General features: G+C 51.0%; 2 protein-coding genes across 9 annotated transcripts in view; both read left to right on the forward strand.

Moving 5' to 3' along the window:
• Nucleotides 1–27,478, forward strand: part of SCAMP3 (secretory carrier membrane protein 3) — a 30,521-nt gene extending 3,043 nt beyond the window's left edge. Inside the window, exons 2-9 of the mRNA XM_075330298.1 lie at nt 12,759–12,836; nt 12,999–13,130; nt 13,211–13,331; nt 16,969–17,097; nt 17,175–17,334; nt 26,452–26,553; nt 26,636–26,756; nt 26,870–27,478. Of these exons, the coding sequence (XP_075186413.1) occupies nt 13,044–13,130; nt 13,211–13,331; nt 16,969–17,097; nt 17,175–17,334; nt 26,452–26,553; nt 26,636–26,756; nt 26,870–27,013 (864 nt within the window). The 5' untranslated portion in view covers nt 12,759–12,836; nt 12,999–13,043 and the 3' untranslated portion in view covers nt 27,014–27,478. The remainder of the gene's footprint in view (nt 1–12,758; nt 12,837–12,998; nt 13,131–13,210; nt 13,332–16,968; nt 17,098–17,174; nt 17,335–26,451; nt 26,554–26,635; nt 26,757–26,869) is intronic.
• Nucleotides 27,479–30,675: 3,197 nt separating this feature from the next.
• Nucleotides 30,676–314,161, forward strand: ENTREP3 (endosomal transmembrane epsin interactor 3). 8 transcript variants are annotated; one of them, XM_075329675.1, is made up of 13 exons: nt 30,677–31,763; nt 166,379–166,435; nt 267,293–267,315; nt 295,841–295,951; nt 296,033–296,158; nt 296,315–296,422; nt 296,509–296,669; nt 296,765–296,864; nt 296,938–297,022; nt 306,849–307,397; nt 307,506–307,574; nt 313,090–313,331; nt 313,653–314,161. In XM_075329675.1, the coding sequence occupies exons 1-13, from the start codon at nt 31,490–31,492 to the stop codon at nt 313,824–313,826; spliced, it is 2,079 nt and encodes a 692-aa protein (XP_075185790.1). In that variant the 5' UTR covers nt 30,677–31,489; the 3' UTR covers nt 313,827–314,161. The 8 variants fall into 8 exon arrangements, with proteins under 8 accessions (XP_075185792.1, XP_075185790.1, XP_075185796.1 ...); XM_075329681.1 differs by having other exon boundaries at nt 30,677–30,969; XM_075329678.1 differs by lacking the exon at nt 307,506–307,574.
• Nucleotides 314,162–477,500: the final 163,339 nt, after the last annotated feature.

Genomic DNA, 477,500 nt, shown 5'->3' on the forward strand with positions numbered 1-477,500 from the left:
GAGCGATGTATGGGGGGGGAGGAGGAGAGGAGAGGAGCGATGTATGGGGGGGAGGAGGAGAGGAGAGGAGCGATGTATGGGGGGAGGAGGAGAGGAGAGGAGCGATGTATGGGGGGGAGGAGGAGAGGAGAGGAGCGATGTATGGGGGGGAGGAGGAGAGGAGAGGAGCGATGTATGGGGGGGAGGGAGGAGAGGAGAGGAGCGATGTATGGGGGGGAGGAGGAGAGGAGAGGAGCGATGTATGGGGGGGAGGAGGAGAGGAGAGGAGCGATGTATGGGGGGGAGGAGGAGAGGAGAGGAGCGATGTATGGGGGGGAGGAGGAGAGGAGAGGAGCGATGTATGGGGGGGAGGAGGAGAGGAGAGGAGCGATGTATGGGGGGGAGGAGGAGAGGAGAGGAGCGATGTATGGGGGGGAGGAGGAGAGGAGAGGAGCGATGTATGGGGGGGAGGAGGAGAGGAGAGGAGCGATGTATGGGGGGGAGGAGGAGAGGAGAGGAGCGATGTATGGGGGGGAGGAGGAGAGGAGAGGAGCGATGTATGGGGGGGAGGAGGAGAGGAGAGGAGCGATGTATGGGGGGGAGGAGGAGAGGAGAGGAGCGATGTATGGGGGGGAGGAGGAGAGGAGAGGAGCGATGTATGGGGGGGAGGAGGAGAGGAGAGGAGCGATGTATGGGGGGGAGGAGGAGAGGAGAGGAGCGATGTATGGGGGGGGAGGAGGAGAGGAGAGGAGCGATGTATGGGGGGGAGGAGGAGAGGAGAGGAGCGATGTATGGGGGGGAGGAGGAGAGGAGAGGAGCGATGTATGGGGGGGAGGAGGAGAGGAGAGGAGCGATGTATGGGGGGGAGGAGGAGAGGAGAGGAGCGATGTATGGGGGGGAGGAGGAGAGGAGAGGAGCGATGTATGGGGGGGAGGAGGAGAGGAGAGGAGCGATGTATGGGGGGGGAGGAGGAGAGGAGAGGAGCGATGTATGGGGGGGGAGGAGGAGAGGAGAGGAGCGATGTATGGGGGGGAGGAGGAGAGGAGAGGAGCGATGTATGGGGGGGAGGAGGAGAGGAGAGGAGCGATGTATGGGGGGGGAGGAGGAGAGGAGAGGAGCGATGTATGGGGGGGGAGGAGGAGAGGAGAGGAGCGATGTATGGGGGGGGAGGAGGAGAGGAGAGGAGCGATGTATGGGGGGGAGGAGGAGAGGAGAGGAGCGATGTATGGGGGGGAGGAGGAGAGGAGAGGAGCGATGTATGGGGGGGAGGAGGAGAGGAGAGGAGCGATGTATGGGGGGGAGGAGGAGAGGAGAGGAGCGATGTATGGGGGGGAGGAGGAGAGGAGAGGAGCGATGTATGGGGGGGAGGAGGAGAGGAGAGGAGCGATGTATGGGGGGGAGGAGGAGAGGAGAGGAGCGATGTATGGGGGGGAGGAGGAGAGGAGAGGAGCGATGTATGGGGGGGAGGAGGAGAGGAGAGGAGCGATGTATGGGGGGGAGGAGGAGAGGAGAGGAGCGATGTATGGGGGGGGAGGAGGAGAGGAGAGGAGCGATGTATGGGGGGGAGGAGGAGAGGAGAGGAGCGATGTATGGGGGGGAGGAGGAGAGGAGAGGAGCGATGTATGGGGGGGGAGGAGGAGAGGAGAGGAGCGATGTATGGGGGGGAGGAGGAGAGGAGAGGAGCGATGTATGGGGGGGGAGGAGGAGAGGAGAGGAGCGATGTATGGGGGGGAGGAGGAGAGGAGAGGAGCGATGTATGGGGGGGGAGGAGGAGAGGAGAGGAGCGATGTATGGGGGGGGAGGAGGAGAGGAGAGGAGCGATGTATGGGGGGGGAGGAGGAGAGGAGAGGAGCGATGTATGGGGGGGAGGAGGAGAGGAGAGGAGCGATGTATGGGGGGGAGGAGGAGAGGAGAGGAGCGATGTATGGGGGGGAGGAGGAGAGGAGAGGAGCGATGTATGGGGGGGAGGAGGAGAGGAGAGGAGCGATGTATGGGGGGGGAGGAGGAGAGGAGAGGAGCGATGTATGGGGGGGAGGAGGAGAGGAGAGGAGCGATGTATGGGGGGGGAGGAGGAGAGGAGAGGAGCGATGTATGGGGGGGGAGGAGGAGAGGAGAGGAGCGATGTATGGGGGGGAGGAGGAGAGGAGAGGAGCGATGTATGGGGGGGGAGGAGGAGAGGAGAGGAGCGATGTATGGGGGGGAGGAGGAGAGGAGAGGAGCGATGTATGGGGGGGGAGGAGGAGAGGAGAGGAGCGATGTATGGGGGGGAGGAGGAGAGGAGAGGAGCGATGTATGGGGGGGGAGGAGGAGAGGAGAGGAGCGATGTATGGGGGGGGAGGAGGAGAGGAGAGGAGCGATGTATGGGGGGGAGGAGGAGAGGAGAGGAGCGATGTATGGGGGAGAGGAGAGAGGAGCGTAGGGGGAGGAGGAGAGGAGAGGAGCGATGTATGGGGGGGAGGAGGAGAGGAGAGGAGCGATGTATGGGGGGGAGGAGGAGAGGAGAGGAGCGATGTATGGGGGGGAGGAGGAGAGGAGAGGAGCGATGTATGGGGGGGGAGGAGGAGAGGAGAGGAGCGATGTATGGGGGGGAGGAGGAGAGGAGAGGAGCGATGTATGGGGGGGAGGAGGAGAGGAGAGGAGCGATGTATGGGGGGGAGGAGGAGAGGAGAGGAGCGATGTATGGGGGGGGAGGAGGAGAGGAGAGGAGCGATGTATGGGGGGGGAGGAGGAGAGGAGAGGAGCGATGTATGGGGGGGGAGGAGGAGAGGAGAGGAGCGATGTATGGGGGGGGAGGAGGAGAGGAGAGGAGCGATGTATGGGGGGGGAGGAGGAGAGGAGAGGAGCGATGTATGGGGGGGGAGGAGGAGAGGAGAGGAGCGATGTATGGGGGGGAGGAGGAGAGGAGAGGAGCGATGTATGGGGGGGGAGGAGGAGAGGAGAGGAGCGATGTATGGGGGGGAGGAGGAGAGGAGAGGAGCGATGTATGGGGGGGAGGAGGAGAGGAGAGGAGCGATGTATGGGGGGGGAGGAGGAGAGGAGAGGAGCGATGTATGGGGGGGGGAGGAGGAGAGGAGAGGAGCGATGTATGGGGGGGGAGGAGGAGAGGAGAGGAGCGATGTATGGGGGGGGAGGAGGAGAGGAGAGGAGCGATGTATGGGGGGGGAGGAGGAGAGGAGAGGAGCGATGTATGGGGGGGGGAGGAGGAGAGGAGAGGAGCGATGTATGGGGGGGGAGGAGGAGAGGAGAGGAGCGATGTATGGGGGGGGAGGAGGAGAGGAGAGGAGCGATGTATGGGGGGGGAGGAGGAGAGGAGAGGAGCGATGTATGGGGGGGGGAGGAGGAGAGGAGAGGAGCGATGTATGGGGGGGGAGGAGGAGAGGAGAGGAGCGATGTATGGGGGGGGAGGAGGAGAGGAGAGGAGCGATGTATGGGGGGGGGGAGGAGGAGAGGAGAGGAGCGATGTATGGGGGGGGAGGAGGAGAGGAGAGGAGCGATGTATGGGGGGGGAGGAGGAGAGGAGAGGAGCGATGTATGGGGGGGGAGGAGGAGAGGAGAGGAGCGATGTATGGGGGGGGAGGAGGAGAGGAGAGGAGCGATGTATGGGGGGGGAGGAGGAGAGGAGAGGAGCGATGTATGGGGGGGGAGGAGGAGAGGAGAGGAGCGATGTATGGGGGGGGGGAGGAGGAGAGGAGAGGAGCGATGTATGGGGGGGGAGGAGGAGAGGAGAGGAGCGATGTATGGGGGGGGAGGAGGAGAGGAGAGGAGCGATGTATGGGGGGGGAGGAGGAGAGGAGAGGAGCGATGTATGGGGGGGGAGGAGGAGAGGAGAGGAGCGATGTATGGGGGGGGGAGGAGGAGGAGAGGAGAGGAGCGATGTATGGGGGGGGAGGAGGAGAGGAGAGGAGCGATGTATGGGGGGGGAGGAGGAGAGGAGAGGAGCGATGTATGGGGGGGGAGGAGGAGAGGAGAGGAGCGATGTATGGGGGGGGAGGAGGAGAGGAGAGGAGCGATGTATGGGGGGGGGGAGGAGGAGAGGAGAGGAGCGATGTATGGGGGGGGGAGGAGGAGAGGAGAGGAGCGATGTATGGGGGGGGGGAGGAGAGGAGAGGAGAGGAGCGATGTATGGGGGGGGGGGAGGAGGAGAGGAGAGGAGCGATGTATGGGGGGGGGGAGGAGGAGAGGAGAGGAGCGATGTATGGGGGGGGGGAGGAGGAGAGGAGAGGAGCGATGTATGGGGGGGGGGAGGAGGAGAGGAGAGGAGCGATGTATGGGGGGGGGGAGGAGGAGAGGAGAGGAGCGATGTATGGGGGGGGGGAGGAGGAGAGGAGAGGAGCGATGTATGGGGGGGGGAGGAGGAGAGGAGAGGAGCGATGTATGGGGGGGGGGGAGGAGGAGAGGAGAGGAGCGATGTATGGGGGGGGGGGAGGAGGAGAGGAGAGGAGCGATGTATGGGGGGGGGAGGAGGAGAGGAGAGGAGCGATGTATGGGGGGGGGGAGGAGGAGAGGAGAGGAGCGATGTATGGGGGGGGAGGAGGAGAGGAGAGGAGCGATGTATGGGGGGGGGAGGAGGAGAGGAGAGGAGCGATGTATGGGGGGGGAGGAGGAGAGGAGAGGAGCGATGTATGGGGGGGGGAGGAGGAGAGGAGAGGAGCGATGTATGGGGGGGGAGGAGGAGAGGAGAGGAGCGATGTATGGGGGGGGGAGGAGGAGAGGAGAGGAGCGATGTATGGGGGGGGGAGGAGGAGAGGAGAGGAGCGATGTATGGGGGGGGGAGGAGGAGAGGAGAGGAGCGATGTATGGGGGGGGGAGGAGGAGAGGAGAGGAGCGATGTATGGGGGGGGAGGAGGAGAGGAGAGGAGCGATGTATGGGGGGGGAGGAGGAGAGGAGAGGAGCGATGTATGGGGGGGGAGGAGGAGAGGAGAGGAGCGATGTATGGGGGGGGAGGAGGAGAGGAGAGGAGCGATGTATGGGGGGGGAGGAGGAGAGGAGAGGAGCGATGTATGGGGGGGGAGGAGGAGAGGAGAGGAGCGATGTATGGGGGGGGAGGAGGAGAGGAGAGGAGCGATGTATGGGGGGGGAGGAGGAGAGGAGAGGAGCGATGTATGGGGGGGGAGGAGGAGAGGAGAGGAGCGATGTATGGGGGGGGGAGGAGGAGAGGAGAGGAGCGATGTATGGGGGGGGAGGAGGAGAGGAGAGGAGCGATGTATGGGGGGGGAGGAGGAGAGGAGAGGAGCGATGTATGGGGGGGGAGGAGGAGAGGAGAGGAGCGATGTATGGGGGGGGAGGAGGAGAGGAGAGGAGCGATGTATGGGGGGGGAGGAGGAGAGGAGAGGAGCGATGTATGGGGGGGGAGGAGGAGAGGAGAGGAGCGATGTATGGGGGGGGAGGAGGAGAGGAGAGGAGCGATGTATGGGGGGGGAGGAGGAGAGGAGAGGAGCGATGTATGGGGGGGGAGGAGGAGAGGAGAGGAGCGATGTATGGGGGGGGAGGAGGAGAGGAGAGGAGCGATGTATGGGGGGGGAGGAGGAGAGGAGAGGAGCGATGTATGGGGGGGGAGGAGGAGAGGAGAGGAGCGATGTATGGGGGGGGAGGAGGAGAGGAGAGGAGCGATGTATGGGGGGGGAGGAGGAGAGGAGAGGAGCGATGTATGGGGGGGGAGAGGAGGAGAGGAGAGGAGCGATGTATGGGGGGGGAGGAGGAGAGGAGAGGAGCGATGTATGGGGGGGGAGGAGGAGAGGAGAGGAGCGATGTATGGGGGGGGAGGAGGAGAGGAGAGGAGCGATGTATGGGGGGGGAGGAGGAGAGGAGAGGAGCGATGTATGGGGGGGGAGGAGGAGAGGAGAGGAGCGATGTATGGGGGGGGAGGAGGAGAGGAGAGGAGCGATGTATGGGGGGGGAGGAGGAGAGGAGAGGAGCGATGTATGGGGGGGGAGGAGGAGAGGAGAGGAGCGATGTATGGGGGGGGAGGAGGAGAGGAGAGGAGCGATGTATGGGGGGGGAGGAGGAGAGGAGAGGAGCGATGTATGGGGGGGGGAGGAGGAGAGGAGAGGAGCGATGTATGGGGGGGGAGGAGGAGAGGAGAGGAGCGATGTATGGGGGGGGAGGAGGAGAGGAGAGGGGGGGGAGGAGGAGAGCGAGAGGAGCGATGTATGGGGGGGAGGAGGAGGGAGAGGAGAGGAGCGATGTATGGGGGGGGGAGGAGGAGAGGAGAGGAGCGATGTATGGGGGGGAGGAGGAGAGGAGAGGAGCGATGTATGGGGGGGGAGGAGGAGAGGAAGAGGAGCGATGTATGGGGGGGGAGGAGGAGAGGAGAGGAGCGATGTATGGGGGGGGGAGGAGGAGAGGAGAGGAGCGATGTATGGGGGGGGAGGAGGAGAGAGGAGAGGAGCGATGTATGGGGGGGGAGGAGTGAGAGGAGAGGAGCGATGGTATGGGGGGGGGAGGAGGAGAGGAGAGGAGCGATGTATGGGGGGGGAGGAGGAGAGGAGAGGAAGCGATGTATGGGGGGGGAGGAGGAGAGGAGAGAGCGATGTATGGGGGGGGAGGAGGAGAGGAGAGGAGCGATGTATGGGGGGGGAGGAGGAGAGGAGAGGAGCGATGTATGGGGGGGGAGGAGGAGAGGAGAGGAGCGATGTATGGGGGGGGGAGGAGGAGAGGAGAGGAGCGATGTATGGGGGGGGAGGAGGAGAGGAGAGGAGCGATGTATGGGGGGGGAGGAGGAGAGGAGAGGAGCGATGTATGGGGGGGGAGGAGGAGAGGAGAGGAGCGATGTATGGGGGGGGGAGGGAGGAGAGGAGAGGAGCGATGTATGGGGGGGAGGAGGAGAGGAGAGGAGCGATGTATGGGGGGGGGAGGAGGAGAGGAGAAGGAGCGATGTATGGGGGGGGAGGAGGAGAGGAGAGGAGCGATGTATGGGGGGGGAGGAGGAGAGGAGAGGAGCGATGTATGGGGGGGGGAGGAGGAGAGGAGAGGAGCGATGTATGGGGGGGGAGGAGGAGAGGAGAGGAGCGATGTATGGGGGGGGAGGAGGAGAGGAGAGGAGCGATGTATGGTGGGGGGAGGAGGAGAGGAGAGGAGCGATGTATGGGGGGGAGGAGGAGAGGAGAGGAGCGATGTATGGGGGGGGAGGAGGAGAGGAGAGGAGCGATGTATGGGGGGGGAGGAGGAGAGGAGAGGAGCGATGTATGGGGGGGGAGGAGGAGAGGAGAGGAGCGATGTATGGGGGGGGAGGAGGAGAGGAGAGGAGCGATGTATGGGGGGGGAGGAGGAGAGGAGAGGAGCGATGTATGGGGGGGGAGGAGGAGAGGAGAGGAGCGATGTATGGGGGGGAGGAGGAGAGGAGAGGAGCGATGTATGGGGGGGAGGAGGAGAGGAGAGGAGCGATGTATGGGGGGGGAGGAGGAGAGGAGAGGAGCGATGTATGGGGGGGGAGGAGGAGAGGAGAGGAGCGATGTATGGGGGGGGAGGAGGAGAGAGAGGAGCGATGTATGGGGGGGGAGGAGGAGAGGAGAGGAGCGATGTATGGGGGGGGAGGAGGAGAGGAGAGGAGCGATGTATGGGGGGGAGGAGGAGAGGAGAGGAGCGATGTATGGGGGGGGAGGAGGAGAGGAGAGGAGCGATGTATGGGGGGGGAGAGGAGAGAGGAGAGGAGCGATGTATGGGGGGGGAGGAGGAGAGGAGAGGAGCGATGTATGGGGGGGAGGAGGAGGAGAGGAGAGGAGCGATGTATGGGGGGGGAGGAGGAGAGGAGAGGAGCGATGTATGGGGGGGGAGGAGGAGAGGAGAGGAGCGATGTATGGGGGGGGAGGAGGAGAGGAGAGGAGCGATGTATGGGGGGGGAGGAGGAGAGGAGAGGAGCGATGATGGGGGGGGAGGAGGAGAGGAGAGGAGCGATGTATGGGGGGGGAGGAGGAGAGGAGAGGAGCGATGTATGGGGGGGGAGGAGGAGAGGAGAGGAGCGATGTATGGGGGGGGAGGAGGAGAGGAGAGGAGCGATGTATGGGGGGGGGAGGAGGAGAGGAGAGAGAGCGATGTATGGGGGGGAGGAGGAGAGGAGAGGAGCGATGTATGGGGGGGGGAGGAGGAGAGGAGAGGAGCGATGTATGGGGGGGGAGGAGGAGAGGAGAGGAGCGATGTATGGGGGGGGAGGAGGAGAGGAGAGGAGCGATGTATGGGGGGGGAGGAGGAGAGGAGAGGAGCGATGTATGGGGGGGGAGGAGGAGAGGAGAGGAGCGATGTATGGGGGGGGAGGAGGAGAGGAGAGGAGCGATGTATGGGGGGGGGAGGAGGAGAGGAGAGGAGCGATGTATGGGGGGGAGGAGGAGAGGAGAGGAGCGATGTATGGGGGGGGAGGAGGAGAGGAGAGGAGCGATGTATGGGGGGGGGAGGAGGAGAGGAGAGGAGCGATGTATGGGGGGGGAGGAGGAGAGGAGAGGAGCGATGTATGGGGGGGGAGGAGGAGAGGAGAGGAGCGATGTATGGGGGGGGAGGAGGAGAGGAGAGGAGCGATGTATGGGGGGGGAGGAGGGAGAGGAGAGGAGCGATGTATGGGGGGGGAGGAGGAGAGGAGAGGAGCGATGTATGGGGGGGGAGGAGGAGAGGAGAGGAGCGATGTATGGGGGGGGAGGAGAGGAGAGGAGAGGAGCGATGTATGGGGGGGGAGGAGGAGAGGAGAGGAGCGATGTATGGGGGGGAGGAGGAGAGGAGAGGAGCGATGTATGGGGGGGAGGAGAGAGAGAGAGCGATGTATGGGGGTGGGGGAGGAGGAGAGGAGAGGAGCGATGTATGGGGGGGGAGGAGGAGAGGAGAGGAGCGATGTATGGGGGGGGAGGAGGAGAGGAGAGGAGCGATGTATGGGGGGGGAGGAGGAGAGGAGAGGAGCGATGTATGGGGGGGAGGAGGGAGGAGAGGAGCGATGTATGGGGGGGGAGGAGGAGAGGAGAGGAGCGATGTATGGGGGGGGGAGGAGGACGAGGAGAGAGAGCGATGTATGGGGGGGGGAGGAGGAGAGGAGAGGAGCGATGTATGGGGGGGGAGGAGGAGAGGAGAGGAGCGATGTATGGGGGGGGAGGAGGAGAGGAGAGGAGCGATGTATGGGGGGGGAGGAGGGAGAGGAGAGGAGCGATGTATGGGGGGGGAGGGAGGAGAGGAGAGGAGCGATGTATGGGGGGGGAGGAGGAGGAGGAGGAGAGAGCGATGTATGGGGGGGGAGGAGGAGAGGAGAGGAGCGATGTATGGGGGGGGAGGAGGAGAGGAGAGGAGCGATGTATGGGGGGGGAGGAGGAGAGGAGAGGAGCGATGTATGGGGGGGGAGGAGGAGAGGAGAGGAGCGATGTATGGGGGGGGAGGAGGAGAGGAGAGGAGCGATGTATGGGGGGGGAGGAGGAGAGGAGAGGAGCGATGTATGGGGGGGGAGGAGGAGAGGAGAGGAGCGATGTATGGGGGGGGAGGAGGAGAGGAGAGGAGCGATGTATGGGGGGGGAGGAGGAGAGGAGAGGAGCGATGTATGGGGGGGAGGAGGAGAGGAGAGGAGCGATGTATGGGGGGGGAGGAGGAGAGGAGAGGAGCGATGTATGGGGGGGAGGAGGAGAGGAGAGGAGCGATGTTGGGGGGGGGAGGAGGAGAGGAGAGGAGCGATGTATGGGGGGGAGGAGGAGAGGAGAGGAGCGATGTATGGGGGGGGAGGAGGAGAGGAGAGGAGCGATGTATGGGGGGGAGGAGGAGAGGAGAGGAGCGATGTATGGGGGGGAGGAGGAGAGAGAGGAGCGATGTATGGGGGGGGAGGAGGAGAGGAGAGGAGCGATGTATGGGGGGGGAGGAGGAGAGGAGAGGAGCGATGTATGGGGGGGAGAGGAGGAGAGGAGAGGAGCGATGTATGGGGGGGGAGGAGGAGAGGAGAGGAGCGATGTATGGGGGGGGAGGAGGAGAGGAGAGGAGCGATGTATGGGGGGGGAGGAGGAGAGGAGAGGAGCGATGTATGGGGGGGAGGAGGAGAGGAGAGGAGCGATGTATGAGGAGCGATGTATGGGGGGGAGGAGGAGAGGAGAGGAGCGATGTATGGGGGGGAGGAGGAGAGGAGAGGAGCGATGTATGGGGGGGGAGGAGGAGAGGAGAGGAGCGATGTATGGGGGGGAGGAGGAGAGGAGAGGAGCGATGTATGGGGGGGAGGAGGAGAGGAGAGGAGCGATGTATGGGGGGGAGGAGGAGAGGAGAGGAGCGATGTATGGGGGGGAGGAGGAGAGGAGAGGAGCGATGTATGGGGGGGAGGAGGAGAGGAGAGGAGCGATGTATGGGGGGGAGGAGGAGAGGAGAGGAGCGATGTATGGGGGGGGAGGAGGAGAGGAGAGGAGCGATGTATGGGGGGGAGGAGGAGAGGAGAGGAGCGATGTATGGGGGGGAGGAGGAGAGGAGAGGAGCGATGTATGGGGGGGAGGAGGAGAGGAGAGGAGCGATGTATGGGGGGGAGGAGGAGAGGAGAGGAGCGATGTATGGGGGGGAGGAGGAGAGGAGAGGAGCGATGTATGGGGGGGAGGAGGAGAGGAGAGGAGCGATGTATGGGGGGGGAGGAGGAGAGGAGAGGAGCGATGTATGGGGGGGAGGAGGAGAGGAGAGGAGCGATGTATGGGGGGGAGGAGGAGAGGAGAGGAGCGATGTATGGGGGGGAGGAGGAGAGGAGAGGAGCGATGTATGGGGGGAGGAGGAGAGGAGAGGAGCGATGTATGGGGGGAGGAGGAGAGGAGAGGAGCGATGTATGGGGGGGAGGAGGAGAGGAGAGGAGCGATGTATGGGGGGGAGGAGGAGAGGAGAGGAGCGATGTATGGGGGGGAGGAGGAGAGGAGAGGAGCGATGTATGGGGGGGAGGAGGAGAGGAGAGGAGCGATGTATGGGGGGGAGGAGGAGAGGAGAGGAGCGATGTATGGGGGGGAGGAGGAGAGGAGAGGAGCGATGTATGGGGGGGAGGAGGAGAGGAGAGGAGCGATGTATGGGGGGGAGGAGGAGAGGAGAGGAGCGATGTATGGGGGGGAGGAGGAGAGGAGAGGAGCGATGTATGGGGGGGAGGAGGAGAGGAGAGGAGCGATGTATGGGGGGGAGGAGGAGAGGAGAGGAGCGATGTATGGGGGGGAGGAGGAGAGGAGAGGAGCGATGTATGGGGGGGAGGAGGAGAGGAGAGGAGCGATGTATGGGGGGGAGGAGGAGAGGAGAGGAGCGATGTATGGGGGGGAGGAGGAGAGGAGAGGAGCGATGTATGGGGGGGAGGAGGAGAGGAGAGGAGCGATGTATGGGGGGGAGGAGGAGAGGAGAGGAGCGATGTATGGGGGGGAGGAGGAGAGGAGAGGAGCGATGTATGGGGGGGAGGAGGAGAGGAGAGGAGCGATGTATGGGGGGGAGGAGGAGAGGAGAGGAGCGATGTATGGGGGGGAGGAGGAGAGGAGAGGAGCGATGTATGGGGGGGAGGAGGAGAGGAGAGGAGCGATGTATGGGGGGGAGGAGGAGAGGAGAGGAGCGATGTATGGGGGGAGGAGGAGAGGAGAGGAGCGATGTATGGGGGGGAGGAGGAGAGGAGAGGAGCGATGTATGGGGGGGAGGAGGAGAGGAGAGGAGCGATGTATGGGGGGGAGGAGGAGAGGAGAGGAGCGATGTATGGGGGGGAGGAGGAGAGGAGAGGAGCGATGTATGGGGGGGAGGAGGAGAGGAGAGGAGCGATGTATGGGGGGAGGAGGAGAGGAGCGATGTATGGGGGGAGGAGGAGAGGAGCGATGTATGGGGGGAGGAGGAGAGGAGAGGAGCGATGTATGGGGGGAGGAGGAGAGGAGCGATGTATGGGGGGAGGAGGAGAGGAGCGATGTATGGGGGGAGGAGGAGGAGGAGAGGAGCGATGTATGGGGGGAGGAGGAGAGGAGCGATGTATGGGGGGAGGAGGAGAGGAGCGATGTATGGGGGGAGGAGGAGAGGAGCGATGTATGGGGGGAGGAGGAGAGGAGCGATGTATGGGGGGAGGAGGAGAGGAGCGATGTATGGGGGGAGGAGGAGAGGAGCGATGTATGGGGGGAGGAGGAGAGGAGCGATGTATGGGGGGAGGAGGAGAGGAGCGATGTATGGGGGGAGGAGGAGAGGAGCGGAGCGATGTATGGGGGGAGGAGGAGAGGAGAGGAGCGATGTATGGGGGGAGGAGGAGAGGAGAGGAGCGATGTATGGGGGGAGGAGGAGAGGAGAGGAGCGATGTATGGGGGGAGGAGGAGAGGAGAGGAGCGATGTATGGGGGGAGGAGGAGAGGAGAGGAGCGATGTATGGGGGGAGGAGGAGAGGAGAGGAGCGATGTATGGGGGGAGGAGGAGAGGAGCGGAGCGATGTATGGGGGGAGGAGGAGAGGAGCGGAGCGATGTATGGGGGGAGGAGGAGAGGAGCGGAGCGATGTATGGGGGGAGGAGGAGAGGAGAGGAGCGATGTATGGGGGGAGGAGGAGAGGAGAGGAGCGATGTATGGGGGGGGGAGGAGGAGAGGAGCGATGTATGGGGGGGGAGGAGGAGAGGAGCGATGCATGGGGGGAGGAGGAGAGGAGAGGAGCGATGCATGGGGGGGGGGAGGAGGAGAGGAGAGGAGCGATGCATGGGGGGGGGGAGGAGGAGAGGAGAGGAGCGATGCATGGGGGGAGGAGGAGGAGAGGAGAGGAGCGATGCATGGGGGGAGGAGGAGGAGAGGAGTGGGGGCTGCTCACTGTAAGCTGCTATTTGGTGTTGTATTGCTCGGCCATGCTGATGGTTTCCCCTCCTTCCTCCAGGATCCGGCAGTGACGGAGCACCAGCCCAGCAGTCAGTACGCCACTCTGGATGTGTATAATCCTTTTGACAACTTGGGGGTGAGACCTGTGTTATAAGTGAATAGTGGCAGCCTCCCCACCCCAGTCACTTGCATCCTCCCCGTGCACCCCCCCCCCCTTTGTTCCCCCCCCGTGCACCCCTCGTCCCCACTGTTGCCTTCCCCCTTGCTTATCATTCACGGAGGTGTGTTGACATTGCAGGTGCCTCCACCGTACCACGAGCCGTCGGTCCAGCCAGCTGCCACTATGCCGGCTGCCACATCCACTGTCCCTCCTGCTGTAATGAAACAAAGTCCAACTGAACCCAAAAACTACGGCTCGTACGGGACGCAGGTATCACTCCGCAGGGTCAGGAGGTGGAGGCGCATTATTTTTTGCTTTGTTCTTCTTATTGTTTTATGAATGTTTTGTAGGAATCTACGGCTGCAGCAACAGCAGATTTACTGCGGCGCCAGGAGGAGCTGAACCGCAAAGCAGAAGAGCTGGACCGGAGGGAAAGGGAGCTACAGAACGCAGCGCTGACCGGAGGCACAAGTATGAGGCTCTAGATGAGTGCGTGTGATGTGCTGGGTACATAGAGCACAGGGGGAGGGAAGGAAGGGCCGGGGATCGGACGGACAGGGGGAGGGAAGGAAGGGCCGGGGATCGGACGGAGGGAGGGAAGGAAGGAAGGGCCGGGGATCAGACGGAGGGAGGGAAGGAAGGAAGGGCCGGGGATCGGACGAAGGGAGGGAAGGAAGGAAGGGCCGGGGATCGGACGGAGGGAGGGAAGGAAGGAAGGGCCGGGGATCGGACGGAGGGAGGGAAGGAAGGAAGGGCCGGGGATCGGACGGAGGGAGGGAAGGAAGGAAGGGCCGGGGATCGGACGGAGGGAGGGAAGGAAGGAAGGGCCGGGGATCGGACGGAGGGAAGGAAGGAAGGAAGGAAGGGCCGGGGATCGGAGGGAAGGAAGGAAGGAAGGGCCGGGGATCGGACGGACGGAGGGAAGGAAGGAAGGGCCGGGGATCGGACGGACGGAGGGAGGGAGGGAAGGAAGGAAGGGCCGGGGATCGGACGAACGGAGGGAAGGAAGGAAGGGCCGGGGATCGGACGGAGGGAGGGAGGGAGGGAAGGAAGGAAGGAAGGAAGGGCCGGGGATCGGAGGGAGGGAAGGAAGGGCCGGGGATCGGAGGGAGGGAAGGAAGGGCCGGGGATCGGAGGGAGGGAAGGAAGGGCCGGGGATCGGAGGGAGGGAAGGAAGGGCCGGGGATCGGAGGGAGGGAAGGAAGGGCCGGGGATCGGAGGGAGGGAAGGAAGGGCCGGGGATCGGAGGGAGGGAAGGAAGGGCCGGGGATCGGAGGGAGGGAGGGAAGGAAGGGCCGGGGATCGGAGGGAGGGAGGGAGGGAAGGAAGGGCCGGGGATCGGAGGGAGGGAGGGAGGGAAGGAAGGGCCGGGGATCGGAGGGAGGGAGGGAAGGAAGGGCCGGGGATCGGACGGACGGACGGAGGGAAGGAAGGGCCGGGGATCGGACGGACGGACGGAGGGAAGGAAGGGCCGGGGATCGGACGGACGGACGGAGGGAAGGAAGGGCCGGGGATCGGACGGACGGACGGACGGACGGAGGGAGGGAAGGGCCGGGGATCGGACGGAGGGAGGGAGGGAAGGGCCGGGGATCGGACGGAGGGAGGGAAGGAAGGAAGGGCCGGGGATCGGACGGACGGAGGGAGGGAAGGAAGGGCCGGGGATCGGACGGACAGAGGGAGGGAGGGAAGGAAGGAAGGGCCGGGGATCGGAGGGAGGGAGGGAGGGAAGGAAGGGTCGGGGATCGGAGGGACGGACGGAGGGAGGGAAGGAAGGGCCGGGGATCGGACGGACGGAGGGAGGGAGGGAGGGAAGGAAGGAAGGGCCGGGGATCGGAGGGAGGGAGGGAAGGAAGGGCCGGGGATCGGAGGGAGGGAGGGAAGGAAGGGCCGGGGATCGGAGGGAGGGAAGGAAGGGCCGGGGATCGGAGGGAGGGAAGGAAGGGCCGGGGATCGGACGGAGGGAGGGAGGGAAGGAAGGGCCGGGGATCGGACGGAGGGAGGGAGGGAAGGAAGGGCCGGGGATCGGACGGAGGGAGGGAGGAAAGGAAGGGCCGGGGATCGGACGGACGGACGGAGGGAGGGAAGGAAGGGCCGGGGATCGGAGGGAGGGAGGGAAGGAAGGGCCGGGGATCGGACGGAGGGAGGGAGGGAAGGAAGGGCCGGGGATCGGACGGAGGGAGGGAGGGAAGGAAGGGCCGGGGATCGGACGGAGGGAGGGAGGGAAGGAAGGGCCGGGGATCGGACGGACGGACGGAGGGAGGGAAGGAAGGGCCGGGGATCGGACGGACGGAGGGAGGGAAGGAAGGGCCGGGGATCGGACGGACGGAGGGAGGGAAGGAAGGGCCGGGGATCGGACGGACGGAGGGAGGGAAGGAAGGGCCGGGGATCGGACGGACGGAGGGAGGGAAGGAAGGGCCGGGGATCGGAGGGAAGGAAGGGCCGGGGATCGGACGGACGGAGGGAGGGAAGGAAGGGCCGGGGATCGGACGGACGGACGGAGGGAGGGAAGGAAGGGCCGGGGATCGGACGGACGGACGGAGGGAGGGAAGGAAGGGCCGGGGATCGGACGGACGGACGGAGGGAGGGAAGGAAGGGCCGGGGATCGGACGGACGGACGGAGGGAGGGAAGGAAGGGCCGGGGATCGGACGGACGGGCGGAGGGAGGGAAGGAAGGGCCGGGGATCGGACGGACGGAGGGAGGGAGGGAAGGAAGGAAGGGCCGGGGATCGGACGGACGGAGGGAGGGAAGGAAGGAAGGGCCGGGGATCGGACGGACGGAGGGAGGGAAGGAAGGGCCGGGGATCGGACGGACGGACGGAGGGAGGGAAGGAAGGGCCGGGGATCGGACGGACGGACGGAGGGAGGGAAGGAAGGGCCGGGGATCGGACGGACGGACGGAGGGAGGAAAGGAAGGGCCGGGGATCGGACGGACGGAGGGAGGGAAGGAAGGGCCGGGGATCGGACGGACGGAGGGAGGGAAGGAAGGGCCGGGGATCGGACGGAGGGAAGGAAGGGCCGGGGATCGGACGGAGGAAAGGAGGGAAGTGCCGGGCCGTGGATCTGATGGATGGAGCATGTGTGTGTGTGGGGAAGTATTCTGCCAGAGATTACTGGGGCACATGTGTGAGGAGCGTATATGGACAGAGTTTACCGGGTGGGTACGCATGTGAGGAGCGTACATCATCAGGTGGCGCACGTGTGAGGGGCGTATACCGCCCGAGGTCGTGCGTGTGAGGGGCGTATACCGGGCGCGTGTGAGGGGCGTATACCGCCCGAGGTTGTGCATGTGAGGGGCGTATACTGGGCGCGTGTGAGGGGCGTATACCGCCCGAGGTCGTACGTGTGAGGGGCGTATACTGGACGCGTGTGAGGGGCGTATACCGCCCAAGGTCATACGTGTGAGGGGCGTATACTGGACGCGTGTGAGGGGCGTATACCGCCCGAGGTCGTACGTGTGAGGGGCGTATACTGGACGCGTGTGAGGGGCGTATACTGGACGCGTGTGAGGGGCGTATACCGCCCAAGGTCGTGCTTGTGAGGGCGTATACCGGGCGCGTGTGAGGGGCGTATACCGCTCAAGGTCGTGCGTGTGAGGGGCGTATACCGGATGCGTGTGAGGGGCGTATACCGGATGCGTGTGAGGGGCGTATACCGGGCGCGTGTGAGGGGCGTATACCGCCCGAGGTCGTGCGTGTGAGGGGCGTATACCGGATGCGTGTGAGGGGCGTATACCGGATGCGTGTGAGGGGCGTATACCGGATGCGTGTGAGGGGCGTATACCGGGCGCGTGTGAGGGGCGTATACCGGATGCGTGTGAGGGGCGTATACCGGGCGCGTGTGAGGGGCGTATACCGGGCGCGTGTGAGGGGCGTATACCGGATGCGTGTGAGGGGCGTATACCGGGCGCGTGTGAGGGGCGTATACCGCCCGAGGTCGTGCGTGTGAGGGGTGTATACCGGATGCGTGTGAGGGGCGTATACCGGGCGTGTGTGAGGGGCGTATACCGGGCGTGTGTGAGGGGCGTATACCGTCCGGGGACTTTGATGCTTGTCTGCTGACCTCTTCTCTAGGTTATTCTAACATTCCTTTTTCTTCCTTGACGACTTAGTGAGGCAGAATAATTGGCCGCCGTTGCCCTCGTTTTGCCCGGTGAAGCCCTGCTTCTACCAGGACATCGGGGTGGACATCCCTCAGGAGTTCCAGAAGACTGTGTCCATCATGTATTACTTGTGGCTCGGTGAGTGTCTCCTCCATGATTGAGCAGAGTCGTTTTTGTTGCAGTCTATGCCTCTTCTCTATATCTTTGTTTTCCAGTTAGTGCAGGAACTCTGCTCCTGAATTTCCTTGCCTGCCTGACGTTGTTCTGCGTGGATGGAAGTGGGGGCCCTGGATTTGGCATGTCCATTCTTTGGGTCATCCTCTTTACACCATGCTCGTTCGTTTGCTGGTACAGACCTTTGTACAAGGCTTTCAGGTAAGGTGTCCATGACATCTGCTTCTTCTGCTCTTCCTCTGTAGGCGTCGTGTCCTTCTCGGAAAGAAGCCCCCGCTCCATCTCGTTCACCTTCCTCCACCAATTATACATTTTGTCTCTAAATCATCTATACCCACAATGTTGTGTGTACTGAGGAAATCATCCAGCTCTTTTTTAAAAGCTGTTATAGTATCTGCCATTACTACCTCTTGTGGTAGGGCATTCCACAGTCTGACCGCTCTAACTGTAAAGAACCCTTTCCTATTTAGCTGCCGGAATCACTTTTCTTCCACTTGCAGTGAGTGCCCCCTGATCATTAGTATTGTCTTCGGAAGAAATAAGTCATGTGCCAGTCCTTTATATTGACCACACATGTATTTATACATATAAATGAGATCTCCCCTGAGACGTTTTTTTTGTGAGCTAAATAAATCCATCTTTTCCAACCGCTCCTCATACGGGCGGCCTCCATTGCTCATCATACGGGCGGCCTCCATTGCTCATCATACGGGCGGCCTCAATTGCTCATCATACGGGCGGCCTCCATTGCTCATCATACGGGCGGCCTCCATTGCTCATCATACGGGCGGCCTCCATTGCTCATCATATGGGCGGCCTCCATTGCTCATCATACGGGCGGCCTCCATTGCTCATCATACGGGCGGCCTCCATTGCCCATCATACGGGCGGCCTCCATTGCCCATCATACGGGCGGCCTCCATTGCCCATCATACGGGCGGCCTCCATTGCCCATCATACGGGCGGCCTCCATTGCCCATCATACGGGCGGCCTCCATTGCCCATCATACGGGAGGCCTCCATTGCCCATCATACGGGAGGCCTCCATTCCTTGTAATAATCTAGTTACCGCCTTTGAACTGACTCTAACTTCTGAATGTCCTTTATAAAATGTGGAGCACAAAACTGGATCCCGTATTCCAGATGTGGCCTTACAAGTGATTTATAGAGGGGTAACAATACGTTGGGATCACGGGATCTAATCTTTCTTTTTATACAACCTAGAATCTTGTTTGCTTTAGCAGCTGCTGCTTGACATTGAGTGCTGCTGCTCAGCTTATTTGTAATGAGAATACCCAAGTCCTTCTCCTGTTCTGTAGTCCCGAGTTTACTTCCATTTAATGTATACGCAGTTATAGGATTACTCCGTTCTAGGTGCATTACTTTACATTTATCAACATTAAATCTCATTTGCCAAGTATCTGCCCATTCTGACATCTTATCCAGATCTTTTTGTAATATTGTACTATCAAGGTCAGTTTTTAATATCCTACATAGTTTGGTGTTATCAGCAAAGACTGACACTGTACTATCAATCCCATCCACAAGGTCATCAATAAAGAGATTAAAAAGAATCGGTCCTAGCACAGATCCCTGCGGCCCCCACTGCTGACTATAGCACATTTAGAGAATATACCATTTATGACTACTCTTTGTTTCCTTTTAGCCAATTCTTTACCAAGTTGCTTATAGTTTTGCCCAGTCGCGGCTTCTGGAGCTTCAGTATAAGGCTATGTGGCACAGGATCAGATAAATCACATCAGCTGCATTACCAATATCCAGGTTTGCACTTACCTCCTCATAGAACCCCAATAGGTTGGTTAGACACGACTTATCTTTCATGAATCCATGCTGTTTGTCAGTTATCATATTATTTTCTGCAATATATTTTTGCATGTCATCCCTTAAAATGCCCTCAAAAACTTTGCATACTACTGATGTCAGGCTTACTGGACGGTAGTTGCCTGGATCTACCCTCTTACCTTTCTTAAATATCGGTACCACATCAGCAATCCTCCAATCCTGAGGCACCAACCCTGTTACAAGAGAGTCTAAAAAGATGAGATACAGCGGTCCGTTGATTACTGAACTCGATTCCCTATTCGCGGATGAATGCCATCTGGCCCTGGGATTTGACAATGTTTAATTTACTCAGATGCAGGCGTACGGTTATGTGCGCACGATGCATTTTTCAGGTGTGTTTTTGGCCTTAGAACTGCATGACTTTGCTTCCCCAGTAAAGTCTGAGTTTTCATTTTTGCTGTCCACACAGTCCAGTTTTGTTTTAGGTGCGTTTTTGTGGTGACCAGAAAGATGCAACATGTCAATTCTTTCTGCATTTTTGCCAGCATTTTTCACCCATGCAATGCATTGGAAAAAAACACAGCAACAAAAATGTGGCAAAAGACGTGGTAAAACGCGCAAAAATGCGTGCGTTTTTTACCGCGGGTGTGTTTTTGTGCGTTTTTTAGCTGCCAATAACGCACAAATGCTGCATCTTTGTGGTCACAAAAAAAGGCAACATGCGCACGTAGCCTCCTTCTTGTTTTCGATTAGTTATATAGTGGGTGGGACTTTGATTTTTGCCTTGAATTATCCCTGGAACAGTCAGTTACTTGCTAAACACAGATGAAAAGTGCCTGTTTAATATCTCAGCTTTTTCTTTGTCCTCTATAATTATCCTGTTATCTTTTATTGGGCCAATACCATCTTTTTTCATTTTGGCATTAATGTATTTATAAAAAAAATTTGGGGTTTATTTTAATGTCCTGGCCGATTTTTCAGTAGCTAATTTTGCAGCTTGATTTCTTTTTTACATTTCGTATTGAGATCTTTATACTCCTGAAATACTATTTCTGTATTCTCAGCCTTCAAGGTTTTGTTTTATTTTACTTTGTACTGTCCTATTTATCCAAAGTGGTTTCTTTTTATTCCTGGACATTTTATTACCAGAGGGTATAAGTTTTTTTACAGGACTCTAGGAGTATATCCTTAAACTTACCCCATTTGTTCGGTGTCCCCAGTTATCATCACATTGTCCCAATCTACACATTTAAGCTCTTGTCTTAATATCCCTGTGAAATGTTCTATTGAATATTACGTTGAAGCTTACCATATTATGATCGCTGGTGCCCAAGTGCTCCCGGACCTGTAGATCTGAAATTGTATCCGGTCTATTTGACAGGACCAAATCTAGCAAATTATCTCCCCTGGTCGGTTCATCTACCATATGAGAGAGGAAATTGTCTTGAATAGTAGATAAGAACTTACAGCTTTTAGCAGAACCAGAAGATTCTATGTCCCACTGTATGTCTGTATAGTTGAAATCCCCCATAATAAGAACCCGATGATGATGATTATTATTATTATTATTATTAGCTGCGTTTTTCAATTTGTTCCAGCATTTCAGCCTCTACTTGTTCAGGTATATTAGGAGGCTTATAGCAAACTCAAATTAGCATTTTTCCATTATTCTCGTTCCCATGTACATTTACCCATACTGACTCTACATTGTTGCAGTTCCCCCCAACGTTATCATTCAACACAGGTTTTAGGTTAGATTTGATAAATATACACACCCCACCACCTTTTTCGTCTTTCCTCTCTTTCCTGAATTAGTATAACCCTGTATGTTTGTCACCCAGTCATGGCTTTCATCCAGCCAGGTTTCCGTAATGCCCACCACATCATAATCCATGGTTGACATAAGAGTCTCCAATTCATTCATTTTGTTTACAAGAGTTCTTGCATTCCTTACTCCTAGCCTGTCCCAGCCCCCCTAAACCTTCATTGACCCCTACAGTCTCACTGTCTCTATCTGCCCTATCTATCCTATCTTATTTGTTCCACTTCCCTCCCTCCCCCAGATCCCAGTATAAAAGCTCCTCCATCCGTCTGACCATTTTCTCCCCCAGCACAGCTGCGCTCTCCCCATTGAGGTGCAGCCTGTCCCTACCGTAGAGCCCGTAGCCGACTGAGAAGTCGGCCCAGTTCTCCATGAACCCGAACCCTTCCTTCCTGCACCAATGTCTAAGCCACGTATTTATCTCCCTAAGCTCCCGCTGTCTTTCTAGTGACGCTCGTGGCACCGGTACTATTTCTGAAAACACCACCTTGGAGGTCCTGGACTTCAGTTTCTCTCCTAGTTTCCTGTAATAATTTTTATGGACCTTCCACCTGCCTCTAACTTTGTCATTAGTACCAATGTGCACCATGACCGCTGGGTTTTCCCCAGCCCCACCCAGCAATCTGTCTATCCGATCCACAATATGCCGAACCCGAGCACCCGGCAGACAACACACAGTTTGGCATTCACGGTCTCGGCGACAGATGACCCTGTCTGTCCGCCTAAATATAGAGTCCCCTACCACCAACATCTGTCTGGGCTTTGCTGCACTCCTATTTCCCTCCTTCATACAGCAGTCATTTTCCTGGTTGCTAGGAGCAACGTCATGCTGTAGTGACCCTTGTCCAGGCCCTTCATTCCTAATATCAGCCAAACAGGCATGTTTACTAGGTTGTGCCAGGTCAGGACTAGGCTCCCTGTCACTTTTCCCCCTACCTCCTCTTCTGTTACCCAGCTACCTACCCCTGGGTCCTGACCTTCCCCACCTCCACCCTCCTCCATATCACTGGCCCCAGCCAGAGAAAGCTCAGTGAGCTCTAAACTCCTCTCCAGGTTTGCAATGCCCCTGAGTGTTGCAAGCTGCATATTTAATCAGTTACCTTGGCTTCCAAATACGCAACATGCTTGCATCGAGTGCAGACATATTCACCCTCGAACGGCTGCTCAAGGCATGCATACATCTGACAAGATACACACCTGGCAGCATTGTCCATGGAGCCTCTATTAAATGGGGATAAACAGTACAGATAAAAGTAGAAAAAACAATGTTAAACTAAAGCCAGACTGGCTTGCAAAGTCTCCTTAAGGAGAATAGTGTTCCCCTGTGGTCCCCACATAGCTTTCTCATGAGCCAGATCAGACACCCCCATACTTTGCACTGAAGAGGGGCAAGCACCCTGAAACACCGTGTCTGCAAATTGGGATTCTGATCTGGCTTATATATCCTGAGTCATACTGCAAAGGATTGTTAAAAATCCACTTGTGAGTTTTAGGATCGCTACTTCCAATAGGTGGCGCTGCGCTAGAGTTTGTCTCCTTTACTGGAGAGACAATTTGAATGTTAAACTTGTAAGGATAACTCCAAACTAAACTCTTCTGTCAAACTATAATATTGTGCTTAAACTATGGACTTACCTGCTCCCTCGGACTTCACTGCACCCTTGCAAGCTCAGTAACCCTCGCTTACTGGCTGTGAGATATGTAGTTCCGGAACTACAATCTGCTCTCTTGTTTGTCCTCTGTCCTCGGTGGATGTGTCCTCTCTGCTCACTCCTTTGTTCTCTGTGGACGTCGTGTCCTTCTCAGCCTCCATAGACAATGAGCTTGTCTGCTGTCTCATTCATCCTCTGTTGACCTCATGTTCTTCTCAGCCTCAATGGTCATTGAGCTTGTCTCCACGCTGCTCCTCCTGCTTGTCATATGTAGACATGTCCTCTCTGCTCTCTCATTCGTCCTCTACAGACGTCGTGTCCTTCTCAACCTCCATTAACATTGAGGTTGTCTTTTTTGCTCTGCTCCTTATGCTCGTCCTCTGTGGATAACCTCTCCTCTCTGTTCTCTCGTTTTTCCTCCTGTAGATGTTGTCCATCTCTGACATTCAGGTCGTCTCCTCTCTCATTCCTCCTCTGTAGACTTTGTGTCCTTCTTGGCCTCCGTAAACATTGAGCTTATTTCCTCTCTGCTCTCTCATTTGTCCTCTGTGGACCTTGTGTCCCTCTCTGCCTCCATAGAGATTGAGCTCATCTCCTCTCTCGTTCGTCCTCTATAGACGTCGTGTTCTTCTTGGCCTCCGTAAACATTGTGCTCGTTTCCTCTCTGCTCTCTCGTTCATCCTCTTTGGATGTCGTGACCTTCTTGGCCTCTCTAGATATTGAGCTTGTCTTCTCTCTGCTCCTCCTGCTTCTCCTCTATGGACAATGTTTCCTCTCTACTCTCTCGTTCGTCCTCTGTGGATGTCGTGACCTGCTCGGCCTCCATAGATATTGAGCTTGTCTACAGAGGACAAGCAGGAGGAGCAGAGAGAAGACAACGTTTCCTCTCTGCTCTCTCGTGTGTCCCCTGTAGACGTCGTTTTTTCCTCAGCCCCATAGACCTTGAGCTTGTTTCCTCTCTGCTCTCTCATTCGTCCTCTGTGGACCTCGTGTCCTTTTCAGTCTCCATAGACATTGAGCTTTTCTCTTCTCTGCTCCTCCTGCTTGTCCTTTGTGGATAACCTCTTCTCTGTGCTCTCTCTTTGTCCTCTGTAGACGTTGTCATTCTGACATTCAGATCGTCTCCTCTCTCCTTCGTCCTCTATAGACGTCGTGTCATTCTTGGCCTCCATAAACATTGAGCTTGGTTCCTCTCTGCTCTCTCGTTTGTCCTCTGTGGACTTCGTGGCCTTCTCTGCCTCCGTAGACATATAGAAGTCTTCTCTCTACTCCTCATCCTTGTCCTCTGTGGATAACCTCTGCTCTTTGCTCTCTCGTTCATCTTCTGTGGATGTCGTGTCCTTCTCAGCCGCCATATATATTGAGCTTGTCTTCTCTCTGCTCCTCCTGCTTGTCCTCTGTGGATAACGTTTCCTCTCTGCTGTCTCACTCGTCCTCTGTAAACGTTGTCCTTCTCGGCCTCCATAGACATTGAGCTTGTCCCCTCTCTCGTTTGTCCTCTGTAGATATCGTGTCCTTCTCTGCCTCCAATGATTGATTGCTCTCAGTGAGAGTAAGAAAATTATGATCTTGTAATTCTGATACCTTTTCAATGGCTTAGGCTGCTTTCATACTACGTTTTTTTAACATGTCTCCTGAACGTTTTTTTTTTGCTGCAAAAGCGGATCCCGTACAAATGCATTTTAATTTCAATGCATTTGCAATGGACGCGTGTCAAAATGCGTTGACATGTGTTTGCGTGCGGTATAGTGAGGATCCAGTGAGTTGCAGTATTTTAACATTTTTCAAAAACACTACTTGAGCTACGTCCAAATACTGTTTGCCACTGAATCATGACTATACCGCATGCAAACGCATGTGAACGCTGGCATGCTGATAGACAGGATCCTGTTGGGCAGAAACCAGCCTGGCATGGTCAGAGTCTCTCTGTCTCTCTGTATCCATGTAGGATCAGAGGCCTGGTGCCCTCAGTCTTTGGAGCAGACTCCTCAAATTCTGTATCCAGGTAAGATCAGAGGCCTGGTACCCCTCACAGTCTCTGGAGCAAATTTCTCAGATTCTGTATCTATATAGGATCAGAGGCCTGGTGCCCTCAGTCTACGGAGCAGACTCCTCAGATTTTGTGGTGAGTCATAAATCCTCCTGACAGGATGACTCCTGTGTGGACAGAATCAAACATTGTAATGAATTTGTATTCAAAGCCTCAATAGCCACATCTTTCTTTCATACCTGAGATGGGACAGCTTCCACCAGACCTCACCAGCGCCATGCTCGTACCCACCCATAATCCCGCGCCTGCGCATTTAGTTCACCGGCGTGAGCTAGAGCAGCTGTGTTTTCTGCTCTGCCCACGACATGGCAGAGCGAACTGCGCCTGCGCGAGCCGACCTAACTGCACAGGCACAAGATTTGAAAGTGCAACGAGGAGGATGACAGAGGGCGTCATCCCGTCAATCAAGACAGGAGGACGTCGATCAGCGGCAGGAGGGGGGAAAGGAGCAGAAAATGGGCTTGCCCATCTGGCCAACACAGGTAATTAGCATACCTAAGGGCCAAGTTTTATAAAGTTATTTTTAGGGTCTGGAAGGGGAGTCAGGGCCAAGATGCACCTTCACAGAATGCAGCCTAGGAGCTGCAGAAGGGGAGACTTTTAGTTTAATAGGGAAAAATCTCGTGACAGGTTCCCTTCAGAAGGCAACTTCAGATCACAAAATCATCGAAGGGTATGGGAATACAAATTCATTACAATGTTTGTTTCTGCCCAAACAGGACTAAATCTGTCAGGAGGATTTATGACTCACTAGAAAATCTGAGGAGTCTGCTCCAGAAACTGAGGGCACCAGGCCTCTGATCCTACATGGATACAGAATCTGAGGAGTCTGCTCCAGACACTGAGGGCACTAGGCCTCTGATCTTACATGGATATTGGGACGATAAAACTTTCACACCACTAAGCAAAGCTAATTAAGTATTCAGTCTCTAAGCTAAGTGTTATTTAAATGTCCTTTACGATACCATGCCTCTGCCCTGTTGTGTACATATTTGTGTTTCTTCAGATATTTTGTTATACCTTGCCTGATGAAAAGATCTAAGGAGTCTGGAAAGCTTGCTCTGTAACATCATTTATTTTATTTTAGAACAATCAATCATTTTTCAACTGGCTAACACAGTACTTTTCTCTGCTCCATAGACATTGAGATTGTTTCCTCTCTTGTTTGTCCTCTGTAGACATCGTGTCCTTCTCGGCCTCCATACCCATTGAGCTTGGTTCCTCTCTGCTCTCTCGTTCATCCTCTGTGGATGTCGTGACCTTCTTGGCCTCCATAGATATTGAGCTTGTCTCCTCTCTGGTTGTCCTCTGTGGATAACCTCTCCTCTCTGCTCTCCCGTTCATCCTCTGTTGACGTCTTGACATTCTCGGCATCCTTGCACATTGAGCTCGTTTCCTCTCTGCTCTCTCATTCATCCTCTGGACATAGAGTCCTTCTCTTCCTCCATAGACATTGAGCTTGTTTCCTTTCTCTTTTGTCCTTTGTGGATGTCGTGTTCTTCTTGGCCACCATACACGTTGAGCTCGTTTCCTCTCTGCTCTTTCGTTCATTCTCTGTAGACGTCGTGTCCTTCTCTGCCTCCATAGACATTGAGCTTGTCTCCTCTCTGCTCCTCCTACTTGTCCTCTGTAGACAGTGTCCTCTCTACACTCTTGTTCGTCCTCTGTGGACATCGTGTCCTCTGCCTCCATATATTTTGAGCTTGTCTTCTCTCTGCTCATCCTCTGTAGACAACGTGTTGTCTGTTCTCTCGTTCATCCTCTGTAGACAACGTGTTGTCTCGTTCATCCTCTGTGGATGTCGTGTCCTTCTCGGTCTCCATAGATATTGAGCTTGTCTTCTCTCTGCTCTCTTGTTCATCCTCTGTAGACATGTCCTCTCTGGTCTGTCGTTCATCCTCCCTGGACATTGGCATGAAATCACTGCCAGATTTGCTTTTATTTGAGCAGCCCCATGTAACGTTATGCCATTATCTGATTTCTCTCCTCAGGAGCGACAGTTCCTTCAACTTCTTCCTCTTCTTCTTCATCTATTTCGTACAGGACATAGTGTACGTGCTGGAGGCGGTGGGCATCCCTGGATGGGGCTTCAGGTACTGGCTTTGGTTGATTGCTATAGGTGCTGGCAGGTCTCTGTTGCTTGTGTTTCTGACTTCTCGCCTCTGTCCTTTCTAGTGGCTGGGTCTCTGCTCTCACTGCTCTGAAACAAGGTAACACCGGCACCTCGGTGTTCATGATGATCGTTGCTGTGCTCCTCACCGCCACCGCCGTCATGGGCATTGTCATGCTGAAGAGGGTGGGTATGGAGGGTCTGGTGGGATGGCCGCCACCCGGAAGGACCTGTGCATGAATCCCTACAATGGCACAAGTTGGCAGCTCTTTGTGAACACCTTTTACTTTCCCCCTCAGATTCACTCCATTTACCGCCGGACGGGTGCCAGTTTCCAGAAGGCGCAGGAAGAATTTGCTGCTGGAGTGTTTTCCAATAGTGCCGTGCGGACAGCAGCCACCAACGTCGCAGCCGGAGCTGCGCAAAATGCATTCAAGCCTTAAGAGTGAAGGGGAGCGCCACCTATCTGCAGCTTCCCGCCCTGCAGACTGTACTGCGGCAGCTTGTCCCGGAGCCTCCAGCCCGATGCTCCATGATGGCACTGGGCTCGCCGCCATTCATTAATGCTTGTGTGTCTGTATTAACACAATGTTGTCGGAGCTGGGAGTAGCACACACTATGGGGGGAGCGTGTCTGCGTAGAGCCACGTCTGTGCTTGTCATCCGTGCTTCCCACCCACCAGGCCATAGCACCTTTCCACTCAGGATTAACCCTTCTCTGCCTGTGAGGGGCTGTTTTCAGTTTGTGCCGGTTGTCGCTGTGATGTTGGGGGATGCATGCCTCATGTTTACATGTCTGTTGGAGGGGTCATGCATGTAGTCTCGGACTGTTCCCAGCCCACTCCATGTTGGCGAGGGCGCAGATATGTCCAGAAGCTGATGCCAAATTAAACCATTTTATGAAGCCGATGGCTTTGTCTTATTCCGTGAGCAGCGATGGGATCCGATTATTGTCACATTGGCCTCTGACCGTAACTTGTGCATTTCACGTCAGGACTCCTGGAATCAGCGAGGCCACGGCCGGCTCCTTGGTCAGCTGCATTGGGGGTGGGGGGTGCTGCCGGCTGCACTTGGCGCAGGAGCTTTCCGAATATCGGGCATTAATAAGAGATGAGATTGACGTTCATTTCCTTTCTGCTGAGTGAAACCCGAGCAGACGCACAGGATCCAGATAAAAGGGTTCCATTAGAGTGCTGGTCCGCAGGGAGATGGGGGATGGGAGCAGAACGCCAACAGCCGTATTATCACTGCATAGCTGTGCATTAGCCCAATGTCCCGGAGTATGGTGAGGAGTGCTAGCTCTGCTGCCCGGGAGTACAGTGAGGAGTGCTAGCTCTGCTGCCCGGGAGTACAGTGAGGAGTGCTAGCTCTGCTGCCCGGGAGTACAGTGAGGAGTGCTAGCTCTACTGCCCGGGAGTACAGTGAGGAGTGCTAGCTCTTCTGCCCGGGAGTACAGTGAGGAGTGCTAGCTCTACTGCCCGGGAGTGTGGTGAGGAGTGCTAGCTCTTCTGCCCGGGAGTACAATGAGGAGTGCTAGCTCTACTGCCCGGGAGTACAGTGAGGAGTGCTAGCTCTTCTGCCCGGGAGTACGGTGAGGAGTGCTAGCTCTTATGCCTGGGAGTACGGTGAGGAGTGCTAGCTCTTATGCCTGGGAGTACGGTGAGGAGTGCTAGCTCTTCTGCCCGGGAATGTGGTGAGGAGTGCTAGCTCTTATGCCCGGGAGAACGGTGAGGAGTGCTAGCTCTTCTGCCCGGGAATGTGGTGAGGAGTGGTAGCTCTTCTGCCCGGGAATGTGGTGAGGAGTGCTAGCTCTTATGCCCGGGAGAACGGTGAGGAGTGCTAGCTCTTATGCCCGGGAGTACGGTGAGGAGCGCTAGCTCTTCTGCCCGGGAGTGTGGTGAGGAGTGCTAGCTCTTCTGCCCGGGAGTGTGGTGATGATTGCTAGCTCTTCTGCCCGGGAGTACGGTGAGGAGTGCTAGCTCTTCTGCCCGGGAGTACGGTGAGGAGTGCTAGCTCTTGTGCCCGGGAGTACGGTGAGGAGTGCTAGCTCTTCTGCCCGGGAGTACGGTGAGGAGTGCTAGCTCTGCTGCCCGGGAATGTGGTGAGGAGTGCTAGCTCTGCTGCCCCGGAATGTGGTGAGGAGTGCTAGCTCTTCTGCCCGGGAGTACGGTGAGGAGTGCTAGCTTTTCTGCCCGGGAGTACGGTGAGGCGTGCTAGCTCTGCTGCCCGGGAATGTGGTGAGGAGTGCTAGCTCTGCTTCCCGGGAATGTGGTGAGGCGTGCTAGCTCTGCTTCCCGGGAATGTGGTGAGGAGTGCTAGCTCTGCTGCCCCGGAATGTGGTGAGGAGTGCTAGCTCTGCTGCCCCGGAATGTGGTGAGGCGTGCTAGCTCTGCTGCCCCAGAATGTGGTGAGGAGTGCTAGCTCTGCTGCCCGGGAGTACGGTGAGGCGTGCTAGCTCTGCTGCCCGGGAATGTGGTGAGGCGTGCTAGCTCTGCTTCCCGGGAATGTGGTGAGGAGTGCTAGCTCTGCTGCCCGGGAATGTGGTGAGGCGTGCTAGCTCTGCTGCCCCGGAATGTGGTGAGGAGTGCTAGCTCTGCTGCCCCGGAATGTGGTGAGGAGTGCTAGCTCTGCTGCCCCGGAATGTGGTGAGGAGTGCTAGCTCTGCTGCCCGGGAGTACGGTGAGGCGTGCTAGCTCTGCTGCCCGGGAATGTGGTGAGGCGTGCTAGCTCTGCTTCCCGGGAATGTGGTGAGGCGTGCTAGCTCTGCTTCCCGGGAATGTGGTGAGGAGTGCTAGCTCTGCTGCCCGGGAATGTGGTGAGGCGTGCTAGCTCTGCTGCCCCGGAATGTGGTGAGGAGTGCTAGCTCTGCTGCCCCGGAATGTGGTGAGGCGTGCTAGCTCTGCTGCCCGGGAATGTGGTGAGGCGTGCTAGCTCTGCTGCCCCGGAATGTGGTGAGGAGTGCTAGCTCTGCTGCCCGGGAATGTGGTGAGGAGTGCTAGCTCTGCTGCCCGGGAATGTGGTGAGGCGTGCTAGCTCTGCTGCCCCGGAATGTGGTGAGGAGTGCTAGCTCTGCTGCCCCGGAATGTGGTGAGGAGTGCTAGCTCTGCTGCCCCGGAATGTGGTGAGGAGTGCTAGCTCTGCTGCCCGGGAATGTGGTGAGGAGTGCTAGCTCTGCTGCCCGGGAGTACAGTGAGGAGTGCTAGCTCTGCTGCCCGGGAATGTGGTGAGGCGTGCTAGCTCTGCTGCCCGGGAATGTGGTGAGGCGTGCTAGCTCTGCTGCCCGGGAATGTGGTGAGGAGTGCTAGCTCTGCTGCCCGGGAATGTGGTGAGGAGTGCTAGCTCTGCTGCCCCGGAATGTGGTGAGGAGTGCTAGCTCTGCTGCCCGGGAATGTGGTGAGGAGTGCTAGCTCTGCTGCCCGGGAATGTGGTGAGGAGTGCTAGCTCTGCTGCCCCGGAATGTGGTGAGGAGTGCTAGCTCTGCTGCCCCGGAATGTGGTGAGGAGTGCTAGCTCTGCTGCCCGGGAATGTGGTGAGGAGTGCTAGCTCTGCTGCCCGGGAATGTGGTGAGGAGTGCTAGCTCTGCTGCCCCGGAATGTGGTGAGGAGTGCTAGCTCTGCTGCCCCGGAATGTGGTGAGGAGTGCTAGCTCTGCTGCCCCGGAATGTGGTGAGGAGTGCTAGCTCTGCTGCCCCGGAATGTGGTGAGGAGTGCTAGCTCTGCTGCCCGGGAATGTGGTGAGGAGTGCTAGCTCTGCTGCCCCGGAATGTGGTGAGGAGTGCTAGCTCTGCTGCCCCGGAATGTGGTGAGGAGTGCTAGCTCTGCTGCCCCGGAATGTGGTGAGGAGTGCTAGCTCTTCTGCTTAGGACGTGTAATCCATGTGTAGTACATCTAACGCCTCCCATCCACAATGCACAGCCTCTCAGCTCAGGTTTATGTCCTCAGTGAGTTTGTGGTCTTGCCCCTTTCTCTTCATTTTCAGCTGGTTAGTGTCATCTGAAGTCTGGTGTGTACAGCAAGTGAAAGGTTAATGGTTACTGTCTCTTCAAATGTGTGAGCTGTCAGGTCCCCCTCCCCCTGCAGACTACATTTCCCAGCCTGCCTTGCTGTGTGGAGGGAGGGGTGCAGCACTGCAGCTGGAGGATGCTGAGCAGATGCTGGAGGAGGCATCTCTGCGGACATCTCTGGGGATGCTGCTGATGGACGTCCCAGGTGCTGCTCCTACTGACACTTCTGGTGCCACTTTCGTCCATGGACCCCACTGTAATGGACGCTCTATCTTCATGAATGACTGGAGCCCGGAGTTAAACATTTTTGGGTACTTTCCCCTGGGTCTCCAGGACTAACTCTTCTGGTCATCACTTCCCTGGTATTCTCCAGAATCCGGAGCTTCTTCACCATTTGGTTCGTGTTCTCCATCTCATCCATTCACAGCATCTTCCAGGTCTTCACTTGATGCCATTCTTTGCGAGTGCCCTTCATCATCATCGGGGCATTCCTCCCACCATTGTCCACAGTCTGACAGTGCTGAGGAGCCAGGTTTGCCCATGTGCCGTCCTCTGTGCAGGTTCTCAGGGGCGGAGGTTGGTGTTATCTGGACACTAGGAGCTCTCCTGAGATTGAGGGGCTTATTTTCTGGATGACCATCTCTAACTTCTTTCTGCTCTTGGTGACCTTGTGGTGGGTCTGTTGTGTGAGAAGCGCCCATCCGTTCTTGGTTCTTGCTGAGTTGTCTGCATGGCCGCCATCTGCTGTGCTCTCGGATTACTAAATTTCCTACAAAATCCTCTAAGTGGAAACCTGTAAATGTTTAATGTTCTGTGGACAGGTGTGGTGAGTGTTCACTGGACATTAGGGGTTGATGGCTTTCCTTCTGTATCAGAATGACGTCCAGACTAGATATCTGTGAAGTGAAGCCCCTGTTATGATAGATGGGGGTCTCCTCCTGATGAATGCTGTCATAGGAGCCCATTGTAGTGATGCCCTCCCCAACAGATTCTACTTTCTCCCTTACTGGACGGACGTCCCGCAGCCTTTCCCAGTTGAGGCTACACCGGGCTTGGACACATGTGCTACTGGCGCTGGGGTTCGTGCAAGTGATTCTGGGGGTCCTGATAGTCACCTTCAGTCTGGTCACCGCATCAATCACCACAAACACCAAAATCAAACACTCCTGTCCGTCCTGGGCCGGATTCTCTGTAAGTTATCATTACAATTCTACTTATATCTTAGGTTGTAACCGTCACCGCAAAGTCCTTGTTTGCTTGAAGTCTCCAGACATTGGTCAGAACCATCAGTAGTGGTGGGAATGCATCACATTATTATTAATCTTCAGGTATCAACTGAAATAATATATTAGATGAGGAGCAGAGGTCTGACCCTACAATAACCACCGATATTGGGGTCACAATATACGGGGAGACCACCGTCATGGGAAAATGACGAGAAGATAGACGTGTTAGGCCAAGTAATGCAGGAGAGGAAAACGGATCTGAGCTCCAGCCACTGACCAAGACGTCAGAATGCCTCACATACTGGAAGGGTATGAAAGATGAAGAATAGGGCAGGTGTTGCTCATACCTGTGTGTGTACGGGGGGTGTATTATATGTAGGGAGCAGGGCAGGTGTCGCTCATACCTGTGTGTGTACGGGGGGTGTATTATATGTAGGGAGCAGGGCAGGTGTCGCTCATACCTGTGTGTGTACGGGGGGTGTATTATATGTAGGGAGCAGGGCAGGTGTCGCTCATACCTGTGTGTGTACGGGGGGGGTATTATATGTAGGGAGCAGGGCAGGTGTCGCTCATACCTGTGTGTGTACGGGGGGGGTGTATTATATGTAGGGAGCAGGGAAGGTGTCGCTCATACCTGTGTGTGTACGGGGGGGGTATTATATGTAGGGAGCAGGGCAGGTGTCGCTCATACCTGTGTGTGTACGGGGGGGGTGTATTATATGTAGGGAGCAGGGCAGGTGTCGCTCATACCTGTGTGTGTACGGGGGATGTATTATATGTAGGGAGCAGGGCAGGTGTCGCTCATACCTGTGTGTGTACGGGGGATGTATTATATGTAGGGAGCAGGGCAGGTGTCGCTCATACCTGTGTGTATACGGGGGGGGGGGGTATTATATGTAGGGAGCAGAGCAGGTGTCGCTCATACCTGTGTGTGTACGGGGGGATGTATTATATGTAGGGAGCAGGGCAGGTGTCGCTCATACCTGTGTGTGTACGGGGGGGTGTATTATATGTAGGGAGCAGGGCAGGTGTCGCTCATACCTGTGTGTGTACGGGGGGGGGATGTATTATATGTAGGGAGCAGGGCAGGTGTCGCTCATACCTGTGTGTGTACGGGGGGGGTGTATTATATGTAGGGAGCAGGGCAGGTGTCGCTCATACCTGTGTGTGTACGGGGGATGTATTATATGTAGGGAGCAGGGCAGGTGTCGCTCATACCTGTGTGTGTACGGGGGATGTATTATATGTAGGGAGCAGGGCAGGTGTCGCTCATACCTGTGTGTATACGGGGGGGGGGGGGTATTATATGTAGGGAGCAGAGCAGGTGTCGCTCATACCTGTGTGTGTACGGGGGGGGGTGTATTATATGTAGGGAGCAGGGCAGGTGTCGCTCATACCTGTGTGTGTACGGGGGGATGTATTATATGTAGGGAGCAGGGCAGGTGTCGCTCATACCTGTGTGTGTACGGGGGGGTGTATTATATGTAGGGAGCAGGGCAGGTGTCGCTCATACCTGTGTGTGTACGGGGGGGGGATGTATTATATGTAGGGAGCAGGGCAGGTGTCGCTCATACCTGTGTGTGTACGGGGGGGGTGTATTATATGTAGGGAGCAGGGCAGGTGTCGCTCATACCTGTGTGTGTACGGGGGATGTATTATATGTAGGGAGCAGGGCAGGTGTCGCTCATACCTGTGTGTGTACGGGGGGGGTATTATATGTAGGGAGCAGGGCAGGTGTCGCTCATACCTGTGTGTGTACGGAGGGGGTGTATTATATGTAGGGAGCAGGGCAGGTGTCGCTCATACCTGTGTGTGTACGGGGGATGTATTATATGTAGGGAGCAGGGCAGGTGTCGCTCATACCTGTGTGTATACGGGGGGGGGGTATTATATGTAGGGAGCAGAGCAGGTGTCGCTCATACCTGTGTGTGTACGGGGGATGTATTATATGTAGGGAGCAGGGCAGGTGTCGCTCATACCTGTGTGTGTACGGGGGGGTGTATTATATGTAGGGAGCAGGGTAGGTGTCGCTCATACCTGTGTGTGTACGGGGAGTGTATTATATGTAGGGAGCAGGGCAGGTGTCGCTCATACCTGTGTGTGTACGGGGGATGTATTATATGTAGGGAGCAGGGCAGGTGTCGCTCATACCTGTGTGTGTACGGGGGGGGTGTATTATATGTAGGGAGCAGGGCAGGTGTCGCTCATACCTGTGTGTGTACGGGGGGATGTTTTATATGTAGGGAGCAGGGCAGGTGTCGCTCATACCTGTGTGTGTACGGGGGGGTGTATTATATGTAGGGAGCAGGGCAGGTGTCGCTCATACCTGTGTGTGTACGGGGGGGGTGTATTATATGTAGGGAGCAGGGCAGGTGTCGCTCATACCTGTGTGTGTACGGGGGGGGATGTATTATATGTAGGGAGCAGGGCAGGTGTCGCTCATAACTGTGTGTGTACGGGGGTGTATTATATGTAGGGAGCAGGGCAGGTGTCGCTCATACCTGTGTGTGTACGGGGGGGTGTATTATATGTAGGGAGCAGGGCAGGTGTCGCTCATACCTGTGTGTGTACGGGGGGATGTATTATATGTAGGGAGCAGGGCAGGTGTCGCTCATACCTGTGTGTGTACGGGGGATGTATTATATGTAGGGAGCAGGGCAGGTGTCGCTCATACCTGTGTGTGTACGGGGGGATGTTTTATATGTAGGGAGCAGGGCAGGTGTCGCTCATACCTGTGTGTGTACGGGGGGTGTATTATATGTAGGGAGCAGGGTAGGTGTCGCTCATACCTGTGTGTGTACGGGGGGTGTATTATATGTAGGGAGCAGGGCAGGTGTCGCTCATACCTGTGTAAGTACGGGGATGTATTATATGTAGGGAGCAGGGCAGGTGTCGCTCATACCTGTGTGTGTGTACGGGGGGATGTTTTATATGTAGGGAGCAGGGCAGGTGTCGCTCATACCTGTGTGTGTACGGGGGGTGTATTATATGTAGGGAGCAGGGCAGGTGTCGCTCATACCTGTGTAAGTACGGGGGATGTATTATATGTAGGGAGCAGGGCAGGTGTCGCTCATACCTGTGTAAGTACGGGGATGTATTATATGTAGGGAGCAGGGCAGGTGTCGCTCATACCTGTGTGTGTACGGGGGGTGTATTATATGTAGGGAGCAGGGCAGGTGTCGCTCATACCTGTGTGTGTACGGGGGGGTGTATTATATGTAGGGAGCAGGGCAGGTGTCGCTCATACCTGTGTGTGTACGGGGGATGTATTATATGTAGGGAGCAGGGCAGGTGTCGCTCATACCTGTGTGTGTACGGGGGGATGTATTATATGTAGGGAGCAGGGCAGGTGTCGCTCATACCTGTGTGTGTACGGGGGATGTATTATATGTTGGGAGCAGGGCAGGTGTCGCTCATACCTGTGTGTGTACGGGGGGGTGTATTATACGTAGGGAGCAGGGCACGTGTCGCTCATACCTGTGTGTGTACGGGGGGATGTATTATATGTAGGGAGCAGGGCAGGTGTCGCTCATACCTGTGTGTGTACGGGGGGGTGTATTATATGTAGGGAGCAGGGCAGGTGTCGCTCATACCTGTGTGTGTACGGGGGGATGTATTATATGTAGGGAGCAGGGCAGGTGTCGCTCATACCTGTGTGTGTACGGGGGGATGTATTATATGTAGGGAGCAGGGCAGGTGTCGCTCATACCTGTGTGTGTACGGGGGGGTGTATTATATGTAGGGAGCAGGGCAGGTGTCGCTCATACCTGTGTGTGTATGGGGGGATGTATTATATGTAGGGAGCAGGGCAGGTGTCGCTCATACCTGTGTGTGTACGGGGGGTGTATTATATGTAGGGAGCAGGGCAGGTGGCGCTCATACCTGTGTGTGTACGAGGGGATGTATTATATGAAGGGAGCAGGGCAGGTGTCGCTCATACCTGTGTGTATACGGGGGGATGTATTATATGTAGGGAGCAGGGCAGGTGTCGCTCATACCTGTGTGTGTGTGTACGGGGGGGTGTATTATATGTAGGGAGCAGGGCAGGTGTCGCTCATACCTGTGTGTGTACGGGGGGATGTATTATATGTAGGGAGCAGGGCAGGTGTCGCTCATACCTGTGTGTATACGGGGGGATGAATTATATGTAGGGAGCAGGGCAGGTGTCGCTCATACCTGTGTGTGTACGGGGGGGTGTATTATATGTAGGGAGCAGGGCAGGTGTCGCTCATACCTGTGTGTGTACGGGGGGGTGTATTATATGTAGGGAGCAGGGCAGGTGTCGCTCATACCTGTGTGTATACGGGGGGATGTATTATATGTAGGGAGCAGGGCAGGTGTCGCTCATACCTGTGTGTGTACGGGGGGGTGTATTATATGTAGGGAGCAGGGCAGGTGTCGCTCAGACCTGTGTGTGTACGGGGGGTGTATTATATGTAGGGAGCAGGGCAGGTGTCGCTCATACCTGTGTGTGTACGGGGGTGTATTATATGTAGGGAGCAGGGCAGGTGTTGCTCATACCTGTGTGTGTACGGGGGGGATGTATTATATGTAGGGAGCAGGGCACGTGTCGCTCATACCTGTGTGTGTACGGGGGGTGTATTATATGTAGGGAGCAGGGCACGTGTCGCTCATACCTGTGTGTGTACGGGGGGTGTATTATATGTAGGGAGCAGGGCAGGTGTCGCTCATACCTGTGTGTGTATGGGGGGATGTATTATATGTAGGGAGCAGGGCAGGTGTCGCTCATACCTGTGTGTGTACGGGGGGATGTATTATATGTAGGGAGCAGGGCAGGTGTCGCTCATACCTGTGTGTGTACGGGGGGTGTATTATATTTATGGAGCAGGGCAGGTGTCGCTCATACCTGTGTGTGTACGGGGGGGTGTATTATATGTAGGGAGCAGGGCAGGTGTCGCTCATACCTGTGTGTGTACGGGGGGTGTATTATATGTAGGGAGCAGGGCAGGTGTCGCTCATACTTGTGTGTGTACGGGGGGATGTATTAAATGTAGGGAGCAGGGCAGATGTCGCTCATACCTGTGTGTGTACGGGGGGGTGTATTATATGTAGGGAGCAGGGCAGGTGTCGCTCATACTTGTGTGTGTACGGGGGGATGTATTAAATGTAGGGAGCAGGGCAGATGTCGCTCATACCTGTGTATGTACGGGGGGATGTATTATATGTAGGGAGCAGGGCAGATGTCGCTCATACCTGTGTGTGTACGGGGGGATGTATTATATGTAGGGAGCAGGGCAGGTGTCGCTCATACCTGTGTGTGTACGGGGGGGGGTGTATTATATGTAGGGAGCAGGGCAGGTGTCGCTCATACCTGTGTGTGTACGGGAGGGGTGTATTATATGTAGGGAGCAGGGCAGGTGTCGCTCATACCTGTGTGTGTACGGGGGATGTATTATATGTAGGGAGCAGGGCAGGTGTCGCTCATACCTGTGTGTGTACGGGGGGGGGGTATTATGTAGGGAGCAGGGCAGGTGTCGCTCATACCTGTGTGTGTACGGGGGGATGTATTATATGTAGGGGGCAGGGCAGGTGTCGCTCATACCTGTGTGTGTACGGGGGAAAATATTATATGTAGGGAGCAGGGCAGGTGTCGCTCATACCTGTGTGTGTACGGGGGGGTGTATTATATGTAGGGAGCAGGGCAGGTGTCGCTCATACCTGTGTGTGTACGGGGGGGAATGTATTATATGTAGGGAGCAGGGCAGGTGTCGCTCATACCTGTGTGTGTACGGGGGGATGTATTATATGTAGGGAGCAGGGCAGGTGTCGCTCATACCTGTGTGTGTACGGGGGGATGTATTATATGTAGGGAGCAGGGCAGGTGTCGCACATACCTGTGTGTGTACGGGGGATGTATTATATGTAGGGAGCAGGGCAGGTGTCGCTCATACCTGTGTGTGTACGGGGGGTGTATTATATGTAGGGAGCAGGGCAGGTGTCGCTCATACCTGTGTGTGTACGGGGGGGTGTATTATATGTAGGGAGCAGGGCAGGTGTCGCTCATACCTGTGTGTGTACGGGGGGATGTATTATATGTAGGGAGCAGGGCAGGTGTCGCACATACCTGTGTGTGTACGGGGGGATGTATTATATGTAGGGAGCAGGGCAGGTGTCGCTCATACCTGTGTGTGTACGGGGGGTGTATTATATGTAGGGAGCAGGGCAGGTGTCGCTCATACCTGTGTGTGTACGGGGGGGAATGTATTATATGTAGGGAGCAGGGCAGGTGTCGCTCATACCTGTGTGTGTACGGGGGGATGTATTATATGTAGGGAGCAGGGCAGGTGTCGCACATACCTGTGTGTGTACGGGGGATGTATTATATGTAGGGAGCAGGGCAGGTGTCGCTCATACCTGTGTGTGTACGGGGGGTGTATTATATGTAGGGAGCAGGGCAGGTGTCGCTCATACCTGTGTGTGTACGGGGGGGAATGTATTATATGTAGGGAGCAGGGCAGGTGTCGCACATACCTGTGTGTGTACGGGGGGTGTATTATATGTAGGGAGCAGGGCAGGTGTCGCTCATACCTGTGTGTGTACGGGGGGGAATGTATTATATGTAGGGAGCAGGGCAGGTGTCGCACATACCTGTGTGTGTACGGGGGATGTATTATATGTAGGGAGCAGGGCAGGTGTCGCTCATACCTGTGTGTGTACGGGGGGTGTATTATATGTAGGGAGCAGGGCAGGTGTCGCTCATACCTGTGTGTGTACGGGGGGGTGTATTATATGTAGGGAGCAGGGCAGGTGTCGCTCATACCTGTGTGTGTACGGGGGGTGTATTATATGTAGGGAGCAGGGCAGGTGTCGCACATACCTGTGTGTGTACGGGGGATGTATTATATGTAGGGAGCAGGGCAGGTGTCGCTCATACCTGTGTGTGTACGGGGGGGTCTATTATATGTAGGGAGCAGGGCAGGTGTCACTCATACCTGTGTGTGTACGGGGGGATGTATTATATGTAGGGAGCAGGGAAGGTGTCGCTCATACCTGTGTGTGTACGGGGGGATGTATTATATGTATGGAGCAGGGCAGGTGTCGCTCATACCTGTGTGTGTACGGGGGGATATATTATATGTAGGGGGCAGGGCAGGTGTCGCTCATACCTGTGTGTGTACGGGGGATGTATTATATGTAGGGGGCAGGGCAGGTGTCGCTCATACCTGTGTGTGTACGGGGGGATATATTATATGTAGGGAGCAGGGCAAGTGTCGCTCATACCTGTGTGTGTACGGGGGGTGTATTATATGTAGGGAGCAGGGCAGGTGTCGCTCATACCTGTGTGTGTACGGGGGGATGTATTATATGTAGGGAGCAGGGCAGGTGTCGCTCATACCTGTGTGTGTACGGGGGGGTCTATTATATGTAGGGAGCAGGGCAGGTGTCGCTCATACCTGTGTGTGTACGGGGGGTGTATTATATGTAGGGAGCAGGGCAGGTGTCGCACATACCTGTGTGTGTACGGGGGGATGTATTATATGTAGGGAGCAGGGCAGGTGTCGCTCATACCTGTGTGTGTACGGGGGGTGTATTATATGTAGGGAGCAGGGCAGGTGTCGCTCATACCTGTGTGTGTACGGGGGATGTATTATATGTAGGGAGCAGGGCAGGTGTCACTCATACCTGTGTGTGTACGGGGGATGTATTATATGTAGGGAGCAGGGCAGGTGTCGCTCATACCTGTGTGTGTACGGGGGGGTCTATTATATGTAGGGAGCAGGGCAGGTGTCGCTCATACCTGTGTGTGTACGGGGGATGTATTATATGTAGGGAGAAGGGCAGGTGTCGCTCATACCTGTGTGTGTACGGGGGATGTATTATGTAGGGAGCAGGGCAGGTGTCACTCATACCTGTGTGTGTACGGGGGGATGTATTATATGTAGGGGGCAGGGCAGGTGTTGCTCATACCTGTGTGTGTACGGGGGGATGTATTATATGTAGGGGGCAGGGCAGGTGTCACTCATACCTGTGTGTGTACGGGGGGGTGTATTATATGTAGGGAGCAGGGCAGGTGTCGCTCATACCTGTGTGTGTACGGGGGGTGTATTATATGTAGGGAGCAGGGCAGGTGTCGCTCATACCTGTGTGTGTACGGGGGGGAATGTATTATATGTAGGGAGCAGGGCAGGTGTCGCACATACCTGTGTGTGTACGGGGGTGGTGTATTATATGTAGGGAGCAGGGCAGGTGTCGCTCATACCTGTGTGTGTACGGGGGATGTATTATATGTAGGGAGCAGGGCAGGTGTCGCTCATACCTGTGTGTGTACGGGGGATGTATTATATGTAGGGAGCAGGGCAGGTGTCGCTCATACCTGTGTGTGTACGGGGGGGTCTATTATATGTAGGGAGCAGGGAAGGTGTCGCTCATACCTGTGTGTGTACGGGGGGGGTCTAATATATGTAGGGAGCAGGGCAGGTGTCGCTCATACCTGTGTGTGTACGGGGGGTGTATTATATGTATGGAGCAGGGCAGGTGTCGCTCATACCTGTGTGTGTACGGGGGATGTATTATATGTAGGGAGCAGGGCAGGTGTCGCTCATACCTGTGTGTGTACGGAGGATGTATTATATGTAGGGAGCAGGGCAGGTGTCGCTCATACCTGTGTGTGTACGGGGGGATATATTATATGTAGGGGGCAGGGCAGGTGTCGCTCATACCTGTGTGTGTGTACCGGGGGGGATGTATTATATGTAGGGAGCAGGGCAGGTGTCGCTCATACCTGTGTGTGTACGGGGGGTGTATTATATGTAGGGAGCAGGGCAGGTGTCGCTCATACCTGTGTGTGTACGGGGGGTGTATTATATGTAGGGAGCAGGGCAGGTGTCGCTCATACCTGTGTGTGTACGGGGGGGTGTATTATATGTAGGGGGCAGGGCAGGTGTCGCTCATACCTGTGTGTGTATGGGGGGATGTATTATATGTAGGGAGCAGGGCAGGTGTCGCTCATACCTGTATGTGTATGGGGGGATGTATTATATGTAGGGAGCAGGGCAGATGTCGCTCATACCTGTGTGTGTACGGGGGGGGGATGTATTATATGTAGGGAGCAGGGCAAGTGTCGCTCATACCTGTGTGTGTACGGGGGGGATGTATTATATGTAGGGCGCAGGGCAGGTGTCGCTCATACCTGTGTGTGTGTACGGGGGATGTATTATATGTAGGGAGCAGGGCAGGTGTCGCTCATACCTGTGTGTGTACGGGGCATGTATTATATGTAGGGAGCAGGGCAGGTGTCGCTCATACCTGTGTGTGTTCGGGGGGGTGTATTATATGTAGGGAGCAGGGCAGGTGTCGCTCATACCTGTGTGTGTTCGGGGGGGTGTATTATATGTAGGGAGCAGGGCAGGTGTAGCTCATACCTGTGTGTGTACGGGGGGATATATTATATGTAGGGGGCAGGGCAGGTGTTGCTCATACCTGTGTGTGTACGGGGGGATATATTATATGTAGGGAGCAGGGCAGGTGTCGCTCATACCTGTGTGTGTACGGGGGGTGTATTATATGTAGGGAGCAGGGCAGGTGTCGCTCATACCTGTGTGTGTACGGGGGATGTATTATATGTAGGGAGCAGGGCAGGTGTCGCTCATACCTGTGTGTACGGGGGGGTGTATTATATGTAGGGAGCAGGGCAGGTGTCGCTCATACCTGTGTGTGTACGGGGGGGGTGTATTATATGTAGGGGGCAGGGCAGGTGTCGCTCATATTTGTGTGTGTACGGGGGTGTATTATATGTAGGGAGCAGGGCACGTGTCGCTCATACCTGTGTGTGTACGGGGGGGATGTATTATATGTAGGGGGCAGGGCAGGTGTCGCTCATACCTGTGTGTGTACGGGGGGATGTATTATATGTAGGGAGCAGGGCAGGTGTCGCTCATACCTGTGTGTGTAAGGGGCATGTATTATATGTAGGGAGCAGGGCAGGTGTCGCTCATACCTGTCTGTGTACGGGGGGTGTATTATATGTAGGGAGCAGGGCAGGTGTCGCTCATACCTGTGTGTGTACGGGGGGTGTATTATATGTAGGGAGCAGGGCAGGTGTCGCTCATACCTGTGTGTGTACGGGGGGATGTATTATATGTAGGGAGCAGGGCAGGTGTCGCTCATACCTGTGTCTGTATGGGGGGGTGTATTATATGTAGGGAGCAGGGCAGGTGTCGCTCATACCTGTGTGTGTACGGGGGATGTATTATATGTAGGGAGCAGGGCAGGTGTCGCTCATACCTGTGTGTGTACGGGAGGTGTATTATATGTAGGGAGCAGGGCAGGTGTCGCTCATACCTGTGTGTGTATGGGGGGGATGTATTATATGTAGGGAGCAGGGCAGGTGTCGCTCATACCTGTGTGTATACGGGGGGGGGTGTATTATATGTGGGGAGCAGGGCAGGTGTCGCTCATACCTGTGTGTGTACGGGGGGTGTATTATATGTAGGGAGCAGGGCAGGTGTCGCTCATACCTGTGTGTGTATGGGGGGGATGTATTATATGTAGGGAGCAGGGCAGGTGTCGCTCATACCTGTGTGTATACGGGGGGGGGTGTATTATATGTGGGGAGCAGGGCAGGTGTCGCTCATACCTGTGTGTATACGGGGGGTGTATTATATGTAGGGAGCAGGGCAGGTGTCGCTCATACCTGTGTGTATACGGGGGGGTGTATTATATGTGGGGAGCAGGGCAGGTGTCGCTCATACCTGTGTGTGTACGGGGGGTGTATTATATGTAGGGAGCAGGGCAGGTGTCGCTCATACCTGTGTGTGTACGGGGGGATGTATTATATGTAGGGAGCAGGGCAGGTGTCGATCATACCTGTGTGTGTACAGGGGGGGATGTATTATATGTAGGGAGCAGGGCAGGTGTCGCTCATACCTGTGTGTGTACGGGGGGATGTATTATATGTAGGGAGCAGGGCAGGTGTCGATCATACCTGTGTGTGTACGGGAGGTGTATCATATATAGGGAGCAGGGCAGGTGTCGCTCATACCTGTGTGTGTACGGGGGACATGTATTATTTGTAGGGAGCAGGGCAGGTGTCGCTCATACCTATGTGTGTACGGGGGGGACATGTATTATTTGTAGGGGGCAGGGCAGGTGTCGCTCATACCTGTGTGTGTACGGGGGATGTATTATATGTAGGGAGCAGGGCAGGTGTCGCTCATACCTGTGTGTGTACGGGGGGTGTATTATATGTAGGGGGCAGGGCAGGTGTCGCTCATACCTGTGTGTGTACGGGGGGTGTATTATATGCAGGGAGCAGGGCAGGTGTCGCTCATACCTGTGTGTGTACGGGGGATGTATTATATGCAGGGAGCAGGGCAGGTGTCGCTCATACCTGTGTGTGTACGGGGGATGTATTATATGTAGGGAGAAGGGCAGGTGTCGCTCATACCTGTGTGTGTACGGGGGGATATATTATATATAGGGAGCAGGGCAGGTGTCGCTCATACCTGTGTGTGTACGGGGGGATATATTATATATAGGGAGAAGGGCAGGTGTCGCTCATACCTGTGTGTGTACGGGGGGGTGTATTATATGTAGGGAGCAGGGCAGGTGTTGCTCATACCTGTGTGTGTACGGGGGATGTATTATATGTAGGGAGCAGGGCAGGTGTCGCTCATACCTGTGTGTGTACGGGGGGTGTATTATATGTAGGGGGCAGGGCAGGTGTCGCTCATACCTGTGTGTGTACGGGGGGTGTATTATATGCAGGGAGCAGGGCAGGTGTCGCTCATACCTGTGTGTGTACGGGGGATGTATTATATGTAGGGAGCAGGGCAGGTGTCGCTCATACCTGTGTGTGCGGGGGATGTATTATATGTAGGGAGCAGGGCAGGTGTCGCTCATACCTGTGTGTGTACGGGGGATGTATTATATGTAGGGAGCAGGGCAGGTGTCACTCATACCTGTGTGTGCGGGGGGGTGTATTATATGTAGGGAGCAGGGCAGATGTCGCTCATACCTGTGTGTGTACGGGGGATGTATTATATGTAGGGAGCAGGGCAGGTGTCGCTCATACCTGTGTGTGTACGGGGGGGTGTATTATATGTAGGGAGCAGGGCAGGTGTCGCTCATACCTGTGTGTGTACGGGGGGGTGTATTATATGTAGGGAGCAGGGCAGGTGTCGCTCATACCTGTGTGTGTATGGGGGGGTGTATTATATGTAGGGAGCAGGGCAGGTGTCGCTCATACCTGTGTGTGTATGGGGGGGTGTATTATATGTAGGGAGCAGGGCAGGTGTCGCTCATACCTGTGTGTGTACGGGGGGGGTGTATTATATGTAGGGAGCAGGGCAGGTGTCGCTCATACCTGTGTGTGTACGGGGGATGTATTATATGTAGGGAGCAGGGCAGGTGTCGCTCATACCTGTGTGTGTACGGGGGGGTGTATTATATGTAGGGAGCAGGGCAGGTGTCGCTCATACCTGTGTGTGTACGGGGGGATGTATTATATGTAGGGAGCAGGGCAGGTGTCGCTCATACCTGTGTGTGTACGGGGGGATGTATTATATGTAGGGAGCAGGGCAGGTGTCGCTCATACCTGTGTGTGTACGGGGGGTGTATTATATGTAGGGAGCAGGGCAGGTGTCGCTCATACCTGTGTGTGTACGGGGGGGGGGGTATTATATGTAGGGAGCAGGGCAGGTGTCGTTCATACCTGTGTGTGTACGGGGGGATGTATTATATGTAGGGAGCAGGGCAGGTGTCGCTCATACCTGTGTGTGTACGGGGGGATGTATTATATGTAGGGAGCAGGGCAGGTGTCGCTCATACCTGTGTGTGTGTGTATGGGAAATGTATTATATGTAGGGAGCAGGGCAGGTGTCGTTAATACCTGTGTGTGTACGGGGGATGTATTATATGTAGGGAGCAGGGCAGGTGTCGCTCATACCTGTGTGTGTACGGGGGGGACATGTATTATTTGTAGGGAGCAGGGCAGGTGTCGCTCATACCTGTGTGTGTACGGTGGGGTGTATTATATGTAGCGAGCAGGGCAGGTGTCGCTCATACCTGTGTGTGTACGGGGGGGACATGTATTATTTGTAGGGGGCAGGGCAGGTGTCGCTCATACCTGTGTGTGTACGGGGGATGTATTATATGTAGGGAGCAGGGCAGGTGTCGCTCATACCTGTGTGTGTACGGGGGATGTATTATATGTAGGGAGCAGGGCAGGTGTCGCTCATACCTGTGTGTGTACGGGGGGATGTATTATATGTAGGGAGCAGGGCAGGTGTCGCTCATACCTGTGTGTGTACGGGGGGATGTATTATATGTAGGGAGCAGGGCAGGTGTCGCTCATACCTGTGTGTGTACGGGGGGGTGTATTATATGTAGGGGGCAGGGCAGGTGTCGCTCATACCTGTGTGTGTACGGAGGATGTATTATATATAGGGAGAAGGGCAGGTGTCGCTCATACCTGTGTGTGTACGGAGGATGTATTATATATAGGGAGAAGGGCAGGTGTCGCTCATACCTGTGTGTGTACGGGGGATGTATTATATGTAGGGAGCAGGGCAGGTGTCGCTCATACCTGTGTGTGTACGGGGGGTGTATTATATGTAGCGAGCTGCTGGTGTCGCTCATACCTGTGTGTGTACGGGGGATGTATTATATGTAGGGAGCAGGGCAGGTGTCGCTCATACCTGTGTGTGTACGGGGGGTGTATTATATGTAGGGAGCAGGGCAGGTGTCGCTCATACCTGTGTGTGTACGGGCGGATGTATTATATGTAGGGAGCAGGGCAGGTGTCGCTCATACCTGTGTGTGTACGGGGGATGTATTATATGTAGGGAGGAGGGCAGGTGTCGCTCATACCTGTGTGTGTATGGGGGGTGTATTATATGTAGGGAGCAGGGCAGGTGTCGCTCATACCTGTGTGTGTACGGGTGGGTGTATTATATGTAGGGAGCAGGGCAGGTGTCGCTCATACCTGTGTGTGTACGGGGGGGGGTGTATTATATGTAGGGAGCAGGGCAGGTGTCGCTCATACCTGTGTGTGTACGGGGGATGTATTATATGTAGGGAGCAGGGCAGGTGTCGCTCATACCTGTGTGTGTACGGGGGGGTGTATTATATGTAGGGAGCAGGGCAGGTGTCGCTCATAACTGTGTGCGTACGGGGGGGTGTATTATATGTAGGGAGCAGGGCAGGTGTCGCTCATACCTGTGTGTGTACGGGGGGATGTATTATATGTAGGGAGCAGGGCAGGTGTCGCTCATACCTGTGTGTGTACGGGGGATGTATTATATGTAGGGAGCAGTGCAGGTGTCGTTCATAACTGTGTGTGTACGGGGGGATGTATTATATGTAGGGAGCAGGGCAGGTGTCGCTCATACCTGTGTGTGTGTGTGTGTATGGGAAATGTATTATATGTAGGGAGCAGGGCAGATGTCGTTCATACCTGTGTGTGTACGGGGGATGTATTATATGTAGGGAGCAGGGCAGGTGTCGCTCATACCTGTGTGTGTACGGGGGATGTATTATATGTAGGGAGCAGGGCAGGTGTCGCTCATACCTGTGTGTGTACGGGGGGGTGTATTCTATGTAGGGAGCAGGGCAGGTGTCGCTCATACCTGTGTGTGTACGGGGGGATGTATTATATGTAGGGAGCAGGGCAGGTGTCGCTCATACCTGTGTGTGTACGGGGGGATGTATTTTATGTAGGGAGCAGGGCAGGTGTCGCTCATTCCTGTGTGTGTACGGGGGATGTATTATATGTAGGGAGCAGGGCAGGTGTCGCTCATACCTGTGTGTGTACGGGGGATGTATTATATGTAGGGAGCAGGGCAGGTGTCGCTCATAACTGTGTGCGTACGGGGGGGTGTATTATATGTAGGGAGCAGGGCAGGTGTCGCTCATACCTGTGTGTGTACGGGGGGATGTATTTTATGTAGGGAGCAGGGCAGGTGTCGTTCATACCTGTGTGTGTACGGGGGATGTATTATATGTAGGGAGCAGGGCAGGTGTCGCTCATACCTGTGTGCGTACGGGGGGATGTATTATATGTACGGAGCAGGGCAGGTGTCGCTCATACCTGTGTGTGTACGGGGGGGTGTATTATATGTAGGGAGCAGGGCAGGAGTTGCTCATACCTGTGTGCGTACGGGGGGGTGTATTATATGTAGGGAGCAGGGCAGGTGTCGCTCATACCTGTGTGTGTACGGGCGGATGTATTATATGTAGGGAGCAGGGCAGGTGTCGCTCATACCTGTGTGTGTACGGGGGATGTATTATATGTAGGGAGGAGGGCAGGTGTCGCTCATACCTGTGTGTGTATGGGGGGTGTATTATATGTAGGGAGCAGGGCAGGTGTCGCTCATACCTGTGTGTGTACGGGCGGATGTATTATATGTAGGGAGCAGGGCAGGTGTCGCTCATACCTGTGTGTGTACGGGGGATGTATTATATGTAGGGAGCAGGGCAGGTGTCGCTCATACCTGTGTGTGTACGGGGGGGGGTGTATTATATGTAGGGAGCAGGGCAGGTGTCGCTCATACCTGTGTGTGTACGGGGGATGTATTATATGTAGGGAGCAGGGCAGGTGTCGCTCATACCTGTGTGTGTACGGGGGGGTGTATTATATGTAGGGAGCAGGGCAGGTGTCGCTCATAACTGTGTGCGTACGGGGGGGTGTATTATATGTAGGGAGCAGGGCAGGTGTCGCTCATACCTGTGTGTGTACGGGGGGATGTATTATATGTAGGGAGCAGGGCAGGTGTCGCTCATACCTGTGTGTGTACGGGGGATGTATTATATGTAGGGAGCAGTGCAGGTGTCGTTCATAACTGTGTGTGTACGGGGGGATGTATTTTATGTATGGAGCAGGGCAGGTGTCGCTCATTCCTGTGTGTGTGTGTGTGTATGGGAAATGTATTATATGTAGGGAGCAGGGCAGATGTCGTTCATACCTGTGTGTGTACGGGGGATGTATTATATGTAGGGAGCAGGGCAGGTGTCGCTCATACCTGTGTGTGTACGGGGGATGTATTATATGTAGGGAGCAGGGCAGGTGTCGCTCATACCTGTGTGTGTACGGGGGGATGTATTTTATGTAGGGAGCAGGGCAGGTGTCGCTCATTCCTGTGTGTGTACGGGGGATGTATTATATGTAGGGAGCAGGGCAGGTGTCGCTCATACCTGTGTGTGTACGGGGGATGTATTATATGTAGGGAGCAGGGCAGGTGTCGCTCATAACTGTGTGCGTACGGGGGGGTGTATTATATGTAGGGAGCAGGGCAGGTGTCGCTCATACCTGTGTGTGTACGGGGGGATGTATTATATGTAGGGAGCAGGGCAGGTGTCGCTCATACCTGTGTGTGTACGGGGGGATGTATTTTATGTAGGGAGCAGGGCAGGTGTCGTTCATACCTGTGTGTGTACGGGGGATGTATTATATGTAGGGAGCAGGGCAGGTGTCGCTCATACCTGTGTGCGTACGGGGGGATGTATTATATGTACGGAGCAGGGCAGGTGTCGCTCATACCTGTGTGTGTACGGGGGGGTGTATTATATGTAGGGAGCAGGGCAGGAGTTGCTCATACCTGTGTGCGTACGGGGGGGTGTATTATATGTAGGGAGCAGGGCAGGTGTCGCTCATACCTGTGTGTGTACGGGGGGTGTATTATATGTAGGGAGCAGTGCAGGTGTCGTTCATAACTGTGTGTGTACGGGGGGATGTATTATATGTAGGGAGCAGGGCAGGTGTCGCTCATACCTGTGTGTGTGTGTGTGTATGGGAAATGTATTATATGTAGGGAGCAGGGCAGATGTCGTTCATACCTGTGTGTGTACGGGGGGTGTATTATATGTAGGGAGCAGGGCAGGTGTCGCTCATACCTGTGTGTGTACGGGGGGTGTATTATATGTAGGGAGCAGGGCAGGTGTCGCTCATACCTGTGTGTGTATGGGGGGATGTATTATATGTAGGGAGCAGGGCAGGTGTCGCTCATACCTGTGTGTGTACGGGGGGATGTATTATATGTAGGGAGCAGGGCAGGTGTCGCTCATACCTGTGTGTGTACGGGGGATGTATTATATGTAGGGAGCAGGGCAGGTGTCGCTCATACCTGTGTGTGTACGGGGGATGTATTATATGTAGGGAGCAGGGCAGGTGTCGCTCATACCTGTGTGTGTACGGGGGATGTATTATATGTAGGGAGGAGGGCAGGTGTCGCTCATACCTGTGTGTGTACGGGGGGTGTATTATATGTAGGGAGCAGGGCAGGTGTCGCTCATACCTGTGTGTGTACGGGGGATGTATTATATGTAGGGAGCAGGGCAGGTGTCGCTCATACCTGTGTGTGTACGGGGGGTGTATTATATGTAGGGAGCAGGGCAGGTGTCGCTCATACCTGTGTGTGTACGGGGGGGTGTATTATATGTAGGGAGCAGGGCAGGTGTCGCTCATACTTGTGTGTGTACGGGGGATGTATTATATGTAGGGAGCAGGGCAGGTGTCGCTCATACCTGTGTGTGTACGGGGGATGTATTATATGTAGGGAGCAGGGCAGGTGTCGCTCATACCTGTGTGTGTACGGGGGATGTATTATATGTAGGGAGCAGGGCAGGTGTCGCTCATACCTGTGTGTGTACGGGGGGGTGTATTATATGTAGCGAGCAGGGCAGGTGTCTCTCATACCTGTGTGTGTACGGGGGATGTATTATATGTAGGGAGCAGGGCAGGTGTCGCTCATACCTGTGTGTGTACGGGGGATGTATTATATGTAGGGAGCAGGGCAGGTGTCGCTCATACCTGTGTGTGTACGGGGGGGTGTATTATATGTAGGGAGCAGGGCAGGTGTCGCTCATAACTGTGTGTGTACGGGGGGATGTATTATATGTAGGGAGCAGGGCAGGTGTCGCTCATACCTGTGTGTGTACGGGGGATGTATTATATGTAGGGAGCAGTGCAGGTGTCGTTCATAACTGTGTGTGTACGGGGGGATGTATTATATGTAGGGAGCAGGGCAGGTGTCGCTCATACCTGTGTGTGTGTGTGTGTATGGGAAATGTATTATATGTAGGGAGCAGGGCAGGTGTCGCTCATACTTGTGTCTGTACGGGGGGGTGTATTATATGTAGGGAGCAGGGCAGATGTCGTTCATACCTGTGTGTGTACGGGGGATGTATTATATGTAGGGAGCAGGGCAGGTGTCGCTCATACCTGTGTGTGTACGGGGGATGTATTATATGTAGGGAGCAGGGCAGGTGTCGCTCATACCTGTGTGTGTGTGTGTGTGTGTGTGGGAAATGTATTATATGTAGGGAGCAGGGCAGGTGTCGCTCATACCTGTGTGTGTACGGGGGGGTGTATTATATGTAGGGAGCAGGGCAGGTGTCGCTCATACCTGTGTGTGTACGAGGGGGGTATTATATGTAGGGAGCAGGGCAGGTGTCGCTCATACCTGTGTGTGTACGGGGGGATGTATTATATGTAGGGAGCAGGGCAGGTGTCGCTCATACCTGTGTGTGTATGGGAAATGTATTATATGTAGGGAGCAGGGCAGGTGTCGTTCATACCTGTGTGTGTACGGGGGATGTATTATATGTAGGGAGCAGGGCAGGTGTCGCTCATACCTGTGTGCGTACGGGGGGATGTATTATATGTACGGAGCAGGGCAGGTGTCGCTCATACCTGTGTGTGTACGGGGGGGTGTATTATATGTAGGGAGCAGGGCAGGAGTTGCTCATACCTGTGTGTGTACGGGGGGATGTATTATATGTAGGGAGCAGGGCAGGTGTCGCTCATACCTGTGTGTGTACGGGGGGATGTATTATATGTAGGGAGCAGGGCAGGTGTCGCTCATACCTGTGTGTGTACGGGGGGTGTATTATATGTAGGGAGCAGGGCAGGTGTCGCTCATACCTGTGTGTGTTCGGGGGGTGTATTATATGTAGGGAGCAGGGCAGGTGTCGCTCATACCTGTGTGTGTACGGGGAGGTGTATTATATGTAGGGAGCAGGGCAGGTGTCGCTCATACCTGTGTGTGTGTACGGGGGTGTATTATATGTAGGGAGCAGGGCAGGTATCGCTCATACCTGTGTGTGTACGGGGGGATGTATTATATGTAGGGAGCAGGGCAGGTGTCGCTCATACCTGTGTATGTACGGGGGGATGTATTATATGTAGGGAGCAGGGCAGGTGTCGCTCATACCTGTGTGTGTACGGGGGGTGTATTATATGTAGGGAGCAGGGCAGGTATCGCTCATACCTGTGTGTGTACGGGGGGATGTATTATATGTAGGGAGCAGGGCAGGTGTCGCTCATACCTGTGTGTGTACGGGGGATGTATTATATGCAGGGAGCAGGGCAGGTGTCGCTCATACCTGTGTGTGTACGGGGGGTGTATTATATGTAGGGAGCAGGGCAGGTGTCGCTCATACCTGTGTGTACGGGGCGGGTGTACTATTTGTATGGAGCAGGGCAGGTGTCGCTCATACCTGTGTGTGTACGGGGGGATGTATTATATGTAGTGAGCAGGGCAGGTGTCGCTCATACCTGTGTGTGTACGGGGGGTGTATTATATGTAGGGAGCAGGGCAGGTGTCGCTCATACCTGTGTGTGTACGGGGGGGTGTATTATATGTAGGGAGCAGGGCATGTGTCGCTCATACCTGTGTGTGTGTGTGTATGGGGGGTGTATTATATGTAGGGAGCAGGGCAGGTGTCGCTCATACCTGTGTGTGTACGGGGGATGTATTATATGTAGGGAGCAGGGCAGGTGTCGCTCATACCTGTGTGTGTACGGGGGATGTATTATATGTAGGGAGCAGGGCAGGTGTCGCTCATACCTGTGTGTGTACGGGGGATGTATTATATGTAGGGAGCAGGGCAGGTGTCGCTCATACCTGTGTGTGTACGGGGGGGTGTATTATATGTAGGGAGCAGGGCAGGTGTCGCTCATACCTGTGTGTGTGTGTGTATGGGGGGTGTATTATATGTAGGGAGCAGGGCAGGTGTCGCTCATACCTGTGTGTGTACGGGGGATGTATTATATGTAGGGAGCAGGGCAGGTGTTGCTCATACCTGTGTGTGTACGGGGGGGTGTATTATATGTAGGGAGCAGGGCAGGTGTCGCTCATACCTGTGTGTGTACGGGGGGGTGTATTATATGTAGGGAGCAGGGCAGGTGTCGCTCATACCTGTGTGTGTACGGGGGATGTATTATATGTAGGGAGCAGGGCAGGTGTCGCTCATACCGGTGTGTGTATGGGGGGATGTATTATATGTAGGGAGCAGGGCAGGTGTCGCTCATACCTGTGTGTGTACGGGGGGGGGTATTATATGTAGGGAGCAGGGCAGGTGTCGCTCATACCTGTGTGTGTACGGGGGATGTATTATATGTAGGGAGCAGGGCAGGTGTCGCTCATACCTGTGTGTGTACGGGGGATGTATTATATATAGGGAGCAGGGCAGGTGTCGCTCATACCTGTGTGTGTACGGGGGGGGGGTGTATTATATGTAGGGAGCAGGGCAGGTGTCGCTCATACCTGTGTGTGTACGGGGGGATGTATTATATGTAGGGAGCAGGGCAGGTGTCGCTCATACCTGTGTGTGTACGGGGGGGGGTATTATATGTAGGGAGCAGGGCAGGTGTCACTCATACCTGTGTGTGTATGGGGGATGTATTATATGTAGGGAGCAGGGCAGGTGTTGCTCATACCTGTGTGTGTACGGGGGGGTGTATTATATGTAGGGAGCAGGGCAGGTGTCGCTCATACCTGTGTGTGTACGGGGGGGTGTATTATATGTAGGGAGCAGGGCAGGTGTCGCTCATACCTGTGTGTGTACGGGGGATGTATTATATGTAGGGAGCAGGGCAGGTGTCGCTCATACCGGTGTGTGTACGGAGGGGATGTATTATATGTAGGGAGCAGGGCAGGTGTCGCTCATACCTGTGTGTGTACGGGGGGGTGTATTATATGTAGGGAGCAGGGCAGGTGTCGCTCATACCTGTGTGTGTACGGGGGGATGTATTATATGTAGGGAGCAGGGCAGGTGTCGCTCATACCTGTGTGTGTACGGGGGGGGGGTATTATATGTAGGGAGTAGGGCAGGTGTCGCTCATACCTGTGTGTGTACGGGGGATGTATTATATGTAGGGAGCAGGGCAGGTGTCGCTCATACCGGTGTGTGTATGGGGGGATGTATTATATGTAGGGGGCAGGGCAGGTGTTGCTCATACCTGTGTGTGTACGGGGGGATGTATTATATGTAGGGAGCAGGGCAGGTGTCGCTCATACCTGTGTATGTACGGGGGGATGTATTATATGTAGGGGGCAGGGCAGGTGTTGCTCATACCTGTGTGTGTACGGGGGGGTGTATTATTTGTATGGAGCAGGGCAGGTGTCGCTCATACCTGTGTGTGTACGGGGGATGTATTATATGTATGGAGCAGGGCAGGTGTCGCTCATACCTGTGTGTGTACGGGGGATGTATTATATGTAGGGAGCAGGGCAGGTGTCGCTCATACCTGTGTGTGTACGGGGGATGTATTATATGTAGGGAGCAGGGCAGGTGTCGCTCATACCTGTGTGTGTACGGGGGGGTGTATTATATGTATGGAGCAGGGCAGGTGTCGCTCATACCTGTGTGTGTACGGGGGGATGTATTATATGTATGGAGCAGGGCAGGTGTCGCTCATACCTGTGTGTGTACGGGGGGGTGTATTATATGTAGGGAGCAGGGCAGGTGTCGCTCATACATGTGTGTGTACGGGGGGGTATATTATATGTAGGGGGCAGGGCAGGTGTCGCTCATACCTGTGTGTGTACGGGGGATGTATTATATGTAGGGGGCAGGGCAGGTGTCGCTCATACCTGTGTGTGTACGGGGGGGTGTATTATATGTAGGGAGCCGGGCAGGTGTCGCTCATACCTGTGTGTGTACGGGGGGGTGTATTATATGTAGGGAGCAGGGCAGGTGTCGCTCATACCTGTGTGTGTACGGGGGGATGTATTATATGCAGGGAGCAGGGCATGTGTCGCTCATACCTGTGTGTGTACGGGGGGATGTATTATATGTAGGGAGCAGGGCAGGTGTCGCTCATACCTGTGTGTGTACGTGTGGGGTGTATTATATGTAGGGAGCAGGGCAGGTGTCACTCATACCTGTGTGTGTATGGGGGGGTGTATTATATGTAGGGAGCAGGGCAGGTGTCGCTCATACCTGTGTGTGTATGGGGGGATGTATTATATGTAGGGGGCAGGGCAGGTGTCGCTCGTACCTGTGTGTGTACGGGGGGTGTATTATATGTAGGGAGCAGGGCAGGTGTCGCTCATACCTGTTTGTGTACGGGGGATGTATTATATGTAGGGAGCAGGGCAGGTGTCGCTCATACCTGTGTTTGTACGGGGGGTGTATTATGTAGGGAGCAGGGCAGGTGTCGCTCATACCAATGTGTGTACGGGGGGGGTGTATTATATGTAGGGAGCAGGGCAGGTGTCGCTCATACCTGTGTGTGTACGGGGGGTGTATTATATGTAGGGAGCAGGGCAGGTGTCGCTCATACCTGTGTGTGTACGGGGGGATGTATTATATGTAGGGGGCAGGGCAGGTGTCGCTCATACCTGTGTGTGTACGGGGGATGTATTATATGTAGGGGGCAGGGCAGGTGTCGCTCATACCTGTGTGTGTACGGGGGGTGTATTATATGTATGGAGCAGGGCAGGTGTCGCTCATACCTGTGTGTGTACGGGGGGTGTATTATATGTAGGGAGCAGGGCAGGTGTCGCTCATACCTGTGTGTGTACGGGGGGATGTATTATATGCAGGGAGCAGGGCATGTGTCGCTCATACCTGTGTGTGTACGGGGGGGGTGTATTATATGTAGGGAGCAGGGCAGGTGTCGCTCATACCTGTGTGTGTACGGGGGGTGTATTATATGTAGGGAGCAGGGCAGGTGTCGCTCATACCTGTGTGTGTACGGGGGGTGTATTATATGTAGGGAGCAGGGCAGGTGTCGCTCATACCTGTGTGTGTACGGGGGGGGTGTATTATATGTAGGGAGCAGGGCAGGTGTCGCTCATACCTGTGTGTGTACGGGGGGTGTATTATATGTAGGGAGCAGGGCAGGTGTCGCTCATACCTGTGTGTGTACGGGGGATGTATTATATGTAGGGAGCAGGGCAGGTGTCGCTCATACCTGTGTGTGTACGGGGGGGGTGTATTATATGTAGGGAGCAGGGCAGGTGTCGCTCATACCTGTGTGTGTACGGGGGGTGTATTATATGTAGGGAGCAGGGCAGGTGTCGCTCATACCTGTGTGTGTACGGGGGGTGTATTATATGTAGGGAGCAGGGCAGGTGTCGCTCATAACTGTGTGTGTACGGGGGAATGTATTATATGTAGGGAGCAGGGCAGGTGTCTCTCATACCTGTGTGTGTACGGGGGGATGTATTATATGTAGGGAGCAGGGCAGGTGTCGCTCATACCTGTGTTTGTACGGGGGGTGTATTATGTAGGGAACAGGGCAGGTGTCGCACATACCAGTGTGTGTACGGGGGGGGTGTATTATATGTAGGGAGCAGGGCAGGTGTCGCTCATACCTGTGTGTGTACGGGGGGTGTATTATATGTAGGGAGCAGGGCAGGTGTCGCTCATACCTGTGTGTGTACGGGGGGTGTATAATATGTAGGGAGCAGGGCAGGTGTCGCTCATACCTGTGTGTGTACGGGGGGGGTGTATTATATGTAGGGAGCAGGGCAGGTGTCGCTAATACCTGTGTGTGTACGGGGGGGTGTATTATATGTAGGGAGCAGGGCAGGTGTCGCTCATACCTGTGTGTGTACGGGGGGGTGTATTATATGTAGGGATCAGGGCAGGTATCGCTCATACCTCTGTGTGTACGGGGGGGGTGTATTATATGTAGGGAGCAGGGCAGGTGTCGCTCATACCTGTGTGTGTACGGGGGGGTGTATTATATGTAGGGAGCAGGGCAGGTGTCGCTCATACCTGTGTGTGTACGGGGGGTGTATTATATGTAGGGAGCAGGGCAGGTGTCGCTCATACCTGTGTGTGTACGGGGGGGGTGTATTATATGTAGGGAGCAGGGCAGGTGTCGCTCATACCTGTGTGTGTACGGGGGGTGTATTATATGTAGGGAGCAGGGCAGGTGTCGCTCATACCTGTGTGTGTACGGGGGATGTATTATATGTAGGGAGCAGGGCAGGTGTCGCTCATACCTGTGTGTGTACGGGGGGGGTGTATTATATGTAGGGAGCAGGGCAGGTGTCGCTCATACCTGTGTGTGTACGGGGGGTGTATTATATGTAGGGAGCAGGGCAGGTGTCGCTCATACCTGTGTGTGTACGGGGGGTGTATTATATGTAGGGAGCAGGGCAGGTGTCGCTCATAACTGTGTGTGTACGGGGGAATGTATTATATGTAGGGAGCAGGGCAGGTGTCTCTCATACCTGTGTGTGTACGGGGGGATGTATTATATGTAGGGAGCAGGGCAGGTGTCGCTCATACCTGTGTTTGTACGGGGGGTGTATTATGTAGGGAACAGGGCAGGTGTCGCACATACCAGTGTGTGTACGGGGGGGGTGTATTATATGTAGGGAGCAGGGCAGGTGTCGCTCATACCTGTGTGTGTACGGGGGGTGTATAATATGTAGGGAGCAGGGCAGGTGTCGCTCATACCTGTGTGTGTACGGGGGGGGTGTATTATATGTAGGGAGCAGGGCAGGTGTCGCTAATACCTGTGTGTGTACGGGGGGGTGTATTATATGTAGGGAGCAGGGCAGGTGTCGCTCATACCTGTGTGTGTACGGGGGGGTGTATTATATGTAGGGATCAGGGCAGGTATCGCTCATACCTCTGTGTGTACGGGGGGGGGGTGTATTATATGTAGGGAGCAGGGCAGGTGTCGCTCATACCTGTGTGTGTACGGGGGGGTGTATTATATGTAGGGAGCAGGGCAGGTGTCGCTCATACCTGTGTGTGTACGGGGGGGTGTATAATATGTAGGGAGCAGGGCAGGTGTCGCTCATACCTGTGTGTGTACGGGGGGTGTATTATATGTAGGGCGCAGGGCAGTTGTCGCTCATACCTGTGTGGGTACGGGGGGGGTGTATTATATGTAGGGAGCAGGGCAGGTGTCGCTCATACCTGTGTGTGTATGGGGGTGTATTATATGTAGGGAGCAGGGCAGGTGTCGCTCATACCTGTGTGTGTATGGGGGTGTATTATATGTAGGGAGCAGGGCAGGTGTCGCTCATACCTGTGTGTGTACCGGGGGGGATGTATTATATGTAGGGAGCAGGGCAGATGTCGCTCATACCTGTGTGTGTACCGGAGGGGATGTATTATATGTAGGGAGCAGGGCAGGTGTTGCTCATACCTGTGTGTGTATGGGGGGTGTATTATATGTAGGGCGCAGGGCAGGTGTCGCTCATACCTGTGTGTGTACGGGGGGTGTATTATATGTAGGGAGCAGGGCAGGTGTCGCTCATACCTGTGTGTGTATGGGGGTGTATTATATGTAGGGAGCAGGGCAGGTGTCGCTCATACCTGTGTGTGTATGGGGGGTGTATTATATGTAGGGCGCAGGGCAGGTGTCGCTCATACCTGTGTGTGTACGGGGGGATGTATTATATGAAGGGAGCAGGGCAGGTGTCGCTCATACCTGTGTGTGTATGGGGGGTGTATTATATGTAGGGAGCAGGGCAGGTGTCGCTCATACCTGTGTGTGTATGGGGGTGTATTATATGTAGGGAGCAGGGCAGGTGTCGCTCATACCTGTGTGTGTATGGGGGTGTATTATATGTAGGGAGCAGGGCAGGTGTCGCTCATACCTGTGTGTGTATGGGGGGTGTATTATATGTAGGGCGCAGGGCAGGTGTCGCTCATACCTGTGTGTGTATGGGGGGTGTATTATATGAAGGGAGCAGGGCAGGTGTCGCTCATACCTGTGTGTGTATGGGGGGTGTATTATATGTAGGGAGCAGGGCAGGTGTCGCTCATACCTGTGTGTGTATGGGGGTGTATTACATGTAGGGAGCAGGGCAGGTGTCGCTCATACCTGTGTGTGTATGGGGGGTGTATTATATGTAGGGCGCAGGGCAGGTGTCGCTCATACCTGTGTGTGTACGGGGGGGGGATGTATTATATGTAGGGAGCAGGGCAGGTGTCTCTCATACCTGTGTGTGTACGGGCGGTGTATTACATGTAGGGAGCAGGGCAGGTGTCGCTCATACCTGTGTGTGTACGGGGGGTGTATTATATGTAAGGAGCAGGGCAGGTGTCGCTCATACCTGTGTGTGTACGGGGGGGGTGTATTATTTGTATGGAGCAGGGCAGGTGTCGCTCATACCTGTGTGTGTACGGGGGGATGTATTATATGTAGGGAGCAGGGCAGGTGTCGCTCATACCTGTGTGTGTAAGGGGGGGATGTATTATATGTAGGGAGCAGGGCAGGTGTCGCTCATACCTGTGTGTGTACGGGGGGGTGTATTATATGTAGGGAGCAGGGCAGGTGTCGCTTATACCTGTGTGTGTACGGGGGGTGTATTATATGTAGGGAGCAGGGCAGGTGTCGCTCATACCTGTGTGTGTACGGGGGGGTGTATTATATGTAGGGAGCAGGGCAGGTGTCGCTCATACCTGTGTGTGTACGGGGGGGTGTATTATATGTAGGGAGCAGGGCAGGTGTCGCTCATACCTGTGTGTGTACGGGGGGTGTATTATATGTAGGGCGCAGGGCAGTTGTCGCTCATACCTGTGTGTGTACGGGGGGGGTGTATTATTTGTATGGAGCAGGGCAGGTGTCGCTCATACCTGTGTGTGTACGGGGGGATGTATTATATGTAGGGAGCAGGGCAGATGTCGCTCATACCTGTGTGTGTACCAGGGGGGATGTATTATATGTAGGGAGCAGGGCAGGTGTCGCTCATACCTGTGTGTGTACGGTGGGGTGTATTATATGTAGGGCGCAGGGCAGGTGTCGCTCATACCTGTGTGTGTACGGGGGGGGGGTGTATTATATGTAGGGCGCAGGGCAGGTGTCGCTCATACCTGTGTGTGTACGGGGGGGGTGTATTATATGTAGGGGGCAGGGCAGGTGTCGCTCATACCTGTGTGTGTACGGGGGGTGTAATATATGTAGGGAGCAGGGCAGGTGTCGCTTATACCTGTGTGTGTAGGGGGGGGGGATGTATTATATGTAGGGAGCAGGGCAGGTGTCGCTCATACCTGTGTGTGTACGGGGGGATGTATTATATGTAGGGAGCAGGGCAGGTGTTGTTCATACCTGTGTGTGTACGGGGGGGGGTGTATTATTTGTATGGAGCAGGGCAGGTGTCGCTCATACCTGTGTGTGTACCGGGGGGGATGTATTATATGTAGGGAGCAGGGCAGGTGTCGCTCATACCTGTGTGTGTACCGGGGGGGATGTATTATATGTAGGGAGCAGGGCAGGTGTCGCTCATACCTGTGTGTGTACGCGGGGGGGTGTATTATATGTAGGGAGCAGGGCAGGTGTCGCTCATACCTGTGTGTGTACGCGGGGGGGTGTATTATATGTAGGGAGCAGGGCAGGTGTCGCTCATACCTGTGTGTGCACGGGGGGATGTATTATATGTAGGGAGCAGGGCAGGTGTCGCTCATACCTGTGTGTGTAAGGGGGATGTATTATATGTAGGGAGCAGGGCAGGTGTCGCTCATACCTGTGTGTGTACGGGGGGGGTGTATTATATGTAGGGAGCAGGGCAGGTGTCGCTCATACCTGTGTGTGTACGGGGGATGTATTATATGTAGGGAGCAGGGCAGGTGTCGCTCATACCTGTGTGTGTACGGGGGATGTAGTATATGTAGGGAGCAGGGCAGGTGTCGCTCATACCTGTGTGTGTACGGGGGGATGTATTATATGTAGGGAGCAGGGCAGGTGTCGCTCATACCTGTGTGTGTAAGGGGGGATGTATTTTATGTAGGGAGCAGGGCAGGTGTCGCTCATAGCTGTGTGTGTACGGGTGGGGTGTATTATATGTAGGGAGCAGGGCAGGTGTTGCTCATTGTGACGGGGTGTACATCAGAGCAAAGAGAGACAACAGGCCGAGGATGATCCAACAGGTTTACTAACAGGAATACAGGAACAGCACACGACAAGTCCAAATAAAACAGATTCGGGGGCACCTCCCGATAATCCAAAGTGCCAGATCACAACGTAATAGTCCTTTTCAGAGTCCCAGAAATCCCACACAATCCACTGGACGGCGAGGTCTGTATGCAGATTCAGATCTCGCTCCCTCCCTCTTCAAAAACTCAACTCCCAACTGCATTTAGAAACAGGAGTGAATTGTTTGAGCTCGTGGGCCCGCCCCTCAAGGGTAGGGGTCTATGCAATGGTTGGGCCCACTAGAAGATTCTAGAAGGTTGGCTCCGAGATGTCTACAGGTTTGTGTAGTTGGTGTTCTCAAACAATGAGAAGTTCCCCTGGCTGTGTGGACAAGAGATAATTGCATTATGGGCCCAGAGACACAGGAGATGGGGGGAAGGTATGGTTACTTACATCCCAAGACATTTCAAAGTGTTCAGTAAGTACAACCAAAGGAAAGTGACATCACATCCTGACATAGTATTACAGCAAATACAGTGAGAAGGTAAAATACATCATGACAATTCCTTCCCCTCCCAACTTGTGTACGTACTAGGGACCTCTACAGGTCGCTGGTTAAGTACACGCAGGCATGGCTGACAGGACTCAAGGCTCCTCTTGCCTGGACAGTCCATCTGCATTTTGGTGTTGGCTGCCCCTTCTATATTGTATGGTAAAGTTATAGGGCTGCAGAGCCAGGCTCCATCGCAGTAAGCGTCCATTGTCCCCAGAGACTCTGTTCAGCCAGGTGAGGGGATTGTGATCAGTAACCACAGTGAATTCCCGTCCATACAGATACGGCCGTAGTTTCTTAAGGGCCCACACTACAGCCAGACATTCCTTCTCAACAGTTGCATAGGCCACTTCTCGGTCCAGCAGTTTCCGGCTGAGATAGGCGATGGGGTGCTCGTCCCCAGCTGCATTCACCTGGCTGAGGACAGCTCCCAGTCCATAAGCAGAGGCATCCGTTTGCACAATGAATCTCCTCTTGTAGTCTGGAGCAGCCAGGACAGGATCGCAGATCAGAGCGTCCTTCAGCCTGTTAAAAGCCTCATCACAGGCTGGAGTCCAGATCACCAGCCGGGGCATTGTTTTCTTGGTCAGGTCGGTAAGAGGCTTGGCCACAGTACTGAAATGAGAAACAAATTTTCGGTAATAACTGGCAGTGCCCAGAAAAGCCATAACTTGTTTCTTAGTTTGGGGTACAGGCCAGTCTCTAATAGCCTGGATTTTGGCAGGCTCAGGTCGGAGCTTCCCTTCTCCCACTCTATGTCCTAGGTACTGGACTTCCCCCATCCCCAATTGGCATTTATCGGGTCGAATAGTTAGGCCGGCTGCAAGAATCAGGTCCAAAATAATGGCTACTTGATTCAGATGTTCCTCCCATGTGTGGCTGAAGACGGCGATATCATCCAAGTAGGCACAAGCAAAGTCATCACATCCCTGGAGGATCTGATCCACCATTCTCTGGAAGGTGGCCGGGGCATTTTTCATTCCAAAAGGCATGCTTAGAAATTCATACAGACCAAAGGGGGTTATAAAAGCGGACCGTTCTCTCCCTTCATCCGTTAGAGGGATCTGCCAGTATCCCTTACTGAGATCCAAGGTAGTGACATATCGGGACCCAGCCAGTCGGTCTAGAAGTTCGTCAATACGAGGCATTGGGTAAGGATCGCTGACGGTATGGTCGTTTAGTCGCTGATAGTCCACACAAAATCGAGTACTCCCATCCTTCTTGGGTACTAACAACACAGGGGAGGCCCAAGGGCTATGGGAGGCCTGGATTACCCCAAGCTGTAACATCTCCTCCAGTTCGTGCTGCATGGTGTTTCGAACTGATTCAGGTACCCGGTAAGGAGCCAGTTGTATGGGACGGATGCCCTGAGTGTCCACATGATGTTGGGTGACGGTGGTTCAACCTGGTTGGGATGAGAAAGCAGCCCGTCTCTGTTGAAGCACTTCCAGCATCTGGATTTTCTGTAAGGAGTCCAGGTAATCTCCCAGGGGAACCTGTTCCACAGTGGATGGGGCTCTTGCTGCTTCCACGAGATCAGGTAGAGAGTCCTCATCCTCTTGACCATCTTCTGAAGCCAACCGACAGCTTGCTATCATTGGAATGTTCCGGTCATGGTACTCCTTAATCATATTCACATGGACAGTCTTTTGCCTTAGCCCCTGATCATCTAAAGCAAGAAGGTAATTGGTATCATTCAGTTTTCTGAGAACCCGGAAGGGACCCTCCCATGTGGTCTGCAGTTTATTCTGCCGATGGGGAACAATCATTAAGACTTGTTGTCCTTCTACAAACTCCCGATAGCGTGCGTTACGGTCATACCATGTCTTCTGTCTGGTTTGAGCCATACGCAAATGACTCTGTGCAAAACTAGCAAGTTGGGCCAAGGTTTCTCGCAGCTTTAGGACATAAGGGACAACAGGGGTTCCTGTATCTTCAACTTGCCCCTCCCAGTATTCCTTGAGCAGGGTTAAGGGTCCTCGGACCTTTCTTCCATAGAGTAGTTCAAAGGGGGAGAACCCAGTGGACTCCTGGGGAACTTCCCGATAGGCAAACAAGATATGGGGTAGGTACTTCTCCCAGTCTGAATCTCGGTCCGTGAAGGCCCTCAGCATATTCTTCAGAGTGCCGTTGAATCGTTCACAAAGTCCATTTGTTTGGGGATGATACGGGGTCGTTCGGATCGCTCGTACTCCACAGGTGCGCCACAGACACTGGACCAACTCTGACATAAACTGGGAGCCTTGGTCCGACAAGATCTCACTGGGGAATCCTACTCTGGTAAAAATAATAACCAAGGCCTCGGCCACCTTGGCTGCAGAGATACTTGACAAGGCCACGGCTTCTGGATATCGGGTGGCGTAGTCCACAACAGTGAGAATGTACTGCTTTCCAGATTTACTTGGTTTAGCCAGAGGTCCAATGATATCAACAGCTACTCTTTGAAAGGGTTCTTCTATTATAGGGAGCGGTTGCAGGGGTGCCTTTGGGTGATCTCCGGGTCGCCCTCTACGCTGACATATGTCACAAGTTCGGCAGAAATGCGCCACTGCTTGGGAAATCCCCGGCCAATAAAAAGTTTGAGTCAATCGTCTCTCGGTGCGGGTTTTGCCTTGATGGCCAGCCGTAGGAATGTCATGAGCCAGGTGTAATAGGGGAATTCTGTACTTCTGAGGAACAATCAGCTGTTTGCTATAAGTCCAGGGCTTATCTAGGGAGTCGGCATTGGCAACCCGATACAGAAGTCCATTTTCTCTGATAATTCTTTCTCCGTTTTCCCCTAGCTGCCCTATTTCAGCCCGAGTTCTAAAACTAGCAAGGGTGGGGTCAGTCTCTACTTCTTGTCTAAACTGAACTTTATCCCAAGTAACATTCATATTATCCCCACAAGAAGAATCACTCACCGGCTGTAATGGCAGTTCTGGTGGCCTCAGTTCCATGGATGGGTTGTACACGTCCACATGGGCTGCTCTCTTGGCTTGACTTCTGGTTACCGCACCGACAAAGTGGCAATGAAGATTCCCCACATCATTTCCTAGAAGAACGTCTGCAGGGAGGCCGCTCATCACACCGACCACACATTGTTTTGCCCCAAAGCCATAATCCAGGGTCACACTCGCTCTTGGAATATATCTCTGGGTACCTCCTGCCAGTTCAATGGCAATTCCTGGTCCCTTTTGAATTGCTTGTGGTTGAATTACTCGGGGATCGGCTATGGTGAGGAAAGCCCCAGTGTCACGGAAGCCAACAACTTTTTGGCCATCCAGCACGACCTCCTGTAGATGTTTGTCCTGAAGATCAGAAGAACAGGTGGCTGGAGCTCGCACCCCATAGACTCCGGGTAGGGGAGCCAGGATATCTGAGTCACTTGGCAAGTCATCAGGCACAGAATCCAGCTCTTCTCCTGGTGAAGGTGTCTGTAGGTAATGAACAGGCAAAGGCGGTCTGTAGCTGTTCTGTCTACGAACACCTGGACATTGGAATTGCATGTGCCCAGGCTGCCCACATCCATAACATCTGCGCTCTGGGATTCTTCCTCCGCGTCGTATTCCCAAAGGTGGAGCATGAGTAATGCGAGGCACAGTCACACGAAGGTCCCCATGAGTTGACGGTCTAGGGTGATGGTGAACATTGGGGCCAGAAGGACCAGGGGCCACCAGCGTTGGGGGGTTGGTGTTTTTTTTCTCACTGGGTAGTAGTTTTTTCCACTGAGGCTTGATGGTGAGAGCCTCATCAGCTAGAGCTGCAGCTTCCTCCACAGTGGCTGGTCTCCTTTCACGCACCCATTCCCGGATCTCAGCGGGGCACTTGAAGTAAAACTGCTCTTTTAGGAGGACCTGGAGGACGGTCTCCAAGGTTAAGGCCTCCTCTGCCTCCAACCAACGATGCCACAGATGTTTGAGTTTGTGGGCATACATCTTGAAGGACACTTCCTCATCACATGCTAGAGTACGGAACTGAGTCCTGTAAGTGTCTGGCGTTACAGCATAATGTTCTAGAATAGTCTGTTTAATATCCGCATACTCACAGTTCCACCGAGGGTCCATAGCTCTATAGGCTGCAGCAGCTCCACCCTCTAAGAGCCCAACCAGATGCCGGACGCGCTCCCTTTCTGGGACTTCCATTAATCGACACTGATGCTCAAAGTCCTGGAAGAAGCCCTCAATGTCACCAGCAGCCTCATTAAACTGCTTGAAGTCTTTGCGGGACACTCTGGGAAGTTCCCTCATGATGGGTGCTGGGGTTACAGTCTGTCTGGAACCTCTCGCGGCTTCCACAGCGAGCTGCTTATCCAGCAATGCCATCTCCTCCATCCTGCGCTCCTTCTCTTCAGCTCCACGCATGGCCTCCCTCTTATCTTCTATGGTGGCCTCATCTCCAAGCAGTGCCATCTTTTCCTTGTACCACACAACCCATTGACTTTTTTGGGTATTCACCTCCGGCTCCCGTCTTTGCTCCCCTTGCTGTGGAAATTGTTCCTCGGTGCCATCTTGCAGGCAAGCGTGTTCCAATGCCTCAATTAGTTGCTCCTTAGAGAGTCCTTTGTAGCCGACACCTAATTCACGGGCCTTTGTTTGTAGACTCGCCACAGTCCAGTTCCTGTATCCTGAGGTTCTGGTTTCAGACGTCGATTGGCTGTTGTCCTCCATTTCTTCTGCTCTGATCCCGCTGCTGCCACCAGTTTGTGACGGGGTGTACATCAGAGCAAAGAGAGACAACAGGCCGAGGATGATCCAACAGGTTTACTAACAGGAATACAGGAACAGCACACGACAAGTCCAAATAAAACAGATTCGGGGGCACCTCCCGATAATCCAAAGTGCCAGATCACAACGTAATAGTCCTTTTCAGAGTCCCAGAAATCCCACACAATCCACTGGACGGCGAGGTCTGTCCGCAGATTCAGATCTCGCTCCCTTCCTCTTCAAAAACTCAACTCCCAACTGCATTTAGAAACAGGAGTAAATTGTTTGAGCTCGTGGGCCCGCCCCTCAAGGGTAGGGGTCTATGCAATGGTTGGGCCCACTAGAAGATTCTAGAAGGTTGGCTCCGAGATGTCTACAGGTTTGTGTAGTTGGCGTTATCCACTGCTTACGAAACAATGAGAAATTCCCCTGGCTGTGTGGACAAGAGATAATTGCATTATGGGCCCAGAGACACAGGAGATGGGGGGAAGGTATGGTTACTTACATCCCAAGACATTTCAAAGTGTTCAGTAAGTACAACCAAAGGAAAGTGACATCACATCCTGACATAGTATTACAGCAAATACAGTGAGAAGGTAAAATACATCATGACACTCATACCTGTGTGTGTACGGGGGGGGGTGTATTATATGTAGGGAGCAGGGCAGGTGTCGCTCATACCTGTGTGTGTACCGGGGGGGATGTTTTATATGTAGGGAGCAGGGCAGGTGTCGCTCATACCTGTGTGTGTACCGGGGGGATGTATTATATGTAGGGAGCAGGGCAGGTGTCGCTCATACCTGTGTGTGCATGGGGGGGGGTATTATATGTAGGGAGCAGGGCAGGTGTCGCTCATACCTGTGTGTATACGGGGGGGGGGGGGTGTATTATATGTGGGGAGCAGGGCAGGTGTCGCTCATACCTGTGTGTATACGGGGGGTGTATTATATGTAGGGAGCAGGGCAGGTGTCGCTCATACCTGTGTGTATACGGGGGGGGTGTATTATATGTGGGGAGCAGGGCAGGTGTCGCTCATACCTGTGTGTGTACGGGGGGTGTATTATATGTAGGGAGCAGGGCAGGTGTCGCTCATACCTGTGTGTGTACGGGGGGATGTATTATATGAAGGGAGCAGGGCAGGTGTCGATCATACCTGTGTGTGTACAGGGGGGGATGTATTATATGTAGGGAGCAGGGCAGGTGTCGCTCATACCTGTGTGGGTACGGGGGGTGTATTATATGTAGGGAGCAGGGCAGGTGTCGTTCATACCTGTGTGTGTACGGGGGGATGTATTATATGTAGGGAGCAGGGCAGGTGTCGATCATACCTGTGTGTGTACGGGAGGTGTATCATATATAGGGAGCAGGGCAGGTGTCGCTCATACCTTTGTGTGTACGGGGGACATGTATTATTTGTAGGGAGCAGGGCAGGTGTCGCTCATACCTGTGTGTGTACGCGGGATGTATTATATGTAGGGAGCAGGGCAGGTGTCGCTCATACCTGTGTGTGTACGGGGGGTGTATTATATGTAGGGGGCAGGGCAGGTGTCGCTCATACCTGTGTGTGTACGGGGGGTGTATTATATGCAGGGAGCAGGGCAGGTGTCGCTCATACCTGTGTGTGTACGGGGGATGTATTATATGTAGGGAGAAGGGCAGGTGTCGCTCATACCTGTGTGTGTACGGGGGGATATATTATATATAGGGAGCAGGGCAGGTGTCGCTCATACCTGTGTGTGTACGGGGGGATATATTATATATAGGGAGAAGGGCAGGTGTCGCTCATACCTGTGTGTGTACGGGGGGGTGTATTATATGTAGGGAGCAGGGCAGGTGTCGCTCATACCTGTGTGTGTACGGGGGATGTATTATATGTAGGGAGCAGGGCAGGTGTCGCTCATACCTGTGTGTGTACGGGGGGTGTATTATATGTAGGGGGCAGGGCAGGTGTCGCTCATACCTGTGTGTGTACGGGGGGTGTATTATATGCAGGGAGCAGGGCAGGTGTCGCTCATACCTGTGTGTGTACGGGGGATGTATTATATGTAGGGAGAAGGGCAGGTGTCGCTCATACCTGTGTGTGCGGGGGATGTATTATATGTAGGGAGCAGGGCAGGTGTCGCTCATACCTGTGTGTGTACGGGGGATGTATTATATGTAGGGAGCAGGGCAGGTGTCACTCATACCTGTGTGTGCGGGGGATGTATTATATGTAGGGAGCAGGGCAGGTGTCGCTCATACCTGTGTGTGTACGGGGGATGTATTATATGTAGGGAGCAGGGCAGGTGTCGCTCATACCTGTGTGTGTACGGGGGGGTGTATTATATGTAGGGAGCAGGGCAGATGTCGCTTATACCTGTGTGTGTACGGGGGATGTATTATATGTAGGGAGCAGGGCAGGTGTCGCTCATACCTGTGTGTGTACGGGGGGGTGTATTATATGTAGGGAGCAGGGCAGGTGTCGCTCATACCTGTGTATGTACGGGGGATGTATTATATGTAGGGAGCAGGGCAGGTGTCGCTCATACCTGTGTGTGTACGGGGGGGTGTATTATATGTAGGGAGCAGGGCAGGTGTCGCTCATACCTGTGTGTGTACGGGGGGATGTATTATATGTAGGGAGCAGGGCAGGTGTCGCTCATACCTGTGTGTGTACGGGGGGATGTATTATATGTAGGGAGCAGGGCAGGTGTCGTTCATAACTGTGTGTGTACGGGGGGATGTATTATATGTAGGGAGCAGGGCAGGTGTCGCTCATACCTGTGTGTGTACGGGGGATGTATTATATGTAGGGAGCAGGGCAGGTGTCGTTCATACCTGTGTGTGTACGGGGGGATGTATTATATGTAGGGAGCAGGGCAGGTGTCGCTCATACCTGTGTGTGTACGGGGGGATGTATTATATGTAGGGAGCAGGGCAGGTGTCGCTCATACCTGTGTGTGTGTGTATGGGAAATGTATTATATGTAGGGAGCAGGGCAGGTGTCGTTCATAACTGTGTGTGTACGGGGGGATGTATTATATGTAGGGAGCAGGGCAGGTGTCGCTCATACCTGTGTGTGTACGGGGGGGACATGTATTATTTGTAGGGAGCAGGGCAGGTGTCGCTCATACCTGTGTGTGTACGGTGGGGTGTATTATATGTAGCGAGCAGGGCAGGTGTCGCTCATACCTGTGTGTGTACGGGGGGGACATGTATTATTTGTAGGGGGCAGGGCAGGTGTCGCTCATACCTGTGTGTGTACGGGGGATGTATTATATGTAGGGAGCAGGGCAGGTGTCGCTCATACCTGTGTGTGTACGGGGGATGTATTATATGTAGGGAGCAGGGCAGGTGTCGCTCATACCTGTGTGTGTACGGGGGGATGTATTATATGTAGGGAGCAGGGCAGGTGTCGCTCATACCTGTGTGTGTACGGGGGGATGTATTATATGTAGGGAGCAGGGCAGGTGTCGCTCATACCTGTGTGTGTACGGAGGATGTATTATATATAGGGAGAAGGGCAGGTGTCGCTCATACCTGTGTGTGTACGGAGGATGTATTATATATAGGGAGAAGGGCAGGTGTCGCTCATACCTGTGTGTGTACGGAGGATGTATTATATATAGGGAGAAGGGCAGGTGTCGCTCATACCTGTGTGTGTACGGGGGATGTATTATATGTAGGGAGCAGGGCAGGTGTCGCTCATACCTGTGTGTGTACGGGGGGTGTATTATATGTAGCGAGCTGCTGGTGTCGCTCATACCTGTGTGTGTACGGGGGATGTATTATATGTAGGGAGGAGGGCAGGTGTCGCTCATACCTGTGTGTGTACGGGGGGTGTATTATATGTAGGGAGCAGGGCAGGTGTCGCTCATACCTGTGTGTGTACGGGCGGATGTATTATATGTAGGGAGCAGGGCAGGTGTCGCTCATACCTGTGTGTGTACGGGGGATGTATTATATGTAGGGAGCAGGGCAGGTGTCGCTCATACCTGTGTGTGTACGGGGGGGTGTATTATATGTAGGGAGCAGGGCAGGTGTCGCTCATAACTGTGTGCGTACGGGGGGGTGTATTATATGTAGGGAGCAGGGCAGGTGTCGCTCATACCTGTGTGTGTACGGGGGGATGTATTATATGTAGGGAGCAGGGCAGGTGTCGCTCATACCTGTGTGTGTACGGGGGATGTATTATATGTAGGGAGCAGTGCAGGTGTCGTTCATAACTGTGTGTGTACGGGGGGATGTATTATATGTAGGGAGCAGGGCAGGTGTCGCTCATACCTGTGTGTGTGTGTGTGTGTATGGGAAATGTATTATATGTAGGGAGCAGGGCAGATGTCGTTCATACCTGTGTGTGTACGGGGGATGTATTATATGTAGGGAGCAGGGCAGGTGTCGCTCATACCTGTGTGTGTACGGGGGATGTATTATATGTAGGGAGCAGGGCAGGTGTCGCTCATACCTGTGTGTGTACGGGGGGATGTATTTTATGTAGGGAGCAGGGCAGGTGTCGCTCATACCTGTGTGTACGGGGGATGTATTATATGTAGGGAGCAGGGCAGGTGTCGCTCATACCTGTGTGTGTGTATGGGAAATGTATTATATGTAGGGAGCAGGGCAGGTGTCGTTCATACCTGTGTGTGTACGGGGGATGTATTATATGTAGGGAGCAGGGCAGGTGTCGCTCATACCTGTGTGCGTACGGGGGGATGTATTATATGTACGGAGCAGGGCAGGTGTCGCTCATACCTGTGTGTGTACGGGGGGGTGTATTATATGTAGGGAGCAGGGCAGGAGTTGCTCATACCTGTGTGTGTACGGGGGGGTGTATTATATGTAGGGAGCAGGGCAGGTGTCGCTCATACCTGTGTGTGTACGGGGGATGTATTATATGTAGGGAGCAGGGCAGGTGTCGCTCATACCTGTGTGTGTACGGGGGATGTATTATATGTAGGGAGCAGGGCAGGTGTCGCTCATACCTGTGTGTGTACGGGGGGTGTATTATATGTAGGGAGCTGCTGGTGTCGCTCATACCTGTGTGTGTACGGGGGATGTATTATATGTAGGGAGCAGGGCAGGTGTCGCTCATACCTGTGTGTGTACGGGGGATGTATTATATGTAGGGAGCAGGGCAGGTGTCGCTCATACCTGTGTGTGTACGGGGGATGTATTATATGTAGGGAGGAGGGCAGGTGTCGCTCATACCTGTGTGTGTACGGGGGGTGTATTATATGTAGGGAGCAGGGCAGGTGTCGCTCATACCTGTGTGTGTACGGGGGGGTGTATTATATGTAGGGAGCAGGGCAGGTGTCGCTCATACTTGTGTGTGTACGGGGGATGTATTATATGTAGGGAGCAGGGCAGGTGTCGCTCATACCTGTGTGTGTACGGGGGATGTATTATATGTAGGGAGCAGGGCAGGTGTCGCTCATACCTGTGTGTGTACGGGGGATGTATTATATGTAGGGAGCAGGGCAGGTGTCGCTCATACCTGTGTGTGTACGGGGGGGTGTATTATATGTAGCGAGCAGGGCAGGTGTCTCTCATACCTGTGTGTGTACGGGGGATGTATTATATGTAGGGAGCAGGGCAGGTGTCGCTCATACCTGTGTGTGTACGGGGGGTGTATTATATGTAGGGAGCAGGGCAGGTGTCGCTCATACCTGTGTGTGTACGGGGGGATGTATTATATGTAGGGAGCAGGGCAGGTGTCGCTCATACCTGTGTGTGTACGGGGGATGTATTATATGTAGGGAGCAGGGCAGGTGTCGCTCATACCTGTGTGTGTACGGGGGGGTGTATTATATGTAGGGAGCAGGGCAGGTGTCGCTCATAACTGTGTGCGTACGGGGGGGTGTATTATATGTAGGGAGCAGGGCAGGTGTCGCTCATACCTGTGTGTGTACGGGGGGATGTATTATATGTAGGGAGCAGGGCAGGTGTCGCTCATACCTGTGTGTGTACGGGGGGATGTATTATATGTAGGGAGCAGTGCAGGTGTCGTTCATAACTGTGTGTGTACGGGGGGATGTATTATATGTAGGGAGCAGGGCAGGTGTCGCTCATACCTGTGTGTGTGGGAAATGTATTATATGTAGGGAGCAGGGCAGATGTCGTTCATACCTGTGTGTGTACGGGGGATGTATTATATGTAGGGAGCAGGGCAGGTGTCGCTCATACCTGTGTGTGTACGAGGGGGGTATTATATGTAGGGAGCAGGGCAGGTGTCGCTCATACCTGTGTGTGTACGGGGGGATGTATTATATGTAGGGAGCAGGGCAGGTGTCGCTCATACCTGTGTGTGTGTATGGGAAATGTATTATATGCAGGGAGCAGGGCAGGTGTCGCTCATACCTGTGTGTGTAAGGGGGGATGTATTATATGTAGGGAGCAGGGCAGGTGTCGCTCATACCTGTGTGTGTTCGGGGGGTATATTATATGTAGGGAGCAGGGCAGGTGTCGCTCATACCTGTGTGTGTACGGGGGATGTATTATATGTAGGGAGCAGGGCAGGTGTCCCTCATACCTGTGTATGTACGGGGGGATGTATTATATGTATGGAGCAGGGCAGGTGTTGCTCATACCTGTGTGTGTACGGGGGGATGTATTATATGTAGGGGGCAGGGCAGGTGTCGCTCATACCTGTGTGTGTACGGGGGTGTATTATATGTAGGGAGCAGGGCAGGTGTCGCTCATACCTGTGTGTGTGTACGGGGGTGTATTATATGTAGGGAGCAGGGCAGGTGTCGCTCACACCTGTGTGTGTACGGGGGGTGTATTATATGTAGGGAGCAGGGCAGGTATCGCTCATACCTGTGTGTGTACGGGGGGATGTATTATATGTAGGGAGCAGGGCAGGTGTCGCTCACACCTGTGTGTGTACGGGGGGTGTATTATATGTAGGGAGCAGGGCAGGTATCGCTCATACCTGTGTGTGTACGGGGGGATGTATTATATGTAGGGAGCAGGGCAGGTGTCGCTCATACCTGTGTGTGTACGGGGGATGTATTATATGCAGGGAGCAGGGCAGGTGTCGCTCATACCTGTGTGTGTACGGGGGGTGTATTATATGTAGGGAGCAGGGCAGGTGTCGCTCATACCTGTGTGTACGGGGGGGGTGTACTATTTGTATGGAGCAGGGCAGGTGTCGCTCATAGCTGTGTGTGTACGTACGGGGGTTGTATTATATGTAGGGAGCAGGGCAGGTGTCGCTCATACCTGTGTGTGTACGTACGGGGGGTTGTATTATATGTAGGGAGCAGGGCAGGTGTCGCTCATACCTGTGTGTGTACGGGGGGTGTATTATATGTAGGGAGCAGGGCAGGTGTCGCTCATACCTGTGTGTGTGTGTGTATGGGGGGTGTATTATATGTAGGGAGCAGGGCAGGTGTCGCTCATACCTGTGTGTGTACGGGGGATGTATTATATGTAGGGAGCAGGGCAGGTGTCGCTCATACCTGTGTGTGTACGGGGGGGTGTATTATATGTAGGGAGCAGGGCAGGTGTCGCTCATACCTGTGTGTGTACGGGGGATGTATTATATGTAGGGAGCAGGGCAGGTGTCCCTCATACCTGTGTATGTACGGGGGGATGTATTATATGTATGGAGCAGGGCAGGTGTTGCTCATACCTGTGTGTGTACGGGGGATGTATTATATGTAGGGGGCAGGGCAGGTGTCGCTCATACCTGTGTGTGTACGGGGGTGTATTATATGTAGGGAGCAGGGCAGGTGTCGCTCATACCTGTGTGTGTGTACGGGGGTGTATTATATGTAGGGAGCAGGGCAGGTGTCGCTCACACCTGTGTGTGTACGGGGGGTGTATTATATGTAGGGAGCAGGGCAGGTATCGCTCATACCTGTGTGTGTACGGGGGGATGTATTATATGTAGGGAGCAGGGCAGGTGTCGCTCACACCTGTGTGTGTACGGGGGGTGTATTATATGTAGGGAGCAGGGCAGGTATCGCTCATACCTGTGTGTGTACGGGGGGATGTATTATATGTAGGGAGCAGGGCAGGTGTCGCTCATACCTGTGTGTGTACGGGGGATGTATTATATGCAGGGAGCAGGGCAGGTGTCGCTCATACCTGTGTGTGTACGGGGGGTGTATTATATGTAGGGAGCAGGGCAGGTGTCGCTCATACCTGTGTGTACGGGGGGGGTGTACTATTTGTATGGAGCAGGGCAGGTGTCGCTCATAGCTGTGTGTGTACGTACGGGGGTTGTATTATATGTAGGGAGCAGGGCAGGTGTCGCTCATACCTGTGTGTGTACGTACGGGGGGTTGTATTATATGTAGGGAGCAGGGCAGGTGTCGCTCATACCTGTGTGTGTACGGGGGGTGTATTATATGTAGGGAGCAGGGCAGGTGTCGCTCATACCTGTGTGTGTGTGTGTATGGGGGGTGTATTATATGTAGGGAGCAGGGCAGGTGTCGCTCATACCTGTGTGTGTACGGGGGATGTATTATATGTAGGGAGCAGGGCAGGTGTCGCTCATACCTGTGTGTGTACGGGGGGGTGTATTATATGTAGGGAGCAGGGCAGGTGTCGCTCATACCTGTGTGTGTACGGGGGATGTATTATATGTAGGGAGCAGGGCAGGTGTCGCTCATACCTGTGTGTGTACGGGGGATGTATTATATGTAGGGAGCAGGGCAGGTGTCGCTCATACCGGTGTGTGTATGGGGGGATGTATTATATGTAGGGAGCAGGGCAGGTGTTGCTCATACCTGTGTGTGTACGGGGGGGGGTATTATATGTAGGGAGCAGGGCAGGTGTCACTCATACCTGTGTGTGTATGGGGGATGTATTATATGTAGGGAGCAGGGCAGGTGTTGCTCATACTTGTGTCTGTACGGGGGGTGTATTATATGTAGGGAGCAGGGCAGGTGTCGCTCATACCTGTGTGTGTACGGGGGATGTATTATATGTAGGGAGCAGGGCAGGTGTCGCTCATACCGGTGTGTGTATGGGGGGATGTATTATATGTAGGGAGCAGGGCAGGTGTCGCTCATACCTGTGTGTGTACGGGGGGGGGGTATTATATGTAGGGAGTAGGGCAGGTGTCACTCATACCTGTGTGTGTACGGGGGATGTATTATATGTAGGGAGCAGGGCAGGTGTCGCTCATACCGGTGTGTGTATGGGGGGATGTATTATATGTAAGGAGCAGGGCAGGTGTCGCTCATACCGGTGTGTGTATGGGGGGATGTATTATATGTAGGGAGCAGGGCAGGTGTCGCTCATACCTGTGTATGTACGGGGGGATGTATTATATGTAGGGGGCAGGGCAGGTGTTGCTCATACCTGTGTGTGTACGGGGGGATGTATTATATGTAGGGAGCAGGGCAGGTGTCGCTCATACCTGTGTATGTACGGGGGGATGTATTATATGTAGGGGGCAGGGCAGGTGTTGCTCATACCTGTGTGTGTGTATGGGGGGGGGGGTGTATTATTTGTATGGAGCAGGGCAGGTGTCGCTCATACCTGTGTGTGTACGGGGGTGTATTATATGTAGGGAGCAGGGCAGGTGTCGCTCATACCTGTGTGTGTACGGGGGTGGGGTATTATATGTAGGGAGCAGGGCAGGTGTCGCTCATACCTGTGTGTGTATGGTGGATGTATTATATGTAGGGAGCAGGGCAGGTGTCGCTCATACCTGTGTGTGTACGGGGGATGTATTATATGTAGGGAGCAGGGCAGGTGTCACTCATACCTGTGTGTGTACGGGGGATGTATTATATGTAGGGAGCAGGGCAGGTGTTGCTCATACCTGTGTATGTACGGGGGGATGTATTATATGTATGGAGCAGGGCAGGTGTCGCTCATACATGTGTGTGTACGGGGGATGTATTATATGTAGGGAGCAGGGCAGGTGTCGCTCATACCTGTGTGTGTACGGGGGATGTATTATATGTAGGGAGCAGGGCAGGTGTTGCTCATACCTGTGTATGTACGGGGGGATGTATTATATGTATGGAGCAGGGCAGGTGTTGCTCATACCTGTGTGTGTACGGGGGATGTATTATATGTAGGGGGCAGGGCAGGTGTCGCTCATACCTGTGTGTGTACGGGGGTGTATTATATGTAGGGAGCAGGGCAGGTGTCGCTCATACCTGTGTGTGTGTACGGGGGTGTATTATATGTAGGGAGCAGGGCAGGTGTCGCTCACACCTGTGTGTGTACGGGGGGTGTATTATATGTAGGGAGCAGGGCAGGTATCGCTCATACCTGTGTGTGTACGGGGGGATGTATTATATGTAGGGAGCAGGGCAGGTGTCGCTCACACCTGTGTGTGTACGGGGGGTGTATTATATGTAGGGAGCAGGGCAGGTATCGCTCATACCTGTGTGTGTACGGGGGGATGTATTATATGTAGGGAGCAGGGCAGGTGTCGCTCATACCTGTGTGTGTACGGGGGATGTATTATATGCAGGGAGCAGGGCAGGTGTCGCTCATACCTGTGTGTGTACGGGGGGTGTATTATATGTAGGGAGCAGGGCAGGTGTCGCTCATACCTGTGTGTACGGGGGGGGTGTACTATTTGTATGGAGCAGGGCAGGTGTCGCTCATAGCTGTGTGTGTACGTACGGGGGTTGTATTATATGTAGGGAGCAGGGCAGGTGTCGCTCATACCTGTGTGTGTACGTACGGGGGGTTGTATTATATGTAGGGAGCAGGGCAGGTGTCGCTCATACCTGTGTGTGTACGGGGGGTGTATTATATGTAGGGAGCAGGGCAGGTGTCGCTCATACCTGTGTGTGTGTGTGTATGGGGGGTGTATTATATGTAGGGAGCAGGGCAGGTGTCGCTCATACCTGTGTGTGTACGGGGGATGTATTATATGTAGGGAGCAGGGCAGGTGTCGCTCATACCTGTGTGTGTACGGGGGGGTGTATTATATGTAGGGAGCAGGGCAGGTGTCGCTCATACCTGTGTGTGTACGGGGGATGTATTATATGTAGGGAGCAGGGCAGGTGTCGCTCATACCTGTGTGTGTACGGGGGATGTATTATATGTAGGGAGCAGGGCAGGTGTCGCTCATACCGGTGTGTGTATGGGGGGATGTATTATATGTAGGGAGCAGGGCAGGTGTTGCTCATACCTGTGTGTGTACGGGGGGGGGTATTATATGTAGGGAGCAGGGCAGGTGTCACTCATACCTGTGTGTGTATGGGGGATGTATTATATGTAGGGAGCAGGGCAGGTGTTGCTCATACTTGTGTCTGTACGGGGGGTGTATTATATGTAGGGAGCAGGGCAGGTGTCGCTCATACCTGTGTGTGTACGGGGGATGTATTATATGTAGGGAGCAGGGCAGGTGTCGCTCATACCGGTGTGTGTATGGGGGGATGTATTATATGTAGGGAGCAGGGCAGGTGTCGCTCATACCTGTGTGTGTACGGGGGGGGGGTATTATATGTAGGGAGTAGGGCAGGTGTCACTCATACCTGTGTGTGTACGGGGGATGTATTATATGTAGGGAGCAGGGCAGGTGTCGCTCATACCGGTGTGTGTATGGGGGGATGTATTATATGTAAGGAGCAGGGCAGGTGTCGCTCATACCGGTGTGTGTATGGGGGGATGTATTATATGTAGGGAGCAGGGCAGGTGTCGCTCATACCTGTGTATGTACGGGGGGATGTATTATATGTAGGGGGCAGGGCAGGTGTTGCTCATACCTGTGTGTGTACGGGGGGATGTATTATATGTAGGGAGCAGGGCAGGTGTCGCTCATACCTGTGTATGTACGGGGGGATGTATTATATGTAGGGGGCAGGGCAGGTGTTGCTCATACCTGTGTGTGTGTATGGGGGGGGGGGTGTATTATTTGTATGGAGCAGGGCAGGTGTCGCTCATACCTGTGTGTGTACGGGGGTGTATTATATGTAGGGAGCAGGGCAGGTGTCGCTCATACCTGTGTGTGTACGGGGGTGGGGTATTATATGTAGGGAGCAGGGCAGGTGTCGCTCATACCTGTGTGTGTATGGTGGATGTATTATATGTAGGGAGCAGGGCAGGTGTCGCTCATACCTGTGTGTGTACGGGGGATGTATTATATGTAGGGAGCAGGGCAGGTGTCACTCATACCTGTGTGTGTACGGGGGATGTATTATATGTAGGGAGCAGGGCAGGTGTTGCTCATACCTGTGTATGTACGGGGGGATGTATTATATGTATGGAGCAGGGCAGGTGTCGCTCATACATGTGTGTGTACGGGGGATGTATTATATGTAGGGAGCAGGGCAGGTGTCGCTCATACCTGTGTGTGTACGGGGGATGTATTATATGTAGGGAGCAGGGCAGGTGTTGCTCATACCTGTGTATGTACGGGGGGATGTATTATATGTATGGAGCAGGGCAGGTGTCGCTCATACCTGTGTGTGTACGGGGGGATGTATTATATGTAGGGAGCAGGGCAGGTGTCGCTCATACCTGTGTGTGTACGGGGGGGTGTATTATATGTAGGGGGCAGGGCAGGTGTCGCTCATACCTGTGTGTGTACGGGGGGGTATATTATATGTAGGGGGCAGGGCAGGTGTCGCTCATACCTGTGTGTGTACGGGGGATGTATTATATGTAGGGGGCAGGGCAGGTGTCGCTCATACCTGTGTGTGTACGGGGGGTGTATTATATGTAGGGAGCAGGGCAGGTGTCGCTCATACCTGTGTGTGTATGGGGGGATGTATTATATGTAGGGGGCAGGGCAGGTGTCGCTCGTACCTGTGTGTGTACGGGGGGTGTATTATATGTAGGGAGCAGGGCAGGTGTCGCTCATACCTGTGTGTGTACGGGGGATGTATTATATGTAGGGAGCAGGGCAGGTGTCGCTCATACCTGTGTTTGTACGGGGGGTGTATTATGTAGGGAGCAGGGCAGGTGTCGCTCATACCAGTGTGTGTACGGGGGGGGTGTATTATATGTAGGGAGCAGGGCAGGTGTCGCTCATACCTGTGTGTATACGGGGGGTATATTATATGTAGGGGGCAGGGCAGGTGTCGCTCATACCTGTGTGTCTACGGGGGATGTATTATATGTAGGGGGCAGGGCAGGTGTCGCTCATACCTGTGTGTGTACGGGGGGTGTATTATATGTAGGGAGCAGGGCAGGTGTCGCTCATACCTGTGTGTGTACGGGGGGATGTATTATATGCAGGGAGCAGGGCAGGTGTCGCTCATACCTGTGTGTGTATGGGGGGTGTATTATATGTAGGGAGCAGGGCAGGTGTCGCTCATACCTGTGTGTGTACGGGGGGTGTATTATATGTAGGGAGCAGGGCAGGTGTCGCTCATACCTGTGTGTGTACGGGGGATGTATTATATGTAGGGAGCAGGGCAGGTGTCGCTCATAACTGTGTGTGTACGGGGGAATGTATTATATGTAGGGAGCAGGGCAGGTGTCGCTCATACCTGTGTGTGTACGGGGGGGGTGTATTATTTGTATGGAGCAGGGCAGGTGTCTCTCATACCTGTGTGTGTACGGGGGGATGTATTATATGTAGGGAGCAGGGCAGGTGTCGCTCATACCTGTGTTTGTACGGGGGGTGTATTATGTAGGGAGCAGGGCAGGTGTCGCACATACCAGTGTGTGTACGGGGGGGGTGTATTATATGTAGGGAGCAGGGCAGGTGTCGCTCATACCTGTGTGTGTACGGGGGGGTGTATTATATGTAGGGAGCAGGGCAGGTGTCGCTCATACCTGTGTGTGTACGGGGGGGTGTATTATATGTAGGGAGCAGGGCAGGTGTCGCTCATACCTGTGTGTGTCCGGGGGGGTGTATTATATGTAGGGAGCAGGGCAGGTGTCGCTCATACCTGTGTGTGTACGGGGGTGTATTATATGTAGGGAGCAGGGCAGGTGTCGCTCATACCTGTGTGTGTATGGGGGTGTATTATATGTAGGGAGCAGGGCAGGTGTCGCTCATACCTGTGTGTGTAAGGGTGGGGATGTATTATATGTAGGGAGCAGGGCAGGTGTCGCTCATACCTGGGTGTGTACGGGGGGATGTATTATATGTAGGGAGCAGGGCAGATGTCGCTCATACCTGTGTGTGTACCGGAGGGGATGTATTATATGAAGGGAGCAGGGCAGGTGTCTCTCATACCTGTGTGTGTACGGGGGGATGTATTATATGTAGGGAGCAGGGCAGGTGTCGCTCATACCTGTGTTTGTACGGGGGGTGTATTATGTAGGGAGCAGGGCAGGTGTCGCACATACCAGTGTGTGTACGGGGGGGGTGTATTATATGTAGGGAGCAGGGCAGGTGTCGCTCATACCTGTGTGTGTACGGGGGGGTGTATTATATGTAGGGAGCAGGGCAGGTGTCGCTCATACCTGTGTGTGTACGGGGGGGTGTATTATATGTAGGGAGCAGGGCAGGTGTCGCTCATACCTGTGTGTGTCCGGGGGGGTGTATTATATGTAGGGAGCAGGGCAGGTGTCGCTCATACCTGTGTGTGTACGGGGGTGTATTATATGTAGGGAGCAGGGCAGGTGTCGCTCATACCTGTGTGTGTATGGGGGTGTATTATATGTAGGGAGCAGGGCAGGTGTCGCTCATACCTGTGTGTGTAAGGGGGGGGATGTATTATATGTAGGGAGCAGGGCAGGTGTCGCTCATACCTGTGTGTGTACGGGGGGGGATGTATTATATGTAGGGAGCAGGGCAGGTGTCTCTCATACCTGTGTGTGTACGGGCGGTGTATTATATGTAGGGAGCAGGGCAGGTGTCGCTCATACCTGTGTGTGTACGGGGGGTGTATTATATGTAAGGAGCAGGGCAGGTGTCGCTCATACCTGTGTGTGTACGGGGGGTGTATTATATGTAGGGAGCAGGGCAGGTGTCGCTCATACCTGTGTGTGTACGGGGGGGGTGTATTATTTGTATGGAGCAGGGCAGGTGTCGCTCATACCTGTGTGTGTACGGGGGGATGTATTATATGTAGGGAGCAGGGCAGATGTCGCTCATACCTGTGTGTGTACGGGGGGATGTATTATATGTAGGGGGCAGGTGTCGCTCATACTTGTGTGTGTACGGGGGGATGTATTATATGTAGGGAGCCGGGCAGGTGTCGCTCATACCTGTGTGTGTACGGGGGGGATGTATTATATGTAGGGAGCAGGGCAGGTGTCGCTCATACCTGTGTGTGTACGGGGGGGTTGTATTATATGTAGGGAGCAGGGCAGGTGTCGCTCATACCTGTGTGTGTACGGGGGATGAATTATATGTAGGGAGCAGGGCAGGTGTCGCTAATACCTGTGTGTGTACGGGGGGGTGTATTATATGTAGGGAGCAGGGCAGGTGTCGCTCATACCTGTGTGTGTAAGGGGGGGATGTATTATATGTAGGGAGCAGGGCAGGTGTCGCTCATACCTGTGTGTGTACGGGGGGGTGTATTATATGTAGGGAGCAGGGCAGGTGTCGCTTATACCTGTGTGTGTACGGGGGATGTATTATATGTAGGGGGCAGGGCAGGTGTCGCTCATACCTGTGTGTGTACGGGGGGTGTATTATATGTAGGGAGCAGGGCAGGTGTCGCTCATACCTGTGTGTGTACGGGGGGATGTATTATATGCAGGGAGCAGGGCAGGTGTCGCTCATACCTGTGTGTGTACGGGGGGTGTATTATATGTAGGGAGCAGGGCAGGTGTCGCTCATACCTGTGTGTGTACGGGGGGTGTATTATATGTAGGGAGCAGGGCAGGTGTCGCTCATACCTGTGTGTGTACGGGGGATGTATTATATGTAGGGAGCAGGGCAGGTGTCGCTCATAACTGTGTGTGTACGGGGGAATGTATTATATGTAGGGAGCAGGGCAGGTGTCGCTCATACCTGTGTGTGTACGGGGGGTGTATTATATGTAGGGAGCAGGGCAGGTGTCGCTCATACCTGTGTGTGTACGGGGGATGTATTATATGTAGGGAGCAGGGCAGGTGTCGCTCATACCTGTGTGTGTACGGGGGGATGTATTATATGCAGGGAGCAGGGCAGGTGTCGCTCATACCTGTGTGTGTACGGGGGGTGTATTATATGTAGGGAGCAGGGCAGGTGTCGCTCATACCTGTGTGTGTACGGGGGGTGTATTATATGTAGGGAGCAGGGCAGGTGTCGCTCATACCTGTGTGTGTATGGGGGGGTGTATTATATGTAGGGAGCAGGGCAGGTGTCGCTCATACCTGTGTGTGTACGGGGGGTGTATTATATGTAGGGAGCAGGGCAGGTGTCGCTCATACCTGTGTGTGTACGGGGGGGGGTGTATTATATGTAGGGAGCAGGGCAGGTGGCGCTCATACCTGTGTGTGTACGGGGGGTGTATTATATGCAGGGAGCAGGGCAGGTGTCGCTCATACCTGTGTGTGTACGGGGGGTGTATTATATGTAGGGAGCAGGGCAGGTGTCGCTCATACCTGTGTGTGTACGGGGGGTGTATTATATGTAGGGAGCAGGGCAGGTGTCGCTCATACCTGTGTGTGTACGGGGGGTGTATTATATGTAGGGAGCAGGGCAGGTGTCTCTCATACCTGTGTGTGTACGGGGGGATGTATTATATGTAGGGAGCAGGGCAGGTGTCGCTCATACCTGTGTGTGTACAGGGGGTGTATTATGTAGGGAGCAGGGCAGGTGTCGCTCATACCTGTGTTTGTACGGGGGGTGTATTATGTAGGGAGCAGGGCAGGTGTCGCACATACCAGTGTGTGTACGGGGGGGGTGTATTATATGTAGGGAGCAGGGCAGGTGTCGCTCATACCTGTGTGTGTACGGGGGGGTGTATTATATGTAGGGAGCAGGGCAGGTGTCGCTCATACCTGTGTGTGTACGGGGGGGTGTATTATATGTAGGGATCAGGGCAGGTATCGCTCATACCTCTGTGTGTACGGGGGGGGGGGGTGTATTATATGTAGGGAGCAGGGCAGGTGTCGCTCATACCTGTGTGTGTACGGGGGGGTGTATAATATGTAGGGAGCAGGGCAGGTGTCGCTCATACCTGTGTGTGTACGGGGGGTGTATTATATGTAGGGCGCAGGGCAGTTGTCGCTCACACCTGTGTGGGTACGGGGGGGGTGTATTATATGTAGGGAGCAGGGCAGGTGTCGCTCATACCTGTGTGTGTATGGGGGTGTATTATATGTAGGGAGCAGGGCAGGTGTCGCTCATACCTGTGTGTGTATGGGGGTGTATTATATGTAGGGAGCAGGGCAGGTGTCGCTCATACCTGTGTGTGTAAGGGGGGGGATGTATTATATGTAGGGAGCAGGGCAGGTGTCGCTCATACCTGTGTGTGTACCGGGGGGGATGTATTATATGTAGGGAGCAGGGCAGATGTCGCTCATACCTGTGTGTGTACCGGAGGGGATGTATTATATGAAGGGAGCAGGGCAGGTGTCGCTCATACCTGTGTGTGTATGGGGGGTGTATTATATGTAGGGCGCAGGGCAGGTGTCGCTCATACCTGTGTGTGTACGGGGGGGGATGTATTATATGTAGGGAGCAGGGCAGGTGTCTCTCATACCTGTGTGTGTACGGGCGGTGTATTATATGTAGGGAGCAGGGCAGGTGTCGCTCATACCTGTGTGTGTACGGGGGGTGTATTATATGTAGGGAGCAGGGCAGGTGTCGCTCATACCTGTGTGTGTACGGGGGGGGTGTATTATTTGTATGGAGCAGGGCAGGTGTCGCTCATACCTGTGTGTGTACGGGGGGATGTATTATATGTAGGGAGCAGGGCAGATGTCGCTCATACCTGTGTGTGTACGGGGGGATGTATTATATGTAGGGGGCAGGTGTCGCTCATACTTGTGTGTGTACGGGGGGATGTATTATATGTAGGGAGCCGGGCAGGTGTCGCTCATACCTGTGTGTGTACGGGGGGGATGTATTATATGTAGGGAGCAGGGCAGGTGTCGCTCATACCTGTGTGTGTACGGGGGATGAATTATATGTAGGGAGCAGGGCAGGTGTCGCTAATACCTGTGTGTGTACGGGGGGGTGTATTATATGTAGGGAGCAGGGCAGGTGTCGCTCATACCTGTGTGTGTAAGGGGGGGATGTATTATATGTAGGGAGCAGGGCAGGTGTCGCTCATACCTGTGTGTGTACGGGGGGGTGTATTATATGTAGGGAGCAGGGCAGGTGTCGCTTATACCTGTGTGTGTACGGGGGGTGTATTATATGTAGGGAGCAGGGCAGGTGTCGCTCATACCTGTGTGTGTACGGGGGGGGTGTATTATATGTAGGGAGCAGGGCAGGTGTCGCTCATACCTGTGTGTGTACGGGGGGGTGTATTATATGTAGGGAGCAGGGCAGGTGTCGCTCATACCTGTGTGTGTACGGGGGGGTGTATTATATGTAGGGAGCAGGGCAGGTGTCGCTCATACCTGTGTGTGTACGGGGGGTGTATTATATGTAGGGCGCAGGGCAGTTGTCGCTCATACCTGTGTGTGTACGGGGGGGTGTATTATTTGTATGGAGCAGGGCAGGTGTCGCTCATACCTGTGTGTGTACGGGGGGATGTATTATATGTAGGGAGCAGGGCAGATGTCGCTCATACCTGTGTGTGTACAAGGGGGGATGTATTATATGTAGGGAGCAGGGCAGGTGTCGCTCATACCTGTGTGTGTACCGGGGGGGATGTATTATATGTAGGGAGCAGGGCAGGTGTCGCTCATACCTGTGTGTGTACGGGGGGGGGGTGTATTATATGTAGGGCGCAGGGCAGGTGTCGCTCATACCTGTGTGTGTACGGGGGGGGTGTATTATATGTAGGGGGCAGGGCAGGTGTCGCTCATACCTGTGTGTGTACGGGGGGTGTAATATATGTAGGGAGCAGGGCAGGTGTCGCTTATACCTGTGTGTGTAGGGGGGGGGGATGTATTATATGTAGGGAGCAGGGCAGGTGTCGCTCATACCTGTGTGTGTACGGGGGGATGTATTATATGTAGGGAGCAGGGCAGGTGTTGTTCATACCTGTGTGTGTACGGGGGGGTGTATTATTTGTATGGAGCAGGGCAGGTGTCGCTCATACCTGTGTGTGTACCGGGGGGGATGTATTATATGTAGGGAGCAGGGCAGGTGTCGCTCATACCTGTGTGTGTACGCGGGGGGGTGTATTATATGTAGGGAGCAGGGCAGGTGTCGCTCATACCTGTGTGTGTACGCGGGGGGGGTGTATTATATGTAGGGAGCAGGGCAGGTGTCGCTCATACCTGTGTGTGTACGGGGGGATGTATTATATGTAGGGAGCAGGGCAGGTGTCGCTCATACCTGTGTGTGTACGGGGGATGTATTATATGTAGGGAGCAGGGCAGGTGTCGCTCATACCTGTGTGTGTACGGGGGATGTATTATATGTAGGGAGCAGGGCAGGTGTCGCTCATACCTGTGTGTGTACGGGGGATGTAGTATATGTAGGGAGCAGGGCAGGTGTCGCTCATACCTGTGTGTGTACGGGGGGGTGTATTATATGTAGGGAGCAGGGAAGGTGTCACTCATACCTGTGTGTGTACGGGGGGATGTATTATATGTAGGGAGCAGGGCAGGTGTCGCTCATACCTGTGTGTGTAAGGGGGGATGTATTTTATGTAGGGAGCAGGGCAGGTGTCGCTCATAGCTGTGTGTGTACGGGGGGGGTGTATTATATGTAGGGAGCAGGGCAGGTGTTGCTCATTGTGACGGGGTGTACATCAGAGCAAAGAGAGACAACAGGCCGAGGATGATCCAACAGGTTTACTAACAGGAATACAGGAACAGCACACGACAAGTCCAAATAAAACAGATTCGGGGGCACCTCCCGATAATCCAAAGTGCCAGATCACAACGTAATAGTCCTTTTCAGAGTCCCAGAAATCCCACACAATCCACTGGACGGCGAGGTCTGTCCGTAGATTCAGATCTCGCTCCCTCCCTCTTCAAAAACTCAACTCCCAACTGCATTTAGAAACAGGAGTGAATTGTTTGAGCTCGTGGGCCCGCCCCTCAAGGGTAGGGGTCTATGCAATGGTTGGGCCCACTAGAAGATTCTAGAAGGTTGGCTCCGAGATGTCTACAGGTTTGTGTAGTTGGCGTTCTCAAACAATGAGAAGTTCCCCTGGCTGTGTGGACAAGAGATAATTGCATTATGGGCCCAGAGACACAGGAGATGGGGGGTAGGTATGGTTACTTACATCCCAAGACATTTCAAAGTGTTCAGTAAGTACAACCAAAGGAAAGTGACATCACATCCTGACATAGTATTACAGCAAATACAGTGAGAAGGTAAAATACATCATGACAATTCCTTCCCCTCCCAACTTGTGTACGTACTAGGGACCTCTACAGGTCGCTGGTTAAGTACACGCAGGCATGGCTGACAGGACTCAAGGCTCCTCTTGCCTGGACAGTCCATCTGCATTTTGGTGTTGGCTGCCCCTTCTATATTGTATGGTAAAGTTATAGGGCTGCAGAGCCAGGCTCCATCGCAGTAAGCGTCCATTGTCCCCAGAGACTCTGTTCAGCCAGGTGAGGGGATTGTGATCAGTAACCACAGTGAATTCCCGTCCATACAGATACGGCCGTAGTTTCTTAAGGGCCCACACTACAGCCAGACATTCCTTCTCAACAGTTGCATAGGCCACTTCTCGGTCCAGCAGTTTCCGGCTGAGATAGGCGATGGGGTGCTCGTCCCCAGCTGCATTCACCTGGCTGAGGACAGCTCCCAGTCCATAAGCAGAGGCATCCGTTTGCACAATGAATCTCCTCTTGTAGTCTGGAGCAGCCAGGACAGGATCGCAGATCAGAGCGTCCTTCAGCCTGTTAAAAGCCTCATCACAGGCTGGAGTCCAGATCACCAGCCGGGGCATTGTTTTCTTGGTCAGGTCGGTAAGAGGCTTGGCCACAGTACTGAAATGAGAAACAAATTTTCGGTAATAACTGGCAGTGCCCAGAAAAGCCATAACTTGTTTCTTAGTTTGGGGTACAGGCCAGTCTCTAATAGCCTGGATTTTGGCAGGCTCAGGTCGGAGCTTCCCTCCTCCCACTCTATGTCCTAGGTACTGGACTTCCCCCATCCCCAATTGGCATTTATCGGGTCGAATAGTTAGGCCGGCTGCAAGAATCAGGTCCAAAATAATGGCTACTTGATTCAGATGTTCCTCCCATGTGTGGCTGAAGACGGCGATATCATCCAAGTAGGCACAAGCAAAGTCATCACATCCCCGGAGGATCTGATCCACCATTCTCTGGAAGGTGGCCGGGGCATTTTTCATTCCAAAAGGCATGCTTAGAAATTCATACAGACCAAAGGGGGTTATAAAAGCGGACCGTTCTCTCCCTTCATCCGTTAGAGGGATCTGCCAGTATCCCTTACTGAGATCCAAGGTAGTGACATATCGGGACCCAGCCAGTCGGTCTAGAAGTTCGTCAATACGAGGCATTGGGTAAGGATCGCTGACGGTATGGTCGTTTAGTCGCTGATAGTCCACACAAAATCGAGTACTCCCATCCTTCTTGGGTACTAACACCACAGGGGAGGCCCAAGGGCTATGGGAGGCCTGGATTACCCCAAGCTGTAACATCTCCTCCAGTTCGTGCTGCATGGTGTTTCGAACTGATTCAGGTACCCGGTAAGGAGCCAGTTGTATGGGACGGATGCCCTGAGTGTCCACATGATGTTGGGTGACGGTGGTTCAACCTGGTTGGGATGAGAAAGCAGCCCGTCTCTGTTGAAGCACTTCCAGCATCTGGATTTTCTGTAAGGAGTCCAGGTAATCTCCCAGGGGAACCTGTTCCACAGTGGATGGGGCTCTTGCTGCTTCCACGAGATCAGGTAGAGAGTCCTCATCCTCTTGACCATCTTCTGAAGCCAACCGACAGCTTGCTATCATTGGAATGTTCCGGTCATGGTACTCCTTAATCATATTCACATGGACAGTCTTTTGCCTTAGCCCCTGATCATCTAAAGCAAGAAGGTAATTGGTATCATTCAGTTTTCTGAGAACCCGGAAGGGACCCTCCCATGTGGTCTGCAGTTTATTCTGCCGATGGGGAACAATCATTAAGACTTGTTGTCCTTCTACAAACTCCCGATAGCGTGCGTTATGGTCATACCATGTCTTCTGTCTGGTTTGAGCCATACGCAAATGACTCTGTGCAAAACTAGCAAGTTGGGCCAAGGTTTCTCGCAGCTTTAGGACATAAGGGACAACAGGGGTTCCTGTATCTTCAACTTGCCCCTCCCAGTATTCCTTGAGCAGGGTTAAGGGTCCTCGGACCTTTCTTCCATAGAGTAGTTCAAAGGGGGAGAACCCAGTGGACTCCTGGGGAACTTCCCGATAGGCAAACAAGATATGGGGTAGGTACTTCTCCCAGTCTGAATCTCGGTCCGTGAAGGCCCTCAGCATATTCTTCAGAGTGCCGTTGAATCGTTCACAAAGTCCATTTGTTTGGGGATGATACGGGGTCGTTCGGATCGCTCGTACTCCACAGGTGCGCCACAGACACTGGACCAACTCTGACATAAACTGGGAGCCTTGGTCCGACAAGATCTCACTGGGGAATCCTACTCTGGTAAAAATAATAACCAAGGCCTCGGCCACCTTGGCTGCAGAGATACTTGACAAGGCCACGGCTTCTGGATATCGGGTGGCGTAGTCCACAACAGTGAGAATGTACTGCTTTCCAGATTTACTTGGTTTAGCCAGAGGTCCAATGATATCAACAGCTACTCTTTGAAAGGGTTCTTCTATTATAGGGAGCGGTTGCAGGGGTGCCTTTGGGTGATCTCCGGGTCGCCCTCTACGCTGACATATGTCACAAGTTCGGCAGAAATGCGCCACTGCTTGGGAAATCCCCGGCCAATAAAAAGTTTGAGTCAATCGTCTCTCGGTGCGGGTTTTGCCTTGATGGCCAGCCGTAGGAATGTCATGAGCCAGGTGTAATAGGGGAATTCTGTACTTCTGAGGAACAATCAGCTGTTTGCTATAAGTCCAGGGCTTATCTAGGGAGTCGGCATTGGCAACCCGATACAGAAGTCCATTTTCTCTGATAATTCTTTCTCCGTTTTCCCCTAGCTGCCCTATTTCAGCCCGAGTTCTAAAACTAGCAAGGGTGGGGTCAGTCTCTACTTCTTGTCTAAACTGAACTTTATCCCAAGTAACATTCATATTATCCCCACAAGAAGAATCACTCACCGGCTGTAATGGCAGTTCTGGTGGCCTCAGTTCCATGGATGGGTTGTACACGTCCACATGGGCTGCTCTCTTGGCTTGACTTCTGGTTACCGCACCGACAAAGTGGCAATGAAGATTCCCCACATCATTTCCTAGAAGAACGTCTGCAGGGAGGCCGCTCATCACACCGACCACACATTGTTTTGCCCCAAAGCCATAATCCAGGGTCACACTCGCTCTTGGAATATATCTCTGGGTACCTCCTGCCAGTTCAATGGCAATTCCTGGTCCCTTTTGAATTGCTTGTGGTTGAATTACTCGGGGATCGGCTATGGTGAGGAAAGCCCCAGTGTCACGGAAGCCAACAACTTTTTGGCCATCCAGCACGACCTCCTGTAGATGTTTGTCCTGAAGATCAGAAGAACAGGTGGCTGGAGCTCGCACCCCATAGACTCCGGGTAGGGGAGCCAGGATATCTGAGTCACTTGGCAAGTCATCAGGCACAGAATCCAGCTCTTCTCCTGGTGAAGGTGTCTGTAGGTAATGAACAGGCAAAGGCGGTCTGTAGCTGTTCTGTCTACGAACACCTGGACATTGGAATTGCATGTGCCCAGGCTGCCCACATCCATAACATCTGCGCTCTGGGATTCTTCCTCCGCGTCGTATTCCCAAAGGTGGAGCATGAGTAATGCGAGGCACAGTCACACGAAGGTCCCCATGAGTTGACGGTCTAGGGTGATGGTGAACATTGGGGCCAGAAGGACCAGGGGCCACCAGCGTTGGGGGGTTGGTGTTTTTTTTCTCACTGGGTAGTAGTTTTTTCCACTGAGGCTTGATGGTGAGAGCCTCATCAGCTAGAGCTGCAGCTTCCTCCACAGTGGCTGGTCTCCTTTCACGCACCCATTCCCGGATCTCAGCGGGGCACTTGAAGTAAAACTGCTCTTTTAGGAGGACCTGGAGGACGGTCTCCAAGGTTAAGGCCTCCTCTGCCTCCAACCAACGATGCCACAGATGTTTGAGTTTGTGGGCATACATCTTGAAGGACACTTCCTCATCACATGCTAGAGTACGGAACTGAGTCCTGTAAGTGTCTGGCGTTACAGCATAATGTTCTAGAATAGTCTGTTTAATATCCGCATACTCACAGTTCCACCGAGGGTCCATAGCTCTATAGGCTGCAGCAGCTCCACCCTCTAAGAGCCCAACCAGATGCCGGACGCGCTCCCTTTCTGGGACTTCCATTAATCGACACTGATGCTCAAAGTCCTGGAAGAAGCCCTCAATGTCACCAGCAGCCTCATTAAACTGCTTGAAGTCTTTGCGGGACACTCTGGGAAGTTCCCTCATGATGGGTGCTGGGGTTACAGTCTGTCTGGAACCTCTCGCGGCTTCCACAGCGAGCTGCTTATCCAGCAATGCCATCTCCTCCATCCTGCGCTCCTTCTCTTCAGCTCCACGCATGGCCTCCCTCTTATCTTCTATGGTGGCCTCATCTCCAAGCAGTGCCATCTTTTCCTTGTACCACACAACCCATTGACTTTTTTGGGTATTCACCTCCGGCTCCCGTCTTTGCTCCCCTTGCTGTGGAAATTGTTCCTCGGTGCCATCTTGCAGGCAAGCGTGTTCCAATGCCTCAATTAGTTGCTCCTTAGAGAGTCCTTTGTAGCCGACACCTAATTCACGGGCCTTTGTTTGTAGACTCGCCACAGTCCAGTTCCTGTATCCTGAGGTTCTGGTTTCAGACGTCGATTGGCTGTTGTCCTCCATTTCTTCTGCTCTGATCCCGCTGCTGCCACCAGTTTGTGACGGGGTGTACATCAGAGCAAAGAGAGACAACAGGCCGAGGATGATCCAACAGGTTTACTAACAGGAATACAGGAACAGCACACGACAAGTCCAAATAAAACAGATTCGGGGGCACCTCCCGATAATCCAAAGTGCCAGATCACAACGTAATAGTCCTTTTCAGAGTCCCAGAAATCCCACACAATCCACTGGACGGCGAGGTCTGTCCGCAGATTCAGATCTCGCTCCCTTCCTCTTCAAAAACTCAACTCCCAACTGCATTTAGAAACAGGAGTGAATTGTTTGAGCTCGTGGGCCCGCCCCTCAAGGGTAGGGGTCTATGCAATGGTTGGGCCCACTAGAAGATTCTAGAAGGTTGGCTCCGAGATGTCTACAGGTTTGTGTAGTTGGCGTTATCCACTGCTTACGAAACAATGAGAAATTCCCCTGGCTGTGTGGACAAGAGATAATTGCATTATGGGCCCAGAGACACAGGAGATGGGGGGAAGGTATGGTTACTTACATCCCAAGACATTTCAAAGTGTTCAGTAAGTACAACCAAAGGAAAGTGACATCACATCCTGACATAGTATTACAGCAAATACAGTGAGAAGGTAAAATACATCATGACACTCATACCTGTGTGTGTACGGGGGGGGTGTATTATATGTAGGGAGCAGGGCAGGTGTCGCTCATACCTGTGTGTGTACCGGGGGGGATGTTTTATATGTAGGGAGCAGGGCAGGTGTCGCTCATACCTGTGTGTGTACCGGGGGGATGTATTATATGTAGGGAGCAGGGCAGGTGTCGCTCATACCTGTGTGTGCATGGGGGGGGGGGTATTATATGTAGGGAGCAGGGCAGGTGTCGCTCATACCTGTGTGTGTACGGGGGATGTATTATATGTAGGGAGCAGGGCAGGTGTCGCTCATACCTGTGTGTGTACGGGGGGATGTATTATATGTAGGGAGCAGGGCAGGTGTCGCTCATACCTGTGTGTGCATGGGAGGGGGGGTATTATATGTAGGGAGCAGGGCAGGTGTCGCTCATACCTGTGTGTGTACGGGGGGGATGTATTATATGTAGGGAGCAGGGCAGGTGTCGCTCATACCTGTGTGTGTACGGGGGGATGTATTATATGTAGGGAGCAGGGCAGGTGTCGCTCATACCTGTGTGTGCATGGGAGGGGGGGTATTATATGTAGGGAGCAGGGCAGGTGTCGCTCATACCTGTGTGTGTACGGGGGGGGATGTATTATGTGTAGGGAGCAGGGCAGGTGTCGCTCATACTTGTGTGTGTACGGGGGGATGTATTATATGTAGGGAGCAGGGCAGGTGTCGCTCATACCTGTGTGTGTACGGGGGTGGTGTATTTTATGTAGGGAACAGGGCAGGTGTCGCTCATACCTGTGTGTGTACGGGGGGGGGATGTATTATATGTAGGGAGCAGGGCAGGTGTCGCTCATACCTGTGTGTGTACGGGGGGGTTGTATTATATGTAGGGAGCAGGGCAGGTGTCGCTCATACCTGTGTGTGTACGGGGGGGTGTATTATATGTAGGGAGCAGGGCAGGTGTCGCTCATACCTGTGTGTGTACGGGGGGGGTGTATTATATGTAGGGAGCAGGGCAGGTGTCGCTCATACCTGTGTGTGTACGGGGGATGTATTATATGTAGGGAGCAGGGCAGGTGTCGCTCATACCTGTGTGTGTACGGGGGGATGTATTATATGTAGGGAGCAGGGCAGGTGTCGCTCATACCTGTGTGTGTACGGGGGATGAATTATATGTAGGGAGCAGGGCAGGTGTCGCTCATACCTGTGTGTGTACGGGGGATGTATTATATGTAGGGAGCAGGGCAGGTGTCGCTCATACCTGTGTATGTACGGGGGGATGTATTATATGTATGGAGCAGGGCAGGTGTCGCTCATACCTGTGTGTGTACGGGGGGTGTATTATATGTAGGGAGCAGGGCAGGTGTCGCTCATACCTGTGTGTGTACGGGAGGATGTATTATATGTAGGGAGCAGGGCAGGTGTCGCTCATACCTGTGTGTGTACGGGGGGGTGTATTATATGTAGGGAGCAGGAAAGATGTCGCTCATACCTGTGTATGTACGGGGGGATGTATTATATGTAGGGAGCAGGGCAGGTGTCGCTCATACCTGTGTGTGTATGGGGGGGTGTATTATATGTAGGGGGCAGGGCAGGTGTCGCTCATACCTGTGTGTGTACGGGGGGATGTATTTTATGTAGGGAGCAGGGCAGGTGTCGCTCATATCTGTGTGTGTACGGGGGGGGATGTATTATATGTAGGGAGCAGGGCAGGTGTCGCTCATACCTGTGTGTGTACGGGGGGGGGTGTATTATATGTAGGGAGCAGGGCAGGTGTGGCTCATACCTGTGTGTGTACGCGGGGGGGTATATTATATGTAGGGAGCAGGGCAGGTGTCGCTCATACCTGTGTGTGTAAGGGGGGATGTATTTTATGTAGGGAGCAGGGCAGGTGTCGCTCATAGCTGTGTGTGTACGGGGGGGGTGTATTATATGTAGGGAGCAGGGCAGGTGTCGCTCATACCTGTGTGTGTACGGGGGGGTGTATTATATGTAGGGAGCAGGGCAGGTGTCGCTCATACCTGTGTGTGTACGGGGGGGTGTATTATATGTAGGGAGCAGGGCAGGTGTCGCTCATACCTGTGTGTGTACGGGGGATGTAGTATATGTAGGGAGCAGGGCAGGTGTCGTTCATACCTGTGTGTGTACGGGGGGGGTGTATTATATGTAGGGAGCAGGGCAGGTGTCGCTCATACCTGTGTGTGTACGGGGGGGTGTATTATATGTAGGGAGCAGGGCAGGTGTCGCTCATACCTGTGTGTGTCCGGGGGGGTGTATTATATGTAGGGAGCAGGGCAGGTGTCGCTCATACCTGTGTGTGTAAGGGGGGATGTATTATATGTAGGGAGCAGGGCAGGTGTCGCTCATACCTGTGTGTGTACGGGGGGGGGATGTATTATATGTAGGGAGCAGGGCAGGTGTCGCTCATACCTGTGTGTACGGGCGGTGTATTATATGTAGGGAGCAGGGCAGGTGTCGCTCATAACTGTGTGTGTAAGGGGGGGATGTATTATATGTAGGGAGCAGGGCAGGTGTCGCTCATACCTGTGTGTGTACGGGGGGGGGATGTATTATATGTAGGGAGCAGGGCAGGTGTCGCTCATACCTGTGTGTGTACGGGGGGGGGATGTATTATATGTAGGGAGCAGGGCAGATGTCGCTCATACCTGTGTGTGTACGGGAGAAGGGAATTATTATATGTAGGGAGCAGGGCAGATGTCGCTCATACCTGTGAGTGTGCGGGGGGTGTATTATATGTAGGGAGCAGGGCAGGTGTCGCTCATACCTGTGTGTGTACGGGGGGGTGTATTATATGTAGGGGGCAGGGCAGGTGTCGCTCATACCTGTGTGTATACGGGGGGATGTATTATATGTAGGGGGCAGGGCAGGTGTTGCTCATACCTGTGTGTGTACGGGGGGATGTATTATATGTAGGGAGCAGGGCAGGTGTCGCTCATACCTGTGTGTATACGGGGGGGTGTATTAGATGCAGGAAGCAGGGCAGGTGTCGCTCATACCTGTGTGTGTACGGGGGGTGTATTATATGTAGGGAGCAGGGCAGGTGTCGCTCATAGCTTTGTGTGTACGGGGGGGGTGTATTAGATGCAGGAAGCAGGGCAGGTGTCGCTCATACCTGTGTGTGTACGGGGGGTGTATTATATGTAGGGAGCAGGGCAGGTGTCGCTCATACCTGTGTGTGTACGGGGGGTGTATTATATGTAGGGAGCAGGGCAGGTGTTGCTCATACCTGTGTGTGTACGGGGGGTGTATTATATGTAGGGAGCAGGGCAGGTGTCGCTCATACCTGTGTGTGTACGGGGGGTGTATTATATGTAGGGAGCAGGGCAGGTGTCACAAATACCTGTGTGTGTACGGGGGTGGTGTATTATATGTAGGGAGCAGGGCAGGTGTCGCTCATACCTGTGTGTGTACGGGGGGGGGTGTATTATATGTAGGGAGCAGGGCAGGTGTCGCTCATACCTGTGTGTGTACGGGGGGGTGTATTATATGTAGGGAGCAGGGCAGGTGTCACTCATACCTGTGTGTGTACGGGGGTGGTGTATTATATGTAGGGAGCAGGGCAGGTGTCACTCATACCTGTGTGTGTACGGGGGGGGATGTATTATATGTAGGGAGCAGGGCAGGTGTCGCTCATACCTGTGTGTGTACGGGGGGGTGTATTATATGTAGGGAGCAGGGCAGGTGTCGCGCATACCTGTGTGTGTACGGAGGGGTGTATTATATGTAGGGAGCAGGGCAGGTGTCGCTCATACCTGTGTATGTACGGGGGTGGTGTATTATATGTAGGGAGCAGGGCAGGTGTCGCTCATACCTGTGTATGTACGGGGGTGGTGTATTATATGTAGGGAGCAGGGCAGGTGTCGCTCATACCTGTGTGTGTACGGGGGGGTGTATTATATGTAGGGAGCAGGGCAGGTGTCACTCATACCTGTGTGTGTACGGGGGTGGTGTATTATATGTAGGGAGCAGGGCAGGTGTCACTCATACCTGTGTGTGTACGGGGGGGGGATGTATTATATGTAGGGAGCAGGGCAGGTGTCGCTCATACCTGTGTGTGTACGGGGGGGTGTATTATATGTAGGGAGCAGGGCAGGTGTCGCGCATACCTGTGTGTGTACGGAGGGGTGTATTATATGTAGGGAGCAGGGCAGGTGTCGCTCATACCTGTGTATGTACGGGGGTGGTGTATTATATGTAGGGAGCAGGGCAGGTGTCGCTCATACCTGTGTGTGTACGGGGGGGATGTATTATATGTAGGGAGCAGGGCAGGTGTCGCTCATACCTGTGTGTGTACGGGGGTGGTGTATTATATGTAGGGAGCTGGGCAGGTGTCGCTCATACCTGTGTGTGTACGGGGGGGTGTATTATATGTAGGGAGCAGGGCAGGTGTCGCTCATACCTGTGTGTGTATGTTGGATGTATTATATGTAGGGAGCAGGGCAGGTGTTGCTCATACCTGTGTATGTACGGGGATGTGTATTATATGTAGGGGGCAGGGCAGGTGTCGCTCATACCTGTGTGTGTACGGGGGGGTGTATTATATGTAGGGAGCAGGGCAGGTGTCGCTCATAACTGTGTGTGTAAGGGGGGCGTGTATTATATGTAGGGAGCAGGGCAGGTGTTTCTCATACCTGTGTGTGTACGGGGGTGTATTATATGTAGGGAGCAGGGAAGGTGTCGCTCATACCTGTGTGTGTACGGGGGGGGTATTATATGTAGGGAGCAGGGCAGGTGTCGCTCATACCTGTGTGTGTATGGGGGATGTATTATATGTAGGGAGCAGGGCAGGTGTCGCTCATACCTGTGTGTGTACGGGGGGGGGTATTATATGTAGGGAGCAGGGCAGGTGTTGCTCATACCTGTGTGTGTACGGGGGGATGTATTATATGTAGGGAGCAGGGCAGGTGTCGCTCATACCTGTATGTGTACGGGGGGGTGTATTATATGTAGGGAGCAGGGCAGGTGTCGCTCATACCTGTGTGTGTACGGGGGGTGTATTATATGTAGGGAGCAGGGCAGGTGTCGCTCATACCTGTGTGTGTACGGGGGGTTTATTATATGTAGGGAGCAGGGCAGGTGTCCCTCATACCTGTGTGTGTACGGGGGGATGTATTATAGGTAGGGAGCAGGGCAGGTGTCCCTCATACCTGTGTGTGTACGGGGGGATGTATTATATGTAGGGGGCAGGGCAGGTGTCCCTCATACCTGTGTGTGTACGGGGGGATGTATTATAGGTAGGGAGCAGGGCAGGTGTCGCTCATACCTGTGTGTGTACGGGAGGGGGGATGTATTATATGTAGGGAGCAGGGCAGGTGTCGCTCATACCTGTGTGTGTGTACGGGGGGTGTATTATATGTAGGGAGCAGGGCAGGTGTCGCTCATACCTGTGTGTGTGTACGGGGGGTGTATTATATGTAGGGAGCAGGGCAGGTGTCGCTCATACCTGTGTGTGTGTACGGGCGGTGTATTATATGTAGGGAGCAGGGCAGGTGTCGCTCATACCTGTGTGTGTACGGGCGGTGTATTATATGAAGGGAGCAGGGCAGGTGTCGCTCATACCTGTGTGTGTACGGGGGTGGTGTATTTTATATGTAGGGAGAAGGGCAGGTGTCGCTCATACCTGTGTGTGTACGGGGGGGACGTATTATATGTAGGGAGCAGGGCAGGTGTCGCTCATACCTGTGTGTGTACGGGGATGTGTATTATATGTAGGGGGCAGGGCAGGTGTGGCTCATACCTGTGTGTGTACGGGGGGGTGTATTATATGTAGGGAGCAGGGCAGGTGTCGCTCATACCTGTGTGTGTACGGGGGGGTGTATTATATGTAGGGAGCAGGGCAGGTGTCGCTCATAACTGTGTGTGTAAGGGGGGGATGTATTATATGTAGGGAGCAGGGCAGGTGTCGCTCATACCTGTGTGTGTAAGGGGGGGATGTATTATATGTAGGGAGCAGGGCAGGTGTCGCTCATACCTGTGTTTGTACGGGGGGGTGTATTATATGTAGGGAGCAGGGCAGGTGTCGCTCATACCTGTGTGTGTAAGGGGGGGATGTATTATATGTAGGGAGCAGGGCAGGTGTCGCTCATACCTGTGTGTGTACGGGGGGGGATGTATTATATGTAGGGAGCAGGGCAGGTGTCGCTCATACCTGTATGTGTACGGGCGGTGTATTATATGTAGGGAGCAGGGCAGGTGTCGCTCATAACTGTGTGTGTAAGGGGGGGATGTATTATATGTAGGGAGCAGGGCAGGTGTCGCTCATACCTGTGTGTGTACGGGGGGGGGGATGTATTATATGTAGGGAGCAGGGCAGGTGTCGCTCATACCTGTGTGTGTGTGGGGGGGATATATTATATGTAGGGAGCAGGGCAGATGTCGCTCATACCTGTGTGTGTGTATGGGAAATGTATTATATGTAGGGAGCAGGGCAGGTGTCGCTCATACCTGTGTCTGTATAGTGGATGTATTATATGTAGGGAGCAGGGCAGGTGTCGCTCATACCTGTGTGTGTACGGGGGATGTATTATATGTAGGGAGCAGGGCAGGTGTCGCTCATACCTGTGTGTGTACGGGGGGATGTATTATATGTAGGGAGCAGGGCAGGTGTCGCTCATACCTGTGTGTGTACGGGGGGGTGTATTATATGTAGGGAGCAGGGCAGGTGTCGCTCATACCGGTGTGTGTACGGGGGGGTGTATTAGATGCAGGAAGCAGGGCAGGTGTCGCTCATACCTGTGTGTGTACGGGGGGTGTATTATATGTTGGGAGCAGGGCAGGTGTCGCTCATACCTGTGTGTGTACGGGGGGTGTATTATATGTAGGGAGCAGGGCAGGTGTTGCTCATACCTGTGTGTGTACGGGGGGTGTATTATATGTAGGGAGCAGGGCAGGTGTCGCTCATACCTGTGTGTGTACGGGGGGTGTATTATATGTAGGGAGCAGGGCAGGTGTCGCTCATACCTGTGTGTGTACGGGGGGTGTATTATATGTAGGGGGCAGGGCAGGTGTCGCTCATACCTGTGTGTTTACGGGGGGGTGTATTATATGTAGGGAGCAGGGCAGGTGTCGCTCATACCTGTGTGTGTACGGGGGATGTATTATATGTAGGGAGCAGGGCAGGTGTCGGTCATACCTGTGTGTGTACGGGGGGGTGTATTATATGTAGGGAGCAGGGCAGGTGTCACTCATACCTGTGTGTGTACGGGGGTGGTGTATTATATGTAGGGAGCAGGGCAGGTGTCACTCATACCTGTGTGTGTACGGGGGTGGTGTATTATATGTAGGGAGCAGGGCAGGTGTCGCTCATACCTGTGTGTGTACGGGGGGGGGATGTATTATATGTAGGGAGCAGGGCAGGTGTCGCTCATACCTGTGTGTGTACGGGGGGGTGTATTATATGTAGGGAGCAGGGCAGGTGTCGCGCATACCTGTGTGTGTACGGGGGGGTGTATTATATGTAGGGAGCAGGGCAGGTGTCGCTCATACCTGTGTGTGTACGGGGGGGGGGTGGTGTATTATATGTAGGGAGCAGGGCAGGTGTCGCTCATACCTGTGTGTGTACGGGGGGGTGTATTATATGTAGGGAGCAGGGCAGGTGTCGCTCATACCTGTGTGTGTACGGGGGGGTGTATTATATGTAGGGAGCTGGGCAGGTGTCGCTCATACCTGTGTGTGTATGTTGGATGTATTATATGTAGGGAGCAGGGCAGGTGTTGCTCATACCTGTGTATGTACGGGGATGTGTATTATATGTAGGGGGCAGGGCAGGTGTCGTTCATACCTGTGTGTGTACGGGGGGGTGTATTATATGTAGGGAGCAGGGCAGGTGTTGCTCATACCTGTGTATGTACGGGGATGTGTATTATATGTAGGGGGCAGGGCAGGTGTCGTTCATACCTGTGTGTGTACGGGGGGGTGTATTATATGTAGGGAGCAGGGCAGGTGTCGCTCATACCTGTGTGTGTACGGGGGATGTATTATATGTAGGGGGCAGGGCAGGTGTCGCTCATACCTGTGTGTGTACGGGGGGGGTATTATATGTAGGGAGCAGGGCAGGTGTCGCTCATACCTGTGTGTGTAAGGGGGTGTATTATATGTAGGGAGCAGGGCAGGTGTCGCTCATACCTGTGTGTGTACGGGGGGTGTATTATATGTAGGGAGCAGGGCAGGTGTCGCTCATACCTGTGTGTGTACGGGGGGTGTATTATATGTAGGGAGCAGGGCAGGTGTTGCTCATACCTGTGTATGTACGGGGGGTGTATTATATGTAGGGAGCAGGGCAGGTGTCGCTCATACCTGTGTGTGTAAGGGGGTGTATTATATGTAGGGAGCAGGGCAGGTGTCGCTCATACCTGTGTATGTACGGGGGGGTATTATATGTAGGGAGCAGGGCAGGTGTCGCTCATACCTGTGTGTGTAAGGGGGTGTATTATATGTAGGGAGCAGGGCAGGTGTCGCTCATACCTGTGTGTGTACGGGGGGTGTATTATATGTAGGGAGCAGGGCAGGTGTCGCTCATACCTGTGTGTGTACGGGGGGTGTATTATATGTAGGGAGCAGGGCAGGTGTCGCTCATACCTGTGTGTGTACGGGGGGTGTATTATATGTAGGGAGCAGGGCAGGTGTCGCTCATACCTGTGTGTGTACGGGGGGTGTATTATATGTAGGGAGCAGGGCAGGTGTTGCTCATACCTGTGTGTGTACGGGGGGTGTATTATATGTAGGGAGCAGGGCAGGTGTCGCTCATACCTGTGTGTGTACGGGGGGGTGTATTATATGTAGGGAGCTGGGCAGGTGTCGCTCATACCTGTGTGTGTATGTTGGATGTATTATATGTAGGGAGCAGGGCAGGTGTTGCTCATACCTGTGTATGTACGGGGGGATGTATTATATGTATGGAGCAGGGCAGGTGTTGCTCATACCTGTGTATGTACGGGGATGTGTATTATATGTAGGGGGCAGGGCAGGTGTCGTTCATACCTGTGTGTGTACGGGGGGGTGTATTATATGTAGGGAGCAGGGCAGGTGTTGCTCATACCTGTGTATGTACGGGGATGTGTACTATATGTAGGGGGCAGGGCAGGTGTCGTTCATACCTGTGTGTGTACGGGGGGGTGTATTATATGTAGGGAGCAGGGCAGGTGTCGCTCATACCTGTGTGTGTACGGGGGATGTATTATATGTAGGGGGCAGGGCAGGTGTCGCTCATACCTGTGTGTGTACGGGGGGGGTATTATATGTAGGGAGCAGGGCAGGTGTCGCTCATACCTGTGTGTGTAAGGGGGTGTATTATATGTAGGGAGCAGGGCAGGTGTCGCTCATACCTGTGTGTGTACGGGGGGTGTATTATATGTAGGGAGCAGGGCAGGTGTCGCTCATACCTGTGTGTGTACGGGGGGTGTATTATATGTAGGGAGCAGGGCAGGTGTCGCTCATACCTGTGTGTGTACGGGGGATGTATTATATGTAGGGGGCAGGGCAGGTGTCGCTCATACCTGTGTCTGTATAGGGGATGTATTATATGTAGGGAGCAGGGCAGGTGTCGCTCATACCTGTGTGTGTGTACGGGGGGATGTATTATATGTAGGGAGCAGGGCAGGTGTCGCTCATACCTGTGTGTGTGTACGGGGGGATGTATTATATGTAGGGAGCAGGGCAGGTGTCGCTCATACCTGTGTGTGTGTACGGGGGGGTTGTATTATATGTAGGGAGCAGGGCAGGTGTCGCTCATACCTGTGTGTGTGTACGGGGGGGTGTATTATATGTAGGGAGCAGGGCAGGTGTCGCTCATACCTGTGTGTGTACGGGGGGAGGTATTATATGTAGGGAGCAGGGCAGGTGTCGCTCATACCTGTGTGTGTACGGGGGGATGTATTATATGTAGGGAGGAGGGCAGGTGTCGCTCATACCTGTGTGTGTGTACGGGGGGGTGTATTATATGTAGGGAGCAGGGCAGGGGTCGCTCATACCTGTGTGTGTACGGGGGATGTATTATATGTAGAGAGCAGGGCAGGTGTCGCTCATACCTGTGTGTGTACGGGGGTGTATTATATGTAGGGAGCAGGGCAGGTGTCACTCATACCTGTGTGTGTACGGGGGTGTATTATATGTAGGGAGCAGGGCAGGTGTCACTCATACCTGTGTGTGTACGGGGGGGGGATGTATTATATGTAGGGAGCAGGGCAGGTGTCGCTCATACCTGTGTGTGTACGGGGGGTGTATTATATGTAGGAAGCAGGGCAGGTGTCTCTCATACCTGTGTGTGTACGGGGGGGGATGTATTATATGTAGGGAGCAGGGCAGGTGTCTCTCATACCTGTGTGTGTACGGGGGGATGTATTATATGTAGGGAGCAGGGCAGGTGTCGCTCATACCTGTGTGTGTACGGGGGTGTATTATATGTAGGGAGCAGGGCAGGTGTCACTCATACCTGTGTGTGTACGGGGGTGTATTATATGTAGGGAGCAGGGCAGGTGTCACTCATACCTGTGTGTGTACGGGGGGGGATGTATTATATGTAGGGAGCAGGGCAGGTGTCTCTCATACCTGTGTGTGTACGGGGGGATGTATTATATGTAGGGAGCAGGGCAGGTGTCGCTCATACCTGTGTGTGTACGGGGGTGTATTATATGTAGAGAGCAGGGCAGGTGTCGCTCATACCTGTGTGTGTACGGGGGGGTGTATTATATGTAGGGAGCAGGACAGGGGTCGCTCATACCTGTGTGTGTACGGGGGGTGTATTATATGTAGGGAGCAGGGCAGGTGTCGCTCATACCTGTGTGTGTACGGGGGGTGTATTATATGTAGGGAGCAGGGCAGGTGTCGCTCAAACCTGTGTGTGTACGGGGGGGGTGTATTATATGTAGGGAGCAGGGCAGGTGTCGCTCATACCTGTGTGTGTACGGGGGGGGATGTATTATATGTAGGGAGCAGGGCAGGTGTCGCTCATACCTGTGTGTGTACGGGGGGATGTATTATATGTAGGGAGCAGGGCAGGTGTCGCTCATACCTGTCTGTGTACGGGGGGTGTATTATATGTAGGGAGCAGGGCAGGTGTCGCTCATACTTGTGTGTGTACGGGGGTCTATTATATGTAGGGAGCAGGGCAGGTGTCTCTCATACCTGTGTGTGTACGGGGGGGATGTATTATATGTAGGGAGCAGGGCAGGTGGCGCTCATACCTGTGTGTGTACGGAGGGGTGTATTATATGTAGGGAGCAGGGCAGGTGTCTCTCATACCTGTGTGTGTACGGGGGGGATGTATTATATGTAGGGAGCAGGGCAGGTGTCGCTCATACCTGTGTGTGTACGGGGGTGTGTGTTATATGTAGGGAGCAGGGCAGGTGTCGCTCATACCTGTGTGTGTACGGGGGGGGATGTATTATATGTAGGGAGCAGGGCAGGTGGCGCTCATACCTGTGTGTGTACGGAGGGGTGTATTATATGTAGGGAGCAGGGCAGGTGTCGCTCATACCTGTGTGTGTACGGGGGGATGTATTATATGTAGGGAACAGGGCAGGTGGCGCTCATACCTGTGTGTGTACGGGGGGATGTATTATATGTAGGGAGCAGGGCAGGTGGCGCTCATACCTGTGTGTGTACGGGGGGATGTATTATATGTAGGGAGCAGGGCAGGTGGCGCTCATACCTGTGTGTGTACGGGGGGGGTGCATTATATGTAGGGAGCAGGGCAGGTGTCTCTCATACCTGTGTGTGTACGGGGGGGTGTATTATATGTAGGGAGCAGGGCAGGTGTCGCTCATACCTGTGTGTGTACGGGGGGGGATGTATTATATGTAGGGAGCAGGGCAGGTGGCGCTCATACCTGTGTGTGTACGGAGGGGTGTATTATATGTAGGGAGCAGGGCAGATGTCGCTCATACTTGTGTGTGTACGGGGGGTGTATTATATGTAGGGAACAGGGCAGGTGGCGCTCATACCTGTGTGTGTACGGGGGGATGTATTATATGTAGGGAGCAGGGCAGGTGGCGCTCATACCTGTGTGTGTACGGGGGGATGTATTATATGTAGGGAGCAGGGCAGGTGTCGCTCATACCTGTGTGTGTACGGGGGGTGTATTATATGTAGGGAGCAGGGCAGGTGGCGCTCATACCTGTGTCTGTACGGGGGGGTGTATTATATGTAGGGAGCAGGGCAGGTGTCGCTCATACCTGTGTGTGTGTACGGGGGGGGGGGTATTATATGTAGGGAGCAGGGCAGGTGTCGCTCATACCTGTGTGTGTACGGGGCGGTATATTATATGTAGGGGGCAGGGCAGGTGTCGCTCATACCTGTGTGTGTACGGGGGGTGTATTATATGTAGGGAGCAGGGCAGGTGTCGCTCATACCTGTGTGTGTACGGGGGGGTATATTATATGTAGGGGGCAGGGCAGGTGTCGCTCATACCTGTGTGTGTACGGGGGGTGTATTATATGTAGGGAGCAGGGCAGGTGTCGCTCATATCTGTGTGTGTACGGGGGGTATATTTTAAGTAGGGAGCAGTGCAGGTGTCGCTCATACCTGTGTTTGTACGGGGGGGGGGGTGTATTATATGCAGGGAGCAGGGCAGGTGTCGCTCATACCTGTGTGTGTACGGGGGGGTGTATTATATGTAGGGAGCAGGGCAGGTGTCGCTCATACCTGTGTGTGTACGGGGGGGTGTATTATATGTAGGGAGCAGGGCAGGTGTCGCTCATACCTGTGTGTGTACGGGGGGGGGGTGTATTATATGTAGGGAGCAGGGCAGGTGTCGCTCATACCTGTGTGTGTACGGGGGGGGGGTGTATTATATGTAGGGAGCAGGGCAGGTGTCGCTCATACCTGTGTGTGTACGGGGGGATGTATTATATGTAGGGAGCAGGGCAGGTGTCGCTCATACCTGTGTGTGTCCGGGGGGGTGTATTATATGTAGGGAGCAGGGCAGGTGTCGCTCATACCTGTGTGTGTACGGGGGGGTGTATTATATGTAGGGAGCAGGGCAGGTGTCGCTCATACCTGTGTGTGTATGGGGGGGTGTATTATATGTAGGGAGCAGGGCAGGTGGCGCTCATACCTGTGTGTGTACGGGGGGGGTGTATTATATGTAGGGAGCAGGGCAGGTGTCGCTCATACCTGTGAGTGTACGGGGGGGTGTATTATATGTAGGGAGCAGGACAGGTGTCGCTCATACCTGTGTGTGTACGGGGGGGTGTATTATATGTAGGGAGCAGGGCAGGTGTCGCTCATACCTGTGTGTGTACGGGGGGGTGTATTATATGTAGGGAGCAGGGCAGGTGTCGCTCATACCTGTGTGTGTACGGGGGATGTATTATATGTAGGGGGCAGGGCAGGTGTCGCTCATACCTGTGTGTGTATGGGGGGGTGTATTATATGTAGGGAGCAGGGCAGGTGGCGCTCATACCTGTGTGTGTACGGGGGGGTGTATTATATGTAGGGAGCAGGGCAGGTGTCGCTCATACCTGTGTGTGTACGGGGGATGTATTATATGTAGGGGGCAGGGCAGGTGTCGCTCATACCTGTGTGTGTACGGGGGGGATGTATTATATGTAGGGAGCATGGCAGGTGGCGCTCATACCTGTGTGTGTACGGGGGGGATGTATTATATGTAGGGAGCATGGCAGGTGTCGCTCATACCTGTGTGTGTACGGGGGGGTGTATTATATGTAGGGAGCAGGGCAGGTGTCGCTCATACCTGTGTGTGTACGGGGGATGTATTATATGTAGGGAGCAGGGCAGGTGTCGCTCATACCTGTGTGTGTACGGGGGGTGTATTATATGTAGGGGGCAGGGCAGGTGTCGCTCATACCTGTGTGTGTACGGGGGGTGTATTATATGTAGGGGGCAGGGCAGGTGTCGCTCATACCTGTGTGTGTACGGGGGGATGTATTATATGTAGGGAGCAGGGCAGGTGTCGCTCATACCTGTGTGTGTACGGGGGGATGTATTATATGTAGGGAGCAGGGCAGGTGTCGCTCATACCTGTGTGTGTACGGGGGGATGTATTATATGTAGGGAGCAGGGCAGGTGTCGCTCATACCTGTGTGTGTACGGGGGGATGTATTATATGTAGGGAGCAGGGCAGGTGTCGCTCATACCTGTGTGTGTACGGGGGGATGTATTATATGTAGGGAGCAGGGCAGGTGTCGCTCATACCTGTGTGTGTATGGGGGAGTGTATTATATGTAGGGAGCAGGGCAGGTGTCGCTCATACCTGTGTGTGTATGGGGGAGTGTATTATATGTAGGGAGCAGGGCAGGTGTCGCTCATACCTGTGTGTGTACGGGGGGTGTATTATATGTAGGGAGCAGGGCAGGTGTGGCTCATACCTGTGTGTACGGGGGGGTGTATTATATGTAGGGAGCAGCGCAGGTGTCGCTCATACCTGTGTGTGTACGGGGGGAGGTATTATATGTTGGGAGCAGGGCAGGTGTCGCTCATATTTGTGTGTGTACGGGGGATGTATTATATGTAGGGAGCAGGGCAGGTGTCGCTCATACCTGTGTGTGTACGGGGGGGTGTATTATATGTAGGGAGCAGGGCAGGTGTCGCTCATACCTGTGTGTGTACGGGGGGTGTATTATATGTAGGGAGCAGGGCAGGTGTCGCTCATACCTGTGTAAGTACGGGGATGTATTATATGTAGGGAGCAGGGCAGGTGTCGCTCATACCTGTGTAAGTACGGGGATCTATTATATATAGGGGGCAGGGCAGGTGTCGCTCATACCTGTGTGTGTACAGGGGGGTGTATTATATGTAGGGAGCAGGGCAGGTGTCACTCATACCTGTGTGTGTACGGGGGGGGGGGTGTATTATATGTAGGAAGCAGGGCAGGTGTCGCTCATACCTGTGTGTGTAAGGGGGGGTGTATTATAGATGGGGAGCAGGGCAGGTGTCACTCATACCTGTGTGTGTACGGGGGGGGGATGTATTATATGTAGGAAGCAGGGCAGGTGTCACTCATACCTGTGTGTGTACGGGGGGGGGGTGTATTATATGTAGGGAGCAGGGCAGGTGTCACTCATACCTGTGTGTGTACGGGGGGGGGGGTGTATTATATGTAGGAAGCAGGGCAGGTGTCGCTCATACCTGTGTGTGTACGGGGGGATGTATTATATGTAGGGAGCAGGGCAGGTGTCGCTCATACCTGTGTGTGTACGGGGGGGGTGTATTATATGTAGGGAGGAGGGCAGGTGTCGCTCATACCTGTGTGTGTACGGGGGGGGTGTATTATATGTAGGGAGGAGGGCAGGTGTCGCTCATACCTGTGTGTGTACGGGGGGGTGTAGTATATGTAGGGAGCAGGGCAGGTGTCGCTCATACCTGTGTGTGTACGGGGGGGTGTATTATATGTAGGGAGCAGGGCAGGTGTCGCTCACACCTGTGTGTGTACGGGGGGATGTATTATATGTAGGGGGCAGGGCAGGTGTCGCTCATACCTGTGTGTGTACGGGGGGATGTATTATATGTAGGGAGCAGGGCAGGTGTCGCTCATACCTGTGTGTGTACGGGGTATGTATTATATGTAGGGAGCAGGGCAGGTGTCGCTCATACCTGTGTGTGTACGGGGGGATGTATTATATGTAGGGAGCAGGGCAGGTGTCACTCATACCTGTGTGTGTACGGGGGGATGTATTATATGTAGGGAGCAGGGCAGGTGTCGCTCATACCTGTGTGTGTACGGGGAATGTATTATATGTAGGGAGCAGGGCAGGTGTCGCTCATACCTGTGTGTGTACGGGGGGATGTATTATATGTAGGGAGCTGGGCAGGTGTCGCTCATACCTGTGTGTGTACAGGGGTATGTATTATATGTAGGGAGCAGGGCAGGTGTCGCTCATACCTGTGTGTGTACAGGGGATGTATTATATGTAGGGAGCAGGGCAGGTGTCGCTTATACATGTGTGTGTACGGGGGGATGTATTATATGTAGGGAGCAGGGCAGGTGTCGCTCATACCTGTGTGTGTACGGGGGTCTATTATATGTTGGGAGCAGGGCAGGTGTCGCTCATACCTGTGTGTGTGTGTACGGGGGGGTGTATTATATGTAGGGAGCAGGGCAGGTGTTGCTCATACCTGTGTGTGTAAGGGGCGGTGTATTATATGTAGGGAGCAGGGCAGGTGTCGCTCATACCTGTGTGTGTGTGTACGGGGGGTGTATTATATGTAGGGAGCAGGGCAGGTGTCGCTCATACCTGTGTGTGTAAGGGGCGGTGTATTATATGTAGGGAGCAGGGCAGGTGTCGCTCATACCTGTGTGTGTGTGTACGGGGGGATGTATTATATGTAGGGAGCAGGGCAGGTGTCGCTCATACCTGTGTGTGTACGGGGGTCTATTATATGTTGGGAGCAGGGCAGGTGTCGCTCATACCTGTGTGTGTGTGTACGGGGGGATGTATTATATGTAGGGAGCAGGGCAGGTGTCGCTCATACCTGTGTGTGTACGGGGGGTGTATTATATGTAGGGAGCAGGGCAGGTGTCGCGCATACCTGTGTGTGTATGGGGGTCTATTATATGTAGGGGGCAGGGCAGGTGTGGCTCATACCTGTGTGTGTACGGGGGGGTGTATTATATGTAAGGAGCAGGGCAGGTGTCGCTCATACATGTGTGTGTACGGGGGGATGTATTATATGTAGGGAGCAGGGCAGGTGTGTCTCATACCTGTGTGTGTACGGGGGATGTATTATATGTAGGGAGCAGGGCAGGTGTCGCTCATACCTGTGTGTGTACGGGGGGGTGTATTATATGTAGGGAGCAGGGCAGGTGTCGCTCATACCTGTGTGTGTACGGGGGGGTGTATTATATGTAGGGAGCAGGGCAGGTGTGTCTCATACCTGTGTGTGTACGGGGGATGTATTATATGTAAGGAGCAGGGCAGGTGTCGCTCATACCTGTGTGTGTACGGGGGATGTATTATATGTAGGGAGCAGGGCAGGTGTCGCTCATACCTGTGTGTGTACGGGGGGGTGTATTATATGTAGGGAGCAGGGCAGGTGTCGCTCATACCTGTCTGTACGGGGGGTGTATTATATGTAGGGAGCAGGGCAGGTGTCGCTCATACCTGTGTGTGAACGGGGGGTGTATTATATGTAGGGAGCAGGGCAGGTGTCGCTCATACCTGTGTGTGTACGGGGGAGGGGTGTATTATATGTAGGGAGCAGGGCAGGTGTCGCCCATAGCTGTGTGTGTACGGGGGGGGGGGATGTATTATATGTAGGGAGCAGGGCAGGTGTCGCTCATACCTGTGTGTGTACGGGGGGGTGTATTATATGTAGGGAGCAGGGCAGGTGTCGCCCATAGCTGTGTGTGTACGGGGGGGGGGGATGTATTATATGTAAGGAGCAGGGCAGGTGTCGCTCATACCTGTGTGTGTACGGGGGGGGGTGTATTATATGTAGGGAGCAGGGCAGGTGTCGCTCATACCTGTGTGTGTACGGGGGTGTATTATATGTAGGGAGCAGGGCAGGTGTCTCTCATACCTGTGTGTGTATGGGGGTGAGTATTATATGTAGGGAGCAGGGCAGGTGTCGCTCATACCTGTGTGTGTACGGGGGGATGTAGTAATTGTAGGGAGCAGGGCAGGTGTCGCTCATACCTGTGTGTGTACGGGGGGTTTATTATATGTAGGGAGCAGGGCAGGTGTCGCTCATACCTGTGTGTGTGTACGGGGGGTGTATTATATGTAGGGAGCAGGGCAGGTGTCGCTCATACCTGTGTAAGTACGGGGATGTATTATATGTAGGGAGCAGGGCAGGTGTCGCTCATACCTGTGTGTGTACGGGGGGGTGTATTATATGTAGGGAGCAGGTTAGGTGTCGCTCATACCTGTGTGTGTACGGGGGGTGTATTATATGTAGGGAGCAGGGCAGGTGTCGCTCATACCTGTGTGTGTACGGGGTTATGTATTATATGTAGGGAGCAGGGCAGGTGTCGCTCATACCTCTGTGTGTACGGGGGGGTGTATTATATGTAGGGAGCAGGGCGGGTGTCGCTCATACCTGTGTGTGTACGGGGGGGTGTATTATATGTAGGGAGCAGGGCAGGTGTCGCTCATACCTGTGTGTGTACGGGGTATGTATTATATGTAGGGAGCTGGGCAGGTGTCGCTCATACCTGTGTGTGTACAGGGGTATGTATTATATGTAGGGAGCAGGGCAGGTGTCGCTCATATTTGTGTGTGTACGGGGGGTTTATTATATGTAGGGAGCAGGGCAGGTGTCGCTCATACCTGTGTGTGTACGGGGGGTGTATTATATGTAGGGAGCAGGGCAGGTGTCGCTCATACCTGTGTGTGTACGGGGGGGGGGTGTATTATATGTAGGGAGCAGGGCAGGTGTCGCTCATACCTGTGTGTGTACGGGGGGGGATGTATTATTTGTAGGGAGCAGGGCAGGGGTCGCTCATACCTGTGTGTGTACGGGGGGATGTATTATATGTAGGGAGCAGGGCAGGTGTCGCTCATACCTGTGTGTGTACGGGGGGATGTATTATATGTAGGGAGCAGGGCAGGTGTCGCTCATACCTGTGTGTGTACGGGGGGATGTATTATATGTAGGGAGCAGGGCAGGTGTCGCTCATACCTGTGTGTGTACGGGGGGTGTATTATATGTAGGGAGCAGGGCAGGTGTCGCTCATACCTGTGTGTGTACGGGGGGATGTATTATATGTAGGGAGCAGGGCAGGTGTCGCTCATACCTGTGTGTGTACGGGGGGTGTATTATATGTAGGGGGCAGGGCAGGTGTCTCTCATACCTGTGTGTACGGGGGGGTGTATTATATGTTGGGAGCAGGGCAGGTGTCGCTCATACCTGTGTGTACGGGGGGGTGTATTATATGTAGGGAGCAGGGCAGGTGTCGCTCATACCTGTGTGTGTACGGGGGGTGTATTATATGTAGGGGGCAGGGCAGGTGTCTCTCATACCTGTGTGTACGGGGGGGTGTATTATATGTTGGGAGCAGGGCAGGTGTCTCTCATACCTGTGTGTACGGGGGGGTGTATTATATGTTGGGAGCAGGGCAGGTGTCGCTCATACCTGTGTGTACGGGGGGGTGTATTATATGTTGGGAGCAGGGCAGGTGTCGCTCATACCTGTGTGTACGGGGGGGTGTATTATATGTAGGGAGCAGGGCAAGTGTCGCTCATACCTGTGTGTGTGTGTACGGGGGGGTGTATTATATGTAGGGAGCAGGGCAGGTGTCGCGCATACCTGTGTGTGTACGGGGGTCTATTATATGTTGGGAGCAGGGCAGGTGTCGCTCATACCTGTGTGTGTACGGGGGGTGTATTATATATAGGGAGCAGGGCAGGTGTCGCTCATACCTGTGTGTGTACAGGGGTGTATTATATGTAGGGAGCAGGGCAGGTGTCGCTCATACCTGTGTGTGTACAGGGGTGTATTATATGTAGGGAGCAGGGCAGGTGTCGCTCATACCTGTGTGTGTACGGGGGATGTATTATATGTAAGGAGCAGGGCAGGTGTCGCTCATACCTGTGTGTGTACGGGGGATGTATTATATGTAAGGAGCAGGGCAGGTGTCGCTCATACATGTGTGTGTACGGGGGGGGGGGGTGTATTATATGTAGGGAGCAGGGCAGGTGTGTCTCATACCTGTGTGTGTACGGGGGATGTATTATATGTAAGGAGCAGGGCAGGTGTCGCTCATACCTGTGTGTGTACAGGGGTATGTATTATATGTAGGGAGCAGGGCAGGTGTCGCTCATACCTGTCTGTACGGGGGGTGTATTATATGTAGGGAGCAGGGCAGGTGTCGCTCATACCTGTGTGTGAACGGGGGGTGTATTATATGTAGGGAGCAGGGCAGGTGTCGCTCATACCTGTGTGTGTACGGGGGAGGGGTGTATTATATGTAGGGAGCAGGGCAGGTGTCGCTCATACATGTGTGTGTACGGGGGATGTATTATATGTAAGGAGCAGGGCATGTGTCGCTCATACCTGTGTGTGTACGGGGGATGTATTATATGTAAGGAGCAGGGCAGGTGTCGCTCATACCTTTGTGTGTACGGGGGATGTATTATATGTAAGGAGCAGGGCAGGTGTCGCTCATACATGTGTGTGTACGGGGGGGGGGGTGTATTATATGTAGGGAGCAGGGCAGGTGTGTCTCATACCTGTGTGTGTACGGGGGATGTATTATATGTAAGGAGCAGGGCAGGTGTCGCTCATACCTGTGTGTGTACAGGGGTATGTATTATATGTAGGGAGCAGGGCAGGTGTCGCTCATACCTGTGTGTGTACAGGGGTATGTATTATATGTAGGGGGCAGGGCAGGTGTCGCTCATACCTGTGTGTGTACGGGGGGATGTATTATATGTAGGGAGCAGGGCAGGTGTCGCTCATACCTGTGTGTGAACGGGGGGTGTATTATATGTAGGGAGCAGGGCAGGTGTCGCTCATACCTGTGTGTGTACGGGGTGTATTATATGTAGGGAGCAGGGCAGGTGTCGCCCATAGCTGTGTGTGTATGGGGGGGAGGGATGTATTATATGTAGGGGGCAGGGCAGGTGTCGCTCATACCTGTGTGTACGGGGGGGTGTATTATATGTTGGGAGCGGGGCAGGTGTCGCTCATACCTGTGTGTGTAAGGGGCGGTGTATTATATGTAGGGAGCAGGGCAGGTGTCGCTCATACCTGTGTGTGTGTGTACGGGGGGGTGTATTATATGTAGGGAGCAGGGCAGGTGTCGCGCATACCTGTGTGTGTACGGGGGTCTATTATATGTTGGGAGCAGGGCAGGTGTCGCTCATACCTGTGTGTGTACGGGGGGTGTATTATATGTAGGGAGCAGGGCAGGTGTCGCTCATACCTGTGTGTGTACAGGGGTGTATTATATGTAGGGAGCAGGGCAGGTGTCGCTCATACCTGTCTGTGTACGGGGGGTGTATTATATGTAGGGAGCAGGGCAGGTGTCGCTCATACCTGTGTGTGTACGGGGGGGTGTATTATATGTAGGGAGCAGGGCAGGTGTCGCTCATACCTGTGTGTGTACAGGGGTGTATTATATGTAGGGAGCAGGGCAGGTGTCGCTCATACCTGTGTGTGTACGGGGGATGTATTATATGTAAGGAGCAGGGCAGGTGTCGCTCATACCTGTGTGTGTACGGGGGGGGGGTGTATTATATGTAGGGAGCAGGGCAGGTGTCGCTCATACCTGTGTGTGTACGGGGGTGTATTATATGTAGGGAGCAGGGCAGGTGTCTCTCATACCTGTGTGTGTATGGGGGTGAGTATTATATGTAGGGAGCAGGGCAGGTGTCTCTCATACCTGTGTGTGTACGGGGGGATGTATTATATGTAGGGAGCAGGGCAGGTGTCGCTCATACCTGTGTGTGTACGGGGGGTTTATTATATGTAGGGAGCAGGGCAGGTGTCGCTCATACCTGTGTGTGTACGGGGGTGTATTATATGTAGGGAGCAGGGCAGGTGTCGCTCATACCTGTGTAAGTACGGGGATGTATTATATGTAGGGAGCAGGGCAGGTGTCGCTCATACCTGTGTGTGTACGGAGGGGTGTATTATATGTAGGGAGCAGGTTAGGTGTCGCTCATACCTGTGTGTGTACGGGGGGTGTATTATATGTAGGGAGCAGGGCAGGTGTCGCTCATACCTGTGTGTGTACGGGGTTATGTATTATATGTAGGGAGCAGGGCAGGTGTCGCTCATACCTGTGTGTGTACGGGGTTATGTATTATATGTAGGGAGCAGGGCAAGTGTCGCTCATACCTGTGTGTGTACGGGGGGGTGTATTATATGTAGGGAGCAGGGCGGGTGTCTCTCATACCTGTGTGTGTACGGGGGGGTGTATTATATGTGGGGAGCAGGGCAGGTGTCGCTCATACCTGTGTGTGTACGGGGGGGTGTATTATATGTAGGGAGCAGGGCAGGTGTCGCTCATACCTGTGTGTGTACGGGGTATGTATTATATGTAGGGGAGCAGGGCAGGTGTCGCTCATACCTGTGTGTGTACGGGGGGATGTATTATATGTAGGGAGCAGGGCAGGTGTCGCTCATACCTGTGTGTGTACAGGGGTATGTATTATATGTAGGGAGCAGGGCAGGTGTCGCTCATATTTGTGTGTGTACGGGGGTTTATTATATGTAGGGAGCAGGGCAGGTGTCGCTCATACCTGTGTGTGTACGGGGGGTGTATTATATGTAGGGAGCAGGGCAGGTGTCGCTCATACCGGTGTGTGTATGGGGGGATGTATTATATGTAGGGGGCAGGGCAGGTGTCGCTCATACCTGTGTGTGTACGGGGGATGTATTATATGTAGGGAGCAGGGCAGGTGTCGCTCATACCTGTGTGTACGGGGGGGTGTATTATATGTAGGGGGCAGGGCAGGTGTCGCTCATACCTGTGTGTGTACGGGGGGGTGTATTATATGTAGGGGGCAGGGCAGGTGTCGCTCATACCTGTGTGTGTACGGGGGATGTATTATATGTAGGGAGCAGGGCAGGTGTCGCTCATACCTGTGTGTGTACGGGGGATGTATTATATGTAGGGAGCAGGGCAGGTGTCGCTCATACCTGTGTGTGTACGGGGGATGTATTATATGTAGGGAGCAGGGCAGGTGTCGCTCATACCTGTGTGTGTACGGGGGGGATGTATTATATGTAGGGAGCAGGGCAGGTGTCGCTCATACCTGTGTGTGTACGGGGGGATGTATTATATGTAGGGAGCAGGGCAGGTGTCGCTCATACCTGTGTGTGTACGGGGGGGATGTATTATATGTAGGGAGCAGGGCAGGTGTCGCTCATACCTGTGTGTGTACGGGGGGATGTATTATATGTAGGGAGCAGGGCAGGTGTCGCTCATACCTGTGTGTGTACGGGGGGATGTATTATATGTAGGGAGCAGGGGCAGGTGTCGCTCATACCTGTGTGTACGGGGGGGTGTATTATATGTTGGGAGCAGGGCAGGTGTTGCTCATACCTGTGTGTGTAAGGGGCGGTGTATTATATGTAGGGAGCAGGGCAGGTGTCGCTCATACCTGTGTGTGTGTGTACGGGGGGGTGTATTATATGTAGGGAGCAGGGCAGGTGTCGCGCATACCTGTGTGTGTACGGGGGTCTATTATATGTTGGGAGCAGGGCAGGTGTCGCTCATACCTGTGTGTGTACGGGGGGTGTATTATATGTAGGGAGCAGGGCAGGTGTCGCTCATACTTGTGTGTGTACAGGGTATTATATGTAGGGAGCAGGGCAGGTGTCGCTCATACCTGTGTGTGTACAGGGGTGTATTATATGTAGGGAGCAGGGCAGGTGTCGCTCATACCTGTGTGTGTACGGGGGATGTATTATATGTAAGGAGCAGGGCAGGTGTCGCTCATACCTGTGTGTGTACGGGGGATGTATTATATGTAAGGAGCAGGGCAGGTGTCGCTCATACATGTGTGTGTACGGGGGATGTATTATATGTAAGGAGCAGGGCAGGTGTCGCTCATACATGTGTGTGTACGGGGGGGGGGTGTATTATATGTAGGGAGCAGGGCAGGTGTGTCTCATACCTGTGTGTGTACGGGGGATGTATTATATGTAAGGAGCAGGGCAGGTGTCGCTCATACCTGTGTGTGTACGGGGGGATGTATTATATGTAGGGAGCAGGGCAGGTGTCGCTCATACCTGTGTGTGAACGGGGGGGTGTATTATATGTAGGGAGCAGGGCAGGTGTCGCTCATACCTGTGTGTGTACGGGGGAGGGGTGTATTATATGTAGGGAGCAGGGCAGGTGTCGCCCATAGCTGTGTGTGTATGGGGGGGGGGGGGGATGTATTATATGTAAGGAGCAGGGCAGGTGTCGCTCATACCTGTGTGTGAACGGGGGGTGTATTATATGTAAGGAGCAGGGCAGGTGTCGCTCATACCTGTGTGTGTACGGGGGGTGTATTATATGTAGGGAGCAGGGCAGGTGTCTCTCATACCTGTGTCTGTATAGGGGATGTATTATATGTAGGGAGCAGGGCAGGTGTCGCTCATACCTGTGTGTACGGGGGGGTGTATTATATGTTGGGAGCAGGGGCAGGTGTTGCTCATACCTGTGTGTGTAAGGGGCGGTGTATTATATGTAGGGAGCAGGGCAGGTGTCGCTCCTACCTGTGTGTGTACGGGGGATGTATTATATGTAGGGAGCAGGGCAGGTGTCGCTCATACCTGTGTGTGTACGGGGGGGTGTATTATATGTAGGGAGCAGGGCAGGTGTCGCTCATACCTGTCTGTACGGGGGGTGTATTATATGTAGGGAGCAGGGCAGGTGTCGCTCATACCTGTGTGTGAACGGGGGGTGTATTATATGTAGGGAGCAGGGCAGGTGTCGCTCATACCTGTGTGTGTACGGGGGAGGGGTGTATTATATGTAGGGAGCAGGGCAGGTGTGTCTCATACCTGTGTGTGTACGGGGGATGTATTATATGTAAGGAGCAGGGCAGGTGTCGCTCATACCTGTGTGTGTACGGGGGGGGTGTATTATATGTAGGGAGCAGGGCAGGTGTCGCTCATACCTGTGTGTGTATGGGGGTCTATTATATGTTGGGGAGCAGGGCAGGTGTCGCTCATACCTGTGTGTGTACGGGGGTGTATTATATGTAGGGAGCAGGGCAGGTGTCTCTCATACCTGTGTGTGTATGGGGGGGTGTATTATATGTAGGGAGCAGGGCAGGTGTCGCTCATACCTGTGTGTGTACGGGGGATGTATTATATGTAGGGAGCAGGGCAGGTGTCGCTCATACCTGTGTGTGTATGGGGGGGTGTATTATATGCAGGGAGCAGGGCAGGTGTCGCTCATACCTGTGTGTGTACGGGGGTGTATTATATGTAGGGAGCAGGGCAGGTGTCTCTCATACCTGTGTGTGTATGGGGGGGTGTATTATATGTAGGGAGCAGGGCAGGTGTCCCTCATACCTGTGTGTGTATGGGGGTCTATTATATGTTGGAGCAGGGCAGGTGTCGCTCATACCTGTGTGTGTACGGGGGTGTATTATATGTAGGGAGCAGGGCAGGTGTCTCTCATACCTGTGTGTGTATGGGGGGGTGTATTATATGTAGGGAGCAGGGCAGGTGTCGCTCATACCTGTGTGTGTACGGGGGTCTATTATATGTTGGGAGCAGGGCAGGTGTCGCTCATACCTGTGTGTGTGTACGGGGGGGGGTGAGTATTATATGTAGGGAGCAGGGCAGGTGTCGCTCATACCTGTGTGTGTGTACGGGGGGGGGTGTATTATATGTAGGGAGCAGGGCAGGTGTCGCTCATACCTGTGTGTGTACGGGGGGATGTAGTAATTGTAGGGAGCAGGGCAGGTGTCGCTCATACCTGTGTGTGTACGGGGGGGTGTATTATATGTAGGGAGCAGGGCAGGTGTCGCTCATACCTGTGTGTGTACGGGGGGTGTATTATATGTAGGGAGCAGGGCAGGTGTCGCTCATACCTGTGTGTGTACGGGGTTATGTATTATATGTAGGGAGCAGGGCAGGTGTCGCTCATACCTGTGTGTGTACGGGGTTATGTATTATATGTAGGGAGCAGGGCAGGTGTTGCTCATACCTCTGTGTGTACGGGGGGGGTGTATTATATGTAGGGAGCAGGGCAGGTGTCGCTCATACCTGTGTGTGTACGGGGGGGTGTATTATATGTAGGGAGCAGGGCAGGTGTCGCTCATACCTGTGTGTGTACGGGGGGGTGTATTATATGTAGGGAGCAGGGCAGGTGTCGCTCATACCTGTGTGTGTACGGGGGGGTGTATTATATGTAGGGAGCAGGGCAGGTGTCGCTCATACCTGTGTGTGTACGGGGGGATGTATTATATGTAGGGAGCAGGGCAGGTGTCGCTCATACCTGTGTGTGTACGGGGGGATGTATTATATGTAGGGAGCAGGGCAGGTGTCGCTCATACCTGTGTGTGTACGGGGGGGTGTATTATATGTAGGGAGCAGGGCAGGTGTCGCTCATACCTGTGTGTGTACGGGGGGATTTATTATATGTAGGGATCACGGCAGGTGTCGCTCATACCTGTGTGTGTACGGGGGATGTAGTATATGTAGGGAGCAGGGCAGGTGTCGCTCATACCTGTGTGTGTACGGGGGGAGGGTGTATTATATGCAGGGAGCAGGACAGGTGTCGCTCATACCTGTGTGTGTACGGGGGGGGTGTATTATATGTATGGAGCAGGGCAGGTGTCGCTCATATGTGAAGCCCCACAAGTGCAGTGTCGGTGCATTACCTTCAGGGACTCCACTCAGCTGGATCCTGTCACTGGTAGGAAATCTTCTATTTGTCGTGATGCCACTCTCAGAATTGCGGTCAGTGGGGACCGCCACTGCAAGTTAGGGGTGCCTGGGGCTGATGGTAGGTGCAGTCAGGTGTCGTAGCCTCCTGAGAGTGAGGCGAGCCCCAGGGTCCTGTGTAGATGTGTAGAACTACAAGGCGCAGAATAACTCCACACAAGCAGATTGTCTTTCAGGGGTTTTACTCACAGAAGGTGGCAGAGTGAGTAACCCGGGCGTAGCTGGGATTAACCAGGCTGGAACCAGGTATCCTTCCGGCTGACTAATGATGGTGACTACCGACTCGCCTTCCTTAGCCCTTGGTGATTTGGGGTAACCCCGACTTTTAGTCCCTATGGGGGTCACCCAGGGAAGTTGCTGAAGCCTCTCTCCCCTTCGGTTGCCGTTTGCTTGTCGCCTGGGCCAGATCACTCCAGCTGCTTGCCTCCTGTGAACTATGGGCCCTAACTGTGGCTACGTGGCTGCGGCTTTTGGGTGTTGTGGTGTGGGCTTTGAGGGCCCCACACCGGCAGGTTTAGCAAGGAAAGGTGGATCTATCCCCGCTCCGGGATCTGCCGCCCGTTTGGGCCTGGTACTCCCTAGCAGTCTCCTTACTTCCCACTCCGTGCTCTCTCTTTAGCTGAAGATGGATTTCGGGTAGCACTCCTAGGTGACCGTTCTCCCCCGTCGGTAGCCACTGCGCGGGGCGCTGTTAGACTGCAACAGCCCCAGGGGTCTGCTCCTCTCTGAGCTCCCTGGACTCTGCACTAAACCGGCTCACTTGAGGGACCTGCGCTTCTGCTCCTGTCAGAGCTCCACTTCATGCTCCTCACTCCTCCACACTCTGCTTCAGACTGTTCTCTTCCTTCTTTTCCCTCTTGTGCCTGCCTACGCCACCTAGCAACCAGGCTCTCCACCACACCCCTTGATTGGAGATGGAGGCTTTGCCCCCTCCACCCTTCCAGTGGAGGTGAAGGCTTTGCCCCCCTCCTGGGATCCCCAGGGGTCCTCTCAAAGGTACATGTGTGAGACCTGATCACTATGCGCCTGTGTAGTCACACCTCGGTCAGCCTTCTGGATTACCTGTTTGTACTGTCCCCAGCATGGGTGCAGTACTCAGTGGTGCCTGACCAGGTCAGGGGCGCCACATTCCCCCTTAGTTATCACCAGCACGTCCTCGGGCTGCAAGACAACATTTTAAAATGCATAAAACATTAAAACATGGTAAAACATTTTTAAAACCACCAGGTACCATACATCACCACCCTCCACCCACAAGTCCGTTAACCCACCCAAAACCCTCTCAGGAGGCAGGTCACCGGTTTCTTTTGGTAACCAGGTCTGGGCCATCCGTTTCCCCAGACCTTTCCTCCAATCTGCCTCTCCCGTTGGCCGCGCCTTCAGCCACTTCTGGCAGGATGTAGAGGCGGCTTCCATGGGCTGGTGGTTTTCAGGGCATACCTGGCCTGGTGGAGCCGCGCCTTCAGCCTCTTCTGGCAGGATGTAGAGGCGGCCTCCACAGTTGGTGCTGACCAGGTACCCTCTTTGTGGTGGAGAGCCAGGCCCCATAAACAGGCATGCTCTCTGGTTGCAGGTAAGCCAAGGCCCCATAATGGACGTGCTCCCTGGTTGCAGACGAGCCAAGCCCCTAAACAGGCTGGCTCTGGTGGTGGTGCCTCTGGTGTAACGATTTACACTGCGAGAGTTTGTGGCTATAGCCAGTTCATAGCCTTAAGGTTCATTTCTCACATTAGTTTATGTGGGCACATCTCTTAAACAGTAACGTTGCAGAACTTCAAACTTGTCAAACTGGGAACTTCTATGCTTCTTTCTGTACTTTATGTGGATTCCTCCTCACCAGGGCTTGGGCCTGTAGGGCTGCGGCACCTGTTGCTTCCTTGACCTCTTTCTTCGTCTGTGGTAGTCTCATCAGTGGGTTCTTTGTCTGTTCTTTCTCTATCTCTGTCTTTCCTTTCTTCTTCCGTGTCTGTTTCTTTTTCTTTAGGACATGGTGTAACATCGAGTGCATACCAGCCTCTTTCTCCTTGATGCATGGTAAACTCCACTGAGTCTCCCATCCGTAGGTTTCTTCCAGGATGTCCTCTGGGCAAATGAGCTCTAATGTCTCTTCTGTTGACAAAAATGCCTTCTTTCATACCAGGTGCTACTATGAAGCCGTATCCTGATTTTAGGCTGAAATCTTCCACTACTCCTCGACAAAGGGGTCCTCTGACCTGGGCTTTGGCCCTTCTCAGGAACCGTTTCTCCTCCAAGTCTCTGGCCGTTATTTCATCTTTCTGCTCTGGAGACTGCGGTGCAGGGGTGAACTTGGATCTGCTACGGCGCCGTGTCTTGCGGACTGGATTCTGCGGGGTACAGCTTACAAGCTCCCAGGTGAGGCTTTTGGGCAGATCTTCTTCAGCGGAGGGTATCGGGTCTTCTTCGTCCCAGCGGGAGTATGGCAACATCTCTGGCTCGGGGTATGAATCCACTGCTGATGGCTCCGGAGTCAGCTCCTCAGCTGTCTGTCCTCCTCTCCCCCTTAGTTCTTCTGAACACTCCTGTCGTGGCAGTGCTGGGGATGGACTTTCATCAGCAGGCCCGGGCGGGGGACTCTTTGGCGTGTTTGCTGCAGGAGTCGCCTTGGGGGTGTGCGGAGGGAGCAGATACCGGTCCACCATCTCCTGTGGGAACTTGGCCTCCAGGTCAGCCTTCAGTCTCCAGTATTCGGGGTCCGCACCTATCAGGGACTTCCTAGCAGGGACTTCCTTGGACTGGGGAGCGGTGTCCGCTCTGGCCTTGCGGGCCGGGGTAAACAGAGGTACCTTCTTGTCTTTGTGGGCCGTGCCTGACATGGCGGCGGCCTGGTCTTGGCGGGCCGCGCCTGGCATGGCGGCGGCCTGGTCTTGGCGGGCCGCGCCTGACATGGCGGCGGCCTGGTCTTGGCGGGCCGCGCCTGTCATGGCGGCGGCCTGGATCAGCGTCGCTGTCGCAGCTGGAGTCTTATCGGGCATCGCTACTGTGGCCGGTTCTTGGCGGGCCGGGCTGGGCGTTGCTGCCGCGGTCTGGGCTTGGCGGGCCGGGCCTAGCATGGCGGCGGCCTGGGTCAGCGTCACACCTGCGGCGTGGATAAGGGTCGCGGCGGCAGCCGGATCTTTGCGGGCCGGACTGGGCGTTGCTGCAGGGACCGGGTCTCGGTGGGCCGAGCAGGGCATCGCTGCGGCGGCCTGGGCTTGGCGGGCTGCACCTGGCGTGGCTGCGGCCTGCTTCAGCGTCGCCGCGCCGGACGCCTCTTCAGGGACCGCGGGCATGGCAGCAGGGGTCGGGGCACTCGCGCTGGCAGGGGCAACACTGGACTCACCCATCGTTGGCAGCATCGGGGTCTGAGTCGTCACCGCCCGGTCTGGCACTCGCCGCGTGGCTCTCCCCTCGTAGGCCTGAACCGCTGCAGCCATCTCCAGAAGCTCCATGCGTTCCTCTCTGATCTGCTCTACGACCCGGGTCTCCAGTCGGTCGCAGAACTGGGCAAGCTCCCGATACCACCAGGCAGCGGAGCCTGGCTCTGGGTTTCTGCGTTCAGACGCCATTTCCTCTGCGCCGTCTTCTGCACGGTTTCCCAGCAGTGGACTCGTCGCTGCCTCCAGTAGCAGGCTCTTCAGTTTCTGCTCTGCCTCTTCCAGCAGCAGGCTTCTGGCTCCCTTTCTGTCCCGACGTCTCTGAACGCTTCCGCTCTCTTCACTTGCGAGGTCAGGACTCTGCAGGGGATCTCTGGGTAGCCACACCTCTTCGTGGGCGGTAACTTCTCCCAGCGCGGGCTGCTGTTGTTTTTCGGCGCGCTTTTCATGGTGGCAATATGGCGGCGCTTCCAATTTTTCAAGCGGACCGCCCAGGCACATGGTCACCTGTCTGAACAGGTCTAGTCCTTATCCTGTTCGTGACGCCAGATGTGAAGCCCCACAGGTGTTGTGTCGGTGCATTACCTTCAGGGACTCCACTCAGCTGGATCCTGTCACTGGTAGGAAATCTTCTATTTGTCGTGACGCCACTCTCAGAATTGCGGTCAGTGGGGACCGCCACTGCAAGTTAGGGGTGCCTGGGGCTGATGGTAGGTGCAGTCAGGTGTCGTAGCCTCCTGAGAGTGAGGCGAGCCCCAGGGTCCTGTGTAGATGTGTAGAACTACAAGGCGCAGAATAACTCCACACAAGCAGATTGTCTTTCAGGGGTTTTACTCACAGAAGGTGGCAGAGTGAGTAACCCGGGCGTAGCTGGGATGAACCAGGCTGGAACCAGGTATCCTTCCGGCTGACTAATGATGGTGACTACCGACTCGCCTTCCTTAGCCCTTGGTGGTTTGGGGTAACCCCGACTTTTAGTCCCTATGGGGGTCACCCAGGGAAGTTGCTGAAGCCTCTCTCCCCTTCGGTTGCCGTTTGCTTGTCGCCTGGGCCAGATCACTCCAGCTGCTTGCCTCCTATGAACTATGGGCCCTAACTGTGGCTACGTGGCTGCGGCTTTTGGGTGTTGTGGTGTGGGCTTTGAGGGCCCCACACCGGCAGGTTTAGCAAGGAAAGGTGGATCTATCCCCGCTCCGGGATCTGCCGCCCGTTTGGGCCTGGTACTCCCTAGCAGTCTCCTTACTTCCCACTCCGTGCTCTCTCTTTAGCTGAAGATGGATTTCGGGTAGCACTCCTAGGTGACCGTTCTCCCCCGTCGGTAGCCACTGCGCGGGCGCTGTTAGACTGCAACAGCCCCAGGGGTCTGCTCCTCTCTGAGCTCCCTGGACTCTGCACTAAACCGGCTCACTTGAGGGACCTGCGCTTCTGCTCCTGTCAGAGCTCCACTTCATGCTCCTCACTCCTCCACACTCTGCTTCAGACTGTTCTCTTCCTTCTTTTCCCTCTTGTGCCTGCCTACGCCACCTAGCAACCAGGCTCTCCACCACACCCCTTGATTGGAGATGGAGGCTTTGCCCCCTCCACCCTTCCAGTGGAGGTGAAGGCTTTGCCCCCTCCTGGGATCCCCAGGGGTCCTCTCAAAGGTACATGTGTGAGACCTGATCACTATGCGCCTGTGTAGTCACACCTCGGTCAGCCTTCTGGATTACCTGTTTGTACTGTCCCCAGCATGGGTGCAGCACTCAGTGGTGCCTGACCAGGTCAGGGGCGCCACACATACCTGTGTGTGTATGGGGGGGTTTATTATATGTAGGGGGCAGGGCAGGTGTCGCTCATACCTGTGTGTGTACGGGGGGTGTATTATATGTATGGAGCAGGGCAGGTGTCGCTCATACCTGTGTGTGTACGGGGGGTGTATTATATGTAGGGAGCAGGGCAGGTGTCGCTCATACCTGAGTGTGTACGGGGGGTGTATTATATGTATGGAGCAGGGCAGGTGTCGCTCATACCTGTGTGTGTACGGGGGATGTATTATATGTAGGGAGCAGGGCAGGTGTCGCTCATACCTGTGTGTGTACTGGGGGATGTAGTATTTGTAGGGAGCAGGGCAGGTGTCGCTCATACCTGTGTGTGTACGGGGGATGTAGTATATGTAGGGAGCAGGGCAGGTGTCGCTCATACCTGTGTGTGTACGGGGGATGTAGTATATGTAGGGAGCAGGGCAGGTGTGGCTCATACCTGTGTGTGTACGGGGGGTGTATTATATGTAGGGAGCAGGGCAGGTGTTGCTCATACCTGTGTGTGTACGGGGGGATGTATTATATGTAGGGAGCAGGGCAGGTGTCGCTCATACCTGTGTGTGTACGGGGGGGGTGTATTATATGTAGAGAGCAGGGCAGGTGTCGCTCATACCTGTGTGTGTACGGGGGGGGTATTATATGTAGGGAGCAGGGCAGGTGTCGCTCATACCTGTGTGTGTACAGGGGGGTGTATTATATGTAGGGAGCAGGGCAGGTGTCGCTCATACCTGTGTGTGTACGGGGGGGTGTATTATATGTAGGGAGCAGGGCAGGTGTTGCTCATACCTGTGTGTGTACGGGGGGGGTGTATTATATGTAGGGAGCAGGGCAGGTGTCGCTCATACCTGTGTGTGTACGGGGGGATGTATTATATGTAGGGAGCAGGGCAGGTGTCGCTCATACCTGTGTGTGTACGAGGGGATGTATTATATGTAGGGAGCAGGGCAGGTGTCGCTCATACCTGTGTGTGTACGGAGGGGTGTATTATATGTAGGGAGCAGGGCAGGTGTCGCTCATACCTGTGTGTGTACGGGGGGTGTATTATATGTAGGGAGCAGGGCAGGTGTCGCTCATACCTGTGTGTGTACGGGGGGGTGTATTATATGTAGGGAGCAGGGCAGGTGTCGCTCATACCTGTGTGTGTACGGTGGGGGTGTATTATATGTAGGGAGCAGGGTAGGTGTCGCTCATACCTGTGTGTGTACGGGATGATGTATTATATGTAGGGAGCAGGGCAGGTGTCGCTCATACCTGTGTGTGTACGGTGGGGGTGTATTATATGTAGGGAGCAGGGTAGGTGTCGCTCATACCTGTGTGTGTACGGGATGATGTATTATATGTAGGGAGCAGGGTAGGTGTCGCTCATACCTGTGTGTGTACGGGTGGGTGTATTATATGTAGGGAGCAGGGCAGGTGTCGCTCATACCTGTGTGTGTACGGGGGACGTATTATATGTAGGGAGCAGGGCAGGTGTCGCTCATACCTGTGTGTATACGGGGGGATGTATTATATGTAGGGAGCAGGGCAGGTGTCGCTCATACCTGTGTGTGTATGGGGGGGGATGTATTATATGTAGGGAGCAGGGCAGGTGTCGCTCATACCTTGTGTCTGTATAGGGGATGTATTATATGTAGGGGACAGGGCAGGTGTCGCTCATACCTGTGTGTGTACGGGGGGTGTATTATATGTAGGGGGCAAGGCAGGTGTGGCTCATACCTGTGTGTGTACGGGGGATGTATTATATGTAGGGAGCAGGGCAGGTGTCGCTCATACCTGTGTGTGTACTGGGGGATGTCTTATATGTAGGGAGCAGGGCAGGTGTCGCTCATACCTGTGTGTGTACGGGGGGGTGTATTATATGTAGGGGGCAGGGCAGGTATCGCTCATACCTGTGTGTGTACGGGGGATGTTGTATTTGTAGGGAGCAGGGCAGGTGTCGCTCATACCTGTGTGTGTACGGGGGATGTAGTATATGTAGGGAGCAGGGCAAGTGTCGCTCATACCTTTGTGTGTACGGGGGGTGTATTATATGTAGGGAGCAGGGCAGGTGTCGCTCATACCTGTGTGTGTACGGGGGGGTGTATTATATGTAGAGAGCAGGGCAGGTGTCGCTCATACCTGTGTGTGTACGGGGAGGTGTATTATATGTAGGGAGCAGGGCAGGTGTCGCTCATACCTGTGTGTGTACGGGGGGGTGTATTATATGTAGGGAGCAGGGCAGGTGTCGCTCATACCTGTGTGTGTACGGGGGGGGGGTGTATTATATGTAGAGAGCAGGGCAGGTGTCGCTCATACCTGTGTGTGCGGGGGGGTGTATTATATGTAGGGAGCAGGGCAGGTGTCGCTCATACCTGTGTGTGTACGGGGGGGTGTATTATATGTAGGGAGCAGGGCAGGTGTCGCTCATACCTGTGTGTGTACGGGGGGATGTATTATATGTAGGGAGCAGGGCAGGTGTCGCTCATACCTGTGTGTGTACGGGGGGATGTATTATATGTAGGGAGCAGGGCAGGTGTCGCTCATACCTGTGTGTGTACGGGGGGGTGTATTATATGTAGGGAGCAGGGCAGGTGTCGCTCATACCTGTGTGTGTACGGGGGGGGGGTGTATTATATGTAGAGAGCAGGGCAGGTGTCGCTCATACCTGTGTGTGCGGGGGGGTGTATTATATGTAGGGAGCAGGGCAGGTGTCGCTCATACCTGTGTGTGTACGGGGGGATGTATTATATGTAGGGAGCAGGGCAGGTGTCGCTCATACCTGTGTGTGTACGGGGGGGTGTATTATATGTAGGGAGCAGGGCAGGTGTCACTCATACCTGTGTGTGTACGGGGGGATGTATTATATGTAGGGAGCAGGGCAGGTGGCGCTCATACCTGTGTGTGTATGGGGGGGGTATTATATGTAGGGAGCAGGGCAGGTGTCGCTCATACCTGTGTGTGTACGGGGGGGGGGTATTATGTAGGGAGCAGGGCAGGTGTCGCTCTTACCTGTGTGTGTACGGGGGGGTGTATTATATGTAGGGGACAGGGCAGGTGTCGCTCATACCTGTGTGTGTACGGGGGGGGTGTATTATATGTATGGAGCAGGGCAGGTGTCGCTCATACCTGTGTCTGTATAGGGGATGTATTATATGTAGGGGACAGGGCAGGTGTCGCTCATACCTGTGTGTGTACGGGGGGTGTATTATATGTAGGGGGCAGGGCAGGTGTGGCTCATACCTGTGTGTGTACAGGGGGGATGTATTATATGTAGGGAGCAGGGCAGGTGTCGCTCATACCTGTCTGTGTACGGGGGGGTGTATTATATGTAGGGAGCAGGGCAGGTGTCGCTCATACCTGTGTGTGTACGGGGGGGTGTATTATATGTAGGGAGCAGGGCAGGTGTCGCTCATACCTGTGTGTGTACGGGGGGATGTATTATATGTAGGGAGCAGGGCAGGTGTCGCTCATACCTGTGTGTGTGCGGGGGGGTGTATTATATGTAGGGAGCAGGGCAGGTGTCGCTCATACCTGTGTGTGTACGGGGGGGTGTATTATATGTAGGGAGCAGGGCAGGTGTCGCTCATACCTGTGTGTGTACGGGGGGATGTATTATATGTAGGGAGCAGGGCAGGTGTCGCTCATACCTGTGTGTGTACGGGGGGATGTATTATATGTAGGGAGCAGGGCAGGTGTCGCTCATACCTGTGTGTGTACGGGGGATGTAGTATATGTAGGGAGCAGGGCAGGTGTCGCTCATACCTGTGTGTGTACGGGGGGGGTGTATTATATGTAGGGAGCAGGGCAGGTGTCGCTCATACCTGTGTGTGTACGGGGGGATGTATTATATGTAGGGAGCAGGGCAGGTGTCGCTCATACCTGTGTGTGTACGGGGGGGTGTATTATATGTAGGGAGCAGGGCAGGTGTCACTCATACCTGTGTGTGTACGGGGGGATGTATTATATGTAGGGAGCAGGGCAGGTGGCGCTCATACCTGTGTGTGTATCGGGGGGGTGTATTATATGTTAGGGAGCAGGGCAGGTGTCGCTCATACCTGTGTGTGTATGGGGGGGTGTATTATATGCAGGGAGCAGGGCAGGTGTCGCTCATACCTGTGTGTGTTTGGGGGGTGTATTATATGTAGGGAGTAGGGCAGGTGTCGCTCCTACCTGTGTGTGTACGGGGGGGTGTATTATATGTAGGGAGCAGGGCAGGTGTCGCTCATACCTGTGTGTGTACGGGTGGGTGTATTATATGTAGGGAGCAGGGCAGGTGTCGCTCATACCTGTGTGTGTACGGGGGGATGTTTTATATGTAGGGAGCAGGGCAGGTGTCGCTCATACCTGTCTGTGTACGGGGGGGTGTATTATATGTAGGGAGCAGGGCAGGTGTCGCTCATACCTGTGTGTGTACGGGGGGGTGTATTATATGTAGGGAGCAGGGCAGGTGTCGCTCATACCTGTGTGTGTACGGGGGGATGTATTATATGTAGGGAGCAGGGCAGGTGGCGCTCATACCTGTGTGTGTATGGGGGGGTGTATTATATGTTAGGGAGCAGGGCAGGTGTCGCTCATACCTGTGTGTGTACGGGGGATGTAGTATATGTAGGGAGCAGGGCAGGTGTCGCTCATACCTGTGTGTGTACGGGGGGGATGTATTATATGTAGGGAGCAGGGCAGGTGTCGCTCATACCTGTGTGTGTACGGGGGGGATGTATTATATGTAGGGAGCAGTGCAGGTGTCGCTCATACCTGTGTGTGTACGGGGGGGTGTATTATATGTAGGGAGCAGGGCAGGTGGCGCTCATACCTGTGTGTGTATGGGGGGGTGTATTATATGTTAGGGAGCAGGGCAAGTGTCGCTCATACCTGTGTGTGTACGGGGGGGTGTATTATATGTAGGGAGCAGTGCAGGTGTCGCTCATACCTGTGTGTGTACGGGGGGGTGTATTATATGTAGGGAGCAGGGCAGGTGTCGCTCATACCTGTGTGTGTACGGGGGGATGTATTATATGTAGGGAGCAGGGCAGGTGGCGCTCATACCTGTGTGTGTATGGGGGGGTGTATTATATGTTAGGGAGCAGGGCAAGTGTCGCTCATACCTGTGTGTGTACGGGGGGGTGTATTATATGTAGGGAGCAGGGCAGGTGTCGCTCATACCTGTGTGTGTACGGGGGGGTGTATTATATGTAGGGAGCAGGGCAGGTGTCGCTCATACCTGTGTGTGTACGGGGGGATGTTTTATATGTAGGGAGCAGGGCAGGTGTCGCTCATACCTTTGTGTGTACGGGGGGGGGGGGTGTATTATATGTAGGGGGCAGGGCAGGTGTTGCTCATACCTGTGTCTGTATAGGGGATGTATTATATGTAGGGAGCAGGGCAGGTGTCGCTCATACCTGTGTGTGTATGGGGGGGATGTATTATATGTAGGGGGCAGGGCAGGTGTTGCTCATACCTGTGTCTGTATAGGGGATGTATTATATGTAGGGAGCAGGGCAGGTGTCGCTCATACCTGTGTGTGTACGGGGGGGGGTATTATGTAGGGAGCAGGGCAGGTGTCGCTCTTACCTGTGTGTGTACGGGGGGGTGTATTATATGTAGGGGACAGGGCAGGTGTCGCTCATACCTGTGTGTGTACGGGGGGGGTGTATTATATGTATGGAGCAGGGCAGGTGTCGCTCATACCTGTGTCTGTATAGGGGATGTATTATATGTAGGGGACAGGGCAGGTGTCGCTCATACCTGTGTGTGTACGGGGGGTGTATTATATGTAGGGGGCAGGGCAGGTGTGGCTCATACCTGTGTGTGTACAGGGGGGATGTATTATATGTAGGGAGCAGGGCAGGTGTCGCTCATACCTGTGTGTGTACGGGGGGTGTATTATATGTAGGGAGCAGGGCAGGTGTCGCTCATACCTGTGTGTGTATGGGGGGGATGTATTATATGTAGGGGGCAGGGCAGGTGTTGCTCATACCTGTGTCTGTATAGGGGATGTATTATATGTAGGGAGCAGGGCAGGTGTCGCTCTTACCTGTGTGTGTACGGGGGGGTGTATTATATGTAGGGGACAGGGCAGGTGTCGCTCATACCTGTGTGTGTACGGGGGGGGTGTATTATATGTATGGAGCAGGGCAGGTGTCGCTCATACCTGTGTCTGTATAGGGGATGTATTATATGTAGGGGACAGGGCAGGTGTCGCTCATACCTGTGTGTGTACGGGGGGTGTATTATATGTAGGGGGCAGGGCAGGTGTGGCTCATACCTGTGTGTGTACAGGGGGGATGTATTATATGTAGGGAGCAGGGCAGGTGTCGCTCATACCTGTGTGTGTACGGGGGGTGTATTATATGTAGGGAGCAGGGCAGGTGTCGCTCATACCTGTGTCTGTATAGGGGATGTATTATATGTAGGGGGCAGGGCAGGTGTCGCTCATACCTGTGTGTGTACGGGGGGATGTCTTATATGTAGGGAGCAGGGCAGGTGTCGCTCATACCTGTGTGTGTACGGGGGGTGTATTATATGTAGGGAGCAGGGCAGGTGTCGCTCATACCTGTGTCTGTATAGGGGATGTATTATATGTAGGGGGCAGGGCAGGTGTCGCTCATACCTGTGTGTGTACGGGGGGATGTCTTATATGTAGGGAGCAGGGCAGGTGTCGCTCATACCTGTGTGTGTACGTGGGGTGTATTATATGTAGGGAGCAGGGCAGGTGTCGCTCATACCTGTGTCTGTATAGGGGATGTATTATATGTAGGGAGCAGGGCAGGTGTCGCTCATACCTGTGTGTGTACTGGGGGATGTAGTATTTGTAGGGAGCAGGGCAGGTGTCGCTTATACCTGTGTGTGTACGGGGGATGTAGTATATGTAGGGAGCAGGGCAGGTGTCGCTCATACCTTTGTGTGTACAGGGGGTGTATTATAAGTAGGGAGCAGGGCAGGTGTCGCTCATACCTTTGTGTGTACAGGGGGTGTATTATATGTAGGGAACAGGGCAGGTGTCGCTCATACCTGTGTGTGTACGGGGGGGTATGTATTATATGTAGGGAGCAGGGAAGGTATCGCTCATACCTGTGTGTGTACGGGGGATGTAGTATTTGTAGGGAGCAGGGCAGGTATCGCTTATACCTGTGTGTGTACGGGGGAGGTAGTATATGTAGGGAGCAGGGCAGGTGTCGCTCATACCTGTGTGTGTACGGGGGATGTAGTATATGTAGGGAGCAGGGCAGGTGTCGCTCATACCTGTGTGTGTACGGGGGGTGTATTATATGTAGGGAGCAGGGCAGGTGTCGCTCATACCTGTGTGTGTACGGGGGGGGGTGTATTATATGTAGAGAGCAGGGCAGGTGTCGCTCATACCTGTGTGTGTACGGGGGGGGTGTATTATATGTAGGGAGCAGGGCAGGTGTCGCTCATACCTGTATGTGTACGGGGGGTGTATTATATGTAGAGAGCAGGGCAGGTGTCACTCATACCTGTGTGTGTACGGGGGGGGGTGTATTATATGTAGGGAGCAGGGCAGGTGTCGCTCATACCTGTGTGTGTACGGGGGGGGTGTATTATATGTAGGGAGCAGGGCAGGTGTCGCTCATACCTGTATGTGTACGGGGGGTGTATTATATGTAGAGAGCAGGGCAGGTGTCGCTCATACCTGTGTGTGTACGGGGGGGGGGTGTATTATATGTAGGGAGCAGGGCAGGTGTCGCTCATACCTGTGTGTGTACGGGGGGGTGTATTATATGTAGGGAGCAGGGCAGGTGTCGCTCATACCTGTGTGTGTACGGGGGGGTGTATTATATGTAGGGAGCAGGGCAGGTGTCGCTCATACCTTTGTGTGTACGGGGGGATGTATTATATGTAGGGAGCAGGGCAGGTGTCACTCATACCTGTGTGTGTACGGGGGGATGTATTATATGTAGGGAGCAAGGCAGGTGTCGCTCATACCTGTGTGTGTACGGGGGATGTATTATATGTAGGGAGCAGGGCAGGTGGCGCTCATACCTGTGTGTGTACGGGGGGGTGTATTATATGTTAGGGAGCAGGGCAGGTGTCGCTCATACCTGTGTGTGTACGGGGGGATGTATTATATGTAGGGAGCAGGGCAGGTGTCGCTCATACCTGTGTGTGTACGGGGGGGATGTATTATATGTAGGGAGCCGGGCAGGTGTCGCTCATACCTGTGTGTGTACGGGGGGGATGTATTATATGTAGGGAGCCGGGCAGGTGTCGCTCATACCTGTGTGTGTACGGGGGGGTGTATTATATGTAGGGAGCAGGGCAGGTGTTGCTCATACCTGTGTGTGTACGGGTGGGTGTATTATATGTAGGGAGCAGGGCAGGTGTCGCTCATACCTGTGTGTGTACGGGGGGGATGTATTATATGTAGGGAGCCGGGCAGGTGTCGCTCATACCTGTGTGTGTACGGGGGGGTGTATTATATGTAGGGAGCAGGGCAGGTGTTGCTCATACCTGTGTGTGTACGGGGGGGATGTATTATATGTAGGGAGCCGGGCAGGTGTCGCTCATACCTGTGTGTGTACGGGGGGGATGTATTATATGTAGGGAGCCGGGCAGGTGTCGCTCATACCTGTGTGTGTACGGGGGGGTGTATTATATGTAGGGAGCAGGGCAGGTGTTGCTCATACCTGTGTGTGTACGGGGGGGTGTATTATATGTAGGGAACAGGGCAGGTGTCGCTCATACCTGTGTGTGTACGGGGGGGATGTATTATATGTAGGGAGCCGGGCAGGTGTCGCTCATACCTGTGTGTGTACGGGGGGGTGTATTATATGTAGGGAGCAGGGCAGGTGTTGCTCATACCTGTGTGTGTTCGGGGGGATGTATTATATGTAGGGAGGAGGGCAGGTGTCGCTCATACCTGTGTGTGTACGGGGTCTGTATTATATGTAGGGAGCAGGGCAGGTGTCGCTCATACCTGTGTGTGTATGGGGGATGTATTATATGTAGGGAGCAGGGCAGGTGTCGCTAATACCTGTGTGTGTACGGGGGGGGGGTGTATTATATGTAGGGAGCAGGGCAGGTGTCGCTCATACCTGTGTGTGTACGGGGGCGTGTATTATATGTAGGGAGCAGAGCAGTTGTCGCTCATACCTGTGTGTGTATGGGGGGGTGTATTATATGTAGGGAGCAGGGCAGGTGTCGCTCATGCCTGTGTGTGTACAGGGGTGTATTATATGTAGGGAGAAGGGCAGGTGTCGCTCATACCTGTGTGTGTACGGGGGGAAGTTTTATATGTAGGGAGCAGGGCAGGTGTCGCTCATACCTGTGTGTGTACGGGGGGGGGGTGTATTATATGCAGGGAGCAGCGCAGGTGTCGCTCATACCTGTGTGTGTACGGGGGGGGTGTATTATATGTAGGGAGCAGGGCAGGTGTCGCTCATACCTGTGTGTGTACGGGGGGGGTGTATTATATGTAGGGAGCAGGGCAGGTGTCGCTCATACCTGTGTGTGTACGGGGGGATGTATTATATGTAGGGAGCAGGGCAGGTGTCGCTCATACCTGTGTGTGTATGGGGGGATGTTTTATATGTAGGGAGCAGGGCAGGTGTCGCTCATACCTGTGTGTGTACGGGGGGGGTGTATTATATGTAGGGAGCAGGGCAGGTGTCGCTCATACCTGTGTGTGTACGGGGGGGTGTATTATATGTAGGGAGCAGGGCAGGTGTCGCTCATACCTGTGTGTGTACGGAGGGTGTATTATATGTAGGGAGCAGGGCAGGTGTTGCTCATACCTGTGTGTGTACGGGGGGTGTAATTATATGTAGGGAGCAGGGCAGGTGTCGCTCATACCTGTGTGTGTATGGGGGGGTGTATTATATGTAGGGAGCAGGGCAAGTGTCGCTCATACCTGTGTGTGTATGGGGGGGTGTATTATATGTAGGGAGCAGGGCAGGTGTCGCTCATACCTGTGTGTGTACGGGGGGTGTATTATATGTAGGGAGCAGGGCAGGTGTTGCTCATACCTGTGTGTGTATGGGGGGGTGTATTATATGTAGGGAGCAGGGCAGGTGTCGCTCATACCTGTGTGTGTACGGGGGGTTTATTATATGTAGGGAGCAGGGCAGGTGTCGGTCATACCTGTGTGTGTACGGGGGGTTTATTATATGTATGGAGCAGGGCAGGTGTCGGTCATACCTGTGTGTGTACGGGGGGGGGGGTGTATTATATGTAGGGGGCAGGGCAGGTGTCGCTCATACCTGTGTGTGTACGGGGGGTTTATTATATGTAGGGAGCAGGGCAGGTGTCGCTCATACCTGTGTCTGTATAGGGGATGTATTATATGTAGGGGGCAGGGCAGGTGTCGCTCATACCTGTGTGTGTACGGGGGGATGTTTTATATGTAGGGAGCAGGGCAGGTGTCGCTCATACCTGTGTGTGTACGGGGGGGGTGTATTATATGTAGGGAGCAGGGCAGGTGTCGCTCATACCTGTGTGTGTATGGGGGTGTATTATATGTAGGGAGCAGGGCAGGTGTCGCTCATACCTGTGTGTGTACGAGGGGATGTATTATATGTAGGGAGCAGGGCAGGTGTCGCTCATACCTGTGTGTGTACGGGGGGTGTATTATATGTAGGGGGCAGGGCAGGTGTCGCTCATACCTGTGTCTGTATAGGGGATGTATTATATGTAGGGGGCAGGGCAGGTGTCGCTCATACCTGTGTGTGTGACTCGCCCACCCCAGGGCTATGGGACACCCGGTGCCGGGCCGGACTAGTCCGGAGGTAGTCACTGGTGGCTGGGCCCGGCTCCGTGGCCCTGGTGGGTGTCAGTAGAATATGTGGCTTGAATTAAAGTTTGTGTTCGTGACGCCACCTGTGGTATGCGGCTATTAAGTCGCCGCTGCTGTGTGAGGCCTCCGGGGTGATGATATAGCAGCAATGGTGGTACTGCTCCCCACAGGTGGAGCAATCCCCGGGGCACAGTTGGTGCTCGTGAATGTCTATGCAGCTGAAATAACAGACACCACTTCAAGGGTGCAGTTCAAGTTCTTTACTCACACTTCTTGTCACAGTACTGTAGGGACCCTTGGACTGCTGGGACCACTGTCAGGGACCTCCGCCGTTTCTGGGTGATTCTGAGAGTAAAAGCCGGTACCCTTCTCTTAGTGTCTCTTTCTTCTGCTGTCTTCTTTAGCCTTGCCTTTGATAGGATAAACCTGGCTTGGCCTCCACTACAGCCTCCAGGCTGGGGGGTCACCTGTCGGCTGATTACCCCTTTTCTGGAAGTTCTGCTATGGGTTCTGGCCCGGGGAGTCTACAACATTCCCTGGGCCTCGGTTTTTACTGTTTGGAGATGATCTTTGCACTCCTCCAGTCTCTAGGGACCATCCCCTGTCGCAGCTTGATCCCTCCACTGATGTTCTTGTGGAACAGGCCACCGTAGCTCTAAACTGCCCCGACAGCTATACAGACTACCCGTGGCCCTGCGACTCCTTCTGTCTTCTACGTGGTGTCACCTGGACCCTCCGAGTCCCAGGATCTTCACCAGGAAGCGTCTCCTTCTGTTTCTCGGCTCCTGTCTGACTTGGAGCTTTCTTTCTTTTCTCCTCCTTGCCTGCCTCCAGCAGGCCTCCTCCTCCCTCCTTTCTCTCGTTCTACTTCTCCAACTACATGCTGGCTCCTCACTCTCTCACTCCCTGAGGTAGACTAGCTAAACTTGACCTTCCTCTCTGTGTCTGCTCTCAGATGGCTCCTCCCACTTCCCCAGTTGCTAAGCTGTACCCTATAGGAGCAGGGATGGGTCTTACGGCCCCTCCCAGCATGTAGCATGGGAAGGGGTACTGCCACTTTCCCTGGTCCCAGTATGTACCTAGCAATGGGTGTAGTGTGGATTTACCAGGGGACCGGAGTTCACTCTCTTCCTCTCCCAGAATGGGGCATCACACCGCTGGATGGGGTGCAATGACCTGTGGCGACGGAAGCCTCAGGGGCGCCACACTCCCCCACAGCAAATCCCAGCACGTCCTCAGGCTGAAAAACAACAAAAACATGTGGAAGAACTGCAAAACATTTTTGTATGAATAACATAAAACAGTAAACATCTCTTCCCTTTATGGGAGGCACAATGATTCGAACGTTACGAACTTCTTATAAAGAAACTACTACGTGTGCACTTCCAGTTCATTGCACGGTTCGGGCACATCCCCCATAATTCTGGTAGGGGGCACAACGGGTGCAACTATATACATTTCTTGGCTACAACAAGTCCAGTAGCCTGGCAGTTCGTTCAGCTTCATTTTAAACGTAAGACACATAAACAACATACCAGCCACTAAGTCCAGTGGCCTGGTAAGACATGACACAAAAACATTCACCGGGGACCACATTCCAGTTCCGTGGCCCGGTACATATAAACATGGGGGGTGACATCTTCAAAAAGAACAAGGGGCAGTAAGGCAGGAAAGGGTGTCATCTTCAAAAAGAACATTAGGGCAGAACACAAGGGACATCTTCACAAAGAATGAGGGGCAGACAGGGGCTATATACAGTTCAGCATCTTCTTACTTCTTTACATGTTGGGATTCTTCTCCGGCTCCCCACCTGGCAGCAGGTAGACAGCGGTCAGCACAGTCTACGTCTGCTGGTCTTGGCAGGCCGCGCCTGGCATGGCGGCGGCCTGTATTGGAGTCGCTGCTGTGACCGATTCTTGACGGGCCGCACCTGGCGTGGCTGAGGCCTGGGCTTGGCGGGCCGCATCTGCGGCGTGGATTAACGTTGCTGCTGTGGCGGGATCTTGCTTGGCTGAGCGGGGTATCGCTGCTGGGGCCTGAGCTGGATGGGCCAAGCTGGGCGTCACTGCTGCGGTGTGGATGGGCGTCGCTCTGGCGGCGAAATCTTGGCGGGCCGCACCTGGCGTGGCTGCGGCCCAGATCGGCGTCGCCGTGCCGGGCATCTTTCCAGGGACCGCAGGCTTGGCAGCGGGGGTTGGGGCACTCGCATCGGCAGGGGCATTAAATGACTCACCCCTCAGTAGCATCTCCGGTGTTCTGGCGGTCGCTGCTCCGCGCGTCGCTTGCCGGATCTGCTGCATCATTTCCACCTGCAGCCTTTCACACCACTGGTCCATCTCCCAGCCCCACCAGTCAGCGGAGTCTAGCTCTGGATCGCTGCGTGTGGACGCCATTCTCTCTGCGTCTCCTTCTGCACGATCTCCCAGCAGCAGGCTGGTAACTTCCCGCTCCTTCATCCGGTCAGCCATCCTCCCGACCTCAGCCTCCAGCTCAGCGGCGGTCACAGGCCTGATCCAGGTGAGCTCCCCCTGGCCTCCGCTTACAGGAGCCATTTTCTCTCTCTGCTGGTCTGGCATTTTGACTTGTTCTGCCAGCCGGCCAGCTTTTCTAGGCGCCATTTCTTCTTCTTCCGCCTTCCATGGCGGGCACCGCTTCGCGCTCTTTTCTTGGACAAGGGGGCGGGGCTTCTCTTCGCGCCCTTTCTTCTTGCACGCCCCCCTTCTTCCCGCGCTCAGTGGTTTCAATGGCGGCAGTTTCTCACAGTAAACACAGGCTATTTCACGATTCTTCAGGCGCACAGTACCCGGTGCGACCGGGCACGAAATCCTGTTCACAGCGCCAAAGTTGACACGCCCACCCCAGGGCTATGGGACACCCGGTGCCGGGCCGGACTAGTCCGGAGGTAGTCAGTGGTGGCTGGGCCCGGCTCCGTGGCCCTGGTGGGTGTCAGTAGAATATGTGGCTTGGTGAATAAAGTTGTGTTCGTAACGCCACCTGTGGTGTGCGGCTATTAAGCCGCCGCTGCTGTGTGAGGCCTCCGGGGTGATGATATAGCAGCAATGGTGGTACTGCTCCCCACAGGTGGAGCAATCCCCGGGGCACAGTTGGTGCTCGTGAATGTCTATGCAGCTGAAATAACAGAGACCACTTCAAGGGTGCAGTTCAAGTTCTTTACTCACACTTCTTGACACAGTACTGTAGGGACCCTTGGACTGCTGGGACCACTGTCAGGGACCTCCGCCGTTTCTGGGTGATTCTGAGAGTAAAAGCCGGTACCCTTCTCTTAGTGTCTCTTTCTTCTGCTGTCTTCCTTAGCCTTGCCTTTGATAGGATAAACCTGGCTTGGCCTCCACTACAGCCTCCAGGCTGGGGGGTCACCTGTCGGCTGATTACCCCTTTTCTGGAAGTTCTGCTATGGGTTCTGGCCCGGGGAGTCTACAACATTCCCTGGGCCTCGGTTTTTACTGTTTGGAGATGATCTTTTCACTCCTCCAGTCTCTAGGGACCGTCCCCTGTCGCAGCTTGATCCCTCCACCGATGTTCTTGTGGAACAGGCCACCGTAGCTCTAAACTGCCCCGACAGCTATACAGACTACCCGTGGCCCTGCGACTCCTTCTGTCTTCTACGTGGTGTCACCTGGACCCTCCGAGTCCCAGGATCTTCACCAGGAAGCGTCTCCTTCTGTTTCTCGGCTCCTGTCTGACTTGGAGCTTTCTTTCTTTCTTTCTTTTCTCCTCCTTGCCTGCCTCCAGCAGGCCTCCTCCTCCCTCCTTTCTCTCGTTCTACTTCTCCAACTACATGCTGGCTCCTCACTCTCTCACTCCCTGAGGTAGACTAGCTAAACTTGACCTTCCTCTCTGTGTCTGCTCTCAGATGGCTCCTCCCACTTCCCCAGTTGCTAAGCTGTACCCTATAGGAGCAGGGATGGGTCTTACGGCCCCTCCCAGCATGCAGCATGGGGGGGTACTGCCACTTTCCCTGGTCCCAGTATGTACCTAGCAATGGGTGTAGTGTGGATTTACCAGGGGACCGGAGTTCACTCTCTTCCTCTCCCAGAATGGGGCATCACACCGCTAGATGGGGTGCAATGACCTGTGGCGACGGAAGCCTCAGGGGCGCCACATGTGTATGGGGGGATGTATTATATGTAGGGAGCAGGGCAGGTGTCGCTCATACCTGTGTGTGTACGGGGGGATGTATTATATGTAGGGAGCAGGGCAGGTGTCGCTCATACCTGTGTGTGTACGGGGGATGTATTATATGTAGGGAGCAGGGCAGGTGTCGCTCATACCTGTGTGTGTACGGGGGATGTATTATATGTAGGGAGCAGGGCAGGTGTCGCTCATACCTGTGTGTGTACGGGGGATGTATTATATGTAGAGAGCAGGGCAGGTGTCGCTCATACCTGTGTGTATACGGGGGGGGGGTGTATTATATGTAGGGAGCAGGGCAGGTGTTGCTCATACCTGTGTGTGTACGGGGGGATGTATTATATGTAGGGAGCAGGGCAGGTGTCGCTCATACCTGTGTGTATACGGGGGGGGGGGTGTATTATATGTAGGGAGCAGGGCAGGTGTCGCTCATACCTGTGTGTGTACGGGGGGATGTATTATATGTAGGGAGCAGGGCAGGTGTCGCTCATACCTGTGTGTGTATGGGAGGATGTATTATATGTAGGGGGCAGGGCAGGTGTCGCTCATACCTGTGTGTGTACGGGGGGGGATGTATTATATGTAGGGAGCAGGGCAGGTATCGCTCATACCTGTGTGTGTACGGGGGATGTAGTATTTCTAGGGAGCAGGGCAGGTGTCGCTCATACCTGTGTGTGTACGGGGGATGTAGTATATGTAGGGAGCAGGGCAGGTGTCGCTCATACCTGTGTGTGTACGGGGGGTGTATTATATGTTGGAAGCAGGGCAGGTGTCGCTCATACCTGTGTGTGTACGGGGGATGTAGTATATGTAGGGAGCAGGGCAGGTGGCGCTCATACCTGTGTGTGTACGGGGGGGGGGGGTGTATTATATGTAGGGAGCAGGGCAGGTGTCGCTCATACCTGTGTGTGTACGGGGGGGTGTATTATATGTAGGGGGCAGGGCAGGTGTCGCTCATACCTGTGTGTGTACGGGGGGATTTATTATATGTAGGGACCAGGGCAGGTGTCGCTCATACCTGTGTGTGTACGGGGGGGTGTATTATATGTAGGGAGCAGGGCAGGTGTCGCTCATACCTGTGTGTGTACGGGGGGGTGTATTATATGTAGGGAGCAGGGCAGGTGTCGCTCATACCTGTGTGTGTACGGGGGGTGTATTATATGTAGGAAGCAGGGCAGGTGTCGCTCATACCTGTGTGTGTACGGGGGGATGTATTATATGTAGGGAGCAGGGCAGGTGTCGCTCATACCTGTGTGTGTACGGTGGGGGTGTATTATATGTAGGGAGCAGGGCAGGTGTCGCTCATACCTGTGTGTGTACGGGGGATGTAGTATATGTAGGGAGCAGGGCAGGTGTCGCTCATACCTGTGTGTGTACGGGGGGGTGTATTATATGTAGGGAGCAGGGCAGGTGTCGCTCATACCTGTGTGTGTACGGGGGGTGTATTATATGTAGGAAGCAGGGCAGGTGTCGCTCATACCTGTGTGTGTACGGGGTGGGGCGATGTATTATATGTAGGGAGCAGGGCAGGTGTCGCTCATACCTGTGTGTGTGTACGGGGGGATGTATTATATGTAGGGAGCAGGGCAGGTGTCGCTCATACCTGGGTGTGTACGGGGGGGTGTATTATATGTAGGGAGCAGGGCAGGTGTCGCTCATACCTGTGTGTGTACGGGGGGATGTATTATATGTAGGAAGCAGGGCAGGTGTCGCTCATACCTGTGTGTGTACGGGGGGATGTATTATATGTAGGAAGCAGGGCAGGTGTCGCTCATACCTGTGTGTGTACGGGGGGGTGTATTATATGTAGGGAGCAGGGCAGGTGTCGCTCATACCTGTGTGTGTACGGGGGGGGGTGTATTATATGTAGGGAGCAGGGCAGGTGTCGCTCATACCTGTGTGTGTACGGGGGGTGTATTATATGTAGGAAGCAGGGCAGGTGTCGCTCATACCTGTGTGTGTACGGGGGGATGTATTATATGTAGGGAGCAGGGCAGGTGTCGCTCATACCTGTGTGTGTACGGTGGGGGTGTATTATATGTAGGGAGCAGGGCAGGTGTCGCTCATACCTGTGTGTGTACGGGGGATGTATTATATGTAGGAAGCAGGGCAGGTGTCGCTCATACCTGTGTGTGTACGGGGGGATGTATTATATGTAGGAAGCAGGGCAGGTGTCGCTCATACCTGTGTGTGTACGGGGGGGTGTATTATATGTAGGGAGCAGGGCAGGTGTCGCTCATACCTGTGTGTGTACGGGGGGGGTGTATTATATGTAGGGAGCAGGGCAGGTGTCGCTCATACCTGTGTGTGTACGGGGGGTGTATTATATGTAGGAAGCAGGGCAGGTGTCGCTCATACCTGTGTGTGTACGGGGGGATGTATTATATGTAGGGAGCAGGGCAGGTGTCGCTCATACCTGTGTGTGTACGGTGGGGGTGTATTATATGTAGGGAGCAGGGCAGGTGTCGCTCATACCTGTGTGTGTACGGTGGGGGTGTATTATATGTAGGGAGCAGGGCAGGTGTCGCTCATACCTGTGTGTGTACGGGGGGTGTATTATATGCAGGGAGCAGGGCAGGTGTCGCTCATACCTGTGTGTGTACGGGGGATGTAGTATATGTAGGGAGCAGGGCAGGTGTCGCTCATACCTGTGTGTGTACGGGGGGGTGTATTATATGTAGGGAGCAGGGCAGGTGTCGCTCATACCTGTGTGTGTACGGGGGGTGTATTATATGTAGGGAGCAGGGCAGGTGTCGCTCATACCTGTGTCTGTATGGGGGGTGTATTATATGTAGGGAGCAGGGCAGGTGTCGCTCATACCTGAGTGTGTATGGGGGGTGTATTATATGTAGGGAGCAGGGCAGGTGTCGCTCATACCTGTGTGTGTACGGGGTGGGGCGATGTATTATATGTAGGGAGCAGGGCAGGTGTCGCTCATACCTGTGTGTGTGTACGGGGGGGTGTATTATATGTAGGGAGCAGGGCAGGTGTCGCTCATACCTGTGTGTGTACGGGGGGGGTGTATTATATGTAGGGAGCAGGGCAGGTGTCGCTCATACCTGTGTGTGTACGGGGGGTGTATTATATGTAGGAAGCAGGGCAGGTGTCGCTCATACCTGTGTGTGTACGGGGGGATGTATTATATGTAGGGAGCAGGGCAGGTGTCGCTCATACCTGTGTGTGTACGGTGGGGGTGTATTATATGTAGGGAGCAGGGCAGGTGTCGCTCATACCTGTGTGTGTACGGGGGATTGTAGTATATGTAGGGAGCAGGGCAGGTGTCGCTCATACCTGTGTGTGTACGGGGGGGTGTATTATATGTAGGGAGCAGGGCAGGTGTCGCTCATACCTGTGTGTGTACGGGGGGTGTATTATATGTAGGGAGCAGGGCAGGTGTCGCTCATACCTGTGTGTGTATGGGGGGTGTATTATATGTAGGGAGCAGGGCAGGTGTCGCTCATACCTGAGTGTGTATGGGGGGTGTATTATATGTAGGGAGCAGGGCAGGTGTCGCTCATACCTGTGTGTGTACGGGGTGGGGCGATGTATTATATGTAGGGAGCAGGGCAGGTGTCGCTCATACCTGTGTGTGTGTACGGGGGGATGTATTATATGTAGGGAGCAGGGCAGGTGTTGCTCATACCTGTGTGTACGGGGGGTGTATTATATGTAGGGAGCAGGGAAGGTGTCGCTCATACCTGTGTGTGTTCAGGGGGGTGTATTATATGTAGGGAGCAGGGTAGGTGTCGCTCATACCTGTGTGTGTATGGGGGATGTATTATATGTAGGGGGCAGGGCAGGTGTCGCTCATACCTGTGTGTGTACGGGGGGGATGTATTATATGTAGGGAGCAGGGCAGGTGTCGCTCATACCTGTGTGTGTATAGGGGGATTTTTTATATGTAGGGAGCAGGGCAGGTGTCGCTCATACCTGTGTGTGTACGGGCAGGGGGGGTGTATTATATGTAGGGAGCAGGGCAGGTGTCGCTCATACCTGTGTGTGTATGGGGGGTGTATTATATGTAGGGAGCAGGGCAGGTGTAGCTCATACCTACCTGTGTGTGTACGGGGGGATGTATTATATGTAGGGAGCAGGGCAGGTGTCGCTCATACCTGTGTGTGTGTACGGGGGATGTATTATATGTAGGGAGCAGGGCAGGTGTCGCTCATACCTGTGTGTGTACGGGGGGATGTATTATATGTAGGGAGCAGGGCAGGTGTCGCTCATACCTGTGTGTGTATGGGGGTGTATTATATGCAGGAAGCAGGGCAGGTGTCGCTCATACCTGTGTGTGTACGGGGGGAATGTATTATATGTAGGGAGCAGGGCAGGTGTCGCTCATACCTGTGTGTGTACGGGGGGATGTATTATATGTAGGGAGCAGGGCAGGTGTCGCTCATACCTGTGTGTGTACGAGGGGGGGATGTGTTATATGTAGGGAGCAGGGCAGGTGTCGCTCATACCTGTGTGTGTACGAGGGGGGGATGTGTTATATGTAGGGAGCAGGGCAGGTGTCGCTCATACCTGTGTGTGTACGGGGGGGGGATGTGTTATATGTATGAAGCAGGGCAGGTGTCACTCATACTTGTGTGTGTACGGGGGGGGGGGGGTGTATTATATGTAGGGAGCAGGGCAGGTGTCGCTCATACCTGTGTGTGTAAGGGGGGTGTATTATATGTAGGGAGCAGGGCAGGTGTAGCTCATACCTGTGTGTGTACGAGGGGGGGGGGGTGTATTATATGAAGGGAGCAGGGCAGGTGTCGCTCATACCTGTGTGTGTACGGGGGGATGTATTATATGTAGGGAGCAGGGCAGGTGTCGCTTATACCTGTGTGTACGGGGATGTATTATATGTAGGGAGCAGGGCAGGTGTCGCTCATACCTGTGTGTGTGTACGGGGGGTGTATTATATGTAGGGAGCAGGGCAGGTGTCGCTCATACCTGGGTGTGTACGGGGGGGTGTATTATATGTAGGGAGCAGGGCAGGTGTCGCTCATACCTGGGTGTGTACGGGGGGCTGTATTATATGTAGGGAGCAGGGCAGGTGTCGCTCATACCTGTGTGTGTAAGGGGGGTGTATTATATGTAGGGGGCAGGGCAGGTGTCGCTCATACCTGTGTGTGTAAGGGGGGTGTATTATATGTAGGGAGCAGGGCAGGTGTCGCTCATACCTGTGTGTGTACGGGGTGTGTATTATATGTAGGGAGCAGGGCAGGTGTCGCTCATACCTGTGTGTGTACGGGGGGTGTATTATATGTAGGGAGCAGGGCAGGTGTCGCTCATACCTGTGTGTGTACGGGGGGTGTAATATATGTAGGGAGCAGGGCAGGTGTCGCTCATACCTGTGTGTGTACGGGGGATGTATTATATGTAGGGAGCAGGGCAGGTGTCGCTCATACCTGTGTGTGTACGGGGGGGGGTGTATTATATGTTGGGACCAGGCCAGGTGTTGCTCATACCTGTGTGTGTACGGGGGGATGTATTATATCTAGGGAGCAGGGCAGGTGTCGCTCATACCTGTGTGTGTACGGGAGGATGTACTATATGTAGGGAGCAGGGCAGGTGTCGCTCATACCTGTGTGTGTACGGGGGGGGGTGTATTATATGTAGGGAGCCGGGCAGGTGTCGCTCATACCTGTGTGTGTACGGGGGGGTGTGTGTATTATATGTAGGGAGCAGGGCAGGTGTCGCTCATACCTGTGTGTGTACGGGGGGGTGTATTATATGTAGGGAGCAGGGCAGGTGTCGCTCATACCTGTGTGTGTACGGGGGAATGTATTATATGTAGGGAGCAGGGCAGGTGTCGCTCATACCTGTGTGTGTACGAGGGGGGGATGTGTTATATGTATGGAGCAGGGCAGGTGTCGCTCATACCTGTGTGTGTACGGAGGGGGATGTGTTATATGTAGGGAGCAGGGCAGGTGTCGCTCATACCTGTGTGTGTACGGGGGGGGATGTGTTATATGTAGGGAGCAGGGCAGGTGTCGCTCATACCTGTGTGTGTATGGGGGGTGTATTATATGTAGGGAGCAGGGCAAGTGTCGCTCATACCTGTGTGTATGGGGGGTGTATTATATGTAGGAAGCAGGGCAGGTGTCACTCATACTTGTGTGTGTACGGGGGGGGGGTGTATTATATGTAGGGAGCAGGGCAGGTGTCGCTCATACCTGTGTGTGTACGAGGGGGGGGGTGTATTATATGTAGGGAGCAGGGCAGGTGTAGCTCATACCTGTGTGTGTACGAGGGGGGGGGGTGTATTATATGTAGGGATCAGGGCAGGTGTCGCTCATACCTGTGTGTGTACGGGGGGATGTATTATATGTAGGGAGCAGGGCAAGTGTCGCTTATACCTGTGTGTACGGGGATGTATTATATGTAGGGAGCAGGGCAGGTGTCGCTCATACCTGTGTGTGTGTACGGGGGGATGTATTATATGTAGGGAGCAGGGCAGGTGTCGCTCATACCTGTGTATGTACGGGGGTGGTGTATTATATGTAGGGAGCAGGGCAGGTGTCGCTCATACCTGTGTGTGTGTACGGGGGGTGTATTATATGTAGGGAGCAGGGCAGGTGTCGCTCATACCTGTGTGTGTACGGGGGGTGTATTATATGTAGGGAGCAGGGCAGGTGTAGCTCATACCTGTGTGTGTACGAGGGGGGGGGTGTATTATATGTAGGGAGCAGGGCAGGTGTCGCTCATACCTGTGTGTGTACGGGGGGATGTATTATATGTAGGGAGCAGGGCAAGTGTCGCTTATACCTGTGTGTACGGGGATGTATTATATGTAGGGAGCAGGGCAGGTGTCGCTCATACCTGTGTGTGTACGGGGGATGTATTATATGTAGGGAGCAGGGCAGGTGTCGCTCATACCTGTGTGTGTACGGGAGGATGTATTATATGTAGGGAGCAGGGCAGGTGTCGCTCATACCTGTGTGTGTACGAGGGGGGGGTGTATTATATGTAGGGAGCAGGGCAGGTGTAGCTCATACCTGTGTGTGTACGAGGGGGGGGGGTGTATTATATGTAGGGAGCAGGGCAGGTGTCGCTCATACCTGTGTGTGTACGGGGGGATGTATTATATGTAGGGAGCAGGGCAAGTGTCGCTTATACCTGTGTGTACGGGGATGTATTATATGTAGGGAGCAGGGCAGGTGTCGCTCATACCTGTGTGTGTACGGGGGGGTGTATTATATGTAGGGAGCAGGGCAGGTGTCGCTCATACCTGTGTGTGTACGGGGGGTGTATTATATGTAGGGAGCAGGGCAGGTGTCGCTCATACCTGTGTGTGTACGGGGGGTGTATTATATGTAGGGAGCAGGGCAGGTGTCGCTCATACCTGTGTATGTACGGGGGGGATGTATTATATGTAGGGAGCAGGGCAGGTGTCGCTCATACCTGTGTGTGTACGGGGGGGGTGTATTATATGTAGGGAGCAGGGCAGGTGTCGCTCATACCTGTGTGTGTACGGGGGGTGTATTATATGTAGGGAGCAGGGCAGGTGTCGCTCATACCTGTGTGTGTACGGGGGATGTATTATATGTAGGGAGCAGGGCAGGTGTCGCTCATACCTGTGTGTGTACGGGGGGTGTATTATATGTAGGGAGCAGGGCAGGTGTCGCTCATACCTGTGTGTGTACGGGGGGATGTATTATATGTAGGGAGCAGGGCAGGTGTCGCTCATACCTGTGTGTGTACGGGGGATGTATTATATGTAGGGAGCAGGGCAGGTGTCGCTCATACCTGTGTGTGTACGGGGGGGGTGTATTATATGTAGGGACCAGGCCAGGTGTCGCTCATACCTGTGTGTGTACGGGGGGATGTGCTATATGTAGGGAGCAGGGCAGGTGTCGCTCATACCTGTGTGTGTACGGGGGGGGGTGTATTATATGTAGGGAGCCGGGCAGGTGTCGCTCATACCTGTGTGTGTACGGGGGGGGGGTGCATTATATATAGGGAGAAGGGCAGGTGTCGCTCATACCTGTGTGTGTACGGGGGGTTGTATTATATGTAGGGAGCAGGGCAGGTGTCGCTCATACCTGTGTGTGTACGGGGGGGTGTATTATATGTAGGGAGCAGGGCAGGTGTCGCTCATACCTGTGTGTGTACGGGTGGATGTATTATATGTAGGGAGCAGGGCAGGTGTCGCTCATACCTGTGTGTGTACGGGAGGATGTATTATATGTAGGGAGCAGGGCAGGTGTTGCTCATACCTGTGTGTGTACGGGAGGATGTATTATATGTAGGGAGCAGGGCAGGTGTCGCTCATACCTGTGTGTGTACGGGAGGATGTATTATATGTAGGGAGCAGGGCAGGTGTCGCTCATACCTGTGTGTGTACGGGGAGGATGTATTATATGTAGGGAGCAGGGCAGGTGTCGCTCATACCTGTGTGTGTATGGGGGGGTGTATTATATGTAGGGAGCAGGGCAGGTGTCGCTCATACCTGTGTGTGTACGGGGAGGATGTATTATATGTAGGGAGCAGGGCAGGTGTCGCTCATACCTGTGTGTGTACGGGGGGATGTATTATATTTAGGGAGCAGGGCAGGTGTCGCTTATACCTGTGTGTGTTCGGGGGGGATGTATTATATGTAGGGAGCGGGGCAGGTGTCGCTCATACCTGTGTGTGTATGGGGGGGTGTATTATATGTAGGGAGCAGGGCAGGTGTCGCTCATACCTGTGTGTGTACGGGGGGGTGTATTATATGTAGGGAGCAGGGCAGGTGTTGCTCATACCTGTGTGTGTAAGGGGGGGTGTATTATAGATGGGAAGCAGGGCAGGTGTCGCTCATACCTGTGTGTGTACGGGTGAATGTATTATATGTAGGGAGCAGGGCAGGTGTCGCTCATACCTGTGTGTGTACGGGGGGATGTATTATATGTAGGGAGCAGGGCAGGTGTCGCTCATACCGGTGTGTGTACGGGGGTGTATTATATGTAGGGGGCAGGGCAGGTGTCGCTCATACATGTGTGTGTACGGGGGTGTGTTATATCTAGGGAGCAGGGCAGGTGTCGCTCATACCTGTGTGTGTACGGGAGGATGTGCTATATGTAGGGAGCAGGGCAGGTGTCGCTCATACCTGTGTGTGTACGGGGGGGGTGTATTATATGTAGGGAGCCGGGCAGGTGTCGCTCATACCTGTGTGTGTACGGGGGGGGGGTGCATTATATATAGGGAGAAGGGCAGGTGTCGCTCATACCTGTGTGTGTACGGGGGGTTGTATTATATGTAGGGAGCAGGGCAGGTGTCGCTCATACCTGTGTGTGTACGGGGGGGGTGTATTATATGTAGGGAGCAGGGCAGGTGTCGCTCATACCTGTGTGTGTACGGGTGGATGTATTATATGTAGGGAGCAGGGCAGGTGTCGCTCATACCTGTGTGTGTACGGGAGGATGTATTATATGTAGGGAGCAGGGCAGGTGTTGCTCATACCTGTGTGTGTACGGGAGGATGTATTATATGTAGGGAGCAGGGCAGGTGTCGCTCATACCTGTGTATGTACGGGGAGGATGTATTATATGTAGGGAGCAGGGCAGGTGTCGCTCATACCTGTGTGTGTATGGGGGGGTGTATTATATGTAGGGAGCAGGGCAGGTGTCGCTCATACCTGTGTGTGTACGGGGAGGATGTATTATATGTAGGGAGCAGGGCAGGTGTCGCTCATACCTGTGTGTGTACGGGGGGATGTATTATATTTAGGGAGCAAGGCAGGTGTCGCTCATACCTGTGTGTGTATGGGGGGGTGTATTATATGTAGGGAGCAGGGGAGGTGTCGCTTATACCTGTGTGTGTTCGGGGGGGATGCATTATATGTAGGGAGCAGGGCAGGTGTCGCTCATACCTGTGTGTGTATGGGGGGGTGTATTATATGTAGGGAGCAGGGCAGGTGTCGCTCATACCTGTGTGTGTACGGGGGGGTGTATTATATGTAGGGAGCAGGGCAGGTGTTGCTCATACCTGTGTGTGTAAGGGGGGGTGTATTATAGATGGGGAGCAGGGCAGGTGTCGCTCATACCTGTGTGTGTACGGGTGAATGTATTATATGTAGGGAGCAGGGCAGGTGTCGCTCATACCTGTGTGTGTACGGGGGGATGTATTATATGTAGGGAGCAGGGCAGGTGTCGCTCATACCGGTGTGTGTACGGGGGTGTATTATATGTAGGGGGCAGGGCAGGTGTCGCTCATACCTGTGTGTATACGGGGGGCGGGTGTATTATATGTAGGGAGCAGGGCAGGTGTCGCTCATACCTGTGTGTGTACGGGGGGGGATGTATTATATGTAGGGAGCAGGGCAGGTGTCGCTCATACCTGTGTGTGTACGGGGGATGTAGTATATGTAGGGAGCAGGGCAGGTGACGCTCATACCTGTGTGTGTACGGGGGGGATGTTTTATATGTAGGGAGCAGGGCAGGTGTCTCTCATACCTGTGTGTATACGGGGGGATGTATTATATGTAGGGAGCAGGGCAGGTGTCGCTCATACCTGTGTGTGTACGGGGGATGTATTATATGTAGGGAGCAGGGCAGGTGTCGCTCATACCTGTGTGTGTACGGGGGTGTATTATATGTAGGGAGCAGGGCAGGTGTCTCTCATACCTGTGTGTATACGGGGGGATGTATTATATGTAGGGAGCAGGGCAGGTGTCGCTCATACCTGTGTGTGTACGGGGGTGTATTATATGTAGGGAGCAGGGCAGGTGTCGCTCATACCTGTGTGTGTACGGGGGTGTATTATATGTAGGGAGCAGTGCAGGTGTCGCTCATACCTGTGTGTATACGGGGGGGGGTGTATTATATGTAGGGAGCAGGGCAGGTCTCGCTCATACCTGTGTGTGTACGGGGGATGTATTATATGTAGGGAGCAGGGCAGGTGTCGCTCATACCTGTGTGTGTACGGTGGGATGTATTATATGTAGGGAGCAGGGCAGGTGTCGCTCATACCTGTGTGTGTGTGTACGGGGGGGATGTATTATATGTAGGGAGCAGGGCAGGTGTCGCTCATACCTGTGTGTGTACAGGGGGATGTATTATATGTAGGGAGCAGGGCAGGTGTCGCTCACACCTGTGTGTGTTCGGGGGGATGTATTATATGTAGTGAGCAGGGCAGGTGTTGCTCATACCTGTGTGTACGGGGGGTGTATTATGTGTAGTGAGCAGGGCAGGTGTCGCTCATACCTGTGTGTATGGGGGGGGTGTATTATATGTAGGGAGCAGGGCAGGTATCGCTCATACCTGTGTGTGTACGGGGGGGTGTATTATATGTAGGGAGCAGGGCAGGTGTCGCTCATACCTGTGTGTGTACGGGGGGTTTATGATATGTAGGGAGCAGGGCAGGTGTCGCTCATACCTGTGTGTATATGGGGGGATGTATTATATGTAGGGAGCAGGGCAGGTGTCGCTCATACCTGTGTGTGTATGGGGGGGTGTATTATATGTAGGGAGCAGGGCAGGTGTCGCTCATACCTGTGTGTGTACGGGGGGTTTATGATATGTAGGGAGCAGCGCAGGTGTCGCTCATACCTGTGTGTGTACGGGGGGAGGTATTATATGTAGGGAGCAGGGCAGGTGTCGCTCATACCTGTGTGTGTACGGGGGGAGGTATTATATGTAGGGAGCAGGGCAGGTGTCGCTCATACCTGTGTGTGAACGGGGGGGGTGTATTATATGTAGGGAGCAGGGCAGGTGTCGCTCATACCTGTGTGTGTACGGGGGGTGTATTATATGTAGGGAGCAGGGCAGGTGTCGCTCATACCTGTGTGTGTACGGGGGGGTGTATTATATGTAGGGAGCAGGGCAGGTGTCGCTCATACCTGTGTGTGTACGGGGGGGTGTATTATATATAGGGAGCAGGGCAGGTGTTGCTCATACCTGTGTGTGTAAGGGGGGGTGTATTATAGATGGGGAGCAGGGCAGGTGTCGTTCATACCTGTGTGAGTACGGGGGGATGTATTATATGTAGGGAGCAGGGCAGGTTTCGCTCATACCTGTGTGTGAACGGGGGGTGTATTATATGTAGGGGGCAGGGCAGGTGTCGCTTATACCGGTGTGTGTACGGGGGGGGATGTATTATATGTAGGGAGCAGGGCAGGTGTCGCTCATACCTGTGTGTGAACGGGGGGTGTATTATATGTAGGGGGCAGGGCAGGTGTCGCTCAGACCTGTGTGTGTACGGGGGGGTGTATTATATGTAGGGAGCAGGGCAGGTGTCGCTCATACCGGTGTGTGTACGGGGGTGTATTATATGTAGGGGGCAGGGCAGGTGTCGCTCATACCTGTGTGTATACGGGGGGCGGGTGTATTATATGTAGGGAGCAGGGCAGGTGTCGCTCATACCTGTGTGTGTACGGGGGGGATGTATTATATGTAGGGAGCAGGGCAGGTGTCGCTCATACCTGTGTGTGTACGGGGGGATGTATTATATGTAGGGAGCAGGGCAGGTGTCGCTCATACTTGTGTGTGTACGGGGGGATGTATTATATGTAGGGAGCAGGGCAGGTGACGCTCATACCTGTGTGTGTACGGGGGGGATGTTTTATATGTAGGGAGCAGGGCAGGTGTCGCTCATACCTGTGTGTGTACGGGGGGGGGGTGTATTATATGTAGGGAGCAGGGCAGGTGTCGCTCATACCTGTGTGTGTACGGTGGGATGTATTATATGTAGGGAGCAGGGCAGGTGTCGCTCATACCTGTGTGTGTACAGGGGGATGTATTATATGTAGGGAGCAGGGCAGGTGTCGCTCACACCTGTGTGTGTTCGGGGGGATGTATTATATGTAGTGAGCAGGGCAGGTGTCGCTCATACCTGTGTGTGTACGGGGGGTGTATTATATGTAGGGAGCAGGGCAGGTGTCGCTCATACCTGTGTGTGTATGGGGGGAGATGTATTATATGTAGTGAGCAGGGCAGGTGTCGCTCATACCTGTGTGTGTACGGGGGGTGTATTATGTGTAGTGAGCAGGGCAGGTGTCGCTCATACCTGTGTGTATGGGGGGGGTGTATTATATGTAGGGAGCAGGGCAGGTATCGCTCATACCTGTGTGTGTACGGGGGGGTGTATTATATGTAGGGAGCAGGGCAGGTGTCGCTCATACCTGTGTGTGTACGGGGGGTTTATGATATGTAGGGAGCAGGGCAGGTGTCGCTCATACCTGTGTGTATATGGGGGGATGTATTATATGTAGGGAGCAGGGCAGGTGTCGCTCATACCTGTGTGTGTACGGGGGATGTATTATATGTAGGGAGCAGGGCAGGTGTCGCTCATACCTGTGTGTGTACGGGGGTGTATTATATGTAGGGAGCAGGGCAGGTGTCGCTCATACCTGTGTGTGTACGGGGGGGATGTTTTATATGTAGGGAGCAGGGCAGGTGTCGCTCATACCTGTGTGTATACGGGGGATGTATTATATGTAGGGAGCAGGGCAGGTGTCGCTCATACCTGTGTGTGTACGGGGGATGTATTATATGTAGGGAGCAGGGCAGGTATCGCTCATACCTGTGTGTGTACGGTGGGATGTATTATATGTAGGGAGCAGGGCAGGTGTCGCTCATACCTGTGTGTGTGTACGGGGGGGATGTATTATATGTAGGGAGCAGGGCAGGTGTCGCTCATACCTGTGTGTGTACAGGGGGATGTATTATATGTAGGGAGCAGGGCAGGTGTCGCTCACACCTGTGTGTGTTCGGGGGGATGTATTATATGTAGTGAGCAGGGCAGGTGTCGCTCATACCTGTGTGTATGGGGGGGGTGTATTATATGTAGGGAGCAGGGCAGGTGTCGCTCACACCTGTGTGTGTACGGGGGGTGTATTATGTGTAGTGAGCAGGGCAGGTGTCGCTCATACCTGTGTGTATGGGGGGGGTGTATTATATGTAGGGAGCAGGGCAGGTATCGCTCATACCTGTGTGTGTACGGGGGGGTGTATTATATGTAGGGAGCAGGGCAGGTGTCGCTCATACCTGTGTGTGTACGGGGGGTTTATGATATGTAGGGAGCAAGGCAGGTGTCGCTCATACCTGTGTGTATATGGGGGGATGTATTATATGTAGGGAGCAGGGCAGGTGTCGCTCATACCTGTGTGTGTATGGGGGGGTGTATTATATGTAGGGAGCAGGGCAGGTGTTGCTCATACCTGTGTGTGTACGGGGGGTTTATGATATGTAGGGAGCAGCGCAGGTGTTGCTCATACCTGTGTGTGTACGGGAGGAGGTATTATATGTAGGGAGCAGGGCAGGTGTCGCTCATACCTGTGTGTGTACGGGGGGAGGTATTATATGTAGGGAGCAGGGCAGGTGTCGCTCATACCTGTGTGTGAACGGGGGGGGTGTATTATATGTAGGGAGCAGGGCAGGTGTCGCTCATACCTGTGTGTGTACGGGGGGTGTATTATATGTAGGGAGCAGGGCAGGTGTCGCTCATACCTGTGTGTGTACGGGGGGGTGTATTATATGTAGGGAGCAGGGCAGGTGTCGCTCATACCTGTGTGTGTACGGGGGGTGTATTATATGTAGGGAGCAGGGCAGGTGTCGCTCATACCTGTGTGTGTACGGGGGGGTGTATTATATATAGGGAGCAGGGCAGGTGTTGCTCATACCTGTGTGTGTAAGGGGGGGTGTATTATAGATGGGGAGCAGGGCAGGTGTCGTTCATACCTGTGTGTGTACGGGGGGATGTATTATATGTAGGGAGCAGGGCAGGTTTCGCTCATACCTGTGTGTATACGGGGGGGGTGTATTATATGTAGGGAGCAGGGCAGGTGTCGCTTATACCGGTGTGTGTACGGGGGGGGATGTATTATATGTAGGGAGCAGGGCAGGTGTCGCTCATACCTGTGTGTGAACGGGGGGTGTATTATATGTAGGGGGCAGGGCAGGTGTCGCTCAGACCTGTGTGTGTACGGGGGGTGTATTATATGTAGGGAGCAGGGTAGGTGTCGCTCATACCTGTGTGTGTACGGGGGGGTGTATTATATGTAGGGAGCAGGGCAGGTGTCGCTTATACCTGTGTGTGTACGGGGGGGGGATGTATTATATGTAGGGAGCAGGGCAGGTGTTGCTCATACCTGTTTGTGTACGGGGGGTGTATTATATGTAGGGAGCAGGGCAGGTGTCGCTCATACCTGTGTGTGTACGGGGGATGTATTATATGTAGGGAGCAGGGCAGGTGTCGCTCATACCTGTGTGTGTACGGGGGGTGAATTATATGTAGGGAGCAGGGCAGGTGTCGCTCATACCTGTGTGTGTACGGGGGATGTATTATATTTTGGGAGCAGGGCAGGTGTCGCTCATACCTGTGTGTGTACGGGGGGTGTATTATATGTAGGGAGCAGGGCAGGTGTTGCTCATACCTGTGTGTGTACGGGGGGTGTATTATATGTAGGGGGCAGGGCAGGTGTCGCTCATACCTGTGTGTGTATGGGGGGATGTATTATATGTAGGGAGCAGGGCAGGTGTCGCTCATACCTGTGTGTATACGGGGGGTGTATTATATGTAGGGAGCAGGGCAGGTGTCGCTCATACCTGTGTGTGTACGGGGGATGTATTATATGCAGGGAGCAGGGCAGGTGTCACTCATACCTGTGTGTATACGGGGGATGTATTATATGCAGGGAGCAAGGCAGATGTCGCTCATACCTGTGTGTGTACGGGGGAGATGTATTGTATTAAATGTAGGGAGCAGGGCAGGTGTCGCTCATACATGTGTGTGTACGGGGGGGGGGGTGTATTATATGTAGGGAGCAGGGCAGGTGTCGCTCATACCTGAGTGTGTACGGGGGGTGTATTATATGTAGGGAGCAGGGCAGGTGTCGCTCATACCTGTGTGTACGGGAGGGGTGTATTATATGTAGGGAGCAGGGCAGGTGTCGCTCATACCTGAGTGTGTACGGGGGGTGTATTATATGTAGGGAGCAGGGCAGGTGTCGCTCATACCTGTGTGTGTACGGGGGGGTGTATTATATGTAGAGAGCAGGGCAGGTGTTGCTCATACCTGTGTGTGTAAGGGGGGGTGTATTATATGTGGGGAGCAGGGCAGGTGTCGCTCATACCTGTGTGTGTACGGGGGGGTGTATTATATGTAGAGAGCAGGGCAGGTGTCGCTCATACCTGTGTGTGTACGGGGGGGTGTATTATATGTAGAGAGCAGGGCAGGTGTCGCTCATACCTGTGTGTGTACGGGGGGGTGTATTATATGTAGAGAGCAGGGCAGGTGTCGCTCATACCTGTGTGTGTACGGGGGGGTGTATTATATGTAGAGAGCAGGGCAGGTGTTGCTCATACCTGTGTGTGTAAGGGGGGGTGTATTATATGTAGGGAGCAGGGCAGGTGTCGCTTATACCTGTGTGTGTACGGGGGTATGTATTATATGTAGGGAGCAGGGCAGGTGTCGCTCATACCTGTGTGTGTACGGGGGGTGTATTATATGTAGGGAGCAGGGCAGGTGTCGCTCATACCTGTGTGTGTACGGGGGGGGTGTATTATATGTAGGGAGCAGGGCTGGTGTCGCTCATATCTGTGTCTGTATAGGGGATGTATTATATGTAGGGAGCAGGGCAGGTGTCGCTCATACCTGTGTGTGTACGGGGGGGTGTATTATATGTAGGGAGCAGGGCAGGTGTCGCTCATACCTGTGTGTGTACGGGGGGATGTATTATATGTAGGGAGCAGGGCAGGTGTCGCTCATACCTGTGTGTGTACGGGGGGGTGTATTATATGTAGGAAGCAGGGCAGGTGTCGCTCATACCTGTGTGTGTACGGGGGGGTGTATTATATGTAGGGAGCAGGGCAGGTGTCGCTCATACCTGTGTAAGTACGGGGGATGTATTATATGTAGGGAGGAGGGCAGGTGTCGCTCATACCTGTGTGTGTACGGGGGGTGTAATATATGTAGGGAGCAGGGCAGGTGTCGCTCATACCTGTGTGTGTACGGGGGGTGTAATATATGTAGGGAGCAGGGCAGGTGTCGCTCATACCTGTGTGTGTACGGGGAATGTATTATATGTAGGGAGCAGGGCAGGTGTCGCTCATACCTGTGTGTGTACGGGGGATGTATTATATGTAGGGAGCAGGGCAGGTGTCGCTCATACCTGTGTGTGTACGGGGGGATGTATTATATGTAGGGAGCAGAGCAGGTGTCGCTTATACCTGTGTGTGTACGGGGGGGATGTATTATATGTAGGGAGCAGGGCAGGTGTCGCTCATACCTGTGTGTGTACGGGGGATGTATTATATGTAGAGAGCAGGGCAGGTGTCGCTCATACCTGTGTGTGTACGGGAGGGGTCTATTATATGTAGGGGGCAGGGCAGGTGTCGCTCATACCTGTGTGTGTACGGGGGGGTGTATTATATGTAGGGAGCAGGGCAGGTGTTGCTCATACCTGTGTGTGTACGGGGGGGGGTGTATTATATGTGGGGAGCAGGGCAGGTGTCGCTCATACCTGTGTGTGTACGGGGGGGATGTATTATATGTAGGGGGCAGGGCAGGTGTCGCTCATACCTGTGTGTGTACGGGGGGGATGTATTATATGTAGGGAGCAGGGCAGGTGTCGCTCATACCTGTGTGTGTACGGGGGGGATGTATTATATGTAGGGGGCAGGGCAGGTGTCGCTCATACCTGTGTGTGTACGGGGGGGGGTGTATTATATGTAGGGAGCAGGGCAGGTGTCGCTCATACCTGTGTGTGTACGGGGGTATGTATTATATGTAGGGAGCAGGGCAGGTGTCGCTCATACCTGTGTGTGTACGGGGGGTGTATTATATGTAGGGAGCAGGGCAGGTGTCGCTCATACCTGTGTGTGTACGGGGGGGTGTATTATATGTAGGGAGCAGGGCAGGTGTCGCTCATACCTGTGTCTGTATAGGGGATGAATTATATGTAGGGAGCAGGGCAGGTGTTGCTCATACCTGTGTGTGTGTACGGGGGGTGTATTATATGTAGGGAGCAGGGCAGGTGTCGCTCATACCTGTGTGTACGGGGGGGTGTATTATATGTAGGGAGCAGGGCAGGTGTCGCTCATACCTGTGTGTGTATGGGGGGGTGTATTATATGTAGGGAGCAGGGCAGGTGTCGCTCATACCTGTGTGTGTACGGGGGGATGTATTATATGTAGGGAGCAGGGCAGGTGTCGCTCATACCTGTGTGTGTACGGGGGGTGTATTATATGTAGGGAGCAGGGCAGGTGTCGCTCATACCTGTGTGTGTACGGGGGGGTGTATTATATGTAGGGAGCAGGGCAGGTGTCGCTCATACCTGTGTGTGTACGGGGGGATGTATTATATGTAGGGAGCAGGGCAGGTGTCGCTCATACCTGTGTGTGTACGGGGGGGGTGTATTATATGCAGGGAGCAGGGCAGGTGTCGCTCATACCTGTGTGTGTACGGGGGGGGTATATTATATGTAGGGAGCAGGGCAGGTGTTGCTCATACCTGTGTGTGTACGGGGGGTGTATTATATGTAGGGAGCAGGGAAGGTGTTGCTCATACCTGTGTGTGTACGGGTGGTGTATTATATGTATAGAGCAGGGTAGGTGTCGCTCATAATTGTATGTGTACGGGAGGGTGTATTATATGTAGGGAGTAGGGCAGGTGTCGCTCATACCTGTGTGTGTTCGGGGGTGTATTATATGTAGGGAGCAGGGTAGGTGTCGCTCATACCTGTGTGTGTACTGGGGTGTATACTATGTATAGAGCAGGGCAGATAACCCTCATACCTGTGTGAGTATGTGTGGCGCCCTGGACAATCCAGGACGTCAAAGGAACTACACCTACACACCCCACACCCCGGTCAGGCACACGTAAGTCAAACAAAAACCCTTGTTGCCTTCCTCCAGGGGCTGATGTCCACACCAGTGGGTGGGCCAGGCGGTTGGTCCCGCCCACCGAGGAGTTCACAGTCCTGGAGGCGGGAAAAGCAGTTGAGTTCAGTTTTGGAGTGAAGTGGTAAAAGAGCAGACTGACAGCGTCCGGGTGTGTGGCCCGGACGATACAGCAAGGTTAGCAGACGGTGGTGACCGTCTGCAGGAGAGGCCTATTGGAGCCAGCCGTAAGGACCGTGGATGGGCGGTGGCCCGGCGGTACCGGACCGGTACGCAAAGAGAAGCCAGCACCAACCGGCAGGGCTTACGGACCCCGACAAGGCTAGGAGTCGCCGCTGAAATTGTCAAATCCGTTAGCGAAGGGAACCTCTGGGGTTTCTCAGCAGCCAAGTCCCGATTGAAGGCAACAGTTTAACCGATAGAGGGAAACACAGCCACCGCCAAGGCTACAGTTCCCAGGGCCAGAGCCTGCGGGCAAAAGGGGCTCCTTCAGCAACCTTCAAAGCTGGGGAGCGGGTTACCGGTGGGAACCCATTGGAACCGTACACAACACACAGGTGCAGGGAAAGGCAGTCACCATCAACCTGCCGGAAGGAAAAACACCGCAGCCGTCTGTGGGACCCGTCCATCCAGCCGTTTGGTTTACTGGAGACTTTGTGTTCATCATTGGCTGAGTGAGTACCACCGTGCCATGCGGCACAGCGCTGCCCCCGCGACCCTGCACCTTACCAGGCCCCGTAACCTGCCTGCCATCCATCCCTACCCCTCACCGGGCCCCGGTACAACCAAACCTCCTACCCATGGAAGGGAGAACCAACATCCAAGCTGCTCCCTGTCATCGCTCCCGGGATCCCCGTCCAGAGCAGCGGTGGTGTTACAAGCTCACCACAACCGTGGGTGGCGTCACGGACAATTCCCCTAAAACCCAAACCTTCCCCCTTTTCACTCACGGGCGAGGAACGCCGCTTGAGTCCCCGGGATCCGGCCCACCGCTCGAGCCACCACCGAGCAGCAGCAGCAGCCGGACCCGAGCAGTGGGTGAGCGCAGCGTCCCCTCCTCCGCCCGCGACATATGTTCCGTATGTATTAGGCTTAGGATACAGTTAGGTCCAGAAATATTTGGACAGTGACACAATTTTCGCAAGTTGAGCTCTGCATGCCACCACATTGGATTTGAAATGAAACCTCTACAACAGAATTCAAGTGCAGATTGTAACGTTTAATTTGAAGGTTTGAACAAAAATATCTGATAGAAATTGTAGTAATTGTACACATTTCTTTACAAACACTCCACATTTTAGGAGGTCAAAAGTAATTGGACAAATAAACCAAACCCAAACAAAATATTTTTATTTTCAATATTTTGTTGCGAATCCTTTGGAGGCAATCACTGCCTTAAGTCTGGAACCCATGGACATCACCAAACGCTGGGTTTCCTCCTTCTTAATGCTTTGCCAGGCCTTTACAGCCGCAGCCTTCAGGTCTTGCTTGTTTGTGGGTCTTTCCGTCTTAAGTCTGGATTTGAGCAAGTGAAATGCATGCTCAATTGGGTTAAGATCTGGTGATTGACTTGGCCATTGCAGAATGTTCCACTTTTTTGCACTCATGAACTCCTGGGTAGCTTTGGCTGTATGCTTGGGGTCATTGTCCATCTGTACTATGAAGCGCCGTCCAATCAACTTTGCGGTATTTGGCTGAATCTGGGCTGAAAGTATATCCCGGTACACTTCAGAATTCATCCGGCTACTCTTGTCTGCTGTTATGTCATCAATAAACACAAGTGACCCAGTGCCATTGAAAGCCATGCATGCCCATGCCATCACGTTGCCTCCACCATGTTTTACAGAGAATGTGGTGTGCCTTGGATCATGTGCCGTTCCCTTTCTTCTCCAAACTTTTTTCTTCCCATCATTCTGGTACAGGTTGATCTTTGTCTCATCTGTCCATAGAATACTTTTCCAGAACTGAGCTGACTTCATGAGGTGTTTTTCAGCAAATTTAACTCTGGCCTGTCTATTTTTGGAATTGATGAATGGTTTGCATCTAGATGTGAACCCTTTGTATTTACTTTCATGGAGTCTTCTCTTTACTGGTGACTTAGAGACAGATACACCTACTTCACTGAGAGTGTTCTGGACTTCAGTTGATGTTGTGAACGGGTTCTTCTTCACCAAAGAAAGTATGCGGCGATCATCCACCACTGTTGTCATCCGTGGACGCCCAGGCCTTTTTGAGTTCCCAAGCTCACCAGTCAATTCCTTTTTTCTCAGAATGTACCCGACTGTTGATTTTGCTACTCCAAGCATGTCTGCTATCTCTCTGATGGATTTTTTATTTTTTTTCAGCCTCAGGATGTTCTGCTTCACCTCAATTGAGAGTTCTTTAGACCGCATGTTGTCTGGTCACAGCAACAGCTTCCAAATGCAAAACCACACACCTGTAATCAACCCCAGACCTTTTAACTACTTCATTGATTACAGGTTAACGAGGGAGACGCCTTCAGAGTTAATTGCAGCCCTTAGAGTCCCTTGTCCAATTACTTTTGGTCCCTTGAAAAAGAGGAGGCTAAGCATTACAGAGCTATGATTCCTAAACCATTTCTCCGATTTGGATGTGAAAACTCTCATATTGCAGCTGGGAGTGTGCACTTTAAGCCCATATTATATATATAATTGTATTTCTGAACATGTTTTTGTAAACAGCTAAAATAACAAAACTTGTGTCACTGTCCAAATATTTCTGGACCTAACTGTATATTGGGATCAAGAAATAGGTTCAGTGAATAGTCTGTGAATAAGGAAGCAATTACAAAACCTGTCTTCTTGACTTTTTAATGATTTTTTAAAATGAATTAATAAAGATTTTTTTTTTTATTTTGGATGTCGTGCTGGGCCTATTTATTGTTCCTAATGTCGTGGCCAATATTTATCCCCAGTGCACCGTATTAATGAACTTCCATCTACAGACGGTGAGCTGGAATTGAGACGTTTTTCTCCCTTTTGTTTCCTTGTTCTACTCAGGATATATTGGGGTATACAGCAGGGCAGATAAGCCTCATACCTGTATGTGTATGGGGAGTGTATTCTATGTATACAGCAGGGCAGATAACCCTCATACCTGTGTGTGTATGGGGAGTGTATGCTATGTATACAGCAGGGCAGATAACCCTCATACCTGTGTGTGTATGGGGAGTGTATTCTATGTATACAGCAGGGCAGATAAGCCTCATACCTGTGTGTGTATGGGGAGTGTATGCTATGTATACAGCAGGGCAGATAACCCTCATACCTGTATGTGTATGGGGAGTGTATTCTATGTATACAGCAGGGCAGATAACCCTCATACCTGTGTGTGTATGGGGAGTGTATTCTATGTATACAGCAGGGCAGATAACCCTCATACCTGTGTGTGTATGGGGAGTGTATGCTATGTATACAGCAGGGCAGATAACCCTCATACCTGTGTGTGTATGGGGAGTGTATTCTATGTATACAGCAGGGCAGATAAGCCTCATACCTGTGTGTGTATGGGGAGTGTATGCTATGTATACAGCAGGGCAGATAACCCTCATACCTGTATGTGTATGGGGAGTGTATTCTATGTATACAGCAGGGCAGATAAGCCTCATACCTGTATGTGTATGGGGAGTGTATGATATGTATACAGCAGGGCAGATAAGCCTCATACCTGTGTGTGTATGGGGAGTGTATTCTATGTATACAGCAGGGCAGATAAGCCTCATACCTGTGTGTGTATGGGGAGTGTATGCTATGTATACAGCAGGGCAGATAAGCCTCATACCTGTGTGTGTATGGGGAGTGTATGCTATGTATACAGCAGGGCAGATAAGCCTCATACCTGTATGTGTATGGGGAGTGTATTCTATGTATACAGCAGGGCAGATAAGCCTCATACCTGTATGTGTATGGGGAGTGTATGCTATGTATACAGCAGGGCAGATAAGCCTCATACCTGTGTGTGTATGGGGAGTGTATTCTATGTATACAGCAGGGCAGATAAGCCTCATACCTGTGTGTGTATGGGGAGTGTATGCTATGTATACAGCAGGGCAGATAAGCCTCATACCTGTATGTGTATGGGGAGTGTATTCTATGTATACAGCAGGGCAGATAACCCTCATACCTGTGTGTGTATGGGGAGTGTATTCTATGTATACAGCAGGGCAGATAACCTTATACCTGTATGTGTATGGGGAGTGTATGCTATGTATACAGCAGGGCAGATAAGCCTCATACCTGTATGTGTATGGGGAGTGTATGCTATGTATACAGCAGGGCAGATAAGCCTCATACCTGTATGTGTATGGGGAGTGTATGCTATGTATACAGCAGGGCAGATAAGCCTCATACCTGTATGTGTATGGGGAGTGTATGCTATGTATACAGCAGGGCAGATAAGCCTCATACCTGTATGTGTATGGGGAGTGTATTCTATGTATACAGCAGGGCAGATAAGCCTCATACCTGTGTGTGTATGGGGAGTGTATGCTATGTATACAGCAGGGCAGATAAGCCTCATACCTGTGTGTGTATGGGGAGTGTATTCTATGTATACAGCAGGGCAGATAAGCCTCATACCTGTATGTGTATGGGGAGTGTATTCTATGTATACAGCAGGGCAGATAAGCCTCATACCTGTGTGTGTATGGGGAGTGTATGCTATGTATACAGCAGGGCAGATAAGCCTCATACCTGTGTGTGTATGGGGAGTGTATTCTATGTATACAGCAGGGCAGATAAGCCTCATACCTGTATGTGTATGGGGAGTGTATTCTATGTATACAGCAGGGCAGATAAGCCTCATACCTGTGTGTGTATGGGGAGTGTATTCTATGTATACAGCAGGGCAGATAAGCCTCATACCTGTATGTGTATGGGGAGTGTATTCTATGTATACAGCAGGGCAGATAAGCCTCATACCTGTGTGTGTATGGGGAGTGTATGCTATGTATACAGCAGGGCAGATAAGCCTCATACCTGTGTGTGTATGGGGAGTGTATTCTATGTATACAGCAGGGCAGATAAGCCTCATACCTGTATGTGTATGGGGAGTGTATGCTATGTATACAGCAGGGCAGATAAGCCTCATACCTGTATGTGTATGGGGAGTGTATTCTATGTATACAGCAGGGCAGATAAGCCTCATACCTGTGTGTGTATGGGGAGTGTATTCTATGTATACAGCAGGGCAGATAACCCTCATACCTGTATGTGTATGGGGATTGTATTCTATGTATACAGCAGGGCAGATAAGCCTCATACCTGTATGTGTATGGGGAGTGTATGCTATGTATACAGCAGGGCAGATAAGCCTCATACCTGTATGTGTATGGGGATTGTATTCTATGTATACAGCAGGGCAGATAAGCCTCATACCTGTATGTGTATGGGGATTGTATTCTATGTATACAGAAGGGCAGATAAGCCTCATACCTGTATGTGTATGGGGAGTGTATTCTATGTATACAGCAGGGCAGATAAGCCTCATACCTGTGTGTGTATGGGGAGTGTATTCTATGTATACAGCAGGGCAGATAAGCCTCATACCTGTGTGTGTATGGGGAGTGTATGCTATGTATACAGTAGGGCAGATAAGCCTCATACCTGTGTGTGTATGGGGAGTGTATTCTATGTATACAGCAGGGCAGATAAGCCTCATACCTGTATGTGTATGGGGATTGTATTCTATGTATACAGCAGGGCAGATAAGCCTCATACCTGTGTGTGTATGGGGAGTGTATTCTATGTATACAGCAGGGCAGATAACCTTATACCTGTATGTGTATGGGGAGTGTATTCTATGTATACAGCAGGGCAGATAACCCTCATACCTGTATGTGTATGGGGAGTGTATTCTATGTATACAGCAGGGCAGATAAGCCTCATACCTGTATGTGTATGGGGAGTGTATTCTATGTATACAGCAGGGCAGATAAGCCTCATACCTGTATGTGTATGGGGAGTGTATGCTATGTATACAGCAGGGCAGATAAGCCTCATACCTGTATGTGTATGGGGATTGTATTCTATGTATACAGCAGGGCAGATAAGCCTCATACCTGTGTGTGTATGGGGAGTGTATTCTATGTATACAGCAGGGCAGATAACCCTCATACCTGTGTGTGTATGGGGAGTGTATTCTATGTATACAGCAGGGCAGATAACCCTCATACCTGTATGTGTATGGGGAGTGTATTCTATGTATACAGCAGGGCAGATAAGCCTCATACCTGTATGTGTATGGGGATTGTATTCTATGTATACAGCAGGGCAGATAAGCCTCATACCTGTATGTGTATGGGGAGTGTATTCTATGTATACAGAAGGGCAGATAAGCCTCATACCTGTATGTGTATGGGGAGTGTATGCTATGTATACAGCAGGGCAGATAACCCTCATACCTGTATGTGTATGGGGAGTGTATTCTATGTATACAGCAGGGCAGATAAGCCTCATACCTGTATGTGTATGGGGAGTGTATTCTATGTATACAGCAGGGCAGATAAGCCTCATACCTGTATGTGTATGGGGAGTGTATTCTATGTATACAGCAGGGCAGATAAGCCTCATACCTGTGTGTGTATGGGGAGTGTATTCTATGTATACAGCAGGGCAGATAAGCCTCATACCTGTATGTGTATGGGGAGTGTATTCTATGTATACAGCAGGGCAGATAAGCCTCATACCTGTGTGTGTATGGGGAGTGTATTCTATGTATACAGCAGGGCAGATAAGCCTCATACCTGTGTGTGTATGGGGAGTGTATTCTATGTATACAGAAGGGCAGATAAGCCTCATACCTGTATGTGTATGGGGAGTGTATGCTATGTATACAGCAGGGCAGATAAGCCTCATACCTGTGTGTGTATGGGGAGTGTATTCTATGTATACAGCAGGGCAGATAAGCCTCATACCTGTGTGTGTATGGGGAGTGTATTCTATGTATACAGCAGGGCAGATAAGCCTCATACCTGTATGTGTATGGGGAGTGTATTCTATGTATACAGAAGGGCAGATAAGCCTCATACCTGTGTGTGTATGGGGAGTGTATTCTATGTATACAGCAGGGCAGATAACCCTCATACCTGTGTGTGTATGGGGAGTGTATGCTATGTATACAGCAGGGCAGATAACCCTCATACCTGTGTGTGTATGGGGAGTGTATTCTATGTATACAGCAGGGCAGATAACCCTCATACCTGTATGTGTATGGGGAGTGTATTCTATGTATACAGCAGGGCAGATAAGCCTCATACCTGTGTGTGTATGGGGAGTGTATGCTATGTATACAGCAGGGCAGATAACCATCATACCTGTATGTGTATGGGGAGTGTATTCTATGTATACAGCAGGGCAGATAAGCCTCATACCTGTATGTGTATGGGGAGTGTATTCTATGTATACAGCAGGGCAGATAAGCCTCATACCTGTGTGTGTATGGGGAGTGTATTCTATGTATACAGCAGGGCAGATAAGCCTCACACCTGTATGTGTATGGGGAGTGTATTCTATGTATACAGCAGGGCAGATAAGCCTCATACCTGTGTGTGTATGGGGAGTGTATGCTATGTATACAGCAGGGCAGATAAGCCTCATACCTGTGTGTGTATGGGGAGTGTATGCTATGTATACAGCAGGGCAGATAAGCCTCACACCTGTATGTGTATGGGGAGTGTATTCTATGTATACAGCAGGGCAGATAAGCCTCATACCTGTGTGTGTATGGGGAGTGTATTCTATGTATACAGCAGGGCAGATAACCCTCATACCTGTGTGTGTATGGGGAGTGTATGCTATGTATACAGCAGGGCAGATAAGCCTCATACCTGTGTGTGTATGGGGAGTGTATGCTATGTATACAGCAGGGCAGATAAGCCTCATACCTGTATGTGTATGGGGAGTGTATTCTATGTATACAGCAGGGCAGATAACCTTATACCTGTATGTTTATGGGGAGTGTATTCTATGTATACAGCAGGGCAGATAAGCCTCATACCTGTATGTGTATGGGGAGTGTATGCTATGTATACAGCAGGGCAGATAAGCCTCATACCTGTATGTGTATGGGGATTGTATTCTATGTATACAGCAGGGCAGATAACCCTCATACCTGTATGTGTATGGGGAGTGTATTCTATGTATACAGCAGGGCAGATAAGCCTCATACCTGTATGTGTATGGGGAGTGTATTCTATGTATACAGCAGGGCAGATAAGCCTCATACCTGTGTGTGTATGGGGAGTGTATGCTATGTATACAGCAGGGCAGATAACCTTATACCTGTATGTTTATGGGGAGTGTATTCTATGTATACAGCAGGGCAGATAACCCTCATACCTGTATGTGTATGGGGATTGTATTCTATGTATACAGCAGGGCAGATAAGCCTCATACCTGTGTGTGTATGGGGATTGTATTCTATGTATACAGCAGGGCAGATAACCCTCATACCTGGATGTGTATGGGGATTGTATTCTATGTATACAGCAGGGCAGATAACCTTATACCTGTATGTTTATGGGGAGTGTATTCTATGTATACAGCAGGGCAGATAACCTTATACCTGTATGTTTATGGGGATTGTATTCTATGTATACAGCAGGGCAGATAACCCTCATACCTGTATGTGTATGGGGATTGTATTCTATGTATACAGCAGGGCAGATAAGCCTCATACCTGTGTGTGTATGGGGATTGTATTCTATGTATACAGCAGGGCAGATAACCCTCATACCTGGATGTGTATGGGGATTGTATTCTATGTATACAGCAGGGCAGATAACCCTCATACCTGTATGTGTATGGGGATTGTATTCTATGTATACAGCAGGGCAGATAACCCTCATACCTGTATGTGTATGGGGAGTGTATTCTATGTATACAGCAGGGCAGATAACCTTATACCTGTATGTTTATGGGGAGTGTATTCTATGTATACAGCAGGGCAGATAACCCTCATACCTGTATGTGTATGGGGAGTGTATTCTATGTATACAGCAGGGCAGATAACCTTATACCTGTATGTGTATGGGGATTGTATTCTATGTATACAGCAGGGCAGATAACCCTCATACCTGTATGTGTATGGGGAGTGTATTCTATGTATACAGCAGGGCAGATAACCTTATACCTGTATGTGTATGGGGAGTGTATTCTATGTATACAGCAGGGCAGATAACCCTCATACCTGTATGTGTATGGGGAGTGTATTCTATGTATACAGCAGGGCAGATAAGCCTCATACCTGTATGTGTATGGGGAGTGTATTCTATGTATACAGCAGGGCAGATAACCTTATACCTGTATGTGTATGGGGGGATGTATTATGTATAGGATATATTGTGGTATAGAGCCGGGCAGATAGTGTATTTCCGTTTATTGATCTCTTGGACTTTTTCTACTTTATATATGTGTTCTAACTTTTGTGAATTTTTTCCTTTTGTTTTAACCTTCATTTTCATCCTCCCTCCATATGTTGAATCGTCTTCATTACCACCATGAATGAGTTTCTACCTGTCCTTATTTTTGCCTCTTTTCTCCTCTTCCTTGTATTCTTCCCGCACGTCTCTGTGGTCACGGCTCTTTCTCCTTGTGTCCTGCTTCCTTCTTGTGTCCTTCTTTTGCCCGTTTTCTCCTCTTCCTTGTATTCTTCCCGCACGTCTCTGTGGTCACGGCTCTTTCTCCTTGTTTCCTGCTTCCTTCTTGTGTCCTTCATTTGCCCGTTTTCTCCTCTTCCTTGTATTCTTCCCGCACGTGTCTGTGGTCACGGCTCTTTCTCCTTGTGTTCTGCTTCCTTCTTGTGTCCTTCATTTGCCCGTTTTCTCCTCTTCCTTGTATTCTTCCCGCACGTGTCTGTGGTCACGGCTCTTTCTCCTTGTGTCCTGCTTGCCCGTTTTCTCCTCTTCCTTGTATTCTTCACGCACGTGTCTGTGGTCACGGCTCTTTCTCCTTGTGTTCTGCTTCCTTCTTGTGTCCTTCATTTGCCCGTTTTCTCCTCTTCCTTGTATTCTTCCCGCACGTGTCTGTGGTCACGGCTCTTTCTCTTTGTGTTCTGCTTCCTTCTTGTGTCCTTCATTTGCCCGTTTTCTCCTCTTCCTTGTATTCTTCCCGCACGTGTCTGTGGTCACGGCTCTTTCTCCTTGTGTCCTGCTTGCCCGTTTTCTCCTCTTCCTTGTATTCTTCCCGCACGTGTCTGTGGTCACGGCTCTTTCTCCTTGTGTTCTGCTTCCTTCTTGTGTCCTTCATTTGCCCGTTTTCTCCTCTTCCTTGTATTCTTCCCGCACGTGTCTGTGGTCACGGCTCTTTCTCTTTGTGTTCTGCTTCCTTCTTGTGTCCTTCATTTGCCCGTTTTCTCCTCTTCCTTGTATTCTTCCCGCACGTGTCTGTGGTCATGGCTCTTTCTCCTTGTGTTCTGCTTCCTTCTTGTGTCCTTCATTTGCCCGTTTTCTCCTCTTCCTTGTATTCTTCCCGCACGTGTCTGTGGTCACTGCTCTTTCTCCTTGTGTCCTGCTTCCTTCTTGTGTCCTTCCTTTGCCCTTTTTCTCCTCTTGCTGCTCAGTTGGCGGTTTCAGGCCTTATTGGATGCATCTCGTGGAAAAAGCCGATCACTCTGGTGGTAAGTTTGGATTGTTTGGCATCAGGATGGGTGGGTTCACACTGATCATGACCAAAGTTCTCAAAGGCTTTCAATCCGTGAGGTGGATGGGTGAATCGATGGTTTTATAAAGTGCTTGTTTTATCCAATATTGTTACCGTCTTAAAGGTAATCTGTCAGCAGGTTTTTGCTATGTAATCAGACTGCGTCCTAATGTGGGAGTAGAGAACCCTGATTCTAGGCCAGAAAGTCTCAAACATGCGGCCCACGGGCCGCATGTGGCCCCTGAGGCTGCTTGTTGCGGCCCGAGTGCTCTCAGACCCCGTGACGATCGTGTTACTATGCAGGGGAGCGGCGCCAGCACGGCTTTACTACAGTTGATGCATTTGCGGCGCAGCGCTGGCTGGGAGCTCTGCACGGGTCGCTGGCCGAGGGCTCATGGGGCCTGAGAAACTCAGCAGTTGTTTCAGCTTAATGTGCACAGATCTAGCTGAAATATATTGCAGCACTGACCATGGGTTCCTGCTCTGCACATTGCAGCGTCACAGGAGGCAGCAGGTTCTGGAGCTCACACGTGTCCTGGCTGCTTAAAGGGAAGGTTTCATAAAAAAAAAAATCAATAACTGAAAAAATGTAAAGTTTTAATGTTTTGTTTAAATATTATGTTTTTAATTGAGCAAAATATTAAAAAAAATAAATAAAGTTTGATCTTTTCAACTGTTAAACACTAGGGGGAGCAGGTGCTGAAATCCTGCTGTAGAATTATCTCACATTACAGCTGCAGTAAAGTGTCAGAATCTGCTCTCCTGTGTGTGATGTCACAGCTCCCCCTCCCAATCTGGGAGTTTCCAAAGGATAAGAGAGAATGAAGTTTAGGGACACAGTGCGGAGCCATTTTGTTGTTGACCACAAATGTCTAAAGTGTCACCAAGGACAGCAGGAGTATCACACAGGATAGAATTAGATACCCAGCTCAGCAGACAGTATCACATAGGAGAGGATTAGAGACACAGCTCAGCAGACAGTATCACACAGGAGAGGATTAGATACCGCAGACAGTATCACACAGGATATGATTAGATACACAGCTCAGCAGACAGTATCACACAGGATAGGATTAGAGACAGATCAGCAGACAGCATCACAGGATAGGATTAGATACACAGCTCAGCTGGCAGTATCACACAGGAGAGGATTAGATACACAGCTCAGCAGACAGTATCACACAGGAGAGGATTAGATACACAGTTTAGTAGACAGTATCACACAGGATAGGATTAGAGACACAGCTCAGCAGGCAGTATCACACTGAATAGGATTAGATACACAGCTCAACAGACAATATCACACAGGATAGGATTGGATACACAGCTAAGCAAACAGTACCACACAGGACAGGATTAGATACACAGGTCAGCAGGCAGTATCCCACAGGATAGAGTAAGATACAGCTCTGCAGACAGTATCACACAGCATAGGATTAGATACACAGCTCAGCAGACAGTATCACACAGGATAGTATTAGATACATAGCTCAGCAGACAGTATCACACAGGATAGGATTAGATACACAGCTCAGCAGGCAGTATCACACAGTATAGGATTAGATACATAGCTCAGCAGACAGTATTACACAGGATAGGATTAGATACACAGCTCAGCAGGCAGTATCACACAGGATAGGATTAGATACATAGCTCAGCAGACAGTATCACACAGGATAGGATTAGATACACAGCTCAGCAGACAGTATCACACAGGAGAGGATTAAATACCCAGCTCAGCAGACAGTATCACACAGGATAGGATTAGATACATAGCTCAGCAGACAGTATCACACAGGATAGGATTAGAGACAGATCAGCAGACAGCATCACAGGATAGGATTAGATACACAGCTCAACTGGCAGTATCACACAGGAGAGGATTAGATACACAGCTCAGCAGACAGTATCACACAGGAGAGGATTAGATACACAGTTTAGTAGACAGTATCACACAGGATAGGATTAGAGACACAGCTCAGCAGGCAGTATCACACTGAATAGGATTAGATACACAGCTCAACAGACAATATCACACAGGATAGGATTGGATACACAGCTAAGCAAACAGGACAGGATTAGATACACAGGTCAGCAGGCAGTATCCCACAGGATAGAGTAAGATACAGCTCTGCAGACAGTATCACACAGCATAGGATTAGATACACAGCTCAGCAGACAGTATCACACAGGATAGTATTAGATACATAGCTCAGCAGACAGTATCACACAGGATAGGATTAGATACACAGCTCAGCAGGCAGTATCACACAGTATAGGATTAGATACATAGCTCAGCAGACAGTATTACACAGGATAGGATTAGATACACAGCTCAGCAGGCAGTATAACACAGGATAGTATTAGATACATAGCTCAGCAGACAGTATCACACAGGATAGGATTAGATACACAGCTCAGCAGACAGTATCACACAGGATAGGATTAAATACCCAGCTCAGCAGACAGTATCACACAGGATAGGATTAGATACATAGCTCAGCAGACAGTATCACACAGGATAGGATTAGATACACAGCTCAGCAGACAGTATCACATAGGATAGGATTAGATACACAGCTCAGCAGGCAATATCACACAGGAGAGGATTAAATACCCAGCTCAGCAGACAGTATCACACAGGATAGGATTAGACACATAGCTCAGCAGACAGTATCACACAGGATAGGATTAGAGACAGATCAGCAGACAGCATCACAGGATAGGATTAGATACACAGCTCAGCTGGCAGTATCACACAGGAGAGGATTAGATACACAGCTCAGCAGATAGTATCACACAGGTGGGGGGAGGGGCGCTGGTACTTACACAGGCCGGGGGGGGGGGGGTGGGGGGGGGGGGAGAGAGAGCAGGGGTGTTATTGGAGACGGTAGTAGTGGCGGCGGGGGGAGGGGCGCCGGTAATCACACAGGCCGACGGGTGACAGGGGAAAAACTACAGCATACTCTGTGAGCTGCACAAACATGGCGCAGATCTCCTCCCTCTGCTGTGATCTGGACAGCCCAGGGGGCGCTTCCAGGTCACAGCAGGGAGCTGTCCTGTAATAAGTATTGGGGTCAGAGCCCGACTATCAGAGTCTATGCCCTGGGGGTTGCCATGAGGTAAGTTACAAACACCAAATCCAAAATGGCAGCCCCCAGTGTTTCAGTAAAACTAGACTTAAATAAACAGTTTAATTTTGTATTAAAAATACTTGATTCCATAATCACTATTTTTAATAGAAAAATAAAAAAACGCGACACCTTACCTTTAAGCAATTGCTTATTCCCTGCTCTCCACCCCCATAATCCCGCCCACCTCTTTCCACTGATGCCGGTGCTGAGAAGTGGGCAGGATTGTGGGCACAGTGATCACCCGGCCGCTGGCTTTGAGCATCTGCTGGCTATGCATCCATCACTGGGCCCCTGATAGTCTCTCCTCCAGCATACAGCACATATGCTGCATGTTCCATCCAGTGGCGTAACTAGAGTTTGATGGGCCCCGGTGCAAAGTTCAGACCTGGCCCCCCCCTCCAGGTACACTGACACTTGGGATACGGGATAATGACGGAATACGGGATAATAAGCACCCAGGTTTCCCGTGATCTGAAATCCCTCTATCAGCACCCAGCGTTCCTATGTTCTGATATCCATCTTGTCTTTGGCATCCAGATTTCCCATGCTCTGCTATACATCTTTCCCTCAGCACCCAGCTTTCCCATATCAGAGCATGGGAAAGCTGGGTGCTGAGAGAAGAGCCTTTTTCCCTCAGCGCAAAACGTCCCATCCCATGCTTGTATCTTTCTCCCCCCTTGTATATAGTTCTCCAAATACTATAATGGCCCCCACATAACCTTCCAAATAGTTTAAAGAGTCCCACATAATCTTTCATATATTAGAATGCACATCCATAGTCCTCCATGTATTATAATGCATTTCCCATAGTTCTCCATGTATTATAATTCACCCCATAGTCCTCCATATATAATACTGCAACAAATAGTCCTCCATATATTATAATGCAGCCCCATAATCCTCTATGTATAAAGCAGCCCTCATAGCCCTCTAAATATTATAATACATGTCCCATAGTTTCCATGTATTATAATTCAGCCCATAGTTCTCCATATTATACTGCACCACATAGTCCTCCATATATTATACTGCACCTCTATAGTCCTCCATGTATAAAGTAGCCCTCATAGCCCTGCAATTATTATAATGAATTTCTCATAGTTCTCCATGTATAATGGAGCCCATAGTACTCCATATATTATACTGCAACACATAGTCCTCCATGTTTTATAATGCACCCCCATAGTACATGTATAAGGTAGCCTCCATAGTCCTCTATATATTTTAATGTAGCCCCCATAGTCCTATATGTATTATAACGCCAAAGCCAAAGCTAACAACCACTTCTCTATACTCCTACTTCTAGACCTGTCCTCAGCCTTTGACACTGTTGACCACTCCCTGCTACTCCAGATCTTCTCTTCCCTTGGTGTCAGAGACCTCGCCCTCTCTTGGATCTCTTCATACCTCTCCAACCGCACTTTTAGTGTCTCCCACTCTCACACAACCTCTTCATCTTGTCATCTCTCTGTTGGCGTCCCTCAAGGCTCTGTCCTGGGACCCTTACTGTTTACCATCTATACATTTGGCCTGGGACAACTCATAAAGTCCCATTGTTTCCAGTACCACCTATATGCCGATGACACTCAGATCTACCTCTCTGGCCCAGATGTCAATTCTCTACTGTCCAGAATCCCAGAGTGTCTATCTGCTATATCTTCCTTCTTTTCCTCTCGCTTCCTAAAGCTCAATGTGGCCAAAACTGAACTGATCATCTTTCCTCCATCTCCCCTGCACTCTCCACCTGACCTATCCATATACAATAAATAACATCACGCTCTCCCCAGCACCCAAAGTTCGGTGCCTCGGAGTGACCTTTGACTCTGCCTTGTCCTTCATACCCCATATCCAATCTCTCACCACCTCCTGCCGTCTTCAACTCAAAAATATTTCCAGAATCCGTCCCTTCCTCAATTCCCAATCTACAAAAATGCTAGTGCATGCTCTCATAATCTCCCGCCTCGACTACTGCAACATCCTCCTCTGTGGTCTCCCTGCTTACACACTCGCCCCTCTCCAGTCCATCCTTAACTCTGCTGCCCGAATGATCCACCTCTCTCCTCAATACCACCCCGCTTCTCCTTTCTGCAAATCCCTCCATTGGCTCCCAATCTTCTATCGTATCCAATTCAAACTACTAACACTGACCTACAAAGCCATCCATAATCTATCTCCTCCGTATATCTCTGAAGTAATCTCTCGCTACACTCCAAAACGTAATCTCCGGTTCTCCCAAGATCTCCTTCTCTCCTCCTCTCTCATTCGCTCCTCACGCAACCGACTCCAAGATTTCTCCCAAGCATCCCCAGTCTCCTGGAACCGTGCGGAGCTGCCGCCCCACCACCCTGCGGAGCTGCCGCCCCACCACCCTGCGGAGCTGCCGCCCCACCACCGTGCGGAGCTGCCGGCCTACCTACACCCCACCTACTGTCTCCTCCCCAAAACCCTTTAGAATGTAAACCCGCAAGGGCAGGGCCCTCTTCCCTCTGTACTAGTCTGTCTATTGTAACTTGTAGATGTACTCTGTATGTAACCCCCTCTCATGTACAGCACCATGGAATCAATGGTGCTCTATAAATAAATAATAATAATAATAACGCAACCCCATAAAACTTCATATTGTATTTTGCAGCCCCATACTCCTCCATGTATAATGCACTCCTATAGTCCATGTATAAGGTGTCCTTCCAGCCCTCTAGACCTCCATGTATAATGCAGCCTCTGTCCATGTAAAAGGTGTCCTTCATGTTTATTATGCAGCCCCCAGACTTCCATGTATAAGAATGTAGCCAGCCTCCCCAGGCCTCCATGTATAATAATGTAGCCAGCCTCCCCAGGCCTCCATGTACAGTATAATGCAGCCTCCCAGGCCTCCATGTACAGTATAATGCAACCTCCCCACCCCAGGCCTCTGACCACCGTGTACTCACTAATTTATATATATAAAAAAAAAAAAAAAAAGTACTTACCGCTCTCCTCCTTCCACTGCTGCTCTGTCCTCACATCTCCTCTTCCACCGCTGCTCCATCCTCCCCTGTCCTCGATCTCCCGGTGCTTCGGTCGGCATCCTCCCTCCCTGCGCTCTGTGCACTCAGCACAGCAGTCGCACGGGAGTGACGTCACCGCGCAGGCACAGGGGGAGAATGATGATGCAGAGCGGCGCCGGCCACTCTATGCTTTATTATTACTGTGCGCGGTGACTGGGGAGAGGGGCCCCGGTGCCGCCGCTGACATCGGGCAGGGGGGCTCAGTGTCATCGGCAGCAGCGGGTCATATAGAGGCCGCGTGCACTCTGACAGATCAGTGCAGCTCCTCTCTCACTGACAGGAGCTGGCTGCTGATTTGCCGGGTGGCCCCGGGCCCGGTCGCAATGGCGACCGCTGCGACCACGGTAGTTATGCCCTTGGTTCCATCCATCAGAGGAGGGTAGAAATGCTGAGCACAGCCATCTCCTGCACTCACTGCTCTGGAGCCTCACAGGAGTAAGCCCCTCTCACCGGCACAGAGCTGCTGTGGAGTCTCTGGCCTGTTCAGGGAGTGCTGCAGAAATATGAGAGACTTCTGAGGAGATTGTATCCCTCTCTCCTGCACTGCCATTGCTCTGTAGTCGGCAGTAGCAGGAGGCTCCAGAGGAACACAATGCGACCTGAAGTGAGAACTGGAGTTCCCTGAATGATGACTCTAACACCTTTGCGCTCTTCTATCCTCCTATTTACCTCTCAAAGCTGCACTCTTCTGCCCCCCCTCCCCACACAGCTGCACTCTCCGGCCCCCCTCCCCCCAGCTGCACTGTCCTGCCTGCCCCCTCCCCCGCTGCCCTGTAGCTGATGATATGCCTCACTGCTGTCCTGTGATGGTGGTCGCGTCTCCTCATCTTCATGGTTTGCTGTCAGACATCCAACTTTCTTATTTCTTTGTATATACAGTGTTTACAAAATGCTCACGTGTAGAGTATATAAAGAGAAATCTAGTGTATGTGTCTGCATTTGTGTGGCATTTTTAAAATTCATATACTAAAAAAGCAGAATTAATATTAAGGCCAAAAAACCCTCTTAAAAATACCAAAACTCGTGTACCATTAAAATAAAAAAAAAACCCAAAAAACATTTTTAGATGCAATATGAATAAATCTATAATGTTATTTATAGCACAAATATAATGTACAGAAAAAAAAAAGATGGATAGGGCTATATACCAGGATGGGGGACAAAGATACAAGCAGGAGATGGGAAAGCTGGGTGCTGAGGGAAAGAGGCTCTTCCCCTCAGCACCCAGCTTTCCCATGCTTTGCTATACATTTTTCCCTCAGCACCCAGCTTTCCCATGCTCTGATATCCCTCAGCACCCAGATTTCATATATTCTGATATCTATCTTGTCCTCAGCGCCCAGCTGATACTGAGTGCTGGGTCACCCACCCATGCTCTGCTATACATCTTTCTCTTAGCACTCAACTTTCCCATGTTTTGCTATTCATCTTTCCCTCACTACGTAGCTTTTTTTTTTTTTTTTTTAAATCAAAATGTTTTTATTAAAGATTTTATACAAAACATAAATCAGACAAAATCGGGGTCAACATAACCCCAAAATCCCCATCCCTCCCTCCCCCCAAGTGAAAATAAAATAAAAAAAATCACGTATTTGACTGTTCACCACATATGATAAATAGATGTCGCAGTTCTCTTTAGAAAATACAATGTCCAAGGGTATACGGGAGGACCAGAATCATCAACATTCTCATCCCGGCTAACATCATGTATGCCAAAAGTTAAATAAAAGCAAGCAATGAGTCCATAGAAGGAAGTTACAGTTCCCGCATCCATACAACATTTCAGTTATTTATACCATGGCTTAAAACGAGCCCAATCGGAACCTAAATAAGTCCCTAGATGCCAGACCGGAGTCGTCTATCCACGGGGCCCAGATCTTTTCAAATTTGGGCACACCTCACTACCCAGCTTTACAATGCTCTGATATCAAGGGCAATCTGGGTATTGAGGAAAAGTTGTATAGCAGAGTATTGGAAACCTGGGTGCTGAGGACAACATGGATATCAGAACATGTAAAGCTGGGTACTGAGGGAAAAAGGGATATCGGAGCATGGGAAATCTGGGTGCTGAGGGAAAGAGCTAAGTGTCAGCATAATCATCCTGTACCCCAAGGGGGTGCCCCGGTCCTAATTTTGCATCGGGGCCCATCGAACTCTAGTTACGCCACTGATACCAATGTCAAGCAGGTAACATTGTTGTATGAAGTCACCTGCTTGCCTGTGATTGGTAGAGTGCAGAGAGCTCCAAGCGCACGCTGCGCTGCAAATGAATCAAGTGTAGTAAAGCCCTGCTGGCGCTGGCCCCCTTCATAGTAACGCGATCGTCACTGGGTCTATGGATCTGCAGGCCACAACAAGCAGTTAAGAGAAAACAGGGAACGGAGGAAAGGTGAGAAGAATATTTTTTTTTTTTGTGTGTGTGTCAAGAACGTCATAGTAGGGAACTAGGATAAGGACTGGAGACATTACTACTTGGGCACAGTGCTACAAGGATGGGCACAGTGCTACAAGGATGGGCACAATGCTACAAGGATGGGCACAATGCTACAAGGATGGGCACAATGCTACAAGGATGGGCACAATGCTACAAGGATGGGCACAATGCTACAAGGATGGGCACAATACTGGGCACAAGGATGGTGGACATTACTAAAGGGGACAAGGATGGGCACAATGCTACTGGGCACAAGGATGGTGAAGACATTACTACAGGGGACATGAATGGGCACTATGCTACAAGTATGGGCACAATGCTACAGGATGGGCACAATGCTACTGGGCACAAGGATGGGTACATTACTACTGGACACAAGGATGGTGTGATGGTGGGATATGGTGTACTGTGTATCATGTTTTGTAGGGTTGTATTTTAGGCTTGGTTCATTGTCCATTATTTGTATTGCTTGTGTATACATTGTATTGTCTGTTGTAATCACCCCCTGTAGTGTTTGTCCCTAGGTGTGGGGGGAGGTGGGCCTGGAATCCACCTAACCTCTTAGCTTACCTGGGGGGGATGAGGCAGTCTGTTTGAGAACTTGAATAGAGGAGGACGAAGATTGATCCTCTGGGCTGAAGCTGCGGCTCCTCAGAGAGACCTGGACATTTATCGTGTACTGGACTAAATTCCTGTTTCCTTACTATTTTTTACCCTCTGTATGGTGGATTATTTTATAGACTTTCTGATTTGCTTGGAATAAATGTTCTTTGGATTGTCACTGACCTCAACAGAGCGCAGCCTAATGGAGATCAACTCACAGAGTACAGAAACTGGACCGCATCAAGTCTAAAGGACAGAGCCAGAGATCTGGGCCTGAGCTACCAGGGACTGAGTAAAGAAGCTTTAATTGATCTACTGGTGAGTGCGAGCCAGTCCACCTCCTCCCAGATGTCTGACGGACAAGCACTGGGGACGGGGATCCCTGCCCCAAAAAGCCAATGGTTGGTGTGGTTCGAAGAAGAGATGGCAGCTCTTGCCCCCCGTGTATCTCAGAAGTATAAGGAGGATTCTGCTCGCCGAGCACAGAGGAAACAAGAAGCAATGGAGTTCGGCAGAGGGAGTAATGTGAGTTGGAGTGTAAACCCAGCGATCTGCAAGCCTGTATGGATTACCCGGGCAGACTTTAAGCCATGTGATGAGGCTTCTGGAGATGTGGAGGGGTTCTTCAAGGACTTTGAGCAGCAGTGTGCCGTGATGGAGGTGCCGCACTCTGGCTGGATGCGTTTGTTAGTGGGACTCCTGAATGGAAGCCTGGCAGAGGCTTATCGCACCATTGACTCACAGCAGAACTGGGATTACAACATTGTAAAGCGGACTATCCTGGAATACCATGCTATCACCCCAGACTCACATAGAGCATAGTTTCGAGACCTCCCATGCACCACGGGGTGTCGTTTAGGATGTTTGCCCATAAGATGTCCCTGGCATGTCGGAGATGGCAGGAAGCGGAAGACGCCTTCACTGTGGAAGAAGTTTTTACAGGTATTTCTTATAGAACAATTTCTTTAAAAGTGTCCCTCAGGGATACGGGAATGGGTCAGAGAGCGTACACCGTGCACCTTGGATCGAGCTGCAGCCCTGGCTGATGAAGCCTTTACTATCCAACCGCAATGGAGGGGGCGTCTGAACAATAAGCCACAGCCTGCTTCTGCACCCTGGCCCTCTCCAGTTATATCTGCCCCTCCATGCAGCTGCAGGCCGATGACAACTACGGCTCACAATTCTGGGCCCCAACAGTTCCGACCACGCCCTGGGGGAATTACAGAGAGGAGATGTTATGGGTGCGGGCAACCTGGGCACCTGCAATCCAGAAAGGAAAGTCCCGAAAGGACTCTGAGGGACTCCCACGTACCTCCACCTCGTCTGGTGCATCTTGTGCAGTCCATCCCACCTGAGAAAGAAGTACAACCACCTCCACCGGAGTGTACCGCTGACCCCTGCACCATAGATGCCTCTGTTGGAGTGTATGGCCTCCGGCCTTTGTCACCAGGTTCTCCTACTGCCTTCTCCAGAATGCACACTGGAAGGAGTATGACGCAGAGGATATGTTAACAATGTGGGCAGCCTGGGCATTTGCAAAACACTTGCTCTGCTGGTCGATTTAGGAATGACCTTGCACCAAATCGACCTCTTCATTCTCTACAGCCAAATACAAGGGGAGAAGTGTTCACCCCTTCAAATTGACTTGCCTAATGACTCAAACACTCGTGGTCGACCACTAGGGGTTTATGGAGTGCGAGCCAGAGCCCTGAGTTCCTCTCACCATCAAAGTAAGCACTTACAGGAAGTTGTGCTGGATGGACAGAGAGTCATTGGATTTTGTGACTCTGGGGCATTTGTTACAATAGCTGATCCCCGGGTGGTTCGGCCAGAGGCAATACATCATGCACCAGGGATTGTTAATGAATTGGCTGGAGGACAAAGGAAGAATATCCCAAAGGTGACTGTAGATCTGGACTTTGGCTTTGGGGTCAAGCAATGTGTGGTTGGGGTGATGAGCGGCCTGCCTGCAGATATTCTCCTAGAAAATGATGTGGGAGATCTACAATGCTGATTTGTGGGTGCAAGAAACAGTTTGAGTGAAGGTGGACAGAAAGGGAAAATTGTCCTTCCAACCCTACCACTGTACAAGGGACTATCTACAGCTTCTCCATCTAATACAAGCATGGAAGCCAACACCAGAATGCTGATGGACTGTCCCGGCAAGAAAAAACATAGACTATCCACAGCTGAGCAACATGGACTTAAGTGAAATGGCCAGAGGTCTGTGTAGACCTTAGGGCATACTCACTTATTTAGAAGGAGGGAGAGGTTGTGATGGTGGGATATGGTGTACTGTGTATCATGTTATGTAAGGGTTGTATTTTAGGCTTGATTCACTGTCCATTATTTGCATTGCTTGTGTGTACATTGTATTGTCTGTAGGTAATCACCCCCTGTAGTTTTTGCCTTAGGTGTGGGGTGAGGTGGGCCTGGAATCCACCTAACCTCTTTGTTTAGGCTGGTTTTACATCAGCGTTTTTCTGCCGCACTGCCAGATCCGGCACAAGTACAGTACAGTTCAATACACTTCACAGACAGTGCGGCAAGCCCCGGTCACATGCTGTCACATGCTCCGGTCACATGATCGTATGTGCCCGGAGCTTGCCAGTGAACTGTATTGAACTGTACTACACTTATGCCGGATTTGGCAGTGCGGCAGGAAAACGCTGATGTGAAATCAGCCTTACCTGGGGGGATGAGGCAATCTGTTTGAGAACTTGAAGAGAGAAGGATGAAGATTGATCCTCTGGGCTGAAGGTACGACTCCTCAGAGAGACCTGGACATTTATCGCTTACTGGACTATATTCGTGTTTCCTTACTATTTTTTTTTTTTTTTTTTTTTTAAACACCAAATTTTATTCCAAATTTTCATGTGCATTACATCTTATTAAACAATATAGCAAATATGGATTCACCATCTTCATTAACAGGTTATTGGCAATTAACTATTCCTCCTGTTTCCCTTGTTTTCCCCCCTTAACTATGTTTAGTCTCCCTTCTATTCTAAAATAACCCCCCCAACAACTTAGCACACTTTTCCTCCTGTCTAGCCCACACGAAGAATACCCAACAACGCCACATTTTGTCATATTTTTTTTTTCACCCCATGCCTCCAGATGAATCATTTGCCTTCTTATCACACCTTCACATTATGGCTGTTTTAATTTCCCCAATGTTCCCTTACTGTCTTCTAGTAGATACCACTCTGTGTACGTGAAGGGGGTAACTATTGTTTGTATTTCTGTAGCTTCACATTGTTCTTCAATGAATTTTCTCCATTTTTTAAAGAATATGTCGGTCAAACCGTCTGTTTTTTTTCTGCTGTCTTCTGTTCAATTCTAAGTAGCATTTTAATCTGCCTCATTACCTCGTCTTCTGACGGAACGTTCCCTTCGAGCCATTTGCCCAGCAAAGCCCTTTTTCCCATTATGGCTATACTATGGAACAGCTTTGGTTTTCTATCTCTTTTTTCATTCACTCTTGCCATTTGTTCAACATGGTCATCATGAAAAATCCATATCAATGGGTCCATCGCCACCTCTACCCCCCATATATTAGTTATTAGCGCCTGCATTTTTTTCCAGAATTTTTGACTCTCTGGGCATTGCCAAATCCCATGTAACAGATCCGTGTTTAGCATCCTACATTTGGGACAATGTACTATCTTATTAACCTTCTGTTTGTTTGGTATGTTGAAGCCATAGATCGCCCTGTGCATCAGTCTAAAATGTGTGTCCCTCCAGCTCTCATTAACCACCTCTTTTCTCATTCTCATCCATCCTCTTACTATCCTGTCCCCTGCTGTCTCATCTCCCAATTGTCTCGCCCATTTTCCCAGGATCTCGTCCGTGCTTAAGGGAACTAACACCTCTCGTAAAGCTTTGTATAGTGAAGTTATGTTTATCTCCCGCTGCTCCTGCATAATAAGTTGGTCCATGTCATTTATCTCTTGTTCCTTCCCGACATCTCTCAGTAGCTGCATTATACCTTTCTCTATCTGTTTATATTGTATAACTTGGAATGGAGATAGCCCATATTTTGTCACAATTTCTTGACAGGACAACCATCTATTTTCCGTCTCATGAAGTAGATCTTTCACCCCTTTTATACCTTTTCTCCTCCATTCTATAAATAATTTGTTTTCCCTGCCTGCTGGGAATTTCGGGAAACTCCATTTGTTTAAGTATTTTTGATATTCTCCAGGACAAGTTGAATTTTTTTCTCACCGCCTTCCACGCCATCACTGTATCTCTGCATATTAGTGAGTTTTTAATGTGCCGTGGTATGTTAGCAAGTGACGTATGCAATGTTGCCCCCAAATCTCAGGGTTTACAGAACTCGCCTTCCAGTCTCACGTCCGAGTAACCGTTTGTCTTCCTTAACCAGTCTATTACATGTCTCATGAGGCACGCCAGATTGTACCCTCTAATGTTTGGCATTTTAATACCCCCCTTCTCCAGCGTGTGCATTAATTTCTCAGCCTTTATTCTCGGCCTTTTTCCCCTCCACAAGAAGGTCGAAAACGCCTTGTTCAGCCTGTTTACGTCTGTGTGTTTTAATAATATAGGGATAGTCTGCATTGGGTATAATAGTTTTGAGAAACTCATCATTTTTAGAAGATGGTTCCTACCCAGTAGTGATAATGGAAGCCCCTCCCACATCTTCAATTCCCGTTCTATTTTCGTTATCAGTGGTTTAAAATTTAACTCATATATCGATGCAGGTTGGCGTCCCACTTGGATTCCCAGATATTTAACATGGGTTCTCGCTATTGGTATCCCATGGACATTGTCTCCCATTCCCCTAGCTGCCAACACCGCTGTGCTCTGTTGGTGTAGAAACAGTATTTCACATTTTGCCTTATTTACTTTAAAAGCTGCCAAGTTTCCAAATTCCTCTATCCGTTGTAATGTCATTGGGAGTTCCTTCTGGGGTTTATTCATAAACAATATAATGTCGTCCGCGAACAGGGCTGACCGTAGCACCTCCCCTCCAATGTTGATACCTTCAAAGCAATTTCCCTCATTCAACATTCTTGATAGGGGCTCGATCGCCAGGTTGAACAGGAGGGGGGACAGTGGGCACCCCTGTCTAGTCCCTTTAGTCAATGGGAAAGGTCTCGACAGAAATCCTGGTGTCGCCACCCTGGCTTTAGGATTCGCATATAATACTCTAATGAATGTTCTAAATGCTCCCTGAATGCCTACCTCATCCATTACTGTTTCCAGCCATGACCACCTTACATTGTCAAATGCTTTTTCGGCATCTAGTGTGATCATGGCTGGAAATGCCCCCTTCTGTGGTTGTCCGTGCCTATTGGCATCCATTACTAGCATGGTTTTTCTTATATTGGTCACCGCCGATCTCCCCTTTACAAACCCTGATTGGGCCGAAGAGATTACGTTCGGCAATATCTCCGCCAGTCTGTTGGCCATCAATTTGGTCAGTAATTTTAGGTCCTGATTGATCAAAGAGATCGGTCTATAGTTTGCTGGATTATCTAGGTTTTTCTCTCCCTTAGGTATAAGTTTTATATATGCCGTGTTGAGGTAACTCGATATTTCCGTGCCTCCCAGTATTTTGTTAAACACACGTGTCAATATCTGTGAGATCTGCTCCTTCATCCCTTTATAGAATTCCCCATTGAACCCATCGGGTCCCTGGAGCTTTATGTACGTTTAACTCTCCTATCACCTTTTGGACTTCTTCTATTGTGACTTCTGCATTCAGACTAGCCAGCTCCTCTGTGCTGAGTCGGGTGAGGTTTATTTGTTTCAGCCATTCTGCCCCTCCTTCACCAGCCTCATTCCCCTTACTATACAGTTTCTCATAGTAATCCCCCAGGATCTGGTTAATTTCCTGTGGTTTTGTGGATTTGTTCCCCTCCTTTCCAGTCATACTGATTATTGAAGTCATTGGTCGCCTTCCCTTAGCCAAATTGGCCAGTAATTTCCCTTCTTTATTGCCGTATCTGTGCAGGTCAACCTCCATTTGTGACCGTACTAGCTCTTCCCTTTTTCCTGCCCAAAGCTCGAACTCTTGTTTCGCCCCCTTCCATTCCTCTTTTGCTTTTTGGGACATAGTTCCCAAATATTTTGTGTCGCCCTGGAGACCGGGGTACCCAGCACCGGACCGGGGGTCTATTTCTTGAGGGGATGTCACGGGTGGCTCGACCCGGGCTGTGGTCTCAGGCGATGCACAGTGCAATGGGGGGTATTTACAGGGGATAAATAAAAGTTTATAAGAGTTTTTCGTGACGCCACCCGGAATAAATGTGGCTATTTATGGCCACCGCTGCCAGTAGTTGGCCGGGGATGATGATGTGGGGCAGCTGAGGTGGAAAGCCCTTTCCGGGTAGGGCTGTGGGTCCCAGGCAGGTGAGGTAAAAGTCAATGGTGGTTATAGATAATGGTATTGTGAGGAGACTTTAGGGGCGCAGACACTTACTTGATCAGCAATAGGTTTTTTCAGCTTCGATGGTCCCAATCCTGGATAGGTGGCTACTGCCCAAATGAGAGACTGAGGCACAGGCGACGTTTAACCGGTTTACTTCAACAAAAAACTGCATAACAACAAGTCCCGTCACCAGAGTCTGTATAAGGAGGACTAAGTTACTCTGCCCTGCCAGGTCCTTGGCCTCCTTCTTTCCGCTGTCTGTCTGTGGCCCTGCTGCTGTTTGTGAACTGGCTGCCGGCCCAAACTGTCCCTCCTGGGTCCTAATTCAACAGGCAACTTGAGTCCTTTTCCTCTGCTTACCCCCTCCGGGAGTACCGCTGAACTCTCTGGATGTTGCGGTGTCTGACCCTGGTGAAGCTTGAATTGCCTTCACTTTTCCTGGTTGCTGTATTGTATGAAACTAATGCAGCCACGGATCTGGTATCCGTATCTGTGCCTTTTCAGGGGTAGATATTAATGGCTACCCGGTTCCTAAAATGTTCCTCTTCTCTGTCTCCTCCTCCTCGGACCAATGGCTTGGGCCTGGAAATTGTCAGTCTCTCCTAAGGACCTCAGAGCAATTTCTCTGTAACTACTCCTCTGAGCGTCCCGGCTCCAACTGAAAAAACTAAACTGTCAATTTTACCTCAGATCAGAATATCTCTAGGGGAGTCTCTTGAGCTCCCCCTTCTGGCCAGAGGTGGTAGTGCGGTGTCTGGTCTAGTGCTTGTATTGAGTAACTAATGATGGTTTTATTGTGGCTAATACCCCTAGGGGTGCCACATTCCCCCTTAGTGAATAACAGTACTCCGGGACTGTGATACAATAAACAAATGATATAACAATTAATATTTACAGAGTCGTAAAAATAAAAAATTACAAAAACCACTCAAAGTGCAAAAATAGAGTTCTGTAAAAAGTCACTTCAAACAGTGTCCATTAATACAGTTCTATTCTTGAAGATATTGAAATAACTAACTATCCGCTAGAAAAGGCACTGCACTTAGAGTCCTGGAACTCGGTTCCATTTTTCCAACAGAGTCTAAAGGAAAGTCTAAAAGAAAGTAGAAAAAGATCAAAAAGCAAAAGCAGTCTTTTCTGAGTTTTAGTCTATCGCCTCCGGGCTGGTAACTATTTACAAGTAGTTTTACCACAACCAGTCCTGTGGCTTGGTCCATAGTTAATAATGAAGAAAAGTTCAAGAATATGTAAGTAGTTCATACAGGAAAGTCTCTGTAGGTACTGGGCTTAAACGTTGCAAACTAATTACTAATGACTAAACTAAATTTTTCTAAATTCTGTTAGATGTACTACATAACATATATACAATTCACATTTTAACTTACTCACATTTGATAATCTGCATATTTTGCCGGTAGTTGACCTTGAGTACTACGCTGGGACCTACGTAAGGCTAGTGTACTAGGTGTACTTAGCGTGATGGTATGAGTGGATATGTACCTACCGGGTGCTTCTGGTTCTGCTAAGGGTGATTCCACGTTTGTGGGGTTGGCAAGTCCACCGTGACCGGAATCACTATAACTAGGAATCTGTTCTTCCTGTCTTGGGACTTCTTGTGGTACAGGGTCAACTTCTGATTCTGTTTGTTTTGGGGCTTCTGGTTGTATGGACTCTGGTGTTAGTTCTGGTACTTGGTAAAAGGCCATCATTGGTACTACCACTGCACCATGGTACGTGGGCCAGGTTTTAGGAAAGTCTCCTAAGACTGTATGAATTTTTTCTTCCTCTTCCTTAACTGGTTGAACCTGTACGTGTTGGATTACTTCAGGTTCCGATTGGATAACTTCTGGCTCTTTCAAGGTTTCAGGACATAGTTTCAGATTGTCTCTTGATACTAGTACTGATGTTAGCCCTCCGTTTTTGCTGATAAGGCACATTTTAGGATTGTTCACTCTTGCTGGTAAAACTGTGTACGGGATGGTTTCCCACTGATTATCCAGTTTATTGGTGCGACGATTTCTCTTTAGTACTTGGTCACCAGGTTTTAACGGGGTTGCTAGAGCATGCTGATTATAAGTTCGTTCTTGTCTTTCTCTAGCTCGCTAGAGACTTCTTTCCACACACTCTTGTACTTGGTGATACTGCTGTTGACGTAGGGTATCCCAATTGGAATCTTGCACTTCTGCATCCGGTTTCAGAATTCCCATTTCTAGATCAATTGGTAGTTTACCGGGTCTTGCACGCATAAGGTAAGCTGGGGTGCAATTTGTTGAGCTTACTGGGACATTGTTATATAGGTCTACCAAGTCGGGCAATTTCTCTGGCCATTGATTTCTTTCTGACTCAGGCAAGATCTTCAATAAGTCAATTACAATATGGTTCATCTTTTCGCATAAGCCATTTGTTTGAGGATGATATGCTGTTGTCCGGATCTTCTTGCAACCATACATATTGCAAAACTCTCTGAAGATCTCCGATTCAAAGGTGTACCTTGGTCTGCAAGTACTTGCTCAGGGTAACCATGGGGTCTGCAAAAGTATGTTTGGAACGCCTTAGCTGCTGTTTTTGCTGTGAGATCTTTCACGGGTACCACCACTAAGAAGCGTGAGTAATGGTCCACGATGTTTAAGGCATAGACATAGCCAGACCGGCTTGGTGTCAACTTCACATGGTCTATGGCGACAAGCTCAAGTGGTTGCTTCGTGACTATGGGCTGGAGTGGTGCTCTTTGGTTTCGTTGATCTTTCCTTCTGAGGTTGCACGGGCCACAGTTTCTGCACCATTCTTCAATTGATCTTCTCGTACCAACCCAGTAGAATCTTTCTCTCAAGAGTATTTCTAGTTTCTTCCATCCGAAATGACCGGCACCATTGTGGTAAGCTTCCAGGACCATCTTTACATCCTGTTTAGGCACTATTATTTGCCAGACTAATTCATGTGTCTTTGGATTAGTGTACCTTCTGCAGAGCTTCCCTTGATACAAGAACATTCTGCCTCTCTCTTTCCAGAGTTGATGTGTCTCTTCCGGGGCATTCTGGTTGGGAAATGCACCTTGTTCCGTCAGCAGTTCCTTTACCAACTTCACAGCCGGATTGCTGTCTTGCGTGTCAGCCCATCTGTGGTGGGCTAATGGGTTAAGAGTCGCTTGTTGTTGTTTCTGATAGGCACCTGACTGATACTGTCCTATCTTGGGACTATGGAAGGCCGGTAGTTCAATTTCTTAAAGCTCCTCCGGTTCCTCTTCCACATTTTCCAAGTGTGGCATCCGGGATAAGGCATCTGCATTTCCATTCTTGCGGCCTGCTCTATAGTTGATCACAAAGTTGTAATTAGACAGCCGGGCTATCAATCGTTGTTCCAGCGCACCTAATTTTGCTGTATCCAGGTGGGTCAACGGGTTGTTATCAGTATAGATGGTGAATTCTGCAGCTGCCAGATAGTGTTTGAAACGCTCGGTTACAGCCCAGACTACTGCCAATAGTTCTAACTTGAAGGAGCTGTAATTTTCCGGATTTCTTTCAGTAGGCCGGAGCTTTCTGCTTGCAAAGGCGATGACTTTCTCCCTGCCTCCCTGCTTTTGTGACAGTACTGCTCCTAGTTCCACATTACTGGCATCTGTGTAGAGGATGAAGGGTTGATGGTAATCTGGGTATGCTAGAACCTCTTCTCCTGTCAGTGCCTTCTTTAGCTTCTCAAAGGACTCTTCCCTCTCGTCAGTCCACTGGAAAGGAGGGTTCCGGGCTGAGGGCTTCCTTGACTGCCCTACCAGGATGTCTTGTATGGGTGCTGCTAACTTTGTGAACCCTTTTATGAATCTGCGATAGTAGCCAACCAGTCCCAGGAATTGCCTCACCTTTTTCACGCTGGTGGGTCTTTGCCAATCCCTTATCACGGTTACTTTCTCGGGATCCGGTGCTACTCCTTCTGAACTTACAACGTGTCCCAGGTACTGTACTTTTGGCTTAAGAAGGTGACATTTGGATGGCTTGATCTTCATACCATATTTGGATAAGGCTTCAAATACTTCTGCCAAGTCTTGTAGGTGTTGCTCATAAGTCTTGGAGTAGACTATTACGTCATCTAGGTACAGGAGGACGGTTTCAAAATTCTTGTGTTCTAGACAGCACTCCATCAGTCGCTGGAAGGTACCGGGTGCATTGCAGAGTCCGAATGGCATACAATTAAATTTACAGAGACCCATTGGTGTGGTGAATGCTGTTTTTTCCTTGTCTCTCTCCGCCACAGGGACCTGCCAATACCCACTTGTTAAGTCTAAGGTGGAAAAATAGTTAGCAGATCTTAATGCTGCTAATGATTCCTCTATTCTAGGTAGGGGGTACGCGTCTTTATGGGTAATGTGATTAATCTGCCGGTAGTCCACGCACATTCTCATGGTTCCGTCTTTCTTTTTAACCATCACTAGAGGGGCCGCCCAGGGGCTACAGCTGTCTCTTATTACCCCGGCTTGTTTCATATCCCTTAGCATATCTTTTGCACATTGGTAGTGAGCGGGCGGTACGGGTCTATATCTCTCTGTTATTGGTGGGTGGTTACCGGTGGGTATTGTGTGTTCTACCCCTTTGATCTGCCCAAAATCTAGCGGGTGTTTACTGAAGACTTGTTCATATTCTCTCACTAGCCTGTACACCCCTTGTTTTTGATGGGTAGGTGTTAAATCTGTTCCTACGTACAACTGTTGACACCAATCCTCCAATTCTCCACGTGAACCATTGTCGTTCGCCTGACATGAAGGATCCAAGGGCTCAATGGCTGTGATGGCATTGTTGTCAACGGTATATAGTTTCGCCATAGTAGCATACCTCGGTAAAGTGACCTCTTCTTCTCCACAATTTAAAAGACGTATTGGCACCCTTCCCCGGTGTACCTCGACTACTCCCCTGGCTGTCAGTATAGTGGGCCTACTATCAGTGTACACGGGTTCTACCAAAGCCTGATAATCTCGCCCTTTTATGCCTATTGCGGCTCTGCACCATACCAACATTTCGGTTTTAGGCGGAATTACAATATGTGTTGGATCACTTACCCTCACACTGCCAATTTCTCCACCTGCAACTTCTACCTGTTGCTTTAACACCAAAGCTTTTATCTCTCTCTGTAGAATTATTTGCTGGTCACATCTGGCAGTCTTGGCGAGTTGCTGTAAGACAGTAAGGACCTCGGAAAAACAATTTTCTATTACATTCATTCCTATCAATACAGTTGGTTCACAATCTCGCCGGTCAACATCAACAACAATAATACCTTGCTTCTGTAATTCTATCCTACCAATTTTGACAGTCATTTCCCTAAAACCTACTTGTGGTACTATCTCACCATTACTAGCCCATATACTCAATGCAACGTTAGATGGTCCTTTATCAATGCCTGTATCAGCCCAGTACCTCTTATAAAGGATATGCGGAATCGATGATATCTGGGAACCGGTGTCCAGCAGGGCGTTGAGGGGAATACCATCCAGCACGATAGGGATAACGAGACGCCCTCCTACGTACTTGTCATGCCAGGGTGTTGGACCTTGAAAGTTCATTCCTGAGAAGCGGCCCGCCTTCCCAGGGGATCCTTGTTTAAAGCACATTCCCGGGCAAAGTGGCCTGGCTCCTTACAACGACGGCAAATGGGCTGTCCATCTGGCTGGTAGTAGTCACTGGGTCGTCCTCTCCACGCTGGGTACCTCCTGGGCCTCATCCATGGAACATCCTCTTTGCTGGTCGCCAACTCGATCTTGGGTGTAGTCTGGGATTCACGCAACTCCTGAATGATTTTAGCCATTGAAGCAACAGTGTCTGTCAGGGCAGCAAGCTTTTGATGGAGAGCCTCATTGGTGTTAGGCTCCAGAGATTTAGCAATAGCCCCTGACATGGCTGAGGTCACTGGCACTCCCTGCTGCTGAGGTGCCTCTGCAATAGTTTGAGACAAATCCAGATCCCGGGGTGCCTCTGCCTGCTGGAGACGAATGGCACTTTCCTTTAATTGAGCAAATGTCAGTTCGGGATCCTTAAAGGCCAGCATGCTTAAATGCCCCCTGTGAGAAGGGGTTGAGTCCCTCAATAAATTGATCTTTCAATAACTTATCTGCTCCGGTGGTAAAAACAGGTTCTGCTAATGTAAGTGCTTTGAGCGCCTCCTGTAGATTTAAAGCAAAGTCTCTCACGCTCTCATTGGGTTTCTGTTTACAATTAAAGAATCTTGTTTTAGCCTTACTGCCGGCAGTGATTTCAAAAGCTGCTTTCAATCCGGCTATTACATGTTTAACAGTGTCTCTTGCATCTACTGGCCAGGCTGTGACTTCCCGCAGGGCACTGCCAGCTAATTGTCCCATAAGATGACCAACACGCTGAATCTCTGTCAGGGCAGGGTACATGTTGAAGTAGGCTTGCAGCTTCTCATTAAACTTATCAAGAGTATTTGGCTTACCTTCATAGTGTGGTAGCCACGGGGCACCTGGAGTATAGGGCATCAGAAATGGCATAATGGGCGCTGCTCCTTGCGCCGCTGGGCTGCCAGACACTCTATTCATATTTTGTCCTTCTGCTGCGGTCGCATCACCTGGTGCATCAGCATCTCCGTGGTGCGACATGTTGCGCCCCCTTAGTTAATCTGGACCCTTCCGGTCCTCTGCTCTCGTCGGGATATGGCGCACAATAGTTCTGTGGTGCAGCAGGATTTGTTTTTTTTTGTTTTTTGTTTTGTTTTTTTTAGTCAGAGCTCAGGCTGTGGCGCAGTTCAAATAACACAGGCAGTTATAAGGTGATTACCTCAGAGGATGGCGGTCATTTTGTCCCAATGTCTTTCAATGGGAAAAAGTCAATTTCAATGATTTTCAATGGGGAAAATACAATTTCTTTAATAAAGTAAATTTTTGATGTTTTTCACAGTTTTTGACTAATTTTACTGGAAATCACGGCACACAATACCCAGTTTAGCTGGGCACGGTAGATCCTGTTCGTGATGCCAATTTGTGTCGCCCTGGAGACCGGGGTACCCAGCACCGGACCGGGGGTCTATTTCTTGAGGGGATGTCACGGGTGGCTCGACCCGGGCTGTGGTCTCAGGCGATGCACAGTGCAATGGGGGGTATCTACAGGGGATAAATAAAAGTTTATGAGTTTTTCGTGACGCCACCCGGAATAAATGTGGCTATTTATGGCCACCGCTGCCAGTAGCTGGCCGGGGATGATGATGTGGGGCAGCTGAGGTGGAAAGCCCTTTCCGGGTAGGGCTGTGGGTCCCAGGCAGGTGAGGTAAAAGTCAATGGTGGTTATAGATAATGGTATTGTGAGGAGACTTTAGGGGCGCAGACACTTACTTGATCAGCAATAGGTTTTTTCAGCTTCGATGGTCCCAATCCTGGATAGGTGGCTACTGCCCAAATGAGAGACTGAGGCACAGGCGACGTTTAACCGGTTTACTTCAACAAAAAACTGCATAACAACAAGTCCCGTCACCAGAGTCTGTATAAGGAGGACTAAGTTACTCTGCCCTGCCAGGTCCTTGGCCTCCTTCTTTCCGCTGTCTGTCTGTGGCCCTGCTGCTGTTTGTGAACTGGCTGCCGGCCCAAACTGTCCCTCCTGGGTCCTAATTCAACAGGCAACTTGAGTCCTTTTCCTCTGCTTACTCCCTCCGGGAGTACCGCTGAACTCTCTGGATGTTGCGGTGTCTGACCCTGGTGAAGCTTGAATTGCCTTCACTTTTCCTGGTTGCTGTATTGTGTGAAACTAATGCAGCCACGGATCTGGTATCCGTATCTGTGCCTTTTCAGGGGTAGATATTAATGGCTACCCGGTTCCTAAAATGTTCCTCTTCTCTGTCTCCTCCTCTTCAGACCAATGGCTTGGGCCTGGAAATTGTCAGTCTCTCCTAAGGACCTCAGAGCAATTTCTCTGTAACTACTCCTCTGAGCGTCCCGGCTCCAACTGAAAAAACTAAACTGTCAATTTTACCTCAGATCAGAATATCTCTAGGGGAGTCTCTTGAGCTCCCCCTTCTGGCCAGAGGTGGTAGTGCGGTGTCTGCTCTAGTGCTTGTATTGAGTAACTAATGATGGTTTTATTGTGGCTAATACCCCTAGGGGTGCCACAATTTCATAGATTTTTCTCTAAGCGTATCACTAGCTTTTTGGTATTGTGTATGTGTATGTCTACTGATTGTAGCAGTATACCCCATTAGCCTCCCTCTCAGCACTGCTTTTGCTGCTTCCCAAAATAACATTACATCTGTCTCATGTTCGCTATTGGTGTTGCTATACTCTTCCCACCAGCCTTTCAGAATTTTAACAAAATCTGTATCCCTAAGTAGAAAGGACGGGAACCTCCACAAATAATCCGATCCCCTCTGAACTGTGTCATTTATTTCTAAGGTCACCGGGCTGTGATCCGATATCACCATGTTCTCAATATCCACATCCCTGACCCTACTCAAAAATGATTGGTCAACCAGAATATAATCAAGTCTTGACCATGCGTCATGCGGATGTGAATAGTGAGTGAATTCACGATCATATGGGTGCTGTAGCCTCCAACTGTCTTTCAGATTTGTGTCTTCCAGCAGCCTAGCCATCAAGCCTTTTGTCGTTCTTGTCTGCCCACCTTGATCCTTGTTATGTTGCCTATCCTTCTCCTCTGAGACCACCGCATTGAAATCTCCTCCCACTATTTTGTTCCGTTCTGTGTCCATTCCAAGTTTACTTGTGATAAGTTTGAAAAACGCATTCTGCTCCTTGTTGGGGGCATATATGATGTGTATGCTAAACTCTCCCTGCGGGCTGTTTAATTTTATATGGACATATCTACCTTCCTCGTCGCTATCTTGGGAAGTTATCGTATGGTTGAAATGTTTGTTTAATAGAATCATGACCCCTGCTTTCTTTCCTGGGGAGCCCGACCCAACTACTTTTTCTACCCATAATTTCTGCATTCGAAAAAAATCTTCCCGTGGTAAATGCGTTTCCTGCAGCAGTGCGATATCTACCTTCAATCTTTTAAGATGTCTCAGAACCATCATGCGCTTGTGAGGTGATTTCAGACCTTTCACGTTCCATGTCACTATTTTAACCATAGTCCCCGTTGTCCATGCTTTTTGTGTCGCTATATGTCCCCCCGTGTGCCTGGCTTTGTGTTTCCTCTAACTCCGCTGTGTGCTTACAACTATGTATTGCCTGGGCGCAACCTTGTGTCCCCATCTTGGCATTAACTATAAACCTGTTGGCTACCCCCCCAACTGCCCTCAGTTGTCTTTCGGTGTGCTTATAGCGTTGCTTTCCCTGAACCCAACTATTCAACCTAGATCCATTGTCAACTGTCCCCCCCTTTACATTCAATCGTCTCGTCACTTCCATTTTTTCTGTGATGCTCCTGGCTCCGCAATCCCCTCTCAGCCCCCTAATTAACATTTACATATAGCCTGTCCCCCATTGAGCTGTTATCTGACACACCAGAGCAAGGCCTTCCTGGTCAATAACCGTGCCAGCATCCTCATTGCCCATACATAATATTTGTTGCCTCTGATCTCAATTTCACTCCACCTCCCATCAGCATAAGTGACCTGGCTACCAGAGGAGCGATTTATCAGTAGATACTAAAGAGAGAGAAACCCGGTCCCCCATAGATGTTAGAATCCCCCTACACCCCTGAGGGGGCAGGGCATCTTGGTCAATATAAATTGAAGAGGCGAGGGGAACTGAACAGAAAGAGAAAAGAAAGGAAAAGCCTACAAGAAGAGAGAAGAAAGGAGGAAAAGAAAAAGAAAGCACAAGGGAGATGGGAAATGAAAATGGAAAAGGAAGTGGGAAATATAAAGGGAAGTGGGAGAGGAAGTAGGAAGTGGAAAAGGAAGTGGGAAGTAGTAGAGGAAGTGGAAGTAGGAAGCGGAAGAGGGAGTGGGAAGGGAAGTAGGAAGTGGAGGAGGAAGTAGGAAAAGGGAGTGAAAAGTGGAAGAGGAAGTAGGAAGTAGAAGAGGAAGTGGAAGAGGTAGTGGGAAAGGATGTAAGAAGTGGAAGTGGGAAAGGAAGCGGAAGAGGAAGTAGGAAGTGGAAGAGGAAGTTGAAAAGGAAGTAGGAAGAAGTAGATAAGGTGGAAGAGGAAGTGGAAGTAGGAAGTGGAAAAGGAAGTAGGAAGAGGTAGATGAAGTGGAAGAGGAAGTGGAAGTAGGAAGTGGAAGAGGAAATGGAAGAAGTAAGAAGTGGCAGAGGAACTGGAGTAGGAAGTGGAAGAGGAAGTATGAAGTGAAAGAGGTAGTGTAAGGGGAAGCAGGAAGCGGAAGGGGAGGTGGAAGAGGAAGTAGGAAGTGGAAGAGGAAGTGGTATAGGAAGTGGAAGCAGTAAGTAAAAATGCAATAATAAACATTAGATGTTACTCATCCCCTGCATTCCGTCAGTCCCCTCTCTTGGGCCGCTCAGTTCAGTTCAAAATATCAATTCTTCTCCTTGTAGCCTCTCTCATGGTGCTCCCTTCTTCTGGTTTCCAGGTCTACGCGACGGCGACCTCCTTGCCTTTGGGCTTCCTGCATGTATCTCCTTCCCCTCCATCCTGTCGTTCCGGCCCGATGCCCGGCTCTCCTCCTCTCTTCCATGCCGATCATGTTGCCTCTCCGGGAAGTCCTCCGTCTGGTTTCTGTTCTCCATCTCCTCCATCCAACTCTCCGCCTCACTCAAGTCTTTCGTCGCAAAAAGGGATCCATCACGTCTTGTTACTCTCAGTATTGCAGGATAGAGCAGTTGGAATTTTATGCCTTTACGATACAGCGCAGTACAAATCTTACTAAAGGCTTTCCTTTTGCGTGTAACCTCCGCCGAGTAGTCCCCGAAGATCAGCACTTTGTCCTTGTAAAGACAGTGGGGTCCTCCTTCCTCTAAACGCTCGCAGTTGCTCTTCTTTGTCTTTGTATTCCAAGTATTTTATTATTACTTGGCGCGGCCTGGCTGGTCCCGTCACTCCCGTGCTGTCTTCCTTCCCACTTGTTCCTCCTGTGCCTGGACGCTCTCTTACAGGGCCCACTCTGTGCGCTCTTTCCACCCTGCATTTGTGCGTCAGACCCAGCGCCTTGGGGAGCTCTGCTTCACGTATGTTGTCCAATTGCCGCATGTTTATGGATTCCGGCAGTCCCACCAGCCTTAAATTGCTTCTTCTGGAGCGGTTTTCCAGATCCTCCAGTTTGTCTCTCATGGCCTGGGATCCCTCCACCATCTCCTGCAGCTGCCCCTTTAATGCTGTCACCTCGTCCTCTGTGTCAGAGATTCTTTGCTCCATCTCTGACATCCTGGCTCCCTGCTGTGTGATCTGTTCCTTCAAGGGTGCTAGCGCTGCCCCCACCATGGCCTCTAGGGAGTCTTTTGATCTTGTCTGCCAGGTGCACTGCTCCAGCCAGACGGTCATAATCAATTTGCAGGCCTGAGAGCTGCTCGTGCTGCTGGGCTGTCCGCTACTCGTGCTGCTGGGCTGTCTGCTGCTCGTGCTGTTGGGCTGTCTGCTGCTCGTGCTGTTGGGCTGTCCACTGCTCGTGCTGCTGGGCTGTCCGCTGCTCATGCTGCTGGGCTGTCCGCTGCTCGTGCTGCTGGGCTGTCTGCTGCTCGTGCTGCTGGGCTGTCTGCTGCTCGTGCTGCTGGGCTGTCTGCTGCTCGTGCTGCTGGGCTGTCTGCTGCTCGTGCTGCTGGGCTGTCCGCTGCTCTCTCAGCTGCTCTCCCTCCTCCTCCATTCGTCCCCGCTTACCTCCCTGCATACCGCCGTGGCCCGCGTCTTCCGCCATTTTGTGCTCCATGTGCTCTGCAGCACCCTGTTTCAGCTGTCTGCCGCTGCTCCGGAGGAGGTACCGCTCCATGCACGGTCACCTCCCGCTCATCGCCTCCTGTTCTCCGCCTCTTCCCGCGGCCGTGGGGCTCTTTCGGTCGGTGTGTGGGGCTGAGGAACGTGCGGAGCTCTGTCTCCCGCGTCCTCACATCACAGCGCCGGAACCGGAAGTTACTATTTTTTTTTTTTTAACCTATGTGTGGTGGATTATTTTATAGACTTTCTGATTTGCTTGGAATAAATGTTCTTTGGATTGTCACTGACCGCTCTCTCTTTTGATTGTGTGATATGGGAGAAGGACCCCGTCATAGATGGGCACATTACTACTGGGCTCACAAAAGAAATAAAAAAATGCTTTTTTACATACAAACGCAGGGCTGGCATCAGCACCCGGCAAACTCGGTCAAATGTCGGGGCCCTGGGCTGCCGGGGAGGGCGACTCGCGGTGGTAGGAGTGGCGTACCGCTAGTCAGGGGGGCCTGGTGCCCGCGTTGTCACTGGCCTCCTCCCGCCAAGGATCGTGCATTCAATTGTATCGGCATTGCAGTTGCTGATACAATTGAGAACAATGATGAGCTGGAGCGGCGCGCTCCGTCTCTCATCATTCTCCCCGCTGTGTCTGTCGGTGCTCTGACAGCTCAACAGCGGAGCGCAGTGAGGTCAGAGCGTCAGCAGTGGACGCGCCGAGGAGACCGGAGCAGTGGGGGAACGAGGAGAAGTATGTATTTCATCACTGTGGCCAGACGACCATGGGGGTGCATTAAATGATATGCTGACTGTATACTCCATGAGGGTGCCTAATGCTATCTGGGTCTGCACTGTGCTATCTGGGTCTGTATTGTGCTATATGCGGGCTGTATACTACATGACGGTGCCTAATGATATCTGGCTCTGCACTGTGCTATATAGAGGCTGTGTACTACATGAGGATGCCTAATGCTATCTGGGTCTGCATTGTGCTATATGCGGGCTGTGTACTACATGAGGGTACCTAATGCTATCTGGGTCTGCATTGTGCTATTGTTGGTTCGACCTCCAGGGGCTCTCTCTCAGCGTCTCGGAGGAAGATTCAAAATCAGAACTGCACAGATGAATCAGGAGAAATGACCACACAGAAACGTGTCTCTATCCGGGAGAAGCTCAATCAAGCATAACATTCTTATACAGTTTTTCTGCATTGTCTCTTAATTAAATCAATTAGCTTGGGTTTAACTCATTCCCTTAGTAAAGCATCTCAGGTGTGTCTAGGCATAGACGAGAGTCTGTGAATAGAACAATGTCAGTTACTTATTTGAAACTACAGATAAGTATCTTTTCTATGAATAGAAGAATGTTAGTTACCTATTGATTAACTAAAACTTATTCTACTTAACTCTAAGCATAATTTGTTTCGGTTATACATTCCGTTAATATTTCAATTAGTTATATGTGGAGAGGCAATACATAAAACATTCAAAGGACAGATCATATTATTATACTGAAAAAATGATTCATAACCTAGGCCTTCACACTATATGCGGGCTGTATACTACATGAGGGTGCCTAATGCTATCTGGATCTGCATTGTGCTATATGTGGAGCTGTTTATCCTCTCACCTCAGAGCCACTGCCCCCCTCTAGAGCTGTATGCCCCCCATTGCTGTATATGTCACGCCCTGGACTATCCAGGTTGTCCCAGGTAGTCACACACACACAACATCACACCCCTTCCAGTTAGGTAACAGCAGTCAAACACAAAAAGCTTGTCACCACCCTCCAGGTTTGATGTCCACACCAGGGGGGGTGGAGCTAGGTGGTTGGGTCCACCCACTGAGGAGTTCACAGGCCTGGAGGCAGGAACCTAAGTAGTCAAGTTCAAGTAGTTGAGAGAAGAGTTCTGGTAGTGAAGGAGGGAGGTTGTGTCCAGAAGCAGACCTGTGCTCAGGCCTGCCAAAGACTACTCTGGTGGTTGGGTTGGAGCCCAGTCACCATTCACAAGGAGGCAGACGGTAGTGACCGCCTGCAGGAGACCGGGAATACGACCGGTGGAACCGTAAGGGACCGGGACAGGGTAGTGGCCCGCCGGAACCGAACCGGGGAGCCAACTGGATACCGGAGCACCAGGCAGGGTACTCAGACCCCGAACTAGGCTATAAGCCACCACCATAGTCAAATCAACTGATTGCGGTCTGGACCTTAGGGGTTCATTCCCACCTAAGTCCCGATTGAAGGCAACAGCCCAACAATTCCGGATAAGTGCCACCGCCAAAGGCAAGAGATCCAAAGGGCCAGTGTCTGCGGGCAAACGGGCTCCTACAACACTTATACGCCGGGGAGCGGACTACCGGTGGCCAGGCACAGGAGTCAAGATACATACACAGGTGCAGGAGAAAGGCGGACATTGCCAACTTAACTGGAAAAGCTGCAGCCGGCTACGGGCCCCGTTCATCACTCCATTTGGTTTACCAGCGACTCCAGTGTCTTGTATCAGAGTGAGTTCACCAGTGCCATCAGACACTGCACCGCGCTACACCGCAACACCGCGCCCTGCACCCTGGCCCCCACCAACTGGGCCCCGGGGCCAACATCCCCTACCCACGGAGGGGGTCAACACCTAGCTGCGCCACTACACCGCTCCCAAGACAAAACAATCACTGATCTCGGGGAGACCTGCCAGAGAAAACACTGCTGACAGCCAACGAGGGCGCTCAATACAGTGAAATCCTAGGTGCATTGCCCCCTGGGAAATATGCAAATCAAAAAAGTCTGTGGAGCCTCTGTTAGGAGTCTCAACACAGAAACTAGCCAGATATCCCTCCGAGAAGGACCTAGCCAAGGAGAGGCTCTTTTTAGGAGACCACCATAACCACCATATTAAGTGGCCCTTTTAGTCAATATCCAACTCTTTGACAAGTTTAAAGATATGACAAGGGAAATACCAAGGCCAGGTATCCATCCACAGACAGCTGTTTCGGGGTATTGCCCCTCATCATTGTGGAGTAGGATTCTGGCCAGGTGGGAGCAATGCCTAGTAGACCAACAAGACAAAACAATCACTGATCTCGGGGAGACCAGCCAGAGAAAACACTTCCGGCAGCCAACGAGGGCGCTCAATACAGTGAAATCCTAGGTGCATTGCCCCCTGGGAAATATGCAAATCAAAAAAGTCCGTGGAGTCTCTGTTAGGAGTCTCAACACAGAGACTAGCCAGATATCCCTCCGGGAAGGACCTAGCCAAGGAGTGGCTCTTTTTAGGAGACCACCATAACCACCATATTAAGTGGCCCTTTTAGTCAACATCCAACTCTTTGACAAGTTTAAAGATATGACAAGGGAAATACCAAGGACAGAATCCTACTCCACACTGATGAGGGGCAATACCCCGAAACAGCTGTCTGTGGATGGATACCTGGCCTTGGTATTTCCCTTGTCATATCTTTAAACTTGTCAAAGAGATGGATATTGACTAAAAGGGCCACTTAATATGGTGGTCTCCTAAAAAGAGCCACTCCTTGGCTAGGTCCTTCCCGGAGGGATATCTGGCTAGTTTCTGTGTTGAGACTCCTAACAGAGGCTCCACGGACTTTTTTGAACTACACCGCTCCCGGGAGTCCCCGTACCTTCACTGCAGTGGTTGTGTCCACAATCACCACAACCGGCGTCACGAACTATAATTCTAAATCCCAAAAACCCACATCTCCCGCGCGTAGCGCCAACCACCCCCCTTGCAGAGTGACGTGACCCCCGGGTCCGTGAGAGGCTCGAGTCACCACCTGTAGAATATGAGCACGGATCCGAGCGGCTCGGCGGCCACAGCCGAGGTCGCGGGGCGGTACACATCGACTCTTCTGGCGTCATGAACAGGATCGAACCAGTCTATTTACCAGTAGAAGTGCGCCTTGTAGTCCCCGTCAGCGGCATCCCGCTGACAAATCTGAAGATCCGCCATCTTGGGCGCGAAAGTTTCCCGCTCGAGTCATCTTTCCCGAACAGTGAAGGTGCGAAAGCGAAGCCCAGCCCCCAAAAGAGAGAAGTGCTGTAAAAAGACCAAGGGGGGAGCGGGTGAACCAGCTGCTGCTGATGCCCGCGGGAGAAGAAAAAGGAGAATGTCGGCGTCCAGGGAGGCGAGCGGAGCGGCACTCATCACCGGAGTGGCGGAGCCTGCGGGTAAATCAGCTAGCCAGCGAGTGGCTCCTGCTCCGGTCGCAGGAGCAGAGGTCCCGGGGATGCCAGCAATCCCAGCGGCACCCGCCGAGGGACCCGCCGGTGGTGATGACCCTGCGACTGTAACAAAGCAGGCACCGGTAGGCCTCCTGGCTGCAGCTGAGACGCCAGAATCGGAAGGCAGCGACTCCGATAGCAGCTCGGGGGATGATACGGAGTCCATCTCGGAGAATGAGGCCCCGCTCATCATTGGCGTCTTCGGAGACATGATGGTAGCGATCTGCAGGTACTGTAGGCAGCCAGGGCACTTTGCGGGTGCGTGCCCTGAAAACGGCCGGCCTTAAGACGTAGCCGCAAACCGCAAGAATTAACCCCTGAAGTTCAAAGTTAACGTTTTAAAGTTGAAGTTTTAAAGGTCCTGTTCCTGCATCACCGTCTTCCTTTGTTGAACGCCCCCATGTTCCCGTGGGGCGCCATCCGGTACGCCGGGTGGAAGGAGCCGGACCCTGCCTGACTTGTTGAATGCCGCCGGGGTCGGAGCCTCGGTGGGCGCCATCCGGGGTCTGAGCCCCTGGTGGAGGACGGCAGGGAGTTAGAGGAGCGAGTACAGTTCTGTAAGTGGAGCCCGGTTCACCATACCCGCACTGCAGGCAGTGGAAGACTGGGTCTTTATGGACAGTGCCACCGTGAGTGAGTGTGGCATTGGGGACCCGTGCTGTCCTGTGGTGGACAGGGGAAAGTGACTGGAAGAGGCTGCGTCGGCAGCGAAGTTTTACCTGAAGTCCCCGTTGGGACCTTACAGCAAGTCCCCGTTGGGACCAACAGTGTTTTGTGGTAGCCCGTTGGTTACTGAAGTGCCCGTCCCTGTTGGGACTGATGTTGTCCCCGTTTCACACCCCCTAACCCCTGCATGAGTAATCGTAAACAAGGCCGAGAACTTGCAGGCCACCCAATAACTTTTGGGATTGTAAATACTGCCCAATTGCCCTTCCCGCAACTGCCAGTCTCCAGAGAGGCTGGATGGAGGGAGGACCCACAGCAGAGCAGGCTGGGGTCCGGTCACCATCAGAACCGGTGACCACCCTCCGGGTCAGGGGTCCCCTTGGACGTGGGGCCTCTGAATGATTGCCCGGTGCGAAGTACCGTTCCCATTCCCGCTTGGGTAGCCTGGCCAGGTTCCTGTTTCCGGACTGGAGATAAGGGGTGCTGCCCACTTCTTAGGGGCAGCATCAGGGCTAGGTTGCTTGGGTGGGAAAGCGAAAGGACATGGACCCGTTCCCTTGTTATTAATAAAAATGTTCCCGTTTGTAACGGTTCAAGTAATGTGCCTCCCATGAGGGAAGATTTGACAAAGTAATGCATACTGTTTACAAGATGTTGATTATTTGTTTACTTTTACAGAAAAATAAAACCGGTGATGGACGGGCAGCCCGCGGTCAGTCTGCATTAAACCAAGGGGGAATGTAACACCCTGGCCTATCCAGGTTGTCCCAGGTAGTCACACACACAACCTCACACCCCTTCCAGTTAGGTTACAGCAGTCAAACACAAAAAACCTTGTCACCACCCTCCAGGTTTCATGTCCACACCAGGGAAGGGTGGAGCCAGGTGGTTGGCTCCACCCACCGAGTTCACAGGCCTGGAGGCGGGAACCTAAGTAGTCAAGTTCAAGTAGTTGAGAGAAGAGTTCTGGCAGTGAAGGAGGGAGGTTGTGTCCAGAAGCAGACCTGTGCTCAGGCCTGCCAAAGACTACTCCGGTGGCTGGGTTGGAGCCCAGTCACCATTGGCAAGGAGGCAGACGGTAGTGGCCGCCTGCAGGAGACTGGGAATACGACCGGTGGAACCGTAAGGGACCGGGCCAGGGTAGTGGCCCGCCGGAACCGAACCGGGGAGCCAACTGGATACCGGAGCACCAGGCAGGGTACTCAGACCCCGAGCTAGGCTATAAGCCACCACCATAGTCAAATCAACTGATTGCGGTCTGGACCTCAGGGGTTCATTCCCACCTAAGTCCCGATTGAAGGCAACAGCCCAACCATTCCGGATAAGTGCCACCGCCAAAGGCAAGAGATCCAAAAGGCCAGCGTCTGCGGGCAAACGGGCTCCTACGACACTTATACGCCGGGGAGCGGACTACCGGTGGCCAGGCACAGGAGTCAAGATACATACACAGCTGCAGGAGAAAGGCGGACATTGCCAACTTAACTGGAAAAGCTGCAGCCGGCTGCGGGCCCCGTTCATCACTCAGTTTGGTTTACCAGCGACTCCAGTGGCTTGTATCAGAGTGCGAGTGAGTACACCAGTGCCATCAGGCACCGCACCGTGCTGCACCGCAACACTGCGCCCTGCACCCCGGCCCCCGCCAACCGGGCCCCGGGACCAACATCCCCTACCCACGGAGGGGGTCAACACCTAGCTGCGCCACTACACCGCTCCCGGGAGTCCCCGTACCTTCACCGCAGAGGTGGTGTCCACAATCACCACAACCCGTGGGTGGCGTTACAAACTATAATTCCAAATCCCAAACACCCGCATCCCCCGCGTGTAGCGCCAACCACCCCCCTTGCAGAGCGACGTTACCCCCGGGTCCGTGAGAGGCTCGAGCCACCACCCGTAGAATACAAGCACAAATCCAAGCGGCTCGGCGGCCGCAGCCGAGGCCACGGGGCGGTACATATACCCCTTTCCTCAGTAATATGTATGGCCCCCAGTAATGTGTATGTCCCCAGCCTCTCTTGTGATGTATATACAGCAGTGTCAGTGTGCTCTATGTGCGGCCATGTCTGTTAGTGACTGCCACCAATCAGCGTGGCACAGACAGATGCCCAGTAGGAGCTGGATGGAGACAAGCCGGGAGGTGAATGAGGCTGTTGCCGGCTTCCCAATATTAGAAATATATATCTAATATATAAAGCTGAATGTGTGTGTGTGTCCGGGATTGGCATCTGCACCGTCGCAGCTATAGCCACAAAAGTTTGCACACTCACATGTCTGGACCCCGAGAGCATCATAGGCTATGTTGTGAGGCGAAATTTTAACCCTGCGCATTCCAATTTACCAATCAATTTTGCCCCTATCTACATAATGGGGAAAAAGTGAAACGAAAAGTGTATCCACACCGTCGCATTTACAATCACGAAATTTTGCACAGACACCTCATGTGACCCAGGGAATGTCGTAGACTATGTTTTGACAGGAAAATTTAACCCCGTGCTTTACAGTTACTCTCCAAAAAACATGCCTCCATTAAAGTAAATGGAGCCTGGAACTACAGGTTATTAGTAGGAGCTGTGATTCGTTGCTATAGGAACAAAAGACATAGTATGAGAAGCTTATGTGAGGTAATAAGATGTCGGTGGGGAGACTGATAGAGAGAGACAGACAGAGACAGACGGGGAAAGAGACAGACAGACAGACGGGGAAAGAGGCAGACCTGGAAAGAGACAGACCTGGAAAGAGACAGATGGGGAAAGAGACACAGACATGCAGACAGGGACAGAGACAGGCAGACAGGGAAGGAGGAGACAGCCAGAGAGACAGACAAAGATAGATGGGGAAAGACACAGACCTTGATTGAGACACACGGGGAAAGAGACAGAGAAATAGAGACAGACAAGGAAAGACGTAGACAGGGAAAGAGACAGACAGGAAAAGACACAGACAAAGAGACGGGGAGACAGACGGGGTAAGAGACAGACCTGGGAAAGAGACAGACCTAGAAAGAGACAGACGGGGAAAGAGACAGACGGAGCACATTACTTGGCCAATTTAGTTAAATCTGTGTGGAATATCTGTGGTGTTGAAATATATGTTGTGAAATGCTTCTATTAGCTTTGTTTTTGCCTTTTAATAATTACATTTCTATCTATTTGTTTTGTGTTTTTTGTGTGCAGAATAACATTTTTGTTAATACATTCTATTTTGTTAACAACAGTTATTAACCCGGGCGAAGCCGGGTAGTACAGCTAGTAAATATATAAAAATCTGTTTGTGTGCATGTATGATGTGTATCTATGTATGTCAGAAGTGGCGTAACTGGAGTTTGATGGGCCCTAGTGCAAAGTTTGGACCGGGGCGTTTCCTCCACGTAGACCGACACTTAGGGAACTGGATAATGACACTGACACTCGGGGTAGGGTCATTCCATGTCCAGTGAATCAATGCTTTTTACCTCCATATTTTTAATTCTTTTGAGATTTTGTTATTTGGTAATAAAGTGTGTCAGGGAATGCAAAATGTGAAGAAAAAAATTAGATATTTTTTTTAATGATTTTCAAAGTTAGGAAAAAGTGTGAATTTCAGTGTTGCCTTCCTTTACATCTCTCCTCATAACTCAGGCTAGAAAAAAGATAGAGAAACAAAATAAACACCATCTACTCAGAACTGCACAGGCTTTCACCAGATATGTCACAAGAGTATCTTTGTTAATATTTTACCCATGCGAATGCAAAAGCAAGATTTTAAAACCAATTTCTGGGAAAAAAATGTTTAATTTAAAAATTTCAAAAAATGCACATGTACCTGCTACGTTCCTGGCCACATCTGTACCAAAATTCAAGTTGGGATCACGATGGGATCATATTTAAAAATATGGAAGTAAGAGAGCTTCAGAGCTTTCATGTGGACGCCTGGACATGGTCACTTATGAACAAACCGTTCTCTACACAGCCATCAAGGGAGTTGTGTGCCACAATATTGGGGTGTTTAAAGTTTGAGTACATTTATATTAAAGGGGTGGTTCACCCATTTTTTTATTTTCTCTATGAGTGTAACTTACCATTATAGGCGTTTTCTGCATTGGCTTCTATTTGCAGTTCTGGCACTGAGCGGCGCTATCCTGCACGCTCAGCGCCGGTCACATGACCCCCTGGTGCTGCGGCCGCTAGTATCCTCTTACGTCCCATCAAGTTCCAGGCTCTCAAACTTGACGGTTACGTCAGAGGATGCTGGCGCCACTCACATTGATTGACTGTGCTGTGGGCGGTGACTACCGCACGTCACAGCCCAGCATCGAGGGGAGGATCCGGATGGCTCCAGTGTGGAGGGGTGAAGAACGTGCCACTTAGCATCCGTCAGATGTGGGAGTTACGGGGCGCCAGTGTAGAGTACAGGGGGGGTTCTTCAGCTGAAATCCCCCCTGTCACGCAAGTATGTGATCACACTATTCGCCTGCTGTGCACTGCTCAGCTGTCAGGAGAGCCTGCGGTGTCGGCAGTATGATCATGTGCTCCTACCAGCAGCACAGGTGACCGGACGCTGCATGGTACCAATTTGCTCCACTCTGTCACCTGCACAACAAGTCCCAGAGTGGAGACAATTGGTGACATGCTCTGCACTGACACATAGTGTGCTTTCTGTCTGCACTCTGGGACTTGTTTAGGTGACCAGATGATACATGTCACTAACTTGCTCCATTCTGTGACTTCTGCTGCATAGTACCAACTTTCTCCACTCTCACCTGCACAACAAGTCCCAGAGTGGAGACAGTTGGTGACATGTAGCATCCGGTCACCTGCACAACAAGTCCCAGAGTGGAGACAGTTGGTGACATGCTCTGCTCTGACACATAGTGTGCTATATGTCACTATCTTGCTCCACTCTGGGACTTGTTGTGCAGGTGAGAGTGGAGAAAGTGGGTCCTATGCAGCAGAAGTCAGAGTGGAGCAAGTTGGTGACAGAGCACCTCTCCCTCCCCCCTCTCTCAACCCCCCTCACCCTCTTATCCCACCCCTCTTTTCTTCCCCCACCCTTTTCTCCCACTCCTCTTCCCCCTCTTTTTCCTCCCTCTCTTTTCCCTCCCCCGGCATGGTCAGTAATCTCTCGATCGTGGAGGGGTAAGACGGAGTAATAAACATGGAGTCCCTAATGTGTCTGTGTACTTATTTCTAATAAAGTATTTTTCTCTGTGTGATGTCTTTTTTTTTTTTTTACCCTTTATTGGAGATTCTTAATGGCCGGGTCAAACTCGGCCTGACATTAAGAATCTCGGGCTTTATATCAGCTGGTAAAGCATAGCTGGTATTAACCCCTTATTACCCAGCGTGCCACCTGCCACCAGGGCCACTGGAAGAGTTGGATACAGTGCCAGAAGATGGCGCTTCTATGAAAGCGCCATTTTCTGGGGCGGCTGTGGACTTCAATTTGCAGCGGGAGGCCCAGAAAGCTTAGGCCACCCTGCGCTACAGATTCCAATCCCCAGCTGCCTAGTTGTACCTGGCTGGACAAGAAAATGAGCGAAGCCCACGTAATTTGTTTTAAAAAATTATTTCATGAAATTCATGAAATAATTTAAAAAAGGGCTTCCCTATATTTTTGGTTCCCAGCCGGGTACAAATAGGCAGCTGGGGGTTGGGGGAAGCCCGTACCTGCCTGCTGTACCTGGCTAGCGGGAAAAAATATATGGCGAAGCTCATGTCATTTTTTTAAAAAAATGTTTTTAGGCAAAAACCTTTAAAAAAAAAAAATAAAAAAATTAAAAAGACTTCCCTGGATTTTCCATTGCCAGTGAAGGTAACACCAAGCAGCGGGGGTTAGCAGCCAGTAGCTGCTTGGGTTACCCTTAGCAATAGAAAATGCAGCGGGGGCGCACACTTTGGTTTTTTTTGTTTTTTTTTGTTTTTTTTTACCCCTAACCCTAGGGTTAGGGTTATGTGTTTGAGTTTTTTTTTATTTTTAATGAATTTTTTTTTTTTAAAAAATCGACATGGGCTTCGCCCATTGAGCACCAGAGCATTTTACTGCTCACTCATGCCTACTCCTGACCATAGCGCCAGCAGAACAAGTAATCAGATGACTCCAGTGTCTGCCGATTAATTGTTCTGTGTCCTGCATCCATCGCAGCATGTGCGGGCTGTGAGGTCACCTGAGTTCAATCCAGCACTGGAGTCAGCTGATCTCAACTCAGCTGAACTCCAGCCCGCACACGCTGCGATGGATGCAGGGGGACACAGAACAAGTAAGGCCTAAGCGACACGGCGAGAAAAACGGTGCGAGTGGAGTGCGATAAAACATCGCATTCCACTCGGACCAATTCTAGCCTGTGTATCAGCGCACATGAGCGATTATTTTCTCAGCCCTAATCGGACCGAGAAAACAATCGCAGCATGCTGCAATTGTAATGCAAGACTGTTTCTCTCGCACCCATTCGAGTGTATGAGGTGAGAAAAAAAATCGCACTGCACTTGCGGTACATCGGTGTATCACGAGTGCAGAGCGAGAATCGTAATAGCCGACTACGGAGGAGAGAGGGAGAAAAATCCCTCCCACCCCTCCACAGTGCCGGCCCGCCACTCCGCGGCACTGGTTTGCCCCTCCTGAATGCCGAACCGCCCCCCGCAGCTGAGGTGACCTCAGTCGCAGGGACACACGCATGACACTCAGCTCTGCTGTACTGCCAGCGTGAGCCGAGTGTCATGCGAGGGGATCACAGTAATCCCCGTGTGGCCCCAGCCTAATCGGCCGACACTGGAGTCAGCTGATCTGAACTCCTGACCACACAGCCCGCACACAGTTACATGTGATCGGCAGCAGGCAGTGACTGCTGTTCACCTGCATCCATCGTAGCGTGTGCGGGCTGTGAGATCAGGAGTCAGCTGACTCCAGTGCTGGCCGATAAATTCTATGTCCCTCTGCAGAAGGATCCGGTAAAATAACGGTTGCATGCGTTGCACATTTAATCCACAGGATCCGGTCATATGCGGTTTGCGGTTTAGGCAAAAAAATGCTGATGTGAAAGTAGCCCCACACACACAGACTATGAACTATATGAGAATAAGCAGAAGATAGCCGCTTTCTTCCCCTGGTTGTGCAGAGCTGGAAGCTTCGGCTGTCTCTGCTGTGATTGCTCTCACTGCATCCACAGAGAAGAGGCAGGGAGGAGTCTTTGGGTGGAGAGCTGAGTGGGTGTATTAGATACATTAGATACAGCCCTACAGCCACAAAGAATTATGGGAGTTGTAGGAACTGAACCCAGGAAGTCATGACTGATGGACTAGTGAATTGCGCTCCTGGTAATCTAATAAATAAGACACCACACACTGCGTGACATGGATTAAAATTTTGGCCACAGCAGCCCTTTATTTTAATAAGAAAAAACATCAATAAGAAAAAACAAGATTATCGGCCCAGAGATGTGGTTGTTATAAATCCCAGCCCCATATCCCCCTCCGCCGTGTACACCTAGCTCAAGGGGGAATCTGGGTATACCCCTTGATCATTTTCCTTGTGTCCGCTGAGCTCCTCCCCAGGGACCCATCTATTCCACTGTCCACTGAGCTCCTCCCCAGGGACCCATATTCCACTGTCCGCTGAGCTCTGGCCCAGGGACCCCATTAAAAACATAATTCTCCAACCAACAAAGAGGGGGTTTAAACAACCACATCCCGCCGCCGCCAAATGCTGCTGTAACATACAATATTAAAATGTTAATACAATATTAATATGTTGATATGACATTGTCAATTTGGATACATTACTGATAACAATTAATACAATACGATACAATACTAATAATGTTGATAAAATACCGATGATGTTGAATACCAATAACATTGTTAGAATATTGACAGTGTTGCAAAGTCCTGATATTGATACATTTCCCTTTTTTATAGGGAGGGTGGGTGGGACAACTGCTTGTTCAGTCTTTAAGTCCAGGACAAAGGAATGACACCTTAACATGGGACCTATTTCTTATATGGCCCCTGCCCCCATCTCTCCTCCTGCTCGCCCACCACCACATTCCTTAGGTAAAAACCCCCATCCCTTACTCCTTAACCCTTTCCTGGATCTATCACTGCCTCAGTCATGTACGTTACGTCTATCTGCCTTCACTCTGCTTGACTGATGGACTAGTGAATTGCGCTCCTGGTAATCTAATAAATAAGACACCACACACTGCGTGACATGGATTAAAATTTTGGCCACAGCAGCCCTTTATTTTAATAAGAAAAAACATCAATAAGAAAAAACAAGATTATCGGCCCAGAGATGTGGTTGTTATAAATCCCAGCCCCATATCCCCCTCCGCCGTGTACACCTAGCTCAAGGGGGAATCTGGGTATACCCCTTGATCATTTTCCTTGTGTCCGCTGAGCTCCTCCCCAGGGACCCATCTATTCCACTGTCCACTGAGCTCCTCCCCAGGGACCCATATTCCACTGTCCGCTGAGCTCTGGCCCAGGGACCCCATTAAAAACATAATTCTCCAACCAACAAAGAGGGGGTTTAAACAACCACATCCCGCCAAGACTCGCTCTTGTGACACCTTACAAGAGTGAGTTCCTCCACAACTTAATGGCTCGTTCTACTCCTTCTTGTATTCCCAACATCCATATATCAATGCCAATGTCATTAAGATGTACCTTATCATCTCTCCAAAAATGTTCCTTTGTATTTTCCAGCATCTGGTGACGTATGGCCACCCCTCCGTTTTCCAACACAAATTTTGTTATTTTTTTATTAACCTTTATCCTTGTATTATTGATGCGAGCCACTGATCGCGCTGTTCTCCACATTTGTCTAGCTACTATATCCGACCAGACCACCACTGTTTCTGGGTAAGACCTCCATAAATTCAACATATCAAGCTTTATGTTCCTAACTAAATGTCTTGATGTTCTTATTGCTAAATCATTACCACCTAAATGGATAAGTAAGACGTCCGGGGGGCGGTAGAACTCCACATGATACTGGATTTCTTTTAACAGCTGATGCCACTGCATTCCCCTCTTTCCTATCCATGTCACCCGTGCCAAGGAACTGGGCAACCCCAACTGTTTGCCATTAGGCCTGACTGCTGCACGTAAGGCCCCCCAAAAAACAAATGAATGTCCCATGATCCAAACCAGGCATTGCTGTTCAGCTAAAACAAAAAACAAAAACACAATTATCACACAATTGTCTAAATGAAGACACAACTACTATAGGATTACCACAATGTACACATATATATACATGTACGCCATTTATAATAAATGTAATCGAATGTAACTCTTAAATCTGCTCGATTCCCATCTCCCGATTTTTTTAACTATGTCAGGCCCTAAGCCCCATCTAGCAGCTTCTGTGGCTGCTCCTATCCTAAATGAGTGTGAAGTGAATGCATTTGGAGACTCTCCCAATATTGTCAGGCATTTTTTAAGAACTGCTGTGAATTGAAATTGTGACAATGACTTACAATCCTCATGAATTAGTAATGAACCTTGGATATTTGGCCTTCTTGAGACATAGTTTCTAAAACAGATGACCGGGCAGGCCCTGGACCCGCTTAAAGGAAACAATGTGATCCATTTTCCTCTACCCTGTTGATCAGTTTTTGACTTTGCCAGAAAACATTCCAATCTGTCTGTGTACTGATGCATGTCCTCGGCTTGTAGACCCCCACTTCTGGTGGAGCTACTCGCCACCAACTCGCTGATTCTAAAAGCGCCAAAAAAGGCCAGTGTGAATGCACAACTAAAGAGAAACACTTCAAAGGGACTGCTACAGACTCGGCCTAGTACACTCAGTATCTGCTGCAATAACTGGAAAGAAATCGGACGCCGTTTATCTCTGGTCTTCTTACAACTTTTCCTGTAACCCTTTAGGGCCTGCTTAACTAAAAAATGCTTTGTGTAATCAGTGAAGTCGTGCAACTTAAACCAAAAAGCTAATCCAGACATTTTACTATCAATACTGGACAATGAAGTACCGTCCACAAAGGCCCTGCTAATGTAAAATAACAACAAGGAAACATTGTCATGTACACTGGCATCATGTGCCACTAGAGCACACAAGTCTTCCCATTCCCTCCATGCTGACTGGTACCTCTGCCATGTGCTTACACCCACAGACCGTTCTATCAGAGCGTATGCGGTGTCACTGGCAGTGACCACAGAAAATCCGGACACTTCTTGCCTTGTACCTCTGCCATCGGGGCTAACGAACGGAATCTGTCCCACTGAAAACGAGACAGAGCATCAGCCACAGAATTGCAAACACCGGGAACATGCACAGCTGTAATCTGACAATTTGACTTTAAACAGCGCAGCACTAAATGACGCAGCAACGTAACAACAGGCAGGGAAGAAGCTGATTGTTTGTTGATGACTTCTACAACTCCCAAGTTATCACAATGAAATCTCACTTTTCGGTTTTGGAAAATATTGTACCAAATTTCACAAGCAACCACTATGGGGAACAATTCAAGGAGTACTAAGTTTCGTGTTAACCCATTGTTTCTCCAACTCTCTGGCCACCTATCTGCACACCACTGTCCCGAACAATATGCACCAAAACCAGTTGACCCCGCTGCATCAGTGTGGATGTCTAGATCAAAATTTGAAACCGGTGGTCTGATCCACAATGACCTCCCATTAAACTCTATTAAGAACTGTTCCCATACCGCCAGATCGTCCTTTAATGTTCTAGCCAGCCGCACAAAGTGATGTGGAAAGGTTATGCCTGAGGTAGCTGCAGCTAGGCGCCTACAAAAAACTCTACCCATTGGAATAATGCGACACGCAAAGTTCATTTTCCCTAACAGCGATTGTAGATCCTTTAATCTGATCTTACGGTGAGATCTAGCTTCTCTGACTGCCTCCAGCAGATCACTGACCTTGTCATCCGGTAATCTGCACTCCATTGCTTCACTGTCAATCAAAATTCCTAAAAACTTGATAAGTGTAGACGGGCCTTCTGTTTTATCTGATGCTAACGGTACTCCAAAACACTTAAAAACCGACTGAATCGCTGCCAATAATGAAGCACAAACAAATGACTTTGGTGGACCAATACATAAGAAATCATCTAGATAATGCAGGACAGAACGCACGCCGGCTTCCTTCTTTACTACCCACTCCAAAAATGTGCTAAATGATTCAAACAAGGAGCATGAGATGGAGCAGCCCATCGGTAAACACAAGTCTACATAAAACCTTCCCTGCCACTGACAACCCAAGAGATGGAAGCTTTCTGGATGGACTGGTAAGAGTCTAAAGGCAGCTTCAATGTCTGTTTTTGCCATTAAAGCTCCTCTGCCGTACTTCTGAACCCATGCAATCGCTGTATCAAATGAAGTATACGAGACTGTGCAAAGTTCCTGATCGATTCCATCATTAACTGAGCTTCCATGAGGGAAGGACAGATGATGGATCAGCCTAAACTTATTGGGTTCCTTCTTTGGGACCACCCCCAATGGAGAGACCCTTAAGTTTTCTATTGGCATTTTGGGGAATGGACCTGCCATGCGGCCCAGGTCAATTTCTTTGTTTAGTTTTGTGGAGACAATGTGAGAATATGTATAAGCTGAAGCAAGGTTACGAGAACAGGTTAATGGGCCTGAAGTAGATGGGATCTTAAAACCTTCTGAGAAACCCTCCCCCAGCAATTGTGCTGCTTTTCTATCTGGGTACCTGCTTAGATAGCCCACCATCTCCCCGAGTCTAATTGGGGTTTCCCCCTTTTTGGTTAATCTCTGCTGTTGGGGTTTTATTTCGTTTAAAGCATTTTGATAGGCTATGGTTTCCACTACAGAAGGTGCATTCATGTCTGTACCTGCATGTGTTTCCGAATCTGCACTGGCTATCATTGAACTGCCAGCAGCAACCTTTTCTGTTTGCTGCCGACAATCCGATTGCTGATGATCTGCCGACATAGCCCTGAAAGGGCTGATTAACCCCACGTGGCGCTGTCATGAGACGCATCCATAAACTAATATCTTTGTGATCCCAACGAATCCCTTGGCGACCAGCCTTTCGTTGGCGAAACTGCTCATCATAGCGCAGCCATGCTAAACCTCCATACGCACGGTGCGCCTCCCCGATAGAATTCATGTAACAAAATAAGGCAGAGCAATGTTCAGGAGTTTTTTGGCCTATTACACTTGCTAATATGGCAAAAGCCTGGAACCAATTGCTAAATGTTTGGGGGATGAGACAATACCGTCTTTCTTGTTCCTCTCTTTTCCTCTCATCAAACCTTACTCTATCCAAGTTATATTTTTCTAAGGGCAATAATGAAAATATTTCCACATATTCGTCGGCCCAAATCTTCTCCCTAACCTCCTGTTTCAAATGAATTCCTAGAGGACCCTCAAAACATACATATAATTCTCCTTTTGCTGCATCAGATAATGGAACCCCTTGTGAAATTACTGCGTCCTCCTGTGTCTCTGGATCAGCACACGACTGACTTACCACCTCCGGTGTCCGGGGACCATTCCCGCACCATGCAGCAATAGGAGAAGAAGTTATGGGTAAGCTAGACTGACTCAAAGCCTCCTTAACCCCGGACACTAATTGCTGTACTACTGAATTAAGATCCCATCCTACATTGCCGGGAACTGTACCCCCAACTGCGCCCACTGGATTCATTACAGGTGTTGTTACACTAGATATAGGACAAGAAAAAGTGTTCTCACCAATACCTGGCTGCGTCCTAGGTTGACCAGCCGTCCGTGACGTATTAGTTATAGTCTCTACAGCCCCTCCATTATTGAAGTGCTGCGTGCTGCTGCCCTCTAGTGGGCAGTCGTTATCTGTGTCATAGTCATTGTCTGGAATCTCTTCTGAGTCTTGTAGCTGTAGATTTCTTGCCGGACTCATATCCTGAGCCGGCCGAAGAAGTCTTTGTCTGGTTAAAGTACTTTTGCGCAGTTGTCTTTTTGGATTCCTGCCACTCCTCGTGTAATGAGAACCCGGATCCGGAAATGTTGTGTGTCCTAAGCCCATCCCCCCGTGTTGGTTTATTTCCTGGGGTAAGGCCGTATGATGTCCTCTAGAATGATACAAAGTTTGTTGAGGAAGTTCTAAGGATTCATGGTGGGCTGTGGTCACGTCAGTTGTAGCTTGTGTGGCTGCTTCTCTGGCTGGCACCTCAGTAGAGCCGGACTTTCTCCTTGCACTTCTTGGTGTCTCTCTGGTTAGATGGTCGGGCTCTTTTCTCTGTCCTTTGTTATTCTTGTACTGTAATTTCCTTCCTGGTTTGTAAGCAGGATCAGAGGCCGTGCTGCGCTTTGCTCTTTTCCTAGAGGTAACGGAAGGACTTATGATCCTATTGTGAGTCCTATTGGCCATTTCAGAAGTTAGTCTCTCAGGAGGTCTTGATCTTCTTAGAGTTTGATGTTCAGAAAGTTCAGAAGGGACAGATGCTGTATCCCGGGCATTCTTCAGCAATTCGTCTAGCTGGGCCTGAATCCATTCGGGCCTACATGTCAAAGCCGCGGCCTGAACGCTCTTCAGCAAGGCATCCATACTGCTTGTTCAGTCTTTAAGTCCAGGACAAAGGAATGACACCTTAACATGGGACCTATTTCTTATATGGCCCCTGCCCCCATCTCTCCTCCTGCTCGCCCACCACCACATTCCTTAGGTAAAAACCCCCATCCCTTACTCCTTAACCCTTTCCTGGATCTATCACTGCCTCAGTCATGTACGTTACGTCTATCTGCCTTCACTCTGCTGGAGAGAGATTAACCCCATCAGAGCTGGAGCCAGCAATGAGGATGTTCTGCTAGAACACGACAAAAGGTAATATTGCTGAAAAAACATAATAGATGTGTGGAGAGGCACATAATAGCAGGATTTATCAGAAGAAAAAAAAATCAGTTTTGGTAACTGGACAACTTCTTTAATAAAATAGGATTATCACTGGCGCTCAGATCAAAAACCTATCAATGCACGATTATCAAAGTTTTTCTAATGTAACTTTTTAAAATGTATAAGAATGAAGCTGCTAGTAGGCAGGGGATACCGTGTGAATATCTCTAAAAGGGTCAAGTATATAGTTTATAGTATGTACTACTGCGCTAAACATTTAAATTACACATTAAAAATACTTTATTTACCTGTTATAATTTGTTCGAGGCATTGAACGGCATTTAAAGTGTTAATCCTAGGATTGCCCCCTATCGGCCGCCTTAGCTCATTACAGTTTGCTGGTGACGTCAGCAGCACTTAGACAGACGCAGCTGCTCCGTCCGGCTTGTCGGGGGTGGGTCGGAATCACACAGCGTGTCCAACTCTTTGAGCTCACACCTGAGAACAGCGTGCAGTCTCAGTAAGGCTATGTTCACATTTCCGTTGTTTTCCACCAGTCACAATCCGTCACCTTGAGGAATTACGGTATCCTGTAAAATATTTTGCATGAATCCGTTTTTTTCCCCATAGACTTCTATTAGCGACGGATTGTGACTGATGACCTTGAGTTGCATCCGTTGCCTGACGATCAGTCGTTTACTGACTGACCATCAGACGGGAGCAACGCTGAATGTAAGGTTTTTTTTGTGCAGCGGATCTTTTTTTACTGTGAGCATGTGCACAGTAAAAAACAATGATCCACTGTAAATGCAGTTCCAGCGGCCTGGACGATCAGCTGATTGCTCAGCCGCTGGCTTTTGTTAGCAATCAGCTGTTTGCCCGGCCGCTGGCTTTTGTGAGCAATCAACTGATCGCCCGGTGGCCGGCTGTGAGAGATCATCTGATCACCTGGGAGCCGGCTTTTGTGAGCAATCAGCTGTTGGCCAGCGCCCGGGTGATCAGCTGATCGTTCACAGCCGGCCGCTGGGCGAACAGCTGATCGTCAACAGCCGGGTGATCAGCTGATCGCTCAGAAAAGCCGGCCGGCTGTTTTTGAGCGATCAGGTGATTGCCCGGCTGTGAATGATCAGCTGATCACCCAGGTGCCAGCCGATCAGCTGATTGCTCAGAAAAGTCGGCCGCCGGGCGATCAGCTGATCGTTCAGAAATACCGCTGGTGAAACAGTAAAAAAAAAACGGATCTTTGTTTTGCAGCATCTGTCACATCAGTTGTGCCACTCTCTGCAACGCATCCGTTGCATCAGTCACACAACTGATTGTGACTGATGCAAAATAACGGAAATGTGAACATAGCCTAAGCTGCACCTCTAGCAGCCTGAGACACATAAACCAGAGGATAAGGAGTTGCATATACTATCATCAAACAGTGAGTTAATATATGAAAATATATAATTGTGATATTATTGTAAATAACAAGGGACTATTATTAGAAGAACATCGTTCCCATTAAGCTGATAGCCTGTGAGCAGTAATTATATATGCTAGTCATAGTGAAACTTGAATAAATGTAACATTCCCTCTATTTCAGCGCAGTAGGGCTGTCATCCGATCACAACAAGCTCCAATTCATTAGTCCGCTTCATTATTTCTCATTCTAATAGAGACAGGTATTTTAATGTCTGCTAATATCTGTTAGTGCCATTGTCAGTATGTCTCATTAATATCACCATAATTATTTAGCGTTTTTTCCATTTAATAGGACTCATATGTACCTAAAGCCATCAGAAGCTAAGTATTAACACTTTAAATGCCGTTCAATGCCTCGATCACATTATAACAGGTAAATAGTGTTTTTATGTGTAATTTGAATGTTTAGCGGAGTAGTGCATATTATAAACAAAATTTATATGAATAGTTTTATGCTTTTCTTATTAAGGGATAATACACACACAACAACATTCTGAGTGATCATTGTTCAGAAAAACACCCCCCATTCATTCCAATGGGGTTAAACACTCACAGTGAGTACCGTAAATCACTGCGTGCATTTATTGCAGTGATCTATCGCTATTTATATGTAAAAAAAAAAAGCTGCCATTGTTTTCACTAGTGATGAAAAAAAAACTAATGCAGCTTTAGTGAAAATTGGGTAGAAAAATGCTACCAAAACCGCAGTTTATCCGCAGACAGAAAAAGCTGTGTGCGGGCTGGCCCTAATAGTGACAGTTATATCTCAAGTGTACTGTAAATCTTTATTACCTATCTTCCTTAATATTATCTGTATTTTTCTCACACAGCAATGGCTGCTATTTCTCAAGGAACACCATTTTATAATATATGTTGTTATAATCCTTTTGAAAAAACTGGACACAACAAGAAAAAAAAATCTTAGGCCTGAACAAGACTGGATGTTTCATATAAATCCGTCAATCAATGCAGGCATGAAAATGTGTGACCGTTGTAGAAAGCAACTTGCAAAAGAGAAAAATACTCTGCAGGCAGAAGATTCAACGAACCTGTTACTTCCAACGCAGAGGATTTTATAAATCCTGATTTAACAATAGAGTGTTTGAATAAATCACTTTCTATCATCGAAGAATCATCGCCCATTGCAAAAAAAACATTGCTAAAAAATTAGAAAAAGTTACAAAAAAGATCCTTTAATCTGGTGTGTGAAACAGTAGAAGGTGAAGCAAAAAATGACACCGATTCAGAGATCATTCTGCAGCCTAAAGCTAAATCCACCCAAAGCAGAAGTGAGCAGCTCATGACACTGACTACTCGACCGAAGAGCTGGATCCCTGCACAAATATAACCAAGAACACAAGTAACAAAATTTTAAAACATACGTTTTTTTTTCACAATTGCGCATCAAAATTTTAATTTAATTTCTCCAAACCAAAATATAAAGAAACATATTCTTGTGACATATAAAATGAATGCCGGTACCTTTCTGAGAAAAATGATGCCTCACCCACCTCTTTGCTTATCACATCTCGAGCTAGAAGAAAGATAATGTAAAGCCATACCAGGCTAAAATTCGCACCTTATTAAAACTTTAAAAGTCTGTAAAAAATTAACTGACAAAGTAAAAAATTCAAACCTTTTAATTTGTAATTAACTAAAGTTGTACTTCATAAAAATAAAAAAATCTAAAGACGTCAGGTAACAAAAATATTCATATTTGGATCACTTGACATGGAATTACCCTGTACAGGATAATGATGCTGACACTTGGCTTTTACCCACAGCACCCAGTTTTCCCATGCTCTGAAATCCCTCTATCAGCACCCAGCTTTCCTATGTTCTGATATCCATGTTGTCCTTGGCACCCAGCTTTCCCATGCTCTGCTATACATCTTTCCCTCAGCACCCAGCTTTCCCATATCAGAGCATGGGAAAGCTGGGTACTGAGAGAAGATGTATGGCAGAGCATGGGAAAGCTGGGTGCTGAGGAAAATAACCTTTTTCCCTCAGCACAAAACATTCCCAGCCCATGCTTGTATCTTTGTCCCCCCTCGTATATAGTTCTCCAAATACTATATTGGCCCCCACATAGCCTTTCATATAGTATAATGGTCCCACATAACCCTTCATATATTAGAATGCACCTCCATAGTCCTCCATGTATTATAATACATTTCCCATAGTTCTCCATATATTATAATGCACACCCATAGTCCTCCATGTACAACGTAGCCCTCATAGCCCTCCAATTATTATAATGAATTTCCCATAGTTCTCTATGATTCACCCTATAGTTTTCCATATATTATACTGCACCACATAGTCCTCCATCTTTTGTAACGCACCCCCATAGTTCATGTATAAGGTAGAATCCATAGTCCTCCATATTTTAAAATGCAGCCCCCATAGTCCCATATGTATTATAATTCAGCCCCATAAATATTAATATTGCATTATGCAGCCCCATACTCCTTCATGTATAATGCAACCCTATATTCCATGTATAAGGTGTCCTTCATTTTGTGTTATGCAGCCCCATACTGCTCCATGTATAATGCACCCCTATATTCCATGTATAAGGTGTCCTTCATGTTTATTATGCAGCCCCATAGACCTCCATGTATCATGCAGCCCCATAGACCTCCATGTGTCATACAGCCATCCCCCCAGGGCCTTCATTTGTCATACAGCCAGCCCCCCAAAGCCTCCATCTGTCATGCACCCAGCCCCCCCCCAAGGCCTCCATGAGTCATGCAGCCAGCCCCCCCAGGGCCTCAATGTGTCATGCAGCCAGGCCCCCCCCAAAGCCTCCATGTGTCATGCAGCCAGCCCACCCCCCCAAGGCCTCCATGTGTCCTGCAGGCAGCCTCCCCGTGTACTCACTGGTGTATAAAAAACAAAAAAAAAAAAGTACTCACCTCTCTTCTCCTTCCACCGCAGCTCTGTCCTCACCTCTACTTGTTTCACCGCTGCTCATCCTTACCTCTGTCCTCGTTCCCCCACTGCTCCGGTCGGTGTCCTCCTGCCCTCTGTGCTCTCACCACACACAGAAGTCGCACAGGAGTGACGTCACCACGCAGGCATGGGGGAAGAATGATGATGCACAGAGCGGCACCAGCTGCTCTATGCAATATTATAGCAGTGTGTGATGACGGGGGCCCGGTATCAGCGGCGGCGACCGGGTCATATAGCGACTGTGTGGTCTGCGGCAGAACAGCAGAGCTCCTCTCTCACACAAAGGAGCCGTCTGCTGGTCTGCCGGGCGGCCATGGGCCCCTAACCTCCTGGGAACGGTCGCAATGGCGACCCCTCCGACTGCGGTAGTTACGCCCTTGTACGTCAGTGTATATGACGGTGTCTAGATTTATGTCTATTTATGTGTGTTTATGTGAATTTCTCTTTAAATATATATGTGACGTATGCCTATATGTGTATGTAACTGTGCATGTCTGTGTGTGGATGGGGCCCATTGAGACTCTTTCGCCAAAGGCCCACAAAAACCTGGAGCTGGCCCTGTATAAATGTGCTGCCCCCGTGCCAGCAGCCGGCGCTGCTCGGATCCGGACCCGCTGCGTGGCTCGAGGGATCCTTCGGACCCGGGGTTCACGCGGACACGCCGAATGAAAAGGGGGACGTAGTTGTACGGCCTTGACCGTATTCAGTTTGTGACGTTACCCACGGTGTGTGGTGAAGTGGGATACCACCGCTGCTGTTGTGGGATCCCCGGGGGAGATGTAATGGCAGCCGGATGTTAACCCCTCCGTGGGTAGGGATGGTTGCCCCGGGGCCCAGTGTCTCTATACAGGGTATGGCGATGGCAGGGGCTTGCGTGCCCGGATGTACCAGGGGATGTTTCGTTACTCACAAGTAAATTAATCACACGAGTCTTTTGGTAAACCAAGGTGCTGGTGGTCGCTGTCTATTCCTCTGCACTAGTTGTGGTTGTGTGTTTGGACTTCCCGGTATGGAACACGGCTTTCTGTGTGCCTGAGGAGCCGTGCCCGATGACGCTGACCCGTGGGATCTATGGGCCCTGGCGATTGCCCTATCCCTCTCTGTGGGTGGTTGTCTGCTTTTGGGACTTTGGTTGGGACAGGGCCTGTAATCCTGTCCTCAATCGGTTGATTAGCTAGGCCGTTGGTTCCGATCCTGGCTTCAGGGTCCGATTACCCCCTCTGTGCACGGTTTCCGGTCGGGTCTCCGGTGTCGGTACCGGCGGGCTCCAACCCTGCTCCGGTCCTCCTCGGATCTGCCGAGCCGTCTTCCCGTCTCCTGCTGACTGAGACCACCGTCTGTCACCTAGCCAAGGCACCAGGGCTCCGACTCTGGCACCGTTCAACTTGGAATTCTCCTCCGCTGTAGCTACACCTAGCTCCAGCCCACACTCCTCTCAACTTGAACTTCAACTGTTTACTCCAACTGTCTACTGCTGGCTTTCCCGCCCCGGGTTGTCTAGACCCCTAGGTGGACGTTCCCTAATCGCCTGGTCCCGCCCACTGGTGTGCCTGTCCTGCCCTGAGGGGGGTGACTAGGGTTTCAGGTCAGCTGTGTGTAACCTAGGTGAGGGAAGGTGTTCTGCGGGGGCCTGTGTGTAACTTCCTGGTTTTTCCAGGGTGTCACATTAACCTAACAAAAAAAAGTGCAGGTTTGTTTTAATAAACAAGCAAAAAATGTTAACAAAAAGTGATTCAAAGGGAAATAGAAGAAAATACATGGCATCACTAAAATGTCACTTTGACCTACAAAGAATGCGGCCCCCAAATAATTTTTTTTTCTATGTGCGGCCCATACACCCAACCGAGTTTGAGACCCCTTATCTAGGCATTCAGCACTTATTGTACTGGGTGCAGCAGTAAGAATGGAATCACAGCTTTCTCTGCTATATATTTAGCACAGCTGTGAATGTTGAGCTCTTCAGAATCTTGCAGACACCATGATTGACACATTTCTCTGTACACTGTATATTGACAGCTGCTAATCAATGCTGGGGACAGAGTTGGACTAGGAGGCACGAGGCATCTTGTCGTGTTATGATAAAATACTGATTGTATTGATACAGCAATACAACCCAGTAAGTGACGCCTCACTGGAATAAGAACCTCTTACGCTACATCATTTTGCTATCAAATTACATAACAAAAAGCTGCTGACAGATTCCCTTTAATCTCTTCACAGTCTATGACACACTGGTACATCATAGGTGGTGTCTGTCCCTTTTGTGTGGGCTGTCACTGCCCGCTGGCATCTTTCCTGGCACAGTTCAACTGATGTAATCAGCCAATGTGCAGCTAACAGGTGCGGAGGGATCCAAGATCGGAGGTCCCTCCTAAGCCTGTTAACTAGTTAAATACGGCATGTAATCTAAAGTTCCCCAGTGGGGAGCGCATTATTCCTCACCTCCATTGGTGGCCCGTGATGTGATCATGGGGTACTGATGGGTTGTCATTACAGCCAGAGCTCATCTATTGACCCCTGTCGCCATCATGACTCACTTCCTGTGAATGCCGGCAGAGACTTCCATACTGTACGGATCGGTGCGGACGCTGATACTGGAGCATCACTCTGTACAGCACAAGTCATCGGAGTATATCAGCTTCAAATCCCCTAAGCCAACTATTAAAAACAAGTAAAAGTAGAAATAAAAAAAAATTAAAAATTATCAAAATAACACACGTTCAAATCACCCCCTTTCACCCCATTGAAAATAAATCAATAAAAAAATACACCTTTTTCCCTTCTCCATGACAGTACCCAGGAGAGCGAGGGTCCACCCACCCAGAAGGACAGGAAACCTACAGCTTTTACAAGGTGGAGCCGCTATACGCTTCAGTGCTTTCCTGTTCTTTGGGGTGCGGCCAGGAGATGAAACAAAACTAACCTTATAACCATCTCCGAGGAGAGGTGGGAACACGGCCTGGTTCGACGTCAGTGCGTTCCCTGCGCAGACCCCTGGGAGCACCCGGAAAGAGGAGCATGGCCTGTCTTGGTGTCAATGTCTCCTGAGAAGCTGAGGAGGCTTCCGGAGGAATGCGACAACTATTTGGATAATCTGGCGCTGTCTGCAAGTGGCTGGTGACCCTAACCGGAAGTGGAGTGCTTCCGGTGACATCACGGTGGTGGGAAACCGCCCCGGATTCAAAATTGCTGCAGGAGGAATGGTGCTTTGTCAACATGGAGCAACAGGCAGAGACCTTAGAAGATAGTGCACCTCTGGCCCTGGTATTCTGGCTCCTTGGGGGTGAGTCCAGGCTGTTCCCTGATGTAGTGGTGACTGATTGTCTGCATGTCTGTTTTGCTTTGTCTAGGACAAGCCTAGGAAATCATTGTCTAAGACAAAACATAGAGAATGTGCCGCTGACCGCTGCCTATAATATGAAGTTGTGTCAGGCATGCATAGACAAGACACTGTCGTAGGAGTCCCCATCCCTCTTAGAGAGTTTGAAATCCCTAACTAAGGATGAGGTAAAGAAATCTTTGAGTGAGGTTATGCTAGGCACATCTTCAGTGACTCAGATGAATACAGGAGACTCCTGCCCAGAAGATGACGGAGAGGAAGGGGAGATCGATAGACTTTATTCAGATCATTCCTCACCCTCATCATCCTCAGACATTGAAGGAGGACAGCCATGCTTCCCAATAGAGGATACGGGAAGGCTAATAAAGACGGTGAGGGCTACCATGAGAATTAAGGACGTCAGAGAACCCAGATCCGTTCAGTACATAATGTTTGGGAGGCTGGAGGCATGTAAACATAAGTGCTTCCCAGTCCATGAAAATATCACAGCTTTAATCAAGTGGGAATGGAAGAGACCGGATAAAAAGGTCTTAATTCTGAAAGAAATGAAAAGAAAATATCCATTCTATTCAGAAGTGTGGGACAAAATCCCAAAAATAGATGTCGTCGTCTCCAAGGTATCCAGTACTACGGCCCTCCCATTTGACGACGCAAGATTACCGAAAGATCCCTAAAGCGGGCTTTACACGCTACAACAAATCTAACGATGTGTCGGCGGGGTCATGTCGTAAGTGACGCACATCCGGCATCGTTAGTGTTGTTGTAGCGTGTGACAGCTACGTGCAATTGCGATTGAACGTAAAACCGTTGATCGCATACACGTCGTTCATTTCCTTAAAATTGCACGTCGGGCTGTTCAATGTTCCCGAGGTACCACACATCGCAGTGTGTGACACTCCGGGAATGATGAACAGATCTTACCTGCGTCCCGCGGCTCCCGCCGGCAATGCAGAAGGAAGGAGGTGGACGGGATGTTTAAGTCCCGCTCATCTCCTTCCCTCCACTTTTATTGGCCGGCTGATGCGTAACGTCGCTGTGACGCCGAACGTCCCTCCCACTCCAGGAAGTGGATGTTCGCCACCCACATCGAGGTCGTATGGAAGGGTAAGTACGTGTGACGGCAAATAATCGTTTGTGCGACACGGTCAACAAATTGAATGTGCCGGACATACGATGGGGGCGGGTACGATCGCATACGATATCGTATGTGATATCGTAAGGTGTATGACTCGCCCACCCCAGGGCTAGGGGACACCCGGTGCCGGGCCGGACTAGTCCGGTGGTAGTCAGTGGTGGCTGGGCCCGGCTCCGTGGCCCTGGTGGGTGTCAGTTGAATATGTGGCTGATGAGTTGAAGTTAATGTTCGTGACGCCACCTGTGGTATGCGGCTATTAAGCCGCCGCTGCTATGGGAGAACTCCGGGGTGATGTTATGGCAGCTATGATGTTACTGCTCCCCACAGGTGGAGCGATGCCCCGGGATACAGTTGGTGCCCGTGAAAGTCTATGGTGTTGTGTGGCTAACACGGTGCAGGGCCGACAGGCGAGGAAAGAACCAGGCACAAACAACAGTCTCTTTACCTTCTCCTCTTTTACTCTGGGAACAGTCCAGTCCTGGGAGACCGTTACAGGTGGTGATGGGGATCCGGTCGGCCTGGAAGTACTTGGGATGATCTTTCTGGCCAGCTGAGTATGAGGCCTACTCCTGTACTTTGCTTTGTGATGATAGGACCCTGCTTCTCTGAATCCAGCAATGGCCCTCTTTGCTGCTGGGACCGATGGCACGTCCCTTCTTTCTGTAGGTGGCTGCGCAGACCCTCTCTCTGGTGCTTCTCCGCTGGAGTCCACACCGGGCCCTGATGCTGCAGCTGTACCTTGGATGTTTCTGGGCCAGGGGCTTGCAGCTCTCCTGCCCTTCGGACTCGGCTACCAGGGACGGATTTTATACCCTGGCAACCACAGACTCCGATGTCTGAGTCTCTCTGCTGCCTCTCAGCTATTCCTGCTTCTCTGGGCCAAGCTGCTCCAGCTCTAGGCCCCAGATTCACAGGACAGCTCACTCTGCGTCTGTTCACTTTCACTACTCCCTTCAGACTGACTCCACTTCCTCCCTCTGGTCAGGTAGAGGAAGGCTCCCTGGAATTCCAGGTTCAGAGCTCCCCCTGCTGGCCGGAGGGAGAACTGTGTTGGGTGTTAAACCTGCTGGCCAATGGATCTCCCAATTACCTCCAGGCTCAGCATTAACCCTTTGAGAGGGCAATGCTGTTGTGGCGACCAGGTCCTAGGGCGCCACACTCCCCCTTAGTTAAATTCAGTACTCCCGGACTGTGGAAACAAAACATAACATGTCATACATTTCATCCCAATATGGGAGGCACATTCTCTTTAACGTTACAAATTCAAACAGTACTATAAGAGTCCAGTGTGGCTCCCTGCCGGGTGTCCATTACACTGCTCCATGGGGGACCCGCCGCGATAAAACCCCCAACGTAGGCTCTGGGCGTGCGTCAGAGCATTGATGACCCCACTCTATGCACGCCGGACGGGTTTTTCTTCAGGGGTGTTGAGCACACTGGTGCTAACTATAAACAATTTAGGTGTTGGCCACCCATAGTCCAGTGGCCCAATTGTCCAATTTCGCAATCACAAAAAAAAAACATTTTGTACACGACATTACAGACTTTTCACATAACTATTTACATTCTAATAAATACTCTTTCTTTATATAGTTGATTCCCTATACCTTAGAGGGGGTTGTCCCCGAGTGCTGCGTTGAGACCTGCGTAGCTCTGGTGTTTGTCCCTGACTACTTAGTGTGTCTCCTATCTCAGCACTACCGGTAGGCCTAACCCCAATAGGTATGCATGATGATTGCCTATGTGGTCTAGGAGTCGCCAAGGGTATGACAGGTTCACCACTGACAGGGGGTTGATCCTCCTGTTCCACTGCTGGCGTGTCACCGCGTGTCGGGGCGGACGGTTCTTTGGGTGGATCCGGAACCTGTTCTGTTTCTGGCTCGACCAACTGTGGGAACGTCAGGACCGGTACCACTACGGCACCATTTATGCGGGTCCAAGTCTTGGGGAATTTGCCGAGGATCGTTTGTATCATCTCTTCCCCTTCTTCTCGAACTTCCTCCACTTCCCTTTGAACTTTGCACCGCTCAGGGCACGTCTTCAGGCGGTCTCTGGATATTGCTTGACAAGTCTTGCCTTCGTCCTTGCTTATGAGGCACACCTTACTGTTGTCAAAGTTGGAGGGGATAATGGTGTAGGGCTCGTTCTCCCACTGATCATCCAATTTATGCGTCCTCCGCTTCTTCTTGAGGACTTGTTCTCCAGGTGCTAAGGGAGTTGCTGGGGCCGTTTGATTGTACTGCTGCTCTTGTCTTGTTCTGGCTTGAGACAGGCTCCTCTCTACGCATTCCTGGACCTTACGGTACTGCTGCTGCCGTTCTGTATCCCAATCCTCTATTTCTTGAACCGCCTCAGGCGACACAGTCCCCATCTCAAAGTCTACAGGCAACCTGCCAGGTCTGGCTCGCATCAGGTAAGCGGGGCTGCAGTTGGTCGAATTTACTGGGATATGGTTGTACAGGTCGACCAGATCTGGCAGCTTCTCTGGCCATTGGTTCCTTTCTTCCAGAGGTAGAGTCTTCAGCATATCAATAACCACATGGTTCATTTTCTCGCACAGTCCATTGGTTTGGGGGTGGTACGGTGTTGTTCTGATTTTCTTACAACCGTACATGTTACAAAACTCTTGGAACACCTCCGCCTCGAACGCAGGGCCTTGATCGGTCAGTACCCTTTCCGGATAACCGTGAGGCCGGCAAAAGGATGCCTGGAACGCTTTAGCTGCTGTTCTGGCTGTCTGGTCCTTCACAGGCACTACTACCAGGAAACGAGAGTAATGGTCCACAATTGTGAGGGCGTACACATAGCCTGACCGGCTTGGTGTTAACTTCACGTGGTCCAGGGCCACCAACTCCAGGGGCTGCTTCGTAACAATTGGCTGTAGGGGAGACCTTTGGCTGGCATCATCCTTCCGCCTCAGGTTACACGGGCCACAGTCTCGGCACCACTTCTCGATCACCTTTCTCATGTGCACCCAATAGAACCGATCACGGAGTAGGGCCTCCAACTTCTTCCACCCAAAGTGGCCTGCGTTATCATGATAAGCTGCTAGGACCATTGGAGCATCCCTCTGCGGAACCACGATCTGCCAGACAAGTTCATTTGTTCGCCAGTTGACGTGTCTCTTGCAGAGCTTGCCTTGGTAGGTGAACAGTCGTCCCCTCTCTTTCCACAACTGCTGGGCTTCTTCTGGAGCATCTGGACCAAGATGAGTCTCAGCTTGTGCTAGCTTTTCTTTGACCAATCGCACCGCCGGGTCACCGTTCTGTGTCTCTTCCCAATTATGGTGGAGTAATGGGTTAACCGGGACCTCGTGTTGGCTCGAGCGCTTCACTCCCACAGCATGCTCACACTGGGAAACGCCCTGATGATGGAAAGCCGGTAACTCTATCTCTTCGAGTTCATCCAGGTCTTCTCCAGATTCGGGTAAGTGAGGCATTCTGGACAGCGCATCAGCATTGTTATTCTTCTTGCCAGCCCGGTACTTGATGGTAAAGTCAAAGTTAGACAGCCGGGCCATCCATCGCTGTTCCAACGCCCCTAACTTGGCTGTTGCCAGGTGTGTCAACGGATTGTTGTCCGTGAAGATGGTGAACTTGGCCGACGCCAGATAGTGTTTGAAGCGTTCAGTCACTGCCCAAACAATAGCGAGGAACTCCAGCTTGAAGGAACTGTAATTTTCTGGATTCCTTTCTGTGGGCCGAAGCTTCCTACTGGCGTACGCTATCACCTTCTCCCTGCCTCCCTGCACCTGGGACAAAACGGCTCCCAGGCCCACGTTGCTGGCGTCTGTATACAGTACAAACGGCTGGCTGTAGTCAGGGTAGGCCAGAATTTCTTCTCCCGTGAGAGCCCCTTTCAGCTGGACAAAGGAGGTTTCTAGTTGGCTGCTCCATTCAAATGGAGGGCTCTGCTTCTTAGCCTGCTTTGGTTGGCCCACCAGGAGATCTTGAAGGGGCGCTGCTATCTTGGTGAAACCATCAATGAACCTTCGGTAGTAGCCCACCAGCCCAAGGAACTGCCGCACCTCCTTTACCGTGGTGGGTCTTGGCCAGTCCTTGATTACGGTGACTTTCTCCGGATCAGGTGCCACACCTTCTGCGCTGACCACATGACCCAGGTACTGTACCTTTGGCTTCAAGAGGTGACATTTGGACGGCTTGATCTTCAGGCCATATTTTGACAAAGACTCGAACACTTCTGCTAAGTGCTTCAGGTGGTCTTCATAAGTCTTGGAGTAGACTATGACGTCATCCAGGTACAACAGCACGGTTTCGAAGTTGTGGTGGCCCAAGCAGCACTCCATCAACCGTTGGAATGTCCCTGGGGCGTTGCAGAGCCCGAATGGCATGCAGTTGAACTCGCAGAGGCCCATCGGCGTCGTGAATGCAGTCTTCTCCTTGTCCGCCTCTGCCACGGGAACCTGCCAATACCCACTGGTGAGATCCAAGGTGGAGAAATAGTTAGCTGACTTTAAAGCTGTTAGTGACTCCTCTATTCTGGGTAGGGGATAAGCATCTTTATGTGTAATGCGGTTAATTTGCCTGTAATCTACACACATTCTCATTGTACCATCCTTTTTCTTTACGAGCACTAGTGGAGCTGCCCAGGGGCTACAACTATCTCTGATAACCCCAGCCTCCTTCATTTCCCGTAACATTTCTTTGGCACGCTGATACTGTGCGGGGGGTACAGGGCGGTATCTCTCTTTAACGGGGGGATGATCACCCGTGGGGATTTGATGTTTAACCCCTTTCACCTGCCCAAAATCTAGGGGGTGTTTGCTGAAGACCCGCTCGTACTCCTGTACCACCCGGTAAACCCCATTCTTTTGGTGTGAGGGGGTGGAGTCGGTGCCCACATGTAAGTTTTGGCACCAGTCTTCCAGCTGCCCCTTGGAGCCCTTGTCTTCCGCCTGGTCGGACGGGATCAAGGGTTCCACTGCTTTGATGGTGTTGTTGCTGACAGTGTACAGTTTTGCTACAGTGGCGTACCGGGGCAATTTGGCTTCCTCCTCCCCACAATTCAGGACACGGATGGGCACTCTCCCCTTGCGGACGTCTGCTACCCCTCTGGCTATCAGGACTCCAGGCCTACTGTCTGAATACACCGGTTCTACCAAGGCATGGTAATCCTGACCCTTGAGGCCTATTGCTGCCCGACACCATATCAACATTTCACTTCTTGGGGGTATTGCAATGGGTAGGGGGTCACTTACCCTCACACTGCCAATTTCTCCTCCGGCCAGCTCTACCTGCTGCCTCCTCATCAGGGCTCTGATCTCCCTCTGTAGGGCACGCTGCTGCCCGGAGCTGGCAGTTTCAGACGCCTGCTGCAACAAAATTATCACTTCGGCAATACAATTTTCTATCACATTTGTACCAATGGTTACCAGCGGGTCAGATTCTTTGCGATCAATATCTACAATTATCATCCCCTGACATGGCAATTCCACCCGCCCCACTTTAATGGTTACTTCTTTATACCCAATTTGAGGTAAGGGCTGACCATTACTGGCCACAATTGTTAAATCATCATCTGGGCCATGGTCAATGTCTGAATCAGCCCAATATCTTTTGTACAGTTTATAGGGGATGGTCGTTACCTGGGACCCAGTATCCAGGAGGGCATTCAAAGGGATCCCATCCAGCACAATAGGAAGGACCGGTCGTCCTCCCACATACTTGCTGCGGCTGGGGGTTGAGCCGGGCTTCCTTACACCTGGGGGTCGGCTCCTGGCCCCAGGCTCGGCCCATTTAAAGGACAGTATCGTGCAATGTGGCCCGCCTGGCTGCAGCGGCGGCAGATCGGTTGTCCCGTTGAATCATACCGGTCTGTGTCTCTGCCTCGGGTCGGCGGAACCCTCCTCTGTCGCATCCATGGGACGTCATCTGGGCTGGAGGCCAACTCGATTTTTGCAGGCGATGGGGTCACTTGTAGGGACTGCACGATCTTGGCAAGGGCAGCTACAGTCTTGGTCAGCTCCTGGAACTGCTGTCTGAGCTCTGCAGTGGGATCCTTATCCAGGGACTGCGCCTCAGCCCCTGCAGTGGCTCGTGTTGCAGGCACCACCCCGGGGTACGTGATAGCAAGAGGCCGGAGGGGCACTGGGTCATTCGGTGTAGATTCTCTCAGTACCCGGATGGCCTGGTCCTTAAACTTTGCAAAGTCCAGAGCAGGGTTCTGCAGGACCATGATACGCAGCTGGGTCCTGTGGGCATCTGACAGGAGCCCCTCTATGAACTGCTCAGTTAGGAGTTTGTGTTCTTCACGTACACTCTCTGGGTCCACTTGTTTAACCGCTTTCAGGGCCTCCTGCAGGTTTAAGGCATAGTCCCTTATGCTGTCTGTGGGCCGCTGCTTGCACCCAAAGAATCTCATCTTTATCTCTGCTGCGGTGCGGGTGTCAAAAGTACTCTTTAGCTTGGCCAGTATCTGGGTTACTGTCCCTTTATCTGTATCAGGCCAGGACTTCACTTCACGCTGGGCTGCGCCGGCTAGCTGTCCCATTAATATGCCCACCTTCTGGCTCTCAGTCAGCGGATACACCCGGAATAAGCTGTGCAGGCTTTCTCTGAAGTCGCTCAAGGTATGGGACTCCCCGGAATACTGCGGCAGCCATTCTGCGCCCGGTATGTACGGCATGGTGATCGGCATTACCGGCGCTACAGCGGGGGATGGGGCGACGGCGACAGGGATCGCTTCGGCGGGCGCTGCGGCGTCTCGGGCTATGGCAGCCACCTGCCCTCCCTCTGCGTCGGACATCTTCCTCCCCCTTAGTGAACCTTACCAGGCTCCGTTCACTTTTCAAATTTCCTTCCGGGTCGCGCGGGGTTAACAGCGCTCTGCTCTGATGGCGCGCTCCCTTCGCGCTCTTTGTCAGGCACGCCCCCCTTCTTCCTGCGCTCAGTGAGGATAATGGCGGCGGCAGTTTTCAAACAGTGAAACACGCAGTAATACAGTCTTTAAAGCGCAATTATTCAGGCGCACAGTACCCGGTGGAACCGGGCACGAAATCCTGTTCGTGACGCCAAAAGTTGACTCGCCCACCCCAGGGCTAGGGGACACCCGGTGCCGGGCCGGACTAGTCCGGTGGTAGTCAGTGGTGGCTGGGCCCGGCTCCGTGGCCCTGGTGGGTGTCAGTTGAATATGTGGCTGATGAGTTGAAGTTAATGTTCGTGACGCCACCTGTGGTATGCGGCTATTAAGCCGCCGCTGCTATGGGAGAACTCCGGGGTGATGTTATGGCAGCTATGATGTTACTGCTCCCCACAGGTGGAGCGATGCCCCGGGATACAGTTGGTGCCCGTGAAAGTCTATGGTGTTGTGTGGCTAACACGGTGCAGGGCCGACAGGCGAGGAAAGAACCAGGCACAAACAACAGTCTCTTTACCTTCTCCTCTTTTACTCTGGGAACAGTCCAGTCCTGGGAGACCGTTACAGGTGGTGATGGGGATCCGGTCGGCCTGGAAGTACTTGGGATGATCTTTCTGGCCAGCTGAGTATGAGGCCTACTCCTGTACTTTGCTTTGTGATGATAGGACCCTGCTTCTCTGAATCCAGCAATGGCCCTCTTTGCTGCTGGGACCGATGGCACGTCCCTTCTTTCTGTAGGTGGCTGCGCAGACCCTCTCTCTGGTGCTTCTCCGCTGGAGTCCACACCGGGCCCTGATGCTGCAGCTGTACCTTGGATGTTTCTGGGCCAGGGGCTTGCAGCTCTCCTGCCCTTCGGACTCGGCTACCAGGGACGGATTTTATACCCTGGCAACCACAGACTCCGATGTCTGAGTCTCTCTGCTGCCTCTCAGCTATTCCTGCTTCTCTGGGCCAAGCTGCTCCAGCTCTAGGCCCCAGATTCACAGGACAGCTCACTCTGCGTCTGTTCACTTTCACTACTCCCTTCAGACTGACTCCACTTCCTCCCTCTGGTCAGGTAGAGGAAGGCTCCCTGGAATTCCAGGTTCAGAGCTCCCCCTGCTGGCCGGAGGGAGAACTGTGTTGGGTGTTAAACCTGCTGGCCAATGGATCTCCCAATTACCTCCAGGCTCAGCATTAACCCTTTGAGAGGGCAATGCTGTTGTGGCGACCAGGTCCTAGGGCGCCACATGTAAAGCAGGCTTTAGGCAAGAAAGCAGACCGTTTCTTGAAAAGGGCCTGAGAATCGGGGGCAGGGGCTTTGAAACCCAACATTGCAACCATGTGCACTGCTAGATCACTGAGCGTGTGGCTGGGTCAGCTGGAAACACAGTGAAGGACAAGTGCCCAAGAGACCAACTGTTGTCTAGTCTCTCAGTTATTAGATAAGCGGCACATTTCTGGTTGATGCATCCACAAATGTTGTGAGGCTCACTACACGGACTTGTTCCCTCTCAAACTCTGCCAGGAGAGCCTTACGTTCAGGCTATGATCAGGAGAGCTACGATCCGCAAAGCAGCACGCAATCAGGAACAAAGGATGTAGGCTCTACTATGTTGCCTTCTTTAAAGGCATAGCCACCCAACCAGAATGCAGTAGCGGCCACCAATCGGAGCTAATGGGCGCGGAAAAGGCAACGCCAATGCACGCCTATGTGGCTACAGCGTCAAACACTACGCCCCTAATTGAGGTCTGAATCGTTACGCTAGCTGCTCTGTGATAGGGTCACAACGACCACAGAGATCGTTATACAGGTCGCTACGGTCGCTGTATCATTGCTTAGTCGTTGGGAAGATCTGACTGTTTGACATCTCCCCAGCGACCACGTAGTGACTTACCAGCGATCCTTATCAGGTCGTATCGTTGTCGGGATCACAGGAAAGTCGTTAAATGTGACGGGGGGGCTATATGGTTCATGAACTGAAAGGGACAATTCAACCTCAAGTCGAGGCTCTGTGGGGGGTGAAGGAGAACTCCTCTTCAGAAAGGGCCTGGATGCAATACTGAAGAAGGCATCCAATTCCAAGAAGGGATTCCCAAAGGCTAAGCTCCCAGACTTCAGATGATCATTCTATCCTGACAGGAGAAATAGGCAGCCCAGAGACCTGAAAAAGGGAAGTCAGAAATAGGAGGAACCCAGAAGAAAGTAATCCAGAATGGAGGGTGTTTTTTTCCAGGGCCTTCAGAAAACCTAAAAGACAATGACGCCAGGACCCAGGTAGGTGGGAGGCTGTGTAAGTTCCTTCCTGCCTGAGAGAAGATTTCAGCGAACCGTTGGATTCTGGGCACAGTGGCCGACGGACTGAATCTTGAGTTTACTGTCCTTCCCCCAGACAGGTTCATGATCACAAATACCCAGAGCTTGAGGGGGGCCAGCAGGCTTTGGAGGATGAAGTGAGGTCTCTGTTACGGAAAGGTGTGCTCACCCCAGATCCGCAAAGAGAACGGACACTGTTTTACAGCTCAATCTTCTTAGTAAAAAAGCCAGATGCATCCTTCAGAACCATCATAAATTTGAGGGGTCTACATCAATTTATAATACAGAAGCATTCCGGGATGGAGATAGTCGCCACAACAGTAAGGCTTCTATGCCCAGATTGTTTCATGGCAACTATAGACCTCAGGGATAACAATTATCATGCATGTGCCTATTTTTCAGGGACATCAGAGGTTTCTCAGGAAAGCAGTATATATTCAGGGTCAGCTTTCCCATATGCTGTTTAGAGCTCTACCTTTCGGTCTCTCAATGGCCCACAAAGTATTTACAAAGCTGGTGGCAGAAATGTCGGCACACATCAGGGTGAAGGATATCCTTTTCATACCCTACCTAGACGACTTCTTAATGGTAGGGAGATCATAATCAAGCTGCAGGGAGGTGATAGATCAGGTCTCAGATATTTTTGCGTAGCTCGACTGGCTTATAAATACAGAAAAACCAAGACTCTGCCCTAAACAGATACAGATCTTCCTAGGCATTTTCTTGGATTCCAGACATCAGAGGTCATTCCTTCCAGAGGAAAAAATAGGAAGACTAGGGGAATTGGTATAGAACCTGATAATCAAGTCGGTTACCACTCTCAGGAGAGTGATGTCAGCCCTTGAATCCCTAACATCCTGTATCCCAGCGGTTATCTGGGCCAGAAGCCGTTTTCACAAGCTCCAATCTGAAATCTTAAAGGGAAGGTGTCGTGCCCAAAAAAAAATTTCAATAACTGAAAAAATGTAAAGTATTAATGTTTTTTTTTAAATATTTGTTTTTAAGGATAGTTTCACACTTGCGTTGAACGGCATCCGTTGCATTGCGTTGTGTGATGGATGCAATGGATGTGTTGTATATAGTGGCACAACGGATCGTACAAAACAATGGAATCTGCTTTTTTTTCTTTACAGTTTTACCGGTGGCAGACTACTGTGAACGATCAGCTGAACACCCGGCTGCCGGGTGATCAGCTGATCGCTCACAGCAGCCGGCCGCCGGGTGATCAGCTGATCGCTAACAGCAGCCGGCCGCCGGGTGATCAGCTGATCGCTCACAGCAGCCGGTCGCCGGGTGATCAGCTGATCGCTCACAGCAGCCGGTCGCCGGGTGATCAGCTGATCGCTCATAGCAGCCGGCCTCCGGGTGATCAGCTGATCGTTCGGCCGCCGAGAATGTGTGCGGGGGGAGGGGGGCGGAGTGTGAGGGGCGGAGTGCGGGGTGGGTGGAGATGAGTGGGGCCATGGAGCTGAGGACGTCAGTGCCGCGGGGACTGCATGGCTGGGGACAGGTATGTGTGTGTGTGCGCATGTCTATGCGTGTGTACATGCGGAGTGCGGGAGTGGGCGGAGCCGAGCGGGGAAGTGTCAGGCTCCCTGCACACGTAGTCAGGGTAAATATCGGGTAACTAAGCAAAGCACTTTGCTTGGTTACCCGATATTTACCTTGGTTACCTGCGTACACCGCTTAGCGCTGGCTCCTTGCACACGTAGCCAGGGTAAATATTGAGTAACTAGGCAAAGAGCTTTGCTTAGTAACCCGATGTGTACCCTGGTTACGTGTGCAGAGAGCCAGAGAGAGCATGCGCAGCGAAATCCTAAGGATTCCGTTGCTCAAAAAACGTTACATGCTGCGTTCCTTCTGCCCGGTGGAAGCAACGTAGCGTCGGCCAGCGGAAGCAATGCAGGTCCATCACTCGCAATCCGTTGTCTATACAAGTCTATGGGAAGCAGCGGAATCTGTTAACTGATTTCGCTGTTTTCCAAAATGGCGGATTGCAACTGAAGGAAAACAACGCAAGTGTAAAACTAGCCTTATTGAGCAAAATATAAAAAAAAATAAAAAGTTTGATATTTTCCACTCTTAAACACTAGGGGGAGCAGCTGCTGAAATCCTACTGTAGAAATAGCTCCCATTACAACTGCAGTAAAGTGGGCGGAGTCTGCTCTCCTGTGTGTGATGTCACAGCCCCCCTCCTAATCCGGGTGTTTCCAACAGATAAGAGAGGATGAAGTTTAGGGACACAGTGCAGAGCCATTTTGTTGGTGACCACAAATGTCTAAAGTGTCCCCAAGGACAGCTACATCGTGCTCCCCACATAACGCTTTGCACGCCCCATGCCCGTAATGCTGTCACACGGACGCACGCAGTGTGTGTGTGTGTGTATGTATACTGTGTATATACTGTGTGTCTGTGACCGAGCACTCAGCATGAGGGAGGCGGAGCCAGCGTGTGTATGTACTAGATGCCATGTACTGTGTGTATATACTATATACTGTGTGACCGAGCAATATGAGGGAGGCGGAGCCAGCGTGTGTATATAATATATATCGTGTACTGTGTGTATATACTATATACTGTGTGTATATACTACAGTCATATGAAAAAGTTTGGGCACCCCTATTAATGTTAACCCTATTAATGATTTGAAGCGTGCTGTCCATGCTCGGCGACCATCAAACTTAACTGAACTGGAATTGTTTTGTAAACAGGAATGGTCAAATCTACCTTCATCCAGGATCCAGGAACTCATTAAAAGCTACAGGAAGTGACTAGAGGCTGTGATTTTTGCAAAAGGAGGATCTACAAAATATTAATGTCACTTTTATGTTGAGGTGCCCACACTTTTGCACCGGTCAAATTTTGTTTAAATGCAGATTGCAAACTTTCTGTTAGTACAATAAATCTCATTTCAATCCAGAAATATTACTCAGTCCATCAGTTATTAGATATATGAAACTGAAATAGCAAAAACCCAAATTGTTATAAAGAAAAAAGGTTAACATTAATAGGGGTGCCCAAACTTTTTCATATGACTGTATATACTGTGTGTACACTGTGTATATACTGTGTGTGTGACCGAGCAGCATGAAGGAGGCGGAGCCAGCGTGTATACCGTACAGACCAAAAGTTTGGACACACCTTTTCATTCAAAGAGTTTTCGTTATTTTCATGACTCTGAAAGGCATCAAAACTATGAATTAACATGTGTTAACATGTGGAATGAAATGCTTAACAAAAAAGTGTGAAACAACTGAAAATATGTCTTATATTCTAGTTTCTTCAAATTAGCCACCTTTTGCTTTGATTACTGCTTTGCACACTCTTGGCATTCTCTTGATGAGCTTCAAGAGGTAGTCACTGGAAATGGTTTTCCAACAGTCTTGAAGGAGTTCCCAGAGATGCTTAGCACTTGTTGACCCTTTGGCCTTCGCTCTGCGGTCCAGCTCACCCCAAACCATCTCGATTGGGTTCAGGTCTGGTGACTGTGGAGGCCAGGTCATTTGGCTTAGCACCCCATCACTCTCCTTCTTAGTCAAATAGCCCTTACACAGCCTGGAGGTGTGTTTGGGGTCATTGTCCTGTTGAAAAATAAATGATGGTCCAACTGAACGCAAACTGGATGGAATAGCATGCCGCTGCAAGATATTGTGGTAGCCATGCTGGTTCAGTAAGCCTTCAATTTTGAATAAATCACCAACAGTGTCACCGGCAAAGCCCCCCCACACCATCACACCTCCTCCTCCATGCTTCACGGTGGGAACCAGGCATGTAGAGTCCATTAGTTCACTTTTTCTGCGTCGCACAAAGACATGGTGGTTGGATCCAAAGATCTCAAATTTGGACGCATCAGACCAAAGTACAGATTTCCATTGGTCTAATGTCCATTCCTTATGTTCTTTAGCCCAACAAGTCTCTTCTGCTTTTTGCCTGTCCTTAGCAGTGATTTCCTAGCAGCTATTTTACCATGAAGGCCTGCGGCACAAAGTCTCCTCTTAATAGTTGTTCTAGAGATGTGTCTGCTGCTAGAACTCTGTGTGGCATTGACCTGGTCTCTAATCTGAGCTGCTGTTAACCTGTGATTTCTGAGGCTGGTGACTCTGATAAACTTATCCTCCTCAGCAGAGGTGACTCTTGGTCTTCCTTCCTGGGGCGGTCCTCATGTGAGCCAGTTTCTTTGTAGCGTTTGATGGTTTATGCCACTGCACTTGGGGACACTTTCAAAGTTTTCCCAATTTTTCGGACTGACTGACCTTCATTTCTTAAAGTAATGATGGCCACTCGTTTTTCTTTACTTAGCTGCTTTTTTCTTGCCATAATACAAATTCTAACAGTCTATTCAGTAGGACTATCAGCTGTGTATCCACCAGACTACTGCACAACACAAGTGATGGTCCCAACCTCATTTATAAGGCAAGAAATCCCACTTATTAAACCTGACAGGGCACACCTGTAAAGTGAGAACCATTTCTCATCAAGAGAATGCCAAGATTCTGCAAAGCAGTAATCAAAGCAAAAGGTGGCTATGTGATGCCCTGGCCTATCAGGTCGTCACAGGGTGCCGTGCAATATGCCCTTCTGCATGGTACCCGCTCCTCCTTGGTTACGTGTCCTGTCTCTTTGGTGTTGCTAAGAACAGGTATACACAAATCCTGAGGAACACTCTGCACCACACCCACCAGACACCCATTGGGCAGCCTGAGGGGAATAGGGCCACCCAGATGGAGGGATGGTAGAAGAAGGGCCAGAAGTGTCAGTAGAGGAGTAGGAGTAGTAGAGAGGAGAAGTGCCAGTGAGCGGTGACAGGAAGGTCACACTGCAGAGCTGGGCTCCTGTACCCGTCCTAGGTGCCAGACGTTGGCCTGGCCTAGAAGGAGCTGGAACCCCGGTCACAGGGGGCAGTGACAGGGGGCACGGTACTGCCATGGAGGGCAGACCGGCGACCTTGTACTACAATCGGGCAGGTGCCAGGGCACGACGGGGTACGCGGCCCCTAGGCTGGGAAGTAGCTTCATGCAGCCCAGTAATTCACCCGATGAGGACGGAATCTTCATGAACCGCTCTCCACCCGCTCCAAAATCGGGGTACTACTGCACTGAGAGGGATAGGACTTTCCAAAACCGTCCAGAAAATCCCAAGCATGACCCCTGAGAGCAAGCTCACTCTGCTAGCCACGCAGGTGAGCGGGACCCGAGTAGTTTTAGGTGAAAGGGATCCACCAAGTGTAAACACAGTGCCAAGAGACAAGGCTTCAGACCAACCAGCAACGCCAAATGGGCACGGACCCAACGTGTTCTGACTAAAGGCCGCTTTACACGTTGGGGGTCACGTGATTCATGACACACATCCGGCCGCGTTAGCGATGTCGTTGCGTGTGATACCTACGTGCGATCGAAAATCGTCGCAAACACGTGTAAAATCGCTAATCGTTGACATGCTCCTCTGTTCCCAATTATCGTTGCTGCTGCAGGTACGATGTTGTTTGTCGTTCCTGCGGCAGCACACATCGCTATGTGTGACACCACAGGAACGAGGAACATCACCTTACCTGCGGCCGCCGGCAATGAGGAAGGAAGGAGGTGGGCGGGATGTTTGTCCCGCTCATCTCCGCCCCTCCGCTTTGATTGGGTGGCCGCTTAGTGACGTTGCTGTGACGCCGAACGAACTACCCCCTTAGAAAGGAGGTGGTTTGCCGGTCACAGCGACGTCGCTAGGCAGGTAAGTAGTGTGACGGGTCTGCGCGATTTTGTGTGCCACGAGCAGTGATTTGCCCGTGATGCACAAACAATAGGGGCGGGTACGCACGCTAGCAATCTCGCTAGCGAGATCGCAGCGTGTAAAGCGGCCTTAAGGCTGCAGGGCATTCAAGACTTTGGTTTACCTGGTGTCAGTGTCAGCATCTCTGGACTGTGTGAGTTAGTTGTGCCCCTTTGCTCCCAACGGGTCCCCAGCCTGCCCAGCCCCGGGACATCTTCTCCTGCCCACGGAGGGGTTAACATCAATAGCTGCCATTCCATCGCTCCTGGGCGCTCCCCTCTCCCCGAAACGCAGCAGCGGTGGTATCCCAATTTTTACCATGAAGCATGAGTGGCGTCACGAACACTATCCAATCCACCCTTCCTCCCCCCCCTTTTATTTTTGAGAGGCCGCGCGACCCCACGTCAGGTCCGGAGCCCCCTCGAGCCACTGCGGATCTGGATGCGAGTAGCCCGTCGGCTGTCGCGGGGGCGGCACAGCTACTTTGAAGAACCTGGAATATAAGACATATTTTCAGTTGTTTCACACTTTTTTGTTAAGTATTTCATTCCACATGTGTTAATTCATAGTTTTGATGCCTTCAATGTGAATCTACAATTTTCAGAGTCATGATAATAAAGAAATCTATTTGAATGAGGTGTGTCCAAACTTTTGATCTGTACCGTATATACTTTATACCATGTACTGTGTGTATATACTATATACCGCATGAACATTGTGTATATACTGTGTGTGCGACCGAGCAGCATGAGTGAGGCGGGGCCAGCGTATGCATATACTAATATACCATGTACTGTGTGTATATACTATATACCGTGTGTACAGTGTGTGTATATACTGTGTGACCGAGCAACATGAGGGAGGTGGAGCGAGCGTGTGTATATAATATATACCGTGTACTGAGTGTATATAGTATATACTGTGTGTGTCGCGGGCGGGGAGGACGCCGCCGCTGCCACGTGCTCGCTAACGCTCGGGTCCGGCGCTGCTGCGGCTGCTCGGTGGCTCGAGCGGTGGGCCGGATCCAGGGACTCGAGCGGCGCTCCTCGCCCGTGAGTGAAAAGGGTGGTTGGTTTGGGGGATTTAGTCCGTGACGCCACCCACGGGTCGTGGTGAAGATGGGCACCACCGCTGCTGGTGACGGGGATCCCGGGAGCGATGGTAGGGAGCAGCTGGGATGTTGTTTTCCCCCTCCGTGGGTAGGGGTCGGTGGTCCCGGGGCCCGGTGATGTGACGGGGAGGCAGGGTTGGTGAGGTGCAGGGTTGCAGGGACAGCGCGGCACGGGTGTACTCACTCAGCAAGAGATGCAGAAAGTCCTCGGTAAACCAAATGGCTGGATGGACAGGTCCCGCAGCCGGCTGCAGTGTCTCTCCCCGGACAGGTGATGGCGGCAGTCTTTCCCTGCACCTTGATGTACTTAGTTGACTACTATGGATCCCCAACGGTAGTCTGCTCCCCGGTGTATGGATGCCGGAGGAGCCCGTTTGCCTCCAGGCGCTGGCCCTTGGGTCTCTAGCCTTAGCCGGTAGCTGTATACCCTCACGGTGTGGGCGGTTGCCTTCTATCAGGTCTTTGGCTGTTAGGAAACCTCTGGGGTTCCGGTCACACTCAGATTTGACTATTGTCGGCGGCTCCAAGCCTGGTCGGGGTCCAATGGCCCTGCGTGTGCTGGCTGCGTGTGCTGGCTTCACTTCGCTCCCCGGTCGGTACCGGCGGGCCAACGCCCGACGCCAGTCCTACGGTTCCGCGTTGCTTCACCACTCCTGCAGACGGCCACCACCATCTGCCAACCTTGCTGTCAGTGCCTGGGCCACAAACCCAGACACTCCTCTCTTCAACCTCCTCAACTCAACTCCTGAACTGTTCTGTCTGTTTTTCCCGCCTCCAGGCCTGTGAACTCCTCGGTGAATGGGGCCAACCGCTTGGCTCCGCCCCACCTGGTGTGGACATCAGACCCTGGAGGGAGGCAACAAGGGTTTTGTGTTTGGCTGGTGTTACTGTCTAATGGGGGTGGGGGTGTGTGAGTGTTATCTGTGACGACCTGGCTAGTCCAGGGCGCCACATGTGTATATACTATATACCGTGTGTGCACTGTGTATATACTGTGTGTGAGACAGAGCAGCATGAGGGAGGAGGAGCCAGCGTATGCATATACTATATACCATGTACTGTGTGTATATACTATATACCGTGTGTACAGTGTGTGTATATACTGTATGACCGAGCAACATGAGGGAGGTGGAGCGAGCTTGTGTATATAATATATACCGTGTACTGAGTGTATATAGTATATACTGTGTGTATATACTATATACCATGTGTGCACTGTGTATATACTGTGTGTGTGACGGAGCAGCATGAAGGACGCGGAGCCAGCGTGTGTATATGTGTCAGCATCCGGGCTGCTCGGATCCGGAACCGCGGTGGCCCAAGGGGCGTCCGGACCCGGGGGTCGTGCAGCCACTCAAATAAAGGGGGTATTTACAGGGGATGGTGTATTTAAAGTTTGTGATGCCACCCGTGGTGCGTGGTAAGGTGGAGTACCATCGCTGCACAATGATCTGCCACGCACACACACACAAAATGCTCTGCCACGCACACGCACGAAATGCTCCGCCACGCACGCGCACAAAATGCTCTGCCACGCACGTGCACAAAATGCTCTACCACGCACGCGCACACAATGCTCTGCCACGCACGCATACACAATGCTCTGCCACGCACGCGCACACAATGCTCTGCCACGCACGCGCACACAATGCTCTGCCACGCACGCACACACAATACTCTGCCACGCACGCACACACAATGCTCTGCCATGCGCACACACAAAATGCTCTGCCATGCACACTGACAATGCTCTGCCACACGCACGCACACACAATACTCTGCCGCACATACACACAATGCTCTGCATGCACGCACATACAATGCTCTGCCATGCACACACCCACACAAAATGCTCTGCCGCACGCACACATAGTGTTCTACATGCATGCACGCACACAGTGCTCTGCAACGCACACACAATGCTCTGCCACGCACGCATACACAATGCTGTGCCACGCAAACACACAAAAGGCTCTGTCACACGCATGCACACACACACACACAATATGCTCTGTATGCACGCCTGCTGCGGCCAGGGAGGGAGGGGGGCCGTACACTACTCACACAAGTGGACAGATGAAAGACCATGGGGGGAGAGCGTGGGGGTGTCATAGGAGACAGTAGATTCGGCAGCGGGAGGAGGGGCGTCGGTACACTACTCATACAGGCCGAACAGGGGACAGGAGGAAAAGTGTAAAACACAGCATGACTGTTGTGAGCTGCAGAATGATGGTGCCGATCTCCTCCCTCTGCTGTGATCTGGACAGCCCAGGGGGCGCGTCCAGGTCGCAGCAGGGAGCTGTCCTGTAATAAGCCTAGGGGTCGGAGTCCAACTATCAGAGTGAATGTCTTGGGGGTTGCCATAAAGGAGGTGAGTAACTGTCGTTACACACAGCAAAACCATGATGGCAGCCCTCAGTGCCTTCAGTAAAATTAGAATTAAATAAAAACTTAATAAACTGTGAGTTTAATTTTGTATTAAAAATACCTGATTTCATAATCACTATTAATACAAAAATTAAAAAACCGAGATACCTTCCCTTTAAGGGAAATGGAGGTCAGTGACAGGCTGGACAGAAAGATTTCCATCTCTCAGTCCACCAGGGAGTCACTACTTTGGTTGCTGGAAAGAGAAAACCTCTGCAGAGGCGTACCATGGTAGATGGAGAACCCTTATCACAGCAACAGACAAAAGCCTCTGGTGGTGGGGGGCATGTAACGTGGCACGGGGTGGTAGTCATAGGCGAGGAAATTGTCTGTCGCACCCCAGCACGCTACATGAAAATGGAGGTCCTGGCTGCATGTGTGGTGTTTCCCTCTGGAGGCTATATGCATTGGCAGGCCGCATGTTGCCAATTATTTTGGCCGGCCAGGACCAGATGCTACACCGTTCATTGAGGGAGACCACAAGTTCATAAAAAACTTAGTTTTACTGAAAATTAACTTGGAAACAACAACGTACATAAGATAGCGGACACAAATCTTCTTGCACGTTTCAATATCACAGAGGATCATTAAGCACACATTCTTCACTTTAGTTGTTCCAACCTCCATAAGTCCTTTTCTTTCCAACACTCCCCAGCCTAGTACTAAATCACAGTCCTTGGAAGTCATTCTCCTCCTAAAGCAGTTCTACGTCTTTTCCCTCCTAGAGGGATATTGCTAATATGGCTAGACTGAGCTATAAGTTACTGAAGACGCCTAAGGAACACTCGCTTAAGACACTCACTTCGTTCCTTGTCCTGCTCTTTCTTGCACCAGGACCCGTTTCTCTCTGTCACTTGTTCCTTTTGTCAGTGCGTTGACCTGGCTCCACTAGACCACTCTGTATCACAGTAATCTCCTTCTCTTTCGCAGTTGTTCCCTTTTTTCCTCAGTCACACTATTCTATGTAATGGTCTCCCTCTCTTCATGACACCCACGTCATGGTGCTCTGCTGCTCCTTAGACCTGAGGTCTGTTACTGTTGTGACGCCCTGGCCTATCAGGTCGTCACAGGGTATTGTGCAATCTGCCCTTCTGTACAATATCCATCTCCTTCCTGGTTACGGGTCCCTAACCTTTGGTGTTGCCAAGAACAGCTAATCAAAATCCTAGAAACACTCTGCTCTACACCCACCAGACACACCAGTGGACGGCCTGAGTGGAATCGAGTCGCCCACTTGGGGGGTTGGTTAAGGGAGGTCAGGAGACAGTCAGTTGAGCAGTGACTCTCAAGAGGAGAGGTCACGGAGCAGTGAAGTGAAGGAGAGGAGGGGAGGAGCTGGGCTCCTTGAGAATACTAGGTGGCAGATGTTGGTCTGGACCTGGTAGGAGCTGGAACCCCAGTCGCAGGGGTTCATGACAAGAGGCACGGACTGTCGAGGAGGACAGCCGGCGGCCTTGTGCCATCACCGGGCAGGGGCCAGGGCACGACGGGGTACGTGGACCCTAGGTCAGGGAGTAGCTTCAGGCATCCTGACAATTTACCCGATGAGGATGGAGCCTTCAAGATCCATTCTCCACCCGCTCCAAAATCGGGGTACTAGCGCAACAAGGGGGATAGGCCTTTCCACTCACATGGTCACGAAAATTCAAAGAGTGAACCCTGAGAGCAAGCTCACCCAGTTAGCCACACTGGTGAGCAGGACCCGACCAGTTTTATACTCAAGGGACCAACCAGAGAAACTAGGTGCCAAGGTAAAGGCCTCAGACTAACAGGCGACACCACGGGATCCAGGCGTGCTCCCTCCCAGCGGCAGCGGTGTCCACAACTTTGGTTTACCACAATTGTCGGTGTCAGTGTTATTGGACTGAGTGAGTACACAAGCGACCCCTTACCGTCCCAACGGTACCTCTCCGTCGCCCTCATCGAGTCCTGGGTCATTCCCCCTACGCATGGAGGGGTTAAACATCTGGCTGCCCGCACCATCGCCACCGGATACTCCTCATTGCAGCGGTGGTACACCATCTTAGCACACACCACGGCTGGCGTCACGAACTGTCCTTACAATCCCCTGTAAATATTCCCCCTTTATTCCGAGTGGCCGCGCGACCCCGACCCTGGGTCTGGAGATCCCTCGAACCACCGCGGATCCGGATCCAAGCAGCCTGGCGGCTGATGCAGGGGCGGCACACCCTGGAAACTTTGGCGTCACGAACAGGATTCGAGCAGGATCCACTTACCTGGGTGACGTGCACCTTAGAACCGAAAACCGCGAGTCAAGATTCTTTTTCCCGCCAAGTCTACCATTTTCCACCACCTTTTCGCGCCAAAACGCTGTCTTCCCCTTGAAAGCACGCAAAGCGGAAGCCCCGCCCTTTGTCCTGAGTGTGAGGCCAGAACCGGAAGTTCCCAGAATGCCACAGCGCGCAAAGGAGTGCGAAGAAAAAAACGAGGGGGTGTGCCGGAATGTAACAATAGTGGAAGAGAAGCAGGGACTCCAGGACTCTGCCATAACATTCCTGGACCACGCAGAGGCAAGATGGCAGAGCGAGACTGGTCACCGGAAAGTGCTGTTCCAGGGACCGCGACTTGATAGAGGAAGAGACAGAGCAGCTGTGCAAGAGAAGGCGGACGCAGTCCCTGTTATCTTAAACCACTGTAGGGAAGAGATGAAGAGCCTGGAGATGGCGGTGCGAGCCCGTGAGATGGAAATCCCACGTGATGAGAGGGTAAGCGGTTACCCAGTCCCTATAGATTGCCCAAATCCGGCCACAGCGGCTGAGGGATCTGGACCGCCCCCACTCGCGGCAAGCCCTTCACCGTCACCTACCCCGTCCTCGGTGGATGCCGAGCTGCCCACATCAACCCCGGCAGCGGAACCTTTGGTGTCTTTGAGTCAAGCTCCAGCTGCAGAAACCCCGGTTCAGATCCTCATCCCGGTCATGTCAGCGGTCATCCAGACATCGGCCAGACCAGACCCGGCCGCATCACCGGGCCCGACCTCAGAGGCGGAACACCTGGACCCTGCAACCCCAGCTGCGGAGCAGTCGGTTTTTCAATCTGCCAAAGTGGAAGTGGAGCCTAAAGATCTCCCGGTTCCACTGCCGCGTGGCATCCTGACGGCTGTTGGGGCCGCAAGAGTCCACATAAAACCAGAGCTAGCTAAGGAGCTGAGACCGGATGCTGACGCCCCCTACTGGGAACGACACCCCCAGCGAGAGCTGACACCAGCGGAGACCACTCCAGATCAACGGCAGCGGCAGATCGTTGCCTGTACGAAGAGGGAGAAAGAAAATTTGAGGAAGGCCACCTTTCGTGTTCGAGGGCCGCCGAGAAGGGGCTTCATGCGGCGCTTTAACCCTGAGAAGGGGTGGGGTTTCCTCTGAGAAGCAAGTCTCCCTGAAGAGGTGTTTGTAGCTCGAAGAGATATCAAGCAGAGTCTCCCATGGGATCACCTGGGCCGTAATCTGGAGCCAGGGGAGGTGGTCACTTACACGCGGCACTGGAGCGAGCGGGGCTGATACGCCCTAGATGTGAAACGGCTCGCTATGGTGAATGAGCAAGTTGTGCCAGCTGCCGCAATTGACTACCAGCCTCCAAGTGAGCGGTACAGATAAGAATGTTAAAAATGTTGGAAAATGCCAGTAGTTTAATGATGCTACAGAATTTAGGTATCAGTGTTTTCGTTTGTTGTTTTCCACAGTTTATTTTTCATATAGAAACATCAGTAAAATAAGTGCTATATATATATATATATATAATATATATATATTGTGAGGTAGCGTGGTCGGCTGCGCAGCAGAAGACACGGGATCCAGGCATTAAGGTTCACAGCACACGGTTTAATGTCCAAACAAAAGTCCACAACAATATACATGTGCCTCTCCAGCAGAGAGCTCAGGGAGTTCTGTTCACTCCCTCACACCCGACACACCTGCCCTTGTTCCTGTTTCCATTTAACCCTTCCTTCAGCCTGTAGGAAAACAGCATTAACCCTAGAGTGGATTTACTTTCTATCATGGAGTGAGCACAACTGGGGCGAGACATACCGGCCGTCATAGATAACCCCGGTCACAGTCTCACATACCCCCCCCTCAGTTCAAGCGTGCGGGGTTGAACTCCCGCCATCAAACACGGGCCGCGGGACAAGGCATCGGCGTTGCCCTGCAACCCACCGGCCCTATGTTCAACCGTAAACCGGAAGTTCTGCAGAGAAAGGAACCACCGGGTAACCCGGGCATTCCGTTCCTTGGCGGACCTCATCCAGACCAGTGGAGAGTGATCCGTCACCAAGCGAAACTGCCGTCCCAGCAGGTAATAGCGTAGGGACTCCAAGGCCCACTTGATCGCCAGGCACTCCTTCTCCACTACGCTATAATTCCGCTCGGGAGGGGTGAGCTTCCTACTTAAGAAGGTGACGGGGTGTTCCTCCCCCTGAACCACCTGAGACAACACTGCCCCCAGGCCGACCTCTGAGGCGTCAGTCTGTACTATGAACTCCTTCCGGAAATCAGGGTGTACGAGAACGGGCTGTCCGCACAGGACCCCCTTCAGGGCCCGGAAGGAGTCCTCGGCCTGCGGAGTCCAGCGCACCATGACGGACTTCTTGCCTTTGAGAAGGTCCGTCAAGGGGGCTGATAGTCCCGCAAAATCCTTTACAAACCTCCTGTAGTACCCCACGATACCCAGGAAGGCCCTAACCTGCTTCGTGGTCAGGGGTCTAGGCCACTTCTGGATCGCCTCAACCTTGTTAATTTGGGGCTTAATCACTCCTTGGCCTATCACGTAGCCCAAGTAGCGGGCTTCCGTGAGTCCCAACGCACATTTCTTGGGATTGGCTGTCAATCCGGCTGTTCGAAGCGCGTCCACCACCGCTTGTACCTGTTCCAAGTGGGTCTGCCAATCGGAGCTGTAAATAATGATGTCATCAAGGTACGCTGATGCATACGCCTGGTGGGGTTCCAGCACTAAGTCCATCAACCTCTGGAACGTGGCCGGAGCGCCATGTAACCCAAAAGGCAAGACAAATAATAGTGGAAGAGACCCTCCGGCGTAACAAAAGCGGTTTTCTCCTTGGCGGACTCCGTCAGTGGCACCTGCCAGTACCCCTTGGTCAGGTCGAGCGTGGTAAAATATCGCGCCTGTCCCAGCTCATCCACCCGGGGCATGGGGTAGAGATCGAACTTGGATATTTCGTTCAATCTCCTAAAGTCATTGCAGAACCTTAAGGAGCCATCGGGTTTTGGTATTAGGACAATCGGACTAGCCCATTCACTCTGGGATTTTTCGATGACCCCCAGGCGTAACATTGTCTTTACTTCCTCCGATATGGCTTGTCGTCGAGCCTCCGGTACCCGGTATGACTTCAGGCGTACCTTCAGGTGGGGCTCGGTGACAATATCATGTCGTATCAGACTGGTCCTACCGGGCAGCTCGGAGAAGACATCGGGGTTCTGCTGAACCAACCGTCTGGCCTCTCGTCTCTGAGTCTTGGTGAGGGCTTCTCCAATCCTTACTTCCGGTTCGTCCTCTCCGGAGGTCGCTGGAGCCGGAGGTGAACGACCCGAAGAGGAGGGAGATGGGGAAAAAACAGCCATCAGGCTTTCCCGTTCCTGCCAAGGTTTTAATAGGTTGACATGGTATATTTGTTCAGGTTTCCGCCTACCGGGCTGCAATACTTTATAGTTAACCACCCCGACTCTTTCCTTTATCTCGTAGGGGCCTTGCCACTGAGCCAGGAATTTACTCTCCGCCGTGGGGATTAATACCAACACCCGATCCCCGGGTTTAAAGGTCCGCACGGTGGCTTGTCTATTGTAGCGGCCGCTTTGCGCGGCCTGAGCCTCCTGTAAATGCTCCTTCACAATTGGCATGACCGCGCTTATGCGGTTCTGCATACCCAAAATGTGTTCAATCACACTTTTATGGGGGGTGGGCTCTTGCTCCCATGTTTCCTTTGCCAGGTCCAACAATCCCCGGGGATGTCGCCCGTATAACAATTCAAAAGGCGAAAACCCCGTGGATGCCTGTGGCACCTCACGGATGGCAAACATCAAATAGGGAAGCATCATATCCCAGTCTTTCCCGTCTTTTGAAATCACCCTTTTGAGCATGGTTTTCAGGGTTTTATTGAAACGCTCGACTAAACCGTCCGTTTGAGGATGATACACAGACGTACGCAACTGCTTAATCTGGAGTAGCCGGCATAGCTCTTTGGTCACTTTAGACATGAATGGGGTCCCCTGATCCGTAAGGATCTCCTTGGGCAACCCCACCCGGCAGAACACAGCAAACAACTCCCGAGCTATAAGCTTTGCTGCAGTATGTCTGAGAGGTATCGCCTCGGGATACCGGGTGGCATAGTCAACGATCACTAGGATGTGTTGGTGCCCTCGAGCGGACTTTACGAGGGGCCCCACCAGATCCATCCCTATCCGTTCAAAAGGGACTTCTATAATGGGTAACGGTACCAACGGACTGCGAAAATGGGTCAGGGGTGCGGTAAGCTGACACTCCGGGCAGGTTTCGCAGAACCGTTTTACCTCCCCAAAAACCCCGGGCCAATAGAACCTTTGCAATATTCGCTCCTGCGTTTTCTTGACCCCTAGGTGGCCACTCATCAGGTGTTTATGAGCCAAGTCGAGGACCCGCCGGCGATACGGCTGGGGCACCACCAACTGTTCTACCCCGACGCCCCGTATTTCATCTACCCGGTAGAGTAAATCTTGCTTAAGAGCGAAATGGGGGTACCTTACCTGGGCACCGGGCAGCTGTGCCACCCCGTCAACTACTGTCACCCGACTCCGGGCATGTATTACCGTAGGGTCCTGGAGTTGGGCTGTCCCAAACGTATCCGGGGACGCCTCCAACTCCGGGATGGGCTCGACCATTTCAGCCTCTCCTGCTAATACCTCTAGGGGTGACCTATCGGGTTCACACTCTGTCCCTATCATGGTGACCCCTACGGCAGGCGTCCCGGATTCAGGATTGTAGGGCTCAGGTCCCGGACTGACCAATATCTGAGGGGACTTAGGGGGTCCCCTCCATAAAGTCCAAAAATAGGGCAGATCCCTTCCTAGGATCACGTCATAAGGAAGAGTGTTAAGAAGTCCCACCTCATGTTGCACCTGACCGCAAGGTGCTGTGATGGTGACAATCCCCGTGGGATAGTCTCAGCGGTCCCCATGTATGCAAACCACCCCCACGGTACGTCCTGTGGCCTTTACTTTAGCCCTCAAGGTGGATCGCACAAGGGTCACTAAGCTCCCGGAATCCAACAATCCTGTAACCGGACATCCATTCACCTGTATTTTGCACAAGTGGGGCTCCGTCTTTGGGGAGACCAGGTCAGCGGTACACACCACCTGAGCATACATTGAACCCCGCCGGGTAACCCCACAATCCATGGGCTCCGTGGTGAGTGGACACTGGGCTTCCATATGTCCCACCCGCTGGCACCGCCAACATCTAATGGGGACGGAAACCCCCTTGACGGGTTGTCGTTTAGGGTACAGAACCTTCCGGACCTCAGGAATGGCGGGCGCGGCCTCTGACGGGATGGTAGGGGACTCCTGCACCGTTGTCAGCGGTGGGTCCTTGGCCCTAGGCTTGGAGGGGCCGGACCGACGGGCGGTACGCAAAGTCTCAGTGTCCCGTATCAAGTCCTGCGTAGCCACATGCCGCTCTACCAGGGACACTAATTGGTCCAGGGTACTCGGGTCACCCTGTCCTACCCACCGTTGAACGGTGACGGGTAAAGTGCGCACAAAACAATCCACTACTACCCTTTCCACCATTTGCGCCGGGCTCAGAGTGTCAGGCTGCAACCACTTTTTTACAAGATGCAATAAGTCATAGGCCTGGGAGCGTACGGGTTTGGCTTCCTCATAGAACCACTGATTTACCCGCTGAGCCCGTACATAGGTATTCACCTCCAACCGAGCCAGTATTTCGGCTTTCAGGGTCACATAGTCAATGGCGTCCTCGGTACAGAGGTCCAGGTACGCTTTTTGGGGTTCCCCCGTCAGATAGGGCGACAATACCTCAGCCCACTGGGGGGTCGGCAGCTTTTCCCGCTCGGCCACCCGCTCAAACACCGCCAGGAACGCTTCCACATCATCCCCCGGGGTCATCTTTTGCAACGCTTGTCTCACCGCTTTCCGGACGCTGCCGTCGTCACCCGGTTCCGGGGTTGTTGCTGCCGGTCCGGCACGGATCGACTTGGCCAGGAGAACCATCTGTTCTTGATGTCTTTGTTCCTGCAATTGCAAGGCTTGCTGCTGACGTGCATTGGCCTGAACCAGCTGTTCTTGGTGCCTTTTGTCCTGCACTTGCAAGGATTGCTGCTGACGTTCCAACGCCCGGAGCAGCTGTGCATTGGTCTGTTGCTGCTGTTCATTAGCCTGTTGTTGCTGTGCATTAGCCTGAGCCAGCTGCTTTAGTATGTCCTCCATGGCGTCACCGGGTTTGGGCTGTAGTATAGCCGCTCGAATCCAGGACATGTGCTACCGGGTCACCAGGGATGGATGCTACACCTCACCGGGCTGGCATGCCCGCCGATTCTCCACCATATGTGAGGTAGCGTGGTCGGCTGCGCAGCAGAAGACACGGGATCCAGGCATTAAGGTTCACAGCACACGGTTTAATGTCCAAACAAAAGTCCACAACAATATACATGTGCCTCTCCAGCAGAGAGCTCAGGGAGTTCTGTTCACTCCCTCACACCCGGCACACCTGCCCTTGTTCCTGTTTCCATTTAACCCTTCCTTCAGCCTGTAGGGAAACAGCATTAACCCTAGAGTGGATTTACTTTCTATCATGGAGTGAGCACAACCGGGGCGAGACATACCGGCCGTCATAGATAACCCCGGTCACAGTCTCACAATATATATAATATATATCTATATAATATATAGTCAATATGGACCACGGTCACAGGACTGGCGTGACCAACACAAACTAGTGTATTGTATATAGTTGCAACTCCTGTGCCCACCAGAGTCGTCTAATACAACGCCCGGGACCTTAACCTGGTTACAGACCCACCATAGGTTTCCAGGGGGTCAGGTTGTTTGGGTGGCGGGTTAACGGGATCCGGGACATTGGGACTGGACTGTCGTGGGAAGAGGCTGCAACGGAGCAGGTTGAGTCTCCGCTACCACTGAAACCGGTAGCGTCCCACCATTGAGGAGATGAACTCTTTAAAAATGTTTGTAACGTTTAAGTGACAAACCTCCCTAATGTGGGATGAACATGTAAATAAAATGTTAATTTTCTACCTTTTTCTACAGTTTGAAAACAAAAATAAACCTCTGATGTCCTGTAGCTCGGGGACGAGCTTTAGTTTAACCAAGGGGGAATGTGATGCCATGACCTATCAGGTCGTCACAGGGTATTGTGCAATCTGCCCTTCTGTACAATATCCATTTCCTCCTTGGTTACGGGTCCCTAACCTTTGGTGTTACCAAGAACAGCTAATCAAAATCCTAGGAACACTCTGCACCACACCCACCAGACACACCAGTGGACGGCCTGAGTGGAATAGGGTCGCCCACTTGGGGGGTTGGTTAAGGGAGGTCAGGAGACAGTTAGTTACATAGTTACATAGTTACTTAGGTTGAAAAAAAGACCTAGGTCCATCTAGTTCAACCTTCCTCCACCAGTTCTACATTTAGTCACTAAGTCATTTATAACCAACAATGTTTTGTGTACTGAGGAAATCATCCAGCCCCTTTTTAAAAGCTGTTATAGTATCTGCCATTACTACCTCTTGTGGTAGGGCATTCCACAGTCTGACTGCTCTAACTGTAAAGAACCCTTTCCTATTTAGCTGTCGGAATCGCTTTTCTTCCACTTGCAGTGAGTGCCCCCTGGTCCTTAGTATTGCCTTTGGAAGAAATAAGTCATGTGCCAGTCGTTTATATTGACCACACATGTATTCACACATATAAATGAGATCTCCTCTGAGACGTCTTTTTTCTAAGCTAAACATATCTAACTTTTTCAACCTGTCATCATACTGGTGGCCTCCATTCTTTGTAGTAGTCTAGTTGCCTGCCTTTGAACTGACGCTAACTGCTGAATGTCCTTTTTAAAATGTGGAGCCCAAAACTGGATCCCATATTCCAGATGTGGCCTTACAAGTGATTTATAGAGGGGTAACAATACGCTGGGATCACGGGATCTAATCTCTCTTTTTATACACCCTACTATCTTGTTTGCTTTAGCAGCTGCTGCCTGACATTGAGTGCTGCTGCTCAGCTTATTTGTAATGAGAATACCCAAGTCCTTCTCATGTTCTGTAGGCCCGAGTTTACTTCCATGTAATGTATATGTAGTTATAGGATTACTCCGTCCTAGGTGCATTACTTTACATTTATCAACATTAAAATTCATTTGCCAAGTATCTGCCCATTCTGACATCTTATCCAGATCTTTTTGTAATATTGTACTATCAAGGTCAGTTTTTAATATCCTACATAGTTTGGTGTCATCAGCAAAGACTGACACTTTACTATCAATCCCATCCACAAGCTCATTAATAAAGAGATTAAAAAGAATCGGTCCTAGCACAGATCGCTGCGGTCCCCACTGCTGACTATAGCCCATTTAGAGAATGTACCATTTATGACTACTCTTTGTTTCCTATCTTTTAGCCAATTTCTTACCCAGTTGCATATAGTTTCGCCTAGTCCCTGCTTCTGGAGCTTTAGTATAAGGCTATTATGTGGTACAATATCAAATGAGTTTGCAAAGTCCAAATAAATCACATCAGCTGAATTACCAATATCCAGGTTTGCACTTACCCCCTCATAGAACCCCAACAGGTTGGTTAGACACGACTTATCTTTCATGAATCCATGCTTTTTGTCAGTTATTATATTCTTTTCTGCAATATACTTTTGCATGTAATCCCTTAAAATGCCCTCAAAAACTTTGCATACTACTGATGTCAGGCTTACTGGACGGTAGTTGCCTGGATCTACCCTCTTACCTTTCTTAAATATTGGTACCACATCAGCAATCCTCCAATCCTTAGGCACCAACCCTGTTACAAGCGAGTCTAAAAAGATGAGATACAGCGGTTTGCCGATTACGGAGCTCAATTCCCTCAATATTCCTGGATGAATGCCATCTGGCCCGGGGGATTTGCCAATGTTTAATTTACTCAGATGTAGGCGTACTTCATCTTGTGTTAAATTAATTATATCAGGTGGTGAACTTTGATTTTCCACTTGTTGAATGATCCCTGGAACAGTCTGTTCCTTGGTGAACACTGATGAGAAATGCCTATTTAATATCTCAGTCTTTTGTTTGTCCTCTATAACTAACTTGTTATTATATTTTAAGTGGCCGAGACTATCCGTTGTGTTCCTTTTGGCATTAATGTATTTATAAAAGATTTTGTGATTTATTTTAATGTCATTGGCGATTTTTGTTTCAGTTGCTAGTTTTGCTTGCTTGATTTCTTTTTTACATTTCCTATTGATATCTTTATACTTCTGAAATGCTATTTCTGTATTCTCAGCCTTCAAGATTTTAAACGCCCTTTGTTTTTGTTTTATTATTCTTTGTACAGTCTTATTTATCCTTAGTGGTTTCTTTTTATTCCTGGACATTTTATTACCAGAGGGTATACGTTTTTTTTTACAGGACTCTAGCAGTATATCCCATTTATGTTCGGTATCCCCAGTTACAATCACATTGTCCCAATCTACACATTTAAGCTCTTCCCTTAATTTTTTTAAATCAGCTTTCCTAAAATTCCAGGTTTTAGCATTTCCCATTTGAAATGTTCTATTGAATATTACGTTGAAGCTTACCATATTATGATCGCTGGTGCCCAAGTGCTCCCTGACCTGTAGATCTGAAATTGCCTCCGCTCTATTTGACAGGACCAGATCTAGCAAATTATCTCCCCTTGTCGGTTCATCTACCATCTGAGAGAGGAAATTGTCTTGAATAGTAGATAAGAACTTACAGCTTTTAGCACAACCAGAAGATTCTATGTCCCACTGTATGTCTGGATAGTTGAAACCCCCCATAATAAGAACCCTATTATTATTATTAGCTGCCTTTTCAATTTGTTCCAGCATTTTACCCTCTATTTGTTCAGGTATGTTAGGAGGCTTATAGAAAACTCCAATTAGCATTTTTCCATTATTCCCCTCCCGATGTACATTTACCCATACTGACTCTACATTGGTGCAGTTCCCCCCCAATGTCATCATTCAACACAGGTTTTAGGTTAGATTTGATAAATATACACACCCCACCACCTTTTTTGTCTTTCCTGTCTTTCCTAAATGTACTATAACCCTGTATGCTTGTCACCCAGTCATGGCTTTCATCCAGCCAGGTTTCCGTAATGCCCACCACATCATAATTCATGGTTGACATAAGAGTCTCCAATTCATTCATTTTGTTTGCAAGACTTCTTGCATTTGCCAGTAGACATTTAATACTATTAACACCTTTATTACTCCTAGCCTCCCTACGTTCCTTGCATGTCCCATCCCCCCCAATCCTTCATTGACCCCTACCGTCTCACTGTCTCTATCTGCTCTATCTATCCCCTTTTTTGCTCCACTACCCTCCCTCCCCCCAGATCCTAGTTTAAAAGCTTCTCCATCCGTCTGACCATTTTCTCCCCCAGCACAGCTGCACCCTCCCCATTGAGGTACAGCCCGTCCCTACCGTAGAGCCTGTAGCCGACTGAGAAGTCGGTCCAGTTCTCCATAAACCCGAACCCTTCCTTCCTGCAACAATTTCTAAAGGCCGCTTTACACGCTACGACATCGCTAAAGCGATCTCGTTGGGGTCACGGAATTTGTGACGCAAATCCGGCCGCTTTAGCGATGTTGTTGTGTGTCACAAAAACGTTCAAAATCGCTCATCGGTGACATGCCCCCCTAATCTCAATTTTCGTTGCTGCTGCTTGGACGATGTAGTTCGTCATTCCTGCGGCAGCACACATCGCTATGTGTGACACAGCAGGAACGAGGAACTTCACCTTACCTGCGTCCCGCCAGCAATGAGGAAGGAAGGAGGTGGGCGGGATGTTATGTCCCGCTCAACTCCGCCCCTCCGCTTTGATCGGGCGCCCGCTTAGTGACGTCACTGTGACGCCGAACGGACCGCCCCCCTTAGAAAGGAGGCGGTTCGCCGATCACAGCGATGTCGCTAGCCAGGTAAGTAGTGTGACGGGTCTGCGCGATTTTGTGCGCCACGGGCAACATTATGCCTGTGTCGCACGAACGATGGGGGCGGGTACGCACGCTAGCGATATTGGTACCGATATCGCAGCATGTAAAGCGGCCTTTAGCCACGTATTTATCTCCCTAAGCTCCCGCTGTCTTTCTAGTGACGCTCGTGGCACCGGTAGTATTTCTGAAAACACCATCTTTGAGTTCCTGGACTTCAGCTTCCCTCCTAATTCCCTGTAATCATTTTTAAGGACCTTCCACCTGCCTCTAACTTTGTCATTAGTACCAATGTGCACCATGACCGCTGGGTTTTCCCCAGCCCCACCCAGCAATCTGTCTATCCGATCCGCAATATGCCGAACCAGAGCACCCATCAGACAACACACTGTTCGGCATTCACGGTCTCGGCGTCAGATGACCCGGTCTGTCCGCCTAATTATAGAGTCCCCTACCACCAACATCTGTCTGGCCTTTGCTGCACTCCTATTTCCCTCCTTCCTACAGCAGTCTTTTTCGTGGTTGCTAGGAGCAACGTCCTACTGTAGTGACCCTAGTCCTGGCCCTTCATTCCTAATATTAGCCAAACAGGCATATTTACTAGGTTGTGCTAGGTCAGGACTAGGCTCCCTGACACTTTTCCCCCTAACTCTTCTTCTAACTGTTACCCAGCTACCTACCCCTGGGTCCTGACCTTCCCCACCTCCACGTTCCTCCATATCACTGGCCCCAGCCAGAGAAAGCTCAGTGAGCTCTAAACTCCTCTCCAGGTTTGCAATGCCCCTGAGTGTTGCAAGCTGCTTATTTAGATCAGTTACCTTGGCTTCCAAATACGCAACATGCTTGATCGAGTGCAGACATATTGACCCTCGAACGACTGCTCAAGGCATGCATACATCTGACAAGATACACACCTGGTAGCATTGTCCATGGAGCACCTATTAAATGGGGATAAAAACAGTAAAGTAGAAAAACAAAGGAAAAAAAACAATGGAAAACTTAGAAGTATAAATTCAAACTATGTTCTTGTGTCAAACTATGAGATTGTGTTTAAACTATGCCGCACTTATCTGCAATCCCTGCACTTTGCTGCAGTACTTTGCACGCTCAGAACCTCACTTGTTCTGACTGGTTTATATAGTTCGATAAGGACTACCAGAAGCTGCCAGAAGCTTCTAGAAACAGGTGTGGCTAATATTACTAATTAAATCACAAGACAAACTTTTTTTTGAGCAGTGACTCTCAAGAGGAGAGGTCATGGAGCGGTGAAGTGAAGGAGAGGAGGTGAGGAGCTGGGCTCCTTGAGAATACTAGGTGGCAGACGTTGGTCTGGGCCTGGTAGGAGCTGGAACTCCAGTCGCAGAGGATCGTGACAATGGGCACAGACTGTCGAGGAGGACAGCCGGCGGCCTTGTGCTATCACCGGGCAGGGGCCAGGGCACAACGGGGTACGTAGACCCTAGGTCAGGGAGTAGCTTCAGCGTCCTGACAATTTACCCGATGAGGATGGAGCCTTCAAGATCCATTCTCCATCCACTGAAAAATCAGGGTACTTGCGCAACGAGGGGGATAGGCCTTTCCACTCACACGGTCCAGAAAATCCCAAGCGTGAACCCTGAGAGCAAGCTTACCCAGTTAGCCACACTGGTGAGCGGGAGCCGACCAGTTTTATACTCAAGGGACCAACCAGAGAAACTAGGTGCCAAGGTAAAGGTCACAGACTAACAGGAAACACCAACGGGCACGGGATCCAAGCGTGCTCCCTCCATGCTACAGCGGAGTCCAGAACTTTGGTTTACCACAGTTGTCGGTGTCAGTGTTATTGGACTGAGTGAGTACACAAACGACCCCTTACCATACCAATGGCACCTCATCGAGACCCTGGGCATTCCCCCTACCCGTGGAGGGGTTAAACATCTGGCTTCCCGCACCATCGCCACCAGGTATTCCCCATTGCAGCGGAGGTACTCCATCTTACCACACACCATGGGTGGCGTGACGAACTGTCCTTACAATCCCATGTAAATAATTCCTCTTTATTCCGAGTGGCTGCGCGACCCCGACCCCCGGGTCCGGAGATTCCTCGAGCCACCGCGGAGTCGGATCCGAGCAGCCCGGCGGCTAACGCGGGGGCAGCACACCGTCACAGCCCGGGCCCTAACTGACATTCCCACAGCAACTGTTTCTCTCCATCAGCACTAGCGCCTCCCCTATTGGCTAATTCTAGAATCCCACCTGTCACTTATTTGTTACCGGGCAGATTTAACTTTTCACCTGCATCCCTATAACACTAATAACACCTTATTAAGCATCCTACATTATACACTACATAACATTATACCTTGTCACATATACATATCTATATTTAAGAACATACTGTATTTGGTGTCTTCAAGGGTAGGAACTCGACCACCATCTTACAGGCTCACACCAGGAAGAAAGTCTTTCAGGGCGAATGGTCGCAAAAATTAAAAAAAAGAGTCATCAAACCTGAGAGAGCTGTCGGCCATACAGATGGTGCTTGAGAGAGCCTTGCGGAACTTGTCAGGGCACCATGTAAAGGTCCTTTCGGACAATATAACAGTGGTCGCCTACGTAAACAAGCAGGGAGGAACGAGGTCCAGGAAGTTCATGGCAGTGGCAGAGGAGATACTAGTCCTGGGCGAGTCAAACTTTCTGTCATTGTCCACAAATTTTTTGAAAAGCAGAGAAAACTCGAGAGTAGACTTCCTCAGCCGTCACCAGCTGAGTCAGGATGACTGGTCTCTAGAACCAGAACTATTCGACAGGATCACTCTCTGGTGGGGGAGTTTAATTATAGATCGGTTTGCCGATCGGTCAAACAGAAAAACCTATAGATTTTTATCGGTCACCCATGACACAACCCCACAAGAGAGAGGGATCCGCCCTTCAGGGACAGGAAACCTGCAGGATAAAAAGGGGCGGTACCTATGCCCGCATCAGTTGGTTTCCTGTCCCTGAACGGGGAACCTCAGGAACGGTGGTTCCGAAGTACTTTTCCTTTCTTTTTTCCCTCTTGAGGATTTCTACTCACTGGCCTGGCTGCAGTGCGGCTGGGCTGGAGGCTGCAGCATGTCCAGGAGGTCCTCTGCTGCATGAGGCGCCGACATGGCGGGGCTCCCGGGGAGACGCTGCGGTGCCTGGTGCTATGGATCCCACTGGACGCTGCTGTGCCTGATGGGGGTGTCCGTTGCAGTGTTGCGCCATGCGGTGTTCTGCTGGCCGGGCGGGCGGTGTTCCTAGGGGGTGCACCGCTGTGTCTCCGGGTCTGTGCACACCACGGAGACGTCCTTTCGTCGTCTCTGGGGTCGAGTGCGCCGGAGGGCGCGTGCCCAGGGAGATCGCCATCTTGGCATGATGACTTCCAGTCCTGAGACTCCACATGCCCAGGGCACGCGTCACTTCCAGGTGTGCCCTACTGACGAGCGCGTTGGAGGACACGGCCTCTGCTGGGGGCGGCCATTCTTTGGTGGGCCAATCCGAGCTGCACATGCGCGGGCACGTAGGAAGGCGTGCCTGCTTACGAGTGCGCCGGATCAGCAGGGGAACAGGCCCATCTCCCTGGAGGGGGTTGGCCCTGGAGACAGGAAGACTGGCGGCTCCCGGAAGCGGTGGGGGTGGCCGGGGGGGGGGGGGGAATAAGCTGTTGAACACTCCTGCCTTTCTTAAGGCAGTGAGCCTCTGGCCTGGTCCTCCAGCAGGACCCCTCCAGCCAGGATGGAATCCCCTGAAGCTCACCTGCCTGCAGCGTGTGAGGAGCAGCAGAAAAGCAGCAGCCAGCAAAGCCGCTCCTCCCGGGATGCTTCCAGAAAGGACTCGTCACATGACAAGCCCTCTGAGCTGGTACATCCTCCTGCCATCTGATGGTGAGTGATCTTCGTGGAAGTTTACTCGGGTAGTAAAGATCTTCCCTGTTTCTGTCTTGCCTTTTAGCCTCATGAGAAGCAGGGAAAGCGGTCACAGAAGGCTAAACATAGAATTTCCCATTGTGTGAAGTACCTTTGCCAGATATCTGGGCCAAGAAATCCTGTCAATCCTGCATACAGCAAATATTGCAGGAAGAGACTCCGAGTTTTGCGGCGGATTTAAGGGATATTATTAGAGCAGACATAAGAAGAGAAGGAAAATCCGGCGCTTCGGAGTGTATCAGCCACCACTCAGGATAAATTTCCAACTTGTTTATTGCTGTTCATTAAAAAGTGAAGCATTTACAATATCTTCATACAAAAACTTCCAGCATGTAGAAAAAATATTGACAGTGCTACCGGTTTCGGCTACATATTGTAGCCTTTGTCAAGTGATGCTATCAAGTCTGTGATGCACTTATAAATCCTACTAGTGGGAAAAACTCCTGTTGTAGCAGGTGTTTTCCTGACCAATTAGTCAGTAACATTAACCCTTTAGACATAGTCATAGGATGGATCAGGCATGATACACAGGTATAAAGTTAGGCTACTTTCACACATCCGGCTTGAGCTCTGCGGCTCAATCCGGCTGTGGAAGCTATGCAACGGATGCGGTGAAAACACCGCATCCTTTGCATAAGTTTTTCCTTTGCGGCCCGTCCGGTTTTTGCCGCTTGCGGCATGCTACTGAGCATGCGCAGTGGCAAAAACCGCATGCGGCGGCCGGATGCGGTTATTGCCGCATCGCGCCGCATCCGGCCGCCATAGGCATGCATTGAAAAATGCGCCGCATCGGCCGAATGCGGCGCGATGCGCTTTTTTTTTGCCGCACGAAAAAACGTGCCAGGCAACGTTCCATCCGGCCGCCGCATCGGCTAAATCTGCCGCATGCGGTAAAAACCGGATGGAACGCAAGGCCATGCGGCACAATGCGGCACTAATTAAAGTCTATGCAGGAAAATCGCAACTGGCAGCAAAAAAAAACGGTTGCGATTTTCCTGCAAAGTGCCGGAGTGTGCCGCATTGCAAAAACTGGAGGTGTGAAAGTAGCCTTAACCTGCCGATATATCAGAGAAAAAAAAAAAAAAAACAACATTCACAACTGACAAATAACAGGTATGAAAATTATGCACAAAAACATATATGAACCATTGTAAACAAAGACAAAGCAAAAAAACGCATCTTATGTCTAGTTGTTTTGTATAGAAAGCATGAATGTTCACTTTCAATGTATTCAATGTACAACCATCAATAATGGAGTTGTACCCCTATATTAAACCTACAGGCTCTATTGTATTTTTCGGGTGAAAAATGATTGAAAAAAATGTTTGTTTTTTTTCAATCATTTTTTACCCGAAATAGTTTTTTCATGTGTCAATGTATACAATAGAGCCCGTAGGTTTTATATAGGGGTACAACTCCATTATTGATGGTTTATACATTGAAAGTGAACATTCATGTTTTCTATACAAAACAACTAGACATAAGATGCGTTTTTTTGCTTTGTCTTTGTTTACAATGGTTCATATATGTTTTTGTGCATAATTTTCATACCTGTTATTTGTCAATTGTTAATGTTTTTTTTTTTCTCTGATATATCGGCAGGTTAACTTTATACCTGTGTATCATGCCTGATCCATCCTATGACTATGTCTAAAGGATTAATGTTACTGACTAATTGGTCAGGAAAAACACCTGCTTATTTTTTCTACATGCTGGAAGTTTTTGTATGAAGATATTTTACATGCTTCACTTTTTAATGAACAGCAATAAACAAGTTGGAAATTTATCCTGAGTGGTGGCTGATACACTCCGAAGTGCCGGATTTTCCTTCTCTTCTTATGATTGCTACAGGTGACTGTACCTGCCTTTCCGAGCAGCAGGAGGACTCAATATACCTTCTAAAGGGGTGAGCTGAACTTTGATTGTTCTTTTATTATTAGAGCAGAAGTCCAGAATTCCCTTCAATCATTTCAACCGGACAAAAAACATGCCAAGACAACCCGGCGAATGTCCCCGGTTTGAGATTATTCTGATAGGTAAGAAGGTGACCATAGGTCTTCGTAGGCGTCTTCTGTTTCTTCTTTCTTCAGACCAAGTGATGTGTGGGGGTGCGAGTGCTCCCCTGTTGAAGAAGTCAGCAGCCTTGTGAAGGCTGTAAGGTCCTCTATAGGGCTGACTGAAGACAAGGCCCAACGTTCCATACAGGACGTCATGTTTAGGGGGCTGGCACAGAATAAGCGACGTGCCTTCCCGCTAAACGAGAATGTGCAGGCCTTGATAACGCGTGAATGGAAGCGGCCAGACAAGCGGTCCCTTCCACAGTCTACTTTCAAATGGAAATATCCCTTTGAGGAGGCATCTTGCTCCTCATGGGATAAGGCGCCTAAGTTAGATGTGGCAGTTGCTAAGGCCTCCAAAAAGTTTACACTCCCATTTGAAGACATGGGTTCTTTAAAGGACCCCTTGGACAAAAAAGCTGACCAGTTCCTTAAGAATTCTGGGAGTCGTCAGCAGGAGCTTTGAGGCCAGCGATAGCTGTGATTTGTACGGCTAGATCACTAATGCTCTGGCTGGATCAACTAGTGGAACAGGTTCGGACCAATGCACCTAGAGAAGAAATCCTCGCTTCTGTTCCTCTGTTGCAGGGAGCAGCCGCTTACTTAGCGGATGCTTCAGTGGACTCCACCAGCCTGACAGCCAGGTCTGCAGCATTGGCCAATGCGGCGTGCAGGGCGCTATGGCTGAAATGTTGGCCGGGGGATGCCCAGACCAAGCAGAAGTTGTGCCACCTACCTTGTACTGGAGATTATCTGTTTGGCCCGCCTTTGGATGAGATCCTGGAAAAAGCCAGTGATCAGAAGAAGAGTTTTCCTGGTGTGTTTCTCTCTTCGGGTCGACGGTCCTTTCGGCGGAGAAGATATAGTAGGAAGGGGTCATCTACCAGTCAGTCCACCTGGTCAGATCGGAAGAAAGGTGGGAAGGGTTTCCTATTCCTGCGCTCCTCCCAAGATAACAAAAGTCTCCCCAATGACTGGGTTTACCAGGTGGGAGGAAGACTCACCCGCTTTCTTCCAGCTTGGGAAAAGATCTCTTCCAACAAATGGATTTTAAGTCTAGAGTCCTCGGGCCTCCGATTGACCTTCACCGGGTCCACCTCTGCGCAGATTTTTGGTCACAAAGCCAAGACCGTCCCAAGACGAACAGCGGGCATTGGAAAGAGAGGTCGACACACTGTTAGAGAAAGCGGTGTAGTTAGTTGTTCCAGTTGCGGAAGAAGGGGAGGGATATTACTCTTCTCTTTCTTGTAAGGAAGCCGGATGGGTCCTTTCGGACTATTATATACTTGAGAGGTCTAAATCGGCATCTCCACGTTCCGACTTTCAAGATGGAATCGGTCAGGACAGCAATCAAGGTTCTCTACCCCAACTGTTACATGGTAGTCTTGGACCTCAAAGACACCTACTACCATGTACCGATTCACGCTCATTTTCAGCCATTTCTGAGGGTTGCCCTCATGGTGGATGGTCAGATTGCTCATTTTCAGTACAAGGCGCTCCCCTTTGGCCTGGAAGTAGCACCTTGGATCTTTACAAAATAATCTTAGAAGTATCGGCGCATTTCAGAGAGAAGAAGATCCTCTTTGTCCCGTACCTGGACGATTTCCTTATCATCAGGGAGTCGGCCCAGCGATGTTCAGAGCAGCTGCATCACGTTATGACGGCTTTAACAAATCTTGGATGACTGCTCAACCTGGAAAAGTCGAGGGTAACACCAGCGACTTCTCAACTGTTCTTAGGTCTCACTTTGGACTCTGTGAATCTCGTCTGCCAGCTTCCGGAGAACAAAATCATGAAAGTTCAGGCTCAGGTCTCGCAGGTGGTTTCTCATCCAATAATGTCACTAAGAAAGTCCATGTCCCTTCTGGGCCTCCTGACGTCTTGTTTACCGGCGGTACCATGGGCTCAAGCACATACCAGGGCCTTGCAACAAGATGTTTTGACGAATCAAGAGCTCCTGCGTCATTGTCTCAACGAGCATATGGTGCTAGCACAGTCCATGGTGCCCCCTCTACAGTGGTGGAGAAACGCAAAGGTGCTTGGCAGGGGGGGTCCCTTGGTCGATCTCTCCAGACAGGGTCGTATTGCCAGACGCCAGCCATACAGGATGGGAGGGCTCATCTTCAGGATCACCTGATACAGGGGCAATGGTCTGTAAAGGAGCAGTCTGTCCTCCAATGCAAAAGAGCTTGTGGCAGTCGAGAAGGCGCTGCTCGCCCTGCTGCCCCATCTAGTCCTTCATCATGTCAGGATAATGTCTGACAACCGTATCACTTTGTCTCTCCAGGAAAAAAGACAAACTCTAGCGCAGCGCCACCTATTGGAAGTAGCGATCCTAAAAGTCAAAAGTGGATTTTTAACAATCCTTTGCATATGACTTATGATTTATGCCAGATCAGAATCCCAATTTGCAGACACGGTGTTTCGGGGTGCTTGCCCCTCGTCAGTGCAAAGTATGGGGTGTCTGATACGGCTCATGAGAAGCTATATGGGGACCACTGGGGGACACTATTCTCCTTAAGGAGACTTTGCAAGCCAGTCTGGCTGCCAGTAAGGGGACTTATAGCTGCAATGCTCCTCTAGGAAATATTCAAATTGTCTCTCCAGGAAAGGAGACAAACTCTAGCGCAGCGCCACCTATTGAAAGTAGCGATCCTAAAAGTCAAAAGTGGATTTTTAACAATCCTTTGCATATGACTTAGGCGGGCTTTGCACACTACGACATCGCAGGTGCGATGTCGGTTAGGTCAAATTGAAAATGACGCACTTCCGGCATCGCATGCGACATCGTAGTGTGTAAAGGCTCGATGATACGATTAACGAGCACAAAAGCGTCGTAATCGTATCACCGGTGCAGCGTCGGCGTAATCCATAATTACGCTGACGCGACGGTCCGATGTTGTTCCTCGTTCCTGAGGCAGCACACATCGCTGTGTGTGAAGCCGCAGGAGCGAGGAACATCTCCTACCGGCGTCACTGCGGCTTCCGTAGGATATGCGGAAGGAAGGAGATGGGCGGGATGTTTACATCCCACTCATCTCCGCCCCTCCGCTCCGATTGGCCGCCTGGCGTGTGACGTCGCTATGACGTCGCACGACCCGCCCCCTTAACAAGGAGGCGGGTCGCCGGCCAGAGCGACGGTCGCAGGACAGGTGAGTCCATATGAAGCTGCCGTAGCGATAATGTTCGCTATGGCAGCTATCACAAGGAAATCGCTGCTGCGATGGGGGCGGGTACTATCGCGCTCGGCATCGCAGCATCAGCCTGCGATGTCGCAGCGTGCAAAGTACCCCTTAGGATTTATGCCAGATCAGAATCCCAATTTGCAGACACAGTGTTTCAGGGTGCTTGCCCCTCGTCAGTGCAAAGTATGGGGTGTCTGATCTGGCTCATGAGAAGCTATGTGGGGACCACGGGGTAATACTATTCTCCTTAAGGAGACTTTGCAAGCCAGTCTGGTTGCCAGTAAGGGGACTTATAGCTGTAATGCCCCTCTGGGAAATATTCAAATTGTCTCTCCAGGAAAGGAGACAAATTCTAGCGCAGTGCCACCTATTGGAAGTAGCGATCCTAAAAGTCGCATACATAAACCAACAGGGAGGTACACGCTCCACGACCCTCAGTCTTCTAGCAGGCAACATCCTTCACATAGCAGAATCTCACCTTCTCTCGTCAGCAGTTCACATTCGAGGAGCAGACAATGCCACGGCAGACTTCCTCACCTGGGTTCCATTGCGGCAGGGGGAATGGGTCTTAAAGCCCTCTATTTTCAGGCTCATTACTCACATGTGGTGTCATCTGGTTATAGATCTCTTTGCCACGAGAGCCAACAGGCAGATGCATTGCTTCTGCTCCCTAAATCCGCAAGAAAATCCCTATGCGGTAGACTCTCTCCTGAATAAATGGGACTTTCCTCTGGCTTATGCCTTTCCACTGATTCTACTGATTCCCCGGGTCCTCAGGAAGATACTGGAGGACAGAGCAAGACTGATCTTGGTAGCTCCGTTTTGGCCCAAAAAGCCATGGTTCTTCTGGCTCCAAAAACTGTCCGTCACGGATCCCTGGGTCCTTCAGGAACTGCTGGACCTTCTCTCCCAAGGTCCGGTTCTCCACCCGTTGGCAGAGAAGCTTCACCTAACAGCGTGGAATTTGAATGGAGACTGTTAATCGGTAAGAGGTTTTCTGCTAATGTTGTCTCCACCCTCCTCAAAAGTAAAAAGCCAATTACTACTCGGATCTACCATAGGACTTGGGAACATTTTTTGTCCCTAACTGGAGCAGATTATAACAGGAAGGTCCCCTTAGATCAGGTGTTAGAATTCCTACAAAGTGGAAGGGATCTAGGCCTCTCAGTTAGCACCCTTAAGGTTCAGGTCTCTACTCTGGGGGCTCTCTTCAATGTTAATCTAGCAGGAGATCGCTGGGTGTCTTGCTTCCTCAAAGCTTCGCTAGGGATAGGCCAGTGAAATCCCCTTCAGTGGCTCCTTGGGACCTTAATTTGGTTCTTTCAGCGCTCATGGAGCCTCCGTTTGAACCTCTTCTGCATCCTTGAAGTGTCTCTCCCTCAAAACTGTTCTTTTGGTAGCCTTAACCGCTACAAGACGAGTGAGTGATATACAGGCCCTATCTGCTGACCCCCCCCCGCCCCTTCACAGTGGTTCTAGATGATAGGGTCCTTCTGAAGCCAGATCCTGCGTATCTCCCCAAGGTTGTGTCCCGGTTCCATAGGAAGCAGGAGATTCTATTGCCTTCCTTCTGTAGTAATCCGAAAAATGTCATGGAGGAGAAATATCATACTTTGGATGTTAGGAGGTGTCTTTTACAATATTTTATCGTATCTAGCCCCTGGAGGAAGAGTAGATCCTTGTTCATAGGTTTTCAGGGTCAGAGGAAGGGTCATATAGCTTCTAAATCCACATTAGCCAGATGGATCAGGGAAGCCATTTCTTTAGCCTATACAGCCAGTGGTAGGGAGGTTTCCACAGGTTTGAAGGCTCACTCCACCAGAGCAATGGCGGCTTCCTGGGCGGAAAGATCAGAAGTATCCATTGAACAAATCTGTAAGGCAGGTACCTGGTCTTCCCCCTCTACCTTCTTCTATAGACACTACAGGTTGAATTTGTCTGGCTCTGACACCACCTTTGGGACCAGGGTTCTGCAGGCTGTAGTCCCTCCCTAGTTCTACTTCACTGTAATTTTCTCGTGGGGTGCTGTCATGGGTGACCGATAAACAGTTAATTACTTACCCGTAATGTGTTTTTTTGGAACCCATGACAGCACCCATGTATACCCTACCGTTGTTGAGGGTTCGTCAATGGTTTGTTTCTCCCCCTCTCTTTTTTTGACACATGGTGTGGTTACGGTTAGCTGTTAAGCCTATTCATATTATTTTTGTGTGGAGGTCCTTTCATGCTCTGTAACCAACTCATGCGGGGAGAGGTACCGCCCCTTTTTATCCTGCAGGTCTCCTGTCCCTGAAGGGCGGATACCTCTCTCTTGTGGGGTGCTGTCATGGGTTCTGAAAAAACACATTACCAGTAAGTAATTAAGTTTTTTTTCTCTAAACTTGGGGGAACTCCCCTCATGGGATAGATGCCCTACTCCAAAACTGGTTGGGGGGGTCTAGTCTATGCCTTTCCACCCATCTTACTTATCCCGACTGTCCTACGGAAAATTCTGACAGACCGAGCGGAAGCCGTTCTCATGGCCACCTTTTGACTCAGAAGGTGTTGTTTCACCGGGCTTCGTCTAATGTCAATAGAGGACCCTTGGGTCTTTCTGGAAGTCCCGGGCTTAGTATACCAGGGTCCCGTCTAGCATTCCAACCTGAAGAGTCTTCATTTGACAGCATGGCGTTTGAGCAGCAGCTCTTAAAATCTAGGGGCTTTTCAGATACTCTAGAAAAGTAGGAAAGAGCTCACTACTACTATTTATGGTAGGGTCTGGAGGAAGTTATTAGACTTCATAGTATCATAGTATCATAGTTTTTAAGGTTGAAGGGAGACTCTAAGTCCATCTAGTTCAACCCGTAGCCTAACATGTTGATTCAGAGGAAGGCAAAAAAACCCTAATGTGGCAAACAAGTTCCAATGGGCAAAAAATGTCCTTCCTGACTCCACATCCGGCAATCAGACTAGTTCCCTGGATCAATACCCTGTCATAAAATCTAATATACATAACTGGTAATATTAAATGTTTCAAGAAAGGCATCCAGGCTCTGCTTAAATGTTAGTAGTGAATCACTCATTACAACATCATGCGGCAGAGAGTTCCATAGTCTCACTGCTCGTACAGTAAAGAATCCTCGTCTGTGATTATGATTAAACCTTCTTTCCTCAAGACGTAGCGGATGCCCCCGTGTTCCAGTCGCAGGCCTAGGTGTAAAAAGATCTTTGGAAAGGTCTCTGTACTGTCCCCTCATATATTTATACATTGTGATTAGATCCCCCCTAAGCCTTCGTTTTTCCAAACTAAATAACCCCAAGTTTAATAACCTGTCTTGGTTTTGCAGCCCACCCATTCCTCTAATAATCTTGGTGGCTCTTCTCTGCACCCTCTCCAGTTCAGCTATGTCCTTCTTATATATCGGTGACCAGAATTGTACACAGTATTCTAAGTGCGGTCGCACTAGTGACTTGTACAGAGGTAGAACTAGATTTTTTTCATGAACACTTATACCTCTTTTAATACATCCCATTATTTTATTAGCCCTGGCAGCAGTTGCCTGACACTGTCCACTAAAGTGAAGTTTACCATCCACCCATACACCCAAGTCTTTTTCTGTGTCTGTTTTACCCAGTGTTCTACAATTAAGTTCATAATCATAAATGTTATTTCCTCTACCCAAGTGCATGACCTTACATTTATCTACATTAAACTTCAATTGCCACTTCTCAGCCCAATCCTCCAATTTACATAAATCTCCCTGTAATATAAAATTATCCTCCTCTGTATTGATTACCCTGCAGAGTTTAGTATCATCTGCAAATATTGAAATTCTACTCCGCATGCCCCCAACAAGGTCATTTATAAATATGTTGAAAAGAAGCGGGCCCAATACTGACCCCTGTGGTACCCCACTATGAACTGAGACCCAGTCCGAGTACGTACCAACTTCTTAGGAATCAATCTGTTAGAAAGACAGCTAGTACCTTGGCCTGCTATCCTGGAATTTCTACAGAAGAGGAGAAATATAGGGTTGAGTTTGAGTACACTCAAGGTCCACATCTCTGAGTTGGGGGTGCTGTTTGGCTGTAAGGTTGCGGATCACCCCTGCGTAGTAAGGTTTGTAAAAACAGTGGGTCGATCTGTATCAATACCTTAGCCCCGTTTACCTCCATGGGATCTAAATCTAGTTTTGAGGGCTTTAACCAGGCCCCCCCTTTGCACCACCGGCAGAATGTACAATTAGAACACTAACCCTCAAGACCACACTTTCGGTAGCTCTTACATCAGCGAGACAGATAGCGGAACTACAGGCTATCTCAATAAACCAGCCCTTTACAGAGATACTATGGATCCTTAGACCAGATCCAGCCTTTTTACCAAAGGTAGTTTCTAGGTTTTACCGGTCCCAGGTGATAGTGCTTCCTTCCTTTTGTGATAACCCCAGGAATGAAAAGAAGAGGGAGTTTCATACCTTAGACTTTAGGAGATACCTTTTACAATACCTAGAGGTGACCAAAGAATTCAGAAAAGCTACCATCCTTTTTATTATTTTTCAGGGTCCCGGTAGAGGTTAGCCAGCGTCAGTGTTCCCTAGCCAGATGGGTCAAAGCAGGGATCACTCTGGCATACAGAGCAGGGGATCAAGATACTCCCTTGGGCTTAAGGGCTCAGTCCACCAGGGCCGTTTCCTTCTCTTGGGCTGAAAAAGCTAACGTCTCTCTGCAGCATATCTGTAAAGCTGCCACATGGTCTTCTCTGTCTACCTTTTTTAAACACTATAGGTTGGATCTTGGTGCTAATCATCTTTCCTTTGGGAGAAAGGTGTTACAGGCGGTGGTCCCTCCTTAGGGGATTCCTTGCTAATCTCTCCTGGGTGCTGTCGTGGAGAAGGGAATAATCATATATTAATATTACTTACCGATAATTAGATTTTCCACAGCCATGACAGCACCATCTATTTTCCCTCCCTTATTTCTGTTCTTACCTACTTTTGGTCTTGGTCCTTTGTCACTAAAGAGGAGTTTTTTTCTTTTTGTCCACAGGTGTCGCAAAAGAAAATGGATATGTGAGTGGCATATACTGTATGTTAGCTATGCTATCGGAAGCAATGTTGTAATTTCTTCAATCTGTACTAGTATGTGTCTACTATACTATTGTTAGGTTGACCTAACGGTCACAGCTGTTGCCAGCGATGTCCGAATGCGGAGAGGGTACCGGTGACCCCCCCTCGGCTATTCCAGCTCAATGAAAACAGGCAGGCGCTGTTATACACATAAGATCTGGAGATGTGGGCTCTGAAATTGAACTGTATTGTTTTTGTTTACATTACAAAGTTATACAAAGTTGATTAGGGTGTAACTATGCAACATACATATTCATTAAAGGCATGAATTACATATTCCCAGCAAGAGAAATTAGCATAATGACTTATACTCTTATAACAGTCTATAACGTTTCTTCTTCCCATAACAAGATGTTTGTCAGTCGTTTCTAAGTCAAAACATTCTGCGTCCTTGAGTTTGGTCTCAGAGTTTTACGTAAATAAGTCTGGTTTTGTTCTTGCAAGGGAGAATGAATTTCTATTATTTTTCTAAGCAACTGAAAAATTTTAACTCTTTCCTCACAATCCCCCCTATTGGCGTGAATGATGGACAGGGGGCCATCGAGAAGCTGTGGACTATAGAGAGAGCAGGCTAGCCTCCAGATACTTTCTGAGCCGCGGGTTGCCCAGGGAGTGTCGTCCACATCCATCACCCAGAGGACTGCCTGCATGCCTCTCGATAGGAGTCTCATCATGATACGCCAAGGTGATTTCTAGAGGAAAGAGTAGAGAAGAGAAAAAAGGCATATTAGTGATTTCATACGGGTGCTGAATAATCATTGTATATACATTGCTTCAAGCAGCGGGAAAACAGAGCCATTAGCAACTTGAACACTACATAAGCAACTAGTAAACAGAGTAACACTTGGAACACTGATTGCAGTATCCCCATAAACCATCCTCCTATTCCCTTAAACCAGTTTGCAGGGTTGAACATTGATAAGGTATTGCTCCACCAAGCATCTGAGCTTCTGAGTACCTCCTGATCATGTTTTTTCCTCAGCTTTTGTATCTCAGTTAAACTGGCTTGGGCTTTTAAGGTTCCTTTTGGATCTATGTAGTGACAACAGCTGGGGCCTATTACTTGGCACATCCCCCCTTGGGCTGCAGTGAGGTAATCCAGTACCAAAGTATGTTGGTTGGTTACAATGATTAATTGTCTCTGTATGGCAATGGTACTATTTACTGCTTGGAGAACCTCAAAAATTTGATCATCAAGATAGTCAGTGCTGTCCACCAACTTATCATACATCTGCATTATCATGGGATAGATAAAAAGAGAACTGAAAAATTTGTTGACATGACTCATTGAATCACATGGGGGTCGGCCAATAGGCCTGTCTTTGTTGTCTGCCACTCTCTTTACCAGTAGGTGAAGAGGCATTTTCCCTGCCGGTATATCAGTGGTATTGATAATGAAGGTGGAAGGGGTCAAACGGGCCAAGGTGCAGGTGCCATTTGCTCCTACTGGTAGCCATTTGTAGGCATTGTAACCACAAACCTAGTAGGTTTGCGGTGGGAGATCCCAGATGGCAGAATGTTGTACTATAAGTCTATGTGCTATATCTATAAAGGCCGATATGTTTCTGATCATACACCATCCGGGAAGTTGGCCTAGGGGACTACAATACCCTGGTTCACCACAGGTTTCTCGGCCAGGCACAAATGGGTCAGAATCATTGCACCATAAATTTCCGGGTGTGGAATAACAAGTATCATTTGTGCCTTCTGGAAACAATGAATTGTATACCCACCTATGGTCATGCAGATGTCTCTCTAAGAGCAAGGGTTTAAATGCATCTGTACTGTCAGAGGTTCGCCCAAAACTTATTTTGATTCCTTCTGTTGGAATCTTGCCCATAGTAGGTGTTTTTGTGTAGTTACGGGGTATCCAGCTGCTTCCTTCAAAAGCTAAATATTGCTGGGTTCCAGGAAGGCCAGTAGTAAGATTGCCTTGCCACCAGTGGAAATCTACCCACCCTACTATTGGTATGGGCACACTAGTGTTCCACAGTTTTTGATACTTGGTGTCATTGACTGATAGTCTATTGTAACAGCCTCCCCATTGGAACACTTCGTTTATTGGGACTGGTATGGCTAAGTATGGCATAGAAGAGGCTGTCACAGGTGCGTGTGTACATATCCAGCAGTCTGTGATCTCAAGTTTTTCAACTAACACTTCATGATGGGTCTCAAATGAATTCTGCCGTGGTGTAGAAGGCCCCAAAAAGGGAGTACACATAGAATTACTTATCAGCAGTATTAGGCCTTCTTGCAGTGGCTGGCATGGACCCATGTCGATCTCCCCTCAAGTTTGACGGAGGTTGGAGTGGTCAGCTGGACAGTCAAAGGCCCTTCGAATCGTGGCTCAAGGGTCTTTCACACGTGTTTCTTTAGGTAGACCCGGTCACCAGGCTTTAAGGAGTGAGTTCCTGGAACTGCATCAGGATCAGGTAGAGGAGAGTAGACCCTTTGGTGGGTTTCAGTTAGTCTCTTCTGCAGAGAAACAACATAAGACGTTAGGCTATCACATTGCAGGTGTAACTCCTGCGGGAAGTAGCATCCTAATCTGGGTGCACTACCAAAGAGTATTTCAAAGGGTGAGAGCCTGTGCTTTCCCTGCGGGGTAGTCCTTATAGAGTAAAGAGCTATGGGGAGACATTCTGTCCATGGTCTACCAGTCTCCTCCACTGCCTTGGCTAGTTTGAGCTTTAGCGTTCCATTTAACCTTTCCACTTTCCCTGATGACTGTGGGTGGTAAGGTGTGTGTAAGGCTGACTGAATGCCTAACAGGGCACAGGTGTTCTGGAAAACCTGTCCAGTGAAATGAGTACCTCGGTCTGACTCTATGACTTCAGGGAGTCCAAACCGAGGCACCAGCTCACAGGCCAATTGTTTTGCTGTAATTCGGGCCATGGCTGAGCTTACAGGGTAGGCGTCTGGCCATCCTGAGAAGAGGTCTAAACAGACAAGTACAAACTCATAGATGCCATGTTTTGGCAACTGTATATAGTCTATTTGTACTCTTTGAAATGGAGCAAACGTCTTTGGCATGTGTCTTTGCGGGGTTTTAGTTAGCTGGCCTGGATTGTGGTGTTGACAGATGTGACAAGCTTTTATTCTCTGGGAGGCGTATTGTCTGAAGCCGGGGGCTACCCAATAAGGTTGCATCTGGTTCATGATTGCGTTTGTGCTACCATGTGTGGGGTAGTGGAGTACTTGGAAAATGGCAGGGAACCAACTGCGTGGCAGGATGGAAAGTCCGTTTAGGCGCCAAATCCACTCCACCTTTTCTTCCCCCTTGGCCCGCCATCCGGCCTTTTCTTCCTCAGAGGCGTTTTCTTGTGTCTCAAAGAGGTTCTGCATTTCTTCCTCCGTCGTTGACACTGTTTCCGTCTCCTTCAAAGGGAGTAAGGCTGCTTGTTTTGCTGTTTGATCGGCCAAGCGATTTTCTCTTGCCTCGGGTGTTTGAGCCTTGGTGTGGGCAGCAACCTTTATGATTGGTAGCTGCTTTGGTATCAAGGCTACTTCCATTAGTTTCTTCACTGAGGCTCCATGCCTGATGGGATTTCCTGTTGCTGTGAGGAATCCTCTAGTCTGCCAGATAGTGCCAAAATCGTGCACAATGCCGTATGCCTAGGCTGAGTCCGTGTAGATGTTCGCTGCTCGTTCTTCCAGAAACTCAATTGCCCAGATGAGGGCAAGAAGTTCTGCTTCCTGAGCAGATATGCGTGGAGGTAGCGGTTGTTTGGCTAAAACTGCATATAGTGTTACTACCGCAAATCCGGTGTGGAACTTGCCTGTGTCATCAGCATATCTGCTTCCATTCACAAAAAGTTCAAAGTCTGGATTTGTAAGCGGCGTTGCCTGAATATTGTGCAGGGGCTTTGCCTCATGTTCAATGAGTTCTTGACAATTATGATCAAATGGTGCGCTGGTATGTTTGCCACTCTCTTCTTCTGTCCTCTCTTCTGTCCCCCCTTCTAAACTTGTGAAGATCAGCAAGGTTTAGACTTGTAACTCGAGCAAATGAGATGTTTGGGGGGTAGCAACAGCGTGCACTGAAGTCTGACTTGTCTTGCCATGGAGAGGTGTTTCAACTGCACTTGATTGAGAATAGCATGTATGTCATGGCTTGTAAGGATAGTAGTCGGGAAATCGAGTGAGATTTCAGATGCTTTCTGCAGAATGTTTGAAACTGCTGTAACGGCACGGACACAGGTTGGTGCTGCTTTGGTGACGTTGTCAAGTTGAGAGGAGTAGTACCCAATTATGTGATGTTTGTCCGTCTTCTGGGTGAGTACTCCTACGGCAAATCCTTGAAGCTCTGCTACGAACAGATAGAAGGTGAGATCATAGTTTGGTAGTGCCAGAGCAGGTGCATCAATCACTAGTTCCTTAAGCTTTTGAAAGCTTTGTCTCGCTTCTTCTGTAAGAGAAAAAGGAACATTCTTCATGCAATCATACAGCAGTTGCATGAGTAGTGAAGTATTGGGAATCCACTGTCTGCAGAATGAGATCAATCCTAAATCCTCTAAGTTGCTTAAGATTCTTGGGAATGCTTGCTTTTCTGATAACTAATTGTCTGTCCTGGCTGAGGTGTTTTTGTCCCGCAGAAAGGCAATGACCCAGGAAAGTGACCCTCGTTTTGCAGAATTGCAATTTATCTCTGCTTGCTTTGCATCCTACTTCTGCCAGAAAGGTAAGACGGCTTATTGAAGCCGTTTTACATTTCTCTTCACTAGGGCAGCACAGTAGTAAATCATCCACATACTGGAGTAGAACACAGTGGTCTTGGGGCTTCCAGCTTTGAAGAACACTACCCATAGCCTGAGTATATAGCGTAGGAGAATTTTGCATTCCTTGAGGCAATCTTGTCCATGTATATTGGTTTAGCTTGTGCGTGAATGCAAAGAAATCTTGGTATGCTGGGTCCAGTGGTACTTAGAAAAAAGCATTAGCAAGGTCTATGACTGTGTAATGGGTGGATGTAGCTGGCACCTGTGTGAGCAGTGTATACGGATTTGGTACAACAGGGGTGAGAGGCTCCAGTATTGAGTTCACTGCCCTCAAATCATGTACCATCCGGTACGTGACTGAGTCACCTTTCTTCATTTATTTCTTCTTGACAGGAAACAGCGGAGTGTTGGAAGGAGACTTAGTAGTTCTGAGGGCTCCCGACTTCAGCAGTTCTTTTATTTGGTAATCCAGGGCAGCTTCCTGTTGAGCATTGAGAGGGTATTGTCTCAGCTGCGGTGGTGTAATTCCAGGCTTGACTGAAACTTTTACGGGGGGCAAGGGAAGTGTGCCGAGGTCAGTTTTGATGTGGACCAGAGTTTTGCAGGAACTTGTAGAAGTATTGGATCCGTGTTTACTTCATGTGTAACATCAGATTCTGGTTGATCTTCAATCATCTGGAGGCTGCACAGGACTTCTTCTGGGATATCTTCTGGTATTTGCAGGATAGCAGATCCATCTTCATTATAGACTATCTGAGCTTGTAGTCTTGATAGTACATCTGCTCCCACTAGGGCATCTCCAACCTGGGGGGGACACTAAGAATTTGGACACGAACATGTGTGGTCTAAGTTTCACCTTGAGTGGATGGGTTATTGGGATTATCTGGGCTTGTCCATCAAAACCGGATACTATAGTAGCTTCGGATGAGATGGATCCTTCAGGCACCAGGTTCCTGGGGAGTACGGAGCGTGAGGCTCCTGAGTCCACCAAAGCTCTTATTTCCTTGTTGCCAATGTGAAGGGGGACGTGTATAAATGGACCTCTGGCATCCCTATCCCGTGTTGCCGCAAGTCAGGCAGTCTTCTCCTCCTGACTCTCAGGTTGGTTTTGAGTGTCCCTCTTCTTCTTTCTACAGTCTCTGATCACATGTCCTCTGATTCCACAATAGTAGCAGGTCGGTGCCTTCCTTCTTGTACCTTCTGGCTGACCGTCCACTGCTGCTATGACAACTTTCTTGTTGCTCCTTTTATCCTTTGCGTCGGTTTTTAAGCCACTTGCTTTGTTGACTAGAAGATCTATGTCTTCCATGTTTCTCCATTCTGGGCAGCACGCTTTCAATCTTTCTGCCAGAGGTGCATGTATTCCATCCATGAAGGATCTTACCATCAGGCGACGTATTGCAGCTGCTTGTATGTCAAGCCCTTCATCTGTGAATGACTGCATCAATCTGTAGTAAAATGAGCTGACATTCTCCACAGGACCTTGATGCACTGGTCCCATTGTGCCCTTAGTTCTTTGTTCCTGGGCGCAAAAAAGATTGAGTCTTATCATGAAGTCTTGGCCCGATTCCACATTACGGGTATTGTCCGGAACATGCCCTGCCAGATGGGCAGTGAGTTTGGCATACAGTTCAGGAGACATTTTAACTCTACACAAACCTTCCCAGTCCAACCAAGTGCTTCTGTAGGAGACCTGTATTTGGTTTAGGTAACGTGAAAAACTGACTGGGTTTCTAGTCGGGTCTGGAGCATTCTGCAGGAAAGCCATCTGCTCAGCTGGAGTCCAGAGTACGTAGTCTTCATACGTATGAGGAACTGCATCTCTGGGAGCATCTGGGTTTTGTGGATTAACAGGTGGTCTTATCAGGACTCTTCTTTCCACTACGGGATAAAGAGGCACTAGTGCTGTGGCTTGTAGCTTGTGCTGTGGGGCTCCACAGGCTAGGCATGTTTCACTCCAGTCCGGATTTTGTTGGCCACAGTTTGTGCAGGTCCATTCCGGGGATCCTGCTATTTTTGGAGTTGTTCCAGGAGTAGCTGACAGGTACGGAGGAGGCTGCTGATTCTTATTAGCCTTCTTCCCATGTGTCTGATTTTTCGTGGTATATCCAACCTTGATCGTGGGCTGTTTTTGCCATGTCAGAAAGAGTTCTGACCAGTTTAGTCCATGATTTATCTGCTATCACTCCTGCTCTAGTAGCTCTTATTGTGTCCCATTTGTTGGGGTCCAATTGATCCTTCCCCTTCAATCCAAATGTCTTAAAAACTTCCTTGGACTGACTGGCTGTTCTTTTGCCATGATAACACGTAATGAGATGTTGCAGGGTGCATCCAGCTCTTCTGTCTTTTGATATTCCTTGCCCCATTCTTCGTCTATCTTCTTCAGCTTTTAGACCCTTGAACGTCCTTTGGACTAAACCTACCTATCCTGGAGATACTCAGAGACTAACTCCTTATTTGTATTCCTACCTAAGGTGAGGACTAGAACCACCTTTCCTGGAAGTACCCAGAGACTGACTCGTGATCTGTATTCCTGCTGAAAGGTGGTGTCCTAACTGTTCAGAGGGGGCTGAGTATGTTGAATGGTGCTGGGTTACCCTTCTTGTACCAAAGGTACACATTATATCCGATAGCAATGGCAAACAGGGCTATTCCCACTAACACTAGGGCAGTGAATATCACATCCATTGGACAGGGTAGGCACACTATTCTTTTTCAACACTCACTGATGTATGGGATCTATGTGTCATGATTGACTCCTGGCTCAGCTGGAGCTGAGCCTTTTTTTTAGTTTCACTTCTGATGCAAGTCACGTTAGGGGTTAATCCTTTCTGCCTCGTTCTGGAGGTCAGGCTGCTTTATTAGGGCACTGTTTCTCTTGGACTTCGCCAGTGATATTTCTGGCTCTGCTGTGTTCTGCTCTTGAGTGACCTGTTGTCTGCCCTGCCCCCCTCCTGACCTCCGTGTTCACCTGACCTGTTAACCTCCTCTGTTGTCTGTTTCCATCAGTGTCTCTCCCGCTGTCTCCCTGTTAGTTCCTTATCTGTTTACCTTTATTCTGTCTTGTCTTCCCACTCCCCCTCGCTTCTAGGCTCTGATTTCCCGGCTACTGACTATTTGCTTCCCTCTGACTACGTTTATACTTTGCCCTTGTGTACTTACAAGACCTCATGTTGTGACACGGCTTTCTGACGATTCTACTGCCATGTGGTGGGCTTGACTAGTATTACCTCTGCTAGGGAATTCCCTGCTCATAAGTTTCCTCCACTTTTACGCCCCTTAGTGGTTTACCAGCTAACTACCTTCTCAGATAGTTTCAGGAATCCTCTCAGTCCCACATTACTGCGCTGTACTGCTATTGTACATCTTAGAGTACAGCGTGACATTATCACTGGCCCTTACATTTTTACCCCTATGGATCCGTTACATATCCTTACGGATCAGATGTCTAATTTGACTCAAATGATCCAGGACTTATCCATTGAGCATAGAGCCCTAGCCTCTTCCCATACTCAACTCCAGGGGGAGCTTGCTGCTGCAGTAAAGGCTTTCCAGGGTTCCATGACTCAATCACAGCCCGGTCCCGTAGATGTATCATTCCATTCTCCAGAACCCACGGTCATGCTCCCGGATAAGTTTTCCGGAGAGAAGGAGAGGTTTCACACGTTTCGGGAGAGCTGTAAATTACTTTTTTCTCTTAGACCCCGTTTCTCTGGGGATGATAGTCAGGGGGTGGGGATAATAATTTCCTTGCTTAGGGAGGGACCTCAGACTTGGGCCTTTTCTTCATCTTACCATCCCGAGACCAATGGGCAGACTGAGAGAACTAATCATTCATTGGAACAAATTCTGCGGTGTCTGACTACGTCTCAACAGGACGATTGGTGTTCCTCACTGCCTATGGCTGAGTTTGCTTTCAATAACCGGGTCCATCAGTCCACGGGTACTACTCCATTTTTTTGTAACTATGGATACCATCCCCATTTCGGTGAATTTTCCAGACTTGATTCTGGGTGTCCTGGGGCTGATTCTGCAGTTCAACAGTTGGAGGGGGTTTGGATGGAGGTCCGGCATAATGTTGAGGTGGCTTTAGGGCGGCAAAAGCGCTCTGCTGACAAGAGACGATCGGTAGGATTTAATTTTCAGGTGGGGAATAAAGTTTGGTTGTATACCAAAAACATTCGTCTGAGAATTCCTTCCACTAAGTTGTGTCCAAAATGTATTGGTCCGTATGAGATCATCGAGATTGTCAACCCAGTGGCTTTTCGTCTGCGGTTACCGCAGTCCTTTCGCATTTCTAATGTGTTTCACAAATCTCTGCTCAAGCCTTTTGTTCCTTCTGTTTCCGAGTGTCCTCATCCCCCTCCTCCCGTTTCGGTGGATGGTCAGATGGAACACGAGATTGAGCGCATCATCGATTCTCGGCGGGTCCGTAGTTCGCTTCAGTTCTTGGTACATTGGAGGGGTTACGGACCGGAGGAGCGATCCTGGGTTCCGGCACGATCTGTCCATGCTGACCGACTTACTCGTGCCTTTCATAGAAGGTTTCCTGGGAAACCTGGGGGTCCGGTGGCCCCCCCTTGAGCAGGGGGTACTGTCATGATTGACTCCTGGCTCAGCTGGAGCTGAGCCTTTTTTTTAGTTTCACTTCTGATGCAAGTCACGTTAGGGGTTAATCCTTTCTGCCTCGTTCTGGAGGTCAGGCTGCTTTATTAGGGCACTGTTTCTCTTGGATTTCGCCAGTGATATTTCTGGCTCTGCTGTGTTCTGCTCTTGAGTGACCTGTTGTCTGCCCTGCCCCCTCCTGACCTCCGTGTTCACCTGACCTGTTAACCTCCTCTGTTGTCTGTTTCCATCAGTGTCTCTCCCGCTGTCTCCCTGTTCGTTCCTTATCTGTTTACCTTTATTCTGTCTTGTCTTCCCACTCCCCATCGCTTCTAGGCTCTGATTTCCGGCTACTGACTATTTGCTTCCCTCTGACTACGTTTAGACTTTGCCCTTGTGTACTTACAAGACCTCATGTTGTGACACGGCTTTCTGATGATTCTACTGCCATCTGGTGGGCTTGACTAGTATTACCTCTGCTAGGGAATTCCCTGCTCATACGTTTCCTCCACTTTTACGCCCCCTAGTGGTTTACCAGCTAACTACCTTCTCAGATAGTTTCAGGAATCCTCTCAGTCCCACATTACTGCGCTATACTGCTATTGTACATCTTAGAGTACAGCGTGACATTATGACAACCAACAAGGACAACAGCACAGAAGCAAACCGCAAGAGAGCAGACACACAGAGACGAAGCACAGAGGGGCAGCAAAACAAACAAGGCACCGAAAACATCTGCTGGCAAGGCTCTCGCAGAGTTTAGTAGAAACCTGCCAATAACCCCGTATCTACTCACAGTGTACCTCTTGCACGTTGAGGAGGGAATTGAACAGAGATGGGGAGCAAAAAGAGAAGAATAAGGTTCAACTCTTACCTGGCCAGGTGTTTCTGGTCCCCACGTCTGGTCACCTCCTCCTCGGCTTGGCAAGACAGTTCACTGCGTCCTGGGATTAACACGGGTCCCTGTTCGGGCGCCAGATAATGTTAGGTTGACCTAACGGTCATAGCTGTTGCCAGCGATGTCCGAATGCGGAGAGGGTACCGGTGACCCCCCCCTCGGCTATTCCAGCTCAATGAAAACAGGCAGCCGATCTGGAGATGTGGGCTCTGAAATTGAACTGTATTGTTTTTGTTTACATTACAAAGTTATACAAAGTTGATTAGGGCGTAACTATGCAACATACATATTCATTAAAGGCGTGAATTACATATTCCCAGCAAGAGAAATTAACATAATGACTTATACTCCCATAACAGTCTATAATGTTTCTTCTTCCCATAACAAGATGTTTGTCAGTCAAAGTTTCTAAGTCAAAACATTCTGCGTCCTTGAGTTTGGTCTCAGAGTTTTACGTAAATAAGTCTGGTTTTGTTCTTGCAAGGGAGAATGAATTTCTATTATTTTTCTAAGCAAGTGAAAAAGGTTAACTCTTTCCTCACACTATACTAACTAAACGGAAGTCCTCTCATGCTCTGTAAACCACTGAAGCAGATCGAGAGGCTCGACGTTTTATATGCTGTAGGTTTCCTGTCCTTCAGGGTGACTGGGCTATCTCTCTCCTGGGTGCTGTCGTGGCTCTGAAAATCTATTTACCGGTAAGTGATACTGATTTTTTATTTTTTTTGTATTGCCGCATTCAGAAATGCCCCATCTATCAAAATTTAAAATCAATTAATCTGATCGGTACACGGTGTAGTGAGAAAAAAAAGTCAGAATTACAGTTCTTCGGGTCACCGCAACATTACATTAAAATGTGATAACAGACGATCAACTCAAGACTAGAGTTGATCGAACGGCCAAAAATCCGGTACCGGCAGATCACTGCCAGATTTTAAAAAGAGTCCGATCCGCTCCGGAATCCAGTGCCTATATAAGTCAATGGGAACCGGAATTCGGAGGTTAAAAATGTTTGTGGAGGGGCTAGGGGGGTGGAGCGAGCGCGGCATACTCACCGAGGCGCTGTCATGGCGGCACACTCCTTCCAGGTCACGATATTCATTGGTGCCAATAATTCAATATTTATTGTTTTCCCCGCCCACCGGCGCATGTAATTGGTTGCAGCTAGACGCGCCTCCACCCTGAGTGGCAGCGTGTAAGCTGACTGCAACCAATCACAGGCACCAGGATGGCCGGTGGGCGGGGAAAGCAGTGCAAGTGTTGCCTGTCAGCATTGTGGTAAAAAATAAACAATCAGCAGCACAGACATAGCTTGCGGCTGCAGCTGTATCTGTGCGGTGTATCCAGTCACACGTGCGAGGCTTTGCCGGGTGATGCCATGGCAGACTCCCGCGAGTCCCTCGCATGTGTGACTGCGGTGAAACCGCATGTGGCTTTTTTTTAAACTTAAATAAATAATTAAAAAAAAAAAATGACTTGCGGGTCCCCCTAATCTTCATCCCCAGCCAAGATAACGCTGGCTGGTAGCTGGTATTCCTACCCACAGGCGTTCAGTATTGCCGCATCTATTAGATGTGACAATCCCGGTGCAATACCGGCTCTTCCCGGTGGCGTGATGCGGTGGCAATCGGGGTAATAGCAGGGATTAATAACAGCGCACAGCTGCTACTAAACCCTAGGTTTGTGATGGCACAGACGTCTATCAGATACCTGCATCACACAAACCTGTAAATGAATGTAAATAAACACAGAGAAAAATCCTTTATTTGCAATAAAATACAAAACGCGCCCTCCTCTTCACCACTTTATTAACCCCAACACACCCCTCCAGCTCCGGCGTAATCCACACGATGTCCTACGGCGACACATCCAGCACTGCTACATCTGAATATCACAGAGAGTCCATAGAACACGACCGCTCTCTATGATCTCTAAAGAATGAATGAGCTGCGCATTGATCGGTGACGTCACTCAGGTCATTTGCGGTCACAGCTGGAGGTTCCCATGGTCCTTCATCTGTGATCGCAGGTAACCTGACCTCCGATGGAGGTCACTGAGTTCACAGACCTGCATCTCCTAGCAGAAAAATCACAGTTTTTTTTGGCCAAGAGATGCAAATTTAGTGCTGAAATTTTTACACCATATTCCTCCATCCAATCTACACCTCCTGGCAAAAAAAGTGGTGTTTTGACGCATTTCTTTTGCTGCGGTTATTTTTCTGCGATTTTTGCCTCGGTTTTTTTGCTAGGAAGTGCACATTTGGTGCTGGAGTCATTTGCACCAGCTTTCAGCACCAAATTTCCACTTGCTGGCAGAATTTATTTTTTTTTGGGCCAAGAGATGCAAATTTGGTGCTGAAATTTTTTCACCATATTCCTGCATCCAATCTATACCTCCTGGCAAAAAAACGCGGTATTTTGACGTATTTTTTTTCTGCTGTTTTTGCCGCGATTTTTTGCCAGGAGGTGCACATTTGGTGATGAAATCGTCTGCACCAGATTTCAGCACCAAATTTCCACCCGCTGGCAGGAATTTTTTTTTTCTTTTTACAGCCTGCCGTTCTCTGAACATGAGTGTGCATGTACCTAGAAACACATGCACGCTCCTGTCAGAAGTGAGTGGTTGTGCTGCGATGTCAGACTTGTGGGAGTCCCTCACAAGTGTGATGCGGTCACATGAGTTTTTTTTCTATCAGACACAATCCGGAAAAAAACGGCATTGCGTTGCATCCGAATTTTGCCGGATCCGGCGTAATTGGCTATTGCGGCGGCCGGATGGAACGTCTCTTGTAATGTTTTTTTGTCTCTGACAAAAAAACGCATTGCGCCGTATCCAGCGCTGTACGGCTTTTTTTTTATAATGGAAGCCTATGGGTGCCGGATTCGTCGTCATTCGTCATATGCCGGAAACCTGTGTGGACCTTCCTCAGTAGCACATATGTGAGCGAAAACGCTGTGTGGGCTGTCAGACGTGGAACCCACCATCCATAGGGCAGCCCCCATACAGCGGTGGATTCCGCGTCTGACAGCCCACACAGCGTTTTCCCTCACATATGTGCTACTGAGGAAGGTCCACACAGAACTGAAAACGTTTTTGTTACGCACATGAATAAATATTTCTTCAAATCATCTTGGGAGTGCCTTGTATACTTCTCACTGTTTGGCTTTGGAACCTGAAGTGCACCCCAATATTTCCTAGACGCATATATAGGAAGTGCCATTCTCTTCTTGCTATATGCCGGAAACCGTAGCCGGTTTCCATTTTTTTGTTTCTGGCCATGCCCAGACGTTGTGTAAATAGTCTCTCTCTCTCTCCCTGTCTTTGTCGGTCGGTCGGTCTCTCTCTCCCTCCTTTATACTCACCGATCACGGGCGCGTCGCTGCACAGCTATCACACTGCTCTGGTGGCTTCTTCTCTTTTGAAAATGCCAGCCGCTTATTATTTCATCTCATATTCCCTGCTTCCCCCGCCCACCGGCACCTATGATTGGTTGCAGTCAGACACGCCCCCACGCTGAGTGACAGCTGTCTCACTGCAACCAATCACAGCCGCTGGTGGGTGGGTCTATATAGTGCAGTAAAATAAATAAATAATTAAAAAAAACGACGTGCGGTCCCCCCCTAATTTTGATATAGCCAAGGTAAAGCCACACGGCTGATGGCTGGTATGGTATTCTCAGGATGGGGAACTCCACGGTATGGGGAGCTCCCCAGCCTAAAAATATCAGCCAGCAGACACCCTCATTCACCACTTTATTAACCCGCAAATACACCTCCAGGTCCGATGTAATCAACACAAGGTGCCGCGACGCTTTCAGCTCTGCTACATGAAGCTGACAGGAGTGGCAGTGGAACACCCCCGCTCCTGTGAGCTCCACGTAGCAACTGAAGTGAGTCGCGCTGTCAGCGGGGACGTCACTCAGGTAATGCCGGTCGGTGTGTGTGCGGTGATGATAGGGGTGGTAGTGCCTGCATGGGTGCGGTGATAGGGGCGGTAGTTCCTGGGTGTGTGCAGGGATGATGGGAGCGATAGTGCCAGTGTATGTGCAGTGATGATGGGGGCGGTAGTGCCGGGGTGTGTGCAGTGATGATGGAGGCGGTAGTGCCGGTGTGTGCGTGGATGATGGGGGCAGTAGTGCCAGTGTGCGCGCGGGGATGATGGGGGCGGTATTACCGGTGTGTGCGGTGATGATGGGATCTCTCTCTCTGTGTCGGCATGAAAAAGAAAGCAAAAAAAAAAAGAATCTGTTTTTTGCTGGATTCGTCACATCAGTTTTTACACAATCTGCGATGGATCCATTGCATCAGGCACACGCCGGATTGTGCCTGATGCCAAAAAACTGATGTATGAAAGTAGCCTAAGAAAAACCGCATGCATTTTTTTTTGTAAACAAATAAATAATTGAAAAAAAAAACCGACGTGCGGTTCTCCCTAATTTTCATCCCCAGCCATGATAACGCTGGCTGGGGGTTGGTATATTCTTAGCCCGCAGCCGCCCGGTATTGCCGCATCTATTAGATGTGACAATTCCGGTGCGATATCTGCTCATCTCGATTGCCCTGGTGCGGTGGCAATCGAGGTAATAGCAGGGGTTAATAACCGCACACGGCTGCTACTAAACCCTAGGTTCTATTAGATACCTGCATCACACAAACCTGTACATGAATGTAAATAAACAAGACACAGAGAAATCCTTTATTTGAAATACTGTAAAGTACAAAACTCTCCCTCCTTCACCACTTTATTAACCCCAACACCCTGCAGCTTCGGCATGATCCACAGGAGGTCCCACGGCGACACATCCAGCTCTTCTACATTTCAGAGCAAGCAGCCATAGAGAACGACTGCCAGCTCTGAGTGCAGCCTATTACTGAGCCGCAATAAGCGATGACTGCAGCAGAGACTTCAAAGGCTGGGGGGTGCGTCAGCCTGCAACCAATCACAGCTGAGAGGACGGTGGGGAAAACATGGAAAGCTGTGTGATTGCGATGGATAGTACAGGAAGTGAATGCGCGACCCGGAAGCAGTGTGCCGCCATGACACCGAGTCTCGGTAAGTATGAAACTCTCATTTATTTCTGGTTTTCTTTATTTTTATTAATTGCCGATTCCGGATTGTGCACCCGGAATCCCGCGCCCGGGTCCGGCACAGATATAGCTCTGCAACCGCGCTGATCCAGACTATTACAGTCCGGATCCGCTCAGCCCCACTCAAGACACAAAAACTAAGCCGTCACTGAGCTCCAGATCCCGAAAAATGAAACCGCTACGTGTCCTGGAAAATGGCGACAAAAGCGCAACTTTTTTTTCTCTCAAATTTCAGATTATTTTTTTTCTCCCTTTTATATAAAAGTAAAAGTATACATGTTTGGTATGCATGAACTTGTACTGCCGTGAGGCATCATACTGCCATGAGGCATCATACTGACACATCCTTTTTACCATATAGTGAACACGGCAAATTAAAAATAATTGTAGAATTGCGTTTTTTTGGAACTTCACCCCACTTGGAGCTTTTTTCAGTACAATATGGGGCAGAATGAATGGTGTCATTCAAAAGTACAACTCGTCCTGCAAAAAACAAACCCTCAGATGTCTATAGTGACTGAAAATAAAACCGTTATGGCTCCTGGAAGAAGGGGAAGAAAAAAAAGAAAAAACGCTTGTTGGTTAAGGGGTTAATGAAAATAGACTACTGACTAATACACATCTGTGTTGTCACCAGTATGTGCAAATATGACGTATTACGGGGGGAGCACTAATGAAACTTTAGCTTCTGAGGAAGGGTTAAAAGAACAGGATTCAGGTCAGTTTATGATGCGATGGGTATGCTGAAAGCTTTCTCCCTGTTATGACTGTGCTTGCATCTCGTCATGTGTAATAACCTGCAGGTAACGGGATACGCAAGGACTGCACGGAACCACGGGGGTTAATCAATGAAAATTTAATAATGTATTGCACAACACAGGTAGAGGAAAAGTGTGGGAAGGGGAGAAAAGCGGGAATGTGCACAGCAGTAGAGATAATGCAATATACATACAACTACTTTGAATAACTTGTCAAGGGTAGGAAGCCTCAGATTGTACTCCCAAAAGCAAAACACAGAAATCCTTATTAAACAAAAAAACGCAGAGTCCTTGTTACCTTACTCGTATAACACAGTGCAGAGTCTTTTCCTATCTGTCCCTAACTAAAAGTAGTGTGCACACTTAACTGCAGGTTTCAGCGTGGGGTACCTCGTCACCGTTGGGGCCCGTATTCCGCTGGCAGACACCTCTAAAGTTCAGTCTTTGTCCCGGGTCTGTAACTTGCACGTGCTGCCTGGCTCCTCGCTCCACATCCAGCCTCTTTTGGATCTGTAATTTTGTAATTTGCACGTGCTGTCTGGCTCCTCGCTCCACATCCAGCCTCTTTGGATCTGTGTCTTGGGGGGGACACCACGCAACACTCTGAGGTACTTGGACCTCGGAAAAACAGGGCAGACTGAGGCCTTCTATCTTACAGCCCACTCCAGCACACTCCTCTCTGCCAAACAGCCACATGTAGACTCCTCCTCCTCCTGTTCCAGACTCAATCAAGTCACTTGAGCAGCAGGACTTTTTCCCGCTGTTCTCTGTTTTGACAGCAGGTGGCAGCATAACACAAGGAAGTCCACCAAACAGTCTTTTAACCTATATATATATATATATATATATATATATATATATATATATATATATATACAGTTAGGTCCAGAAATATTTGGACAGTGACACAATTTTCGCGAGTTGGGCTCTGCATGCCACCACATTGGATTTGAAATGAAACCTCTACAACAGAATTCAAGTGCAGATTGTAACGTTTAATTTGAAGGTTTGAACAAAAATATCTGATAGAAATTGTAGGAATTGTCACATTTCTTTACAAACACTCCACATTTTAGGAGGTCAAAAGTAATTGGACAAATAAACCAAACCCAAACAAAATATTTTTATTTTCAATATTTTGTTGCGAATCCTTTGGAGACAATCACTGCCTTAAGTCTGGAACCCATGGACATCACCAAACGCTGGGTTTCCTCCTTAATGCTTTTCCAGGCCTTTACAGCCGCAGCCTTCAGGTCTTGCTTGTTTGTGGATCTTTCCGTCTTAAGTCTGGATTTGAGCAAGTGAAATGTATGCTCAATTGGGTTAAGATCTGGTGATTGACTTAGCCATTGCAGAATGTTCCACTTTTTTGCACTCATGAACTCCTGGGTAACTTTGGCTGTATGCTTGGGGTCATTGTCCATCTGTACTATGAAGCGCCGTCCGATCAACTTTGCGGCATTTAGCTGAATCTGGGCTGAAAGTATATCCCGGTACACTTCAGAATTCATCCAGCTACTCTTGTCTGCTGTTATGTCATCAATAAACACAAGTGACCCAGTGCCATTGAAAGCCATGCATGCCCATTCCATCACGTTGCCTCCACCATGTTTTACAGAGGATGTGGTGTGCCTTGGATCATGTGCCGTTCCCTTTCTTCTCCAAACTTTTTTCTTCCCATCATTCTGGTACAGGTTGATCTTTGTCTCATCTGTCCATAGAATACTTTTCCAGAACTGAGCTGGCTTTATGAGGTGTTTTTCAGCAAATTTAACTCTGGCCTGTCTATTTTTGGAATTGATGAATGGTTTGCATCTAGATGTGAACCCTTTGTATTTACTTTCATGGAGTCTTCTCTTTACTGTTGACTTAGAGACAGATACACCTACTTCACTGAGAGTGTTCTGGACTTCAGTTGATGTTGTGAACGGGTTCTTTTTCACCAAAGAAAGTATGCGGCGATCATCTACCACTGTTGTCATCCGTGGACGCCCAGGCCTTTTTGAGTTCCCAAGCTCACCAGTCAATTCCTTTTTTCTCAGAATGTACCCGACTGTTGATTTTGCTACTCCAAGCATGTCTGCTATCTCTCTCATGGATTTTTTCTTTTTTTTTCAGCCTCAGGATGTTCTGCTTCACCTCAATTGAGAGTTCCTTAGACCGGATGTTGTCTGGTCACAGCAACAGCTTCCAAATGCAAAACCACACACCTGTAATCAACCCCAGACCTTTTAACTACTTCATTGATTACAGGTTAACGAGGGAGACGCCTTCAGAGTTAATTGCAGCCCTTAGAGTCCCTTGTCCAATTACTTTTGGTCCCTTTAAAAAGAGGAGGCTATGCATTACAGAGCTATGATTCCTAAACCCTTTCTCCGATTTGGATGTGAAAACTCTCATATTGCAGCTGGGAGTGTGCACTTTCAGCCCATATTATATATATATAATTGTATTTCTGAACATGTTTTTGTAAACAGCTAAAATAACAAAACTTGTGTCACTGTCCAAATATTTCTGGACCTAACTGTATATAAATAAATGTTAACAGGTCTTACATTTCCCCCCCTCTTTAACCTCGGCCGTCCCGGCCGATACACTCCTGAGGCACTCTGCAAAGGGGCACACGGTGGCAACTCCTGCCCTGCTTCACAACCTGTTGCTTGGGAGCCAATGTCATAAAACAGGATTCAGTGACAGAACACACAAATTCATCTGCCAAGTACCGATCAGGGGGAATACCAGCATTAGCCCGCTCAGTCCGGCGTGGCACCACAGCTAACTCGCCAGACGTCGGCGCCGTATCAGGGAGTACAGTATTCCTGTCCCCATCTCTGGAGATTAGTGACTCCTGCTCTGCAGGGGTGGCACCTGTGTATTGAACGGATGGGGGTGTGGATCTCTCCCAGTCTGCTGGGTTGGTCGGGGCCCGCCACCATTCTTCATCGTCAGAGCCCTCTTCGAAGGTAACAGGAACAGGCACGGGCACCGTCTCCGAGGTACTTTGTCTGGTCCTGTCTTCTGAATAGCAGGGCCTCAGCATATTACGATGAGGGTGCCGCCTCTTTGCTCGCCTCTCACTTCGTATACTGATCCATGGGGCGAGATTCTTCTGATCACAATGTACGGCTCTGTTTTCCAGCGCTCGCTCAACTTGTGTCTCGGGTGTTTCTCTGCAACTAGTACTCTGTCTCCTGGTAAGAACGGGGTTTCACACACAGGTTTCCGCTGCGGTTGTGTCTTTTCTTGCAACCGCTTGGTGACAATTCGATGGATAGTCTCCAGCCGTCGACGGTGACAATCAACCCAGGAACCTACGCTCTGACCTTCACTGATCTCGGGGGGAGCTAGGTTCAGCTCTTCAATGCCTCTTCCGGCTCTTCCAAACAGTAGCACGTATGGGGTGTACCCAGTGGTGGAGTGGACATGATTATTGTACGCCCACACGAGTTCTGCGAGATAGCCGGGCCAGTGATTCTTACGATCATCCTCCAACGTGCGTAGCATTTGTAGGAGGGTCCGGTTAAATCTCTCGCAGGCTCCATTGCCCTGTGGATGATAAGGCGTAGTCCTTGACTTCTGCATTCCGTAAATCCTTTGCAGCTCTCTCATGACACTGCCCTGAAAGCAAGCTCCTTGGTCAGAATGTATTCTTTTGGGGCAGCCGTACACCCGGATAAAGTCATCACTGATGGCTCGAGCAGCTGATTCAGCCGTCTGATCTCTGGTGGGCGTCACCACCGCAAATTTGGAGAAGTGATCTGTCATCACAAGGCAGAACTGATAGCCCCGGTGGGAGTGGCCAATCTTGAGATAATCGATCATGAGTACTTCCAACGGCTCTTTGGTTACAATAGTCTGTACTGGTGCTTGCTGTGGAGGAGCCTTACTTAACTCGCAGGAACGGCACAGTTTACAGGCCTTCTCTACTGCCCGAAGCATCTGAGGACAGTATACTATTCTTTGCAACCACTGGTAAGTCTTGTCCGGTCCGAAATGGGCTCCCTTCTCATGCGCCTCTCGGGCCAATGGTACTGCCATCTTCTGGGGTATCACTACTTGCCACCGTACTTCCAACTCTGTAGCTAGGTGCACCTTCCGATACAGCATCCCTTCTTGCACCGACAGCTTATCCCACTGGCTGAGAATCTGGAGGGCCACGTGCGACAGCGTGGCCCGTATTTCCTTTCTAGGCTTGCGCTGCTGGATCACCCACTCTTTCACTTGAAGCAGTTCTGGGTCAGATGACTGGATTTTCACCCATTCCTCTCTGGTTTGGCCAAGCAGGCGTGATGTCGTGCCCGACGTAATTTCCAGCATACGAGCCTCTACCACTTGAGCGGTGAATTTACTAAAGTCCGGAATTTCGTCTTCCTCCAACTGTTCATCTCTCTCCCCCACTGGGGCTTCGGTGGTAACACGAGAAAGGGCATCCGCATTCTGATTTTCATGCTTAGAGCGGTACTGCACATGATAATTGTATCTGGAGAGTCGTGCCAGCCACCTCTGTTCCATTGCTCCCAGTTTGGCGGTGGAGATGTGAGCCAGGGGGTTATTATCCGTATAGACTTCAATTTGAGCTCCCGTGAGATATTCCGAGAACCTTTCGGTTATTGCCCATACTAGTGCCAGTAACTCCAACCGAAAGGAACTGTAATTCTCGGGGTTGCGCTCAGCTTCTCGCAACGTCCGACTTCCATATGCAATCACCCGTTCAGTACCATTCTGTACCTGGGCCAGTACTGCACCCAGGCCGTAGAGGCTCGCGTCTGTATACAACCGAAAGGGGAGGTTATAGTCTGCATAGGCAAGCACAGGGGCACTAACCAAGGCCTCTTTCAATCGGTGTAAGGCTTCTGCTTGTCTTGGTCCCCAGCAAATTTTCTGTGCTTTTGGTCCTTTCGCAGTGCCTCGGAGCAATTCGTGCAAAGGTTCTGCCTCCTTCGCGAAATCTTTGATAAAGCGACGGTAATAACCGGCTAGCCTCAGGAAAGCTCGAACCTCCCGCACTGTGCTGGGTGTGGGCCATTGTAGCACTGCTCTCACTTTCCCATCGGAGGGCTGTATGCCGGCTTCCGACACCTTGTGTCCGAGATATTCAATCTCTTCCTGAAAGATCCGACATTTTTTTGGTTTTAGTTTAAGCCCATGGGCCCGTAACCGCTGAAACACTTGGCCCAGGTTTTCTAGATGTTTCTCAAAGGTTGCAGAATACACTACTATGTCGTCCAGGTAAATCAATGTGGCCTCGAAGTTCATGTCTCCAAGGCAACTTTCCATGAGGCGCTGAAAAGTTCCTGGGGCATTACTTAGTCCAAACGGCATGCGATTGAATTCGAAGAGTCCCATGGGTACAATAAATGCGGTCTTGGCCTTGTCTTTCTCTGCCACAGGGACCTGCCAATATCCGCTGGCCAGATCGAGGGAGGAGAAGTAACGTGCCTTTCCCAACGCCGACAGGGACTCCTCTATCCGGGGCAGAGGGTAGGAATCACGAACCGTGCATCCATTAAGCTTGCGGTAGTCAACACAGAAGCGGGTAGACCCATCCTTTTTCTTGACCAGCACGATTGGGGCAGCCCATGGACTCTGACTTTCTCTTACCACCCCGCTCTTCAGCATCTGCGCCAAAAGCTCTTTTACCTCTTGGTAGTACTTTGGGGGTATTTGCCTGTACCTTTCCCTGATCGGTGGGGCATCTCCTGTGGGTATTTCGTGCTGAATCTTGTCAGTACAGCCGAAATCTTCTGCGTGACGGGAGAACGTGGCTTGATTCTCCCAAGTAAAGTCCTCTATGGCTTGGGCTTGCTCAGAATCGAAGGGGCTCAGGTCCACTCCCATCTGCCCTAAGATGACGCGACTGTTCCATTGATCAGTGGGTTTCTCTTTTCTTTCCATAGAAAGAGCCCAAGTCCAGGCTTCCCCTGCCATGGGCTGCAATTCAATCGATTCTGCAGCCGCCACCTCTTCAGGCGCCAGGTAGACATGGGCCAGAACAACTCCCGAGGTCAAGGTGTAGGCCTGTTCACCGGTGTTCACGCAACGGAAAGGGACCCTTCCATTTCTTACTGTTGCTAAAGTGCGAGCCACCAACGGTTCGTCTCCGTTCTCTTCACCACGGTAAGGCTCCACCAACACCTCCATCCCCTCGAGTGTACGGTGGGCCCCGACTGGCAAGGTGAGGACTGTCTCACGATTTGGAGGTAGAGTAATTGTTGTCTGTCTTGGGACTCGAACCCTCCCCACCGGGTAGCGGCTCCCACCATTCTTCCACAGTCCTCGGGCACGGATAAGGTGTTGGAAGACCATTTGGGCAGGCCTGTTAGCAACTGTCGTCTTCCAGTAATCACAGCCCCCCTTGTTGAAGAGCAACTGGTCTAATTCTTTCAGGACGTTCATGCCCACGATAGCTGGCACCTCTCTGTCGTACCGGCCCTCCGTTAACACAATCCCTTTTTTGCCTAAGTTCTGGCCACAGGCATGTATGTTCATCCACACGACCCCTACAACCGAAATGGGAAGATTGTTTGCAGCCCTCAGTTTGATAAGTGCCCCTTTGTCAATGGATACAGTTTGTCCAAAATGTTGGTAGAAGAACTGTTCTGGCATGGTGGTCACTTGGGACCCAGTATCCATCAGGCATTTTACTTCTTTCCCTTCAAATTCGGCCGTGATCGTCGGCGTGCAGGCTGCTATATCTTCAGGGCGTTGGTTTTCTCTAAGCTCAGTTGGTCTCCCCACCATGTGCCCATCCATGGAGGGAGGCACTAGTTTAACGGCGGTCTTTCTTGCGACGTCTTCCTCTCCGGACAGTGTCGGAATAAATGGTTCTGATTTCCACAGTTCCAACACTGGTAGTCTCCAGCGGGTCTCGGTCGTCTCTCCTCGATCTGTCCCCTCTCTTCTTGATAGGTATGCGTGCGGGTATTTGATCGCGGTGCTGTCGTTCTTACTTCTGACGCCGGGGCTTGCATATTCTTCAGCAACTCTTGTAGAGCAGTAACAGTCTCTTGTAACTGATCCACTTTAGCCTCAAGTTGGCTCGGTTCTCGTTTTTTCTCACCCGGGACTACCTTATGCATACAAACTTCACCCAAGGTGTTCTGCGGGTCGCAATTTTCAGTTTGTGTGCGGGAGACTGCTTCTTCCAATATTTCCTGGAAAGTTAGTTTTTTTTCTACCCTGAGCCGTTCACGGAGGGCACCTTTGATCTTGGGGTTATGTAATCCGCGGAGGAATTGATCTCGCAGGGTACGGTCAGCATAACCGGGGGTTTGTGCTAGCTCTGGCTCTGCTGTAAGCATTTGTCTCATTATTCTCTGGAGTGCATTTGCATACTGTGGCAGACCTTCTTCTTCACCCTGCAGCCTGTAGAACAGTTGCACCTGTAAATCTCCTGCTTCTGGTTTCCCGCCATACACTCTCTCAAGAATCTTCACCACCTGCTCTAACGTCTTTCGTTCACTCTCAGGGTGCAATAAAATAGTCTCTTGAGCATGGCCTTCAAGGGCAATCAACAGTATCTCCCCTTGATTTTCTGCAGTCACTCCTGCTACTCTCAACATGCCCCACACTCTCTGCGCCCAGTCATGGAGAGGTACATTGTTGCCAGTAAATTTTGGTATATGGGTCAGCATAGCCCCAAGTGACAGCTGCCTTGCTGGTATTCCCCCATCAGGTTGTATTAGTACACCTCCATCAGCGACACCCCCCTGTCCGTCCATTGTTCCGTACCAGCCTGCGTAGCCTGCCGACTACGCCATATGTAATAACCTGCAGGTAACGGGATACGCAAGGACTGCACGGAACCACGGGGGTTAATCAATGCAAATTTAATAATGTATTGCACAACACAGGTAGAGGAAAAGTGTGGGAAGGGGAGAAAAGCGGGAATGTGCACAGCAGTAGAGATAATGCAATATACATACAACTACTTTGAATAACTTGTCAAGGGTAGGAAGCCTCAGATTGTACTCCCAAAAGCAAAACACAGAAATCCTTATTAAACAAAAAAACGCAGAGTCCTTGTTACCTTACTCGTATAACACAGTGCAGAGTCTTTTCCTATCTGTCCCTAACTAAAAGTAGTGTGCACACTTAACTGCAGGTTTCAGCGTGGGGTACCTCGTCACCGTTGGGGCCCGTATTCCGCTGGCAGACACCTCTAAAGTTCAGTCTTTGTCCTGGGTCTGTAACTTGCACATGCTGCCTGGCTCCTCGCTCCACATCCAGCCTCTTTGGATCTGTAATTTTGTAATTTGCACGTGCTGTCTGGCTCCTCGCTCCACATCCAGCCTCTTTGGATCTGTGTCTTGGGGGGGACACCACGCAACACTCTGAGGTACTTGGAACTCGGAAAAACAGGGCAGACTGAGGCCTTCTATCTTACAGCCCACTCCAGCACACTCCTCTCTGCCAAACAGCCACATGTAGACTCCTCCTCCTCCTGTTCCAGACTCAATCAAGTCACTTGAGCAGCAGGACTTTTTCCCGCTGTTCTCTGTTTTGACAGCAGGTGGCAGCATAACACAAGGAAGTCCACCAAACAGTCTTTTAACATATATATATATATATATATATATATATATATATATATATATATATATATATATATATAAATAAATGTTAACAGGTCTTACACATGAATCAGGGGCATCTTTCTCCAGCATGGCCCCTCATAAACACCTGTGTGAATGCCAGTATTAATAAATTGTTGCCAATATATACACTTAAGGGTGCTTTACACGCTGCGACATCGCTAGCGATTGCTAGCGATGTCGAGCGCGATAGCACCCGCCCACATCGTATGTGCGATATTTGGTGATCGCTGTCGTAGCGAACATTATCGCTACGGCAGCATCACACGCACATACCTGTGTGGCGACGTCGCTGTGACCGCCGAACAATCCCTCCTTCAAGGTGGAGGTGTGTTCAGCGTCACAGCGACGTCACCGCGACGTCACTATGTGGCCGTCATATAGAAGCGGAGGGGCGGAGATGAGTTGGACGTAACATCCCGCCCACCTCCTTCCTTCCGCATTGCCGGTAGACGCAAGTAAGGAGATGTTCAGTACCTACCCGCACGCAACCTCAGATCCTCACAAGATCTCCTTCTCTACTCCTCTCTTATCTCCTCTTCCCACAATCGCGTACAAGATTTCTCCCGTGCCTCCCCCATACTCTGGAACGCTCTACCTCAGCAAATCAGACTCTCCCCTACCGTGGAAAGCTTCAAGAGGAACATCAAGATCCATCTCTTCCAACAAGCCTTCAACCTACAATAGCCCTCAGTCCAGTAGACCACTGTGCAACTAGCTCTGTCCTCACCTATTGTACCATCACCCATTCCCTATAGACTGTGAGCCCTTGCAGGTAGGGTCCTCTCTCCTCCTATACCAGTCTGTTTTGTACTGTGAATGATTGTTGAATGTATACCCTCTTTCACTGTAAAGCACCATGGAATAAATGGCGCTATAATAATAAATAATAATAATAATAATGTTCGTCGTTCCTGCGGTGTCATACATAGCGATGTGTGCTGCCGCAGGAACGACAAACAACATCGTACCTGCAGCAGCAATGATATTAAAGACCGCTTTACACGTAGCGACATCGCTAAAGCGATGTCGTTGGGGTCACGGAATTCGTGACGCACATCCGGTTGCATTAGCGATGTCGTTGCGTGTGACACCTACGTGCGATCGAAGATGGTCGTGAAATCATGCAAAATCGTTAATCGTTGACATGCTCCCCTATTCCCAATTATCGTTGCTGCTGCAGGTAGGATGTTGTTCGTTGTTCCTGCGGCAGCACACATTGCTATGTGTGACACCGCAGGAACGAGGAACCTCACCTTACCTGCGGCCGCCGGCAATGAGGAAGGAAGGAGGTGGGCGGGATGTTACGTCCCGCTCATCTCCGCTCCTCCGCTTCTATTGGGTGGTTGCTTAGTGACGTCGCTGTGACGCCGAACGAACCGCCCCCTTAAGGGTGCTTTACACGCTGCGACATCGCTACCGATATATCGTCGGGGTCACGTCGTTAGTGACGCACATCCGGCGCCGGTAGCGACATCGCAGTGTGTGACACCAAGGAGCGACGATCAACGATTGCAAAATCGTTCAAAAACGGTGATCGTTGACACGTCACTCCTTTCCTTAATATCACTGCTGCCACAGGTTCCTGCGGCAGCACACATCACTGTGTGTGACACCGCAGGAACACCGAACATCTCCTTACCTGCATCCACCGGCAATGCAGAAGGAAGGAGGTGGGTGGGATGTGACGTCCCGCTCATCTCCGCCCCTCCGCTTCTATTGGCCGGCCGCTTAGTGACGCCGCAGTGACGTCGCTATGACGCCGAACGCACCTCCCCCTTGAGGGAGGGATTGTTCGGCGGTCACAGCGACGTCGCTGACAAGGTATGTGTGTATGACGCTGTCGTAGCGATAATGTTCGCTACGGCAGCGAGCACCAAATGTCGCACCAACGACGGGGGTGGGTGCTATCGCGCTCGACATCGCTAGCAATCGCTAGCGATGTCGCAGCGTGTAAAGCACCCTTTAGAAAGGAGGCGGTTTGCCGCTCACAGCGACGTCGCTAGGCAGGTAAGTAGTGTGACGGGTCCGAGCGATTTTGTGCGCCACGGGCAGCGATTTGCCCGTGATGCACAATCGATAGGGGCGGGTACGCACGCTAGCGATCTCGCTAGCGAGATCGCAGCATGTAAAGCGGCCTTAAGGAAAGGAGCGACGTGTCAACGATCACCGTTTTTGGACGATTTTGCGATCGTTGATCGTTGCTCCTTGGTGTCACACGCTGCAATGTCGTTACCGGCGCCGGATGTGCGTCACTGACGTGACCCCGATGATATATCGGTAGCGATGTCGCAGCATGTAAAGCACCCTTTACACTGAACTAGATCCTCTGAGATGCATTCTAGACAATTAGTTCAGCACAAGAGAAGTCCTGCAGATGGGAGCAGGAGGTTTGGATAATAGGGGATGTTAGACCACTGGTAGAACGTGGAGTACGAGGGGGGTGGTATCCATATTAGCAGCTTTAGGGCGGACTGGCACTTTGTAAAGGATGGGTAGGGTGATAGGTAGGGTGATAGCCAGATGAGTCATGTGGTGCCACAGCACTCTGGAGAAGACGGGTAGGGTAGTCGCCAGATGGGGAGATGTAGGGCAGTATGGTACAGTGAAGAGGACATGTAGAGTGGTAGCCAGATAGGGAGATGTAGAGTGGTGCAGCACTGAGGAAGGACAGGTAGTATGGTATATGGTAGCCAGATGAGATGTAGGACTGTGCAGCACTGTGGAGAGAACGGGTAGGGTGGTAGCCAGATGAAGACATGTAGGGTGGTGCAGCACTATGCAGAGGATGGGTAAGGTGGTAGCCAGATTGGAAGATGTACGGTGGTGTTGCACTGTAGAGAGGACAGGGAAGGTGGTAGCCAGATGGGGAGTTGTAGAGCTGTGGAGGACAGGTAGGGTGGTAGCCACATGGGAAAATGTAGGGCGGTGCAGCACTATGGAGAGGGTAGATAGGGTGGTAGCCAGATGGGGAGTTGTAGGGTGGTGCAGCACTGTGGAGAAGTTTGGTATGGTGGTAGCCAGATGGGGAGTTGCAAGGAGGTGCAGCATTGTGGAGAGGATTGGTATGGGTGTAGCCAGATGAGGAAATGTAGGGTGGTGCAGCATTGTGGAGAGGATTGGTATGGGGGTAGCCAGATGGGGAGATGTAGGTGGTGCAACACAGGGGAGAGGACAGATAAGGTGGTAGCCAGATGAGCAGTTGTAGGGTGGTGCAGCACTTTAAAGTTGACAGATAAGGTGGTAGCCAGATGAGGAGATGTAGGGCGGTGAAGTACTGTGGACAGGACGAGTAGGGTGGTAGCCAGATGGGGAGATGTAGGGTGGTCCAGCATTATGGAGCTGACCAGTAGGGTGGTGTAACACTCTGGAGAGGACAAGTTGGGTGCCACACAGGGAAGAGACGTAGAGAGGTGAAGCACTGGGTAGGATAATGGGAGACCAACCATAAATACTGATCACCTATTTACAGGGTTGGTTAAAGTTGTTGATGTTTGGGGGCCCTAGTTATCTCATGCACACTACTCCTCAGGGTAGCTGGGGGTGGCAGCGGTCTCACTTCCAGGTATATTCTTTTGGATAGGATGATAAGTTGTTATAATTGATTAAGCTTTTCTTAGATTTGCTAATATGTATATGGTTACAACAGTGTGACCTGATGGACAAGAAGCCACAGAATGGTGCATAGTGACCGGTTGGGAACTGGCGATTGATACTGGAAGTGCGAGTGTAAAATCTCATATCGGGGAGTTGTAGTAATCTTCAAAATTACTAATTACTTTAAATTAAAGTAGAGCCCTTTTTTCAGGTGACTGCGTTTACCCTGGTGAGTGCCCTGAGTGTAATGCTCAGCTTGGCGGGCTCCATCCTCTCCTGCCAGAATGGGCAGCTGGTGAAATCCTTTACCTCCTGTAAGAAGGTGAGTGCATGCTCTGCTGGCTCCCACTTTAATACCGGGGCATTAGATTGCGATTCTCATTTACTGGCCTCTTTTATTCAGGAGAACAACTGGTGTATTTGCTGCCATCCAGTCGGCTCTCAGGAAGCGTTGCCTGACTGCAGAGAGCTGGAGAAGCTGACCCTGTACCCCAACCACCAATGTGACAGCATCCGCGTTGCTCTAAAGGTAGGTGATGGTGGCACAGTGTGTGGTGAGCTCTGGATTCTGCCTTTCTACCTCTGGATGATACCTCTAGTGCTCTGGCTTTTCTTTTGGCCGCAGTCCAGTGCCGTCTGTAGTGGTGGTTTCTTTTTCTTACTACCCATTCTCTGTGTGTCCTAGGACCTGTTGTTTAGTGTCTGTGGCCTCACCATCTTTTCCACAATCATCTGCACCTTATCCGCTGTCATCTGCTGCATTCAGATATTCTCATTGGATGTCACCCATGTCGTAAGTTCTGTACCACGAGTGCAGACACACCAACATCGTCAGCTGCCAGCGCTGCCATTCTCACCTGTCTTTGCTTTTATCCCAAGCTGGCCTCGCAGAGATCCACTTCTGTCAACCTTGAGTGCTTCTCTCCCCAAGACATGATCCTGCAGCGCATGATCGAGTGTGAGGAGTTCGTGCCCCCTGTTCCTCCACCACCATATTATCCACCAGAATACACCTGCAGCTCAGAGACTGACGCTCAAAGGTACGCTCATCCATAGAAGGCACCAGGAGTAACTAACAGAGGCCCAGTCCCATAGTGTTACCGCTGTTAACCATCCTGTCCACTGGTCTTTGCAGCATCACCTATAATGGCTCCATGGACAGCCCCATCCCTCTGTACCCACCAGACTTTCCCCCCTCGTACGAGAGTGTGATGGGAATCCGGGAGGACAGCCAGGTAGGAGGTGTTACTGGCTGCAAAGGGGTCCTCCTCACTGCTAGGTTAATATTCCTCTTCTGTATTTCCATAGGCCACATTGTATGATGCTCAAGGGAATGAAGAGTCCTGTCTCAGCCTGTCAGACAGAATTGGCTCCACTGGTCATAGTGGTAATGGTGAGTGGGCAGAGATAACGGTGGGGGGCACAGACTGGAGAGAGAATGTGGTGGTAACGGTGAGTGGGCAGTGATAACTGTGGGGAGCACAGACCAGAGGGAAAATGTGATGGTAATGGTGAGTGGGTAGAGATAACGGTGGGGGGCACGGACAGGAGAGAGAAAATATGGTGGTAATGGTGAGTGGGTAGAGATAACGGTGGGGGGCACGGACAGGAGAGAGAAAATGTGGTGGTAATGGTGAGTGGGCAGAGATAACAGTGGGGGGCACGGACAGGAGAGAGAAAATGTGGTGGTAATGGTGAGTGGGTAGAGATAACGGTGGGGGGCACGGACAGGAGAGAGAAAATGTGGTGGTAATGGTGAGTGGGCAGATATAACGGTGGGCAGCATGGACCGGAGAGAAAATGTAGTGGTAATGGTGAGTGGGTAGAGATAACGGTGGGCAGCATGGACCGGAGAGAAAATGTAGTGGTAATGGTGAGTGGGTAGAGATAACGGTGGGGAGCACGGACCAGAGAGAAAATGTGGTGGTAATGGTGAGTGGGCGTAGGTGGTAAGGGTGGGGGGCACGGACTCTGGAGAGAAATATGGTGGTGCATAGTGAACACAGGAGATCATACAGACCTACTTACTGAGCAATATTAAAGTCTGTTGCGCACTCTGTCTGTTGCACACTTGCTCGCTCTGTCTGTCGCCGGCTTGCTCGCTCTGTCTGTCGCCCGCTTGTTCGCTTTGTCTGTCACCCGCTTGCTTGCTCTGTCGCCCGCTTGCTCGCTCTGTCTGTCGCCCACTTGCTCGCTCTGTCTGTCGCCCGCTTGCACGCTCTGTCTGTCGCCCGCTCGCTCGCTTTGTCTGTCGCCCACTTGCTCTCTCTGTCTGTCGCTCGGTCTGTCGCCCGCTCGCTCTGTCTGTCGCCCGCTCGCTCTGTCGCCCGCTCGCTCTGTCGCCCGCTCTGTCGCCCGCTCGCTTTGTCCCCCGCTCAGTCGCCCGCTCGATCTGTCTGTCGCCCGCTTGCTCGCTCTGTCTGTCTCCCGCTTGCTCGCTTTCTGTCGCCGCTTGCTCGCTTTCTGTCGCCCGCTTGCTCACTTTCTGTCGCTCACTTGCTCGCTCTGTCGGTCGCCCGCTTGCTCACTTTGTCTGTCACCCGCTTGCTTGCTCTGTCTGTTGCCCGCCCGCTCTGTCTGTCGCCCGCCCTGTCTGTCGCCTGCCCGCTCTGGCTGTCGCCCGCTCGCTCTGTCGCCCGCTCGCTTGCTTTGTCACCCGCTCGCTCTGTCGCCCGTTCGCTCGCTCTGTCGCCCGCTCGATCGCTCTGTCGCCCGCATTGTCTGTCGCCCGCTCACTCTGTCTGTCGCCCGCTTGCTCGCTTTGTCTGTCGCTTGCTCGCTTTGTCTGTCGCTTGCTCACTTGCTCTGTCTGTCGCCCGCTCGCTCTGTCTGTCGCCCGCTCGTTCGGTTTGGCTGTCGCCCCGCTCGCTCTGACTGTCGCCCGCTCGCTCTGACTGTCGCCCGCTCGCTCGCTCTGGCTGTCGCCCGCTCGCTCTGGCTGTCGCCCGCTCGCTCTGTGTCGCCTGCTAGCTCTGGTTGTCGCCCGCTCGCTCTGGTTGTCGCCCGCTTGCTCTGTCTGTCGCTCACTCTGTCTGTCGCCCGCTTGCTCTCTCTGTCTGTCGCTCGGTCTGTCGCCCGCTCGCTCGGTCTGTCGCCCGCTCGCTCGGTCTGTCGCCCGCTCGCTCTGTCGCCCGCTCGCTCTTTCGCCCCGCTCGCTTTGTCCCCCGCTCAGTCGCCCCGCTCGCTCTGTCTGTCGCCCGCTTGCTCTGTCTGTTGCCCGCTTGCTCGCTTGCTCGCTCTGTCTGTCGCACACTTGCTCGCTCTGTCTGTCGCCCGCTTGCTCGCTCTGTCTGTCGCCCACTTGCTCACTTTGTCTGTCACCCGCTTGGTTGCTCTGTCTGTTGCCCGCCCTGTCTGTCGCCCGCCCTGTCTGTCGCCTGCCCGCTCTGGCTGTCGCCCGCTCGCTCTGGCTGTCACCCGCTCGCTCTGTCGCTTGCTCGCTTGCTTTGTCACCCGCTCGCTCTGTCGCCCGTTCGCTCGCTCTGTCGCCCGCTCGATCGCTCTGTCGCCCGCATTGTCTGTCGCCCGCTCACTCTGTCTGTCGCCCGCTCTGTCTGTCGCCCGCTTGCTCACTTTGTCTGTCGCTTGATCGCTTTGTCTGTCGCTTGCTCACTTGCTCTGTCTGTCGCCCGCTCGTTCGGTTTGTCTGTCTCCCACTCTGTCTGTCGCCCGCTCGCTCTGTCTGTCGCCCACTCTGGCTGTCGCCCGCTCGCGCTGTCTGTCGCCCGCTCGCTCTGGCTATCGCCCGCTCGCTCGCTGTCGCCCGCTTCGCTCGCTGTCTGGCTGTCGCCCGCTCTGTCTATCACCCGCTTGCTCGCTTTGTCTGTCGCTTGCTCGCTTTGTCTGTCGCTTGCTCGCTTTGTCTGTCGCTTGCTCACTTGCTCTGTCTGTCGCCCGCTCGTTCGGTTTGGCTGTCGCCCGTTCGCTCTGGCTGTCGCCCGCTCGCTCTGACTGTCGCCCGCTCTGGCTGTCGCCCGCTCGCTCTGGCTGACGCCCGCTCGCTCTGTCTGTCGCCCGCTCTGTCTGTCGCCCGCTCGCTCTGGCTGTGGCCTGCTCGCTCTGTCTGACGCACGCTCACTCTGTCTGTCGCCCGCTTGCTCTGGTTGTCGCCCGCTCGCTCTGGTTGTCGCCCGCTCGCTCTGTCTGTCGCCCGCTCTGGCTGTCTGTCGTTCCCTCTGTCTGTCGCCCACTTGCTCTCTCTGTCTGTCGCTCGCTCTGTGTGTCGCCCGCTTGCTCTCTCTGTCTGTCGCTCGGTCTGTCGCCCGCTTGCTCGGTCTGTCGCTCGCTCTGTCATTCGCTCTGTCGCCCGCATCGCTTTGTCCCCAGCTCAGTCGCCCGCTCGCTCTGTCTGTCGCCCGCTTGCTCGCTTTCTGTCGCCGCTTGCTCGCTTTCTGTCGCCCGCTTGCTCACTTTCTGTCGCTTGCTTGCTCTGTCTGTCGCACACTTGCTCGCTCTGTCTGTCGCCCGCTTGCTCACTTTGTCTGTCGCTCGCTCTGTCTGTCGCCCGCTTGCTCGCTTTGTCTGTCGCTTGCTCGCTTTGTCTGTCGCTTGCTCACTTGCTCTGTCTGTCGCCCGCTCGCTCTGTCTGTCGCCCGCTCGTTCGGTTTGGCTGTCGCCCGCTCGCTCTGGCTGTCGCCCGCTCGCTCTGACTGTCGCCCGCTTGCTCTGACTGTCGCCCGCTCGCTCGCTCTGGCTGTCGCTCGCTCTGGCTGTCGCCCGCTCGCTCTGGCTGTCGCCCGCTCGCTCTGTGTCGCCTGCTCGCTCTGGTTGTCGCCCGCTCGCTCTGGTTGTCGCCCGCTCGCTCTGTCTGTCGCTCGCTCTGTCTGTCGCCCACTTGCTCTCTCTGTCTGTCACTCACTCTGTCTGTCGCCCGCTTGCTCTCTCTGTCTGTCGCTCGGTCTGTCGCCCGCTTGCTCGGTCTGTCGCCCGCTCGCTCGGTCTGTCGCCCGCTCGCTCGGTCTGTCGCCCGCTCGCTCTGTCGCCCGCTCGCTCTGTCGCTCGCTCTGTCGCCCGCGTCGCTTTGTCCCCCGCTCAGTCGCCCGCTCGCTCTGTCTGTCGCACACTTGCTCGCTCTGTCTGTCGCCCGCTTGCTCGCTCTGTCTGTCGCCCGCTTGCTCGCTCTGTCTGTCGCCCGCTTGCTCACTTTGTCTGTCACCCGCTTGCTTGCTCTGTCTGTTGCCCGCCCTGTCTGTCGCCGCCCTGTCTGTCGCCTGCCCACTCTGGCTGTCGCCCGCTCGCTCTGGCTGTCACCCGCTCGCTCTGTCGCCCGCTCGCTTGCTTTGTCACCCGCTCGCTCTGTCGCCCGTTCGCTCGCTCTGTCGCCCGCTCGATCGCTCTGTCACCCGCATTGTCTGTCGCCCGCTCACTCTGTCTGTCGCCCGCTCTGTCTGTCGCCCGCTTGCTCACTTTGTCTGTCGCTTGATCGCTTTGTCTGTCGCTTGCTCACTTGCTCTGTCTGTCGCCCGCTCGTTCGGTTTGTCTGTCGCCCGCTCTGTCTGTCGCCCGCTCGCTCTGTCTGTCGCCCGCTCTGGTTGTCGCCCGCTCGCTCTGTCTGTCGCTCGCTCTGTCTGTCGCCCGCTCTGGCTGTCGCCCGCTCGCGCGGTCTGTCGCCCGCTCGCTCTGGCTGTCGCCCGCTCGCTCGCTGTCTGGCTGTCGCCCGCTCTGTCTGTCGCCCGCTTGCTCGCTCTGTCTGTCGCTTGCTCGCTCTGTCTGTCGCTTGCTCGGTTTGTCTGTCGCTTGCTCGCTTTGTCTGTCGCTTGCTCACTTGCTCTGTCTGTCGCCCGCTCGTTCGGTTTGGCTGTCGCCCGCTCGCTCTGGCTGTCACCCGCTCGCTCTGACTGTCGCCCGCTCGCTCTGTCTGTCGCCCGCTCTGTCTGTCGCCTGCTCGCTCTGGCTGTCGCCCGCTCGCTCTGGTTGTCGCCCGCTCGCTCTGTCTGTCGCCCGCTCTGGCTGTCTGTCGCCCGCTCTGTCTGTCGCCCGCTCTGTCTGTCGCCCGCCCTGTCTGTCGCCTGCCCGCTCTGGCTGTCGCCCACTTCGCTCTGGCTGTCGCCCGCTCGCTCTGTCGCCCGCTCGCTTGCTTTGTCACCCGCTCGCTCTGTCGCCCGTTTGCTCGCTCTGTCGCCCGCTCGATCGCTCTGTCGCCCGCATTGTCTGTCGCCCGCTCACTCTGTCTGTCGCCCGCTCTGTCTGTCGCCCGCTTGCTCACTTTGTCTGTCGCTTGATCACTTTGTCTGTCGCTTGCTCACTTGCTCTGTCTGTCGCCCGCTCGTTCGGTTTGTCTGTCGCCCGCTCTGTCTGTCGCCCGCTCGCTCTGTCTGTCGCCTGCTCTGGTTGTCGCCCGCTCGCTCTGTCTGTCGCCCGCTCTGGCTGTCGCCCGCTCGCGCTGTCTGTCGCCCGCTCGCTCTGGCTGTCGCCCGCTCGCTCGCGGTCGCCCGCTCGCTCGCTGTCTGGCTGTCGCCCGCTCTGTCTGTCGCCCGCTCGCTCTGTCTGTCGCCCGCTCTGGCTGTCGCCCGCTCGCGCTGTCTGTCGCCCGCTTGCTCTGGCTGTCGCCCGCTCGCTCGCTGTCGCCCGCTCGCTCGCTGTCTGGCTGTTGCCCGCTCTGTCTGTTGCCCGCTTGCTCGCTTTGTCTGTCGCTTGCTCGCTTTGTCTGTCGCTTGCTCACTTGCTCTGTCTGTCGCCCGCTCGTTCGGTTTGGCTGTCGCCCGCTCGCTCTGGCTGTCGCCCGCTCGCTCTGGCTGTCGCCCGCTCGCTCTGTGTCGCCTGCTCGCTCTGGCTGTCGCCCGCTCGCTCTGGCTGTCGCCCGCTCGCTCTGTCTGTCGCCCGCTCTGTCTGTCGCCCGCTCGCTCGCTCTGTCTGACGCACGCTCACTCTGTCTGTCGCCCGCTTGCTCTGGTTGTCGCCCGCTCGCTCTGGTTGTCGCCCGCTCGCTCTGTCTGTCGCCCGCTCTGGCTGTCTGTCGCTCGCTCTGTCTGTCGCCCACTTGCTCTCTCTGTCTGTCGCTCGCTCTGTCTGTCGCCCGCTTGCTCTCTCTGTCTGTCGCTCGGTCTGTCGCCCGCTCGCTCGGTCTGTCGCTCGCTCTGTCGCTCGCTCTGTCGCCCCGCTCGCTTTGTCCCCAGCTCAGTCGCCCGCTCGCTCTGTCTGTCGCCCGCTTGCTCGCTCTGTCTGTCGCCCGCTTGCTCACTTTGTCTGTTGCTCGCTCTGTCTGTCGCCGCTTGCTCGCTTTCTGTCGCCCGCTTGCTCACTTTCTGTCGCTTGCTTGCTCTGTCTGTCGCACACTTGCTCGCTCTGTCTGTCGCCCGCTTGCTCACTTTGTCTGTTGCTCGCTCTGTCTGTCGCCCGCTTGCTCGCTTTGTCTGTCGCTTGCTCGCTTTGTCTGTTGCTTGCTCACTTGCTCTGTCTGTCGCCCGCTCGCTCTGTCTGTCGCCCGCTCGTTCGGTTTGGCTGTCGCCCGCTCGCTCTGGCTGTTGCCCGCTCGCTCTGACTGTCGCCCGCTTGCTCTGACTGTCGCCCGCTCGCTCGCTCTGGCTGTCGCTCGCTCTGGCTGTCGCCCGCTCGCTCTGGCTGTCGCCTGCTCGCTCTGTGTCGCCTGCTCGCTCTGGTTGTCGCCCGCTCGCTCTGGTTGTCGCCCGCTCGCTCTGTCTGTCGCTCGCTCTGTCTGTCGCCCACTTGCTCTCTCTGTCTGTTACTCACTCTGTCTGTCGCCCGCTTGCTCTCTCTGTCTGTCGCTCGGTCTGTCGCCCGCTTGCTCGGTCTGTCGCCCGCTTGCTCGGTCTGTCGCCCGCTCGCTCGGTCTGTCACCCGCTCGGTCTGTCGCCCGCTCGCTCTGTCGCTCGCTCTGTCGCCCGCTCGCTTTGTCCCCCGCTCAGTCGCCCGCTCGCTCTGTCTGTCGCACACTTGCTCGCTCTGTCTGTCGCCCGCTTGCTCGCTCTGTCTGTCGCCCGCTTGCTCACTTTGTCTGTCACCCGCTTGCTTGCTCTGTCTGTTGCCCGCCCTGTCTGTCGCCGCCCTGTCTGTCGCCTGCCCGCTCTGGCTGTCGCCCGCTCGCTCTGGCTGTCACCCGCTCGCTCTGTCGCCCGCTCGCTTGCTTTGCCACCCGCTCGCTCTGTCGCCCGTTCGCTCGCTCTGTCGCCCGCTCGATCGCTCTGTCGCCCGCATTGTCTGTCGCCCGCTCACTCTGTCTGTCGCCCGCTCTGTCTGTCGCCCGCTTGCTCACTTTGTCTGTCGCTTGATCGCTCTGTCTGTCGCCCGCTCGCTCTGTCTGTCGCCCGCTCTGGTTGTCGCCCGCTCGCTCTGTCTGTCACCCACTCTGGCTGTCGCCCGCTCGCGCTGTCTGTCGCCCGCTCGCTCTGGCTGTCGCCCGCTCGCTCGCTGTCGCCCGCTCGCTCGCTGTCTGGCTGTCGCCCGCTCTGTCTGTCGCCCGCTTGCTCGCTTTGTCTGTCACCCGCTTGCTTGCTCTGTCTGTTGCCCGCCCTGTCTGTCGCCGCCCTGTCTGTCGCCTGCCCGCTCTGGCTGTCGCCCGCTCGCTCTGGCTGTCACCCGCTCGCTCTGTCGCCCGCTCGCTTGCTTTGTCACCCGCTCGCTCTGTCGCCCGTTCGCTCGCTCTGTCGCCCGCTCGATCGCTCTGTCGCCCGCATTGTCTGTCGCCCGCTCACTCTGTCTGTCGCCCGCTCTGTCTGTCGCCCGCTTGCTCACTTTGTCTGTCGCTTGATCGCTTTGTCTGTCGCTTGCTCACTTGCTCTGTCTGTTGCCCGCTCGTTCGGTTTGTCTGTCGCCCGCTCTGTCTGTCGCCCGCTCGCTCTGTCTGTCACCCGCTCTGGTTGTCGCCCGCTCGCTCTGTCTGTCGCCCGCTCTGGCTGTCGCCCGCTCGCGCTGTCTGTCGCCCGCTCGCTCTGGCTGTCGCCCGCTCGCTCTGGCTGTCGCCCGCTCGCTCGCTGTCGCCCGCTCGCTCGCTGTCTGGCTGTCGCCCGCTTGCTCGCTTTGTCTGTCGCTTGCTCGCTTTGTCTGTCGCTTGCTCGCTTTGTCTGTCGCTTTCTCACTTGCTCTGTCTGTCGCCCGCTCGTTCGGTTTGGCTGTCGCCCGCTCTGGCTGTTGCCCGCTTGCTCGCTTTCTGTCGCCGCTTGCTCGCTTTCTGTCGCCCGCTTGCTCACTTTCTGTCGCTCGCTTGCTCGCTCTGTCTGTCGCACACTTGCTCACTCTGTCTGTCGCCCGCTTGCTCGCTCTGTCTGTCGCCCGCTTGCTCACTTTGTCTGTCACCCGCTTGCTTTGTCTGTTGCCCGCCCTGTCTGTCGCCGCCCTGTCTGTCGCCTGCCCGCTATGGCTGTCGCCCGCTCGCTCTGGCTGTCACCCGCTCGCTCTGTCGCCCGCTCGCTTGCTTTGTCACCCGCTCGCTCTGTCGCCCGCTCGATCGCTCTGTCGCCCGCATTGTCTGTCGCCCGCTCACTCTGTCTGTCGCCCGCTCTGTCTGTCGCCCGCTTGCTCACTTTGTCTGTCGCTTGATCGCTCTGTCTGTCGCCCGCTCGCTCTGTCTGTCGCCCGCTCTGGTTGTCGCCCGCTCGCTCTGTCTGTCACCCACTCTGGCTGTCGCCCGCTCGCGCTGTCTGTCGTCCGCTCGCTCTGGCTGTCGCCCGCTCGCTCACTGTCTCCCGCTCGCTCGCTGTCTGGCTGTCGCCCGCTCTGTCTGTCGCCCGCTTGCTCGCTTTGTCTGTCGCTTGCTCGCTTTGTCTGTCGCTTGCTTGCTTTGTCTGTCGCTTGCTCACTTGCTCTGTCTGTCGCCCGCTCGTTCGGTTTGGCTGTCGCCCGCTCGCTCTGGCTGTCGCCCGCTCGCTCTGACTGTCGCCCCGCTCGCTCTGTCTGTCGCCCGCTCTGTCTGTCGCCTGCTCGCTCTGGCTGTCGCCCGCTCGCTCTGGTTGTCGCCCGCTCGCTCTGTCTGTCGCCCGCTCTGGCTGTCTGTTGCCCGCTCTGTCTGTCGCCCGCCCGCTCTGTCTGTTGCCCGCCCTGTCTGTCGCCTGCCCGCTCTGGCTGTCGCCCACTCGCTCTGGCTGTCGCCCGCTCGCTCTGTCGCCCGCTCGCTTGCTTTGTCACCCGCTCGCTCTGTCGCCCGTTCGCTCGCTCTGTCGCCCGCTCGATCGCTCTGTCGCCCGCATTGTCTGTCGCCCGCTCACTCTGTCTGTCGCCCGCTCTGTCTGTCGCCCGCTTGCTCACTTTGTCTGTCGCTTGATCGCTTTGTCTGTCACTTGCTCACTTGCTCTGTCTGTCGCCCGCTCGCTCTGTGTGTCGCCAGCTCGTTCGGTTTGGCTGTCGCCCGCTCGCTCTGTCTGTCGCCCGCTCTGTCTGTCGCCCGCTCGCTCTGGCTGTCGCCCGCTCGCTCTGGTTGTCGCCCGCTCGCTCTGTCTGTCGCCCGCTCTGTCTGTTGCCCGCCCGCTCTGTCTGTCGCCCGCCCTGTCTGTCGCCTGCCCGCTCTGGCTGTCGCCCACTCGCTCTGGCTGTCGCCCGCTCGCTCTGTCGCCCGCTCGCTTGCTTTGTCACCCACTCGCTCTGTCGCCCGTTCGCTCGCTCTGTCACCCGCTCGATCGCTCTGTCGCCCGCATTGTCTGTCGCCTGCTCACTCTGTCTGTCGCCCGCTCTGTCTGTTGCCCGCTTGCTCGCTTTGTCTGTCGCTTGCTTGCTTTGTCTGTCGCTTGCTCACTTGCTCTGTCTGTCGCCCGCTCGCTCTGTCTGTCGCCAGCTCGTTCGGTTTGGCTGTCGCCCGCTCGCTCTGGCTGTCGCCCGCTCGCTCGCTCTGGCTGTCGCCCGCTCGCTCTGGCTGACGCCCGCTCGCTCTGGCTGTCGCCCGCTTGCTCTGTCGCCCGCTCGCTCGCTCTGTCGCCCGTTCGCTCGCTCTGTCGCCCGCTCGATCGCTCTGTCGCCCGCATTGTCTGTCGCCCGCTCTGTCTGTCGCCAGCTCGTTCGGTTTGGCTGTCGCCCGCTCGCTCTGGCTGTCGCCTGCTCACTCTGGTTGTCGCCCGCTCGCTCGCTCTGGTTGTCGCCCGCTCGCGCTGGCTGTCGCCCGCTCGCTCTGGTTGTCGCCCGCTCGCTCTGTCTGTCACCCGCTCTGGTTGTCGCCCGCTCGCTCTGTCTGTCGCTCGCTCTGTCTGGCTGTCGCCCGCTCGCTCGCTCTGTCTGTCGCGCAGTCCTCCCGGGTCGCAGGTTATCTTCCTGATCACAATCTCACTCTGTTCTAGAGGACAGCAGCCCCTCTGAAGACTCCGTTCTGCTGGAGATACAGGGCCCCTCTGGATCCGTGGGGTATGTCCAGTACCGCTTCATCAAGCGCAGCCGGGCCGATTACTGTTTGAGCGCGGACTGCGGACAGTGTGGACATCACCAGCAGAGCCCCACTATCAGCCTGCAGGGGCCTTTTGAGGAAGTGTCAGTTCCTCGTGCTAAAGGGGTGCGCTCCTTCTCATGCTCTACCTCCAGCGATTGTCCTGAGCCTCCTACACATACAACCAGTGGAGCCACTCGGAGCTGTAACAGGCTGGAAACCATCGGCTGCACTGTGGGTCCTTGTTTCCCAGAATTACGTGTTAAGGGAAAGGCTCCACATGAAAGAGAAGCTAGCCGAGGCTCTGGGTGCTCTCTACACCACAGCTCTCCCTGCCAGACCCCAGACTGCCCCCATCGCAGGTACAGTGAGAACGCCCGGCCCAAAGCCTTGTCCATAGATCTCACCCCGCGACTTGTCATCCGCTCACACAGTGAACCTGGAATATCCTCTCTGCTCGGCTCAGGTGAGTGCAGTCCTCGTTCTTCTCAGATTACAGAGTCCCTTCAGCCCTTGAGCTTGTGTCAGTCTATTCCTCATGGTAATATATTCCTCTTTAAATCTTATTTCTCAGATTTTGGGGTCCCCGATTACGCCAAGGTTGTGGAGGAGGACAATGTCTCGCTTTCATTTACTGATACAGGTCAGGGTTGGTGAACAGACTGACTTGTAATTCTGGGTAGATGAGACACAAGGAACAAATGTGCATGGTGTCATCTGCGACACCTTGTGTTCTTGTGTTAGGCTACTTTCACACTTGCGTTCAGCGGAGTCCGTCACTATGGAGAATAGCGCAGTCCGTTAACGCACTGCGCTATTCTCCATAGACTTGTATGGACGACGCACTGTAACGCAAGTGTCAGCGTTGCATCCGCTGGACGACGCAGCGTCGTTATTTTGACGCTGCGCCGGGCGGATGGAACGCTGCATGTGTCGCGGGCGGGGAGGAGGGTGTCAGCACACTACACTCACCCCTTCTGCTCGGGTCCGGCGGCTGCTGCTCAGTGGTGGCTCGAGCCGTGGGCCGGATCCCGGGGGTTTCTCGAGCGGCACTCCTCGCCCGTGAGTGAAAGGGGGTTGTTGGGTGTGGGAATTGTTTATTGTCCGTGACGCCACCCACGGTTGTGGTGATTTCACCACCGCTGCTCAATATGGGGATCCCGGGGATGGTGATGCGGAGCAGCCAGGTGTTGTGTTGCCCCTCCGTGGGTAGGGGTTGGTGATCCCGGGGCCCGATGATGGTTTGGGAGGTGCAGGGCCTGGTGGGCGCAGGGACGCGGGGGCAGCGCTGTGCCTTGCGGCACTGTGGTACTCACTCAGCCTGAGACATTGACACAGTTTTTACGGTAAACCAAACGGCTGGTAAGACGGTCCCACGGACGGCTGCACTTGCTCTCCCAGTAGGTGACGGTGATGTCCCTCTTCCTTGCACCTTTGTTTACTTGTTGGTTGCGATGGGTCCCCACCGGTAACCCGCTCCCCGGCTTCAAGCTGGACCGGAGGAGCTCTACTCTTTGCCCGCAGGCGCTGGCCCTGAGAGACTGGTGCCTTGGCGGTGGCGGTGTCTCTCCTACTCTGGTTGGGCTGTTGCCTTCAATCGGGACTTGGTTGTTGGGGGATCTACGTCCCCTTCACTGACGGATTTGTCAAATTATGGCGACTCCTAGCCTTGCCAGGGTCCGAGAGGCCCCTGCCCTGGTGCTGACTGTCCTTCGGTACACTGCTCCAGACCGCCGGACCACTACCCGTCCGCGGTCCTTCCAGGAACTTCCACACGGTCCCCCTCCAGACAGTCACCGCCGTTGCTGACCTTGCTGACCTGTCCTGCACACAGCTGGACTACTTCAGGCTTTCTCTCTGTCACCACTCTTGCTTTCCTCCTTTACCACTTCACTTCACTTCTACTTTCACTTCCTTAGCTCATCTTAGCTGTTTACTCCTTCCACTTCCTCCTCCAAACTCTATCTGCCTGGTTCTTCCCGCCTCCAGAGCTGTGAACTCCTCGGTGGGCTGCTCAGGGCCCTCCCTCCAACCTGCCTCTCCGGAGGCGGCATTGCGGAAAACGGTAAAGGTAAACAACATATTTACAAGCCACTTAACGTTTGTGGGTGCCCTGCAAGTTCACGGGCTTGTCCATGGAAAGTTCTCCATGCAAAACTTTTAAACGGTCCCCACTGGGACAACGGTGCCGGCTCCAGCCGGTTGCAAATCACAAAGAAAATCTGGTTACTGTTCGGTAATCATTTTCATCATTTTTCAACTTTTTAAACAACAAACATGAATTCACACAGACTTCTGGTCCCAACGGGGACAACTTTTAGGCGGAGGACCGCCGGCTTAGCAGTCCATCCTCAATCGTGGGGCTCTAGTGCCACCTTCACATGGTGCACCGCTCTGGACCCCAATGGTAGCTCGCTGCAGGCGATCTTCTTCCATATTCATGCGGGCATGCACATCCGCTCTACACCCCTCTCGGGCATCGATCTCCCTGCGCAGCTGCTGTTGCCGTCGCTCCCAGCCGGGAGCACTTTCTGTTTGCATTGGTTCAGCGTGTGCGAGGGACGGGCCCAGCCAGAGTCCCTCCGTGTCGGCTACGACCGGCACCTTCAGTAATGAGGGACCCCGCTGTGACATGGCCTGCTCTGCCTCCTGGCAGCTGCATCCCCGCCGTGCCTCCGGTGCATCTTTGCTGACGGCCTCAGCCTCCGGCTTCTTCCATTGAAGCGGATCAGGGTGGTCACGATCTTCTGCTGCAGGTCTGTCCGCCGGGGCGGATTGGCAGGGTACCGCTACCGGTGGTGGTGGTAGCGGGCCTAGTGGCGGGGCAGCAGCAGCCAACACGGGTAGCGGGGGAGGTAGCAGGGCAAGCGGGTATGGACCGGGTCCCTCAGCCGCGATGACTGACCCACTAGGGGCACAGGGGCGTGGGTCACTTACCCTCCCTTCCAAGACTCCCTCCGTCTCGCGTCTCCGTATGGCCGCCACCACTTCCGCCATGTCGGCCTCCCACTCCTCCATGAGGAGCTGCATGCGGACCTGCAGACGGCCGCTTAGCTGGACGGTCCGGACTTCCACCCACGCTGCGGGGCCAGGCGCGGGGACCACGGTGTTGTCGGTCGGACTCAGCATCTTTAGCAGCGGCCCCTTTCAGGAACCAGTCAATGGCCGCAGGGTCCTGGCGTCCCTGCTTCTATAGCTGCAGCTACATGCAGCCAGCCGCCATCGCGTCCCCCTTAGCTCTTTCCGGCCCCTCCTCTCTCGGGGCGGGGTTTTGGCCTTCGCGCCTCTACTACTCGAGAAGACGCTTGAGCGGGAACTTTTCGCGCCAAAGATGGCGGCTTCTGAAATTTTTCTGCCGGATACCTCCGGCGGTAACAAGGCGCACCTCTACCAGACGGCAGAGCGGTAAGATCCTGTTCGTGACGCCAAGTTGTCGCGGGCTGGGAGGAGGGTGTCAGCACACTACGCTCACCAATTCTGCTCGGGTCCGGCGGCTGCTGCTCAGTGGTGGCTCGAGCCGTGGGCCGGATCCCGGGGGTTTCTCGAGCGGCACTCCTCGCCCGTGAGTGAAAGGGGGTTGTTGGGTGTGGGAATTGTTTATTGTCCGTGACGCCACCCACGGTTGTGGTGATTTCACCACCGCTGCTCAATATGGGGATCCCGGGGATGGTGATGCGGAGCAGCCAGGTGTTGTGTTGCCCCTCCGTGGGTAGGGGTTGGTGATCCCGGGGCCCGATGATGGTTTGGGAGGTGCAGGGCCTGGTGGGCGCAGGCACGCGGGGGCAGCGCTGTGCCTTGCGGCACTGTGGTACTCACTCAGCCTGAGACGTTGACACAGTTTTTACGGTAAACCAAACGGCTGGTAAGACGGTCCCACGGACGGCTGCACTTGCTCTCCCAGTAGGTGACGGTGATGTCCCTCTTCCTTGCACCTTTGTTTACTTGTTGGTTGCGATGGGTCCCCACCGGTAACCCGCTCCCCGGCTTCAAGCTGGACCGGAGGAGCTCTACTCTTTGCCCGCAGGCGCTGGCCCTGAGAGACTGGTGCCTTGGCGGTGGCGGTGTCTCTCCTACTCTGGTTGGGCTGTTGCCTTCAATCGGGACTTGGTTGTTGGGGGATCTACGTCCCCTTCACTGACGGATTTGTCAAATTATGGCGACTCCTAGCCTTGCCAGGGTCCGAGAGGCCCCTGCCCTGGTGCTGACTGTCCTTCGGTACACTGCTCCAGACCGCCGGGCCACTACCCGTCCGCGGTCCTTCCAGGAACTTCCACACGGTCCCCCTCCAGACAGTCACCGCCGTTGCTGACCTTGCTGACCTGTCCTGCACACAGCTGGACTACTTCAGGCTTTCTCTCTGTCACCACTCTTGCTTATCTCCTTTACCACTTCACTTCACTTCTACTTTCACTTCCTTAGCTCATCTTAGCTGTTTACTCCTTCCACTTCCTCCTCCAAACTCTATCTGCCTGGTTCTTCCCGCCTCCAGAGCTGTGAACTCCTCGGTGGGCGGAGCCAACCGCCTGGTCCACCCCCTGGTGTGAATCATCAGCCTCTGGAGGAAGGCAACAAGGATTTTTGGTTAGCTGTGGTGTTCCTAACTGGGATGTAGGGTGTGGTGGTGTGTGACCTGTGTCCCCTGGCTTGCCCAGGGCGACACACATGTAACATTTTTTTGAGCAGCGGAAACCTTTATTTTTCACTGCGCATGCTCTCTTTTTTTTTATCACAAACTTTATTTTATTTCTCGGTGGCCGAACGTTCAGCTGAGCGCCCGACCGCCGGCATGTGAGGGCGTTCAACTGATTGCCCGGCCGCCGGCATGTCAGGGCACTCAGCTGAGCGCTCGGCCGCCGGCATGTCAGGGCACTCAGCTGAGTGCTCGGCCACCGGCATGTCAGGGCACTCAGCTGAGCGCTCGGCCGCCGGCATGTCAGGGCACTCAGCTGAGCGCTCGGCCGCCGGCATGTCAGGGCACTCAGCTGAGTGCTCGGCCACCGGCATGTCAGGGCACTCAGCTGAGCGCTCGGCCACCGGCATGTCAGGGCACTCAGCTGAGCGCTCGGCCGCCGGCATGTCAGGGCACTCAGCTGAGCGCTCGGCCGCCGGCATGTTAGGGCACTCAGCTGAGCGTTCGGCCGCCGGCATGTCAGGGCACTCAGCTGAGCACTCGGCCACCGGCATGTCAGGGCACTCAGCTGAGCGCTCGGCCGCCGGCATGTCAGGGCACTCAGCTGAGCGCTCGGCCACTGGCATGTCAGTGCACTCAGCTGAGCGCTCGGCCGCCGGCATGTCAGGGCACTCAGCTGAGCGCTCGGCCGCCGGCATGTCAGGGCACTCAGCTGAGCGCTCGGCCGCCGGCATGTCAGGGCACTCAGCTGAGCGCTCGGCCACCGGCATGTCAGGGCACTCAGCTGAGCGCTCGGCCGCCGGCATGTCAGGGCACTCAGCTGAGCGCTCGGCCGCCGGCATGTCAGGGCACTCAGCTGAGCGCTCGGCCGCCGGCATGTCAGGGCACTCAGCTGAGCGCTCGGCCGCTGGCATGTCAGGGCACTCAGCTGATCGCCCAGCCGCCGGCATGTTATAGCGCTCAGCTGAGCGCTCGGCCGCCGGCTATTAAGAGCGATCAGCTGATCGTTCACAATAGTCGGCTGCCGGTACTGTAAAGAAGAAAAATAAATAAATAACGCTTTCCGTTATTTTGTATGATCCGTAGCATTGCGTTGTGCCACTATATCCAACGCATCCATTGCATCCGTCACACAACGCAATGCTACGGATCCCGTCCAACACAAGTGTGAAACTAGCCTTATACACTGCAGAGTATCACCGAAAGCGGGATGTGCTGCGTATGCTACTGGCAGCTCTGGTTAGAGACTCCGGCCTTGTTCACACTAGTCTTGAGGAGATGTGCTGGAGTCAGATTCATGAGTATGACAAGTATTGTAGGCTGGAGTGTGCAGTCTCTGCTGGAGTAAGATCTATGGCCCAGTGAAGGCCGCCGCACGGCATTACGCCATTCATCCCGCCTTGTGATGATGACTCTATTACTCTGCTTTCTCACAATAAATCACTTTGTGTGAGGAGAACGCTATGTTAATGATGGAAGCAGGCGGTGACCATTGCACATGATGTGACTTGTGATTCTTCTTCTGTAGGACCGTGTGAAGGAGCCGCTTTACACAGTCGGCCCCCGACCAGCTTGCCAAAACTTCTACGCACTAATTCGGATGGTAAAAGCCGAATCCATTTCACCCGCAAAACTGCACAACGACTTTCCAGAAGCGGAGCTCTGTCTTTGGGAGACCTGAAAGGCGGGCGTAATACCCGGGTACTTGTGGCCAGATTTCTGAATAGATCTCGGCGCAGTCTGAGAGACGGAGGAGACAACACAAAGCCGGTAATGTGGTCTGCAAAGATGTCCAGGCATGGGGAATGATCTGGTGATTAAGCCTTGGTGTTGTGTCCTCTTTGGTGTAGACAGATAGGTATAGGAGACGGTGATATGCCGGAAAGCATGTACATATTGCCTGCCTGCAAAACATCCGCTGTGTCTGTAATGCTTGTTGTTACCCTTCCTATCCATCGGAACTGCACCGTGATGGACAGCACTCTGACTTTCCTACCTTCACATTGATTGCGCTTTGTGACCTTTCGCGTTGCCTGGTTTTGTTATGTTACTCCATCTTGTAATGTGCTGCATGTTTCTGTCACTCCACAGGCTCCTAAAAGTCCCCTTTCCTTTGATCACGAGAGACGTTCGGTTGGGACACCTATGCAGAGTTGTGGAGACCTCAGTTCTACTTCCTCCCTCTGCCGTCTCCTGTCTACTAGTCGGAGAGGGAAACCACGGCCTCACAGCATGAATGGAGCACATAAGGAAAGCCCCGAGTAAGAGACTACTCATCTAGAGACTCAAACATCATCTATGGTGGTAGTGTGGACCTGCTGACCGTCCATCCTGCACACCACTACAAGTAAGAGAAGAGCACAATAAGTGACCTTACAGCACAAGCCTCCAGATCCTACGCTTGGTTAGGACCTCGGCGCTCTCTACATTGGGTTGGGTTCGGCTGCGATTTCTTGCATGTTGACGCTTCCTGCAGCATAAGGGCTAACTCCGAGCAGATCTGTGCCTGAATCATTCAGTATTCAGTGATTGCGTCCCACCAGGAAAAGAGATTTGTGCACAATTGTCAGATTTTCACTAAATTCATGTGATGAACAACCCTTTATCTCATGTGTCCGTTATTTGGGAAAGGAATTTGAGTAAGCCTTCTGGGATTTCCATAGGCAGCCTGTGAGCAGAAGTGGAGCAACGTCTGCAGAGAATCGTCCTCTTGGAGGTGATATTTTTTGGTCTTGTAATCTGAGGTCTTCGTGAGGTCTCCAGACACTGAGCCAGTGATTCCAAAACCCCCCACAAATGGTAGAGGCATAACTCGGAAATAAAAGCCCTTCACCTCCCTGGTCAGGGGAAACGGAGCCAGAAGGCTAAGGCTATGTTCACAGATTGCAGTATCCATAAGACTTTATTTCCACATCGGATTACAGGATGCAGCAGTGAGGGAGGGAGGTGCACGGAGCATGTGGGACTTTATTTCCACATCGGATTACAGGTTGCAGCAGTGAGGGAAGGGGGTGCACGGAGCATGTGGGATGACGGCCGTTTCGCGCTAATCTCTGGTGCTTCAACGAGTCCACACAAGTGTGGACTCGTTGAAGCGTCAGATTAGTGCGAAACGGCCGTCGTCCCACATGCTCCGTGCACCCCCCTCCCTCACTGCTGCAACCTGTAATCCGATGTGGAAATAAAGTTCCGTTACAGCAAGTCTTGATGAGTCATGTAACCACATATACCACATATTTTGTTTATGATTATCAGGATAGCACTTGTCTAACATTGCAACCACTTATATCCTAAAGAAGAATACATTGATGCTCATATTCCTTAAAAATACCTTTTTATTTGTAACAAAAATTATTAAAAATACAGATAGGGACAATAGGGCACAGCAAGGAAAAATACAACTGCGACTCCTATTCATTGGGGAGAAGGTGAGTGGGGGCCGACAAAGTCCCTCATATTAGTACAAAAGATCATATTGATCAGGGACCATTAGTCTACATACAATTATACTATATTATATTAAAGGTCACTGCATGCGTGGAGGTAGAGCTAATAGTTTATATTCACAGTAATAGATAGACCAAAGGGCGTCGACAACAACCACATATTTATTATTGACCTAGTGGATAGACAAATTACTCATAATAAACGTCACCATCCTTTGGTCTCTCTATCACCATGTAGCTGGCAAACCACACGTGTGATAAATATCATATTATGTTACAAACCATCAGAGATCTGACTCTCAATAGAATGTATATGGGGTCGTGATAAAGACCACATCTTATTGTATTTAGCTGGTCCGTATCTCCCAAAATGATATACCAGGGAGATGGAAAATCCCCAATCTCTAGCTCAAAATCTGAGTCAGAAATAACGTATTGACCAGCCCATATTCAGATATTCTATCAATAAGCCAGCTTGGTGGATTTGTTTACGCTTGTCCGTATCCCCCAAGGTAATGTATCATGGAGATAGGACAATCCCCAGTCTCTGGCTCATACAGTCTGATTCAGAGAAAAACCATATACACCAGCCGACCTCTAAGTGGTCTATCAATTAGACAATCTGATGGATATCACACACCCACACCTACATACAAGGGGCAGAGAGGTGTGTGCTGTTTTTGGTTGCCAGTCCACAGTTCACAAACTAACCATAGTGATTGCTGCAAATTGCAGCCACAACCCTCACATACAGTTTACAAGTAGCATGTTAAACAAAAAGAGTAACTCATACAGACCTTACAGCAGTGATTGCGGCTCCCACCCACCGTGCCTCAACGCATTTCACCACCTGGGCTTCGTCAGGAGGCGGATACTCACCCCATCAGGCTGTCGCTCTTTAAATATTAGTCCTAGCGTGTATTCATGTGGTGCATAATTAATGTTCCATACTTGTATCGGCGCGGACATTCTTCTGGCTGGGGGTGTGCAAGGAAGTGACCTCACTCCAGTTCTGGCTAGGGGCGGGGCGCGCGCACGCCCCGCAGCCATGGCAACGCGGTGCCTAGGCTACTGAGCGTGCGCACGGCCCGCATCCAGCAGCCGTATTGTGGAGCGGGGTAACCACCAGCCTGAATTCAGCCGCGCACAGCATGGATGGACCAGCGGTACGGGAACTCCTGCACCCGCTGACCACGTGCATATAATCTGGGATCGAGGTCACAGGCAGTCGCTGCGGGCTTAACCCCCAATTACTCCTGTGCACAGTATTACTTTAGTTATTTTGGGGCCAGCAATCACTGCCTTATGGCATAAGATAAACAGTGAAGAAAGGAAAGAAGACAAGAAAACCAGAAAACACACGAAAGAAGGGGAACATCAGCTGGGTTGGACATATCTCAACATAACCACACATGTATAAATATATATATCTCTCTCACCCAATCCAGCAGACCCATATATTGGTTCCAATCACCGCTAGTCATTACAGGCTTACAATCAGAGAGTACACAAAGTGGTACACAAACTGTCTATACATATCGATACCTGTATTACACATCATTCACTATTTGACTAAACCTGACTGAAAACCACAGCCTTCGCGTAACACTCCTTGCATCTCTGACAATGCCTGTATATTCTTACACCTAACTTCTAGACTAAGTACATTACAACATTAGAATCATCATATAAGGAGGCAGAGGGCCAAATGCCCAAATAAATCTATTGCTGAATAATATCCAATGTAATTATTGCACATATAGTCCAAAATAGTAAAGGATCAATTGGGCCATTTGGCTGAAGCTCCTCAAATCGCACAGATCATGCCCATAGATGTCATATATGGTCCACGACGATGTCATATAATGTAATCCGTCCTTACAGATATGCTGGTAAATCTGTAGATGCCGAGATGATGGATGGATCCAGCTGACTGGTGTAAAATCCCCACATGACGTGTCGCCAACCGTTGCGAACCAGCATAAAGAAACCCCCGCATAGAGTATATGTAACCTCGAAAGAACAAAAAAATAAGATTAACAGCCAGATAGGATGTATCATTCCCTCTATTTAGCTTCCATAATTTCCCCTATATACAAGACAATAAAAACAAACCAAAAAATATATATATAAGATAAAAAGACATTAGCCAGTATAGGTAATCGTGATCACAAAAAAGCATTAAAACCAAAGTTTTCGTTAAGCCCATCTGGGGCCACCGTTCCCAACCGGTAGATCCACCGGCTTTCCAAACGTGCCAGGGTTCTGCCAATGTCTCCGCCCCTCATGTCTGGTTTAATCTGATCAATCGCTTTGACGGTCAGTTGGCGGGAATCTGAATTATGGAATTGTCTAAAATGTCTTGGGATCGTTTTAAGTTTTTCGACATTAGGTACTTCTTTTGAGTTTTTTATGTCCCTAATATGTTCTCCAACGCGTATTTTCAATTCCCTAGTGGTCATACCAATATAGTATAATCCACAGGGGTAAGTAGCTTGGTATATGACAGCTTTAGAGGAACAGTTTAACAGCACTCTAATGTCATATTTCCTATCATCCGGTAGGAGAATGTTTTCGCTTTGTGCATATTCCTGCAGGCTTTACAAAGACCGCATGGATAAAAACCTACTGTTCCTGTTTTTTGATGGCTGCTCGGTGTACCTCCATAATGACTTCGTACTAGGTGATCCCTCATATTCCTCGCCCGACGTGCCGTGATGAGTGGAAATTGTGGGATATTCTTTTTTAATATGGGGTCTGTTGTTAAGATACCCCAATGTTTTTTAATAATCCCTACCATATCATACCACCGATTGTTGTACGTCGTGATTAGGCGGACCGCATTTTGCTCTTGTTTCTTGGGCTGCGCGTAGTTAGTATATAGCAATGAGTCCCTCGTGCATTTTCTAGCTCGATCGAGCCCTTTTTTAATCACTCTCTTACTATACCCACGGTGCAAGAACCTTTGGGTTAAATCCTCTGCTTGTACTGAGAATGCCTCTTCAGTCGAGCAGATCCTCCGGGCTCTGAGGAACTAGGCAGTGGGAATACTTTTAATCGTTGTCGGAAGGTGTGATGATTGAGCATGCAGAAATGAATTGGTTGCCGTCGGCTTTCTGAAGATTTCTGTAGTAAGCCTCCCTTCACTACTTGTTTGGATTTTTAAATCCAAAAAATCTATCTCGCGCCCAGAACGAAAAGTGAGGAAAATATTGATGGAATTGTGATTCAGCCTCTCAATGAAATCATCCAGCTCCTTGGGGGTGCCATCCCACAGGAACCAGATGTCATCGATATATCGCATCCAATTATTGACTTTATGGATGCTGACATCTGGTTTCGTAAGAAATAATTCCCTTTCCCAAGCTCCCAAAAAAAGATTGGCATACGCCGGGGCACAAGCTGTGCCCTGCTTCTGGATTTATGTTGCTCCTTTGAATGTAAATACATTATGAGTAATTTTAATTTTGTTTTAAGTTTTTCGACATTAGGTACTTCTTTTGAGTTTTTTATGTCCCTAATATATTCTCCAACGCGTATTTTCAATTCCCTAGTGGTCATACCAATATAGTATAATCCACAGGGGCAAGTAGCTTGGTATATGACAGCTTTAGAGGAACAGTTTAACAGCACTTTAATGTCATATTTCCTATCATCCTTAGTACTGGAGAATGTTTTCGCTTTGTGCATATTCCTGCAGGCTTTGCAAAGACCGCATGGATAAAAACCTACTGTTCCTGTTTTTTGATGGCTGCTCGATGTACCTCCATAATGACTTCGTACTAGGTGATCCCTCATATTCCTCGCCTGACGTGCTGTGATGAGTGGAAATTGTGGGATATTCTTTTTTATTTTTCCTTGCTGTGCCCTATTGTCCATATCTGTATTTTTAATAATTTTTGTTACAAATAAAAAGGTATTTTTAAGGAATATGAGCATCAATGTATTCTTCTTTAGGATATAAGTGGTTGCAAGTCTTGATGAGTGCCTTTCCTTCTTATGGATGCTGCAATCTTGGAAGTCTCTTTCTTTGAAATGAGCACCACGGACTGATTGTTATACTACTGCCATATAGTAAAAACAGGAGGAACGGAGTATATATGGTGCAAAATTATAACAAAGTTTATTAGAATGCATGATTAAAATGATACACAAACAATCAGGGCCATGATTATAAAAGGGTTAAAACCACATAGAAGGGTAATGGTTCTATGGGACTCTGAGTACCATGAGAAAACACTAGATGTAAGGTTACAAAGGGAATAGAAAACCCATGGAAAGTAAACAGCAATGTTCAATACAATGAATCACAATACAATGGGACAAAATTGGGTCAGTGCTGTGAATAAATTATGACTGGACATTTATATCCACCAAAGTGCATGTGCCAGGTAAAGACAATAAGTCATAGTGAATACAATGGGAATGGTAATATAGCGATTACCATAATGGGATTAAGGTTGTCAAGGACAAAGAGAGCTCCCAGAGGGATAATACCACCCAACCTGCCCTAAAGCCATCATCTAACCTACCATTCCCTAAACAGTGAATCACAGTAGCTCCAGCTTCATCAGGGAAAGGCGATGTTAAGGCTCAGAAAGGCTGCATTAAATAATGCCATCAGCAACCAACTTCCAGGTGCACTGTCCCCTTGGTTTCATAGTTTCATAGTTTTAAAGGTTGAAGGGAGACTCTAAGGGTACCTTCACACTTAGCGATGCAGCAGCGATCCGACCAGCGATCTGACCTGGTCAGGATCGCTGCTGCATCGCTACATGGTCGCTGGTGAGCTGTCAAACAGGCAGATCTCACCAGCAACCAGTGAACAGCCCCCAGCCAGCAGCGACGTGTAAGCGACGCTGCGCTTGCACGGAGCCGCCGTCTGGAAGCTGCGGAGACTGGTAACTAAGGTAAACATCGGGTATGGTTACCCGATGTTTACATTAGTTACCAGTGTGAGCAGGGAGCAGGGAGCCGCGCACACTGAGCGCTGGCTCCTTGCTCTCCTAGCTACAGTACACATCGGGTTAATTAACCCGATGTGTAATGCAGCTACATGTGCAGAGAGCAGGGAGCCGCGCACACTGAGCGCTGGCTCCTTGCTCTCCTAGCTGCTGTACACATCGGGTTAATTAACCCGATGTGTACAGCAGCTACATGTGCAGAGAGCCGGAGCCGGCAGCACAGGCAGCGTGAGAGCTGCAGAGGCTGGTAACTAAGGTAAATATCGGGTAACCACCTTGGTTACCCGATGTTTATCTTGGATACAGCTTACCTCAGCTGTCAGACGCCGGCTCCTGCTCCCTGCTCGCTTCATTTGTCGCTCTCTTGCTGTCACACACAGCGATCTGTGTGTCACAGCAGGAGAGCGGCTTTGAAGAAAACGAACCAGGGCTGTGTGTAACGAGCAGCGATCTCGCAGCAGGGGCCAGATCGCTGCTCAGTGTCACACACAGCGAGATCGCTAATGATGTCACTGCTGCGTCACAAAAAGCGTGACTCAGCAGCGATCTCGGCAGCGAGCTCGCTGTGTGTGAAGCACCCCTTAGTCCATCTAGTTCAACCCGTAGCCTAACATGTTGATCCAGAGGAAGGCAAAAAAACCCCAATGTGTCAAATAAGCTCCAATGGGGAAAAAAATTCCTTCCTGACTCCACATACGGCAATCAGACTAGTTCCCTGGATCAACACCCTATCATAAAATCTAATATACATAACTGGTAATATTATATTTTTCAAGAAATGCGTTCAGGCTCTGCTTAAATTTTACTAGTGAATCCCTCATTACAACATCATACGGCAGAGAGCTCCATAGTCTCACTGCTCGTACAGTAAAGAATCCTCATCTGTGATTATGATTAAACATTCTTTCCTCAAGACGTAGCGGATGCCCCCGTGTTCCAGTCGCAGGCCTAGGTGTAAAGAGATCTTTGGAAAGGTCTCTGTACTGTCCCCTCATATATTTATACATTGTGATTAGATCCCCCTAAGCCTTTGTTTTTCCTAACTAACTAACCCCAAGTTTAATAACCTGTCTTGGTATTGCAGCCCCCCCCATTCCTCTAATAATCTAGGTCGCTCTTCTATCTACCTGTAAGATTATGCTATTTATAACCTTCTATACTTTTGCTAACAAGAAATGCATCCATTCCTCTCTTAAATTCATTCAGTGAGTTAGCCATCACCACTTCCTCAGGAAGAGAGTTCCAGAGCCTCACTGCTCTTACCGTGAAGAACCCTCTTCTATGCTGATGTAGGAATTTTCTTTCCTCCAATCGAAAAGAATGCCCCCTTGTTCTTGTCATAGTCCTTGGTACAAACAGATCATGGGAGAGATCTCTATATGGCCCTCTGATATATTTGTACATATTTATTAGGTCTCCCCTAAGTCTTCTCTTTTCTAGAGTAAATAGACCTAATTTTGATAACCTTTCCGTGTATTGTAATGCACCCATTCCATTTATTATTTTAGTAGCCCGCCGCTGAACCCTTTCAAGTTCAGTAATGTCTTTCTTCAGCACCGGCGCCCAAAATTGCACACAATACTCCAAGTGTGGTCTGACTAGTGATTTGTACAGAGGGAGAATGATGTTTTCATCTCGTGCCCCCAGACCTCTTCTAATGCATCCCATCACCCTATTTGCTTTGGTGGCTGCTGCCTGACACTGGGCACTCCAATTTAGATTCTTATTCACTAAGGTGCCTAAGTCTTTTTCCATGTCTGATTTCCCCAGCAGTTTCCCATTTAGTAAGTAATCGTAGCATCTGTTTCTCCTTCCCATGTGCATAACCTTACACTTATCTGTGTTAAACCTCATTTGCCATTTTTCAGCCCAATTCTCCAATTTACTCAAATCCATCTGTAGTTGCAAACTGTCCTCCTTTGTGTTAACTACCTTACATAGTTTTGTATCATCTGCAAATACTGATATTTTACTCTGTAAACCATCCACCAGATCATTAATAAATATATTAAATAGTAGGGGGCCCAATACAGACCCCTGTGGCACCCCACTAGTAACCCTGGCCCAATCTGAGTATGCACCATTAATAACCACTCTTTGTTTTCTACCACTAAGCCAGCTACCTACCCATCTACACACATTTTCCCCGAGCCCAAGCTTTCTCATTTTACTTAGCAGTCTTTTATGTGGGACAGTGTCAAATGCTTTACCGAAGTCGAGATAAATGACATCCAATGATTCTCCTCGGTCCATGTGAGAGCTTACATCCTCATAGAAGCTGATCAGGTTAGTTTGACAGGAGCGATCCTTCATAAATCCATGTTGATATGGAGTTAAACAGTTATTAACATTGAGACATTCCATAATAGTATCCCTTAAAAACCCTTCAAACATTTTACCCACAACAGATGTTAAGCTTACCGGCCTATAGTTTCCAGGTTCCCTTTTGCACCCTTTTTTGAATATTGGTACCACATTTGCTAGCCGCCAATCCAGTGGAACAGACCCAGTTTCTATAGAGTCTTTAAATAAAAGGAATAGAGACCTGTCTATCACATTACTTAACTCCCTTAATACCCGAGGGTGAATGCCATCAGGGCCTGGTGATTTGTCAATTTTAATGTTACTAAGTCGGTTCTGCACTTCTTCCTGGGTTAGGCAGGTCATACCGAACCCGCCCCCAAACACCACCGCGAGCGCCGTCAGGCCCATGACTACAGGCGAGGGGATGGGGACGCGTCACCCATATCCTACGCTGACGCCATAGCCAGCGGTGACAGCGATCGCGGTGGTGAAGGAGGAAGATCCGGCCGCAGAGCGCGATCAGGGGGCGGTGGACAGGGAAGTCAGGTGTTATAATAAGATGAGGTAACGGTCACATGATAAGAGAGGGGCGGTGACAGCATGTTCCTGTAATCTCCTGTCTTGCTAAATTCTCCGAAAAAGGGGGCTGAAAGCCCATACTTACGAAGCGCTCACTGATATCCTAATTAGGCACGAATACTAAGATTCTTTATAGCAAGATACTATTTATTTTAATAGCACATGAATAGTCAATGGTACATAGGCATTAGAACTACTTTTTTTAGTCATAGAATCTTATACAATAACAGAAATATGCATCAACATTACCGATATGTTGCAGCAATCCTTTCTCATCGGAGAGACTCGATTAATGTGAGAAGGAAAAACAACCCGGCCTCTTGTATCACAGGAGCAGTGCATACACTTCAATGTCCTGGAAGGTTTCCCTTACATTAAGCGAGTCCTGTGTATTTTTATAGGAAAACTTTGTAGGTTGTGTTTTCTGAATGGTTAATTGGTCACCAGCATGTGACAACTGAGTCATGTTCATGTAACTTGACCACAAGCTGCTGTGTGCACCAGCAGCTTCCTGCACATTTCCTGCACATTTAGCCAGTTGACAACTGGCCGACCACAGTTGACCACAGTTTTAGTGAAATATTGCAATGAGCCGTAAATTTTACAGGCCAGCTTCCTTGCACCTGTTGTCAAATAACCACGAATTTCCTGACTGTGGAACTGTAAACGTTACTTCCTCATTATCGTGGTTTTGCTTAAGATCTGTTTAACACGTATTCTTTGGTCATAGTGAAATAAGTTAAACCAGAGGACATCTCTCTCTGATACTGAATTATTGATAGGTCAAATAATATCTGGGATCACTCCTATCTTTTGATTATGATCCCTATCTAATCACACTCATTCTTCAGTCATATCACATTGGTATCACATCTCCGTTGTCAGAATATAAATAAACTGAGAAGTCCATATTTTGTAGATTTCTGTGATCCATAACGTGTATCAAATGGAATCTTCTCATAACATATGGGATCACCAGGTCCATGTATGGTAACGCCAGAGGACGAGAGATACGTTCAAGTTGTTAGTCCCGCACTCGATCCACTCATTAAAGGTGTAATAAGTCATATGTGGGATGACATTATACATCGATCAGCTGTAAATATGATTAAAAATAAACAGTAAGTAATAACAATTATGCAAAGCAGCCAACACAGGAGAAAAAAAAGGGGGTAGGGCATCCATATATAAGCATAGAATCAATATTTATAAATACAACTATTAAAACCATATAAAATATGTAAATATAAAAAAATCACAAGTGGTGGTGAAAAAAGGAAGAAACCGGAGAGGTAGCCTATAAAAAGGGAACGAAGCTAATAGCCTCGTTTAACCCTTTGGGAACCAGAGTGTCGAGGGTTGAGATCCATCGGGTTTCACATTGGGCCAATAGCCGTTTTAGATTCCCACCTCTAGATCCGCCATTAATTGCATCGATACCACGTATTTGAAGTAACGTGGCATCACATGCATGATGTTTTTTAAAATGGCGAGGGAGGGTTTTTAGCAATGACCAATCCTCAACAGATGTAGCTGCTGTTATGTCGCGCACATGCTCCCTGACCCTAACGCGGGTCTCACAGGAAGTAAGCCCCACGTAGATCAGGGAGCATGGGCATGTCGCAAAATACACCATGTGTGTGGTGCCACACGAGATGTATTTGCGGATGGTATAAGTTTTTCTACCATCAGAGGAAGTGAAGGTCTTGCTACGGACGATGTTACTGCAAGCTAAACAATGTCTGCACTTGAAGTATCCGACAAGTGGGTCACGATTGCTGAAGGGGTTCTGTATGTTCGGTACATAGTGACTCCTCACTACCATATCTTTAATATTAGGGGCCCTTCTAGCTGTCATGAGTGGGGCATCAGTGAGCATACCCGAAAGTACCGGATCTGATGTTAGGATCGGCCAATGCTTATGAAGGATCTCTCTCATCGTGCCCCACTCATGATTATAGGTTCCAATGAACCTAAGATCACCCTCTGTGGATCCTTTTTTGAGCCTATAAGTGAGGAGTTGTGTCCTAGGTGTATTTTTTGACCTAAGATAACACCTTTTGACCACCCTGCCACTGTAACCCCGCTCCCAGAAACGACGCCCAAGATCGGCCGACTGAGCCTCAAATCAATCATTGGAAGAGCAGATCCGTCGCATCCGTAGGAACTGACCTGTAGGGATGGCTCGTATGGTGGAGGGCATGTGAGCTGAAGAGGCATGCAGCAAAGCATTGACAGAGATATCTTTACGGAAGACATCTGTTTGTACCAAATGATCGTCTCCAACCTCTATCTTGACGTCGAGAAAGTCAATGCTGCTGCTGCTATGTCTGAAGGTGAGCCTGATATTATAATCATTGATGTTCAATGATCTCATAAAGTCCTCAAGCTGCCCCGTCGTGCCCTGCCAAATAAACAAAATATCATCAATGTACCTTAGCCAGCATTGCACATGGGCGCAGGCCCCCACGCCTCCGTCGCCAAAGATGGTCTGTTCCCAGAAACCCAGGAATAAATTGGTGTATGAAGGCGCACAGGCCGCACCCATCGCAGTGCCGTGCCTCTGAAGGTAACACTGATCTCTAAAAATGAAAAACTTATGAGTTAGGGCAAAACGGAGCAGCTCAAGGACTAACATGCCCATCTCACCATCCCGATCATCAGTTCCCAAGAAGAAATGGACAGCAGCTAGCCCGTCATCATGACGTATACTAGTGTAGAGGCTCTCTACGTCGGCCGTTACCAGTATCATGTCTTTTTCCACAAAGATCCCGTCCATCCTGTTTAGGACTTCCATAGTGTCCTTAATGTAGGAGGGGAGTGCTTCCACTAAAGGTTTTAAATAATGGTTAATGAATTGACAAATGGGTTCGCACAACCCCTCCATACTGGACACCGGTGGGTTGACAGGATCTTTGTGGATTTTGGGTAACAAATACAGGGTGGGTGTTTTTGGACACTTGTTAAAGAGTCCATCAAACATCCTCCGTGTAATAACCCTTTTCTCAAGCGCCGTCTCCAGGAACGGGATAATTCACTGGCATAGGTGGTCATAGGGTTAAAAGATAGTTTAGTATATATATCCCTATCTCGGAGTTCGCGTAGGGCCTCCTCATATTTTTCCGCAGCCCAGACCACCATATTCCCTCCCTTGTCTGCTGGTTTGATGACAATGTCCTTATAACCCTGTAGTTCCTCCAACGCCTGTCTTTGTTTATGGGTTAAGTTATCGTACCTTCGTTTCACAGATATTTTTTTGAAATCATTCACCACAAGACGGGGAAAAATATCGATAGCAGGACACAGAGACAAGGGAGGGAAACGAGTGGATCTGGGCAGCAGATGTCTGGGAAAGGAATTTGCCACGTCAGGCTCCTGCTCGCGTAACAGATCTTCCAATACCTGTAGGGCTTCTTGTTCCAAATCGCTGTTTTCTCCCACAGGTTGTTTATGGTATATTCTCCTCAGGATCAGCTTTCTCGCAAATAAATTAATATCTTTTAACGCTTTAAAAAAAATCAAAAGAATTGGTAGGCGAGAAAGTGAGACCAAGGGATAAAACTTCAATCTGGGCATCAGTTAGGTTACGTCCAGATAAATTAATAACTTTCAATTGATTATCTACATACTTATTAGATTTTTTCCATGTAGCTTATGGTCTGGACCGACTGGATTTAACCCTGGCTGCAATACCTTGGTCCCAATCGCATGTCCCTCCTGATGCCCCGGAAGAAGATTCATTATCGGAGGCCCGTGATTGTACAGAGGAAGATCTGTGACTCGTAGCAGTATCCCTGGAGCCTGCAGCTTGGGTCTTATCCTGTCTATGGTGCCATTTATATGCCCTGTGGCTAGAGTAGTCCAAGATGTCTCTATTGAACTTACATAATTTGTAATCTTTAATTTCTTTCTCCACCTTTGACAATTCTTGTTCCAGCTCGGTATTCAACTTGGTAATACCCTCAGCAGGCAACCTCTCCTTGAGGATCCTCTCCAGTTCCTCTAATTCCACTTCCATGGTCGACAGAGATTTGGTGCTACGTTCGCAAAGGAGAGTCAAAAATCCTGTGGAACATTTTTGGGCCAGGTCTTCCCATTTGTCCTTAAATTCCTCCTCTTCTACTCCAAAGGACGGGAGGACCTGAACCCTTAGCCCTCAGGAAACCAAGCCCCTATCAATGTATTTAACAAGGAGAGCTCTGTTCCAACAGATTTTGAGACGTTTTTTTCAATAATTCTCTGTATTTATAAATCAGTGAATCATTGGAAGTAGTTTCACCACCACTTGTAAGCTGACCACCTTGATCCTTTAGTGCATCATCAAAGTTGGTGAGCCACGCCCTATCGCGGGCTCTGAAGTCCATTTTGGCTAATACCCTGTGGTAAACACCTACTCCATAGAATACATGAAAAAAACAGGAGGAACGGAGTATATATGGTGCAAGGATTTAACAAAGTTTATTAGAATGCATGATTAAAATGATACACAAACAATCAGGGCCATGATTAACCCCTTAGTGACGGAGCTAATTTTCACCTTAATGACCAGACCAAATTTTGCAATTCTGACCAGTGTCACTTCATGAGGTTATAACTCTGGAACGCTTCAACGGATCCCGGTGATTCTGAGATTGTTTTTTCGTCACATATTGGACTTCATGTTAGTACCAAATTTAGGACAATATTTTTTGCGTTTATTTATGAAAAAAATTGAATATTTGCAAACATTTTGAAAATTTAGCAATTTTCAACTTTTGAATTTTTATACCGTTAAACCAGAGATTTCTGTGACACAAAATAGTTAATAAATAACATTTCCCACATGTCTACTTTACATCAGCACAATTTTGGAAACAAAATTTTTTTTTGTTAGGAAGTTAGAAGAGTTCAAAGTTTATCAGCGATTTCTCATTTTTACATCAAAATTTACGAAACCATATTTTTAGGGACCACATCACATTTGAAGTGACTTCAATAAGCCTAGATGACAGAAAATACCCAAAAGTGACACCATTCTAAAAACTGCACCCCCCAAAGTACTCAAAACCACATTCAAGAAGTTTATTAACCCTTCAGGTGCTTCACATGAACAAAAGCAATGTGGAATGAAAAAAAGCAAAAATTAAATTTTACCTAAAAATGTTGCTCTAACCCAAATTTATTCACTTTTAGAAGAAATAACACAACAAAATGGACCCCAAAACTTGTTCCCCACTTTCTTATGAGCGCGCCGATACCCCACATGTGGTCAGAAACCTCTGTTTGGACAAATGGGAGGGCTCGGAACAGAAGGAGCAATATTTGAATTTTGGAAAGCAAATTTGGCTGAAATAGATTGCGGGCACCATGTTGCATTTACAGGTCCGCTAAGGTACCTAAACAGAAGAAACCCCTCACAAGTGACACCATTTTGGAAACTAGACCCCTCAAGGCTTCTATCTAGGGGTATAGTGAGCATTTTAGATCCACAGGTACTTCACAGATTTTGTTAACGTTACGTTGTCATTTTGAAAAGTTTAATAATTTTCTCAATAATGTTGCTTTAGCATCAATTTTCTCACTTTTTCAAGAGGTAATTCCAAAAATTTGACCTCAAGGTTTGTTAACCACTTTTTTATGAGCGCGGTGATACCTCACATGTGGTCTGAAACCTGTGTTTGGAAAAATGGGAGGGCTTGGAACGAAAGGAGCAATATTTGAATTTTGGAAAGGAAATTTGGCTGAAAAAGATTGCGGGCACCATGTCACATTTGGAGGACCCCTAAGGTACCTAAACAGCAGAAACCCCGCACAAGTGACCCCATTTTGGAAACTAGGCCCCTCAAGGAATTTATCTAGATGTTTGGTGAGTACCCTGAACCCCCAGGTGCTTCACAGAATTTTATAACGTTGAGCCATGAAAAAAAAAAATAAAATTTTACCACAAAATTGTTATTTCAACCAGGTAGCTTTTTTTTTTACAAGAGTAAAAGGAAAAAATTCAGCATAACATTTATTGTGCAATTTCTCCTGAGTTTGGCGATACCTTATATGTGGTGGAAATCAACTGTTTGGGCGCATGGCAGGGATCGGAAGGAAAGGAGTGCCATTTGACTGCAAAATTGGCTGGAATCAATAGCGGACGCCAGGTTGCATTTGGAGAGCCCCTGAGGTGCCTAAACAGTGGCGGTCCCCCACAAGTGACTCCATTCTGGAAACAAGACACCTCAAGGCTTTTATCTAGGTGTATAGTGAGCAGTTTGAATCCACAAGTACTTCACAGAATTTGATAAGCTTAGGTTGCCATATTGAAAATTTTCATTTTTTTCACAAAAATGTTGCTTCAGCATCAAATTTCTTACTTTTTCAAGAGACAACCGTGGACCCAACAGGTTTTATCCAATGTCTTATGAGCACAGGGATACCCCACATGTGGCCAAAAACCTCTGTTTGGATAAATGGGAGGGCTTGGAATGGAAGGAGCACCATTTGAATTCTGGAAAAGTTGAAATAAATTGCGGGCACCATGTCACATTAGCAGGGCCCCTTGGGTACCTATACAGCAGAAACCCCCCACAAGCGACCCCATTTTGGAAACTGGATTTTATTCAGGAGTATAGTAAGCATTTTGAATCCACAGGTACTTCACAAAAATGTTGCTGTAGCAACAAATGTCTCACTTTTAGGCTATGTGGCCATGATCCAGCGACACGGCGTCTAGTACACAGTGTCAGCCTCCTGCAGAGATGTGAGTGTTGTCCACGGGAGAACGCAGCTGCCCATGCCCACGATTTGGGTTCAGGCCGCTGTGGAGCTCTATGCTACCTGCAGAGAACACTCTTGTCTCCGCAGCATAAATTGACACGCTGAGGCTCGGGAAGCTGCACCACAGGTCAGTGTATGCTGCGGAGAAAAGAACCACATTGGGCAAGCACATTGGGCATGGGATTTCTAAAAATCCTTCCACTGTGCTTCTACTGCACAACGCAGCGCTATGGACGCAGGGAAAACACTCTGCGCCCAAAACGCTGCAAATCCCGATTGTGGGCGCACAGCCTAAAATGCTACAATGGATGAATGGATAGATGTCAAACATATATAACGTCCCACCCCCTGCATATTCTAAGCTGGCGCCCTTTAGTGCCTTTCATGTGGCACTAAAGGGTGCCTAGCCTTGTATTTAGCCCCCCAAAAAATTAATAATTAAAATAAACGACGTGGGGTCCCCCCTATTTTTGATAGCCAGCTAGGGTAAAGCAGACAGCTGTAGCCTGCAAACCACAGCTGACAGCTTCACCTTGTCTGGTGATCAATTTGGAGGGCTCCCCAGGCGTTTTTTTTTAAAAAAAAAAAAGTGGGGTCCCCCCAAATTACATCACCAGCCAAGGTGAAGCGGACAGCTGGGGTCTGGTATTCTCAGGGTGGGAAGAGCCATGGTTATTGGACTCTTCCCAGCCTAAAAATAGCAGGCCGCAGCCGCCCCAGAAGTGGAAGCATCCATTAGCCCCAGCTCATCCCGCGCCCTGGTGCGGTGGCAGACGGGGTAATATATGGGGTTGATACCAGCTGTAATCTCACCTGGCATCAAGCCCTGGGGTTAGTGATGTCACGGCATCTGAACAGATACCCGACATTACTAAACCAGTCAGTAATAGAAAAAAATAAAGACAAAAAAAAATTTATTTGAAAAAACACTCCCCGAAACATTCCTCTTTCACCAATTTATTGAAAATAAAGAAATTCCGGTCGCTGTAATCCATTTTGGAGGTCCCACGCCGACTCTGGACCTTCTAGAATATGGGGGGCACGTTCAGGGAACGTATCCCCCATTTTCTGGAAGAGCAAGCTCTCCATGAGTAGTGTGGGTGCAGTAATCTGAGAATACTGCACTCACACTGCCCCGGTCCAACTTAGGGCAGAGTGACCTGCAGTAACCTCATTCCAGAATATGAGGGGCACGCTCACAGAACGTACCCCCCATTTTCTGGAACAGCAGTCTCTCCATGTGAGGAGTGTGGCTGCAGATTACTGCACTCACTCTCCCCCGGTCCACAGTGAAGCAGCCTGTGCAGCAGCGACGTCAGCGTCCCTGCTTGCAGGGATCCAGCTGACAGCCGCTTTCTGTGCATGCGCCGCCAGCATTCAAGAAGGAGGCGGCGTGATCGCGGGACGGATCACCAGCCAGGTAACGTAAGACCGGGGGCGGACGCGGGGGGGGCGGCGGGAGACCTAGCGGGACCTGGGGACAACTTTCTGTCGCATGTGACGTGTCACATGCGGCAGAAAGAGCAGGATGAATGTGGCCGCGCGCTACTGTGCGCTGCGCGCTGCCATCTTCCACGCTCCGGAGGGGGGCTGCTCTGGAGAACCGGAGGGGGCTCCGGTGACCAGAGAGCTCCAGTGTACCGGAGGAGAGGTCAGGGGGAGGACATTTCCCTCCGATCTGAAATGTTTGATCATTTCAGATCGGAGGGAAATGAATGCAGAGCCGGCGGCGGCAGTTTTCTGTGCGCTTTGGCGCCATTTTGACTGCTCCGGAGGGGGGTGGGGTGGGGGGGTTTATTCTCCAGTACCGGGGGCTTTGGGGGCACTAGGGGTTTAGATTTCTTTCTCATCTGACATGTTTGATCATGTCAGATGAAAAAGAAATCAGTTTTACCGGCCATTTCTTTTTTTTTTTATGTGACCGTCGGTATACGGTGTATACCGCCGATCACATTATCGGGGTCCAAAAAAAACACCCCGATTCATAATCTGGGGGGGTCGCAGCTACCCCCGGTAGCTGAAACCCCCGAGATTTTCGGTCGCTGGGGGGCGCTACAGGGTTTTTTCGGGCCGCCGCTTTAAAGCGGCGGAACAGAATAAGTACCCTGTTTTGCCGCCGCTTTAAGTTTAAGGGTTTTTTCGGGCCTTTCTGAGCCTCGTTTAACCCTTTGGGAACCAGAGTGTCAAGGGTTGAGATCCATCAGGTTTCACATTGGGCCTTTCTGAGCCTTAACATCGCCTTTCCCTGATGAAGCTGGAGCCACTGTGATTCACCGTTTAGCGAAACGTATGTTGGAGGATGGCTTTAGGGCAGGTTGGGTGGTATTATCCCTCTGGGAGCTCTCTTTGTCCTTGACAACCTTAATCCCATTATGGTAATCGCTATATTACCATTCCCATGGTATTCACTATGACTTATTGTCTTTACCTGGCACATGCACTTTGGTGGATATAAATGTCCAGTCATAATTTATTCACAGCACTGACCCAATTTTGTCCCATTGTATTGTGATTCATTGTATTGAACATTGCTGTTTACTTTCCATGGGTTTTCTATTCCCTTTGTAACCTTACATCTAGTGTTTTCTCAAGGTACTCAGAGTCCCATAGAACCATTACCCTTCCATGTGGTTTTAACCCTTTTTTAATCATGGCCCTGATTGTTTGTGTATCATTTTAATCATGCATTCTAATAAACTTTGTTATATCTTTGTTATATCCTTGCACCATATATACTCCGTTCCTCCTGTTTTTTCATGTATTCTATGGAGTAGGTGTTTACCACAGGACCCCTCACTTGAGGAGGTCTCTGATGGTTTATACTGATCATTATACTGGTTATGAGGTCTTTTGTTTTTCTTACTGCCTTAGGGTAAATTCACAGAGTGCGTTTTTCGCGGCGTTTTTGCGCGTTTTTCGGGTGCGTTTTTGGCCTCAAAACTGCATGAATTTGCTTCCCCAGCAAAGTCTATGAGTTTACAACTTTTTTTTTAAGCTGCGTTTTTGATCTTAAAAAAAAAAATGGATATGTCAATTCTTTCCTGCGTTTTTCTTCGTTTTCCCCCCATGCAATGCATTGGAAAAACGCATAAGAATGCAGAGATCAAAAATGAAGCAAAACACAGCCAAAAACGCAACAAATCGCGGTAAGAACGCATGCGGTTTTTTGTCCCGGGTGCGTTTGTCTGCGTTTTTAGCGGCCAAAAATGCACAAAAACGCAGCGTTAAAAAAACGCAGAGTGTGCATATAGCTGTCTGCTCCTCAAGCTCACACTATATGGCTAAGGCTATGTGCACAAACATGCACACAAAAAACGTGCAAATACGCCGCGAAAAACGCACTGTGTGCACATAGCCTAAAGGCTGCTTTACACGGTACAACCGATTGTGCGATTTCACAATCGATCGTACCCGCCCCCGTGCTTTTTGCGTCACGGGCAAATCGCTGCCCGTGTCGCACAAAGTTAGTAACCCCCGTCACACATACTTACCTCTCGTGCGACCTCGCTGTGGGCGGCGAACGTCCACTTCCTGGAGTGGGAGGGACGTTCGGCATCACAGCGACGTCACACGGCCGGCGGCCAATAGAAGCGGAGTGGCGGAGATGAGCGGGATGTAAACATCCCACCCACCTCCTTCCTTCCACATAGAGCCGGCGGCGGCCGCGGGAGGCAGGTGAGCTGCTCATCGTTCCCGTGGTGTCACACGGAGCGGCGTGTGCTACCACGGAAACGATGATCAACTAAATTAAACGATATTATGGAACCTAGCGAGCAGTACCTGACTCACGATTTGTGAGCGATACTGTGTCGCTAGGAGGAGTCACACAGCGATGCCGGATGTGCGTCACAAAAACCGTGACCCCGACGATCTATCGCACGATAGATTGTCTGGTGTAAAGCAGCCTTAAGTGTTTAGCATGTCTATTGGAAGCTAATCGGAGTTAGCCACATGAAGTGTAAGGCTGCTTTCACACATCCGGCTTGAGCTGTGCGGCTCAATCCGGCTGTGCAAGCTATGCAACGGATGCGGTGAAAACACCGCATCCTTTGCATAAGTTTTTCCCATGCGGCCCGTCCGTTTTTTGCCGCTTGCGGCATGCTACTGAGCATGCGTAGTGGCAAAAACCGCATGCGGCGGCCGGATGCGTTTTTTGCCGCATCGCGCTGCATCCGGCCGCCATAGGCATGCATTGAAAAATGCGCCGCATTGGCCGGATTCTGCGCGATGCTTTTTGTTTTGCCGCACGAAAAAACGTGCCAGGCAACGTTCCATCCAGCCGCCGCATCGGCTAAATCTGCCGCATGCGGCAAAAACCGGATGGAACGCAAGGCCATGCGGCACAATGAGGCACTAATTAAAGTCTATGCAGGAAAAACGCAACCGGTAGCAAAAAAGACCGGTTGCGATTTTCCTGCAAAGTGCCGGATTGTGCCGCATTGCAGAAACCGGATGTGTGAAAGCAGCCTTAATTGTTTAGTACCCAGTTTTTCTTTCTACATTGTTGCTAAGGCTATGTTCACACACTGCATCTTTTACTGTGTTTTTGGTGCGTTTTTGAGGTCACAAAGATACACCAAAGTGCATGCATTTCCTTCTCCCAGCAAAGTCTATGAGATTTCCATTTTGCTGTCCACACTGGGCATCTTTTGTTGGCTGCATCTTGGCTGCGTTTCTGAAGATGCAGCATGTCAATTGTTTTTGCGTTTTTCCAGCAGTTTTGAGCCCCTCCAGTCAATAGATTTGACTTAAAAAATGCATTGGGTGAATGCTGTAAAAATGCCTCAAAAACGCATGCATTATTGCCGCAGGTGTGTTTTTTGGGGGCTAAAAATGCTGCATTTTTGTGGTTAAGAAAAGAGGCAGTGTGTGAATATCACCAAATGCCAGAGAATGGCTGGTCAAGCTGAGAATGTGCTGGGGCCACATTCTGGTATCTCAGTATTCATGGTGACACTGCTCGGCCACACCTCGCTGCACATATGGGGACCACGACCTGGGCTCCCTCTTCCGGGCCTGTGGCTACAGAATGGCTCTCATGCCTGTGACACAAGCTGCTGTTTTCATGGTACAACTTTTAATGAAAGCAACTGTCGCGGGCGGAGGAGGGGACGCTGCGCTCTCCCACTGCTCGGGTCCGGCCGCTGCTGCTGCGGCTGCCGCTACTGCTCGGTGGTGGCTCGAGCGGGGGGCCGGATCCCGGGGACTCGAGCGGCGTTCCTCGCCCGTGAGTGAAAAGGGGCTGGGATTGGATTGTGGGGATTTGGTTATTGTCCGTGACGCCACCCACGATTGTGGTGATATTGGTGACACCACCGCTGCTCTAGACGGGGATCCCGGGAGCGGTGACAGGGAGCAGCTTTGTTGTTAGTTCTCCCCTCCGTGGGTAGGGGGTTGGTTGTCCCGGGGCCCGGTGATGGGGTAGGGATGGATGACAGGCAGGTTACAGGGCCTGGTGAGGTGCAGGGTCGCGGGGGCAGCGCTGTGCCGCACGGCACGGTGGTACTCACTCAGCCAATGATGAGGACACAGTTCTCGGTAAAACACACGGCTGGATGGACGGGTCCCACAGACGGCTGCGGTGTTGTTTCTCCCGGCAGGTTGATGGTGACTGCCTTTCCCTGCACCTGTGTACTGTAAACGGTTCCAATGGGTTCCCACCGGTAACCCGCTCCCCAGCTTGGATATGGGCTGGAGGAGCCCCTTTTGCCCGCAGGCTCTGGCCCTGGGAACTTTAGCCTTGGAGGTGACTGTGTGACGCCCTGGGCAAGCCAGGGGTCACAGGTCATCACACCACCACACCCTACACCCCAGTAGGAACACCAAAGCTACCTAAATCCTTGTTGCCTTCCTCCAGGAGCTGATGTTCACACCAGGGGGTGGGCCAGGCGGTTGGCTCCGCCCACCGAGGAGTACACAGCCCTGGAGGCGGGAGAACCAGGAGTTCAGTTAGGGAGGTGAAGGAGAAAACAGGGAAGTGAGGAAAGTGAAAGGAGAAGGAAGTGGTAGAGGAGCTAAGTGAAGTGGAAGTGAAGTAGTAGTAGAGCTAAAGAGGAAAGCTGAAGTAACAGAAGAAAAGAGTAAAAGTGTCAGTAAGAAAGCCTGAAGTTGGTCCGCCTGTGTGCAGGACAGGTCAGCAAGGTCAGCAACGGCAGTGACAGTCTGGAGGGGGACTGCTCGGAGGTTGCTGGAAGGACCGCGGACGGGTAGTGGCCCGGCGGTCTGGAGCAGTATACGAAGAACAGTCAGCACCAGGGCAGGGGCCTCTCGGACCCCGGCAAGGCTTGGAGTCGCCGTAAATTTGCCAAATCCGTCAGTGAAGGGGACGTCTGTCTCCAAACAACTAAGTCCCGATTGAAGGCAACAGTCCAACCATTGAGGAGAGACACCGCCACCGCCAGGGCACCAGTTTCTCAGGGCCAGCGCCTGCGGGCAAAGTAGGGCTCCTTCGGTCCAGCTTGAAGCCGGGGAGCGGGTTACCGGTGGGAACCCATCGCAACCATTGTAAACTTAGGTGCAGGACAGAGGGACCGTCACCGTCACCTACTGGGGAAAGCAAGTGCAGCCGTCCGTGGGAACCGTCTTTCCAGCCGTGTGTGTTACCGAGAACTGTGTCATCGTCTCAGGCTGAGTGAGTACCACAGTGCCGCAAGGCACCGCGCTGCCCCCGCGTCCCTGCGCCCACCAAGCCCTGCATCTCCCAACTCATCACTGGGCCCCGGGATCACCAACCCCTACCCACGGAGGGGCAACACAACAACTGGCTGCTCCATACCATCCTTCCCGGGACCCCCATACAGAGCAGCGGTGGTGCTAACAAATCACCACAACCGTGGGTGGCGTCACGGACAATAAACAAACCCCAACACCCAAAAACAAACCCCCTTTCACTCACGGGCGAGGAGCGCCGCTCGAGTCCCCGGGATCCGGCCCATCGCTCGAGCCACCGAGCAGCGGCAGCAGCAGGCCGCAGTGCCAGCCGGACCCGAGCAGCAGAAGGGAGAGCGCGGCGTCCCCTCCTCCGCCCGCGACAACTTGGCGTCACGAACAGAATATTACCGCTCTGCCGTTGGGTAGAGGTGCGCTTTGTGACCGCCGGAGGTATCCGGCTGAAAAATTTCAGAAGTCGCCATCTTTGGCGCGAAAAGTTCCGCTCGAGCGTCTTCTCGAGTAGCAGAGGCGCGAAGGCCAAAACTCCGCCCCAATAGAGGAGGGGCCGGAGAGAAGCTAAGGGGGACGCGATGGCGGCTGGCTGCATGTGAGAGCAGCTATAAAAGCAGGGACGCCAGGACTCTGCGGACATCTTGTTCCTGGGAGAAGCCGCCAGCAGCATGTGGATGCCGTCCCGCAACACCGTAGCCCCCGCGCCTGGAACCGCGGCGTGGGTGGAGATCCGGACCGCGCAGCTCTACCAACGGCTGCAGGTTAAGATGCAGCTCCTCATGGAGGAGTGGGAGACCGACATGGCGGACGTTATAGCAGCCGTGCGGAGACGCGAGGAGGAGGCGGAGGAAGGGAGGGTGAGTGACCCACGCCCCGATGCCCTGGAAGGGCCGGTCATCGCGGCTGCGGGACCCGGTCCAAGCCCTCTCCCCCCGCTGCCTCCCTCGCTACCCGTCTCAGAGGCCGTGACCCCGCCACTAGGCCTGCTACCACCGCAACCGGTAGCAATACCCAGCATCCCCGCCCAGGCGGACCGACCTGCAGCCGGAGCCCGTAGTCGACCGGAGATGCTGCCTTGGAAGGCTCCGAAAACCGCACCGGAGGCACCTATAGAGAAAGTCCACGAGCCGGAGCCGATGACCCGCTCCAAGCCGGAGGCCCAGCTGCGGAAAGCCCCTGTGCCCATCCCCCACACCTCGGCTGAGGTAGCGCCGGGTTGTCGCTGCAAGGTGGCGCCCAAGGCCAAGACACCGCGGGACTTGTCACCCAGATTCCTGACAGTGGGCAACGTCCAGAATGTCCCGCGGGGCCCGACCCGTGCGCTGGAGCTCGCAGCAGCGCCGTATTGTGACAGGGAGCCGGTACCGCTGGGCCTGGAGATCGGTGAGAGAGAGAGGAAAAAGGCAGAGCTGGTGGCCCGAGCAATTAGAGAAAAGGAGAACCTCCGGCAAGCAACATTCCGAGTCCGAGGCCCGCTGTACGAGGGGCAGGTGAGTCGGTTTGATGTCCGCCAGGGCTATGGGTTTATATATGAACCGGGCCTGGAGGCCGAAGTGTTTATAGCCCGGCGGGATGGGAATGCCCACCTGCCTGAAGAGCACCCCGGCCGTAACCTAATGCCGGGAGACATTGTACAATATACCCGGCACTGTGGAGAGAGGGGGTGGTTTGCCCTAGATGCCAAACTGCAGGGCAGCCAGGAGAGCCGAGTGAGTCCTGCACCCCCTCCCTCGGATGAAGCTGAAAGTCCGGAGTAGGGCAGCGGAGCACCGTTGTCCAGTCCCCGTTGGGACCACCACTGAGTTGTATGGTTGTTTGAAAGTTTGAAAAAGTTGAAAAATGATGATAAGCTGAAAATAATAACCGAAGAAGTCATCTGATTGTCTAACCGTGATTGAACCGGCCGTTGCCGGCACCGTTGTCCCCGTGGGGACCGTTTGAAAGTTGTTTTGCATGGAGAACTTTCCATGGACAAGCCCGTGAACCACAAACGTTAGTGGCATGTAAATAAGTTGTTTTACTGTTACCGTTTCCGCAGTTGCCGCCTCCGGAGAGGCAGGTTTGGGGGAGGGCCCTCAGCAGAGCAGGCTGGGGCCCAGCCACCACAGGAACCGGTGGCTACCCTCTGGAGGGGAAGGACAGATCCCGCTCGGGTGACTTGTGCTGGACTTGGGTCAAGGGGTGCTGCCTGGGTTTTAGGGGCAGCATCAGGGCCAGGTTGCTTGGGTGGGAGAGAGCGGAAACCGTAACCGTAAACCGTTAGTAACGTTTAAGCACTGAACCTCCCGATGTGGGATGATGTTATGATTTGTAAATATGTTACCGTTTACCTTTTTCAGAAAATAAAACCGGTGTTGGACGGGCAGCCCGCGGACGGTCTGCATTTTGCTAAGGGGGAATGTGACGCCCTGGGCAAGCCAGGGGTCACAGGTCATCACACCACCACACCCTACACCCCAGTAGGAACACCAAAGCTACCTAAATCCTTGTTGCCTTCCTCCAGGGGCTGATGTTCACACCAGGGGGTGGGCCACGTGGTTGGCTCCGCCCACCGAGGAGTACACAGCCCTGGAGGTGGGAGAACCAGGAGTTCAGTTAGGGAGGTGAAGGAGAAAACAGGGAAGTGAGGGAAGTGAAAGGAGAAGGAAGTGGTAGAGGAGCTAAGTGAAGTGGAAGTGAAGTAGTAGTAGAGCTAAAGAGGAAAGCTGAAGTAACAGAAGAAAAGAGTAAAAGTGTCAGTAAGAAAGCCTGAAGTTGGTCCGGCTGTGTGCAGGACAGGTCAGCAAGGTCAGCAACGGCAGTGACAGTCTGGAGGGGGACTGCTCAGAGGTTGCTGGAAGGACCGCGGACGGGTAGTGGCCTGGCGGTCTGGAGCAGTATACGAAGAACAGTCAGCACCAGGGCAGGGGCCTCTCGGACCCCAGCAAGGCTTGGATTCGCTGTAAATTTGCCAAATCCGTCAGTGAAGGGGACGTCTGTCTCCAAACAACTAAGTCCCGATTGAAGGCAACAGTCCAACCATTGAGGAGAGACACCGCCAGGGCACCAGTTTCTCAGGGCCAGCGCCTGCGGGCAAAGTAGGGCTCCTTCGGTCCAGCTTGAAGCCGGGGAGCGAGTTACCGGTGGGAACCCATCGCAACCATTGTAAACTTAGGTGCAGGACAGAGGGACCGTCACCGTCACCTACTGGGGAAAGCAAGTGCAGCCGTCTGTGGGAACCGTCTTTCCAGCCATGTGTGTTACCGAGAACTGTGTCATCGTCTCAGGCTGAGTGAGTACCACAGTGCCGCAAGGCACCGCGCTTCCCCCGCGTCCCTGCGCCCACCAAGCCCTGCATCTCCCAACTCATCACTGGGCCCGGGATCACCAACCCCTACCCACGGAGGGGCAACACAACAACTGGCAGCTCCATACCATCCTTCCCGGGACCCCCATACAGAGCAGCGGTGGTGCTAACAAATCACCACAACCGTGGGTGGCGTCACGGACAATAAACAAACCCCAACACCCAAAAACAAACCCCCTTTCACTCACGGGCGAGGAGCGCCGCTCGAGTCCCCAGGATCCGGCCCATCGCTCGAGCCACCGAGCAGCGGCAGCAGCAGGCCGCAGTGCCAGCCGGACCCGAGAAGCAGAAGGGAGAGCGTGGCGTCCCCTCCTCTGCCCGCGACAACTGTGTTTCCCTCTCTCGGTTGGACTGTTGCCTTCTGTCGGGACTTGGCTGCTGGGAAACCCAGGAGGTTCCCTTCGCTAACGAATTTGGCAAATTTACGGCGACTCCTAGCCTTGCCGAGGTCCGCAAGCCCCTGCCAGATGGTGTTGATTTCTCTTTGTGTACCGGTCCGGTACTGCCGGGCCACCACCCATCCACGGTCCTTACGGTAAACTCTGATAGGCCACTCCTGCAGACGGTCACCACCGTCTGCCAACCTTGCTGATCCGTCCGGGTCACACACCCGGACCAACTTCAGTCTGCTCAACTGCCACTTTCCTTCCTCTCACTTTCACTTCCAACTCTAATCTGTCTGCTTTTCCCGCCTCCAGGACTGTGAACTCCTCGGTGGGCGGGGCCAACCGCCTGGCCCACCCCCTGGTGTGGACATCAGCCCCTGGAGGAAGGCAACAAGGGTTTTCGTCTGACTTTGGTGTGCCTGACCGGGAGTGTGGGGTGTGTTGGTGTTGTTCTCGGTGGCCCCTGGCTTGTCCAGGGCGCCACATTCCCCCTTAGTAAAATGCAGACCGTCCGCGGGCTGCCCGTCCATCACCGGTTTTATTTTCACAACTGAAAAGATAAACGGTAAAACAGGGATTACAATTAAAATAACATCTTCCCACATCGGCTCTCTTACTTTAACGTTGCAAACGGTTACGGCTTCCGCTCTCTCCCACCCAAGCAACCTGGCCCTGATGCTGCCCCTAAGCAAACAGGCAGCACCCCTTGACCCCAGTCCAGCACAAGTTGCCCGAGCGGGTTCTGTCCTTTTCAGGGGACCCACGTCCATGGGGAACCCCTGAAACCCCCAGAGGATCGCCACCGGTCCCGGTGGTGGCTGGGCCCCAGCCTGCTCCACTGCGGGCCCTTCCTCCAATCTGCCTCTCCGGAGGCGGTAACGGTGAAAGCCATAAAACATTTTTATTTACATGCCACAAGTTTGTGGTTGCCCTGCTAGTTCTCGGGCCTGTTCGTAGTAGTTTCTATGCATAATTTGAAAAGGGGGGGTCCCAACGGGGACCAGTTGCCGGCAACGACCAGTTTCAATCATGGCTTCAATCAGGTAACTTCTCATCAATTATTTACTTATCATTCTTTCAAAACTTTAAACAGCACACCGGTGGTCCCAATGGGGGACAATTGCAACGGTACTCCGCTGCCATCACTCGGATTCTTCGGCGTCGGTCGGGGGACGGGGCGCGGTACACACTCAGGCCTCTTGGCTGCCCTTCAGCTTTGCGTCCAACGCAAACCACCCCCCTCTCTCCGCAGTGCCGGGTGTATTGCACCAGGTCTCCTGGCATCAGGTTGCGGCCTAAGTGCTCCTCCGGCAGGTGGGCATTAACATCCCGCCGGCTATAAAGACCTCGGCCTCCAGGCCCGGCTCATATATAAAGCCATAGCCCCGGCGGACATCAAACCGCCGCACCTGCCCTTCATACAGGGGGCCCCAGACACGGAAGGTCGCTTGGCGGAGGCTCTCTTTCTCCTGGATCGTACGGGCCACCAACTCCGCCTTCTTCCTCTCTCTCTCAGCAATCTCTGGGCCCAGCGGTGTCGGTTCCCTGTCCCAATACGGAGCTGCTGCGAGCTCCGGCGCACGGGTCGGGCCCCGCGAGACATTCTGGACACTGCCCACCACTGGTGATGTGGGTGGAAGGTCCCGCGGTGACTTGGCCTGGGGTGCTGCCTTGCAGCGGCAACCCGGCGCAACCTCAGCCGAGGTGTGGGGGATGGGCACAGGGGTCCGCTTTCACCGGGCCTCCTGCACCGAGCGGCCTCTCGGCTCCAGCTCGGGAAGTTTTTCGGGGGATGCCTCCGGCTCAGGCTTCTGCACCTTCCAGGGTAGCACTTCCGGTCGGTCACGGGCTCTGGCTACAGGTCGATCCGCCTGGGCGGACATGCGGGGTACCGCTACCGGTTGCGGTGGTAGCGGGTCTAGTGGCGGGGCCACGGCGGCCAGTACGGGTAGCGGGGGAGGTAGCAAGGTGAGCGGGCGTGGACCGGGTCCCTCGGCCTCGATGACCGACCCACTAGGGGTACAGGGGCATGGGTCACTCACCCTCCCTTCCGAAGCTCCCTCTTCCTCGCGTCTCCGCACGGTCGCTACAACCTCCGCCATGTCGGCCTCCCACTCCTCCAAGAGGAGCTGCATCTTGACCTGCAGCCGTTGTTGGAGCTGCGCGGTCCGGATCTCCACCCACGCCGCGGTTCCAGGCGTGGGGGCTACGGTGCTACGGGACGGCATGTACATCTTCCTGGCGGCCTCTTCCAGAAACAAGATGGCCGCAGGGTCCTGGCGTCCCTGCTTTTATAGCCGCGGGCTACATGCGGCCAGACGCCATCAGTCCCCCTTAGTCTTTTTCCGGCTCCTCCTCTACAGGGGCGGGGTTTTGGCCTTCGCGCCTCCACTACTCGAGGAGACGCTCGAGCGGGAATTTTTCGCGCCCAAGATGGCGGCTTCACAAATTTTTCGGCCGGACACCTCCGGCGGTCACAGAAGGCGCACTTCCACCAGTTGGTAGAACGGTAGAATCCTGTTCGTGACGCCAAGTTGTCGCGGGCGGAGGAGGGGACGCTGCGCTCTCCCACTGCTCGGGTCCGGCCGCTGCTGCTGCGGCTGCCGCTACTGCTCGGTGGTGGCTCGAGCGGTGGGACGGATCCCGGGGACTCGAGCGGCGCTCCTCGCCCGTGAGTGAAAAGGGGCTGGGATTGGATTGTGAGGATTTGGTTATTGTCCGTGACGCCACCCACGGTTGTGGTGATATTGGTGACACCACCGCTGCTCTAGAAGGGGATCCCGGGAGCGGTGACAGGGAGCAGCTTTGTTGTTAGTTCTCCCCTCCGTGGGTAGGGGGTTGGTTGTCCCGGGGCCCGGTGATGGGGTAGGGATGGATGACAGGCGGGTTACAGGGCCTGGTGAGGTGCAGGGTCACGGGGGCAGCGCTGTGCCGCACGGCACGGTGGTACTCACTCAGCCAATGATGAGGACACAGTTCTCGGTAAAACACACGGCTGGATGGACGGGTCCCACAGACGGCTGCGGTGTTGTTTCTCCCGGCAGGTTGATGGTGACTGCCTTTCCCTGCACCTGTGTACTGTAAACGGTTCCAATGGGTTCCCACCGGTAACCCGCTCCCCAGCTTGGATATGGGCTGGAGGAGCCCCTTTTGCCCGCAGGCTCTGGCCCTGGGAACTTTAGCCTTGGCGGTGACTGTGTTTTCCTCTCTCGGTTGGACTGTTGCCTTCTGTCGGGACTTGGCTGCTGGGAAACCCAGGAGATTCCCTTCGCTAACGAATTTGGCAAATTTATGGCGACTCCTAGCCTTGCCGGGGTCCGAAAACCCCCTGCCAGATGGTGCTGACTTCTCTTTGTGTACCGGTCCGGTACCGCCGGGCCACCGCCCGTCCACGGTCCTTACGGTAAACTCCGATAGGCCACTCCTGCAGACGGTCACCACCGTCTGCCAACCTTGCTGATCCGTCCGGGTCACACACCCGGACCAACTTCAGTCTGCTCAACTGCCACTTTCCTTCCTCTCACTTTCACTTCCAACTCTAATCTGTCTGCTTTTCCCGCCTCCAGGACTGTGAACTCCTCGGTGGGTGGGGCCAACAGCCTGGCCCACCCCCTGGTGTGGACATCAGCCCCTGGAGGAAGGCAACAAGGGTTTTCGTCTGACTTTGGTGTGCCTGACCGGGAGTATGGGGTGTGTTGGTGTTGTTCTCGGTGGCCCCTGGCTTGTCCAGGGCGCCACACAACTAGTGTGTGACAGTCGTCCCATGGCAGCAGCACTGCTGGGCGCAGGGTGCACACTGTATATATATTTCACAGGGAGGGGGTAATGAGAAATCTGCTATTACTGGAGTCCGGGTACTGAAGATGAGATGCTGCTCAAGTGTCCCCAGTCAGACTCCAAGGCAGAGATGATGCCAATAGGTGGCAGGACCGGGCATGCACGCTGGTATAGCCGCAGATGGTGGATACCTTGCCCACAAGCAGCAGACAATGGTAGTGTGGTTTCATGGTTAAAAAAGGGGTTTCTGCAGCGTTCACAACCGTATGTGTGTGCGTGTGATGTTCATGCCCATATGTGTGTGTATATGACGTTCACGCCAGTATGTGTGTGCGCACGGCGTTCACACCCATATGTGTGTGTGTAGCATTCATGTCCGTATGTGTGGCGTTCAATCCCGTACGTGTGTGTGTGCCACATTCACGCCCGTATGTGTGTGTGCGGCATTCACACCAGTGTGTGTGTGTGTTTGTGTGTGTGTGGCGCGTTCATGCCGCTGTGTGTGTGGCATTCATGCCGGTGTGTGTGTGTGCATATGTGTGTGGCGTTCATGCCCTTATGTGTGCGTGTGGCTTTCATGCCGCTGTGTGTTTCGTTCTTGTGTGTCTGCGCGCGCAGAGTTGATGCCAGTGTGTGTGTGCATGTGCGGAGTTCATGCTCTTGTGTGTGTGTGGAGGCATATAGGCATACCCAGCAGGCCATAGGTGAGGCATACAGGTCTCAGACACTACCATGTACAATACCACCAGCTCGGCCTTGAGAAGAGGAGCGGGGTGGTTACACAGCAGTAAGCGGCTACTGCAGGAGCAGTATCGGGAGCCACACTCAGCATACCGGGACACTGACTCCTGGTCACATATAATCCAGTAATTGGTTGGATGGGAGTCCGAAACATGGAGGACATAAGGACCCCGATGAGGGGGACACAGAGGAAATCAACTGATGCCATACCGTACCCCTCCTGTAGATGCTGTGGTCGGATGTACCGTACCCCCTCCCGTAGACGCTGTGCTCGGATGTACCATACCCCCTCCCGTAGACGCTGTGCTCGGATGTCCCGTACCCTTCCCGTAGACGCTGTGCTCGGATGTACCGTACCCCTCCCGTAGACGCTGTGCTCAGATGTACTGTACCCCCTCTCGTACAGTGCCTTCTGAAAGTATTCATCCCCCTTCAATTTTTCAACCATTTCCCACATTTCAGGCTTTAAACATAAAGATAAAAATGTTAATGTTCTGGTGAAGAATCAACAACAAGTGGACACAATTGTGAAGCTGAATGAAATTTATTGCTTATTTTAAACTTTTTTTAAAAAAGAATAAACTGAAAATTGGGGCGTGCAATATTATTCATCCCCTTTATTTTCAGTGCAGCAAACTCACTACAGAAGTTCATTGAGGATCTGTGAATGATCCAATGTTGTCCTAAATGACTGATGATGATAATTATAAGGCACCTGTGTGTAATCTAGTCTCCATATAAATGCACCTGCTCTGTGATAGTCTCAGTGTTCTGTTTAAAGCACAGAGCGCATCATGAAGACCAAGGAACACAACAGGCAGGTCCATGATACTGTTGTGGAGAAGTTTAAAGCCGGATTTGGTTACAAAAAGATTTTCACAACTTTAAACATCCAAAGGAGCACTGTGCAAGCGATCATATTGAAATGGAAGGAGTATCATACCACTGCAAATCTACCAAGACTCGGCCGTCCATCCAAACTTTCATCTCAAACAAGGTGAAGACTGATCAGGGATGCAGCCAAGAGGCCCATGATCACTCTGGATAAACTGCAGAGATCTACAACTGAGGTGGGAGAGTCTGTCCATAGGACAGCAATCAGTCACAACATTGCACAAATCTGCCCTTTATGGAAGAGTGGCAAGAAGAAAGCCATTTCTCAAAGATATCCATAAAAAGTGTCATTTAAAGTTTGCCACAAGCCATCTGGGAGACACCAAACATGTGGAAGAAGGTGCTCTGGTCAGATGAAACCAAAATCAAACTTTTTGGGCACAATGCTTGTATGTTTGGCGTAAAAGCAACACAGCTCATCACCCTCAACACACCATCCCCACTGTCAAACATGGTGGTGGCAGCATCATAGTTTGGGCCTGCTTTTCTTCAACAGGGAAGATGGGTTAAATTGATGGGAAGATGGATGGAGCCAAATACAGGACCATTTTTGAAGAAAACCTGTTGGAGTCTGCAAAAGACCTGAGACTGGGACGGAGATTTGTCTCCCAACAAGACAATGATCCCAAACATAAAGCAAAATCTACAATGGAATGGTTCACAAATAACCGTATCCAGGTGTTAGAATGGCCAAGTCACAGTCCAGACCTGAACTCAATCGAGAATATGTGGAAAGAGCTGAAAACTGCTGTTCACAAAGCCTTTCCATCCAACCTCACTCAGCTTCAGCTGTTTTCAAAGGAAGAATGGGCGAGAATTTCACCTCTCCATGTGCAAAACTGATAGACACATACCCCAAGAGACTTGTGCTGTAATCGTAGCATAAGGTGGCGCTACAAAGTGGTAACTTAAAAGGGCCGAATAATATTGCACACCCCAAGTTTCAGTCTGTTATTTTTTATAAGGTTTAAAATAAGCAATACATTTCGTGCAACTTCACAATTGTGTCCACCTGTTGTTGATTCTTCACCAGAACATTAACAATTTTATCTTTATGTTTGAAGCCTGAAATGTGGGAAAAGGTTGAAAAATTAAAAGGGGCCGAATACTTTTGCAAGGCACTGTAGATGCTGTGCTCGGATGTACCCAGGGGCGTAAAGATCGCGGTCGCAGAGGTCGCCACTGCGACCGGGCCCGCAGGGTTATAGGGGCCCGGCAGCCGCTCTGCAGAGCCGGCTGCCGGGCCCCTATGTGTAGTGCCACTATGTAGTGGCCGACTGCGCGACCGTTAGGGGGCCGGCCTGTGAGTCAGGGGGGCCCAGTGTCTGCAGGGGGGCAGAGGGGCCCCTGACCTGGAGAGGCCACCAGGCGTTCCTGACCTGCTGCAGAGGAGATGTGCTCCTGCACGGCAGACGGAAACCATCCCTACCAGGACCTGCGATGATGTCACGCCCATGTGACTGTGTGGGAGGAGACACAGGATGCCAGGGAGAAAGCAGGACAAGATACTTCGAACACATGAGTGGTAATGAGAAAAGAGGGGACATGAGGGGAGGGGCTGCAGGGTGAGTGGGATATGAGAGTTGCAGACTGTGACAGAAACATGTGAAGGGTGCAGAGTGTTTGAGAGGGGTAAGTTGGGGTACGGGCAGGGTGAGATATGTGGGTCAGGGTGTGTGTGTGATATGGGGGTGCAGGCTGTATGGGGAGCAGGGTGTGTGACATATGGGGCAGGGGCATAACTACCGCAGTCGCAGGGGTCAGAAGGAGCTGAGAGGTACTTGTTTTTTTATTTTGCTGGCTGCATGACACATATAGGCCCGGAGAAGCTGCCTGCATGATACATGGAGGCCCTGGTGGGGCTGGCAGGCTGCATTACACATAGAAGCCCTGGGGGCTGGCTGCATGACACATGGAGGCCCTGGGGGGGCTGGCTGCATGACACATGGAGGCCCTGGGGGGGCTGGCTGCATGACACCTGGGGGGGCTGGCTGCATGACACATGGAGGCCCTGGGGGGCTGGCTGCATGACACATGGAGGCCCTGGGGGGGCTGGCTGCATGATACATGGAGGCCCTGGGGGGGCTGGCTGCATGACACATGGAGGTCCTGGGGGCTGGCTGCATGACACATGGAGGCCCTGGGGGGGCTGGCTGCATGACACATGGAGGCCCTGGGGGGGCTGGCTGCATGACACATGGAGGCCCTGGGGGCTGGCTGCATGACACATGGAGGCCCTGGGGGGGCTGGCTGCATGACACATGGAGGCCCTGGGGGGGCTGGCTGCATGACACATGGAGGCCCTGGGGGGGCTGGCTGCATGACACATGGAGGTCCTGGGGGCTGGCTGCATGACACATGGAGGCCCTGGGGGGGCTGGCTGCATGACACATGGAGGTCCTGGGGGCTGGCTGCATGACACATGGAGGCCCTGGGCGGGGCTGGCTGCATGACACATGGAGGCCCTGGGGGCTGGCTGCATGACACAGGGAGGCCCTGGGGGGGCTGGCTGCATGACACATGGAGGCCCTGGGGGGGGCTGGCTGCATGACACATGGAGGCCCTGGGGGGGATGGCTGCATGACACCTGGGGGGGGCTGGCTGCATGACACACGGAGGCCCTGGGGGGGCTGGCTGCATGACACATGGAGGCCCTGGGGGGGCCGGCTGCATGACACATGGAGGTCCTGGGGAAGCTGGCTGCATGACACATGGAGGCCCTGGGGGGGCTGGCTGCATGACACATGGAGACCCTGGGGGGGCTGGCTGCATGACACATAGAGGCCCTAGGGGGGGCTGGCTGCATGACGCATAGAGGCCCTGGGGGGGCTGGCTGCATGACGCATAGAGGCCCTGGGGGGGCTGGCTGCATGACACATAGAGGCCCTGGGGGGGCTGGCTGCATGACGCATAGAGGCCCTGGGGGGCTGGCTGCATGACGCATAGAGGCCCTGGGGGGGCTGGCTGCATGACACATATAGGCCCGGGGGAAGCTGGCTGCATTACACATGGAGGCCCTAGTGGGGCTGGCTGCATGACACCTGGTGGGGCTGGCTGCATGACACATGGATGCCCTGGTGGGACTGGCTGCATAATACATGGAGGCCTGGGGGTGCTGGCTGCATGATACATGGAGGTCTATGGGACTGCATAATAAACACGAAGGACACCTTATACATAGACTATAGCAGCGCATTATACATGGAGGTCTATGGGACTGCATTATAATACATATAGGACTATGGGGGCTACATTATAATATATGGAGGACTATGGAGGCTACTTTACACATGGTCTGTGGGGGTGCATTATAAAGCATGGGGGACTGTGGTGCAGTATAAAATATGGAGAACTATGGGAAATGCATTATAATACATGGAGGACTATGGGGGTGCATTCTAATATATAAAGGGTTATGTGGGACCCTTTATACTATATGGAAGGCTATGTGGGGGCCATTATAGTATTTGGAGAACTATATGTGAGGGAGGAAAAAGATACAAGTATGGGATGGGAATGTTTTGTGCTGAGGGAAAAGGGCTCTTTCCCATGCTCTGCTATACATCTCTCAGCACCCAGCTTTCCCATGCTCTGCTATACATCTCTCAGCACCCAGCTTTCCCATGCTCTGCTATACATCTCTCAGCACCCAGCTTTCCCATGCTCTGCTATACATCTCTCAGCACCCAGCTTTCCCATGCTCTGCTATACATCTCTCAGCACCCAGCTTTCCCATGCTCTGCTATACATCTCTCAGCACCCAGCTTTCCCATGATCTGCTATACATCTCTCAGCACCCAGCTTTCCCATGCTCTGATATGGGAAAGCTGGGTGCTGAGGGAAAGATGTATGACAGAGCATGGGAAAGCAGGGTGCTGATAGAGGGATTTTAGATCATGGGAAACCTGGGTGCTGTGGGTAAAAGCCAAGTGTCAGCATCATTATCCCGTACCCTAAGTGTTGTGTACATGGAGGGGGGCCCCGGTCCAAAGTTTGCACCAGGGCCCATCAAGCTCTAGTTACGCCACTGGATGTACCATACCCCTCCCGTAGATGCTGTGCTTGGATGTACCGTACCCCTCCCGTAGACGCTGTGCTCGGATGTACTATCCCTCCTCCTGTAGATGCTGTGCTCGGATGTACCATACCCCCTCCTGTATACACTGTGCACAGTAGCTCCTCCTGAATAGCGGGAATAGAGGAGCCCCTCCTGGGAGATTGTCAGCGCTGAGCGGTGCAGCCAGGAGATGACGGAAGGATACCGCACAGTGGAGCTGTGCTCCTGGTGGGTCTGGCGCCTGTCACGTGATATGGGCGGGCTCTGCTTTCCTCACAGCGCTGCACACCCTTTGGCTTGGTGATCTGTACAGTCCACAAGTGTCCGCGTGGGAAACCGTCTTGTGAAGAGCCCAAGCGGGAAACCGTCCTGGGAGGAGGCCGAGCGGGAAACTGTCCTGGGAGGAGGCCGAGCGGGAAACCGTCCTGCGAGGAGGCCGAGCGGGAAACCGTCCTGCGAGGAGGCCGAGCGGGAAACCGTCCTGCGAGGAGCCCGAGCGGGAAACTGTCCTGTGATGAGCCCGAGCAGGAAAATGTCCAGTGAGGAGCCCGAGCGGGAAATTGTCCAGTGAGGAGCCCGAGCAGGAAACCGTCCTGTCAGGAGCCCTCGCAGTGCAGACCCTGCTTTCCCGCCAAGATCAAGGACGCCTCACACCGCTGCCGGGACCTCAGACAGAGGGCGGCACCTCACATTCCCGCCGCGGGGAATGGTGTCCAGTGCACAGCTGACAACGAAGGCAGCAGGAAGACGTGTATATGGTGTGGTGACGTCACAGGTGAGTGTGTGCGATATCCAAACTGATCACCTCACAATGTATCTGTATGCATCACACTACAGATATACTGGTAACTTTACCTCAGCATTTACCTCAGGGTGTGTATATATATATATATATATATATATATATATATTCAAAAGGAAAGAAAGCCAGGCACTGCAAGCCCAGGTGTGTACTCACTGATTGTGGTTTTCACGTGGAACGCGGACCTCCAGCCGATCTCTGTGGTGCTCTGCCAACAGGTGAGAATCCAAAAAAGAACTTCAAAAAAGAAGGAATGGCGGCAACTCACTGGTCGATATGAACTGGCAAATTTATTGCACAAACCGCAGCATAATTACAGCAAACACGGGGAGGGGGGGGGAGTGCAGGAGCGCCGGACGACGGCCGTTTCGCACCACAAGGGTGCTTCCACAGGTCCAAACAGGTTCGGACCTGTGGAAGCACCCTTGTGCGAAACGGCCGTCGTCTGGCGCTCCTGCACTCCCCCCCCTCCCCGTGTTTGCTGTAATTATGCTGCGGTTTGTGCAATAAATTTGCCAGTTCATATCGACCAGTGAGTTGCCGCCATTCCTTCTTTTTTGAAGTTATATATATATATATATTACACTACATATGTATTTGAGACGTCTCCTCAGCAATAACCTCATGGTGTATATTTATATCTATTACACTACATATATACTGGAGACGTCTCCTCAGCATTTACCTCACGGTGTGTGCAGGGCTGTATTTGGCCTTCGTGCTGCCCTAGGCACTTTAAGTGGTCGCGCCCCTTACTGACAACGTTTACTCAAGAAGTAGGAGGGCACCAAATCCTGGGATCACCCCTGGCACTGAAAGCTAATAGTTAATAGAGAGAAAAGAAGTGCCAAAAAACTGAGGGATCACCATATACATAATTAATCAAAAATATTTTATTGTATATCAAGAAACATAAAAAGCACATTTGTGTCACACAACACCAAATGGTATCACAACAACCATAGACAAATTTTAAAAACATTTAAAAACATACAAAAAGGAAACCATGTGATTCGCTATATAAAGTGGACCAAGATTCTAACCAAGCTAGCTGGTATAATGAACAGATCAGAAGTTAGTTAAATTTTCAAAGCACATGGTGTTGCAGCATAGCAAAAAATGTGCTGTAGCGCTTCACAAATAATTATACATATTGAACCCAGCAACAGCTTGTAATGCAGTCATAATATACCGTACCTTGATACTTAGACAAAGCAGCCTTGTGCAGAAAAATTATAGAAACCCCAATATCTCAACTAGCATAACCCCAGGTTAAACCTGAGCACCACAATTCCCAGAGCTGCAGCCTGATAATCCCTAGCCCTGGGCTGAGAAAATGAGTGCAAAAAAAAAATCCCTCCTCAAGGAGACAGATTTTGACTTGACTCGTGTGTCTATGCACCAAAGTTCAAAGGGTTAAAGCAGGATAATGTAAAGCACAAAGCTGTTTGAAGGTCCAGGGAATCACCTTACCCACCCGACGCGTGTCTCACACTTGGTGACTTTCTCAAGGGCAAAAAAGTAAAATGTTTTTAAAATTTGTCTATGGTTGTTGTGATACCATTTGGTGTTGTGTGACACAAATGTGCTTTTTATGTTTCTTGATATACAATAAAATATTTTTGATTAATTATGTATATGGTGATCCCTCAGTTTTTTGGCACTTCTTTTCTCTCTATTAACCCTTACTGACAACGTAAAACCATGATTTTGGGCACACGACATCTATTTAAGGTGGATCTACTCTGTAACACTTGAAAACGTGCTAAATGCTATAAGAATGAAGATCTGCACTTGCTGCGCACACGTTCAGTTTTATTTAGCTTATTGTAAGAGCTTCAGATTTTCAAAGACACTAAGGTTATGTGCCCACGGGACTCTGTACCCACGGATATATCCGCAGGTTTCCCACAGCTGCTCGCCAGAATCCGCAGCTACTTTTAGCTGCAGGATTCCAGCAAAATATCTGCGGTAAACCTGCGTACATTCGTGCGACTTACCTGCGGAAGTCCCGGCCTCTATCTCCATAGTGAAGGTCTGGGATTTCCGCAGGTATTTCCGCAGAAATAATTGACATGCAGTTTATGTGCGGCTGCAGGACATCCACAGCATATTCCGCAGCCGCACGTACCACAGCAAGGACACAGCACTCACCATGCCCCATAGTATAACATGGGGAGTGTCTGTACATGCTGAAACCTGCGGATTTATCTGGAAAGTCTGCTGATTATCCGCAGGTTTAATCTCCCGTGGGCACATAGCCTAAGTGGTTAAAATAGGTAAATGAACCATTTTTCATGCTGTTGCCACCAAGAGGTTTGTGACTAGCACTTAATACAATTTCAATCTAAAAAAGATGCCTGTGTTTCCTCCACCTGAAAAACTCAATAGATTCACAGATGTGTAAAAGCCATGGTGTGCACACACCCTAACCGTTCACATGCTCAGTGCTGGTACACAGACTACAGTTGGCAGAACCCGGAGATAGACAGGCTCAGCTGATAGTCTGATTGTCAGATTAGTGAGGACCCAGCAGGTCCAATTTTCGACAGTGGATCCATTTTTCTCTAAAGGGGGCTTTACACGCTACGATATCGTTAATGTTTGGTCGTCGGGGTCAAGTTGTTAGTGACGCACATCCGGCGTCATTAACGATATCGCAGCGTGTAATACTTACCAGCGACCTTAGGCGACCTCAAAAATGGTGAAAATCGTTCACCATGGAGAGGTCGTCCCAAAGTCAAAAATCGGTAAGGGTTGTTTAGCGTTGTGGTTCATCGCTCATGCGGCAGCACACATCGCTATGTGTGACACCGCATGAGCGAGCAACGTCTCCTTACCTGCCGCCGGCCCCAATGCGGAAGGAAGGAGGTGGGCGGGATGTTACGTCCTGCTCATCTCCGCCCCTCTGCTTTGATTGGCCGTCCGCTTAGTGACGTTGCGGTGACGTCGCTGTGATGCCGAACGTCCCTCCCCCTTGAAGGAGGGATTGTTCAGCAGTCACAGCGACGCCGCCGACCAGGTAAGTATGTGTGACGCTGCGTAGCGATAATGTTCGCTACGGCAGCGATCACAAACAATCGCATGCACGACGGGGGCGGGTACTTACACGGTCGCTATCACTAGAAATTGCTAGCGATATCGCTACCGTGTAAAGCCCCCTTAAGAGGTGAGCCATTGTCAGAGATGTGTAGTAGTGTCTGTCTCATAGAGAACACGAGCACTCAACAATGTGAGCGCTCAGGGAGGCAGCTGCCAGCCAAATGATGGGACACCTTTCTATACTGTATGGGGGAGTCTGAACCTCCATCTGCACACTGCTACATCACCAAAACCACCATCTGCACATGCTTGCATCACCAGAACCAAGCTCAAATCACTACTACATCACCAGACCTAAAGCCAGCCCAACATATAATTGTCGCTCCTAGTATGTCGGTAACAATGGTAAGGAGATACAGGAGTTGTTAGCAGCCATCATCAGACTGCGGACCATACAGGAACCACAGTACAGATGGTGCAGGCAGTAGCACTATTAAACATTTAAAAAATACCTTATTTTTTGGGAGATATCTCCTATATTTTAGGTCCATTAATTCTGAGCACATTGGTGTGGGTCTGAGTCCGGAGACCCCGTAAATTGTTCAAAAGACCCCTTAGACGTGCACAGCTCAGGAGACAGGACAATGACTTTATACAGCATCCACTCTGCGCTGTGCACGTGCTTCTAAAAGAGCTTTTCAGCTGTGGTTGGGGGTCTGCGGACCAGATTTCCCAACAGTCTGCTCAGAATTATTGGGCATAAAATATAAAAAAAACAAAGTTTACTTACTCTTTGAGGTGCATTTACAACGCTGCTAATAATCAGAAACCGAATGAGCTATCTAAACCGGCTGTCAGAACCGGCTAGTCTAGAATGACAAGTCTGCAGTTTGTCTATGTGTCACTCTATGACTGCAGACCTGTGAATCCTCCCAGCGCACTCACAGCAATCAGGTATGCGATATGCAGACTCGAGGAGAGAACTCGTCCAGTGAGTACGGCCTCACTTACTGCACTTGTATTGAGCGAGGTGATGCCCCCTAGACGGGTTCTAGCTGGGACTCTGCATATCGCATAAGTGACCGCCGTTCCCGGTACAGACACCAGAGAATCCTCATAGCGCGCAGTGAGTGCACTTGGAGGAATCACAATTCCGCAGTCACACAGAGTGACACACAGTGACTGCAGACTTGTCATTCTAGACTGGACAACCCCTTTAATATTTCCTTCAAAATCTATTTTTTAAAATGCAAATGAGGGGGCTTTGGTGCACCCTTGGCATGACCTATGCCTTGGTGCACTCTTATATTTGCATATAAAAGCCAGTCTCTTCTTTTGATTGACAGCGCTCACTTAGTGAGATAGGTAAAATCAGACATACAAGCTGATATTAGACAGCACTCACTTTTACTATTGGAGCACTGTCAATAAAAACAAAAGACTTTAAAATACAAATATGAGAGCGTAATGGTGCACCAACACAAAGACCACACCAATGGTGCACCAAAGCAAAGCCCACACCAACAGTGCACCGACACAAAGACCACCCCAACGGTGCACCGACACAAAGACCACACCAACGGTGCACCAAAGCAAAGACCACACCAACGGTGCACCAAAGCAAAGACCACCCCAACGGTGCACCAAAGCAAAGACCACCCCAACGGTGCACCAAAGCAAAGACCACCCCAACGGTGCACCAAAGCAAAGACCACACCCCAACGGTGCACCAAAACAAAGACCACCCCAACCGTGCACCAAAGCAAAGCCCACACCAACGGTGCACCAAAGCAAAGACCACACCAACGGTGCACCAAAGCAAAGACCACCCCAACGGTGCACCAAAGCAAAGACCACCCCAACGGTGCACCAAAGCAAAGACCACCCCAACGGTGCACCAAAGCAAAGACCACACCAACGGTGCACCAAAGCAAAGACCACACCAACGGTGCACCAAAGTAAAGACCACCCCAACGGTGCACCAAAGCAAAGACCACACCAACGGTGCACCAAAACAAAGACCACCCCAACGGTGCACCAAAGCAAAGACCACACCAACGGTGCACCAAAGCAAAGACCACACCAACGGTGCACCAAAGCAAAGACCACACCAACGGTGCACCAAAGCAAAGACCACCGCAACGGTGCACCAAAGCAAAGACCACCGCAACGGTGCACCAAAGCAAAGACCACCCCAACGGTGCACCAAAGCAAAGACCACCCCAACGGTGCACCAAAGCAAAGACCACACCAACGGTGCACCAAAGCGCCCTCATTTGCATATTAAATAAAAGTAGATTTTTCTGCAAATATTAAAGGGAACCTGTCACCAGTTTTTAAGTTTATAAGCTGTGGCCACCACCACTGAGCTCTTATATATGGCATTCTAACATGCTGTATATAAGAGCCCAGGCCGCTGTGTAGAACATAAAAATCCCTTTATAATACTCACCTAGGGGGCGGTGCGGTGAGGTGCAGACTGGTCGAATCGGTGTCTCCGTTCTCCGGTACCGGCACCTCCTCCTTTGGCCATCTTTGTCCTCCTTCTTCTGAAGCGTGGGTGCATGACGCGTCCTATGTCATCCACACTCGCCGGCATTGTGGTCCTGCGCAGTCGCACTTTGATCTGCCTTGAGTGCAATGTAGTGCACCTGTGTGGGACCTCAATGTCAACTAGTGTGGATGACGTAGAACACGTCATGCACCCATGCTTCAGAAGAAGGAGGACAAAGATGGCCGAAAGAGGAGGCGCCGGTATCGGAGAACGGAGTCACGCATTCGACTAGTCTGCACCGCACCACCATTTAGGTGAGTATAAAGTGTTTTTTATGTTCTACACAGTGGCCTGGGCTCTTATATACAGCATGTTAGAATACTGTATATAAGAGCCCGCTGCTGGTGGCCACAGCTTATAGACACCAAATCTGGTGACAGGTTCACTTTAAAGGGGTGGTTAACGCATATTTTTTATTGTCTAGATCGATATTATGTTGAGAAACAATGTTTCTCTCAAATACCTTGTGTTGGCAATAGTGCCTGTGAGAGGTGCTATTGCAGACCGCTGTTCCCCGTCCAGTGACATACCCGTCAAATGCTGCCACGTCACATCCGTGCAGCCGGCTACATTCTGAGCCCATCTGCTCCCTGCTCCTGCTCCCTCTTCCCTCACAGCACAGCGCGTCTCTTGCTTGCAGCGTTCTGCGAGGAGGGAGGAGGGAGGGGGAGCAGCAGACGCGCCGTGCTAGGAGGGAGGAGGGAGGGGGGAGTGTGGCACCCCAGGACCTGGTCACCACAACAGCATTGCCCCTCCAAAGGGTTAATGCTGAACCTGGAGGTAATTGGGGGAATCATTGGCCAGTAAGTTCAACATCCAACGCAGTTTCTCTCTCAGGCCAGCAGGGGGGAGCTCTGAACCTGGAGTTCCAGGGAGCATTCCTTAAGTCTGACCTGAGGGAGGAGTTAGTGGTTAGTCTGTAGAGAGAAAGCAGAGGAAGCAGACGCAGAGTAGTGCTGTCTTGTGGAACTGGGGCCTGGAGCTGGGATAGCTTGGCCCAGTGAAGCAAGATTTGCAGAGAGGCACAGAAGAGACTCAGACATCGGAGTCTGTGGTTGCCAGGGTATAAAATCCTTCCGGAGGGCAGGAGAGCTGCAAGCCCCCTGGCCCATCAGCAATCTGAAGGTACAGCTGCATTCCAAGGGCCCGGTGTGGACTCCAGCAGAGAAGCACCCGAGAGGGCCTGCGCAGTCTACCACACAGAAAAAGGGACGAACCACCGGTCACAGCAGCAAGAGGGCCATTGCTAAATTCAGAGTGCAGGGTCCTGTAGAAGAAAAGAAAGATTAGGGAGTAGGCCTCATACTCAACTGGCCAAAGAGAGCACCCCCAGGCACTTCCAGGCCGGCCGGATCATCTTTACCACCTGTGACGGTCTCCCTGGACTAAACTGTTGCCAAGTAAAAGAGGAGAAGGTAAAGAGACTACTGTTTGTGCCTGTTTCTTTCACTGCCTGTCGGCCCTGCACTGTATTATTCACACAACATCACACCATAGACTCTCACGAGCACCAACTGTTGCCCCGGGGTACCGCTCCACCTGTGGGGAACAGGACCATCCAAGCTGCCATTCCATCAGCCCCGGAGGCCCCATACAGCAGTGGCGGCTTAATAGCCGCAAACCACAGGTGGCGTCACGACAACCATAAACTTTATTCACCAGCCATATTTAATTGACACCCACCAGGGCCACGGAGCCGGGCCCCGCCACCACTGACGACCCCCGGACTAGTCCGGCCCGGCACCGGGTGTCCCATAGCCCTGAGGTGGGCGAGTCAAATTTTGGCGCTGTGAACAGGATTTCGTGCCCGGTCCCACTGGGTACTGTGCGCCTGCAGAAACTGTGCTTAAAAGACTGTGCTACTGTTTGAAAACTGCCACCGCCATTAGCCTAGGAAGAAGGGGGGCGTGCCCGAAAAAGAGCGCGAAGGGAGCGCGCCATCAGAGCAGAGAGCCGTTAACCCCGCGCGACCCAGAAGGGAATTTGAAAAGAAAGCGGAGCCTGGTAAGTAGAGTTGAGCGCGGTTCTAGGTTCTCCAGTTCTAAGCTTGAGTGATTTTGGGGGCTGTTCGAGATCGAACTAGAACTCGAGCTTTTTGCAAAAGCTCGATAGTTCTAGATACGTTCGAGAACGGTTCTAGCAGCAAAAAGCAGGGCTTTTTACAGCTACAGTGTGCAGGAGCCATCGCTGGCAGCCTGCCAGAAGCTGGTAACCAAGATAAACATCGGGTATCCAACCAAAGCGCTTTGGTTAGTAACCCGATGTTTATCCTAGTTACGTGCAGGAAGCCCACACTTCCCCGCTCAGCTCGCTCCACCCCCTCCTGCCCGCGGCATGTATTGTACACACGTACACACACACACACACACGGTCCCGCTCGGCTTACCTGCGGTGATGAAGTCCCGCCATCCCGACCTCAGCGCTGTCACTGTCCTCCATGGCCGCCGCTTGTCACATCACCTTCTCTCGCTTCCGACCCGAGACTGACTAGCGGTGACGTCACGGGCCTCTCGCGATACTTGGTGTGAAGGCGCCGGTCATTGAACTCAGTGACAGGGGCTGTCAGTGTGCTGGAGATCAGCGCAGGTAATGTACCTCGCTGACAGCAGCACTTGTCATGCCCTGCAGTGACCTGGGCTGACCCATTGATGTTAGCTCAGGTCACTGCACTGCTCTCCCAGCCAATGGGGAACATCCTGCTCTTCATTGACTGGGACAGTGTGGATCGTCATGGCAACCCCTTGGATTACACCAGACCTGGATTTGTTTTTCATTCTAATAAATTGGTTAAAGAGGGAATGTTTTGGGGAGTGTTTTTTCAAATAAAAATGTGTTTGTCGTCTATTTTTTTTTATTACTGACTGGGTTGGTGATGTCGGGTATCTGATAGACGCCTGACCTCACCAACCCCAGGGCTTGATGCCAGGTGACATTACACATCTGGTATTAACCCCATATATTACCCCGTTTGCCACCGCACCAGGGCGCGGGATGAGCTGGGGCGAAGCACCAGGATTGGCGCATCTAATGGATGCGCCACTTCTGGGGCGGCTGCGGCCTGCTATTTTTAGGCTGGGGAGAGTCCAATAACCATGGACCTCCCTAGTCTGAGAATATCAGGCCCCAGCTGTCTGCTTTACCTTGGCTGGTGATCCAAATTTTGGGGGACCCCTACGTGTTTTTTTTTTAAATTATTTATTTAATTTAAAATAACAGCGTGGGGTGCCCTCAGTTTTGGATCACCAGCCAAGGTGAGGTTGCCAGCTGTGGTCTGCAGGTTGCAGCCGTCTGCTTTACCCTAGCTGGCTACAAAACTAGGGGGAACCCTACGTCATTTTTTTGGCTAAATACAAAGCTAAGCACACCTTAGTGCCACATGAAAGGCACCAAAGGGTGCTCCACTTTTTCTCCATTTTTTCTCCACTTTTTCTACATTTTTTCTCCACTTTTTCTACATTTTTTTCTCCATTTTTTCTCCACTTTTTCTCCACTTTTTCTCCACTTTTTCTCCACTTTTTCTCCACTTTTTCTACATTTTTTCTCCATTTTTCTCCACTGTCTCCACTTTTTCTCCACTTTTTCTCCATTTTTTTCTCCATTTTTTCTCCACTTTTTCTCCACTTTTTCTCCACTTTTTCTCCATTTTTTCTCCACTTATTCTCCACTTTTTCTCCACTTTTTCTCCACTTTTTCTCCACTTTTTCTCCATTTTTTTCTCCACTTTTTCTCCACTTTTTCTCCACTTTTTCTCCATTTTTTTCTCCACTTTTTCTCCACTTTTTCTCCACTTTTTCTCCATTTTTTCTCCACTTTTTCTCCACTTTTTTTTTCTCCATTTTTTCTCCACTTATTCTCCATTTTTTCTCCACTTTTTCTCCACTTTTTCTCCATTTTTTTCTCCACTTTTTCTCCACTTTTTCTGCACTTTTTCTCCACTCTTTCTCCATTTTTTCTCCACTTTTTCTCCACTTTTTCTCCACTTTTTCTCCACTTTTTCTCCACTTCTTCTCCACTTTTTCTCCAGTTTTTTCTCCATTTTTTCTCCACTTATTCTCCACTTATTCTCCATTTTTTTCTCCATTTTTTCTCCACTTATTCTCCACTTTTTCTCCACTTTTTCTCCACTTTTTCTCCACTTTTTCTCCACTTTTTCTCCATTTTTTCTTCACTTTTTCTCCACTTTTTCTCCACTTTTTCTCCACTTTTTCTCCACTTCTTTTCCATTTTTTTTCCATTTTTTCTCCACTTTTTTCTCCACTTTTTCTCCACCTTTTCTCCATTTTTTCTCCACTTTTTCTCCATTTTTTCTCCATTTTTTCTCCACTTTCTCTCCATTTTTTTCTCCACTTTTTCTCCACTTTTTCTCCACTTTCTCTCCACTTTTTCTCCATTTTTTTCTCCACTTTTTCTCCACTTTTTCTCCACTTTTTCTCCACTTTTTCTCCACTTTTTCTCCACTTATTCTCCACTTATTCTCCACTTTTTCTCCACTTTTTCTCCACTTTTTCTCCACTTTTTCTCCATTTTTTCTCCACTTTTTCTCCACTTTTTCTCCACTTTTTCTCCACTTTTTCTCCACTTATTCTCCACTTTTTCTCCACTTTTTCTCCACTTTTTCTCCATTTTTTCTCCACTTCTTCTCCACTTTTTCTCCATTTTTTTCTCCATTTTTTCACCACTTATTCTCCACTTATTCTCCATTTTTTTCTATGGTCGGTCTACCCATTAGCTCTGCCATGCATACTGTAGCTCTACACGTACTGCACATGTTACTTTATGATTGACATCTCTTTCATACCAGAGCTGTCTAAGCCTACTCTGACCCCATATTTGTCATTACTATATTGTCCTTGTACTGTATTATGACATTTGTATCATGTGTTTCATTTCTTGCTGTGTTGCAATTTTTTTGCTGCATCCCAATTGTACCTCTACATTGTTCGAGTTTATGATATTGTTCTCTCACTCTTATGTGATACTGATTATTGTCATTTTTCATGATTACATGCAGATAAGTCCAATCTGACAAAGGCTCAGGCCGAAACGTCATTTGTAACTTGTTTTGGACAAAAACATATATGCTTATAAAAAAAATTTTTTTCTTAATACGGACCAATAAAGAGTGATTTTGCATTACTATCCGTTGTGACTTACTGACTTAGTCTGGGAGATTTAGAGTGCCGAGGTTACTCACTAATTTTATCTATTATTACCTCTGGGCACCTATATACCAGTGAGCAGAGCTTCCTCTACAGTAGTTCTCCTGATTAGGCATGCCCTTACCTCATGAGCAGGGCATTGCAGCTTTGGTAGCAACCATTACGACATGGACTCTGCTGCTGTGGACCCGAGAAGAGTGAGTGCAGATTCATTGCACCCACACTCCTCACATGAAGGGTCCGCACTCCTAGAAAATGGGGGATACGTTCCCTGAGTGTCTCCCCCCCATATTCTAGACGGTCCAGAGTCGTCGTGGGACCCCTTTATTTTTTTTCTTACAATAAATTGGTGAAAGAGGAAATGTTTTGGGGACTGTTTTTTCAAATAAATTTCTTTCGTCGATTTTTTTTTTTTTTTGTTAGTACTGACAGTTTATGATGTTGGGTATCTAATAGACGCCATGACATCACAAACTGCTGGGCTTGATCTCAGGTTACTTTACAGCTAGTATCAACCCGATTTATTACCCCGTTTGCCACTGCACCAGGGCACGGGATGAGCTGGGGTGAAGCGCCAGGATTGGCGCATCTAGTGGATGCGCCACGTCTGGGGTGCCTGCGGCCTGCTATTTTTAGGCTGTGAAGGCCCAATAACTATGGACCTTCCCACCCTGAGAATACCAGACCACAGCTGTCCGCTTTACCTTGGCTGGTGATCCAATTTGGGGGGGACCCTACTTTTATTGTGTAATTATTAATATTTATAAAATAATTATAAAAAAGAGCCTGAGGGGACCTCCACATTGGATCCCCAACCACGGTAAAGCTGCCAGCTGTGCTTTTCAGGCTACAGCCGTCTGCTTTACCCTAGCTGGCTATCAAAAATGGGGGGACCCAACGTCATTTTCTTTTTTAACTATTTTTTAAATAGAAAAAATTAATGGGCTTCCCTGTATTTTGATTGCCAACCAAGGTAACGGCAGGCAGATGGGGGTGGCAACCCATAGCTGTCTGCTTTATTTGCGCTGAGAATCAAAAATACCGCGGAGCGCTACGTCATTTTTTTAAAGATTTATTTTTACAGCACTGTGATGTCCAGCAATCAAAATACAGGGAAGCCCATTTTATTTTTAGTTATTTAAATAAATAATTAAAAAAAATATATATGGGCTCCCGCTGCATTTTTTGTATTGCTAGCTAAGGGTAATCCAAGCAGCTACTGGCTGCTAACCCCCACTGCTTGGTGTTACCTTCACTGGCAATGGAAAATCCAGGGAAGCATTTTTATTTTTTTTGCCAAAAAACTACAAAAAAAGGACGTGAGCTTCGCCATATTTTTGTATGCTAGCCAGGTATAGCAGGCAGGTGCTGGAAGAGTTGGATACAGTGCCAGAAGATGTAGCTTCTATGAAAATGCCATTTTCTGAGGCGGCTGCAGACTGCAATTCGCAGCAGTGGGGCCCAGAAAGCTCAGGCCAACCTGTGCTGCGGATTCCAATCTCCAGCTGCCTAGTTGTACCTGGCTGGACACAAAAATGGGGCGAAGCCTACGTCATTTGTTTTCTAATTATTTCATGAAATTCATGAAATAATAAAAAAAGGGCTTCCCTTTATTTTTGGTTCCCAGCCGGGTACAAATAGGCAACTGGGGGTTGGGGGCAGCCGTACCTGCCTGCTGTACCTGGCTAGCATACAAAAATATGGCGAAGCCCACATAATTTTTTCAGGGGGCAAAAAACTTCTGCATACAGTCCTGGATGGAGTATGCTGAGCCTTGTAGTTCTGCAGCTGCTGTCTGTCTGTATGGAGAAGAGCAGACAGCAGCTGCAGAACTACAAGGCTCAGCATACTCCATCCAGGACTGTATGCAGAATTTTTTTGCCCACCAAAAAAATGACGTGGGCTTCGCCATATTTTTGTATGCTAGCCAGGTACAGCAGGCAGCCACGGGCTGCCTCCAACCCCCAGTTGCCTATTTGTACCCGGCTGGGAACCAAAAATATAGGGAAGCCCGTTTTTTTTTAATTATTTCACTTATTTCATGAAATAATTAAAAAACAAATGACGTGGGCTTCGCCCCATTTTTGTGTCCAGCCGGGTACAACTAGGCAGCTGGGGATTGGAATCCGCAGCACAGGTTAGCCCGAGGTTTCTGGGCGCCTCTGCTGCGGATTTCAGTCCGCAGCCGTCCCAGAAAATGGCGCTCTCATAGAAGCGCCATCATCTGGCGCTGTATCCAACTCTTCCAACAGCCCTGGAGTCGGGTGGCTTGTTGGGTAATCATGAGTTAATACTGGCTTTGTTTTACTAGCCAGTATTAAGCCAGAGATTCTTAATGTCAGGCACGTTTGACCCGGCCATTAAGAATCTCCAATAAAGGGTTAAAAAAAAACAACACACAGAGAAAAAATACTTTAATAGAAATAAATACACAGATACATTAGAGACTCCATCTTTATTACCCCCTGTCAGCCCTCCACGATCCTGCTCTTCTGTCTTCTTTCTTTCTAGTGTAGTAGTAGTGACGATTATAGTGAGGATGAGGTTCCCCAGCTCATCACTTGGGGCTGGGGAACCTCATCCTCACTACAATCCTCACTAGTGTAGTAGTAGTGACGATTGTAGTGAGGATGAGGTTCACCAGCTCATCACTTGGGGCTGGGGAACCTCATCCTCACTACAATCCTCACTACAATCGGGAAGCAGCGTGCAGCCTTCACTCCGTGAGTGATCAGTGCTGGCTGTCAGCGGTAACAGCGGTAACGCTGACAGACGCAATACCATAGCAACGGTGCTCTCGGAGCCGCGGTTAGCGGTGGCGTCACCGCTAACTGCGTTGCTATGGCAACGGTGATCTCCGTTAATGACCGGCTGTGTCAGCCGGTCCCTAACGGAACGGGGAGTCGACCGTGTGCTAGAGCATGTCGCCGGTACACGGCGATACACATATGTGCACCGTGTACCGGAGAGATGCACTCGCAGGTCCTACATGACGCGTCATAGTCATGTGACCAGTCTGTAGCCAATGAGATAATAGCCACGTGACTGGTCACATGGCTATTTTGACGTCACGATAGGTCCTGCATCTCTGCTGGCAGTGCCGTCACCGGGAGGATTCAGCGATCATCGGATGGAATAGCGGCAGGAGACAGAGTGCAGAAGGGATCGCGAGGACCGGTTAGTGTTATGGCAATGTTTATTAACTGTTTGTGTACATTTATAATGCATTTTTATGTGTTTGTGATTGCCTCCCATTATAGCCTATAGGTTCGAGTTTGGTTCGTCAAACGTTCGACGAACCGAACTCGAACGGGACCCCCGTTCGGCGAACCGACCTCGAGCCGAACCGCGACCGGTTCGCTCATCTCTACTGGTAAGGTCCACTAAGGGGGAGGAAGATGTCCAATTCAGAGGCAGAACAGGTGGCTGTGATAGCTCAAGACGCAGCAGCACCAGCCGATGTAATCCCAGTCGCCGTCGCCCCAGCCCCCGCTGTAGCGCCGGTAATGCCGATCACAATGCCGTACATCCCGGGAGCAGAATGGCTGCCGCAGTACTCCGGAGAGTCACATACCCTGGGTGACTTCAGAGAAAGGCTGCACAGCTTGTTTAGAGTGTATCCTCTGACTGAGAGCCAGAAGGTGGGCATATTAATGGGGCAGCTAGCCGGCGCGGCCCAGCATGAAGTGAAGTCCTGGCCTGACACAGATAAAGGGACAGCAACCCAGATACTGGCCAAGTTAAAGAGTACTTTTGACACCCGCACCGCAGCAGAAATAAAAATGAGATTCTTCGGGTGCAAACAACGGGCCACAGACAGCATAAGGGACTATGCCTTAAACCTGCAAGAGGCCCTGAGAGCAATTAAACAGGTGGACCCAGAGAGTGTACGTGAAGAAGACAAACTCCTAACTGAGCAGTTCATAGAAGGGCTCCTGTCGGATGCCCACAGGACGCAGCTGCGTATCATGGTCCTGCAGAACCCTGTTCTGGACTTTGCAAAGTTTAAGGACCAGGCCATCCGGGTACTGAGAGAATCTACACCGAATGACCCAGTACCCCTCCGGCCTCTTGCTATCACATACCCAGGGGTGGTGCCTGCAACACGAGCCGCTGCGGGGGCTGAGGCGCAGTCCCTGGATAAGGATCCCGCTCCAGAGCTCAGACAGCAGGTCCAGGAGCTGACCAAGACTGTGGCTGCCCTTGCCAAGACCGTGCAGTCTCTACAAGTGACCCCATCGCCTGCAAGAATCGGCACAGACCGGTATGATTCAACGGGACAACCGATCTGCCGCCGCTGCAGCCAGGCGGGCCATATTGCAAGACACTGTCCTTAAAATGATCCGAACCTGGGGCCAGGAGCCAACCCCCAGGTGTAAGGAAGCCCGGCTCAACCCCCAGTCGCAGCAAAGTATGTGAGAGGACGCCCGGTCCTTCCTATTGTGCTGGATGGGATCCCTTTGAATGCCCTCCTGGATACGGGGTCCGAGGTAACAACCATCCCTTATAAACTGTACAAAAGATATTGGGCTGATTCAGACATTGACCATGGCCCAGATGATGATTTAACAATTGTGGCCAGTAATGGTCAGCCCTTGCCTCAAATTGGGTATAAGGAAGTAACCATTAAAGTGGGTCGGGTAGAATTGCCATGTCAGGGGATGATAATTGTAGATATTGATCGCAAAGAATCTAACCCACTGCTAACCATGGGTACAAATGTGATGGAAAATTGTATTGCCGAAGTGATAATTTTGTTGTAGCAGGCGTCTGAAACTGTCAGCTCCGGGCAGCAGCGTGCCCTACAGAGGGAGATCAGAGCCCTGATGAGGAGGCAGCAGGTAGAGCTGGCCGGAGGAGAAATTGGCAGTGTGAGGGTAAGTGACCCCCTCCCCATTGTAATTTCCCCAAGAAATGAAATGTTGATATGGTGTCGGGCAGCAATAGGCCTCAAGGGTCAAGATTACCAGGCCTTGGTAGAACCGGTGTATTCAGACAGCAGGCTTGGAGTCCTGATAGCCAGAGGGGTAGCAGACATCCGCAAGGGAAGAGTGCCCGTCCGTGTCCTGAATTGTGGGGAGGAGGAAGCCAAATTGCCCCGGTACGCCACCGTAGCAAAGCTGTACACTGTCAGTAACAATACCATCAAAACAGTGGAACCCTTGATCCCGTCCGACCAGGCGGAAGACAATGGCTCCAAGGGACAGCCGGAGGACTGGTGCCAAAAATGACATGTGGGCACCGACTCCACCCCCTCACACCAAAAGCTTGGGGTTTACCGGGTGGTACAGGAATACGAGCGGGTCTTCAGCAAACACCCCCTAGATTTTGGGCAGGTAAAAGGGGTTAAACATCAAATCCCCACTGGTGACCATCATCCCATTAAAGAGAGATACCGCCCTGTACCCCCAGCACAGTATCAGCGTGCCAAAGAAATGTTACGGGAAATGAATGAGGCTGGGGTTATCAGAGATAGTTGTAGCCCCTGGGGAGCTCCACTAGTGCTCGTAAAGAAAAAAGATGGTACAATGAGAATGTGCGTAGATTACAGACAAATTAACCGCATTACACATAAAGATGCTTATCCACTGCCCAGAATAGAGGAGTCACTAACAGCCTTAAAATCAGCTAACTATTTCTCCACCTTGGATCTCACCAGTGGGTATTGGCAGGTTCCCGTGGCAGAGACGGACAAGGAGAAGACTGCATTCACGACACCAATGGGCCTCTGCGAGTTCAATTGTATGCTGTTCGGGCTCTGCAACGCCCCAGGGACATTTCAGAGATTGATGGAGTGCTGCTTGGGCCATCACAACTTTGAAACCGTGCTATTGTACCTGGATGACGTCATAGTCTACTCCAAGACCTACGAAGACCACCTGAGGCACTTAGCAGAAGTGTTTGAGTCCTTGTCGGAGTATGGCCTGAAGATAAAGCCGTCCAAATGTCACCTCTTGAAGCCAAAGGTACAGTACCTGGGTCATGTGGTCAGCGCAGAAGGTGTGGCACCTGATCCAGAGAAAGTCACCGTAATCAAGGACTGGCCAAGACCCACCACGGTAAAGGAGGTGCGGCAGTTCCATGGGCTGGTGGGCTACTACCGATGGTTCATTGATGGTTTCACCAAGATAGCAGCGCCTCTTCAAGATCTCCTGGTGGGCCAGCCAAAGAAGGCTAAGAAGCAAAGCCCTCCATTTGAATGGAACAGCCAAATAGAAACATCTTTTGTCCGGCTGAAAGGGGCTCTCACGGGAGAAGAAATTCTGGCCTACCCTGACTACAGCCAGCCGTTTGTACTGTACACAGACGCCAGCAACGTGGGACTGGGAGCAGTTCTGTCCCACGTGCAGGGAGGCAGAGAGAAGGTGATAGCTTACGCCAGTAGGAAGCTTCGTCCCACAGAAAGGAATCCAGAAAACTACAGTTCCTTCAAGCTGGAGTTCCTCGCTATTGTTTGGGCAGTGACTGAACGCTTCAAGCACTATCTGGCGTCGGCCAAGTTCACCATCTTCATGGACAACAATCCGTTGACACATCTGGCAACAGCCAAGCTAGGTGCGTTGGAGCAGCGATGGATGTCTAACTTTGACTTTACCATCAAGTACCGGGCTGGCAAGAAGAATAACATCGCTGATGCGCTGTCCAGAATGCCTCACTTACCCGAGTCTGGAGAAGACCTGGATGAACTCGAAGAGGTAGAGTTACCGGCTTTCCATCACCAAGGTGTCTCCCAGTGTGAGCATGCTGTAGGAGGGAAGCGCTCGAGCCCGCACGAGGTCTCGGTCAACCCATTACTCCATCATAATTGGGAAGATACACAGAACGATGACCCGGCCGTGCAATTGGTCAAAGAAAAGCTAGCACAAGCTGAGACCCATCTCGGTCCAGATGCTCCACAAGAAGCCCAGCAGCTGTGGAAGGAGAGGGGACGACTGTTCACCTACCAAGGCAAGCTATGCAAGAGATATGTCAACTGGCGAATGAATGAACTCGTCTGGCAGATAGTGGTCCCACAGAGGGATGCTCCAATGGTCCTAGCAGCTTACCATGATAACGCAGGACACTTCGGGTGGAAGAAGTTGGAGACCCTACTCCGCGATCGGTTCTACTGGGTGCACATGAGAAAGACAGTTGAGAAGTGGTGCCGAGACTGTGGTCCGTGTAACCTGAGGCGGAAGGATGATGCCAGCCAGAGGTCTCCCCTACAGCCAATTGTCACGAAGCAGCCCCTGGAGTTGGTGGCCCTGTACCACGTGAAGAACACCAAGCCGGTCAGGCTATGTGTACGCCCTCACCATTGTGGACCATTACTCTCGTTTCCTGGTAGTAGTGCCTGTGAAAGACCAGACAGCCAGAACAGCAGCTAGAGCATTTCAGGCATACTTTTGTCGACCTCACGGTTTTCCGGAAAGGGTACTGACTGATCAAGGTCCTGCATTCGAGGCAGAAGTGTTTCAAGAGTTCTGTAACATGTACGGCTGTAAGAAAATCAGAACAACACCGTACCACCCCCAAACCAATGGATTGTGCGAGAAGATGAACCATGTGGTTATTGATATGCTCAAGACTCTACCTCTGGAAGAAAGAAACCAATGGCTAGAGAAGTTACCAGATCTGGTAGACCTGTATAACCATATCCCAGTAAATTCGACCAACTGCAGCCCTGCTTACCTGATGCGAGCCAGACCTGGCAAGTTACCTGTGGACTTTGAGATGGGAACTGTGTCACCTGAAGCGGTTCAAGAGATAGAAGATTGGGATACAGAGCGACGACAGCAGTACCGCAAAGTCCAGGAATGCGTAGAAAAAAGCCTGTTCCAAGCAAGAACGAGGCAAGAACAGAACTACAATCAAACAGCCCCAGCAACTCCCTTAACGCCTGGAGAACAGGTCCTCAAGAAGAAGCGCACAAACTAGATGATCAGTGGGAGAATGAACCCTACACCATTATTCCCTCCAATTTTGATAACAGTAAAGTGTGTATCATAAGCAAAGATGAAGGAAAGACCTATCAAGCAGTTTCTAGAGACCGCCTGAAAGTGTGCCCTGAACGGTGCAAAATCCAAAAAGAAGTAGAAGAAGTACAAGAAAGTCCCCAAATTCAAGAAAAAGAGGAAGAGATGATCCAGACAATCCTTGGAAAATTCCCCAAAACTTGGACCCGAATAAATAATGCTATAGTGGTACCAGTCTTGACGTTCCCGCAGTTGGTTGAGCCAGAAACAGAAGAGGTTCCAGATCCACCTAAGGAACTGTCCGCCTCAACACAAGATGACACGCCAGCAGTGGAAGAGGAGGATCAACCCCCTGTCAGTGGTGAACCTGTCGTACCCTTGGCGACTCTCAGACCATGTAGGCAATCATCACGCATACCTATCAGGGTCAGGCCTACCCGTAGCACTGAGCTAGCAGACACTCCAAGTAGTCAGGGACAAACACCAGGGCTACGCAGGTCCCAACGTAGCACTCGGGGACAGCCCCCTCCAAGGTATAGAGAGTAAAAAGAAAAGTACCTATTAGAATGTATATAGTTATTTAAAATGTCTTGTATAAAATGCTTTTCGTCTTAGGTGATTAAGTAAATGGACAATTGGGCCACTGGACTATGGGTGGCCAACACTCTAACTGTACATAGTTAGCACCAGTGTGCTCAGCACCCCTGAAGAAAAACCCGTCCGGCGTGCATAGAGTTGGGTCATCAATGCTCTGACGCACGCCCAGAGCCTACGTTGGGGGTTTTATCGCGGCGGGTCCCCCATGGAGCAGTGTATTGGACACCCAGCAGGGAGCCACACTAGACTCTTATAGTTTTATTTAAGTTTGTAACGTTTAAGTAATGCGCCTCCCATAATGGGATGAAATGTTCTAACATGTTATGTTTTGTTTCTTCAGTCCAGGAGTACTGAGTTTAACTAAGGGGGAGTGTGGCGCCCCAGGACCTGGTCGCCACAACAGCATTGCCCCTCCAAAGGGTTAATGCTGAGCCTGAAGGTAATTGGGGGAATCATTGGCCAGTAAGTTCAACATCCAACGCAGTTTCTCTCTCAGGCCAGCAGGGGGAGCTCTGAACCTGGAGTTCCAGGGAGCATTCCTTAAGTCTGACCTGAGGGAGGAGTTAGTGGTTAGTCTGTAGAGAGAAAGCAGAGGAAGCAGACGCAGAGTAGTGCTGTCTTGTGGAACTGGGGCCTGGAACTGGGATAGCTTGGCCCAGTGAAGCAAGATTTGCAGAGAGGCACAGAAGAGACTCAGACATCGGAGTCTGTGGTTGCCAGGGTATAAAATCCTTCCCTGGTGGCCGAATCCGGAGGGCAGGAGAGCTGCAAGCCCCCTGGCCCATCAGCAATCTGAAGGTACAGCTGCATTCCAAGGGCCCGGTGTGGACTCCAGCAGAGAAGCACCCGAGAGGGCCTGCGCAGCCTACCACACAGAAAAAGGGACGAACCACCGGTACCAGCAGCAAGAGGGCCATTGCTAAATTCAGAGTGCAGGGTCCTATAGAAGAAAAGAAGGGAGTAGGCCTCATACTCAACTGGCCAAAGAAATCACCCCCAGGCACTTCCAGGCCGGCCGGATCATCTTTACCACCTGTGACGGTCTCCCTGGACTAAACTGTTGCCAAGTAAAAGAGGAGAAGGTAAAGAGACTACTGTTTGTGCCTGTTTCTTTCACTGCCTGTCGGCCCTGCACTGTACTATTCACACAACATCACACCATAGACTCTCACGAGCACCAACTGTTGCCCCGGGGTACCGCTCCACCTGTGGGGAGCAGGACCATCCAAGCTGCCATTCCATCAGCCCCGGAGGCCCCATACAGGAGTGGAATCGGAAATTTGATGAAAATTTTGAAAATTTTGCAATTTTCAAACTTTTAATTTGTATGCCCTTAACCCAGAGAGTTATGTCACACAAAACAGTTAATAAATAACATTTCCCACATGTCTACTTTACATTAGCGCAATTTCTGAAACAAAATGTTTTGGGGTTAGGAAGTTAGAAGGGGTAAAAGTTCATCTGCAATTTCCCATTTTTTCAACAAAATTCACAAAACCATTTTTTTAGGGACCACATCACATTTGAAGTGACTTTGAGAGGCCTAAGTGACAGAAAATACCTAAAAGTGACACCATTCTCAAAACAGCACCCCTAAAAGTACTCAAAACCATATCCAAAAAGTTTATTAACCCTTCAGGTGCTTCACAGGAACTAAAGCAAAGTGGAATGAAAAAAAGCAAAAAATAAAATTTTACCTAAAATGTTGCTCTACCCCAAATTTATTCACTTTTAGAAGAAATAACACAACAAAATGAACCCCAAAACTTGTTACCCACTTTCTTATGAACGCGCCAATACCCCACATGTGGTCAGAAACCTTTGTTTGGACAAATGGGAGGGCTCGGAACATAAGGAGCAATATTTGAATTTTGGAAAGCAAATTTGGCTGAAATAGATTGCGGGCACCATATTGCATTTACATGTCCGCTAAGGTACCTAAACAGCAGAAACCCCTCACAAGTGACACCATTTTGGAAACTAGACCCCTTAAGGCTTTTATCTAGGTGTATATTGAGCATTTTGAATCCACGAATACTTCACAGAATTTGATAAGCTTAGGTTGCCATATTGAAATTTTCATTTTTTTCACAAAAATGTTGATTTAGCGACACATTTTTCACTTTTTCAAGAGGCAACAACAAAACGTGTACCCCACAGGTTGTTATCTAATTTCTTGTGAGCGCAGGGATACCCCACATGTGGCTAAAAACCTTTGTTTGGATAAATGGGAGGGCTTGGAATGGAAGGAGCACCATTTGAATTTTGGAAAAGTTGAAGTAAATTGCGCGCACCATGTCACATTAGCAGGGCCCCTTGGGTACCTATGTCATGATGTATTTTACCTTCTCACTGTATTTGCTGTAATACTATGTCAGGATGTGATGTCACTTTCCTTTGGTTGTACTTACTGAAGACTTTGAAATGTCTTGGGATGTAAGTAACCATACCTTCCCCCCATCTCCTGTGTCTCTGGGCCCATAATGCAATTATCTCTTGTCCACACAGCCAGGGGAACTTCTCATTGTTTCGTAAGCAGTGGATAACGCCAACTACACAAACCTGTAGACATCTCGGAGCCAACCTTCTAGAATCTTCTAGTGGGCCCAACCATTGCATAGACCCCTACCCTTGAGGGGCGGGCCCACGAGCTCAAACAATTCACTCCTGTTTCTAAATGCAGTTGGGAGTTGAGTTTTTGAAGAGGAAGGGAGCGAGATCTGAATCTGCGGACAGACCTCGCCGTCCAGTGGATTGTGTGGGATTTCTGGGACTCTGAAAAGGACTATTACGTTGTGATCTGGCACTTTGGATTATCGGGAGGTGCCCCCGAATCTGTTTTATTTGGACTTGTCGTGTGCTGTTCCTGTATTCCTGTTAGTAAACCTGTTGGATCATCCTTGGCCTGTTGTCTCTCTTTGCTCTGATGTACACCCCGTCACAAACTGGTGGCAGCGGCGGGATCAGAGCAGAAGAAATGGAGGACAACAGCCAATCGACGTCTGAAACCAGAACCTCAGGATACAGGAACTGGACTGTGGCGAGTCTACAAACAAAGGCCCATGAATTAGGTGTCGGCTACAAAGGACTCTCTAAGGAGCAACTAATTGAGGCATTGGAACACGCTTGCCTGCAAGATGGCACCGAGGAACAATTTCCACAGCAAGGGGAGCAAAGACGGGAGCCGGAGGTGAATACCCAAAAAAGTCAATGGGTTGTGTGGTACAAGGAAAAGATGGCACTGCTTGGAGATGAGGCCACCATAGAAGATAAGAGGGAGGCCATGCGTGGAGCTGAAGAGAAGGAGCGCAGGATGGAGGAGATGGCATTGCTGGATAAGCAGCTCGCTGTGGAAGCCGCGAGAGGTTCCAGACAGACTGTAACCCCAGCACCCATCATGAGGGAACTTCCCAGAGTGTCCCGCAAAGACTTCAAGCAGTTTAATGAGGCTGCTGGTGACATTGAGGGCTTCTTCCAGGACTTTGAGCATCAGTGTCGATTAATGGAAGTCCCAGAAAGGGAGCGCGTCCGGCATCTGGTTGGGCTCTTAGAGGGTGGAGCTGCTGCAGCCTATAGAGCTATGGACCCTCGGTGGAACTGTGAGTATGCGGATATTAAACAGACTATTCTAGAACATTATGCTGTAACGCCAGACACTTACAGGACTCAGTTCCGTACTCTAGCATGTGATGAGGAAGTGTCCTTCAAGATGTATGCCCACAAACTCAAACATCTGTGGCATCGTTGGTTGGAGGCAGAGGAGGCCTTAACCTTGGAGACCGTCCTCCAGGTCCTCCTAAAAGAGCAGTTTTACTTCAAGTGCCCCGCTGAGATCCGGGAATGGGTGCGTGAAAGGAGACCAGCCACTGTGGAGGAAGCTGCAGCTTTAGCTGATGAGGCTCTCACCATCAAGCCTCAGTGGAAAAAACTACTACCCAGTGAGAAAAAAAACACCAACCCCCCAACGCTGGTGGCCCCTGGTCCTTCTGGCCCCAATGTTCACCATCACCCTAGACCGTCAACTCATGGGGACCTTCGTGTGACTGTGCCTCGCATTACTCATGCTCCACCTTTGGGAATACGACGCGGAGGAAGAATCCCAGAGCGCAGATGTTATGGATGTGGGCAGCCTGGGCACATGCAATTCCAATGTCCAGGTGTTCGTAGACAGAACAGCTACAGACCGCCTTTGCCTGTTCATTACCTACAGACACCTTCACCAGGAGAAGAGCTGGATTCTATGCCTGATGACTTGCCAAGTGACTCAGATATCCTGGCTCCCCTACCCGGAGTCTATGGGGTGCGAGCTCCAGCCACCTGTTCTTCTGATCTTCAGGACAAACATCTACAGGAGGTCGTGCTGGATGGCCAAAAAGTTGTTGGCTTCCGTGACACTGGGGCTTTCCTCACCATAGCCGATCCCCGAGTAATTCAACCACAAGCAATTCAAAAGGGACCAGGAATTGCCATTGAACTGGCAGGAGGTACCCAGAGATATATTCCAAGAGCGAGTGTGACCCTGGATTATGGCTTTGGGGCAAAACAATGTGTGGTCGGTGTGATGAGCGGCCTCCCTGCAGATGTTCTTCTAGGAAATGATGTGGGGAATCTTCATTGCCACTTTGTCGGTGCGGTAACCAGAAGTCAAGCCAAGAGAGCAGCCTATGTGGACGTGTACAACCCATCCATGGAACTGAGGCCACCAGAACTGCCATTACAGCCGGTGAGTGATTCTTCTTGTGGGGATAATATGAATGTTACTTGGGATAAAGTTCAGTTTAGACAAGAAGTAGAGACTGACCCCACCCTTGCTAGTTTTAGAACTCGGGCTGAAATAGGGCAGCTAGGGGAAAACGGAGAAAGAATTATCAGAGAAAATGGACTTCTGTATCGGGTTGCCAATGCCGACTCCCTAGATAAGCCCTGGACTTATAGCAAACAGCTGATTGTTCCTCAGAAGTACAGAATTCCCCTATTACACCTGGCTCATGACATTCCTACGGCTGGCCATCAAGGCAAAACCCGCACCGAGAGACGATTGACTCAAACTTTTTATTGGCCGGGGATTTCCCAAGCAGTGGCGCATTTCTGCCGAACTTGTGACATATGTCAGCGTAGAGGGCGACCCGGAGATCACCCAAAGGCACCCCTGCAACCGCTCCCTATAATAGAAGAACCCTTTCAAAGAGTAGCTGTTGATATCATTGGACCTCTGGCTAAACCAAGTAAATCTGGAAAGCAGTACATTCTCACTGTTGTGGACTACGCCACCCGATATCCAGAAGCCGTGGCCTTGTCAAGTATCTCTGCAGCCAAGGTGGCCGAGGCCTTGGTTATTATTTTTACCAGAGTAGGATTCCCCAGTGAGATCTTGTCGGACCAAGGCTCCCAGTTTATGTCAGAGTTGGTCCAGTGTCTGTGGCGCACCTGTGGAGTACGAGCGATCCGAACGACCCCGTATCATCCCCAAACAAATGGACTTTGTGAACGATTCAACGGCACTCTGAAGAATATGCTGAGGGCCTTCACGGACCGAGATTCAGACTGGGAGAAGTACCTACCCCATCTCTTGTTTGCCTATCGGGAAGTTCCCCAGGAGTCCACTGGGTTCTCCCCCTTTGAACTACTCTATGGAAGAAAGGTCCGAGGACCCTTAACCCTGCTCAAGGAATACTGGGAGGGGCAAGTTGAAGATACAGGAACCCCTGTTGTCCCTTATGTCCTAAAGCTGCGAGAAACCTTGGCCCAACTTGCTAGTTTTGCACAGAGTCATTTGCGTATGGCTCAAACCAGACAGAAGACATGGTATGACCGTAACGCACGCTATCGGGAGTTTGTAGAAGGACAACAAGTCTTAATGATTGTTCCCCATCGGCAAAATAAACTGCAGACCACATGGGAGGGTCCCTTCCGGGTTCTCAGAAAACTGAATGATACCAATTACCTTCTTGCTTTAGATGATCAGGGGCTAAGGCAAAAGACTGTCCATGTGAATATGATTAAGGAGTACCATGACCGGAACATTCCAATGATAGCAAGCTGTCGGTTGGCTTCAGAAGATGGTCAAGAGGATGAGGACTCTCTACCTGATCTCGTGGAAGCAGCGAGAGCCCCATCCACTGTGGAACAGGTTCCCCTGGGAGATTACCTGGACTCCTTACAGAAAATCCAGATGCTGGAAGTGCTTCAACAGAGACGGGCTGCTTTCTCATCCCAACCAGGTCGAACCACCGTCACCCAACATCATGTGGACACTCAGGGCATCCGTCCCATACAACTGGCTCCTTACCGGGTACCTGAATCAGTTCGAAACACCATGCAGCACGAACTGGAGGAGATGTTACAGCTTGGGGTAATCCAGGCCTCCCATAGCCCTTGGGCCTCCCCTGTGGTGTTAGTACCCAAGAAGGATGGGAGTACTCGATTTTGTGTGGACTATCGGCGACTAAATGACCATACCGTCAGCGATCCTTACCCAATGCCTCGTATTGACGAACTTCTAGACCGACTGGCTGGGTCCCGATATGTCACTACCTTGGATCTCAGTAAGGGATACTGGCAGATCCCTCTAACGGATGAAGGGAGAGAACGGTCCGCTTTTATAACCCCCTTTGGTCTGTATGAATTTCTAAGCATGCCTTTTGGAATGAAAAATGCCCCGGCCACCTTCCAGAGAATGGTGGATCAGATCCTCCGGGGATGTGATGACTTTGCTTGTGCCTACTTGGATGATATCGCCGTCTTCAGCCACACATGGGAGGAACATCTGAATCAAGTAGCCATTATTTTGGACCTGATTCTTGCAGCCGGCCTAACTATTCGACCCGATAAATGCCAATTGGGGATGGGGGAAGTCCAGTACCTAGGACATAGAGTGGGAGGAGGGAAGCTCCGACCTGAGCCTGCCAAAATCCAGGCTATTAGAGACTGGCCTGTACCCCAAACTAAGAAACAAGTTATGGCTTTTCTGGGCACTGCCAGTTATTACCGAAAATTTGTTTCTCATTTCAGTACTGTGGCCAAGCCTCTTACCGACCTGACCAAGAAAACAATGCCCCGGCTGGTGATCTGGACTCCAGCCTGTGATGAGGCTTTTAACCGGCTGAAGGACGCCTTGGTCTGCGATCCTGTCCTGGCTGCTCCAGACTACAAGAGGAGATTCATTGTGCAGACGGACGCCTCTGCTTATGGACTGGGAGCTGTCCTCAGCCAGGTGAATGCAGCTGGGGACGAGCACCCCATCGCCTATATCAGCCGGAAAATGCTGGACCGAGAAGTGGCCTATGCAACTGTTGAGAAGGAATGTCTGGCTGTAGTGTGGGCCCTTAAGAAACTACGGCCGTATCTGTATGGACGGGAATTCACTGTGGTTACTGATCACAATCCCCTCACCTGGCTGAACAGAGTCTCTGGGGACAATGGACGCTTACTGCGATGGAGCCTGGCTCTGCAGCCCTATAACTTTACCATACAATATAGAAGGGGCAGCCAACACCAAAATGCAGATGGACTGTCCAGGCAAGAGGAGCCTTGAGTCCTGTCAGCCATGCCTGCGTGTACTTAACCAGCGACCTGTAGAGGTCCCTAGTACGTACACAAGTTGGGAGGGGAAGGAATTGTCATGATGTATTTTACCTTCTCACTGTATTTGCAGTAATACTATGTTAGGATGTGATGTCACTTTCCTTTGGTTGTACTTACTGAAGACTTTGAAATGTCTTGGGATGTAAGTAACCATACCTTCCCCCCATCTCCTGTGTCTCTGGGCCCATAATGCAATTATCTCTTGTCCACACAGCCAGGGGAACTTCTCATTGTTTCGTAAGCAGTGGATAACGCCAACTACACAAACCTGTAGACATCTCGGAGCCAACCTTCTAGAATCTTCTAGTGGGCCCAACCATTGCATAGACCCCTACCCTTGAGGGGCGGGCCCACGAGCTCAAACAATTCACTCCTGTTTCTAAATGCAGTTGGGAGTTGAGTTTTTGAAGAGGAAGGGAGCGAGATCTGAATCTGCGGACAGACCTCGCCGTCCAGTGGATTGTGTGGGATTTCTGGGACTCTGAAAAGGACTATTACGTTGTGATCTGGCACTTTGGATTATCGGGAGGTGCCCCCGAATCTGTTTTATTTGGACTTGTCGTGTGCTGTTCCTGTATTCCTGTTTGTAAACCTGTTGGATCATCCTCGGCCTGTTGTCTCTCTTTGCTCTGATGTACACCCCGTCACAACCTATACATCAGAAACCCCCCACAAGTGACCTCATTTTGGAAACTGGACCCCTCAAGGATTTTATTCAGGAGTATAGTAAACATTTTGAATCCACAGGTACTTCACAAAAATGTTGCTGTAGCAACAAATTTCTCACTGTTAAGGGGGCTTTACACGCTGCGACATCGCTAATGTGGAGTCGTTGGGGTCACGGAATTGGTGACGCACATCCGGCCGCATTAGTGATGTTGCTGCGTGTGACACCGATGAGCGATTTTGCATCGTTGCAAAAACGTGCAAAATCGCTCATTGGTGACACGGGGGTCCATTCTCGATTATCGTTACTGCAGCAGTAACGATGTAGTTCGTCGCTCCTGCGGCAGCACACATCACTATGTGTGACGCCGCAGGAATGAGGAACCTCTCCTTACCTGCCTCCCGGCCGCTATGAGGAAGGAAGGAGGTGGGCGGGATATTCCGGCCACTCATCTCCGCCCCTACGCTTCTATTGGGCGGCCGCTCAGTGACGTCACTGTGACGCAGCACGGACCGCCCCCTTAGAAAGGAGGCGGTTCGCTGGTCACAGCGACGTCGCCGGGCAGGTAAGTATGTGTGACGCGTCTGCGCGATGTTGTGCGGCACGGGAAGCGATTTGCCCGTGTCGCACAACAGATGGGGGCGGGTACCCACGCTAGCGATATCGGGACTAATATCGCAGCGTGTAAAGTAGCCTTTAGGCTATGTGGCCATGATCCAGCGACACGGCGTCTAGTACACAGTATCAGCCTTCCTGCAGAGATGTGTGTGTTGTCCACGGGAGAACGCAGCTGCCCATGCCCACGATTTGGGTTCAGGCTGCTGTGGACTTTAGTTCTATTCTACCTGCAGAGAACACTCATCTCCGCAGCATAAATTGACATGCTGAGGCTCGGGAAGCTGCGCCACAGGTCGATTTATGCTGCGGAGAAAAGAAACACAGTGGGCACGGGATTTCTAAAAATCCTGCCACTGTGCTTCTACTGCACAACGCAGCGTTATGGACGCAGGGAAAACACTCTGCGCCCAAAACGTTGCAAACCCTGATTGTGGGCACACAGCCTAAAATGCTACAATGGATGAATGGATAGATGTCAAACATATATAACATCCCACCCCCCTGCATATTCTAAGCTGGCGCCCTTTAGTGCCTTTCATGTGACACTAAAGGATGCCTAGCCTTGTATTTAGCCCAAAAAAAAAAAAAGAATTAAAATAAATGACGTGGGGTCCCTCCTATTTTTGATAGCCAGCTAGGGTAAAGCAGACAGCTGTAGCCTGCAAACCACAGCTGACAGCTTCATCTTGTCTGGTGATCAATTTGGAGGGCTCCCCAAGCTGTTTTTTTTTTTAATTATTTATGAATAAATAATTAAAAAAAACAAAACAAACGTGGGGTCCCCCCAAATTAGATCACCAGCCAAGGTGAAGCTGACAGCTGGGGTCTGGTATTCTCAGGATGGGAAGAGCCATGGTTATTGGACTCTTCCCAGCCTAAAAATAGCAGGCCGCAGCCGCCCCAGAAGTGGCGCATCCATTAGATGCGCCAATTCTGGCGCTTCGCCCCAGCTCATCCCGCGCCCTGGTGCGTTGGCAAACGGGGTAATAAATGGGGTTGATACCAGGTGTGTAATGTCACCTGGCATCAAGCCCAGCAATTAGTTATGTCACGGCGTCTATCAGATACCCGACATAACTAATTGACAGTAATAAAAAAAAAAATTGACAACAAAAAAAAATTTATTTGAAAAAACACTCCCCAAAACATTCCCTGATTAACCAATTTATTGAAAAGAAAAAAAAAAATTCGCTGTAATCCATTTGGACGTCCCACGTCGACTCTGGACCTTCTAGAATATGGGGGACACGTTCAGGGAACGTATCCCCCATTTTCTAGTATTGCAGACCCTCCATTTGAGGAGAGTGGGTGCAAAGAATCTGCACTCACTCTCCCCGGGTCACAGCTGCAGACTCCGTGCAGCAGCAGCAGCAGGAGCCAGCGTCCTGAACACAGGAAGCTGACAGCTGCGCTCTGCACATGTGACCGGCGTCTGCTGAGAAGGAGCCGGAGGAGGGGGCCGTGGGGGATCAGCGCTCCGACAGGTATGTCTGACACCAGGGAACACCGGGGGTGATAGGGGGGGACCCGGCAGGGCCTGGGGAGCAGGTTTCTGTCGCATGTGTTATGGCACATACGACAGAAACCATAAGAAAAGTGTAAATGCGGCCGGCGCGCTGCTGTGCTCGCCGGTGCGCGCGGCCATCTTGGATTTTCGGGAGGGGGTTGGGGGTCGGGGGGGCACTTTGGGGATACCGAGGGGACCGGAGGGAACCGGGAAAAAGATTTATCTCCCATCTGGCATGTTTGATCATGCCAGATGGGAGATAAATCATTTTTTACCGGCGCGGTCATTTACTATAACTTGATGAACGGTATACGGTGTATACCGGTCATCACGTGACTGGGGACCGGAAAAACCGGCCCGAATCATGATCTCCAGGGTCTCAGGGTTTTAAAACGGCAGAAAGGAATAAGTACCCTTTTTTGGTGCCGTGTTAAAACGTAACGCGGTCGTAATGGGGTTAAAAAAGCACTCCGGTCATTTTTACCCCTAAATCTGTGTAAATGTTAGTGCAGTGTAAGGTCTGTGATAATTCACTCACCGATTGCTGTTCTCATGTCCCCGACTCCATAATGACTTCACATCCACAGCTCGTCTCTGCAGACTTCCCTCTTCTCCAGTCGTCTGCAGCACATCTCACCATGGTGCCCTGAAAAATAACAATGTCATTATAATGTTCCCAAATAACAATAACCACAAACGCTGTGCTATAAATAAGCCCTATGCTGTGAAAAAAATAACTGCACCTCACTGCGCTCCCCGCAAAAGAATATTACTCCTCACAATACCTCTTAACATACATTGCCTCCATGCTATCCTCTCCTATAAAATATTCCCACCACACCGTCCCCACTTATATACTATGACCGCCACACTGCCCCATAATAAACTAAAACGCCACACTGCCCTCCCTTATAAACTATACCAACCACACCTTCCTCAATTATGAAATATGATCTGCACACTGTCCTCACATCATGCTGCCCCCTCCTCATAATGTCCCATGCATGCTGCCCCTCTCCATACTGAGCCTTCCATGCTGCCCCTTCTTAATGTACTCAAAATGCTGCCTGCCCCTTTTCCATACAGAGACCACCATGCTGCCCCACTCAGCCTACAGAGACCACCATGCTGCCCTACTCAGCATACAGAGACCCCCGCGCTACTTCACATCTAATGCTGAGCACCCTCCTACATTAGCTCACATTTCACTGCCCTTGTCCATAAGGAACCCCCCATAATGACACCCCCCCCATATTGACACCCCCCCATATTGAACCTCCATGCTACCTCTTTTCCATATGAGCTCCGAATGCTTCCCCCTCTCCATACTTACTGAGTTGATACACGACACTTCTGGGGGGGGGGCACAAAGAGGGTCCATAACTGCCTCAAGTAGATGCAGAAACTTGACACTCAAGATCAATGTGAATAGTGGTTTTTATTGTGAAGAACTTGTAGGAGTAGCACGAGCCCAGCATTGCCATATAGACAGAGGTGGACACCACGTCATACCGGGCTACGCCACTCCCCACGATACTATACTGTCTGAGGACCCCCTGCATGCACTGATGAAGGTCTTTTCACCGAAACATCTGTGCTTGCGTTGGTCCTACAAGTTCTTCACAATAAAAAAACACTATTCACATTAATCTTGGGTGCCAAGTTTCTACATCTACCCCTCTCCATACTGAGACCCCCAACATACTGAGTCCTTATACTTTTCCCCATCAATTTTGTCCCTTGCACTATCCCTCCCTCTGTCAGCCCCCCTAAACCGCCCATCTACAGCATTAGGCCCCCTAGAGCAATAGGCCCCCTAAACCCCCCTCCTACAGCAATAGGCCCCCTAAACCCCCCTCCTACAGCAAAAAGCCCCCTAAACCCCCCCTCCTACAGCAAAAGGCCCCCTAAACCCCCCTCCTACAGCAAAAGGCCCCCTAAACTCCCCCTCTTACAGCAAAAGGCCCCCTAAACCCCCCTCCTACAGCAAAAGGTCCCCTAACCCCCCCTCCTACAGCAAAAGGTCCCCTAAACCCCCCTCCTACAGCAAAAGGTCCCCTAAACCCCCCTCCTACAGCAAAAGGCCCCCTAAACCCCCCTCCTACAGCAAAAGGCCCCCTAAATCTCCCCTCCTACAGCAACAGGCTCCATTACCCCCCCCAACAGCAACAGGCTTCATTATCCCCCCAACAGCAACAGGCTCCATTAACCCTCCTCCTACAGCAACAGGCTCCATTAACCCTCCTCCTACAGCAACAGGCTCCATTAACCCTCCTCCTACAGCATCAGGCTCCATTAACCCTCCTACAGCATCAGGCTCCATTAACCCCCCTCCTACAGAAACAGACTCCATTAACCCCCCCAACAGCAACAGGCTCTATTAACCCCCCCAACAGCAACAGTTTCCATTAACCCACCGCCCCCAAACACCCCCCCAACAGCAACAGGCTCCATTAACCCCCCCCAACAGCAACAGGCTCCATTAACCCCCCCAACAGCAACAGGCTCCATTAACCCCCCCAACAGCAACAGGCTCCATTAACCCCCCCAACAGCAATAGGCTCCATTAACCCCCCCTCCAACAGCAACAGGCTCCATTAACCCCCCCGAACAGCAACAGGCTCCATTAACACCCCCCCCAACAGCAACAGGCTCCATTAACCCTCCCCCAACAGCAACAGGCTCCATTAACCCCCCCAACAGCAACAGGCTCCCTAAACCTCCCCCTCTTACAGCAACAGGCTCCATTAACCTTCCTCTTACAGCAACAGGCTCCATTAACTCCCCTCTTACAGCAACAGGCTCCATTAACCACCCTCTTACAGCAACAGGCTCCATTAACCCCCCTCTTACAGCAACGGGCTCCATTAACCCCCCTCTTACAGCAACAGGCTCCATTAATCCCCCTCTTACAGCAACAGTCTACCTAAACCTTCCCCTCTACAGCAACAGGCTCCATTAACCCCCCTCTTACAGCAACAGGCTCCCTAAACCTTCCCCTCTACAGCAATAGGGCCCCTTGACCACCATCTTCTTTAATAGGCCCCCTAACTCTAAAGACTATACTAATAGCCTCAGCCCCCCTAACCACTGTCGAGTCATAGGCCTCTAATCTCCAGACTACAATAATAGGCCTCCTAATCCTTAGTCTATAGCCTCTGCCTGCCTCTCCCCCACAATCCTAACTTTATAGCATCTGCCTGCCTCCCCCTCATTTCACAGCATTAGGAACTCTGCCAGCGATTACCTGCTCCTGTGCTGCCGCCGCCGCCCTCTTGCTGCAGCTACAGCTTCTCATCCGGTGTCCGTCATTCTCCTCCTGCTGCTGGCTCTGGTGAGTGTTGTGTCCTCCACGGCATCTACAGCTTTAGACGCCACAGCACGGAGCTGATTGGCGCGCCTCTGACCCCGGAAGTGCAGGCGCCGGCACTTCCGGGGTCAATCAGCTCCCTGTGCACAGCGCCCGCAGTTTATTTGTATACGCGTCTTAAAGATGCAGATACAGATAGATGGAGGTGCGCCTCTCACCACCACCCCCCCCTCCAAAACCACAACTGATTTAATAGACTGTAACGGAGGGGGGGAGGATGTAAAAAAATAATTTTTTTTTCCAGCCAGAAGGTGCCACCCCCCCCGCAACCCGCCGCGCCAGGCACCGGACCACGAGTGCCTAGTGGTAAATACGGCCCTGGGTGTGTGATATATCTATTACACTACATACAACCCCTGGCAAAAATGTTGGCCTCCCCTGGCTCTGAGGATGTTCATTCAGTTGTTTACTTTTGTTTAATAAAAGCAGATCACAGGCGGCACAAAACTAAAGTCATTTCAAATGTCAACTTTCTGGCTTTAAGAAACACTAAAAAAATCATGAAAACAATGTGCAGCCAGTTACGGTTACTTTTCGAAACCAAACAGGGGGAAAAATTATGGAATCACTCAATTCTGAGGTAAAAATTATGGAATCATGAAAAACAAACAAACAAAAGAACCCTCCAATACATCAATAGTATTTTGTTGCACCACCTCTGGCTTTTATAACAGCTTGCAGTCTCTGAGGCATGGACTTAATGAGTGACAAATAGTCTCTTCATCAATCTCGCTCCAACTTTCTCTGATTGCTGTTGCCAGATCAGCTTTGCAGGTTGGAGCCTTGTCATGGACCATTTTCTTCAACTTCCACCAAAGATTTTCAATTGGATTGAGATCCGGACTATTTGCAGGCCATGACAGTAACCTTATATGTCTTCTTTCAAGGAATGTTTTCACTTTTTTTGCTCTATGGCAGGATGCATTATCATCTTAATAAATTATTTCATCATCCCCAAACATCCTTTCATTTGATGGGATAAGAAAAGTGTCCAAAATGTCAATGTAAACTTGGGTATTTATTGAAGATGTAATGACAGCCATCTCCCCAGTGCCTTTACCTGACATGCAGCCCCATATCATCAATGACTGTGGAAATTTACATGTTCTCTTCAGGCAGTCATCTTTATAAATCTCATTGGAACGACACCAAACAAAACTTCCAGCATCATCACCTTGCCCAATGCAGATTTGCAATTCATCACTGAATATGACAGTCATCCACAGTCCACGATTGCTTTTCCTTAGCCCATTGTAACCTTGTTTTTCCCCTTCGCCCATGACAGCACCACCTGAGAGATAGGTTCCGCCCACATCAGGACAGGAAACCCACTGATAAAAAGGTGGTACCTCTCCTCCACATCAGTTTGGTTTCCTGTCCTGATGGGACAAACCCTCGGATTCTCCCAGGTCCGACCCGGTGTGCAAGATTGGTACTTACCAAAAGCCGGCATTCGGGCCTGGAAGCACCTCCCCAGGGCTTTACGCTTATGCGGTGGTGGGGCGCAAGCCTGGAGCGGGAGCTCGGCTCTGCGTCGCCCCCGGCGGTGTCCTCACACGGAGCCCTGCTGTTGCTGTACACGCCGGGGGAGAAAAGGATGTGACGCGGCACCCGGAAATGATTCCCCGCGCATGCGCAGGGTCGGCCAAGATGGCTGCGCCCAGGAACGGGATTCGGGCGGCAAATTTGAGAGATGTAAAGATGTGACGCTCGCAGGGATATGGTGAGTACATCTCCTCCGTTAGGATGGCAGACAGCTCCCCATCAGGGAAGGATGTCCCAGACAGACAGAAGGACTCTCAGGCTTCCCACCATCAGCAATGGGGGGGGGGGGATCGCCCCCCTTCCAGGGCAAGCCCCTCCAGTCCGGCGGGTCATCACTCTGATTCCAGGAAGTCTGGAACTCGTAAATCTCCACCGAAAACGGTATTTAACCGCCATCTTGGGGGGTGAGTGCCTGCTGTCTTATTGGTTCCTTATGTTTCCTTATGTCCCATTATTTCTCAGGTGCCCAAAAAACATACCTCAAAAAAAACCTATAGATGATGTGGGGTGTGCAAGGAGACTTTGGCTTCTGATTACCGGAAAGACCTTTGTCCCTCCTGTATTAAGAAGGTCCTGTGTACTGAAGCACCGAGTTTTACGGCGGAGTTATGGGACATTATTAGGGCCGAAGTACAGAATTCTATGGGCTCCATATCCGAGTCAGCTCCAAAGAAGCATAAGAAGGCAGCTAGGAAGCAGGCTGGATCATTCACTAAGTCTGATAGCTTTGAGAAGGGCTCTGGAGTTTCTTCCCCTACCTTTCCCTCGAACTCTGACTCATCCTCTTCTTCGGATGAAGGTGGCAGGCCGTGTTTTCCTCCCTCTGAGGTAATATCCCTGGTTAAGGCGGTCCGAGCTACTATGGGGCTGGTGGACGATAAGAGTCATGAATCTACACAGGACCTTATGTTCGGTGGCCTGGAAAGTAGGAAGAAGAAGGTGTTCCCTATCCATCACAAGATCCAGGAAGTGATAAGGGATCAGTGGCAGAAACCTGAAAAGAGAATGCCGATTTCCTCTTCTCCGAAGACAAAGTATCCCTTTGATGAAGCCGCTACTACATCATGGGACAAAACTCCTAGGATCGATGTGGCACTGGCAAAGGCATCCAAGTCCACAACTCTCCCCTTTGAAGATTTCGGTTCCCTCCGGGATCAGCTGGACCGAAAATCGGATGGGTTTCTCCGTAGCACTTGGGAGGCTACCACGGGAGCTCTAAGACCAGCGGTGGCGGAAACTTGTGTCGCACGTTCCCTCATGGTCTAGGTCCAACAGCTGGAGGACTGGCTTAAGGATGACACACCCCGAAAGGAGATCCTCTCCTCCATACCTCGCATTCAAGGGGCAGCGGCATTTCTTGCCGACGCTTCCATTGACTCCTTGAAGTTGTCAGCTAAAGCTGCGGCCCTTTCCAATTCATCCAGACGGGCCCTATGGCTGAAGTCTTGGAAGGGAGACGTCCAATCTAAGGGCCGTCTATGCAGTATGCCCTATGAAGGTGACTTTCTCTTTGGATCACAACTGGATGATCTCTCCAAGGCATCGGACAGAAAACAGGGCTTTCCGACTGTACAACAGCAGTTTCCATGTAATAGGCATTTTCGGAGAAGACAGTTTTTCCATAAGAAGCCCCCCAAAGAGCAGGACTCCTGGAGGGAGAAATGACGAAAGATGTCTGGATTTATGTTTGCCCCTTCCTCCTCCTTGAAGTCCAAAGGTCCCCAATGACGCCATCATCCCGGTGGTAGGGAGGCTCTCTCTCTTCCTCCCTGCATGGGAAAGGATCTCTTCCAGCCCATAGATTCTGCGAGTCATCTCAGACGGTCTCTCCTTGGAACTGAGTTTGCCCCCTCGGGGGTATTTTGTTGTAACATCCATGACTCGGGTAGAGAAAGCCAGAGCCTTGGAGGACGAGATCCAATCTCTCCTTTTGAAAAGGGTCATACAGCAGGTTCCCACGGGGGAAAGAGGTCAGGGAATGTATTCTCCTCTGTTCTTAGTCTGCAAACCGGACCAATCCTTTAGAATAATTATCAACCTCAGAGTCCTCAATCAGTATCTGGTACAACACCCTTTCAAGATGGAGACGGTCCGGTCTACAATCAAACTGTTATATCCCGGCTGTTTCATGGCAGTCCTCGATTTAAAGGACGCATATTATCACGTTCCAGTTCACCCAACGTCTTGACAGTTCCTCAGATTTGCCCATCAAAAGGACGGATCGGTGCTTCATTATCGGTTCAGGGCACTACCCTTCGGTATCTCCATGGCCCCAAGGGTCTTCACAAAACTAATGGCAGAGGTAATGGCGCACATCAGGTCTCACCAGATCCTCATTGTCCCTTACTTGGACGACCTGTTGGTAGTGAGTCCATCCGAGTCTCTCTGCAGAACACATGTGGAGGTGGTGATCACCATCCTTCAGGGCTTAGGTTGGATCATAAACCGGGAGAGGTCAAGGCTTCATCCTCAGCAACGTCAGGCCTTTCTGGGTCTCATCCTGGACTCAATCGCGCAGATGTCCTTTCTCCCAGAGGAGAAGCAGCTCAGGATTCGTTCTCTGGTCACCTCGGCAATTCACAATCCGGTCATGTCCCTCCGTCAATATATGTCTCTGGTAGGATCCCTTTCCGCCTGCATCCCTGCGGTCCCTTGGGCTCAGATACATATGCGATCCCTTCAGATGGAGGTCCTGGACTGGCAGCTACGGTCAGGAGGATGTTTAGACCACCTGATCCGGTTAGGTCCCGAAGTGCTACCTTCCCTGTCCTGGTGGCAGGACTTGACGCATCTATCTGCAGGAGTGGCATGGTGTCCCAAGGTCACAGACATTATCACCACAGATGCCAGTCACCTGGGCTGGGGGTACAGCTACAGGGTATTTGGGACACTCAGTTGCGAAATCAGTCTTCCAACTTCAGGGAGCTCATGGTGGTGAATCTGGCCCTTCAGGGATTCCTCCATTGTCTAACAGGTCAGACTATTCAGGTCCTTTCGGACAACAGGGTAGTGGTGGCCTATCTGAACCATCAAGGAGGCACCAGGTCCTCACGACTCCTTGCCCTCACTATACGGATCTTTCATCTAATGGAGTCCCACAGTCTCCGCCTTTGTGCCCTTCATATTCCTGGGAAGGACAACATAGAAGCGGACTTCCTAAGCACTCATCATCTCCGTCAGGGGGAATGGGCCCTGAACCCCCGAGTCTTTCAGTTGATCGTAGATCTTTGGGGGATGCCGGTTTTAGACCTGTTTGCAACCAGGGCCAACAGGAAGCTAGAGAAATTTTGCTCCCTCAATCCCAGGGATAGTCCCTGGGTGATAGACGCAATGCAGGTATCCTGGTCTCAGGGTCTTCTGTATGCCTTCCCTCCTTTGATCCTTCTCTCGGCAGTGCTCAGGAAGGTTCGGGAGGACAAGGCTCATGTAATCCTCATTGCTCAATTCTGGCCCAAGAGGGCCTGGTTTTACTGGCTTCAGAAGCTGGCAATATCGGAACCTTGGGTCCTTCCGAAGGCAGTGGACCTTCTCTTGCAGGGACTAGGGGCTTCTCGGAGAACGTGGTGTCTACCCTCAAGAGTAGGAAAGCAGTTACCACAGGTATTTATGGCAGGGTCTGGCGAAAGTTCCTGCAGGTTTCCGGTGCACAGGTGATGGGTCCTCCTCCTATCTCGGCCATTTTGGACTTTCTTCAGAAAGGAGTGGAAATGGGCCTGGCCACTAACACCTTAAAAGTCCAGGTTTCAGCCCTAGGTACCCTTTATAACCAAAACCTGGCTGGGAATCACTGGATTAGCCGGTTTATTAGGTCATGTGCTAGATCTGCCCCAGTTCCCATTCCTCGTATGCCCCCCTGGGATTTGAATCTTGTCCTGGATGCCCTTGTAGACACTCCCTATGAGCCCCTCTCGGAAGTTCCCCTTAAAATCCTATCCCTAAAGGTTGCACTCCTCATTGCCATGACGTCTGCTAGGCGGGTGGGGGATTTACAGGCACTTTCTATTGTCCATCTATATACTCAGGTTCTGGCAGACAGAGTGGTATTGCGTACGGACCCTTCCTACCTTCCTAAGGTGGTTAAGCCCTTTCACAGATCACAGGAAATTATTTTGCCTTCCTTTTGTGACCCCCCTTCAAATGACAAGGAAGCCAGGCTTCATAGATTGGATGTGAGAAGGGCCCTTCTTACCTATCTGGATAGGACTAGGGACTGGCGGAAATCCCAGGCCCTTTTTGTAGCATTTCAGCGCAGTACTAAGGGTTGCCAGATGTCTAAGGCTACTGTGGCATGATGGCTTCGGGACACCATCTCCCTAGCTTACTCGGCCAAGGGTGTCCCTGCCCCTCTTCACATTAGGGCTCACTCCACTAGGTCGGTCTCCACCTCGTGGGCTGAAAGGGCTGAGGTCTCTGTTGAACAAATTTGCAGGGCCTCCACTTGGGCCTCTGCTTCTACATTTTTTTGTCACTATAGACTTGACTTATCCTCCACTGCTGACCTTTTGTTTCGGTAGACGGGTTCTGCAAGTGGTGGTCCCTCCCTAAGGTGCTTGGTCTATAGAATCTCTCAGGTGGTGCTGTCATGGATGAAGGGGAAAAATCTTAATTACTTACCGGTAATGGGATTTTCAGTAGCCCATGACAGCATCCTTAGTTCCCCACCTTTTTCACTGGTTATGGGCACCCTTCAGGGAGTGTTACTGTTAGTGGTGTATTCTTGGGTGGTGGTGTGATTAACATTTTCTGATTTTGTTTTGTTGGTCCTCTCTGGCTCTGTAAACCTACTGATGTGGAGGAGAGGTACCGCCTTTTTATCAGTGGGTTTCCTGTCCTGATGTGGGCGGAACCTATCTCTCAGGTGGTGCTGTCATAGGCTACTGAAAATCCCATTACCGGTAAGTAATTAAGATTTTTTTCTGTTTAGGTGTTAATGATGGCTTTTGTTTAGCTTTTCTGTATGTAAATCCCATTTCCTTTAGGCGATTTCTTACAGTTCAGTCACAGACATTGACTCTAGTTTCTTCCCATTCGTTCCTCATTTGTTTTGTTGTGCATTTCCTGTTTTGGAGACATATTGCTTTAAGTTTCCTGTCTTGATGTTTAGATGTCTTCCTTGGTCTATACAAATACAATAGCAGGGACTAAAACTTAACCTTTAATTTAACATGTGAAATTTAATATCAAAAGTGCAGTGCATTATGCAAAATACAAAAATGCCAAAAGGGCAATAATATAGATAAATCTCACCCGATCTTTCTCCACAGGCAAGCATAAGCACCAAACATAAGGAGAGGAATTACAGGCTGGAATGAACAGGTGTAACGCCTGCCTGGATCAACAGACTTAGACGGGATGTAATGGACAGGCTAGAGGGAAGCCACTCACCAAGCAGGACCCTCAGAACCCTGAAACCCTTTAACCCCTATACAGGGATCTGGAATTACACAGTGCCCTGGAGATCACTACCTGTGGAAGGCTGCAGTCCGATGAGAGTAGTCGTCAGGCAGGGTCAAACCAGGAATAGCAGAACAGGGACAGAATCGTCAGGCAAGGACGTAATCAGAAAACGTAGCAGAGGTCAAATCCGGATCGGGCAGCGAGGTACAAAAACAGCAGGCAGAAGGGTAGTCAGAAAACACGCAGAAGTCAGCACACAGGAATCACAAAACAGAATAGGGCGGACCAGGAGCCAGGAAATCAGAACTGTCTCTGGCAGAGGTCAACAGACAGGAGGAGAACTAAGAAGGGTGTGGCTGTAGCTGAACGCTGGCAACTTCAGCTGGAAGACACACACCACCCACAGTCAACCAGTAGTACTACAGATCCCAAGATAACCCAGCCCAGTGGATGATCGGAGCCTGCGCCCACTGGTGCCGCTGGCATTAACTCCTCTCCCATCACCAGCCATGGCAGGAACACGGCGTCGCCTGGCGATCGGAGCAGAAGTCGCTGGAGCGGACTCTGGTGGCAACGTAACAGTACCCCTACCTCCACGAGGGGCCTCCGGACCCTCAAAACCCGGCTTGCCAGGAAATTGGAAGTGAAACCGCCGGACCAGACCCATAGCATGAATATCGCTCGCAGGGACTCATGACCTGTCCTCAGGGCCGTAACCCCTCCAATGCACCAAATACTGTACTGCCCTCTAACAATACGAGAATCAAGTATTCTCTGTACCTCATACTCCAAGTTACCTTCAACCAAAACAGGAGGAAGGGGGGCACTGACTGGGTGAGGTGAATGGGGACACGATATAACATGAGGAGGGACTTATGGAACACATTCGATATCTTAAAGGATGGGGGGAGTTGCAGGCGGAAAGCTGTGGGATTAATTACCTCGATTATCTCGTAAGGTCCAATAAATCTCGGACGCAGCTTAGCAGAAGGGACCTTGAGTTTAATATTCCGTGTTGATAACCATACCTTGTCCCCAACTCCAAGGCTAGGGCCCCTGGAACGTCTCTTATTAGCAGAGGAGGCTTGACCAACCTTTGCCTTCTTCAAGTTCTCTTTCACCTCAGACCAGATAGCCTTCAGTTTGTCCACAGTTGTTTCAGCCTCAGGAGTGTCCACCACAGCGGAAGAAAAAGAACCAAAACGTGGATGCAACCCTAAATTGCAGAAAAAGGGGGTAGTCTGGATGGATTCCTGATACTGATTATTGATGGCAACTCAGCTAGCGGCAGATATTCCATCCAGTCAGACTGACGGTCAGACACATAACACCGGAGATATTGTTCAAGGGTTTGATTGGAACGTTCAGTCTGACCATTGGTCTCTGGGTGGTAGGCAGATGAAAAAGATAACTCTATATTGATCTTTTTACAAAACGCCCTCCAGAATTTCAAGACAAACTGTGTTCCTCGGTCAGAAACAATATTTTCCGGAACCCCGTGTAACCGCACAAGATGCCTAATAAACAACTTGCTAAGAGTTTCAGAATTGGGTAATCCGGACAGAGTAACAAAATGACACTTTGCTGAATCTATCCACTACTACCCAGATACAAGTCTTCCCTTCTGAGGGTGGAAGGTCAGTGATGAAGTCCATGTAGAGATGTGTCCAAGGGCTTACTGGAGTAGGTAGGGACTGGAGAAATCCGGCAGGGCAGGTACGGGGTGCCTTGGCTCGAGCACAAGTTTCACAAGCCAGTACATATTCCTTACAATTTTTTGCTATGGTTGGCCACCAAAAATTCCTGGTTACTAGTCCGAGGGTATTGCCTATACCAGGGTGACCTGCAAGCACAAAATTGTGGGATTCCTGGAGTACTCGTAGGCGAAGTGATGGGACGACAAACAGTTTATGGTCAGGAGTGGTTTCAGGAGCTTCGTCTTGGGTATTTTGGACCTCTTCTATCAAATCTAAGGAAACAGATGATATAATAATGCCTTTAGCTAAAATATGAACTGGTTCAGAGTTTTCAGACTGAGAGGGACAGAAGCTACGGGAAAGTGCATCAGCTTTTGTTTTCTTGGTACCGGGCCGGAATGTTACCACAAAATCAAATCTGGAGAAGAACAATGCCCACCTAGCTTGCCTATGATTGAGTCTCTTAGCAAATTCCAGATAAGTGAGGTTCTAATGGTCTGTGATGACTGTGACCTTATGTTTGGCGCCTTCGAGGAAGTGGTGCCATTCCTCGAAGGCCCATTTAATTGCCAACAGCTCACGATTACCAATGTCATAATTTCTCTCTGTGGGAGAAAACTTGCGGGAAAAGAAGGCACAAGGACGAAGCTGAGTGAGAGACGGAGTACCTTGTGATAGCACCGCTCCCACTTCAACCTCGGATGCATCGACTTCTATAATAAACGGACGCATAAGGTCAGGTTGAACCAGAATCGGGTCTGAGGAAAAACATTCTTTTAATGTAGAGAAGGCATGAATCGCCTCTGGCTTCCAATTAACCACATCAGCCCCCTAACCTTTTTAGTAAAATCGGTGAGGGGTTTGGCAATTTTGGAAAAATCTCTAATAAATTTGCGATAATAATTAGCAAACCCAAGGAAACGCTGCAAGGCTGTCAGAGACTTGGGTTGCACCCACTCCTTAATCGGTTGAAGCTTAGAGGGATCCATGCGGAAGCCTTCTGCAGACAAAATATAACCCAGGAAATTAACCTCTGCCTCAAAAAAAAATCACATTTCTCATATTTAGCAAATAGGGAGTTCTCCCTGAGTCTCTGGAGTACAGTGCATACATGTTGGACATGTGACGTAGCATCAGGAGAATAAATCAGGATGTCATCCAGATAGACCACCACATATTGACCACAAATATCTCTGAAAATGTCATTAACAAAGTTCTGAAAGACAGCCGGCACATTACTTAACCCAAAAGGCATTACCAAGTACTCATAGTGTCCCTCTGGAGTGTTAAATGCCGTTTTCCACTCATCTACTTCTCTGATGCAGATTAGGTTATATGCTCCCCTGACATCCAGCTTGGTGAAAAACCAGGCTCCTATGAGCTGGTTAAAGAGATTGGGGATGAGTGGCAGAGGGTACTGATTCTTTACAGTAATAGCATTAAGTTCACGGTAGTCAATACAAGGTCTGAGGCTACCATCTTTTTTATCAACGAAAAAGAATCCAGCGCTGACTGGTGACCTGGATGGTCTGATAAACCCTCTCTGCAGACTGTCTGCTATATAATCTTTCATGGCCTGAGGCTCTGGACCAGAAAGATTATACATATTACCCTTGGGGAGTCGGGAATTGGGGACCAAATCTATGGGGCAGTCATAATCTCTGTGCGGAGGTAGGTGCTGCAGGGGCTTGAACTTGAGCAGACCTGAGATTCTGCACTTGCTGTGCAAGTCCATTAACAAGGCCAGAAAGGGTGTGCACCTGGTTTAGCACAGCATGGAGAGAATACATTTTTTTTCCTCTCCTTGTTAGATGGGCCAGAGATAATGTAACGCCTGCCTGGATCAACAGACTCAGATGGGATGTAATGGACAGGCTAGAGGGAAGCCACTCACCAAGCAGGAGCCCCAGAACCCTGAAACCCTTTAACCCCTATACAGGGATTTGGAATTACACAGGGCCCTGGAGATCACTACCTGTGGAAGGCTGCAGTCCGATGAGAGTAGTCGTCAGGCAGGGTCAAACCAGGAATAGCAGAACAGGGACAGAATCGTCAGGCAAGGACGTAATCAGAAAACGTAGCAGAGGTCAAATCCGGATCGGGCAACGAGGTACACAAACAGCAGGCAGCAGGGTAGTCAGAAAACACGCAGAAGTCAGCACACAGGAATCACAAAACAGAATAGGGCGGACCAGGAGCCAGGAACTATCTCTGGCAGAGGTCAGCAGACAGGAGGGGAACTAAGAAGGGTGTGGTGTCTTCCCATTGGCTGTAGCTGAACGCTGGCAACTTCAGCTGGAAGACACACACCACCCACAGCCAACCAGTAGTACTGCAGATCCCAAGATAACCCAGCCCAGTGGATGATCGGAGCCTGCGCCCACCGGTGCTGTGAAGCCCCGCAAGTATTGTGTCGGTGCATTACCTTCAGGGACTCCACGTGGATGAAACCGTCTGGTCACAGGTAGGGAACCTTCTTCTAGGATTGTCGTGACGCCACTCTCAGAATTGCGGTCAGTGGGGACCGCCACTGCAGATTGAGGGACGCCTGGGGCTGATGGTGGGTGCAGTCAGTTGTAATAGCCTCCTGAGAGTGAGGCAAGCCCCAGGGCCCTGTGTAAGTGTGTAGAACCACAAGGCGCAGAATAACTCCACACAAGCAGAATGTCTTTCAGGGGTTTTACTCACTGATGGTGGCAGGGTGAGTAACCCGGGCGTAGCTGGGATGAACCAGGCTGGAACCAGGTGTCCTTCAGGCTGACTGATGAGGGTGACTACCGACTCGCCTTCCTTAGCCCTTTGCGTTTTGGGGTAACCCCGACTTTTAGTCCCTATGGGGGTCACCCAGGGAAGTTGCTGAAGCCTCTCTCCCCTTCGTTTTGGCCCGTTTGCTTGTAGCCTGGACCAGGACACTCCGGCTGCTTGCCTCCTGTGAACTATGGGCCCTAACTGTGGCGACGTGGCTGCGGACTCTGTAGTGTGGTCTTGGGGGTATGAAGTGCCCCCTCATGCAGGTTTGGCAAGGAAAGGTGGATCTATCCCTGCACTGGGACCTGCTACCCGTTTGGGCCTGGTAACTCCCTAGCAGTCTCCTTACTTCCCACTCCGTTGCTCTCTCTTTAGCTGAAGATGGATTTCGGGTAGCACTACTAGGTGACCGTTCTCCCCCGTCGGTAGTCACTGCGCGGACGCTGTTAGACTGCCACAGCCCCAGGGGTCTGCTCCTGACGTCTGCTCTCCCTGGACTGCTGCACTAAACCGGCTCACTGCTCCTCCTCTCCTGTTCTTGCCTACGCCACCTAGCAACCAGGCTCTCTACCACACCCCTTGAGTGGAGATGGAGGCTTCGCCCCCTCCACTCCTCAAGTGGAGGTGAAGGCTTTGCCCCCTCCTGGGATCCCCAGGGGTCCTCTCAAAGGTACATGTGTGAGACCTGATCACTATGCGCCTGTGTAGTCACACCTCGGTCAGCCTTCTGGATTACCTGTTTGTACTGTCCCCAGCATGGGTGCAGTACTCAGTGGTGCCTGACCAGGTCAGGGGCGCCACAGTGCCGCTGGCATCGACTCCTCTCCCATCACCAGCACCATCCACGGCAGGAACACAGCATCGCCTGGTGATCGGAGCAGAAGTCGCTGGAGCGGACTCCGGTGGTGACGTAACAACAGGGTCAGCAGTCAGGTTATCATGTATCAGCCCCTGTCGTGTCCCGTAAATAGACATCCGCCCTGACAAGGGCAGCACCCTAGTAAGCTGTCTGCCCCACAACCTCATCAAAGAAACGCCCTTCTGACACGTTTCCCTCTCTAAAGAGAGTTAGTGCATCAGGGGAGAGAAGAATATCAACCTGCAATGGCAGGGATTGGTACAAAGGTTAAAATAAAAAAAAAAATAAAAAAACTTGTGTGTGCAGAGATAGACGGTGGTCTACCAGTATGTTTGCCTTTACCAAACTTCTGTTGTTGTTTGTATTTGGTCCAGATTTTAGTCACAGCTGACTATGAAAAACCAACATCTTTTGCAACATTGAGTGAGAGTTACCCTCTTGTAAGGGTATGTGCACACGCTGCGTTTTTTGTGACCACAAAGATGCAGCATTTTTGGCCACAAAAAAATGCACAAAAATGCACCTACGGCAAAAACGCATAAAAAATGCATGCATTTTTGTGCGTTTTGATGCGTTTTTTTGCTACGTTTTTCTCCATTCAATTCAATGGGTGAAAAACGCAGGGAAAAACGCAAAAATAATTAACATGTTGCATCTTTGTGGCACCACAAAAACGCAGCTAAGAAAAAACTGCAACGTGCGGACAGCAAAAATGAAATCTCATAGATTGTGCTGGGGAAGGAAATTCATGCAGTTGTTAGAGCAAAAACGCACCCGAAAAACGCGGCCAAAAAAGCAGCGTGTTGTAATTAATAAGAGTTTTATAATCCTCTCCTTTGTTTCAATTGATATCTCTCATGTGGGAGCCATAATTCGTGTCAGTGCACTTGGTGCAACAACTCTCCAAGGTGTGATCACTAGACTAACGAGCAGATCTTATTTGATGCAGGTGTTAGTTTTGGGAATTAAAATTTACAGGGTGATTCCATTATTTTTACCTCAGAAATTAGTGATTCCATAATTTTTCCCCCTGTTTGGTCTTGAAAAGTAACCATTACTGGCTGCACATTATGTTTTCATGACTTTTTTAGGGTATGTGCACACGCTGCGTTCTGGCTTGACAAATAAACTGCAGCGTTTTGACAACTGTAAACACTGCGTTTGACAAAAACATGCATCCAAAATGTATGCATTTTGGATGCCTTTTGAATGCGTTTTGAATGCATTTTGGATGCATTTTTGACAGTGCGGTGCCACTCGGCTCTGCTACATCCCCATAGAGCATGGCTAGCTGCCAAACACAGCCGCACGATCAGAATGAACTCGGATGATCTGTGTGTGATTTGCGGTCTCCGGTGAAGGACTCACCGGTGACTGCAAATCTCCTGATTGATTGAAGTGAGCTGCGCGATCAGCGGTGCCGTCACTCATGTTATGCGCGGCCACAGCTGGAGTCCTCCACCCGAGACTGCAAATCAACTGAGTGAGGGCACCGCTGATCGCGCGGCTCACTTCAATCACTTGGGCGACTTGCTGACACAGTTGGAGGATCCAGAAGTGGCCGCGGGTAACCTGAGTGACGTCACCGCTGAGAGCGTGACTCATTTCAGTTGCTGTGTGGAGCTCACAGAGAGCGGTCGTGGTCTGTGGCTGCTTGCTGTGAGCTTCCGATGTAGCAGAGCTGAAAGTGTTGTAGGCCCTCGTGTGGATTACGTCGGACCTAGAGGGCTGTTTGGGGATTCATAAAGTGGTGAAAGAGTGTGTTTTTTTTGTCTTTTATTCCAAATAAAGGATTTTTTGAGTGTATGTGTTTACTTTCTTCAACTTACATATTCATCATAAGGGGTATCTCATAGACGCCTGCCATGATTAACCTAGGACTTAGTGGCAGCTATGGGTTGCCATTAACTCCTTATTACCCCGATTGCCACCGCACCAGGGCAATTCAGGATGTTACTGGTAGAGTCCCGGGACTGTCGCATCTAATGAATACCTTGGCTGGTATCAAAATTGGTGGGGACCGCACGTCGTTTTTTTAAATTATTAATTTATTTATTTTACTGCACGATATAGACCCGCCCACCGTTGGCTGTGATTGGTCGCAGTGAGACAGCTGTCACTCAGTGTGGGGGCTCATCTGAATGCAACCAATCATAGGCACCGGTGGGCGGGTGAAGCCGTGAATATGAGATGGAATAATGAGCTGCCGGGATTTTCAAAAGCTGGAGAAGCCACCGGAGCTTTGTGACAGCTGTGCATCACGGCCCCGCAGCGATGATCGGTGAGTATGAAACAGGGGGTGAGAGGGAAAGACCGACTGACAGAGAGACCGACAGAGAGAGATCGACATCGACAGAGAGACCAAAAGACCTGCGTTCTGTTTGTCAAAAAAGCATGCAGAACGCAACAAAAATGCAGCGCAAGTGCACAGCTAAACATTTTGGTTGCATTTTGACACACATCATTGATTTCAATGGGTGGAAAATGCAACCAAAATGCACAAAAGAAGTGAAATGCTGCTTTTTTTTAAATGCATTGATTTTGTCAAATATTTGGCATCCAAAACGCTGCGTTTAAAAAAGCAACGTGCGCATGAAATTTGCTGAGTTTTCATAGACTTTGCTGGGGAAGCAGGTGTTTTAAACGCTGCGTAAACGCGGGAAGAAAACGCAAAGTGTGCACACAGCCTAAAGGGGGCTGTATACGCTGCGACATCGCTAATGCGGAGTCGTTGGGGTCACGGAATTTGTGACGCACATCCGGCCGCATTAGCGATGTTGCTGCGTGTGACACCGATGAGCGATTTTGCATCGTTGCAAAAATGTGCAAAATCGCTCATCGGTGACATGGGGTCCATTCTCGATTATCGTTACTGCAGCAGTAACGATGTAGTTCGTCGCTCCTGCGGCAGCACACATCGCTATGTGTGACGCCGCAGGAACGAGGAAGCTCTCCTTACCTGCCTCCCGGCCGCTATGAGGAAGGAAGGAGGTGGGCGGGATGTTACGTCCCGCTCATCTCTGCCCCTCCGCTTCTATTGGGCGGCCGCTCAGTGACGTCGCTGTGACGCCACACGGACCGCCCCCTTAGAAAGGAGGCGGTTCGCCGGTCACAGCGACATCGCCGGGCAGGTAAGTATGTGTGACGGGTCTGGGCGATATTGTGCGGCACGGGCAGCGATTTGCCCGTGTCGCGCAACAGATGGGGGCGGGTACCCACACTAGCGATATCGGGACCGATATCGCAGTGTGTAAAGTAGCCTTTAGTGTTTCTTAGACTACATGCGCACGCTGTGTTTTTTGTCTCGTTTTTGTCGTGTTATTGGGTGCAGTTTTGTTGTCAGAACTTTCTGACATTTGACTTCCCAGCAAAGTCTGAGAAGTCAGATTTGCTATGTGCACCTTGCAGTTTATTTGTCAGCGTTTTCTTTGACAAAAGTTTGTGACAAAAAAATGCAGAATGTTCATTCTTCTAGCATTTTTGTCAACATTTGTCACAAAAAACGCATCAAAAACACATACTATCAATTTGGTGCGTTTTTGGTGTGTTCTTCATGCGTTTTTGATGCATTTTTGGTGCATTTTTGTCTCAAAAAAATGCATCAAAAACGCACCTACATTAGGCCTCTTTCACACGTCAGTGATTCTGGGACGTTTGTGCTTTTTTTTAAACGTACCAGAATCACTGACATACGCAGACCCATTATAATGAATGGGTCTGCTCACACATCAGTGATTTTTCACTGACCATGTCTCCGTGCGGCGTACCCGCATGTCCGTGATTGCTGCACGGAGACATGTCCATTTTTTTCTGGCATCACTGATGTCCCACGGACCATGCAGTGGTGTGATCCGTGAGACACGTGCCAGAAAAAAACGTGCTTTTAAAATAAAAATCATTTTTACTCCCCCGGCTCCAGCGACGCTCTCTGCAGCCCGTGCAGCTTGCTGCTTCTGAGCCGGCTCATTACTGTCGCGCATATTCATGATGCACGACACAGCCGACCCGGAAGCAGCTGCTGCAGGGGCCAGCGCCGGCCGGATGCTGCACCGCGGAAGCGATCAGCACCATGGAGAGTGGGAGCGCGCACAGGTGAGTTAATCTCTAAGTGCAATCACGGGCCACGGAGAACGGAGCCCTGATTGCACTTAGACAACCCACGTGTGCCGTGATTCACGGCACACGGAGGGACATGTGCGTGTTTTACACGCCAGTGAAAAATGTCAGTGTTTTTCACTGACGTGTGAAACGGGCCTTACAAGCGGGGTTTTTTTTTACATTTCCAGGCTCTCTCTGACAAGGTGTAGTTTTGGGTACAGTTTTGGGTGTAGTTTGTGTGCAGAAAAAACTACAGCGTGCGCATGTAGCCTTAAAGCCAGAAAGTTGCTATTTGAAATTACTTTAGTTTTCTGCTGTCTGTGACCTGCTTTTTTTAAAGAAATGTAAACAACTGAATGAACATCCTCAGAGCCAGGAGATTCCATAATTTTTGCCAGGGGTTGTATGTTGAAAATAGCAACAAAAAGAGGAATAAATATCCTCCAAAAAGTAAGCACTACTTACAGCAAAGAAGGGCAGCAGTTGTAAATTGCCCAGGCCAAAAACTAGTACTCTAGCAGGGGTTGTATATATTGGCGACATCTCCTCAGCATTTACCTCACGTTGTGTGTGTGTGTGTGTGTGTGTGTGTGTGTGTGTGCAGTGGCGTAACTAGAGTTTGATGGGCCCTGGTGCAAACTTTGGACCGGGGCCCCCCTCCATGTACACAACACTTAGGGTACGGGATAATGATGCTGACACTTGGCTTTTACCCACAGCACCCAGGTTTCCCATGATCTAAAATCCCTCTATCAGCACCCTGCTTTCCCATGCTCTGTCATACATCTTTCCCTCAGCACCCAGCTTTCCCATATCAGAGCATGGGAAAGCTGGGTGCTGAGAGATGTATAGCAGAGCATGGGAAAGCTGGGTGCTGAGAGATGTATAGCAGAGCATGGGAAAGCTGGGTGCTGAGAGATGTATAGCAGAGCATGGGAAAGCTGGGTGCTGAGAGATGTATAGCAGATCATGGGAAAGCTGGGTGCTGAGAGATGTATAGCAGAGCATGGGAAAGCTGGGTGCTGAGAGATGTATAGCAGATCATGGCAAAGCTGGGTGCTGAGAGATGTATAGCAGAGCATGGGAAAGCTGGGTGCTGAGAGATGTATAGCAGAGCATGGGAAAGCTGGGTGCTGAGAGATGTATAGCAGATCATGGCAAAGCTGGGTGCTGAGAGATGTATAGCAGAGCATGGGAAAGCTGGGTGCTGAGAGATGTATAGCAGAGCATGGGAAAGCTGGGTGCTGAGAGATGTATAGCAGAGCATGGGAAAGCTGGGTGCTGAGAGATGTATAGCAGAGCATGGGAAAGCTGGGTGCTGAGAGATGTATAGCAGAGCATGGGAAAGCTGGGTGCTGAGAGATGTATAGCAGAGCATGGGAAAGCTGGGTGCTGAGAGATGTATAGCAGAGCATGGGAAAGCTGGGTGCTGAGAGATGTATAGCAGAGCATGGGAAAGCTGGGTGCTGAGAGATGTATAGCAGAGCATGGGAAAGCTGGGTGCTGAGAGATGTATAGCAGAGCATGGGAAAGCTGGGTGCTGAGAGATGTATAGCAGAGCATGGGAAAGCTGGGTGCTGAGAGATGTATAGCAGATCATGGCAAAGCTGGGTGCTGAGAGATGTATAGCAGAGCATGGGAAAGCTGGGTGCTGAGAGATGTATAGCAGAGCATGGGAAAGCTGGGTGCTGAGAGATGTATAGCAGAGCATGGGAAAGCTGGGTGCTGAGAGATGTATAGCAGAGCATGGGAAAGCTGGGTGCTGAGAGATGTATAGCAGAGCATGGGAAAGCTGGGTGCTGAGAGATGTATAGCAGATCATGGGAAAGCTGGGTGCTGAGAGATGTATAGCAGAGCATGGGAAAGCTGGGTGCTGAGAGATGTATAGCAGATCATGGCAAAGCTGGGTGCTGAGAGATGTATAGCAGAGCATGGGAAAGCTGGGTGCTGAGAGATGTATAGCAGAGCATGGGAAAGCTGGGTGCTGAGAGATGTATAGCAGATCATGGCAAAGCTGGGTGCTGAGAGATGTATAGCAGAGCATGGGAAAGCTGGGTGCTGAGAGATGTATAGCAGAGCATGGGAAAGCTGGGTGCTGAGAGATGTATAGCAGAGCATGGGAAAGCTGGGTGCTGAGAGATGTATAGCAGAGCATGGGAAAGCTGGGTGCTGAGAGATGTATAGCAGAGCATGGGAAAGCTGGGTGCTGAGAGATGTATAGCAGATCATGGCAAAGCTGGGTGCTGAGAGATGTATAGCAGAGCATGGGAAAGCTGGGTGCTGAGAGATGTATAGCAGAGCATGGGAAAGCTGGGTGCTGAGAGATGTATAGCAGATCATGGCAAAGCTGGGTGCTGAGAGATGTATAGCAGAGCATGGGAAAGCTGGGTGCTGAGAGATGTATAGCAGAGCATGGGAAAGCTGGGTGCTGAGAGATGTATAGCAGAGCATGGGAAAGCTGGGTGCTGAGAGATGTATAGCAGAGCATGGGAAAGCTGGGTGCTGAGAGATGTATAGCAGAGCATGGGAAAGCTGGGTGCTGAGAGATGTATAGCAGAGCATGGGAAAGCTGGGTGCTGAGAGATGTATAGCAGATCATGGCAAAGCTGGGTGCTGAGAGATGTATAGCAGAGCATGGGAAAGCTGGGTGCTGAGAGATGTATAGCAGAGCATGGGAAAGCTGGGTGCTGAGAGATGTATAGCAGAGCATGGGAAAGCTGGGTGCTGAGAGATGTATAGCAGAGCATGGGAAAGCTGGGTGCTGAGAGATGTATAGCAGAGCATGGGAAAGCTGGGTGCTGAGAGATGTATAGCAGAGCATGGGAAAGAGCCCTCCCTTTTCCCTCAGCACAAAACATTCCCATCCCATACTTGTATCTTTTTCCTCCCTCATATATAGTTCTCCAAATACTATAATGGCCCCCACATAGCCTTCCATATAGTATAAAGGGTCCCACATAACCCTTTATATATTAGAATGCACCCCCATAGTCCTCCATGTATTATAATGCATTTCCCATAGTTCTCCATATTTTATACTGCACCACAGTCCCCAATGCTTTATAATGCACCCCCACAGACCATGTGTAAGGTAGCCTCCATAGTCCTCAATATATTATAATGTAGCCCCCATAGTCCTATATGTATTATAATGCAGCCCCATAGACCTCCATGTATAATGCGCTGCTATAGTCTATGTATAAGGTGTCCTTCATGTTTATTATGCAGTCCCATAGACCTCCATGTATCATGCAGCCAGCACCCCCAGGCCTCCATGTATTATGCAGCCAGTCCCACCAGGGCCTCCATGTGTCATGCAGCCAGCCCCACCAGGTGTCATGCAGCCAGCCCCACCAGGGCCTCCATGTGTAATGCAGCCAGCTTCCTCCGGGCCTATATGTGTCATGCAGCCAGCCCCCCCAGGGCCTCTATGCGTCATGCAGCCAGCCCCCCCAGGGCCTCTATGCGTCATGCAGCCAGCCCCCCCCAGGGCCTCTATGTGTCATGCAGCCAGCCCCCCCAGGGTCTCCATGTGTCATGCAGCCAGCCCCCCCAGGGCCTCTATGCGTCATGCAGCCAGCCCCCCCCAGGGCCTCTATGTGTCATGCAGCCAGCCCCCCCCAGGGCCTCTATGTGTCATGCAGCCAGCCCCCCCAGGGTCTCCATGTGTCATGCAGCCAGCCGCCCCAGGGCCTCCATGTGTCATGCAGCCAGCTTCCCCAGGACCTCCATGTGTCATGCAGCCAGCCCCCCCAGGGCCTCCATGTGTCATGCAGCCAGCCCCCAGGGCTTCTATGTGTACTGCAGCCTGCCAGCCAGCCCCATCAGGGCCTCCATGTATTATGCAGGCAGCTTTCCCGGGCCTATATGTGTCATGCAGCCAGGAAAATAAAAAAACAAGTACCTCTCAGCTCCTTCTGACCCCTGCGACTGCGGTAGTTATGCCCCTGCCCCCATATGTCACACACCCTGCTCCCTATACAGCCTGCACCCCCATATCACACACACACCCTGACCCACATATCTCACCCTGCCCGTACCCCAACTTACCCCTCTCAAACACTCTGCACCCTTCACATGCTTCTGTCAGTCTGCAGCCCTCATATGCCCCTCACCCTGCAGCCCCTCCCCTCATGTCCCCTCTTTTCTCATTACCACTCATGTGTTAGAAGTATCTTCTCCTGCTTTCTCCCCGGCATCCCGTGTCTCCTCCCACACAGTCACATGGGCATGACGTCATCGCAGGTCCTGGTAGGGATGGTTTCCGTCTGCCGTGCAGAAGCACATCTCCTCTGCAGCAGGTCAGGAACGCCTGGTGGCCTCTCCAGGTCAGGGGCCCCTCTGCCCCCCTGCAGACACTGGGCCCCCCTGACTCGCAGGCCGGCCCCCTAACGATCTCACAGTCGGCCACTACACAGCGGCAATACACATAGGGGCCCGGCAGCCGGCTCTGCAGAGCGGCTGCCGGGCCCCTATAACCCTGCGGGCCCGGTCGCAGTGGCGACCTCTGCGACCGCGATCGTTACGCCCCTGTGTGTGTGTATGTGTGTGTGTGGGTGTGTGTATATATATATATATATATGCAGTAGTAGTAAGAAGGATTTGCAGGGCACTACTTTCACTGAGGACTGTCCACATTAAACAATCAGCAGCTAGTTGTGAAAAGCACACACGGTGCTATTGATCTCTGCTGCGACCAGAGGAGACTTCCAGGTCGGACTATACTGAATACAGCTGCAGGGTGCTTGTTCCAAAAGCATCAGGGCATAGAACATTAAGCAAAGGAAGAAAAAAGGAACCTTAAGACCTGTTGAAGCCCCACCTACAGGGGCCAAACGGCCGTAGTCTTTTTGTGCTAACAATCCTCATTCCCTCCCTGTAACGCCGAAGCATGTATCCTCTGACCATGAAATAAATCTGAACACTTCACAGCAATTACCGGTGAGTGCTGTTCCTTTTTTCTTCCTTTGCTTAATATATATATATATATATATATATATATATATATATATACAGTACAGACCAAAAGTTTGGACACACCTTCTCATTCAATGATTTTTCTTTATTTTCATGACTCTGAATATTGTAGATTCACATTGAAGGCATCAAAACTATGAATTAGAACATGTGGAATGAAATACTTAAAAAAGTGTGAAACTGTGGTGCCCCTGACCTGGTCAGGCACCACAGAGTTTTGCACCCATTCTGGGGCAGTGGATCCAGGTAATCTCCAAAGGCCAGGATGAGGTGTGCACATACAAACACTTAGCAACCAGGTCTCCCACACCATTAGGAGGGACCCTTGGGTAGCCCTGAAGGGGTTAACTTTCAATTCCCTGCAAGGGGTGTAGAGGAGGGGATCGAAGCTAGATGCAGGAGAGACAGGAAGAGAAGGAGGAGTCTGGAGCAGAGTGTTCAGGAGTGTGGAAGGGAGCAGATGTACACCCCTGCTAGCCAGACACTGCAGAGTGTGGTAGCAGCTGGAAACGGGGAAGAACGGGTACCTGTGGGTCAGCCTGAAAGACACCTACAGAGAGGTGGCCGAGTACAGGGACCGCTGGTATTCCGGCACGCACGGGGATATAGGTCCCCAGAGCAGAAACCGAATCTGATTGTCTGGAGCTGCTCAACCGGTAGGTGGGGTAATTCATGCCCTCACCACCATAACACAGAGTCCGAGCCCAAGCAGCAACAAGAGTACCCACAAGGGGACAGGGCCAGAAGCCATCTCACCAAGGTCTACGCTGCTGGCAGAAGGGCTAGAGAGGGGAGCGAGGTCAGAAACAGCTTCCCTGGAGGAATCCCACCATACTTCAAGTGAGGGGTCCTCCCAAACAAAACAAGAGTGCAAGGAGGGCGAGTGGACAGCTACCCTCAGAACGGTCTTCTGGAATTCCTGGTTCCACCTGGTTATCACAGTGTCGCCTGAGCATCTCACCGAAACAACTAAAAAGTGAGTAAACACGTTAAAAAGCTATCTGGACTGTGTTTGAGTCATTCTGCGACCGGTGGTCCCACGCATAGACACTCGAACCCCTGGGGTCAGCCTCACTCTCGGGAGGCCACACCACCCAGCTGCACAAAACACCAGCCCCAGGCGTCCCCTAACCTGTAGCGGCGGTCCCCTGACCGCAATACCTAGAGTGGCGTCACAAAACTCCTAAAGAAGCAACCTACCTGTGACCAGACCGTCCCGTGGAGTCCCTGAAGGTAATACACCAGACCGCTACACCTGGGCTCCACATCAGGCGTCACAAACAGGATAAGGAGTAGACCTGTTAGGCAGGTGATCGTGCACCTCGGAGGTCCGACCGCAAAATCTGAACGGCCGCCATATTGCCATCATCAAAAGTGCGCGCTGCAGCCCGCGCGAAAGAGAAGAGCACCGCCCACAAAGAGGTGTGGCCGCCCCAGAATCCCCATAGCGTTCTGACCCCGGAAGAGGAGGAAGTGCGCGGATTCAAGAAAAGAAACGGGAAGGAGAGGGAAGATGGACGCCGCGAGAGCTAATGCCCCCAGCCAGGGCGATGACGCCCAAGCGATGCCAGGCCCCGGTGCTGTGAACTCGGCAGCGACTGGTGCCGGTGCCGCGGTCGCAGCTGCGCCGGCCGAAGTCTCCCCGATCATGCCGATTTGGCTGCCCCAATATGCCGGTAAAGTAGACACACTGACCGGCTTCAAGAAGAATATTAGCACCCTGCTGGACATGTACGCAATGACCGGTAAGCAGAGGGCTGCCGTGGTACTGGGGCAATTGACTGGAGCAGCAGAACTGGAGGCTGAAGCCTGGACCAGTGATGACCGGGGCTCTGTAGAACCCATTTTTGTAAACTAACAGCTGCTTTTGAGTACCGCACTGAGGCAGAGCTGAGAGAGGGCTTCTATAACTGCCGCCAGAAGCCCCAAGATAGCATAAGGGACTATGCCCTCAGGTTGGAAGCCACACTACAAGCTCTCAAGCTTGTGGATCCTTTCAGTGATCAGGAAGGAAACCGGATGATGAAAGAACAATTCTTGCAGGGCCTGCACTCCCCTGAGGATAGAAAACAGATGAAGCTGTGGTTCCTGGAACACCTTGATGTGGACTTTGCCATTCTGAAAGACAGGGCAGTGAAAGCACTCCAACCCCCTATGGACGCAGACCCCATCTCGCCAGCATGGCCTACCAGTTCCTCGGCTGCCGGAGCAGAATCCTCCTCGCAGGCCCTGGTAGCTGCCAAAGGACTCAACACGCCAGCAGAGGCCATAAATACACTATCCTCCCAGGTGCAGCAGCTCAGCAAAGACGTCGCCTGGCTCCTGAAAGCCGTGCAACTGCCCTCAGAATCCAAGGCCCCTCATCAGATTCTGCTAGCTGACAGCCCAGAGGACGTCCCTTGGATGCGAGGAAGAAGAGGTCCTACAGCCCGAGAGAGGAGCAGTGATCGCTATGACTCATCTGGACAACCAATCTGTGGTCATTGCCAGGAGGCAGGCCAATATGCACGGGCCTGTCCTTTAAACGGGCCAAACCTGGGTCCAAGGACCAGTCCTCAGGATTAAGATTAGGCCCAGTTCACTGCCGTGATCAGTACGTGGGTGGACGTCCGGTCCTATCCATCGTCCTGGATGGGATCCCTACCCCGGCATTACTGGACACCAGTTCTCAGGTAACCACAATCCCGTATGTCCTTTATCGTAGGTTTTGGTCAGACGACGACCTCCGACCACCGGACCCTGACCTCACCATCTATGCAGCCAATGGACAACCTATAGACCAGATTGGGGTCAAGGAGGTAACCATACAGGTGGGAAGGCATGAAATGAAGGGACAAGGACTGATTGTTGTGGATAATGATGTTAGGGAGAGGAACCCACAAGTGATTTTAGGCACTAATGTCATAGAAAATTGCCTTAGGGAAGTGTTGTTGTTGCTTCACCAGATTGCTGAAGGTGCTGAGGGTGCACCGCGGAGAGCCTTGCAAAAAGAGATCCGAGTCATTCTGAGGAAGCAGCAGGTAAACCAGACTGGCGGTGAAATTGGTAGTGTACGGGTGATGGATGCTAACCCCATTGTGATACACCCACGGAGTGAAATGATGATGTGGTGTAGAGCAGCGGTAGGTCTCAGAGGACAGGATTACCAGGCTGTAGTAGAGCACACTCATTCAGAACACTGGCCCATGATTCTGACAGCCAGGGGGGTAGTAGATGTACACAAGGGACGAGTACCTGTACGAGTGCTGAGCTGTGGGGAGGAGGAAGCCAGATTACCGAGATACGCTACCATAGCCAAACTGTTTACTTGTCCAAATGATGCTATAACACCTGTAGGTCCCCTGACACAAGCTGACTCAAAAGAGGACAAGACCTCCCAAAAGCAGTTAGAGGACTGGTGCCAGAAACTCCATGTGGGGACTGACTCTACACCCATCTACCAGAAACACGGGGTTCACAGGGTCGTGCAGGAATACGAGCAGGTCTTTAGTAAGAACCCACTAGACTTCGGTAGAATCAAAGGGGTGCAACATCACATACCCACAGGCAGTCATCCACCCATTAAAGAAAGACATAAGCCTATAACACCAGCCCATTACCAGCGCACAAAGGACATGCTGAAGGACATGAAAGAGGCAGGAGTCATAAGGGACAGTTGCAGCCCCTGGGCAGCTCCCCTGGTCCTGGTGAAGAAGAAGGATGACACAATGAGGATGTGCGTAGACTACAGACGGATAAATCAGATAGCACACAAGGATGCCTACCCTTTGCCACGGATCGAGGAATCCCTTGCTGCCTTAAAAGCTTCTAACTACTTTTCTACCCTAGATCTCACTAGTGGCTACTGGCAAGTATCTGTAGCAGAGGACGATCGGGAGAAGACGGCCTTGACCACCCCCATGGGCCTTTTGTGAGTTCAACAGCATGCCATTTGGACTCTGCAACGCCCCCGAGACCTTCCAGAGGCTGATGGAGTGCTGCCTGGGGCACCTCAACTTTGAAACCGTCCTGCTCTACCTGGATAACATCATCGTGTATTCCAAGACCTATGAGGACCACCTGAAACACCTGGCTGAAGTCTTTGAAGCACTATCTCGATATGGGATGAAGCTGAAGCCATCCAAGTGTCATTTACTAAAGCCAAAGGTCCAGTACCTGGGTCATGTGGTCAGTGCAGAAGGAGTAGCGCCAGACCCAGAGAAGGTCACAGTCATCCAGGAATGGCCCACACCCACCACCGTCCGGGAGGTACGTCAGTTCCTTGGCTTGGTAGGCTACTACAGAAGGTTCGTCAAGGGCTACACGAAGATGGCGGCACCTTTACAAGAGCTTTAAGTAGGCCAAGCAAAGAAGGAGAAAACCTTCTGGCCCACAATTTCACTGGGGAGAAGCGGAAGAACACTCCTACAGACAAATGAAAGGGGCCTTGACGGGTGAAGAGATCCTAGCCTACCCTGATTACAGCCTACCATTCGTACTGTATACAGATGCCAGTAATATGGGACTGGGAGCAGTGCTTTCACAGGTACAGGAAGGCAAGGAACGTGTGATTGCTTACGCCAGCAGGAAGCTCAGGCCTACTGAAAGAAACCCAGAAAATTATAGCTCATTTAAACTAGAGTTCCTAGCCATTGTCTGGGCTATCACAGAGCGATTCAAGCACTACCTGGCAGCCGCCAAATTCACCGTCTTCATGGATAACAACCCCCTGACCCACTTGGATACTACTAAATTGGGTGCCATGGAGCAACATTGGGTAGCCCGGCTAGCAAACTATGATTTCACTGTCAAGTATCGAGCTGGCCGCAAGAATGGCAATGCAGATGCTCTGTCCAGGATGCCTCACCTAGCAGACGAGGGTGAAGATGTAGATGATCTTGAAGAGATTGAGCTGCCAGCGTTCCATCGCCAAGGAGCCAAACAGTGTCGGCAGTCACGTACCAGCCACCAAGAGGTGACCCTGAATCCACTACCTCACTACAACTGGAAGGAGACACAGGAAAATGATCCAGCGGTAGGCTTGGTAAAGAAGCTGATCACCTAACTTGGCGCGAGCCTTGACCCAGGAGCCCCGCTTGAGGCACAGTACCTATGGAAAGAGAGGGGTCGATTATTCATCTACCAAGACAAACTCTACAGGAGCATCATTGACCCGAGGACGCATGAGAAGGTGTGGCAGGTGATTGTACCACAGAAGGATACCCGGATGGTGCTGGAAGCCTATTACAATGGCGCAGGCCACTTTGATTGGAAGAAACTGGAGGCACTACTTAAAGCAAGATTCTACTGGGTGGGCATGAGATCTGCCCTAGAAAAGTGGTGTCGAAACTGCGGGCCCTGCAAGAAAAGACCAGCACAGCCAGAAAGCACCGCTCCAGCCAATCCAAACCAAACAACCCCTGGAGATTGTGGCCCTGGACCATGTAAAGTTGGCCGCCCAGCAGACAAGCCTACAACTACACTCTCACTATGGTTGATCATTATTCCAGATTCCTGGTGGTAGTACCAGTCAAGGACTTGACAGGCCAGACTGCAGCCTTCCAGACACATTTCTGTCGACCACATGGCTATCCCGACCAAGTGCTCTCTGACCAAGGCTCAGCCTTTGAAGCTGAGGTGTTTAAGGAATTTTGTAACCTTTACGGCTGCAAGAAGGTCCGTACCACGCCTTAACATCCTCAGACCAACGGCATGTGCGAAAAGATGAATCACATTGTTCTCGACCTCCTGAAAACCCTCCCACGAGAAGAAAGGCGCCAGTGGCCAGAAAAGCTGCCTGACCTGGTGGACATGTATAACAACATCACTGTGAGTTCCACAAACTGCACACCGACATACCTGATAAGGGCCAGACCTGGAAGACTGCCAGTGGATCTGGAAATGGGAATTGAGACCCCTGAAGACCCTCTACAAGATGCTGATTGGGATTCCACCCGCCAAGCCCAATACAAGAGAGTACAAGAGTGTGTGGAGCAAAGCTTGATTCAGCAGCGGGAGAAACAAGAAAAAGCCTACAATCAAACCGCACCTGCTGTTCCTTTTGATGCCTGGAGAAGTAGTCCTCAAGAGAAAGAGAAGACGTCATAAACTCGACAATCACTGGGAAGCAGAACCCTACACTGTGTTACCATCAACGCTTAGCCGTGAAAAAACATGCCTCATCAGCAAAGATCATAGTATCATAGTATCATAGTTTTTAAGGTTGAAGGGAGACTCTAAGGGGCACTTTGCACACTGCGACATCGCAGGTGCGATGTCGGTGGGGTCAAATTGAAAATGACGCACTTCCGGCATCGCATGCGACATCACAGTGTGTAAAGGCTGGATGATACGATTAACGAGCGCAAAAGCGTCGTAATCGTATCATCGGTGCAGCGTCGGCGTAATCCATGATTACGCTGACGCGACGGTCCGATGTTGTTCCTCGCTCCTGCGGCATCACACATCGCTGTGTGTGAAGTCGCAGGAGCGAGGAACGTCTCCTACCGGCCTCACTGCGGCTTCCGTAGGATATGCGGAAGGAAGGAGGTGGGCAGGATGTTTACATCCTGCTCATCTCCGCCCCTCCGCTCTGATTGGCTGCCTGCCGTGTGACGTCGCAGTGACGCCGCACGACCCGCCCCCTTAACAAGGAGGCGGGTCGCCGGCCACAGGGACGTCGCACGGCAGGTGAGTGTGTGTGTGAAGCTGGCGTAGCGATAACTTTCGCTACGCCAGCTATCACCACATATCGCTGCTGCGACGGGGGCGGGCACTATCGCACTCGGCATCGCAGCATCGGGCTGCGATGTCATAGTGTGCAAAGCCCGCCTAAGTCCATCTAGTTCAACCTGTAGCCTAACATGTTCATCCAGAGGAAGGCAAAAAAACCCCAATGTGTCAAACAAGTTCCAATGGGGAAAAAATTTCCTTCCTGACTCCACATCCGGCAATCAGACTAGTTCCCTGGATCAATACCCTGTCATAAAATCTAATATACATAACTGGTAATATTAAATTTTTCAAGAAAGGCATCCAGGCTCTGCTTAAATGTTAGTAGTGAATCACTCATTACAACATCATGCGGCAGAGAGTTCCATAGTCTCACTGCTCGCACAGTAAAGAATCCTCGTCTGTGATTATGATTAAACCTTCTTTCCTCAAGACGTAGCGGATGCCCCCGTGTTCCAGTCGCAGGCCTAGGTGTAAAAAGATCTTTGGAAAGGTCTCTGTACTGTCCCCTCATATATTTATACATTGTGATTAGAACCCCCCTAAGCCTTCGTTTTTCCAGACTAAATAACCCCAAGTTTAATTACCTGTCTTGGTATTGCAGCCCACCCATTCCTCTAATAATCTTGGTGGCTCTTCTCTGCACCCTCTCCAGTTCAGCTATGTCCTTCTTATATATCGGTGACCAGAATTGTACACAGTATTCTAAGTGCGGTCGCACTAGTGACTTGTACAGAGGTAGAACTATATTTTTTTCATGAACACTTATACCTCTTTTAATACATCCCATTATTTTATTAGCCCTGGCAGCAGCTGCCTGACACTGTCCACTAAAGTGAAGTTTACCATCCACCCATACACCCAAGTCTTTTTCTGTGTCTGTTTTACCCAGTGTTCTACAATTAAGTACATAATTTTAAATGTTATTTCCTCTACCCAAGTGCATGACCTTACATTTATCTACATTAAACTTCAATTGCCACTTCTCAGCCCAATCCTCCAATTTACATAAATCTCCCTGTAATATAAAATTATCCTCCTCTGTATTGATTACCCTGCAGAGTTTAGTATCATCTGCAAATATTGAAATTCTACTCCGCATGCCCCCAACAAGGTCATTTATAAATATGTTGAAAAGAAGTGGGCCCAATACTGGCCCCTGTGGTACCCCACTATGAACTGAGACCCAGTCCGAGTACGTACCATTAATAACCACCCTTTGTTTCTTATCACTGAGCCAGTTTTTAACCCAGTTACACATATTTTCCCCTATCCCCATTATTCTCATTTTATGTACCAACCTTTTGTGTGGCACCGTATAAAAAGCTTTTGAAAAGTCCATATACACAACATCCACTGCATTTCCCTGGTCCAGGCTTGAACTTACCTCTTCATAGAAGCTGATCAAATTAGTTTGACAGGATCGATCCCTCATAAACCCATGTTGATACTCTGTCATAAGGTTATTTTTCTTGAGATACTCCAGTATAGCATCTCTCAAGAAACCCTGAAGGATTTTACCAACCGTAGAGGTTAAACTTACCGGCCTATAATTTCCCGGCTCAGTTTTTGTCCCCTTTTTGAATATTGAAGAGTTCCGCCCAGCGCAAGAAGGAGAGGTATGCCAGTAAATTTCCAGATGCTTTATTCTGGAAAGCGACGCGTTTCGGCTACAGGAGTTGACTTGACAAAGGCTACACTCCTGTAGCCGAAACGCGTCGCTGTTGTGTCAGTATCCATGGAGGACATTGTCTTAACTGTTCATATGTTTATATGATCGTTTTTACTGGAAACCAAGCAGAATAAAGCATCTGGAAATTTACTGGCATACCTCTCCTTCTTGCGCTGGGCGGAACTCTTCTTTCTTCGTTGTACACGGGTAGCAGCACCTGCAGCCCGAGCAGCAGAAGGAAATTTGAGCATATGGAATGGGTGAGCTGAAAGTTTTTCTCTTTGTCTCTTTTTGAATATTGGCACCACATTTTCTATGCGCCAGTCCTGCGGTACCGACCCTGTTATTAAGGAATCTGAGAAGATTAAAAATAATGGTCTATCTATCACAGAACTCAATTCCTGTAGTACTCTGGGGTGTATGCCATCCGGGCCCGGAGATTTGTCAACCTTAGTGATTTCGAGGCGGCGGCGTACTTCCTGCTGGGTTAAGCAGGTAATATTCAAGGGTGAATTTATGGTATCACTGGTCAAGTCATCTGCCATGGCATTTTCTTGTATAAAAACCGTAGAAAAAAAGTCATTCAGCAGGTTGGCTTTACCCTAATCACCCTCCACCATTTCACCAAGACTATTTTTAAGGGGGCCAACACTATCGCTTTTCAGTTTTTTACTGTTTATGTAGTTAAAGAATATTTTAGGATTATTTTTACTTTCTCTCGCAATGAGTCTCTCTGTCTCAAACTTAGCTAACTTAATTTGCTTTTTACATATTTTATTTAATTTTCTATAATTATATAATGCCTCATCACTACCTACCCTCTTTAATTCTTTTAAGGCTTTCTGTTTTTCTTTTATTGCTTCCCTTACAGCTCTATTTAGCCATAGGGGTTTCCTCCTATTTCTAGCATGTTTGTTCCCATAGGGTATATTTTCTGCACAAGCCCTATTCAGGATGCTCATAAAAGTCTCCCATTTGCTTTGTGTACTTTCATTACTTAGTACATCATCCCAGTTTATTGCACTTAGATCATCTCTCAACCGTTTAAAATTTGCTTTCCTGAAGTTTAGTGTCCTTGTAGCCCCTCTACTAGACATCTTACTAAAGAATACATGAAAACTTATTATTTTGTGATCACTATTCCCCAAGTAACCCCCAACTTGTATATTTGATATGCGGTCTGGCCTATTGGTTAGTACAAGGTCTAGTAGTGCTCCCCCTCTTGTGGGGTCCTGTACCATTTGTGAAAGGTAATTATCTTTCATTGTTATCAAACATCTATTTCCTTTGCTGGAACTGCAAGTTTCTGTTCCCCAATTTATATCAGGATAGTTAAAGTCCCCCATAATAATTACCTCTCCGAGACTCGCTGCTTTATCAATTTGCTTTATGAGGAGATTCTCTACCTCTTCCATAATATTCGGCGTCTTATAACACACCCCTATCAGTATTTTATTATTCATTCTCCCCCCCCTTATCTCCACCCATAGGGACTCTACATTCTCAGTACCCTCACATATGTTGTCACGCAGGATGGGTTTTAAGGATGATTTTACATATAGGCACACACCTCCCCCTCGCTTATTTGTACGGTCATTCCTGAATAGGCTATAATCCTGTAAATTAACAGCCCAGTCATAGCTCTCATCCAGCCATGTCTTATATATATATATAAAACACAAATCATACATTAACTACACAATAAATTCTAGAATACCCGATGCGTTAGAATCGGGCCACCTTCTAGTATATATATATATATATATATATATATAAAATGTATATATGTTTACGTATATGTATATATATATGTACTGTATGTACAGTAAAGACCAAAAGTTTGGACACACCTTCTCATTCAAAGAGTTTTCTTTATTTTCATGACTCTAAAAATTGTAGATTCACATTGAAGGCATCAAAACTATGAATTAACACATGTGGAATGAAATACTTAACAAAAAAGAGTGAAACAACTGAAAATATATCTTATATTCTAGGTTCTTTAAAGTAGCCACCTTTTGCTTTGATTACTGCATTGCACGCTCTTACCATTACCATCTTTTCAGTTAGCCATTAAAAGGTATCAACCACTGAGGACTTCAGTTCTTTTAAACAATTTTTTATCTCTACTGGCTAACACGGTACAAAGCTATATTTTACCTGTTGCACACTCTTGGCATTCTCTTGATGAGCTTAAAGAGGTAGTCACCAGAAATGGTTTTCACTTCACAGGTGTGTCCTGTCAGGTTTAATAAGGCCGATTTCACACATCCGGCTTTTCGCCGGTTTGCCGGATCCGGCGCTCTCCCATACAGTGACTACAGTACAGTGACAGCGCAACAAGCGCCGGTCACATGCTGTCATGTGACCGGCGCATGTGACCCGGAAGTTACAGCGCTGTCACTGTACTGTATTGTCTGTACGGGAGAGCGCCGGATCCGGCAAACCGGCGAAAAGCCGGATGTGTGAAACCGGCCTAAGTGGGATTTCTTGCCTTATAAATGGGGTTGGGACCATCAGTTGTGTTGTGCAGAAGTCTGGTGGATACACAGCTGATAGTCCTACTGAATAGACTGTTACAATTTGTATTATGGCAAGAACAAAGCAGCTAAGTAAAGAAAAATGAGTGGCCATCATTACTTTAAGAAATGAAGGTCAGTCAGTACGAAAAATTGGGAAAACTTTGAAAGTGTCCCCAAGTGCAGTGGCAAAAACCATCAAACGCTACAAAGAAACTGGCTCACATGAGGACCGCCTCAGGAAAGGAAGACCAAGAGTCACCTCTGCTGCGGAGAATAAGTTTATCTGAGTCGCCAACCTCAGAAATTGCAGGTTAACAGCAGCTCAGATTAGAGACCAGGCCAATGCCACACAGAGTTCTAGCAGCAGACACATCTCTAGAACAACTGTTAAGAGGAGACTTTGTGCAGCAGGCCTTCATGCTAAAATAGCTGCTAGGAAACCACTGCTAAGGACAGGCAACAAGCAAAAGAGACTTGTTTGGGCTAAAGAACACAAGGAATGGACATTAGACCAGTGGACATCTGTGCTTTGGTCTGCTGAGTCCAAATTTGAGATCTTTGGATCCAACCACCGTGTCCTTGTGCGACGCAGAAAAGGTGAATGGATGGTCTCTACATGCCTGGTTCCCACCGTGAAGCATGGTGGAGGAGGTGTGATGGTGTGGGGGGGGGGCTTTGCTGGTGACACTGTTGGGGATTTATTCAAAATTGAAGGCATACTGAACCAGCATGGCTACCACAGCATCTTGCAGCGGCGTGCTATTCCATCCGGTTTGCGTTTAGTTGGATCATCATTTATTTTTCAACAGGACAATGACCCCAAACACACCTCCACTCCAGGCTGTGTAAGGGCTATTTGACTAAGAAGGAGAGAAGGAGAGTGATGGGGTGCTATGCCAGATGACCTGGCCTCCACAGTCACCAGATCTGAACCCAGTCGAGATGGTTTGGGGTGAGCTGGACCGCAGAGTGAAGGCAAAAGGGCCAACAAGTGCTAAGCATCTCTGGGAACTCCTTCAAGACTGTTCGAAAACCATTTCTGGTGACTACCTCTTGAAGCTCATCAAGAGAATGCCAAGAGTGTGCAAAGCAGTAATCAAAGCAAAAGGTGGCTACTTTGAAGAAACTAGAATATAATACATATTTTCAGTTGTTTCACACTTTTTTGTTAAGTATTTCATTCCACATGTGTTAATTCATAGTTTTGATGCCTTCAATGTGAATCTACAATTTTTAGAGTCATGAAAATAAAGAAAGCTCTTTGAATGAGGTGTGTCCAAACTTTTGGTCTGTACTATATATACACGGTATATATCTATATATATATATATATATATATATATATATATATATATATATATATATATATGTGTATATATATATATATATATATATATATATATATATATATATATATATATATATATTACACCACATATAGCCTGGAGATGCCTCCTCAGTATTTACCTCACGGTGTATTTATATGAATATATCTATTTCCCTACATATATACTGGAGAAGCCTCCTCAGTATTTACCTCACGGTGTATATATATATATATATATATATATATATATATATCTCAAAATCTTAAATTACTTACCGGTAATGATTTTTTCCAGAAGCCACAACAGCGCCACCAGAGAGAGATAGGTCCGCCCATCTTAGGACAGGAAACCCACTGAAATAAAAGGGCGGCTCCTCTCTCTCTCTCGCATCAGGTTGGTTACAGAGCACAGAGAGGAATACCAGAAATAATAATAAAACAATAACAATACAATCTGCAACACCATAAGAAACGACATCCGTCGGACCGTGGATACCAAGAACCCAAAAGGTGAGAAGGAAAGCGGTGGGAAGCAGTGGCGCTGTCGTGGCTTCTGGAAAAAATCATTACCGGTAAGTAATTTAAGATTTTTCCTTTCACCACGACAGCACCACCAGAGAGATTCTGAAGACAACATCAGGGAGGGACCACAGCCTGTAGCACCCGTCTACCTAAGGACAAATCCACCGTGGCCGACAAGTCAAACAGCAGCGATTAAAAGGTCGCAGGAGAGGACTAGGTTGCCGTCGACCGACCAGCTCCAAAGCCACAGCCGCTCTCTCGGTCCCAAAGGTCGTCACCGCTCAGGTAGAAGAAGCAAGAACACCCAGCGGGAATGGCCTGTCCCGGGCCAAGTAAGCCATCGTAATGGCCGACGCAACCCACCTAACCATCACTCCTGTAGAAGCTGAACACCCCTTTCTAGGGCCAGAGAGCAAAAAACAGAGCTAGGCTCCGTCTCCAAGACTGGTGACCGCTAGGGAAAGCAGGAAAGACCGTCCGACAACCAAGGTCTGCAGCCTCTCCGTCTCATAAAAGAAGGAGTACTCGGCCATGCCAATAGTAGACAATGGGAACGCACCGACAGGGCCTGAAGATCACTAACCCCCTGGGCAGACAGAAGACGATTGGTCTGGCAACCTTCAGGGATCGAAAAGGAGTGTGAGGAGGGGGAGCAAGGGGAACCCCTGACAAATACAGAAACAAATACCCGGCAAAAAGCTGAACCTTACAGCGCAGATAACGTTGCCACTTGAGTTCTAAGGGGCAGACAGAGACAACCAACTCCTGATCCATCTAAAAGAAAAAACCCCAACCGGAGGTGCCCTAACTGGACCCCAACCAGAGGAGATGAATTCCGTCCTTACTCTTACAGAATCCGGGGGGCAGCCTGCCCCCTAGAACACGAGAGTGGAGCAATTGCAGGGAGAATCCTCAACTCCCTAACAGTCGGCCCACATGTTGCAGGCAGGCAAACGAAGCCCCACCCGAGAGTGGAGAAGGGGAACCCTACAAGAGGAGACCTGACCTCCCTTGGAGGAGCCAAGGACATGATACCAACATCCTTTGGGACAAAAACTCCTGCCTCCATGGCCAAAGGGGCTAACCGAGAAGACACACTTATGGCCCATCATGCTTTTTTTTTTTTATATGTGCAGTACCGCCGAAGCAAGTCTAAGGGTGGGAAGGCAGAAGGGACCTCTACCCTATACGCTGGAAGTAGCCACCGCCCAAGGTGTGTCGAGAAGGCGAGAGAACAACTGGTCTACTGCGGCGGTGAGCCCGGAGCCAGGAAGCCAAGAAGCTGGGACCCAAAAGCCCCAACTGGCTGAAGACAGCCCACGGAAGATACCATGCCCCCGACACACGACACCGGCCTAGGAGGCCAGATGTGATACTGTCCATCCCCTGGATCCGAAGCGCCTGTGAGGGACAGAACTGAACCTGCGCCAGGGAACAACTCGGATAACCGTCCCCAAAGGGAAGGCTGCTCGTGCCCCCTTGGCGAGTGACGTACGACCAGCCCTCCTGAGGACCGAAAGCACTATTACGTGCCTTCCCACTATCCGGAGACAAGCGGAACCCATTGCCATGGCGCATAGCCCCTGAAAGTCGAGGCGCCCCGACTTCCCCGAGGACTCCAGGCTACCTGAACCACCGGATCCCTCACATGGGCCCCCCCAACCCCAATGTGCAGGTGTCCGTATTTGATGTCCGAACCGGGAGCGACCAAGGGACCCCGAATGGTCAACCAGACACCCTCGGAACAGCCATCGCGCCCGCAACACCTCCACGGGAAGGGAATGGGCAAGGGATAGTGCCCAGGGAACTGCCAGAACACATGCTACCACGGACACCAAGGAGATCGCGTTCCAGAGTGAAGACTTGGTCTGCGGAGACCGAGGAGGCTCAAGTCCCAACCGAAACACCGTCTCCTGAAGCAGGAGGCAGAGCTGGGAACAAGAGACCAGGACCAGACCCAACAGGGCTGACATGTGGAGGGCTGCTGTCCTGATTGTAATAGGTACCCAGATAGGGGATAAGGAAGAACTCCCACTCACTGATGCTTCAACACTCTTGCTAGGGAGGGTCACTCCGAGAACCGTTGACGGGAATCAGAATGTGCTAATACGGGGCTGTAAGAACTAGAACTGCCTCGCAACATCCATCCGGAAGGAGGATAGCCAGGGCAGTGGTTGAGTTGGTTAAAACAATAAGTCCGGAATGGGCTGTCTCGTGTTCTCACGAGAACCCAGTGGAGAAGAAAAAACCCAAAGCCATCTACTCCTCTGGGAACGGACAACCGAATGGATTTGTCTGAAAAAAGACCTCCCCTGCTTGCTGCAGGGCAGGCTGGTCTTCCTCCAAACTTTCCTAGAAGGGTCAACAGGAAGCCTGGTCCTCTAGCCAGCCAGCCACCCATCTTGGGCGGAGGATTGCCCCCTTCCAGTAAACAGCATCTCGCTGAAGCAGCGGCCCCAACAGATAGTCTACGTCACAAGGCATGGGAGATAAGCTAGACAAGGACTGGAAGGCTCTTGGCCATCCCTTCACCCCAGGGAATTCCTAGCTGACCTATGCTGACTGCAGTAAGATGGCAGCAGATGTCGCCATCCAAAAGCCACAGCTCCATGAGCCCGAGGGAGGGCATCGAGGATTTGAACGCGAGGTGCCACTTCCGTGACTTGGACTTCTAATTGTTGTAGCCAGGCCCTTAGAGACCCGGCCATACAGAACCCAGGGACTGCCGGTCTAAGGGCACCCCCGGTGGAACCGTCCACTTAACAAAACGGCAGAGAAGACTCAGCGACTGTCACAATGATCCGAGGACAAGGACTCCCTAGGGAAAAAACCTTCCCAGGAAGGGAGAAGTCTACCGAACAAAGAGGGAGGGTAAGCCCTCCGAAAAGCCCATGCACTAAGCTAATGACCGCATTATGGATAGGAAGTAAGGATGATTCAACCGTCCCCTTCCACTGAACCCGGGATCCTCCAGCGCTTCAGGTCCTGCCACCACCGGCAGACCTGTTGCAGCCCTGACCGTCAACCCATGGTGATCAATATCGGCCCTCGGAAGGCCCGGCCTGCCCCTATTGAGTGAAGGGGATGAAGTGTCGCGGGCGGCGGGGCGCCGCTGCGCTCGCTAACGCTCGGGTCCGGCGCTGCGGCTGCTGTTGCTTGGTGGCTCGAGCGGTGGGCCGGACCCAGGGACCCGAGCGGCGCTCCTCGCCCGTGAGTGAAAATGGTGGTTGGTTTGTTTTGGGGATTTAGTCCATGACGCCACCCACGGGTCGTGGTGAAGGTGGGCACCACCGCTGCTGGTGACGGGGATCCCGGGAGCAATGGTAGGGAGCAGCTGGGATGTTGTTTCCCCCCTCCGTGGGTAGAGGTTGGTGGTCCCGGGGCCCGGTGGTGTGACAGGGAGGTAGGGTAGGTGAGGTGCAGGGTTGCAGGGACAGCGCCGCGCGGTGCCAGATGGCACGGGTGTACTCACTCAGCAAGAGATGCACAAAATCTCCGGTAAACCAAATGGCTGGATGGACGGGTCCCGCAGCCGGCTGCTGTGTCTCTCCCCGGACAGGTGATGGCGGCTGTCTTTCCCTGCACCTTTGTGTACTGTCTTGACTACGATGGATCCCCAATGGTAGTCCGCTCCCCGGTGTATGGATACCGGAGGAGCCCGTTTGCCCGCAGGCGCTGGCCCTTGGGTCTCTAGCCTTAAGCGGTAGCTGTATACCCTCACGGTGCGGACGGTTGCCTTCTAACGGGTCTTTGGTTGTTAGGAAACCCCTGGAGTTCCTGTCACACTCGGGTTTGACTGTTGACGGCGACTCCAAGCCTAGTCGGGGTCCGATGGCCCTGCCTGTGTGTGCTGGCTTCACTTCGCTCCCCGGTCGGTACCGGCGGGCCACCGCCCGACCCCGGTCCTACGGTTCCGCGTCAATTCACCACTCCTGCAGACGGCCACCACCATCTGCCAACCTTGTTGTCAGTGCCTGGGCCACAAACCCAGACACTCTCCACTTTTCTCACTTCAACCTCCTCCACTCAACTCTTGAACTCAACTGTACTGTCACTTTTCCCGCCTCCAGGCCTGTAAACTCCTCGGTGGGTGGGGCCAACCACTTGGCTCCGCCCCACCTGGTGTGGACATCAGACCCTGGAGGGAGGCAACAAGGATTTTGTGTTTGGCTAATGTTACTGTCTAGTGGGGGCGGGTGTGTGTGTGTGTTACCTGTGATGACCTGGCTAGTCCAGGGCGCCACATTCCCCCTTGGTGAAATGCAGACCGTCCGCGGGCTGGCCGTCCATCACCGGTTTTATTTTTCAAAACTGTAAAATATAAATAACATGTAAACAGTAAACACAATAAACATAAGCATTTTTGTCAGGTCACTTGAACGTTACACATGAAAACATTTTTAATGATGACGGATGGACGGATGTCTTCCGCTCTCCCACCCAAGCAACCTAGCCCTGATGCTGCCCCTAAGAAGTGGGCAGCACCCCTTGACCCCAGTCCAGGTTCAGGCTGCCCGAGCGGGAACGGGTACGGTAACTCGCACCAGACTGTCACTTCAGGGGACCCCACGTCCAAGGGGGACCCCTGACCCCCGGAGGATGGCCACCGGTACTTGTGGTGGCCGGGTCCCAGCCTGCTCTGCTGCGGGCCCTTTCTCCAATCTGCCTCTCCGGAGGCGGCAATGGTTTCCATCCCACAAAACTATTTACAAGCCCACAAGTTCGTGGGTGGCCTGCTAGTTCTCGGCCCTGTTCATGAGCAGTTTCTCATGTGGGCGGTAAAAACACATAGAGTCCCTCCGGGGACAACTTGTCGGCAACGGCCGGAATAATCACAGTAGATAATCAGATGATCTTTCAGATGATTATTGTCATTCATTCAAACTGCTGAGGGTCCCAACGGGGACAACTTGGTTGCAACGGTAGACCGCTGCCACTATTTGAGGTCGCACTCATCTAGGACCTCCTCCAACTCGATATCCGGACGCCTCGGTGGAGGAGGGGGCTGGGGCCACATCTGCACACCGCGGCTCTCCCTTTGCTTAACATCTAGGGCGAACCAGCCCCTCTCCCTGCAGTGGCGGGTGTAAGTTACCAGGTCGCCAGGCAATAGATCGCGACCTGGGTGACCCGTGGGGAGGTGTGAGTTTACATCGCGGCGGGCCACAAACACTTTGGCCTCCAGGCCCGGCTCGTAGATGAAACCGAACCCCCTCTGCGTGTCAAACTGCCGGACTTGGCCTTCATACACCGGGCCCCGCACCCGAAAGGTGGCATGGCGGAGTGCATCCTTTTCTTTAATCACTCGCGCCATTACTTCGGCCCTCTGCTGCTCCCTGGTAGCGATTTCTCGACCCAACTAGCTGGGCTCCCTGTCCCAGTAAGGGGTGCTCGGTTTGGGCCCCGCTGAACCGCACCCACACCGGCCACTACCGGCCACTACCGGTACTCTCTTGTGGGGGTCCTGCGGTGACGTGGCCTGAACTGCTGCTTTGCAGTGGCAGCCCGGCGCAGCCTCAGCCGAGGCGTGGGACTCAGGGACAGCTGGCCTCATCGGTTGGGCCTTCGGGCCCGCAGTGGCCGGTTCTTCCACGGCCGGGCGGACTGCCGGAGCCGGGACGGTCTCGAGTGTGGCCACTTCCGGGGCCTACGGCTTCTCGTCACAGACGGCTACTTCCCGCGGGGTCTTCCATGACAGCGGGAGGGATACAGGCCATTCCCGAACAACGCCCCCAGGCCGGTCCTCTAGGGCTGACGGGTTGGATTCCGCTACCGGTGTTGGGGGTAGCGGACCGAGCGGAGGGGCAACAGCAACCAACCGGTATGGATGGCGGGGAGGCAGGAGGGTGAGCGGGCGCAGGCCGGGCCCCTCAGCCGCAGCGGCCGGTCCTTCTCGGACACAGGGGCGTGGGTCGCTTACCTGCTCCTCCAACACTGCCTCCACCTCGCGTCTCCGCACGGCCACCGCCACTTCCTCCATCTCGGCCACCCAGCGCTCCAGCAAGAACCGGACATGGTTTTGAAGGCGGCAGCACATTTGTGCTGTCCGGGCTTCCACCCACGCCGCCGTTCCTGGCGTGGGCTCGGGAATTTCGGCATCACCGGACGGTACAGACATGCTTGTTGGCAGACTTCCAGGAACCGGGTATGTTTTGCAGGGTCCTGGCATCCTCGCTTTTATAGCCCTCAGCTACATTAGGCAGACACACACCCGCCCCCCCTTGGTTCTCTTCAGCACTCCCGCTTGTTGGGGGCGGGGCTTTGCTTTCGCGCCTTCCCTGCTCGGAGAAGACGCTCGAGCCGGAGATTTTCACGCCAAAGATGGTGGCGCTTCAAAATTTTCGGCCGGACGCCGCCGGCGGAGATCACAAGGCGCACTTCTACTGGTAAGTAGAGGGATTAATTTCCAACTTATCAAACTATTTTGAGGGTCATTAAATATCAGAAATTCCAAATAATTCAAATAATTCATTTCCGGCAGAGGAAAGAGAAAGGGTACCTTTCAGGGCTCCTACTACCAAGATTACAAAAGGACAACCTCATTTAACACAACATCTAGACTACAGGTAATTAACCTTTCGGATATCGTACTAACAGAAAGTCAAATCGATGTGTTGAGTTGGGGGCTAACCTTTTCTCCTTCTTCTTGTTTGGATCCTTTTATAGCGGTAAAAGATTTGCACCTTTTCGCAAGAAAGCTGGTTTTTAAAAAATTGTTCAGTAAAACTCAACAGGGGGAGGAAAATTGGAGTCTCAGAGAACGTGAGGCCATCCAGACACTGACGGAATTGGAAGATTTAGAGGACTCTCAAGGACATCAACATAATGAAGGTAATGACATTAAGATGTTCAAACCAAAATCAACTAAATTTCCATCACCTAATCTGTACTCGAATATTGATTTATTTGTAAAATTGGTGTCTGATGGTTTCCAAAAAACTATTAAGAGAAGTATGAATAATTTAACAAGGGATCTAAAAACAGCGCTGGACGAGTTAAAGGGAATGAAAGAAATACTGATAAAACCCGCAGACAAAGGGGGCAACGTGGTCCTGTGGCCACGTGCAATGTATGTTAAAGAAGCCTTAAGACAACTAAAGGATAATAACTGTTACAGGAAACTTACATTTAACCCTCTACGATCATTTTCCTTGTCACTACAGGGACTGGTGCAAAACGCGTTGAGAGATGGAATCATCACGGAAGAACAAAAGGAATTCCTGACGGTGCAAAATCCACGGATTCCCTGTCTCTATTTGTTACAGGTACACAAAACAGAATATCTCCATCTGGGCGTCCCATTGTTTCTAGCAATGCTAGCCTGTGTGAGCCAATGTGCCAATTCTTGGATTTTCATTTGAAGCCTTTGGTATCTGACTTGCCGTCATTCATCAAAGATTCGGCCGATTTTCTAAGGAGAATCGAAGGTATCCAATTGGAAAATGATATGTGGATGGCGACCCTTGATGTGGAAGCATTATATACATCTATTGAACATCATGATGGAATTCGGGCGGTCCAATATTATTTATCCATGGGAAACTTGGACAGTAATTTGAATGAATTCTTGCTTACACTATTGGAATATGCACTGACGCATAATTTCTTTCTGTTTGGGGAGTCCTTTTTCCTACAGCTCCAGGTGACAGCCATGGGAGCGGCCTTTGCGCCCTCCTATGCTAACCTGTTCCTGGGGCTGTGGGAAAGGGAGTCCCTTCTCAGTGATACCTTTGAAAATTCTGACAAAATATTGATGTGGGCAAGAATCATTGATGACATCTTTTTGATTTGGCAGGGAGACAAAAGAGACCTGGACCAATTTATTTGCTCTGTCAATCAGAATGATAGGAATATCAGATTGACCAGCAAGATGAGTCAGGAGAAAATTGAATTTCTGGACCTACAAATCTATAAAGACAAAGATGGTTGTATTCAGACCATGAATTTTCGCAAAGATACTGCGGTAAACTCATTGCTCCATTTCTCTTCGGCTCATCCTCGTTCACTAAAGGAAAATATTCCATATGGTCAATTTTTAAGACTCTGTAGAAACTGTTCAGAAGATGATTCATTCTTTCAACAGTCACGGGAACTCTTCATAAGATTCCGAGAGAGAGGTTATAGCAGAAGAACAATTAGGAAGAGCTTTCAGAGAGCCTCACAGGCCAAGAGGTCAGACTTATTGAAAGTGAAGAAAAAAAGTAATCTGATACAACCAGTGAGGTTCATCTCACAGTATAATGAGGATTGGTGGCAAATGAAAGAGGTAATGAAGAGATTCTGGCCGTTATTAAGCCAAGATGAAGTATTGAGAACGTGTATTCCTGATGATCCATCAATTACATTCAGACGAGCCAAAAATCTTAAAATCATGTTGGTCCACAGTTACTATCAGGGAAAGGAGAACCAGAACCCCATTGGCACCAGAGGACCCAAATGGGGCTTTTATCCTTGTGGACATTGTCTGGCGTGTCCTAACATGAAAAGATCAGAGGTCTTCCACTCAAGTAATGGAGAAAGAGAATTCCGCATTACTCAACACATTACATGCAACACCAAAGGTGTTGTATATTTTGCAACCTGTCCATGCAATTTAATTTATATTGGACTTACATCCAGCAAGCTGAAGGTACGGATTAGAGAACATGTTCTCGATATTTTGAATGCTTCCAAGACGGATGAAGGTACAGAGCTGAAACCAATACCTCGTCACTTCAAAGCAAAACATCAATGCGATGCCACACTACTAAAGGCGATGGGAATTGATCAGATTGTCCTCAACCAAAGAGGAGGAAATTTAAAGAAATTATTGGCACAACGGGAGGCTTTTTGGATTTGGAAATTAGACACGGTACGTCCAAAAGGTCTCAATGAAGTTCTGAGTTATGCTCCTTTCTTGTAGAATATAGAACTAATATCTAGCCCCCCATTTCTTGGTTTTGCAAAACTTTGTTTTTAAAATAAATTTGATGTTTGTAGTGGTTTGTGTTTTTAATAATCTATGTTTTTAATCTTTTTTTATTTGTTTTGAATTGTAGTGTTTACAGTTGGATATTGTATAAAGGAAATTAATGGAGAGACTAAGAAATAATTAAGCGCGTTTTGGATTCTTGAAAATTGAAATCATTGGAAACCAATTTCATCAATTCCCTCCCCTTTTTTTCCCCCCTCCCCCCCCCCCTTTTCACCACCCTCTCCGTTCCTCCCCTCATCCCTATTCTCCCACCTTGGGAAATTATAGAATTTTATGTAATCTAGGAATGTGCAATGTGGCTGTGTAGGTGGTCTCTTGTCTTTAGGGTCACAATATAGATATATTTTTTTATATAAAAAATATATATTTTTTATACACTTTTTATATACATTTTTTCACATGTATTTGTAAATTTTGCATATTTTGCACATTTTTTTCTGTTTTTGTTTGTCCATGTCCAGCTAAATTTTGTCTTTTAGAAATTGAATGAATTTGCATAAGTAAGTATAATATTTATTCACTATTTGTCTTATTCACTACACTTTTTTTGCTCACCTTGCACCTTTGCACCGTCACTTTTTCTTTATCACTGTCACATTTCTTTATATACACATATATAGTCTAGATCCATGGATGAGTCTGTTTCAGTTAGACTTTATTGTATTTAATTTATAAAAATCACATTATTATATGTCACTATTAAATCTTTATATGAATAGAGTCCGTTTTATGTGGGCTGCATTGCATTAATCCATATAAATTTACTTCATACCATGGATCTATTCAGATTCACTGATATAACTGGCATTCCTATGGTTAACTGCTAAGTATAAAAAAATCCTCTGGTTTCCATGGTGAGGCGTCCTTATGTGCTTCCTGGACTCGCTCCATGGCTTACCAGAGGGCGTTTCCATGGCTGCAGGATGCTGACCCAGGTGCTTTGAACTCTCCTGCCTTCCATGATAAGCGCTACACAGCCGCTGCTATCAGTAATCTGTGTGTCATTGGACAGCTGTTACTTAAATAGACTGTGTGCCTTACCAGACTTCACCCTTTCTGAGGAAGAGACGAAACGATCGTTAAGGGGGATCTTGGGTTGCTTATGTAAGATCTATATTTATGCTTTGGTTCATCACCGCTCTGTATGACCTATTTGACACAATGTTGATTTGATCCTTGTACCTGCTTGATAAGTATTGCTGTGACCACACCAGTATATATGGCTTAATGTTATGCGGCTTGTCTAGTAACACACTGATGAAATCTAACTCCTGCAACAAGATTAAATCTTGCTCTGTTAACCCTTAATATACCTGCTTGAGTAGCATTACTCTAAACACATCAGTGTTTAAAAGAAATTCTCCCATCATTGATCCATCAAGACCAACTAGGATTTGTTAAAAATAGGCAAGCATCAGACGGTACTAGAAGATTACTAAACATTCTTGAATACGCTAAAAAATCTAGAACACCCACCCTACTTTTATCGCTTGACGCTGAGAAAGCATTTGATAGAGTGGGGTGGGAATTCTTGGAAAACACCCTGAAAAAATTTGGCTTTGACAACACATCCATTAACGCCATCATGGCGCTTTATTCCTGCCCCTCAGTTACAATTAAATCAGATAACCACTCTTCAAAAACTTTTATGATAACCAATGGAACTCGTCAGGGATGTCCTTTATCACCGCTACTTTTTGCCCTGATTATGGAACCTTTGGCAGAATGTGTCAGGTCAAATGAAAAAATTAAAGGTATTTCCATAGGGAAAGAAAACTTTAAAATAAGTCTTTTTGCGGACGATGTAATTATGACTCTTAGCGACCCAGTAAACTCCATCAATGAAATAAACAACATTTTGAAAGAATTCTCCATTGTTTCAAACTTTAAAATTAATGAGAAAAAGTCAAAAATGCTAGCTCTTAACCTCATCCCAACTGCACAAGAAAATCTTAGAAATAATGTTAATTATGAATGGGTTACAGACGCTATCGAATACTTAGGTATTACTTTCACAAAAGATATTAAAAGCACCTTAATCCTCAACATGAATAAACTCTTATCTCAGATTGAAAAAGACTTTGCAACATACAACAAAACCGAAACGACTTGGCTTGGTAGAATATTGGTAGCTAAGATGTTTATTCTACCCAAAATTTTATATACAATTAGATGTCTACCTATCATCATCCCAGACGAATTCCTAGTCAAATTGCAAAAATTGATCAACAAATATGTCTGGAATAATAGTAAAGCAAGGGTGGCCAAAAATACATTATTCAAAAATAAAATTAATGGAGGATACGGCCTTCCTAATATACAAGCATATTATTACTCAAATTTATTAAAACAAACCAACAATTGGTTATTAAAAAATGAAAATACTCCATCTTGGGTTAACTTGGAACTAATATTATCAGGAAATAATTCTTTCCGCTCTCCTTTACTGGAACAGTTACTAAGCTTTGGAGGACGAAAATCAAATACCTATGATAGCAGCACTATTAATGCTGCATTTACTTCCTGGGAAAAGATTTCAAGAATCTCCAAAGACAAAATGACTTTTGAAGTCTTTAAAAATACTGAGATAAAAAATATAGATTTGTCGAACAATACCGAGACAGTAGATAGATGGGTCCAGTCAGGGATAAAATACATAAAAAATATATACGATGGTACAAACTTCACCTCATTCTTACAACTTAAACTACAAAACAATATACCAGATAAAGATCTTTACTTCTTCCTAGAAATAAGGAAAATCATCCGGAAACTTGTAGAACCCAAATGTAAAATAAACAAATTCATACTTAAATTGATAAACAACCCAAATAACAAACTAATATGGAGTCATAAGAACATCTATCATGCCTACAATTCTGAACTCCCCACAAGAAAAATGATACACATATCCAGTTGGGAAAAGGACTTGAAAGTAGAATTCACCCAAGACCAATGGGATAAAGCTCTTAAAAACACATACCTTTCCAATATCTGCGCTACATTACATGAAGCTTATTATAAGATTTATACCAGATGGTATTTCACTCCGGACAAAGTAGCTAAAATATTCCCAAGCCAAAAACCAACATGCTGGAGAGGTTGTGATACAAAAGGTGACATTGTTCATATTTTTTGGAGCTGTCCTAAAATCAGAAGCTTATGGCAGAAAGTGTCTAAAATAATAAATCTGATAATGCACTCAAAAATAAGTCTAACCCCACAATTAGCTCTCTTATCGATAGATTCGGATACAATAAACATAAAATACAGGGCCATCGTAATTCATATCCTTCTAGTTACCAAAATCGAATTGGCGGCACGTTGGAAATCCAATAAAATTCCAAATATTTACGATCTAATAGAAAAAATATCCCTTCATAAGTTCTATGAAGAGAAGCATGCCCTAATTAATAACTCTTGGAACAGATTTCATAAAAAATGGGACCCATGGACTGACTTTATTAACAACAATACATAAAATTTTAAATCTAATCTAGTTATAATTCTTGTATAAACGTAATACACTATACTTATTTAATTAGTTTAACAAGAAAATTGTTTGTTTACATCTATCTCCTGACATATTATTTGAATATCATACTTTGTAAATACTTAATCCGACTGTATGTCATAGTTTTTACCAATGTTATTTGTTTGTTTCTCCTTTTGTATATGTTTACTGTATATTATTTGTTTGATATAGCATGAAGTAATGCTATACAGCACTTTGTTTTATTGTTTTTGTTAGAACTGTTTTATGTATAAACTTTGAAAACCTAATAAAAATTATTGAATCATAAACACATCAGTGTTCATGATGTTATGTGGCCTGCCTGGTAACATGCTGATGTGATATTATTCCTGTTAATCATATAACAGATTGAATTTTGCTCTGTTAACTCTTAATATACAGTAGATACATAGGTATATTGAGCAATTGTTTTCAGCAATTCATGTGACAACGTGAGTGCTTATAGAGAATTTTTTCTGATGCAGTTTTTATGGCTTGCCTTATAAATAATAACTGCATAGACTCATTGGAATAAGCAGATTATTTCTACCCCTAAACAAAACTATTCAACCCCTCATTCATCTCATGTATCTTTGGTCTCTCAAATTATTTATTTTTAGCTGTATGCTAATGCACTAGCACTTTCCTATAGATCACAAATTATATATTATAACTGACCTCGATGCGGACGGATTAGGGGTTGAATACTTTTAAAAGAGACCAGCCTCACAGAAACATATGTACAGGAATTTGTTCAAAAAATTGTGTGTGATGAACCTGTATGAATTTATCATGTACAATATTTAAAAAAAAGAAAAATTAACACTTGTTGAACCCAGGATATTTTTATATCATTATCCATCTTTTTAATATTTTTCTTGTGTGTTTGTCTAATAAAATAAAGAATTTAATGTTTCATGAGAATTTGGGTCATTTTAATTATTTGGAAATTCTGGTAAGTAGAGGGGTTAGATCCTCTTCGTGACGCCAAGTTGTCGCGGGTGGTGGGGCGCCGCTGCGCTCGCTAACGTTCGGGTCCGGCGCTGCTGCTGCTCGGTGGCTCGAGCGGTGGGTCGAACCCGGGGACCCGAGCGGCACTCCTCGCCCGTGAGTGAAGAGGGTGGTTGGTTTGTTTTGGGGATTTAGTTCGTGACGCCACCCACGGGTCGTGGTGAAGGTGGGCACCACCGCTGTTGGTGACGGGGATCCCGGGAGCGATGGTAGGGAGCAGCTGGGATGTTGTTTTTCCCCTCCGTGGGTAGGGGTTGGTGGTCCCGTGGCCCGGTGGTGTAACGGGGAGGCAGGGTAGGTGAGGTGCAGGGACAGCGTGGCGCGGTGCCGGATGGCACTGGTGTACTCACTCAGCAACAGATGCACAAAGTCTCCGGTAAACCAAACTGCTGGATGGACGGGTCCCGCAGCCGGCTGCTGTGGCTCTCCTCGGACAGGTGATGGCGGCTGTCTTTCCCTGCACCTTTTGTGTACTGTCTTGACTACGATGGATCCCCAACGGTAGTCCGCTCCCTGGTGTATGGATACCGGAGGAGCCAGTTTGCCCGCAGGCGCTGGCCCTTGGGTCTCTAGCCTTAGGCGGTAGCTGTATACCCTCACGGTGCGGACGGTTGCCTTCTAACAGGTCTTTGGCTATTAGGAAACCCCTGGGGTTCCTGTCACATTCGGATTTGACTGTTGACGGCGACTCCAAGGCTAGTCGGGGTCCGATGGCCCTGCCTGTGTGTGCTGGCTTCACTTCGCTCCCCGGTCAGTACCGGCGGGCTACCGCCCGACCCCGGTCCTACGGTTCCGCGTCGATTCACCACTCCTGCAGACGGCCACTACCATCTGCCAACCTTGTTGTCAGTGCCTGGGCCACAAACCCAGACACTCTCCACTTTACTCTTCTCACTTCAACCTCCTCTACTCAACTCCTGAACTCAACTGTACTGTCACTTTTCCCGCCTCCAGGCCTGTGAACTCCTCGGTGGGTGGGGCCAACCGCTTGGCTCCGCCCCACCTGGTGTGGACATCAGACCCTGGAGGGAGGCAACAAGGATTTTGTGTTTGGCTAATGTTACTGTCTAGTGGGGGTGGGGGTGTGTGTGTTACCTGTGATGACCTGGCTAGTCCAGGGCGCCACAGAAGCCGAAGGAGGTGAAGAGGACAGGGAGGATGATCCGAGGTCCCTAAAGAGACCCTGCAGGCCCCCTTCCTATCTACGAGGTTTGCCAAAGGCTGTTGGAATGACCCGCCGGGACACCCCTTCCAGGGACTCCCTGACTTCCGCTCATATCACGAGAGGCCAGGCCTGGATCCTCAGCTATTGGCCTTCGGAGGCAGGAATTGCACAATGTCCCCCAGCTTGCAGAGGAAAGGGGAATACATAGAATGGAGAACCTCTACTGGCAGTGTTTGCTCCTCTTCTGCCTCGGCAGCTCCACAGGGAGAGAAATCCCCACTGATAAAAACAAAAACAGGGACCACTAACCCTCTGCAGCTCAGTAGAATGAGTGACTACTGAGGAACTCCTGCGTGCCGGATCGACTCCGCGGTACTACGACTGCGTCCGCCCCCGCTGCTCCAGGGTCTTCACCCAACGCTCCTCCATGGTAGATACGGAGGACGGGAACAAGCAGCCAAGACGCCACACCCCACCCGCAGTCCAGGGAGGCAGGAGCGGTGGGCAGCGCCATCTTGCTGGTTACCGCGCATGTGCCGAGGCAACGTCCGGCATCAGCGGACAGCACTTCCACCCCAGTATACGGAACCTGACCGTAGCCGACCAGCATGGTCCCCTGCAGGGACCGCCGCCGGGCGCCGAACAGGGACACAGCTCAGAGAGACAGAGCGATTCCCACAGGGACCGCCACCAGGCAGGAACGCAGGTTAGTGTGTTTGTTTTTTTTTGTTTTTTCTCCCCCTGCTGCCTGCGATTCCTCCCCTTCATACAGTTCTGTGAGGAGTTAGCGGTGGGCAGCGCCATCTTGCTGCCCACCGCGCATGCACAGAGGCGATGCACACCTCTGACGTGCCGACCCTCCCCCGGCAGGAAGAATCTGCGGCCATGCGTACCGCTGCTGGGGAAGCCGCCGGGCGCCAAACCAGGACACGAGCTGGGGAGGAAGCCTGCCGCTGGGCACAGAGCCAAGACCCTGAAAAAGACAGGTACGCTAACTCCGCGCTGCAGGCAGACCCACCTGCCGCAACAGCCGCCGGGCGCCTGAGCAGGGACCGAAGCCGGGCGGGAAGCAGCGTCTCTGCGAGGGACAGCCGCCGAGTCCAGACCACTGGGGTACACACAGAGCCACTTTCCTCTATGCTGCTGTGCGAACCAAAACCGGAACAGCCGCCGAGCAGGGACACTAGCCAGGAAGGAAGCGGTGTCTCTGGAAGGGACAGCCGCCGGGCGCTGAGCCAGGACCGCTGGAGGAAATGCCCCAAGTACCTCCCTGCTTCCATGCGAACCACCTGCCCGAACAACCACCGAGCAGGGACACAAGCCAGGAAGGAAGCAGCAGCTCTGGGACGGACAGCCGCCGGGCACCGAACCAGAACCGCATGTGTCAGGGTCGCTATACCCCCAACACCTGTCCTCATCGAGGAGGACTCCTAGGAAACTCCCAGGGCTGAGGATCTAGAGACTCCACACAGCCCTAGGATCTGCCGCCTTCACTGTAGCAGTGCCACTGTTCTTCTGGGGCTCCCATCCTGGGACAGGAAACCGAAACTGATGCGAGAGAGAGGAGCCGCCCTTTTATTTCAGTGGGTTTCCTGTCCTAAGATGGGCGGACCTATCTCTTTCTGGTGGCGCTGTCGTGGTGAAGGGAAAAATATATCTATTACACTACATATATACTGGAGACGCCTCTTCAGGATTTACCTCAGTGTGTGTATGTGTATGTGTATGTGTATGTGTATGTGTATGTGTGTATGTATCTCTGTACTGCCCAGGTTGATAACTGTTAACAGAATAGAATGTATTAACAAAAAACTATTCTGCACACAAAAAACACAAAACAAATAGATAGAAATGTAATTATTAAAAGGCAAAAACTAAGCTAATAGAAGCATTTCACAACATATATTTCAACACCACAGATATTCCACACAGATTTAACTAAATTAGCCAAGTAATGTGCTACGTCTGTCTCTTTCCCCGTCTGTCTATTTCCCTGTCTATCTATTCAATATAGTTCCCTAATCGTATTAGTTTCTCTAGTTGAGGAACAGAATACATATTGGTTGTTAGGTAGGAGTCGAGAGGTCTACTTATCTTAAAGTTATTAATACAAGCATTTCCATAGTTCCTACAAGAGGATATAAAAAAAACATTATAGACCACTCCAAAAGGACTACGTAAACAACAAAGAAAAATGGAGTTTTTCAGGAAGGTTACACAATAAACAGTAAACTGCAGTTATTTGCCAAAAGGAGGGTTCTGTTATATTCTGGTGGGCACGTTAACTTCCTGTAGGGACAATTGTGAATTTAAATGGGTAAGCAAATACACCACGGTTACTTACCGGTAGCCGTTTTTTTTTCCAGAACCCATGACAGCACCACGTGAGAGAGAGGGATCTGCCCAGCGAGGACTGGAAACCATTCTGAATAAAAGGGCGGTACCTCTCCCCTTCGTCAGTTGATTACCGAGAATGAGAGGACTTCCAACAATCGTTAGAACTTACTCCATCACCACTAAACACACACAAACACACCTAGAAGTGCACACCAACGATGAGAAAGGGAGGGATTATATGGGTGCTGTCATGGGTTCTGGAAAAACCGGCTACCGGTAAGTAACCGTGGTGTTTTCCCCTCACCCATGACAGCACCACGTGAGAGATTTCCAGAGAAACCTATTTAGGGAGGGACCACCGCCTCAAGCACCCGTCTACCAAACGAAAGAGCAGCCGAGGAGGATAGGTCTAACCGATGGTGCCGGAAAAAAAGTAGACTGTGAGGTCCAGGTAGCGGCCCCACAAATTTGTTCAATAGATATCTGCGCACGTTCAGCCCAGGAGGTAGACACCGCTCTGGTGGAATGGGCCTGAATGTTCTCCGAAACGGGCGCTCCACTAGAGGAGTAGGCTAAAGTAATGGCCTCCCTAATCCACCTAGCAATAGTACTCTTTGACACCCCCTGACCCTTTGTACTACCCTGAAAGGAGATGAATAATGACTGTGTCTTCCTCACTGCCCGCGTCACTGAAATATAGTGTAGGAGGGCCCTGCGCACATCTAGGGTGTGAAATCTACGTTCCCCTTCACTAGTAGGATGGCTGCAGAAGGAGGGCAGGACTATCTCTTGCGTTCTATGAAAATGAGATGCGACTTTTGGGAGATACGCTGGGTCTGGTCGCAAGATGACTATCCTCAAGGACCTGAGTGTAAGGCTGCACAACGGATAGGGCCTGTAAATCACTGATCCACCGTGCTGAGGTTAACGTGACTAACAATATGGATTTTAGGGTAAGCAACTTCAGGGAAAGCTCTGTCAGGGGCTCAAAGGGGGGTCCCGTGAGGGCATCCAAGACTAAGTTCAGGTCTCACGGAGGAACCTTTGGTATAACCACTGGCTTAGGGGAACTTTGCACACTACGACATCGCAGGTGCGATGTCGGTGGGGTCAAATCGAAAGTGACGCACATCCGGCGTCGCTGTCGACATCGCAGTATGTGAATCCTTTTACATACGATTAACGAGCGCAAAAGCGTCGTTATCGTATGATCGGTGTATGGTCCGACATTTCCATAATTTCGCAGCAGCGACAGTATGATGTTATTCCTCGTTTCAGCAGGCAGCACACATCGCTGTGTGTGAAGCCGTAGGAGCGAGGAATATCACCTTACCTGCCTCCACCGGCTATGCGGAAGGAACGAGGTGGACGGGATGTTTACGTCTCGCTCATCTCTGCCCCTCTGCTTCTATTGGCCGCCTGCCGTTGCTGTGACGCCGCACGACCCGCCCCCTTAGGAAGGAGGCGGGTCGCAGGGCAGGTAAGTGCATGTGAAGCTGCCGTAGCGATAATGTTCGCTACGGCAGCAATCACAAGATATCGCTGCAGCGACGGGGGCGGGAACTATCGCGCACGGCATCCCAGCATCGGCTTGCGATGTCGTAGTGTGCAAAGTACCCCTTAGCCCTACCACTAGCCATAATAAACCGCTTAATCCACTTGTTGGCCACCAGGTTACAATTGTACAGGGCCCCCAAGGCAGAGACATGAACCTTGAGAGTGTTCACAGCTAACCCCAGATCAAACCCCTTTTGTAGGAATTCCAAAATGCACTCAATAGGGGCCTCCGGACCCAGGGGACAATTAGAGAACTGCAGGAATTTTTGCCACACTCTCCCGTATATTCTGGTGGTAACTGGTTTACGACTTTTCAACAACGTAGAAATAAGGTCAGGGGAAAAACCTTTGCTCCTCAATAGTGACCTTTCAAATTCCAAGCTGTTAAATGGAATCCTTTCGCTTGTGCGTGGAATACTGGTCCCTGTACTAACAGGTCCGGAACCTCCGGCAGAACCCAGGGATCCGTGACCGACATCGCCATCAGGAGAGAAAACCATGGCCTTTTGGGCCAGAAGGGGGCGATAAGAAGTACCCCCGCGCGGTCCTCCCTGATGTTTTGCAGAACGGTCGGCAGCATGATAATTGGAGGAAACGCATAAGCTAGTCTGAAGGTCCATGGAACCTGTAGTGCATCTACGGCGAAGGGCTGGTCCGATGGGCTTAGCAAACAGAACTGCACTACCTGCCTGTTCAGTCTGGTGGCAAAAAGGTCTATCTGTGGCATGCCCCAGAGAGTCACTATCTGTTGAAAGACCCGAGGATTCAAGGACCATTCTCGTTACCGCAGGTGATAGCGGCTGAGTTAATCTGCCGTGACATTGAAATGACCCTTAATGTGGAGAGCTGAGAGGAAGAGAAGATGTTGCTCCGCCCAGAGAAACAGTCTGTAAGACATCTGCATGAGGGATGGGGATCTTGTGCCCCCATGGTGGTTGACATAGGAGACTGTGGACTGGTTGTACGACATGGCCAGAACATGCCGCCCTTGAAGGTGAGGGAGAAAGTGTAAAATAGTGAGTTTATGGAGATTTGATTCATAAACTTGAATACATACATTCATATAATGTGTGTATTTTGCCCATCCCTTTAAGAGAGCCTGTGAGTTGAAATTTCTAGCTAGAGATATCTGACATGGTAGAACCAAAGCCATCTGACATTGTTCATCAAAGCTGACAGCGTAGTGCTATATTCTATCTGGAATTTGAGCAAAGACCTGAAATTAGCATTGAGAGTCTTCTTAGTGTTACACTAAGGTCAAAGGGTCAGCGAGCTTCAAAAGAGTTCTATATATTCTACATTCTATGGTAAAGTGGTTTAGTTTTACAAGTCTCCACTGCGCAGGCCACTTATTCTGCAAAATTATGAATCACGTGATATGACATAATGCATAACTAAAAATGATAGTTAGTTCTTGAAAGACCATGTAAAGAGATAAGGAGAATCAGGGGGTGGGGTTTGAATTATAAAAGCAGACCACACTTCAAAGGGTTAGAAGAATGGGACCATTCTCACCCTGACGATCCAGAGAGACAACGGCTCATCACAACATCACAGCTATGTAAGACAAATGAACTCTCTTTTTCTCTATCTTATCTATTTCTTTTCACTAACTAAAGCCAAGACATTATTTTTCTGTAATGACTTTAACTTTTATTGAATAAATCCACATATGTTTTTGCACCTATTTCTCTCCAATCATTAATATACTGGCTTAGCATATGTCACGTCAACCGTATTTTTAACATATTTGGCGAGCATCAGCCTGAATGATTGAGAGGCACAGCTGTTTTCTGTGCGTGGTGATTTTTTTCACACTACCTTTTCTTGCTGCGGGACTTTTTTTCTTACGTCATTCCCTGCCTTTTGTCCGATAAGGGGGGTCAGTGAGTAAAATATCTTTCCAAAGACTGCAGGAAAAGACGTACACTGTGTCTACATCACGGAACCTTGGAGAGGTTTGACGTGACAAGCTGCACGGAGGTCGTATGTGTCGGGCCTTGACGGACATCAGAGGACTTCCAATCCAGGAGATCCCCAGGGTAATCCTTCTAGGACACAGAGGACCATCGACCCATAGACGATTGGAGCCATTCCAGGACGATCGACCCATAGACGATTGGAGTCATTCCAGGACAACGCATCACATATTGGTGAAATGTGGATTTCATTCATGATTATTCTAGACAAAGTCATGTGGAGTATTTATTTGACCATACACATACTGACGCACAGTTATGGTCAAATCTGTACCTGCAATGTGAAATTGAGAATGCTAAGTTAGATAAGAAGTTTTTTACTGTGAAACGGTTGCAGAAAAAGATACAAAATGTATTGGGTATGGTATATGTCGCGGGCGGAGGAGGGGACGCCGCGCTCTCCCACTGCTGCTCGGGTCCGGCTGCCGCGGCTGCTGCGGCCTGCTGCTGCTCGGTGGGCCGGATCCCGGGGACTCTAGCGGCGCTCCTCGCCCATGAGTGAAAGGGGGTTGTTGGGTGTGGGGATGGTTTATTGTCCGTGACGCCACCCACGGTTGTGGTGATTTGTAGCACCACCGCTGCTCAATATGGGGATCCCGGGAGTGGTGATGCGGAGCAGCCAGGTGTTGTGTTGCCCCTCCGTGGGTAGGGGTTGGTGATCCCGGGGCCCAGTGATGGTGTAGAAGGTGCAGGGCCTGGTGGGCGCAGGGACGTGGGGGCAGCGCTGTGCCTTGCGGCACTGTGGTACTCACTCAGCCTGAGACGTTGACACAGTTTTACGGTAAACCACACGGCTGGAAAGACGGTTCCCACGGACGGCTGCACTTGCTCTCCCAGTAGGTAACGGTGATGTCCCTTTGACCTGCACCTAGTGTTTCTGTGTTGGTAGCGATGGGTTCCCACCGGTAACCCGCTCCCCGGCTTGGATATGGGCCGGAGGAGCCCTACTTTGCCCGCAGGCACTGGCCCTGAGAAACTGGTGCCCTGGCGGTGGCGGTGTTTCTCCTCAATGGTTGGACTGTTGCCTTCAGTCAGGACTTGGTTGTTGGGGGATCGACGTCCCCTTCACTGACGGATTCGGCAAATTATGGCGACTCCTAGCCTTGCCGGGGTCCGAGAGGCCCCTGCCCTGGTGCTGACTGTCCTTCGTATACTGCTCCAGACCACCGGGCCACTACTCGTCCGCGGTCCTTCCAGCAACCTCCGAGCAGTCCCCCTCCAGACGATCACCGCTGTTGCTGACCTTGCTGACTCTGTCCTGCACTTAGCTGGACTAACTTCAGGTCTTTCTACGCTCACTTTTGCTCCTTTTCTTCTTTGCTCCACTACCACTTCACTTTCCCTTAGCTCCTCTACCACTTCCTTCTACTTTCACTTCCCTCACTGTTCTCTGTTCTCAAGCTCTTCCCTGAGCTGACTGACTGGTTCTTTCCGCCTCCAGGGCTGTGTACTCCTCGGTGGGCGGAGCCAACCGCCTGGCCCACCCCCTGGTGTGAACATCAGCCCCTGGAGGAAGGCAACAAGGATTTGAGTAGCTTTGGTGTTCCTAACTGGGATGTAGGGTGTGGTGGTGTGATGACCTGTGACCCCTGGCTTGCCCAGGGCGTCACATATACACTTACAACTCCATGGTGGGTGGGGTGGGGCACAGCAATCAGCACATACCATCTGAATGGTGACAGATACACCCAATACAACAGATACCCACATCACAGATGCAGAAACAACAGATTGTCCAAATTGTTCAATATTAGCAGAACATATCGAACATCTGCAGGATCAGTTGGAAACAAGAGCAGATTTAATATCAAAATTACGGAAAGATATTAAATATGTATCTGTTAATACGAGACAGAACACGAAAGACGCCTCAGCAGCACATGCCTCAGGTTCCGACATTCCGGAATGGCTGGACACAGCTGCTGACGAGAGTCTAAATGAGGAGGACCTGCGGAAAAAGAAGTTACATGACAAGGCAGCCCGTCTTAACATTAAAATCCATGACCAATTAATGAAAATCATTAAAGACATACCCAAATATATTGGTGTAGGAAAGAGGGTTTTGGGTTCCTGGAGAATTGGGCCGACTTTTCAGTTGGCTACAGATTCTATGCTAGGGATGGGCTGCATCTTAATGGGGAAGGTGCAGCTCTGCTGGGGCAGAAAATGGCTAGAAGGTTGGAGGAGTGTTTAAACTAGGAATGGGGGGCGAGGGTATTCACTTTATAGAAGTGGAATGTAGTGCAGATAGTGACCAGGGCACAAGTAATGAAATTGGGGGTGGTACGGGGGGAAGGGTTAGGACAGTTAATACAGTAAGCAGGAATACAGGTACAGAGTCATACGTAACGTGCATGTACACTAATGCCCGAAGCCTCACAAATAAGGTGGAGGAATTAGAATTAATATTGTTGGAAGAAAATTATGATATAGTGGGGATATCAGAGACATGGCTGGATGAGAGCTATGACTGGGCTGTTAATTTACAGGGTTATAGCCTATTCAGGAATGACCGTACAAATAAGCGAGGGGGAGGTGTGTGTCTATATGTAAAATCATCCTTAAAACCTATCCTGCGTGACAACATATGTGAGGGTACTGAGAATGTAGAGTCCCTATGGGTGGAGATAAGGGGGGGGAGAATGAATAATAAAATACTGATAGGGGTGTGTTATAAGACGCCGAATATTATGGAAGAGGTAGAGAATCTCCTCATAAAGCAAATTGATAATGCAGCGAGTCTCGGAGAGGTAATTATTATGGGGGACTTTAACTATCCTGATATAAATTGGGGAACAGAAACTTGCAGTTCCAGCAAAGGAAATAGATTTTTGATAACAATGAAAGATAATTACCTTTCACAAATGGTACAGGACCCCACAAGAGGGGGAGCACTACTAGACCTTGTACTAACCAATAGGCCAGACCGCATATCAAATATACAAGTTGGGGGTTACTTGGGGAATAGTGATCACAAAATAATAAGTTTTCATGTATTCTTTCGTAAGATGTCTAGTAGAGGGGCTACAAGGACACTAAACTTCAGGAAAGCAAATTTTAAACGGTTGAGAGATGATCTTAGTGCAATAAACTGGGATGATGTACTAAGTAATAAAAGTACACAAAGCAAATGGGAGACTTTTATGAGCATCCTGAATAGGGCTTGTGCAGAAAATATACCCTATGGGAACAAACATGCTAGAAATAGGAGGAAACCCCTATGGCTAAATAGAGCTGTAAGGGAAGCAATAAAAGAAAAACAGAAAGCCTTAAAAGAATTAAAGAGGGTAGGTAGTGATGAGGCATTATATAATTATAGAAAATTAAATAAAATATGTAAAAAGCAAATTAAGTTAGCTAAGTTTGAGACAGAGAGACTCATTGCGAGAGAAAGTAAAAATAATCCTAAAATATTCTTTAACTACATAAACAGTAAAAAACTGAAAAGCGATAGTGTTGGCCCCCTTAAAAATAGTCTTGGCGAAATGGTGGAAGGGGATGAGGGTAAAGCCAACCTGCTGAATGACTTTTTTTCTACGGTTTTTATACAAGAAAATGCCATGGCAGATGACATGACCAGTGATACCATAAATTCACCCTTGAATATTACCTGCTTAACCCAGCAGGAAGTACGCCGCCGCCTCGAAATCACTAAGGTTGACAAATCTCCGGGCCCGGATGGCATACACCCCAGAGTACTACAGGAATTGAGTTCTGTGATAGATAGACCATTATTTTTAATCTTCTCAGATTCCTTAATAACAGGGTCGGTACCGCAGGACTGGCGCATAGCAAATGTGGTGCCAATATTCAAAAAGGGGACAAAAACTGAGCCGGGAAATTATAGGCCGGTAAGTTTAACCTCTACGGTTGGTAAAATCCTTGAGGGTTTCTTGAGAGATGCTATACTGGAGTATCTCAAGAAAAATAACTTTATGACAGAGTATCAACATGGGTTTATGAGGGATCGATCCTGTCAAACTAATTTGATCAGCCTCTATGAAGAGGTAAGTTCAAGCCTGGACCAGGGAAATGCAGTGGATGTTGTGTATATGGACTTTTCAAAAGCTTTTGATACGGTGCCACACAAAAGGTTGGTACATAAAATGAGAATAATGGGGATAGGGGAAAATATGTGTAACTGGGTTAAAAACTGGCTCAGTGATAGGAAACAAAGGGTGGTTATTAATGGTACGTACTCGGACTGGGTCTCAGTTCATAGTGGGGTACCACAGGGGTCAGTATTGGGCCCGCTTCTTTTCAACATATTTATAAATGACCTTGTTGGGGGCATGCGGAGTAGAATTTCAATATTTGCAGATGATACTAAACTCTGCAGAGTAATCAATACAGAGGAGGATAATTTTATATTACAGGGAGATTTATGTAAATTGGAGGATTGGGCTGAGAAGTGGCAATTGAAGTTTAATGTAGATAAATGTAAGGTCATGCACTTGGGTAGAGGAAATAACATTTATGATTATGTACTTAATTGTAGAACACTGGGTAAAACAGACACAGAAAAAGACTTGGGTGTATGGGTGGATGGTAAACTTCACTTTAGTGGACAGTGTCAGGCAGCTGCTGCCAGGGCTAATAAAATAATGGGATGTATTAAAAGAGGTATCAGTGTTCATGAAAAAAAATATAGTTCTACCTCTGTACAAGTCACTAGTGCGACCGCACTTAGAATACTGTGTACAATTCTGGTCACCGATATATAAGAAGGACATAGCTGAACTGGAGAGGGTGCAGAGAAGAGCCACCAAGATTATTAGAGGAATGGGTGGGCTGCAATACCAAGACAGGTTATTAAACTTGGGGTTATTTAGTTTGGAAAAACGAAGGCTTAGGGGGGATCTAATCACAATGTATAAATATATGAGGGGACAGTACAGAGACCTTTCCAAAGATCTTTTTACACCTAGGCCTGCGACTGGAACACGGGGGCATCCGCTACGTCTTGAGGAAAGAAGGTTTAAGCATAATCACAGACGAGGATTCTTTACTGTACGAGCAGTGAGACTATGGAACTCTCTGCCGCATGATGTTGTAATGAGTGATTCACTACTAACATTTAAGCAGAGCCTGGATACCTTTCTTGAAAAATTTAATATTACCAGTTATGTATATTAGATTTTATGACAGGGTATTGATCCAGGGAACTAGTCTGATTGCCGGATGTGGAGTCAGGAAGGAAATTTTTTCCCCATTGGAACTTGTTTGCCACATTGGGTTTTTTTTGCCTTCCTCTGGATCAACATGTTAGGCTACGGGTTGAACTAGATGGACTTAGAGTCTCCCTTCAACCTTAAAAACTATGATACTATGATACTATGAAATATGATGATAAAATGGACGCCTTCCATAATGCAGACATTTTTGAGTCACATTCGGATAAATATAATCTGTCAAATGAACAGAGAAATAAGATATTCAGGGTATGGCTTTCCTCCCGCATGGCAAAAAGGTTACAAGCAACACCTAGGCCAAACGAACACGATGACCTGATCCATGACACAAAGGAAGATAGGCTGAGACAGTTAATTCTTTTTACTACAGGAGAGTCTACCCCAACAGTCGAATTGTTAGAAAACCTTAAAACACACATACAGGAGGATCCATTCGTATTTTTAGTGAAATTCGAACAGGCTTATAGAATGGTACTGGAAATCGGATCTGATCAAGAACCGACTTTCATGGTCAAGGCCTTTGTTAAAAAGTTCAAATATTTAGACCCTGCTTCATTCGAAATTGCTTCTAGAATGGACAATCTACAAGAGGCCACGTCATTTATTGATAGAATACGTAGACGAATGAAGCAAAATTAGGTAAAGTGAAAAATAGCCATGATAGAGGGGACCACTGACACACGAGTATCTCAGGAAAAACAGACCAAAAACAAAAAACCTGTCTTGAATTCTAAAAACAAGAATTCAGGGAGGGGTAACAGAAAGAGCAATATACATTGCTACTACTGCGGCCTACCCGGACATCTGAAGTGGGAATGCAAGAAATTCCTAAGGGCGGGAGCTGAGGAAAGGCTGGGTAAAGAAAATGGACTGATGCCAAACACATCCAGGGCACCTCCCCCATCTTCAGCACCTCCACCTTCATACTTGCCCACTCATACTGACAACAGAAATAACCAATCACCATATGCACCTCTGACCAGACAAATTAGGGAAATGACCATACAGGGATTGGATGGAAGGGGCAAGACACCTGCTGCTCTTCTCCCTTCTCCACCATCCTGACTAGCAAAGCCGGTGCCCAGGCTCCATCCACTGGAATTTGTTACTCGACTTTCAATGGATAGCTGTGGTCGGCCATTTTTAAAGGTAAATCTTGAAGGTCAGGAAGTAACATTTCTCCTTGATACAGGTGCGCAATTGAGTGTCACAAATGTTGATTTACATTTAAAGCCAGATTCCCCTGTATGTACAATTGTTGGTTTCAGTGGCAAAAATGGAACAAAGGTGACATTAGCGCAGGATGTTTCTTTGGAAATACCTGGTTTTTTGAAAACGAAAATGGATATTTGGTGTTGTCAGGATACTGAGAATATAATTGGCACTGATTTTATGGAAAAGCATGGCTGGATTATTGATTTGGGTAACAAAACCATTTGGAAAGACTCTAACACTTGTAAGGCGGTACTTATTGATCCAATTGAATATAGTCATGTCGGGACCATTTGTTTGACCGATGTAGTGTCAGCAGATCATTTGTGGCCTGAAACTGGTGGTGATGAAGTATTGACTGAGTGCAACGGTTTCCTTCTTTATGGGCTCAGTACAGAAATGAGGTTGGAACGATGAAGGATGTTGTTGTTGTTGTTGTTCAAATTGAAGGCCGAGATCCGCTTCCACAGCGTCAGTATAAGTTGCCTCCAGAGTCAGTTGCTCCGATGTCTAAAATTATTCAGGAAATGTTGGCTCAAGGTGTGATACGTAAGGCAAATTCTGTTTGTAACAATCCATTGTGGTGTGTTCTGAAAAGCGATGGTAGCTATCGGATGTTATTGGACTTGAGGATGTTCAATAAGTTTACTCCCAATGTTGCACCAATTGTAGCTGATACACACGACATGATGTCGAGATTGAATGCAAAGGCAAAGTATTTCTCAGTATTGGATATCAGTAATGGTTTCTTCAGTATACCGATTGAGAAAAGTTGTCAATATAGGCTTGCATTTAATCATCTGGATCAACAATTTGTATGTTGTAGGCTTCCTCAAGGAGCTAGTATGTCGCCAAGCATTTTTCATCAGGTGCTAGCGAACGTTTTGTCGAAATTTTCTCGTCCGGAATGTTTATTGCAATATGTGGACGATATCTTGCTGAGTACAGAGGATGAGGAGTTGCACGTGACTCTACTTGCAGAATTGTTTGAGCTGCTGCATGATGCAGGTTTAAAACTGAATACCAAAAAGGTCAAGCTAATGCAGACTGAGGTCAGATTTTTAGGAGTTCTGCTAAGTCCAGGTACACGGCGACCCCTACAGGACAGAATTGAGGTAATTGCATCCCTTCCAATTCCAACATCACACAAGGCACTAAGACATTTTTTAGGACTTGTAAATTACTCAAGGGATTTCATTGAAAATTTTTCTGACAAAGCCAGACCTTTGTATGATCTTTTAAAAGGTGAAAATGATGATTATTTTGGTCCCTGGGGTGTCGAACAGGAAAAAGCCTTCACACAATTGAAACATGATCTACAACACGCACCTGCGTTAAGTATGGTGGAAAAGAACGCACCTTTTGCGCTCCAAGCACACACTTCAGAGACAAGCATCTCTGTGGTTTTGCTGCAGCTGCAAGAAGGGGAATGGAGAATCTTGGGTTACTTCTCTAAGCTTCTCTCACCTGTTGAGAGGGGGTTTGAGGTGTGCGCAAGACACCTGGTGGGAGTGTATTTTGCGATAAATATCACTCAACACATCATCGGGTTTCAAAAGGTTATTCTCCAAACGCCACATTCCACACTGAAACTTCTCTTTGAGAAAAACATCCCAGGTGTGTCACATCAGAGATTTGCCCATTGGTTGCTCTTATTGTCTCCAAATCAAATTGAGGTAGATTATAAGGCCAAATATGTTCTTCCTCAATTGATGCAGTATGAAGGACAAACCCATGATTGCCTACAAACGTTCCATGAACCAAGTCCATCTCTCTTCAGACGACAGTCGGAAGACGCAGATGAACCTGTGTTTGTAGACGGTTCTAGATTTTTTCTGGAAGGACACTATCACACAGGATATGGAATTTTCTATTCCAAGCGAGGACAAGTGGTAAAACACAAGTTACCGAGTCATTTCTCAGCTCAAAGGGCAGAGATAGAAGCGGTAAGAATGGTCCTACAGCTGAATGAAGCTGATGATCAAACTCCAATGGTAATCTACAGTGATAGCTCCTATGTTGTCAGGTCCCTAACTGATTATCTGCCTATCTGGGAGAGGAGAGGCTATGTAGATTCCTCCAACAAGACCTTGGTGCACAGTGAAACTCTAAAATCAATTTTTGAAATAGCATCTAGAGCCCCAAATAGATTTGCTATAGTGAAAGTCGCTGCACATAAGATCTGATGATGAGTTATCTGTAGGAAATGCAACCGCAGATGCTCTAGCCAAAGAAGCTGCCCTGATAGGAGAGGAAGTGTTTGACTCTGAACCTTCTGAGATTTCAGCGGTTCAAAGAGCAGACACGTACATACCTTCATTTGCAGAAGAACAGAGAAAAGATCCTTCTTTTGTTACTTCTCAGGATGATCCAAAGCCTCCTTTTATCTGTGAAAATGGGGTTTTGTGTCATAATTCAAATGGAGAATTGTGTCCCGTTGTACCAAAACATCTACAGGTAGAATTCACTCGATACAACCATGAGAGTTTAGGTCACTTGGGTCAACAGAAATTGTTAGTCATTCTCAAGGAGAAATTTTATTGGGAAAAAATGGACAAAACAGTTTAAAGTGTTGTACTATCATGTCTCATTTGTGCCCAAATAAATCCAAGACCTAAAGGACAGAAGCCACCACTTCTACGAATCGCACCTGCAGATGGTCCATGGTCTACACTGCAAATAGACTATATTGGTCCTTTACCCTCAGGTAAACATGGTCTCAGGTATGCATTGATTGTGGTAGATGTGTTCTCAAAATGGGTAGAAATATTACCTGTTAGGAAAGATGATGCTTTGTCCACAGCAAGGGAATTGGTACAACATGTCTTTTGCACTTGGGGGATCCCAAGGATGATTATCTCCGATCGAGGAAGCCATTTCACAGGTAAAATCATGCAAACTGCTTGTGCTATTCTAGGGGCACGACAGCAATTTCATGTCCCCTATCATCCACAATCAACGGGAATTGTGGAAAGAATGAATAGAACTATCAAATCCAGAATTGCAAAGATGCTTTTGGACAAAGGTAACATGTGGGTTGACAAGGTACCCTTCATACTCATGAGTATAAGAGGTTCAATCTCTTCTACAACTCAATTCACTCCGTTTGAGTTGATGACGGGAAGGAAAATGCCATTGTGGTTTCCACATGAGCCATTTTTATCCACTCCACAAAAAGATGCCATCTCAAGGTCCCAATGGTTGAGATCGTGTTAGGGCCAGGTGGACGGGCAGACCCAGGAGGTGGATCCACTGGGCCGAACTCCTTGATGATGGTAAGGGGTCCGGGAGCTGGAGCACTACAGGTAGCAGGAGAGTCCGTGCACAAGAGTAGAATGGAGAAGTCCCTGGGACCACGGAGTCACTGATGGTAGTCCTGGTGACGGAGCTCAGGTTCGGAAGCCGAGATGTTGTCAGGCGGAGTCCGGAACCGATGGAGCGAGAAGACGTGTCACCGCAGGGATCAGAGATGGAACGGACTGTCAGGATGGCAGATAGGCAGCGTTCGGGGTTCGGGATTCGGCAGGACCGGATGGCGAGGCAGAATCGGCTCTAGAAGAGAGAGAGGTGAGTATCTCACAGGAACACAAGGAGACCTGACTCCTAGCTTGGGAAACACGAAGAACAGGCCCCGCCCACTTGGACACTTAACCCCTTTATACCCTGTACCTGTGTGCCCAATTTCCTGTTAGTGGACGCTGGCCCTTTAAGAAAGGGTCAATGACCGCGCGCGCCCTAATGCGCATGCGCGAGGCCCGGGTGCCAGAAGCCAGGGCAGGGAGCGGTGAGGAGGAAGCAGCAGAGCCGGGCTGGGGCTGAGAAGCCGACGGGCGCCGGGAGCGGGGACCAGGACGCCTGGGGACCGCAGGCAATGGAGGCTGGAGACCGGGGAGCGGCGGAGACCGGACAGAAGAACCGGGAAGCGACGCAGGGAAGCAGGGGAGCGTGGCAGGTGAGCCGGGGAGCAGAGCAGGGGACCCGGGGAGCGTGACAGATCGCTACAGGAGAACCTGAAAGCGATTCTGCCATATGCGGCATCGAGAATGCAGAAAATGGAGCCACCCTATGAGTCCAAATTCAAGAAAGGTGCTCTAGTGATGATCAAAACCTTTCGCAAGAGTGGTCCATGGGAGTGTAATTGGGAAGGTCCGTTTGAAGTCCTTGAGACTATGGGACAAGTCATGATTCTCGTGCAACGAGCATCAAATGTGGTAAAAAAGACCTGAAAAACACAAAGTGTGGGTTCACATTGATCAGTGCAAAATATTTGTAGCAAAATAATGATACTGCATTTCTTTCCAGGAAGAAATGGATTCCTATAAGAACTGGAATAAGGAACCTAAAGACTTTGAAGGAAAGATGACATCAAGCCTTCCGGAAAAAGAACATTTTCCCAAGCTCAAGACAAGCTTCTATGTGATGGGAACTACTTTCCTGCTGCTTTGCTTTATTTCCGTCATTGTCTACAAGTTACATCAAGGAACAATCACCAATGATGTGAATGAGCGGACCAGAGAGATTCAACATTCACGAAGACCGAGAGGATCAGAGACACTGAACTTACTGACAGAGAACATCACGGATGATTCTGTGGAGATAACAGGAAATATCTGCATGGGATATGGAACAAAATGTTGCATTGAATTACATTTCATACACGACACAGACATAATATTACGTGCTATTGCAGGACCTAAAACTAGATTCACACAATTACAAGGAGAATATGTACACAATAATAAAACGGGTACATGGGAATGTTCTCCTACAGATGTACTATACTGGAACATAGAGATCAGAGGTGATGAACCTGCTGTATGGTCCGGTGATATTACAAATGACATGATTACTAGGGGAAAGTTTGGAAGATCCAAAACAGAAATTTTGTTAAAAACTCAGGTTTTTGGGAAAATTCTGGATCCTTCTTTACTCTCCATTACAGAAGGAGACAAAGATTGGGTCAAAACATGGAATTTCCAGATAACACGGGAACCTGTACAAGTTCAGGTATCTGTAGTGTTTACCGTTACTAACACTATAGTTCCGGAAATAAGGGTTTCACCACAGACAGTACATAATAAAGAAAATACATTTCCTATAATGTTAAAATGTAACACAAGGTTGAAATTGCCTTCTGAGTCTCTGATGACATGGACCAAAAATTCATCATTTTTGGGAAGTTTTTTAAACAGTCCAACTAATGTCATCCACAGAGGTCAGATTGGTAATATCAGATGGATGGATGATAATTTCATTTTTTCCATAGAAAATCCATCTTCCAGGGACTCTGGAATTTACCAGTGTTGCGTTGAAACAAAGACACATTACAGACATTGTAAAGACGTTAAGCCAGCTTTACACCTTACAATTAGGTGTGCGATCTCGTATGCGATGTGACACGCCCAGTTCGCATATGCGATTGAATGAGATTGCACGTAGGTCGTTCATTTGCTGTCACACGTGCGTTAGTAGTCTATGTTAAATTGATCAATTTTGTGTGCGATCCTTTAGATCATGTGTTCTGTGACGTATGCATTGGGCACCCTCTTTTTTTTTTTTATTTATTTTTTTTTTTATTTATTGACTTGCCAAGCGTGTGTAATGTGTAGGGATGCGTTTTTACTATGTCATCTGCCATTCAGCTCTGCTACATGGCCGCTGACAGCAGCCACAGACAGCCATGTAGCAGAGCTGAATGGCAGATGACAGCAGACACAGACAGAGCCGCACTGTCAGAATGAACTCGGGTGAAACTCACCCGACTTTATTGTCATGCTGCGGCTCTGTCTGTGTCGCGTCATGATTAGCGGTCACCTGTGAAGGGCTCACCGGTGACCGCTAAACTCCTGAGTAAGTGAATTGAGCAGCCCTCTCTCATACTCACCGATCCCCGATCCCCGGCTCTGCACGGCATTCACACTGCTCCGGCGGCTTTTACTGTTTTGAAAAAGCCGGCCACCCATTAAACAATCTCGTATTCCCTGCTTTCCCCGCCCACCGGCGCCTATGATTGGTTACAGTAAGACACGCCCCCACGCTGAGTGACAGGTGTCACACTGCACCCAATCACAGCAGCCGGTGGGCGTGTCTATACTGTGCAGTGAATAAATAATTAAAACAAACGGCGTGCGGTCCCCCCCAATTTTAATATTAGCCAGATAAAGCCATACGGCTGAAGACTGGTATTCTCAGGATGGGGAGCTCCACATTATGGGGAGCCCCCCAGCCTAACAATATCAGTCAGCAGCCGCCCAGAATTGCCGCATACATTAGATGCGACAGTTCTGGGACTGTACCCGGCTCTTTCCGATTTGCCCTGGTGCGTTGGCAAATCGGGGTAATAAGGAGTTATTGGCAGCCCATAGCTGCCAAAAAGTCCTAGATTAATCATGTCAGGCGTCTATGAGACACCTTCCATGATTAATCTGTAAATTGCAGTAAATAAACAAACACACGCCCGAAAAAATCCTTTATTATAAATAAAAAACACAAACATATACCCTGGTTCACCACTTTAATCAGCCCCAAAAAGCCCTCCTTGTCCGGCGTACTCCAGGATGATGCAGCGTCGCTTCCAGCGCTGCTGCATGGAGGTGACCGGAGCTGCAGCAGACACAGCCGCTCCTGTCACCTCCACACAGCTAATGAAGACAGCCGCGCGATCAGCTGAGCTGTCACTGAGGTTACCCACTGTCACTGGATCCAGCGGTGGATGCAGCGGTGGCCGCGGGTAACCTCAGTGACAGCTCAGCTGATCGCGCTACTCACCGCTGCTCCTCTCACCTCCACGCAGCAACTGAGGTGAGTAGCGCGATCAGCTGAGCTGTCACTGAGGTTACCCGCGGCCACCGCTGCATCCACCGCTGGATCCAGTGACAGCGGGTAACCTCAGTGACAGCTCAGCTGATCGCGCGGCTGTCTTCATTTGCTGTGTGGAGGTGACCGGAGCGGCTGTGTCTGCTGCAGCTCCGGTCACCTCCATGCAGCAGCGCTGGATGCGACGCTGGACCATCCTGGAGTACGCCGGACATGGAGGGCATTTTGGGGCTGATTAAAGTGGTTAACCAGGGTATATGTTTGTGTTTTTTATTTCTAATAAAGAATTTTTTCGGGCGTGTGTGTGTTTATTTACTGTAATTTACAGATTAACCATGGAAGGTGTCTCATAGACACCTGACATGATTAATCTAGGATTTATTGGCAGCTATGGGCTGCCAATAACTCCTTATTACCCTGATTTGCCAACGCACCAGGGCAAATCGGGATGAGCCGGGTACAGTCCCAGAACTGTCGCATCTTATGTATGCGGCAATTCTGGGCGGCTGTTGGCTGATATTGTTAGGCTGGGGGGCTCCCCATAACGTGGAGCTCCCCATCCTGAGAATACCAGCCTTCAGCCGTATGGCTTTATCTGGCTGGTTTTAAAATTGGGGGGGACCGCACGCCGTTTTTTTAATTATTTAATTATTTATTTCACTGCACAGTATAGACACGCCCACCGGCTGCTGTGATTGGGTGCAGTGTGACACCTGTCACTCAGCGTGGGGGCGTGTTTCACTGTAACCAATCATAGGCGCCGGTGGGCGGGGAAAGCAGGGAATACGAGATTGTTTAATGGGCGGCCAGCTTTTTCAAAACAGTAAAAGCCGCCGGAGCAGTGTGAATGCCGTGCAGAGCCAGGCCGGGGATCGGAGATCGGTGAGTATGAGAGAGGGGGTAAGAGGGATAGACTGACATGTACAGAGAGAGAGAGAGGGACAGAGATAGTGACGGACTGACAGAGATTAGTGAATGACAGACATTGTGAGGCGCTTCAGAACGCAGCTTTTCAGCTGCGCTCTGAAGCAGACCTTTTTTAAGCTGCGGTGCAGAGCGCACACCTGCGCACATAGCCTCAGACATCAAAATCGTATGAGGGATGTCACACGTTTTAATTGACTAGGTTCATACAACAAAACGTCCAATGTATGAGGAATAAACGACGTGTATGCGATCACCGTATTTTCGTTCAATCTTGATTGCACGTAGGTGTCACACGCAAATACGTCACGAACGATGCAGGATGTGCGTCACTTACAACTTGACCCCGACGACGGATTGAAAGATTTATTGAAGCGTGTAAAGCAGGCATTAGTGTGAATATTTGGTCAGCAGGAGATAATGCATGCACAAACACAAGATTCATGCCATCTACTCCTTTCAAAAGGTGTAAAGATTCAGAAGAGTTTGAATCAACTTCTTGAAAAGATGGTTATGAATACAGCTTCTGTACTAGGGTCTTCCGTGTCACATCTACAGGATGCTACATTAGCTCTCGTGGAAAGCACACACGAAACACAAGTAGCTAAAGCGTGCCTGGAGATACAGGTAGAGTATTCTTCTAATCTGAAGTTGATTGTTCAAGCTTTACAGAGTGGAATTACTCCACTGGGAATACTGCGAAATTTACCTGTAGAGTACGATTTTGCATTGAATCATACGGATTTGTGGGTAAATAAGTGGTTAGGATGTGAACGAAACATTTGTGTTGGCACATCGCTAATCCCAGTGATCAGAAGAGAGGGAACTATTGTTCCTGTTACAGTTTTGGGTATACCTGTGAGTAAAACACAACAAGTGTTCTATCAACTGCACTACACAGATTTTGCATTTGATGGAGTGAACACTGAACAAGTAGACATTTCTTCATGTTTACATTTTGTTTCTAAGGTGATGTGTTTACCTGGACAGGATAAGGTGATTTATCATTCATGTTTTCATAATCATTCTTCTTGTCATGCGAGAATAGAGACTGTACAGACACTACATGATTTGGTGACTCCAGTAAGTCCAAATAAGATTTGTTTCCAGGTCATGTCTGAGACAGAGATGGTTTCTGTTTTCTATTCACTTGTGTACATAAGGAAAATTTACCTATGGGTTTGTATTGTATGGAAGGAAATGTGAGATCTCTTTCAAAGAAGGAAGGAAGTTTTAATATCACTTCTATAGGAAAGAGAAACTTAACGGCATTTCCCATACAATTCAATTTATCACAAATAAATGATTTTCCTTGGGATATGTGGACAAGTGAAATAAAGAAAGATAAGGGTTTGTTAGATTTATTAACGAAACAGTTAAAGGAAGCAGAAATTATATTCAGGCATGAACAAGGTGAATTAAATAATATTGAACACGAATGGAATGGAATGTCAGGTAGAACTTGGTGGAAAAGTTTTGGAAAATCGGTACATTCCTGGTCTTAGTCATCATTTCAGTCAGCGGTTGGAAATGTTTTATTTAATCCCATCATAATCATATTTTTATTAGTTTTGATGTGTATTATTTATCAAGTTTTTGTGATGTATAGAATTCAAAAGATATATATATAAGAATATAAAAATAGAAATTAAAAAGGAAGATAACATTCTTAGAGGAATGTTAAATCGTAAGATGACTTTTTGACAGAAAGTTTCAGATTGGTTTATCAAGTCAGATATTGGTCTAGAATTTTCAACTAGAATGTATGTGATACGAATGATGATGAATGAGTTAGGGTTTCCCGGGGATTCATCAAATCTTCAAAAGGAGGGACTGTAAAATAGTGAGTTTATGGAGATTTGATTCATAAACTTGAATACATACATTCATATAATGTGTGTATTTTGCCCATCCCTTTAAGAGAGCCTGTGAGTTGAAATTTCTAGCTAGAGATATCTGACATGGTAGAACCAAAGCCATCTGACATTGTTCATCAAAGCTGACAGCGTAGTGCTATATTCTATCTGGAATTTGAGCAAAGACCTGAAATTAGCATTGAGAGTCTTCTTAGTGTTACACTAAGGTCAAAGGGTCAGCGAGCTTCAAAAGAGTTCTATATATTCTACATTCTATGGTAAAGTGGTTTAGTTTTACAAGTCTCCACTGCGCAGGACACTTATTCTGCAAAATTATGAATCACTTGATATGACATAATGCATAACTAAAAATGATAGTTAGTTCTTGACAGACCATGTAAAGAGATAAGGAGAATCAGGGGGTGGGGTTTGAATTATAAAAGCAGACCACACTTCAAAGGGTTAGAAGAATGGGACCATTCTCACCCTGACGATCCAGAGAGACGACGGCTCATCACAACATCACAGCTATGTAAGACAAATGAACTCTCTTTTTCTCTATCTTATCTATTTCTTTTCACTAACTAAAGCCAAGACATTATTTTTCTGTAATGACTTTAACTTTTATTGAATAAATCCACATATGTTTTTGCACCTATTTCTCTCCAATCATTAATATACTGGCTTAGCATATGTCACGTCAACCGTATTTTTAACAGAAAGGCTTGTAGGGCACGCTCCACTGCCCACAGTTCTCGGAGATTCGAGGGTTGTGCCGCTTCCCGTGGTGACCACCATCCCTGAGAAATGTGCTTGTGAAGGTGAGCTCCCCAGCTGGACTGGCTGGCATCAGGAGTGACCACCCTCCGGTCCTGAGGTAGCCAGGGAACACCTACAGACAAGTTGTCCACAGATGTCCACCAGAGGAGAGAGCTTCTGACCGCCCAGGATAGGGTGACGACCCCTTCCAAACAATCGTTTAATGTTTTCTGGGCATACAGAACCTGCCATTGGAGAGCCCTGGAGAGGACCCGACTCTACGGAACCGCTGGGAAGCAAGATGTCAGAGTACCCAGCAAGGACATAGCCTGCCTCAGACATCCTGGGATGGTCGATCGCCCGCAGGTCCAAGCCTGAAACCCTCTGAATCTTTTCCGATGGTAAAAGGCACCGCTGACACACTAAGTTGAGAGTGAGACCAAGGAATGATTGAATCGTGACTGGGTCCAACCGAGACTTTTCGTAATTCACCATCCAACCCAGGTTTTGCAGAGTCACTTGAAGGTACCGGAGATGTGCCGCACATTGCTGTTTGGAGTTCCCAATCACCAGGAAGTCGTCCAGGTAAGGAACCAGCAGAACATTCTGTATCCGTAAATGAGCCGACATCTCTGCCACTATTTTCGTAAAAATACTGGGGGCGACAGACAGCCCGAAGGGGAGGGCTCGGAACTGAAGATGACCGATTTGGTTGTTGATGGAAACAGCCACTCGTAGAAACTGTTGAAAATGTGGATGTATAGGGACATGGTAACATACATCTTTTAAGTCTATTACCGCCATATAATAGTCGCGAAACAGCAGTTTTATTGCCGACTGAACAGACTCCATCTTGAATGGGAAATACTGTAAAAACCGGTTGAGACGTCTGAGGTTTATTATCGTTCGGAAGGAACCGTCCGGTTTTCCTACGAGAAATAGAGGGGAATAAAACCCCCTTCCCCTTTCCGCAATGGGTACCTCGCACAGGACTTCCTTCCCAATCAACAGCAGGATTTCTGATTCCAGAGCTTGTTGTTCTGACTGTGACCTCCGAAGAGGAGTGATGACGAAATGCTGTGGTGGCTGAAGGAGAAATTGTAACTGGAGACCGTCTCTGTTAATGGATCGAACGTACATACAAATCAGAGTGAAGAGGGGGTTAATGCCGCGCATCAGCCAAAATGAAGATGTAGCACGTTGATGTTATAAACGTATTCTTTTATTCCATCGGTCTACGCGTTTCGAGGATACACCTCTTCTTCAGGACCAGTGCATCAACATAGTATCTATAGTTACTATGTTGATGCACTGGTCCTGAAGAAGAGGTGTATCCTCGAAACGCGTAGACCGATGGAATAAAATAATACGTTTATAACATCAACGTGCTACATCTCATTTTGGCTGATGCGCGGCATTAACCCCCTCTTCACTCTGATTTGTATGCACATCCTTGTGGGGCTGCAGCAGACGCCTTCATCCTATGCTCTATCAGTGGTTGTGACTATCTCACAACCTTTTCAGGTGAGTGTATTTTTCCTGATCTACCTCACTGATCTGTTGGTATTACACTATCAGCGCTCCTTATTTTTCAGTTTAATGGATCGAACGTAGGCGTTGGAGGAAATGCTTTCCCACTGCTCCGGAAAGTGAGAAAGGCATCCCCTGACCGGCAGCCTGGCGTCACTGGGCAGATTTCTTCGAGGAGGCTGTGACGCCCCCGAACATGAAGCGGGAGTCCCGTTTGGGTCTGTGCTCCCACCGCCGATTTATCCGGGGGCCTGCCTTTGGAGAACCTCTGCCTCCGAAAGGAACGAGACTAACCAGAGTGGAACTTCGGGAAGGACTTCTTGCCTTCTTGCCTTGTCCAACGCGTCCTCCAGCTGTTTCCCAAAAAGCAGGTGACCGTCACAGGGCACCGTACACAATTTGTGTTTGGACTGCAGATCTCCTGGATAGCCCTTCAGCCACAATGCCCGTCTGGCTTGATTGGACAGTCCAGCAGATCGAGCCCCTAGTCTGATAACATCCGCTGAGGAATACGCCAGAATGGCCGCTGCCCCCTGGAGAAGTGGAAATTTAGATAGGATCTTTTCATGGGAGGTGTTATCCTGCAACTGATCCTCAACCTGTTGGAGCCAGATCATTAGGGAACGGGCTGTGAAGGTATTTGCGATAGCCGGCTTCAAGATCCCCGCAGATGTTTCCCATAAGTGTTTAAGAACGACATCCGCTTTCTTGTCCAGGGGATATTTCAATGTTCCCGAGTCCTCTAAGGGGATGCCTCCTCATCGAGAGGACTTCGCGACGGCAGCATCGATCCGAGGTGCCTTATCCCATATGGTCGTCTTGTGTTCGTCAAAGGGATATTTTCGCTTGGAGGAGGAGGGGAGAGAACCCGCTTTGTCTGGACGCTTCCACTCCTTCTGAATAAGCACTTCAATCTTGTTGTTGACCGGAAAGGTACGCTTCTTCCTTTCTTCCAGTTCTCAAAACATAACATCCTCCAGGGATCTAGAGGATTTCTCCTCTGTCAACCCCATAGTTGCCCTGACCGACTTGACCAGTGTCCCTATATCATCAATGGAGAAGCACGGTCTGCCTCCTATATCACTATCTGAGGAGTCTGAGTCTGAAGCCGTACCGGAGGAAGATGAGGAAGAGGCAGAGTCAACTGGTTTTGACTTTTTCCTCTTTAAGAAAGCCTTCATGGAATCTTGTACCTCTGAGCGGATAGCCGAACAGACGTCCGCTGAGAGTCCCGAAGATTCCTCCGCAATTGTGCGATGAATACACGCCTGACACAACTTCTTTTGCCACTCCTCCGAGAGGGATTCCCTGCATAGGGGGCACTACTTATGCTTCTTTTTGGACATCAATTTTTTTTTTTTGGGGGCCTAAGAAGGGCAGACAAAAGTGGGGGGAAAAATCCACAAGAGAACTATGAGTAAGGTGACATTCACGAAGATCACTCACCACCATAGGAATCAAGGGTACTGGTTTTGAAGGCTGTTGTAGAACATCCACAGGTCTCGCAGGAGCTGTAGAGTCATGAGAGGATCTGCTGTCATGGCTGCCACGGCCCGTCCGGCCAGTGTCACTAGAGCGGTCATGAGTTTTTCTGCTCTGCTGACGACGTACCGGAGAGTGCCGCTGCTCAACAGTATCCATGGCAGAGCACAGGCACAAGCACCCGACAGCGCCAGAAGTGCCTTTTCTTTTATGCAATCCTCCGCCTTCCGGTCCCAGGTGAGGCTCCTCCTCCTCGTTGCCCCACGCTCCCCATGGTTCACGGACTGGAGCGCCCGCATCCCGGAATTGCAGGCCGCATGCCCCGCAGCGTTGCATGGGCGCCGCCATCTTCAGCCGGTGACGTCACGCAAGGCCCGCCTCCATATCCCAGCATGCCTGCCGCGCGGCCGCGCACCCGGAAGTCTGAGGCAGCCTGGTGCGCAGGGCGGGGAGGAAGGAGCGGCGGACCGGTATCCCAGGAACGGCTCCTGCCGCACGCTCCCGCAAGGACACCAGGATCCCCAAGGGCAGGTGGACGGCGCTTCTAGCCCCGAAGAACAGTGCTACAGGACTCACCCTGTTCTTCCAGACACCGGACTGGGCTGGGTAAGTAGGCGACTTATCCCCGCCGGTTTTCAGAACAGGGGTCCCCCATCAAGGACAGGAAACCAACTGACGAAGGGGAGAGGTACTGCCCTTTTATTCAGAATGGTTTCCTGTCCTCGCTGGGCGGATCCCTCTCTCTCACGTGGTGCTGTCATGGGTGAGGGGAAAAACAGTTTACTAACTTCCATTGTGACTAATCCACTGCTGATAGGAATGCAGTTGTAATTGGATTGTACCCTTCCTGAAAAAGGTTAAAATTTAACCCCCACATGTAATTGTAGCTGTATCACCTTTTCTAGAGGTATTTTCCTCCCCTTCTTTTTCTGTAATGTATTTTTGTATATGATCTTTTGTAATTAATTTATTCAATTTATTATGTGATGAAATAAAATTTACAATTTTAATTGACTTGGAAACTCCATTTTTCTTTGTTGTTTATGTTATCTTACAGTTACCCTCAACTCTCCCGACGTGTTTCACCCCCTCCTAACGCAATAAAAGGGGCATCATCAGGGGATCAATTAGAATAAATCCTCAGTACGACACCTAGAAAAGAAAGAAATGTGTATGTGTCGCGGGCGGAGGAGGGGACGCTGCGCTCTCCCACTGCTCGGGTCCGGCCGCTGGTGCTGCTGCTCGGTGGTGGCTCGAGCGGTGGGCCAGATCCCGGGAACTCAAGCGGCGCTCCTCGCCCGTGAGTGAAAAGGGGATTTTGGTTGTGGGGAATTATTGTGCGTGACGACACCTACGGCTGTGGTGATAATGGTGACACCACCACTGCTCTGGACGGGGATGCCGGGAGCGGTGACAGGGAGCAGCTTTGTTGTTAGTCCTCCCCTCCGTGGGTAGGGGGTTGGTTGTCCCGGGGCCCGGTAATGGGGTAGGGATGGATGGCAGGCAGGTTACGGGGCCTGGTGAGGTGCAGGGTCGCGGGGGCAGCGCTGTGCCGCACGGCACGGTGGTACGCACTCAGCCCAATGATGAAGACACAGTTCTCGGTAAAACACACGGCTGGATGGACGGGTCCCACAGATGGCTGCGGTGTTGTTGCTCCCAGCAGGTTGGTGGCAACTGCCTTTCCCTGCACCTAAGATGTCTGTACGGTTCCAATGGGTTCCCACCGGTAACCCACTCCCCGGCTTGGATATGGGCCAGAGGAGCCCCATTTGCCCGCAGGCGCTGGCCCTGAGAAACGGTTGCCTTGGCGGTGGTGATGTCTCCCTCCCTCGGTTGGACTGTTGCCTTCTGTCGGGACTTGACTGTTTGGAAACCCAGGAGGTCCCCTTCACTAACGGATTCGGCAAATTCACGGCGACTCCTAGCCTTGCCGGGGTCCGAAAAGCCCCTGCCAGTTGGTGCTGGCTTCTCTTTGTGTAGCGGTCCGGTACCGCCGGGCCACCGCCCGTCCATGGTCCTAATGGTAGACTCCAATCGGCCACTCCTGTAGACGGTCACCACCGTCTGCCAACCTTGCTGATCTGTCCGGGCCACACACCCGGACCAACTTCAGGCTACTCAACTACTACTTCCTTCTGCTCACTTTTACTTCCAAACTCTATCTGCCTGGTTTTCCCGCCTCCAGGACTGTGAACTCCTCGGTAGGCGGGACCAACCGCCTGGCCCACCCCCTGGTGTGATCATCAGCCCCTGGAGGAAGGCAACAAGGGTTTTGTGTTCTGGCTTTGGTGTGCCTGCTGGGAGTGTGGGGTGTGTTGGTGTTGTGCTCTGTGGCCCCTGGCTTGTCCAGGGCGCCACATTCCCCCTTAGTTAAATGCAGACCGTCCGCAGGCTGCCCGTCCATCACCGGTTTTATTTTCACCAACTGAAAAAGATAAAAAATGGTAACAGACATACAATTATAATAACTTCTTCCCACATCGGCAGGTGCTCTTACTTAAACGTTACTAATGGTTACGGCTTCCGCTCTCTCCCACCCAAGCAACCTGGCCCTGATGCTGCCTCTAAGCAAACAGGCAGCACCCCTTGACCCCAGTCCTGCACAAGTTGCCCGAGCGGGTTCTGTCCTTTTCAGGGGACCCACGTCCATGGGGAACCCCTGAAACCCCCAGAGGATTGCCACCAGTTCCGGTGGTGGCTGGGCCCCAGCCTACTCCACTGCGGGCCCTTCCTCCAATCTGCCTCTCCGGAGGCGGTAACGGTAGAAGCTGTAACAAACATTTTTATTTACATGCCACTAGTTTGTGGTTGCCTTGCAAGTTCTCAGGCCTGTTCATAAGTAGTTTCTTATGTAATGTGGTGAAGGGGATCCCAACGGGGACCAGCTGCCGGCTACGACCTTTTCCAAATCACAGTTGACAATCAGGTAACTTTCTTCTGTCTCATTCACTTATCATTTTCACAAAAGAAAAAAAAACTTTTAAAACACACACATATAATCTCTCCCCTTTAGAGAGTCGTTTCCCTGTACCTAAGTGGGGGTCTACCTAGGTTGGGACGAGTGGACCTCCGGGGTCCAGTGTCAGTGGGGATAGGCAGTGGGGCAGAGGGAACAATCAATTCCTCTTCCCTGCTATCGTGTGGGGCAGGCGGAGGCATAGGGGAGTTGGGCACAGGTTCATCCCTGGGCACTGGCACAGGCTCACGGTTGACCGCCTCCATCACTTCTTCATCCACGGGTTGTGGGAACAGTATTGGAAGTACTGGAAGAATCACCGCGCCGTTCTGTGTAGGCCAGTCCGCTGGGAAGTCACCCATCACTGTGTGGATTACCTCTTTTGCCTTCTCCGCTGGTGGAGGAACCGGGACTTCAGCCGCTGCTCTCAATGCTGGTGGGCACTTCTTTAGATGGTCCCGGGAAACTGTGGCCAAGGTGCCCCCTTGGTCACGACTGATCTGGTAGGCCTTCCCATCTTCTCAGCCTGTGGGCTGTATGACGTATGGGGTTTGTTCCCATTGATCATCCAGCTTGTGGATCCTCCTTTTCCGCTTCAGCACTACATCTCCAGGCTGGAAAGGGGCAGCAGTCGCCCTCTGGTTGAAGCGCTGCTCCTGCTGTTCCCGACTTCGACTCAAGTTCTTCTCAACATATTCCTGAATCTGTCGGTATTGCACCCTCCGTCGAGTTTCCCATTCAGCTGTTGAAGGGAGTGCCTCTGGGGCTTCCAATCCAATGTCCAGATCCACCGGTAGCCGGCCAGGGCGAGCCCTCATCAGGTATGCGGGGGTGCACTTCGTCGAGCTGGAAGGAATATTATTGTACATATCGACCAAGTCAGGTAGCTTCTCCGGCCACAGGTTCCGCTCTTCTAGCGGCAACGTCTTGAGGAGACCCAGGACCAAGTGATTCATCTTCTCACACATGCCGTTGGTCTGGGCATGGTAAGGCGTGGTCCGGATCTTCTTGCAGCCGTACAACTGACAAAACTCATGGAACACCTCCGCTTCAAAGGCCGGGCCTTGGTCACTAAGCACCTTCTCAGGGTATCCATGTGGTCGACAGAAATAAGCCTGGAACGCTCTAGCGGCGGTACGGCCAGTTAGATCTTTGACTGGAACAACCAACATGAACCTTGAATAGTGGTCTACTATGGTTAGAGCGTAGGTGTACCCACTTCGGATGGGGGTGAGCTTTACATGGTCCAGGGCGACCAGCTCCAGCGGTTGATGTGTAACAATCTGGTGTAGGGGCGCCTTCTAGCTGGCCTCGTCCTTCCTTCTCAGCGCGCAAGGGCCGCATTCTCGGCACCAGGCCTCTACAGACTCCCGCATCCCACTCCAATACAACCGCTCTCTCAACAGCATTTCCAGCTTCTTCCATCCGAAGTGTCCGGCACCATCATGGTACGCTTGTAGGACAGTGGGCACATTAGCTTGGGGAATCACCAACTGGCGGATTTTCTCATGAGTCTTCGGGTTAATCAGCTCACCGTACAACTTCCCCTGGTGTAGATACAACCGGGTTCGTTCTCGCCACAGGCGTTGGGCCTCGGCTGGGGCGGAAGGGTCTATTCCAGCAGCACCTTGCTCCACCAGGATCTTGACTAGGCGGACAGCGGGCGCCTGGTTTTGAGCTTCCTGCCACTCCTGACTGGGCAGCGGGTCCAGATTCACCCGTTGTTGGTAGACATGCACCTTCTCAGCTGGTGGCTGGTGAAATGCAGGCAACTCGATCTCTTCGAGGTCATCATCCTCGCACCCTTCTTCCGACAGGTGGGGCATCCGAGAGAGTGCATCAGCATTAACGTTGGCACGACCGGCCCTGTATTTGATGGTGAAATCGTAGTTGGCTAGCCTGGCCACCCACCGCTGTTCCAACGCGCCCAACTTGGCCGTGTCCAGGTGGGTCAGCGGATTGTTATCCGTGAAGGCGGTGAACTTTGCTGCGGCCAGGTAATGGCGAAACCGCTCGGTGATAGCCCACACCAGCGCCAGGAGCTCGAGCTTGAAAGAGCTGTAGTTCTCAGGATTCCTTTCAGTCAGTCGGAGTTTTCGGCTAGCATAAGCAATCACTTTTTCTTTCCCGTCTTGGACCTGGGATAAGACTGCCCCCAAGCCCACATTGCTGGCATCGGTGTAGAGGATGAATGGGTGGCTGTAATCGGGATACGCTAGGATCTCTTCTCCGGTCAAGGCCGCTTTCAGCTGGCGGAAGGATCCCTCATGCCTCTCTTCCCACACCAGTGGGGCTCCGAGGGGTCTACCACCTTTGGTCTGTCCCACGAGGAGGTCTTGCATGGGGGCAGCCATCTTCGTGTACCCCTTGATGAAGCGACGGTAGTACCCCACCAGACCCAGAAACTGCCTTACTTCCCTCACTGTGGTTGGCCTCGGCCAGTCTTGGATGGCAGTGATCTTCTCGGGGTGGGGGGCGACACCTTCTGCACCCACCACATGCCCCAGGTACTGCACTCTGGGTTTCAGCAGGTGACACTTGGAGGGCTTCAACTTCATCCCGTATTTGGCAAGGGACGCGAACACCTCGGCCAGGTGCTCCAGGTGGGCTTCATACGTCTGGGAGTACACAATCACATCATCCAGGTATAACAGGACGGTCTCGAAATTTAGATGCCCCAGACAGCATTCCATCAGCCGTTGAAAGGTTCCAGGGGCGTTGCACAGCCCGAACGGCATACTATTGAATTCACAGAGCCCCATTGGGGTAGTGAAGGCAGTTTTCTCCCGGTCTTCAGGTGCCACAGCCACTTGCCAGTATCCGCTGGTGAGGTCAAGGGTAGAGAAGTAGTTCCCGGTTCTCAGTGCGGCCAAGGACTCTTCAATACGGGGCAGTGGGTAAGCATCTTTATGCGTTATCTGGTTAATCTTCCGGTAATCCACACACATCCGCATGGTACCGTCCTTCTTCTTAACCAGTACCAACGGGGCGGCCCAGGGACTACAGCTGTCCCTGATAACCCCTGCCTCCCTCATGTTCTTCAACATGTCCTTGGCACATTGGTAGTGTGCAGGGGGGATAGGCCTGTACCTCTCTTTGATAGGGGGATGTTCACCGGTGGGGATATTGTGTTGGACCCCTTTGATCTGCCCAAAGTCTAGGGGATGTTTGCTAAAAACTTGCTCATACTCCCGTACCACCCGGTATACCCCTTCTTTGTGATGTGTAGGGGTATCGTCAGTGCCTACATGTAACTGTCGGTGCCCCTCATCTGACTCCCTTTGGGGCGGGTGAGTGCTGGCAGTCGGTGGTGAGGTTGGGGGAACTGCCTCGCGGATGGTGTGGGGATCCAGAGTGAGTAACTTGGCAAGTGTAGCATAACGGGGAAGCCTGACTTCTTCCTCCCCATAGTTCAGCACCCTCACAGGCACTCTCCCCTTCTTTACATCTACCACCCCTCGGGCGGCCATTACTGTGGGCCAGTGCTCGGAGGGCATGGGCTCTATCATGGCAGGGTAGTCACGCCCCTGAGGCCCTACTGCTGCCCTACACCAAATCATCATCTCACTCCTAGGGGGCACAATCAACGGGGCAACATCCATCACTCTCACCCCACCAATCTCTCCTCCCGTCGAGTTCACATGCTGGCGGTACATCAAGGCTCGGATCTCACGCTGCACAACTCTCTGTCGGCTCCCCGCCGCCGTGGCGGCCAGCTGCTGCAATAGGGTCAGCACATCACTCATACAGTGCTCCATCACATTAGTTCCTAGCACTATCTTCGGATTATGATCACTAGGTTCATTCATTATCACAATCATACCCTGGCAGTTCAGCTCGTCCTACAGTCATGACCACTTGCTTGTACCCCACTTGAGTCAATGGGAGTCCATCAGCAGCAATCAGTGTTATGCTGGCATCTGGGGGAGCCAGCTCGTCTTTCCCCCAATACCGTTGATACAGTGTGTATGGTATAATGGTTACCTGTGATCCAGTGTCCAGGAGAGCCATCACCGGTATGCCGTCCACAGCCATGGGGATGATAGGCCGGGCCCCGATGTACCGATCCCGCCAGTCTGGGGGGCCATGGGGTTCTACTCCTGAGGATTGGCCCGTGGCCCCAGGGGTTGCTCGTTTAACGGACACCGTCGGGCGTAGTGGCCGGGTTTGCTGCACCTGTAACAGATTGGGAGCCCGTTCCGTGAGCCATTGGCCCTTCTCCGCTGCATCCAGGGGACGTCCTCCGGGCTGTCGGCGAGCTGCATCTCCACCGGTGCCTGGGATCTGGTTGGAGGCTGGAGTGCAGCGAGAATCTTAGCAAGGTCCCCATCCATGCGGCGAACTCGAGCAGCGAGCTCTTCCATTGCCCCATTTGGGGCTGCAGGCACTGGAGGTGCCGGTATGGTAGGAGCCACCACAACAGGAGCAGTCTCAACTGGCCACAGGGTTGGCTCAGGAGCTTCCAATGCGGGGGGTTGCAGAGCTTTGATGGCTCGTTCCTTTAATACGGCAAAGTCCACGTCAGGGTGTTCTAGGGCCCACAGCCGAAGCTGCTTACGGTCCTCGGAGGACCTCATCCCCTGCACAAACTGTTCACTCAACATCTTGTTACTGTCCACACTGCTGATGGTGTCCACCCACTTCAGTGTGTGGAGTGCGGTTTTCAGGCGCAGAGCATAGTCCCGGATGCTATCTGCGGGCCGTTGTCGGCATTGATAGAACTGCATCCGCAACTCTGCCTCGGTACGGGTCTCAAATGCAGTCTGCAGCTTTTCAAAGATGGTGGCTACAGAGGACCGGTCCCCCTCGGCCCAGGTCTCCGCCTCTTGCTCAGCCGCGCCGGTTAGCTGCCCCAGCACTAGTGCTGCACGTTGCTTATCAGTCAGGGGGTAGAATTCTAGCAGCGGACTAAGTTTTTTCCGGAAAACCTGCAAGGCATCAGGTTTCCCATCGTACTGCGGTAGCCAGGCAGCTTCGGGCACATAGGGCAAAGAGAACGGCATCACCTGAGCGAAAGCTGGGGCTGCGGCGCCCCCCGCCAGTGCGGCCGGGACCTGGGCAGGCCCATTTCCATTTACGGGTGCCTCCGCGGCTGCGCCCGCCGCTACTCCAGCGGCTTCGTCGGGCGCAGACATCTTGTTTCCGTCCCCCTTAGCCTCTTTCCGGCTCCTCCTCTATTGGGGCGGGGTTTAGGCCTTTGCGCCTCTACTACTCGAGGAGACGCTCGAGTGGGAACTCTTCGCGCCCAAGATGGCGGCTTTTCAAATTTTCCGGCCGGACACCTCCGGCGGTCACACAAGGCGCACTTCCACCAATCGGTAGAATGGTAGGATCCTGTTCGTGATGCCAAGTTGTCGTGGGCGGAGGAGGGGACGCTGCGCTCTCTCACTGCTTGGGTCCGGCCGCTGGTGCTGCTGCTCGGTGGTGGCTCGAGCGGCGCTCCTCGCCCGTGAGTGAAAAGGGGATTTTGGTTGTAGGGAATTATTGTCCGTGACGCCACCCACGGCTGTGGTGATAATGGTGACACCACCGCTGCTCTGAACGGGGATCCCGGGAGCGGTGACAGGGAGCAGCTTTGTTGTTAGTCCTCCCCTCCGTGGGTAGGGGGTTGGTTGTCCCGGGGCCCGGTGATGGGGTAGGGATGGATGGCAGGCAGGTTATGGGACCTGGGAAGGTGCAGGGTCGCGGGGGCAGCGCTGTGCCGCACGGCACGGTGGTACTCACTGAGCCCAATGATGAAGACACAGTTCTCGGTAAAACACACAGCTGGATGGACGGGTCCCACAGACAGCTGCGGTGTTGTTGCTCCCAGCAGGTTGGTGGCAACTGCCTTTCCCTGCACCTAAGATGTCTGTACGGTTCCAATGAGTTCCCACCGGTAACCCGCTCCCCGGCTTGGATATGGGCCTTAGGAGCCCCTTTTGCCCGCAAGCGCTGGCCCTGAGAAACGGTTGCCTTGGCGGTGGTGATGTCTCCCTCCCTCGGTTGGACTGTTGCCTTCTGTCGGGACTTGACTGTTTGGAAACCCAGGAGGTCCCCTTCACTAATGGATTCGGCAAATTCACAGCGACTCCTAACCTTGCCGGGGTCCGAAAAGCCCCTGCCAGTTGGTGCTGGCTTCTCTTTGTGTATCGGTCCGGTACCGCCGGGCCACCGCCCGTCCACGGTCCTTACGGTAAACTCCAATCGGCCACTCCTGCAGACGGTCACCACCGTCTGCCAACCTTGCTGATCCGTCCGGGCCACACACCCGGACCAACTTCAGGCTGCTCAACTACTACTTCCTTCTGCTCACTTTTACTTCCAAACTCTATCTGCCTGGTTTTCCCGCCTCCAGGACTGTGAACTCCTTGGTGGGCAGGACCAACCGCCTGGCCCACCCCCTGGTGTGATCATCAGCCCCTGGAGGAAGGCAACAAGGGTTTTGTGTTCTGGCTTTGGTGTGCCTGCTGGGAGTGTGGGGTGTTGTGCTCTGTGGCCCCTGGCTTGTCCAGGGCGCCACATATGATGCTCACAAGACTACACTATTGATTCTAATATATATCTCTTTATTAGTTTATCGATCACTCACATATGAGCTAGTGTTGTCCGTCAGGAATAATAGTTCAAAAGATGGTCATCAGATACTCCGTACAATCCAATCAGAAGGGTTAATGATACCACAGCTTCCTATTGGTTGATTCGTATAGTAAAGAACATTTTTTTGTCTGCCTTTATTCAGACATTTTTTGGGGGGGAAATAGGTGTCATGTATACAGCATTTACACTACCTGAATCTAGAAGTATCAAGCCACTGTGTAACTGTCAGGTAGAAGGATCTCTACAAGTGGCAAGACTCCTAATATCTGCAGTTCTAAAGAAAATACAACCATGACAACAGTATTATATACATCTACCATGGCTGGCTTCCCCTACTTTCTGATAGAGCTATTGGTACCTGGAAGAAAAATTATTTTCCACAGTCTAAAATGGCAGTTTAGGAGTGTAGGAGAGTGTACAGAGATATGCGTGTTAGTGTTGACTATGAGCAAAAGGCACACCTGTAACGATGGCATCTGACCACTAGATGTCAGCAACACTCACTGTTGTTCTAAATTTTATTACGTGTTAACAAAATAATACTTGAATAATTTTGTGAGTACTGTGATGTAAATAATAGCCGAACTGTTCAGTGGATTTATAAAATACTTTTATTGCACCGTTGCTCTGTCAGTCAAGTTGAGGATAAATAAAGTTTTGTTGTGAAAAGAAGTCGGTTGGTTGCCACGGAGACGAAGCTGAGACGAGCAGTGTTTTTGTGTCTGTTCCTGTGACTGATGACGTCTGGGACAATAATCCTCAATTTCCATTTGGTGGAGAGCGTGATAAAGAAAACCAACAATGGAAGATCATTTAAAAGAGCCGACCAGTTTGTGAAGTGTGACACGGTGCCTGTGGAAGAATAAAGCACTCTATATCCAAAACAAGGAGGAGGTACCTCCTGTTCTTCGTTCTATCTTAAATTCTCCTTGACCGGTCCAACGAGTTTAGCTAGGGTTAGCTAGGTGTTTAGCCCAAATTAAATAACAGGTCTCTGAGGGACAGTGTCAGTGAGGCGAACTGTATTCATCTTCTCAAAGACTGTTGATACCGCGGTGCAAAGTTCAGAAAGGCCACAGTCCGTGGTGAAGATCCACAAGGCACCCTCCTGTTTGGATTGGATTTTCCCGCAGAGCATGTTAATAAAATGAAATTGTTAATATTTGTATTTCTTGCAAATGAGAATTGAATATAGTCACTTATTTTATGTTATTCTTGTTGGTAAACTTGGGTTAAAATCTGCTTAGCTATACAGCTGAGTTTGGTCATATTGGGATCCCGGGGAGTTTATTGATCGGGAATAGGCATAAGATTGTGAACCAGCAGAAAAGACATATATTACGGCTTGCCCTTTGGAACTAATCCTGTGTAGATCCAGACATATTTAGGGGAGGGGGTGTCATTATTGGCCCCAGGGAAGACATCTCATTTTCGGGACCAAGAGTATGTGGCTGTTCTCCTGGTAAGAAAATTAGAAACATAATTCTCTTGTATGAGTTGTTTGATTTTTTTTTTTTTTTTGCTGTTTATTTTACTAGTTTCTTTTCCTTCCCATACAAACACGGGTGAGTTTTGTGACAATAAACCTTGTTATTGTTTTACCATCGTTTTCGGAAAAACTCATCTGTCCTGTCAGTGGCATCACTGTATCATAGCGGAATCTAGTGTATATCTTCCATTTCCGAGCCAAAAAGTGATCTTTACCTGCAAAAAAAGCCTCCTATCTTAATGACACCTCAGAGGATACCACCAAACCAGGACTAATTTAGTTATCTAGAAAAAGACAGCAGAATACTGTAAGCCTTCTATGCTATTGTACCGCCCCCGTGCCAGCAGCCGGGCTGCTCGGATCCGGATCCGCGGTGGCCTGAGGGGTCTCCGGACCCGGGGGTCGTGCAGCCACTCAAATGAAGGGGGTATTTATAGGGGATTGTAAAGTTCGTGATGCCACCCGTGGTATGTGGTAATTAGGAGTACCACCGCTGCAGTTGGGAGTACTCGAGGATGATGGAATGGGTCAGCCAGGTGGTGCGACCCTCCACGGGTAGGGGGGATACCCCGGGGCTCAGTGATGGTGTGGAGTAGTGCCATTGGGTGTGAAGGGGTCACTTGCATACTCACTCAGTCCATTAAGCTGACACCGACAACTGGATAAACCAAAGTTCTGTATACCGCAGCCGATGAGAGGAGCTAGTTCGGGCCCCGTCCCCAATGGTGCTGCCTGGTGATCCGTGACCTGCCTCCTGGCACTAAGTTTATTTCTCTGTTGGTCCCGGTAGTATGGAACTTGCCGGGTCCCGCTCCCCACTATGGCTAAGTGTGGGACCTTGCTTTCAGGGTTCACGCTTGGGATTTTTTGGACCGCTTTCAGTGGAAAGTCCTATCCCCCTCGTTGCGCTAGTACTCCGATTTTGGAGCAGGTGGAGAACGGATCTTGAAGTCTCGGTTCTCATCGGGTAAATTGTCAGGTTGCCTGAAGCTACTCCCTGACCTAGGGTCCACGTACCCCGTCTTGCCCTGGTCCCAGCCCGGTGATGGTGCAAGGCCGCCGGCTGTTGTCCTTGACAGTTCCGTGCCCCTTGCCACGATCCCCTGCACCCAGGGGTCCAGCTCTTCTAGACCCAGACCACTGTCTGCCACCTAGATAGCTTCCTAGGAGCCCTGCTCCTGACCTCCTCTCTCCTTCACTTCCAAACTTCAACCCTCTTCTCCTGAGCTCCCATCTGCAACCCCCCCCAGGTGGGCGACTCTATTCCACTCAAGCCGTCCACTGGTGTGTTTGGTGGGTGTGGTGTAGAGTGTACCTAGGGTTTTGATTAGCTGATGTAGACAACACCATATAGTTGGGGACCCATAACCAAGAAGGAGCTGGATATTTCACGGGAGGGCAGATTGTACAATACCCTGTGACGACCTGATAGTGCAGGGCTGTCACATTCCCCCTTGGTTAAATGTAGCTCGTCCTCGAGCTACAGGACATCAGAGTTTTTTGTTTTTTTTCAAAACTACAAAAGTAGAAAAAAAAGAACATTTTTATTTACAAAATTCATCCCACATTAGGGAGGCTAGGTACTTAAACGTTACGTAACTCTTAAGTTCATCAATTCAACCGTGGAACGCAACCGGTTAGGTTAGTAGCGGAGGCTCAACCTGCTCCATTGCAGCCTCTTGCTGCGACAGTCCAGTCCCAATGTCCCAGATCCCGTTAACCCGCCACCCAAACAACCTGACCCGCTGCATACCTAGTGTGGGCCCGTGACCAGGTTAAGGTTCCGGGTATTGCAAAAGATGACTCTGGTGGGAACAGGAGGTGCAACTATTTACAATACACAAGTCTGAGTTGGTCACAATCAGTCCCATGACCATGGTCAATGTTTACTACTACAAAATATTGGTGCATAAATAAAACGAAGTCCATGCACCTGGTGTACACACTATAAAATCTTCTTTCCAATCGGGTAACTTTCTCTGCTGATTTAAACCTTGTTGATTAAAACACTGTTGTTTCCTAACATTTCTATATGAAAAATAACAAACTTTGTAAAACAATAAAAGAAACACCGATACCTAACAATTTAGACTTTTCATGTTACAGGTACCACTCACTTGGAGGCTGGTAGTCAACGGCGGCTGGCAGAAGTTGCTCATCAACCATAGCGAGCCTCTTCACATCCAGGGCATACCAACCCCGCTCACTCCAATGCCGAGTGTAGAGGACCACCTATACCGGCTCCAGGTTACGGCCCGGGTGGTCCCTCGGGAGATGTTGCTCTATATCTCTCCGAGCGACAAACACCAACTCCGATAGGCTCGCTTCCCAGAGGAAACCCCACCCTTTGTCGGGGTCAAACCGCTTGACATGGCCCTTGCGCCACGGCCCTCTGACACTGAAGGTGGCCCTCCTCAAATGCTCCTTCTCTCTCTGGGCATGGGCAACCATCTCTCGCTACCGCTGATTTTGGGTTGTCATCTCCGGTTGCAACTTTTGCAGGTGTCGTTCCCAGTAGGCGGCGTCAGCGTCCGGCCTCGGATCCCTAGCTAGCATAAGCCTTAGTTGTGCTTTTGCGGCCCCAACAGCTGTTGGGATGCCATGCGGTGGCGGAACTCTCCAGGCTCCACCTCCACCATTGTGGGAAAAGGAACCGACTGCCCCGCAGCCGGGGTTGCAGGGTCCAGGTGCTCCGCTTCTAAGCACGGGCCCGGTGATGTGGCCGGGTCTGGTCAGGCCAGTGTCAGGGTGATCGCTGTCGTGACCAGGTCGAGTGACGGAACCGGGGGTTCTGCAGCTGCATCTTCATAAACGGGAGCTGAAGGTTCCGCTGCCATGGTGGGAGCAGGCAGCTCGGTGTCCGCTGAGGACGGGGTTGGTGGCGGCGGAGTGCTTGCCGGGAGCGGGGGCGGTCCGGATCCCTCAGCCGCATCGGTCGGATTAGGGTAACCAACAGGGACTGGGCACCGCTTACCCCGTCTTCATGTGGGATTTCGATCTCACGGGCTCGCACCGCCACCGCCAGGCTCCTCATTTCTTCCCTCCAGTGATCCAATATTATTATTATTATTATTATTATTATTATTTATTATTATAGCGCCATTTATTCCATGGCGCTTTACAAGTGAGAGAGGGTATACGTACAACAATCATTAACAGTACAAGACAGACTGGTATAGGAGGAGAGAGGACCCTGCCCGCGAGGGCTCACAGTCTACAGGGAATGGGTGATGGTACAATAAGTGAGGACAGAGCTGGTTGCGCAGTGGTCTACTGGTCTGAGGGCTATTGTAGGTTGTAGGCTTGTTGGAAGAGGTGGGTCTTGAGGTTCCTCTTGAAGCTTTCCACGGTAGTGCAGAGTCTGATGTGCTGAGGTAGAGCGTTCCAGAGTATGGGGGATGCACGGGAGAAATCTTGTACGCGATTGTGGGAAGAGGAGATAAGAGAGGAGCAGAGAAGGAGATCTTGTGAGGGTCTGAGGTTGCGTGCAGGTAGGTACCGGGAGACTAGGTCACAGATGTAGGGAGGAAACAGGTTGTGCATGGCTTTGTATGTCATGGTTAATGTTTTGAACTGCAGTCGTTGGGCGATGGGAAGCCAGTGAAGGGATTGGCAGAGTGGCGAGGCTGGGGAGTAGCGAGGGGAGAGGTGGATTAAGCGGGCCGCAGAATTTAGAATAGATTGGAGGGGTGCAAGAGTGTTAGAAGGGAGGCCAGAGAGCAGGAGGTTGCAGTAGTCGAGGCGGGAGATGATGAGGGCATGCACTAATGTTTTTGCAGATTCTTGGTTAAGGAAAGCACGGATCCGGGAGATATTTTTGAGTTGTAGTCGGCATGAGGTGAAGAGGGCTTGGATGTGTGGCTTGAAGGATAGAGCAGAGTCGAGGGTTACTCCAAGGCAACGAGCTTGTGAGACTGGGGTGAGTGAGCAACCATCAAGTTTGATGGAAAGGCTTGTTGGAGGAGATGAGTGAGGAGGAGGAAAGACAATGAACTCTGTTTTGTCCATGTTAAGTTTTAGGAATCGTGCAGAGAAGGATGAAATAGCAGACAGACATTGTGGAATTTTGGTTAGTAGAGAGGTAATGTCAGGTCCAGAGAGGTAGATCTGTGTGTCATCGGCATAGAGATGATACTGGAAGCCGTGGGACTCTATGAGCTGTCCCAGGCCGAAGGTGTAGATGGAGAACAGCAGGGGTCCAAGAACTGAACCTTGGGGGACACCGACAGATAGGGAGCGAGATGAGGAAGTGGTGTGAGAATGGGATACGCTGAAAGTTCGGTCGGTTAGGTATGAGGAGATCCAAGATAGAGCCAAGTCTGTGATGCCCAGAGATGAGAGAATCTGTAGTAGGAGGGAATGGTCTACTGTGTCGAATGCAGAGGACAGGTCCAGGAGGAGGAGGAGAGAGTAGTGTCGCTTGGCTTTGGCGGTTAGTAGATCATTGGTGACTTTGGTTAGGGCAGTTTCAGTAGAGTGATGAGGTCGGAAGCCAGATTGAAGCTGGTCAAAGAGGGAGCAGGAGGAGAGGTATGAGGACAATTCAAGATGGACATGCTGTTCCAGTAGTTTTGAGGCGTAGGGGAGAAGGGATATGGGGCGATAGTTTGACACAGAGGATGGGTCAAGGGAGGGCTTTTTGAGGATGGGTGTTCAATATGAACAGTAACTGCGTCTGCATCCTTCTGCAAAGCTGCTCCGTCTCTTCCTCAATCCAGGTCGCGGTCCCGGGAACAGCACATTTCGATGACCAGGTCCGCTCCACCATCTTTCCTCTGCAGGGTCCAGGAACGTTATGGCAGAGTCCTGGCATCCCTGCTTCTCTTCCGCTGCTACATGCCGTCACGCCCCCTCGGTTTTCGCTCACCACTCTCTTTGGTGCTGTGGCCCTCTGGGAACTTCCGGTTCCGGGCTGACTCTCAGGACTTAGGGTGGGGCTTCTGCATTGCATGCTTTTGTGGAGAAGACGGCGTTTTGGCGGCAAAAGATGGCGGAAATGGCGGGAAACGGGGATTTTGACTCGCGGTTTCGACTTATAAGGCGCACGACACCCAGGTAAGTGGATTCTGTTCGTATCCTATTCGTGATGCCAGGAATTTGAGGTGTGCCACCCCTGTGCCAGCAGCCGAGCTGCTCAGATCCGGATCCTCGGTGGCTCGAGGGGTCTCCGGACCCGGGGGTCCTGCGACCACTCAAATGAAGGGGGTATTTATAGGGGATTGTAAAGTTCGTGATGGCACCCGTGGTATGTGGTAATTAGGAGTACCACCGCTGCAGTTGGGAGTACCCGGGGATGATGGAATGGGGCAGCCAGGTGTTGCGACCCTCCATGGGTAGGGGAGATACCCCGGGGCTCGGTGATGGTGTGGGGGAGTGCCATTGGGTGTGAACGGGTCACTTGCGTACTCACTCAGTCCATTAAGCTGACACCGACAACTGGATAAACCAAAGTTTTGTATACTGCTGCCGCTGAGGGGAGCTAGTTCAGGTCCCGTCCCCAATGGTGCTGCCTGGTGATCCGTGACCTGCCTCCTGGCACTAAGTTTATTTCTCTGTTGGTCCCGGTAGTATGGAACTTGCCGGGTCCCGCTCCCCACTATGGCTAAGTGTGGGACCTTGCTTTCAGGGTTCACGCTTGGGATTTTTTGGACCGCTTTCAGTGGAAAGTCCTATCCCCCTCGTTGCGCTAGTACTCCGATTTTGGAGCAGGTGGAGAACGGATCTTGAAGTTTCGGTTCTCGTCAGGTAAATTGTCAGGTTGCCTGAAGCTACTCCCGGACCTAGGGTCCACATACCCCGTCGTGCCCTGGTCCCAGTCCAGTGCAAGGCCGCCGGTTGTCCTCTTTGACAGTTCCGTGCCCCTTGCCACGATCCTCTGCGACCGGGGGTCGAGCTCCTCTAGGCCCAGACCACCGTCTGCCACCTAGATAGCTTCCTAGGAGCGCTGCTCCTGACCTCCTCTCACCTTCACTTCCAAACTTCAACCCTCTTCTCCTGACACTCCTGACCTCCCCTCTCCAACCCCCCCAGGTGGGCGACTCTATTCCACTCAAGACGTCCACTGGTGTGTTTGGTGGGTGTGGTGCAGTTGTGCCTAGGGTTTTGATTAGCTGTTGTAGGCAACACCATATAGTTGGGGACCCATAACCAAGAAGGAGGTGGATATTGCACGGGAGGGCAGATTGTGCAATACCCTGTGACAACCTGATAGTCCAGGGGCATCACACAGGGCCATATCTCTTTCAGCATATACACCTACCCGATTCCAAGCTCAAGCAGCAGGGATAAGTAACTCCAGTCCTCAATCTGCTGTATCATCTGTGCCCGCATCCAGAGGCACAGCCGCCCCAACTCCTCTTCGAGCCAGGGTAAGGTTCTGTGGCTGGGCCGCACTGGTCACCGGTCCGTGGGAGCAGACATCTTGTCTTTTGCTGCGGGTTCACTGGTCTCTTGATCCAGAACTGCCATCCCTCCAGCGCACCAGGGTGCATTCTGCCAGTGCCTCTTCCGGCTTCCTGTAGTTAGTTTCACTTTTGCATGCTGTACACTCCCAGGGGCGGAGTCAGCTTTTCGCGCGCTTTTGCCCCAGTGATGGCGCAGCCAATTTTTCCCAAAAATAAAGTTGGCGGTGGTTTTTGCACAAAACAGTCCATAAGGCGCACGTCACCTGGGTTAACGGGCCTAGTCTATATCCTGTTTGTGACGCCAGGAAAAAGAGCTGTGTCACCCAGGGAATGGGGTACTCTGTCCCGGGCAGTGTATAACTGGGGAATGTCACTTTGGTGGCCGTTACACGGTCCTGTGCCCTGGGTGTTTTTTTGCTACTGAGTTGGTTATCTCTAGGGCTGGTGGTAATAGGCTCTCTGCAGCTGTGGTGGTAGGCTCTCCGCAGGTAGGGCTTAGCACGGGAGATGTATGATGGAGACTTTCGCCATTAATAAGGGAGGCCACACCGTGGGTTGTAGTTAACAGTCTCTACTCACTCTTGACCCTCAGATGGCTGGTTCAGGTCCCTGCAGTACCAGTGCCAGTTGATGACTTGGTTGCTCTGTCCCCGGCACCCTCAGTGTGGTTGGCTCACCGTAGCGTGTAGCGATTGGGGCCCGACTGTCCCTTTTGTTGCAGTTTCCTTGTCCGTATGGCGAGCAGTGTGGACCCTATAGGGCTGGTCTGTGTCTCGAACCCTGATCATTGCTTTACTGCTGGTGCCCCCGCATCTGTGGGTCAGTGAGGTCCGTGAAGGTTCCCTCACTGTGCAGGTATTTGCCAGGCCATCTGAAACTGTCGCCTGACCTAGGGCCCTGTGCCCCGTCGGTGCTTTGGCCCCAGCGGTACTCGGGTGTACCTGCCCTGGCGACCATTCTCCTGTGCCCCCGGGTCACCGTTACATGACCCAGCTCTAAGCACGTCTTTCCACTTTCACTCACTACTACAGACTCTTCTTGACTGCTCTTTGTCCCCTCCCACCAGGTTGTCTAGTCCTCTGGTCTGGCTCTGCCCTCTAGGTGGCCATCCCCTTGTGTCCGACAAGCCAATTACCCCTGGTGTGGAGTGGAAACTGGGATTTTGGTGTGTCTAGGTGTTTCTGGCACTGGTATTCCAGGTCCCTGTGGGTAGGCCCTGCATCCTGGTGAGGCTGCGTACCTAGTAGTGCCCTGAGTGGCTCATGGACGATACAACCCTTTCGTTGGGGTCTTGGAATCACCTCTATAACTTGGCAAGAGATAGTTCTTGTGTCACCATTATGATATTGATTAACGTGCTGAGCTATTGCTGTATCCCTCTTATGTGTGATGTCACCTAGGTGTTCCCCAATCCTCACCCGCAGCTGTCTCTTTGTTTTACCAACGTATCCCAAAGGACAGCTGCAGGTACAGAGGTAGACTACTCCCTCTGTCCTACAATTGGCGAAATCTCTGATATCAAAGCTTCTGTTGGTTTTATGGTTTTTAAAGCTTTTTGCTTGATTGATATAGGAACAATAGATGCACTTACCGCATCTAAAAGTTCCCATAGGTTTTCTGTCTAGCCATGTCCCCACTTCGCTTGGTGGTGTAAAGTGGCTGTGTGTGACGTGGGCCCTAATAGATTTCTCTCTCCTGAATGCTACACTTGGATATGGGGAAATTGAGCTGCAGATATTAGGGTCAGCCCTAAGTATGGGCCAGTGTCATCTCAATATCTCCATGACTCTAGGATTCTGATCATCAAAGGTTGCTATCAGTCTTGTAATGTTGTTCTCCTCCTCTCTGTCTTTCCATCTAAGTAGGTCCCTCCTATTTGTAGATGGAGCCTGTCTATATGCTGGTTCAAGAACATGTTGCGGATACCCTCTTTTTTTAGAATCGTTGTTTCATGTCATTTGCCTGTATCTCAAAGTCCGTAAGGAAAGAACAGTTTCTTCTAAGGTGAAGAAACTGCCCTTTCGGGATTCCTTTCTTTAGAGACGACGAATGATATCTTTCCCATCTGAGGAAGCTGTTTGTCGTCGTGGGTTCCCTGTATATAGATGTTGATAATCTACCCTCTTCATCCCTAGATATATGAACATCAAGGAATGCCAGGGTGTCACCACCAATTTCATGTGTAAATCTCAGTCCTAGATCATAAGAGTTTAGTTTTTCCATAAGTTGGAGAAATAATGATGCATCTCCAGGATGAGGATGTCGTCAATGTAGCGACCCCAAAAATTAATGTGATCAATAAATTTGTTCAACTTAACGATTGTGTCCCACTTGTTGTTGATTCTTCACCATAAAATTTAAATTTTTAT

Source organism: Anomaloglossus baeobatrachus, chromosome 12, assembly GCF_048569485.1.
Source record: "Anomaloglossus baeobatrachus isolate aAnoBae1 chromosome 12, aAnoBae1.hap1, whole genome shotgun sequence".
NCBI classification, from domain to species: Eukaryota; Metazoa; Chordata; class Amphibia; order Anura; family Aromobatidae; genus Anomaloglossus; species Anomaloglossus baeobatrachus.

What these genes read in the sequence shown, in the direction of transcription:
- ENTREP3 (XM_075329675.1), top strand. Translation starts at nt 31,490, where the DNA reads ATGATAGATGGGGGTCTCCTCCTGATGAATGCTGTCATAGGAGCCCAT. An exon ending in CGTCCTGGGCCGGATTCTCT is followed by an intron (nt 31,764 to 166,378) that starts GTAAGTTATCAT and finishes CTTGCTGCTCAG; the next exon opens with TTGGCGGTTTCAGGCCTTAT. An exon ending in ATCCTCTCTGCTCGGCTCAG is followed by an intron (nt 307,398 to 307,505) that starts GTGAGTGCAGTC and finishes CTTATTTCTCAG; the next exon opens with ATTTTGGGGTCCCCGATTAC.